The sequence below is a fragment of the Bos javanicus genome, chromosome 16 (assembly GCF_032452875.1).
Source record: "Bos javanicus breed banteng chromosome 16, ARS-OSU_banteng_1.0, whole genome shotgun sequence".
NCBI lineage: Eukaryota > Metazoa > Chordata > Mammalia > Artiodactyla > Bovidae > Bos > Bos javanicus.
In genome coordinates this window covers 35,103,650-35,648,173 of record NC_083883.1, presented here as the reverse complement: position 1 = coordinate 35,648,173, position 544,524 = coordinate 35,103,650, and the positions used below count along the sequence as shown (strand labels likewise).

At 40.3% G+C, this 544,524-nt stretch overlaps 3 protein-coding genes across 5 annotated transcripts; 2 read left to right on the top strand and 1 right to left on the bottom strand.

The window, feature by feature from the left end:
* Nucleotides 1–2,838: 2,838 nt before the first annotated feature.
* On the top strand, nucleotides 2,839–8,430 carry MAP1LC3C (microtubule associated protein 1 light chain 3 gamma). The gene is made up of 4 exons (XM_061382519.1): nucleotides 2,839–3,009; nucleotides 3,116–3,171; nucleotides 3,375–3,481; nucleotides 7,724–8,430. Exons 1-4 carry the CDS (start codon nucleotides 2,952–2,954, stop codon nucleotides 7,947–7,949), a joined length of 447 nt encoding a protein of 148 aa, XP_061238503.1. The 5' UTR covers nucleotides 2,839–2,951; the 3' UTR covers nucleotides 7,950–8,430.
* A 25,381-nt stretch (nucleotides 8,431–33,811) lies between these two features.
* Nucleotides 33,812–35,703, top strand: BECN2 (beclin 2). Its single transcript, XM_061381832.1, has one exon. It carries the CDS (start codon nucleotides 33,941–33,943, stop codon nucleotides 35,234–35,236), a length of 1,296 nt encoding a protein of 431 aa, XP_061237816.1. The 5' UTR covers nucleotides 33,812–33,940; the 3' UTR covers nucleotides 35,237–35,703.
* Nucleotides 35,704–90,511: 54,808 nt separating this feature from the next.
* On the bottom strand, nucleotides 90,512–517,999 carry PLD5 (phospholipase D family member 5). 3 transcript variants are annotated; one of them, XM_061382516.1, is made up of 10 exons: nucleotides 517,754–517,999; nucleotides 324,385–324,521; nucleotides 253,243–253,411; nucleotides 233,311–233,422; nucleotides 176,361–176,488; nucleotides 118,253–118,450; nucleotides 105,742–105,878; nucleotides 101,785–101,953; nucleotides 99,092–99,206; nucleotides 90,512–91,654 (listed from the first exon to the last, which is right to left on the bottom strand). In XM_061382516.1, the coding sequence occupies exons 1-10, from the start codon at nucleotides 517,940–517,942 to the stop codon at nucleotides 91,407–91,409; spliced, it is 1,602 nt and encodes a 533-aa protein (XP_061238500.1). In that variant the 5' UTR covers nucleotides 517,943–517,999; the 3' UTR covers nucleotides 90,512–91,406. The 3 variants fall into 3 exon arrangements, with proteins under 3 accessions (XP_061238500.1, XP_061238501.1, XP_061238502.1); XM_061382517.1 differs by lacking the exons at nucleotides 324,385–324,521; nucleotides 517,754–517,999 and adding an exon at nucleotides 285,609–285,831; XM_061382518.1 differs by lacking the exons at nucleotides 253,243–253,411; nucleotides 324,385–324,521; nucleotides 517,754–517,999 and having other exon boundaries at nucleotides 233,336–233,422.
* Between the last annotated feature and the right edge of the window lie 26,525 nt (nucleotides 518,000–544,524).

Below are 544,524 nucleotides of genomic sequence, written 5' to 3'. Positions count from 1 at the left end.
AAAAATATCATAAAGTTAATATGAAATATGTAAGATTCTTTCTTCTTGAGCAATAAAAAGACATTTTTAAAGCTCAGAGCTTAAGAGATTGGTTAGATGATATTGAGTGGAGATGAGAAGGAAGGCAAAACCAAGAAAGGGAAAAGAAAAGGGTCCCAAGGCAATCATGTTTCTGTGGAAGACTGTCAGACCATAACAGAATGCCAGCACCTCTAGTCATTGTCGCAACATTGTCCATGGAGGAATGGCCCTAGGATCTGCAAGCCTTCTAAGACACCCTCTGACTAGTGAGGCCAAGTTCCCTCTCTTCCCTGTGGACTCAAGGACTCAGAGTGAGTTCAGCAACTTTATGAAGTCCTAGCTTCCTGTTGTTGTTCTTTAGTTATTAAGTCACTTCCGACTCTTTGGTGACTCCATGAGCTGTATCCTGCCAGGCTTCTCTGTGGAATTTTCGAGGCAAGAATACTGGAGTGGGGTGGCATTTCCTTCTCCAGGGGATCTTCCTGACCCAGAGACTGAGCCCGCATCTCCTGCATTAGTAGGTGGATTTTTTACCAGGGAAGCCTACCTAGCTTCCTAGGCAGGAGAAAAGGCAAAAAAAAAAAAAAAAGTTTTAATGGAGAAGTTTTAAGTAGTGAAAGTGAAAGTCTCTCATTTGTGTCCAGCTCTTTGTGACCCCATGGATTATACACTCTATGGAATTCTCTAGGCCGGAATACTGAAGTGGGTAGCTGTCTCTTCTCCAGGGGATCTTCCCAACCCAGGGATCAAACAAAGATCTCTCGCATTGCAGGTGAATTCTTTACCAGCTGAGCCACAAGGGAAGCCCATAAAAAAGCTGACTAACCTACTTTTCTTTGTGTCCCTCAACAAACCTAGAGAATGTTTGGTTTTCTCTATGTCATCATCATTAGGCTGAAGACTTCAATGTCCAGTGTCCTGCATGGAACAGAACCAGAGATGACCTATGAAAATCATGGTACCTTCAGAGACAGTGGAAGAAATCCAAATGGTCCTATTTATTGTTAGGACATATCTGAATAAGATGGCGGGACCACTGTGCTCCTGGATGTAAGGTAAGGAGGTGATCAGCATCAAATGGGAAAGCTGAATCGCTAGAACCATAATTAATGCATAAAAGAAGCACAATCAGGTGAAACACCCTGATCCGAGAATAAGAACTGGGTCTGTTTGTCCATATGACCAGTGAGTCAGTTTCCATGGATCTCAGTTTTATCATCTTTTAAATGCAAGATCCTGAGAATAATAATCAGTGTTCTATACACATTCCTAGACCTGTAAAAATATGAACAAAATATGTTGGAAATACTACTTTGCTACACATCTGGATTTTAACGCTGGTTTTACCTATTTTTATCTGGACAAATTGTTCAACCTTTTGGGAATACCTATTAATATTTCTTACTGTGAAAAATAGCAATATGTTTCAGGATAAGGTGAATCACTCTTCAATTTGCTTCATTACTGTAGTATTACAATGTCCTCACATGAAACTGTTTCTACCCATAACTTCTTAGCTTAGGCTCATAGAACCATTTTTTTTTTTTCAGTTTTGTTTTGTTTTATTTCATCAAATACTAACCCTACTCTTGTTTCACCTTCTTTCTCATATCCATCTTCATTTGCATTATTATCAAGCCCACCCGAAATAGGGCTTTCATCCCCTTATGTATGGCTCACCCTCCACCAACCCAACTTAGCATAATTTTAGATTAAGTTCCCCTAAACACTTTTTAAGACATGTTCCTCTACTCTGATCCCAAACTTAAAATGCAAAGGAACCTCGGGAGTCCCCTGGCAGTCCAGAGGTTAAGACTGTGCTTCCACTGCAAGGGGCACGGCTTTGATCCCTGATGGGGGTGCTATGGTCTCACATGCTTCAGTGCTTTTCAGTGTTATTCAAATGGCTGAAGGCAGTAGTTCTAAATGGAGAAGTCTTTGCCCTGATCTTCTTGGGGGATTCTCAGAGAGGCCGGGCCATGCCCCAAACACTCCTGACCGCTCCGTGTCCGCTTGCCATCTCGTCCCCATGCTGCGCACACTTGCACCGCTCCGTGTCGGCCTGCTGTCTCGTCCCCGTGTTTGTTTCCCTTGCAGATTTTTTTGGATTTGGGGCAGAATACTGATTTGCCGGGGACCAGCCCCAGCTGATCCAGGGTATTCGAAGGAGAGACGGCGTAGGCAAAGATCAGGAAACAACTGCTTAATTAAACGTTAATTAAGGATATAAAGAGTAATAAAATGAGGATAGCTCAGTGAGGAAATTCAGTGGAGAAAAGAGGCTGAAATAAGGATAGCTCAGTGAGGAAATTCAGTGTAGAAAAGAGGCTGAATAATTCAGCCAGAAGGTAAGAGAAAGAACGACATGGTGAGACCAAGTTTCGGTAAACAAGGCCCCTCATAGAACCATTTATAGGGAGGACCAATGCTTTTTGTTTTAGTCACTGTCATGTCGGACTCTTTGCCACCCCACGGCTCCTCTTGTCTATGGAATCTTCCAGGCAAGAATACTGGTGCGGGTTGCCATTTCCTTCCCCAGGGGATGTTCCTGATCCAGGGATTGAACCTGCATCTCCTGCAATGTCAGGCAGATTTTTACCTCTGAGCCACCAGGGAAGCTTCGATGACCAATGAATGACATTATAAAATTTAATTTCTTTAGCAAAAACAAAATTTTTAAATAGTAGTGAGTGAAGTAACTTTCTTGAACCAGCAACCAGGTGCCTGTTTCATTTCCTTTCTCAGAACTGACCTCCTGCCTGGGGAGAAGGGAGGGTTGGAGAAGGCTGATGTCACACAGCCCTACATAAAAGCCTCCTTTGGGCTCCTGCCGGCAGTTTGGAAGCAGCTGGAAGGATGAATTAGGTCCTGGTGGTGAGATTTTTTTTTTTTTTTTTTCCAGGCAGACACAGACACAACTGTTGAGCAAAATGCAGACTCCACAGAAAAGCCCAAGCCTCAGACCTTTCAAGCAGAGGAAGAGCTTAGGTAAAGCTCTCAGAATAGCTGTCTGGGTTTTGGCCCTTGAGACAGTGAGGGAAGGTACAGACTTCTGTGTATGCTGATGTGCTCATTTAATCTTAAATGTTCACAGCAACCAGAAGAGAGGAAGTTGCTGGAATCAGAGTGAAGTTCCCTGGCAAGATCCCGGTAAGACTCCATTGTCCTGGGGAGTGGGAGTGAGGGTGAAGGCAGGGATTAGGGGGAGGGGGGCTGTGAGAGCCTATTCTTTGAAACACCAAAACCCAGCCAATGACCTCCTTCTTTCTAGTCCAAGTTCCTCAGACATAGAAAAGTGAGGTGTATCCTTTGACATTTGCTTCAGAGGAGATTCAGGTTGAAACCCTTGACAGGTGATAGTGGAGCGCTACCCCAGGGAGAAGTTCCTGCCCCGGCTGGACAAGACCAAGTTCCTGGTCCCACAGGAACTGACCATGACCCAGTTCCTCAGCGTCATTCGGTAGGTAGCTAAGTGCCTGTGGGGGTGTGTGTTGTGTGGGCTTGGGCTTTTGGAACAATGAGAGATGGGATGTGGCAGAGAGGAGGAGAATGATTTGTGCTTCCCCTTTCTCTTCAGTATGCCTTGTGTGTATGTGTGTGTGTGTGTGGCTGTGCTGTGTCTTCGTTGCTGTGTGGGCTTTTCTCTAACTGTGGCCGGCTGAGGCTACTCTCTAGTTCTGGTGCACGGGCTTCTCATTGTGGTGGCTTCTCTTGTTGCAAAGCATGACTCTAGGGTGCGTGGGCTTCAGTAGTTGCATCACGTGGGCTCAGCAATTGTGGCTCCCGGGCTCTAGAGCACAGGCTCAGTGCCTGTGGTGCAGGGGCTTAGTTGCTCTGGACATGTGGGATCTTCCCAGACCAGGAATCGAAGAACCCATGTCTTCTGCATTAGCACGCGGACGCTTTGACTCTTTACCACTGAGCCACTAGGGGAGCCCCAACTATGCCTTTAAAAAGAATGATCTCATGAGTAACCAATTTTAAAAATGATGTCAAATATTTTGCTACTGCCCTAAAATAAATGAGCACTCCCAATATTGATGTATCAGCTATTTTTTCCTTTGTTTCCACATTTTACTGGTACTGTGTTTTAATTTCTACCTTCAAATTTCTCTAAGAATTTTTAGACACTGGTCCAAAACCCTGTTTTTAGCTATTTTAAAAGCCCAAGGACAGCTTTTTACCTCTAAATATTTTCCCTCTTGTGGCTGCGAGGGAATTTGGGGTAGGAAAATGCACTGTCCACCTGCTGAATCACTGAGCAGGAGAACCACACCTTCCCCACATCCTTCTTTCTTCCATTCAGAACAAGGGAAGGCGTAGTCAAACCAGTGTTGCTGACTTTGAAGCTTAAGGGATTGAAGTTGTCATCTGCCAGCTGGACTCAATAAAAAATGATATGAATCCAAAAATAGCTGACTAAGGGTTCCGTAAACATGGCTGGCATGTGACTCTCCCTGTGCTGGAAATAACCTCTCAAAAGTTTTGGCTGATGCAGACAGTTTCATCTGAGAATTTATTATGATTTTTTTAAAAATGAGCTCTTTCCGAAGACCCTACATTCTTCTCAGACCTACTTAAGGGTTAGGTTAATCCATGGAAATTGGGGCAACTCAAGGAGAACCACAGTCGGGTGTAGACCCCTCCTTCTGTCAGCCTACAGGCTGCTGGGGCACAGCATGCCTTCACCAAAAAGTGAATTTTGACACAACTTCCTCCTTTTTTCCATATAGGTACACCTCCAGTTATCATACTCTTCATCCTTCATCCTAAGAATTTGAATCTTTGTATGTATGTTAGTCACTCAATCATGTTACAACCCCCAGGTCTGTAGCTTGCCAGGCTCCTCTGTCCATGGGATTTCCCAGACAAGAATACTGGAGTGGGTTGCCATTTCCTTCTCCAGAGGATCTCCCTGACCTAGGAGAACCTGGTCTCCTGCATTGCAAGCAGATTCTTTACCATCTGAGCCACCAGGGAAGCCCTTGAATCTTTACATTAAGTCATAATGGGTGCTTAATATGTTTAGATGACTTGAATCTTAACATTAAGTCATTAACACACTGATATTAAGCACCCATTATGTATCATGCACTGTGCTGGGAGCTGCACAAACAGCAATGAAAAGCACAGACCAAAAGTCCTACGCTAAACAACATTCAAACTAAAGTTTTCACTCTTGGAGACTCCTCACCCTTAATAAAATGAGACCCTAGTGGAAGAAGAAAGGAGATGAAGGTGCAATGTGGGAATATAGGAGCCCCATCTTCAGAGCTACTCTTTCCCATGTAGAACAGGCATTTGCTCACCACATGAGAGCAGTGCAATGGTCAGGGTTTGGTCTTTGGATTATCCAATGTTAGTTAATCAGATTCTGAAACTACTTCCTCTCCCACCCACCACATAAATTTAGCTCTTCCTAGCTAAGACTAGGGTGTAATGGCTGTGCCTCTAATGTCTAGATGGAGGGTGGTCAGACAGGGCAAGCCATTGCCAACAGATTCATCTTGCTCTGCTACTAAAACAATTCAGAACTCCTATGAATCTAGCCAAACATGGCTGCTCCTTTGCATCCCCAACCCAAGGGGAGGGATTTATACTTTTGCATAGTAATGCTTTTCCAAATGGGCTTCCCTGGTGGCTCAGATGGTAAAGCATCTGCTGGCAATGCAGGAGACCTGGGTTCGATTCCTGCCCAGATTGCTCAGTGGTAAACTACGCCTGCCAATGCAGAAGATGCGGGTTTGATCTCTGGGTCCAGAAGTTCCCCTGGGGAGGAAATGGCAACCCACTCCAGTATTCTTGCCTGGAGAATCCCCATGGACACAGGAACCTGGGAGCTATAATCCATGGGGTGGCAAAGAGTATGACACAACTTAGCAACTAAACAACAACAACCTTTTTCAAACGTCACCCCAAAGCTGCTTAACTGACATGTCAAAATACACAGCATTATGTGTTTTCTTTGCACCACTCAGGAAATTCTTAACTTGAAATTCACAGCAAACTGAGGCATATTTACTTAGCATTTTTGAGCTAAGAATATTTTTTTTTCTAGTTTTTAATGGGATGGTCTCACAGTCTGAGCTCATCTAGGAGTTTGAAGACATTTCAAATATCCAGAAAAATGAACAATCTTTTAGCCAGTTTCTAATAAATTTATCTTATTTACTGCAGAGAGACAGCTACGATAAGCAGATTCTTTGATTTCTTTTATTATTATATTTTTAATTGTGATAAAATATTGTTTTAAGCGAGCAGATCATGGCTTTAAGTACATTCACATTGTTGTGCAACCATTACAGGAAAACTCTGTCCCCATTAAAGACTGATTTTCCCATCTTCTCCTTCCCCTAATCCCTGGAAACCAGCATTCTACCTTCTATCTCTATGAATTTGACTATGCTAGGTACCTCATTGGAGAAGGCAATGGCACCCCACTCCAGTACTTTTGCCTGGAAAATCCCACGGACGGAGGAGCCTGGTGGGCTGCAGTCCATGGGGTCGCTAGAGTTGGACACGACTGAGTGACTTCACTTTCACTTTTCACTTTCATGCATTGGAGAAGGAAATGGCAACCCACTCCAGTGTTCTTGCCTGAAGAATCCCAGGGATGGGGAAGCCTGGTGGGCTGCCGTCTATGGGGTCGAACAGAGTCAGACACGACTGAAGCGACTTAGCAGCAGCAGGTACCTCATATAAGTGAGATCATATGGTATCCTTTTGTGACTGACTTATTTCACTGAACATACTGTCCTTAAAATTCATCCGTATTGTAGCATTTACTTGTCAGTATTTCCTTCCTTTTTTTAAGGGTGATTAATACTCCATTTGTGGATGGACCACGTTTTGTTTATTCATGTGTTGACGGACACTTGGCTTACTTCCATCAGATTCTTTAGCTTCTGTGCCTTAGTTTATCTGTTATTAGGGAATGAAATGGAACAAAGACTGAAGTTGTATATAAAAAAGTTAAGTAGGGACTTTTCACTTTCCTTGCGGTCAGTAATTAATAATCTGCAAGCCAATGCAGGGGATGCAGGTTTGACCCCTCATCTGGGAACTAAGATTCTACATGCCTTAGGGCAACTAAGCCTGTGCAACCCAGCTGCTGGAGCTTTAGTGCCCTAGAGCCAGTGCTGCACAGCAAGAGAAGTCACCCTAATGAGAAGCCCAGGAACAGCAACTAGAGAGTAGCCCCTGCTTGCCACAACTGGAAAAAGCCCGCACGCAGTATCGAAAACCCAGTACAGACAAAAATAAAGAAATAAAAATTTTCAAAAAAAAAGTAATGACCAGATATAAATTCCTATTTTAGCAGTCACTAGTATAAGCAAGCAAATAGATATAAATGACACTCTGAAAGACTCCGGGCAGCAGCAGGAGTGGAAGTTAGACTGCCTGTGTGTCTAGAGTAATGTTTCAGGGCAAGTTCTGCCTGCTTCACGGTCCCACAGATTTCTGGGCTGCTTCCAAGATCTACTAAACCAAAACCTGTGGGATGGAGTCCACTTTCAACAGGACTCTCCTAGATAATTCTAAAGTTTGAGGGTAACAGCCCTGGAGTAGGGAGGTGGGTATCTTGGGTAGATAGGCTTACACTGGCCAAATAAAGGTAAGAAAGGCTGTGGGTCAGCAATCATTCCCTTCCAGGTTAACTTTTTCCCTTCCTGCCCGCTGTGCACCCTCTTCCCCAACCCAGGAGCCGCATGGTCCTAGGGGCCACTGAAGCCTTTTACTTGCTGGTGAACAACAAGAGCCTGGGAAGTATGAATGTGACCATGGCAGAGATCTACAGGGACTACAAGGATGAGGATGGCTTTGTGTACATGACCTATGCCTCCCAGGAGATGTTTGGCTGCTTGGGATCAGCAGCCCCCGAGGATGCGAGCAGCCTTGGGGAGGACAGGCCCTGCCATCCTCTCTAGCACATGTCCTGTAACCAGTGCGTTCACCAGTGTAGGAGGTATGGACTGCTTTCTGTGTGTGCAGTGATGATCTGGGGGCAAAGCCCCCTGCAGTGATCAGCACCAACCATGACAATGAGGCAAGACCTGCCGTGTTTTGTGCTCACCCTCTTTGGTGGCTCTTGAAAATTTTGGAAATAGTCAGTCTTTTCTGAGAAAGAAGTAGTTAACTTGCTCAATGAACTAGGGAGGTATTTTAAGTGTTTCCTGTGATGGAGGCCAAGCTGGAGGCCCTGGAGGTGTGTGATCTGCCTTGGTGGGCAGGAGTCCTGAGTATGCTTGGGCGTGGAGATCCTGTGACCTGTGGATGGTCTCCATAGAGCCTGGTGCAGCTATCGTGAACTGCCTCATTTGGGGCTGGTGGGGGTGGAGGGTGGAATGACTGCAGAGGGGAAGTGGCCTTATCTATGTCATTAAAGAGATTATTGTTATTTACACACCATTCACTTGACTTGGTTGTTTCCCCTTATATTCTTTTAGTCTGTCTGTGCCCCTCACAAATTTATGCCAAAGTGGTGACTGCTCAGTTTCAAATAATTTAAATGACTAGTTTTCCTTACAATAGGAGTTTGTGAGTGCCATTTCTTTGGAGCACCTGAGCTGATTGCCAGCATGCCCATGGCTGACCGCAGTGCCAATATCAGTGTATTTTGTGAGTGCACACAGAGGGTGATAGGTGACAGCACAGAGCGTACTTCTGGGCGGACACCTCCTGCAGAGGGGTCCTCAGTGGCTTAGTTACCAGCAGGAGCCTGCCCATTCTGCCCACCTCACACTGCAGCTTAGAAGCGGATCTGGAGCTTTTATACCAACAACTGTGGAGCAGACCCTGCCCCTGACAGGGCTGTGACAACCACAGAGCAGAGAGAAGGCCCCAACCAATATCCAGGGAAGGCTTGGATCACCACAACACCAATTATATCCCCTACCCAGGGGATAAGGGCCAGCAAACACAGAAGAAAGATGTGGTAGGCATCCATAGTAAAATCAAACTTTGCACCAAAAATACTGGATTCACACAGGCTACACATGGACACTCTCACATGGAAACAGTTTCATACTCTCACTGACTTCCTGTGGCCAAGTGTCTGATAGGAGGAGTTTCTTGGTTCTTCAGGCATCATAGGGCTTCCAAGTCAGGGCTACACTGCTCCTTCAAGAAAGTCTATTCCCTGCGTTCTCTCCTTGTTATTGTCTCTAAGTGTGTGTGCCCTGCTCTTCAGCACAGATGACCCTGCTTCTCAGCTATCCCCTCCACTCAAACTCCCAGGCTCCCAGGGTCTGAGTATCTCTCATACCATGAGTCTAAGTCACTTGAGACTAGCAGAGAGGAGGATATTTCTCTGTCTATCCATCTTTAAGTTCTCATGGTTGGATTAATAATTAAATTGACACGACATTAACAGGAGAAAAAGAAACTAATTTATGCACCCACAGATCCATTCAAATGGGACGTAAGGAGTATGTAAGAAGTGGCCAAAGCAGACAGAGTTTATACTTTTTAGACATAAGCAATACATTTCTGAGGAATGGACAGGATAAAGAAACTTGGGCTTTGGATGCCCAGTTAGTGAAGAATCTAAAGAGTTTGGGCTTGGGATGGTAAATGAAAAAAGTACAAGGTTTGTTTATATAGGCTTCTCAACACCAAATGCCCTCTCTGGCGATAAGGGTGCCCTTCTACTTTCAGATGCAGGAAGCACACCTTTTATAGAGATTTATTTTCTGCTTTCGAGAAGATGGAAAGGAGGCTCAGAGTGTTTCTCTTGCATTGGCTGTTTCTTCAATAACTTCAATTCAAAGTAATCAATATGCCCTTGTGACTTACTAGAGGGCAGCCTGCCCTGGGCCCTAACAACGTCTAGAATCATGGGCAATAAGACCACTCTGCTTTTTCTTCTCATCCCTTGGAAAAGTGTCCTATTTATATTTCATCTCTTTCCATTCCCCTTCCAGCTCAAGTAGGATAAAGTCCATGGGTACAATTTGAGCAGGTACATAACCCAACATCATACCAGGAGAGGGCCTCCCTCGTGGCTCAGCAGTAAAGAACCCACCTGCCAATGCAGGAGGCATGGGTTTGATCCCTGGATCAGGAAGATCCCCTGGAAAAGGAAATGGCAACCCATTCCTGTATGCTTGCATGGGAAATTCCATGGACAGAGGAGCCTGGCTGGCTTCAGTCCATGTCACAAAGAGTTGGACACAATTCAGTGACTAAACAACAATGACATACCCAAACCTTGTAATCAGACAAACCTGGATTCAATGGCCAGGCCTGTCTCTGTTCTCAGCACAGTTACTTTCTTTCTCTGTGTTGATTTCTTTATCTGTCAAAACTGTGGACTATACCCTAGGACAGCTGCATAGGCATATGTTGTACAGGGCTTTGCACTGAGAAGGGCCCCTTGGTTTACTGCTTTACTATGGCCATCTTGAAACTCTTAACTTTCTAACAGGAGCCGTGCATTTTCATTTTGCACTGGGCCCTGCAAATTACACCGCCAGTTCTGTCTAAACAATCAGGTTAATATGAAAAGAGCCACATGCAAGTAAGTGAGATTGGTCAATTGTTACAGAGTACTTACCATGACCTAGATTCATGAGAAGATTCATGATATCTCATTTCACAGACAGATGGTAACTTCTATTAGCACATCATATGTGAAGGGCCGGACTGCTCTTTCCATCTGTACCACCTTGGGAAATCTCAATGTCTCAGATGCCCTCAGTTCACCATTTATAAGATGTAGATAATAAAAGTATTTACCCTGTGGGGTTTGGGAGAGGATTAAATGAGGTGATATATGAATCATTCCTAAAACAGTACTTAGCACATAGCAAGTTATTCATATTCTTATTGTATATTTAACATTATTTTGTTTGAAGCTGTGTTTTAGTTTAAATATTTTATGTTAATACAGGGTAATTGTAGGTACCATAGAAATAAGAAATTGACCAAAAAAGAAATACAAATGGCCCATAAAAATTTGAAAAGACTTTTCATATTTCACATGGCTAAAGGAATACAAAGTAAGTTAGTTATGGGATGGTTATTTTTCACTCATCTTACTGGGGAAAATTTTTTTAATGATAATATTCCATATTAGCCAGATTATGGGAGATAGGTACCTCTGGAGCATTGCTGATGGAATGCTTGAGCAATGCTTGAGGAATACAAGTGTGTTCACAATTTTAGGACAATATGGCTGTGTTTACCTAAGTTTTTTTTTTTTTAATTTAAATATATTTATTTTAATTAGAGGCTAATATCTTTACAATATTGTATTGGTTTTGCCATACATCAACATGAATCTGCCACGGGTGTACACGTGTTCCCAATCCTGAACCCCCTCCCACCTCCCTCCCCATACCATCCCTCTGGGTCATCCCAGTGCCCCAGCCCCAAGCTTTATGTCAACAATCCCAATCCAAGGAAATGCAATACTTGCAGACATAGTAAAAATATATTCACTCATTCATTTATTTATTGAATGTATATTGAACATCTGTTTAGTATCAACTGAAGTCAGTGATTCGTGGACTCCCTTAAAGAAGGTAATCAATCAGATGACATGATTTCATGTAATCATAAGTATTATTAGGACAAAGAAAGTCAGCTCATGATTAAAGAATGATGAGATAGGGAATATGATAGTCTATGGATGAAAGAGGAAGGCCTTGCCAAAGAAATGATACTGAGGGCTTCCCTGGTGGCTCAGTGGTAGAAGAATCTGCCTGCCAGTGCAGGAGACATGGGTTCAGTCATTGGTCCAGGAAGATCCTACATGCCACAGAAAAGCTAAGCTCATGTGCCACAACTATCGCACCTGTCCTCTGGAGCCCAGGGATCGCAACTAAAAAGCCCATGTGCCTCAACTACTGAAGCCCTGTGCCCTAGAGTCCATGCTCAATAAGATAAGCCACTGCAATGAGAAGCCCACGCCCTGCAACTAGACAGCAACCCCCACTCTACGCAAGTAGAGTCAAGCCTGTGCAGCAATGAAGACCTAGCACAGCCAAAAACAAACAAACAAATAAATAAGATTATTTTTTTAAAAAGGAAGTGATATGAAGCAGAGACCTGAAGGAGGGTGTGCTGGCTCCCTCGATGGGAAGGTCGTTCAGTGCAGCCAACAAAGACAAAGAGGGCCCAGAGGGAATACAGTGGCTCTTCAGGGACCTCCAGCAGGGAAGTCACAGTGTAACTTCAGTGTAACAGACAAAGGACTATTAATAAAGGGGTAAGAGTGCTTTCTTGTCATCTGTACGCTGGAGAATTATATGAAGCTGAAAAAAGTGAGAAGACCTGCTTGTACATAGCTGGAAATGTGTTTGTGACACATGTAGTGGAAATAAAATTACATAGAGCAATGTATTAATAATCTTATCCTGATAAAAATATGGAAATGTGTGTATGTTGTTTTGGGTAAACATTTGGAAAGATCTTGAGATAGAAAACCAAGTATTATGGATGGTTGTAGCAAGGGGATTAGAGAGCTGACTATCAGTCCAAAGGGTAAAAGAGAGTGTGACAGATCAGTGGGTTTACAGTGTCATTCTCAAAGTTTAAGTTTTCTGCTTCCCTCCAGAGTAACTGGAAGGTGCTAATCATATATTTGCAAGGATCTTTTTGTTGTGAAGTGGTTTCCCTTATAAATAGTCCTGCAGGGGAAGAATATCCAGATCACACTGATGACTTATGTGCCTTTAATTAGTGCACTGTTTTGTATTGTGATTTTCACATCATTTGGCCTGTTGCAATCCCAGCAGTGGGTGATAGATTCCCCATTGACAGCTCACAGACACTTGAGCCAAGGACAGGCCCAGGAGCAGGCGCTCCCCACCCATCCCAGGCTACCCTGGCAGACTATGGGGCATCCTGAGGCCCCTCCAAGGCAACACTACCCACCCTCTTAGGCTAAGGTCAAGGTTAGATAAAATATGATGCGTGAAACACCTGGCAGATCTCCTGGAAAACACTGTGTGCACGTGTGCTAAGTCACTTCAATTGTGTCCGGCTCTGCGACACCATGGTCACACCTGCCAGTCTCCTCTGTCCATGAGATTTTGAGATTTCCCAAGCAAGGATGCTGGAGTGGGTTGCCATTTCTTTCTCTACGGGATGTTTTCCACCCAGAACTCAAACCTGCATCTCCTGAATTTGTCTCCTTCATTGGCAGGCAGATTCTTTACCACTGAGCCACCTGAATGCTCTTTCACAAGGGGGTTTTGACGCACTTTGAGAGAAAGAACATAGTCATGGAAGCCAGAGAATAATCAAAGACTACACACAAATGTTGTAGAATTTATAAATCATGGGAAAATGTCGCCAAGAGTCAAAGGAATTATCTGGATTATTCAGGTACTGACCTTCACTTTTCCTGGATTGGATTTTATTCTCTGAAGAATTATCCTAAAAGTCATGTGAAATTTTCTTTTCCTCTTCTGGTTTTATGAGATCAGGTCTAATGAGTGCTGTCTGTCCTTAAACACCTTACATTTTGGTTCTACCTTATGATCTCATCTTAGAGGAAGAGTAAGATTTTTCTGGATCTCTGTTCCATCACATGAACACTGTTACTGCTTCTCCTAAACCTCCCTTGAGGGATCCAGTCGGCTTTGAAAAAATACATCATTTTGCTCTCCTGTTTGAAGACATTTTACATGAGGGAGGCAGCAGCCTGCTCTTTCTAGTCTCCATTCCCTCATTTCCTTCCCTGCCTATCCCCTCCATATATGCATTGGAATATGCTGCCTTTGTTCTGAGAACTGAAAGTCCAGGAGGCTAGTGCAAAGGGAAGAAGGAGAAAAGTAGGAGAAGAGGTAGAGCGGAGGGCAGGGGAGAAATCAAGCAAAACATTTATTTTCTTAGGATTTTGTTCTAAATGTGATAAGACGTTATGCAAGAGTTGCAAGCACTGGGGTGAAGTGACCCAGTGGACATTTTAAGGTCATTTCTGTGACTGTGATGAGAAAGGATTGAAGGCAGTAGGTATAGGTAGTCTGGGTGAGAACCTGTGGCTTGGATAAAGAGGTGGCCAGAAAAATGAAGAGGAGTGGCAAAATCCAAGGACTAATTTGGAGGTTAAACTGCCAGGGCTTGAGGCACTGGATGTGGGATTGGGGGAGAGAAATCCAGGGTGAAGCTCAGTGTCAGCCTGATGCAATGCATTGATGGACACGGCTGCCATTTACAGCAGAGGAAGGACCTGCAGGATGAGGCTACGGGAAGACTAAATTTCACAGAAAACCAACCTCTTATTTTTGGACTTCCTAAGAGTAAAATTCTGAAAGAGACGGGAATACCAGACCACCTGACCTGCCTCTTGAGAAATTTGTATGCAGGTCAGGAAGCAACAGTTAGAACTGGACATGGAACAACAGACTGGTTCCAAATAGGAAAAGGAGTACGTCAAGGCTGTATATTGTCACCCTGCTTATTTAACTTCTATGCAGAGTACATCATGAGAAACGCTGGGCTGGAAGAAACACAAGCTGGAATCAAGACTGCCGGGAGAAATATCAATAACCTCAGATATGCAGATGACATCACCCTTATGGCAGAAAGTGAAGAGGAACTCAAAAGCCTCTTGATGAAAGTGAAAGTGGAGAGTGAAAAAGTTGGCTTAAAGCTCAACATTCAGAAAACGAAGATCATGGCATCCGGTCCCACCACTTCATGGGAAATAGATGGGGAAACAGTGGAAACATTGTCAGACTTTATTTTTCTGGGCTCCAAAATCACTACAGATGGTGAATGCAGCCATGAAATTAAAAGACGCTTACTTCTTGGAAGGAAAGTTATGACCAACCTAGATAGCATATTCAAAAGCAGAGACATTACTTTGCCAACAAAGGTTCGTCTAGTCAAGGCTATGGTTTTTCCTGTGGTCATGTATGGATGTGAGAGTTGGACTGTGAAGAAGGCTGAGCACCGAAGAATTGATGCTTTTGAACTGTGGTGTTGGAGAAGACTCTTGAGAGTCCCTTGGACTGCAAGGAGATCCAACCAGTCCATTCTAAAGGAGATCAGCCCTGGGATTTCTTTGGAAGGAATGATGCTAAAGCTGAAACTCCAGTACTTTGGCCACCTCATGCAAAGAGTTGACTCATTAGAAAAGACTCTGATGCTGGGAGGGATTGGGGGCAGGAGGAGAAGGGGACGACAGAGGATGAGATGGCTGGATGGCATCACTGACTCGATGGACGTGAGTCTCAGTGAACTCCAGGAGTTGGTGATGGACAGGGAGGCCTGGCGTGCTGCGATTCATGGGGTCACAAAGAGTCAGTCATGACTGAGCGACTGATTTGATCTGATCTGAAGAGTAAAATGTCTACAGCATCCAAGGGAGGCTGCCCTCTAAGCAACTGGGGGAGCTGGGAGAGGCCTTCCTCCCCCTTTGCCTTGCATCTTCCGTTGTAAGCTGAGCTGCCCTCACCTCAAGCATTACCCCCATCTGTGCACTGCGGCAGATTAAATTCAACACAGATCCTGAGGGTCTTCTGCACATGGGGCTGCTCCTTGTCAAGGCCCAAGTATCAGGCTGGGGAATCATCTCCCACATCTTAGGTGCACAGACTTTCCCTGTTGCTGGAGCTCAGGAATAGTGCTCTGACCCATGCTGGGATATGGTCTAAACTGTGCTGGGAGTAGGGACACACACTGGAGATAGTGATCAATTGTCAGTATAAGAATCCAAACAGTAGGAAGGAATGAGGGAACATAAAAATGGGAGGAACAAAAATGATGGGAACCCACTGAGACGCATATATCTCCAAGCTGTCATTTGAAATGAAACCTTGGTGGCTCAGACGGTAAAGAATCTGCCTGCAATGCAGGAAACCCAAGTTTGATCCCTGGGTCGGAAAGATCCCTTGGAGAAGGGAATGGCAACCCACTCCAGTATTCTTGCCTGGAGAATTCCATGGACAGAGAAGCCTGGCGGGCTACAGTCCATGAGGTCACAAAGAGTAGGACATGACTGAGCAACTAGCACTTTCACTTCTGCCCTATGACAAGTCTGTTCCTCAGCCCCACATTTAGATCTGGGCAATAAAAGCTCTTTCTCCAGCTGCTGACTTAAAGGGTACTGTTCTAGGCCTCTCCAGTCACAACCCTTCCCATGGGTCTGAGTCCTCGGTGCCCCCCTGGAACCCATGACCCTTCTGAACAGTGCCAGGATACCAAGGCCCCAGAATTAATTACCTACACTAATTGGTACAGCCTACTTCCAGGGCTAGTCTGGACCCTTCCCTGTCTAAGCAAATCACCTCATGTTATTGGTTAGAGCAAGGAGGGAGACCAAATCTTTGAACTGGGATAATATATCACCCACACCTCCCTCCTACTGTTACAGAAAGGTATGCATGGGGAGTCTGGCTGCTCACTGCTCAAAAGCCAATAAGAAGGCCAGGTTGGTGGAAAGGAAAGTTTGTTTTATTTCAGATGCCGCCAGCTGTAGGGGGGAGGGTGGCAGGCTTACTCCCTGCCCCCAACAAGCAGCGGGTGAGAGCATTTATAAACAAAGTGGAGGGGGTTTATATGCAGAAATAGCATAGTCATCTCTAACAGTCACCTTCAGTTGGTCATCAGTGGTAGGGCTAGCATCATCTTGGTTGTTTTAGATACAATTAACCTTTATTTCTGCTTTATTGACTATGCCAAAGCCTTTGACTGTGTGGATCACAATAAACTGTGGAAAATTCTGAAAGAGATGGGAATACCAGACCACCTGACCTGCCTCTTGAGAAATTTGTATGCAGGTCAGGAAGCAACAGTTAGAACTGGACATGGAACAACAGACTGGTTCCATATAGGAAAAGGAGTACGTCAAGGCTGTATATTGTCACCCTGCTTATTTAACTTCTATGCAGAGTACATCATGAGAAACACTGGGCTGGAAGAAACACAAGCTGGAATCAAGACTGCCGGGAGAAATATCAATAACCTCAGATATGCAGATGACATCACCCTTATGGCAGAAAGTGAAGAGGAACTCAAAAGCCTCTTGATGAAAGTGAAAGTGGAGAGTGAAAAAGTTGGCTTAAAGCTCAACATTCAGAAAACGAAGATCATGGCATCCGGTCCCACCACTTCATGGGAAATAGATGGGGAAACAGTGGAAACATTGTCAGACTTTATTTTTCTGGGCTCCAAAATCACTACAGATGGTGAATGCAGCCATGAAATTAAAAGACGCTTACTTCTTGGAAGGAAAGTTATGACCAACCTAGATAGCATATTCAAAAGCAGAGACATTACTTTGCCAACAAAGGTTCGTCTAGTCAAGGCTATGGTTTTTCCTGTGGTCATGTATGGATGTGAGAGTTGGACTGTGAAGAAGGCTGAGCACCGAAGAATTGATGCTTTTGAACTGTGGTGTTGGAGAAGACTCTTGAGAGTCCCTTGGACTGCAAGGAGATCCAACCAGTCCATTCTAAAGGAGATCAGCCCTGGGATTTCTTTGGAAGGAATGATGCTAAAGCTGAAACTCCAGTACTTTGGCCACCTCATGCAAAGAGTTGACTCATTGGAAAAGACTCTGATGCTGGGAGGGACTGGGGGCAGGAGGAGAAGGGGACGACAGAGGATGATATGGCTGAATGGTATCACTGACTCGATGGACGTGAGTTTGAGTGAACTCTGGGAGTTGGTGATGGACAGGGAGGCCTGGCGTGCTGCGATTCACGGGGTCGCAAAGAGTTGGACACGACTGAGCAACTGAACTGAACTGAACTGAACTGAACCTTCAGTTCTGGAGTGCACTTTTTCCCTTTTTTCATGGTCAATTCTCAGAATTTTGGCAGCTCAAGTCCTAGATACAGTCTGGTCATCATGTAGTTAGTTTCTCCACCTGGTGTTTTGGTATCTATAAGACAGCTCACAGGATATGGCTCAGAATATTATCTATAGCCCTTGAGAAAGAGCTAAAGGTCCTTGACTACGCATAATGACTACATTATTATTAATCTCCTTAGACTGTTTTCCTTTCTTTCAGTACTTCTCACTTCTCTGATTAAATTTATTCTTTGACTAAAGTTTTCCACAGGCGAAAGTCAGGCAGAAGATATGGCAGGGGGCCAAGGACTAGAGACTCCTGCTCCATTTCACTACCCCCCCATCCCAATGCAGGGTACTGATGGATCAAATGACTCTAAATTTGAACCTGGCTTAAAAAATTTTATGAAGATATATTGTTCAAGGTATGAGGATAGTATTTTAGAATCAGGTTTGTTTGAGCCCACACACAACAAGCCAATCACTGAGACACTGAATTTGCATCAGAGAAAGGATTTGTTCACAAGGCCAGCAAGCAAGACAGGAGAACAAATCTCAGGTACACAGTCCCAAAGGGACAAAGAAGCAGGGTGGTTAGGAGTGGGGAAGGCCATCCCTGAGTCACATGTTTCTTTATGGGATGCATGTTAAAAATGGAGGCACTTAACATCTGAGCATGGAGTTTTCACTCCTCTGACATCAAAAGGTCATATGTCTGCACAGGCCCAGTTTTAGGACTGGTGACCCCAGTCAGATTTAGCTGGCTCAAACTAGAAAAGAACTTCCTCCAAGTTTCTGAAAAACAGCTTAAACACCTCTTACTATTGTGACCCATATGTCAGAGATGTTATCTGCAGGGGATGGTTGAAAGTGAAAATGTTAGTGTCCGACTCTTTGCAACCCTATGGACTGTAGCCCGCCAGTCTCCTATGTCCATGGAATTCTCTAGGCAAGAATACTGGAGTGGGTTGCCATGCCCTTCTCCAGGGGATCTGTCTGACCCAGGGGTCAAACCCAGGTCTCCCACATTGCAGGCAGATTCTGCACTGGGGAAGCCATGGGGATGATTAAGTAGTCAAAAAAATCCTTAAGGCAAGGGCTTCCCTGGTGGTCCAGTGTTTAACAATCCACCTACCAACGCAGGGAACATGGTCCGATCCCTGGTCTGAAAAGATCTCACATGCTGTGGAGCAGATATGCCCATGTACCATAACTTATGATGCCCAAGGTGCCCAGAGCCTGTGCTCTGCACAAGAGAAGCCGTGCAATGAGAAGCCCGAGCACCACAACTATAGTAGCGCCTGCTCTCCACAACTAGAGAATGCCTGCCTGCAGCAACTAAGACCCAGCACAGCCATAAATGAATAAATAAAAATTAAAAAATTAAATTAAGGTAAGTTTGGTTAGTGAAGGCAGATTATAAGCTGAGGGGTTTTAAACAACCTATACCCTTAACTGTTGTTCTGTAAGGTCAAGAATTCCAGTTAGTCACCAGTTTCTATTAACCCTAAGGGGCACAGTTTCAATAGAACATATTTTATTTAAAATTTTAGTTTGATTTAAACATTGACTTTTTAAATATGTGGTACATAGGCCTTCATTTGTACTTTTACCCTGATTATTATTATATTTGTATTGGGCTAAAGTCCTTAAAATCCCTGTCTTGCTCAGACTGTAGGGAAACACAGAGGGATTGGATGGCAGAGGGGGAAAGAGCAGGCAGTCAGTCTCAGGAATCAGCCTGAGGTGGTCCCTAGAGTCCCACCTGTCCAGTCCCACTCTGTCTAGAACCACTGCAGATATCTGGAAAGTTCCAACTAGTTACAGGAGTACAGAATTTTCTCCATGAATAGGCAAGGGTCAACCACCACCACCACATGGCACCAATCCAACTTTTGAGGGTCTAGAAGTGGGAAGCATTGGATTGTTGTCCAGTAAACATGTAAGGATCCAAACCATTTCAGACCTCTTAAGGGATGTATATTTCAGAGGAGTGTCCTCTGAAAGGCTGGCATAGGGGAGGAGTGACTATGTATAGATGTGGGGAAGTGTCATTAGGAAAATTAAATGAGTGTCATCGAAGCAAACGCTAACCAAGGAGATCCCAAATTAGGCAACCAGAGATTAGAACTGCTGAGACCTTGAAAGTAACAAAACTCCATATAGGAAAGCACAGTCCTCTCACCTCCTGACATTGTCATGGCCACTGGGGCCCAAATGAAGTCATCCCAAAGGCGGGGAGTGACCCAGGTGACTGACTGGGGGAGGGACTGGGGTGAAGACTCAAACCACCAGGAGGGAAATGGAAACTATGGGAGGAAACCATAGAGAATGTCTGGTAACAGAATAAAATTAGTCACAGCCATTAAGCTACAGCCACAAAATCTTGAGCAGAACTTTTGGCCAAAAAGAAAGGAAAAGACTCAGAATTTACTTTGCTCTTGCATATGTCTCTCATCAGGGGATATTAAAACATTTCACTCACACCAAGCACTTTGTTCAGGGAGCAGTTGCATCCAGTTTAGGAATAGTTCAGTCAAGTCAGTGATTCATGCTAACAGAGAGCATGGAATGTATGAATAAAGGCATTTCATGGGAACTGGCCCTAGTATTAAATATTTGCAACTCATTTGGGCCCCCAAGATTAAACCTCTTGTTTTATCAAACTTGTCTCTAACCTCGTGAATATAAAGGTAAGGCTAAAGGAAAATTACCTTTCAACAACCATATTGATTGTAGAAAAACAAAAAAATTAAAACTCAGGGTTTATAATGAGAATATGGTGTAGATCTGGCTTAACTAAGGAGAGGGACAAAGGCAGGATTATAGTAGAGGTGACTTTCTCATGTCTACAGCTGAAATCACAAGGTTTCCTGGGAAACATAAATAACTATACTACCTTCCTTAACAATACTCTTCTATCACTTGATAACTTTCAGCCTGAGGAAGTGAGAACAACTCCTTACACAAGCCAAATCCTTAAGTCTTTATAACCCCTCTTATAGTCAAAGGTATGGTTTTTCCAGTAGGCATGCACGAGTGTGAGACTTGGATCATAAAGAAGGCTGAGCATCAAGGAATTGATGCTCTTAAGAGTCCTTTGGACTGCAAGGAGATCCAGTCAATCATAAAGGAAATCAGTCCTGAATATTCATTGGAAGGACTCATGCTGAAGCTGAAGCTTCAATACTTTGGCCACCTGATGTGAAGAGCCAATTCATTCGAAAAGACCCTGATGCTGGGAAGGATTGAAGGCAGGAGCAGAAGGGAACAACAGAGGATGAGACGGTTGGATGGTATCACTGACTCCATGAACATGAGTTTGAGCAAGTTCCGGGAGATGGTGAAGGACAGGGAAGCCTGATGTGCTGCAGTCCATGGAGTTGCAAAGAGTCGGACACAACTGAGTGACTGAACAAAAACTGAAATGCCCTCTAGTTCTTCATATTATGAGTTCTCCTTTGTTGTAGAGTTAATAACCTCAACTTTAACTAGAGGTGTGTTCCTTGATGGAGAAGGCGATGGCACCCCACTCCAGTACTCTTGCCAGGAAAATCCCATGAGCGGAGGAGCCTGGTAGGCTGCAGTCCATGGGGTCGCGAAGAGTCGGACATGACTGAGGGACTGAACTGAACTGAGACTATTTATTCTATTATTCACATCTCTTAAACTTGCTATCATATTTTCTTTTTGTCTATGTGGCATTGTTCCTTCTGACCTATCTTCTATAAATTTCTTTTGTTCCCAAACTCATCCATTATGTTAATTTTGAATTTTAGTTATTGAATTTTTTCCTTTGGAGAACTTCCTTTTTCTTTTTTTTTCAAGTATGCCAGTATCCAATTTATAATTTTCTGTTTCTCACAGATACTGTTTCAGTTCAGTTCAGTTCAGTTCAGTCATTCAGTCATGTCCAGCTCTTTGCGACCCCATGAACTGCAGCACGCCAGGCCTCCTTGTCCATCACCAACTCCCAGAGTTTACCCAAACTCATGTACATTGAGTTGGTGATACCATCCAACCGTCTCATCCTCTGTCATTCCCTTCTCCTCCTGCCCTCAATCTTTCCCAGCATCCTGGTCTTTTCCAATGAGTCAACTCTGTATCAGGTAGCCAAAGTATTGGAGTTTCAGCTTCAACATCAGTCCTTCCAATGAACACCCTGGACTAATCTCCTTTCAATATGAGGGGCTCTCAAGAGTCTTCACCAACACCACAGTTCAAAAGCAACAATTCTTTAGCGCTCGGCTTTCTTTATACTTCAGCTCTCACATCTATACATGACTACTGGAAAAACCATAGCCTTGATGAAATAGACCTTTGTTGGCAAAGTAATGTCTCTGCTTTTTAATATGCTGTCTAGGTTGGTCATAACTTCCTTTCCAAGGAGTAAGAGTCTTTTAATTTCATGGCTGCAGTCACCATCTGCAGTGATTTTGGAGCCCAGAAAAATAAAGTCTGACACTGTTTCCACTGTTTCCCCATCTATTTGCCATGAAGTGATGGGACCAGATGCCATGATCTTAGTTTTCTGAATGTTGAGCTGTAAGCTAACTTTTTCACTCTCCACTTTCACTTTCATCAAGAGGCTGTTTAGTTCTTCTTCACTTTCTGCCATAAGGGTGGTGTCTGCATATCTGAGGTTATTGATATTTCTCCTGGCAATCTTGAGTCCAGCTTGTGCTTCATCCAGCCCAGTGTTTCTCATGATATACTCTGTATATAAGTTAAATAAGCAGGGTGACAATATACAGTCTTGAATTACTCCCTTTCCTATTTGGAACCAGTCTATTGTTCTATGTCCAGTTCTGTTGCTTCCTGACCTGCATATAGGTTTCTCAAGAGGCAGGTCAGGTGGTCTGGTAGTCCCATCTCTTTCAGAATTTTCCACAGTTTATTGTGATCCACACAGTCAAAGGCTTTGGCATAGTCAATAAAGCAGAAATATATGTTTTTCTGGAACTCTCTTGGTTTTTCGATGATCCAGCAGATGTTGGCAATTTGATCTTGGTTCCTCTGCTTTTCCTAAATCCAGCTTGAACGTCTGGAAGTTCAGAGTTCACGAATTGCTGAAGCCTAGCTTGGAGAATTTTGAGCATTTCTTTACTAGTGTGTGAGATGAGTGCAATAGTGTGGTAGTTTGAGCATTCTTTGGCATTGCCCTTCTTTGGGATTGGAATGAAAACTGACCTTTTCCAGTCCTGTGGCCACTGCTGAGTTTTCCAAATTTGCTGGCATATTGAGAACAACACTTTCACAGCATCATCTTTCAGGATTTGAAATAGCTCAACTGGAATTCCTTCACCTCCACTAGCTTTGTTCATAGTGATGCTTTCTAAGGCCCACTTGACTTCATTTTCCAGGATGTCTGGCTCTAGATGAGTGATCACACCATTGTGATTATCTGGGTCATGAAGATCTTTTTTGTACAGTTCTTCTGTGTATTCTTGCCACCTCTTCTTAATATCTTCTGCTTCTGTTAGGTCCATATCATTTCTGTCCTTTATTGTGCCCATCTTTGCATGAAATGTTCCCTTGGTATCTCTAATTTTCTTGAAGAGATCCCTAGTCTTTCCCATTCTGTTGTTTTCCTCTATTTCTTTGCATTGATCGCTGAAGAAGGCTTTCTTATCTCTTCTTGCTATTCTTTGGAACTCTGCATTCAGATGTCTGTATCTTTCCTTTTCTCCTTTGATTTTCACTTCTCTTCTTTTCACAGCTATTTGTAAGGCCTCCTCAGACTCTTTTTCTTGGGGGTGGTCTTGATTCCTGTCTCCTGAACAATGTCACGAACCTCCGTCCATAGTTCATCAGGCACTCTATCAGATCTAGTCCCTTAAATCTATTTCTCACTTCCACTGTATAATCATAAGGGATTTGATTTAGTTCATACCTGAATGGTCTAGTTGTTTTCCCCACTTTCTTCAATTTAAGTCTGAATTTGGCAATAAGGAGTTCATGATCTGAGCCACAGTCAACTCCCGGTCTTGTTTTTGCTGACTGTACAGATACTGTTTAGTAAGTCATATTTTAAATACTATAATCATTCTTTAGAATAATTTGTGTCTTATTCAATTTTCAAAGTCATTGGAGGTCAGTTTATGTCATCTGCTGTTTTAGCCGATTCCCATTCAAAATGAATTTAGTTATCTTTGATGATAAGCTTCTCAAAGCCCTGGAATAGTTACTAATGTTCCTAGAAACATAGGCTCATTCCTTTACTGAGAGTTTACATTTGTATTTTCTAAATTTCTGAAGCATTACCAGTTTGCAACCACTTAAATTCACCATTTGGTGCTGATATGAATGAGATACAATTCCCTGGAAACATGGGCATTTGGTTTATAAACTCTCAGAGACACATTTTTTACCCATGCAACAAGAAGAAAATTCAATCTCTCCCAGCAAGAAAATTCTTCCCATAGCTCTAGAAAGATGGGGAAGGGCACTGGATTTCTGCTGATTTGCCTGATTTTGAGGAAGACATCTTTTGTCTTTCTTCTCTGGAGGGTGCCTTGGGCTTTTATCTGTCAGTCTCTCCCCACATGTCAATTTAGCAGCTGCTTTCATCCAGACCAGCAAATGCCCCAAAGGGCACAAGTCAGCTGTGGCATTCCTGCTCTCTTCCCTGTTCTTCCTTCTCCTGTATTTTGGGCTGCATTTCTCATTATATTTCAGTTCTTCTATGCTTTAAGAAGTTTTCAGATATCTTCCAGTACTTTCATCTCTTTCAGTAGAGATGCTGATCTGAATAAACTACACCCCACAGTCCCCATTACCTGACATGGAAATCCCTCAAACAATATTTCTTTCCTGTCTCCCACTTTTGTGACCTGCCATGCCTGAATACTGGCAGCCAAAGTCACTGAGGTTCACTGGCTTCAGTTTCCTCAACTGTAAAACGGGGTTAATGATTTTCATTACCTCATAGAATTATGAGACTCAGGTAGATAAAAGTTCTCAACAAATCATAGATACTCAGTTCTTTTTTGTGTGTGTATGCTCAATCATGTCCGACTCTTTGTAACTGCATAGACTGTAGCCCATCAGGCTCCTCTGTCCATGGAATTCTCTAGTCAAGAATATTGGAATGGGTTGCAATTCCCTTCTCTAGGGGATCTTCCTAACCCAGGGACTGAACCCATGTCTCTTGTATCTTCTTCAGTGGCAGGCAGATTCTTTACCACTGCGCTACCTGGTAAGCCCCATAATTATTATATATACATATAATAATGTTTATATATAATGAATTATGTAAATGATAAATGTATATAATAAAGATATTATCTAGTGTAGGAGAGAAAAAATAATTTTCCCTCTACCTCCGCTTCTAACCTCTTTGGAGCAGTTCTTCAGAGCGATCTGAAATGCTGTCTTCTGGGCTATAGTCCTCATTTTGCTCCATATAAAATTTAATGCACAACTCTTATATTGTACATTTTTCTTCAGTCATTAGTCAGTGGGAGGCATTTTGTTTTTTAAAAAGTCCTCAGTGATTCTAATGTTCAGCCAGAGTTAAGAATCACAGTTGTCTTCCTCCCATTTTTCCATTGGTTGCTTATTTTTCTATTGATTTGTGGAAATTCATTATATATTCTGATATTAATATCTGACTCTTACATGTATTTATAGGGATTCTCTGTACCCTATATTTAACGATGCTGCAACTTAATGAACTCTTTCAGAAAAGACTAGTAACACAGCATTCCAAAAGAAATTCATAGCTTTTAAGACACTTACCCTAGAACATACAACATATAATTACCACACACGTGTATATACATAAATATATTAAAAATCATGGAGAACATAACATAAAAACATCATATAGCTACTAAATTGAAAAAGATCACAAGTATTGATAGTGTGAGTTTCTTTTTAAAAAAAAATTAAGCATGGGGCCTTAGATATAGCAGCTCCAGTAAATTTTATTGAATAAAGAAAAACTTTTGAAGAATTTTTTAATAAGAAAGGAGAAATATATCCTTAATCTTTTTATAGTGGTAACTTTGCATTACTGTGACTAGAGGGGAGAAGGAAAGACTTTTTAAATAAAATAACTACTAATAAAAAGTAGAAAAATATACCATCATGTGGTCAGAAAATCTGAATCCTTCAGGTTTAGCACTTCATTTATTCAATTATTATTTAATGGAAAACCTGCTACATGCCAGGTACTGGAATTAAGTATCCATAGAAGACAAGGTGACTGAAAATTTTAATCCTGTATTTGAACAGAGCTCTCAAGGAATAATTATGTATATTTTTATAATGCTTTCCCTCCCCCAGAAATCCAGCCAACAAATTTATAGGAAGGGATCTAAAACTGGTGCTAGCCAGGACATCAGAGCAGTAAAAGAAGTATTTGATGAATATGATTTTCAAACTATCGTTAAATCAAAAGACATCTCAAGAAATGACAGAGGGTGTCACAAAAGCTCCAAACTACATCTCCCAGTGCTCTGTGGACTTGTGTTGGATTTGTCAAGTCCAGTGGTCACTGCCTATAGCAGAAGCAGTGAGTCTGCACATGCTTGGTGGTCTCTGTCTACAGAACGAAAAAGCAGCCAGGATTGGGAAGACATCATATATGGCTTCTAACAAAGCTAGACCTTCCTCCTGCTGCTTCACAATTGAATTGTGTGAAAACTGGCTGGACAGATTGAAGACCCTGTGTGTGTGTGTGTGGTCAGTCACTCAATTGTGTCCACCTCTTTGCGACCCCATGTTACAGTTCACCAGGCTCTTCTGTCCTTGAGATTCTCCAGGCAGGAATACTGGAATGGGCTGCTGTTTTCCCAAACCAGGGATCGATCCCACATCTCCTGTGTCTCCTGCACTGCAGGAGGATTCTTTACCACTGAGCTGTCGGGAAAGCCTGAGGCCTGTAACTACTTGTCAATGTGTTTATGAAACATGGGAACTACAGAAGCACTAGATAAGCTTTTATTTACTATGAATCCCTTGTAGTAAGAGTTAAATGCTGTGTGACATTTTTGATTAACAATCCTTAGAGTGAGTTTCTGATGATGATATTATCGAGTTGGAGCTCAAATTTCTTGCCACCCAACAGGCCAGCAATTTGAGAAACAAGGTGCTGAGGCAAGGAGTAGCATTTTATTTGGAAAACGGGCAAACTGAGAAGATGGCAGACTAACATCTTAAAGAACCATTCCGTTTGGGTTTGAAAACAAGCTTCTTCTGTGCTACAGAGGGGGAGATGAGAGAGAGTAAGATCAAAAGGTGAAGGGCTATTGCAGAGTTCTCGGAGCCTGCCAGACCTTGAAGCTGACATGTTAATTCTTTGGTATTGCAGCATTTGTTCATAGTAGCCCCGGACGTGTTGCTCCTGTAAGTCTTCAACGAGTGTCATTTCCTGTCCTAAGACAAGTGTTCTTTCCTGTCCTGCAACAGCTTATCTCTTTATGAAATATGTGATCACTAAGCAAAGGAGAGTTATCTTTCTAATAATTCATACCTCAAGCTATAGGTCACAATCCTTTTATGATTAATGTGCCTGTGTGCAGAATTAGCAAGGCAATTAGCTGTAGAGTATAAAATTTAGAGCTTAAAAAAAATAGATTCACTATGGAGTCAGATTAGTTCTTCCCTGTTACAAGAAGAAATTGCAAAATAATTATTTATAGAATAAAAATAACTTGTCTATAGATCGTGCAAATCAGTTTACATTATCAAGGGAAACAGCCTATCTTGGTAAATCCTGCTTTGGGATGAAAGCAAAAGCTAATTGCAAAAGATCAAAGAGAAACGGGCCCCAAATGCTTGGTTGCCATTTTCTAGTTTTCCATCCATAGGGAAATGGAACAAATTACATGTTATAAGCAGCATATAGGAAAAGGGAAGTTTCTATCATCCTTGAAGAAAAAGAAAACTCACATTAAAGGATACTTCTATGAGCACAGAAGTAAAAATGTGTTGAAAGGAGAAGGCTAGTGATGTTTCTGATCATTCAGTTTCAATGTGTGGTGGATTTTCACCACCAAAAAGAGATTCTTGGGCATCAGCTGAGTGTCCTACAATTTAACTCCGTTATGACACTATCTGCCTGGAGACAACCTCAGATTCCATGTGTAATGGGCTCAGTCTTACAAGTCCGTCTCCCTCCCACATGCATGCTCAGTCACTTCAGTCCTGTCTGACTGTTTGCAATCCCACGGACTGTAACCCTCCAGGGTTCTTTGTCCTTGGGATTGTCTAAGCAAGAACACTGGGGTGGGTTGCCATTTCCTCCTCCAGGGGATCTTCTGACCCAGCTAAGGAACCTGGGTCTCCTGTGTTGCAGGCAGATTCTTTACTGCTGAGCCACTGGGGAAGCCCTTTCTCTCCCACTTCAGATGCCAATTCCAAGTCCAGGTTAGCTCTGCTTCTGACCCAACTGGATATAAGTCAGAGGTTCCCATGATCAGTTTCTCTGGTTCAGTTAACTTGCTAGAGTGGCTGACAGAACACAGGAAATTTTTTTTACTTATTAGATTGCTGGTTTGTTATAAAAAGATATAACTTAGGAATAGGCTGATGGAAGAGACATACAGGGCAAGCTACAGGGAAAGGATGAGGAGCTTCCATGCCCTCTCTGAGAACATCAATCTCCAGAATCTCCACCTTTTCACCAACTTAGAAGCTCTCAGAATCCCATCCTTTTGGGTTTTTATGGAAGCATCATTACAGAGGCTTGATGATCAAATAATGATGAGACATTGATGTTAACCTCCAGCCTCTCTCCCCTTCTCAGAGGTCAGGGGTGGGACTGAAAGTTTTAACCTTCCAATCACTTGCTTGGTTCTCTTGGCAACTAGCCCCCATCCTTTGATGTGGCTTAAAAGTCACTTAACAGAACCAAACAAAAAACAGAACAGCTGAAAGACAGCTTTGTCACTCTGAATGCTTAGGAATTTTGAAGAGTCTTAGGAGGGTTCCTCTGGTGGCTCAGTGGAAAAGAATCTGTGTTGCCAATACAAGAAACAGGAGTCAATGCTTGGATTGGGAAGATCCCCTGGAAAAGGAAATGGCAACCCACTCCGATATTCTTGCCTGGGAAATCCCATGCACAGAGAAGCCTCACAGACTGCAGAGTTGGACATGACTTGGAGAGTAAAAACATACATGCATGGATTTTAGGAGCTCTAGGCCAGGAACAAGATCAAATACATACTTCATATTATAAATTATACTATCACATTAACAGAAAAGAGAACAAAAACTCTTAAATGGTTACTTGGGGGAAGGGAAGGGGCTAGATGTAGAGGACAAAGAAAGGGGTACTTTGCCTCTGTCTTTCATTTCCTCAATACTTGAATATTCTGTAGCGGGAAGTCTTCACATATTATTTATGTGATAAAATTAAGGCAACATTTAAAAAAAAATCTGGACAGAATTCATCAGTTAATAGCAAAATTATACTTGCTTTTCAGGCCTGATGTAAAAATGTACTCATTCACTCAATCAATCATTAAGTCCCTAATTATCAAGTTCATAAACTACCAAACAAAAGGGCCTTAGCAATGAATAAGCTGGATTTACTCCCTGGTATGACAGAGTTCAAATTCTAATGGAAAAAGGCACAGGATAAACAGCTAAGCCACAGCTCACTAAGAGTGGTGGTATTCTAACCTAGGACCACCTGAAGAGCTTACATAGAAAGGCCAGGCAAGAAACAGTCAGACAGGATTAAATGACTTGATAACAATAATAAATAACAACAAAAAACAAAGAGATTCTGTCCCGGGCACAGACTCTGTGAATTCCCAGACATCAGAGCAACAGGACAAGGGAGGCTGGCCCTTCCTTTAAACCCTAGACAGTAACAAAGAGTTTCTTAGTAGACCACAGGGCCGTGTTCAACTTCTCTTTGGGCCAGTCTGACCCTGGGGGCAATACATTTGGAAAACAGAAAAATTACTCAGGCTCTTCAAAAAATACACTTGAAATACATTTTCTGGTTAACTGTATGAAGCCCTGCTGTCCTTCCCCAGCCAATTTCCAAACAGCCTTTCCATTCCATGGCTTCCTCTTTCCTGCTTTCCACTGGTAAGCCCTGAAATACTTCTCCATACCAGAGCATCATTTTTAATCCCTGAGAGTCACAACCAAACACCTGCAGCATGACTCATGAAACAAATGAATCATAGCTTTCTGACAGAAAAATGTAGGGACTATGAGGCAGGACTCATTGTTTTTACTCTCTCTAAAGGTATTGGAAGCAATCTGACCATCTATTACCCGTGATGCCAGTTTGTGGTCTATTCCTAACTATATTATTTATGTATGGCATTTAGGGAGAAGGGGAAAAAGGGGTTGCTAGCATCTGAGTGTCTGAAACTACTTTGGTAATATAGAACTCATATTAGGTCATCTATTCTATGGAAGAGTTTTCCCAGGTGGCTCAGTGGTAAAGAATATGCTTGCCAGTGCAGAAGACGTGAATTCCACCCCTGGATTGGGAAGATCCCCTGGAGAAGGAAGTGGTAACCCACTCCAGTATTCTTGCCTGGAGAATTCCATGGACAGAGGAGCCTGGCAGGCTACAGTCCATAGGGTCGCAAGAGTTGGACTCTACTTAGTGACTAAATAACAACAACATTTCTGTGGAAGAGTCTGACACTTTGGTACTTAGGGCTACTGGAGGCATATTCAGTTAACATTTTCTCTAAGACCACAGTTCTATGCTAAGTCGACTATTGCTTTACTCATCAAGGACTAGGGTTGTTATGTCTTCATGGAAAGCATGGCTTTTGATATCATTTATGCCTGGGCCTAAATCCCAGAATCTGCGGGATTCTGATATTTGCGTTTCTGAGACTTTGTTGCCTGTTTCTGAAGGACTAAAATGAGAAAATACATGTTAAGTGATTAACACTGTGTCTATTAGTCATATTTTGCTGTGATAATAATCCCCCAATTTTCATGGCTTACAACTCAAGCATTTATTTCTCAGAGTTTTGCAGGTGAGTTATGGTTGGTTTCTATGTCTTCTCATTTGGGGACCAAGATTGAAGGAGCAGCTCCTTTACGGGATATGCTTGTCTCATGGTGGAGGACAGGAGCAGAAAAGAGCTAGCAAAAACCTGGACTTGGTACTACCACACTGTCGCTTCAGCCCACAGTCCATTGTACAAAATAAGTTCCTATGTGGAGGGAGGGGAGGATGAATATTTGAGCAACAGTAATACAATGTATTATTGTAGACACGACTGAAGTGACTTAGCAGCAGCAGCAGCAGCAGGAGCAATACAATCTATGAACTAAGCTGGAAACATGACAGTTACTTACATGTTAGCCTCCATTCTTTCCCAATGCCTGTAGGAGTCAATAAATAAATGTGTCAATGAAAAGCCAACTCTGTAGCCTGCCTAAAATTGTGACCTAAAATTGGTTGGCTGCTCTCCATGCTGAACCCAAATACCTTTGCCTTCATCAGTTTTATTGTCCAAGAACTGTTTCACCATTTCCAGATCTACTCCCAAATTCCTCACTCCAACCACTTGCTTCACTCTCCCCTGCAGCACCGCACTTAACCTTGTGCCCTGACACTAACTGGGGAAGACCCCCACTTTCCACCCTCTCCATAACTCCAACAGCCCTGGGGCCACATAGGATCCTGCCACTCTAGGCTCTGTTTGCTAGGGACATAATGACTATGTGAGCCAAAATTTGACCAACATCTTTGCCATTGAAACAGTGCATCAAGCATCAACACTTAGCCTGAACTATTCAAATAACTGAAAAATAGTCTATAGTCGCACGGCCATATCACATTGTTATTTTTGGATGTAAGTCTGTACATTTTAATAAATTCTGGTCTTTAAATGACTTTTCAGTGGTATTGTTATTGCGGGAAGGAGGGAATTTGAGGTGGGTGCAAGAACTAGTTGGCAATCCCAACTAAAAGGAATGGAGGACTTCCCTGGTGGTCCAATGGTTAAGAATCTGCCTGCCAATGCAGGGGACACAGACTCGACCCCTGGGTCTGGGAAGATCCCACTACGCCTACATTCCACAACTACTGAGCCCCAAAGCCCTAGAGCCTGTGCTGAGCAACAAGAAGCCACTGTAAAGATTGCCTGCATCTGGAAGTAAAATACCTTTGTTGTCAGACATAGGGAAATGGGGCTGAGATGCCTGTGTAAACAAACGTTGCTACTTTTAAAATTTACTAGTCAAAACTGTTTAGAGTCTTCACTAACTGAGCACCTAAAACGTGTTTCTTTGTCCTGTCAATACCTGTCAATTCCTCACAAAAGTATTATTTCTTTGTCTAAAAAGTTTAAAAGCTGTCTGCTTTGGCCACTTCTTAGGTCCCATTTCCGTGGATCTGTGTGTGCACAAATTAAAATCTGTTTCTCCTGTTAAACTATATTGTGTAATTTAATTATTAGTCCAGACACAAGTACTCATGAGGGGTAGGGGAAAATTTCCCCCTCCCTGATGATGGTATTAGAAATGAGTAAGGAGTGGCAGATGGTGTGGTTACAGTCCCTTTGAGCACTTCCAGGATTGATGGTATGGGAATTTTCAATGGTTTACAGAACACTTAACTCACAGCTGTGTTAAGCAAAGAGGGTGCACAATTACAGAGGCATATTGGGGTGGTATTTCTGAGCTGTGAATATTTTTTTTGTAGTTAACAATGAGATGGCCTTGGATTTTGAGCCCATCTGAGAGTCCTGGGACATTTTAAGTCTCCGGGAAAATGAACAACTTTCCAGCCAGTTTGCTTTCTTTTTTTTTTCATTGACATGATTTTTTGTTTGTTTATTTTTGGCTGTGCTAGGTCTTCCTTGCTGCATGCAGGCTTTCTCTAGTTGCAGAGGGTAGGGGCTACTCTCTAGCTGTGCTATGCAGGCTCTCTTGTTGTGGAGCACAGTCTCTGGGCAGACAGACTTCAATAGTTGTAGCTTGTGGGCTCAAGAGGGCAGATTCAGTAGTTGTGGCCAAGGGGCTTAGTTGTTCCACATCATGTGGGATCTTCATGAACCAAGGGCTGAACCAGTGTCCCCTGCATTGGCAGGTGGATTCTTAACTGCTGGACCACCAGGGAAGCCCCACTATTTTCTTATTTTTTAATTGACTTTATTAAATGATTCATAAATTAGGCAGCATCCCATCTAACAAGTAGAAAAGTGCTTTTCAGCCAGTTTCTAATAACTTTTTAAAAAATTATTTATTTATTTTTGGTTGCACTGGGTCTTCATTGCTGCATGCAGGCTTTCTTTAGTTGCAATGTGTGGGCTTCTCATTGCAGTGGCTTCTCTTGTTGCAGAGCATGAGCTCTAGAGTACTCAGGCTTCAGTAGGTGTGGGCTTCCCTTGTAGCTCAGTTGGTAAAGACTTTGCCTGCAGTGCAGGAGACCTGGGTTGGGAAGATCCCCTGGAGAAGGAAATGGCAACCCACTCCAGTATTCTTGCCATGGACAAAGGAGCCTGGCAGACTACAGTCCATGGGGTTGCAAGAGTCTGACATGACTTAGCGACTAACCCCCCCACCCCCCACTGAAGCTACTTTATTTGATGTGATTTGGTAATTAAACAAATATTAATAAAGTTTTCATGTATGCCCATTACATTACTATGAGATAAAGAATGTGAAGTGTGTCATCAGAACAGAAAACCCAAATTTTGTAGTCAGGGAAGGCTTTCTGGAAGAAATGACATCTAACCCAAAGGATGGGTAGAAGTTATCCAGGTACAGATGGGAAGGAAGAGTGTTCCAGTCAGCGGGAACAATAAGAAATGTTGAAAGAGCTGAAATTCAGTTATTATGCAGGAGCCAAAGTGAGGGTGGCAGGAAATGGGAAAAAGTTGGAAAGATGGAGAGAGGCCTTGGTGTCAGGTTAAGATGTTTAGACTTTATATTGAGGTAAGATAAAGGCATTAAACATTTTAAGGAGGGATGTGCCCATGACCAGATTTTAGTTTTAGAAAGATTATTATTTCTAAGGGTGGAGTAAGATGATTGGCTTTTCTTTTTAGAAAGAAAGCCTATAAGGAGGTAAGGGAGGTCTATAAGTATTTAAGGAGGGTACCATTGTAAGGTCTTAAGGAGAGTAACAAGATGAGATATGCATTTTAGAAGCAGTTCTAAAAGGTATAAGTGGTTAACTAACTGGTGACCCAGAGGAAGCAGTGTCAAGTTGAGAGTCAAGGCCTCCACCATGTCCCACTTCTGCTTTCTTTGCCAGCGCTGCAGCCAGGCCCTGAAGCTGAATCACTCTGTGGAGCCCTCCCAGGAACCTGGAGCTTCGATGCTCATCTCAGCTCAGGGAGAGACAAGAGAAACACCGGAGGGAGGCCCTCCCTCCAAGGAGGAGGCAAACTTTGAAAATCTACAGGATGGTGCCTTTTGCAGGACTCCTCACCCCTCCAGTGGTGGGATGTCCTGGGACTATTCCAGCTTCACCCTGCTTGGGAGGTTGGAGCCCTGGAGGAGTCTCAACAGCATCCAGAAGACTATTAGGGACAGTTCTGACATCCTCTCTGGTGAAACAGAGGTGGACCACCCGCTGTGTGTGGACTGTACTGACTATCTTTTAGAGGTACTGGACGTTGAACTCGCCATCACTGAATCTGACGTTCAGAACTACAAACGCTGTTTGGAGACCAGGAAGTGGGTCAGTGGGGACGACAGGGAGATGCTGCAGGAGAAGCTGAAGGGCCTGGAGTTGGAGGAAGCGAGGCTACTCCAGGAAGTGGCAGAAGTGGAAAAGAACCAAGAAAGGGTAGCAGCCGATCTTGAGGCAGCCCAGGCAGAGACGAAGATGCTGGAGCAGCAGGAAAAGCAGTACTGGAAGGACTACAGTCAACTGAAATGGCAACAATTAGAACTAAATGAGGAGCTGAGCAGTGTGGAGATGCGACTGCAGTACGCCCAGCTCCAGTGCAACCAGTTGGAGAAAACCGACGTCTTTAATGCCACCTTCGAGATCTGGCAAGACGGCCCCTTAACCGTCATCAATAACTTCAGACTGGGCCGCCTCCCCACTGTCCCTGTGTGCTGGAATGAGATCAGTGCAGCCTGGGGACAGACAGCCTTGCTGCTCCTCGCCCTGGCCAATACAATTGGACTGGAGTTTCAGAGGTACCATCTCATCCCCTGCGGAAACCATTCCTACCTGAGGTCTTTAATAGATGATTGTGCCGAGTTGCCATTGTTCTCTAGTGGGAAGCAGAATGTTTTCTTACATAACAAATTTGATCAGGCTATGATGGCTTTCCTGGACTGCATGCAGCAGTTCAAGGAAGCAGCTGAGAGCGGTGAGTCGGGTCTCTGTTTGCCCTACAAGATTCATGTGAAGAAAGGCCTGATGGAAGACCCTGGAAGCAGCAGTGGATTCTATTCCATCAGAACCCACTTGAACACGGAGGAGGACTGGACGAAGGCGCTCAAGCTCATGCTTATCAATTTTAAGTGTAGTCTCACTTGGGTCTCCTTAAGGTATGGTCGAAAATAATTTATTCTACAAGGGGGAGATTATGTTTTGAATTAATATATTTTATTTGTGAAAGTGTTATCAGATAAAATTTAAAACTGAAGCATGTGTGTTTATATGTTTTTGGCTGTGCTGGGTCTTTGTTGCTGCGCGTGGGCTTTCTCTAGTTGCAGGGAGCAGGTCTTCCTTGCGGTGCTCGGGTTTCTGATTGTGGTGGCTTCCTTCCCCTGTTGTGGAGCACAGGTTCTAGGTGTGTGGGCTTCATCAGCTGTGGCTCTCAGGCTCGGTAGTTGTGCCTCATGGGCCCTAGAGCACAGGCTCGGTAGCTGTGGCCCACAGGATTTAGTTGCTCCTTGGCATGTGGGATCTTCTTGGATTATGGATCGAACCCATGTCCACTGCATTGGCAGGCAGATTCCTATCCCCTGCACCACCAGGGAAGTCTTATATGTTTACTTTAAAAATGAATAGCCACACAGGCACTAATTTAAAATTATTGTCCCGAGCAACCCCAAAGTTATTGCTGTCTTTCCCAGCACGTTTGTCCTCTCTCCCATTTTTCCTAAACATTCAAAAGGACAAAGATTAAGTCACAAGATGACAAGACTATTTCTCCATTAAAATGGAATAAAGATTGCAGAAAAAACTGAAATGGGTGGTGGTGGGGTGATGAGAGGATGGGATATTAAGGAGAGAGGTGGGGACGTGCTCAATCGTGGCTGACTCTTTGCAACCCCATGGACTGTAGCCCGCCAGGTTCCTCTGTCCATGGAATTTTCCAGGCAAGAATACTGGAGTGAGTTGCCATTTCCTTCTTCAAAAGAGAGGTCTTTAATTTTTTATGAGGAAAGTACTTGGGCCATTGTCCATAGAACTTTGAAGCCAGGAGGTGAATATTAAAAGATAATTACATTTCTGCTGTGATACAGTAAACCCTCTTCATCCCAGAAAAGCTTTAAATAAACTTCTACACTTTCTTCTGTGATTTAAAGTGAGAAGTGTCTTTGACACAAACCTTAGGTGAGGGGCTATGGAGACCAGAGAAGACTGGTAGCATTTCTACTGGCCAATGCTCAGGTAAGGGTCACAAAGCGAACCCTCACAGAGAACTGAAGATTGTAAAAGTCAGAGTATTCTGCAAATTGTAGGACTGTCCTGGTAATCCAGTGGTGAGAACTCTGTGTTTCCCCTGTATGGGCACAGGTTCAATCCCAGGTTAGGGAACTAAGAGCCTGCATGCAGCTGCAATATGCATTCATTGATGCCAAGTTTTTTTTTTTTTTAACAAAACACAAAAATTTCAAAAAAGCCTATTGTGTCATGTCATTTACTCGATTCTCCATTGCTCTTAGAAGAAAGTCCCAAATTCTTACCGTGACTTTTAGCCTGGGTAATCTGTCCTTCCTACCTCTCTAGGCTCACCTCATATTTCTCCCAGTTCCTTTCTGTTCCCAAATATGCTAACTCCACTCTCCTTCTGCCTTTGGCCCATGCTCTTCCCTGTATGTTTTCTGAAATTTATTTTTGGTGTGCTGGGTCTTTGTTGCTGTGCCCGGGCTGTCTCTAATTGCAGTGAGCGAGGGCTACACTCTAGTTGCAGTGTGCGGGCTTCTCATTGTGGTGGCTTCCCCTGGATGCGTGGGCCTTAGTAGCTGTGGTGCACACAGTCTTAGTTGTTCTTTGGCATGTGAAATCAGGATCAAGGACGGAACCTGCATCCCCTGCACCGGCAGGCACATTCTTTACCACTGAGCCACCAGGAAATCCCTGATAGCTACTTTAGCTTAGTGGTCCAGATGATGCCTAGAAAGACCCTCATATATATTGAACATCTGTCAGTAGAAATCACTGTGGAAAATAATAACAGGGAGTTGACTAGTTTGTCATGGACTCAAGGCTTCCTGGGTAGCTCAAATGGTAAAGAATCTGCCTGCAGTGCGGGAGACCCAGGTTTATCCCTGGGTCAGGAAGATCCCCTGGAGAAGGGCTTGGCAACCCACGCCAGTACTCTTGCCTAGAGAACTCCATGTACAGAGGAGCCTGGCAGGCTATAGTTCATGGACTTGCAAAGAGTCAGACACAACTGAGTGACTAATACACACACAGATGTAATTAGGGGGCTTCCCAGGTGGTGCCAGTAGTAAAGAAACTACCTGCCGATGCAGGTAGATGTAAGATGCACAGGTTCGATCCTTGAGTTGGGAAGACCCCCTGGAGGATGGCATGGCAACCCACTCTGGTGTTCTTGCCTAGGAAATCTCATAGACAGAGGAGCCTGCTGGGCTTCTGTCCATAGGGTCACACAGAGTTGGACAGGATTGAAGCAACTTAGCATGCAAAAGTAATAGAAAACTCCTAGGAGATTAAGCTTCCCTGGTGGCTCAGATGGTAAAGAGTCCACCTGCAATGCAGGAGACCTGGGTTTGGTCCCTGGGTCAGGAAGATCCCCTGGAGAAGGAAATGACTACTCACTCCAGTATCCTGGACATGGGGTTGCAAAGAGTCATTCGTGACTGAGCGACTAACTCTTTCACTTTCACTTTCCAGCCTTCAGACCTATTTACTGGAACAAGTTAAATGCCGTCTTGAAGAAATAATCAGATTAGTCTAGAAATGTGGCTCCATGTGGCCTAGGTTTTAAGAAGTAGACATTTTTTTTTTAAGTAGGAGGTGTGTATTAAAAGAAAGAAATGAGACGTAACTGAATATAATGAGAACCCTGAGATGAAAAAAGGAGCCCCTGACTGCTGTCACTGAGCTGGCCTGACTTTAACAGCTGGAGTTCTCCTAGATAACATAAATAACTTTACAGAACAAAAGAATCCCCTCACTCTGTGACTATGATGGAGCAAGACAAGAACAGGTCTAGTCTGTAGTGCTGTCTAAGAGACAAAAACAAGAACATTTCCAAACCACAAAAATGGCCAAACATTCCCCTTTCCTGCTGTTTCTTTTGCTTTCACGTAAAAAATCAAGATAATTGTAGAATTGTCCTTGCTTTTGACAAGTCCAGGCAAAATCCCAAGAATCCACACTTCATCGAGATGCCACCTTCATTCTTTCCCTGTGGCATCTTTCCCTCCTTGCAGAGAACTGATCAATCCAAATTTGTTCACATAGGTTCCCAGTCTTTGGCTGGAGGGCAGCAATCATTTTGATTAGATCCTGGCTTGAAAAAGCAAGCTCAGTTCAGTCACTCAGTCGTGTCTGACTCTTTGCAACCCCATGGACTGCAGCACGCCAGGCTTCCCAGTCCGTCACCAACTCCTGGAGTTTTTTCAAACTCATGTCCATCAAGTTGGTGATGCCATCCAGTCATCTCATCCTCTGTTGTCCCCTTCCCCTCCTGCCTTCAATTTTTCCCATCATGAGGGTTTTTTCCAATGAGTCAGTTCTTCACATCAGGTGGCCAAAGTATTGGAGTTTCAGCTTCAGCATCAGTCCTTCCAGTGAATATTCAGGACTGATTTCCTTTAGGATGGACTGGTTTGATCTCCTTGCAGTCCAAGAGACTCTCAAGAGTCTTCAACATCACAGTTGAAAAGCATCAGTTCTTTGGTGGTCAGCTTTCTTTATAGTCCAACTCTCACATCCATACATGACTACTGGAAAAACCATAGCTTTGAGTAGACAGACTTTTGTTGGCAAAGTAATGTCTCTGCTTTTTAATATGCTGTCTAGGCTTGTCATAGCTTTTCTTCCAAGGAGCAAGTGTCTTTTAATTTCATGGCTGCAGTCACCATCTACAGTGATTTTGGAGCTCCCCAAAATAAAGTCTCTCATTGTTTCCATTGTTTCCCCTTCTATTTGTCATGAAGGTATGGGACGGGATGACATGATCTTAGTTCTCTGAATGTTGAGGGTGTGTGTGTGTGTGTATAGCAGAGTTTTATTCGAGTAAACAGCATGGATCACAAGTCCCTTGAAAGTCTACAATCTGACAGATAGGTTAGTAGTTCTAATTCCCCACACCATTACGAAATGGTCAAAGAGACCAGGAAAAGGTGACCCAGAAAGGAAAGTTCAGTCCTCACGCTTTCCCCATTTTTGGTCACTCCCCTCACAAGGACCTTGGGTGTCTCTTGGCATTGGCGGGTCTCTATAAACCCCTGACTGGGCTCCCCTGTTTGGGAGTGCCTTCAGCCATTACAAGGCACCTAGAAACCGCAAAGCAGGGCCTGTCGCTTGCTTCACTCAGGGCATGTCATTCATTCACACAAACACACTGTAGAGTTAGTAAAGCAAAGCAGAAAATGTGTATTCTGAGAAGGCAGAGAGGTTAGAGCTCTGAGTGTTCTTACCTTGTCCTGAAGATCCTGGACAAGCCCCCAAGATGATAGCTTACAGTGAACCGTGTTGGATTCGTGATCTCCAAAGAAAGTTTAGCTTCGGGACCAAAGACCAGGCTTGATCACTCTTTTGTGTAGAAGTTTTATTAAACGGAGGAAGGGGACAGAGAGAGCTTCTGATGCAGACATTAAAAGGGGGATGAAGAATGCCCCCTGAATGTTGAGTTTTAAGCCAACTTTTTCATTTTTCTCTTTTACTTTCATCAAGAGGCTCTTTAGTTGTCTTTGCTTTTTGCCACAAGGGTGGTATCATCTGTGTATCTGAAGGTATTGATACTTCTCCCAGCAATCTTGATTCCAGCTTGTGCTTCATCCAGCCTGCCATTTCACATGGTATACTCTGCACATAAGTTAAATAAGCTGGGTGACAATATACAACCTTGATGTACTCCTTTCCCTATTTGGAACCAGTCTGTTGTTCCATGTCCAGTTTTAACTGTTGCTTCTTGATCTGCACACAGATTTCTCAGGAGGCAGGTCAAGTGGTCTGGTATTCCCATCTCTTTCAGAATTTTCCACAGTTTGTTGTGATCCACACAGTCAAAAGCTTTAGCATAGTCAAGCAGAAGTAGGCTAAATTTGCCTATTACTCCAGGTATCTCTTAACTTCCTACTTTTTCATTCCAGTCCCCTATAATGAAAAGGATATCTTTTGGGGGTGTTAGTTCTAGAAGGTCTTGTAGGTCATAATAGAACTGTTCAACTTCAGCTTTTTTCAACATTACTGGTTGGGGCATAGATTTGGACTACTGTGATATTGAATGGTTTGCCTTGGAAATGAACAGAGATCATGCTATCATTTTTGAGATTGCATCCAAGAACTGAATTTTGGACTCTCTTGTTGACTATGATGGCTACTCCATTTCTTCTAAGGGATTCTTGCCCTCAGTAGTAGATATAATTGTCATCTGAGTTAAATTCGCCCATTCCAGTCCATTTTAGTTCACGGATTCCTAAAATGTCAATGTTCACTCTTGCCATCTCCTGTTTGACGACTTCCAATTTACCTTGATTCGTGGACCTAAGATTCCAAGTTCTTATGCAATATTGATATTTACAGCATCAGACTTTACTTCCATCACCAGTCATATCCACAACTGGGTGTTGTTTTTGCTTTGGCTCCATCTCTTCATTCTTTCTGGAGTTATTTCTTCACTCTTCTCAGTAGCATATTGGGCACATACTGACCTGGGGAGTTAATCTTTCAGTGTCATATCTTTTTGCATTTTCATACCATTCATGGAGTTCTTAAGGCAAGACTACTTGCCTTAAGTGGTTTGCCATTGCCTTCTCCAGTGAAGTGAAGTTGCTCAGTCATGTATGACTCTTTGTAACCCCATTGACTGTAACCTACCAGGCTCCTCTGTCCATGGCATTTTCCAGGCAAATGTAATGGAGTGGTTTGCCATTTCCTTCACCAGGGGATCTTCCTGACCCCAACCCAGGGATTGAACCTAGGTCTCCCACATTGCAGGCAGACACTTTACCCTCTGGCCACCAGGGAAGCCTGCCTTCTCCAGTGGACCACAGTTTGTCAGAGCTCTCCATCATGACCCGTCCATCTTGGGTGGCCCTACATGGCTTGGCTCATAGTTTCATTGAGTTAGACAAGGCTGTGGTCCATGTGATCAGTTTGATTAGTTTTCTGTGATTGTGGTTTTCATTCTGTCTGCCCTCTGTGGGATAGGGATGAGAGGCTTTTGGAAGGTTCTTGATGGGAGAGACTGACTGGGGGTGAGGGGTGGGGGGGAACTGGGTCTTGTTCTGATGTCCATTCTCAGTAAATATTTAATCCAATTTTCTGTTGATGGGTGGGGCTGTGTTCCCCTCCCTGTTGTTTGACCTGAGACCAAACTACGGTGAAGTTAATGAAGTAATGGTGACCCCTTCAAAAGGTCCCATGCATGCACTGCTGCACTCAGTGCCCCCAACCCTGTAGCAGGCCACTGCCAACCCATGCCTCTGCAGGAGACTCCTGGACACTCACAGGCAAGTTGGGTCAGTCTCTTATGGGGTCCCTGCTCCTTTCTGCTGGGTCCTGGTGTGCACAAGGTTTTGTTTGTGCCTTCCAAGAGTCTGTTTCCCCAGCCCTGTGTAAGTTCTGTAATCAAATCCCACTGTTCTCCAAAGTCAAATTCCCTGGGGGTTCTCAGTCCCTTTGCCAGATCCCCAGGTTGGGAAATCTCTTGTGAGTCCTACAACTTTCTTAACAGTGTGAGAATTTACTTAGTATAATTTTTCTGCAGTTTGTGAGTTGTCTGCTCGGCGGCTCTATGTTGGAGTTAATGGTGATCTCCTTCAAAGGGCTTATGCCACACCCAGGACGGCTGTACCCAGAGCCCCTGACCCTGTGACAGGCCACCTGAAAAAGCAACAGACAGCTCTAAGAGACGTATTGGGAAGAATTACTGAAATTAGATCATACAGAATTTGTCTTTCTCTGTACGCCTTATTCTTTAATTTTTAAAAAGAAATAGTATAATGGTCAGGTATATACAAACCTTTTTTTTTTTTTTCATTTGAAAAATGTCATTATCAGATGTTAAAAAAAGCCCCAGATCCTCAGCTATACTACTTATAAACTAAATAGAAAGTAGATATTCTCTTTAAACTTTCATCTTATCTTCTAAAACATGGAATTAATGATAGTAATTTAATTGCGGGGGTTCACTGACAATATTTTAAGTTAGTAAAGTACTTGGCACATTTTATTATCATCTATTGTTAAAACTATGAAGATGTTGTAAACACCTTTGTACATAAGTTTGTGTACAACTTATGTATATGACATATGAGTATTTCCATATCATAAATTTCTGAAGAGGAAATTTCTGAGTAAATGGATATGAATATTTTCTAAGTTAAAAAATTTCTTCACCAAATATTGTTCTATAATGACTGCACACAAACCCACCCTGACACCTATGGAACCTAGAGCAGAAGCACCAGTGGAGTATATATAAACACTTAACCCAAGCTACAGACTATTCAGTGACATACATTTTATCTTCTAGCCTTGATAAATACACCATCATCACCTCAAAGGCCAGCTTCAACTTTGGAATTCTCAGACAGATACCTTGAAGTTCCAGGATGAGAGGCTATGTGGGTCCATAGTCAACGAACCATCTCCTTCTTCTCTGCCTCTGTCTCCTTTCCACAAGGCAGAGTCTCTCACACTTCCCTGTGAGCACATCAGTTTCAAGCTTCATCCACAGATCTGCAAGCAGCCATCCTTCAGTGGCCCCTTCAGGCCAAAGGTCCAAGCAGCACAATCCATCCTTAGGAAAATGGACTAAGGAGAGAGGCCTGTGTAGTTTCTGATATGGGTACTGGGCCACTTGCAGAGATGGGCAGGGTCCTAGACACATGGAGTATGATCTTGAAGGGGAGGGCCAGTCTTCTTAACCCCCTAGAACCTTACTCCAGTGGGGAAGTAGGCAGCAGATGAAGACCAGAATGGGGTTCTCTAAAGTACAGAGAGGCCCCTCTTGCTCATGTTTAAGGAGGTATTTATAAGCTTATATTCCTATTGAAGTTGCCTATTCCATCACAACATAATAACACTGGATAGTACCAATTTTGAAAACATTTAGTAATCTTTTACCTGAGAAAGTCCCAATGTTTCAACATGAATTCCTATAATTATCGTTAAACATTTTGGTGTTTGCAACCACTTGGATTTCCTCTTTGTTGAATGAAGAACATTTTGTTAATAATTTTTAATATTGTTCAATCAAATTCCAAGATTTTCTGTATACTAGGGAAGTTAGCAGTTTGTCATAAGGGTTGCAAACATTCCCCACCTCCAGGTTTCATTTGATCATATTTTTAATTAAATTGGTTATCTAGAAGTCTTAGTTTTAATTTTTATGTAGTCAAAATTAGTATTCTTTTCTTTATGGCATCTGAGTTTTGTGTCATGGTGAGAAAGATGATCTCCATTCCAAGATTATAAAATTATACACCCGCAGTTTATTTTCATCTAGCACAATACAGTTTCACTGCTTTTACATTAAAATACTTGATGCATCTGGAATTTATTTTAATGTACGACTTGATTTGGGTCTCATGTTTTCTTTTATTCCAAATGGCAAGCTCATTGTTTCAATTGCTTTTATCAAATAATCCATCCTTTGGCACGGATGATCTAACTTGCTCCTGCTATAATCATGTTTTATCTCCCTAACAACACTCCACACTCAAGACAAAGCCTTTATTTTCTTGGGACACTCACGTCAATGGGCAAGTCCTCAACAAATGTACTCAGAAGTGTTCAACAAATACTAGGGATACATTGGAGGGCTTGCTATTATCTAGTGAGAAAATGGCTATCACAAAGATTAAATGAAATATTGGGACTTCCCTGGTGGTACAGTGGATAAGAATCCACCTGCCAATGCAGGGAATATGGGTTCGATACCTGGTCCAGGAAGATTCCACATGCCATGGAGCAACCAGGCCCATGTGTCACAACTACTGAAGCCCGTGCTCCCTAGAGCCTGTGTTCCTCTACAAGAGAAGCCATCACAATGAGAAACCAGTGCATCACAAGTAGAGTGTTGCCCCTGACCTCTGCAACTAGAGAAAGCCCATGAGCAGCTACAAAGATGCTCAGTCATGTCTGACTCTTTGCGACCCCGTGGAATATACAGTCCATGGAATTCTCCAGGCCAGAATACTGGAGTGGGCAGTCTTTCCCTTCTCCAGGGGATCTTCCCAACCCAAGTATTGAACCAAGGTCTCCCACATTGCAGGTGGATTCTATACCAGCTGAGGCCCAAGGGAAGCCCACCCAGTGCAAACAAAAAAATAAATAAATTATTTAAAAAACCTTTAGGTTGTTTATATATATATATATATATATATATATATATATATATATATATATATATATATATTAAATGAACTGTAAAGTTCCTAGGACAGGATTGGTACATATTAAGGTACTACTACTCTTCTTTTAGGACTTCCCTGGTGGCTCAGACGGTAAAGCATCTGCCTGAAATGTGGGAGACCTGGTTCGATCCCTCGGTCAGGAAGATTCTCTGGAGAAGAAAATGGCAATCCACTCCAGTACTCTTGCCTGGAAAATGGCACGGACAGAGAAGCCTGGTAGGCTACACCCTATGGGGTCACATAGAGTCAGACACGACTGAGTGACTAAACTTTCACTTTCATTCTTCTTTTGATTAGGTTAAAAAATTATCTTCAATATTATATTTAGACAATGGCATTAACAACATAATGAGAGAAGAACTTTTACCATGTTAGTCAAGAATTCTACTTCTTGCCCGCTTCAGTGCATGAGTCACTCCTTCCCTCCTACTCTCCATTATTTCTGAATCACACAGAACCTAGCAAGACAAATAGCTGTATGTGACCACTGACTCGGTGACCTCAGATTCTCTTTTGTTTTTTAATTCACATGGCTTACCATCAAGATCAAGATATTATAAAGGAAAAAAGAATAAAACACAATAGTAATGTTTTTTTGTTTGCTTGTTTTTATTTTTGCTTGTTTTAACTATAGTAATGAAGAAAAAACCTTTTTCAAAGCCTGTGTTGATTCCATATTTACCAACATGTAATCCTAGCTGTGTTACTTTCCCCAGGTCTATTTCCTGCTATGTCTCTGTTGATCTCTAAGCCTCCATATGAGATTTCTAAGCAGGTACTGTCACTTAACAAAGAGCCTACTTCCTATTTATTTCCCACCAAACTTTCTGAGGGCAGAACTTCTCAAAGCAGACTGATAATCACATGAACCAAATTCTAGCTCCTAGACAGTCCTGGGCAGTATGAACACTGTTCCCCACCCTCTCCCAGCCCCACTTTGGGGAAGTGCCCTAATTATGGTGAATCTGTGTTCATTCTGCTTCTGCTCTAGTAAAACCAATTTAACAAACATGTTTTGAGCAAATACTTTTGCTTAGCATGGTCCTGAGTGGTTGAAGCATCCTGGAAAGAGCATGGGCTTTGCAAGCAGACAAATACAGTTTGGGAAGATAGCCCACCTTGGGCCCAGTGAAGTTACTTAATCTCTTTGTCAGTTTCCTCATCTATAAAACTTGATCGTGTGATTTGAAACAACCTACGAACAAATGGACAAGACAGCCCACTGTAGCAGAGGAATCCATTCAAGCAAGATCTGGGGCTTCCCTGGTGGTTCAGATGGTAAAGAATCTGCCTGCAAGGCAGGAGACCCGGGTTCGATCCTTAAGTCAGGACCCTGGAGAAGGGAATAGCAACCCACTCAGTATTGTTGCCTGGAAAATTCCATGGACAGAGGAGCCTGGTGGGCTACAGTCCATGGGGTCACAAAGAGTCAAACTGAAGTGACTTAGCAAGCACATGTAGATCATTTTAAACCTTCTTCCAACTGTAATATTCTATAATTTTGAAATGCCTATGTAAAGCTAGAAGAAACCATTTCTTCCAGAATCACAGCCAATTAGTTCAGTATTAAATTAGGTTATAAATTAAAAGTAACACATGAGGTTGAAAAGTGAAAGTGAAAGTCACTCAGTCTTGTCCCACTCTTTGTGACCCCACAGACTGCAGCACACCAGACTCCTCTGTCCATGGGATTCTCCAGGCAAGCATACTGGAGTAGGGTCCCATCCCTTCTTAGGGGTCTGGGTCTCTGGCATTGTAGGCAGGTTCTTTACTGTCTGAGCCACTACATGAGTTATTATTATTACTTTTTCACTGTTACTCAATGACAAACTGGCAGTTGCTGAGAACACTTGCCATTTGCCTCTGTGGGAACCGAATCCTGTGCTGCTGCAGCTGTTGACCTTTGACACGCCCTGAAGGGAGTTCAGGTGGAGAATGAGACACTTTCGTTCCAGGAATACTGGTGGAATAGGTCTTTAGATAGTTAGATATTTTCAGGAATTGATTTAATGAACTCAGTCCTTGCATCTCCTCCCATCTAGAAAAGCCCTATATCCCTTCATGGTGACATCAGCTCCTTGTGACTAGCAGAAAACCTTTTGTCAGATAAATACTTGACTGCATGAGCTGTTGCTTCACCAAAGTCCTATATATTGACCTTGCCCCCTACCTCTTTGTTTCAGTCTCTCAGAGCTATCTGAGGTGATGTCTCCCAGGCTGTACTCCTCATTTTGTCCCAAGTAAAACTTAACTCGCAGCTCTCACATTATGCCACTTTAAATCACCAGCTATTTTTTTAAGTTCTGAAATTCCTATTTGAGTAAGAGAAAAGTACATACCTTCATACCAAGGAGCTGGCCTGGTACTTACAGATAAACCAGTGTCTTCCTGGTGAACATAACAACTTCATAGAGCAACTACATCAGACAAGGCCACTCTGTGACTATCCATGGTGGATCAAGATAAGAACAAGACCTCTCTGTAATCATGTCTGAACACAGGCAAAAATACAGGCATTGTCCAAGCTACAAAAACTACCCAGACCACAAAAATGACCAAAGAGCCCCTAACTTGGCCAGTGTGAGTGACTGCTATTTCTTCACCAATCACAGCTTTAGCCTTTTGCCATTCTTTTCCTCTTATAGATAAGATTTATTAAAATACCTAAGTATGGAATTTCCCCTGTCTCCTGACAGCATTCAATTCAAAGCAAAACCATTCTGCTTTAAACTCTTTCCAAATCATCAACACAAGTCCAAATCCCATAATACCTTTATATCCCCTCTTACCGAGACCCATGTTTTCCAGTGAGTGCATTCCCCTTCACTGTAATGGGCAATAACCCAACTTAACAATAGCTCTGCTTCTGGTGACCTTTGGCTGGAGATCATTAACACATTCAAAGCTGAACTATTCTCCAGAAAATTATTACCAAATGACCAATTTCTAGGGCTTTTTGCCTCTCAGAAAAGAAACCCAGAGACTTCTTGAAGCAGAATATAGTTCAGCTTCATTATTTCTGCAGTTATAGAACATTTAACTTAGCTTCTTAGGGTTTGGAAATACCCAAACAGTATCTGTCCAACACACATAATAAAGCCTAAGAGACTTCATAACTTCAATAGGTATGTACATATGAAACTAATATAATGTTGCAAAACAACTAAACCTCAATGAAAAAAATATTTCTTTTCTTTTTTTAAAAAAAGATTTAAAAGAAACCTAAATAGATGAATCCAAATTGTCTGAAAATACCTCAATCAGTTGGGAGTGACGGTGGGGTTTGATAGGGGAGCAGTGTAGTGTGGAGTGTGGGGAGTGATCTCCAGCCAAAGGTCACCAGAAGCAGAGTTATCTTTAAACAAGTTGGGTTATTACCCATTACAGTGAAGGGGAACACACTCAATGGAAAACATGGGTCTCGGTAAGAGTAGTGTGGAGGAAAGTGGGGTTCACAGTTGGGCAGGAGGGGATCCCACTTCACTGACTACCATGAGAATAGAAGCCCCTGAATTTTGTAGCATAACAAGCCTGGATTAAAGGGTTAGGTGAAGAGTAGCTATAAATGTTAAAAGAGTTTCATGCAACACAAAGATTAACCAAAGGGCATCTAAAATTGTCAATCAGATCAGAATGCTTAACTGCTGAGGATGCTGAAATGAGGAATGCAAAAAAGAAAAAAAGCCCAATAAAAGAAAACACAACTTCCAAATCCTTCATGCTGCCATGGCAACTGGAGCTCACAATGATGGCATCATAAAGGCAGCTGGATTTGAGCACATGTGACTGCTGTTGGGAGCTGGAGGGTGGGGAGGAGGATGAGGGCAAGATCCCACCATGAGGGAAATGGAAACTGGGCAAGGGAAAATGCACACTAATCCTGGTAACAAAAATAAAATTGGTCACAGCTGTTAGCTGTAAGAGAAGAATAAGTGGATTTTACTTTTGCATGATGTCTTTTCACCAGAGATTGTTAAAACACACTTAACTATCACCAGTTCATTCCTTGAACACCTCGCTGAGAGTGCTGTCCCCCCTTTTATGGGCAATATGGTCAGTTCAGTGACTCATGATAAGGGGAAAAAGGTATAAAATATTCCATAGCAACTGGCCATCGTACAAAATATGAGTTTACAAACTTATTTGAACCCCCATATTCTCCTATATCAAAAGGTCTCTAACTTTATTCAGTAAAGCTTAACATTAAAAGTAGTTTTTATCTCAAAATAGGGCTAAATGAAACGCATTGTTGAATCTTGGTAAAGGGTATGGGGGAGCTCCTTGCGCTGTTCTTGCAGTTTATCTGCACCTTTGAATTCTATCAAAACACAAAGTACAACAAAATAACTAGAGCAGCTGTGTCCAGTGCTTTTCTCAGGGCAGGGCTTTCTAGCTGTGGTGTCCACTGCTATGGCCCAGTGCCAAGTCTAGGGCTTTGCCTACAGTAGGTGGTCAATCAGTGCCTGTTGCATCAATGGGCACTCAGTGAACAATAGCAACTGTTACTGAGTGTAGTTTGCCAGGGCATTCTCACTGAAGTACTGACCGAGCAGCTCCAACAAGTCCTATATCATGAGGATATTCTCCGATGACTTCCCTGGTCACTAATATTCTTTCACTCATTCACACATATTTTCCAAGTGACTCTAGGATGCTAGGAACCGTGCCAGACGTTGATTCAGAGTTGATGAATTTCAAGCACATGGACTCATTACATTTATAGGCTGGTGGAGGAGACAGACATGAAACAAGCAATTCGTAAAAGGGAACTGGCCTTCAGTGGTGACAGGGATTATGGGAGGAGGGTACAGAGAGCTCTGAGAGCCTGGGACAGAAGAAAAGGAAAAGAATGAGCCATGTGTAATGAGCTAAGAAGAAAGAAGTATAACATCAGCCTGGAGAATTGCGTGGAGGCTGGTGTGAGGGAGGAAAAATGAATTTCCCTCTACCCTCTAAGTTCTTGACTGATGTAATAAAAGACAGAGGAGCAAATGAAAAAATGAAAAAACAATTATTAACGTGTATACATGGGAGATGGGCTTCCCAGGTGACGCAATGGTAAAGAATCTGTCTGCTAATGCAAGAGACACAGGTCTGATTCCTGGATCGGAAAAATCCCCTGGAGGAGGAAATGGCACTCCAGTGTTCTTGCCGGAAAATTCCATAGACAGAGGAGCCTGGTGGGCTACCATCCATGGGGGTGCAAAGAGTCAGATACAGCTGAGCACGACATCTTAATAGGCAGGGGAAAGGGCTCTGGACCTCTTAGGGGAAAGTAAATGGATTGGAGAAGACCCTGATGCTGGGAAAGATTGAAGGAAGGAGGAGAAGGGGATGACAGACGATGAGATGGTTGGATGGCATCACCGACTCAATGGACAGGAGTTTGAACAAGCTCTTGGAGTTGGTGATGGACAGGGAAGCCTGGTGTGCTGCTGTCCATGGGGTTGCAAAGAGCTGGACACGACTGAGCAACTGAACTGAACTGAAACAGATTTTAGAAAGGTGATTGGTCCCTTAGAAGAGTAGATGGGAGGATTGATAGTTTGTGACAGAGTTTGTCTGGGTGTGGTATTGATGTCTAGTCTCCCGTCTTGTGACAAGGTCACCAACCTCTTTAGTATAGTGGTGAGTATATCCCCACCTATACTGTGGGAGACCAGAGTTCAATTCCCTGATGGGGAGGCAACAAGCCCTTTTTAGGCTTCCCAGGTAGCTTAAATTGTAAAGAATCTGCCTGCAATGTGAGAGACCTGGGTTTGATCCCTAAGGGGAGAAGATCCCCTGGAGAAGGAAATGGCAACCCACTCCAGTATTCTTGCCTGGAGAATTCCATGGACAAGTAGCCTGGAAGGCTACAGTCCATGGGGTTGCAAAGAGTTGGACACAACTGAGCAACTAACATGTTCACTTTACTTTCACTTGTGATAGGAGTCAATCTTTCCTTTTTGATGAAACTCCCAGGGAGGAGATTTAGGAGAGTTGAGCACTTTCCAGAGAATCTGTCTTTAGGTAGGAAAGGGGAGTTCAGAGAAAGCCCCTCCCTGCATTTGCTGTTTTTCAAGTGCCTATAGCTCAAAATAATCAATATGCCAAAGTGTATGTGGAGGTAACATATTCTGCTACTGCTCACAGCCCACTTCAGACCTTGTAGCCAAAGTTATGGACTTGAGTTTTAACATCAGAGCAGCAGGAAGCATGAAGGAAGCCAGTCTTAGGAGGAAACTTCTAAAGATCTTTCAAGCTATTGTCAAAATCTGAAGTTCTTTCCACTGAGTCTCACTGCCATACCCTTTGGAGGGGCAAAGATAGAATTTTTAAAACCTAACAGAATCTAAAGGTAACCTGTATTTATGACAGCCAAGTGAGGATTCTTATGCACTGAAGCTCAGCAGGCCAACTGCCTAATGATAGTAGTTTATGCTTATTTAGTGCTTAATCTTCCTCAAGAATTATTTTAAGCTCATTACACACATTAACTCATTAAATTGTCACTAAGTCTATGAGGTAGGTACTATTTTTATTTCCATTTTTACAGATGAAGGTTTTGAGGCTTAGATAATTTTAAGTAACTTTCTCAAAGTCCCAGAGTAAATGGGGGAAACACTATTCATACCTTAGCAGGCTGGCTCCCAAACCAGTGGTGATGATACTGAAGGGATCAGGATATGCCACCTCAAAATGTGTTATAAAGATTATTGGTATAATGATTATTTTGAGCTGAAGGCAATTGAGAATTAATAGATTCAGGCAGAGTTCTCTGTTCTGCCTTATCTGCCTAAAAGCAGGGCATAAATTTCCCCTTGTGAAGGAGCCCCTCTGTACCAGCAACAGTAGAGCAACTCTTATCACCATAGATGGAAAGAGGAGTTGTCATAAACAGTCCTAACTAAAATAATCCCTCTCTTTCATTAGTGTCCTCATATACAACTGACCCTTGAACAAATTCAGGGGTTAGGGGTGCCAACCCTCTGCAAAGTTGAAAATCCAACGTAATAAAATCCAACTTAATAAAACCCTCTATATCCTCAGCTCCACATCCCTGAATTCAATCAACCACAGATTCAACCAACCTCAGATCATGTAGTAGTGTACATGAATGCTCAGTGGCTCAGTCGTGTCCGACTCTTTTCGACCCCATGGACTATAGTCCGCCAGGCTCCTCTGTCCATGGGACTCTCCAGGCAAGAATACTGGAGTGGGTTGCCATTCCCTTCTCCAGTAGTAGTGCAGTATACACTATTGGAAAAATCTGCATGTAGATAAAACTGAGTAGTTGAAATCAATGTTGTTCAAGGGTCAACTGTATTTCCTAGCTACTTCATAACTTATCATTCCTCAAACCCTTCTCTTTGTTAAAATGATATATAAACTACGGATTCTAACCATTTCTTTGAGTTATACTTCTTTTCTGTGAACTCATCCTGCAAATATATATGAATAAAAGCTATATTTTTTTCTTGTTAGTTCATCTTTTGTTAGTTTAATTTGCAGGCTCCCAAGGATTGAGTCTAAGATAGCAGGGAAAAAGCTTTTCCTCCTTTGCAGTAGAATTGGGAGTCTAGATCACCAAGGGATTGAGCACGTCACAGGACTGTGTGGAGCTCCAAAATTCAGATATACAGGTCCCCGGATTCCAAACCGCGATGAAAGCACTTTGGTGACAGAAAACAACCACAAAGTAAAACAGACATCAGACACATTTTAAAAACAAATAACTTCCCCCTCCCCCCAAACCCACTTGGATTCTGTTTCCACATAATCTGGTGAAGAAGGTTTCTGCAGAAATCAAAGGAAGTTCAGGCCCTGGTGCCATACATCCCCAGGCTTCTTACTCTTCCAGGGTCTATTCCCTGACTCTCCAGCTTGTTGGGGCTAGGATCCCTGGACCTCAGCGCCAGGACTCAAGCCCCCTTCCAGGTTTCAGGGACCTCCTCTAAGGCCCTCCTAGGAGCTTCAGCTCCCAGAATCTGTCTTACTCTGTTCTCCTCTTGCTGCTTGGCCTACACGTGAATTCTCTTTGTCTTGTCTCCTTCTTGCCCCAAGCCACCTCTGGTGGAGGTCTGCCCTGACATTCTGGACCACAGTCATGTTGATCTGGGATATGGATGACAGCTGTAAGCCACAAAAGAGTGACCGTCAGCAGGGCTGAAACCCTCAGTTCTTGAATAAAAAGACCAGTGTTCCTCAAAGTGTGTGTTGACCAGACCTGTAGCAACAGATCCCCTGGAAGCCTCTTAGAAATATTTAGGCCCATCCCTCAATTTTCTTAATTGGAAACTGTCAGGCTGAGGCCTGTCAATCTTGTTTAATAAGCGTTTCAAGCAGAGTGACAGAGACCATAAGCCTGAAATATTTACATCTGACACTTGGGAGAAAATTTTTGTTGACCTCTGCTCTAGGCAAATCTGCTTTGAAATCTACAATGTTTGGCATGGTGTGGCAGCTATCAGCTGCACCCCAAAACACAGGCCAGTTACACAGATTTCACTGCATAGAATCTATTTCTGTGACTTGCAGCTAAATTAATTTATGTCTCTAAAAAATGCTAATAGTGGAATTAGGATTTGGAAACATTTCCAAAGGCCCATCCAGTCCCAAATCCAAATAAATGAAGCATGTGTGCTCAGTTGTGTCCAACTCTTTGTGACCCAATGGATGGTAGCCTGCCAAGCTCCTCTGTTCATGGAATTTGCCAGGTAAGAATACTGGAGTGGGGTGCCGTTTCCTCCTCCAGGGGATCTTCCTGACCCAGGGGTCAAACCTGCATCTCTTATGTCTCTTGCATTGGAAGGTGGGTTCTTTATCACTAGCTCCACCTGGAAAGCCCCAGTGTCTGGTGTAAAGAGTCCCAAGAAACAAGGCTAGGCAGGTAGTTCAATCATTGAAGACCTTGTGCAACATACCATGGAAGTCAGAATTTATGCAGTATGTAATGGGCATCATGCAAGTGTTTTAAGGATGAGGGTGCCAAGACTTCCCTGGTGGTGGAATCACTAAGACTTCAATTCCCAATGCAGGGGTTCCAGGTTCAATCCCTAGGTCAGGCAACTAGGTCCCACATGCCACAATTAAGGATTCACATGTTGAAACTACAGATAGAGTGTGCCACGACTAAGACCTGGCACAGCCAAATATATATACGTGTGTGTGTGTGTGTGTGTGTGTGCGTGCGTGCTAAGTCTCTTCAGTCATGTCCTTCTCTTTGCTACACCATGGACTGTAGCCTACCAGGCTCCTCTGTCCATGGGATTCTCCAGGCAAGAATACTGGAGTGGGTTGCCATGCCCTCCTCCAGATATATATATATATGAATGAGGGCATCCATTTCTTTAATGCTAGATTGTATTAAACTCCAGGTATACAAAACAATGTCCTTTCTGTAAAGAAATGTCTCATCGGAGAAGCATATATATAAACAAAAAGAGTCAATAATTAAATTAAAAAATTTTAACTTAATGTTAGGATTTTTAATGTTTGTGAATTCAAGATCAAGACACCTTCAATTTGGACATGCAGGTTCCCAAATTCCCCCAACCTCCCACAGAGAGGTGAACTGAGCAGGTCTGAGTGAGCCAAATGGGATGACTATGATGTATGGAGTCCAGGACCACGACCAGGGAAACTCGCCCCCGAAGGAGGGCACTTCAGCCAGAAGCATCAGCAGTAACAAGTCTGTGGGTAGGAGAGGTGTGTCTGTTTAGGGAAAGTGGACTTGTTCAACGTGATTGGAATTTAAGACTCTCACAGGGGGTAAAAAACATCTGGGAGATATTTGTGATGAAGACTGGGTTCTGGAGTCTGACCAAATAGTGTTCAGTTCCCACTTTTCTTCTTACTTGCCTGGTGACCTTTCTTAATCTTCCACCTCTCAATTTCCTCATCACTATTAATAAAATGGGAATCATAGTTGCTCCTACTTCATAGGATTATTATGAGGTTTAAATAAAACCTTTCACAGAAATAATGTAGCACAAAGCTTGGCTTATAGATGCCAGTGAATGTTTCCTATTATTTTAAATTATTATTTGCATTTGAGTTCAAAACAGTCAAGCAAAAAACAAATTATAACTACATTAACCTTGTTGGTTGCCAGAGGTGGGAAGTGGGAGGTGGATGAAATGGATTAAGTGATCAAAATGCACAAACTTTCAGTTTTAAGATAAATAAGGTCAGGGATGTAATATACAGCATGGTGACTGTAGTTCACAATACTGTCTTGTATATTTGAAAGGTTCTGAGATTATATCTTAAAAATTCTCATCACAAGGAAAAATTGTGATTATGTGATATGATAGATGTTAATTAAACTTACTGTGATGATCGTTGCACAACATATACTTTTATTAAATCATTAGGTTGTACACTTTAATACATTATATGTCAATTATTTCTCAACAAAATTGGGAAAAAAATCAAAGAGGCCAAGTGTTCTCTTTCCCCTGGTCAGGGATGACCACACCCATCAGAGTCTTTTCTTAGTGCACACCCGGTACATACATTTATCACTACATTTTCTAAATTATTTTTCTTTACGTCCTTAGCACACTGACTGTGTTGTAGTCAGTACTGAGGGCTTCCTGGGTGGTGCTAACGGTAAAGAGCTGGCTTGCCAATGCAGGAGACATAAGACATGCGGGTTTGATCCCTGGCTCAGGAAGATCCCCTGGAGGAGGGCATGGCAACCCACTCCAGTATTCTTGCCTGGACAATCCCATGGACAGAGGAGCCTGGTGGGCTACAGTCCATAGCGTTGCAAAGAGTTGGACACGACTGAAGCAACTTAGAACTGAAATCAAGGTTTGCTCCCTTTCTTAAACATTAATAGAATGTATTTGCCAGACTTTCAGCAGTGGCTGTGCAGAGGCCACTGTAGGAGGTGTGAGATCCCTGGGAAAGATTCCTTCTACTACAGAGGCAGAAACCACCACCTTGGGATAGGAAAGCCCTGCCCATAACTACATTTCACATTAATAGCTGATTTCAGATTTCATTTCACTTTGCTTTGCTTCAAATGTTTCTTAGATAACTTACTTTTCAATAAGATGACAGAGAGGAGGTCAAAGGGCAGAGACTTTTTTTTTTAATGACTAAATGTTTCTCGTCTTGCCATAAAATATGAATTTTATTTCACACCAGAAGTGAAAAGGAAACAAAAAATTAGTATTGTCCTCAAACTATAAAAAAAATTATTTAGGAAGTGGAGTAAGTTACCACTCACGATCGGCACTCTGGGGTCCACACCCCTCTCTTCCTGAGCTTCCTGATAATATCCACCCACACAGGCACTGGTTCATAGCCCTTCCTCTACTCCTCTGAGAGACAGGCAGGCTGAAAGCAACTCCTAGTCAAGTTCAAGGCAGTTTCTGCCCCTCTCCTGGAGGTTTTACTGACAGCATCCATTTCTCAGAACTGGCTGCCTACCTTCTGTGGAGACTAGTACCTTTTCCTGCCTTCTACCACTGAGTCCATTAATCCAAGTTGAGTTCAAGTCCAGGCTGGCTCACAGCTCTCTGAATGGCTGGCCTATCAAGTCCAAGGTTCTCTAGTATTTGTAATCAATTCACAAGTCAATCCTAAAGGAAAACAATCCTGAATATTCACTGGAAGGACAGATGCTGAAGCTGAAGCTCCAATACTTTGGCCACCTGAGGCGAAGAACTGACTCATTAGAAAAGACCTTGATGCTGGGAAAGACTGAAGGCAGGAGAAGGGGACGACAGAGGATGAGATTGTTGGATGGCATCACCAACTCAATGGACATGAGTTTGAGTAAGCATCGGGAGTTGTTGATGGACAGGGAAGCCTGGTGTGTGGCATGCAGTCCATGGGGTTGCAAAGAGTCGGACATTACTGAGTGACTAAACAAGAATACCTAGTATGGTGTAAGGATGGTTTGAGTCAAAGTTACCTGGGCAATTTTTAGCTCCTTGTCAAACACCTACTGGTTATAAAAAAAAAAAAAAAAGACACCAAATTGTCTGAAACTAAGTCAAACTAAGTCAATTTGTCTCTGAGTTAAGTAAGATGACAAAAACAATTTAATATGGTCAATGGCAACGCACTCCAGTACTCTTGCCTGGAAAATCCCATGGACGGAGGAGCCTGGTAGGCTTCAGTCCGTGGGGTCGCTAGGAGTCGGATACGACTGAGCGACTTCACTTTCACTTTTCACTTTCATACATTGGAGAAGGAAATGGCAACCCACTCCAGTGTTCTTGCCTGGAGAATCCCAGGGACGGGGAGCCTGGTGGGCTGCCATCTATGGGGTCGCACAGAGTTGGACACAACTGAATTGACTTAGCAGTAGCAATACATGGAACACTCCAAAATTTTATTCTGGATCATTTAGTCCCTTCTGTTGCTCATCTTTCCCAACTGAAATAAGTGACCCTGCTCAAGGTTTTTTGGAGGTTGAGGGTAAAGTCATAAGATTTTAACCTCAAAACTTTTTAAGGACTGACAGGCCAGTCTTGAATCAGGACTTAAAAGGAGCCAAGAGAACTGCATCTGGAAACAGACAACTTTCTTTTTCTCTAAAAAATAATTACTTATTTATTTGACTGCTCTGGGTCTTAGTTGCCACATGCGGAATCTAGTTAGTTCCCTGACAAGGGATCTAACCTAGGCCCCTGCATCGGGAGCTTGGACTCAAGTCCAACTTTTATTTATTTATTTAACCACACTGTGTAGCTGTAGGGATCTTAGTTTCCTCACCAGGGATTGAACCCAGACCCTCTGCAGTGAAAGCCTGCATTTTAACCACTAGACCGCCAGGAATTCCCAGACAACTTTCTATTTCACAGTCATTCTGAGTCACTCTGCAGCTAAAGGCTAATAGCCATAGGGTAATTGGAAGTCAGTCATCCCTTCCTGCCCCACCCCCTATAGGAGAATAGTCTCTAAATGGCCTTTAGAAAGAAAGTGAAATTGCTTTCTGTGAAGCAGAAAGTGAAGTCTGACTCTGTGACCCCATGGACTATAGCCTGCCAGGCTCCTCTGTCCATGGAATTTTCCAGGCAAGAATAGTGGAGTGGGTTGACATTTCTTTCTCCAAGGGATTTTCCTGACCCAGGTATCGAAGCCTGGTCTCCCGCATTGCAGGCAGACTCTTCACCATCTGAACCACCAAGTCTCAGGCTAAACTCAGAAAATCTCTCTTCACAATCAAGCAAAAATGTACTATACCCTAAACTTGACCTGTCTTAGAAGGGATTTGGAGTTTCCCATCTCTGGAGTTTTCAAGAAATCCAATTCTAATGTAATTATAATTAAGAATAAAGGGAGGGGCACTCTGCTCTCTTTTCTGCCCCCACCCACTCCCACCCTCCTACATGCCTAGCAACACCCTTTCTCCACCCCACACTCACTTGGTTAATTTCTTCAGGTTTCAACCTAAAAATCACCTTTTCGAAGAGGTCTTCCAAAATCTGAGTCTATATACAATTACCAAAAGGTGTAGATATTCATTAGTTTTTCCCTTTATTTGATGTGATTTTCATGACTTAAGGTATTTGGTCTTCGTTAGCCATTTGTCCAAAGGTTCTTTGGACACCAAGTTTCTGGTCTGTTACGACATAGTCACTGTTTTCCCTTGTCTTTATCTATGCTTTTGTATTTAAACAGCCTCCTTGCTATCTTCAAATGAATGCAAAGAAGTTGAAAATGTGTTCACTGTCTTAATAATGCTTTATTTATTCATTAATTCCTTTGTTAATGATACTTTAGAAGGAACCATGATCTTAAATTCACAATTATTCACCTTGTTTTATGACTGAGGCTGGTCATTTTCAGTGACTGAAAATCTTTTGTCCTCCGTCCAGAGTACCCCTTCCAAGGAATCATGGAAGCTGCCTCAATTCAGGAAAGGTTCTTACCCACTGACCCCCTCTACCTCCTGCTCCCACTCAATTCTTGTTGACCCAGAAGTCTGCACTGTTGATTTTTAAGTGTTAATCCAACTTTGGACCCTGAAAAACCATTCTAATATCATGGCGTGGTGTGTGAAAGGCATGGTAGTAGATGAGCTTTCTTTCTGAATTAGGTGCTTAGGGCTGAACATTACCCAGAGTGCTTATCTTTTGCTAAAAGGCATCAGATAAAGGTAAAAAAGCATCAACATCGGGCACAGGTGTGCTACGTTGCTTCAGTTGTGTCCGACTCTTTGCGACCCTATGAACTGTAGCCCACCAGGCTCACTGTCCATGGGATTCTTCAGGTAAGAATACTGGAGTGGATTTCCATTCCCTTTTCCAGGGAATCCTCCTGATCCAGGGATCAAACCCACGTCTCTTGCATTGCAAGTGGATTCTTTGCCACTGAGCAACCAGGGAAGTCAACTTGTTTCATTTCTGCTTCTAGAGATTCTCTTTTATCCCTCTCCTGTCTTCCTTTGTCACGTGGTAGTCTGTGGTCCTCACTCCTCAACCCTTCTCCCAGAATTCACCAGGCCACTTGTTCCTTTATGATGGCTCCAATTGCTGTGGCAATACCAGGACTTGGGAAGGCTGTGCTTTCTTTTATGATGTTTTGCTGTTTTCAAGGTCTCTGTAGTTCTTTTCTGTGGACTGGTCAGCATGCATGTCAAGGAGATGCATTTAACATTCTACCTACTTTTTCCTCAAGTAATACCTGATCTCCTCTGTAACTAGAGCTAGACTTTGCAGAACTTTCAGATACATCTATTAGGAACTTTAAAATTTGGACAGGACTTTCCAGGTAGTCCAGTGGTTATGAATCCACCTTCCAATGCAGGGGACACAGGTTACACCCCTGGTACAGGAATATCCCACACGCAGCTAAGCCCGTGAGCCACAACTACTGAGCCCCCCTCTCTGCAACAAGAGAAACCACCCTAAGGAGAAGCCAAAGCCACCACAACTGGAGAATAGCCCCTGCTCACCTCAACTAGAGAAAAGCCCACGCAGAAACAAAGACCCAGAACAGTAAAGAAGGAAAGAAATTTTAAAAATTCTTTAAAAAAAATTGGAAGGATTTATGTTTATTAGAAACAAGCTTGGCCATTTCTCAATCTATTAAAGTGGTATTGGCGCCACCTGGTGGTATTTTCGAGCTCTGACTTCAATGTCAGTGGAGACCACTGGGATTCCGAACACAAGTTATGGAGTCCAAAGTGTAAAGGAAGTAATTCCTTGTATAGTCCTGTTAATTGGAAACTTGCGGTATCAGTGATTTCATCACTTGTGAGAAACTTATATGTGATTTGACATTTTTGAAAAAGTCTGCTGATCTTTTGATGACAATCTGCTCAGAAAGTCTTCATGTTCTGTAACACAATCCAGAGATTTGTCAGATAAAGACAATGAAACAGATTAAATAAGCCCCCCAGACCCACAGGGACAGAGCCTTCTTTTGAACTCAGGTCTGTCTGATGACAAAAACCTGGCTCTTCCCAGGACAGCCCACTGTCTCTTAATACAGTACTAGGCCAATGGGCGTGCTCAAAAAGTTGAGACAAGGTTGATGTAAATGAAGCACAGTTACCATACTTTACCAAGGAGTGGAAGGAGAAAGCAACAAAGGCTTTACCCCCCAAAATGTCTAGATCAGTGCTTCTGATGCCGAGTAGGGCCTAAGGGGCTCCCGGGCACAGAGGCTGCTTTGTCCCCCAAAGGTAAGACTCCAACCTCCATGACCTTACCTGAGTTCCAAAAAGCAAATTCGAGCAGTTGCTAATCAAGGGAGGAGCAGCCATGAAACCACCCGAGGCCAGCTTAAAGGGACCAGAGAGACTCATCAAGGTTAGGAGACGGACCACCTGAGACCCTGAAAGTGAAAGTGTTAGTTGCTCATTCATGCCCAACTCTTTGAGACCCCATGGACTGCAGCCCACTAGGCTCCTCTGTCCATGGGATTTTCCAGGCAAGGATACTGGAGTGGTTTGCCATTTCCTTCTCCAGGGGTCTTTCTGACTCAGGTATCAAGCCCAGGTCTCCTGCACTGCAGACAGATTCTTTACTGACTGAGCTACCAAGGAAGCCCACCTGAGACCCTGCACACACCCTAATCTTGTCAGCAACCCCACTTGTATGAAACTTTGTAGAAGAAATAAGAATGCAAGACTGTTACTGCCTTGATCCTCATCATGTACCCCTGTCTGACTATATAACCTCTCCCTATTCACAAGGGAGTGGGCACAGTTCTTGAGGTGCTAACCTACTGTGTTCCCCCTTTGCCTGACAAAGTAATAAAACCACTCTTTCCTTCTCCTCCATAACTCTGTCTCCATATTTCTGTTTGGCATTGGTGCATAGAGCCAAGATTTTGGCATCAGTTCTCAAACTCTAATATACCTATGACTCACCTGGGGGATCTTGATAAACTGCAGATCCTGGCTCAGCAGTTCTGATAAGGGGCCTGGGATTTGGCATCTTGAAGAAACTCCCCGGTGAGGCTTATGCTGCTGGTCTGCAGACCACACTGTTTCTAGGGTAGACTCTATACCAGTGGTTTTTTAGCCATTAGGGGACATTTGACAATGTCAGTGTTACTGAGTCCAGGCTCACTCTGCTTGCAGCACGACAGGCCAATGAATCCGAGAGACAAGGTGTTGAGACAGGAGACTTTATTCGGGAAGCAGCTGACTGAGAAGATGGCAGGCTAGTGCCTCAAAATAACCCTTTTGTCAGGATGTGGATGCCAGGTTCTTTTATAGATCAGAGAGAAAGAAGCAATGAGGAACTAAAGTCAAAAGGAAGAATAGAGAGGGCGAGGCAGTCGGGAAGTAAAGTGAAAGCGCCTTCAGTCTTGCAGAACATCTCCAAGCGAATGGCCAGCCTTTGCAAGGGGCGTGTTAATCTCTTCTATTCACAGGTGGGCAGGGCCAAAGTATCTCCCTGAGCTGAACAAAGGTGCTTTACAGTCAGGCAGAAGGGCAGGGTCCTCCAGGCAAGCCACTGAGTATGATCATAATAACAAGAGAAACAAAAAGCAAGTCAGAGAAACAGTTTTCAACATGGAGTCAGAATTGGCTTCCTCCCTGCAACATCTGGAGACATTCTTGTTATCACTGCTGAGAACTGATGTCTAGTGGGCACAGGTCAGGGTTGTTGCTAAACATCCCCAAACCTCACCATCCTCAGCCAAGAGTTATTTGCCCTGATGTCCATTTCACAGCAATTGGGAAAACCTGATCTAGACATAGTCTTAGATGACTTGGGCCCAGCTGCTTGAGAAAAGAGTTTGCTAGAAAATAGGTGTGTTCCTGGTGGTCCAGTGGTTAAGAAAAAAAAAAAAAAGAAAATAGGTGTGAATTGGTTCTGTTCGTTCATAGAAGAAAACAAAACACAGATAAAGCATGTATCTCCTGCACATGTTATAGAGGCAAGTAAAGTATGAAGGAGAATGGAGACAACGCTGTGACGATGGGCTGGGACTAAGAACACCATCTGACCCGTGAAGAACTCTTATGTGTGCTGTATTAAACTCTCCCAGTCCATGAATGTTAATGCAAAATCAGGGAGTCCAGAATAATTGGAAATCTTGTATAAGACCAAAACAACATAAGGGATAAATATTTCTATTTTTATATATCTCCCAAGATACCTTGATGATAAAATTATTATTGTAAACCTAGAGTAGGTGGTAAGCAAACTTCTCCTGTAAAGGGTGATATAATAAATATTTTAGGCTTTGTATATGTCACAATTACTCACCTCAGCCACAGGAGCACAAAAATAGCCAGAGATAATAGTAAACAAATGAGTGTGACAGAGGTTCAATAATATTTTATTTACAAAATGGGCCCCAGGCCAGATGGCCCATGGAATAAATTGCCGACCTCTGGTCCAGGCAGTCAAATGAATCTGGGGTCTCTAATTAGCTATGACACAAGCAGCTACACTTTTTATTTGGCCCTTTTGGTTTTCTGCTGGTGGGAAGAGGGTGACTAATGCATTGCAATAGGCGCACACACACACACACACCCCCCAAGGTCTACAAACAACACAATCCAATCAGTCTATTATCTCTCTCTTAAGTTGACACAGGGGGTTCTATTTTATCACTGAGTGTTAATTAACCACCTAAGATGTGTTTCAAATCCTAAAAGGTGATGCTATAAAATGTTGCATTCAATAAGGCAGCAAATTTGGAAAACTCAGCAGTGGCCACAGGACTGGAAAAGGTCAGTTTTCATTCCAATTCCAAAGAAGGGCAATGCCAAAGAATGTTCAAACTATTGTACATTTGTACTCACTTCACACGCTAGCAAGGTTATGCTCAAAATCCTTCAAGCTGGGCTTCAGCAGTATGTGAACTGAGAACTTCCAGATGTTCAAGCTGGATTTAGAAAAAGCAGAGGAACCAGAGGTCAAATTGCCAACATTCATTGGAGCATGGAGAAAGCAAGGGAATTCCAGAGAAACATCTACTTCTGCTTCATTGACTATGCTAAAGTCTTTGACTGTGTGGATCACAACAAACTGGGAAATTCTTAAAGAGCTGAGAGTACCAGACCACCTTAACTATCTCCTAAAAAACCTGTATTCAAGTCAAGAAACACTTAACATTGGATGTGAAACAACAGACTGGTTCAAAATTGGGAAAAAAAGTACATCAAGGCTGAATATTGCCACCTTGTTTATTTAACTTATATTCAGAGTACACCATATGAAATGCCAGGTTGGATGAATCACAAGTTAGAATCAAGATTGCTGGGAGAAATATCAACAACCTCAGATACGCAGGTATTACCACTCTAATGGCAGAAAGTGAAGAGGAACTGAACAGCCTCTTGATGAATGTGAAACAGGAGAGTGAAAAAGCTGGCTTGAAACTCAACATTAAAACAGTTAAGATCATGGCATCTGGTCCCATCACTCCATGGCAAATAGAAGGGAAAAAGTAGAAGCAGTGGAAGATTTTATTTTCTTGGGGTCCAAAATCACTGTGGATGGTAACTGCAACTATGAAATTAAAAGATGCTTGATCCTTGGAAGAAAAGCTATGACAAACCTAGAAGGCATATTATTAATAAAAAGCAGAGACGTCACTTTGCTGGCAAAGGTCCACATAGTCAAAGTTATGGTTTTTCCAGTAGTCATATATGAATGTGAGTTGCACCATAAAGAAGTTTGAGCACCAAAGAATTGATGCTTTTGAGTTGTGGTGTGGGAGAAGACTGTTGGGAGTCCTTTGGACTGCAAGGAGAGCAAATTAGTCAATCCTAAAGGAAATCAACCCTGAATATTCATTGGAAGGATTGTTGCTGAAGCTGAAGCTCCAATATTTGGCCTCCTGATGCAAAGAACCATCTGACTGGGAAAGACCCCAATGCTGGAAAGATTGAAGGCAGGAGGAGAAGGAGCAGTAGAGGATGAGACGGTTGGATGGTATCACTGACTCAATGGACATGAATCTGAGCAAAGAGCTGACTCATTTGAAAAGACCCTGATGCTGGGAAAGGTTGAAGGTGGGAGGAGAATGGGACAACAGAGGCCAAGATGGTTGGATGGCATCACTGACTCGATGGACATGAGTTTGAGTAAGCTCCAGGAGTTGGTGATGGACAGGGAAGCCTGGCATGCTGCAGTTCTTGGGGTCGCAAAGTGTTGGGCATGACTGAGTGACTGAACTGAACTGAACTGAACTGAACCTGCATGGGCGCTTGGTTCCTGCAGAAGAACTCAAAAGATATTGCTATTATATTCCTTGAAAAAAACCAGAAACCAGCCCCAGGGCTGTACTACTGTTTCTTGACTGCTCTTCCTGTGTTTCTGCTTTCACTGATTGGCAACTGTTTGAATCTGCCTTTTGGAACTCAAGGAAGGTGGACCAGCATGCTGATCCGCTTCCCCCAGGGCCCAGCCAGCTTTGGCCCAAAGAAAGCTGGGCTCCCTGGAAAGCAATGGGAGTCCCAATACACAGGTTCAAGTCTTACCACTGTCACTTCCTGGCCACGTGATCTCAAATGGTCAGAGTGGGAGGCTGAAGCTGCCTGTAGGCGGGACTCTTCATCCAGAGGCTGGATGAAGCCTATTTCCTACAAATAAGAAACAGGGGACACAAAGGCTTTTTGTGTCCAGGAGCCCCACAAGATCCTTCTCAATTTCAAGGAAACACAGACCCAGCATCCCAGCAAATTCAAATGTCCATGGATAGATTATTCATTATTGGCACATGACAATTGGTTAGGAATTTGGAATAACTGGAACTGTCGACAAAAAATTTGCAGATCTCAAGAATTGTAGTTCAGTTTTACTTGGGACAAAATGAAGACTGCAACCTAGAGACAATACCTGAGATGACTCTGAGAAAGTGCCCCAAAGAGGTAAGTGGGGATGGTCAATATATATGATTTTGGTGAAGGGGGAGTTCATGTAATCAGGCGCTTATTTTACAAAAGATTTTCTGCTAGTCACGAGGAGCTGATGTCACCATGTAGAGATTTAGTGCTTTTCTAAATCTGAGAAGATGCAAGGATTGGGCTCACAAAATCAGTTCCTGAAAGTGTCTAATTATCTGAAGACCTGCTCATTGCCAGTTTTCCTGGAGTACAAAGTGCCTCCTGTTCTCCACCCGCAACTCTCTTCAGGACATGTCGAAGGTCAACAGCTGCAGCTGCATAGGATTCAACTCCTGCAGAGTAGATGGCAAATGCCCTTGGCAAGCACCAGTTTGCAGTTGACAGGATCTAGGTACTTCCTTCTGTTAATAGGATAAATTCCAGTTGGTTCAAATGCTTAAGCATAAACAAAATGAAACCACAGTGCTAGAAGTAAACACAGGATTTTAAAATATTTTTAAAATAATCTTAGAGTTTGAATAGTCTTTGTTGCCTGCAAAACTGGGTTCGCCTCTTCCTCTTGGTGGAGCTGAGCCAAAAGATATAACCAAGTCAAAAATTAGAATTTTAATATAATGTGTTTTTAGTTCTGATGCATTATTCAGAAAAGACTGAATATCTCTCCCAGCTGATTCAGCATCAATATATTCTCTGGCCATATTCACCTGAAGGCATGATTAAAAGCAAAAATCCTATCTACCATTTGTACGGAGAACACGACTCTCTTACTTTCCTTAGCCCTGCATGAAAATGGGTGCCTTTTTCCTGTTTAATGATAAATAACATTTGTGTAGGGTTTTCAAATGTATTATCTCATTTTCACAAGAAGTTGATGCCAAAGCAATATTATTACCTCTCTACAAAGGAAGTATCTAGGGCTTAAAAATGGAGAGGGCAATGGCAACCCACTCCAGTACTCTTGCCTGGAAAATCCCACGGAGAGAGGAGCCTGGTGGGCTGCAGTCCATGGGGTCGCTAGGAGTTGGACATGACTGAAGCGACTTAGCAGCAGCAGCAGCAGCAGCAGGGCTCAAAAAAGAATTGACTTGCCTACTGGCACCCAGCTGATAAAGCAGCAAGGCCATGACCAGCTTCCAAGGAGAACCCTGGACTCCATGGCCTCTCCACTTTCCATTGTAATGCCATGCCTGTCTGATTTCAGTGTTTCTACTTCAAAATGTCAGGTCTTTTCCAATACTGTTGCTTAATTTTGATATCTTAATGGATTCCTTCCCTTTAGAAGCCTGACTTCTTACCTACATAGAGTAATACTTGGCTACATGAGTTGTTTGATTTGAAATGGGTTTTCTAGATTTCCTACCTAAAATTCACCAAAAATTTGCCAATTCTGTAGCTTCTGCTTTCAGTTTTTGAGGGTTAATCATGGGAGAACTAGGTGGAAGTGTCTTTGCCTCAGTTCCCACTTTCTAAATAATGGATTTCCAAGGACAGCATTAATTAATGCTGGAAGAATTTGAAATCTATATTTCAGCAAGCACGGGTTTCCTTTTCTGACTCACTCTCAAGAGTACATTACACAGATGCTATAGCATCATTTGCCATCCACAGAGCAGAGACTCTTAGTATAGGAGCCAAATGCATTTAAACATTTGTCTGCCAGTGCTAATGTATCGGCCTTCATCTCATCCGTCTTTGTTAGTAATCAGGCAAGACATCATAAATGGTTTCTTCTCTTTTTCCTCTAAATAATATAATGAATATTAATGCAACCAAGAGCTCGTCAGTAGGTGTGATGGATGGTTACTAGGAGAAAAGAAAATCAATGTAGTATAACCTCAAATCTCAGTTTGAATTCCACTTTGGGAAGCTGTTCTGTGGTTTAGAAAGAAATGATTTTGATACCAGTTGTTTGTGAATTGACAAGGGGGAAAAAAAAAGATCTGATGACAGTTTTGTTAAAGGATGAAGTCTCAGACAATCGAAGGTGGAACTAGTACAAGCTCTGGGATATAGCTTTTGGGACAGTTATCTCCTCCTGCAAGGCTAGGGTCTCTTAGTACTAGAGATTCATGGTGAGAAGCTGTGTCCTAGGTGAGGAAACACGGACTTGAAAGTTAAAGCTGTTTTGAATCCAGCATTCAAAATTGTAACCATGTTGTATCTCAATTATACCTCAATTTAAAAAATGAAAAGAAAATTGTAACCCTGGCATAGTGTTTAATTGCTCCAAATCTTATTTTCTCTACCTCTGTAGTAGGAATTACAATGCCTATTTTACAAATGTGTGTGTGCTAAGTCCCTTCAGTTGTGTCCGACCCTTTGAGACCCTATGGACTGTAGCCCATTGGGCTCCTCTGTCCATGGGATTCTCCAGGCAAGAATACTGAAGTGAGTTGCCATTCCCTCCACAGGGGATCTTCCCAACCCAGGGATGGAACCCGCCTCTCTTGTGTGTCCTGCATTGGCAGGTAGGTTCTTTACCACTAGCTCCACCTGGGAAGCCCTGATTATCAGTAATTCATATGCAGTGTCTGGTATAGACATGTGCTTAATAGAGAGTAGCAATTATTCTTATGCTTCCTATGAGGGGATTATTTTGTAGAGAACTTATAAGATTATTCTCTTATTGATTCACAAATGCATATTTTTAATATATTATTTACTCAATCACTTCTCACCTTTTGGCTAAGATCAAGTGTAGTATGGGGGCTTCGCAGGTGGAACAGTGGTAAAGAATTCTGCCAGTGAAGGAGACACAAGAGACTCAGATTCCATCCCTGGGTCTGGAATATGCCCTGGGGAAGGAAATGGCAACCCACTATAGTATTCTTACCTAGAAAACTCCATAGATAGAGGAACCTGGTGGGCTATAGTCCATGGGGTTGCAAAGAGTCAGACACGACTGAGTGATTGAGCACACATTCAAAAGCAAACGATAACATAATACACTCTCTATTCTTCATCATCTTTTTTTTTTTAATAATTGTATTTATTTATTTCTGGCTGTGCTGGGTCTTCATTGCTGCATGGGCTTTTCTCTAGTGGTGGAGAGTGTGGGTTACTCTGTAGTTGCAGGGCACCAGCTTTTCATTGTGGTGGCTTCTCCCTATTCTTCTTCTTAATTAACCCCTTTGAGATCCCTGGTCTTAATCTACAAAGCTGTAAGGATAATGCTAATGATATTACCAACCTTTAAATACACCAAGATTTCCATGACAGCAATTGAGATATGACATGCAAAAATACTTTACAAGATGTAAAAATGTGTTGCAATAGTATTTTTAGGCTTCGTCTCTCAATACTGAATATTAGTGCATTTAGGAGACTCAGTCTTCTGAACGACTGATTGCGAAGCAGATGTGCATTTTTCTACATATGTGTTTTGTACAATAGCAGACCTCAAACGGGTGTAGGTGATGGCCAGGAAAAGGCATTTCTTGTAGGAATTTGTCATGTCTGACAACCAGATTGTCTTCCCTCATTTGTCTTCCAGTCATTTCTAAGTAAACAGCTGTTTACATAAATACCACCAAGCAGTGGAGCTAAAAACCTTCCTTCAGAATAGCTAATAATAATTTGGATGGCCAGTGATGGAGAATGACAAGCAGCAAGCTACAAGAGCATAGGGGGTACTTCCTTATTTTTAACCAGAGTCTAATACATTTGGAGCTTTTATTTATTTACCGTTCTGCTCTGTTTCTACAAGTTCAGCTTTTTCTCCCCTTTAAATTAATTTATTTTTGGCTGCGCTGAGTCTTGGTTGCTGCTCTCGGGCTTTGTCTAGTTGCGGTGAGTGGGGGCTGCTGTCTGCTGTAGTGAGAGGGCTTCTCATCACCGTGGCTTCTTTTGTTGGGGAGTGCAGGCTCTAGGCATGAAGGCTTCTGTGGTTGCGGCATATGGGGTTTAGAGAACAGGGTCGGTGGTTGTGGGTGCATGGGCTGAATTGCTCTGCATTGTGTTGGGTCTTCCTGGACCAGGGATTGAACTTGTGTACCCTGCATTGGCAGGTGGATTCTTATCCTCTGTATCACCAGGGAAGTCTTGGGGCCTTTATTTTTAAGTTGTGATGATAATGGTGGGGGTGGGTGTTATTCATACTTGTTATAATAAAACAAATAATACTGAGTGTATAAGAAAATATGAAAAGAAGAAATATTCCTTCTCCCAGGTTTCCAGAGGTATAGAACATTGACAGTTAGATGTGGGTTCTTCAAGATATACATGAGTTTTTCAGCTATCATGAAAGCCATCAGGGGAATGACTTTGAAAGATGAATAAGGAATCAATATCCTGGAGAAACAGAATCTCTTGCTGTCAGGCTTTCAAAACAGTTACAAGGAGGTTATCTGGGAGATCAACAAACTTGTAAACTGTGTATAAGAATGCAAATATGACTATAGTTAACAGTGCTGGATGGTATATTTGAAAGCTCTTAAGAGAGTAAATCCTAAAACTGCTCATCACAAGGAAATTAAACTTGTAGTCATCATTTCACACTATAGTGTACCTTAAACTTACACACTGCTGTATGTCCATTATATCTCAATAAAACAAAGAAAAACAGAATGCAAATAATTTTTCTTTCAATGGCATAATCCCCCTACACACACAGATGGCAAGTACTTTATAATCTGATCATGGCACTTTTTTTGGCAGAAAAGGAGAAAAGGACGATTCCCTACCCAAATGACTAGGAACGAAAAAAGTTCTTACTCTTTAGAACTGAATTTGAAAGTCTTCTAGTTTAACTCCAATCTCCTTTTCCCGTTTCACTTTCCACCACACACAGAATCTTAGGTTTGGGAACTTCAAAGATCATCCATCTGTAGCAATGCTTCTCTACCTGCAACAGGTGTACAGATCACCTGGGGGTGTTGATTGAATATTGATTCTGATTCAATAGCCTGCACGAGATTTGGCTTTCTGCATTTCTAGCAAGTTTCCAGGCCTATACACCACATATTAACAAGTTCTGAATTTCCTTGGACAGTTCTTCCTTTTATTCCTATTTTATTCCTTATTTTATTCCTAAGGTCTGTCTCCCTATAGCTTTCCCCCTTTAATCCTGGTTCCAAACATTTCAAGGTTGAATCCCTTTTACTCCTAAAGGATCTGTAAACATTTGAAGACAGTTATAGGGTCACCTCAGGTAAACATCTCCATTCCCTTCAACCCTTCCTGCACGTCAGGGCATTGCTATTCTTATATGCCCAGTGCTTCATCCCTACTCAGTGGCTATTCGGTTTGTTCTGGGTCAAAGACCTTCTCCATCTCATTTGCCAGCTTCTTGCAAGGGTCCATTTAAACACCATATCTTCTCTGCTGCCTAAGGTTCTCTCTCTCCTCACACACTCCCCCTCCCATTCTAACCAGGGTAATTGAGAGAGTGGCCTCCTGACTACTGCTGTGTTTTATTTCACCAAACTGACCTTTAGTAATGGGTTAGAGTTGGATATCTTAGTATCCCGAGTTTGTCCTGGAAGCAGACACTTTGGGTGTGCTCAAGAATTGTTTATGATCTCTTTGACTATGTTCAGTTCTATCTGGATGGATCTTTCCTGCTAGATTATCATTCTTAGAGGGTAGAGACCACACTTTTCATCCCTTGCCAACACTACCCTGGCTAATTAGAAGCAAGCACATAGTAGATAAGTACCCAAAGTATTGGAGTCAGAAAAAGCAGAACTGAGTGCTGATTCTGCCACAGTACAGGTAAGTGACCTTGGAAATTCATTTAAACTCTCTGGGCCCACGTTTTCATATCATATACTAAGCTGACTTTAAAAATGAAGAAATGATTCTCCACTTAGGCTTGAAATTGGAGAAGGGGGAGTAAAAATGATCGAGAAACTTGGAAGTGTTAGTTTCTGAGAAAGGACACACCATCTACCTCCTGGTCCCTGAATATTCTCCTTGTGGAAGGGATGAGGGCAAGAGAAGAGCTATGGCCTTCTGGAAGGTGAAAGATGCTTTAGCTTCTGGGACTGGGGAACAGGAAGAATAACCAAGGTAAGAATAGCTGTATGTATTTTTGTTCCTTTAGTTTCAACTTTACTGCTTCTCTGGGGTTATAAAAAATAATATGAATCAAGCCAAAACACAGCTTCTGTGACTCTGGCTTTGAAGTTAGTATGTAGGAAAAGCTGAGGTTGACTACTGGGGACAGTCTTGGAATTCTTAGCTGCCTGCAACTGGGTAAGCATACTCACACACAGGAACGGAGGACACACCATTGGCTCCCAATCATTTATATGGGTCAAAAGGAAGATCAATGGAGCCAGAGGACACATGGGCATGTTCATGGTGGCTTCCTGTACTTGAGGCAAACACTGGTACTTCATCCTTAAGGCTTTGTATTGGTCTTTGGGGTTTGATGACCTCATCCATCCTTCATACTTGAAGTATTGATGCACAAGGCAAAGTCCATGGGATAGAATTACAGAAATAAGGTCTTTTACCCACTGTTTGAATGGTATAAGATGTCATATAACACAGACCACTAATGATGAGAGGGATAATAACATCAGATGGACCATCAGATGGATCCCAGTGACAAAGGTTTTAGAATTGTCTTCTTCACATAACTTGTCTGATATAACGTTAGTACTCTTTTAGATACCTTGGGTGCAGTGGGAATAAGTCAGCTTTTTAAGTCTAGAATGAATGGGATAAAAATTTATCCAAATGAGCTTTTGCACATCTGTGTAGTGCATTGAAATGCTGACAGACAAAATGAGAACAAAGTCATAGTCAGTTGTGGAAACACAGAGCTGAAGCATCTGTACTAAGACCAACCCTCAACCTCCCATCTGTATCTGTTTAACACACAGCTAAGTCTTCCAAGGGCCTGGCTAGGAGCAGAGGAGCTGCAGTGACCTCACGGCCCCGCAGATTAATTCAACACTGCTCAGTGCTTGTGCGTTGAGCACCCTTCTAAGCTCTCGGGGTACAGAATAAATAGATCAGCGTCAAAATTACTGGCCTCGTGGATCTCACATGAGGAAGGAAGTCCTCATGTCCTTCCAGAAATGAAGATAGTTCATTTTAAAAGTAAGCAAGTAAGATATATAATGCTATCAGATGATAAAAATACAACAAGGCAGACAAAGAAGGAAGTCAGAGGAAAAAGTAAATGGAAAAATCTGGAGGCAAGAATGTGCTTGACCTCTGAGAAACAGCAAAGAGCCAGAGTAGGTGGAGTGGAGTGAGCAGAGAGAAGCGGTGGGAGATGACTGCGTAACAGCTGAGGCCATTTGACTTTTACTCTAAGGCAGATGGTTATAAGGAAGAAAGCTGAACAGCTGGCCTTTAATGTTTTTTTTTTTTTTTTTTAATCCATTCTCCTGATTATTGGTGCAGAGGCTCCCAGAAAAAGAAAGAGTGGACTTCCCTGGTGGCATAGTGGATAAGAATTTTCCTGCCAACAGAGGGGACTTGGGTTTGATCCCTGGTGTGGGAAGATCCCACATACCACAGAGCAAGTAAGCCCGTGTGCCACAACTACTGAGCCTGAGCTCTAGAGCCTGGGAACCACAGACTGAGGCCTGAGAGTCAATAATTTGTACCCTGCAACAAGAGAAGTCACAGCAATGAGATGCAATGAAGAGTAGCCCCCGCACATGGCAACTAGAGAAAGCCTATGCAAAGCATGAAAACTCAATGCAGCCAAAAATATAAATAAATAATTTTTAAAAAAGAGTAACAAGTTTAATCTTCTAGTAACATGCTGTTAACTAGATCTTTTGGTACACAGACGTGTCTTACACGCTAAGAGAAGAGTCCTTCTTTATACAAGGCTCATAGCGGGATGTCTCTGGTTTAGGATTGCTTATGATAAACTTAGACTCTACGGGTTTCTGAAACATGGCTCTCTGGAAAATGTCACAAGCCCTATGGTGATCAAAGATTAAAATAGAGAAATTTCATTACCTAAATACTTCCTCCTCTGTGAGGTGACCCACAGAGGTCACCTTACTTAGAGACCTTTATGTATCATCCAGGCCAGAGACCATGTCTTTATTGTGGGAAGAAAGAAGTTGAGGAGCCACATGGTATCTCAGACCTCTCCCTGTTTGCTGTTGTCTTTAAAGCTATTAGTAAAGCATGATAATGGATACGATCTCTTATTTGTGTTAGTCTGATTTGGAATCCATTTCTTTTAGTATAGGTAGTTTATTTCCAAGATTCCAGGAAATGCAAATGGGGGAGTATGGAAAATGAGACAGAGAAGGGAGAAAAGCAATGAAGGAGGCAATAATGTGTGGATTTTGCTGTGAGCAACTGTCAGTCATGTCTGACTCTTTGTGAGCCATGGACTGTAGCCCGGCTCCTTCCTCTTTGGAATTTTCCAGGCAAGGGTATTGGAGTGGGTTGCCATTTCCTATTCCAGGAGACCTTTCCCACCCAGGGATCAAACCCTCATCTCTTGCATATCCTGCATTGGCAGATAGACTCCTTACCACTGTGCCACCTGGGTTTCACAGAGCAACTGTACATAACCCTTTAAAGACCTTCTGAGAAACAGGAATCCAATTCTTTAGTTAATTTAGATAAGGAGCCATTGAAGAGCTGAGTAAAATGGCACGTTCAAGCTGACGTTTTAAAAGGATCACCTTGACTCTTCTTTTTTTAACTCTTGTTTTAAAAACAGATGCTATAGGGCTTCTCTGGTGGTTCAGTGGTAAAGAATCAACCTGCCAATGCAGGAGAAACAGGTTTAATCCCTGATCTGGGAGATCCCATATGCTGTGGAGTAACTCAGCCAGTGTGCGTGAGTGTGTGTGTGTCCATGTGTGTGTGTACTCAGCTGTGTCTGACTCTTTGTAACCCTGTGGACTGTAGCCCTCCAGGCTCCACAAGCTCCAGCTCCTCTATCCATGGGATTTCCCAGGCAAGAATACTGGAGTGGGTTGCCATTTCCTCCTCCAGGGGATCTTCCTGACCCAGGGATCAAACCCCCGTCTCTTGCAATCTCCTGGCAGGCAGATTCTTTACTTCTGTGCCACCCGGGAAGCTCTAGAGACTGAGAACTGAAACTACTGAAGCCCAGGTGCCCTAGAGCCCCTGCTCCACAAGAGAAACCACTGCAATGAGAAACCTGAGCGTTACAACTGGAAGGCAGCTTCACTGGCCTCAACTAGAGAAAAGCCCACACAGCAGTGAAGACCCGGCACTGCCAAAAATAAAAATAAATGAATAAATAAAACTGTTTTTAAAAAACAGATGCTATAGGGGCAAGGGTAGAAGCAACGAGACCATTTTTGGGCTAGTTCAGCAATCTAGATGAGAGTTGATGACTTGGACCACTTGGGAGTGATGAAAGGTGGTCCAGAAGACTTTGAGAGAAGATCAGAAGTTTACTTTAGACATGCTACCATTGAGTTACCTGTTGGTCATGTAAGGTCAAGTGCCACATAAGCAGGTCCACAGTTCAGTGGAGAGATCTGGTCAGAAGATATACATTCTGGAGTCAACAGCATATTCATGCATACTGTAAGTGCATGTGTGCTCAGTTGCTTCAGCTGTGTCTGACTCTTTGAGACCCTATGGATTGTAGCCCTCCAGGCTCCTCTGTCCATGGGATTCTTCAGGCAAGAATACTGGAGTAGGTTGCCATTTCGGGCTTCAGGGATCGTCCCAAACTGGGGATCAAACTTGAGTCTCTTACATCTTCTGCATTGGCAGGCAAGTTCTTTACCACCTGGGAAGCCATACAATGTAGTATAGAGAGAGAAAAGAGAAGAGGTCAAGATCAAAGCTCTGTAGCCCTATAAAATGCAGCCCTATGTCAAATGAAAGAGATGGGTGAGATGAGAAGGAACCAGTAAAAGAATCTGAGGAGGAGAAAAACCAAGCGAGAGCAGTATTCCAGAAGCCCAATGATGACAGTGTTTCCAGAAGGAGCAAGTGGTCGCCTGGGGCAAATGCTGCTTTAAGGTCATGCAAGATGTGGCTCAGAATTGGCTCTAATAAGGTGCACATCCTTAGGGCTTTGGTAAGAGCTGTGTGGTTGGAGCAGAGAGGGTAAAGGCCTGATTGAGGAGGTGCGCTCTAGCAGAGAACTGGAGGAGACAAAGGGGAGATGCAAAAAGAAACTTCTGTTTAGGAGCTTTGCAAGTTAGGGAAGCAAGGAAATGGGAGAGGTACTTGGCAGAAAGGGTGAGTATGAGAGAAGATTTACTTATTATTGTGTGTTTTCCTGCAATGGAACTATTACAGCACATTTCAGTATTGATGAGAGTGTTACAATAGAGCGGGAGAAGCTGTAGATGTGGAAAAACATGAGAGCAAATCTTGGAGTGATATTCAGAGGGAATGAGATCTCTATCACAAGTGAAGGGATTGGCTTTAGATAAGAATGTAGGTGATTTACTGATAGAAAAGGAGGGCATGCAGAATTTAAGGGCACAGTGCAAGTGGGTGGGTAGACAGATTTAGTGGCGAGAACAAGTAGGGATTTTCTTTTGGTTGTTTCTATTTTTTTCTGTGATGTAGAAAGAAATTGTCTGGCATCAAATGCCTCTAAGTGTAGCCCACAGAATAGTAACACCAGTGTCATATGGAAGCTTATTAAAATGTAGACTATTAGGCTTTACCTTAGATCTCCTGAGGTAGAAACTTTATTTTTAAAATTTATTTCTTTCTTTCTATTTTTGGCTGAGCTGGGTCTTCATTGCCTCACAGAGACTTTCTCTGGTTGCGGTGTGTGAGGGCTACTCTGTTGCTGTGGGCAGGCTTCTCATGGTGGCAGCTTCTCGTTGCAGAGCACAGGCTCTAGGTGCAGGCTTCAGTAACTGCAGTTCTCAGGCTCTAGGGCACACAAGCTCCGTACTTGTGGTGCATGGGCTTAGTCGCTCCTCGGCACATGGAATCATCACAGACCAGGGATTGAACCCAAGTCCCCTGCATTGGCAGGTGGATTCCTATCCACTGCCCTACCAGGGAAGTCCTCAGTTCAGTTCAGCTGCTCAGTCATGTCCGACTCTTGTGACCCCATGGACTGTAGCACAACAGGCTTCCCAGTCCACCACCGACTCCCAGAGTTTGCTCAAACTCATGTCCATAGAGTCAGTGATGTCATCCAACCATCTCATCCTCTGTCATCCCCTTCTCCTCCCACCTTCAATCTTTCCCAGCATCAGGGTCTTTTCCAATGAGTCAGTTCTTTGCATCAGGTGGCCAAAATATTGGAGTTTTTTCAGCTTCAGCATCAATCCTTCCAATGAATACTCAGGACGGATTTCCTTTAGGATGGACTGGTTGGATCTCCTTGCAGTCCAAGGGACTCTCAAGAGTCTTCTCCAACACTACAGTTTAAAAGCATCAAATCTTTGGTGCTCAGCTTTCACATCCATACATGACTACAGGAAAAACATAGCTTTGACTAGATGGACCTTTGTTGGCAAGGTAATGTCTCTGCTTTTAAATATGCTGTCTAGGTTGGTCATAGCTTTTCTTCCAAGGAGCCAGTGTCTTTTGATTTCATAGCTGCAGTCACCATTTGCAGTAGTTTTGGAGCCCAAGAAAATAAAGTCTATTACTGTTTCCATTGTTTCCCATCTATTTGCCATGAAGTGATGGGTCCAGATGCCATGATCTTCATTTTCTGAATGTTGAGTTTTAAGCCAGCTTTTTCACTCCTCTCTTTCATGTTCATTGAGAGCCTCTTCAGTTCCTCTTCACTTTCTGCCATAAGGGTGGTGTAATCTGCATATCTGAGGTTATTGATATTTCTCCCGGCAATCTTGATTCCAGCTTGTGCTGTAAAGGAGTACATCAAGGCTGTATATTATCACCCTGCTTATTTATCTTATATTCAGAGTACATCATGAGAAATGCCGAGTTGGATGAAGCAAAGCTGGAATCAAGGCAAGTCCTAGAATCTTTATTTTAATAGGAACTCTCAGGTGATTCTTACCCACATTAAAGTTTGAGAAACATTCATCTAGAATGGTTGTTCCTATTTAGTCACAAAGTCGTGTCTGACTCTTTTGCTACCCCATGGACTGTAGACCTGACAGGCTCCTCTATTCTTGGAATTCTCCAGGCAAGAATACTGGAGTGGGTTGCCATTTCCTTCTCCAGGGTTCCCAACCCAAGAATTGAATCCAAGTCTCCTGTGTCTCTGCATTGGCAAGTTAGTTCTTTTACCACTGAGCCACCATGGAAGCCCATGTGAAACATTTTATTAGGTGAAATAAGCCAGACACAAAACAGTACTTACATGAGATATCTAGAATAGATAGTCAAATTCATAGAGAAAGTGAGTATAATAGAATAGAAATACCAGGAGCTAAGGGATAGAGTGAATGGGAAGTTATTGTTTAATGGCTAGAAGGTTTACATTTGGGATGATGGGAAATTTTTAGCAGAGGATTGCGGCAATGGTTGCACAAAAATGTGAATATATTTTGCTACTAAATGGTATACTTTTGAAAGGTTAAAATGTTAAAGCGTTTGTTATGTATATTTTAGTACAGTTTTTAAAAAGTATATCAACCTAGTATAATTTTTATCATTCCATGGAGCTGGAATTCAGCCAATATACAGCTAAGGCAGTCTGTGGCAAAGGGAGCAAGACCATTTCTCCCCTTCCTAATCTGGTTCACTCCTCATGAGTATATTGGCACATATTCAATCATTCCTGTCACTCACTGGAACAAGAGACTGTTAATGTCTACCAAAACCCATTTCCTTTCCCTTCTGGGCATACAATTAGACCTGATTAAAAGAAATATATATTTGTTTATTTTTGGCTTTGGTGGGTCCTTGTTGCTGAATGGGCTTTTCTCTGATTGCAGAGACTGGGGCTGCCCTCTACTTGTGGTGTGCGGACTTCTAATAGCAGTGGGCTCTCTTCCGTGGAGCACGGCTCTCAGGCACGCAGGCTTCAGTAGCTGCGGCACGTGGGCTCATTAGTTGCAGTTCCTGGACTCTAGAGCACAGCCTCAATAGTTGTGGCGCATGGGCTTAGTCACTCATCGCCATATGGGATCTTCCTGGATCAGGGATCAAACTGGTGTCTCCTGCATTGGCAGGCAGATTCATCTACCACTGAGCCACCAGGGAAGCCCTAAACCAGATTTCTAAGTTAGGAGAGACCACATCATTAAGATCTGTGCCATTTTGGGGTCCATCTACCCCTATAGGTGAACTTCTTTTTCTCTGTTTACTGTGAGAATGGAGATAAGCCCAAGGTCCCAAAGGGGGGGTAGAGCTCAGCCAAACATTGCACTGGATACTCATTGGTGAAGAAACAGGTTTATGCCATCAAGCCATGGAGAATATTCGTTTTTTCTGTTATGGAAGCCTTTGTTACATTAGTTTAAATATCCACTTTTTGGGAAAGTTGCTTCTAATGAGATCTGTGGACAGGAAAGAGCTAGATATGCTGGCACTTTTATTATAGAAGTAGCACTATGATAAGAAAATCTTTTGTTCCCTCTCACAGAAGCAAATGCAATCTTTTTCTTGAAACACATTTCTAAAAAAATTTACATCACAACATATCCAGTAATAGATGTTAGCAGCTATTACATAGAAAGCTATTAAAGTAAAATGTGAGATATTGGCCCAGTTCTTGCATGGACATGAAAATAGTGTTATGGTTTGTCATAATGTAAAAACATAGCATTCTGTAGAAAACAAAATTAAGAAAATACACAGCACTTCAGAATAATTTGTATAAAGCTTTGTCATAACAAAATATTTCAAATATACAAGGAAAGCACATAATTATTGAACAATATATTTCAGTGTGTGGAGAACCTCAGTTAGATACTGGTATTAAAATTAGATACTTATGAAGCTGGGCTTTTTTCTCTTCCCTATTTTGAATTTATCTTCATACTCAAAGTATCCCTCCATAATCTTCCAATGAGACTCTTTCACAGGGGAGAAGTACCCTATTTTTAAAAAAGATTTTATTAAAGTATAGCTGATTTACAATGTTGTGTTCATTTCTGCTGTAACAGAAATGTGATTCAGCTATATATATATATATGTATATTCTTTTTCATATCCTTTTCCATTATGGTTTATCACAAGATAGTGAATATCATTACTTGTGCTATACAGCAGAACCTTGTATATACTATATATCTTGTATATACTGGTTTGCATCTACTAATCCCAAACTCCCAATCCTCCCCTCTTTTTCCCACTGCCTTCCTACAGTCTATTCTCTATGTCTGTGAGTCTGTTTCTGTTTCATAGATATGTTCATTTGTCATATTTCAGATTCCACATATAAATGATACCATGATATTTGTCTTTCTCTTTCTCACTTACTTAGCTTAGCATGTAATCTCCAGGTCCATCTATGTAGCTTCAAATGGCATGATTTCACTCTTTTTTATGTCTGAGTAGTATTCCTTTGTATATATGCACAACAATTTCATCCATTCATCTATTGATGGACATTCAGGTTGTTTCCATGTCTTGGCTATTTAAATAGTGTTGCTATGAAAAGAGGTGCAAGGATCTGGGAAAATTATCCTTGATTCCTGAGTATCTTTGTTTAAGATACAGTTAACTTCTATGGCTAAGCCATGACACATTGACTATCATCATACTCAACCCAAGTGTAAGGGTGTACACCACAAGATATAGAGAGGATATGCTGGGAAACAAGATTCAGTGTGTTTCCATAGTCTTTTCATAAGAGGCCATGTTTTAGGTCAATACTCTGGAGTAGCATCCTTCTGCATTAGGATGCTTGTGAGCGGTGGTAGAATGAGCCAAACACTTTCTAGGTCCAATTTAAGTTGTTTGTGAAGATTAGAATTCATTATTTTCCTGAAACTTATTGGAGTTGGCCAGGAGTTAGAGGGAAAAGGAAGGGGTTGGAAAAGGAATTGGAAAAGCGTCTCCCTCTTCTTTCTTTTCCATGTTCCCCATATGCTCCATTTCCATTGGAAAGAAAGAGAAAGTAGGGTAAATTAGACCAAAGAAACAGAATGGAAGATAAAGCGTGGCTTGCAGAAAATTCTCTGGAGTAACCATCATCCTTATGAGGGCAAGAGAAGAGGGCCCATCATGATGTTCCACATTTCAAGCACTTGAATTGTAGACTTGAGGTGACAGATCAGACCAAGAACTCTGTTAGTGATTTGGCTCTGAAGGGCAGAAGGATGCTTGTCCACAGTAGACAAGAGCTGAGACTAAGGTGCCTGTCTATGTGTTTGTGAAAATGACACTGAAAACTGAATCAAGGGGCTTCCCTGGTAGTTAAGAATCTGCCTGCCAATTCAGGGGACACAAGTTCAAACTCTGGTCTGGGAAGATCCCACATGGTGCGGAGCAACTAAGCACAATAACCGCAAGTTCTGAGCCCACGTGCCCCAACTACTGAAGCTTGCTCACCCTAGAGCTTGGGCTCTGTAACGAGAAAAGCCATGGCAATGAGAAGCCTATGCACCACAACGAACAGTAGTCCCCTGTTTGCCGCAACTATAGAAAATTCCATGTGAAGCAATGAAGACTTAGCACAGCCATGAATAAAAGAAATTTTTTAAAAAGAAGTAAATCTTAAAAAAAAAAAGAAACTGACTCAATGCCGGAGGTAAAGGTCATATTTTTAGTTAACAAATGGGAGGCTAAAGTGTTCAGTTCAGTTCAGTTGCTCAGTCATGTCCGACTCTTTGTGACCCCATGAATCGCAGCACGCCAGGCCTCCCCGTCCATCACCAACTCCCGGAGTTCACTCAGACTCACAGTGTCTAGCAATTATCTGGAAATAAGTTATCTCATAAAAAAGAAACTGGTGAAACTGATTACAGAAAGTGTGACTACACATTTACAGAAATTGCCTAAGAGATAATTTATGAATAATATGGAGAAGGCTTAAAGAAAAACCACTCTAGTCAGTGAGTAGCTTGTGGTCTCAAGGAAGCATGATTATACCACACAAGAAACTCTATGACCTAAAAGCTTTTGAGACCATATACTGAATTTGGACAAAATTTAATCTAAAATGAATCCGATTGTTAATAAGTCCTAAGCACTGTGCTAATCGTCAAAATTACCCTGAGAGTTATCTTATGTTGCCTTTGTTACAGATGAGGGAACAGAATTTCAGAGATTAAGATGCTCAGGATCACACAGTTAATAAATGACCAAATCCATATTCAAGTCTACATTTTTCTGGAATTCTTTTCACTTAAATTGACACATTTGTTTATTAATTTACTCCATAAATATTAATATTTATCCTGATCAAGCAGGGATAATACAGCACTGCTGTCAAAGAGCCCATATTCTCCTGGTACCCAGAAGAAGCTGTTCCTCTTGCTACAGTGCACTTTGTGATGAAAACTGTGGGGAGAGCAGGGTACACAGTGAACATAACCAGAAATGAGCATAACCAGAGAGGACTTGTCTCAGTTTGGGGGAAGGCGAAAGAGATGAGAGAAATGGAACTGGTGCCTAGCGAAACTTATAAAGGCCAGTAGGTATAGACACAGGAAGTGGGGTTTCAGATGAAACCTGCAAGTGTAAGAAAGCAAGATAAATCCAGGGACCAACCAAGAGCTGGGGGGAAGGGCAAAATCAGAGGCTTGTGGGGGAAGGTCAGGGACAAAAATCTATGTCTCTGAATTGCAGGTAGTTTATTTACCATCTGAGCCACCAGAGAAGCCCCAACGTGAGAGGAATAGGGGCCAGATCTGAGCTCCTCACATGTCAGTCTGAGGAAATAAGACTTTTTCCTGCAAAAAGTGGGTCAGTTTATGACTAGATGAGCATATTGTGATAGCCTGCCAGGTGCTCTTGAAGCAGGCAACACTGGAGATGGGAAGCTTCTTTTTTTTTAATGCCAGAAAAAATATAATGGGAAAGTAAGGTTATAATGGACTTCCGTGGTGGTCTAGCAGTGAAGACTTCCAGCTTCTACTGCAGGAGCCACAGGTTCTCTGGTGGCTCTGTGGTAAAGAGTTTGCCTGCCAATACAGGAACCACCACAGATGTGGGTTTGATCCCTGGGTTGGGAAGGTCCTCTGGAGGAGGAAATGGCAACCCACTTCAACATTCTTGCTGGGATAATCCCATGGACAGAAGAGCCTGGCAGGGCTACAGCCTATGGGTTTCAAAGAGTCAGACGTGACTCATGTATTCAATGTAAGGTTGTAACAGGCATCAGGGATGTGCAGGATGAGTAGATGTGGAACTAATATGATGGGAGGAGTTAAAATTGCTAATTATCTAATTGATGGTAGGTAGGAGTGCAAGGCAATAGTAACTCACAGGTTTTTGGTGTGGGCGATTATCAGGTTTCAATGGTGATGCCCTTTACAGGAATAGGAAGTACAAGGTAGAGAGATTGGAGCAGGTGTGGTTAAGCAAGTGCACCTGTATGTATGAGACAGAGGAGAGGAGTTCTCTCTGACCACTGATTTGAGCTACCTCAAGTTCAGAAGAGCAGCCCCACTCAACTCTATAACTAAAGCAGTCATACCTGAAGGAAGGCAGTGAACATATAAAGAAAAGTCCAAGAAGAAAAACCTTGTCCGTGTGTTAAATAACTCTTCAGAGAGGGGGTTAAGCTCTAGCCAGCTAGCAGAGTTGCTCTGATTCCTCATATGTCCTTATGTCCACATGAGCCCCTTGACTTGGATTTCTTCACTCACCAAGCAAGCTTATGATTGAAGCAGGCTCTCCAGATAGCCCTCACCATGAAGAGAGAATACAGGCAGGCTGATAGCAAAAGTCAAATTTCTCATAGTAGATTAGTTAGAACTCTGGCTTCTACATTAGTCACTTGACTTGGTTATTCTGGGTGAATCCCCCCCAAGCCCAATCACAGCAGTGTGTTCTGTCAAATGGGATCTGAACTTTGTTGACAGTCCATTAATAGCGGCCAACTGGTCTTTTTAGTTCCCAAATCCAAGTGATTTTGACAACATCTATTGATGCCAAGTCAGCAGAAGATATATATTTCCTATAAATGTAACTTCTCAGCTCTGAAATACCATTCTTTATCTTTAATAACATTTAGTATCTCCTTTATCTGATATTAACATAGCATCTCCATGTACATTATTTTTTCATGTCTGAATTTTCAAGTTCTCCTTGTTCTTATATTTAAGGCAAATCTTTTTGAAGCAGCATAGATTTTGGGTTTTATTTCAATCCAGTTAGAACAATTTTATCTTTTAAATGGGGTAGGTATATATTCTATTGGAAATTAGGATAATTAGGGATAATTTTGGTTTAATCTACCATTTTACTATTGCTTTCTATTTGTCTGGCCTGTTCTGTGCTCCCTTGTCTCTTCATTCTTGCTTTCTAGTGAATTATTTTTTAAATGTTTCCCCTCTCATGCTTTAGCTTATCGGTTATACATCCTTTTATTATCTACTTAAAGATTACCATATAGATCCTAACATGCATTTTTGACTTACTAAAAATAATATAAATAAATATTCCCATTTTTTATGTATCATACAAGGCCTTTAAAACCATTTAACTACATTTACTCCTCACCTCCTAAGGCTCAACAGCTTGTATTTCATTGTTGACATGTATTTTAATTCTTTCTCTCTATATCTAAATATATATATTAAGCAATAAAAAATAAATATTTATATAGTCCAAATTTGTTTGGATGATCCCACATACTCACTCTGTTAATTTTCATTCTTTCTTATGTCTCTGAGCGTCTTTCCGGTTTCATTTGCCTTCTGCATGAAGACACTTTAACATTTCCTTTGATGAATGATAAAATCCTCATTTTTGTTCCCAGAAAATTACTTTCTTTCATTGTCATTCTTTGACGATATTTTTTCCTGGGTGAAGAATTCTAGGTTGACAGTTCTTTCAGCACTTTCAATTTATTATTTATTCCTCTCTTCTCTGGATTCTATTGTTTCTGTTGAGAACTCAGCCATAATTATTATTATTATTATTTCTTTAAAGGTAATACATTTTTTAAAAAAAGTCTATCTAATTTCATTGTCCTTGGTAGTTAGGTGTTTTATTGTAATATGCTTTGGAGTGGTTTTCTTTGTATTTATCTTTCTTGGGATTTATAAAGGTCTTGAATCTATGGATTTATACCTTCCATTGTTTTTAACATGCAGATGGTTAAGCTAGGAGCTTCCCTCCTGGCTCAAACAGTAGAGAATCCACCTGCAAAGCAGGAGATCCAGGTTCAATCCTTGGGTAAGGAAGATCCCCTGGAGAAGGGAATGGCAACCCACTCCAGTATTCTTGCCTAAAGAATCCCATGGACAGAGGAGCCTGGTGAGCCCCAGTCCATGAGGTTGCAAAGAGTCAGACAAGACTGAGCAACTAAGATGTTCATGTTTCACTTTCAAGCTAGGAGCAACACAATCCAAATCATTTGAATTCAAGAGAAAAATGATTTGAAGTTCTCTGATAGGGCTTCCCTCTGATTCATCCTTATTCCTGTGTATTATCCTTTGGAGACCCAACTCCAAATCTGAGACTAATACGGGTCCATCTCCCTTAGTGGATCTTATTTCCAATACTGTATTTCTAATCCTTTGAATCTGTTGAAAGTTTTGTTCAGCATCTGTGCTTGGAGAATCAGCAGATGCCTCTAAAGAAAACTGGCTGCAAATTGATTCACTTCTAGGCTTTTCTCTCTCGGTATACTTGACCATGCAAATTTCTTCCCTGCTTTGGTATATCTCTTATGCATACAAACAAATTTGATATTAAATATGTTTCCAGTTTTTCTAATTGTTTTCTGCAAATGGATTAATCAGTATTACCTACTCCATCATTGTAGGAAAGGAAACATCCTCAAAGCTTTAAATACAACATTTTACTATTTTTTTCTTTTTTTCTCACTAAACCCTGAGAAGAGAAACTTTAAGATGCCCCTCTCAGCACAGAAATAGGACTGTAGCACAGGATTATTAAATATTTGTTGAATAAATTAATAATCACAGTTTCTGCTCAGGATTGGTGGCAATTTTTTTTTTAAAACCCTTTACCAGAAATTGAGAAAAGAGTGTCACTCACAGTATACCAAGATCAGGGCAGTGGGATCTGTATGCCCTAGTTGTAGGCAGTTGGTTAGAGTTTAGACCAATACATTTTTTTCCTCATGGAGTATCTTGTCCTGACATTGTTTAGAATTGCTGAAGCATAGTGACAATAAAAAATAGATGATTTTTGTTAGCTATTTTATTATTTTAAAATTTCTACATAAAAGATGCCCCTTTGTCTGTACCTAGGAAGAGTTGACTTGGATGAATTTCAAGATACCCTCTAAACCCAAGATTCCATATGGGTCTGTTGAGCAGACACCAGGTGTATCTGCTTATGGATTTGTGCCTGGAAGGAACAGAAGTAAGTACAGAAGGCAGCTGAACTTCCTCCACAAAGACTTTTTCTGTTACTGGGCCTGATCACTACAATGGTTTCCTTGTCTTTATTAAAAAAAAAAAAAAAAGCATTTATTTATTCAAAACCAGTGCAAACTATCGTAAGCAAACTCCTTAAAAATATAGAAGCAGGGATATTGTCACAACGATGCCTTCTTGGACAAATATACAAAATGGTGGGACTGTAGCCACTAGTTAGCTTTCTTCACATCTTTCAGTACATAAAGTACAGCTGGGAATTGATGAGAGAACTTTGTTTCTGAGATCAAGTTAAGGAGAAACATAAATGGCTCATCTCACAGAATAAAAACCATATAGTTATTACGCCTGAAAAAATCGGGCATTTGGTTATATGACAGGTTTGAGAATTTTAATGATGCCCCCAAATTTAGCCCTTTATAACATCAATTTATTTAGAATCTCTAGGTTAATAATATAGATATGTCCAGGCACAACTTTATCCTATTTACATAAAGAAACATTAAAAATTCAAGTCTCTTTTGTAACAGAATTAGAAGTTTAGTAGTTGAATATAACAAAAGAAAACGCATAATGGCCTATTAAACCTCACATTTCTTTGCATAAAATTGCCAAAAGAAGCATCAGTGATCAGTGACTTTCTTAAAACTCTGTAAGTACAAGACTGCTAATTGCTCAAAAATAAGAAAGTTTGGTTTTTATAACTTCAGGAAACTTCTAAAGTATGCCTATCTAGTCGCCGTAGAAAGCAATATCTTTATAATTCAGCCAATGATGGGGATTCTCTCAAATAGGAAAGGTGGCCTGTGAACTGGGGTTGTCTTCAAGGCTGTTATAAAGCTTCCACTAATTAAAATCAATAACATAAAAATAATAAACAGTTGTTTGGTTACTGACGTAAAAAGAAAAGTTATAAGATCACAGTGAATGGAAAAATGCTGAGTTTGGATTAATTTATCCTACTTAGGCCAGATGGACACTATAATAATTTTTCCTTCAAAAGTCTTATAATAAAGTGCATTAGTTCATTGAGATTAAGTACAGAAAACCAAAGAATCAAACATTCATCCACAATATATAGGGGTTATTTGTAAGGAACTGAATTTGAATAACCAATAGCAAAGTAATAATATCTTTCATCACAGAAAATAACTGTTCTATTGAGAGTAAAGGTAGCTTTTTACATTCCTTAAATGTTAAAAATAACAAAATGATTTTTGGACAAAGAAACTCATGTAAGTGGTACATATATGAAAAAAAAAAAAAAAAGGCAGGTTCTGGGATAGAATACCTGAGACAGATGGCTCTGGGTCTGATCTTATCAAGAAATTTCTATAGTCTTTTCATAGTTTTTCAACCTGGCATTTATCTCAACAAAAGTTTCTAAAAACAAATAAAATTCAGAATAAATGAAAGTCTCTTGAGCTTCTGTCGGTCGCAGTTTAGCGAGGCACTTTTACCAAACCAGTAACTGCAGTAAAAAAAAAAACAAAAAAAAAAACATAGTTTTAAAGAGGTAAGATCAAACAAAAACATGATCAGACCCATCTCACCAAGAACCCAATCAGAAATGAGACAAACGGTCCAAATGGAAAAAGTAGTGCCCAGAACTACACAGATACAATGCTTTCCCACAGCTTTTCATTTCTTTTACTGAGTCTGCTTTGCCTTTTTTAAGACGTTAGATTTGTTCTGTTCCACAAGAGTTTGGAAGGCCATGAAGCATCTCTTTACAAAGTCCTTTAGAGACAGCAGGGACATTTTCAGTGTGCCTTCCTTCTATCATACTCAAAGTGTGGCGTTTACAGAGCATGGATAGAACCTAGAATGTTCCGCTTCCTCTCCAGTGGTTTGATAAAATGTGATTCAATTATTGGATATACTAGTGGCCAGTGGCAGTGCAGTGGAGGTCCAGGGTATTGATATTTGACAGTGTGTATCAACGATTTGATTTGGAGGTGATCAAATTTGTGTGGTTTGGGAAGAGAGCAGGCTGCATAGAATCTATTCACACTCATGTGCAAGTTTTCAACCAGAAGGTCCATTACCAAGTTCTACTGGATCCACAGTAAATTGAAGCATTCTCATACAGTGAGTCACTGTTTAAAATCAATGCTTGAGAATCAATAAGGCACTAGGTCAATGCTAGCAGCACACAAACCTAAAATATAGTCTCAAATTGTGTTTGTTTTCCTTTATCACCCCTTGGGAAATAATCCTGGAATCGTTCTGGAGAAAAAAAATGGAGGTTAGTAGTTGCCCTACTCCTCATAATTTCTGGTATGGATATTCATTAGATAGTCTTGAATTAAGGTGTTTTTGTTTTGCCTTCTTTTCCTCTTGGGAAATAATTCTTGGGTTTTTTGTTGGTAGGGGGAAATGGAAGTTGTTTTAGCACAGACACAAAGTCTAAAAGAGAAGAAGAATACTTACAGAGGGGTACACAAAGCATTCAAATGAACAAGAAAGTTTTGCAGAGTTAAATTTTCTTTTGGGAGACATGAACCCATTTATGACAATCTCTGGACAGGGGCTGTTTTCCTGGCTGCCACTGAGGGTCAGTTTTGCCTCCCAGAATCTGTGGTCTAGCTGCTGCTGCCTGGACCACCTTGAGGAGGTCTGCTTGGCAAGGTAGGGTTATGCTGCTGGTGGTGCATGGCAGAAAATCCTGGGACACATTTCCTGTAGCTACCTTTTTGATGGGGCTCAGAGGGAAAGGACAAAAATGACTTTTCCTATCATAAGCAGAAGATAGTGACAGTGAGGGAGCGCCATTACACCAAACCTATGCTTGTCCCCTCATGGCAGAAAGCAAAGAAGAACTAAAGAGCCTCTTGATGAAAGTGAAAGAGGAGAGTGAAAAAGTTGGCTTAAAACTCAACATTCAGAAAACTAAGATCATGGCATCTGGTCCCATCGTTTCATGGCAAATAGACGGGGAAACAATGGAAACAGTGATAGACTATTTTGGGGGGCTCCAAAATCACTGCAGATGGTGACTGCATCCATGAAATTCAAAGACGCTTGCTCCTTGGAAGAAAAGTTATGACCAACCTAGACAGCATATTAAAAAGCAGAGAGATTACTTTGCCAACAAAGGTCCATCTAGTCAAGGCTATGGTTTTTCCAGTAGTCATGTATGGATGTGAGAGTTGGACTGTAAAGAAAGCCGAGCACCGAAGAATTGATGCTTTTGAACTGTGGTGTTGGAGAAGACTCTTGAGAGTCTCTCGGACTGCAAGGAGATCCAACCAGTCCATTCTGAAGGAGATCAGTCCTGGGTGTTCTTTGGAAGGAATGATGCTAAAGCTGAAACTCTAATCATTTGGCCACCTGATGCAAAGAACTGATTCATTTGAAAAGACCCTGATGTTGGGAAAGATTGAAAGTGGGAGGAGATGGGGATGACAGAGGATGAGATGGTTGGATGGCATTACCAACGCAATGGACATGAGTTTGAGTAGGCTCTGGGAGTTGGTGATGGACCGGGAAGCCTGCAGTCCATGCCATGACTGAGCGGCTGAACTGATGCTTATCCCATGACATGACAAAATACTCCAGGAAACAACTTGAGAATGAACGAGTAAGCAACCAGGTTTTCAGCCTTCCAATGTCCTTTCCAAATTCAGCCCAGGTTGATTTTCCCCACCCAGGAGTGCAATTATTATGTTTCTTTGTCTCTATGTCAACTCTGCTAACTTTCTTTTGTGTTCTCTTTTTAATCATCATTAAAACTACGTTTACTTTACTGAGATGACTGACTGGATACTTCCATATTTAAACAAGGATAGGCATATTCTTGATTATATGGATATGAATGCAAGGTAAATATTTAGAGTTTTAAGGACTGGCCACTATTGGTGCAGAATTTCATTAAGAGTTCCCTAGTCGAGACTTCCCTAGTGATACAGTGGATAAGAATCCTCCTGCCAATGCAGGGGACACAGGTTCAATCCCTGGTCCAGGAAGATTCCACATGCCAGGCAAAGCGTAAAGCCCGTGTGCTACAGCTCCTGAGCCCACACTCTCGAGCTCACAAGTTGCAGCTACTGAAGTCTGTGTGCCTAGAGGCTGTGCTCACAGCAAGAGAAGGCCCGCAATGGGAAGCTGGTGCACCACAACGAAGAGCAGCCCTGGCTTGCCGCCATCTAGAGAAAAGCCGCATGCAGCAACAAAGACTCAGTGCAACCAAAAATAAATAAAAAGAATAAGAAAAAGAATCCCATAGTCGTTCATTAAAACAGGTTATTCTTAAAAATACATGTCTTTCCCAGCTCTCTTCACAGCCTGGTTAAATATCAAGTAGAGCAATACTTGGAAATAAGAAAGGAAGGTATGTGATCACTAGTGACCAACAAGTAAACCCACTGAACAAGATTTGTGAGTTCCTACATCACTTTTTCTGACCTATTAGAATCAAGCCTCTAGAAATAAAAAAAAAGAGAGAGATTGCTTTTTCTTGCTCTAAAAGCATAAGCAGAGGCTAGTCCTAAAGAAGAATTCCAAGCACACGGTCTAGTTTAATGTTGATGTTATTTATGCCAAAGTGATCTGACAAAACATTCCACCAGAATGATGACAATCCAGACCTCCGGCAGGGCTTTTGCGTTGCTGTGTTCACTTGTATTTGTAACTAGAAATTGTGGATTTGTTTTCTCTTGTGGGTTTTCTGGGAGAACCTGTTATTGATTACATCAGGATACCACAAACATTATACTTTATAATGCTTAGCATTTATATAGGTTCTTTTGATTTCAAAACAAGTTAAAAACATTTTCTTCTGTGACAACATCTTTGCGAGGTAGCTGATTATTAATGTCCCTACATTATCAATAGAAACCCAAGACCAAGAAGTGCAGGACTCTGTTCCCAGGCCAGGGAGGGTCAGGAGCGACATTAAGGCTAGACGTCCTGAAGGGCACCTGCTCTGGGCTCTGATTAGGCCATGCCTATCTCTAGTGCAACAGTCTCCATTAATATAGGGTTATATATCATACAGTTATGGGCTTCCCAGGTGGCGCAGTGGTGAAGAATCAGCCTGCCAATGCAGGAGATGCAAGAGACATGGGTTCGATCCCTGAATCAAGAAAATCCCCTGCAGTAGGAAATGGCAACCCACTCCAGTATTCTTGCCTGGAAAATTCCATGGACAGAGGAGCCTGGTGGGCTACAGTCCATGGGCTTGAACAGAGTTGGACACGACTGAGCGCACACATTGTATAGATATAAAACAACAACACAAGGACATACTAGAACAATAATCCAATATTTTTGTTTCTTAGTAAAATATGTTAAGCACAGTATTTAAATTGCATTTCTCTGAAAAGCATTTGGTATATTAAATAGCAGAAGATATATTAAATAGCTCTATAAATGTTTGCTGGCATACTCTTAACAGCAAAGGATTATAAAGAAATTAAAATCTACTTTTAAACACCATAAACTAAACAAAAATGTGAAAAACTACTTTATTCTTATAATGCAGACTGAATAGCTTGCTGGATATTAGCAGGTGGCTACATAATTTTTCTGAGCTTGAGAGAAAGGATACACATTGTTGGCTGTGGTTTTAAAATATCAATTTGGTAGGGAAAAGTGCAGTTGAAAGGTGAAAATTAAAGACTGCTTTTTACATTTTGCATTCATTCTGAACAATTCATACATTTTCAAAAGATACAATCATACTTGGAACTAATGTTTAGGTGAATATAGGGGTGCTATATAACTTTTTGTGAGAAGAGAAAATGATAGAAAATAAAAGCCATGGTATTGGAAAAAATGCAGAAGGAGGCAAAAAGGGTATTTTTCAAGTGTGTTGAAGATGAGCATGAGATGTAAGCTGTTCATGGTTACATGACTATAGAGGTCTTGGAAATGGTTTCCAAGGACAAATACTTGGCTTGATCAGTCCCTTCTCCCGGACAAAATCCTCACGCTCCTCTGCGTTAGCAGTTCTCAGAATGGTGTTAAAGAGCTTACCTCATGCTAAGCTTCCTAAGAACGGACCAGGTGGTCAGCAGAAAAAGTTCTAAAACTAGAAAGGAAGAGGCATCAAAGTCTTAAAATTTGTATGCAAACGTAAAAACTAACCTCCAAGCCAAAATGACATTCTCTGTCAGGAGTAACAAATACAAAAGTCTTAAGTTTAGTGTACACGCGGCTAAGATATTGTTAGTTATTACATGTCGTTCAGAGAATATTTTTGTGTGTGCTTTTCCCCTAAAAAAGACATATTAAATTGTTTTTCTCTCCTCAAGTCTTTGTTTTTGTATACATATATATACATATATATATATAAATGTGAAATACAAGATGTCCCATAAGTTTGTTCATTCAGACTACACACTCTAGGGGTCCTTCCCACTTGCGTTGTACATGGCAGTTTTGTTTGAGGGGAGTCTGAGTCTGAAGAGGCTTGAGCAGTTGGGTTGCTTGGTGGGCTGCAAGGTTCTGGCATAGGGCGAGTACCAGTCCCTCTCAAACACATCCTTGAGTTGCTTAATGATGCTTGTGTTGTTCCTCACGTCTGCTTGGTTGATAACGAGGCCTGTGCCAGCATTCTGGGTGAAGTCATTCCCCACCCAGTCAAAATTTCCTGCAAAAGACAAAGGAAATGAAGGTGAAGAGTTAATATTCCACTGGGGAATATTCTCCATTTAAAGAAATAGAAAGCAGATTCTATTAAAAAAACAAAACACAAACAAACAAAAAATACCCGGGAACAGTGACAGGGAGACTGAATTGTGTTGACAGCTCATAAAAAAATCCAAGAAGGCTTACATATGGCACATTAATATTTGCATATTATTTTGGCATTTTCTTCAGCTTTGCTCAACTTGAAACTGGAAACAGGAAATTTGATGTTCTTTTTTTGGGTAATGTTATTTCTTATTGATGTTCACAAGGTACACTAAATACAACAACATTTAAAATATATAGGAATACACTTAAACATCCTGTGAACATTTCCTCCCTTCTCAAAGAGACACATCTAATCCATATGTACAAATGAGAGGCACTAATTACAATGCTCAGAAGCTTTCACATCAAAGAAAAAGTTGAGGCCAGAGAAGGAGAACCAGTTTTTAACCAAACACACAAAACACTCCTTGCCTGGGCTGTGAGTCAATTCCCAGTCCCAGAATCAGGCTTCTTAGCCCAGGAATCAGGGAAGTTGTTGCAACAGCAGGTGCCCCAGAGTGACTGCTGGTATAGCTGGTGTATTAATTTACTAGGTCTGCTGTAACAAAGTAGAACAGACCAGAGGCTAAATGTCCACAGTTCTGGAGGCTGAAAGTTCAAGGTCAACGTATTGGCAGGTTGGTTCCTTTTGAAGGCTGTGAAAGCAGGGTCTGTTCCAGGCCTCTCTCCTTGGCTTGTAGATGGCCATCTCCTCCCTGTGTCTCCTTACATTGTCTCCTTTCTGCATATATCTCTGTGTCCAAATTTTCCTCTTGCATAAGGACACCAGTCAAACTGGATGAGAAACCACCCTAATGAACCTCACCTTAACTTGATATTCTCTGTAAGGACCCTGTCTCCAAATAAAGTCATATTCTGAGGGGTTAGGAAGTCAACAGACTAATCTTGAAAGAAGCTGAAAGTAACTGAAAGTGAAAGTAACTCAGTCGTGTCTCACTCTTTGTGACCCCATGGACTGCAGCACACCAGGCTTCCCTGTCCTTCACTATCTCCCAGACTTTGCTCAAATTCATGTCCGTTGAGTCGATGATGCTGTCTAACCATCTCATACCCTGCTGCCCTTCTTCTCTGGTTGCCTTCAATCTTTCCCAGCATCAGGGTCTTTTCCAGTGAGTCAGCTCTTCACATCAGGTGGCTAAAGTATTAGAACTTCAGCTTTACCATCAGTCCTTCCAATGAATATTCAGGGTTGGTTTTCTTTAGCATCAACTAATTTGATCTCCTTGTAGTCCAAGGGACTCTGAAGAGTCTTCTCCAGTACCACAGTTTGAAGGCTCAAAGAGGTGAATAAATTTGCCCAACTTCACATAGTTAAATGGTTTATCCAGGTCTCCTAGACTCCATAAGCTATCTTCAATACCATAAACAAAGCATCATTCTCACCAATAAAAATTTAGCCATGTCAAGACTGACAAAGTTATTTCACAAATTACCACTGTCCTCTTTGGTTCAGAGCTAGTTCCACAAGTGAACTGAAGGCTTTTAAATACATAGGTTGACTTTCCTTTTCCTCAGTGGCTTCTCAGGCATCTTGCAGGAGCATTGGTTGAAAGATGTTGAGATCATGGTCCCTGGGTGTCCTTGCCCTAAGGCCCTGCAGCCATCTGTGGGAGAAGCTTCTGGGAGAAGGGACACCCATAGAGAGAGTCAATGTCTGTTCCTCTATAGTTCTCGTTCTTTGGCCCCTCCCCTACTCCCTGGAGCTCATTCACATATCAACTCCCTTTTCTGTATGGCACTGCCTGGAATACTGGAAGGTGATTCCTTCCTCCTCCATTTGACTCCTTAAGTTTATTCCTCTAAGTCAAATATTATCAGCATGGAGAAGGAACTCCCCCCTCTCTCTCTTAATATCTCAGCCTACTCCACACAAACACTACAATGATGCTTTCAATAGCTTCATGATAGACATAACTATGGGGGCTTCCTTAGTGGTCTAGTGGTTAAGAATCTGCCTTGCAATGCAAGGGACACTGGTTCGATCCCTGGTCTGGGAAGAACCCACATACCATGGGGCAACTAAGCCTGTGGGCTACAGCTACTGAGTCCCCCTGCAGTAATTGCCAATGCCCACATGCCCAAGAGCCCATGCTCCACAACAAGAGAAGCCACGGCAATAAGAAGCCCACACACCACAGCTAGAGGTTAGCCCCCACTCTCCACAACTAGAAAAAGCCCATGTGTAGCAATGAAGACCCAGCGCAGCCAAAAATAAATAAATAAATGAATATTTTTTTAAAAAGACATACAAGTGAAAGTGAAGTCGCTCATTTGTGTCTGACTTTTTGCGACCCCATGGATTGTAGCCCACGGAATTTTCCAGGCATGGGTAGTGGAGTGGGTTGCCATTTCCTTCTCCAAAAAGACACAACGTTGACTCAATTTTATTGCTATAAATTAGCAAGCTCCTTGCCGAATGGTTTATGACTGTGTTAGGGTCTGCACAGGGACTCCCTTCGCTGTTGGTGTGTTTTGGACCATGTGCTCTCAGACCATGCTCAGGGGCTTAAGTTTTGTGCAAATGCTCAGGCTAGGTAAACATAGGCCTCAGCCTCTAAGGAGAGGATCAGTAGCTACTCTAGGCTTAGAGTTATTCTGGAACCTGTTGGGAGATGGCACCTTCTAGTCATTCTATAAATGAGACTCTAGCATTCTTGCACATTTTTCAAAGACTTCTTGAGAAGACACTAAAATCTCATCTTATGACTTAAGTGCCAGGCATTAGACCAAGGGCAGTAATTTGTTATCTCATAACATTATCTCATTTGATATTCACTGCAGTCCTGTGAGGTGACAATATTAACTTCACTGTATTGATGAGTAAATTAAGGCACAGAAAAGTTTAGTAATCTGTCCAAGGTGGAAGTGAAAAAATTCCACAGTTGATGTTCAAAAGCCAGGTCTGACTCCACAGCCCACACTTAACTTCTGTTTCACGTCACCTCTGATTTGAAAGGCGTACTTGCTTTGTGCTAACTGTGCTCTTCGCCCTAGACTTCGTCAGCTCCCAGGGTTGGTGCATCAGGCCACGCTGAGATCTCTGCTCCACTCATTTGCATATCTCACTGTTTGAAAGAAACATGCATATGCTTTGGGGGCAACGTGGAGCGGGGCAAGATGATGGGAGAGAAGTGACAAGACTTTGAAATCTTATTCTGCAAAATTCAGCTTTTTTCCTTTAATACAAAGGATGGAGCCAAGATTCTGCATCTTTATTGATTCTCAAGAGTTTTAATTAGTCTGTTCTCAGGAATCACAGCCCTAAAGGTCTACGGGGCATTTCTACACTAGGTGATTGTTTTCCTACCTTTCATCTCCTGATGGCTGGGTTAAACCTCAAAATCACATACATGCTTCAGTAATTTTTCAGTTTGGAAGCTGTTTTACCCAGCTGTTTTTGAGACTGCCATTTCAGCTTCTAGAATGCATACTGAGGCCCCAAATGTCAAGAGAGTTGGGGAACTACCCTCAGGAATACCCTGTGAGGGTGCAAATGAATTCACAGGATATAATATGTAAATAATCAAAATCTTTCAAACAACTTTGCCAAGCTTGACTCAAATATACTCTGGAGAATTTAAAGTAGAGATATGATACTGTCTGGGGAGTCTTCTGTAAGCCTTCAGAGCATTTAATGGAACTATAATTCCATGCAAGGTCTTGTGTGGATTTTTCTTTATTCAGCACTCTCAGCAGGTATTTGAGTGACTTTTAAGAGATTTTCAGAATATGCTGATAATTATTTAAATTATCAGTGAATTTTCCCTCTTTATGCTCTTTAAGCATTTTTATATTAGAACTATGCTTCATTCTAGGGAATTAAAATTTTGCTAAGATGCTATGTGGTATATTGGAGAAGACTCTTGAGAGTCCCTTGGACTGCAAGGAGATCCAACCATTCCATCCTAAAGGATATCAGTCCTGGGTGTTCATTGGTAGGACAGATGTTGAAGCTGAAACTCGAATACTTTGGCCTCCTGATGCAAAGAACTGACTCATTTGAAAAGACCCTGATGCTGGGAAAGATTGAGGGCAGGAGGAGAAGGGGACGACAGAGGATGAGATGGTTGGATGGCATCACTGACTCGACGGACATGGGTTTGGGTGGACTCCGGGAGTTGGTGATGGACAGGGAGGCCTGGTATGCTGCAGTTCATGGGGTCACAAAGAATCGGACATGACTGAGCAACTGAACTGAACTGAACTGAAGATGCTATGTGTAAAATGTACTCATTTAAAAATGTATTATAATAAAGAACCACAAAATACACCCCCATAAATAGAGTCAACCAATCATGATGAAGGAGCAAAGGCAATACAATAGAGCAAAAACAGTGTTTTCAACAAATGATGTTAGAGGAACTGGACAGCCACATGTAAAAAAAAGTCTAGACCCAGATCTTATACCCTTCACAAAATGTAACTCAAAATGTGATCATACCTAAATGTAAAATCTGCGTGTGTGTGTGTGTGTGTGTGTGTGTGTGTGTGTGTGTGAAGTCGCTCAGTCGTGTCCAACTCTGCAACCCTGTGGACTGTAGCCTACCAATTATAAAACTCCTAGAAGGGAATGTATGTTTGTCGCTCAGTCATGTCCAACTCTTTGTGACCCTATGGACTATAGCCCATCAGGCTCCTCTGTCCATGGGATTCTCCAGGCAAGAATACTGGAGTGGGTTGCCATTCCCTTCTCCAGAGAAGGTAACATAAAATGGAATATTATTCAGCAGTAAAAAGAAATGAGTTATCAAGCCATGAAATGACATGGAAGCACCTTAAATGCATATCACTACGTGAAAGAAGCCAATCGTAAAAGGCTACACACTATATGATTGCAACTATATATTTTGAAAAAGACAACACTATGCAGATAGTTAAAAAAAAAAAAAATCAGTGGTTGCCAGGATGGTGTAGAAATGAATAGGTGGAGCACATAGGATTTTAGGGCAGCGAAACTACTCTATATAATACTATAATGGCAGATGCATGTCTTTATAACTTATTGAAAGCCACAGAATGTACAGCACAAAGAAAGAACCCTAATGTAAATGATGAACGTGTGTCAGTGTAAGTTCATCAGCTGTGACAAATGCAGCACTCTGGTGAGGGATGTTGGCCATGGGGGACACTGTGCACGTGTAGGGATGGGCGTATATAGGAAATCTCTGTGCCTTCTGCACAGTTCTGCTATGAACCTAAACTTTAAACAAAAACCAAAGTCTATTTTAAAAATGCCTTATAGGGAAACAAGGGAGAGAGTCAGGAATCAGTCTTTGCTAAGAATCTGGTAGACAGAGCAGTGACAGTGTTGGGAGCTTTTCATATATTATCTCATTCAATCCTCATACCAGCACCAAAGGGTGGGTGTTATTATACCCCTTATTTAAAGATAAGGAAATTGAGGCTTTGCAGAGACTCAGAGAGACTGTGTGATTCTATCATCTTCTGTCTTGTGTCAGGGCTTGAAATCAGAGATTTGTCTGACTCCAACACACTTTCTTAATTCATTATAAAGAGTATTTGGATATAAGCACATGTCACTGCTGAGTGTGCGTACAACAATTTACTTTACGTAAACTCTGCAGGTAAAATATTCAGATTTGAGTTCTAATCTCCCACTGTGCCCAAGACTTAATCCATTTCTGTGTTTCCTGTTTCCCGATATTGAACCAGAGGTTCCCACTTTGGACTAAACACATCTGAGTCTGCTTATGTCACTTGTTTAAAAAGAAGCTCATTTCATTCTATTCTCCATGCCTCGATGAACAAGAGAAAATCTAAATTATCACACCTTGTGTCACTGAGAGGGACAACATGAACAAAACAATGTTCTCATATTCTAGAACTGGAATGACATACATTTTAAAAAATTCCAATACTCTATTCTACTAATAAGACACACAACTATTCCAAATGGGAAAAGACAGATCATCTCTATACTGACACAGGAGGTAGTGTCTCCAGGGGCCGACGACAGTGACTTCTGAAGGGCTACAGGGGTGAGGGGTCTGGATGCCCGGCATTTGAAACTTAGCTCTAAAATCTTCCCCCTTACATCTGTATGTTTAATTCATTTCATATTTTATGGCCCAATTTCCTTATTTCTAAACTGTAGGTGATTAAAGCTGCCTTCCCTATTGACATTGTTGCTAAGAGAATCAAAGAAAGTAAGGTGCTTTACAAAGTTAAAAGGGCATATTTTCTGTTTACTGACTGAATTTGGAAAATATAATGCAAATTTCATATTCCTTTATTCCACACCTGTGCTTTTCGTTTCTGCTTTGACTCTGCTACTTCATTTGGACATTGTAAAAACCATTCCAGCTATTTTGTGATCTATGCCCCTTCATTTTATAGATAATAACTTCCACCCTGCCTGTGACGGAACGAGTAAAAAGGTTACCCTGGACCCATACAGGCCATGGGAAAGTAGACTAGATTTGATCCCTTAGTAAATAATAAACCAATAACATATTGTTTCTGTGTCTGGAGCTTTATTACCTTAATAATAATAGCTAATATGAATCAGGTATCATCTATGTGTTAGGTGCTGTAATTGTGCAAGGTGCTTTGTACATATTATCCTAATTAAACACCATCCTATGAGGCAGAAACTAGTCAACCCCCTTTTACAGATGAGAGAACTGAGTTTTAGAGAGCTTAAGTAAATTGTCCAAAGTTAGCTATTTAAAAAATGGCAGGCATAGGATTATTGCACAGACAGTGTTCATTTGGACATCAAATTTCAATGGTCTGCTTCCCTATTACTCATACAGACTGGCTGTGGTATGGTGGGTAGGAAATGAGCTCTGGGTTCATTCTAGTGCCAGGACTGGCCTTTGATGAACTATCGAATTTCCCGCCTATAGGGCTTCCCTGGTAGTTCAGCTGGTAAAGAATCTGCCTGCAATACAGGAGACCCCAGTTCATTTTCTGGGTGGGGAAGATCCGCTGGAGAAGGGCATGGCAACCCACTCCAGTATTCTTACCTGGAGGATCCCATGGACAGAGGAGCCTGGTAGACTACAGTCCATGGGGTCACAATGAGTTGGACACAACTGAGTGACTAAGCACAAAATAAGACAAATGGACCATGGAATTTCTGCAAAACACTTATGAGAAGACATCCTGTATGGTCTCCTGTTCTATGAACCAAGCCACAGATGAGATGTTTGGTTGAAAAGCTCTTTGCCCTCACTCTCTTATTTCCTGACCTTGGGGCCTCCCATTCACTGGCAGGGGCTTCCTCACCATGGGGTACACCAGAGTGCAGCTGGGTTACCACTAACCTGCATGATCCCCTGAGGAACCTCACAGCCCTGACACCTACCAATATAAGCTGCGCCATCCGTCACCATGTACTTGTTGCGATTTAATCTAGGGAAGGTGTGATTCCTTTGTTCTTTTGTAATGCAAGCATTCTCTCTTTCCAGATCAAAGAATTTCTGTAAGACAATAAATATATAAATAAACAGGTGAATATAGAGAACATTTTTGATTTTGTTCAAACACAAAAAGGTTTCTTATCCAAAGATCAGCAATAGACCTCATACTGAGTTATTAAAACTGCAATCTTGTTACTTCATATAGCTGAAGCTATTTTTGGTCTCAAATCCATATAGGCAACAAGAGAGAAAATGAACATGCTCATCCAGGTCTGTAATTAACGCTTTTAAGCAATAAAATGAACATAAAATTCATTCTTTCAACAGGGAGAAGGCCAGAAGTTGTTTAATTCTTATCATCTTATTCATCAGGGTGCACTGACATTTTAACTATGCCTCAGGGTGCTTTCTGTCAAGCATGCCAATGAACTGATTTCCTACATGCTGCATATCTTATAAGAAGCAGCAAGCCCATGTCAATGACTAGCTGAATTGACTGGGGATTTCCAAAGGTCAAAAAAAGGTTTTGCCCAAAGAACAAATAGTTTCCATCTAAACACCTCCGTCTACAAACTCTTTTAATAAGCAACTAAAAAAAAAAAAAAAAAATCACACCTTCAGGTCCTGAATTTCAATTCTAATGTGATCCAAAAGCAGCACTCTAGTTCAGCTGGAATGGGGATGGGGGTGCTAAGAGATGTGAATGACATCTGGAGTGGCTTCAGGAACCTGCTGAAATGGGCAAGTGCTCAGATGAGGCTTAAACTGTGACTGAGTTCACAGAAGACACCATTAAGGTTAGGACCTCAGGTCTCCTCCATATTGAAAAACGTTGAACATTTTCAAAACTGCATGGAATCTTTCCAGAATGTCTTACAGTTGTAGAATCATGTGTGTTTGAAGGAGAGAAGAGGCAGAGAGAAAAAATGATATGATACCTGAAAATGGAGATATCATTATAGTTTCAAAACTGTAAGTGTCAAAATTTGGTTTGGGGAAATAATGAGAGTTGGTTTTTCCCGTTTTTTGCCTGGAAAATCCCATGGACAGAGGACCCTGGTGGGCTACAATCCATGGGGGTCATGAAGAGTTGGACATGACTGAGCATGCACACATGCACACAGATTGAGAAAGGAATGATAAGCTAAGCGATCTCTAAGGTCCCTTCCAGCCCTGCAAATTCTAATCTATTTTGGTTTTTTTTTTTGGTAGAACCCTTGAGATCAATGGTACACAGGTCTAAATCTACCACCTAAGAATTTTCTATTGCACATTCCAGAGGAAGGTTCTCCTACTGCCATATTACCATGATCACAGGCAATGTAGCCTGGATCACCCTATTTCCTCAGTTCCTAACTTCTGCAAAATCTGTGTCAGATTTGATGGGTTCACATATAGCCTTGGTGGACTCTTCAGATGGACTTAATAACTTGTGAATGCTCTTATGTCATGGTTTTACACTTGTGTGGTCACATGAAACTAATTAACAGCCAGCAGTCATTCTGCTTGGATTTTCTATCACAATATCTGTCTGTACAATAGGCTCATTCCTTCTGAGGAAGATATTACTATAGAATCAAGACAAATTTGAGAAAGAATAAATTATGCATCCTAATTTAAGTCAGTGATGGTATCACAGCTTGAGGCTTGACTGAGAGCCCATTTCCTCCAGAGAGTTGACAATGACCCCAAAGAGGGAAAACAGATCTTTCTGGGGGACTATAGCAGAAAGTGAAGAGGAACTAAAAAGCCTCTTGATGAAAGTGAAAGTGGAGACTGAAAAAGTTGGCTTAAAGCTCAACATTCAGAAAACAAAGATCATGGCATCCAGTCCCATCGCTTCATGGGAAATAGATGGGGAAACAGTGGAAACAGTGTCAGACTTTATTTTTGGGGGCTCCAAAATCACTGCAGATGGTGACTGCAGCCATGAAATTCAAAGACGCTTACTCCTTGGAAGGAAAGTTATGACCAACCTAGATAGCATATTCAAAAGCAGAGACATTACTTTGCCAACAAAGGTTCGTCTAGTCAAGGCTATGGTTTTTCCTGTGGTCATGTATGGATGTGAGAGTTGGACTGTGAAGAAGGCTGAGCGCCAAAGAATTGATGCTTTTGAACTGTGGTGTTGGAGAAGACTCTTGAGAGTCCCTTGGACTGCAAGGAGATCCAACCAGTCCATTCTGAAGGAGATCAGCCCTGGGATTTCTTTGGAAGGAATGATGCTAAAGCTGAAACTCCAGTACTTTGGCCACCTGATGCAAAGAGTTGACTCATTGGAAAAGACTCTGATGCTGGGAGGGATTGGGGGCAGGAGGAGAAGGGGAAGACAGAAGATGAGATGGCTGGATGGCTACTGACTTGATGGACGTGAGTCTGGGTGAACTCAGGGAGTTGGTGATGGACAGGGAGGCCTGGTGTGCTGCAGTTCATGAGGTCGCAAAGAGTCGGACACGACTGAGCAACTGATCTGATCTGATGATTATCTTGAAAAACTACTCAACCTACTTTTTGAGGTATTTTTCACTCTCAAAGACTGTTGTCCTAATTCCGATTGGAAGCACATCTGTATGCTTATAGCTTTCACAGATGCATGAAGAAAATTAGATTTTAATAGCTCAGTCAATACAATACTTACAACTTTCAAACTGCAGTTGGCTATTTCAGTGCAAATAGCTTTAAGAGATGAAATAAAGTTAAATGTGAGGGGGTCAGTTTCCTTCCGGAAGCTTATAAGGAGTCGAACTTTGACGCTCCGCAGAACTAATGCTTCTCTGATTTTCCCGTCCAAGTCTGGCCAGTAAGTCCTGTAGAAATAATATTCATACAGATAAAATAAAGAAAATTAGTTTGTTTTGGAGGAAAAAAAATTACTAGACTGCAGAGAACACTGACATTAACTTGATCATTATGTGATCATTTATATTACAGATTAAATCAGCCTCTAATTTATAAGTCCTGTAGAAATAATATCCATAAAGATAAAATAAAAGAAAATTAGTTAGTTTGGAGAAAGAAATTTATTAGACTACAGAGAACATTGATATTAACTTGGTCACTATGTGATCATTTATATTATAGATTAGATCAGCCTCTAATCTATAATATAAATACTGTAGAAATAATATCCGTATAGATAAAGAAAATCAGTTACTTTGGGGAAAGAAATTTACTAGACTACAGAGAGCACTGACATTAACTGAATCATTACTTGATCATTATAGATTAAATCAGCCTCTAATCTATAATATAAATAACCTTGAGGATATGTTGATAAAATGCTCGTCTCCTGGGTTAGAACATTGAGAAATGGTGCTTTAGGCAGGTACAATCCTACCTAAAATGAGGTTTCCTATCAGGGCCTCGGGTTGTGTGGGCTGAGGGCACAGGCATACTGACCACTACCGCATGCCACCCTCACACACCTCCAACTTTACTTGGATATCAGTTAAAATGTGTAAGAAGAATCAACTTTCCATAAGAATTCCAGTTAGGATCCTTGAGCACTCTGTCATCTTCAAATGCTTCTTAAACCTCTCTTCTTTGAAAAGTGCTCCCCAAATGAGATCTTGCTCTGCTTATCCAAGCTTCCCACACTCTTATTTCCAAACTGTCTTGGCCTCTCCTTGCCAAGCCCCTCCACTACTCTGGGACCTTGGAACAGTTTCCCCTGTAGGTTTAGCCTTCATCAGGCAAACAGTTTCCCCTGTAGGTTTAGCCTTTTCCCTGAATTCTTAACTTTTTACTTCAACTAAATCTGGACTCTTTCCTAGGCCACAGTTTCTGCTAAAGTCCTGCTGTGTATTTCCCACCACAACCTGTCCACCTGATTTAGGAGCCAGCCTCTGCTCCCCCAGCACACACAGTGCTTCTTTCAGAACTGTAACTTAGTTCTCATGTTAAAAAACAAAAACAATAAGCTTTCCCATGTTAACGACAAATCTCAAATTGCTCTCTCTTTAATCCTGTAATTTGTAGACCTTCTGTTTATTCATACAAATCTTTGCTTAATTCTAGGCCAACTCATTATTTAGACTAATGATATATTATTCAAAACCTTAGCCTATGGGTAATAATTTTACCTCCAAAGGTCTCCTCCTTATATCTGACCTCAGACTCCTGTCCTTCAAGTTCTTTCAGTCTCTCATTTGTACCTGCCCTTTCACCTGTGTGGGCTTCCCTGGTGGCTTAGATGCTAAAGAATCTGCCTGCAATGCAGGAGACCTGGGTTCGATCCCTGGGTCAGGAAGATCCCCTGGAAAAAGGAAATGGCAACCCACTCCAGTATTCTTGCTTGGGAAATCCCATGGACAGAAAAGCCTGGTGGGCTACAGTCCATGGGGTCACAAAGAGTCGGACATGACTGAGAAACTAACATGTTCACTTTTCACCTGTGTGGGCCCCAGATCTAAGATCCCTCTACTTTTTCCTGATGCATCAGCTCCTCCTGGTCTCCTTTCCCTGACAGCCTAGTTTCAGTTCTGATTACCTGAAGGATAGTTGCCCCTTTCCCTTCCCTTGTCTTTTTGCAGAATCTAAATCCTAGATCAGTACAGTTATTCCTTTCATGTATTGCTATAGTCATAAAGCTGAGGACTACTGGAAAAAGTCATCTCAACCTTCAGGGTTCTCAATACCATCTGTCAACCTCTATCCTTGTATTGGGTTAGTTCCACCTCCTGTATCTTTTGTAATTATTCTGTTACCCCACCCTAGAGAAACTTGTTCTTTCTTTCATTCACAAAATTGGGGGTCTTGGTCATGGTTCTCCTCAACTTTCTACCCTGATGGCACACACATCCTTATCCCCTTCCCTCTAATTCAGAGGATAAGGTATCCTTCTCCTTCTCCCTTAGCTGTTTTCTTGGCCCTCTGCAGCTGCATTTGGTTAGTCATTCCTTCCTGAGAATAGCCTCATCTTCTCCCTGGAGCCTTCCCTGATGGCTCAGATGGTAAAGATTCTGCCTGCAATGCAGGAGACTTAGCTTCGATCCCTGGATAGGGAAGATCCCCTTGAGAGGGAATGGCAACCCACTCCAATATGCTTGCCTGGAAAACTCAAGCAACTCTGTCCAAGGAGTCTCAAAGAATGGGATCCTTGACTTTCACTTTTTTCCTTCTCTACCTTCTTCATTTGCGAAAAAAAAAAAGTACATCTTTCCCATTGAGAGACCTCCTCTTTGACTCTGCATTGCTCTGTGGCTGGTGCACAATCTCTTTCCTCATTATATTTCCAAGATATTTTAGATTATCCATGCTTATGCCTTCCCCCTTGGCTACGAAGGATCTTAATTTTGTTTGTTCGAAGGAACTTCATGAAATGAAGGTTATGTCAATCCTATGAAATTATTATCCCAACCTAATAAGTCATAAACTTAACCTTATTCTCCTTTGGAATAATTGGAAAATCAGGCAAAATCTATTGCTTCAAATTCTTCCCAAAGAGAAGCTGAAGTCTAAAACAAATCTAAAATCAAATAAACAATAAATGGGCAAAACATGAAATGGAGGGATTGAAAAAATGAAAGTATGTGGGGAAAAAAATCCATGAATGTTCAAAGGGTGCACAATATTTTAAGCAAAAGTGTCTTAATAATGTGTATCTTGCAGCCTAAAATCCTTTTTGACCATCATTAGGGGTAATCACTTTCTGGGAGAAACACATCTTTTGCAATTTTAAAGTCATTTGCATAAAGAAATTGTATATTATGCATATGTGAGGTTGGCAATATGAGCAATATTCAAGCAATATAGGGCACATGAAATTACTTAACCTCAGCAAAATAGTTAATTTGAAATTGTAATTTTCCAAATTTAAAAGGTGTCAGGTTGTACTCCTAGAAATGTGCACTTTGGAAATTTTTCCTGGGTTAACTGGATTATTCAAAACATTTACAAGCACCCAAACTCTGCATTCCCAGCAAGAAAGCAAAAGTGGGAAATACTTGGGTCCTAGGGATGCATTTATGCATGCAATGATTTAGGGGCATAAATTCTGCTCCTGTTTATTCCAAGTATTTCCACACTTGCACAGTGATGAATATTAAAAATACTCTAAATTTTAAAATGCTATGTTCCTCTTACAGATGGATGGATTGACTGAGAACATATATATTTTAAGTTTGCTTCTCCTGTAAGTGAAAAAGACAGTATGAAAATTTAGCATTTAAGGAAGACCGGCATGAGTACAACAAAGTGATGCCTCTTTTAAAGAAAATCTTGGCAGACCTACTTAGTTTCGGTATGCCCTTCAGGCACATGTCAACTGATAACTTAAAAAAATGTCTTTCTAATAATTTTTAATTTATTTTACTTTTCCAAATAATTTTCAAATCACAACCCAATCTTCAATCTAAAGTTGCTGTCATGCTTATAATGTAAATTACTGAGGTAGTAATTTATGGGATGAGACCCTGAGTCCTTAAAATGGACTGAGGGAGGAGATGCATTCTGGGTGAGCTGCAAATGTACACTGAGATGTGAACATGCAACCTTCTGTGACTTGAGAGCATCCCAGTGTCCAGGATGTTTTTCCTGTGGTTCTCAGTTTCGTGCCTTGCCCTGGAGCCCAGGTTCTAAGAACACACTCACTGACCTTTTGGTGCTTGTGCTGGAGATAGGCAGATAGTCCATGACTGCGATGTACACGTATTGCTTGGCATCATCTATTACACTGTAGATGGCGTCTATGTCAAAGCTTCTGTTTTTAGGGCAAAAGAGTTTGGGAGAATTCTGTGAAGACACAAAATACAAACTTTTAGAGTATTAGTTTTTGACATCCGGGATTTTCTCTTTTTTTGTTGTTATTTAAAAAACTTTTTTTTTTTTAATGAATCTTTGCTTTTAGCCAATTTTTGCAAGCCTACTTTCCAGTTCTTTATGAGATGAGACAAATACATTTGCAGTCCTATCAAAGTTCAAGCAAGTAGAAACCAAAGTGTGGTGGAATGAGTCTCAAATCTGTCCTTTAAATTGGTTTTGGGATTTCAATACACACATGTTTTATCTTTATAGAAGTTCTCCAGTTCTAAACTTATGTGACTCTGGCACACACTCATATCATACACAGTTAATTTTCTCAGATATTACCATGCATAGTATGTATACACACACACACACACAGAGAATATATATATATACACATACAGCAAGCTATTTATGCTAGAAGTCATTTCACTTGAAAGGTAAGGTGGCCGTAAAGATGTTCAAGACATAGGGTCTAAAAATCTTGTTTTGTTTTTCCTTTTCTCCTATTTCTTCATCAAGTGAGGAAGAGGAGGGCTGATTGTGGAGAAAGGATCATCAGTAATTCTAGAGGAAAAACTAAGTGACTTATTAAGATGCCAAGCTCATAAGCAGAGACAGGGACTTGAGAAAAATGAACAAAGAGGCAAATTATACTTGAGATATTTTTCTTATGTTGCTCAAAGTGGTTTCCATCTTACAGAAGTATGATTTTTTTAGATAAAGTTATTATAGAAAGGAGGGATTCCCTGGTAGGTCAGTTGGTAAAGAATCCACCTGCAACGTAGCAGACCCCGGTTCAATTTCTGGGTCGGGAAGATTTGCTGGAGAAGGGATAGACTACCCACTCCAGTATTCTTGCGTTTCCCTTGTGATTCAACTGGTAAAGAACCTGCCTGCAATGTGGGAGACCTGGGTTGGGTCTCTGGGTTGGGAAGATCCCCTGGAGAAGGGAACAGCTACCTACTCCAGTATTCTGGCCAGGAGAATTCTAAGGACTGTATAGTCCATGGGGTCACAAGGAGTCGGACGTGACTGAGTGACTTTCACTTTCACTTTTTTCCTTGTAGAAAGGAAAAGTTGTACTTTGGTTTTTTTACGGCCTCCCGCTGGACAAGACTGGAAGGAGCATTTCTGTAGTTCCTGCATTACTCTGACAAGCAAGACACCAAACGACGGAACACAAACAATGCAATGAGTGCTTAGGTGTTTCGTGTCCGACTCTTTTGGAACTCCGTGGGCTGTAGTCCGCCAGGCTGCTCTGTTTAGTATCAGAGGCCAAATAAATGGTTTCTGGAAGATTCCTGGCATGGCAGAACTGGGTCCTTCACCAAATGTTCTGCCAGTTATGGTGGTCAAGGGCCCTCATGCTTGGGAACAACTCCGCACCCTGTGCTGGCGAGTCCCAGCTTAGACAGAGGGAAGATGATGCTACTGGACTGGATGCACAGCTGAGGAGGAACATGGGGCTGAGGAAGGGGCATGTTGAAGGGCCACACCTACCACGCACCCTTACTCAGAATGTTGTCCTGGCCAATGAGTATCAGAATAAGTTTCGGATTTAAATCACTTTTCTTTAGGAATGAGGATGAACTTCCAGGTACTAAAAAACAAAAGACAAACGCTAAAGGAGAAAAACCAGAACAAAAAAGCCCAAAACAAAACAATAAAACATAAATTAGAGAACAAACAAAATCCAACGCTAGTCCTACACTTTCCCCAGCACGCACACATGCAAACGCCCCATCCGTCACGAAGACAGACGGTGTGGGCTTCTGCAGCGTCTCTCGTGTTGTCCTTCCCTCTTATTCCAGATGGCCGTTTCCCTCGTCCAGGCACTGGTGCTGTTTGCTGGGCACCACTTTTATGTATCTTCTGAACTCATCTCCCTGTCTCCACAATGCTTACAAGACAAACAAACAAACGTGTGTCTCTCTCAGGACCCCTGGTTTCTTGGAATTCAGCCTGATCTCACTGGGGCAGATGTATGCACGGCCTCTGTAACCTGGCTCTCCCGTTTCTGTCTTCCTCATTTGCACGCTATCATGCCTTCTGCACCCCAAACTAAGATAATCGTCAGTCCATGGCCCTGCTCTCACCTTGTCTGCCTCCGTGTATTTGCTCTGGCTGGTCCCTCTGGCTGAAGTGTTTCCCTATCTTTATCTATCAGAGTCCTATACTTTCTCTAAGTTCAAGTTCAAATACTATCTCCTCCATGAAATTAAAAAAAAAAAAAAAAACACAAAAAACTTTATTTTTGGCTGCGCGGGCTTTTTGCTGCTGTGCATAGACTTTCTCTAGATGCGGCGAGCTAGGGCTAGTCTCTAGTTTCAGAGCTTGAGCATCTCCTTATGGAGGCTTCTCTTGCTGGGCAGCACGGGCTCTAGGGCTCTCAGGCTTCAGTAGATGTGGCACACAGGCTTAGTCACCCCAAGGCATGTGGGATCTTCCTGGACCAGGGATCGAACCTGTGTCTCTGCATTGGCAGATGGACTCTTAACCACTGGACCACCAGGGAAGTCCTGAAACATTTTTATATTGTCACCCAGAAGCTACTTCTCCTTTTTCTGTCTTCCTATGATGTGATTTATTTGTTATATTACTTAGAATATTGAAACTTAAAATCACTTGCACCTGTCTCATCTCCTTGCCTAGATGGCTACTATCTTGATTTTGGGAACTGTGTTTTACTCATTTTTCTATTTCTATTAATAAATGAATATTCAAATGAATTAATTCCCTCAGCCTGTTGGGTCTGCTTTACCCAAGAGGTAAAGCTTACCATGAAGAAGCTAAGGATCTTAGCTCTAGACAGGAGCCCAGGTCAACTCTGAAATGTGTCCAAATGCCCATATTTTTGCTTCAGTTAGGAATTTCCTGAACTTCCTTGCATGTTCCCAAAACTGGATGTTTGTTTCAGGGAGGAACAAATTTAGACACAGAGTCACTGGTCTCTTTCATTGGCTATCGTCTAATAAGTTTGGGTACTGTGCTTTGGTGATGCAGCATTTACATGCTGGTGATGCGCTGGCTTCCAGCATTTATAACCTGTAGCAGGCTGGGCATGTCCCTTACACTTCCTGAGCCTCTGTTTCCAGTGGGGTGAGAACAGTAACAAATCTTTCATTATGATTTGCCTTTGGGGCTTAAATAAGAGAATGGCCTACTCCTGGTCTGGATCTGTTCCTCTTCTGCACCTGATTTCACTCATTCATCAAATATTACTAAGTACTGATACCAGCCATGCAACCAGCTCTAGTCTAGGTACTTGGCATACATCAGTGATCAATTTAAGATTCCTGCTTTGTGCAGTTTCATTCCGGCACATGCTACTTTGTACTTCCTTCATTCGTCTGTGTGATTCTCTGCTAGCTTGTGAGCTGCTTGGTTTTATGTCTCTGGAGCCTTGTGCCATGCCATGCTTAGCATGTATGACACGCTCAATAAACATTTGTGGAATGTGGGAGTGCTTCTTAGATTACTAAGTGTTGGAGTCTTGTGTGACTCCCCAACCTCTACTCCTAGTTGGAGTTGCTTTACTCTAGGTATTTATAACTATATGTGAATAGACCCTTACTTGCACTTGTCTTGTTTCCTACATTCTCATTTCCTAACCCAATGCCTAGAGCAGAGCAGGTGCTGTGTTTATTAAGGAAACACATGACTATTTGTATTAGTACTTCTGCCCCTGGGGTCATGGTAGAACTTGTGTGTTCTCTGATCTGGCAGAGGAAATGAACTAGTTCTGCTTGTTTAATTAGAGAGAAGACTGTTGTTTTCTTATCATTCCTGGATTAATTTTCTGACCATTGCACTTCGTACTCCTTTATTCCAAAGCAAAATACAAAGAGAAGGAAAATACAGATCTTTTTCTTTGTTTCAGCTCTCAATGATCTGTTACCAATCAAGTGCTCTTGAGGCACCTTGATTATAGGCAATCTCTATTTCCTCCTTACATCAATAAACACCTTATATTTATATGCACCTTGTTTTGCATATTCATTAAATTCTTGCTTTAGTAGGGTTTTATTTCATATCAGATTCCTGCTTTAAAAAAATCCATATTCCATTCCCAGAATATATATGCCAAAATGTAATTAAACATGAAAAGACAATCTACAGAATGGGAGAAAATACTTGCAAATCATATACATCCTTGTATCTGGAATGTATAAATAACTCTTACAACTCAATAACAAAACCCCAAGCAATCTAACTGAAAAATGGGCAGAGGCTTTGATAGACATTTCTCTAAAAAGATATACAAATGACCAGTAAGTGCATTAAAATATGCAAATCAAAACCATAAGACAAATTTCACAAACACTAAGAGGTCTAAAATAAAGTGGAAAATAGCAAGTATTGACTAAGATGTGCAGAAATTGAAATCCTCATTCATTTCTGGTGGAATTGAAAAATGGCACAGCCAATTTAAAAAAGTTTCTCATTTGCTATTATTTTCTCCCATTCTGAGGGCTGCCTTTTCACCTTGCTAATAGTTTTCTTTGTTGTGCAGAACTTTTAAGTTTAATTAGGTCCCATATGTTTATTTTTGCTTTTATTTCCAATATTCTGGGAGGTGGGTCATAGAGGATCCTGCTGTGATGTATGTCGGAGAGTGTTTTGCCTATGTTCTCCTCTAGGAGTTTTATAGTTTCTGGTCTTACGTTGAGATCTTTAATCCATTTTGAGTTTATTTTTGTGTATGGTGTTAGAAAGTGTTCTAGTTTCATTCTTTTACAAGTGGTTGACCAGTTTTCCCAGCACCACTTGTTAAAGAGATTGTCTTTAATCCATTGTATATTCTTGCCTCCTTTGTCAAAGATAAGGTGTCCATATGTGCGTGGATTTATCTCTGGGCTTTCTATTTTGTTCCATTGATCAATATTCTGTCTTTGTGCCAGTACCATACTGTCTTGGTAACTGTGGCTTTGTAGTAGAGCCTGAAGTCAGGTAGGTTGATTCCTCCAGTTCCATTCTTCTTTCTCAAGATAGCTTTGGCTATTCGAGGTTTTTTGTATTTCCATACAAATTGTGAAATTATTTGTTCTAGCTCTGTGAAGAATACCGTTGGTAGCTTGATAGGGATTGCATTGAATCTATAAATTGCTTTGGGTAGTATACTCACTTTCACTATATTGATTCTTCCAATCCATGAACATGGTATATTTCTCCATCTATTAGTGTCCTCTTTGATTTCTTTCACCAGTGTTTTATAGTTTTCAATATATAGGTCTTTAGTTTCTTTAGGTAGATACATTCCTAAGTATTTTATTCTTTCCGTTGCAATGGTGAATGGAATTGTTTCCTTAATTTCTCTTTCTGTTTTCTCATTATTAGTGTATAGGAATGCAAGGGATTTCTGTGTATTGATTTTATATCCTGCAACTTTACTATAATCATTGATTAGTTCTAGTAATTTTCTGGTGGAGTCTTTAGGGTTTTCTATGTAGAGGATCATGTCATCTGCAAATAGTGAGAGTTTTACTTCTTCTTTTCCAATTTGGATTCCTTTTATTTCTTTTTCTGCTCTGATTGCTGTGGCCAAAACTTCAAAAACTATGTTGAATAGTAATGGTGAAAGTGGGCATCCTTGTCTTGTTCCTGACTTTAGAGGAAATGCTTTCAATTTTTCACCATTGAGGATAATGTTTGCTGTGGGTTTGTCATATATAGCTTTTATTATGTTGAGGTATGTTCCTTCTATTCCTGCTTTCTGGAGAGTTTTTATCATAAATGGATGTTGAATTTTGTCAAAGGCTTTCTCTGCATCTATTGAGATAATCATATGGTTTTTATTTTTCAATTTGTTAATGTGGTGTATTACATTGATTGATTTGTGGATATTGAAGAATCCTTGCATCCCTGGGATAAAGCCCACTTGGTCATGGTGTATGATCCTTTTAATGTGTTGTTGGATTCTGATTGCTAGAATTTTGTTAAGGATTTTTGCATCTATGTTTATCAGTGATATTGGCCTGTAGCAAATGAAGCAACTGACAAACAACTAATCTCAAAAATATACAAGCAACTCCTACAGCTCAACTCCAGAAAAATAAATGACCCAATCAAAAAATGGGCCAAAGAACTAAACAGACATTTCTCCAAAGAAGACATACAGATGGCTAACAAACACATGAAAAGATGCTCAACATCACTCATTATCAGAAAAATGCAAATCAAAACCACTATGAGGTACCATTTCACGCCAGTCAGAATGGCTGCGATCCAAAAGTCTACAAGCAATAAATGCTGGAGAGGGTGTGGAGAAAAGGGAACCCTCTTACACTGTTGGTGGGAATGCAAACTAGTACAGCCACTATGGAGAACAGTGTGGAGATTCCTTAAAAAACTGGAAATAGAACTGCCTTATGATCCAGCAATCCCACTGCTGGGCATACACACTGAGGAAACCAGAAAGGAAAGAGACACGTGTACCCCAATGTTCATCGCAGCACTGTTTATAATAGCCAGGACATGGAAGCAACCTAGATGCCCATCAGCAGATGAATGGATAAGAAAGCTGTGGTACATATACACAATGGAGTATTACTCAGCCATTAAAAAGAATACATTTGAATCAGTTCTAATGAGGTGGATGAAACTGGAACCTATTATACAGAGTGAAGTAAGCCAGAAAGAAAAACACCAATACAGTATACTAACGCATATATATGGAATTTAGAAAGATGGTAACAATAACCCTGTGTACGAGACCACAAAAGAGACACTGATGTATAGATCAGTCTTGTGGACTCTGTGGGAGAGGGAGAGGGTGGGGAGATTTGGGAGAATGGCATTGAAACATGTGTAATATCATGTATGAGATGAGTCGCCAGTCCAGGTTCGATGAACGATTCTGGATGCTTGGGGCTGGTGCACTGGGACGGCCCAGAGGGAGGGTATGGGGAGGGAGGAGGGAGGAGGGTTCAGGATGGGGAGCACGGGTATACCTGTGGCGGATTCATTTCGATGTTTGGCAAAACTAATACAATATTGTAAAGTTTAAAAAAAAAAAAAAGTTTCTCAATGCCTCAAAATGTTTAAGATACAGTTACAACAGTACCCAGCAATTCCACTCCTAAGTAAAACTCAAAATAGCTGAGAACAGGTATTCAAATAAAAATTTGTACATGAAGGTTCATAGGAACACTATTCACAATAGTCAAAAGGTAAAAACATCTAAATGCCCATCAACTGATGGACAGACAGCAAAACATGATATATCCATACAATGGAATATTATTTGGCCATAAAAGGAAAAAGAACTGAGTCATGCATTTTGAAACCATTAATACTAAGTGAAAGAAATCAGTTACAAAAGACTACGTATTGTATCATATTACTTTATTTACATGAAGTATCTAGAAAAAGGTAAATCCTTAGAGATAGAAAGTAGATTAGTGCTTTCTAGAGCCTGAGAGAAGGCAATGGCACCCCACTCCAGTACTCATGCCTAGAAAATCCCATGGATGGAGGAGCCTGGAAGGCTGCAGTCCATGGGGTTGCAAAGAGTCGGACACGACTGAGCGACTTCACTTTCACTTTTTAGTTTCATGCATTGGAGAAGGAAATGGCAACCCACTCCAGTGTTCTTGCCTGGAGAATCCCAGGGACGGGGGAGCCTGGTGGGCTGCCGTCTATGGGGTCGCACAGAATCGGACACGACTGAAGCGACTTAGCAGCAGTAGCAGAGCCTGAGAGAAGGGGAAATGGAGAGCAACTACTAACAGGTATGGCTTTTTCCTTTGTGGTGATAAAAATATTTTAAAATTAGAAAGTATACAGATGATAGTAAAGCTCTGTGACTATACTGAACCCCACTGATTTTTACATTTTAAAATGATGAATTTTATGATAATAAATTATATCTCAATAAATCTATTGAAGTGTAGTTAAAATATATAGCCGAGATTCTAAAGGGAAATTTAATTATATTTTTCAGAGCAGCACCAAGTTCTATTCAACGTCTGCCCTCACTGACTAAATAACTACAGTATACACGAATGGTGGATGAATGAACTAAGCAATAAACAAGAAGAAATTAAATCTTTCTAGCACCCAGATCAATAAAAACAGACCTTGAACTAACTAGTCTTAATCTTGGAAATCAAATGCATTATCTTAAGAACTCTAAAAAGCATTCTACAAAATAGGACAAAAAACCTCAGTCTGTTGTTACAAATTAGGACAAAAACCCTCAGTCTGTTGTTATAAAATAGGACAAAAAACCTCAGTCTGTTGTTCCTATCTTCTGATTTTAATAGGGAATGTAAGAAAATTAGAATGATTCAGCCCCCAGTTATTAGAGATCACATACTTAAATCTAACCAATACCTCTTTCTGTCCTATGAGAAAATTAGAAATAATTTATATCTACATCACTATTTCAATTTATATATAACCATGCTAAGTTATCACTCCAGTACTCTTGCCTGGAAAATCCCATGGACGGAGGAGACTGGTAGGCTGCAGTCCAGGGGGTTGCTAAGAGTCGGACACGACTGAGGGACTTCACTTTCACTTTTCACTTTCATGCATTGGAGAAGGAAATGGAAACCCACTCCAGTATTCTTGCCTGGAGAATCCCAGGGATGGGAGAGCCTGGTGGGCTGCCGGCTATGGGGTCGCCCAGAGTCGGACACGACTGAAGCAACTTAGCAGCAGCATGCTAAGTTATTAATCACCTAAAATCTAATTTTGGGAATGATAATTCTTAAGGCTCTCAAATATATATTTTGTGTGTTAATTTAGTGTTGGGACTGTAAGCCTATAAAAATATAATATACTATTTTAAGATAATTTATAACAAATATTTTGAACTTAAATAAATTTGCCCTGACATTTGTTTGGCACATATACTCAGAAAACTGTATGTATCCTGGAACTTTTTATTGATATTACTACTAATAGAACCAATCCAAAATTTACTGCTGCTTTAGGGAGGCCTGAGGGAAGTACTGGAAGCAACAACGATGAAGAGAGTACAATGTATGATATGACCTTTGAAGCCTTATAAAAAAGTGGGAAAGTGAAAGTTGCTTAGTCACGTCCGACTCTTTTCGACCCCATGGACTATACAGTCCATGGAAATCTCTAGGCCAAAATACTGGAGTGGGTAGCTGTTCCCTTCTCCAGGGACAACTCAGGAATCCCAACCCAGTTCCCAGCTTAGGGATTGAACCCAGGTCTCCCACATTGCAGACAGATTCTTTACCATGGAAGCCCAAAATAGTGGGAGAGATAATCAATAAACAAATAGCTACAAAAATGTGATTAATGTTGTAACAGAGGTGAGACCAAGGATCTCTGGGCAAATGATACCAATTCCAATATTAGGGGTTTTCTGACTTTTATTGATCTTATGTCTGTAAGATTTGATTCCTCTGTAAAAAATGGTGTTGAATTAATATCTACTGAACTGAAATTCAAAGGTAGGCTTGAGATATTAATAAGAAATGGAAAATAAAATAACAATAATTTAAAATAATTAAATAAATAAAAATAGAAAACAAAGGTGCCGCATGGTTTAAAAGATCATAGCTTAAGGAAAGAATTGTTAAAAAAGCTCAACCTATTTTGTAGCACTGGGCTTCCTCAGTGGCTCAGAGGTAAAGAATCCGCCTGCAATGCAGGAGTTGCAGGAGAAGAGGGTTCAATCCCTGGGTTGGGAAGATCCCTGGAGAAGGGTATGGCAACCCAGTCCAGTATTCTGCCTGGAGAATTCCATGTACAGAGAAGCCTGGTGGGCTACACAGTTCATAGCATCACAAAGAGTCAGACAGGACTGAAGTGACTTAGCATGAGGAATATAACAAAGCCCTTGCATTTTCATAGATTTTACTAACGGCCTGGGCCCTCTCTCTGAAGTAGATGTGTTAACTTTGGGATAAACAAAGGAGGACTCCCCCAATTTTTTAAGGGTCAGAATTTAAATTTATGCAACAACCATATTCATTCATCTCTAAGATTCAAACTGTAAATTCAAAATCCAGCAATTATCTGAAATACTTTTATAACTCACCTGTTTCTTGCTGCTTCCCGCTGTTCTGCCGGACCCTTGGGGTGTCATGTTACCATTAATGTTGCCATTAATTTGGATTAAGGGTTCCTTGGAAAATTTCCTATTGCAACTAATCTACAAATTGAGAATAATATCTGATTTTCTTGTTTTACAGGGTTGTCTAACGAGGAAACAAACTTGAATATATGCAAAAAATTTATTACTAAAAATGCCTTAGATGATATGCTATATGCTGCTGCATTGTTTGACTTGTACGCATACCAAAAAAGGGAGCTTTTTAGTTCTACTTAATGGAAATCTTCCATAGTCTATCATTTTATGTTATTCACACTTACATGAATTTATTTAAGACAAGCAACTTCAATTTTCTATGGCAACACTTCTAAATTTTCAGAAAGTGCTTTCATTTTAATGGGGAAAAGAGCTACTATTTCCTCTTCTATGAAAACCTTTTCAGTGACATAAAAGTTGTTGGCAACTTGTAAGACAGTGGAGAAACAGCCATATTAATTTGGGAGAATGGTACCGAGAAGTTTACCTGAGCAACAGGATCAATTCAGAAGCCTGATTCAAATCAAAATTCTAAGGTTTCACCCAGGTCCAGTGGATCAGATCCTGGTGAGGGTGGGGGAACTATAAGTTTGTACTTTTTACTTACTTATAAAAAAAACAAACCCCAAAACTAAGATCATGGCATCTAGTCCCATCACTTCATGGCAAATAGAAGGGGAAAAAAATGGAAACAGTGATGGATTTTCTTTTCTTGGGCTCCAAAATCACTGTGGATGGTGACTGCAGCCATGAAATTAAAAGATGCTTGCTCCTTGGAAGAAAAGCTATGACAAATTTATACAGCATATTAAATGCAGAGTCAGCACTTTGCCAACAGAGGTCCATATAGTCAAAGCTATGTTTTTTTCCAATAGTCATGTATGGATATGAGAGTTGAACCTTAAAGAGTCAAAGAATTGATGCTTTCGAATTGTGATGCTAGAGAAGACTCTTGAAAGTCCCTTGGACTGCAGGGAGGTCAAACCAGTCAGTCCTAAAGGAAATCAACCTTGAATATTCATTGGAAGGACTGATGCTGAATCTGAAGCTCCAATGCTTTGGCTACTGGATGAGAAGAGCCAACTCATTGGAAAAGACCCTGATACTGGGAAAAACTGAAGGCAAAAGGAGAAGGGGGCGACAGAGTATGAGATGGTTAGATAGCATCACCAACTCAATGGACACGAATGTGAACAAACTCCAGGAGATGGTAAAGGACAGAAGGGCCTGGTGTGCTGCAGTCTGTGGAGTCACAAAGAGACAGACACAACAGCAGCTGAATAACAGTAATACAACTTATTTATTTATTTTTAGTTTTTGGTTGTGCTGGGTCTTCACTGCTGCTCAGGCTTTCTCTAGTTGCAGAGAGCAGAGGCTACTCTTCCTTGCAGTGTGCAGGATTCTCATTGCGGTGGCCTCTCTTATTGCGAAGCACAGGTACTAGGGCATTCAGGCTTCAGTAGTTGTGGCTCCCAGGCTCTAGAGCACAGGCTTAGTTGCTCCGTGACATGTGGAATCTTCCCAGACAAGAGACTGAACCTGTGTTCCTCTATGCCACCAGGAAAGTCCCTTAAGTTTGCATTTCAATCAGGTTCCCTGTCTGGTTCTTAGATGCTTTAAAGTTTGAAGACCAGGACTGCAGGCTCAGATATTTACATTGCCCACTCTCAGCAATACTGTTTGGGATAGCTATGGTGTGTGGGCATCCAGGTGGTGGCTTCCAAGTGTAGTCAGAGGCCTGGAAACTGTGCCCTGACCTTTTGGAAGGGCCTCTTGCCCTCTATCCCCAATCAAATACAGTAGCTCTGTTTTTGTCTATTTTACACAGCAGGGTTTCCTCAGAGGGTTATATTGCTAAAATCGAGTCTGAAAATCATTGGTGAAAGGCACTGAAATTAGCATCTGGTGTCAGAAGACCTGGGTGCTTGCGTTTCTCTTGGCACCTGCCATCTGATGGTCTTTGTGCTAGTCGATAAACTTCACTATCTTCATTCGAAACACAGTCATAATCTTGGGTCTACCTAATGGGTGATGGTGGGGATCCAACCAGATAACACAAAGTATCTGAAACTAGGAATGATTATTAACAGGTATTGTTATTGTAACTAGGGACAGAATGTGCTTGAGTATAAGAATGGATATATTTTAACTCTTCCAGGGATATGTCAGGATAGACTGGTTGTATTCATTTTTGCCCAACATAAGATTGCACTCAAACATTACAACTTAATAAAGGGCTTTTGGAGGAAGGAGGGGAGGAGGAGGAGAAAAAAAGAGCAAAACTCACCGACACAAATGCTTGAGATTTGGTTTCGTTCAACTGAAGCTGCAATTTCTTTTCATTGTCATAGACTCCATAAAGTCTCTTGGACCAGGTCTGAGGTACTCTGCTCTTGAATTTTAATGAACTATATAAAGCGAATATCCTTTGTAAATCTAGGACCAGGCAGCTGCAGTTGTAGAAGATGACACCGAGTTCTTTCATCTGTGAAATTAAAATCGAGAGCATCAATGCCATGTACATGTGATGGTGTTATTCTCAGACAAAAAAATGCACAAGAATGCAGAAATAGTGATTTTTTTTTCTTGTAGTTGCTATACTATAACAACTATGCACACACACATGCACACACACACATATATATGTATATATACTGCATCTGTAAGTACGTAGATAGAGTCATATTATGGTATACATAAATGATGTGTCATTAAAATGCTTAGATATTTGAGAAGTTTTGCCTGTTTTTGCATTTGAGTTCTTTTTAAAAAAGATACATTTATTTATTTTTTTTGGCTGTGCTGAATCTTCATTGCTGCACGTGGGCTTTCCTTAGTTGCACTGAGCAGGGCTTACTCTTTGTTACTGCGATCAGGCTTCCCATGGCAGTAGCTTCTCTTGTTGCAGAGCACAGACTCTAAGGCATGCCGGCTTCAGTAGATGCAGCTCGCAGGCTCTAGGCACAGGCTCAGTAGTTGTGGAGCACAGGTTTAGTTGCTCTGAAGCATGTGGGATCTTCCTGGACCAGGGATTGAACTGGTGTCTCTTGCATTGCAAGGTGGATTTGGACTCTTATGGATAATTTTTCCATATTCATCAACACGTTTTAAATAAGCTCTTCCAATTCTTTTCTTCAATATTAAATTTTTTGGTATGAATCCTTAGATAATGCAGCAATATAAAGATTGGCTTTCAGTTGCAGCACAACAAAATGGTTTAGATCATGGATTCTGGAGTCAGACTGCCTGGAATTAGGTTCCAGCCCAACAACTTTCTGACTGTATGACTTTGGACAAGATACTTAATCTCTCACCATAATTTTCTTCTTGCATAAAAAGTAGGTAATATTATTTATTTCATACAATTGCTATGATACATAACATGGTTAATATGTTTTTATGGGCTTAGAATAGTACCTATCACATGGTAACCACTTAAAATATGTTAGCAATTACTATTCTTCTTAAGACTACACAAGCCTCAAGAGTAAGAGGGGCTACCCTGGTAGCCTCAGCTGGTAAAGAATCCACCTGCAATGCAGGAGACCCTGGTTTGATTCCTGGGTTGGGGAGATCTGCTGGAGAAGGGATAGGTTACCCACTCCAGTATTCTTGGGTTTCCCATGTGGCTCAGCTGGTAAAGAATCCGCCTGCAATGCAGGAGACCTGATTCGATCCCTGAGTTGGGAAGATCCCCTGGAGAACGGAACAGCTACCTACTCCAGTATTCTGGCCTGGAGAATTCCATGGACTGTACAGTCCATGGGGTCAACAAAGAGTCAGACATGATTGAGTGACTTTCACCTTCAAGAGTAAGAGACCAATAGGATCTTGCAACAAAGAAATCATAGTGTGATGCATCTGCAAGCCAATGTGCCGAAGATTGCTATTGACTGTCTAGATGCAGGGCTTCCCAGGTAGTACAGAGGTAAAGAATTCTCCTGCCAGTGCAGGAGATGCAGGTTCGATCCCTGGGCCGGGAAGATCCTCTGGAGGATGAAATGGCAACCCACCCCAGTATGCTTGCCTGGGACGGAGGAGCCTGGTGGGCTACCGTCCATAGAGTTGCAGGCAGTTGGACACAACTAAGCAACTGAGCATGCATGGACGTCCAGAAAAGACCTCTCTGTAATCCTGTGTGAACACTCACAAAACGTGAGCATTGTCCAAGCACAGAAATGACCGAAGAGCCCCATCCTAGTTGATATAGGTGATAGTTGCTTCTTTACCAATCACAATTTCAACCTTAATTCATCCCCCTCTATAACTGATGGCTTATTAAAACACCTAATCACCAAGTTGTTCTATTTCCAATAGCATCCAATCCTGAGCTTCCTTATACCCTATTCCCTGCTTCCTTATACCCTCCCCTGCAAAACCTTGTCCAAGGCCCAAACCTCATAAGACTTATAGTCTTTCCTAAATTCATCTTCCTTACACCCTGCAAGTGGCCATAGTGTCACTCTATCTCCTTGAAACAAGCAAATTGCTCATCTCCAGCATGCAGGCTGGTTTTTGGCTTGAGGGCAATGACACCTCCTTATCTCCAGAACATGCACATCACAGGGTTTTGAGTGCTGGAAGCAGACAAGTTACTGCAGTAAGCACAGTGCCCAGCACTCAATGTGTGTTGGCTGCTGCTCTATCCTAAGTCACACTGTGGAGGGAGTACCGGATAGTCAACATGGTTCCATCTGAAACAGGAAGTGGCCCAGGAAGCAAAGCAGGAAGCTTTTAGGGGGAATAAATAAATGAATGAAGGCAATAATGGCTGTACATAAGGGTATGTTGGACACGACTTAGCGATGAGCATGCACAAAGGCATAAAGAAAGGCTGCACTTGAGGAAGAGGCTTCACCCTTAAAGCCTAAAGTCAAGGGGTGCTTCTGAAAATTTTCAGTGTTGCTGAAATCTGTTATGTACCTTATGTTGGAATTATTCTTTAAAAGCTAATGTAAAATCTGGAAGCAAAAAATAAAAATGCTTATTTTAATGGTGTCATAATTATGAATGATGTTTGTCCCTTTAGGTATGATCAGCTAGAGAGAAGTGTATTTATAAACATTGTCAGCATTTATCATCCCCAGGGCTCCCCTTATGCACCATTTATCATCATCAACATGCAAGAGGTCACTGTCTCTCTGTGCACTCTACTTAGATTTCCTCTAGCAGCTAATATTTCCAGTGACTGCATGCTAAACAAAGATTAAGTGTTCCTTTCCCCCTGTTGTGTAAGCTGCTTTTTGTGAGCTTTTCTCTGCAATGTCTGACATCATTTTGCTGTGACTACATTACCGCTTCAGAATCCAAAGGCAATGAAACAAGCCAAGATTTGCCCTCTAGGGATATAAAGAGAACTTGACTTCTATCGTCCTCTCAATCTTAGAATGACTCAAACCCATTTCTAAATATATGTATTTGATTTAGGCTGGTATCAAGTGAAGATGGGGAAAAAAAGAAATTGGCTTTTGTTTTGGAGATCTTTCAGTCAGAGCCAAAATTCAGGACAGGTTTATGAACAGACATTTCTAAAATGCTGGCAGAGGGGAAAATAACAAAGATTAGGCTTCTGAAGAGCTTTTATGTCCAGATTATCAAAGGAACAAAAAGTTAAACTGAGAGATTCTTTGATCAGTGGAGGTACTCTGATGGGCTGCCCTGACTTTTCAGTTCAATCACACAACTGATGGTTAATTGAATGGCCCAATTGTTTGAGTAAAACTACCTTGAAAAAGCTGGAGATTTATCAGCTAATGATTCTTTGGAAGACAGTTATTCTTAGGAGGAGACGGATTCTCTTTTTCACAAAGTAGGAATGTGTTAGTGATCAACCCATGGAGGTCAGAAAGGTTTAGGGCCTCAAACAACCTGGAACACCCTGCCAAAAATCTCTTCTAAGGGTAATGATTTTATTTACAACTTGAATTACATCAACGGTTCCCTTATGTCCCTTGCACTAGGATATTATGGGAGGCCCTGCTGAAGTGTTTTTTTCTTTCATTTTTTAGGATCCAATGAGTAAATTTTATTTGCAGTTTAACAATGTAAGCAACACAAAATTTAGTTCTACCATTCCAAATTTATTGGGGGTTTTCCCATAGGTTCTAATTATTTGTTTTTGTTTGCTTGTAAAAAAGATTCTTTTTCTGAAGTGTTTGAGTTTGAGACAATCCAGCAGATACTCACTGCTTAGGGAGAAATAACAGAAGTAATACTAGTTTACTATAGTGCTTACTATGCTTCAGACACTGCTCTAAATGTTCTACAAGTCTTCTTGTTGTTGTTGGTTAGTTGCTAAGTCGTATCTGACTCTTTTGTGACCCCATGGAATGTATAGCCTGCCAGGCTCCTCCGTCCATGGGATTTCCCAGGCAAGAACACTGGAGTGGGTTGCCATTTCCTTTTTCCGGGGATCTTCCCAACCCAGGGATCAAACATGAATCTCCTGCATTGCAGGCAGATTCTTTACTGCAGAGCCACCAGGGAACCCTTCACAAGTCTGCATTCATTTAAATTTCACAACAACTCATTGCACAGGTAAGAAAACTAAGGTTTGGAGAGATTAAGGGAAATGTCCAAACACACAGGTAGTGAGCAGGGAATCTGAAAGTTTCGTTTAATATTTCATCGTTGGGAAGAATTGCTCACAAAGAGGGACCAGAAGTTTCTTCAGGTGAGGGTTAAGTCCTACTGTTTATGAGCGTGTCCTCTTTTTTTTCTGCCTTGGAATTTCTACTTATATTCATAGTCTCCATTTCAAAGCAAAATAAGAATTAGGGGAAATATAATTATACCAGAAAATCTTTTTCCTTTATTTTCTCAAAGTTAGTGGGAGGGAGTTATGAAGGGAAATGCAGTGAGAAAAATAAAAAAAAAAAGAAACTCTTCCTACTTAGGGGATGAGAGACAGTATAAAGGGAGACAGGCTTGGTTTAGTGGATTTTATTGGTGACACAGAAGCCAAAGCAGGCAGCTGATGGATGCTCTTGTCAGCAGAATAAGGGGATGCATTAGCATCGTTCTTCGCTGTAACTCAGAATAATTAATCCAAGTGAGCTTAACCACAGCTCAATCTATCATTTATGGATGTCTGGCTTGTTGTTTTCATGATTTTATAAAAATGTGAACTGGTATTTCTTTAATTTTCTTGACAAAGACAAAAGAAGTTGCAACACTGAGCAACTCTCATGCATCCAGTTAGTGGTTGATTTATATTCTGAGTTACTGCAGGAAATTTAATTACTAGGAGCTCTAACTCGATTTTTGTTTCTGCCCTCAAGGTGAAATTTTTGTTACTGGGGATGGAAAATAAAGAATTGAATCTTAGCAGCTCAAGATAGCCTCCTGCTCAGAAATGTGCTCTTTGGCCCCTGCACTTCCACAGTGGGTGGTCCACACCACTTAACTTCCTGATGTCTTGTTTTCTTTGTTACCAAGTGGGAATACAAATGCTTGCCAGTAGGAACACAACTAATTGAAAAAAGGAGAATGTAAAAACCTTAGAGAACAGCTAGTTCAACCTTGTTTCAAAATTAAGGAAACTGAGATCCCTAAAGGGGAAGTGACTTGCAAGATCACAGAATAATGTCCTCTGACTTCAGTCCTGGCTCTTTCTCCCGACAACGCTGTGCAGATACCTCAGAATATTCCTTCATAGTGTGGATGAAGAATACTGTCTGCCACGTAAGGAAACCAAGGATGCTACTTTCCAAAGTACCACAATTCATTTGCCATCTTTGACTTTTGGCTATAAGGAACTCACACATCAATTCCTTGTCTGCAGTCATTCCAGACTGTTCACCCCAAGGGGTTTCTGCCTGGAGAAAAACAGGATACTGGCCCTAGTTACGGTGCCTATCAAAGGAATCATTTCAATAAGACCGAATCATTTCAATCTTTTCACACATAGGAAAGCACCAACCTCATTAACTTGAGATGTTTGTTTTTTCTTTAGTTAGCATAAATTTTTTGATGTAAAACTACCTGGTTTGTTTTTGCAAAACTATATATCCTGGCTCCTCCCTTACATCTCAGAGCTATCTGAGAGCCTGCCTCCCAGGCTTGAGTCTTCAGTATGTCCATCTAATAAAACGTAATTCTCAACTTCTAGGGTGTGTATGTTTTGTCCCCTAATAGTAGGATGAATGAAGGGTTTTGCTTTTTCCTTTCCTTCCCTCCCATTTCTCCCTCCCTCCCTTCCTTCTTTCTGTCGATGCATCATCTTTTAAAAGAGTCTGAAAACTTTCCAAAGTACCACTATTCTTTTGGCATCTTTAACTTTTGTCTGTAAGGAATTCACACGTCAATTTCTTGGCTTTGTCTGGTCAAAGGAAAATCAATAGATAAAACAGTGACCAGAGAATGCTAATAATGGGAGGGATTTTAAAAGAATGGGGTTAAGAGTGGAATAGGAAACAAATTGGAAACACATTTCAGTTATTCTTTGGAGTACTTTAACTTTATCCTGCTTCTTTAGAAGAGTTGAAAAATGATTCCAAAATGTTACCACAGCTCCTCCTATCATTCCTGTTTTCTCTCTTCTCTTCTCAGTGAGCAGTGAGGAAGCTGAGATCATGCCCCTTTCAGTTCATTTTATTCGATCCCCTTTTCATATGTTGGGCCAGACCCAAGTGACTATATTTGCCTTTCAGGCTTGTACAGTAAACATCTGGCCACACATGTGTATCAGGATGTTAATTAACATCAATGTGAATTTCATCCATTACCTTCTTATTCATGCAAAGATGAAATATTTAAGGAAACTGTAGATGGAGAGAAACTCTTTTTAAAAAAAACACAGAAACCCCACCAAATGTATAAATCTCATGCTACTGTTTTGCAACCAAGTCATATAATTGTGGGGAAAAGGGGCAAGTGGACAGTCTTTAGTGGGTTTCATTTTTATATTATAATCTAACAAACTCTTTTAGTACTCACAGTCTGCTTTAAGACCTTGAAGGATAGAAAAGCTCTGAAATTTTTCAAAACAAAAAAAGGATTCCCCTCTCATTCCAGAGAGATGTTTTTGCCTCCATTCTGCTCCCTTCCTCTTGATTCATTTCTTGGCAGCTCGGAGCACAGTTCTTCGGGTTCCTCCCATTAAGTAATTCCTTCATGGGCGGCACTGTGACACTTTACTAACACCAAAGTGGTAGAGCAACCAGGGTGGGAGGCTACCTAGCTTTTAAATGAAATGCTATACCTATATACTTAACCCCAGTGGTTCTCATCTCTTCTCTGTCCGTGCAGCTCTAGAAACATCTCAGAATGGTAAAAAGAGACTGTTCTGCCCTAGTCAGGGCCACCATTGGGCTGGCTGACAACCCTGAGTACAATGGCCAGCCAGTCAGGGTGATTATTGCGTTAGTGTGTAGAGCAAGGACTTGGGCTCGGATTCTGGTTCTCACAACCTTCTCCACTGTGACTCAGGGCAAGTTCCTTAACCTTTTGTGTCTGTAGCTCACCCATTCTTTAAGTGGGGATGTCAAGTGGGGATGATAATAATGCTCATAAGATTCCTGCAATGATTAAACAAACACACATAATCTGTTTAGGACAATGTCCCCCACATAAAATAACACAAGTGGGAGAACAGAACGACCAGATCAACCATGAATGTGCCCTGTGAGCACGTTAAAAAAACGTAGCAGAGCCACTGGGACTCCAAATACCAACAGCAGATAAAACTGGTCAGTAAGAGTGATCTGATGGAAACAAATGGAAGTTATGTCACTGAGTGCGAACATAAATTAATAAATGGATAGGTAGATAAATAAATAAAAATTTAAAAGGTCAGATGTTTTGTTTTCCAAATTCAAATTTCTTATTTGGACCTAAAATGAAAGCTAAATTACTCAATTCTTTCCACATGTTTTTGGGTTACTAAGACACAGCTGTCATAAATAACTCAAAGGAAATAAATGTCTAAGGGCAATTATAGCAGAGAAAACAGTCTGGCAACCAAACATTACCAGAAAGGTGTGTTTGTCCCTTGTATAATATAAAATAATAAATTTCTCTGATCTTACAAGCAATGCAATTTTTATAAAATAGTGACTGCTTAGTCAGTTTACAGACTGGTATCCAGACTTTATAAATAATTCAGTTCAATCCAGTAATTAAAAACTGAGCATGTTTGATGTATAACTGTGTGCATGGGTGGGCTGGGGTGTGAAGGAGTGGTGGTAGTCAGGAGAGCACAAAAACAAGCTATAAATCAATGTAGAATCTGCAAACTGCTTAAGGGAAATATCACCCACATTTTGGAAGATTCATATAAGAGGGAAAGAGGTTGCATTTATAAGGGATTTTTAACCTCTGGATCAAGAGAGAGTTCAGCAGGTGTGAAGCCTGCATATCTGCAGGTTTATAAGGAGAATTTTCATAGGTTTTGGCCAAATCCTCTGTGATTAAATAGCTAATAGCTTGAGCAGCAGATGACTGCCAAATTAGATGGATGTGAAATGGCCTCATGGGGGTAGAGAACTGGAAAAAGATCTTGAAAGATCTTGAAACAACAGTTTCAACAAGCAGAGTTGGGAGGACAAACCTGGAAGAATAGAGGGCGTGAACAAAGGCAGGGAGATAAGAAATGTCGGATTCATTTCGATATTTGGCAAAACCAATACAATATGGTAAAGTTTAAAAATAAAATAAAATTAAAAAACAAAAACAAGAAAAACTATGCAACCATGCCACTCTAACACAAAAGCTGCCATAGATAAAAAGAGTAAAATAATGGGGCATGACTGTAATCCAATAAAGCTTATTTGTGGGCAATAAAGCTTAAATTTCATTCAAAAAAAAAAAAAGAAATGTCAGGAGCATAAGCTTAGAGAGAATGAGTGGTGGGAGGGGAAGTTCTGGTAAGTGAAAGGCTGGTATATTACGGAGTGTGGGCCCATCACCCTTCATGTTAGAGGTCAGAAACCCATCTGCCTGGGCATCAGAACAAACGTGACGTAAATTCGTGTAAAGCCTTATGAATAGAGGAGATTGAAGCTGACGTAGGGAGTGTATGCCTTGCATGATGACATCAAATTTTATTTTTTAATATTTCTGGCTAGCCACAAAATATTAGCCTGCTGAGTTGGCCCTCTGGCCACCAGTTTGGGAATTGTACTTGGAATGTTAATGAAGTGAAGTGTCATTACCCAATTCGTCTGACACTGAATAGGTGGGAAAGAAACAAAGAAATAAGAAGCAGGGCCTGGAAGAGATGTTGAAGTCCCGAACCACAGAAATAGGAGGTCACAGTTGCAGGACCTGAGAGGACAGTTTATTAAATGTGTGGGGATAAGGAATGGAAAGAGACAGAGCTGACTCCTGGGTTTCTAAAGTGGGTGACTAGAATGAACAATAAACAGGGCAAATCTGACTGCAGACCTTGTGAGTTTGAAGTTCATTTGTGAAATTCAATTGGTGAAAAGAGTTAACATTTATTGAGGTCTTACTGCTTTATAAACTTCATTTTTATTAACTCCCTCAGTCTTCAGAACAACCAAGTCAGGTGAGCACTATTATCGTCTCCTTTAACACACAGGGGGCTGAGGCACAAAACGATTAAGGCCAAACACTTAGGAAGGAGTGTAATCAGAATCTGGGCACAATCAGCGCAGCCCCAGGATCCACACTCTAAACACGATGCTCTGGATGGTGGTTCAGTGGGTTGGTAACTCTGAATCTGAACCGGTGGCATAAATGGGCAAACCAACATCACAGAAATGTGGATGCCACTACAAGAGCAGAGGATTATTGCAGGAAGAAGAGGTGGGCTGTTCAGAATGGATTATGAGTGCCTTTGTCTTTTATACTGTCCCTTTTCAAGAGCAACGTTGACTGCTATGTTTGCAGTGCCTAGTACGTAACAGATTTTTGATAATTATTTCTTAAATGAATGAGTGGATGAATGAAATCACAGGGAACACCATTAATTAAGGAAGGAACTCAGTACTTAGGAACCCCTAACAGGAGACAACAAAGGACCAGTCAAAAAGGCGGGAGAGGAACCGAAAGAGTTCAGTGTCACAGGAGAAAAATTTTTGAAAAACTAAAAAACTGAGGGGGATTTCAAGAAGGAAGAAATGAACAAGGTCCGTGAGCAAAGAGGTGCACTGAAGCATTTCTTTTGTTGATGTTGGCAGTTAGAAAACCTTTCCCCTTAGACCTTTGCCCATTTCTTAAGTGTGTTTAGGAAAGTTTTCTGTTTCTCTGTCTTTCTTAAAGGAAGTTGGGCAGGAGATGGTTCAGCAGGGAGTGGATAGGAAGTAAAGAGTCTTCGATGAATTTCTCAGTGAAGCCAGGACTCAATTAGCATTCTCAGTGCTGCTTACTAAGCCCAGGAGTGGGCAACAGAGGCTGGAAGTGTGTGTGAGAAAGGAACGAAATAGCTTCTCTTTTGTGCCTTGTTTCTCTTTCTTCACCGTTGTTTTTTTTCTTCTTCCTGCCATTAAACATTTCTATTCACTCAGTTTTTAACAGTTCAATAGATTTCACTTTTTGATTCCAAATGACCTTTTTACTTGTAAATTAGAATTGACGTTAATAAAAAGGTAATACAACTAGTATATGCCTGCACATTTAAATGAAAGGGCAGAGTAATTTTTCTATTTTTGATACATTGTATTTATGCAAATACAGACAATATAGTAGTGAATAAATCCATTTCTTCATTATTTAAAAATCCTACTTTGATTTTTATAGGAGAAATGGCTTTAATTTCTTCTCAGATAATTTTAGACTCTTTTTTCTACAACATGCACTCAAATTTTTTTGGAATGCAGCAATTTTATAAGCATTAAGAGGAGCACAAGATTTTTTTCTCTAGTTATCTCTGTGATATAGAAAAATAGTGATCCTACATATGTATTAAAAGGCTCCTATGTTAAAATGACAGCATGAAACATAGAACATAATTCATGGCTAAGAAACATACAGCATCATTTATACAAGCAGCTTATCAATATTCACTGAGGTGACTCAAGCTTAGCACATGTACAATAGAATGTTGAAAAACAGCCATGCTTTATCCTATTACTGGTTTTGTTTTCTCCATAGGAATCACGGATCTACAAGAAGTCTGTTCTAAAATCTTATGCTTGACTATCCAAAACAACCAGCCTACACTGCATTATTAAATATTTACTGATAGTTTTTGAAGACAATACTATTATGACATCACAGATTTTAAAAAAATTTATTTTCCAGACTTCCCTGGTGGTACAGTGGATAAGAATCTGCCTACCAATACAAGAGACACAGGTTCGATTCCTGGTCCAGGAAGATTCCACATGCCACAGAACAACTAAGCCCATGTTCCACAACTACTGAGCCTGTGTGCCACCAAGTACTGAAGCCTGTATGCCCACAGCCTGTGCTCCACACGAGAGAAGCCACTGCAATGAGAAACCCGCGGATCACAATGAAGAGTAGCTCCCACTTGCCACAGCTAGAGAAAACTTGCATGCAGCAAGGAAGACCCAGCACAGCCAATAAATAAATATTTTAAAAAGTAGTTTTCATTTTCATTAATGTACTGTGTACCTATAGTAAAATTCACCTCTTTAAGCATAGAGCTCTTTTTTAAAAATTCAAGTATAGTTGCTTTACAATGTTTTAATTTCTGCTATACAGCAAAGTGATTCAGTTAAATACACACACACACACACACACACACATATACATTCTAATATTTTTTCTATTATGGTTTATCACAAGACATTGAATATAGTTCCCTGTGCTATACAGTAGAACCTTGCTGTTTATCCATTCTATATATACTATTATAGTTTGCATCCGATAATCCCAAACGCCCACTCCATCCCTCCCCCTCTCCCCCTTCCCCTTGGCAATAAGTCTGCTCTCTCTCTGTCCAAAAGTCTGTTTTCTGTTTTGCAGACAGGTTCATTTGTGTCATAGTTTAGATTCCACATATAAGTGATATCACATGATATTTTTCTTTCTCTTTCTCGCTTACTTCACTTAGTATAAAATCTTTAGGTCCATCCATGTTTCTGTGCAGAGAAGGCACTGGCACCCCACTCCAGTACTCTTGCCTGGAAAATCCCATGGACGGAGGAGTCTAGTAGGCTGCAGTCCATGGGGTCGCTAAGAGTCGTATCACTCTCCCTTTTCCCTTTCATGCATTGGAGAAGGAAATGGCAACCCACTCCAGTGTTATTGCCTGGAGAATCCCAGGCACGGAGGAGCCTGGTGGGCTGCCGTCTGTGGGGTCGCACAGAGTCGGACACGACTGAAGCGACTTAGCAGCATGTTTCCTCGAGTAGTATCATTTCATTCTGTTATGGCTGAGCAGTACTCCATTGTGTATATGTGGGCTTGTCTGGTGGCTCTTGTCTGGTAAAGAATCTGGCTGCAATGCAGAAGATGGGGGTTCGATCCCTGGATTGGGAAGATCCCCTGGAGAAGGGAATGGCAACTCCTTCTAGTATTCTTGCCTGGAGAATTCCAAGGACAGAGGAGCCTGGCAGTCCATGGGGCCACAAAGAGTTGGACACAACTGAGCAACTAACGCTTCCATTTCCTTCCTCGTGTATGTATATGTACCACATCCTCTTTATCCATTCCTCTGTCAATGGACATTTAGGTTGTTTCCATGTCTTGGCTATTATGAATAGTGCAGCTCTGAACAGAGCGGTGAATATATCTTTTTGAATTATAGCTTTGTCCAGATATATGCTCAGGAGTAGGATTGGTGAATTCACTCTATTTTTAGGTTTTTGAGGAAGCTCCAAACTGTTTTCCATAGTGGCTGCAACCAACTTATATTCCCACCAACAGTGTGGGAGGGTTCCCTTTTCTTCACATTCTCTTGAGCATTTGTTATTTGTAAACTTTATAAAGATGGCCATTGTGACCAGGGTGAGGTGGTACCTCATTGCCGGTTTGATTTGCATTTTCTAATAATTAGTGATAGTGAACATCTTTTCATGTGCCTGTTGGCCATTTGTATGTCTTCTTTGGACAAGTGTCTATTTAGGTTTTCTGCCTGGTTTTCTATTGAGTTGTTTGTTTTTTTGTTGTTGAATTGTATATTTTGGAAATTAATCCCTTGTCGGTTACATCATTTGTAAATATTTCCTCCCAGTCTGTAGTTGTCTTTTCATTTTGTTTATGGTTTCCCTTGCTGTACAAAAGCTTAAAAGTTTGATTAGGTCCCATTTGCTTATTTTTTTTATTTTATTTCTATTGTCTTAGGAGACTGACCTACAAAAACGTTGGTGTGATTTATAGCACATAGCTCTTAGAATTTTGATGTACAGTCTGTAACCACCATCGTGATCAGTGTATAGGACAGTATCATCACCCACAAAAGTTCCCCCTGGCCTCTTCGTAGTCACCCACGCTTCAAACCTCAGTCTTTAGCAACCACTGGGCCTGGTGTTTTCTTTATGGAAAGTATTTACTACATATTCAATTCCTTTAATAGATAAAGTATTATTAATGTTACCTTTTTCTTATTGATTGAGCTTTATAGTTGGTATTTTTGAAGGAATTTATCCATTTCACCTAACTCATCAAAATTATGGCCATAGAATTGATTATAGCATTTTGTTATTATCTTTTTAATGTCTATGAAATTTGTAGTTATGTTCCCCTCTTGAATTCCTGATATTTATAGTTTATGTCATCTCTCTATTTTCCTTGGTTGGTTAAGCTAGATGTTTATCAATTTTGCTAATTTGTTCAAAGAACCAGTTTTTTATTTCATTCATTGGAAATCTTTTTTCTTAACAAGTATTTTGTGTTTTAAATTTCCCTTGAGTCACTGTTTTAGTTACATCCACAAATTTTGATATATTGCATTTTCATTTTCATTCAATTCAAAGTATTGTCCAATTTCCTTGTGATCTCCTCTTGATCTAGTCAATATATGGGATATTTTCCAGGTACTTTTTTTTTCAAATTGATTTTACTCTTTTCATAGATTTTACTGTGATATGAGAACATATTTTGTATAATTCTAACTTTTGAAAAGTTCAAGTTTTGTTTTACAGCTGATGATTTGAGATATCTTGGTAATTGTTCCATACACACTTGAAAATAATATCAATTCTACTGTTTTGGGATAAAATATTCTACAAATGTCAATTTGGACAAGTTGCTGATAGTGGTTTTCAAATTTTCCATATCCTTACTGATTTTCTCTGTACTTACTCTATCAATTACTGCAAATTGAATACAAAGTGAATGTTGAAGTCTTCATTTATAATTGTGGATTTGTTTATTTCTCTGACAATCTTGCAAGTGGTATATTTAGACCAATTATATTTAATGTAATTGATAATACTGTTGTATTAAAATATACCGTCTTTGTAGCTCTTTTCTATTTTTGTGTTTAAAATTTTTTCTTCCTTCTTTGAATTAATTGAGTATCATTCAATATTCCATTTTTATCCCCAGCCTCTGATCTTATTATCTATGCATTGGTTCAAACAGTTTTAAGTAGGCTTAGAATTATTGCCCTACATTTAAATATATACTTTTATTTACTTACTTTTAAACAAGAGTTTTGATATTTATTGCCTAATTTGTCCCATAAAAATTGTAGGGGTTATTAAACTACTTAAAAATTTAGTCAGCAAGATTTTATGGCATTTTATATGTAAGTACCTTGTAATAATATATTCTCAATTTATCCTTCCCATCTTTTGTGCTATTGTCATAAATTTTACTTTTACATATGGTAAAACACAAAGTACCTTGCTATTTTTCTTTATAGACATCAGCTATTTTTTAAAACAATTAAAGTGAGGAAAATTTATATATGTCTTTTTTTTTCTAGTGTTCATTTCTTGGTATAAATTCCAATTGCTTTTATTATACTTCTTTCTGAAGAACTTCTTTTAACACTTCTTGTTCAGTTCTGATGGTAAGGACTTTTCTCAATTTTGTTTGTCAGAGAAAGTCTTTATTTCTTCTTCATTACTGCTTTCTAATTTTGAAAGACATTTTCACTAATTATAAAATTCTGGATTGACAGATTTTCCCCCCAGCATTTAAAAAATGTTACTTCATTGTTTTCTGGTTTGCATAGCAATTGACAAGAAGTCGTCTTTAATTCCTGTTGCTGTTCCTATATGTAATATATCTTTTCTATTTTCTCTTTGTCTTTGAATCTTTATTATTCAGCAGTTTGAATATATTATGCCTAGTTTCTATTTGATTTTTAAAAGCAAGTTTCCTTATTAACTACTTGAAACCTCTCATTTTAAAAATTTAGAGGTCAAGACATACAGAGATCATATCCCTAATTCAACAGTTATTGAGTTGTTCAGCATAGCATTGATGAAATAGGTACATGTTAGAAAAAAAGAAAATCAGCAGTAATCTAAATGGCCACTAGGATATTGGTTAAACAAATTACAAATACTTATATATGTGAATATACTTTGATTATTTCATGGTATTGTAGATATGTACTTCGATACTAGACAATGTTCATTTCATGGTTAAAGTAAAAACAACATACTACAAAATACTGTAAATAGTATGATTGCTTTTCATTGTAATAAAAAAAGTAAACTGCAAATATGGGGGCTTATGGTTTTATTTTATCAGTATTGTTATTAATATTTTAAATTTGGTATAATAACATTTGTTGTATTTTCAATGAGAGAATAGTTAAATATATATTTTTGTGCATTTTAGATATGTACTATTTGCAACCAAATTAAAATATTAATACATGTACCTGTGGACATAGATTGGTGGGAACAGAAAATACTAGTATTAAAGTGGTTAAATTTTGGATGTATTTTTCCCTTTGGTGGTTTCCTATATATAATAATGAACATTATTTTGGGGTAATAGACACTGGGCATATTTACGATGTCTTCCATAAGGTTTACCCAGAGGTCTCGAGGTAGGTGAAATGAGATGATCACACGTACTGCAGATAGAGTTAATGCACATACAATCAGCGTAGTTGACTCTTAGGAAGAGTTCACCCTCTGGTTATCCTTCCCCTTTGTTGTCTTTTCTCACTTTAGTGATGAGGGTCTCTTCTAGAAGCAATATACATAAAAGAAGAAGTTATACATGTCTATCAAGGGCTGTTAGAAATATACTTGGAGCCTTGATGATTTCTCCAAAAGATGAACACTGAGGTGCAACCACATGGAGAAATCAGAGCTGTCATGCAAAGAAGGAAGAGACCTTCCTCCTCTGGTTCATGCCTTGGGTCCTCGCTGGCTGAACATCTCAGGACAACATACATAGCAGCTCAACCCTGGCCATGGAACAAACACTGTCATCTTCTGCATGTTTCAAGTATTTGGTATAATTAAAAAATACATATAAAACGAATTTCCACAAAGAGAAAGACAACATTTATTTTACTAACAAGTTGAGATTGGAAGTTAAATTCTTCTCTGAATCTAACACAGAATTACATTTCAAATTAAAATTTCCAAAGACTGACATCACTGAATGGAAAAGCAGGGAACACAGGCACAGGAACCTTTGTTTTTCACTCCATAGGAAGGAGCATTTCTTTCTCCTCTGAATAAACTGAATGCTTTTTGCTGAGTATTGTCGCTACTAAAGTGCTTTTTCATTGTTACACTCTATCAATCATTTTCCTCAGCAGGGCACTAATTTATTAGTTGAAAGCTGCTTTGCAATGATTGCAACCACTACCTTGGAAGCAGGTCAATACGATTGCTGTCGCTTTGAAACTGAGAAAGCTAAAATGCAAAGAAAATTGTCTAGCCCTGAGGCCCAGGAATCCAGTCTGTGTTTATTTCTCAGGCTTAGGTATTTCTTTTTTTCAGTCCTATGACACCACCTTAATGGCAGAAAGTGAAAAGGAACTAAAGAGCCTCTTGATGAGGGTGAAAGAGAAGAGCGAAAAACGTGGCTTAAAACTCATCATTCAAAAAATGAAGATCATGGAAAATAGACAGGGAAAAAATGGAAACAGTGGGGAAATGGAGAAAATTTTATTTTCTTGGGCTCCAAAATCACTGTGGATGGTGACTGCAGCCATGAAATTAAAAGACACTTGCTCCTTGGAAGAAAAACTGTGACCAATCTAGATAGCGTATTAAAAAAGTAGAGACATCACTTTGCTGACAAACGTCCGTATAGTCAAAGCTATAGTTTTTCCAGTAGCCATGTATGGATGTGACAGTTGGACCATAAAGAAGGCTTAGCGCCAAAGAATTGATGCTTTCAAACTGTGATGCTGGAGAAGACATGAGCGTTTCTTAGACAGCAAAGAGATCAAACCAGTCAATCCTAAAGGAAATCAAGCCTGAAAATTCATTGGAAAGTCTGATGCTAAAGCCAAAGCTCCAATACTCTGGCCATCTGATGTGAAGAGCCAACTCACTGGAAAAGACTCTGATGCTGGGAAAGATTGAAGGCAGGAGGAGAAGACGACAAGAGAGGATGAGATGGCTGGATGACATCATCACTCAGTGGACATGGGTTTGAGCAAACTCTAAGAGATAATGGTCAGAGAAGCCTGGAGTGCTGCAGTCCATGGGGTCGCAGAGTCAGAAATGACTGAGTGAACAACAATAGACAACTTGAAAGTATTAAAAAACTGCCCAAGGATGAGGGTCCAGCAATTAATTATACAGAATGTTACTGTTTGTTTATTTGAATATTTAATTTATTTAATTAATTTTTGATTATGCTATGTCTTTGTTGTTGTATAAGAGCTTTCTCCAGTTGCAGTGAATGGGCTTTTCATTGTGGTGGCTTCTCTTGTTGCTGAGCAAAGGTTCTTGCTGTATGGGCTTCAGAAGTTGTGGTGCGGGGGGTCAGTTGCTCTGTGGCATATGGAATCTTCCCGGACCAGGAATTGAAACTCTGTCCCCTGCATTGGCAGGGGGACTCCCATCCACTGTACTACCAGGGAAGTCTCATTTAAATATTTCTAACAACATTTAGTTCTTTCTCTTTTGGGATCAAGATTGTGGCACCAAAAAGCTACAAGGAGCTTTGCTCTGGCTCACTTAAAATAATGAACCTTTCAAAACAGTTTTCTGCTAACTGAGGAAGAATAAACAATTTAAGTCATACTGGAATCATAAAGCATATGCATTATTTTTAGGTTAGAAATAATTGAGAGGAAAGAGGAGATGGTAAGTATATGTGAAAGCTGCTATTAACCCTTCCCCCCACCCGCCCCAGCATTCCTCCTTTATTCTTTTGTCTCAATGCTTGGGCCAGGTTGAATTTGCATTCTCCACTGCTTCTCTGGTGGGGGTTCAGATGGTAAAGAATCTGCCTGCAATGCAGGAGACTGGGGTTCAAGCCCTGGGTCGGGAAGATCCCCTGGAGAAGGCAATGGCAATCCACTCCAGTATTTGTGTCTGGAGAATCCCATGGACAGAGGAGCCTGGTGGGCTATTGTCCATGGACTGGCAAAGAGTTGAACACGGCTGAATGACTAACAGTTTCACTTCACCATTCAGCAAGGGGAGGAAAGGAAGAAAAAGGTGAAAGAAGATGAGGTTTAAGAAAAGGCTGAGGAAAGAAGAAGAAAAGATGAGGAAAGAATAGGAAGAACAGGGAAATTAGAACAGCAAAGGACATTCTCTTCATCTGAAAAAAAGAAATAATATCCTTTATTTGTTTTGGGGGGACTCTAAAGAAAACTGTAATGGAATATAGCCAGTAAAGAATCTGCCTGCAATGTGGGAGACTGGGTTTGATCCCTGGAGAGGTGAATAACACACTCCAGTATTCTTGCTTGGAGGATTCCATGGACAGAGGAGTCTGGCAGGCTACAGTCCTGACAGACTGTAGATTGCAAAGAGTTGGACGCAACTGAGCAACTACTGAGAGAGAGGCACACGTTCCAGATGTGACTAAATCTCCAAGTGTCTATAGGTAATTTCATCATTTAACTCATTAATGCTGGCAATGTTTGAGGGTTTTTAGAGGGTCAATTTAGAAGACCATACACATGAAAGGGATAAGTAATTGTCTGCAAGAGTCATTATCTTTTAGAAAAAAGAGGTATTTTGACAAAGGAGGTAAAACCTATTCATTGGTCATGGGCCTGAAAAACAGCTAGAAAAAAAAAATCATGCATGATTATTATAATTATACATGATTATTCAAAGTACAGAAAAATCATCAGTTCTTGGAAATCAAATTCTCTCAACCCCACTGATATCAAAAAATCCAAGTGAATGTTGGGGAGAAAGTGAAAAAAATCTATAGGCAAGTGAAACTGTATATACCCCTGGAAAGTGAAAGTGAAGTCGCTCAGTCCTGTCTGACTTTTTGCGACCCCATGGACTGTAGCCCACCAGGCTCCTCTGTCCATGGAATTCTCCAGGCAAGAATACTGGAGTGGGTTGCCATTTCCTTCTCCAGGGGATCTTCCCGACGCAGGGATCGAACCCAGGTTTCCTGCATTGCAGGCAGACACTTTACCCTCTGAGCCACCAGGGAAGCCCATAAAGTCTCTTTCAAATGTATCCAGTGTATTACCAAATATTCTAGAAATTTTAAAATGCTCTCCAACATTGTTTTTAAGGCACATCTACATCACAGATTCATTGATGTCTTACAAACACTGAGCCATATTAGTTATCAGTATGTGGATATTTCACCTGCAAACAGAATTCGGGCAAGAGAAATAGAGCAGAAGAACAGAAAGGAAGTTTGCAAAATGGCTATCTTAAGAACCCAAATTCAATTTATTTGTCTGTTTTTATATGCAGAAGCAAATCAAGCATTCGGTGAGTTAATATATCTATTTGACAGCTATGACAGGCTTATGATATGTGTGATAAAAAGGTACCACCCATCTCTATATTACTTGAGGTTTTCATTTTCAAAGCTTCATTACTTTTGGTAAGCCTTGCTTAAGTTATCTCACTTGAGCTCCAATTTCTTCTGCAATCTATTTTATATAGCTGCTAGTGCTTCTATACTTGGTTGATACATCATTAATTTACAAGTATTTATATGTTTATTTGTAAATCTTTGAAGACACTTTTCTTTTATGGACTTTATGCTCGGTCTAAAATTCAAATTCTGTCTATATCCTTCCACAGATCAAATGTTTGATTTTTTCTTATCTGCCAGTATGTACCCAGCCTCAAGAGAAAACTTACCAGCCTACAAAGAGCTTTTCCCTAAGGAGGAGGAAAACCTATAGGGGAGCATATACTAGAGGTGAGAGGTCTTTCTCAGTTGAAATAGCTTCCCCCCTCCTCCTCTTCTCATTCTTCTCTTTACTTATATTTCTTTCACAGAAGCAAAATGTTCATTTTTTAGAGGGAACAAGAATAGGCCTTGATGTTTTACTGAATGGGTTTCTCTGGTGGCACGGAGGTGAAGAATCCACCGGCCTGTGCAGGTGACACAGGTTTGATGCCTGGGTCAGGAAGATCCCCTGGAGAAGGAAATGATAACCCACTCCAGTATTCTTGCCTGGGAAATCCCATGGACAGAGGAGCCTGGTGGGCTATAGTCCATGGGGTCACAAAGGAGTCGGATACAACTTAGTAATTAAATATCAAACATACATATATATATACACACAATACATATATGTGTATGTCGGACATGACTGAGTGACTGAACAACAACAGTAATTTTACTTAAACAAGAAAAACAAGTGATTGCAGTCTGAACAGTGTTTACCACACGCAGCAATCTTTCTCTGATAGGTTGCTTGCACTACCTTGAGGTTTTAATGTCCTTTTGCAAGATGGTGTCTTCTCCAGTACAAGTTATAACTTTTATTTATGGAAAATTAAATCCTTTTCCATCCTTAGTCTAATACATAGGCTGTGCATGACCTTAAAGAAAATAAATGCCTGCCAGCAACCAGCTGGAAGTGAAATACAGACTATGGGAAAAAAAAAAAGCACTTTTCAAATCTTTACAACAGTAAACACTTGGAAGCCAACAAGAACCCCTGAGATCCTTTCCTGAGTGATGTGTGTAATTAAGGATAAGATGAAAGCTGATGCTGTTCTAAAATACACATATGCCCATTCACCCATGTGCGCATACTCCTGCACACAGGTCCTGGTAGCCACTGAATACCATCAGGCTTTTCCCTTTGGCACAAAGGCAACATTAATTTCCCAAGCCCCCACAACTTGCAAGATCTACTGAAAATGGATGGCATGTCAGGTAAGACACTGATTTTATTCAGCAAGTGATCTTCCACCTCTTCGGTTATTAAAGGTTTCTTGAAATCCTTCCCTATTTTCTTTTCTAATGGAGAGAGAAAATTTAATAAGTTTTCCTAAAAAAACTGACTAAATTTTACTTTAAGTTATTGACTAAATAGGTGTTGGGTAATAACAATCATTCAGGAAGGAAGCCACCTTGGGGAAAAAGGAAGAATTCACCCTTCTTGATGATTAATAGACTGGTGCTGCTGCTAAGTCGCTTTAGTCGTGTCCGACTCTGTGCGACCCCAGAGATGGCAGCCCACCAGGCTCCCCCGTCCCTGGGATTCTCCAGGCAAGAACACTGGAGTGGGTTGCCATTTCCTTCTCCAATGCATGAAAGTGAAAAGTGAAAGGGAAGTCACTCAGTCATGTCTGACTCTTGGCGACCCCATGGACTGCAGCCTACCAGGCTCCTCCGTCCATGGGATTTTCCAGGCAAGAGTACTGGAGTGGGGTGCCATTGCCTTCTCCAGATTAATAGACTAATGATGTATTTTATAGGCTCTTGTGGCCCGTGTCATGATATGCTTCCATGTCTTGTTGAATTGTTAGTTGTACATAAAACTCTATTATTGATAAAATAAAGGAACCAAAGACTGAAACATTTTGCCTTAAGACAAATGAATTAAGAGTGAATCTGAGGTTACCTTTATTGTAAAGTCACTGTCACTCGCTTGCTTTCTGGCAGCCTTTCTGGAGTGGCATGCAAAAGGAGGTGGCCTTACAGTTGTTGGCTTGAGTAGGCCCTGGATCACAGTGGTGACAATAGCTGTAGCACTCTCAGGGCAACAGTAACAGCTAACATCAATGCAACCTTCAATGATGCTGATAAAGCTCTGTTACCTTATAAAACCTCACAATATTCAGTTTTTTAATCACCATTTTACAGATGATGAAATCAAGACAAAGATAGCTGCAGGGACTTATCAAAAACCACACTTCTAGTAAATACATTCATGGCATGCATTGCCTACATGAATGCAATATGTAAAGAACATCACGGCAGCTATAAAAATGAAGTCATTTGGCATATATTAGACTTCCCCTTGTGCAAAGATTTAGGTCGTGTTTGATAATTCGCTCATATTTTTCTGCTGATTTGCTATTTGCCTTTGGAATATTTCAATAATTGTTTACACAGTCACTACTGAAGCTAAAGATGTGAAATTCACACTGTATATGTTGCTACATATAAACACATAGCAGAATACACAGGGAAAGTATGTATGTATATGCTAAGGTGCAACGTCAAATCTATAGAAACAGAATACCCAGCACTTGCGAAAGCAATCAATCTATAGAAACAGAATACCCAGCACTTGCGAAAGCAATCAAATAAACAAAAACCCAAGTGAAAATAATATAATTAATTAAGAAAAGCTGATATTTTAATAACCTTACAGACGTTTGTGAATCCATCTTATTATCATGAATAACTGAACAATAGCTTTTAAAGAAAGCCTTTGCCAACAAAGGTCCGTCTAGTCAAGGCTATGGTTTTTCCAGTGGTCATGTATGGATGTGAGAGTTGGACTGTAAAGAAAGCTGAGCACCAAAGAATTGATGCTTTTGAACTGTGGTGTTGGAGAAGACTCTTGAGAGTCCCTTGGACTGCAAGGAGATCCAACCAGTCCATTCTGAAGGAGATCAGCCCTGGGATTTCTTTGGAAGGAATGATGCTAAAGCTGAAACTCCAGTACTTTGGCTACCTCACGCGAAGAGTTGACTCATTGGAAAAGACTCTGATGCTGGGAGGGATTGGGGGTAGGAGGAGAAGGGGACGACAGAGGATGAGATGGCTGGATGGCATCACTGACTTGATGGACATGAGTCTGAGTGAACTCCAGGAGTTGGTGATGGACAGGGAGGCCTGGCGTGCTGCGATTCATGGGGTCACAAAGAGTCGGACACGACTGACTGAACTGAACTAAACTGAACTTGGCTGAACACAAAGAATAAATGAATTGGGCCAACAAATCAAATATGCATGTCTTTATAACACCAGAGTAATATAAACATGCCACAGATGAAAAAATCTTCAATTTCTGTTTTTGACTTAATAAACAATTTTTGCTTAGAATATAGTATGGTAACTATCAGTGAATCAAAGCTGATGGGAAAAGATACATTTTGAAACTATAATAATTCCACTGCTATCTGCATAGAGGGGAGATAAAAGAAATTGTTGGCCAAAATAATCTTAGGAAAGAGAGTTTTTCCCACGTCCAAGTTTGCATGAGAAGTGGAATATATACAATAAATCCTTATCCATTTTAAACACACAAATTTAAAGTTATAATTGTACTAAAACTACAGTATCCTTTCCCACTATTTATTAGCCAAAAGGATTTTAAAGGTTTTTAGGAGCATCACTTTAACTTGTTTAAATGTAAAAACTTATTTTGAGTTCCACTGTGTAATTCATGCTAGTTAAAATAAGTTATCTTCTCATTAAAGCAACAACTGAGGCTAAACATCTGCTTGAAAATTACATCTATAGCTGGTTTGATGTGTTATATATGCATTTAATAAAATACTTTAAATGAGACTTCACACTTACACTGAGTTTACATGTATTCATTTTGAATTAATGAAGTTTTATAGAATAAACTTCTGGACCTCTGCTACTTATTTTAAAGCCAAAAGAAAAGAAAGAGAAGATAGTTTATGAATTTAGGCCCACAATGTAAGTAATAAAGAATTTCAAATCACTTCAGATAGCTTGGCGTGCTTTAATTCTCTCATCAACAATACAGATTAATACTGGAAAGACTGCCCTAATACACACTAAAGCGCCCAGTCTTGTCCAACCATTCGTAGCTCCAAAAACACAGAATACAATTCCAACTAAATGGTTTTAAATTAGAGCAGATCAACCTAACTGCTTTCTCCTTTTCAGTCTGGAAACTTTTCTTCCATAAATCTATGAATATACCTTCCTCTTTAAAGAATAGTCCATTTCCACATGAATTTATGGTCCCTACAGATATTTGTAGCATAATCTAAATGATTAGTATTATATAGGATATGTTATCATTATTTAAAACATAATTTTACTTATTTAGTTTTGGCTGGGCTGGGTCTTCATTGCTCTTCAGGCTTCTCTCCAGTTGCGGTGAGTGAGGGCTACTCGAGATGCGGTGAACGGGTTTCTCATTGCCGTGGCTTCTCTTACTGTGGAGCATAGTCTCTCGGGCATCAGCAGTTGTGGCTCCTGCGCTCTAGAGCACAGGCTCAGTAGTTGTGGCACACAGGTTTAGGTGCTCGGCAGCATGTGGGATCCTCCCGGATTAGGGATCTAACATATCTCCTGCATTGGCAGGTGGATTCTTTACCTCTGAGCCACCAGGGAAGCCCCAGGATATGTTCTTATGGATCATACACAGCCCATTAAGTCAAATCATTTCCAGGCAACATGCTTGTCATAATCAAAGACCAGTACTTAATCACCAGGCCTCGAGAAACCAGCAACCAGTCCACAAATGTGCTCCTTTTCTCACTCTGAGACCATAACATATGGGGGGTTTTAGCAATGAACTATTAATATATCTGGCACCTGGTTCTTACTTCAGGACCATCTCACCTAAAACCGCCCACTCTTTCCTCTTAAATAAGGCATTTTGCTGAACTAATAATGACTAATCAGCCCCATGCTCACATGTAACTATGCTGTCATATATTTAGTATTTTTATATTTGGGAGGATACTGTGACTCAGCTATAGCCATCCAAGGATTCAGAACAGTCAAGCAACTTGTTTAGCTGAGCATGTATTGAATATTATTCACCAACAGTTGCTGAGCTCAAGGTTCCAGTTGCTGAGGCCTTGAGACAGAGGACTCCAGTGAAAAACCAACATATGGATGTCCACTAATCCCTATCACTACTGAGAAAAGGTATATTTGGGCAGAGGAGTATCACACAACCTTCCAAAAGGTCTACAAACCTGTCCAGAATACAAAACAGGGACCAACATGTACAGTCTGATTCAGAAGAAGATTCAGGCTTTGACACTGAGGAATCAAACAGGATTTAACTACCTGGACCCTTACCACTGAGTTTGTTCTCACTTCGTGAGATAGGTATTAATCAATAGTGTGTTAATTGCTCAGTTGTGTCTGACTCTTTGTGATCCCATGGACTGTAGCCCGCCAGGCTCCTCTGTCCATGGAATCCTCCAGGCAAGAATACTGGAGTAGGTAGCCATTCCCTTCTCCAGGGGATCTTCCTGACCCAAGAATTGAACCCAGGTCTCCTGCATTGCAGGCAGATTCTTTACCATCTGAGCCACCAGGGAAGCCTGTAATCAATTCTCCTCATGCAAATAAAATGGGTTAATTGAGGACAAATGTTATCCCTGAGCCCTCCTCTGTGTTGACCGATGCTTTAAACCAGCCTTCCAAATTAAAGCCTATCTAGCTTCTAAAACCAACTCTTCATCCAGTCTCTACATACTGAAATGCTTCTGAGGTTGCCCACATCATAGACCTGCCATATATGTTTATTATAAACCCTCAACTATTCTACTTTTGTGTAAACATTGCTGCTGCTGCTGCTAAGTCGCTTCAGTCGTGTCCGACTCTGTGCGACCCCAGAGACGGCAGCCCAACAAGCTCCCCCGTCCCTGGGATTCTCCAGGCAAGAACACTGGAGTGGCCTGCCATTTCCTTCTCCAATGCATGAAAGTGAAAAGTGAAAGTGAAGTCGCTCAGTTGTGTCCGACTCTTAACGACCCCATGGACTGCAGCCCACCAGGCTCCTCCATCCATGGGATTTTCCAGGCAAGAGTACTGGAGTGGGGTGCCATTGTCTTCTCCGTGTGTAAACATTATTGGTGCCCTAATCTAACCCATGTTCCACCTTCCAGTGTCCTGCTCAAGTTGGAGTAGAGCCTCTTTCCCATTCATCACAACTCTAAAGGTCCTAACTCATGTAACTGAGTATCTTATTTAGTTGAAACTAAACATTCCACTTGCTTTTTCTCTTACCTATGAGGTCTATCACTCTGTCTTGTAGAAAAAAAAACCAGTAAAGTCAGAGTTTTTCTCCATAAACCCAGGATAGGGCCATCTTTTTCTTCCTAGGTACTTTCCAATTATTATTCTGGTGCTGAGTTTCCCAAGCTATTTCCAAGCACAGGTTTTAAAGCAAGACAAGATGTCATTTCAATGATTCTCCCCGCTTACAGAGTAGGATGTTCATAATACACTGTCAGCTATGAATGCATTAATTAACACTCAAATCACAATGTAACCTCCCCAGGCTTACAAACTGCTGCCATGTTGCAGAATGTGTGTTATTGTAGAATGAAACATACATGATAAGTGACTTTGGAAAATGAGTACTAAATATGACCCTATCAAGAAGACACTCATCTCTACATATGTATAGCAAGGACATAAACATTCTATTATTCAGGAGAATAGCTTTCATATTCCATTTTAGCACAAATAAGCTTTGCTGGGGGACTGAAAATTTGAAACTAGTTGTTAGAGTTCTCTTCAGTACTGTAAGACATCCAGACATTACCCAGGAAATAAACAGACTGCTTCTTATGGGAAGCCAGGTATTCAGGGGAGAATATATGAATTGTATACAATTGTTGACATAATCATTTTATAATTATAAATGACCCTCAGGAAAGCCCTCACACAGGTCTGTGTGGGTGTGATAGAGAGGCTTGTGGGGGATTCTCTTCTCTCTTGAAGATTTTCAGAGTATATTTCTTACGTCTTGGTCAGCAGAACATCCCACACCCTGGGAAAGCACCAGGAATGTCACATTATTATCTGAGGCAGTGAAACAGCAAGGCAGAATGAGTAGCGGGGAAAAAAAAATCTATCCGGGTAGGCAATAGGGGATGTACAGAGAATCTGAAAACAGTAAGAAAACTGACAAAAAGTCAGTTTGGTTCACCTTGTTCCAGCAATTTTAAACAAATTCCATGATCATCCCTCTACAGGAGGAGGGTCTCATCTGTGCTTCCTCTACCCATTTCATTCCCTTATGCCCCTGCACTGAGCCACTGCTCTGAGGATATTGAATGCTGTGTTACCCTGCCTTCCTGGGATCTCTGTTTGCGCTACCCTGGGCTGTAGTTTCTAAACAAGCAGGTAGCAGGTAGAACAAGTAAGTAGGTGGAACTGAGTGTTGTGTGTGTGCATAGAAGCAGAGCAGTCTGTAGTTAACCTATGAGTTTATTTCAGCGTGTCACATATCACACATTCAGAGTTCCGAGCAGACGCACTAAAATCTAAAGTTCTGTTGCTTTCAGCTGGAAATATTTAAACTTAGCAGGGTAATGCTAAGGCAGGGAGGTAAGTGGTATGCACAACGGGCTTTGGTGTCAGACTGACTTGGGTTGGGTCCTGGCTCTGACCAGATGCAGGCCCTGGGAGATGTGGATATTCAGGCCTATTTTGCAGAGGGTTGAAAGAGGATAAGAGAAAATATATGTAAAATACCTAATATAGGGTCTAAGATGGGCTTCCCTGGTGGCTCAGTGGTAAAGAATCTGCCTGCAGTGCAGGAGACCCGGGTTTGATCCCTGGGAAGATCCCCTGGAAGAGGGCATAGTTATCCATTCCAATACTCTTGCCTATAGAATTCCATGGACAGAGGAGCCTGGTGGGCTACAGTCCATGGGGTCACAAAGAGTTGGACATGACTGAAGTGACTAAGCAGCAGCAGCAAGGTCTAAGACATGGAATATGTTCAGCTTTTACTGTATACTGACCAAAAGTTCTTTTGGAAAGTTATTTACTTATTTCTAAATTATATATATATATATATATATATATTCACAGTGGACTATACTGGTTCCTTAACAAGTGGATTTTATTAGGGAAAACTTCTCTCAAAATATAAGGCCTATGTGGAAAAATATAATGACATCTTTGCTAGAGAAAGATATTCTAGTACAATAGTTCTAAAACTTGAGTGTGTATCAGAATCACCTAGATATCATGCCCCAGAGTTTCTAATTCAATGGGTCTGTGTTGGAGTCCAACAATTTCTCTAGAGATACCGATGCTGCTGGTACTGGTGCTGGCCCAAAAATCACATGTTGAGAACCACTGTTCTAGAAGACAGTGATTTTCAAACTTTAACATGCACACAAATCACACGGGGCATCGTGAGTCATGGAAATTCTGCATTTCTAATAAGCTCCCGAGTGATATTAATATTTCTGGTCTGCAGATCAGACATGGAATGACAAGGCTCTTGGGTTGCCTTGCCCAAAAAGGCAGGTGATAACCACATGTGGCTACTGAGCACTTAAAATGTTGCTAGTCCAAACTGAGAAGTGCTTATAAGTATAAATTACACTCTGGATTTAGAAGATTTATTATAAAAGTGTAAAATATTTCAATAATTTTTCATATTGGTTATTTATCGAAATGCTAATATTTTAGATGTGTTTGTGTGTGCTAAGTCACTTCAGTCGTGTCCAACTCTTTGTGACCCTATGGACTGTAGACTGCCAGGCTCCTCTGTCTGTGGGATTCTCCAGGCAAGAATACTGGAGTGGGTTGCCAAGCTCTCCTCCAGGGAATCTTCCCAATCCAGGGATCAAACCCATGTCTCTTATGTCTCCTGCATTGGCAGGCAGATTCTTTACCACTAGAGCCACCATCAGGTTAAAATAAAATATTAATATTTTTACATTAAAAACTTTTTTAATGTGTAGAAAATTTTAAATAACATAAGTGCACCTAATTACATTTCTGTTGGATAGCACTGCTATGCTGCTGCTGCTGCTGCTAAGTCACTTCAGTCGTGTCCGACTCTGTGCAGCCCCATAGACGGCAGCCCACCAGGCTCCCCCGTCCCTGGGATTCTCCAGGCAAGAACACTGGAGTGGGTTGCCATTTCCTTCTCCAATGCATGAAAGTGAAAAGTGAAAGTGAAGTCGCTCAGTCGTGTCCAACTCTTAGCGACCCCATGGACTGCAGCCTACCAGGCTCCATGGGATTTTCCAGGCAAGAGTACTATAGAGAACATTAACTTATCCTTGCCTCCTATGCTTAGTCGCTCAGTCATGTTCGACTCTTTGTAACTCCATGGACTGTAGCCTGCCAGGCTCCTCTGTCTGTGGGATTCTCCAGGCAAGAATACTGGAGTGAGTTACCATGCCCTCCTCAGCGACCAACAACATTCTTGAAGCAGCTCCACTGAAAGGCTTTAAAGCACTACTCACTTTATGTATTAAGATCTCCTCTAGGCTCTTTTTAACTTCATCTCTCTAAAGTTATTCTTTCATTAAATCAGGGTAAAAAAATCTTCAATGGCCTTCTACTTGTTAAAAGATAAACTCCAAACTTTTAAAATTAGCATTCTAAATTATCCACAGTCTACCCAATTTCCTTTTCCAACTTAACTGCTTCCCTAAGCATAAGACTCAAAAGTCTTATAAGACGGATAAAGAAGTTGTGGTACATATACTGTTGTTTAGTTGCTCAGTTGTGTCTGACACTTTGTGACCTCATAGACTGCAGCCTGTCATGCTCCTCTGTCCATGGGATTTCCCAGTCAAGAACACTGGCATGGGTTGCCATTTTCTTCTCTAAGGGCTCTTTCTGACCCTGGCCTTGAACCTGCATCTCCTGCATTGGCAGATGAGTTCTTTACCACTGTGCCACCAGGGAAGTCTGGTACATACATACAATGGAACATTACTAAACCATAAAAAGGAACAAATTTGAGTCAACTGAACTGAAGTGGATGAAACTAGAGCCTGTTATACAGAGTGAAGTAAATCAGAAAGAGAAAAACAAATATCACATATTAATGCATATATATGAAATCTATAAAAATGGTCCTGATGAATCTATTTGCAAGGCAGGAATAGAGATGCAGACATAGAGAATGGAATTATGGACACAGAGGGGAAGGAGAGAGTGGGACAAATTGAGAAAGTAGTGTTGAAAAACATCTATTACCCTATGTAAAATAGATAGCTAGTTGGGAGTTACTGAATAACACATGACGTTCAGGCTGGTGTTCAGGTTGGTCCCCAACCTAGAGGGGTAGGATGGGGGAGATGGGAGGGAGGCTCAAGAGGGAGAGGATATATTTACACTTATGGATCATTAATGTTGTACAGCAGAAACTAATACAACACTGTAAGGCAACTATGCTCCAATAATAAATAAATCTAAAAAAAGTATTTGCTGATTGTTCGATTAAGGATGATTTTTCTCAGTATTAAAAAAGTAGATTTCTCAACTGGTCTTGCTTAACATTGGTCCTTTAGGGTAAATTCTTTTATCTCTCAGATCAGATCAGTCGCTCAGTCATGTCCGACTCTTTGCGACCCCATGAATCGCAGCACGCCAGGCCTCCTTGTCCATCACCAATTCCTGGAGTTCACTCAGACTCATGTCCATCGAGTCAGTGATGCCATCCATCCATCTCATCCTCTGTCGTCCCCTTCTCCTCCTGCCCCCAATCCCTCCCAGCATCAGAGTCTTTTCCAATGAGTCAACTCTTCGCATGAGGTGGCCAAAGTACTGGAGTTTCAGCTTTAGCATCATTCCTTCCAAAGAAATCCCAGGGCTGATCTCCTTCAGAATGGACTGGTTGGATCTCCTTGCAGTCCAAGGGACTCTCAAGAGTCTTCTCCAACACCACAGTTCAAAAGCATCAATTCTTCGGTGCTCAGCCTTCTTCACAGTCCAACTCTCACATCCATACATGACCACAGGAAAGACCATAGCCTTGACTAGATGAACCTTTGTTGGCCAAGTAATGTCTCTGCTTTTGAATATGCTATCTAGGTTGGTCATAACTTTCCTTCCAAGGAGTAAGCATCTTTTAATTTCATGGCTGCAGTCACTATCTGCAGTGATTTTGGAGCCCAGAAAAATAAAGTCTGACACTGTTTCCACTGTTTCCCCATCTATTTCCCATGAAGTGATGGGACTGGATGCCATGATCTTCGTTTTCTGAATGTTGAGCTTTAAGCCAACTTTTTCACTCTCCACTTTCACCTTCATCAAGAGGCTTTTTAGTTCCTCTTCACTTTCTGCCATAAGGGTGGTGTCATCTGCATATCTGAGGTTATTGATATTTCTCCCGGCAATCTTGATTCCAGCTTGTGTTTCTTCCAGTCCAGCGTTTCTCATGATGTACTCTGCATAGAAGTTAAATAAACAGGGTGACAATATACAGCCTTGACGTACTCCTTTTCCTATTTGGAACCAGTCTGTTGTTCCATGTCCAGTTCTAACTGTTGCTTCCTGACCTGCATACAAATTTCTCAAGAGGCAGATCAGGTGGTCTGGTATTCCCATCTCTTGCAGAATTTTCCACAGTTTATTGTGATCCACACAGTCAAAGGCTTTGGCATAGTCAATAAAGCAGAAATAGATGTTTTTCTGGAACTCTCTTGCTTTTTTGATGATACAGGGGATGTTGGCAATTTGATCTCTGGTTCCTCTGCCTTTTCTAAAACCAGCTTGAACATCAGGAAGTTCACGGTTCACATATTGCTGAAGCCTGGCTTGGAGAATTTTAAGAATTACATTACTAGCGTGTGAGATGAGTGCAATTGTGTGGTAGTTTGAGCATTCTTTGGCATTGCCTTTCTTTGGGATTGGAATGAAAACTGACCTACTTGGTGGTAAAAGTCAAGATGGTAATTTCTACCTTCAAGGGTTGATATAAGGATTTAATGACATACATACACACACACACACACACACACACACACATACATATGGGCTTCCTTGGTGGCTCAGTGGTAAAGAATCTGCCTGCCAGGAGACATGGATTCAATACCTGATCTGGGAAGATCTCCTGGAGAAGGAAATGATAAGCTGCTCTAGTATTCTTGCCTGGTAAATCCCATGGACAGAGGAGTCTGGCAGGCTAGTCCATGAGGTTGTAAAGAGTTGGACATGACCTAGTGACTGAACAGCAACAACAACAAATATAAATATAAATATATATATATATGTGCTAAGTCACTTCAGTCATGGCCGACTCTTTGTGACCCTATGGACTGTAGTGCACTGGGCTTCTCTGACCACCCAATTCTCCAAGAATACTGAAGTGGGTTGCCATGCCCTCCTTCAGGGGATCTTCCCAATCCATGGCTCGAACCCACGTCTTTTACGTCTCCTGCATTGGAGGCAGATTTTTTTTACTGCTGAGCCACTGGGGAAGCCCATTAATGAGGGTAGTTGGTTATAAACTGTAGTATGTTTTGCTTTCCTCTGGTTTAAATATTTTATTAAAACATCATTGTCAATGTCAACAAATAGGTGTCTACACTAGTTGGACTAACTGACCAGTCAGGCAGAGGTTCGCAGACTCTCTCAGATCACAGCATACTTAGTGAGTGTCTTGACAACTGTTGCATACCATACCCAGTACAAAAGAAACACCTAAGATTTGGATTTATTAAGTAGTTAAGTCCAAATGACTTCATTTTTACTTATTTCCTGACAACTTAATAGCCTATTAAATATTATACACATAAAGAAAAAACATTATTTTTTCAGTCTCAAATAACTATCATTACTTATGAATGAGACATGTGTGCTTGTTTGGCACAATTTCTCAAACCTTGTAATCAGATTGGATACTGCCTCATTTCCTTCTCCACAAAGGTTTATGCCCCACAAAAAAATCAAGTTTCACAAAGGATGTTAAATTATGGACTATTTCAAGATAGTAAGTTTTTGGTGATCAGATCAACAATTTTGTTGTGTTTCCCTTGAAAATTTAAACTAATGTGTAACAATTCTAGGAATTTACAGCAGTGTTCCAGGGTGCCTTGTGTCACAGTTTGGGAACCACAGCTCCAAGCTCTTTTCTGATTAAGAAATTATGATTCAAAGGATTTAAAAACTTGAAGTTTGAAACTCCTTGCTTCCCTCCTGTTGAGGTTTAAATCTCATTACAGAGTCAAAAAAAAAAAAAAAAAAAAAAAAGCAAGCATGTCAGAACAGCTTGGGACAGTGTACAGAAGGGCAGGGAGCATTGGAATATTTGCTCTTTTTCATATGGGGTAGGAGAAATAGATTCTTGACGTGAAAGGTGATCAACAGATGTGATCCAGTGGTCACCCTGGGGTGGGCCACTAGAACTTCCTTACCAAGCCCAAAGACTCCCTCTCCTAATTTCCACTTTTTTTCTCCAGCAGGCTTATTAAGCAAAAGTAGTTTGGTTGACTTAGCACCATAGTGTATGAAACAGTGTCTGAAGCTTTAGGCAATGGAACTCACTAAGATAGCTAGCTGTCCATATTTATGTCATGTGGAATCCATCTGGGGACACACACAGTGGTCACGGTGTGTTCCTGAGATGAATGAGGCTGCTACCTAACTGGCCCCAGATAGTCAAAGCAGTCAGTTCCACACTGCTACCATAATGAGTGACGTTTCATTTGCCAAATGCAATGAAAGCCTTCTGAAAGACAGTAAGGGAGAAAGAAGCTGGGTAAAAGGAATTATCAATATATCAGACCCTAAACTTCTAACTGAACAATTAGATGCGTGTATTATTTAGGAGAATTATGACCAGGAATATTAATAAAACAATCTGTGAATACTGCATGTCCTTTGTATAATTTTGATTTAGGGGTAGGAGGACAAAAAATAACTGCAGCTATTTTTTAGATAGCCATAAACAAGATTTTGATTTTATTTTCAGATAAGACAAAAGCAATGAGAAGACAGTTCCACAAGGCTTGCCTGGGGCAGAGAGATATTATGGGAGGGAAAATGTTTATTTGTCAGAGAATCATTCTCAAGATCCTTAAGGGTCTCTAGTTAGAGCTTTGATGCATCTCTCTTTTTACTTTCTAACATTAAGTTACATTGGCTATATCACTGAAATGAAATTAAAAGAATGCTCTCTGCTTTTTTTTTAATGATAAAAATTTAAATTTAACTGGAGATTCTTTTACAGTTTTTCTTGGAAAGGATGGAAAAGCTTCACAGCATGTGCTGTTGACAGTATGCCAGAAGACCCTAGACCCCTGTGGTTTCTTGATGACAATTGTGGAGCCACCAACTGTCTTCACAACTCAGAGTGATTACCCATAAACAGGTGCTTGGCGACAATTCCAGTTCATTACCCACATCAGAACCGAGAGTGCAGAGGAGAAAGTGATATGATTGGTTTCTTGGCAGTTATCCTAGGATGGATAATTTGAGTATTGTTAATAAAATATGAACTCAATTTTAATATACTGGTTGATTATATTTTATGTGGTAGGCAATGTTCTATATCCTGTAAGGAATTTTTTAAAAATTAGGTATATAGTCACTGCCCTTCATTAAGGGAAAACTTGGAAATGAAAAAAACACACAACAGCTTTTCAGAAGGCAAAACAGAGGTAACATGAGAAACACAGCATTTTATGAATTTTCAGGAGAAAGAGAACTAGTTACTGAAAAGCTATTCAGTCCTATATTTTCTCATATAATTTCATGTAATCTTCACAAAAGTCCCATAAAATAGTATAATTATAATTTTGTAGATTAGGTAACTGAAATTTCAGTGATTATACAGTTTAGTCATGGACACATAGGAAATTTGAATTCATGGTTTTCCAACTCTGAAGTCTATCATCTTTCTACATTCTACTTTGAAATAAAAAAACCCAAACATATCATCCACTTCACAAGATGAAGGCTTTAAAGAGGAGATGGCATTTGTGATACAATGTGAGGGGTAGAGTTTTTAATTAAAATTTTCACTAATATAAAAGTATATTTATATTCCTAGTATCAGAGGAAAATAAAATAAATCCTTAAATTAATCCCCCAGACACACCCACTCTGGCAAGCACTCTCAGCTGGTTGGCTCAGCACACAGTCTCACCTCCTTCTCCCCAGCCAGGGATGGCCAGGTGGCTACAGGACATGCAAGAAAAGTACCTGGGTAGTACCTCCCTTCCTAAATATTAAGTCCCTAATAGGACAAACCTGCCTTGGCTACTACTGTCTTCTCCACTATATGCTTGCTGAAACTTCAAGTTTTCAGCTACTTTTTGACCATGATGCAGCAAACAGGAGGATAAAGGCAGAAAGACTCAGGATCCTTGATGATATCACTGAGAGCCACCACGTCAGCTTTGATCTGTTTTCTCATGGGCATTTTGTTTTGTAAAACAACCTAACTATGATGTATGCAAGCCACTGTGAATTTTTATTATTTGCAGCTGAACATATTCACAACTAATATAAATATATATATACTATTAACACTATATACATGTATATATATTTTTCTATATATAGAATTTTGAAACTTGTTTTTTCATTAAATATCTCTTGAAGAAATAATATTTAATGCCTTCATGATATTTCATAAAGTGCATGTAGCATAATTTATTTACCATTCTTTTGTGAGATTCATAGGTTACTTTTTTCTTTCCTTTTTAGCCATTATAAGTAAACTATTACATATATTTGATGGTTTACATCTCTGAACATGTGATGGATAGAAATGGCCCCAGGAAGTATGAACAGGGAAAGCATTCCATACAGAGGAAGGAGTATGTGCAGACACAGAGGCAAGAAATATGAATATTGGCCAGGGAATAGTTTAGTAATATTATCTGGCTGGTGTGTAAGTTCATGGATGTAACGGTTGGAAAGATAGGTGGGAATGAAACAGGAGAGCTTTGAATGTCAGACTGAGGAGAGTCACTGGGGGTTGTGATTAATTTAGCAACATGAATCTGTGTGTAGGGTTTAGGACTGATGACGATGGGGAGAGGCCAGAAGCAGGAAGACGTCACTGTGGGCTAGTCAGTCCCAGGATAGACTGCTGAGGGCATGCTCCAGTGTACACATAACTAGAAAGATGGCTCTATTTGTGGGAGGCACAGTGAAGATTGAAGCTTCATCACTTAAAAATCAATTGGATGCAGGGAATGGGAAGAGGGAGTGAAAAGTTAAAGATGATGGCAGTTTTGAGATGAACTGGCTTTAAAAAGTAAGTCAATGTACAGAAATAGTGATGACAATGAAAAAAGGAGCTGTGGGACTTCCCTGGTGGTCCAGTGGTTAAGAATCCACCTGCCAAAGCAGGAGACAGGGGTTCGATCCCTGGTCTGTGAAGATCCCACGTGCTGCACAGCAGCTGCAGCTAAGCCTGTGCGGCACAACTGCTGAGCCCATGCTCCAGGGTCTGCATGCTGCAGCTACTGAAGTCTGGGTGCCTAGAGCCCGTGCTCCGCAAGATAACTCACCGTAATAAGAACCTGGTGGACTGCAAAGAAGGGTAGCTCCTGCTTGCCACAACTAGAGAAAGCCCACGGGCAGTGACGAAGACACAGTGCAGCCAAAAATATAAATAAATAATTTAAAAAAGAAAAAGAAAAAAGGAGCTGTTAGGGTGGGGGAAATACAGTGGAACCATGTTTATTTTTAAGACAGAGATAAGACTTCATGGTGGAGCATGCAGAGGGTAGAAGTGTATGTTTGCAAACTGAATGAAGAGTTGGGAATGAATTTAAAACTAGAGATGCTTAGATGTAAGACATCATTGGCACAGAGATAAGACATCAAGTTGAAGCAGTGGGTTTGATCATCAAAATAAAACTTAAGGCAGAGAGAGGCCGAGGAATATAGCCCTGAGAGCAGTTAGGTAGGAGGACTGCTGTATACAGTTGGCTACAGTGGGGTGATCTCAGAAGATGAACACTGGTGGAAGCCTACAAGGTGCAGTGGCTTGAAGGGAACTTTGGGTTACTGGGTAAACAGTATCTAGCTATTTTGATATGAAGTTGTAGAAATACTTCATAATTCAAACTGACTGAAGGTGCCAGTGTGAACTATAAAAGTTGTAAAGTAACTACAAGTCTGAAATTCTCAAGTACGTAGAGAAACTGCAACTGACTGCAGAGTACTTCCAATAGAGATCCTGGCTAGATTATCAAGTGAAAAGAGAAATGTCTTTTAAAATCAAAAGCATTAATTGGTAAAAAAAGAAAAACATTAAGAAAAGACCTGGGTTGGTCTGACATGGTCTGTAGTGAGTAGGCGGTGTAGGACAGAAGATGTGGCTACAGGATTTCAGAGTTCTCTCCAGACTGGGGTGGGGTGTTTACTAGTCAGTCAGTATGTTTTGTTTTTTTTTTAAATTTAAACTTTTTATTTAAACCAAATCCTACATAAATTAAAATGACATATTTGCAGGTTTATTTCTCTCAGTGGTAAAATCAAGAAGTCATATAACCATATTTTAATCTCCAGGTTCAGCCTCCAAATTTAATTTATCAAAAGGTATGCTGTGACTAGGCATAAAAAAATTAACTTTGACGAAATTTTAATTTCCTGGCTTTATTGAGTTGGTCAGAAAGTTTGTTCAGATATTTCCACGAGATGGTACAGAAAAACCCAAACTTTTTGGCTAACCCAATAGTTTATTTTCTAAAGCAGCTAAAAATCTTAGAGAGAGGAGTTTCTTAGAATTCCGTTTATGACTCTGAATTGTTGACCTGATGTTGACTCTCATATGTTCATTCTACGTCTTTTTTTAAAATTTAAATTTATTTATTTTAATTAGAGGCTAATTACTTTACAATATTGTATTGGTTTTGCCATACATCAACATGAATCCGCCACGGGTATACATGTGTTCCCAATCCTGAACCCCCCTCCCACCTCTCTCCCCATCCCATCCCTCTGGGTCATCCCAGTGCACCAGCCCCAAGCATCCTGTATCCTGCATTGAACCTGGACTGGCGATTCGTTTCATATATGATATTATACATGTTTCAATGCCATTCTCCCAAATCATGCCCCCCTTCCTCTCCCAGAGTCCAAAAGACTGTTCTATACATCTGTGTCTCTTTTGCTGTCTTGCATACAGGGTTATCATTACCATCTTTCTAAATTCCATATATATGCGTTAGTGTACTGTATTGGTGTTTTTTCTTTCTGGCTTACTTCACTCTGTATAATCGGCTCCAGTTTCAACCACCTCATTAGAACTGATTCAAATGTATTCTTTTTAATGGCTGAGTAGTACTCCATTATGTATATGTACCACAGCTTTCTTATCCATTCATCTGCTCATGGACATCTAGGTTGCTTCCATGTCCTGGCTATTATAAACAGTGCTGCAATGAACACTGGGGTACACGTGTCTCTTTCAATTGTGGTTTCCTCGGAGTATGTATTTATTGAACACCTTTTATTTATTTTTATTCTTTTGCATATTTAAAGAGTATATTTTTGTTTTATCATGTAAATAATTTTGGAAATATGACTACATTCAATATAAGCAATTTTATTATTATTTTTTTAATATAAGCAATTTTAATACTGCCATCTTATATGTGAGAGAGGCAGTAGAAAAAAAGTCTCATGGGTATTTTTACTACAGAGAAATAGTCTAACACAGTCCTCATGAAGATACATGGGGAATCACCATGAGGAAAGAAGCTGGAAAAAAAAAGTCTCATTCTTGCACCTCTGATAGTCCTTGGGTAGGACCTGTGGAAGCAGGAGGTGGCTGTGGAGATTGGAAAACAGACTGCAAAGGTACACCATGGTCAGTTGCTGCCTCCTGGTTTTGGCTATATATCCACAATTCTTCCATGGTTCTCTCATACTATGATACTCGAGAACATTCCAAGATTAGAAGTGATACTCATTCAGTATACTTTTAAATGCTTTAGCTTCTTTTAGCTTCTCTGAGAGTTTCTGTTTGGTGCATCTATTACCTCCAGAGTTGAATGCCACTCCAAACTTACTGTCACATCTCTATGTGCATACCAGGGCCTCTCGCGGGTCCTGTGCTGTCACGGACCAGGGAGTCAATAATGAAATGACACAGAGGCGCTGGGTGGCTGATGGCCACCCTAGTTCTACTGAGCACCTTTAAGGCGTCACTGTTCTAGGTTCCTGTTTACATGCTATTAAACAGGAGAGAGAAAGAAAGTCACTGAAAGAAAGAATTAAAGGAGTTTAATTCTAGAGGAGAAAGACAAGCAATAAATAACGGCATAAGATAACTTCAGGTGCTGCTCGCTACACACAAAGAATATAAAATTAGATCATGTGTAGGGAGTGACTGTGTGAGCTGGGGAGGTGAGGGATGGCTGCTCTGAGGAGGTGGCTTGAGCACAGGATAAATGATGGAAGATATGGGAGAAGAACTGTGCCAGCAGGAGGAGCGGTAAACACCAGACACCAAGAAGGGAGCAAGCTCAGCAGGTTCAAGGAGCAGAGAAAAGGCCAGTGTCTCAGGAATATAGTAGATGAGGAAAGTGGATCAGGTTGAGGTGTAAGAGAAAGGTGAGGGGATGACAGACCAAAGCACACTGAGGGGGACAGCATTCAGGCTGGGCGACAGTGGAGGAGAGAGCCAGAAGGGAAAGCAGAGAGAAAAAGTGAGACAGCAGGAGTCTTTCTCTGGCAACACCTCCACCGCAACAATGGTGAAGGGCGGCATGGCACTGCCAGCCAGGGCAAGGTACAGCCACACGTGCCAGTTGCCCACAAGGCTGCACCAGTCACAGATTTAGAGCCTACTGAATCGACTTGCAGCTTCCTGGGTGGCTCAGCAGTAAAGAACCTGCCTGCCAATCCAGGGGACAAGGGTTTGATCCCTGAGTCAGGAAGAGCCCCTGGAGAAGGAAATGGCAACTCACTCCAATATTTTTGCCTGCGAAATCCCACGAACAGGGGAACCTGCCGGGCTATAGTCCATGGCGTCACAAAAGAGTTGGACGTGAACGAGCAACTAACAACAACAAAGTGACATTGTCTCTTGGATTTTTTGCAGGTATCTTAAAAGTACAATGTACAAAACCGTGCTTGCTACCCAGTTTTCTTATCATCATTGCCCATGGCTGTCAACACCTCTGTTTCCTCAGCCCAAGCAGCCCATTTCAGCAGGTCTCTTGAGGCAGGCTGCAAACCCATTCTCTTTTCCCATCTCCACTGTCACCATGCTGGTGAGTCTCTTTACTGGTCACACATTATTTCATTCTTGTTTCTTTCTCCATGTGGAGGCCAGAGGAATCTTCTTACAGGTAATTCAGTTCAGTTCAGTCACTCAGTCATGTCTGACTCTTTGCAACCCCATGGACTGCAGCATGCCAGGCTTCCCCATCCATCAGCAACTCCCAGTGCTTACTCAAACTCATGTGTATAGAGGTGGTGATGCCATCCAACCATCTCATCCTCTGTCGTCCCCTTCTCCTCCCTCCTTCAATCATTCCCAGCATCAAGGTCTTTTCCAATGAGTCAGTTCTTTGTATCAGGTGGCCAAATTATTGGAGTTTCAGCTTCAGCATCAGTCCTTCCAATGAACACTCAGGACTGATTTCCTTTAGGATGGACTGGTTGGATCTCCTTGCAGTCCAAGGGACTCTCAAGAGTCTTCTCCAACGCTACAGTTCAAAAGCATCAATTCTTCGGCACTCAGATTCCTTTATAGTCCAACTCTCACATCCATACATGATTACTGGAAAAACCATAGCCTTGACTAGATGGACCTTTTTCAGTAAAGTAATGTCTCTGCTTTTTAATATACTGTCTAGGTTGGTCATAACTTTTCTTCCAAGGAGCAAGTGTCTTTTAATTTCATGGCTGCAGTCACCATCTGCAGTGATTTTGGAATCCCCCAAAATAAAGTCTTTCACTGTTTCCATTGTTTCCCTATCTTTTTGCCACGAAATGATGGGACTTGATGCCATGATCTTAGTTTTCTGAATGTTGAGTTTTAAGCCAACTTTTTCACTCTTTTCTTTCACTTTCATCAAGAGGCTCATTAGTTCTTCTTTGCTTTCTGCCATAAGGGTGGTATCATCTGCATATCTGAGGTTATTAATATTTCTCCCAGCAATCTTGATTCCAGCTCGTGCTTCATCCAGCCCAGCATTTTGCATGATGTACTCTGCATATAAGTTGAATAAGCAAGGTGACAATATATGGCCTTGACATACTCCTTTCCTGATTTGGAACAAGTCTATTGTTCCATGTCCAGTTCTAACTGTTGCTTCTTGACTTGCATACAGATTTCTCAGGAGGCAGGTCGAGTGGTCTAGTATTCCCATCTCTTGAAGAATTTTCCACATTTGTTGTGATCCACACAGTCAAAGGCTTTGGCATAGTCAATAAAGCAGAAATAGATGTTTTTCTGGAACTCTCTTGCTTTTTAGGAGATCCAGGGGATGTTGGCAATTTGATCTCTGGTTCCTCTGCCTTTTCTAAATCCAGCTTGAACATCTGGAAGTTCATGGCTCACATACTGTTGGAGCCTGGCTTGGAGAATGTTAGCATTACTTTGCTAGCATATGAGATGAATGCTACTGTGTGGTAGTTTGAACATTCTTTGGTATTGCCTTTTGGGATTGGAATGAAAACGGACCTTTTCCAGTCCTGTGGGCATTGCTGAGTTTTCCAAATTTGTAGGCGTATTGAGTGCAGCACTTGAACAACATCATCTTTTAGGATTTGAAATAGCTCAACTGGAATTCCATCACCTCCACTAGCTTTGTTCGTAGTGATGCTTCCTAAGGTCCAGTTGACTTTGCATTCCAGGATGTCTGGCTCTAGGTGAGTGATCACACCATCGTGGTCATCTGGATCATGAAGATCTTTTTTGTATAGTTCTTCTGTGTATTCTTGCCACCTCTACTTAATATCTTCTGCTTCTGTTAGGTCCATACCATTTCTGTCCTTTATTGTATACCCATCTTTGCACAAAATGTTCCCTTGGTATCTTTAATTTTCTTAAAGAGATCTCTAGTCTTTCCCATTCTATTTTTTTCCTCTATTTCTTTGCGTTGATCACTGAGGAAGGCTTTCTTATCTCTCCTTGCTATTCTTTGGAACTCTGCATTCAAATGGGTATATCTTTCCTTTTCTCCTTTGCCTTTTGCATCTTTTCTTTTTTCAGCTATTTGTAAGGCCTCCTTAGACAACCATTTGCCTTTTTGCATTTCTTTTTCTTGAGGATGGTCTTGATCACTGCCTCCTGTACAATCTCACAAACTCCTGTTCATGACAGGTAATTCAGATACTTCATTATTTCAACTTAAACCCTTCATGGCACTTTCAACAAAAGTTCTGAGAAGGATGCCTTCAGGATGAAAAATGAAACCAATAAATCTCTGTGGTGTCTGATCACATTTGGGGAAAAAGTTCTTCCCAAAAAACTTGTTGGGAAGTTTAAAAAATGGTTTAAAAAGTAAAAAAATGGTTAATAAAAGTTAAAAAAAGTTTAAAAAGTGGTTAAAAATGGTTCATAAGAATTAGGTAAGTGAGAAAGGATGGTAGTTTGAACTCTGGGCTGTATAATAAAAACAAGAATGGTTAGAGGACCAGAAGAGGCCGTTAAGTGAGTTGCCTAAAGTGCAAGATGCTGAAGTCCTTGAGCAGGAAGGAAGGGGTGGGATAAAAACCACAGAATCTTGAGGAGGTAGAAGAAGTTAGAAGAGGGAGTCCTGAGATCCCTCCTACCTCACTGGCCTGTTCTATTGGTCTTAGTCACATGCGTCTTGTATAAACCAAGCTAGAAAAGTTTTCCAGACCTTCTGCAAATCATTTTTCTTCCTGGAATTCTCTCTCTCTCTCTGTCCCCATATCTTCCCCTCCCATTACCATGTGCCACACACTCTGTTCCTCTTTTAGCATCTATCACTCTACCTATTTTATTTCTTTGTTTATTTGATCTACAGTCTGACTCTCCCGTCAGATGGTAAGTTCACTGAAAGGGGAAATTGTTTTTTATTGATCTCTTTTTATCTCCAGTGTCTGGTATGATCTGGCTAGAGTGACTGATTGAATCCATTAAGGTAATGCAGAGAGAAGCAGACATAATTTTTCACTACTTCTGCCTTCTGGATTCTCATAAAATATCACATTGCTTTGGGAGAGTTTGAGAATTCAGGGAGGCTTTTTTGGCTAGATCTCTAGGATGGTGAGAGGCAATCTGGAGGTTTAAAGTAACCACTGGAGAATGAGACAAAATCCCACCAAGGAGGGCAGCCACAGCCAAGGCAGTCTCCATGGAGGTGTTCACCTGGCTGACAGCATGAATTGGTGGCAGCTGCTACACACACTGATGGCTTCTGGGAGTGGTACCAACAGAAGCATTTGCTTCATTGTTCATTCATTGTAGACAGTGTTTGATAATCAGGACAGTAAACTGTTATTCGATAAGCTATTATTCTAAAGGCCACTCATCAGTGTGTCACCTGAGTGAGTAACATCAGGTTCCTTTTTGATAGAGGAGACTAGAACAGTTGTTTCAGGAGCTATCTTCTCACCATGTCTTCAGACTGCTCATTTAATGTTTCTGGATCTCAGTGCCACATTTGTGACCTCAGGAGAGTTAACAGAGGCCTCTCTCTCCTTTAGTAGTTAAGGGAAAATCAGACAAACTAATATGTAAGAAAGTGTTTTATAAACTAAGCGTAGACAACTGACGGGGATGATTATCCTTCCAAAGACTTCATTGTCATGGACTTCCCTGGTGGTCCAGTGGCTGGGAGTCCACCTGCCAATGCAGGGGACACCAGTTCGATCCCTGGTCAGGGAGGATCCCACGTGCATGCAGGGCAGCTGGGCCCATGCACCACTGGCTGCTGAGCCTGTTCTCCAGAGCCTGCACTTTGCAGCTGCTGAGCTCATTTCGTGCACCTATAAGTTTCGGGGATTTCTTTATTTAAAAAAATGGAATGATGTTATAGCCTTCCAAGCAGAAGGTTAAGTAGGCTGATATGACTGAGGATACCCTGAGTCACCTATGTCTTCTTTTGGGAGAAATTTGACAATGAAGAATCTAAAGCAGAGACAAGGAACGAGCCAGCCCAGAGGGCTCAGTCAGACCAGGAGAGACTCTCCTTTCCCACTCTTCCTCACTGCCATGGACTTAATTCAGGAACTTACCCTCTCCCATGCCCCCTGCTGACTCATTTCTGCAACATCTTTCTAAACTGTACTCCAATCCAAACCATTTGTCTGGGCTTCCCTGGTGGCTCAGTAGTAAAGAACCTGTCTGTCAGTTCAGGAGACATGGAATCTATCCTGGGTTGGGAAGATCCCCTGGAGAAGGTAATGGCAACCCATTCTAGTAATCTTGCCTGTGAAATCCTGTAGACAGAGGAGTCTGGTGGGCTACAGTCCACAGGTGTGCAAAAGAGTCAGACATGACTTAGCGGCTAAACAGCAACAATAATCCATTTCTCCACAGTTGCAGCTCTTTTGCCTAAAACTCTTCAGAAGGTTTCCCCAAATTTTAGGCTAAATCCATGCTTCTTTGCATGATACCCAAGGTTCTAAGGTTTTCCTGTCTCTTCCACTCATGGTGGAATTGTGTGTAACAGCCACTTGGGTGAGGGCTTTTTCTCAGAATCAGCCATGCTATATTCCTTTCATCTCTGTGCAAAGGAAAACCTTTCTTCCTAGTTCATCTCTACTTATCCTTCAAGTTCAGCTCAGGTACCAGCTCCTCCATGGAACTGTCCCTGACCCTTCCCTTAGTCTGAGATAATTACACACATATCAAACTGTATTCTAAATGTTTACTCCTCTTCTTAAGGAAAGAGAGCTTGCTTCTTTATCTGTGTACTCCCTAGCACTTTCAGTAGAGCTGGCCACAAAGTAGATGCTAAATAATGTTTGCCGAATGAATGAATAAATGAACACATGAAAATAACATAGCTAGGAAATGACGCTTGTTTGCTGCAGGCAAAGGATGTTTTAGAGATGTTCCCTGATGGAAGTTTTTGGCCGATACAGACGATAGATATTTGACTTCTGAGAACAACATCAATATCATGTTAGAAAGAGACAGAGCCTAATCCATAAATCTGGAGGTAAAAATAAGCAGTTTACATCAGTGCCATGTGTTGAATGGCCTGCAAAACGCAAGTTCACAGCTTTCCAAATCCTGAAAGTCTTCTAGCTCCATGGGCAACCTGTCTTCTGGAGGTTCTAACGCCATAAAGACCAGTTCTTCCAAGGGAAGTTGGTTTATTTGTCAGATATAAAACCAGCTTTTCTGAATAAAATCCTTAGTTCTTCAAGCTTGTGTGTTAACTTGGCAAAAAACATATTCTGCCTCCTAAAGAGTGAGAAAGAGATGCTCTAGACCTGTGCAAGCAAGATGGTCACCCGTCAGACATGGTTATCGAGCACTTGAAATGTGACTAGTCTGAACTGAGCTGTGCTTGAGTGTGAAATGCCCACTAGATTTTGAAGTCTTGCTATCAGAAAAAGGTAAAATATCTCATCATTAAATGTATTATATTGATGACATGTTGAAATGATAATATTTAGGATACATGATATTATATAAAATATATGATTAAAATTAATTTGACCTTTTTCCTAGTTACATTTTTATGTGGCTACCAGAAAATTTTAAATCACATATGTGGCTCATGAGTGGCTTCCAGTATATTTCAACTGGATGGCACTGCTTTAGAGGTTCAGACTACCCAGAGATGAGAGGTGCCTGCTTAGAGGACTAACGCTACAGCTGTTCTGAGGGGCTCATCTATCAAAAGTTTAAGCACATTTCTTGTGTCCTGAACAGGAAGCAGTGAATGGACAGTTTTCCTTTTTCCTAAAGGGAAAGTCATAGTCATCCTGAAGGCTGGCTGGGAGGTAGAGAGGCTGGCTAATGCCGATTGGTTCACGATACTGGAATTCTAGAATTCGTGTGTTATTTTCAATGATCAGTGTCTACTCCTATGGACAGTTCTCACTTGTCTGGATGTCAGTGTTCTTCTCTGACATGTGACTTCTTACTGGACATAGTTGGAAATTAATTAGACCCATGGTGAGCCTAAGAATAAATGGATTTTGAATAAGGCCCAACAAGGTGCTCCAATATGTAAAAGGCTATAGCTTTGGGGAGTTTTGCCTCTGCACAGTCTTTTTGCATCTTTTTTTGGTTCTTGGTTGTATTCCAGTTAGAGAAGCTGCTCTGCTTTCTCGATCTGCAGGATATCACTATAAATGTGGGACATCTGGACCACTATTCAGGCACAGGGAAAAGAGTGTTGCATGAACACCAGGAATTTGTGTTTCATTCCTAACTCTGATGTTACCCAAAGAAATAATTCTGGGACATTCTTCAATGTCCTGATTTGCAAATTTAGAGCTTATCTCATATATTAATATCTAGAGCTTGTTTCATATATTAATACCTCACAGGGCTGCTGTGGGGATTAAATAAATCAATGTTCGTGGGGAATTTCTAAAAAGAATAAAGTTCTTACTCAAAACTATGAACCTATTAGCATTTCTATATATTGTTTGGTTTATCTTAGTCTTGCTTTATTATAAAGCATGATTTCTTCTGCAGGCTTCTAAGAATGAAATTCAGACTGCTACTTCTACAATCAACATTCCAGCACCACAGGCCAAGTTAGAAGTAGATGAGTATTTTTAGGCAGTTCTTAAGGTCCAAATCGGAGAAGGCAATGGCACCCCACTCCAGTTCTCTTGCCTGGAAAATCCCATAGATGGAGGAGCCTGGTGGGCTGCAGTCCATGGGGTCCCGAATAGTCGGATACGACTGAGCGACTTCACTTTCACTTTTCACTTTCATGCACTGGAGAAGGAAATGGCAACCCACTCCAGTGTTCTTGCCTGGAGAATCCCAGGGACGGGGGCGCCTGGTGGGCTGCTGTCTATGGGGTCGCACAGAGTCGGACACGACTGAAGTGACTTAGCAGTAAGGTCCAAATACGGTATATTCAACCTTGACTAAAACAACACAGAAGCAATTTAGTAGATTGTGAGTGGAGGTTAAAAAGGTCATGTTACAATGGTACACGGCAATAGAGTTAATTTTCTATACACAGTTTGCTGAGACAATTAAGCTTCAGAAAGGGTTTTTTAAAAAAATGACAGTTAAATTTTATTGAACTCAACACTAAAGGACTGAAGTGACAGCTAATTATAATAATAAATGCTTGAGCTGTAAACTTGAAGTATGCAGAATGATTTATGTGTACAAAAGTAGTATTTTAGCAAGTCACTGTATCAGGATAATACATTTCAATTTTTTTCTAATTAAAATATGAAAGCCATGAAGTAGGAAAAAATGGGGCAATAAAATTCACCTAAGTGAATCTTGGTTAATATATTTGTTAAATGAATTTCCTAGGTCTGACTGGGCTCTCAAAGAAATCCAGTGAAACATATTTAATAAACTTTTATTGAAGGAAACAAAATCTATATGTATATATTCAGCAAGCTTTGGCAAGTAGTTTACTTCAATATTAAAAACAATGTAAAATAAAACTTCATGGTTAAAACTGGTATTTTTCTGCATATAAAAATAAATTTTCATAATGATAGCATATTCTTAACAATAATGAAGGTGATGTCAGAAATGTTGCTAAATTGGTGTGGACCAGCTTTTGGTGGAAGTCACTGGTCTGTCACTAAGCCCAACATACAAACTGAGTATGTGTGGCCAGGCTTTTGCTGTCAATCATTTCTCCTATAATTTTCAAGTTTTGACTCCAGTTCTTTCATATGATATGGCTATCTTACATGGTTAGTAAGCATACTCTAGTTTTTTAATTCATGCATTCATTTGATAATTTTTTTTTAAGCATCTAACATCTGGATGCTGGGATTTCAGGTAATAACCCACAGGCAGGTGACTCCCCATCCCAGTTCTCAATATAGGCAGCCAGACACCTGTTTGGGATTCTAAAACCAGCCTTTAGGGAAGCGGATGGTAGGAGTCATGGGATTAAGAAGGCTTTGTTCATCCCTGAGAGGCTGAATATACAAATGGACAATGGCCAGACCATATATAAAAATACAACTCTGACCCACTACCTTCAGCAACCAGCCCAGAGAGCCAAATAATAACCCCTTGCAGCAACTGCCCCCATAAAATGGGCAGCATTTGATTAATAACTACCAGCTACCCTCATTTTTCCTGGTTTCCAATTTAGAACCACAACATAAAGGTAAATATGTACCCCTAATCAATTACATAGGATGCTGTGCTTAGTCACTCAGTTGTGTGCGACTCTTTGTGATCCCATGGGCTGTAGGTCGCCGGGCTCCTCTGTCCATGGGGATTCTCCAGGCAAGAATACTGGAGGGGGTTGCCATGCCCTCCTCCAGGGGATCTTCCCAACCCAGGGATTGACCCCAGGTCTCCCACATTGCAGGCAGATTCTTTATCATCTGAGCCACTGGGGAAGCCCAAGAATACAGGAGTGGGTAGCCCATCCCTTCTCCAGAAGATCTTCCTGATCCAGGAATTGAACTGGGGTCTCCTGCATTGCAGGAGGATTCTTTACCAGCTGAGCTACCAGGGAAGCCCATTACATAGGATACCCTACTTTTTAGTTAATTCTCCTACAATTCCCCTATGCTAACAGCCTTCAATCACCTTTGTCCCATTTTCCACTACAAAGTTTTCCACTCCTCTGTCCGTCTTTGAGCCTCTGCCAAATGCAAGTGGTAGTGGCTGATTATCTTATTCTCACTTGGGTGGTCTTCATTTATTTCCATGCCCCTGTTCACTTTCCTCTTGTGAGTATTATTCGAATGAACTTGCTGAAATCTCTTGAAGTCTTGTTTCTGAAAACTGAGACTTTAACTGTATCTCCCAGATTTGGGCTATTTTAAAATTTGGTCAGTTGCCTTCTAGGTGTGACTGCTGATGATAACCTTGAACAGCATGGGATGTAGAATAAAGCTCTATGGTTAAGACATGTGAGATCTCCCCTCAGAGGGACACAGCCCCCAGCTCATGTCCCTTCTGGGCTGCTGCCCACCATGCTATACCTTTAACCAGGCCATGAGTTAGAGAGATTTACAAAATCTTTGCCAAAAATAGCAAATAAATGCCAGCACCTCTAACATTCCCTTGATTTACTGCTCTAGATAACTTATCAAAGAAAGAAAAAAGTTTCCTTGTCATCAGCTCTATTGGCTACAATTTACTGAGCAGCAGCTGGGCTGCAGGTCCAGTGCCAGGGTGTGAGATCCAATCTGATCTCTAACAACTGTAGGAGGTTGGTATCATTAATCAATAGTTGAGAGAAATTTAAGCTCAGGGAAATGAAAAAACACTTTCTTATGGTTATGTAATTATGGGAGATAGAAAAAAATTCAATTTTAGTTTTATCTGACTCCAACTATTATGCTATATTGCCAAGCAATACTGTTAGTAACAAAAACCAAAAAATAATGAGGCCGGCAAAACATTAAATTCAGGTTTAGCTTCTATTTCATAAGTATAGGGCCTACGTGACTGCAAGCCAAAGTCTGCAGGGGAGGGCTACTTTTGAAGTTCCATATTGAATTTTGGGCATCATATTTTAAGAGGAAGTTTAACCAAATGGATTATATTTAGAAAAAAAAAAAAGTGGCCAGGATAGAGATCTTAAGACATCTTATCTAAGGAGCCATTATGGATACCTAGGATTATTACATCACTTAGGACAGATTGAGGAGGAAAGTGTTGTTGGGACATATGAAGGAAAATATTTAGAAATAAATTTCACTTGAGAATGACTTACTAACTGAATTTCATCTTGGGAAAGGTGAACAGGAAAGAGCAAGTGATGTTCCTATTTACTTAATTGCACAAATTAAGAGTATTTTATAATAGTAAACTGGTTTTGTGAGAATGTATCTCAGGGGAGACTAGGAAAGAGGATTTCCTACTTATGCCTCTTTTGAACAATATTTCTGCCAAATTGTTACTTTGAAAATTGTAGAAAATAAGCATGGCTTTGTTACTGAAAATCTGTCTGCTAATACATTTCTTTTATATGAAATAGGGACGTCTAGCTCCTCATTTACTTTCGAATTCATATGCAAACAAAAAATGACCTTTTTGAGCAGCCCAGGTAATCTTCTGAATCAATACTGGAAGAATGAATCCTTTGTTTTCCTTCATTACATGTTGCCTAAGGAATATTAATTTTTTCTTTTTGCTATTGAATTGCTTTTTCCTTTGGTTAGTTTTCATTTTGGCTCTGGTATCTATTTCCTTGTATTACCAATGCCCACTTCCATAGGAGCTAAAACAGGTCTTTAGAAAATCATAAATTGTGAAAACGTTAGCTCAATGGTAGCACAGAACAGGGTGGCAGGATGTGATATAAAGCAGTGTCCTCCTCTTGCCCACTGGCACATCCACTCAGTCGTCAAAACTCCACCTCAGTGGTTTGTTCTTTTAATTGAAAGAAAAACGGACAAGAAGAGGGAATCAAAGACACTTTTAAGTCTCAGCACCCTTCCTCATTGGTAACATCAGGCTGTGATTTCAATCCACAGAGACTAGGAAGAAGTGACCAGCTTGGCGACGCAGAAGGAGTACAATTCTTGTCACCATTCTACAAAATGGTTATTGTCAGAAATAGGAACTGTGATGAAATCAGTAGCTTTAGGGGTCAATCAAGAAACTATTATTATTCAGATGCCCAACTTGTTAGATAAAAAGCATCAGTACTGGCCAATTTCTTTACTGTTTCTCCAACTGCCCATTGGACATCAGAGCAGCCCCTACCCCCTGATATTCCGCATTTCTGTTGATGGTGTGGTCCTTCTCCTTGTTGTCCCAGGTCCATCCAGATGCTGGAACAATATCCATTATTCTCTCTGGCTTGTTCCTTATAACCGATAAGTCCCTGTGACACAGCTTTACCATGTCTTTTCATTGCAGTACTTTCTAGTTCTCATAGTCAGTCTGAAATCTGTACAGCAGGTCAGAAATTCAGGTAGGATTTCTGTGTTGCAGTTTTGAGATCAAATTCCTTCTGAAAACCTCAGTCTTCGCTCTTATGGTCTTCAGTTGACTGGATGAGGCCCTTCCACATAAGGGAGGATAATCTGTTTTACTCAGGTCTACTTATTTAAATGTTGTTGCTAAGCTGTGTCTGACTCTTTGCGATCTCATGGACTGCAGCATGCCAGGCTCCTCTGTCCTCCATTATCTCCTAGAGTTTGCTAAAATTCATGTCTTTTGAGTCAGTGATGTTATCTAACCATCACATCTTTTGCCATCCTCTTCTCTTCCTGCCCTCAGTCTTTCCCAGCATCGGGGTCTTTTCCAATGAGTCAGCTCTTTGCATCAGGTGGCCAAAATATTGGAACTTCAGCTTCAGCAACGGTCCTTCCAATGAATAATCAGGGTTTATTTCCTTTAGGATTGACTGGTTTGATCTCCTTGCAGTCCAAGGGACTCTCAAGAGTCTTCTCCAGTACGACAATTTGAAAGCATCAATTCTTCAGTGCTTAGCCTTCTTTATGATTCAAATCTCTCATCCGTACATGACTACTGGAAAAACCATAGCTTTGACTAGATGGATCTTTGTTGGCAAAGTGATGTCTAAAGGTTAATCACATCTAAAAAATACCTTCACAGCGACATCTAGACTGGTATTTGAATAAACAAATAGGCATGACAGCTTAGCCAAGTTGATATATAAAATTAACCTTCACACCATCATAATTCAGTCCTGCCACTTTCCCCTTTAACCTTGGCCACAGAGTCTCTATTCATGCTTTCCTCACTCCTCAGCTTGAGCACTTTCTCTAGGTTTGTTCCAGGGTTGTCAGGTTCTGGCCTATCACAGATCTTCAGTGTTTCTCCCATAGCTTATAGGATTGAATCCACATCCTGCCCTGGGTTGTTTTGATTACCAACACAGTCAATGGAAGACCTCATCTTAGAGCTCCTATGTTTCCTGCTCCAACAGCTGGCTTGTTTTAAGATATACCTTTCAGGTCTTTTCAGAATAAAGATGGACTAAGATGGACAGAGGAGCCTGGCAGGCTACAGTCCTTGGGGTTGCAAAAGAGTCAGACACCACTTAGCGACTAAACAATAACAATAAGATTAAAATACACATTAACAGAGTCAAATAGGCCTATTCCTATTTGTTATAATTATATTTTAAAATGTTATATAAATATTTCCCCTATGCAGAATTGCCAGCTTCACATGAGCAAGGAACCCACTGAATCTTGCCTCCAGTTCCAGGCTGTAGTTCATTTCAGAGGGTATATTTGAAAAATTATAAAAGTAACTTTTACTAAAAATATAATTTTCACTTTTTCCTTTTCAGCTTCTTCTAGTTCAGCATCACGCCTCCAGAACCCTGTGGTTTGAAGACTTGTGCCCTTTTCCTTCTACTTCACACACTGGTTAGTCTTTTGTTTGTTTTGTTAGTGCTGCGTTTTTTGTTTCCTCCTTCGTGATTTTAGGAGCTCCCTTTTCCCTCCCACAGGACTCCCTGTGGCCAGATTCTAGGGGAGCACCTTGAACCACTGCGGGAGAATATAGAAGCATACACACATTGACTTCTAGTCTTTGAAATTCAACTCAGATAATTAATTGAGTTTGCAGAACTTAAATACTGAATAACAGTAGGCATCATTCTGTGGCCATCATGTCATTATGGGTCTGCAATCAGAAGGATGTGAATGGAAAGACAAATATCACATGATGTTGCTTATATGTGGAATCCTAAAAAGGGTACAAATGAACTTATCTACAAAACAGAGTTACAGATGTAGAAAACACACTTATGGCTACCAGGGAAGTATGTTAGTTGCTCAGTTGTGTTCGACTCTACAGAAGGACTATAGCCCGCCAGCCTTCTCTGTCAATGGAATTTTTCAGAGAAGAACACTGGGATGGGTAGCCATTCCCTTCTCCAGGGGATCTTCCCAACCCAGGGATTGAACCCAGGTCTCCTGCATTGCAGTTAGATTCTTTACTGTCTGAGCCACCAGGAAAGTACCATGGTTACCAGGAGGTAAGGGATAAATTCAAGATTAGGATTGACATATACACACTACTATATGTAAAACAAATAACTAATAAGGACCTGTATAGCACAGAGAACTCTATTCAATATTTGGTAATGGCCTATGTGGGAAAAGAATCTAAAAACAATGTATTGATGAATATGTATAACTGATTACTTTGCTGCAAACCTGAAACTAACTCAACATTGTAAATCAACTATACTCCAATAAATTTTTTTTTAAAGAAAGATGTGAATGAGTGAAGGTATCTAGATGAATAGCATTGTTAGCTATTCTTAAATTAAAAAGAGTTAGAGGAAATTTATTGTATAGCATGACAGAAAAATCCTGAAAGAAAATGATTTTTCATAATGTAATTTATTTTTAAAAATTATTAGCATGAAGTAAGAGAGAAGGGTTTGGAACTAGATTGCCTTGGTTTAAATTCTTGCTTTGCAGCTTCTTGGAAGGTGACTAACGTGTGTCTCAATTTCCTCCTTTGTAAAATAAAGTGATAATAGTAGTATTTAAAAGAAAGGGTTATTGTGAAAATTGAATGAGTTCATATTCTTTAATGCTTAGAAGAATGCCTAGCATAGAGAAAACCTGCAGTACACTGAAACTCTTATCATTAGTTTTATTATTTCTCTTAGTTACTATAGATTTAAAGCAGATTAAAAAGCAGGGACATCACTTTGCCAATAAAGGTCCATTAGTCAAAGCTATATTTTTCCAGTAGTCATGTACAGATGTGAGAGTTGGCCCATAAAGAAGACTGAGCACCGAAGAATTGAAGCTTTTGAACTGTGGTGCTAGAGAATTCTCTTGACAGTCCTTGGACTGCAAGAAAATCAAATCAGTCAACGCTAGAGGAAATCGGTCCTGAATATTGATTGGAAGGACTGATGCTAAAGCTGAAGCTCCAATCCTTTGGCCACCTGATGCGAATAGCCAACTCAATGGAAAAGACACTGATCCTGGGAAAGATTGAGGGCAGGAGGAGAAGGGGACGACAGAGGTTAAAATGGTTGGATGGCATCACCAACTCTATGGAAATGAGTTTGAGCACACTCTGGGAGATAGTGAAGGCCAAGGAAGCCTGGCATGTTGCAGTTCACGGATGAGGTCATAAGGAGTTGGATAGAACTTAGCAACTAAACAACAACACTATAGACTTAAAGGTAACAAACAACAACACTATAGACTTAAAGGTAATAATTGATAGTAATAATCTGATTTCACTAGAAAACTTCACAAACTATAAAGCTAATGGAATAGGTTGAGTTTGATACTTGGAAAATGTATTATAATTTTTCATGTAAATATTAGTCTCATACACATTTCTCAAATGAAAAAATCTGTTCTAACACATGAGCTCTGCTGTGCAATGTGTTATGTCTCATGAAGTAAACCAAGGAAAAAGCCCATATAATCAAGCACAGATGAAAGGAAAACATTTAAAATAGATGATACAAGTGTAACAACATGATTTCAAATAGCAAAAACTAAGGGGAAAGGGTGGACAAAGAGACAACATGCGTGCCTATGTGTGGAGAGGAGGCAGAGAAATGGTGGCCGTTGATGTAAGAGAAGTAGGTTAGCAGCTGACATATAGACTGTTGTTGTTATTTAGTCACTAAGTTGTGTCTGACTCTTTGTGACCTCGTGGACTGTAGCCTGTCCGGTTCCTCTGTCCATGGGATTTCCCCAGGCAACAATACTGGAGTGAGTCGCCATTTCCTTCTCCAGAGGATCTTCCTGACCCAGGGATCAAACCCACATCTCCTATGTCTCTCACACTGGCAGGAAGATTCTTTACCACTGAGCTACCTGGGGAGCCCGAGATTATGAATTATAAAATGAGTTATTTTAAAATTCTTAAAATACATTTATTCCATACTTAAGAAATAGCACAATAATTCACTTATGTTTTTAAAAGTATAACTTTGTTGGTATATTTGAGCTGAAGGAAAGAAATCTAAGAAGTCCATTCAGTTTACTCTCCCTCTCATTCTGGGTTTAAGTGGTGGTGGTGGCTCAGTCACTAAGTCGTGTCTGACTCTTGCAACCCCATGGACCCCCTGCCAGACTCCTCCGTCCAGGGGATTCTCCAGGCAAGAATACTGGAGTGGGTTGCCATTTCCTTCTCCCTCTGAGAACAAACCAGGATGAAGTCAGAGGGACATCTCTTCTAGACAGACTGGAGGGCTCAGTGCCATGCAGTACCAACAGTGGAGATGTGATTCTCTGGTTCCTACTGAGAATGACATTAAGTGAAGCATAGGAGTTGGCTTGTCTTTAAGAAAGAAGCTTGATTAGTAATGATACAGAGAACCAGGTCCAGGTACTTGCCCACTTCTTCCTCTGGTCTTCTCTGTAACTTAAAGGAAACTAGCTATCACTTAGAAATGTGGAAATAAGGAAAATTCATAAAAGAGGTTCTGCTCTTCATATGAATAGGAAATAACTTGCACCTTATCTTCTCTCTGTATTTACCATGTTTAAAGTGGGGACATTTTCATATTTTATAATGATGATACATTTAAAAAGGAAATAATATCTAAATGACTACACAGAGAGTAAACATTTAAAAGATCAACTTACTTTCCTACAAAGTAAACAACTAAAAGCAAAGACAAAGGAATAATCCTCAAGCAGAGAAACCAATGTTTGAATATATGTCTGTCTGTCTATATAAGGAAAGGAGTAGAAGGAAATATAGAAAATATAGATTACTTGCTCAAAAATTTGGAGAAAACTATCATTAAACTTCAATAATTCAAACCTCATTCAAATGGAATTAATAGAACTTTAAACTCTATCAGTTAATTACAAAAAAATAAAATAAAATTTAGTGGTAGGAAAACATACTTTCCTAAAAAAAAAAAAAAAGCAAATGATGCTCAAGTTAAAAACCACTTAGCAGGGGAGAGGAGTCAATATGGTGAAACAGGAGGATGTGGAGTTACCTCTTCCCACAAATGCATCAAGAATACACCAGGGTTTCTCTGGTGTCTCTGTGGTAAAGAACCCACTTGCCAGTGCAGGAGACATGGGTTAGATCCCGGATCCAGGAAGATCCCACATGCTGTGGCACAACTAAGCCTGTGTGCCCCAACTATCGAGCCTGTGCTCTAGAGCCTGGGGCCACAACTACTGAAGCCCATGTGCCCTAGGGCCCATGCTCCACAACAAGAGAAACCGCTGCAATGAGTGGCCCATGCACTGCGACTAGAGAGTAGCCCTCGCTCTCTGCAACTAGAGTAAAGGTCGTGCAGCAGTGAAGACCCAGCACAGCCAAAACTTAATTAATAAAAAAAGAATACATCTACTAACAGAACAGTTCTCAGAGCACTTGCTGAACATGAGCAGAGGACCTTGGGCACCTGAAACAAGAAGAAAAATCCCCACACAACCAGGTAGGACAAAAGGAAGGCAAATAGAAACGAGGAAATGGGATAAAGTCTTGCACCTCTGGAGGGGAGCTGAAGGAAAGGAAAGGTTCCCGCAACTGGGGAAGCCCCCTCACCAGTGGGGACATCGACTAGGACAGAAAAGGAGCTTTGGGGGCTCAGAGGAGAGGGCGGCAACCCGTCTATGGCAGGCAGGACAGCATTAGACTTACATAGGTGGTAAGTGCCAGAGCCCTCTGGCCTCAGCCTGAGATGTGTGTTTGCTGGTGCAGAGGGAGGGTTGGGTGCTGGAATGTAGGGTTTGGAGCACAGACCCAGTGAGGGGACAGCTGCTGGCTGTAAAGAGACAGCCTGAAGGAATGAGAGTAAGAAACTCCACAACTGGAAATGTTTGTGGAAGAAGCCTGGGCCACCAGAGGCACAGGGTGCCATTGTTGAATGGCCCTCAAGCAGTGGGGCCGCACTGCAGCCCCTTCCCCATGTGCTGCTCCCTGCCTCCATGGGCACTGGGAGGGGCACTCAGCTGAGTAGCTCACACACCCCACCCATCGCTGCCTCTCTCTGCCCACCTGGGCAGGCATGTGTGTTCCAAGGCAGCCTTGGGAGTAGATGCTGGTGGAAGACACATATGCAAAAGTGGGGCTGAAACCACAGCTGAGATCCAGGAGCCCTGTGACTAAGGAGGAAGAGCTGAAATCTCTCCATGGACTTACACCCCCACTGCTGACTTTGGAAACTCAGCAACTGTGAGATATTTGAACAGATAAATGCTCCCATAGCTGAGACAGGTGTAGGTTTAGGGCCTATGGGCTTTGTGGGCATAGACATGCCAGTGTTCTCTGCTCAGACACTCAGTTATGTCTGACTTTCTGGGACCCTACTGGACCAGGCCAAAATCTAAGCTGCCTCCATAGCCCCCACAGTGGGTCCAGATGTGTGGTTACTGCAGTCCTGGGACCTGACCGGTGGATACACACAGACGGTCTGGTGAAAACAATGTCTGAGAGACACCAGGGCCAATTGCCAGCATACCCACAGTTACAGTAGGGCCCAGAGCAGTGCCACCAACAGTGTGATTTGTGAGCCAGCATGGGGTGTGAAAAGCGACACAACAGAGCACACCCACAGGTGAACAGCTCCAGAGGAGGAATACTCCGTGGCTTCCCTTCTAGGGGGAGTGTTGAATCCCACTGACCTCACATCGAAGGTCAGAAACATGGCTAAGATACAGATCTGGAAGTCTCTACTCCAACCACTGGGGAGTCAACCCCACCTCAGTGACAATCACAGGGCAGAGAGGAGGCCCTGCTCAATACCCAGTGCAGACTCTGGTCACCACAACATCAATCCCACTGTTATCAAGGGGATAAAGATCAGCATACATGGAGGAAAGAGGTGACAGACATCCATTGTAAAAACAGCCATCACATAAAAAAATATCAAACCCATATAGGCTACACAGAGAAGGTGCCATATAAAAATAGCCCTCTAAGAGAATCTAGTGCTATTGTTTAGTCACTAAGTCGTGATAACTCTTTGCGACCCCATGGACTGTAGCCCGCCAGGTTCAGCTGTCCATGGGATTCTTCCCCACCCTGGGATCGAACCCACATCTCCTGTGTCTCCTGTATTGGCAGGCAGATTCTTTACCACTGTACCATCATGGAAGTCCAGAGAGTCTGAGGGTCAAGCATCAGGAGGAAGAACCCCCAGAGGGAATGGCTACCCACTCCACTATTCTTGCCTGGAGAATCCCATGGACAGAGAAGCCTGGGGTCACAAAGAGTTGGACACGGCTGAGTGACTAAGCGCAGCATAGCACATGCTCTAAAGAATGTGGGAATAGCATCTGAGTTATAAAAGCACTGAAGCAATGGCAGTTCTTTTGGTGAAATGACTCTGACAAGGAAAGGTTTATTATTTTGCTTTAATTGAGGGTAAAACTACTAAAACTGTGCAGTTAAAAATAATAAATGCTGTAGGTTTAAATTCTCTCAATCACAGTAGAGGTGACTGAGGATTTTACGGAGGCGGTAGTTTTGATGCTGACAAAACTCTATATAATGAAAAGATTACCTGTCCCAGAGACCGCCAGTCCAAACCGGCACTGCCGATGTACACATGCTGTTTGTCCACGATCCAGAAGGAGGACTGCAGTCGGCCCTTGTTGTAGGCAGTCATGTTCATGTAGGTCACCTCAGCTCCTAGGAGTTTAAGGAAATCCCAGTCAGCCTCTGCGTCAAGGCCCTGAACATGCAGTCACCTACCCGCAGCAATACTCATCGTCTGCGTCCACCACAGCTGGCACTCAGGGAAGCCACATATTTACATTAGTTTAGTTCATAGAGGACTCCTGAGGAGCTACTTTATTCCCAAAAAGAATACAAAGGAATAAAAGAGAATAAGTTTTCCCTATGATATGACAAGATCATGGCTTCTCAAGTCAGATCTGACTCAGATCCCTGCTCCTTGATTTATCACTCAGATGGTGAGATAGGTGTGCCATGCTCTTCTTTTCTTTTACTTTTGGGATACTTTTCATACAGTTTTGCAATCAGTAAAAAGGTTGGTCTTTCTTAATAATATGGCTTTCCTCAACAAGGAACTGGCCTTCATTTTCTTTATTGATTTGTATATTGATTTATAATGTTGCATTAGTTTCAGCTGTACAGCAAAGTGATCCAGTCACACACACACACACACACACACACACACAGAGTTGTATCCAACTCTTGGTGACCCCATGGAATACATATTCCATGGAATTCTCCAGGCCAGAATACTAGAGTGGGTAGCCTTTTCCTTCTCCAGGAGATCTTCCTGACCCAGGGATTGAACCCAGGTCTCCCACATTGCAGGTGGATTCTTTACCAGTTGAGCCACAAGGGAAGCCCAAGAATATTGGAGTGGGTAGCCTATCCCTTCTCCAGTGGATATTCCCAACCCAGAAATCAAACTGGGGCCTCCTGCATTGCAGGTGGATTCTTTACTAACTGAGCTATCAGGGAAGGCCTCCACCCCTCCACCCATTCCCACCAAAACACACACATGGCTACATTTCAGGATACAGAAAGGAAGAGTGATTTACACTATAAACTTAAGTTATAACTCTTGGAAGATGTCAAGTATGCATCTGGGTTCTTGTGGCAGGAAGATAGAGAAACCAGGAAGCTGGGAGAGGATCTGAGGTGAAGAAAGAATCCAGGAAGACTTCCTCTGTGGGTGGAGCAAACTCATTATCCCAGATAAGTACAGGCACATGTTCCTTAGCCTTCAGCTGTCCTGGAATAGTAACATCCCAGAGGACGAACAGTTGGGAAAGGCGGAATCTGAATGTCCAAAGTGAGGAGTTACCATGGCAATCATGGAGCGACCCAAATCTGCATGGAGGGTGTGATAACCCCAGAGGCAGTTGCCAGTGCTCCTAAGTGGATGAAGAGCAGCATTTGTCTCTGAAGAGTGTTAGTTTCCTAGGGCTTCCATGACAAAGTACCACAAACTAAGTGGCTTAAAACGACAGAAATTTATTCTTCCTTAGTTCTGGAGATTAGAAGTTCAAGATGACCGCGGGGCCATGCTCCTTCTGAAACTGGTAGAGGAGAATCCTTTCTTGCTTCTTCCCAGCTCCTTGTGGTGGCCATCAATCTTTGGCATTCCTTGGCTTACAGATGCATCACCCCAATCTTCCCACCTCTGTTGCCACATGACATATTCTCCCTATGTGTCTCTGTCTTCTCTTCTTATAGTGACACCAATTATGCTGGATTAAGGGCCCACCCTGCTACAGCATGACCCTATATTAATTAATTATATCTGCAAAACCCCTATTTCCAAATAAGTTCATAACTGGAGGTACAGGTACCTACAGGGGTAGGTCTTCAAGTTGTCTTTGGGCAGACACAACTCAATCCGTAACAGAGATCTTGGCCAGTTTAAATGCCTGTGCCCTTCAATAGCACTAGACTGACTAGCACTAATGGAACCATTTTCTCATCTCTGGAGGAAGAGCATCAAGGTGACCTTGGGCTTGCTTCGGAAAAAAGAATAAGAATAAAAGAATGGAGGACCATTTACAAGCCATCAAGGACAACATCAAGTGTGCTAACAGTCATACAAAAGGGCTCCCATAAGAGGAGAGAGAGAGAGAAAGGGGAAGAGAACATATTTGAAGACATAATAGCTGAAAACTTCCCTAACCTGGGGAAGGTAACAGATACCTAGGTCCAGGAAGCACAGAGAGTCCCAAACAGGATCAATGCTAAGAAGACCATACCAAGACAAGTTGTAATTAAAATGTCAAAAGTTAAAGATAGAATATTAAAAGCAGCAAGGGAAAAGCAATGAGTTACCTACAAGGGAACTCCCATGAGGCTCTCAGCTGAATTTTCAGCAGAAATCTGCAGGCCAGAAGGGAACTGTACAATATATTTAAAGAGAAGAAAGAGGAAGAGCTACAACTAAGAGTACCAGACAAGGCTTTCATTCAGATTTGATGGAGAAATCAAAAGTTTTACAAACAAGCAAAAGCTAGCACCACTAAAGCAGCTTTAGAGTGAAATGTTAAAGGGCCCAGAACCATGAAAATTATGAAAGAAAAAAAAAACTTCATTGGTAAAGGCAAATATATAGTAAAAGTAGTAAATCAGCAGTGTATAAAGGTAGTAGGAAGGATAAAAGACAAAACAGGGAGAACTGGATGAAGGCAACTGAAAGGCACAAAGTTCCATTTATAAGATAAAGAAGCACTATCGTGTACAACATAATGAATATGAGTAACAATACTGTATGTTAGCAGTGAAAGTTTTAAAAAGAGTAAATCCTTAGAGTTTTCATCACAATTTTTTCTATTTATTTAATTTTGTTTCTATATGAGATGATAGACATTTAGTAAACTTACTGTGACATGCAACAACAGACTGGTTCCAAATAGGAAAAGGAGTTCATCAAGGCTGTATATTGTCACCCTGTTTATATGCAGAGTACATCATGAGAAATGCTGGACTGGAAGACACACAAGCTGGAATCAAGATTGCTGGGAGAAATATCAATAACCTCAGATATGCAGATGACACCACCCTTATGGCAGAAAGTGCAGAGGAACTCAAAAGCCTCTTGATGAAAGTGAAAGTGGAGAGTGAAAAAGTTGGCTTAAAGCTCAACATTCAGAAAACGAAGATCATGGCATCTTGTCCCATCACTTCATGGGAAATAGATGGGGAAACAGTGTCAGACTTTCTTTTTCTGGGCTCCAAAATCACTGCAGATGGTGACTGCAGCCATGAAATTAAAAGATGCTTACTCCTTGGAAGGAAAGTTATGACCAACCTAGATAGCATATTCAAAAACAGAGACATTACTTTGCCAATAAAGGTTCGTCTAGTCAAGGCTATGGTTTTTCCTGTGGTCATGTATGGATGTGAGAGTTGAACTGTGAAGAAGGCTGAGCACCAAAGAATTGATGCTTTTGAACTGTGGTGTTGGAGAAGACTCTTGAGAGTCCCTTGGACTGCAAGGAGATCCACCCAGTCCATTCTGAAGGAGATCAGCCCTGGGATTTCTTTGGAAGGAATGATGCTAAAGCTGAAACTCCAGTACTTCGGCCACCTCATGTGAAGAGTTGACTCATTGGAAAAGACTCTGATGCTGGGAGGGATTGGGGGCAGGAGGAGAAGGGGACGACAGAGGATGAGATGGCTGGATGGCATCACTGACTCGATGGACATGAGTCTCAGTGAACTCCAGGAGTTGGTGATGGACAGGGAGGCCTGGCGTGCTGCGATTCATGGGGTTGCAAAGAGTCAGACATGACTGAGCGACTGATCTGATCTGATCTGATGAACATTTCATGATGTACATAAGTCAAATCCACCTTAAACATATAGTACTGTATGTTAATATGTCAATAAAAATGGAAGAAATAAAAACAAATTCAAGCATATCAAATAAAGTATAAAATTTTAAATGATCAGTATCTGCTTCATCCCTGCTGTTCAGATGGCAAGGGGGGTACTGAATATCTGAAAGATCAAAAAGGTGTGACCCCGTCACTCTGCTAAGGAGCCCCAAGTGAAGGCTGAGAGCTTGGAAGACAGTGATGGCTCTGCTAAGCCCACAGCTACAAGGCCAATGGAGCTGTGTGTAGAGATCAAGCAATATATGATAACAGTAACTCCCCACTTACTAAACAGCTCTTTGTGAATAGGGTCGAGACAGCTGTTACAACACATGGTATATCATTTTTCCCCCTCCAAATGACTGGACTTGGTGTAAGAAAACCCACTGAAAATATTTGATGATAGATTTGGAAAACTATTTGTCTACATACGGTTTTGAAATATCACTTTTTTATTAAGAACTATTTCTTTTTTCTATCTAAATCTAATTCCCATCTATTTCTGAAGATACATGCTTTAATTTGTACCTTAATTTAGATATTATATTTATATAATTTATATATTTACAAATATATATTTAGTTATATTCAACTCAGAAAACTAAGATCATGGCATCCAGTCCCATCACTTCATGACAAATAGATGGGGAAACAGTGGAAGACTTTATTTTTGGGGGCTCCAAAATCACTGCAGATAGTCACTGCAGCCATGAAATTAAAAGACGTTTGCTCCTTGGAAGAAAATTTATGACCAACCTAGACGACACATTAAAAAGCAGAGACATTATTTTGCCAACAAATGTCTGTCTAGTCAAGGCTATGGTTTTTCCAGTAGTCATGTATGGATATGAGAGTTGGACTATAAAGAAAGCTGAGCACAGAAGAATTGATGCTTTTGAACTGGTGTTGGAGAAGACCCTTGAGAGTCCCTTGGACTGCGAGGAGATCCAACCAGTCCAACCAGTCCTGAATAGTCATTGGAAGGACTGACTTTGAAGCTGAAACTCTAAAACTTTGGCCACCTGATGCGAAGAACTGACTCACTTGAAAAGACCCTGATGCTGGGAAAGATTGAGGGTGGGAGGAGAAGGGGACGACACAGGATGAGATGGTTGGATGGCATCACTGACTCAATGGATATGAGTTTGAGTAAGCTCCAGGAGTTGGTGGTGAACAGAGAGGCCTGGTGTGCTGCAGTCCATGGGGTTGCAAAGAATTGGACAATACTGAGTGACTGAACTGAACTGAACTGACTGAACTGTTCCTCATTTTATTATGAACATATTATTCAATATTTTACTTACAAGAATTTATTTTACATGTACTTCTAAACTATCTTTTTTATTGGTTATGGAAATTATCCTCATCCTACTGTTTTTTTGGGCTTCCCTGGTGGCTCAATGGTAAAGAATCTGCCTGCCAAGCAAGAGACATCTCTGGGTCAGGAAGATCCCTGGAGAAGGGCGTGGCTACCCACTCCAGTATTCTTGTCTGGAGGATCCCATGGATAGAGAAGCCTAGTGGGCTACAGCCCATAGACTTGCAAAGAGACAGACATGACTGAAGTGACTGAGCATGCACATATCTTCTTTATATCTAGCATTTCTCTCTCTCTTTCTGTCTCTTTCATGAAAGGGAAACAAAATCTTCACAGGATATGTCTTTAGTTGATGCTACATGTGGTTGAGAGGGGCATCCTTTCTTCTTGGCCAATACCCTCTTCCTAGAGTGCTAAGTGCACCCACATGATGCAATATGGAAAGGTCTAGGTACCGTGTAAACCAGTTTAGTCTCTATTTTGCCACAGCTGGTTGAACCAAATGCAGACACCTGAACTATGATGACCAATAAGATTTCTTCTTTTGAGAATCCAATATTGAGTCACAAAAATCAAAACAAAGAAGCTATGCTGGAGTCATGAACAGATAGAGGATGCTGTGACTGTTCAATTCCACATAAATGAAGGGTAGGAGAAGGCAAGCTTCAGAGAGGGTGTGAAAGAACCAGGTACATGGGGAAAAGAGATAAAAAGACAATGTGCTCCCAGGAGAGAAAAATGGAGAGGGGGCGCAGTCTTTGCCAGCCCTGTATCCTCAGACTAGTTAAGATTCAGACCTTGAGTTTCTCTAAATCTTTGGAATAAATTAATTGTTATTTAAACTGGGTTTGGAGGGGTTATGTTTCTTTACTAACTTATTCTTATGGTATGAATCAGATAAAACTGTACTTTATTTTGTGCACACAGAAGTCCTACAACCTCTATATGTACATTTTTAATATTAGACTAAAAATATTCAGTTCTGGGCTAAAAATCATGCAGTTTTTAGCAACGAGCCAGTTGCACAAATTGCATGATTAAATATTTCATATTTAAAATAAACATCCTGTCAAAATACTCTTCATGATGACACAAAAGGAAATATGTTAGTACATTGTGATTACAAGTAGAAAATAAAGCTCTATGCTCCCTTTGGTGATCATGAAAGAAAATCAAATGAAGCTATCTCTAAGTTTACTTCTAGAAAGTCACCTGAAAGCATATTACTAGAGCTTTAGTAAATTTTATGATATATCATTTATATATTCAAGAGAAAATATGTAACTTATAAGAAAATTATGTAGCTCCATTACAAATGGACATTGGTGAATCCCCCTTCTTATTAAAAATAAAAACTAAAAGTTTATCAATCTGATTAAAGCAGTGCTTCCCACTCAGTGATGATTCTGATCGCTTTCCTCCATGAAACCTGTGGCAATAACTGGAGACATTTTGGGTTGTCAAAATTGGTTAGAGGAACACTTTTAACTTCCAGTGGGGAGAGTTCAGAGATGTGGCTAAATACCTGGCAATACACTAGACAGTCTCCCAAAACAAAGACTTATCCTGCCCAAAATATGGACAGTCTCACAAGTGAGATATCCTGCATAAAGCTGTTTGTGTGTTTATGCTTGAACCCATATCCCCACCAGTTTTCTCTGATACAACTATGATTCTGAGTTTAGTGTGTACTGTTGTCTGATTTTTAAATATTTTATCCCATGTTAATGTATCCCTAATAGCATTATAAAAATGAGTTAATCACCAGCTTTTGAACACTGATAGTTAATGAACCTTAAGCATATATCAAAGGGAAATGTATCAGTATTAGTAATTACAGATTTCTGGAAAGGCTTATAGATATTTCCTGAAAGCAAAGTTTGCAGCAGAAATCTATCTTACCAATCAAGTGTCTCTTCTTCTGAATGTATTGATTTGTGTGAGCAATGAAAAAGGTCATAGCCTATTCTTGGGAGCTTTAATAAAACCAGCACAGTTTAATCAATTTAGTCAGCAACATTTTGGAATCCATTGGCCTGAAGGTTAAAGGGAACACCGAAGGGTAAAAATCACCAGTCATGACGTATTTGTTTTCAAATCATTCAGTGAGTGATATTTGAAAAATTTTTTAGACAATCAGCTATATGTTTCAGTCATGGAAAAAGTGAATCTTAAGTGCACATTTCAGTTTAGTTCTAACATATCTATTCAAATACTGTCAAAACTATGTTGTAGATAGTTGTCTTTGATACTTTGCTTTTAGTGTACAGATCTGGGCTCACAGGGACCAGGTTGTCTTTGATACTTTGCTTTTAGTCTACAGATCTGGGCTCACAGGGACCATTTCCAGGGAAATGCCATGCTTTGTTATTGCCTCATAGTTCAACAGTTATGCTATCTATAGGAATGCTTGATTTAAGGAACCATTAGGCTTTAAAATAAAATTATATTTAAAAACAAAATTTGCTTATAGTAAATGCTGGAGAGGGTGTAGAGAAAAAGGAATGCTCCTACGCTGATGGTGGGAATGAAAACTGGCACATTCACTGTGGAGAACAGTATAGAGATTTCTTAAAAAACTAAAAATAGAGTTACCAGATGATCCTGCAATCCCATTTCTGGGCATATATCTGGAAGAAACTCTAATTCGAAAAGGTATGTACCCCTATGTTCATAGCAGCCCTATTTACAAAAGCCAAGTCATGGAAGCAACATGAAAAGCCATCAACAGATAAATGAATAAAGAAGATATGGTATATATACACAATAGAATATTAATCAGCCTTACAAAAGAATGAAATAATGCCATTTGCAGTAACATGGATGGACCTAGAGATTACCATATTAAGTGAAGTAAACCAAAGAAAAATATCATGTATTACTTATATGTGGAATCTTTAAAAATGATGGAAATGAATTTGTTCACAAGACAGAAATAAACTCACAGACACAGAAAACAAACCTATGGTTACCCAAGGGGATACCTGGGGATGTGGGAAATAAATTAGGAATTTGGGATTAACATACACACACTGCTGCTGCTGCTGCTGCTGCTAAGTCGCTCAGTCGTGTCCGACTCTGTGTGACCCCATAGACGGCAGCCCACTAGGCTCCTCTGTCCCTGGGATTCTCCAGGCAAGAATACTGGAGTGGGTTGCCATTTCCTTCTCCAATGCATGAAAGTAAAAAGTGAAAGTGAAGTCACTTAGTCGTGTCCAACTCTTATCGACCCCATGGACTGCAGCCTACCAGGCTCCTCCGTCCATGGGATTTTCCAGGCAACAGTAATGGAGTGGGGTGCCATTGCCTTCTCTGATACACACACTGTTATATGTTAATTCCAAATTTAAACAACAAGGATCTACTGTAAAGCATAGAGAGCTATATTCAATAATTTTATAAAGACCTATAATGCAAAAGAATCTGAAAAAGAATATATATAAATTGAAATGTATAGTTAATTTACAATGTTATGATATATAAATATATATATATATATAACATTTTGCTGTATACCCAAAACTAACAACACCGCAAATTAACTATAATTTTTTAAATGCTTAAAAATAAAAAAATCATTGCTAAGAAAAAAATTAAATTTTTATTAAATTATACATAATAAACTATACAAAAAATTCCATATTCAAATCAGATAGGTGAAACATGATCTAAAATGGCTCATCAGTTGTAATAAAACATGATAAGGTCTGGGGTATTGGTGGCCAGAGCTCATACTTATTCTTACCTCTCTCTTCCTCCTCCCTCCTGGAGTCGCACAACTATTTACCTAGGTAACAAGACGGGAGCAGAGAATGAAGAGCCCTCCTGAGGCTTCTGTCTCAGTGCCAGAGCTCACTGGAACAAGGCGTCCTGCCAGAGCCCAGTGCTGCTGCAATGCCAGGGAGGATGGGGACCCAGAAGCATCATAGGTTTACTTTCTTGGCAAAGCCCACTCACTCTACCTTACCATTTGCTGTCCCAGTAGTCACAGAAGACTGCACAGCCAAATCTGCCAGGTTTCTAAGGTAGCAAGCCTGCCTACATTGAACATGGCAGTTCACCCAACACAAATCAACAGCCTAGAGGAGGCAAGTCAAGTAGGAAAAGCATATGGCTACTGCTGAGGCAAATCAAACAGAGGAAACAGGAATTCTTAAGGACATTTGAGAAGATATTCCAAAAGAGTAATCTAAGAACAAGTTGTTCATAGGAATTCAGTTCAGTTCAGTTCAGTCGCTCAGTCGTGTCTGACTCTTTGCGACCCTATGAATCACAGCATGCCAGGCCTCCCGGTCCATCACCAACTCCCAGAGTTCACTCAAACTCATGTGCATTGAGTCGGTGATGCCATCCAGCCATCTCATCCTCTGTTGTCCCCTTCTCCTCCTTCCCCCAATCCCTCCCAGCATCAGAGTCTTTTCCAATGAGTCAACTCTTCGCATGAGGTGGCCAAAGTACTGGAGTTTCAGCTTTAGCATCAGTCCTTCCAATGAACACCCAGGACTGATCTCCTTTAGGATGGACTGGTTGGAGCTCCTTGCAGTCCAAGGGACTCTCAAGAGTCTTCTCCAACACCACAGTTCAAAAGCATAAATTCTTCAGTGCTCTGCTTTCTTTATAGTCCAACTCTCACATCCATACATGACCACTGCAAAAACCATAGCCTTGACTAGATGGACCTTTGTTGGCAAAATAATATCTCTGCTTTTGAATATGCTATCTAGGTTGGTCATAACTTTCCTTCCAAGGAGTAAGCGTCTTTTAATTTCATGGCTGCAGTCACCATCTGCAGTGATTTTGGAGCCCAAAAAATAAAGTCTGACACTGTTTCCACTGTTTCCCCATCTATTTCCCATGAAGTGATGGGACCAGATGCCATGATCTTAATTTTCTGAATGTTGAGTGTTAAGCCAACTTTTTCACTCTCCTCTTTGACTTTCATCAAGAGGCTTTTTAGTTCCTCTTCACTTTCTGCCAATATGCATATCTGAGGTTACTGATATTTCTCCCAGCAATCTTGAATCCAGCTTGTGCTTCTTCCAGCCCAGCATTTCTCATGATGTACTCGGCATATAAGTTAAATAAGCAGGGTGACAATATACAGCCTTGATGTACTCCTTTTCCTATTTGGAACCAGTCTGTTGTTCCATGTCCAGTTCTAACTGTTGCTTCCTGACCTGCATATAGGTTTCTCAAGAGGCAGGTCAGGTGGTCTGGTATCCCCATCTGTTTCTTAATTTCATAGGAATTAAGAGGATCCAAAAACAAATTCAATCAAGTCAACTTAATATAAGACAAGCACTGCTGACAAGCAAAATAGTGATCCAGAAGTTCAAATTCAACGTGATTTACAACACACAATGAACCTTAAGGAATGGAAATGACCATTGAAAAGCTGATGCACAAAGGATACATTAGGGGAACTAGTAACTCAAGGTCTTCGAGTGAGAAAAAAAGGTCTGCTTAAAAGAAGAAAGAAAGGTTGATAAATGTGACTTTTAAAAGTATGCAATTAAAGGATTTGAAAAATCTATTTATGTGTTCCAGAGAGAACCAAAATCAGAGGGAAAGAAATTATAAAAGATGCTAGTAGCATCTCCTAGTTGTAACTACCAAAAATGTCTCCAGACATTGCCTCAAAACCTGTCTCCTGGTTGCAGACAAAATCTCCCCTGGAGGAGAACCAGTATCATAGGTGCAGGGCAGGAAGGTATTTATTGAGTCATTCTTATAACTTTTCTGTGAATTTGAATTCTTTTCCAAATAAAATTTTAAAAATAAATTATAAAGAAAATTTCTAAGAACTGAGGACATAAGTTTCTCAAATATAAAAGCCTCCACAAGAATATACAATGGAGAAAAGACAATCTCTTTAACAAGTGGTGCTGGGAAAACTGGTCAACCGCCTGTAAAAGAATGAAACTAGAACACTTTCTAACTCCATACACAGAAATAAACTCAAAATGGATTAAAGATATAAATGTAAGACCAGAAACTATAAAGCTTCTAGAGGAGAACATAGGCAAAACACTCTCTGACATAAATCACAGCAGGATCCTCTATGACCCACCTCCCAGAGTAATGGAAATAAAAGCAGAAATAAACAAATAGGACCTAATTAACCTTAAAAGCTTCTGCACAACAAAGGAAACTATAAGCAAGGTGAAAAAACAGCCTTCAGAATGGGAGAAAATATTAGCAAATAAAGCAACTGACAAAGAATTAATCTCAAAAATATACGAACAATTCATGCAGCTCAATACCAGAAAAATAAATGACCCAATCAAAAAAAGGACCAAAGAACTAAACAGACATTTCTCCAAAGAAGACATACAGATGGCTAACAGACACATGAAAAGATGCTCAACATCACTCGTTATCAGAGAAATGCAAATCAAAACCACAATGAGGTACCACCTCACGCCAGTCAGAATGGCTGCTATCAAAAAGTCTACAAACAATAAATGCTGGAGAGGGAGTGGAGAAAAGAGAATCCTCTTACACTGTTGGTGGGAAGGCAAACTAGTACAGCCACTATGGAGAACAGTGTGGAGATTCCTTAAAAAACTGGAAATAGAACTGCCATACGACCCAGCAATCCCATTGCTGGGGATACACACTGAGGAAACCAGAATTGAAAGAGACACGTGTACCCCATTGTTCATCACAGCATTGTTTACAATAGCCAGGACATGGAAGCAACCGAAATGTCCATCGGTAGACGAATGGATAAGAAAGGTGTGGTACACATACATAATGGAATATTTCTCAGTCATTAAAAAGAACATATTTGAATCAGTTCTAATGAGGTGGATGAAACTGGAGCCTATTATACAGAGTGAATTAAGTCAGAAAGTAAAATACCAATACAGTATATTAACGCATATGACCCTATATACAAGACAGCAAAAGAGACACAGATATAAAGAACAGACTTTTGGACTCTGTGGGAGAAGGCGAGGGTGGGATGATTTGAGAGAACAGCATTAAAACATGTATATTATCATATGTAAAATAGATGACCAGTCCAAGTTCGATGCATGAGACAGGATACTCAAAGCTGGTGCACTGGGACAACCCTGAGGGATGGGATGGGGAGGATGGTGGGAGAGGGGTTCAGGATGGAGGACACATGTACACCCATGGAGGATTCATGTCAATATATGGCAAAAACCACCACCATATTGTAAAGTAATTAGCCTCCAATTAAAATAAATAAGTTAATTAATTTAAAAAATCAAGAGCTAAAAAAAGAAAAAAATTAAGTGCTATTCCAAAAAAAAAAAAAAAGGAATTAAAAAAGACCCACACACATATCATGATAAGCTTTCAGCACAGTGGAAATAAATAAGATTCTAAAAGTTTTCAGAGAGAAAACAAACTTACAAAAATGATAACATGCAAAAGATTAGTAAATCTCAATTATACCAGGTAACAAAGGAACAAAGAAAACTAGGAAATAGTCTAAGGGGAAACAAATTTGTATCTAACAAAACCTGAAGAGAAAATAAAAACATTTTCAGATATGAAAAGGTTTTAAGTGCAGCATTTCTCAGGAAGTTACTGAAGAAAGGGCTCCATCATAATGAGGGGGGAAAAAAAGGGAAAAAAATGTAGAAGACTCTACATAAGACAGAAGCAAACTGAATTCTTAGCATGATGGTGAAGATAAGTCCCTCTGTAACAGGCCCAGAAAGCTTGAGGAACAGTCTGTAGACTTGAAATGTGAAAGAGGGATCCAGAAAGGGTATTGCCAAGAAAAAGTAAATAAGATGGGTAGACTGATGTGCCAGACTATCTTAAGGTTGTAAGTTGTAGAGTTTTGAGATGATTTCATAGAAAGTGCATAGAATCATTAACTAAAAGAGAAAAACTGGCTGTGCAAAAGGAAATATGGTTGCTGTACATGCACGTGTGCACGCTAAGTTGCTTCAGTTCTGTCTGACTCTTTTCAACCCTGTGGACTGTAGCCCCACCGGCTCCTCTGACCTGGGATTTTCCAGGTGAGAATACTGGAGTGGGTTGTCATTGCCTCCTCCAAGTGATCTTCCCAACTCAGGGATAGAACCCGAGTCTCCTGCGTTTCCTATATTGCAAGTGGATTCTTTTCCACTGAGCCACCAGGGAAGCCCTTATCTTTTGCATGCGGCTGTCCGATTTTACCAACACCACTCATTGAAAAGGCTTTCTTCCCCAGTGTATATTCTTGGCCTCCTTGACATAAACGAACTGACCACCTGTGTGTGAGCTTAGTTTTGAGTCTTCTACTCTGTTCCATTGATCTACATGGTAGTTTTTAGGCCAATAAAATGTGGTATTAGTTATAACAGCTCTTCTTTCATTTCTGATTTTATTTGAATCTCCCTCACTCTCTTTTTTGGTGAGTTGAGCTAAATATTTGTCACCTTTGCGTATCTTTTTGAAGAACCAGCTTTTAGTTTCATTGTTTTCTATTGTCTTTTAACCCTCTATTTCATTTATTTCTGGTGTAGTATTTATTCCCTTTCTTCTACTAACTTTGGTCTTCATTAGTTCTTCTTTTTCTAGTTCCTTGAGATGTACAGTTAAGTTACTTGAGACATCTTTTTTCTTGAGGTAGGCATTTATCGCTATAAACTTCCCTCTTAGAACTGCTTTTGCAGCATTTTATAAATTTTGGTGTGTTACATTTCCATTTTTGTCTGTCTCAGGGTATTTAAAAGTTCTAATTGCTCTATGATACATTCAAATAGCTTTCTTTTCTGTGATTGCATTTTTATCCATGTTTTATAATTCTCTGCAGTAAGATAAGTCTGAAACAAGCCAGTCTCTCAAAGTCCTTCTCAGCGATTCTAAGGCAATTAATTCTTTTGCAGTCCCATTATTGGAAAGCTGTTTTATTTCTTGTATTTCCAGTACCTCAGGACTAGAAAGTGAAGTAGGTGTGCTCTTTACTCTCCTTTGTTACCTCCAAGCTATTTTTCTTTCATATTCCAATATCCAAGGCTATACTGAAATTCATGGTATTTGGCTATATCCCCCATTACTACTGCTTGCTATTTTCCTTTGTCAACTGCCTGCTTCTGTCATTCATTAAAGGCTCTAGTTAGTTGTTTTCTCTATTTCTGCAGTATTGTCACATATTTCAACAATCACAAGGTTAACTCATTCAGTATTCAGCTACTTTGCCCTCATACTTCCATTGATCTTTTCCTTTTTTTTTCCCCTCTAGTAACCCACGCCCCTAGACCTCATTATTACCAGTAACTGTGCATTTTCAGATTCAGTTTCTGAATTCTTCTTCTTCTTTTCAGCTCATTTGCATAGCCCACCCTCCCCACTTCCTGCTACTGCTTTGCCCTCATGCAGATTTACAAGTCATTGCATGCGTGCATGCTGTCACACAGTCATGTCTGACTCTTTGCGACCCTACAGCCAGGCTCTTTGTCCATGGGATTTTCCAGGCAAGAATACTAGAGTGGGTTGCCATTTCCTCCTTCAGGGGATCTTCCTGACCCAGGGATGGAAACTGCGTCTCTTGCACTGCAGGTAGATTCTTCGCCGCTGAGCCATTAGGGAAGCCTGACAAGTCATTGACCTTACCACTTTTTCACTCTCCATCACACAACTCCTGTGTTACTTCCCTCTTTATCAAGCTTATCTTTCATGATCACCTCTCTTTTTGTAACATTTCCCTGGTAAAATCTCAGACTCAGATGAATTCAACTGTTTACCCTCCTTAAGCTTTCACCCGAACAGCTAAAGGTTGCTGGAAAAAAAAAAATCTCACAATCATAGTCAGCCATTTAAATTTAAAATTATGATTACAAACATCTAATGGACACTGAACACTACCAGACAATTCTTTCAGTTTCTCTGAAAAGTTTGGTTTCTATCTCCTCCTATAGCACTCCATTTCTTTGATTCTCTTGTAGCAAAACATTTGGAATGAGTTACCAATACTTGCTCTACCTCTTTGCCTGACCACTCTTTTTTTAAATCCCCTTCAATCTGGCTTATCTTGCCCTTGTTAAATTCACCAAAGAACTATATGATGCCAAATCCAACAGCTCCTTCTGTATTCTTAGTTAACTTGGGTTCTCAGCAAGGTTGGGCAAAACCTTTCTCTCCTTCTTTCTCCTACTCACTCATTCCTTCTACTTGCTCCTTGGCCCCACTGTATAGCTATAGTCACTCTTATTAAAAAAACAAACAAACAAAAACAACAACAACAACAACAAAACCTTTTCCAGCTCTGTGGCTATAGATATTATCTTTATATGATGATTCCTCAAATCATATGTGTAGGTTTGACTCTTCTTTGAGTTTAGACTCATAGGAGAGGTCAGACTTAAACTAACGTCTCTACTTGCATTTTAATACGTATAAAACAGTTTGCTATGCCTCAAACAGAGCTCTTTATATTCCCTAAATGCCACGCTTATTTCTTCTATTAGCTTTCTCATCTAATTAAACATAATACCTTCCATTCAGTTTCTCAGACTAAAACCCTCAGGGTCATTCTTCATTTCTCTCTTTCCCTCAACTCCATTCCCACAGTTCAGTTCAGTCACTCACTCGTGTCTGAATCTTTGTGACCCCATGGACTGCAGCATGCCAGGCTTCCCTGTCCATCACCAACTCCTGGAGCTTGCTCACATTCATGTCCATCGAGTCAGTGATGGCATCCAACCATCTCATCCATTCCCACAGCCAATGCCTAATCAAGGTCTTCCAGTTGTATAGACAAAATAATATATTGAATATGTTTATTTCTTTCTACATTCATTAGTCCAGACCAGCTTTATCTCTTGCTGTGGGTAATCCAACAGCCCCACTAACTTGTTTCCCTGCCTCAACAACAGCCAAAATGATATTTTAAAAAATCCAAATCAGATCAAATCATATCCATCACTGTTTCATCAGTGGTACACTGTAAGAGCATGATAAATATTTGTTAAAAGAAGAAAAAATAAATAAATGGATGATGGAGAAAGCAACTTTCTGAAAGCCCTAGAGGTAGATTAAAACCCGTGTCTGTCTTTTTTCCTTATGACAAGCACTTTTACCTGGGATCCAGGAACGGTACCAGCCTTCATGCTTCAGCTTGTCTTGTTAAGAACAAACAATCATGCTTTGTCAAATTTCAAAAGATTATAGATATTATAAAATAGCTACATTTTATGCATTGTAGTACTGCAATCAGATTTCTTAGAACTTTTTTCCATGTACTTTCATTTTATTTAATTTAGGAGGCATAGGAGCTAATAAACAGAAGAAGATGGATGTTTTTGTATTTTTTAGGTCTCTGCCATATATGTGATTTATAAAGATCCAATAATATTAACTAAAATCATGTGCATGGGGCTTTCTGCCAATAACAAGCACAATAAACATCTTTTATCACTGATGGAGTAGCCATCATGGTCAACAAAAGAGTCCAAAATGCAGTATTTGGATGCAATCTCAAAAATGACAGAATGATCTCTGTTTGTTTCCAAGGCAAACCATTCAATATAACAGTGATCCAAGCCTATGCCCCAAACAATAATGCTGAAGAAGCTGAACTTGAATGGTTCTATGAAGACCTACAAGACTTTTTAGAGCTAACACCCAAAAAAGATGTCCTTTATTATAGGGTACTGGAATGCAAAAGTAGGAAGTCAAGAAACACCTGGAGTTACAATAAAATTTGGCCTTGGAGTACAGAATGAAGCAGGGCAAAGGCTAATAGAGTTCTGCCAAGAGAATGCACTGGTCATAGCAAACATCCTCTTCCAATAACACAAGAGAAGACTCTACACATGGACATCACCAGATGGTCAACACCAAAATCAGACTGATTATATTCTTTGTAGCCAAGGATGGAGAAGCTCTATACAGTCAGCAAAAACAAGACTGGGAGCTGATTGTGGCTCATATCATGAACTCTTTATTGCCAAATTCAGACTTAAATTGAAGAAAGTAGGGAAAACCACTAGACCATTTAGGTATGACCTAAATCAAATCCCTTGTGATTATACAGTGGAAGTGACAAATAGATTTAAGGGACTAAATCTGATAGAGTGCCTGATGAACTATGGACGGAGGTTTGTGACACTGCACAGGAGACAGGAATCAAGACCACCCCCATGGAAAAGAAATGCAAAAAAGCAAAATGGCTGTCTGAGGAGCTGTGAAAAGAAGAGAATCAAAAAGCAAAGGAGAAAAGGAAAGATATAAGCATCTGAATGCAGAGTTCCAAAGAATAGCAAGGAGAGATAAGAAAGCTTTCTTCAGCGATCAATGCAAAGAAATAGAGGAAAACAACAGAATAGGAAAGACTGGAGATCTCTTCAAGAAAATTAGAGATACCAAGGGAAAATTTCATGCAAAGATGGGCTCAATAAAGGACAGAAATGGTATGGACCTAACAGAAGCAGAAGATATTAAGAAGAGGTGGTAAGAATACACAGAAGAACTCTACAAAAAAGATCTTCATGATCCAGATAATCATGATGGTGTGATCACTCACCTAGAGCCAGACATCTTGGAATGTGAAGTCAAGTGGGTCTTAGAAAGCATCACTACGAACAAAGCTAGTGGAGGTGAAGGCATTCCAGTTGAGCTATTTCAAATCCTGAAAGATGATGCTGTGAAAGTGCTGCACTCAATATGCCAGCAAATTTGGAAAACTCAGCAGTGGCCACAGGACTGGAAAAGGTCAGTTTTCATTCCAATCCAAAAGAAAGGCAATGCCAAAGAATGCTCAAACTACTGCACAATTGCACTCATCTCACACACTAGTAACATAATGCTCAAAATTCTCCAAGCCAGGCTTCAGCAATACATGAACCGTGAACTTCCAGATGTTCAAGCTGGTTTTAGAAAAGGCAGAGGAATGAGAGATCAAATTGCCAACTTCTGCTGGATCATGTAAAAAGCAAGAGAATTCCAGAAAAACATCTAGTTCTGCTTTACTGACTATGCCAAAACCTCTGACTGTGTGGATCACAATAAACTGTGGAAAATTCTGAAAGAGATGGGACTACCAGACCACCTGACCTGCCTCTTAAGAAACCTGTATACAGGTCAGGAAGCAATTGTTAGAACTGTACATGGAACAACAGACTGGTTCCAAATAGGAAAAGGAGTACATCAAGGCTGTATATTGTCACCCTGTATATTTAACTTATATGCAGAGTACATCATGAGTAAACGCTGGGCTGGAAGAAGCACAAGCTGGAATCAAGATTGCCAGGAGAAATATCAATAACCTCAGATATGCAGATGACACCATTCTTATGGCAGAAAGTGAAGAGGAACTAAAAAGCCTCTTGATGAAAGTGAAAGTGGAGAGTGAAAAAGTTGGCTTAAAGCTCAACATTCAGAAAACGAAGATCATGGCATCTGGCCCCATCACTTCATGGGAAATAGATGGGGAGACAGTGGAAACAGTGTCAGACTTTATTTTTTGGGGCTCCAAAATCACTGCAGATGGTGACTGCAGCCATGAAATTAAAAGACGCTTACTCCTTGGAAGGAAAGTTATGACCAACTTAGATAGCATATTAAAAAGCAGAGACATTACTTTGCCAACAAAGGTCTGTCTAGTCAAGACTATGGTTTTTTCAGTGGTCATGTATGGATGTGAGAGTTGAACTATAAAGAAAGCTGAGCACTGAAGAATTTATGCTTCTGAACTGTGGTGTTGGAGAAGACTCTTGAGAGTCCCTTGGACTGCAAGGAAATCCAACCAGTCCATCCTAAAGGAAACCAGTCCTGGGGTGTTCATTGGAAGGACTGATACTGAGGCTGAAACTCCAGTACCTTGGTCACCTCATGCGAAGAGTTGACTCATTGGAAAAGACTCTGATGCTGGGAGGGATTGGGGCAGGAGGAGAAGGGGACGACGGAAGTTGAGATGGCTGGATGGGATCACCGATTTGATGCACATGAGTTTGAGTGAACTCCAGGAGTTGGTGATGGACCGGGAGGCCTGGCGTGCTGTGATTCATGGGGTCGCAAAGAGTCATACACGACTGAGCAACTGAACTGAATTGAACTGAACCTGAGAACTCAAGCACATTATTTTGCCTTTCCTCGTCTCAGTTTCCTTATCTGCAAAGTGGCAATAAAAACAGCATCCACACCTTAGGAATGCCTTAGGTTAAATGAGAATACAGATGAAGCACTTAGGACTTCCCAGGTGGCACTAATCATAAAGAACCTGCCTGCCAATGCAGGAAACATAAGAGATGCAGCTTAGATCCTTGGGTTGGTAATATCCCCAGAAGGAGGTCATGACAACCTACTCCAGTATTCTTGCCTGGAGAATCCCCTGGACAGAGGAGCCTGGTGGGCTACAGTCCATGGGTCACAAAAAGGTGGACATGACTGAAGCAACTTAACACACACAACACACACACTTAGAACACCACCTGATTGTTAGTTGCAGCTACTATTAACCAGTGAGTTGGCCAAAAAGTTCATTCAAGTTTTTCTGTAAGAGCATATGGAAAAACCTGAACAAAATTTTTTGCCAACCCAGTACAGTAATATTGCAAATGTACCTAAGTACCTAAGGCTTTTTTTTTTTTTTGTAAGGTAAATGTTTTGATAAGTGAAGTGTCTTTTAGTAAATCCTAGTATTACCTCTAATCTGGAGGTTTTCCAGCCATCAACAGTTTAATACATATCCCATCTCCTGGTGATTATAAGCAGCTTTTCATTACTGGTGAGTTTGTGCCTCATCACTTTTTTTTTAGCTCCTTAAAAGCTCAGTCCCCACTCTTCCCCTCAGCAAGGAATCAAAATGAATGTGACAAAAATGGCTTCTCAAGCAATGATCAGAGTAACTGAACAGAGTCCCAAAAGAGTAAAAACAAGGAAAGAAAGCCTCTGAGGCTGCCAGACAGCTTGCTGATAGAACTGCACACACTGAACACAAATGCCAGGTACCCGCTGATGAGTTACGAGACTGTCAAGACTCGGGGAAGGATGGAAGGGCTGGGTTAGGCTCACGCTGATAAAGGTGGAAAAAGGCGGTTTGAAGAGTTTGTGACCAAATCAGTTAGAGAAGCAGGGACCTAGAGTGTGTACAACTTTTGTCTGGAATCCAGAAATGGATGACATTCTGTTTCTCCTAAAGGGCAAATAAAATGAGGTGGATTTTAACTGCAGCCCTGAAGATGAAGGGTATACACTAGGATGTAGAGTTTAGAGCTGAATTAGAGTGCAAAGAAATGCATAATTCAGGAAGAGATGTTTATTATCACAGAAGCCCAGTCTCAGTTTAGGAGAGCTAAAACCCAGTCTTGTATGTATATTCAAGTCAGTAAATATTAAAAAAAAAACACCAGGGAATTCAACTCAGTTCACCAATCCAGTGCCTTCCAGGTCAGGGCATGGTGGAAAGGATGACAGAAGAAGGGCAAGGCGTTTTAGGAACTGTGGGCGGGTCGCCTTCTATCCATTCTGCATCTTCTTCAGATGGAGGCCTCTCTGCCAGCCACAAAATCAAAAGGCAGGTGCCTGTGTCACAGTTCTTTGGTTTCTCTGCCCAAGGCATCGCTGACTAAAAACGTATCCTAAAACTCCTCTATTAAAAATTCAATAGAGTTTTTGCTTTTTAAGTGGAAACACTGAAATATCTATTCACAAACCGTGTACTTCTTGGATTGTAAAGCTAATATATAAGTTCTTCCAAAACCATAATTTTTTTGGATATCAGCTAGTATTTCCATTTTCTGATCATAATGTAATTGAGGAGGCACAGGAGGAGCTTTTCTCTGTTCCTTAAAGCTTTCAAATTTTCTAGAGCATTTTACAAGTTTCACAACATATTTAGAATGAGTATGTTTTCCATTTGAGATTAAATATATGCACATTTTACTTGATATGGTGTGTCTGTGTCAGCCTCTGGTTGGGCATGGAATGTCTTGGGAGAGAGAAATGGTCACTGAAGCTATTCTTTATGAGAGCATGAGAAATAAGGGATAGACTCAGCACCCCTATCCTGGAGTTTAACATGGTGATGTACCCGGCAGAGGAAGTCCATCAGTAGTCACTTAAGCTACTCCAGAGTACTCAGGATATGGTAGAGGTGATCTGGGAAAGTTAGATTCCTGATCATGGAAACAGGAGACATACATGGAAACAACTAGGAGGTAGAACAGCAGCATCTAATTAAGTTGCAGAGGATGTGACATGGATTAGACACTGATGAAAATTCAAACATGGGAAAAACTTACTGCATACTTTTGCTAGCTAGAACAGATTCACCCTGCCAAGTGTTGGCTTTAAATGACTGCAGATACACACATCTCTTACAGAATCATGGGTTTAAAGAACATTGAGAGGATAAGGAAAACCAGGGTGTGAATTCCACGTGCTAGTAGGGATTAAAGTATTGGAAGGGAGGGTCACTTCCTTCTGCAGAATGGGCTACTGAAAACTCAGCATATTGTTGCTTAGTCTCTAAGTTGTGTCCAACTCTTTTGCGACTCCATGGACTGTAGCCTGAGAGGCTTCTCTAGCCGTGGAATTTTGCAGGCAAGAAAGCTGGAGTGGTTTGCCATTTCCTTCTCCAGAAAATTCATCATAGCTCAACACTGTTCTGAGATTTCAAGGGTCAAGACCTCAACGTCTGTTGATTCCTTAGTAGTGGTCAACCACTGCGCATTGACTGCATATAACTTTTGAGCTATGAGCAGTTCCAAAGAAAGATATTTTTCCCCAAGTGTGGTCTCAGTAACAGCCAATCAGAAAATAAATTTCTAGCCGAGTCTTCAAATAAGATGAATATCAAAACTCAGAAATTCAAATGAAACTCAGAAACTTAATTAGCCCCATATTACTTTCAAAATGTTATTGAGTTATTTTATAATCTTAAGACTAATCATGTAAAATTCTACTCAGTTTATGAATAAGTTTTGTCATTACTAATTATGCTAGAAGCCTCAAAATTGTTCCAAGTAAGTTTCCTTGGAACTTGCTGTGGTTTTCCCAATAGCATATAGGACAGTCTGTTTTTCAAAACTGAACCACAGTAATGTTGACTTGTCTCAATAAGCAAAAGAAAAAAAAGAAGTAGTCTTTTTAGAGACGGTTAATTTCAAAGATAAACATAATTTGCATTCAAGGAAAAATAAAAACCAGAGTAAAGGTGCTCCAGAAGCTTTTTCAATAAACTCTGTTCCCAAACTAAGGCGTGAGCCATCGTATTTAGGCACACTCACAGGAAAGACAGTTCAAGGAACGAACTGTGTATAGGCTCTCCACTTTCACAGGTTGGCGCTTGCCTTCTCATCAGCTTTGCCTTGTGAATAATTAGATTCATTCCTCAGCCTCTTTGTTGAATGTAGCAGCTTCACATCAAGGGCTGCTGCTCAGTACAGTGTGTGGGGACTCACTGGTGTGAGCTCCTTGGGGAAAGCATAGTCTGGTTTCATGTGGAAGCACAGGCCCATTTTCAAGCCTGTCAGGATGAGTTAGTTAAATCGTGTCTCTGAACACCTCCTTCTCAGAACCACAGGAGAGATTTAGCCCCCACTGGTAGTTTTAACTCATTCTCATCCAGTATTTATAAGCACTGGCATCGTCATCTGAGAATCTCTTTAGGATATAAATGAGGCAGTTTCCCTGGGAGACTAGGGGATGGAGAGGGGGGATTCACTCTTTAGGCCACATATCCCAAGCAGAAATCTGCTGAGGAGAGAAGTCTGCTCTGGTCCTGTGAGGTCCAACTCTGAGGCCCCCAACAAGACCCCTCTGTTGACTAGGGTCTTAGGGCAGCTTTACAGAGTAAACTAGCTTCTCCTCTCCTTCCTTTTCCCCTCCTTCCTTCTCCCTCTCCCTCCTTTGACAGCATTTCCTCCTGCATAAAATATGATCAATTTTTTTTGAAAAATATTTTAAAATACTTATTGTGTGCCAGATATGCAATACCTCATGAACATTTGGAATAATTCTATGCTGTAGTTATTGTTATTGGCACATTACGGAAGTCAGGAGAATGATGTTTGAGAGGTTAAATAACTCAGAAAAATTACCCAGTGGCAAAGCCAGGGATAAATTCCAAGTCTAAAATCTAAGCTTTTAGCCCATACCCTATAGTTATGTGGGAAAGACACAACACATACACACACACACACACACACACACACACACACACACACACACACACACTCAGAACAAAACCACCCATAATCTCTTCATTCAAAGGTAACCCTGTTAGAATTCAAAATCTTTCCACAAATACAAAATTAGGTAACTCTTGAATCGAAATAGAATAATTGAGCAACTTCTGTTTTGTAGACTGCTACTTTTTTCTGAGCAATATAATCTGAACATTTTTCACATGTCAGTGGCTAGTCTTCCTCAACCTGATTTTTGGAGGATGACTGGCATTCTATCACGTGGGTATCTCATTGTTTACTTACCCCAATCTCTTTCTAATTTTAGGAATTGTGCTGCAGTGTACATATTTGTACACAGTTTTATGAATCTACCTCTGAGCAGCCACTAGGGTAACCTGAGGTGGCAGGGCTGGAGAACAGAAGTTTTTGGCTGAACCCAATCCCAAGTGAGTCCCATCTCTGCTGAGGCTGCGGTCACCCACTAGCACAAATCCCACTGTGACACAGGGTACCTCTGGTCTTGCTGCTTTGTATCAAGTTGTTAGAGCCATTTAACAGTAGCTCTCAACAGCTATATAACAAAAAGCTCTTAGGAAACTAAGATACTGGGGGCAGGTGGACCTGGTTGAAAGATACCATGGTTTTCTCAGTTGAAAGATACCATGGTTTTCTCAGTTGAAAGATACCATGGTTTTCTCAGTTGAAAGGCACCATGGTTTTCTCAGTTGAAAGATACCATGGTTTTCTCAGTTGAAAGACACTGAGAGGTCTGGGCTGAGTGGGTAGGTAAGTGGCTGATCTGACACTTTCCCTTTATTTGGCTGCCTCAGCAGAATTTGTGGGGATAAAAAAAGATATTACATGAGAGCTTTGCTCTGAAAAAGAGGGACAAGACTCCTCCAGGTTGGTTATGACTTTTATGGCAACTGAGAAATTTAAAACCACAGCTTTGACTATATGGATCTTTGTTGGCAAAGTGATGTCTCTGCTTTTTAATATGTTGTTTAGATTTGTCATAGCTTTCCTTCCAAAGAACAAGTGTCTTTTAATTTCCTGGCTATAGTCACCATCCACAGTGATTTTGGAACCCAAGAAAATAAAATCTGCCACTGCTTTTACTTTATGTTTCTACAAAGCATACTTGCCAGTGCCTACATAATAGAGAATTAAAGGAAAAATTTGCCCTCAAAATAGCCAAAATGGGCATTTTTATTGCATACACAGTTGTTAGAGAAAGTTAGCTTGAAAAAAAGAAATCTTCTCAGAATTCCAAAATTGAGGGAATAGATCTTTCTAGGAAAACTTGCCTTTTTCTCCCTGTGCCTTGAGACCAGTGCTCTCAGGAACACTTATCCATACCTTCTCTAATTCCTGAGAATGGGGTAGGGGGAGAGAAAGATCTTTTAAATTTAATTTATTCCAACTCTTATAAACTATTGAGCTTTATTTTGTAATACCTGATTCATGACTAAGTTTAGAAAATGAGCTATGAAATCTCTGGTTGTGTCTGTCTATATATTTACATGTGTAACTATATGTCTTTACCCTTGGGTGCTATGCTGCTGCTAAGTTGCTTCAGTCGTGTCCGACTCTGTGCGACCCCATAGACAGCAGCCCACCAGGCTCCCCTGTCCCTGGGATTCTCCAGGCAAGAACACTGGAGTGGGTTGCCATTTCCTTCTCCAATGCATGAAGTGAAAAGTGAAAGTGAAGTTGCTCAGTCGTGTCCGACTCTTAGCGACCCCATGGACTGAAGCCCACTAGGGTCCTCCGTCCATGGGATTTTCCAGTCAAGAGTACTTGAGTGGGGTGCCACTGGGTGCTATAATCAAATTTAATTTGTAAATGTGCTGTGTTATGCTAAGTCACTTTGGCTGTGTTCGACTCTGACCCTATGGACTGTAGCCACCCTGGCTCCTCTGTCCAGTGGAGTGGGTTGCCATTTCCTCCTTCAGGGATCTTTCCGATCCAGGAATCAAATTCCCATCTTATGGGGCTTCTGCATTGGCAGGTAGATTCTTTACCACTGAGTCACCTAGGAAGCCCCAATTTGTAAATAAGCTCCATTTAATTGGCTTAAAGGAAATCAAGTGTTTATATAAATTCTCAGAAATATAAAAGAAAAACTGGCCAGAATGAATTTCAGGTTCATGTGAACTGGGAAATAATATTAAATTAATACCTGGAGTTAAAATTTATTAATTTAATTAATATAGACATGTCTGTAGAGTCAACATTAAGTATAACACCTTTATTGTACCTAGGTTTAATAGAAATCAAATAAGATCTTATGTTTGTTGCAAATTTGTAAGCAAGAAAAATGACTTGGAATGATGAAATTTTTATAACTAAATTAAATGTAAATGAAATAAGAGCTTCTGGGTGAACTCTTTGGGAATAACTATTTTAGGAATGTCTACTCAAGAATAATCTCTCCAGATACTTAGTAACTTAAAATTTTAGAGTTGTACTAAATTAAGTTATATAATGAAAGTTGACTGAATAACTGTGTCATTCCAGAAGAAAATAAAGTACTGAAACTAATTACTGAACATTGGTGTCCTTTTACAGAAAAAATAAAGGTATTTAGAACTATCAATAAATATGTTTGGTGCTATACTGAGATATTTTCTATATGAAAGCACGTATTTTTAGAAATTGTTGTTGGTATTTATGATTGCCCATCTACAGAATGCAAAGATAATAGTTAATTAATAATTGGCTAATTCTTAGTCTTCACTAGAAATTAAGGTTTTTAAGAGTTGAGGATTCTAACTTAAAATATAATTAAAGCTACTAAAAATAATAAGGGAAGCATTTCATTATATAGTAGGAAAGTGAGATGTGTGTTTTCAGTAAAAGACAGTATGAGGAATGAAATTGTATTTTGTTAAGGGAAAAGAAAGCAATTTTTGTCCTAGAACTGATTGTTTCTAAATGGAAAAAATAAGGGACAAACCAACATGGATACCAAAAGTGATGAAGGATTGTGGAAAAGAAATTCTGAGAAAAGCGTTATGTGCATGGTCAGGATTGGCTAAGTTTAGAATAAATTTAGTTGAGTAAGTGAATTTTAAAAGTAAACTGATGAAAAACTTGAATTTAATTTTTCTCTCTGTTAAGAGGACAAGGTTTCTTAAAACATTGGGCTGCTTCTGATAACAGATTTTTAGTTTCTTTACCTTTTAAGCAATCTGTTAAGTATTTGCCTTTGAAATATTTTATTGTACCTTGGGCTTCCCTGGTGGCTCAGACAGTAAAAAAAAATCTGCCTACAATGTGCGAGACCTGGGTTCAATCCCTGGATTGGGAAGATCCCCTGGAGAAGGGAACGGCTACCCACTCCAGTATTCTGGCCTGGAGAATTCCATGGACTGTATAGTCCATGGAGTCTCAAAGAGTTGGACACAACTGAGCAACTTTCACTTTCTTTACTTATTGTCACCTTGGTTAAGTGAATAAGCATTATTTCACTGTGGTCTATGATACTATTTGACCAACTGTTTTAAAACCTTTTTGATATTTTTTGCAAAATTTCCATATTAAATTCTAATGAAGTTTCTTTGATCTCTAGATAACTTTGGGATGTATCAGAGGCTCCCTGAAACATCCCAAAGAAATATCCTAAGCTAACTAGGTCCATTCGGTATGTGAAATTACACAGGAAGTATTGTCACATGAGTAATAAATCTTCGTAGGTTATATTATATGGGTAAATGTTCTTAATGCTGATATTCTAGAAATTATGTGGAATTCCTAAAAATTTGGAAGGCCCTGGTAAATGTTATCAGTCATAATTCTAGTTAATATCTTTTTTTTTTCCAGTTAGTAACTAAAATTGTGTGCATCACAGCAGGAACCAAGTTTCTTTGTCAACTGCATTGTAATCAGGTCTTTAACTGTGCCTTCATAAGTAAAACAGCTATGGTTTTACTCTGATGCTTTTGAAAAAATGTCTTCTCGTCAGGAAGATTTAAGGAAGGGCTTTTTCACAAGCACAGATTTCTGATAACTTTCATATCATACTGCAGAACTGGGTAAGACATTAAAGAATTCTAATGAGAAACTTGATGGCTTTATAAAACTGTTAACAAAAAGGATTATTTACATAGGACTGAATGAACTGGTTAAAATGGTTGTAATTTTTATGGTTTCTGTCTGAAACACTACTGGCTTCTAATCTGTATTTTCCAGATATAAAAAAACTCTTCCCCTCAAGCTAATTATGAAAGCAGAATTGAAACATTTATCTTTTCTCTCTACCTGATAGCTCTAGAGATTGGAAACTTTTAGGTTCTCAGCAACTTTATCAGATAAATTAGGGAAGCCACCTCCTAACAGGAGCAGGAATCTCAAGGTACTTTGGGGATCTTGAAAAAAAGGAGTTTGTTAGCAGAACAAGCCTTCAGGTACTTTTTTTCGGGAGAAGATTTTATATAAGCCCAAATTCTTACATCTCCTCATACCTATAAAAGCTCTAAAATCATTAATAGTGATATCTGCTCTCCATGACTAGCAACAAGTCTCTGCAAAAATGTTTGCTTGGCTGCATGCACCCACCTTCACTAAAATCATATATAGACTGACCTTCCCCTTATCTCTTTGGAGCATTTCCTCAGAGTTATCTGAGATACTGTTTCCTAGATATAGTTCTCACTTTGCCCCAAATAAAACTTAACTCACAACTCTCATTGTGAATTTTTTCAGTGGACATAATAGTTAAATTTTTTCAGTAGACACTATAGTTACTTTGCATGTATCCTTTCCTCCAGAGAAGCTATAATTTATTCAGCTCAGTTGAGTCCCTCAGTTGTGTCTGACTCTTTGTGACCCCATGGACTGCAGCATGCCAGGCTTCCCTGTTCATCACCAACTCCTGGAGTTTACTCAAACTCATGTCCATAGAGTCAGTGATGTCATCCAACCATCTCTTCCTCTGTCATCCCATTCTCCTCCCGCCTTCAATCTTTCCCAGCATCAGGGTCTTTCCCAACGAGTCAGTTGTTCACATCAGGTGGCCAAAGTATTGCAGTTTCAGCTTCGACATCAGTCCTTCCAATGAATATTCAGGACTGATTTCCTTTAGCATGGACTAGTTGGATCTCTTTGCAGTCCAAGGGACTCTCAAGAGTCTTCTCTAACACCACAGTTCAAAAGCATCAATTCTTCAGTGCTCAGCTTTGTTTGTAGTCCAACTCTCACATCCATACATGACTACTGGAAAAACCATAACTTTGACCAGATGGACCTTTGTTGGTAAAGCAACCGCTCTACTTTTTAATATGCTGTCTAGCTTGGTCATAGTTTTTCTTCCAAGGAGCAAGTGTCTTTAAATTTCATGGCTGCAGTAACCATCTGCAGTGATTCTAGAGCCCCCCAAAATAAAGTCTCTCACTGTTACCATTGTTTCCCCATTTATTTGCCATGAAGTAATGGGACCAGGTGCTATGATCTTAGTTCTCTGAATGTTGAGTTTTAAGACAACTTTTTCACTCTCCTCTTTCAGTTTCATCAAGAGGCAGTTTTGTTCTTTGCTTTCTGCCACAAGGGTGGTGTCATCTGCATATCTGAGGTTACTGATATTTCTCCCGGCAATCTTCATTCCAGTTTGTGCTTCATCCAGCCCAGCATTTCTCATGATGTACTCTACATATAAGTTAAATAAGCAGGGTGACAATATACAGCCTTGACGTACTCCTTCCCTATTTGGAACCAGTCTGTTGTTCCATGTCCATTTCTAACTGTTACTTCTTGACCTGCATACAGATTTCTCAGGAGGCGGGTCAGGTGGTCTGGTATTCCCATCTCTTGAAGAATTTTCCACAGTCTGTTGTGATCCACACAGTCAAAGGCTTTGCCGTAGTCAATAAAGCAGAAGTAGATGTATTTCTGGAACTCTTTTGCTTTTTCAAAGATCCAGTGGATGTTGGCAATTTGATCTCTGGTTCCTCTGCCTTTTCTAAATCCAGCTTGAACATCTGGAAGTTCACAGTTCATGTACTATTGAAGCCTGGCTTAAAGAATTTTGAGCATTACTTTGCTAGCCTGTGAGATGAGTACAATTGTGTGGTAGTTTGAGCATTCTTTGGCATTGTCCTCCTTTGGGATTGGAATGAAATCAGATCTTTTCCAGTCCTGTGGCCACTGCTGAGTTTTCCAAATTTGCTGGCATATTGAGTGCAGCACTTTCACAGCATCATCTTTTAGGATTTGAAATAGCTCCACTGGAATTCCATCACCTCCATTAGCTTTGTTCATAGTGATGCTTCCCAAGGCCCACTTGACTTTGTATTCCACTATGTCTGGCTCTAGGTGAGTGATCACACCACCGTGATTATCTGGGTCATGAAGATCTTTTTTGTACAGTTCTGTGTATTCTTGCCACCTCTTCTTAGTATCTTCTGCTTCTATTAGGTCCATACCATTCCTGCTGTTTATTGAGCCCATCTTTGCATGAAATGTTCCCTTGGTATCTCTAACTTTCTTGAAGAGATCTCTAGTCTTTCCCATTCTATTGTTTTCCTCTATTTTTTTACATTGATAACTTAGGAAGGCATTCTTATCTCTCCTTGTTATTCTTTGGAACTCTGTATTTAAATGGATATATCTTTCCTTTTCTCCTTTGTCTTTGGGTCTTTTCTTTTCTCAGCTATTTGTAAGGCCTCCTCAGACAACTGTTTTACCTTTTTGCATTTCTAGTTTCTCCTTAATAATTATAGAATATCAAGTATCTCCACACTCCTTCAAGCCCTTTTCCAAAAGAGATGAAAAACAGTGAAAAACTATGAGCAGGGTCATCAAACATTAATAGCCAACTTTTCATTGAGAAGGAAATCATTTAATGCTTCTCTGTATGTATTATGGAATAAAGGAAGAACTCAGACATCCCAGCAAACCACACGTGCTCTTCTGTGTCCCTACCCTATCCTCCAACTGATCAAATAGTAAAGAACATTCAAAACAGTGTTCCTATCTCTGATTTCCACACGAGCTTATTAAAGGAACAGACATGAAGTCAAAGTAGCTCGAATTTTATCAATCCTTCAAATGTATCAATCTTCAAATGATAGAAAATTTTTATTATTTTCTATCAGAAGAAAGGTACTATGCAAATTTCTATGAAAATTAATATTTACCTAACATTTGTATTTTCCAAATGTTTGTATCATTATTTACTAGTTAGCATAACATTCAAAAGCAGAGACATTACTTTGCCAACAAAGGTTCGTCTAGTCAAGGCTATGGTTTTTCCTTTGGTCATGTATGGATGTGAGAGTTGGACTGTGAAGAAGGCTGAGCACCGAAGAATTGATGCTTTGGAACTGTGGTGTTAGAGAAGACTCTTGAGAGTCCCTTGGACTGCAAGGACATCCAACCAGTCCATTCTGAAGGAGATCAGCCCTGGGATTTCTTTGGAAGGAATGATGCTAAAGCTGAAACTCCAGTACTTTGGCCACCTCATGTGAAGAGTTAACTCATTGGAAAAGACTCTGATGCTGGGAGGGATTGGGGGCAGGAGGAGAAGGGGACAACAGAGGATGAGATGGCTGGATGGCATCACTGACTCGATAAACATGAGTCTGAGTGAACTCCGGGAGTTGGTGATGGACAGGGAGGCCTGGTGTGCTGTGATTCATGGGGTCGCAAAGAGTCAGACATGACTGAGCGACTGATCTGATCTGATCTGATAACATTTGAGAACCATCATAAGCTTTAAATACAGGGAAATCCCTTTTTTAATATAGTTCCAGTAGTGACAGTGAATGTTATCCCTTCACTTCCAGGAAGGTTTTAATCATGTGAGACAAAATTGTCAGCTCTTCTAAATCTTCTAATTTTGAATTTAGTAACTTGCCACATCACCTAGTCCTTTCCATAGAAGATTAGAATACTTAATATTACAAAAATCAAGACTCAATCTGAAATCTGGAAAATCTTTAAGGTGCTCTCTATGCCTCACACATCCAAAGCAAGTGGTATTTATTCAACAAACATTTATTTATGGCCTATATGTGTCAGGCATCAAGCCTCTGCCTTGTCTTAACTGAGCTTAAAGTCTATAAGTAAAAACATGCATTACAGTGTGGTGAATGCTGAGAGAGTAGCAAGCCCTGAGGGCTAAAGAAAGGAGGCATGGCTGAGGTTGAAGGGATGTAGAAGGAACTCAGATGGGGGATTTTTCTTCTAAGCTGCCATTTGATTTCCAGACTGTTCTGTTTGGGTTTTTTTTTTAAACAAAACAAAAACAAGTCAGTCTCTCACCTGTGCTATTATGTAACTTAACTATATTTAAATCAAATTTCAAGTCATTATTTTTTAACTTAGCTTTGTCTTAAGCATTGATATGCACAAAATAATGAGTCTAATGTACTCATTATTTTATCCTAACACACATTTAAAAAGTATATTTAAAAAAGTCCAGGAAGACCTAAACTCATCTAACATACCATCAGTGGCATACAAGTCCTATGTTGGAACATGGCCAGTGCTGATAAATGTTAAGCAAGGAAGGGGTGGGGGAATTTGCTGATTTTTAGGAGCATCATTCTGTTAAAATGATTAAACAAGGAGGCTATTAGACCAAGGCAGCTGTAATGCTGTGGTGGCTACAGAAGCAAGGAAAACCTAAGCCTGTAAAGGCCTAATGGTTATAAAATCAAGATGACAAGGACCACCAACCACAAGCAGCTAACTAGATTTTAAGCCAAAATCCATGAAATAATGTCCTTTCTTTGCTTCTGAACTTTCTCTCTTATCTATCCCCTGGCTAGGATTGGCAGAACACTCCTACCACTACCAATTTGGTGCTGTTCAATTCCAATCAATATTTGTTCAATAAACTCTTAAAATTTTTACTATGCCTCAATTTGTCTTTTAATACTTTTGTGTGGTGAATGATACATAGTAAGAATGGAGACAGGAAAAACTTGGTGTTCGCACATGCTAAGTTGCTTCCGTCATGTCTGACTCTTCGTGACCCTATGGACTAGTAGACTGCTAGTTTGCTAGACTCCTCTGTCCGTGGGATTCTCCAGGCAAGAATACTGGAGTGGGTTGCCCTGCCCTCCTCCAGGGGGTCTTCCTGACGTAGGGATCAAATACATGTCTCTTAGGTCTCCTGCATAGGCAGACAGGTTCTTTATCACCAGCGCCGCCTGGGAAGTCCAGGAGAAACTGTTAGAATGTCATTAGCAATCACTTAAGAGGGAAATGACAAAGGCCTAAATTAAAGTAGTAATTGTAGAGATGGAAAAGGGAACAGCTTCCAGAGACATAAGACTGTACACTGGTTTGATTTTACACTGGTACACACAGATTGATTTTAGAGGTTAGTGAAAAAAGGAGTCAAAGATAAATTTAGGTTCCTTTTGGGGACCAGTGCAAGGAATGGTTATGCCATCTATAGAGATCCAATATAAAGGAAAAAGAACATTAGGATCAGGGTAGGGGTGTTGCATCGATTTGATTTTGCATAAGTTGATTTTGAAATATTTTAAGAATATCCAAGTAGAAATGTTAACTTTGTAGCTAAAAATATGAAAATGGGGCTTAGGAGAAATAATCAGCTGCTATCAGCATATAGGTGATGAATGATGCCACAGATGAAGAAGCAATCAACACACGAGGAATATGGAAATTGAATGGAAGAGAAGAGGATAAGAAAGAGAAGACGCCAAAATTTAAGAACAAGATAGAGTATTCAAAGTCAGCAAAGGAGACTGAGAAGGAATAGTCAGAGACATAGGAGAGAAGAGTCACAAAAAGCAAGGGGTTAGACACGTCCAAGGAAGAGAAAAGAGTAGCATACAGTGTCCACAGCTACAGAGAGGTCATGTAATGTCTAATATGGCTCCACAGGGACTAATAACCCAAAGTCCCTTGTAATTTTGACAAGGTAGCTTCAGTGGAGTTGGGGCGGAACCCAGACGGCTGTCGTTTGAGGACTGCATGGGGTGGGGATAAAAAAAAATGGGGACAGCATACAAAAGCCTGAACATGGAGAAAAGGGAAGGAGAGAGGAGACACAGCAGGCGGAGGGGTCTGGGTTAGATATTACTGAGTTCTTGTTTTTTGTTTGCCCCCGGTTGACTTGAGCATGTTTTTATGCCAAGGGGAGAGAACAACTTAAAAGGCAGAATGTAACTATAAAGGCAAGAGAGAGGGAAAACAGATAGAAGGAAATCCCTGATAAAGTGGGACCAGATACCAGATGACAGGGTTAATGTTGGAAGAGAAACAAAGAACCCCCTCTTTGGAGACTGAAGGAAAGGAGGTGAAGATGAGCATGAATGTAAGTAAGTTTACTGGCATGAAGTATGAGGTTAAGAGATGCCCAATTTGGCAGCCTCCAGTCTGTTCGCTTGTTGTGCTTAATTAAAAAAAAAAAAAATTGGTTAGAAGACTTGAGAGGACCTGTGAATATATGGAATAACCTGTTATAGATGAGAGAGGAGAAAGTTAGCAGACCCACCAAGGCATGAGGAAGGGCTGGGAGAAAAGTAATTTACAAAAAAGATAAAACATGGTAGGAAAGAAGGGGGCAGATAAATAGCAGGCAATTATAAAGGTTCATGCTGAGCAGAATGCTGGAAACAACAGAAATAGTGCTTTGCATCTTAACCCACACTACTGTTTACAGCATTAAAGCAGGACCTGGAGATTATCATACTGAGTGAAGTGAGTCAGAGAAAAACAAATATATGATATTGCTTATATGCAGAATCTAAAAAATGATACACATGAACATATTTACAGAACAGAAAACAGACTCTCAGAGAATAAACTAAATGGTTATCAGGAGGAAAGGGCTGCAAGGAGGGATAGATGGGAGTTTGTGATTGACATATATACACTGCTATATTTAAAATAGATAACCAGGACTTCCCTGGTGGTGCAGTGGAAAAAATCCACCTGCCAATGCAGGAGACATGGGTTTGATCCTTGGTCCTGGAAGATTCCACATGCTGCAGAACAACTAAGTCTGTGAGCCACCACTACTGAGCCTGACCTCTAGAGCCCATGAGCTACAACTACTGAGCCCACGTGCTGTAACTATTGAAGCTCACACACCCAGAGCCTGTGCTCCACAACTAGATAAGCCACTGCAATGAGAAGTCCACGCATCGCAACAGGGAGAAGACCCCGTTCGCCGCAAGAGGAAGGCTGTGCAAAGCGAACAAGACCCAGCACAGTCAAAGATAAACTAATAAAATTTTTAAAATTCTTTAAATAAAATAAAATATATAACCAACAAAGACCTACTATATAGCATAGGGAACACTGCTCAATATTCTGTAATAATCTAGATGGGAAATGAATTACATGTAAAATGTATAACTGAGAAGACTCTGAGAGTCCCTTGGACTGCAAGGAGATCCAACCAGTCCATTCTAAAGGAGATCAACCCTGGGTATTCTTTGGAAGGAATGATGCTAAAGCTGAAACTCCAGTACTTTGGCCACCTCATGCGAAGAGTTGACTCATTGGAAAAGACTCTGATGCTGGGAGGGATTGGGGGCAGGAGGAGAAGGGGACGACAGAGGATGAGATGGCTGGATGGCATCACGGACTTGATGGACGTGAGTTTGAGTGAATTCTGGGAGTTGGTGATGGACAGGGAGGCCTGGCGTGCTGCGATTCATGGGGTTGCAAAGAGTCGGACACGACTGAGCGACTGAACTGAACTGAACTGAATAGAATCACTTTGCTGTACACCTGAAACAAATACAACATTGTTAATCAACTATGCTCCAACATAATTTTTTTTAAGTAAGTGTATTTAGGATGTTAAGATTGAACACAGAAAAAAAGTCACAGAAGTAAAAGACATCATTCACTTGTGTACGCAATGACTATTCTCTACATGGCTACTTGAAACACAGCAGGTACTGCTCAAAGTCAGTGAGTAGCAGACCAAAGAGGAAAACCTGTGTTTTGGTCTCCTTCGGAGAACTGATACATGAATGGCTGGAGATGATGGTCACAGGATCCCTAGGAGTCAGATGGCTTTCAGGAACTTTTAAATTTATTCCTTTGTTTATACTTATATAAATTCCTATCTTTTTATATCTCTTAAAGGATATCCTCTCCAAATTCTAGTATCTATTTCATAGAAATGCATAAAGTCATCACTAGATTGAATAGATACAATCTTCTTCCTTTTATAACATCACAAAGCTCAATATGCATAAAACTTCCCTTAAAAATGCTGTATCTGTCAACATTCTTATGTATTAGAGATAAAAGCTTCAGCACAAGTTTTTATATTTTAGAGCAAATGTATGACTGATACAATTATATTATATGCATCAGATGACCCCTTCTTAAAGTTTAAACATATGGAATTGCAACCTATCTGAGTAGATTGAAAAGAGACTAAAAATACAGATGGGGTGGGTTTGGCATTATCAGCTAAAAAATTTCTATCACAAATTGAATTATTGCACAGGCATAAAGGCAAATACATCAGCTGCATTCCCAAGGATGACTTGCATCATGTGATAAGAACAAGGTCTTCCTATCAGAAATATCACAGTGCTGGGTATGTGCTTTAGGAAAGTGAATGAATTCTGTCTGTCTGAACTTAGGGGCTCACAGGTCAAACACACACACACACACACACAAACATACCTGGGTAAGAGACAGAGGCTAGAGTTGGATGTCATTGATTAACTGTTTACTATGAGCTATATACCTGCCTCTGATGCTTTTTATTTAATTTATTTCTCCTGATGAGTTAGCAGGTAAAGAATATGCCTGCAACACAGGAGACAAGGGAGATGCAGCTTCAATCCCTGGGTCAGGAAGATCCCCTAAAGGAGGAAATGGCAACCCACTCCAGTATTCTTGCCTGGAAAATTCCATGGACAGAGGAGCCCGACGTGGAGAAGAAAATCCTGCCAGAAAATCCCTGGCAGAGGAGCCATGGGGTGATAGAATTGGACATGACTGAAAGCAACTGAGAAAACAGCACACAGCCCTCAAAAAGTTAACATCATCCTGATTTTATTGAAAAAGACATTGAGGTTCAGAGAAAGTGAGCAATTTGGCCAATGCTACATAACACAGTAAATGTTATTGTTCAGTCACTCAGTTGTGTCCAAATCTTTGAGACCCAAAGGACTGCATCACGCCAGGCTTCCCTGTCCTTCACCAACTCCCAGAGCTTGCTCAAACTCATGCCCATTGAGTCAGTGATGCCATCTAAACATCCTGTCCTCTGTCACCCCTTCTCCTCCTGCCTTCAATCTTTCCCAGCATCAGGGTCTTTTCTCATGAGCTGGATCTTCACATCAGGTGGCCAAAGTATTGGAGTTTCACCTTCAGCAACAGTCCTTCCAATGAATATTCAGGACTGATTTCCTTAAGGATGGACTGGTTGGATCTCCTTGCAGTCCAAGGGACTCTCAAGAGTCTTCTCCAACACCACAGTTCAAAAGCATCAATTCTTTGGTGCTCAGCCTTCTTTATGGTCCAATTCTCACATCCATACATGATTACTGGAAAAACCGTAGCTTTGACTAGACGTACCTTTGTTGACAAAGTAATATCTCTGCTTTTTAATAAGCTATCTAGGTTAGCACAGCTTTTCTTCCAAGGAGCAAGTATCTTTTAATTTTATGGCTCCAGTCACCATCTGCAGTGATTTTGGAGCCCAAGAAAATAAAGTTTCTCACTGTTTCCATTGTCTCTTCATCTATTTGCTATGAAGTGATGGGGCCAGGGACTGGAATGCAAAAGTAGGAAGTCAAGAAATACCTGGAGTAACAATAAAATTTGGCCTTGGAGTACAGAATGAAGCAGGGCAAAGGCTAATGGAGTTTTGCCAAGAGAATGCACTGGTCATAGCAAACACCCTCTTCCAACAACACAAGAAAAGACTCTACACAGGGATATCACCAGATGGCTGACACTGAAATCAAATTGATTATATTCTTTGCAGCCAAAGATGGAGAAGCTCTATACAGTCAGCAAAAACAAGACTGAGAGCTGACTGTGGCTCAGATCATTAATGCCTTATTGCCAAATTCAGACTTAAATTGAAGAAAGTAGGGAAAACCACTAGACCATTTAGGTATGACCTAAATCAAATCCCTTATGATTATACAGTGGAAGTGACAAATAGATTTAAGGGGCTAGATCTGATAGACAGAGTGCCTGATGAACTATGAACAGAGGTTTGTGACATTGTATAGGAGACAGGGATCAAGACCATCGCCAAGAAAAAGAAATGCAAAAAAGCAAAATGGCTGTCTGAGGAGGCCTTACAAATAGCTGTGAAAAGAAGAGAAGTGAAAAGCAAAGGAGAAAAGGAAAGATATATGCATCTGAATGCAGAGTTCCAAAGAATAGCAAGGAGAGATAAGAAAGACTTCCTCAGCGATCAATGAAAAGAAATAGAGGAAAACAATAGAATGGGAAAGACTAGAGATCTCTTCAAGAAAATTAAGAGATACCAAGGGAACATTTCATGCAAAAATGGGCTCAAGAAAGACAGAAATGGTATGGACCTAACAGAAGCAGGAGATATTAAGAAGAGGTGACAAGAATACAAAGAAGAACTGTGCAAAAAAGATCTTCACAACCCAAATAATCACGATGGTGTGATCACTCACCTAGAGCCAAACATTCTGAAATGTGAAGTCAAGTGGGCTTTAGGAAGCATCCCTACAATCAAAGCTAGTGGAGGTGATGAGCTATTTCAAATCCTAAAAGATGATGCTATTCAAGTACTGCAGTCAGTATGCCAGCAAATTTGGAAACCTCAGCAGTGGCCACAGGACTGGAAAAGGTCAGTTTTCTTTCCAATCCCAAAGGAAGGCAGTGCCAAAGAATGTACAAACTACTCCACAATTGCACTCATGTCACACGCCAGTAAAGTAATGCTCAAAATTTTCCAAGCCAGGCTTCAGCAATACGTGAACCGTGAACTTCCAGATGTTCAAGCTGCTTTTAGAAAAGGCAGAGGAACCAGAGATCAAATTGCCAACATCTGCTGGATCATGGAAAAAGCAAGAGAGTTCCAGAAAAACATCTCTTTCTGCTTTATTGACTATGCCAAAGCCTTTGACTGTGTGGATCACAATAAACTGTGGAAAATTCTGAAAGAGATGGGAATACCAGACCAGCACCGCCTCCTGAGAAACCTATATGCAGGTCAGGAAGCAACAGTTAGAACCGTACATGGAAGAACAGACTGGTTCCAAATAGGAAAAGGAGTATGTCAAGGCTGTAAGGCTGTATACTGTCACCCTGCTTATTTAACTTATATGCAGAGTACATCATGAGAAATGTTGGGCTGGATGAAGCACAAGCTGGAATCAAGATTGCTGGGAGAAATATCATTAACCTCAGATATGCAGATAAGATCACCATTATGGCAGAGAGTGAAAGAAGAACTAAAGAGCTTCTGGATGAAAGTGAAAGAGCTGAGTGAAAAAGTTGGCTTAAAATTCAACATTCAGAAAACAAAGATCAAGGCATCTGGTCCCATAACTTTATGGCAAATAGATGGAGAAGCGGTGGAAACAGTAGCAGATTTTATTTTTTTGAGCTCCAAAATCACTGCAGATGGTTACTGCAGCCATGAAATTAAAAGACGCTTGCTCCTTGGGAGAAAAGTTATGATCAACCTAGACAGCATATTGAAAAGCAGAGAGGTTACTCTGCCAACAGAGATCCATCTAGTCAAGGCTATGGTTTTTCCAGTAGTCATGTATGGGTGTGAGAGTTGGACTATAAAGAAAGCTGAGAGCTGAAAAATTGATGCTTTTGACTGTGGTGTTGGAGAAGACTCTTGAGAATCCCTTAGACTGCAAGGAGATCCAACCAGTCCATCCTAAAGGAAATCAGTCCTGAATATTCATTGGAAGGACTGTTGCTGAAGGTGAAATTCCAATACTTTGGCCACCTGATGTGAAAGAACTGACTCTTTTAAAAAGACCCTGATGCTGGGAAAGATTGATGGCGGGAGGAGAAGGGGACGACAGAGGATGAGATGGTTGAATGGCATCACCCAGTCAATGGAGATGAGTTTGAGTAAATTCCAGGAGTTGGTGATGGACAGGGAAGCCTGCGTGCTGAGGTCCATGGGGTCACAAAGAGTCGGACATGACTGAGTGACTGAACTGAACTGAACTGATGCGACCAGATGCCATCGTCTTTGTCTTTTGAATGTCAAGTTTTAAGCCAACTTTTCCACTCTTTTCTTTCACCTTCATCAAGAGGATCTTTAGTTCCTCTTCACTTTCTGCCATAAGAGTGGTGTCATCTGCATATCTGAGGTTATTGATAGTTCTCCCAGCAATCTTGATTCCAGCTTGTGCTTCATCCAGCCAGCACTTCACATGATGTACTCTGCATATAAGTTAAATAAGCAGGGTGACAATATACAGCCTTGATGTTTTCCTTTCCCAATCTGGAACTGGTCTGTTGTTCGATGTCTGTTTCTAACTGTTGCTTCTTGACCTGCATAAAGATTCCTCAGGAGGCAGATCAGGTGGTCTGGTATTCCCATCTCTTGAAGAATTTTCCAGTTTGTTGTGATCCACACAAAGGCTTTAGTGTAATCAATGAAGCAGAAGTAGATGTTTTCCTGGAACTCTCTTGCTTTTTAGAAGATCTAATGGATGTTGGCAATTTGATCTCTGGTTCCTCTGCCTTTTCTAAACCCAGCTTGAACATCTGGAATTTCTCAGTTCACATACTTTTGAAGCCTAGGTTGGAGAATTTGAGCATTACTTTGCTAGTGTGTTAGATGAGTGCCATTGTGCGGCAGTTTGAGCATTCTTTGGCATTGCCTTTTGGGATTGGAATGAAAACTGGCATTTTCCAGTCCTGTGGCCACTGCTGAGTTTTCCAAATTCATTGGCATACTGACTGCAGTACTTGCACAGCATCATCTTAGGATCTGAAATAGCTCAACTGGAATTCCCTCACCTCCACTAGCTTTATTCGTAGTGATGCTTCCTAAGCCTCACTTGACTTCATAGTCCAGGATGTCTGGTTCTAGGTGAGTGATCAGACCGTCGTGGCTATCTGGATCATTAAGTTCTCTTTTGTATAGTTCTTCTGTGTATTCTTGCCACCTCTTCTTAATATCTTCTACTTTTGTTAGGTTCATACCATTTCTGTCCTTTATTGAGCCCATCTTTGCACGAAATGTTTCCTTGGTATCTCTCATTTTTTGAAGAGCTCTCTAGTCTTTCCCATTCTATTGTTTTCCTCTATTCTTTACATTAATCACTTAGGAAGGCTTTCTTATCTCTCCTTGCCAATCTTTGGAACTCTGTATCCAAATGGTATATCTTTCCTTTACCCCTTTTCCTTTCACTTCTGTTCTTTTCTCAGATATTTGTAAGGCCTCCTCAGACAACCAATAAATGACAAGTCCAGATTTCTAACACAAGTCTATATGACATCAAGTATAAGCTCCTAAATACTATGCTAATTACTATTCTAATTATCATTAAGAAGCAATGCATTCAAAGAAGTTCCTGCCTTGCTTGTATTCTGTAAAGAAAGGTAGAAGACAGATTCCTTACAATGAATTTTGTCTGCTGTAAATAAAACAAAGGCACCAGTCTTTATGCACCCAAGCATAAGCAAAACTGGTAACCATGTTGAGAAGGTGTGAAATGAAAACATACCTGGGTGACAGCAAGGGCACCTTGACTTTTATCTCAGTTATTACCAGATCAGCTTAACCTGCTCTTCTACCGAAAGACCCCACCCTGAAGTATTCACTAGGACAGTCCTTCCTTTTGGCAACAAAAGACCTTACAAAACTTTAAGGTTTTTCAATATTGGCAGCTTCTCAAAGGGTGGAAATGAAAGCCAGAATAATATAAAGTTTTCTTTGGAGAAGTTAATAAAATACACTTGTTAAGGTTACCTGAAATTAACAGATACAACCATACCTACTTGTACAACTAGGCTTTGGAATAATTATAAACCAGAAAACCTAAGTAAAAAAGCCTCAATAAGCATAAAAATCTCAAATTATTTTTGAGATCTCTAATTAAGGAGCAAGCAGTTAAAAAAATTACTGTGTAAAATTTCCAAGTTGGAATGGGAGCAGCCTGTATTAATTTTAAAATTTATAAATGCCCCTATTCTCATAGTTAGGCATGTATATTCCTTTTAAGTTTTGGAAACCTAATCCATGAATGTGAAAATAGAAACATGGATTATCTATGATGAATGAATATAGCTTTCTTGAATTCAAATAACTGTTGGTAAGAATCACACTTAGAATGCGATAAAATGAACACAGCATCCCCTCCTTCTTTTTTAATAATGTGGCTAAAAGAAAATCAGAATATAAAATTAAAAATAGAGGTGTTATCAAAAGAATGAAACTGGACTTCTATCATACACGACTCACAAAAATTAACTCAAAATGGATTAGAGACTTAAATGTAAGATCTGCAACTGTCAAACTCTCTGGAGATAACATAGAAAAAATCATCCTGACATTGGTCTGGCCAATGATTTTTTTTTTTAATATGACACCAAAAGCCAGGCAACAGAAACAAAATAAACAAGTGGGTCAGCATCAAACTAAAAAGCTTCCTTTCACAAAGAAAACAATCAACAAAATGGAAAGGCAACCTAAAGAATGGGAGAGAATATTTGCAAACCATATATCCAATAAAATACATAAATAAGAAACTCACACAACTCAGTTAAAAAAAAAAAAACTAATAACCTGAATAAAAAATAGGCAAAAGACCTGAATAGAGATTTCTCTAAAGAAGACATATAAATTGTTAACAGGTACCAATCAAGATTGCTGGGAGAACTATCAATAATCTTAGATATGCAGATGACACAACCTTTATGGCAGAAAGTGAAGAAGAACTAAAGAGCCTTTTGATGAAAGTGAAAGAGCAGAGTGAAAAAGTTGGCTTAAAACTCAACATTCTGAAAACTAAGATCATGGCATCCATTCCCATCACTTTATGGCAAACAGATGGGGGAACAGTGGAAACAGTGAGAGACTTTATTTATTTATTTTTTTGGTTCCAAAATCACTGCAGATGGTGACTGCAGCCATAAAATTAAAACACACTTGCTCCTTGGAAGAAAAGCTATGATCAACCTAGACAGCATATTAAAAAGCAGAGACATTATTTTGCCAACAATGGTCCATCTGGTCAAAGCTATGGTTTTTCCCATAGTCATGTATGGATGTGAGAGTTGGACCATAAAGAAAGCTGAGCGCTGAAGAATTGATGCTTTTGAACTGTGGTGTTGGAGAAGACTCTTGAGAGTCCCTTGGACTGCAAGGAGATCCAACTAGTCCATCCTAAAGGAAATCAGTCCTGAATATTCATTGGAAGGAGTGATGCTGAAGGTGAAACTCCGATCCTTTAGCTACCTGATACAAAGAACTGACTCATTTGAAGAGACCCTGATGCTGGGAAAGATTAAAGGCAGGAGGAAAAGGGGACAACAGAGGGTGAGATGATTGGATGGCATCACTGACTCTATGCACATGAGTTTGAGTAAGTTCTGGGAATTGGTGATGGTCAGGGAAGCCCGGCATGCTGCAATCCATGGGGTCACAAAAGTCAGACATGACTCAGTCACTGAACTGAACTGAAGTGAACCTGAAAAGATGCTCAACACTGCTAATCATGAAGGAAATTAAAATCAAAACCACAAGGAGATGTCACTTCATGCATTAAGATGGCTCTTATAAAAAAGCTAAGAGATAGGTGTTGGTGAGGATGTAGAGAAAGGGGAACCCTTTTTGTACTGTTGGTTTGACTGTAAATTGGTACAACCACTATGGAAAACAGTATGGAGGTTTCTAAAAATAAATGTAAAATAAAATAAAAAAATAAACTTAAAATAAAGCCAACATATGATTCAGCAGTCCCACTTCTGGGTACATATCCAAAAGAAACAAAAATCAATATCTTAAGAGATATCTGCACTTCCATGTTCATTGTTGCAGTATTCACATTAACAAAGATATATCAAACCTAAGAGTCTGTTAGTGGATGACTGGATAAAGAAGATGTGTGCATGCATACATACACACACACACACACACACACACACACACACAATGGAATGTGTTACTCGACCATGAGTAACTGTTACTCAGTCTGCTGAGTAACAGCAGACTGCTACTTGCAACCACACAGATGAAGCTAGAGGACATTATTCTGACTGAAATAAGCCAGAGTGAGAAAGACAAATACTATGTTGTCTCACTTAACTCTGGAACCTAAAAGAAATAAATAAATAAAAAGTCAAATTCATAGAAACAGACAGTAGAACAATAGGTACCAGGGACTGGGGGAGTGTGTTTGGGAGAAATAGGGAGATGGTGGTCAAAGGGTGCAACCTTTCAGTTATAAGATGCGTCCATATGTGCTAAGTCACTTCAGCTGTGTCCGACTCTTTGTGACCCTCTGGACTGTAGCCCTCCAGGCTCCTCTGTCCATGGGATTCTCCAGGCAAGAATACTGGAGTAGGTTGCCATGCCCTCCTCCTGGGGATCTTCTGGACTCGGGGATTCAAACCTTGTTTCTTATGTCTCCTGCATTGGCATGCAGGTTCTTTACCCCTATCGCCACCTGGGAAGTCCTCGGTGATGAGTAAGTTCTAAAGCAGGAGGCAGAACCCTCTCAGACTTCAGACAATGCTGTGAAATACAAAGATATAGTAATCAAAATGGTGTGGCACTGGCACAAAAACAGAGAACTCAGAAATAAACCCACACACCTAGAGTCAATTAATCTTTGACAAAGGAGGTAAGTATATTCAATGGGAAAACGTCTCTTCAGCAAGTGATGTTGGGCAAATTGGACAGGTACTTGTGAATCAAAACACAAAAATCACACCATACACAAAAATAAACTCAAAAGGGCTTAACAACATAAATATGACATGGCACCATTAAACTCCTAGAGGAAATCATAGGCAAAACATTCTCTGAGATAAATTATACCAATGTTTTCTTAGGTCAGTCTCCCAAGGCAGTGGAAATAAAAGCAAAAATTAAAAAATGGGACCTAATCAAATTTACAAGCTTTTGCACAGTAAAGAAAACCATAAACAAAATGAAAAGAATGAGAGAAAATACTGGCAAATGATGCAACCAACAAGAACTTAATCTCCAAAATATAGCTCATAAAACTTTATAGCTCATAAAACTTAATTTCCAAAATAAATAGCTCATAAAATTCAATAACAACAGCAATGAAAAAAAAATTTAAAAATGGGCAGAAGACCTAAATATACATTTCTCCAAAAAGAAATTCAGATGGTCAATGAAAAGATGCTCAACACCACTAATTACTAGAGAGTTCAAATCAAAACTACATTTGAGGTACCACCTCACACCACTCAGAGTGGACATCATTAAAATATCTACAAATAACAAATGCTGGAAAGGTATGGAGCAAAGGGAATCCTCCTATACTGTTCACAGGATGTATGAACTGTAATGTATGAATGTAAGCTGGTGTAGCCACTATGGAAAACAGTACGGACGTTCCTCAGAAAACTAAAAATACAATTGCCATATGATCCAGAAATCCCACTCCTGGGCATATATACCCAGACAAAACAATAATTCAAAAAATGTCATGCATTCCTATGCTCATAGCAGCACTGTTCACAATAGACAAAACATGAAAACAACCTAATGCCCACCAATAGATGAGTGGATAAAGAAGATGTGGTACATATATACAAAGGAACAGTACTCAGCCATGAAAAAGAATGACATAATGCCATTTGCAGCAACCATGGCTGCAACTAGATAATATCAACTAAGTGAAGTCAGAAAGAAAAAGACAAATACTATATGATACCACTTGTATGTGGAATCTCAAGAATGACATGAATGATCCTATCTATGAAACAGAAATAGACTCACAGTCATACAGAACAGAGTTGTGGTTGCCAAGGGGGAAGTGGGGTTGGGACAGGGATGGAGTGGAGCAGATGTAAGCTATTATATATAGAATGGATAAACAAGGTTCTACTATATATCACAGGAAACTATATTCAATACCCTATGATAAATCATAATAGAAAAGAATACAAAAAGAGATAGGAGGAGCCAAGATGGCGGAGGAGTAGGACGGGGAGAACACTTTCTCCCCCACAAATTTATCAAAAGAGCATTTAAACGTCGAGTAAATTCCACAAAACAACTTCTGAATGCCGGCAGAGGACATCAGGCACCCAGAAAAGCAACCCAACTCTTCGAAAGGAGGTAGGAAAAAATATTAAAAACAAAAAAAAAGAGACAAAAGAGGGAGGGACGGAGTTCCGTCCCGGGAAGGGAATCTTAAAAAGAGAGAAGTTTCCAAACATCAGGAAACCTTCTCACTGCCGAATCTGTGCCGAGCTTTGGAAGCACAGAGGGCAACATAACAGGGAGAAAAAATAAATAAACAATTTAAAACTCGCAGATTGCGAGCACTACGGTAACTCCCCCAGCAGAGAAGCAGCGCAGACGCCTGCATCCGCCATTAGCGAATCGGGGCTGGGCAGGGAGGCGCGGCGTGGGCTGCATCGCTGAGAGTAAGAATCTGGCCTGAATACCCTGAGCGCTATCTGAGCGAAATAATTTGGGCTAGCAAACCAGACTGTGGGATACCTACCACGCGAAAAGCCAGCCCTAACCTAAGACCGCCAGGCCCGCGCACGGAACAAAGGACTGAACAGAGATAGCCGGCTGCAGATCTTCCCCCTCCGGTGACAGGCAGCCAGAGCCGGAAGGGGGCAATCGCAGCCCCAGAGAGACATTATCTATAAAATTGTAAGCAGGCTTCTTTGCTAACTAAAACTTCTTGGGGGTCTGGACGGTCAACATCTGCCTGAGAAGGTGCGCCGGTTTTACATCCAGATAACCGAGTGGCGGGGAGGCGATAAGTCGCAGCATTGGCGCTCGCCTGGGAAGAGCAAATTGGCGCTCGGACCTGGGAAGAGTACAAAACGCAGGCCCAACTGAGTCTGCGCCTCTGAGGACTACCTGAGTGCCTGAACCTGAGCGGCTTGGACCTGGGAGGTGCATGCAGCCCAGGGCCAGCCTCGGATTGTTCCCGGCGGAACAACCTAGAGTCCGAGCAGTGTGGACAGGGAGGCTACACGCGCCGTGAGCGGGGGCAGACCCAGGGTGGCTGAGGCACTGTGAGCCCACGCCAGTGTTATTTGTTTGCACCCTCCCTCCGTCCCTCCCCACTGCGCGACTGAACAAGTAAGCCTAAAAAAAAAAAAAAAAAAAAACAAAACTGTCCTACACCGTGCCCTTTGAGTCAGGGCGGAAACCAGATACTGAAGAGACTAGCAAACAGAAGAAGATATAACAGAGGGAAACGCCTTGGAAGCTACAGGCAATAGATCAAAACCCTGTGGTTACTACGGACTACATAGGAAGGGGCCTATAGATCTTGAGAAATATAAATCTGACCAAGGAACTAGCCAAAAATGAACTGAACCCACAACACCCACAAAAAAAGAAACAAAAAAGTCCTAGTTATATTTTTATTATTTTTACGAGCATTCTTTCTTTTTTTAATTAAAAAAAAAAAAATTTTAAGTCCTCTATTGTTCCTTTAATTTTCACTTTTATAACCTATTACTTTGCAAAAAAAAAAAAAAAAAAGACCTTATTTTTTTCTTCTTCAGCAAACTTCATATATATATATTTTATAATTTTTTGACCTTGTTGTTTTTTTTGTTGTTGTTGGTTTTTGTTTTTTTCTTCTTTTCTTTAACAGTGTATTTTTGAAATTCCAAACTCTACTCTAGATTTTTAATTTTTGCTTTTTGGTATATGTTATCAATTTTGTACCTATAGTTTTTTTTTTATATAATTTGTGATTTTTTTTTTTTTCTTCTTCTTCTCTGTTTCTTTCTCTTCTTCTTTTATATAACATTGTATATCTGAAATTCCAAACTTTACTCTAGATTTTCAATTTATGCTTTTTGGTATTTGATATCAATTTTGTACCTGTATTTTCTTTATAATTTTTGTGACATTGTTCATATTTGTTTGTTTGTTTTCTCTCTTTATTTTTCTTCTTCTTTTTTTTTTTTTTTTTTAACATTGTATTTTTGAAATTCCAAACTCTACTCTAGATTTTTAATTTTTGCTTTCTGGTATTAGTTATCAATTTTGTACCTGTACTTTCTTTATAATTTTCGTGACCTTGTTTGTTTTTGTTTGTTCATTTCTTCTCTCTTTCTTTTCCTTCTTCTTTTCTTTAACATCGTATTTTTGAAATTCCAAACTCTACTCTAGATTTTTAATTTTCGCTCTCTGGTATTAGTTATCAATTTGTACCTGTACTTTCTTTATAATTTTCGCGACCTTGTTTGTTTGTGTTTGTTCGTTCTTTCTTTCTTTTCCTTCTTCTTTTCTTTAACATCGTATTTTTGAAATTCCAAACTCTACTCTAGATTTTTAATTTTTGCTTTTATGTATTTGTTACCAATTTTGTACCTTTAAGGACCCAATCTTCAGGACCCATTTTTCACTAGGGAGTGAGATTACTGGCTTGACTGCTCTCTCTCCCTTTGGACCCTCCTTTTTCTCCACCAGGTCGCCTGTGTCCCCTCCCTAACCCCTCTCTACTCTACCCAACTCTGTGAATTTCTGTGTGTTCCAGACGGTGGAGAACACTTAGGGAACTGATTACTGGCTGGATCTGTCTCCCTCCTTTTCATTCCCCCTTTTATCCTTCTGGCCACCTCTGTTACCTTCCTCCTTCTTCTCTTCTCTGTATAACCCCGTGAACATCTCTGAGTGGTCCAGTTGTGGAGTGCACATAAGGAAGTGACTACTGGCTAGCCCACTCTCTCCACTATTGATTCACCTCATCTCATTTGGGTCACCTCTAACTCCCTCCTCCCTCTTCTCTTCTCCATGTAACCCTGTGAACCTCTCTGAGTGACCCTCACTGTAGAGAAACTTATCATCTTTAATGTAGATGTTTTATCAATGGTGCTGTATAGAAGGAGAAGTTTTGAAACTACTGTAAAAATAAGACCGATAATCGGAAGCAGGAGACTTAAGTCCAAACCCTGACTCCAGGGAACTCCTGACTCCAAGGAACATTCATTGACAGGAGCTCATCAAATGCCTCCATACCGACACTGAAACCAAGCACCACACAAGGGCCAATAAGTTCCAGGGCAAGACATACCAAGCAAATTCTCCAGCAGCAAAGGAACACAGTCCTGAGCTTCAAGATACAGGCTGCCCAAAGTCACCCCAAAACTATAGACATCTCATAACTCATTACTGGACATTTCATTGCACTCCAGAGAGAAGAAATACAGCTCCACCCACCAGAACACCGACACAAGCTTCCCTAACCAGGAAACCTTGACAAGCCACCTGTACAAACCCACACACAGTGAGGAAACGCCATAATAAAGAGAACTCCACAAACTGCCAGAATACAGAAAGGACACCCCAAACTCAGCAATTTAAACAAGATGAAGAGACAGAGGAATACTCAGCAGATAAAGGAACAGGATAAATGCCCACCAAACCAAACAAAAGAGGAAGAGATAGGGAATCTACCTGATAAAGAATTCTGAATAATGATAGTGAAATTGATCCAAAATCTTGAAACTAAAATGGAATCACAGATAAATAGCCTGGAGACAAGGATTGAGAAGATGCAAGAAAGGTTTAACAAGGACCTAGAAGAAATAAAAAAGAGTCAATATATAATGAATAATGCAATAAGTGAAATTAAAAACACTCTGGAGGCAACAAATAGTAGAATAACAGAGGCAGAAAACAGGATTAGTGAATTAGAAGATAGAATGGTAGAAATAAATGAATCAGAGAGGATAAAAGAAAAACGAATTAAAAGAAATGAGGACAATCTCAGAGACCTCCAGGACAATATTAAACGCTACAACATTCGAATCATAGGGGTTCCAGAAGAAGAAGACAAAAAGAAAGACCATGAGAAAATACTTGAGGAGATAATAGTGGAAAACTTCCCTAAAATGGGGAAGGAAATAATCACCCAAGTCCAAGAAACCCAGAGAGTCCCAAACAGGATAAACCCAAGGAGAAACACCCCAAGACACATATTAATCAAATTAACAAAGATCAAACACAAAGAACAAATATTAAAAGCAGCAAGGGAAAAACAACAAATAACACACAAGGGAATTCCCATAAGGATAACAGCTGATCTTTCAATAGAAACTCTTCAAGCCAGGAGGGAATGGCAAGACATACTTAAAATGATGAAAGAAAATAACCTACAGCCCAGATTATTGTACCCAGCAAGGATCTCATTCAAGTATGAAGGAGAAATCAAAAGCTTTTCAGACAAGCAAAAGCTGAGTGAATTCTGCACCACCAAACCAGCTCTCCAACAAATACTAAAGGATATTCTCTAGACAGGAAACACAAAAACGGTGTATAAACTCGAACCCAAAACAATAAAGTAAATGGCAACGGGAACATACTTATCAGTAATTACCTTAAACGTAAATGGGTTGAATGCCCCAACCAAAAGACAAAGACTGGCTGAATGGATACAAAAACAAGACCCCTACATATGTTGTCTACAAGAGACCCACCTCAAAACAGGGGACACATACAGACTGAAAGTGAAGGGCTGGAAAAAGATTTTCCATGCAAATAGGGACCAAAAGAAAGCAGGAGTAGCAATACTCATATCAGATAAAATAGACTTTAAAACAAAGGCGGTGAAAAGAGACAAAGAAGGTCACTACATAATGATCAAAGGATCAATCCAAGAAGAAGATATAACAATTATAAACATATATGCACCCAACACGGGAGCACCACAGTACGTAAGACAAATGTTAACAAGTATGAAAGGAGAAATTAACAATAACACAATAATAGTGGGAGACTTTAATACCCCACTTACACCTATGGATAGATCAACTAAACAGAAAATTAACAAGGAAACACAAACTTTAAACGATACAATAGACCAGTTAGACCTAATTGATATCTATAGGTCATTTCATCCCAAAACAATGAATTTCACCTTTTTCTCAAGCGCACATGGAACCTTCTCCAGGATAGATCACATCCTGGGCCATAAAGCTAGCCTTGGTAAATTCAAAAAAATAGAAATCATTCCAAGCATTTTTTCTGACCACAATGCAGTAAGATTAGATCTCAATTACAGGAGAAAAACTATTAAAAATTCCAACATATGGAGGCTGAACAACACGCTGCTGAATAACCAACAAATCACAGAAGAAATCAAAAAAGAAATCAAAATTTGCATAGAAATGAATGAAAATGAAAACACAACAACCCAAAACCTGTGGGACACGGTAAAAGCAGTCCTAAGGGGAAAGTTCATAGCAATACAGGCACACCTCAAGAAACAAGAAAAAAGTCAAATAAATAACCTAACTCTACACCTAAAGCAACTAGAAAAGGAAGAAATGAAGAACCCCAGGGTTAGTAGAAGGAAAGAAATCTTAAAAATTAGAGCAGAAATAAATGCAAAAGAAACAAAAGAGACCATAGCAAAAATCAACAAAACCAAAAGCTGGTTCTTTGAAAGGATAAATAAAATTGACAAACCATTAGCCAGACTCATCAAGAAACAAAGGGAGAAAAATCAAATCAACAAAATTAGAAACGAAAATGGAGAGATCACAACAGACAACACAGAAATACAAAGGATCATAAGAGACTACTATCAACAATTATATGCCAATAAAATGGACAACGTGGAAGAAATGGACAAATTCTTAGAAAAGTACAACTTTCCAAAACTGGACCAGGAAGAAATAGAAAATCTTAACAGACCCATCACAAGCATGGAAATTGAAACTGTAATCAAAAATCTTCCAGCAAACAAAAGCCCCGGTCCAGACGGCTTCACAGCTGAATTCTACCAAAAATTTAGAGAAGAGCTAACACCTATCCTGCTCAAACTCTTCCAGAAAATTGCTGAGGAAGGTAAACTTCCAAACTCATTCTATGAGGCCACCATCACCCTAATACCAAAACCTGACAAAGATCCCACAAAAAAAGAAAACTACAGGCCAATATCACTGATGAACATAGATGCAAAAATCCTTAACAAAATTCTAGCAATCAGAATCCAACAACACATTAAAAAGATCATACACCATGATCAAGTGGGCTTTATCCCAGGGATGCAAGGATTCTTCAATATCCGCAAATCAATCAATGTAATACACCACATTAACAAATTGAAAAATAAAAACCATATGATTATCTCAATAGATGCAGAGAAAGCCTTTGACAAAATTCAACATCCATTTATGATAAAAACTCTCCAGAAAGCAGGAATAGAAGGAACATACCTCAACATAATAAAAGCTATATATGACAAACCCACTGCAAACATTATCCTCAATGGTGAAAAATTGAAAGCATTTCCTCTAAAGTCAGGAACAAGACAAGGGTGCCCACTTTCACCATTACTATTCAACATAGTTTTGGAAGTTTTGGCCACAGCAATCAGAGCAGAAAAAGAAATAAAAGGAATCCAAATTGGAAAAGAAGAAGTAAAACTCTCACTATTTGCAGATGACATGATCCTCTACATAGAAAACCCTAAAGAGTCCACCAGAAAATTACTAGAAATAATCAATGACTACAGCAAAGTTGCAGGATATAAAATCAACACACAGAAATCCCTTGCATTCCTATACACTAATAATGAGAAAACAGAAAGAGAAATTAAGGAAACAATTCCATTCACCATTGCAACGGAAAGAATAAAATACTTAGGAATATATCTACCTAAAGAAACTAAAGACCTATATATAGAAAACTATAAAACACTGGTGAAAGAAATCAAAGAGGACACTAATAGATGGAGAAATATACCATGTTCATGGATTGGAAGAATCAATATAGTGAAAATGAGTATACTACCCAAAGCAATTTATAGATTCAACGCAATCCCTATCAAGCTACCAACAGTATTCTTCACAGAGCTAGAACAAATAATTTCACAATTTGTATGGAAATACAAAAAACCTCGAATAGCCAAAGCGATCTTGAGAAAGAAGAATGGAACTGGAGGAATCAACTTACCTGACTTCAGGCTCTACTACAAAGCCACAGTTATCAAGACAGTATGGTACTGGCACAAAGACAGAAATATTGATCAATGGAATAAAATAGAAAGCCCAGAGATAAATCCACGCACATATGGACACCTTATCTTCGACAAAGGAGGCAAGAATATACAATGGATTAAAGACAATCTCTTTAACAAGTGGTGCTGGGAAATCTGGTCAACCACTTGTAAAAGAATGAAACTGGACCACTTTCTAACACCATACACAAAAATAAACTCAAAATGGATTAAAGATCTAAACGTAAGACCAGAAACTATAAAACTCCTGGAGGAGAACATAGGCAAAACACTCTCCGACATACATCACAGCAGGATCCTCTATGACCCACCTCCCAGAATATTGGAAATAAAAGCAAAAATAAACAAATGGGACCTAATTAACCTTAAAAGCTTCTGCACATCAAAGGAAACTATTAGCAAGGTGAAAAGACAGCCTTCAGAATGGGAGAAAATAATAGCAAATGAAGCAACCTACAAACAAATAATCTAAAAAATATACAAGCAACTCCTACAGCTCAACTCCAGAAAAATAAACGACCCAATCAAAAAATGGGCCAAAGAACTAAATAGACATTTCTCCAAAAAAGACATACAGATGGCTAACAAACACATGAAAAGATGTTCAACATCACTCATTATCAGAGAAATGCAAATCAAAACCACTATGAGGTACCATTTCACACCAGTCAGAATGGCTGCGATCCAAAAGTCTACAAATAATCAATGCTGGAGAGGGTGTGGAGAAAAGGGAACCCTCTTACACTGTTGGTGGGAATGCAAACTAGTACAGCCACTATGGAGAACAGTGTGGAGATTCCTTAAAAAACTGGAAATAGAACTGCCTTATGATCCAGCAATCCCACTGCTGGGCATACACACTGAGGAAACCAGAAGGGAAAGAGACACGTGTACCCCAATGTTCATCGCAGCACTGTTTATAATAGCCAAGACGTGGAAGCAACCTAGATGTCCATCAGCAGATGAATGGATAAAGAAAGCTGTGGTACATATACACAATGGAGTATTACTCAGCCATTAAAAAGAATACATTTGAATCAGTTCTAATGAGGTGGATGAAACTGGAGCCTATTATACAGAGTGAAGTAAGCCAGAAGGAAAAACATAAATACAGTATACTAACGCATATATATGGAATTTAGAAAGATGGTAACAATAACCCTGTGTACGAGACAGCAAAAGAGACACTGATGTATAGAACAGTCTTATGGACTCTGTGGGAGAGGGAGAGGGTGGGAAGATGTGGGAGAATGGCAATGAAACATGTAAAATATCATGTAGGAAACGAGTTGCCAGTTCAGGTTCGATGCATGATGCTGGATGCTTGGGGCTGGTGCACTGGGACGGCCCAGAGGGATGGTATGGGGAGGGAGGAGGGAGGAGGGTTTGGGATGGGGAACACATGTATACCTGTGGCGGATTCATTTTGATATTTGGCAAAACTAATACAATTATGTAAAGTTTAAAAATAAAATAAAATTGGAAGAATAAAAAAAAAAAATATTTCGAGCTCTGGAACAAAAAAAAAAAAAAAAAAAAAAAAAAAAGAATACAAAAAGAATGTACATATATGCATAACTGAATCACTTTGTTGTACAGCAGAAATTAACACAACATTGTAAATCAACCGGACTTCAATTAAAAAATATGAGGAAGTTCTATAGATCTAATGTACAGCATAGTGACTACAGGTAATAATACTGTATTGCACGCTTGAAATTTGGTAAAGACAGTAAATCTTAAGAGTTCTCACCACAAAATAGAAAAAAAAAGATAACCGTGTAAGGTGATTAATTAACCTTAATGTGGTCATCATTTCAGAGCATCAATGTATCAAATCACCACATTGTACCATTTAAATATATATAATTTTATTTGTTGATTGCATGCATGTGCATTCATGTTAAGTCACTTCAGTCATGTCCGACTCTGTGTGACCCTATAGATGCAGCCCACCAGGCTCCTCTGTCCATGGGATTCTCCAGGCAAGAACACTGCAGTGGGTTGCCATTTCCTTCTCCAATGCATGCAAGTGAAACGTGAAAGTGAGGTCGCTCAGTCGTGTCCGACTCTTCGCAACCCCATGGACTGCAGCCTACCAGGCTCCTCTGTCTGTGGGATTTTCCAAGCAAGAGTACTGGAGTGGAGTAGAGTGGGGTGCCATTGCCTTCTCCAACTAATTCACTAGTTTAGTATGCAATAAAATAACAGAGGCTTTGAATAAATTAAGCTGGCTAGTAACAACTAATCAGTTTTCTTCAGTGGTTACTGTTCTTCTATATAGGCAGGATAATTAATTCATGGATGGTCTTTCCGGTCTATCTTCAACTATTCTTACACTACATAATCAATTAGGGACATCTTTTTATAGATATATGAAGAGAACACAGTAGCTTTACATAAGTTGAGTTTGTTAAATCTATTTGTTATGACAGGGGATTTCTGACAAAAAAAATTGCTCACTGCACACTGAACCCCAGAGAAGTGATGAAATATATATATATATATTTTATATGCTTGTAAACCTGAATTCAAAATATTTTATCCTAGTTAAAGCCATATTTTCTTTTTCAAGTAATATTTTAGAGTTTTATCAGACTAGTTACTATGAAAAGCTTCAGATCAGATCGGATCAGTTGCTCAGTCGTGTCCGACTCTTTGAGACCACATGAATCGCAGCACGCCAGGCCTCCCTGTCCATCACCAACTCCTGGAGTTCACTGAGACTCACGTCCATCGAGTCAGTGATGCCATCCAGCCATCTCATCCTCTGTCGTCCCCTTCTCCTCCTGCCCCCAATCCCTCCCAGCATCAGAGTCTTTTCCAATGAGTCAACTCTTCGCATGAGGTGGCCAAAGTACTGGAGTTTCAGCTTCAGCATCATTCCTTCCAAAGAAATCCCAGGGCTGATCTCCTTCAGAATGGACTGGTTGGATCTCCTTGCAGTCCAAGGGACTCTCAAGAGTCTTCTCCAACACCACAGTTCAAAAGCATAATTTCTTAGGCGCTTAGCCTTCTTCAGAGTCCAACTCTCACATCCATACATGACCACAGGAAAAACCATAGCCTTGACTAGACGAACCTTTATTGGCAAAGTAATGTCTCTGTTTTTGAATATGCTATCTAGGTTGGTCATAACTTTCCTTCTGATCCCCAAATCTGAACCGTTTTGAAAAGTATAAACGATATGTTTAATACACATAATTGTGAATTTTCATTTCTTGTTTTACAACAGGTTATTAAACAATCATGGAGAAATAAAATATAATTAATGTTTTATTTTTAAAATAGTTATTAAGGAAAATGAAAGTGCGATATTCTTATTTCAGATATTAAAGTTCTGACTTCAATGAGTAAGATTTAATCACAAGGAAATGCCAATTAAATATTTACTGTTTGGCAAATTCTTTGTGGTGAGGAAGCCAAAATGATCTGAAAATGCCAAAAGAATGCTCATTAGGATTCCTGGATGCAACTAGAGATTATCATATTAAGTGAAGGAAGTCAGAAAGAAAAAGACAAATAGCACACGATATCACTCTCATGCAGAATCTGGACTATGACGCAAATGACCCTATCTATGCAATGGACACCTACCGCCGCAGAGAACAGGCCTGCGGTTGCCGAGGCAAGGGCAGGCGAGGGGAGGAAGGATGGATTCAATTAACTTCCAACCTCAGAAACTCCTTCACAGCTGACGTTGCTCATGGCTAGTCTTATATTGACCTGTCTTTTGTGAACTATTCAGGACAAACCTTCCTGGAACTTTACCAAAAGCCTAGGAACTCTCCCTAAAAAAATAAGATACCCCAAAGCAAAGTATTCCAACACAAATTTCAAATGGTTCATCAAAATATTTCTGTTATTAATAATTTCTGTTAATAATAAATTTCTGACATTTATTATATGTCGTTCACAGGCTTACAGTCTGCATAGCAAATTCAGAATATATATATATGTATTTTTTTATAAATCAGTAAAAACTCTTTATAAGTGAGAGTTCAGTTAGTAAAGATACAGCAAAATGAAGAAATTTATTTCATAATTATCCTCAGTTTTCAGAAAGTGTGAAGCAAATTGTAAAGTGACCAAACAAATGATGGTCTCCTGCAGAATTACCTTAAAAGTCGTGAATAAGGCAGTGACTCATAGACTCCTACCTCTGACTATATTATTTCAAACAATATATGTAGCACAAAGAGAATGTCCATCTAATGGTCAAGAGAAAACCAGAAATCCAATGTTTGTTCTGATAAGAAGTGGCTCTTCTCTCTAATCATATCACTGAAGTGTTTACAGAGGGAAAGATTCTTCTTTCTAGTTAATTATCATCTAATGGCCAGTAGAGTACTTTGCATAAGCTAATATGCAACAACACTATTTTAAAAATCCCAGAAGAATTGGTTAATTAGTTCTCTCATTTAAAGGCTTTAATCAGTCTGTTTTTCAAAGGACAAACAAGAAGTGTACTAAGTGTGTTGATTATAAATAAATTGTGTATAAAGAAATCATGTACTAATCTAAATAGAATTGAATGCACTGGAACAGAACACCCAGAGGTAGAGTACCATGTCAACCTTGGCCTTACCCTTTGATTTCAAGGCTTCTAATACCTTTGAATCAGCTGTTACATCACTCACTAGCTTGATTTCAATACTTTGAGAAGTCAGTTGGAGCAACTTTTCGAAAAGACGTTGACCCTAGAAAAAACATTCAGAACCAAAGTCAGAAAACCTAAAATTATGCTGTTTTAAATAGGAATAAATAAACATTGAAAATTAAAACCATTCATTCAAATTTTAAAAGGCAAGCACTTCAGCACTTGGTATTCATGGAAATTTTTTTCAAAAGAGTTTATAGAAATAGAGAGTAGCACAAACACAGATTACATTGTTTTTTTGAGTACTGTGCAACTCAATTATTGCAATAATCATTTCAATGCTACAATGCAAATCTATTCTTTTTTTTTACTTTTTCATGAACTCTTAAGTATCTACACATGAAGAGGCAGAGAATATTAAACAGTTGTGACTGGGCCCAGAAAGACCCAGATTCCAGCTGATTTTCCAATTTACAAATTGTTTCTTAATTCACTTTCTTCCTTAGTGAAATGTTGATAATATTAATATTTACTTTAAAGTGTCTTGTTGAGGATTAAGGGTTAGTAGTAGGTAAGTGTTAGCCATTATGGGTGGAATCATGACTACTTATCCAGTGTTAGTCGCTCAGTCATGTTCAACTCTTTGTGACCCCACGGACTGGAGCCCGCCAGGTTTCTCTTGGGGCTCAGCTGGTAAAGAATCTGCCTGTAATGTGGGAGACCTGGGTTCAATCCCTGGGTTGAGAAGATTCGCTGGAGAAGGGAAAGGCTACCCACTCCAGTATTCTGGTCTGGAGAATTCCATGGACTATAGTCCATGGGGTCACAAAAAGTTGGACACAACTGAGTGACTTTCACTTTCACTACTTGTCAGGGATTTACCTAAATTCACTTTCTCATTTCAAATTTATGTTTTATTGAATTCAACTAGAAATCTATAATTATTACCCTAGCCTAAAAAAAACTGAAAAAAATAAAGGTTTTCTTTATTAGATTTCACAAACATAATTTTTATAGTAAAAATAAATTTTTTTTTACTCAATCTCAGGGAGACTGCATAGTGGTGGGTTCATTACATCATCGCAGGTGAGTGGATTGCAACATTATCCTGCTTATTTTCTCTTTTCATAGACTCCAAAGTGTTTTCATAGACTCCTTCTCCTTATCATAAGAGGGAACTGGTATTCCTTTATTGGTTTTTCAGGTTTGTGTTATTCGGCCACAAACTCAAATGCCCTCATAGCCTAAACAGGCAACAAGGCTTTGGTCTTCATGGCCTCCAAGTGGTAAAGTTTTATCTTGCTTTGATTAGAATAGAGTATTGATAATGATTATGGAGAAAGAATTTGAAGACTGAGAAGGTAAATGGATGGAATGTAAATGCAGAGCGGTGATTCTTGCAACTGGGACTTAGAAAAGAAAGAGACCAAAGATCAAAACCCTAAAGCTTTGGAATGTGAAGGAGCGAAGGGCTGGTATGCCTGTGCTAGGGTGCCAGCTGACTGCCAGGAGGAGTGTCTGGCATAATCCAGCCATCTCCTGCCTGGAGCTGGTGCAGTATAGCCTAAGATCCGAAATCCCCAGATGTTAGAGGATGGAGGAGTTGCACCCTGTGCCAGGCATGGAAGTTTCCTTTTTTGTCTAACCATGCTGGTAAAGGTTGCTCCAAGTGTAACTCATCAAAAGTGACCAACTTTGGGCTTCCCTGGCAGCTCAGTGGTAAAGAATCCACCCGCCAATGTAGGAGACACGACTTTGATCCCTGGTCGGGAAAGATCACCACAGAATGAGCCTTGTTTGAGAGCCCAGGAACCACAACTATTGAACCCACGTGCCACAGCTACTGAAGCCTGCATGCCCTGGAGCCCACCCTCTTCAACAAGAGAAGCTACTGCAATCAGAAGCCTGCACACAGCAACTACAGAGTAGCCTCCATTTCCCCCAAGTAGAGAAAAGCCTGCATGCAGCAATGAAGACTCAGCACAGCCAAAAATAAATAAATAAATAAAATTATGAGAAACAAATAAGCCTGAAAAAAAAGTGACCAAATTACTCTACATGCAGAACCTGGAGGCAGCCTCCCCACAAAGTAGGTCTTCCTATAAGGGATGTCAAATGAGGGCATTAGGTAGTTGCAAATTGCTTTTTAAATAAAGAAGTAAGAGGGGAGAGGGAGAGAGAGAGAAAGAGATTTAAGGAGGCAGAGGGAGATGGATAGGGAAGAAACAGTTACTGATTTGCTGATTTCAGGGCCTATATAAATTTCAAATTTACTATGGAAAAGTGAGGGCTTGGCAGTGAGAGGCTCCGACACTGGATGTAAGGGAAGATGCCCTTGGTGGGACTTTGTGGGGCTTTCTGCCGAGCTGCTTGCCACCAGCATGACCTCCTCTCTTTTAGCTGTGTCACTCTGCCAAGTTGCTATACTCTTGTCACACACCCTTGAAGGCTGGCTGATGTCTGCATAGCCCAGATTTCTAGAGCCTAGACCCACGGTCATCTCACAGTCACATAAATGTTTGTATTTTTCACTTTCACACGGGGAAAGGGCATATGTACTTTGCGTGTTCTGTGAGTCCCCATGGTTAGTGAGCCAGTATTTTTAAACAAACTTTTTTTGTTGTTGTTGTTCTTAGTTAACAATATATTTAGCAAAAACAAAACACAGGAGATCTTCTAACCTATCTGTATTTCTGGCTGTGTGCCTTAAAGTGATTCCCACTGTGTGATTTTTGTGAGATTTAAAATGAAGACCAGAACTCTCAAACATGAATGAAAATTGAAACTCCAAAAGCTACAGATAGTGGCAGACTATCATTAAATAAACCTTATTTTTACTTCCCTGATAACTCAGGGAAGCCCTTTTCCCTCAGCCCTGTCTGACTCTTTGTGACCCCATGGACAATACAGTCCATGGAATTCTCCAGGCCAGAATATTTGATGGGGTAGCTTTTCCCTTCTCCAGGGGATCTTCCCAACCCAGGGATTGAACCCATTACCATATGAACCACCAGGGAAGCCCAAGAATACTGGAGTGGGTAGCCTATCATATGTGCTGATTACTTACACCAAGGATTCTTAAAATTTTTAATTATAGTGCTCACTTGTAATGAACTTGTGCTGGGGTAGAATTTCTATACCTGGGCTTTAGGCAGAACTTCTATTAAATTTCTCCTGTTTTCAGTGTCTTACCTCCCAGTCCACACGTTTTTGCTAAGACATTCAAAATATAATTACTTCAAAAGGTATTAAACACTTATTCTATGCTGAGATCTGCAGTAAGGACTATTGCTTTCTGAGTTAAATTTACTCACCATGTTTTCATAAAGAAATAACAAAAGCCCCTTTGTCTTTTAAACATCAGTAGTTTAAAGACTTTCTCTTTCTAGTGAGAAACATCAGCCAACATTTTAAACTCAAATAAATCATCTTGAAGATAGCTAGTGGCTCAGGTACATTGACCTACTTTAAGCCTTTTTTTTTTTTTTTTTTTAATATCTGCTAAAACCTTATGATAGACAGTACGGTCCTGGAGAGGGAGGGAGTGGTACCCCAAGGGCAGAGATCCAGTTCAACCCCTCTGTGACTCTGAAGAGACTGCTTAACCCAAGAGAATAGAAGTTATAAATCCTGCCAATTTCTGTTGACCCAAAACAACTCATGGGCAGGATAAAATTCCACAAAAAATGTGAAGGGGAAAAAACAAAAATACCAAAGAGAAATCAGAATAAAGTCATGCTCTGTAAGATTAATTCTGGAGATAATATAGAATATGGTGATGGTTTTCAAATTTGTTTTAACAGTTAAACTTTTCATTTAAATGAAAACTTAAGCTAAGCATCTCCATCAATCCATCTCTGTCCTCTTGTGCATTTCCCCAGGGATCCACAGAAAACAACTGTAAAAAAACCACTGAACTTTACCCCTTTATCATACTGAGGTGTGATGCAGAATCATTAGAATACTGAAATTGAGAATGTCAGAGCTGGAAGATACCTTTGAGATCAATGATCTACCAATCTCCTCACTTTATAGATAAGGATACTCAGGCCCAAGAAATTTAAGTGATATGCTGATTTTCTATATGCTGATTTACTATAATTTTCTCTACATGACCATTTTATGTTAAAGAGGTATTCTTTCTTTCAGAAGGGGTATTCTGAAAGAAAGTTACATCCAAGTCTCTTCCTCTCCTTTCCCTCCCAGCTCCAGTATATCTAACTCCTCTGAACTAAGCAGTTCTGGGGCTGGAAGGCATTTAATAACCAGCAGAGTCAGGTTCTGGATACCAACATGTATGCAGAGTCAGTCTCTGTCTAACATGAGTGACCCAGTGGTCCTGTTCTCCAGGAGACTACACAGGAGCTGGGGCAAATCTCAAGGCCTGGGGCTGGGAATGTGAAGTATTACAGCGGGTGGCGGCGGGGAGGGAAGATGTTCTTCAGTTGACCTGTGATAGACAGGTTAACCATCTAATACAGCCCCTCCTTCACCTGAAAGAAAGCCATTAATAAGCTGATAAAATCAAACACTAACACACTTAACAGGATCCATCAAGAGAGATGCTTGGACACAATGGGCACTGGCCACTCAGGAAGACAGGAGGTAGAGCTAAGACACAATACGAGCACTCAAAGACAGTCAGACATGGCTGGACTAACACTCTAAAATTTTAGAGCTAAATTAGAAAAGTAATTAAAGAATACTGTTGAGACCCAAATCAGTGGCCCAAAGATGAAATGGAAGAAATATATCAAAGCACAGACAAGCAGGCACACACACATACATGGAAACATATGGTGACAAGGGGAGGAAAGGGAGATGGATAAATTGATATATATCATGTGGCTAGGGCTTCCCAGGTGGTGCTAGTGGTAAAGAACCCACCTGCCAATGCAGGAGACATGAGAGGTGCAGGTTCAATCCCTGGATCGGGAAGATCCCCCTGGAGGAGGGCATGGCAACCCACTCCAGTATTCTTCCCTGGAGAATCCCATGGACAGAGGAGCCTGGCGGGCTACAGTCCATGGGGTCACAAAGAGTCAAACACAACTGAAGTGATTAGCTCACACCCACGCATCATGTGGCTAATAGGTGTATTGGAAGAGAAAAAGAGACAAAAAGAAGGGGTTTGCAATAAAAGAAGAAAAAAATGTGTCTAACTTGAGAAAAGAAATAGATTTATGTGTCAAAAAGATAATTGAAGACAGAGGCAAATATAATGTGGAAAGTCACATATAGGCACATTCTGTAAAATTAATCAACACCAAGGAAAGAGAGGAATTCTTAGAAACTCCTGGCCCAAAATAAAACAAAACAAAAAGGTAACTATTAAGGAAAATGGATCAGATTAGCATGGAGCTAAATGTTGGCAACACTAAACCAGCATTTGGTGGTGAGAGACTATGGAAGAAAAAGGGTGATGCCTAGGAGTGTTTTACCTAGTCAAGAATTTTACTGCTGGCATGAAGAAAAAAAATATTTTCAGATATATACAGGTTTAGAGACTGTATTACTATATAACCCATATGGGGAACATATGCAATGAAGGGCTCTAACCAAATAGTAAATAACACTAAAACCAAGAAAGAAGACGATGGGAAGAAATAATTGGTTAGCAGTGTGATATGGATATGTGTTTGATGTATTTGCTAATTAAGAATTCTTAGAAGAGACACATTTTAGGAGAAGGCCTACTAAGAATCTATTACATGCATTCCTTGTAGGGGTGTTATTACCCTAAAGGGGCTAACAATTGATTCTTTCCTGTGTGAGAGTAGAGATGTATGTGAAAATGAAAGTTACACTTTTTTATTAATAAAACACAGATACACATACAGTAAACATGTAATATATCTGTGGTATTAAATTTCTTGGTGGGAAGGATTAGGAAAAAAAATGTCTAAGAAGAACAAGCCTGCCTGGCTAGCAAACATAAAGAGATGTTTATGTCAACAAGCAAAGCACAATGCAAAGCAATAAGGAGATCTCTCTTAGTACTCAAAGAGATTGAGAAGTAATTTATGAGGGGCAGCATATTCTCTTGTCACCAATTTTGGGAAAGACTACTCTAACATACTGCTTTTCTTCCACTCAGGAATCTCATATCTAGAGGCCCATCCCAAAGAAACAAAGGCACCAAAACATGTGTGTGTTACTTACGATTATATAAGTACAAACACACACACAGGATAAAAAGTTTAAATCAGGACTTTCCTGGTTATCCAGTGGTAAAGAGTCTGCCTGCCAATACAGGGGACACAGGTTTGAGGCCTGGTGCAGGGAGATTCTGTAGGCCTTGGAGCAACAAAGCCCATGCATCACGATTACTGAACAAGCCCTAGAGCCTGTGTTTTGCAACTACTGAAGCCCATGTGCTCTAGAGTCTATGCTCCACAGCGAGAGAAGCCACCACAAGGAGAAGCCTGTGCACCCCAACTAGAGAGTAGCCCCACTCATTGCAACTAGAAAAAGCCCACGTGCAGTGCAACGAAGACCCAGTGCAATCAAAAATTTTTGGCATTACATTTACTGAAAAAAAGTTGTTTACAGTTTAGAACACTTACTAAATTTTCTTATTTATCTATTATATTTACTGAAATATACAAAGTCTGCCAGAAGTCTGAACACAGATATGTGACTGACATACATTTGTTAGTGTCAACTTTTACTCTCAAATACTCTCAAGTAGGCCTTAGAAAGCATCACTACGAACAAAGCTAGTGGAGGTGATGGAATTCCAGTTGAGCTATTTCAAATCCTGAAAGATGATGCTGTGAAAGTGCTGCACTCAATATGCCAGCAAATTTGGAAAACTCCTCAGTGGCCACAGGACTGGAAAAGGTCAGTTTTCATTCCAATCCCAAAGAAAGGCAATGCCAAAGAATTGCTGCTCAAAAATGCTCAAATTGCTGCACAATTGCACTCATCTCACATGCTAGTAAAGTAATGCTCAAAATTCTCCAAGCCAGGCTTCAGCAATATGTGAACCGTGAACTTCCAGATGTTCAAGCTGGTATTAGAAAAGGCAGAGGAACCAGAGACCAAATTGCCAACATCTGCTGGATCTTCAAATAAGCCAGACAGTTCCAGAAAAATATCTATTTGTTCTTTATTGACTATGCCAAAGCCTTTGACTGTGTGGATCACAATAAACTGTGGAAAATTCTTCAAGAGATGGGAATACCATACCACCTGACCTGCCTCCTGAGAAATTTGTATGCAGGTCAGGAAGCAACAGTTAGAACTGGACATGGAACAACAGACTGGTTCCAAATAGGGAAAGGAGTACATCAAAGCTGTATATTGTCACCCTGCTTATTTAACTTATATGCAGAGTACATCATGAGAAATGCTGGGCTGGAAGAAGCACAAGCTGGAATCAAGATTGCCGGGAGAAATATCAATAACCTCAGATAGGCAGATGACACCACCCTTATGGCAGAAAGTGCAGAGGAACTAAAAAGCCTCTTGATGAAAGTGAAAGTGGAGAGTGAAAAAGTTGGCTTAAAGCTCAACATTCAGAAAACGAAGATCATGGCATCTGGTCCCATCACTTCATAGGAAATAGATGGGGAAACAGTGGAAACAGTGTCAGACTTTATTTTTCTGGGCTCCAAAATCACTGCAGATGGTGATTGCAGCCATGAAATTAAAAGACGCTTACTCCTTGGAAGGAAAGTTATGACCAACCTAGATAGCATATTCAAAATCAGAGACATTACTTTGCCAACAAAGGTCCATCTAGTCAAGGCTATGGTTTTTGCAGTGGTCATGTATGGATGTGAGAGTTGGACTCTGAAGAAAGCTGAGTACCGAAGAATTGATGCTTTTGAACTGTGGTGTTGGAGAAGACTCTTGAGAGTCCCTTGGACTGCAAGGAGATCAACCAGTCCATTCTGAAGGAGATCAGCCCTGGGATTTCTTTGGAGGGAATGATGCTAAAGCTGAAACTCCAGTACTTTGGCCACCTCATGCGAAGAGTTGACTCATTGGAAAAGACTCTGATGCTGGGAGGGATTGGGGGCAGGAGGAGAAGGGGACAACAGAGGATGAGATGGCTGGATGGCATCACGGACTCAATGGATGTGAGTCTGAGTGATCTCCGGGAGTTGGTGATGGACAGGGAGGCCTGGCGTGCTGCAATTCATGGGGTCGCAAAGAGTCGAACACGACTGAGCGACTGAACTACTCTCAAGACAAAGCAGAGTGTCTTTTGAGCAAACTCATTTACTGGATGTATGCTATGTACCAGGGACCTTAATACATGTAGGAGATACATGATAAAAAGAAAATACAGCCCGATGTGTCAGATGGTAGGTGGACAAGGTACAGGCCTAGAGGAAATACAGCAAGAACACTAATAACCCAGTCCGAGACATGCAAGGAAAGTTCCCTCAAAAGGAGGAAGAAAGAAAAAATACTCTGGGTGGAGGTCTGTGGCAGGGACCTAAGTAGGAGCACATCACGAAGGGTCTGGTAAGCCTGGGCAGAGCATCTATACATCGTCTGAAAAGAAGTGTGGACCCCTGCAAGATTTTACCTAGAGAAGGGCATAGTCAAATTTTTGTTCTGAAAGAAAACTCTTGACTCTAAACTGGAGAAGGACTGGTACAGGGCAAGCCTGAAGGCTGAAAGGGAAATTAGAAGGTTAGTGTGAGATAATGTGACCTGAGCTACAGCAGAGTTAAAGTCAAAAAAGAAAAAAAAGGTGGGGGGGGGGGAATGATCTCAGGTATTATGAGACAGCACAGCAATGAACTGGATGGTTAGGTGTGGGCTGAAGAAAAGAGTAGAGTTGGGGATGGTGGCCAGAGACTTTGGCTGCTCTCAGAACATGCCAATGGAATATAGAATTCCTGATGTGAAGCCACAAGATGTTGGCCATTACATCAGTTCACAAATGTCTTGTGGTCATGGATCAATCATAGCTTTGGGAACTCAGTGTCACAGACCCAACAACTTAGCTGAGAATGCCCACTTTTTGGGTGATGAGCAACAACGATTACCTGCTTGATAACAGCAAATAGTATCTGCTATGTACGCATGCTGGCTGCCAGTCCAGGATCCATCCCATTAAGAGATTTAATTATTCATAAGAGTTAATCATCAAGACCTTGCCTAATGATGGTTATTCACAATTATGCACCCCTTAGATATGAACAAAGCCATCCCCGTCAGGGACAGATGAAGAGAGATGAATAGGCTCATCATACCAGTAAAAGGCCAGGAAATTGCAAGGAATTAGTATCAGGAGAATAATACTTATTACAGGGACCTGAGCAGCTGGATTTCTACAGTACTAGGAAGTAGCTTTAAGGCTGCTCCAGAGTCCAGTCTGGCTGCAAAAGGTGGGTGGACAACATGAAATCTTGGCAGAGCATTCAGCAGTATGGGCAAGAGTGTGGATGGCACTGCAGGAGACGGTGGCCTGTGATGTGACTGGGGTGAGGGAGGAAACCAAGATGTGCCCAACACTGCAGCTCTTCCACAATCACTTCTCAGCCAGCAGAGAGCCCTGCAGAGAATGGAAGCAAAATTCCTTCAAGTCCTCTCTCCCAGTGGTCCCAGCTTAACTAGGTAGCAAGCATGAGAGTTTTCTACATGTTCCCTCAAAACCCGATTGTTTTAAGAAACTAGTTCAGACTAGTCCTGTAACCCTATTTCTAAGAATGGATACCGAGTGAATGAGCAAAAAGAAAACAATGGTTTGCACAGAAATATTAACTGCAGGAGAATTCATTTCCAAAAAAAGAAATAGCTTAAATGTTCAATAATAGAGAAATAGTTATATATGTTTAATCTGGTATGTATTTGTATATTATCTGGAATTTGTATATTAGGCAGCCAATTTAAAACAATGTTTACCAGGGTTTCTAATAGCATGGAAAGATATTTATGGTGTGACATTAAGTTCAAAATTAAGATACAAGTTTCTTTATATGAGCCTGTGTATATAATTATGCATAAAATAACCATTACAAAATGTTTGCTGATGATCACATGGATGATTTTGTTCTCTTTTATTTCTCTGTAATTTCCAGGTTTTTTTTTTTTTTTTTTTTTAATAGTAAGGAACTATTAGTATTCCATGGGGTCACAAAGAGGTGGACACGACTGAGTGACTGAACAACAACAAAATTAACATTCTAATGGGAAAAAAAATCCAACCTATTCTTTTTTAAAAGAAATTTCCAAAAACATAAATTGACCCTAGGAAAGTGAAAGTCTAGAGAGAAAACAGCATATAGGCAAACAAAACTAAGATAAGACAATTTAAAAGAAAAGTTATTATTTAATGAAAACATTAATAATTGAGAAGAATCTCTTTGGATTCATGATTTATTCATGTCTCTTTGATTGGATTCTAAAAGAATCAAAGAGGTTAAACTCTTGCTAATCATAGTGTTTATGAGTTTATATCTGAATGATGATTTCCCTTGGAAATATACTGGAAAGCAAGCAAGAATATAATTAGAATTATTCAACAGATGGGGAGGCAAAAGCACAGAGAAGCAGCAGGAATTCACTAAGAAACAGAGAGGACCAGAATGAGTCCCACATTTGTAGAAATTAAATTCCTCTTTTAATTTTACATGGTAATCATGTTGGATTCTAGCATAGTATAAAGCACCCAGTGAGAACTCATTATTTGTTACTATAATTAAACTGACTTGAACCAGATTTGTAGTGTGTACCCAAATAAGTCATTGTGAACAACAATCATGAATTTAGTAATAAACACTAAATAGGCGATAAATGGTCAAAGACTATTCTATGCCCTTTATGCACATTAACTAATTTAATCTACACAACCACCTATGAGATAGGTTCTGTTATCACCTTGATTTTGCTGATGAGAAAACTGAGGCCCAGAGAGTTCAGCATCTAACTCAAAGTCACACAGCCAATGAGTGGACAAAAAGAAATATAAGCTGTACTCCTGACTCTACAATCTGTCTACCACTGATAACTGCCTATCATTCATTGTCTCGAGACAGAATTCTGACTTATGCATTTCAAAACAACCTCCTGGATCATTAAACTTTCAAACATGCTACTTCCGAAATTGAGCAAATACTGTTATATTTTTAAAATCATAGTTTTTCAAAATTAAACATCATGGTTCACTGTAGACCAGTAACTAATTGATTTCATATAAATACATCTCTTTAAGAAAGCCCAGAGATAAATCCATCCACCTATGGACACCTTATCTTTGACAAAGGAGACAAAAATATACAGTAGAGAAAAGGCAATCTCTTTAACAAGTGGTTCTGGGAAAACTGGTCAACCACTTGTAAAGAATGAAACTAGAAAACTTTTTAACACCATACATAAAAATAAACTCAAAATGGATTAAAGATCTAAATGTAAGACCAGAAACTATAAAACTCCTAGAGGAAAACATAGACAAAACACTCTCTGACATAAATCACAGCAAGATCCTCTATGACCCACCTCCCAGAGTAATGGAAATAAAAGCAAAAATAAACAAATGGGGCCTAATTAAACTTAAAAGCTTTTGCACAATGAAAGAAACTATAAGCAAGGTGAAAAGACAGCCTTGAGAATGGGAGAAAATAATAGCAAATGAAGCAACTGACAAAGAACTAATCTCAAAAATATACAAACAGCTCATGCAGCTCAATACCAGAAAAATAAATGACCCAATCAAAAAATGGGCCAAAGAACTAAACAGACATTTCTCCAAAGAAGACATACACATGGCTAACAAAAACATGTAAAAATGCTCAACATCACTCATTATCAGAGAAAATCAAATCAAAATCACAACGAGGTACCATCTCACGCCGGTCAGAATGACTGCTATCAAAAAGTCTACAAACAATAAATGCTGGAGAGGGTGCGGAGAAAAGGGAACCCTCTTACACTGTTGGTGAGAATGCAAACTAGTAGAGCCACTATGGAGAACAGTGTGGAGATTCCTTAAAAACCTGGAAATAGAACTACCATATGACCCAGCAATCCCACTGCTGGACATACGCTCTGAGGAAACCAGAATTGAAAGAGACAGGTGTACCCCAGTGTTCATCACAGCACTGTTTACAACAGCTAGGACATGGAAGAAACCTAGATGTCCATCAGTAGACAAATGGATAAGAAGGTTGTGGTACATATACACAATAGAATATTACGCAGCCATTAAAAAGAACACATTTGAATAAGTTCTAATTCAGTTCAGTTCAGTTGCTCAGTCGTGTCCAACTCTTTGCAATCCCATGAACCACAGCACACCAGGCCTCCCTGTCCATCACCAACTCCAAGAGTCCACCCAAACCCATGTCCACTGAGTCAATGATGTCATCCAACCTCATCCCATGTTGTCCCCTTCTCCTCCTGCCCTCAATCTTTCCCACCATCAGTGTCTTTTCAAATGAGTCAGCTCTTCGCATCAGGTGGCCAAAGTATTGGAGTTTCAGCTTCAACATCAGTCCTTCCAATGAACACCCAGGACTGATCTCCTTTAGGATGGACTGGCTGGATTTCCTTGCAGTCCAAGGGACTCTCAAGAGTCTTCTCCAACACCACAGTTCAGAAGCATCAATTCTTCAGCGCTTAGCTTTCTTTATAGTCCAACTCTCACATCCATACACGACCACTGGAAAAACTGTAGCCTTGACTAAATGGACCTTTGTTGACAAAGTAATGTCTCTGCTTTTTAATATGCTGTCTAGGTTGGTCATAACTTTCCTTCCAAGGAGTAAGCGTCTTTTAATTTCATGGCTGCAATCACTATCTGCAGTGATTTTGGAGCCCAGAAAAATAAAGTCTGACACTGTTTCCACTGTTTCCCCATCTATTTGCCCTGAAGGGATGGGACCGGATGCCATGATCTTAGTTTTCTGAATGTTGAGGTTTAAGCCAACTTTTCACTCTCCTCTTTCACTTTCATCAAGAGGCTCTTTAGTTCCTCTTCACTTTCTGCCATAAGGGTGGTGTCATCTGCATATCTGAGGTTATTGATATTTCTCCTGGCAATCTTGATTCCAGCTTGTGCTTCTTCCAGCCCAACGTTTCTCATGATGTACTTTGCATGTAAGTTAAATAAGCAGGGTGACAATATACAGCCTTGACGTACTCCTTTGGAGAAGACCCTTAAGAGTCCCTTGGACTGCAAGGAGATCCAACCAGTCCATCCTAAAGGAAATCAGTCCTGAATATTCACTGGAAGGACTGATGTTGAAGCTGAAAGTCCAATCCTTTGGCCACCTGATGCAAAGAAATGACTCATTGGGAAAGACCCTGATGCTGGGAAAGTTTGAAGATGGGAGGAGAAGGGGACGACAGAGGATGAGATGGTTGGATGGCATCACCCACTCAATGGACATAAGTTTGAGTAAGCTCTGGGAGTTGGTGATGGACAGGGAGGCCTGGCATGCTGCAGTTCATGGGGTCACAAAGAGTCAGTCATGACTGAGTGGCTGAACTGAATGAAGTAGATGAAACTGGAGCATATTATATAGCACGGAGTAAGTCAGAAAGAAAAAACCAATACAGTATATCAATGCATATATATTGGAATTTAGAAAGATTGTAATGATGACCCTATATGCGAGACAGTAAAAGAGACACAGATATAAAGAACAGACTTTTGGACTCTGTGGGAGAAGGCGAGGGTGGGATGATTTGAGAGAATAGCATTAAAACATGTATATTGTCATATATAAAATAGATGACCAGTCCAAGTTCGAAGCATGAAATAGGACACTCAAAGCCAGTGCACTGGGACAACCCCGAGGGATGTTATGGGGAGGGAAGTGGGAAGGGGGTTTGGGATGGTGGGGCACATGTACATCCATGGCTGAGTCATGTCAGTGTATAGCAAAAACCACCACAATCTTGTAAAGTAATTAGCCTCCAATTAAAATAAATTTATTAATTTTAAAAAAGAATAAAAAGGGGAAAAAGATTCAGTCATAGCTCATTAATTAGTTTTTTAGTTTCCTCCAGCAAACTCATAGAGAATAGGATTGTTTTGATCAATGAATTTGATAGCTCTACTAATAAGCCCTTGCTAAATCATATTTTCTGGCTTTTCCTAAACAGTCTTGCTTTCATAAAACTCCATCATTTTATCCCATAAATTAGCAATCAAGTTGTCCTAGAAATTCAATATTTCAGTGTCTAAACTCATCATCTAGACAGAAAGAAACAAAACCTTTAGCTTAACCATGTATTTTGATTAAATATGAAAATATGATTTTCATGGAACTGTAGACCACACTAGCCCTTAACATGACTGTGATGCAGAGGGAGGTCACTGCCCAGTTTCTTTTAGCACAGAAGCAAACAACCTCCAAAAGATTAACAATACCCAGTGCAAGGTAGAAAAGACAAAATGAGTTTTTCAGGGTGGGAATTAAACTAGCAACCCTCTGGTGACACAGATTAAAATGTATTTTTAATGAGTGCTTCTGTTTCCAGGCAAATGAAAAACAGAAAAAAAAGATAGGCTTTCATCATTCTGTTAGTAATGAGCATAGCTCACTCTTGGGTTTCCCAGATGGTGCTAGTGATAAAGAACCTGCCTGCCATTTCAGAAGATGTAAGAGACATGGGTTCAATCCCGGGTCAGGAAGATCTCCTGGAGGAAAGCACCGCAACCCACTTCAGTATTCTTACCTGGAGAATCCCATGGACAGAGGAGCCTGGGGGCTACTGTCCACGGGGTCGCAAAGAGCCAGACACGACTGAAGCGACTTAGCACACACACACAGCTTGCTCTTGTGAAATGGCATGCAGAGAGGACACAGACGTCCAGGGAACACACAGACGTCTCGTGCCATGTTTATCTGTGTCCCTTTTCTGCTGAGTGCGGCCTGCCTGCCACTGGCTATACCGTTCCTTGGTGTATTTTGCTTATGGCTGCAGGATGATACGTAGATGGGCTGCTTTTCAATTATAGTTCCTACTTAGTTACCATTTATGGTTGCCACTTAGGAATTTTCAGACTCTGTTGGTTTAGAAGTAAATATTGTGTTCCTTGAAATAAGAATATTTTCTTTTAAAAATATATTAATGGAAAAAAGTCTCAAAACTGAGCCAACTTTCATGATACTGGATCATCTGAAAAAAATTTTAGTTCACTTGAGTAATTAAGGGGTGGATTTCTTTTTCTTAGCTCAATAAGAAATTGTCTTCTGTGTGCAGTAAGCCAATCAATAACCATATCCCAGCAATTATGAGGGCATGGTAAAACTAAAAGGCCCAAAGGTTAGCCACCTCAAATTTGAAATGTTGGGTAAAATCTTGAATTTTCTATTTCCATTTGAAAGATAAAATAAGGTAGAATTTAAATCAAATGGTCTTTCAGTCAGTACCTTGCTTTGTAGAAATGGTAAAACTTGATGGCCTGGAGAGAACAGGATATGGATCCTTTAAGAACACCCGAAAAGAAAAAGTTGGCAGCAAGGACCTTTCTTTTTTCCATTTCTGATCTCTGTACAATTACCCCTATGGTGTGGTGAGAGGGTAGGAAGGAGTGAGCCAGGCTCTAAAAATAATCTCTGAAAGCCCAAGGCATGTGGTATTTGGACAAGTTCTTCTGGGCCTTTGTATCCTAATTGCTTCTGTGAACACTGCTCTAGGACTTGAGGGTCAGATGAGGGGAGATGGGAAATGGAGCAAACTGGGGAGCAAGCACTCTATTCCAAGCAAGGAAAGCTTGCTCTTTCTTTCAAGACCACAGTCCATGCCTGGTGTTTGACCAGTGGCAGTCCCTTGGCCACCAATGGACCAGAGAAAGAGGAGAGAAGCCACTGTCCCGTTGCCGTAGTGAGGCAGAAGATAGATGAGATCCAAGTTAGGTATTTACAACTGGCCCCCTGTTTACATTTCATGGGGCAGGAAAAAGGTGGGCTTCAGGCTAGACACTTACAACTAGCTTCCTGTCTGCATTTCCTGAGACAAGAGATAGGTGGATTCCAGGTTAGGACTTACGATCACCCTCCTGTTTATTCCCCAAAACAGAAACAACAACAGAAACAGGGTAAATAGCCAGGCTTTGTCTCGTGTGGACACCTGAAGATATCAGTCATGGAAAGCACAAACGGGCACTAAACTCCGTCTAAGAAAAGGATCAGGACACGGTGCATTTTTTGTCCTTGGGGCAAGGGAGATACTACACATGCACAGAAGGACTTCTTGGGAATCAAAAGGCAGGGGACGGCCATCAGGCCATACATCTTGCAAGTTTCCCTCCCAGACACCTTGAGCTGGACTCCAACTTGGCAGAGGGGTACATGCACATATTGGGGAGGGTTGTGAGACAAATTAATCAGAGGCGCAAAACAAGATGATGGCCAGAGGGTGGACAAAGACCCAGTAAGGGTAGAAAAAGACAAAGGCCCCCTTACAAAGGATTTAAATCTTTCAAAGGTGCAGCTCTCTTCCAGAGCTTGCTCATGCTTCTTTCCGTGTTGTACTCTGATTTTCTCTTTTTCCTTCCACCTCCTTGTCAGAATTTTTTTTTTCAAGACAAGTAAGGACTGGGGATTTAGGCCCTAGCTGCTGGCCTTCATGGTCTAGTGGATAGGAATTCTGGTTTACACCTGGGTGACCAGGGATCCATTCTCGGTCAGGAAACTAAGATCTCACTTCCAGCTACTGTTCACTGCTGCATGCGTCCGTAGTAGGAACCTGTGAACACTGCTGTCAACCTGCCCTCTTTCTCCTGTTCACCACTTCTCACAGGGCATGGTACTCAGGGCCAGGAGCAGGCAGGAGTAGGGAGAGTTGTTTATGCAACCAGTCTCACGTTCTGCTTGAATCCATTTAATTTCCAAAGCAGGTAAAGCCCCTCTATTCCTCATGTCTGCAAATGCAGCCTTCTCCTTGTAAAGGGGCAAAGTGAAATTAGCTCAAAACTCTGCAGAAAACCAGTTGATATTAAACTGTAAAGGAGCCTGGGGCTGTTAGGGGAATGACAGGCAGTCAAGAGGCATCTCTGGCGGGAGTAGAGTGACTCCACCGGAAGATACCAGTTCATACCCAGGGCCTCCTCCTAAAGTTTTGCCGGGTGAGCTCAATAATAACCAGGTTGTTGTTACTATCGTTGTTCTTTAGTAGCTCCATCGTGTCTGACTCTTTGAGACCCCGTGGACTGCAGCTGGCCTGGCTCCTCTGTCCATGGAATTCTCCAAGCAAGAATACTGGAATGGGTTGCCATTGTCTTCTTCAGGGGATCTTTCTGATCTAGGGATCAAACCTGCATTTGCATTGGTAGGTGGGTTCTTTACCACTGAGCCACTGGGGAAGCCCTTACTTAATATTTACTACTTAACAAATATTTACTGAACACTTAGTATGCCTCAAGCACCATGCTAGGCACCGTTAAGCAAAACAGATTGGGAGCCTCACTCATCCATTTCATCACTGCCCTGTGAGCAGTACTGAATACTAACCATAATGTAACTTTACGAGCCATGACACAGAAAGGCCATGGCATTCTCTAATGACCCATTTTCTCCCAGAGTCTGAACACTGAAAGGGCTTTCTGGGCTCACAGAAGAAGAGGTTAGAATAATGTAGCTCAACTCTTTTCCAAGGTTTGCGAGCAGGGGAATTTGGCTGCCAATAGTTCCTCCCATTCCTGTACACGCATACTCCTCCTGGAGTCTCTTGTCCCTCCAGTGTTCATGGCCTGGCCATGTGACTGTTTTGGACTAAGAGAATGTAGTAAAGTTCTGAGAGCCCAAGCGTTAAGAGGTCTTATAGTTTTCATTTGCATTCTCCTGGGATCCAATTGCCCTATAAAAACCTTGGTTTAGATTACTGAATGGTGAGTGTCCACATGTAGAGAATGAGCCTGTCTGGCCCTCGGTCAGCCCAGGCTCAACTACCCTCCTTCCCTCCTGTATAAGTAATCCCAGCCAGCACTACTGGAGCCAAAGAACTGTCAGCCAACTCATAGAATCATAGGAAATAATAATGAGTAAGTTTTGGAGTTGTTTGTGAAACCACAATAGAAAATTAAATAGAAACTACTGCTGAGAATACTTAAAGCATGTGGCATTGGCTATGGGACTGGGTGGTGAGATGGACTGGAATCTCATTATGTTACTCAAGGCTGGAAGAACAGGAAAGAAATTGCTTTCGAGTCCTTGAGAAAGTAATGGTAGAAAGTTTGACAAAGCTACTGCCTGCTGTAAAGTAGGAGACAGAAAATGTGATGAATGGGTTGGGAGATCTGGCTAAGGTGATTGTTCAGGCAGGTTATCAAAGCTTTGGTGGTACATGATAAGAAGGAACTAGTTCGTTTCCATGCAGAACTTTGAGAGAAATGCAGAAAATATAGGACAGTCTCTCAATTTAGCAAAACATTCTCAGTGAGAAATGGCCTCAGGGTAAAGAGCAAATCAAAGTTGTGGCTGTAAGAGTCCACATTGAGTCCTCTGATGGATTAAAAGTGGGAGGTGACAGATCGTCTCAGACAAAAGGACTCCTGGAAGTGAGAAGCGTGAGGTTCTGAAGAATCTTGAATCACCATCCGCGGTAGAAAAAGACCCACCTGTGAGTTATTAGCTTTTTGCTAATAGAGTGGATTATCACTGAATACATAGAAAGTCTACAAAAGTTTTTAAGGGGCTGTTCCATTTTGAACTACTTAAAAAAGGGACATTGATGGTTTAAAATAAAAAGAGGTCTCTTGGGCCTCAGATTTCTACTGGCAGAAAGTCAACTAAGAAAATAAGTCTGAAGCAAACACAGACTTATTTTCTTATGAAAATGAAAGAAAAGCACAGGGAGTGGAGCAATGAGTTTCTGAGAACAGTAAATTAGGAAAGCACTCCTACAAAGCAGAACTAGGTCCCAATCTACAAACATTCCCTGTTCTCCAAGTTCGGAAAACTGGTGATGTGTCAGGCTGGCTTTCAAAACTGCTGTGGACTCACGGGGCTTCCTAGGTGGGGCTAGTGGTAAAGAACACATCTGCCAGCGCAGGAGACATAAGAGGTGAGGGTTCGATCCCTGGGTTAGGAAGATCCCTTGGAGGAGGGCGTGGCAACCCACTTCACTATCCTTGTTTGGAGAATCCCATGGACAGAGGAACCTGATGGGCTACAGTCCATAGGATCGCAAAGATTTGGACATGACTGAACTCCGGGAGGTGGTGATGGACAGGGAGGTCTGGTGTGCTGCGATTCATGGGGTCGCAAAGAGTCGGACACGACTGAGCGACTGAACTGAACTGAATCAACGTAGCACATACACATGTGGACTCATGACTAATTTAAATCTAGGCCAATGGTCATACACTTGATAGCTCAGTGCTATCAAGGTTGTACTGACAAAAGGAAACACACGAATGATTACCAGGATTATTTTCATATCTCCAGGATAGCATTTCATTCAGAAATCATTTCGATCATTTAGTCAGTTTTCTAAAGGTTGTTCCTATAACCAGTAAAGTTCTTTTTCCTATTCACCCAAATATGACAGTCAAGAATATACAGCTATACCGGAAAGTGTGACTCCACTATTTAAAAAGTTGGCTCTGTGCCACAAAGACAAATTAAGACACCAATGAACCAAATAAATGCCTCAACAAGCAGTTACAGAATTACAACTGAAAACATGCAGGTTGTGCAAAGTAGAATTCTGCAGTGTGCCATCAACAGATACCACAATGGGAAGACACCCCTGAAGTTGTCCGATACAGCGTAAACAGCCTCTTCTTTGCAAAGATGAGATGTGATTGTGCCCCTGAAAACCTGGCATTCTAGTAGAAACTGAGCAGCCATTGATTAACAATGGCACATACATATAACTGTAATAATGAACATGAACTATGGGTATAGATAGAAAAAATGAACTGGAGGAGTGGAAGCAAGAATACTGCAGGGTGTAAAATGCACAAAAGTCAAATCATCACGCACATTAGAGGATGCAGCTTACCTGACATGCTGATGGATGACTGTGGTTGAGATCCCAATGGGAAGATACTATGTCAACAGACTTTTTGGCCATGCTGAGTAAATTCATCCAGCCTTGGAAAAGTGATAAGTGAAATGGTGCATTTTCTGAATAGTTAAGGCCTTCAGGAATATTTTCCACCAGGGCAATTCTTAGAAAAGATTTTGAAAAACAAACAAACAAAATCTAGTCAAATTTGAAGCCACAGATCTTTACACACACATACAGAGACATCTGAAAAATATTCTTTACTCTTTCTGAAAGCATATGTTCCTCATAATTTACATTTTTCATCAAAGGACTTTAATATTTCCCCTACACTAATATGCTGTGTTCTGAGTTTATGCTCTGTTTCTCCCCAGTTAGCACTCATATTTCAGAAAATCATGGTATATGTCCCTAATGTCCAGAGTCCAACTAGCCTTGAGAAAAAATCCAGAGTATCCTACACAAGCATCTTCCTATAGTATTATTTATTTTTTCCCCTTAGAGTAATGCAATTTTAAAAAAAAGATACTACTTCTGTGAGTTACTTAAGACCATAAATTAATTTGGCATATCTCTAGTTTCTAGTATAATGTTGAACATATAATAGAACTAGTTCAGAAACAAAAGCATTGTTAGGTTTATTTCTACTAGAAAATAAAAATAGTAAATGCTATTACTATTGCTTAGAACCTCTGTTAATGTTTTGCAGCCTAAGACATAAAATGATACTAAGAAGGAAATTTTAAGACTTGCCTGTTGCAGGGGTTTATTAAAGTTGGAAATAGGGAATGTATAAAATAATAGCAATAACCAAGCCCTAAATAAACTGCAGGGGCTTCCCTGGTGGCTCAGTGGTAAAGATCTGCTTGCCAATGCAGAAGATCGAGTTTGATCCCTGGATGGAGAAGATCCCCTAAAGAAGGAAATGGCAACCCACTACAGTGTTCTTGCTTGGAAAATTCCATGGACAGAGGAGATTTGTGGGCTACAGTCCATGGGATCACAAAGAGTCACCCGCAACTGAGCAGCTGAGCACTACAACCATTGCAGAATGGGTTTCCAGAGACTAAACAACAACAAGTAAATTACAACCAGTAATATCAGAAGAAATGTTCCTTGGCTTTTTATATCACTACTTCCTAATTTTTTTCTAGTTTAAGAAATGTAAATTCTCCTGCAACTCTTGATAGGAAGCTCCAAACCTCTTATGAAGATATCTGTAAGCCCTTCCAGAACAAAGATATTTTTTATTCAAAGCTAGCTATCCCCCTAGAGCTGGATACATAATTAGGGCTCAAGAAATACTTATAGAATGAATTTCAGCTTCCAATATAGAATCCAAAACTTCTCAGTAAAACTGTTAACTGTGTCTGTTAATAAGACTTGTTTCAGCCAGTTTTGGAAACAAAAGCAATACTCATAGTAAAATGTCTATGTATTTGATGAATATCAAGCCCACATAAGGTTTAGGTATATGTCTAGCAGACATCCACAAATTTAGGGTCCAATCACCCAACCACTACCCACAATTGAATTAAAAAAATTTTGGAGCCCTTAGGAGCAGCAAAAGCAAGTCACTCACTGTACACAACACAGAAAGGACTACAGCAAAACTCTTTAGTTCTCTGGAATTTATAATCCAGTGAAAGAGCTTGTCTCACATGTAATGACTTAAACAGGAAGTAGATTTTAAGAAATGGCAAAACAAGAGTAAGGATTAATTAGATGGATAATGCACCATCTAAAGTTCCACTGGAGCATGAGAAGAAAGGAAAAAATAATTAAGTTAGGAGCATCTGGAACTGAAGAAAGTGGGACTTGAGTTTGCAAAGGTAAAATTATTTTTATAGGTGAGCTGGAAGAGAAAGATATTCTAGGAAGAAGGAGGACCTTTTAAAACATGGTGTGTTTGGATACTTGAGAGTCAGGTGGCCAAGGGGAGTGTGAGGTGGAAGAGTTGTGGCAGGGGCTTGCCATGGCGGAGAAGACTGGCAATGTCTGTAGGGATCACACCGTAGAGGTTGTGAACCAAGAAGAGAAGCTTGGACTTAACTGTGATGCTTTTGAGAGTGACCAAGTACATTTTAGGGGTCTAATTCTGACAGCACACCTGTATACCATTGAAAGAAGATGACAATCAGTAAAAGGTCCATTGAAACTGACAAGGAACATGATTGAGAGAGATTATCAAGGTGAAAAAGAAGAGAAAACTAGCTCATGACCTAATGTAGGAGGAATGCCTACATTTTTCTGGTTAGTAAGGTATAAAACAAATGAGAAGATTCAGAAGTGACCAAAAGAATCAGGAAGACAAGAGAGGTCCAGGAGAATGCAGGGTTTGGGAAGCCAAAGTGACAGAGGGTGAAAAAGGTGGAGATGGGATATTTTTATCCACGTCAAAGCCTTTGAAGTCAAGATGTTGCAGTTGGATATTTTAATTCTATCCACATTTAAAGTCCAATTATCTATAATAACAGTAGCTAGACATAGCATGAAGAAATGACCCCAGTTAGTCAGCAATTTCAGTCCCCCTACAACAAAGGAATATATTTTAAAATCAAACAAAAAAAGAATCCCAATAAACAAAATAAAAATAGAACATCATTTAACAAATAGAACTAGGTAGTTTCAATTTTACTTCAATATAAAAGTCATGCTGAGAAAGACAAAGAGTCAAGAAGCCCTGATAAACCACACACACACACAACAATGGATACAGAGTACCTGTACAGGTGTAAGTGGTCTGCACCACCCCTCTCTTCATACCACACTCATGGTTTCTGGTAGGCATACAATACGGATTCCCAGTTTCTTTTAGAAATCTTTAGACCAGATATTCTTAGTCTTGGATGCATGAATAGAATTTAGGGTGACTTGTGAGCTTGATCTTTATCTTCCTTCATTTCTAACTGAAATTTAACATTCCCCACAGTTACAGACATAGGCAAAAAATGACAGGAACATTAAAAGAACCTGTGATTCTGTTATCCTGAAAAATTTTCATACGATGGTACTATTACTACTACTGATATCTCCAAGTATTAATATTTATCACTACTTTGAAATTATGGGAATCATCAGATCTTATTATTTCTTGAATACGTAGTATAGAATATTGGAGAAGGCAATGGCACCCTACTCCAGTACTTTTGCCTGGAGAGTCCACTTTGCAGTGCCTGGAGCAGTGGCAACCCACTCCAGTGTTCTTGCCTGGAGAATCCCATGGACAGAGGAGCCTGGTGGGCTGCCATCTATGGGGTCGCACAGAGTCGGACACGACTGAAGCGACTTAGCAGCAGCAGCAGTATAGAATATACATTACTATACCACATTTTAAAAATATTTTGGATAAATTTATTTTAATGTTACTGGTTTTCTTTGGAATCCTATGTATTTCAATCTATGCATTTAAAACATTATTCATGAAAGGAGTCCATTGGCTTCAGCAGACTACTAATCATGTCTATGGCACAAAAAAGAAGTACTCATCAGATGAATAACATATCATCTATTCCTTTTTTTCCTACTTCAAACACATTCTTAAAAGTTTTTTTCCCATTATTGAAGCCTTAGAAGTAGATAAGATTATCAAGAGAGATTTTTAAGAGATGGGAACTGGGTCAAAGCCTAATACGGAAAACATCTAATCACATCTAGCTAAGATCATGACATCTAGCTAAGATCATGGCATCTGGGCCCATCACTGCATGGCAAAAAGATGGGGAAAAAATGGAAACAGTGACAGATTTTATTTTCTTGGGCTCCAAAATAGCTGTGGATGGTGACTGCAGCCACAAAATTAAAAGACACTTGCTTCTTGAAAGAAAAGCTATGACAAACCTAGACAGTGTATTAAAAAGCAGAGACATCACTTTACCAACAAAGGTCCATATAGTCAAACCTATGGTTTATCCAATAGTCACGTACAGATGTGAGAGTTGGATCATGTAGAAGTACCAAAGAATTGATGCTTTCCAACTGTGGTGCTGGAGAAGACTCTTGAGAGTACCTTAGACAGCAAGAAGATCAAATCAGTCAATCCTAATGGAAATCAGTCCTGAATATTCATTGGAAGGACTGATGCTGAAGCTCTAATACTTTAGCCACCTGATGTGCAGAGCTGACTCATTGGCAAAGACCTTAATGCTGGGAAAGACTGAAAGGCAGGAGGAGAAGAGGACAACAGAATATGAGATGTTCGGATGGCATCACTGACTCAGTGGACATGAGTCTGAGCAAACTCCAAGAGATAGTGAAGGACAAGGAAGCCTGGCGTGCTGCAGTCCATGGGATCACAAAGAGTCAGACATAACTGAGCAAGTAAAGAACAAAAAATCACATCTAGAGAACATCTAGAAAACATTCAGAGGAAGTGGGGCAGGTGAAGAAGACAAGAAATGGTTGGAAAGACTGGAAAAGAAGAGTGAAATTTCCTGGAAGTCAAAGAAGAGCATATTTATTATTATTATTTGGTTTTTACTAAATAGAAAAGTAAATAATAAATTTATACTAAATATAAAAATAGAGACACCACCAAAGGTCTGGAGACCACACCTATGTTTGGTAATGAATTCTGGGGAAACTCTGCTCACCTCACTTTCCTCCTCTCTCATTTTACCTGGAGAACTTGACTGTTCCTTCTGTAACTCAGCACTTGTTTCCTATACGCTGCTAGAAAAGGTCTTTAGAAACCAGCCTTGAAATGACTGGACTTACTTTTGTGACCTGTCATTGTATTTTCTTTAACAACCAACAGCTAGCCGCTCTCCAGAGGCTTGAATCGAAATAACGTACACACAGAGCTCAGTTCCGTTGACAGCAGCCCTGTTACACTCTTCTTTCTCAAGCAAGGAAAAAGGTGGGCAGAAATCATCAAAACTCAGCTTTGGGCAAATCCCTGGAATTCCTGCATGCCTTCTCTAAGTGAATTATGCCCAAAGGCATAGCACTATTTCTGACACCTAATAACAGGGAAAAAGTTGAATATACAGAGACACAGACAGCAAAAGCCTTTTTTATGCCTCTTTTGATGGTACTGAGAGACAACTACAAACGATTGAAATGGTGAGTCCAGGGAATTTAGATGGAATAAATATTGTTAATAGATTTTTACAGTAGAATTCTAGCTGCTCTTAGTAATAGTGTGCATTTTACTCTCCAAACTTAATGTGATTGTCAACATTTCTCTTTCAGTTCAGGAACAATATCTAACCTTCTCAAAGAAACAGCTGTAGTTCTCCTATAAGCTACAAAAAAAGGGAACCCTGGCATCTACTAACTTTATTTAAAATGTGGTACGTGTGTTTGTGTTGATAAGCACAAGAATCTTTATAAATTATATTTTCACATACATATGACTTTGCTGTTATTATAGAGAAATATTTAAGACAAAAAGATTTTGAATAAGGTAGACAAAACTCAGCTCTGCCAGTTATTACCTATATAACCTTGGACAGATGACTAACCTCTTAAAATCTATTTCCACTTTTGGAAAAAAAAGTTATTTCTTTTTTTAGAGGAGATAATCAATGTAAAGAAAGTGCTTAAACATTGCTTGCTTCAGAGTGAGCACTAAATAATAGATACATTTTAAAAGTAATTTAAAGTCTGAAAACTTATAATTAAAAAAAAATTTCTCCAAGTTCTCAAACTGATATAACACAATTACTAAAAAGAGTCTACATATATTGGTTAAAAGAATCTTATATCTGGGACCTACTCGATATTTTCAGAGAGAATGTGAACTTTATTTCATGTGTGAGTGTAACAGATCGTTATTATGAGGCGATGATCTACGTAGGTACTTTACAGTCAATTCACTGACATTCATTCTTTAGATCTTGGCTATCTGATGGCATAACCAATGAAGCTGAACAGATGGCCACAACTCATCAATACAATTAGTTTTGCACTCAAAAATAAAATGATACAGGCATTGTACCCTTTCTGTGGGTCATCTGGCTATAATTAAAGCCCAGGATTGACATGGCAAATGTTAATCTTCCCGAAGAACCTTGGAGTCTCTGAGATTGAGGTAGAAGATGTCCTGCTACTCATACGGAAGATTCAGTGGCCAGTGCTGGATGTGGAAATAGTTGATACAGACCTCTTGAGCTGGCTTTAATATAAGTGAGATATATTTTTCTGTAAACAGAAGGAGTGTTACTCACCATCTGGTTCTACAAGGATGGATTCCCTGACTTACATTACACCCTGAAAGGAGCTCAAGGTGAAGACCAGGATGAGGCACTTTGTGCCCTGGGAAAACAGGCAAATCAGGTCATTAGATAGTTAGGCGTATTTCAGGAGAAGGTTTTTATGAAGCCAGACTCTTGCATTTTCCAATACTTGGAAAAGCACTAAAATCATTAACTGTGGTATCTGTTCCTCATGACTAGCAGCAACCTTCTATTGAGATGTATGCTGGATGACATGTATTCCTTAACCACAATCACACATATACTGGTCTCTTCCCTACCTCTTTGGAGCATTTCCTCAGAGCTATCTGAGAGGCTGTCTCCTGGGCTATAGTCCTCAATAAGTCTGTGAAAACAAATGAAACTCACAGCTCTCACATTGTGCATTTTTTATTTCAGTTGACATTTCATTTTTTTCCAAGAATTAGGTCAAGGTGAGTTTACTTGAGAAAGACGGCAGAAAGGATACCAGATAGGCCTGGCTGACTAACAGGATCCAAATCATTCTTAATCTGGAATAGGGAAGAACATAGCTGAATATGAAAGTAATTAGAGATTTGCCTTAACAATTTTTAGCCAATTTTGAAAAATTTGAAGTCCACAAAAATGTTGCAAGAATAGTACAGTGAATACTATATTTCAAGAAAGAATATTATATTATATAAGTAATGTTACAGAAGTGAGATAATTCTCTCAATCTTGAGTATGCATTTTTAACAAAAAGGCCAGGTTTCTAAAAGAAATACAATTATCACACAGTAACCACAACACTGTGTGCATGCTCAGTCACTCAGATGTGTCTGACTCTTTGTGACCACCATGGACAGTAGCCCTCTAGGCTCCTTCCTCCATGGGACTTTTCTGGCAAGAATATTGAAGCAGGTTGCTATTTCCGACTCCAGAAGATCTTCCTGACCCAGGGATCAATCCCACATCTCCTGCATTGGTAGGCAGATTCTTTAACACTGTGCCACTTTTACAGTCCTATTATCTAATATTTAAAATTCCACAAATGTTCCAATAATGTCTTCTATTTCTTTTTTTTTTTTTTTTTGGATCCAAGATCCAATCAATGTTTACTCATTGCACTTAGTTGTCATGTCCCTTTAGTTTAGGGGAGTTCCCTAACCTATTCCTGTTTTGTTTACCATGATGTTGACAATTCAGAAGAGCCCAAGTCAGTTGCTTTGCTAAATACTCCCGGATTTGATTTGCTTGGTTGTTGCCTCATAAGTACATTCAGGATAAGTATTTTTGGTAGGAATGGTACATACATAATGTGTCCTTCTAAGTGTATCATATGAGGTAGCACATGATATTGGGCTGTCCCACTACTGGTGATGTTAAGTTTGATCAAGTCTGTTAGATTTTTCAGTTTGAGCAGGATCATCCTTCCTCTATAGTTAATAAGTAATTTGCGCAGAGGTGCCTTCAGTTGGCACAAATATTTTCTTTCCCAACATTTTACTCACTGATTTGGCTTCCATCCATTTATGATTTCTTTCTGAATCTATTTTTATTATCAGGTCAGTTTTAGTTCAGTTCAGTAGCTCAGTCATGTCCGACTCTTTGCGACCCCACAGATCACAGCATGCCAGGCCTCCCTGTCCATTACCAACTCCCGGAGTTCACTCAAACTCATGTCCATTGAATTGGTGATAACATCCAACAATCTCATCCTCTGTCGTTCCCTTCTCCTCCTGCCCCCAATCCCTCCCAGCATGAGGGTCTTTTCCAATGAGTCAACTCTTCGCATGAGGTGGCCAAAGTATTGGAGTTTCAGCTTTAGCATCAGTCTTTCCAATGAACTCCCAGGACTGATCTCCTTTAGGATGCACTCGTTGGATCTCCTTGCAGTCTAAGGGACTCTCAAGAGTCTTCTCCAACACCACAGTTCAAAAACATCAATTCTTTGGCGCTCAGCTTTCTTCACAGTCCAACTCTCACATCCATATATGACCACTGGAAAAACCATAGCCTTGACTAGATGGACCTTTGTTGGCAAAGTAATGTCTCTGCTTTTGAATATGCTATCTAGGTTGGTCATAACTTTCCTTCCAAGGAGTAAGCGTATTTTACTTTCATGGCTGCAATCACCATCTGCAGTGATTTTGGAGCCCAAAAAGATAAAGTCTGACACTGTTTCCACTGTTTCCAAATCTATTTCCCATGAAGTGATGGGACCAGATGCCATGATCTTCGTTTTCTGAATGTTGAGCTTTAAGCCAACTTTTTCACTCTCCTCTTTCACCTTCATCAAGAGGCTTTTTAGTTCCTCTTCCATTTCTGCCATAAGGGTGGTGTCATCTGCATATCTGAAGTTATTGATACTTCTCCCGGCAATCTTGATCCCAGCTTGTGCTTCTTCCAGTTCAGGGTTTCTCATGACGTACTCTGCATATAAGTTAAATAAGTAGGGTGACAATATACAGCCTTGACGTACTCCTTTTCCTATTTGGAACCAGTCTGTTGTTCCATGTCCAGTTCTAACTGTTGCTTCCTGATCTGTATACAGGTTTCTCAAGAGGCAAGTCAGGTGGTCTGGTATTCCTATCTCCTTCAGAATTTTCCAAAGTTTATTGTGATCCACACAGTCAAAGGCTTTGGATAGTCAATAAAGCAGAACTAGATGTTTTTCTGGAACTCTCTTGCTTTTTCGATGATCCAGCGGATGTTGACAATTTGATCTCTGGTTCCTCTGCCTTTTCTAAAACCAGCTTGAACATCCGTAAGTTCACGATTCACGTACTGCTGAAGCCTGGTTTGGAGAATTTTTAGCATTATGTTACCAGCGTGTGAGATGAGTGCAATTGTGAGGTAGTTTGAGCATTCTTTGGCATTGCCTTTCTTTGGGATTGGAATGAAAACTGACCTTTTCCAGTCCTGTGGCCACTGAGGAGTTTTCCAAATTTGCTGGCATATTGAGTGCAGCACTTTCACAGCATCATCTTTTAGGATCTGAAATAGCTCAACTGGAATTCCTTCACCTCCACTAGCTTTGTTCGTAGTGATGCTTCCTAAGGCCTACTTGACTTCACATTCCAGGATATCTGGCTCTAGGTGAGTGGTCACACCGTCATGATTATCTGGGTCATGAAGCTCTTTTTTGTAAAGTTCTTCTGTGTATTCTTGCCACCTCTTCTTAATATCTTCTGCTTCTGTTAGGTCCATACCATTTCTGTCCTTTATTGAGCCCATATTTGCATGAAATGTTTTCTTGGTGTCTCTAATTTTCTTGAAGAGATCTCTAGTCTTTCCCAGTCTGTTGTTTTCCTCTATTTCTTTGCACTGATCACTGAGGAAGGCTTTCTTATGTCTCCTTGCTATTCTTTGGAACTCTGAATTCAGATGCTTATATCTTTCCTTTTCTCCTTTGCTTTCTGCTTCTCTTCTTTTCACAGCTACTTGTAAGGCTTCTTCAGACAGCCATTTTGCTGTTTTGCATTTCTTTTCCATGGGGATGGTCTTGATCCCTGTCTCCTGTACAATGTCACGAACCTCCATCCATAGTTCATCAGGCACTCTGTCTGTCAGATCTAGTCCCTTAAATCTATTTGTCACCTCCACTGTATAATCATAAGGGTTTTGATTTAGGTCATACCTGAATGGTCTAGTGGTTTTCCCCACTTTCTTCAATTTAAATCTGTATTTGGCAATAAGGAGTTCACGATCTGAGCCACAGTCCGCTCCTGGTCTTGTTTTTGCTGACCATGTAGAGCATTTCCATCTTTGGCTGCAAAGAATATAATCAATCTGATTTCGGTGTTGACCATCTGGTGATGTCCATGTGTAGAGTCTTCTCATGTGTTGTTGGAAGAGGGTGTTTGCTATGACCAGTGCGTTCTCTTGGCAAAACTCTATCAGCCTTTGCCCTGCTTCATTCTGTACTTCATGGCCAAATTTGCCTGTTACTCCAGGTGTTTCTTGACTTCCTACTTTTGCATTCCAGTCCCCTATAATGAAAAGGACATCTTTTTTGGGTGTTAATTCAAAAGGTCTTGTAGGTCTTCTGTTAATAATTGTCTATCATTTTTATATATGTTGGTTGGAAGTATTTTGTAAGGAAAATTTTTTTCATGTCCCATCATATCTTTTTACATTTTAAAAAGATATTCACTTTATCAGTATGCAATTATGGATTCTTTTCTTGAAATTCAAAGTGTTATAGTCTATTACTGCCCTTACTAATTGAGATGCTCAAATTGTTGTATATACGGCCAATGGAGGCCCCTGGAAGCTGTCTCTGTTGTCGTTTTGATGTTACTTTCAGTTTTTGAATATTTTCTTATTTTTTTGTCACCAGGTGTTTCAATTACACTAATTTTTTAAAAAAAATTATTTTATTTTAATTATTCATTTATTTAGTCTATTTGTTTTGGTTGCACTGGGTCTTCACTGCTGCACACAGGCTTTGCCTGGTTGTGGTGAGTGAGGACTTCTCATCGCAGTGACTTCTCTTGTGGAATATGGCTCTGGCTGTGGGCTTCAGGAGTTGTGGCGTATGGGCCTTAGATCATGTGGGCTTCAGTAGTGGAGGTGCGAGTGCTCAGTTGCCCCTCAGCATGTGGGATCTTCCTGGACCAGGGATCTAAACGGTGTTCCCCGCACTGGCAGGTGGTTTCTTAACCACTGGACCACCAGGAAAGCCCTACATTAACTTTCAATCAACTTTACAAGACAACAACTGCAGAGACTATGGTGATGAGTTTGAGTTGACAGTAGCAGATCCCTGTTTGTGTAAATCTAGAAAGTTCAGATTAAAGCCTCATTAATTCCTTGTCTATAATTGTATTAAGCAAAGAACAACTATGCTTTTCTTTATGGAGAGTGGCAGTATAGCATTAGAAAGGTTATCATTGTAGCAATTATCCTTTGTATATTAAAGTTTAAAAGTACGTTCACAGGTAATATTATGCATCATTATCACAGAGAGACACTAAGACAGGCATGAGCCGAATTTTGGAGATGAAGAGAGCCAGGCAGTGGCCAGATGTCACCCAGGTGGACAGAATGCTACACAGAAGGGATTTAAACTCAGGTCTGTCTGGGCTCATGTGCATTGCACAACAGTAGGTTAGGTCCTGGTCTTATCTGAGAAGGTTCTCCACAGCCTTTGGGTCTATGGAAGCAATAAGTAGAGTGATGCTGAAAAACAGAAGCTGCTGCACTAGAGGGAAGGTCAGCTTGGCCTGAGATTTGAACTTTGTCTGGAGAAGAAGTGAAGATGTTCTCTGCTCTACGCTCCACTCTGGCCATGTCAGCAAGACACTTACAGGACAGAAAGGCACACTTGTCCATGGCTCAATACGTCTTGATACTGGCCTAGAAAGGAAGAAACCATCAGAGAAGAAAGGAGCCAGAGTGCATGAAGACAAAAAAGAAAAAGAAAGGTACAACACCTGCATCTACCTCTTGATATTTTACCAACATAAGATGTGAACGAAGAAGCAGGGAGCTCATGGACGAAAAGACCCTGACACTGTCCTCAAAACACATGGTAGGAAGCCAGATGATTGAAAATGAAATGGCTAAAGTGCAAAAGGCCTAATGGAAAAACAGATTTGCATTCAAGTCAGTTATTACCCTTTGACATCTGTCATTAGAGTAATTATACTACTACCATTAATACTTTAACGGAACAATATTCAATTGAGGGCTTATTTTGTGTCAAGCACTAGGCTAAGATTTACTGCATTAATTAATGTTCACAAGAATTTGTAGAAGCAGGTACTGTAATTATTCCCATCTGGGGGATGAAGAAACTGAGACATAAAGAAGTTTAAGTAATGTGTCCAAGGGTTAGTGAGTGATGGAGCCTGAGTAGGATGATTGCTGACTATATCCTCTTAACTTTATGTTCCGCTGTCACTTCCAATTTTCAAAGCAAAAAAAAAAAAAAAAACCCAGGCAGAGGTACAAAATGCAATTTACTTCCCACATTCTCAATGTATCTTCAATGAATCGCATCCATAAATACCCTGGGGGATGAATTCATGACAGTAAATGCTAGAGAGACAAGCAGAGTCCTTTTCTGATAGGATTTATTCTCTCACAGTCTGCTTTTTGTTTTCTTTTGTTTATTTTACAAAAGACACAATCTTCAACCATAATTTTTAAAAAATTTTTATTTTATATTGGAGTATAGTTGATATAGTTGGTATCAGCAACTCATAGATATGAGTTTGCGCAAACTCCAGGAGATGGTGAAGGACAGGGAAGCCTGGTGTGCTGCAGTACATGGTGTCGCAGAGAGTCAGACATGACTTAGCAACTGAACAAGAGCAACAATAGTTGACTTACAATCTGTGTTAGTTTGAAAATGAAACTATTACAGCAAAATGATTCAGTTACACATATTCATATATCTATTATTTTCCAAATTCTTTTCCATTTAAGATATTACAGAATATTGAGCAGAGTTCCCTGTGCTATACAGTAAGCATTTGTTGGTTATCATTTTAAACATAGTAGTGTAAATATGTTAATCCTAATTAATCCCTCCCCCCATCTTTCCCCTATGGTAAACATAAGTTTGTTTTCTAAGTCCCTGAGTCTATTTCTGTCCTGTAAATACATTCCTTTATATCATGTTTTAGACTCCACATCTAAGCACAATCATATGATATTTATCTTTCTCTGTCTGACTTACTTCAAACTTAGTATGATAATCTCTAGGTATATCCATGTTGCTGCAAATGACATTGTTTCATGATTTTAATATCTGAATAATATTCCATTGTATATGTCTGCCATATCTTCATTATCCATTCCTCTATCAATTGGATTTAAGTTGTTTCCATGTCCTGGCTCTTGTAAGCAGTGCTGCAATGAACACTGGGGACACGTATCTTTTTGAATTATGATTTTCTCCATATATACGCCCAGAAATGGGATTGCTCCATTGTTAGTTTTTTAAGGAACCTCCACACTGTTCTCCATAGTGGTTGCACCAATTTACATGCTCACCAACAGTGTAGTTGCTTTAGTGGTAAGGTTAGGTTGTTTGAGATTTTTCTTGTTACCTGAGGTAAGACTGTATTGCTAACAACTTCCCTCTCATAACTGTTTCTGCTGCATCCCATAGGTTTGGGATCATTATGCTTTCATTTTCGTTTATCTCTAGGTTGTTTTTTTTTTTTTTAATTTCTTCAGTGATCCATTGGTTATTTAGTAGCATATTGTTTAGCCTACATGCGTTTGGGTTTCTTACAGTTTTTTTCTTGTAGTTGATTTCTAGTCTCAGCATTGTGGTTGGAAAAGATGCTTGATGTAATTTCAATTTTTTAAAACTTCTTAAGGCTCACTTTGTGGCCCCTCATGGGGTCAATTCTGGAGAATATTCAATGTGCACTTGAAAAGAATGTGTATTCTGCTGCTTTTTGCTCTACAAATCTCAATTAAATCCATCTGTCTAATGTATTATTTAAGGCCCATGTTTCCGTATTGATTTTCTGTCTGGAAAATCTGTCCATTGAAGAAAGTGGGGTGTTAAAGTCCCCTACTATTGTCTAACTGTTGATTTTTCCTTTTATGGCTGTTAATATTTGCCTTATGTATTAAGGTGCTCCAATGTTGGGTAAATAAATATTTACAATTGTTATATCTTCTTCTTGGATTGACCCCTTGATCATTACATACTGTCCTACCTTATCTCTTGTAACAGTCTTTATTTTAAAGTCGATTTTGTCAGATATGAGTATTGCTACTACAGCTTTCTTTTGATTTCCATTTGCATGGCATACCTTTCTCCATCCCCACATTTTCAGTCTGTATGTGTCCCTAGATCTGAAGTGGGTCTCTTGTAGACAACATATAGATGGGTCTTGTTTTTGTATCCATTCAGCCAATCTATGTCTTTTGTTTGGAGCATTTGATCTGTTTTTGTTTAAGGTAATTATTGATATGTATGTTCTATTTCCATTTTGTTCATTGTTTTGGGTTTGCTTTTGTAGCTTTTCTTGTCTTCCTCTTTTGATCTCTTCTCTTGTGATTTAATGCCTAACTTTAGTGTCGTGTTTGCATTCCTGCTTTTCTTTTGTGTGTGTGTATCTATTGTAGCTTTTTGGGTTGTGGTTACCATGAAGTTTTGATATAGCAGTCAATATATAGACAAGATTGTTTTAAGTTGCTGGTCTCTTAATTTCAAATGCATTTTCAGTATTCTGCATTTGCAATCTCCTCTTTTCATGATTGCTGGTTTTGTGATTGTTTGTGTATGGATAATTTCCTATATTTATTGTATGTTCGCCTTTATCTGTGAGCTATCCCATTTGTAATTTTGTTTCTAGTTGTGACCTTTTTTTTTTTTCCCCTGCCTACAGAAGTTCCCTTAGCATTTGTTGTAAAGCTGGTTTGGTAGTGCTGAATTCTCTTAGCTTTTGCTTGTCTGTAAAGCTTTTGATTTCTGCATTGAATCTGAACAAGAGCCTTGCTGTATTCTTGGTTGAAGGTTTTTCCCTTTCATCATTTAAGATATATCATGTTACTGCATTCTGACTGAAAAAAATCTGCTGATAATCTTATGGGAATTTCCTAGTATATTATTTGCTGCTTTGCTCTTGTTGCTTTTAATATTTACTCTGTTTAATTTTTATTAGTATGATTACTATGTGTCTCAGCATGCTTCTCCTTGGGTTTATCCTGCCAGGGCCTCTCTGTGCTTCCTGGATTTGGGTTACTCTTTCCTTTCCAATGTTAGGAAAGTTCTGAGGTATTATCTCTTCAAACAGTTGCTCAGATCCTTTTTCTTTTGTCCTTCTGGGACTCCAATAATGTGAAAGTTGGTACATTTAATGTTGTACCAGAGAAATCTGTATGCAGGTCAAGAAGCAACACTCAGAACCAGACATGGAACAATGGACTACAAAGGAGTATTGTCAAGGCTGTATATGTCACCCTGCTTATTTAACTTATATGCAGAATACATCATCAGAAATGCCAGGCTGTATGAAGCACAAGCTGGAATCAAGATTGCTGGGATAAACACCAATAACCTCAGATATGCAAATGACACCACCCTAATGGCAGAAGATGAAGAGGAACTAAAGAGCCTTTTGATGAAAATGAAAGAGAAGAGTAAAAACGCTGGCTCAAAACTCAACATTCAACAATCTAAGATCACGGCATCTGGTCCCATCACTTCATGGAAAACAGATGGGAAAAAATGGAAACAGTGGCAGATTTTATTTTCTTGGGCTCCAAACTCACTATGGACAGTGACTGTACCCATGAAATTAAAAGATGTTTGCTCCTTGGAAGAAAAGCTATGACAAACATAGATAACATATTCAAAAGCAGAGACATCACTTTGCTGGCAAAGGTCCATATAATCAAAGCTAGGTTTTTCCAGTAGTCATGTATGGATGTGAGAGTTGGACCAAAAAGAAAGCTGAGTGCCAAAGAATTGTTGCTTTTGAACTGTGGTGTTGGAGAAGACTCTTGAGAATCCCTTGGACAGCAAGGAGATCAAACCAGTCAATCCTAAAGGAAATCAACCCTGAATATTCATTGAAAGGACTGTTGCTGAAGCTGAAGCCCCAATACTTTGGCCACCTGATGCAAACAGCTGACTGGAAAAGACCCTGATGCTGGGAAAGATCGAAGGCAATAGGAGAAGAGGGTGGTAGAAAATTGAGATGGTTAGATAGTACCCACACACAAAAATGTGGCATTTGATCTTCTTACAATGGACCAGACAGATACTATCCTGAACCATGTCCATCCCACAAAGCTTACATTCAAGGAATTCCCTGTGGTTCATATAGAACATCCTTTCACTACAACTGGCTCATTCTGGCTCTTTTCTGGCCAAGCTGTGAAACTGTTCTGGAAGCAAAAAGTGGCAGCCTCTATGCAGTGTTAGTTTGAATGGAGCCTATGCCTCACTGCCTGCATAAACAAGCATTTACCTCTCAAAAAGAAGAACATACAAATTAAAATTCAAATATGTTCCTTAAACAAACTAACTCACCCACTATGTAACAAACAGAAAACCTTACTCATGCCAAGGGAAATACAAGTTTGTTAACATATATAAATTTATGTACACAAACATGAATACCTAAAGGTACAGACTGAAAACATTAAGTCTCAGTAAAACTTAACTCATCCCATGAAATCTTTTTATGACATCTACACATATCCACTCCTTGGTCAGGAAATGGCATTTTCCATTCATTTTTGATAGAGAAACCATATCAAGCTTTTCAGAGGAGGAATCAAGGAGTTACGAGATGTGGGCTCTTGACTAACTTTCACCATTACCAGTTCATAGGGCAAAGTTAAGTTGCATGGCTGATTTACTCCTGGTGAGAGATTAAAAAGTCACTAAAAGGATACCCCAGGTGCTAACAGTGCATGTGTTCTGGAGACAGAATATTAAGCCAGATCTTCCTATGTTTTAATTATTCTAGCAGTACACAGCACCGTGTGGGCCTAAACGAACTTCTTTGTGTAGCTGATCTCTATCTGCCAAAAAGATGTGGTCAACTCAGAAAAATGTGAAATTAGGAAATGGGCAAAATCATAAACATTAGAAACTCTGCTAATATACACATGAATATCCATCTATCTGCTGTAAAATCACAGAAAAAATGCATGTGTAGAGACAGCACTGCCCCAGTTTTTGGCACAGAGCTCCCAACCCTTGGAAGGAGATAAGGTGAGTGACAGCACTGTCTTTGGTTCTAGGTGACTCCTGCTGAGTGTCTGGACAAGGCTTGGTCACTAGAAAGACTAAGGCATGAGCAGAAGCTTGGAATTTTCACCCTTGCCCTCCATTTTCTTGAGAAGGAATAAGGACTGAAAATAGAGCTAATGATTGGTCAAGTCTATGTGATGAAACCTCTAATAAAAACACCAATAGTGTGGAGTTCGAGTTTTCAGGTGGGTGTATGGGGAAAGTAGCCCAACCCAACCACACCTGGACAGAAGCTCCTGTACTTGGGACCCCTCCAGACTTGACTGTATGTATCTTTCTACCTGGCTGTTCATCTGTATCCTTTACCACACGCTTTAATAACCTGGTAAACGTAAGTGTTTCCATGTGTATTGTGGGCTGCCCTAGCAAGTAACAGAATCCAAGGGGAAGAGGTCATGGGAACCTCTGATTTGTAGTCAAGTTGGACAAAAGTTGTGGCTAAGCCTGGGCACCTACTACTTGTTATTGGCGTCTTAAATAAGGAGCAGTCTTGAGGGACAGAGTTCTTCACCTGTGGGACCTGATGCCATATCCAGGTAGACAGTGTCAGAATTGAGTTAAATTGTAGGACACTCACCTGGTGTTGCACAGAATTGCTGGGTGTGGAAAACCCCCACACAATTGGTGACCCAAAGTGAAGTGTTCTGTATGATAGACATATTGGAGGGACTATTTTCTTTCCTAATACATCTGTATATTGAAAAATGGCAAAAATGATGATGATGATAGTAAAACTGCCATTTATTACATCCATGTGCTATAAGCACTGTGCAGACTTGATCATATTATACTACCTTGGGACACAGGTATTACTATTCCTATGTTTTAAGATGAAGACAATGAGGTTGGGGAAACAGTATAAGAAGCCCAAACAGTAGTAGAAGAAGCAGTTTTCAAATCTTGTTTCCTCTGGTGTCAAAATCTGCCCCCTCAACATGTACCCCTTGGAAGCCCCTCTCTTGTGTTATGCATATGACCTTGCAAGGACAACAGTGTAAATCCAGCTTTGGTGCTGACTGGGTCAGGATAAGAGTGAAGTACCATCACCAATGAACACTGATGAGCTGGGTTTCTCCTCCATCTTTCTTCACTAAACATATATTTACTACTCCCACTGATGACTGTCTATACTCCATCAATACTCTGATGGATTTTCAATCCTGAAATGGTCACATTAATTAGCCAAATCTATCTTAAGTTTTCTCCAGCAGCTGTTATCAATCCTGTAAGAGTGTTCAATGCTCCAAGGTACATAATGTCTCTACTTGAACTCCTGATGAATTTAGATATATTTTAAAACGTATGAGCTCTATTATAAAGTATGATAGACTTATTACGTGTTATAGACACAAGGAAAATGAACATCAAAGTGCTATTTTCTTATTAATATGTAAGCATTTAAATAATGAGAAATAAACCTTTCACTAATATCCACAGTATAATTAACTTTTTAATTTAAGTAGTATCCTAGAAGCTATAAATTTGGGTTCCAATCACCTTATATTTTATTTGTTCTCATTACAACTAGTCTATCAAAAACTTCAATCTTGAAATTCTCTAATATTGGAAATTTAATTTATAAGGTATAACTAGAACCTGCACAGTAGACATTAGTGTTTAAGAAAAAGAATGCTTAACTAAGAGTCACAGGAACTTGGTTCTAGGCCAGAGTCTGTTTCTACTCAAATTGTTTCTTTGAAAACAATTTCACTCATCAACAAACTGACAAGGATCTTAGAGATACAAAGTAAGGTCCCTTCCCAAGTTAAAATTCTAAATTGTACATTTTAAAACTCAGAAAACCATTTAAACTCACTAATCTTATTACAAGTTGTATGTATGTATATACATAGATATTATATGTAATATATAGTAATTTGCTATTATAATGAAATCAGTTAAATGTAAGCAATATACTTTCAGTTTAAAGCATGTCAAATGAGAGGGAAAAACATGAAATTCTAAACATCTTAATGTTTTCACACTATTATTATTAGAAATAACTTAAGAAATTAATTATTTTTGAGTATTTAAAACCTTTCAACATACTTCCTAATCTTTATCTTGTAGGAATATAGTAATAGCCTAATCACTCAAGTTCAGAAAAATAAAAGAAACTTTGACTTTCCTTGAAACTACCTAAAATATTTTAGATAGAGGGCTTGTTACCAAAATAGAGCTATCACTAGAGAAATCTACAAAGGATATGGGGTAGGTGTGGTGGGAGGACCCAGAGATCAGAGTCCACTCTGTTATCCCATTGTGTCTGCATGGCATAGCCAATATTATTTACCAAACTTTGCTCTTCCATCTCCATGTAAAATGACTTCCTCCATTTTGAAGTTTCAAATCCTAACATCCTCTTTTGTCCCTGGAATAGAAAATGGCAACCCACTCCAGTATTCTTGCCTGGGAAATCCCATGGGCAGAGGAGCCCGGTGAGCTACAGTCCACCGGGTCACAAAGGTTTGGACACGACTAAGCACATACACACAGATGGAATTTAAGGGGAAGACTTCAGCCATTTTTTGGCGAGTTACTCAGTTTTTCTGGGTTTCTCCTCTGTATCCATGTTATTAAACTTTTGTTTGACTTTTCTTGTAAATCTGTCTGTCAACTTAATTCTTAGACCAGTCAGAAAAACCTAAAAGGGTAGAGGATAAATTTCTTCCTCTCTGACACTGGTCAAGTTTAAGCATAAAAATGGAAATTTCCAAGGCTTTTATTATTATTTAATATGGTATTTTAAGCAAGGTCCTCTCTGAGTGGAATAAATAATTTTTTTTTTTTTTTATTCTTGTAGTGTGGAAAAATATTTTACCTGGAGAAGGTCAAAGAGAACATCTTGCTATGCAAAATCTGAATCAGGATAATGGCAGTCTCAACAGTTCTTTTAGTGTCCACACTTAAATGTCAAAGCTTACTTGGTTATAGGATTGATTTTTTTTTCTGAAAAAGTCACCCTCAGCAGGGGCTCTAAATCCAAAGCATTCATATGTGACTGGGGCATAAGTCAGCAGCAATAATGATAGCAAAATGTTGTCAAGTATTAGAGTCTCCATTGCAGCAAGATTGTCAGCGCCATCTCATGTTCCCTAAACACATGTTGTGAGCAGATAGTCCATAATTTTGATACTTGTCTTATCCTTTTTCTTCTACAAGTGGTGTACAGACATATGTGATGCCTATCTCTTGAAATTTTCCCAGAGAGACCAATGAGATTCTTTCACTTCTCTTCTAGTTTACTTAATAAAACCAAATCCTCCTGCATTTAATGGTTGTTAACAGAGCCTTAAAAAAAAAAAAAAAAGTCACATCTGTTTCTTAGCCCTCCCTCCCCCATGACATAAACAATGATGACTGCTTCTCTAGGGAAGCAATGAGTTTCCTTTTTTCAATTCGCACAAATGGATGTGGTCAGAACACTTAGCTTCTGTGCACCAAGAAGAGGCAGGTGGCTAGCCTTTTGGTATCCAATCAAGATTGCTGGGAGAAATATCAATAACCTCAGATATGCAGGTGAAACCACCCTTATGGCAGAAAGTGAAGAGGAACTAAAAAGCCTCTTGATGAAAGTGAAAGAGGGAGTGAAAAAGTTGGCTTAAAGCTCAACATTCTGAAAACTAAGATCATGGTATCTTGTCCCATCACTTCATGGGAAATAGATTGGGAAACAGTGGAAACAGTAGCAGACTTTATTTTGGGGCTCCAAAATCACTGCAGATGGTAACTGCAGCCATGCAATTAAAAGACGTTTACTCCTTGGAAGTAAAATTATGACCAATCTAGATAGCATATTGAAAAGCAGAGACATTACTTTGCCAACAAAGGTCCATTTAGTCAAGACTATGGTTTTTCCAGTAGTCATGTATGGATGTGAGAGTTGGACTCTGAAGAAAGCTGAGCACCAAAGAATTGATGCTTTTGAACTGTGGTGTTGGAGAAGACTCTTGAGAGTCCCTTGGACTGCAAGGAGATCCAACCAGTCCATTCTGAAGGAGATCAGCCCTGGGATTTCTTTGGAAGGAATGATGCTAAAGCTGAAACTCCAGTACTTTGGCCACCTCATGCGAAGAGTTGACTCATTGGAAAAGACTCTGATGCTGGGAGGGATTGGGGGCAGGAGGAGAAGGGGATGACAGAGGATGAGATGGCTGGATGGCATCACTGACTCGATGGACGTGAGTCTGAGTGAACTCCGGGAGTTGGTGATGGACAGGGAGGCATGGCGTGCTGCAATTCATGGGGTTGCAAAGAGTCGGACACGACTGAGCGACTGAACTAAACTGAACTGAAAGAGTAATTTGCAACTGAAATATCAGGATCAAGAGAACCTCACAATCTGTGTTCAGTGTATATTGCCCCCATGGAGAGTTAGTGATGGAAGAGATTGTGAGATTCACTACTTTGATCCTTAGTTTAAGAGGAAAGAAACTGAGGTAGAGAGAGATAGCATTGCTTTTCAAAGTAGCAGGGCAAGCCTGAGGCAGACCTGGGGCTGGTTTGAAATCAGGTTTTCAGAACTGCTGCCAAGTGCTCTTTATTCACCAAACTGATCCATAACCTTTATTTGAAACTTCTAGGTCCAAGTCTGTCTATAATGTATTTACTATAAACAAGTAATCAAATACACTCCTATCTTTACAGTGAAAATATGAATATTTACTCTAAGCAGGATAAAGACCTTCAGTAGCCAAATGCTAGGTTAGGTAAGATTTTGGCACCACAAGTTATTAAGGAAATTTTATTTTTGTATTTAAGGTTTTTTCCTTTCATTTTTTTTTTTAGATTTTACTTTTTTATTTAAAAAAAACTTATTGAGGGCATAGTTAATTTATAATGTTTTGTTAGTTTCCGGTGCACAGCCAAGTGAATCTGTTATACATAAACATATATCCACTCTTCTTTATATTCTTCTCCCATGTAGGCCATTACAGAGTATTTAGAGTTCCCTTACTACACATTAGGTCATTACTGCAGGCATGCTCAGTCGCTAAGTCACGTCTAACTCTTTGTGACCCTATGGAGTGTAGCCCACCAGGCCCTCTGTCCACAGGATTTCCCAGGCAAGAATATGGAGTGGGGTGCCATTCCCTTCTCCAGAGTGTCTTCCGCATCCAGGGATCAAGTCCAGCACTGCAGGCTGAGTCTTTACCACCGAGCCACCAGGGAAGCTCACCCTGACACATACATATTACTATAAATAAAATAGATAACTAACAATGACCTGGGCTGCCCAGGTAGCTCAGGCATAAAGAATCTGCCTGCCAATGCAGGAGACCCAGGTTTGATCCCTGGGTTGGGAAGATCCCCTGGAGGAGGGCATGGCAACCCACTCCAGTACTCTTGCCTCGAGAAGTCCATGGACAAAGGAGCCTAGCAGGCTAAAGTCCATAGGGTTGCACAGAGTCGGACACAAGTGAAGCGGCTAAGCAGCAGCAGCATGTAGGTGTCAATCCCAGTCTTCAATTTATTCTCCCCCATTATTCCCCAGGAACCCTAAGTTTGTTTTCTACATCTATAACTATATTTCTGTTTTATAGATAAGTTCATTTGTAGCCCTTTTTTAGTTTTCAAAATTGCAGATGACATTACATCATACAACTATGCTTCTGTTATAAGGAGAGGTCCTATACAACTACGCTTCCATTATAAGGAGGGGGAAAATTCTTCAAGCATTTTAAACCAGCACATCCATTATAACACAATGGTTAACAGCAGTTCAAACATCTAGAGGCCTAATTAAAAGACAGATTGCTGCATTCTACTCCCATAGTTTCTGATTCAGGAAGTCTGGGGTGAGGCAGAGAATTTTCACTTCTAACCAGTTTATAAAGATTTGTTTTGTTCCTTGGGCCTTTTCTGAGTGATGCTGATACTTCTGGCCCAGGATCACACTTTGAGAACCACTGGTTAAGAGAACAAGACTTACACTGATGGACCTGTGTTCAAGTCTACCATCTTGTAGCCATTTATAGACAAATTACATAATGCCTGCTGAGAAATCCACTGATAATCTTATGGAGGATCCTTTGTATGTGATAAGTTACTCTTCTCTTGTTACTTTCAAGATTATATGTCCTTGGCTTTCAGTTGTTTTTTTAAAAATAATTTTATTTATTTACTTATTTATTAATTTCTGGTTGTGCTGGGTCTGTGTTTCTGTGTGGGCTCTCTCTAGTTGCAGTGAGTGGCAGCTACTCTCCCGTTGTGATGCATGAGTTTCTCACTGCAATGGTTTCTCTTGTTGTGGAGCACAGGCTCTAGAGCACGTGGACTTCAGTAGTTGCAGCAAATGAGCTCAGTAGTGTGGCTCACAGGCTCTAGAGAACAGGCTCAATAACTGTGGCACACAAGCTCAGTTGCTCCATGGCATGCAGAATCTTCCCAGATCAGGGAAAGAACCTGTGTCTCCTCATTGGGAGGCAACTTCCTTAATACTGAACCACCAGGGAAGCCCTCAGCTGTTTTGAGTCTCTGAGTTTATTTTATCCTGCTTGGAGTTCACTGGACATCTTGTATTTGTATATCCACATCTTCCCTCAAATTTTGGGACATTTTCAGTCACTATTTCTTCAAATAATCTCAAATAATCTTCAAGTCTCTGTCTTTCTCTCTTCTCCTTCTGAGATGCCCATAATGCACACATTGGTCCATTTGATGGTGTCCCACAAGTCTTTCTGGTTCTGTTTACTTTTCCTCATTCTTATTTTCTGCTCCTTAGCCTTGATAATTTCCAATGACCTGTCTTTAAATTCATTGATTGTTTCTTCTGCCTGATGAAGCCTGCTGCTGAATCCCTCTAGTGAATTTTTCAACTCAGTTATTGTATTTTTCAGCTCCAGAATTTGTTTCTCTTTTATATTTTTTCTCTTTGTTGATATTCTCAATTTGTTCATGTATCATTTTTCTGATTTCCATTAGTTCTTTGAGCATATTTAATAGAGTTTTTTTAAATGTCTTTGTCTAATGACTATTTTTCTTCAGGGATGGTTTCATCTGACCCTCTAAATGAACACGGTTGTCCTGTTTCTTTGTATGCTTTGAGATATTTTGCTGAAAACTGGACGTTTGAAAAAACAGTCACCTCTGCCAATCTCTGCAGATTGGTTCCAGGAAGGGAAGGACTTTACAAATGAGTCCAGGATTAAGATACATTTTCTCAGAGCTTTTCTGGAATGCATCTTCTCTGGGCCTGTGTATACACCCTCCCCCCATCCCCCCCCTTTTTTTCCCTGTTTCCCCTTTATCAATGGCTGGTTTTAAATGTCTCAACTTTGCTAAAGGTCTCTCAACCCTGCTTTTTCTTATTGTATTTCTCAGTCAATAATCTCTTGCCTCAGGCCTCTGCAGTTTCCCTGTGGTTCTCATGAGCCACATCTACTGTTTGCTCTGGTTTTCTCTAACCTGAAATCTGAGTGGTACCATATTTCAGCTTGCTGAGCTTCTAGTTAAGCAAAACAAACCAGTCCTGCAGGCAGCCCTCAGATAGCTTAGAACACTGCAAATTCAGTCCACTGAACCCTCTCTAGTTTGTGGAAGGGAATGGCAACTGGGCTATTACTCCCCCCAAACTACACCATGTTACACTGGGGGCAGGGCGGGGCAAGGGTGACTTAAAAATACCACAAGTGTTAGGGTAAGCACGCTGACTGAAACCACCCACCTGGCCAGGCACCATAGTAACCATTTGCATGAGTTGTTTTATGACAGGAGATCCTGATAAGGAATACGGAACTAATAAGCCACCACTAACCAGAATTCGGGTTAGTGTCTCCTTTAGACAGGAGACACCGCGTGTCTGTCCACTTCCCAGAATCCCTCTCGCTAACATTCATCTTGGCTGAGCGATGCGTGTGCCACCAGGGAAGACTGAATTAGAATGATTGGCCAAAGACCACCCGGAAACCAATCCCATCACCATAAAACCCGAGACTGCGAGCCACGCAGCAGAACAATTTTCCTGGGTTCCCTTACCCTACTGCTCTCCACCCGGGCGCCCTTTCCCAATAAAATCTCTTGCTTTGTCAGCACATGTGTCTCCTCAGATAATTCATTTCTGAGTGTTAGACAAGAACCCAGTTTTGGGCCCTGGAAGGGGTCCGTCTTCCTGCAACACAAGCACCCAACTATTCTGCATGTCGGTAATTCTTGACTGAGCATTCACTTGGCTGCTGTAGATTTTTGATTTCGAGAATTCCTATAAAATTATTTTAGCCAGTCTCTAGTTATTTATTTGATGTTTCCATGAGAGCTTCCTATGCAAACTGGAGGGTGTGGATGAAGTTGCCTAGTCTGCCACTTTGCTGATGTTCTTATTACATAATTCCTTAAGCCCCAGTTCCTTATAGAGACTACTCCACGAAGGTTGTTAAGATTATTAAATGAGATGATGTACAGAAATATTTAGCACAAAACTCTGCATATAGTAAAAGTTCAATAAATTTTGACCCACTATCATTGTTACAAAAAACAGTCTAATCACAGACTACATGCCTTATCTACATTGTTGAAAGACTTCAAGGTGAGTGACAGAGTGCTGTGCTTTGTACAACATGAACCTCCCCAGCAGTCCTACAAATATCAGTTGCCTAATCCATGCCTATCTTCTATAATGCTATTTTGTATCCATTATCCATTGAAAGTAGATGTCAATGAATATCTAAAGCAGATTTTTTTTTATTATCATGTTTCAGGTTTTCTACATCTTTTAACAGAAATTTTCATTCCCATCACCTATGTGAAGGTCTAGAGAATTTTCTCTAGTGGCAATGTGAGAAAGCTGCATGTAGATGTAAGTTTCATTTTTAATATGGGTCTGGTCAGTTTTATACTTTAAAAATGAAACTTATTATATTCTCAATGGTAAAGAATCTGCCTGCCAATGCAAGGACATTATGGGTCCAATCTTTCGGTCAGGAAAATCCCTTGGAGGAGGAAATGCCAACCCACTCCAGTATTCTTGCCTGGAGAATCCCATGGACAGAGGATCCTGGTGGGCTACAGTCCATAGGGTCACAAAGAGTCAGACAAGACTGAGCAACTAAGCACACACATGCACTGAACAGTTTTAATTTTAACATACTCATGCATTAAAAACAACAACAACAAAAAACAGCAGAAGTTCTTTCTAGAGAACATCACTTCACACTGGTCTTATACTATGAAGACATTGCTAAGCCAGTGGATTGCCAAGCTATCTTTGAAAATCACCTTGGGATAATATAACCTTGGGGCAGGACGGGATGGTAAGATGTGTAACTTGGAGAAATTGTCCAAGCCAAGTGTCAAAAGCTTATTTCAAAGAATTAATAATGACCTGGTAGTGAAGAAGCAAGCAGCAGGAGAACAAGGAAGACGAGCCTTTTGGCCTAGGCTGCTGCAATTGCTCAAAGGAGACCCACACTTCAGAGGAAGTCAACTGACTTTTGAAGCAGCCCAACCAGTGCCACAAGAATTACTGAATTCACTGCCTCAGGGACTGGTTTTGGGATGTGCATCCCAGAAACCTGATCTGGTCAGCACATTGAAATTTGGATGCTTTCCAATATGGAACTGCATTAGCCAAGCTCAAAGAGATTCAAGTCGGATAACCTTGTGTTAATCTCCCATTGCCCGGAACAAACAGGTAGTTCTGGCAAATTTATATCCTCACCGGTGACAAGCTACAGAGAAGTTCAAAGAGTGAACATCTTTTGTAAGAATGTGAAAGTTTGTTAGTTGCTCAGTCATGTCTGACTCTGCAACCCCGTGGACTGTAGCCCTCCAGGCTCCTCTAACCATGGAATTCTCCAGCCAAGAATACTAGACTGGATAGCCATTCCCCTCCTCCAGGGGATCTTCTTGACTCAAGAATCAAACCCAGGTCTCCTGCTTTGCAGGCAGATTCTTTAACATCTAAGCCACCAGGGAATGGAGTCAATAAAAAGTAAAGATCATTGTTGTTGTTCAATCTCTAAGTCATGTCCGACTCTTTGTGATCCCATGGACTGCAGCACACCAGGCTCCCCTGTCATTCATTATCTCCTGAAGTTTGCTCAAATTCAGGTCCATTCAGTTGATGATGCTATCAAACCATCTCATCCTCTGCTTCCCCCTTTTTCTTTTGCTCTCAATCTTTCCCAGAATCAGGGTCTTTTCCAATGCTCTTTGCATCAGGTGGCCAAAGAACTTCAGCTTCAGCATCAGTCCTTCCAATGAACATTCAGGATTAATTTCCTTTAGGATCGACTGGCTTGATCTCCTTGCTGTCCAAGGGACTTTCACGAGTCTTCTCCAGCACAATTCAAAAGCCCAATTGGAAATATCATTAGTTTTCAGAAATATCTCTCATTTCTTGAATCATCTCACCCAGTACAGGAACTAATTTGCCAAAGAGGTTTCTAGTTTCCTGGACTTATCTGTTCCCTCCCATCCAGGGCTTCCCTTTGTGCCCCTTCTGTTTCCACTGCAGATTGACTTCCTTCCTATTCCTTCTCTTACTTTTCCTTCAAAAGAATACAATTTCCTACTTGAAATTCTAATCACACAATAGGTCTGCTCTGCTGAAAATACATCCAGATCACCTTGATTGGAGTTTTTGGATGTCTAGTCCTATAGCTATATATAACCTATAACTATTCAGTTATGTAATATTTGCAGATAGGTCTCTTGACACCCTCCAACAGATGGCCCCTAATTTTGATTGCTTTACTAATTTATCTTATCTTCACAAACATTTTTTGGAAGTTGAGAGAGTAAGTTCATTAAGCCCTTCTTGCATGCCAACAGATACAAAAACCACATTATAAAGTCTAATCATTTAAAAAATTAAAACATCGAGATTTCTCTGCAGAAATACTGCATAATTTCTCGAAATTAAATGCAACCCCAAACAACACATAGAAAAGCTGAGAATTCTCCTTATTATGTTATGTGTGATTTGGTCAGGCATTTAGTTACCTACTTGAGGATTTACATATGCTAATATGCAGCTAGCATATCTATGACTGCTGTGAATGAAAATCCCATGGGATGGGGCTTTTCCCCTGCTCACAGTCAACAACTTTAATCTGGACTCTATGCTGCTATGGTTTTCTTACAGAAAAAATAGAAGACTGTAAGGTAGGCACTAAAGCTTAAATAACTAGTTGAAAACAGTGACTCAAATAAAAATCGTATTGGAAAGGATGGCACTTTAAGTTCCTTTTGGAAATAGATGGAACTTAACAAATAATATTGGAAAAAACAATTGCCTAATAAATTCTACATTTTTTGGTAGATATATTTGTTGAGTCAACAAACATTTAGTAAGTACCTACAATGGGTCGAGAACTATACTAGACTGGGGAAATGCAGATGAAACTGCAGTTCTGCTCTTCAGGCTGACTCACCTACCTAGTATATGGACAGTCTTCAGCACTCCTTGTAGCTCTAGGATTCATACTTCTAATTCGAAATAATGGATTTCTAATGGGTACTGCGGAGAAGGCAATGGCACCCCACTCCAGTACTCTTGCCTGGAAAATCCCATGGACAGAGGAGCCTGGTAGGCTGCAGTCCATGGGGTCGCTAGGAGTCGGACATGACTGAATGATGTCACTTTCACTTTTCACTTTCATGCCTTGGAGAAGGAAATGGCAACCCACTCCAGTGTTCTTGCCTGGAGAATCCCAGGGACGGGGGAGCCTGCTGCACTGATGTCTCTGGGGTCGCACAGAGTCGGACACGACTGAAGCGACTTAGCAGCAGCAGCTGCAATGGGTACTGAGGTACTCAGGTACTCAGCTCCAGCTGCACTGACAATTTTTTGCATGTATTATTCAACCTTTTCATTCTCTTTGATTCTCTCTGCTGATTTCATGTTGAATTACTCTGGTGTTTTAAAGTGTAAGCTTTAGAATCAGAAGGACCTGCTTTAAAATTCTACTTATGCTGGGAAAATTACTTAGACACGTGAGCCTCAGTTCTTCTTTGCAAATTGGAATTCAACACATGGCTAATAGGTCTGAAGTGAGAAGGACAACCAACGGCTAAGTCACAGTCACTTTCCACTCGGGTTATTTTGGTAAAGTACTTACCTCCTCCAGGTCTATGATTATTTACTTACGTGTGAAAAGGGGAAAGAATCGTCTTCCATAGGACCCATGCAAGGTGTAAATAACATAATGCATGGAAAGTGTTTATACAGTGTCTAGTATAGAAGACTCATGCAATAAATACCAGTTATAATTATATTATTTGATCATTAAATGACTTACTACATTTTTAAGCACTTAGCATACTTATTTTAGGGAAGCAAATTCCAAAGATAGCATTTTGTTTCCAGTATAGTTTATAACAGAGGCATCCATCAGTAGAGCTGCCTACCTCAGGAAACAGTGTGTTCTATCACTATAAACAGCCAAAGAGATGTTCATGGTTTTCAGCTAAAGCTGGGAAGAAGGGTCTCTTGTACTGGAAAGACCCTGCATGTGATGATATTTAAGCTTCTCAACTTTAGTTTTCCTCATTCTATGACTTATATTTGTCTTTGGTTAGAAATGCTACTGTTAATAGCATTGAAGTAACATTAAAAACATTATTTTTACAAAGAACCTATAATTGGGAAATACTCAACAATTTATCTAATTTTTCTTCCAGAAAAATTTAAGCCCACCCTCCTTCCTGCTTCTCTTATTTTAACAGTTATAAAGAAAAGCTCAAAACAAAGTCAGTTACCTCATTTCAGGATATACTGTGATTTTTCTTTAAATATTTGTGTCCTGTTCATTTTTCAATTTTGTGATGTAAGAATCATGTTCTTGGTTAGCTCTGATTCTGGTGATAATATTATGAACTAGGTCAGAATTTAGTTAAAAAAAAAAACAAAAAAAAAAAAAACATGTGTCCACAGCTAAGACTCTCATATCAAAAAAAGAAAAAAAACTTGGCCATGTTTTGTGTTCAAAATAAACTTTTCCCTCTATTCTGGGGCAATCATGAGATGTTTCTGAGAAAAGTGGCACCATGAATACTAGCCAAGGAAAAGCACCATGGAGAGAATAAGAGTCAAGGGCCTGACCACCTGACTGTTATGCCATCCCCGTTGATAGAGGATAATTGACAGATCACTTTCCACTTGTTTCTCAATGCCTGTGGTAAGCTGTTACTGGGAAAGGGGTCCTGGGTACCTGGTCAAGGAAATATTTAAAAGCTTACTTTGACTGATGTTTTTATCTGTAGCTTGAAAAGGGCGGTTTGGGGATATGAGTATCAGTATATTCTTGAAGAGTGGCTTACCTAAGAAGAAGAAACACTTAGAAAGGAATAATATTGGCACCATCTGGGACAAAAGGATGTGCCCTGCGGATATGAAGAAAAGTGTGACAAAGGAAGCCTGGGTCCAAACCGCCTTCGGCACCAGATTGAAGAGGTCAGGGAAGGTGACTCACAAGGAGCGTATTCACTGCAATACTGGGACCTTGAGTGTTCCTTTGTGGGGAGAAGAGGTTTGCAAGGTGTTTTTCAGATGCCTCTGTTGTCCTGCCAAATGCTGCCAGTGAGCACTGCCAAGACCTGGACACTCTTGGTCCTGTTCCCAAACAAAGTATGCGGAGAGGCAGAAAGAAAGTCAGCTCAGTGACCAGATGGCCCGTATGCTTTGCTAGGCAAGCTGTTTATTTTTGCATTTAATTTATATGGAACTACTTTTGTACACTGAAAATCCCTAAGTAGGATTGTGGGGTACCTGCCCTAGGGAAGTGTTAAATTCACTGGTACAGAAAAAGGAGTTTCTCTCTCTTGTTTTTTTTTTTGGTAACAGCGGGAATACTGGTTTTAATTAGAAAATGGGGGGAAAGGTGTCAAAAAGAGAAAAAGGAAGGAAATGATAGAGAAAAGTAATGTTTTCTGCACAGCGTTAGGAGAGATTAAAAAGTAAAATCACCTAGTTTTGGGACATCATTGGTGGTGGATGTGAAAGCAAATGAGTCTATTTTGTTAAGCTGAGTCCCTGGGTAGAGGTGGGGGAGAGGCTCCAATGAAACCCTCCCGGAATACAGACATCTTCAGCACTAATTTGGAGTTATCAAGTTTTAAGAGCATGCACAGTGAAATTAAAGAAAAATAACCCCGGGACAATACTGAATTGCCCATTTTTATTTTGTCAAGGAAAAAAAAAGCTTACAATTTCCATCTAACATGATTTTTAACATCCTGCTTCCCCAATAAAAAACATACCATCCCAGGATAAAAATAGTCTTTCTCAAGAAAGCTCAGACTCATTTCTATCTGCAATGATTATATATAATTTCTATAAATATACACGAATACCAATAAATGCATATATATGTGTGTATGTATATATATATGTGTTATATATATATGTCTATGTGGTATATATTTATAAACATGTATATGCACACACACTGATATACATGGATATGCTTGAGATGTAAGTACAAAAAATTTAATACACCCTTTATTCACGGTATTATATGGTAGGTGATAATTTTTTCAAGAGGGCCAACTGGGGGGCTCATGCTGAACAGTGTCACTTGAAATAAAGCTCTAATAGATAACTTGTGGGCAATTTTAAAGCATGTTCTAAATATATACTTATGCATAGACTTGCTGAATGAAAATGGAAGCATTACGCCTAACTAATGTGAAGGAAGTGGTGGGGGCAGTGAGGTAGAGCTGGCGGAGACTTCAGGAGTGAGACAGCTGATAGACACACACCATGCTCAGCGGCCAGTCACACTGACATCTCAAAGGTTGTCTCCCAACCTGAGAATCTGAGAAAATGATGCTACAGACAGATGAAAGCTTGGTCATGAACCAGCTCTGGCTCTGAACCAGAAGTCTACAACCCAGTCATAAATTAAGCTGGGATGAGAAGGCTGAGTAGAATTGTGGGTATTAAGTTTTCAAGGTCTTCTGACCTTGGGAGGCAGGATAATACAAGGAGGCAAAAGCCAACATATCATAAGACAAAAATAAATATACTTGGTACCTGAGCAAGAGTTCCTGCCCTGAGTAGCCCATGAGAGTCACCTAGGGAGCTTAAAATAAAAACTCCTCTGGGATTTAATTGGCTTGGGGAGGAGTCTGAGTAGTGGTTATTTATTTATGTTTTCCAGATGATTCCAGTGTTGAGAACTAAGCTAAGTGGAGAACCACTGCTTAGAAGGCTGGTAAAAGGCAGCAGGAAAAATTCTCTCTCATTAGAGATTCTCAAACGGATTCATTTTCAGTGCTTGGAATATGACAAAATATCCCACAATCAGATATTTAGGGGCTCTGCTTTGTCACTATAAAATCTCACTGTGGTGAACAGGCAGAAGGATACTCTTCTCATCACAACTTCAATGAGATCGCCTGTGCAGTGAAAAGTGACCGAACACAGACACTGTCATGAAAAATGCTAGTGTCACAAAGAGGGCAGGAACCACCTAGAAAATCAACAAAGCACCTGGATTACCTTTGGAAGTGCCGACACTTACTCTGAGCAGGAGCAGGGTGAGAGCTGGCTGAAGGCACAGTGGAGTTTTCCCAGCCCTGGAACCTTGATTATGTGCCAGGGACTGCCACAAGCTTAGTGTAAATGATCTCATTTAATGGACATGTTTCTTCACCCAGTTCTGGCCACACAATCCTGCTACTACTCCTCAAACATGTCAGGTCTGTTTCCACCCTCTCCTTCCACCTGGAACTCTCTTCCTCCAGGTATCTACCTTTCAGGTCTGTGTCCAACATTCACCAATGCCATGAGGGCTGCTTGAGAAAAGCTGTCACCAGCATCTTCCTCTCCCTGTTCTCTATTGCTCTTATCTTGCTGTGTTCTTTTCTTGCCAGGCATTCTTTCTAACAATTATCTATTCTATCTATCTATCTATCTATCTATGTAGCTGTCTTCTAGAATCTAAGCTCCACTAGGGCAAGTCTTTCCCTCTGTCTCTCCCACTGAACAATGCCTAACCATCCCTAACATTCAATATAGGATTGTTGAATAAGTAAAAGATTTGATATTATAGTAAATTAATATTATTATTTTGATTAACAAAATATTACTTCTCTGCTAAAAATAGCTACTTTATTCTTCATTTAATAAACAGAAAACTTTTGATAAAGGAGGAAACAAAAAAGGAAGAAGGAAAAAAACTTTAGTTGGCTATTGATGACACTGGTACTTTCACAAAATGATGGATTTTTCAATTCCTTAAAGTATAAAATATATTCAGCTTACAACGCCGAAGCTGGTTGATTTATACTTTCAGTTATCTCCATTCAGTTCAGTTCAGTTCAGTTCAGTTGCTCAGTCGTGTCCGACTCTTTGCGACCCCATGAATCACAGCACGCCAGGCCTCCCTGTCCATCACCAACTCCCGGAGTTTACTCAGACTCACATCCATCGAGTCGGTGATGCCATCCAGCCATCTCATCCTCTGTCATCCCCTTCTCCTCCTGCCCCCAATCCCTCCCAGCATCAGAGTCTTTTCCAATGAGTCAACTCTTCGCATGAGGTGGCCAAAGTACTGGAGTTTCAGCTTTAGCATCATTCCTTCCAAAGAAATCCCAGGGCTGATCTCCTTTAGAATGGACTGGTTGGATCTCCTTGCAGTCCAAGGGACTCTCAAGAGTCTTCTCCAACACCACAGTTCAAAAGCATCAATTCTTTAGCGCTCAGCTTTCTTCACAGTACAACTCTCACATCCATACATGACCACTGGAAAAACCACAGCTTGACTAGATAGAACTTTGTTGGCAAAGTAATGTCTCTGCTTTTCAATATGCTACTAGGTTGGTCATAACTTTCCTTCCAAGGAGTAAGCGTCTTTTAATTTCATGGCTGCAGTCACCATCTGCAGTGATTTTGGAGCCCCTCAAAAATAAAATCTGACCCTGTTTCCACTGTTTCCCCATCTATTTCCCATGAAGTGATGGGACAAGATGCCATGATCTTCGTTTTCTGAATGTTGAGCTTTAAGCCAACTTTTCCGCTCTCCTCTTTCACCTTCATCAAGAGGTTTTTTAGTTCCTCTTCAGTTTCTGCCATAAGGGTGGTGTCATCTGCATATCTGAGGTTATTGATATTTCTCCCGGCAGTCTTGATTCCAGCTTGTGTTTCTTCCAGCCCAGCATTTCTCATGATGTACTCTGCATATAAGTTAAATAAGCAGGGTGACAATATACAACCTTGACATACTCCTTTTCCTATTTGGAACCAGTCTGTTGTTCCATGTCCAGTTCTAACTGTTGCTTCCTGACCTGCATACAAATTTCTCAAGAGGCAGGTCAGGTGGTCTGGTATTCCCATCTCTTGAAGAATTTTCCACAGTTTACTGTGATCCACACAGTCAAAGGCTTTGGCATAGTCAATAAAGCAGAAACAGATGTTTTCTGGAACTCTCTTGCTTTTTTGATGATACAGGGGATGTTGGCAATTTGATTTCTGGTTCCTCTGCCTTTTCTAAAACCAGCTTGAACATCTGGAAGTTCATGGTTCACATATTGCTGAAGCCTGGCTTGGAGAATTTTGAGCATTACTTTACTAGCGTGTGAGATGAGTGCAACTGTGCAGTAATCTGAGCATTCTTTGGCATTGCCTTTCTTTGGGATTGGAATGAAAACTGACATTTTCCAGTCCTGTGGCCACTGCTTAGTTTTCCAAATTTCCCTTGAATTTAGTGTTCTTTTGCAGTTTTCAAAATTGGCACCTGATAGTCACCTCCCCCAGTTTACCCATGGGATCTGACTTCTCAAGGCTAATGACACATCTTTAAAACAGAAACCCACTCCAAGGGTTGCTGAATGAACACGAGCAGGGCTTTCTGCTCCCTGGGAGAGTTACAGTGCCTTCCTGATCTCCACCAGAGCTGCTGGATAAGGAAGGGGAAGAGAACACACAGAGTGTTCTTGACCCTTTTGCTGAAAACGCCTGCAGCCTTTCTGGAATTCCTCCCAGGTGTATTGGTGCTGCTATCTCCATTCAGAATTCTCTATGCAAGTCTGTTAACTCTAAAATCCTAACTCAGCAGGGAAACACTTTAAAACATTTCTCTTTGTTCCCAGTGTAATAGTACAAAAAATTTACATTTTTACAAGGTTTCTATTCTTCTAGCACTAAAATATTTAAATGGACTCTACACATAGGATCAGACACTTCCCAGATGTCAGAAATTGATGATGGCAGGTGAGGAGGAGGCACAAAAGCCAGAGGATTTGAAAAGAAGTTGACAAGTGCAGTGCTCAAGGCAGGATACTGTGAAATCTTTATATTTCAACAAAGAGAGTAAGTACACCCCTGCAGAGTCAGATCTTTGCACTCAAGCATTAAAATCTTTATCTTTACCAGATGCATAAAAGGAAAAATAAAATCTGAAAGCGAGAGAAGGAACCATGACCGATTTCAATTCCGCCCTCTCCTTCTCAAAGCAATTCATTGTAGATGCATTTGAAGCAGCAGCCCTCACCATTACTATCAGGCACATGAGAACATAAAAAGAGCTCTCAGTCCAAAACCAATATGTGGGAATAAATCTAGATAATGTCAGATCAGATGAGTAAAAAACAAGATGGTTTCATTACAATGATCAAATCCAGTATTCAGTTCAGTTCCGACGCTCAGTCGTGTCTGACTCTTTGCAACCCCATGAACCACAGCACACCAGGCCTCCCTGTCCATCACCAACACCCAGAGTCCACCCAAACTCATGTCCATTGATTTGGTGATGCCATCCAACCATCTCATCCTCTGTTGTCCCCTTCTCCTCCTGCCTTCAATCTTTCCCAGCATCAGGGTCTTTTCAAATGAGTCGGGTCTTTGAATATTTCTACTGTTCAGTTCAGTTCAGTCGCTCAGTTGTGTCCGACACTTTGCGACTCCATGAACCGCAGCACGCCAGGCCTCCCTGTCCATCACCAATTCCCGGAATGGAAATGGAGCTTTTTAATGGAAATGTAGTACTGGATTGTGGTTTCACACACACACACACCACAATCCACAATCAAGTACTACATTTCCATTAAAAGCTAACTTGCATGCTAAGCCAAAAGGATTCAATGATTCTTTGCTTAAAACAAAGCACAGTCCTTCCAGGTCCTGTCTGGTACCAAAAATTTCTGGATGCTCAAGTCTCATATATAAAATGGTACAGTACGTGCATATAACCTACATATATCCCCCCCATATAGTCTAAATAAACACTTAATACAATAGAAATATTATATAAATAGCTATAAATACTTGTAAATGCTATGTAAATAGTTGCCACTGTGCTGCAAAGTCCAGTTTCAATTTTTGGAACTTTCTGCAACTTTTTTTCCCCTTTATGAATATTTTCAACCCTCTGTTTATTAAATCTGCAGATGCAGAAATCTTGGATATGGAGGGCCGAATTTAAGTGCATTTGTGGAGTACATCCTTAGTGGTAATAAAACATTTATTTAGCATAAAGCTAGAAAACATCTTATACATCTAATGTCAGGTCCTCCTAAATTCTTCATAAAATAAGCACAAACTATTATTTGCCAACCCAATCTACATTCTGAATTGACTTCATTTACATACCAGCTTGCTCTAACTGGAAGCAGGAATCCAAGGAATGCTATGAGGCTGACTCCATACTGAAGAGTAGAATGTGTTATCTTTTTTTTTCAATAGTGAGGTTCCTGACATTGTACAGGAGACAGGGATCAAGACCACCCTCATGGAAAAGAAATGCAAAAAAGAAAAATGGCTGTCTGGGGAGGCCTTACAAATAGCTGTGAAAAGAAGAGAAGTGAAAAGCAAAGGAGAAAAGGAAAGATACAAACACCTGAATGCAGAGTTCCAAAGAATAGCAAGAAGAGATAAGAAAGCCTTCTTCAGCGATCAATGCAAAGAAATAGAGGAAAACAACAGATGGGAAAGACTAGAGATCTCTTCAAGAAAATCAGAGATACCAAGGGAACATTTCATGCAAAGATGGGCTCCATAAAGGACAGAAATGGTATGGACCTAACAGAAGCAGAAGATATTAAGAAGAGATGGCAAGAATACACAGAAGAACTGTACAAAAAAGAGCTTCACGACCCCGATAATTATGATGGTGTGATCACTGACCTAGAGCCAGACATCCTGGAATGTGAAGTCAAGTGGGCCTTAGAAAGCATCCCTAAGAATAAAGCTAGTGGAGGTGATAGAATTCCAGTTGAGCTATTCCAAATCCTGAAAGATGATGCTGTGAAGTGCTGCACTCAATATGCCAGCAAATTTGGAAAACTCAGCAGTGGCCACAGGACTGGAAAAGGTCAGTTTTCATTCCAATCCCAAAGAAAGGCATTGCCAAAGAATGCTCAAACTACGGCACAATTGCACTCATCTCACATGCTAGTAAAGTAATGCTTAAAATTCTCCAAGCCAGGCTTCAGCAATATGTGAACCGTGAACTTCCAGATATTCAAGCTGGTTTTAGAAAAGGCAGAGGAACCAGAGATCAAATTGTCAACATCCGCTGGATCATGGAAAAAGCAAGAGAGTCCCAGAAAAATACCTATTTCTGCTTTATTGACTATGCCAAAGCCTTTGACTATGTGGATCACAATAAACTGTGGAAAATTCTGAAAGAGATGGGAATACAAGACCACTTGACCTGCCTCTTGAGAAATTTGTATGCAGGTCAGGAAGCAACAGTTAGAACTGGACATGGAACAACAGACTGGTTCCAAATAGGAAAAGGAGTATGTCAAGGCTGTATATTGTCATCCTGCTTATTTAACTTATATGCAGAGTACATCATGAGAAATGCTGGGCTGGAAGAAACACAAGCTGGAATCAAGATTGCCGGGAGAAATATCAATAACCTCAGATATGCAGATGACACCACCCTTATGGCAGAAACTGAAGAGGAACTCAAAAGCCTCTTGATGAAAGTGAAAGTGGAGAGTGAAAAAGTTGGCTTAAAGCTCAACATTCAGAAAACGAAGATCATGGCATCTTGTCCCATCACTTCATGGGAAATAGATGGGGAAACAGTGGAAACATTGTCAGACTTTATTTTTCTGGGCTCCAAAATCACTGCAGATGGTGACTGCAGCCATGAAATTAAAAGATGCTTACTCTTTGGAAGGAAAGTTATGACCAACTTGGACAGCATATTGAAAAGCAGAGACATTACTTTGCCAACAAAAGTTCATCTAGTCAAGGCTATGGTTTTTCCTGTGATCATGTATGGATGTGAGAGTTGGACTGTGAAGAAGGCTGAGCACTGAAGAATTGATGCTTTTGAACTGTGGTGTTGGAGAAGACTCTTGAAAGTCCCTTGGACTGCAAGGAGATCCAACCAGTCCATTCTAAAGGAGATCAGCCCTGGGATTTCTTTGGAAGGAATGATGCTAAAGCTGAAACTCCAGTACTTTGGCCACCCATGTGAAGAGTTGACTCATTGGAAAAGACTCTGATGCTGGGAGGGATTGGGGGCAGGAAGAGAAGGGGACGACAGAGGATGAGATGGCTGGATGGCATCACTGACTCGATGGACATGAGTCTGAGTGAACTCTGGGAGTTGGTGATGGACAGGGAGGCCTGGCGTGCTGTGATTCATGGGGTCGCAAAGAGTTGGACATGACTGAGCGACTGATCTGATCTGATCTGATCTTGAAATCTTTCCTGCTGGCAAGTATGGACTCTGGTTCTACACTAACTCCACCCTTTTCTAGCATTTATACATTTCCTCAGGCCATGACTTGAGGCTCCTGTGACCTGGAATTGTCAGGGGAATGACTGACTAAAATTGCCTGCCCTGGTCAGGCACAGTAGTAACCGTTTGCATGAGTTATCTTACAACTCATGAGTTATCTTACAACTCATGAGGTATCCTGCTAAGGAAAGTGGAACTAACAAGCTACCACCTGCAGGAAGAACCTGGAAAAGATCAAAAGGAGAGAGGATGCTACAGTCCATATGTCCTACCAATCTCCCACAATCCCTCTTGCTGGAATCCATCTTGACTGAGCAATGTAGAAGGATCCAGAGTCAGAATGATTAGCCAAAGACAACCAGGAAACTAACTCCATTACCATAAAACCTGAGATTGCAAGCCATGTGGCAAAGCAGTTCTCTGGGTTCCCTTTCTCTCCTGCTCTCTACCTGGGCTCCCTTTTCCAATAAAATGTCTTTCTTTGTCTCCTTGGACAATTTATTTCCAACTCTGTGTTAGACACAAGTTCACTCTTGGGCCCTGGAGGGGGCCCCCTTCCTGCAACAGAATAACGAGAGTGACAGAGACCAACAGGCAGAATACATGCACACAACTACATTCTGGGGAGCTGCACCCCTTACCTGTCCACCCTGTAACTCTCACAACTTTCTAGGAACTCTTTTGAAATCATCTCAAGAGCCAAATGTAACCCAGAACAGTCATTATAGTCATAAAGTATTTTTGACCAGAAACCAAATTACTCATATAATTTAAACTAATGTTCATGAACTCATGTTCATACCCTGCTCTTTCAAAAGTGTTTGCTAGAATAGGTTTCACTTGTTTCTGAAAGTCAAAACCATCTACTAGGTCTTTGTAGACTACGCATAAGACTGTGGTAGTTCAAAATTGTTCTTCCTTAGGGTGGAAACATGGGGTGGTGCTAAGGGCCAGGGACTGGATTCCTACTTGGCAGCTATCCCCTGATTGTGTGTGGGTAAGTTACTTGACTTCTCTCAGCCCAATCCAGTCATGAAATATCCTGTTTATTTACAGCCCCTGACATACACCAATGTTAATGTTAGATCTTTCCCCCATCCCTTATCCTGGCTTGGGGGGGAAATACCAAAAGTAAAAATATGGCTCATCCTTTGCTTAAAATTTCATACAATTAAAAGTGGCATTTACTTATATTCACTTCTGGTTATTAGATATCTCTTTCCATCTTTAATATAAGTTTTTTAAATTGAAAATGTTCCCACATTTAATCTTTTTTATTGAAATACAGTTGGGTTACAACACTGTGTTAATTTTAGGTATATAGGACAGTGATTCAGATATACATATATATTTCTTTTAAGATTCTTTTCTCCTATAGGTTATTACAAAATACTGAGTATTATTTCCTATGTTATATAGTAGGTTCTTGTTGGTTATCTATTTTATATATAGTAATGTATATATGTTAATCCCAATCTCCTACTTTATCACTCTCCTACAGCCTACTGCTGCTACTAAGTCACTTAAGTCGTGTCCGACTCTGTGCGACCCCATAGACGGCAGCCCACCAGGCTCCCCGTCCCTGGGATTCTCCAGGCAAGAACTCTGGAGTGGGTTGCCATTTCCTTCTCCAAGGCATGAAAGTGAAAAGTGAAAGTGAAGTCGCTCAGTAGTGTCCGACTCCTAACGACCCCATGGACTGCAGCCTACCAGGCTCCTCCATCCATGGGATTTTCCAGGCAAAAGTACTGGAGTGGGGTGCCATTAACTGCACATAACTCATTTGCAGAAAACAAAAATCATGGCATCTGGTCCCATCACTTCATGGGAAATAGATGGGGAAACAGTGGAAACAGTGTCAGATTTTATTTTGGGGGGCTCCAAAATCACTGCAGATGGTGACTGCAGCCATGAAATTAAAAGACACTTACTCCTTGGAAGGGCAGTTATGACCAACCTAGATAGCATATTCAAAAGCAGAGACATTACTTTGCCAACAAAGGTCTGTCTAGTCAAGGCTATGGTTTTTCCAGTGGTCACGTATGGATGTGAGAGTTGGACTGTGAAGAAAGCTGAGCACCAAAGAATTGATCCTTTTGAACTGTGGTGTTGGAGAAGACTCTTGAGAATCCCTTGGACTGCAAGGAGATCCAACCAGTCCATTCTAAAGGAGATCAGCCCTGGGTATTCTTTGGAAGGAATGATGCTAAAGCTGAAACTTGGGTACTTTGGCCACCTCATGCAAAGAGTTGACTCATTGGAAAAGACTCTGATGCTGGGAGGGATTGGGGGCGGGAGGAGAAGGGGACGACAGAGGATGAGATGGCTGGATGGCATCACTGACTCGATGGACGTGAGTCTGAGTGAAGTCCGGGAGTTGGTGATGGACAGGGAGGCCTGGCGTGCTGAGATTCATGGGGTTGCAAAGAGTCAGACACAACTGAGCAACTGAACTGAACTGAACATTTGCTTTATAAGTAGTTATTAAGTATCTCTTGACAATATAAGTTACACTTCTTTAGTACCTACTATTTCAAACTTGAAATATAGTGAGTTATAATTCTTTGTATTAGCACTTGAACCACACAATGTTCTAACAATCTCTCAGTATTCATTAACAGTTTTAAATGTATTAACTCAGAATAATAAAACTCAAGACAGGGAATTTCAAATGTGCTGACTCATTGAAAATCTTCATTAAAACTACGCATTTCAAATTTAATAGGAGTCAAAAGCGCATCATCCTTAAAATTACAAAGTGATGAGTTTTGACATGCATTACAACTGTTATAAACCACTATATGGAATTCAGTATACACAGGCTTTTAACTTTCCTAATGTGAATTCCTTTATCCCCAAGTGTTTTTACTCCATAGAAGGATGCCTTCCCTCAGTAAAAACTCTATGAAGGAATAAAGATTTAAGTGAATAGTCAATGATTAATAACCAACTGAAGAGGATATCATTAGGAGAGAGTCTTGGAGTCTTGTTTTTGTAGTAAAAACAGTAATTTTGATTCTCCAGAGGACACAGACTTCTCTAGATTACCAATATCAACTCTTTGTATAAAATAGTTCTTGAGAACAAGAGGTGCTTGGGAGTATTTGTCCCATTCAAGGAGCAATAAACACTTTCTGCCTCTGAAGCTTCATGGGGTATTTCAGGTTCAAGTATAAACTCAAAGACACCAAGGTTTCTAGCCAATCAATGCACTAAGTGACCAACTACCATGACTCGAGCTCCCGGTATTGGTAAGGCAAGTTTCTTGCTATAAAGAAAGTTCCAGTGTTACTTGATTTCACCATGGGGTGGTCTCTCTTTTGTTTGTTTCTAAAATGAAACCCTCTCCTGTTTCTCTTTCTCCTCTCATTTCTTTTAAGTTTTGTTAACTTGATATTTTCCTGAAAATGGATGTTGACATGGAGGCGATGAGGCTCCTCTTTATTCTCCATCCCATCCCTGGGGGTCATGCCTGCTTTTTATTACCTTTCCAGGCTTTTATCTGAGGTTAGGGTTGAGCACCAGCTTCTAAAGATCTCCACTTAGATGACCCATAGACCCCACCATATTCAATACAGAACTACATTCTCCAGCTATGTTTGGGCAAACCAACCACGCAAACAAAAAACTTAAAAATGACTTAGACAATTCCTGAGTCCTGGATATCATCTCTTCAAAAAATCTCTTGAATTTTCCCATATTTATACCCTCACTGTTACCACCTTAGGGAAAGGAGAGCTGATATATTCTGTGTGATTCCTACAATTACTAACCAAAATCATCTGTGGAATTTCTTGAATCCTTTATAACCCATTCCAGAACCTTAGGGAGCACAGAGTTTGAACAACTTCTCCAGGTGATTCCATATGCATTCCAACATATGTTTTCTCAGCTGAAACCCTACGAGGTAGGTACTTTTAAACCCACTTATGGAAGGAAAAAAATCTCAGCCTCAGAGATGCTAAGTAACTTGGCTGTGATAAGACAGCTACTAAGTGACAGAGCTGAGATTCAGTGTTTATCTGACTCCAGAATCGGTGTTCTTGTGAGTTCCCTGCCATTTACTCTCCATTTACTTGGCCAGTGATTTACACACTTAAAGCTATATGAGCTGTAAAAGGGTTTTTTTCTTTAAATGTTAGTTTCCAAGTCAAACCCACAGAAATTCTGATTCTATAGGATTAGATTCCAACCTAGGAATATGCATTTTAACAAGCAACCAAAAGATTCTAAAATAGGCATCTAGAATCATGCTTTGAGTAAAATCTGATTTTCATTAGACATATTAAACATTTTTCCCCAGAATGCAAATAAAGTCATGTCTATTTTCTTGTTAACCATTAAATGGATTCCAATTAGCTTCATAATAAATCCAAATTTCTAGTCATGGTGCTCATGACCTCCACATGGTGGTCACAGTCTTATTTGTCTCATTCCCACCTCTCCCTTGCTTTCATTCTGTACTCTAGTCATATGGAACCAAATGTTTGTTCTTCAGTGACAAAGTCATGTCTTCTTAAAAAAAATTATTTTATATTGGAGCATAGTTGATTAACAACGTTGTTAGTTCCAGGTATACAACAGAGTGATTCAGTTATACAAATAATATATCTATTTTTCCTCAAATTCTTTTCCCACTTAGTTTATTCCAGAATATTGAGCAGCACTTCCTGTGCTATACAGTAGGTCCTTGTTGGTTATCTACTTTAAATATAGTAGTGTGTACATGTCAATCTCAGACTCCCAATATATCCCTCCTCCCACTCCTCTCCCTTTGTAAACATAAGTTTGTTCTCTGTGAGTTGCTTCTGCTTTGTAAGTTCATTTGTATCATTTTCATTTCACATATAAGTGATATAATATGATATTTATCTTTGTTTTTCTTACTTCACTTAGTATGATAACCTTCAGGTCCATCCATCTTGCTGCAAATGGCATTGCTTCATTCTTCTTAATGACTGAGTAATATTCCATTATATATATATGTATATATAAGAATGTATATAATATTCCACTTTATATGTGTGTGTATATATATATATGCTTACTCCTTGGAAGGAAAGTTATGACCAACCTAGTAGCATATTCAAAAGCAGAGACATTACTTTGCCAACAAAGGTCCGTCTAGTCAAGGCTATGGTTTTTCCTGTGGTCATGTATGGCTGTGAGAGTTGGACTGTGAAGAAGGCTGAGCACCAAAGAATTTATGCTTTTGAACTGTGGTGTTGGAGAAGACTCTTGAGAGTCCCTTGGACTGCAAGGACATCCAACCAGTCCATTCTGAAGGAGATTAGCCCTGGGTGTTCTTTGGAAGGAATGATGCTAAAGCTGAAACTCCAGTACTTTGGCCACCTCATGCGAAGAGTTGACTCATTGGAAAAGACTCTGATGCTGGGAGGCATTGGCGGAAAGAGGAGAAGGGGACGACAGAGGATGAGATGGCTGGATGGCATCACTGACTCGATGGACATGAGTCTGAGTGAACTCCAGGAGTTGGTGATGGACAGGGAGGCCTGGTGTGCTGCGATTCATGGGGCCGCAAAGAGTTGGACACGACTGAGAGACTGAACTGAACTGAACTGAACTGATATATATACCACATCTTCTTTATTCATTCATCTGTCAATGGGCTTTTAGGTTTTTATCTTCAAATCTTTGCACATGCTATATGTGCACCTTACTTGGAAAACCCGGGAATTGCTCCAATTCAGTTTTACCTGCTCTGTCATTCCTCCAGTGAGCTGCTCCTTTCTATGACTTCTTAACAGGAAGGGCATCACTCATGTTAGCATTTTTATGCTTCAAAGCACTTATTTCTCAACTTTTGTAATTCTTACCATACTCTTGGTATAAAAACTGACAATTCTTTGTATCTTCAGTGTTAGCACAGTCTTTACACAAAATAGGACATTAAATATTTGCTCAATTAAAAAAATAACTTTTGGCAGATAATCCAAAAAGTTAAAAAAATTTAGAGCTATATTTGGGCAGTTTTTGTATCCAAATTTCATATCCATAATGAAATTTTCATTTCATTAATGAAATATATGGTCAACTATATCAATCTTTTGGCATTTTATAGGCTCATATAATTGCTAGAGGAAGAGGGGATTTTGGAAGTCATGTTAGGTGATATCCCCATTTTTACAGATGGAAAAACAGAAACCTGAAAGAATTAAGTGACTTTCTCAAGTTTTTTCAGCAAGCTCAGTAGAGACTGAAAGCTTATCTTTCCCTGATCCAGTTCTCCTTTTGCTCTGCCATATTGCTTGTTTTTTCTTCTTTTCCTTCCATTATTCTACTTTACCAAGACTTAAACCACTCCAGTACTCTTGCCTGGCAAATCCCATGGACGGAGGAGCCTGGTAGGCTGTAGTCCATGGGGTCGCTAAGAGTCGGACACGACTGAGCGACTTCACTTTCACTTTTCACTTTCATGCATTGGAGAAGGAAGTGGCAACCCACTCCAGTGTTCTTGCCTGGAGAATCTCAGGGATGGGGCAGCCTGGTGGGCTGCCGTCTATGGGGTCGCACAGAGTTGGACACGACTGAAGCGACTTAGCAGCAGCAGCAACAACACTTATTTGAGCACCACTCTGTCTGTGGCACTGAGCCAGATACGTTGTCTCAGCTCAGCATTTTTTTTCTTCTCCTTCCATCCCCAGAACTTGGGCATTTGATATGTACCAGCATAGTGCCAGTTGCCAAAAATGTAACTATTCGGGAGACATAGTTCCCACTCGAACAAGCTTACAGTCTAGAAGAGAAGACAGATAAGTATACAATGACTTAAGACATGGTTCCTGAAGTGGGCACTCCATGACATGCTTGGGATTAAACATGGAATGAAAATGTGGTGACTATGTATTCAAAGGACAAATGTCACTGCTCCTTTCTTTACCAGATCTGTAATAAGGACAAAAAACACCAATCAGGAAAAAAAAAAAAATTAAGCACACATTTGAGAAGTCATCCTAACTCACCTATCTATCATAGAATTGCCAAAAAAAGAGAGTATTCTCTGAAGGGGACCTTTTCATATTCCCTGACTCCTGAGAGACTAAAAATATAGACCTCTGAGACTATAGTTATCAATGCCTGCATCTGAAAAGAGACACAATAGACATGAAGCAATGTAATCATCTTTTAACATCACACTTTCAGGCTAGATTGATTTACACATAAATTGAAACTGTCTTACATTTTTAAAAACACATTTTGACTCAACTTTCATTAATTTTCTACCTTGAACCAAAGTCCAAAGTCAACATTCATTCATGTAAGAATAGTTAGAGAGATACATGATACTTGGTGTTAATACTTTTGGAACTCCAAATACTTTCGGAATGCACTGTGTTCCATATTCCCAATATATTTAAACCTGGTGGGGTTGGGCGTGAGGGGAGTTAGGGAAACAGTCCCTCTCTAAGCTATGGCTCCTAATTCTTTTAAAAAATATAACAATAAAAAAGAAAAGATAAAGTCACAAAAGCCTTTATATAAGATAGCACAACACTAGGGATTAACTTAAATTTATGCTTATGGTTCACATAGCTAATAGGGATTCTCAATGACTTTGAGATGTCAATTTTGTGAAAAAACAAAAACAAAAAACTTTTTGGAGACTAGATGAATTAATACTTAGTATTCACCAGTAAATAATGAGTATTATATAGGAGCAGTCAGCTCAGGCATTGTAGGTTCACTCAGGATGTAACGTAGCAGACCCAGGAGGCCAGGGAAAACCTGCAGGAGGGGTGGCCTTAGATGAAACCCAAGAAATAGAGACAAGAAGGAAAGCTGTGTCCAAGAAAGGAAGCAAAACATAGAAAGGCCCTGAGGCCCAGGGAAGTGTGGTGCTTTTAGGTCCCAGGTAGACATTTAGACTCACCTCACAGCATGGAAGCTGGTAAAGGATGGATGTCAAGAGATGGCAGGCATGGGGCTTGAATCTCATGCATATCAGAATTTTATACAGAACACCCGCAGGTCCTCAAGAGAGTTAGTCTCTATTTTGTGAGGAAAAACAATCTTCTGATCCAAGCCTGAATTTGAGGCTAAAAAAATTCAGTACAAGGATTTATACCTTAAAGTCCTGCAAAATTCAGAAGCAGATTTTTTTTTTAGGAGTGAAATCAAAGGGGAGGTTTCAGCAGGCAGCAATATGTTCACTGAAAATGCCCCTCGTCTATGCAAAGCTCACTATGAGTCCTGGAGGAAGCATGCTGAGACCTCAGGACAGGGTCTGCTGGCAGAAAGGGGGCAGGAGGAGGCCAAGGCCCACCTAGGGGATAGTTCTGAGGTGGGGAAATCCAGACAGAGAGAAGCCCAGAGCTATGGGCTGGGACACTATGAGGCGGACAAATTTTGTGAGAGATTGCAGTGATTCAGAATTTACGGGTTCTCTTAGGGTTCATTTCTAGGGCACAAGATACTTTGCCTGTTGTCATAAATCTTTTTTTTGTTTGTTTTAGAGGAAAATAACTTTACTTTTTATTTTTTAAAACCCTTTTTATTTTGTACTGGGGTATAGCCAGTTAATAAACAATGCTGTGATAGTTTCAGGTGAACAGCAAAGGGACTCAGCCATGCATATACAGGTATCCATTTCCCCCCAAACTTCCCTCCCATCCAGACTGCCACATAACATTGAGCAGAGTTCCCTGTGCTCGACGGTGGTCCTTCTTGGTTATCCACTTTAAATACAGCAGTGTGTACTTGTCCATCCCAAACTTCCTAGCTATCCCTTTCCCCCTTCCTTAGCCCCTGGCAACCATAAATTTGTTCTCTAAGCCTGTGAGTCTCTTTCTGTTTTGTAAATTCATTTGTATCATTTCTTTTTAGATTCCACATATTGTTGTCATAAATCTTAATCTGAACATTTCCACCCCAACCCAGTATGTACAGGAAATAAAGGTAGGTCTGTTTCATCAGCTGAAGTCTTGTGATGGAAGATATTCACGTTATTGGATAAAACAAACATGAAGTATGGAGGCAGAGGCAGAGAGCTAGCTGGAGGAAACAGTTCCACAGCTCACCCGTACTGTGGAAGGGCTGGGGTGTTGGACAATGTATGTAAATGTCATGGACTACTCCCTACTTGGGTGGACAGCCCTTACCGTTGCAGCCCCCTGAAGTATCAGAAAAAAAAACAAACAAACGAGTAAGCAAGACCTGGATTTGCACCCAGCTTGACTCGTTATTAGGTAGGCAGATTATTTAATAACTTTGAACCTGTTATTTCTTTGGTAAAAGAAGGATAGTAACATCTGCTTTATTGTAAGAATCAATGAGATAACATTAAGTACCTTACATAGTAGCTGGCATATTTTGATATACAAGAAGTGATGATTGCAATAACAAAGCCAGATAATATCTAAAACTGGTCATTTGTGGAGGGTCACAGACCACTGCCACCTGGGAATGTAGTTTTAAATCCTTTCTGTGACAAGGACTCTCTACCAGGATAATGTGACAATCAAATGAAAATGGAATAGTTGACTCTACCCTCAGTTACTAGTAAATAGCATTACTGAGAATTGCATGCTAAAGACAAGACAGCATCTGCATAACAGCTAGATAACTTAATATCCCAGCCTGCAATATTTCTAAAAGAGCGCTCAGAATAAAGTAGTTGATTTATAACAAGGGACAAGTCTGGCTCATCTCATGTAGCAAATGTCACAGTTATTGAAGCAAAGAGATCACAGTGAAAGTTCACCTTATCGATGTACACAAGATCAATTTTCATTGTTCTACAAAAATAAAACACAATAATTTTTTGTAAATATCTCCTACAACTTGTTATTTCTAATTTGAAAGAAAGGATCAGAAAGCTCATTATACCTCTCCAATAAAATACATTTGCTCCACATGTTATGTCATTTATTTTGTTACTATTACTACTATGATGATGATTATTGTATTGGTCTTAGATATTTTGCTGTGTTCTACTAGGTTCTCTACCAAACCACACTTTTCCATGTCCTCTACCAAACCACATGTTATACAAAAAATCATGAACAGTTGAGTCACAGATGAAGAAACAGACATGACTCATAAACATGGGTGAAGATTTTCAACCTAAATCATAATTTTAAAAAAGATAATAAATATAAATTTTTAAGATTTATCAGATTGGCAAAGATAAAGAATGTGATAATACACAATGTTGGCAAGAGTAGGTGAAACAAGTAATTTTACATCTTAATGATACAGAACCTTTGTAATACAATTTATACTAACAATCCAAATTTAAAATGCATATATGTACCTTGTAACCTAGCAATTCCATTTCTTGAATTTAAAGATAACCTCTTAGATATGCTTAAATGTGTGTGTGTGTGTGTAGCTCCATCCATTGTGGCACTTCTTGATATAACAGCAACAACAAAATCCCCAAAGAACATAAATGTTCACTAAATCAATAAAGAACTGATTAAATGAACTGTATAGCCATATAATGAATGCTATGCAGACACAGATCATGTGTGTGTGCTTAATCGCTTCAGTCGTATTTGAATCTTTGTGACCCCATGGCTCCTCTGTCCGTGTGATTTCCCAAGCAAGAATACTGGAGTGAGTTACCATGCCCTCCTCCAGGGGATCTTCCTGACCCATGGATAGAACCTGTGCCTCCTGCATTGCAGGCAGATTCTCTACCACTGAGCCACTTGGGAAGCCACATCTGAATATTTAAAGATGTCCAGAAAAAAACTAAGGCACAAAAACAAGATGCAAACCCATTTCTATCTGCTCCCATATGTGAGAAAAAGGGAGAGTTATACAGATGTACATAATATTATAAATATATGTATGTTTATAAATATATACAAATACATACAGGCATATATAAAATCATAATTCCAGAAAGATATACAGAATCATGGCAGCATGTTTGCCCCTGGGCAAGGAGATCCAGGGTCTGCAATAAGAGGGAGATTATGTTTCATTGTAAGACTGTGCATTTGTGTATTTTTGTCATCTGTATATATTAGTTTTCCAATTGTATAACATTGCTTATAAAAGCAAGACTCTAATGGCATCACTTGGAGATGTGGGAGGAATAAAGCAAGCAAAGTCGCCTGGGGTAAATCTAAGATGATGGGTTTTGTAGATTAACCTTGAAAGAAGTGATCTCCAACCCACTATAGAGGTTTCTTCCGATTAGTCATCCAAGTCACTCATTTTAATTCACTTTCTTTTTATAAAACTCTATGTTTCAAGAGGGAGGGGACATATGTATACCTATGGCTGATTCATGTTGATGTTTGACAGAAAACAACAAAATTCTGTAAAGCAATTATCCTTCAATTAAAAAATAAATTAAAAAAATCAAAACAAAACTACGGTATATGTACCATCACCGTCATTTTACAGCTGACACTAGCAGGTTAAATGACCAGGTTGGCACAGTGGGTGGCCAAGTGGAGACATGTATGCAGATTTCTTGGATGTCAAACCCACACATGCTCTTGGGCATCACACACACCCACACTGTACCTTGACTTCTGCTACCAGGTGTCTGAAACCTCTCAATGGCTTATATGGCTTTGGCAAACTGCAATTTCTATTTTTATAGAAGTCAAAGCCTCACCAGATGTGGTTTATACCAAAAAATGTATTTCTGGGTACTATTTGTCTTTGTGAATGTGGTTCAAAAAGCAAGTGAATGATATGATGCTTCACTTGGTAAAGCAGCTAGACATTTTCTACATATACATTAACTGACTTTCATGTCACAACAGCCTGGAAGAATAGTCATCCTCAGTTTATAAATGAGAATACTGTGGCTTCATTTAGGGACCTACTGTCTTTGAAGCGGCAGAAATGGGACTGACCCCAGGTCTTCTAAACTTAAATTTAGTGGTCCAAACACACTGCCACATCAAGGGTGAATACCAAATGAAAACTAGCTTTTGGTGTGTGAGGTTTAATTGCAGACTCTGATTGTATGCAGCCATGTCTTTTAGACCCGCAATTCAAAGTTCCTACTCTAATGTGAGCCCATTCTTCATTGATGCTTTCTAAATATGCAAGCTGCTCTAAATTTCAAGTTTTGCAATTTTGGAAGCTGAGTTCCAGTGAATTCTTCAGCAGATTTTTCTTTTAAAACTTTGTCTCAATATACTCTTTATAATCAAGGCAATTACTTTAATTGAAAGTTCCAATTCCAAAGTTTTTCTAATTACAGGTCTATAAACAAAACATAAAAATATCCATTAGGCACACCCAGCTACGTTTTCTTTTGTTTATCTCCCCTCTTCTTTTGTCAGTGTTTCTCTTCCCCAGGTTAAGGGCTGGGCTCTTCACTGTTGCTATGAGATTCCCTGGTGGCTCAGTGGTAAAGAACCCACCTGCCAATGCAGGAGATGTGGGTTTGATCTCTGGGTCAGGAAGATTTCCTAGAGAAGGAAATGGCAACCCACTGCAGTATTCCTGCCTGGGAAATCTCATGAACAGGGGAGCCTGGTGGGCTATAGTCCATGTGGTCACAAAAGAGTTGAACACGACTTAGTACGCATGCACATCCTTTGTGCATAGGCAACTGAAATAGGCCATCCGGGGAAAAGACAGCTGTGCTTTTTGTGCCTGACACCACTCTCGATGATCAGACATGACTGTGCTTATAAGGGTTCAATGAACTTTTTGAAAAATATATACCACATTGAAATAATCTTTTTTGCAAAACAAACCTGGCAACAGGAAATGTCAAAATCATTAATCATATATTAAGTTTCATTAAAGTTAAAACTTAGAAATAATTAGCTTCTCCTGCTTCCCAAGTGGTAATTATAGACCATCAGGAAGTATCACACTGTCTAGAATTTCCTCCTTTAAACATTAAATGCTAAATATAAAACATTATAGTAAAAATAATTTTTGAGATTTTAACTATGGGAATATAAACAATACTTCCTGGGCACTGGGCTAAGCAAATCTCTCACAATTCAGGAAATCTGAATTTTACTTGACTCGGTGGTGAAATTAAAATGTTAATGAGCGACATTTCAAATGAAACAGGGCTTGGTGTCAGGAAGATTCCCTGGAGAAGGGAATGGCTATCCACTCCAGTATTCTTGCCTGGAGAATTCCATGGACAGAGGAGCTTGGTGGGCTACATTCCATGGTGTCACAAAGAGTCGGACACCACTGAACGACTATCACTTTCACTTTTTCCCCCAAATGAAAGTAGAGTACAGAAGCATAAAAATACCTATATTTAAATATTTGAAGACTTCTCTCTCTTTTCTTTCATTTAAAACTAAGCATTTATCTTCCATTCTCAATATTAAATGTTATTTATTCAGTGATAGTTATAAAAAAGTATGTGTTAGATTACTCTATTACATATTAGCAATTTCTCAGCAGATTTCTTTTTCTAACCAACTTCCACATGAGAGCCTTTAAGTATATAATCTATAATCTTCAGTTCCTCCTCTCATAATCCCATTATTTTCCCAAAATGAATTCCACCATGGAGGGATAAGAAAATTACCTAGATAATACATATTATCTAAACAAACAATAGGAGAAGGCAATGGCACCCCACTCCAGTACTCTTGCCTAGAAAATCCCATGGATGGAGGAGCCTGGTAGGCTGCAGTCCATGGGGTCGCGAAGAGTCAAGACAAGACTGAGTGACTTTACTTTCCCTTTTCACTTTCATGCATTGGAGAAGGAAATGGCAACCCACTCCAGTGTTCTTGCCTGGAGAATCCCAGGGACGGGGGAGCCTGGTGGGCTGCCGTCTATGGGGTCGCACAGAGTCGGACACGACTGAAGTGACTTAGCAGCAGCAGCAGCAAACAAACAATATTGTTAAACAATACTAAACAGTATTATAACAGTATTAGAAATAACATTGTTTTTTCATGGAAATTATTGCCCATTAAACAAGATTAGCTGCTCAGTCCTGATGTGTGAGACACTCTAAGACACCAAGAGAGAGAAACAGACAGGAACCCTTGTTCTCAGGGAGTTTTGATCTTAGATGATGAGACAACTTAAAAATAGAAATGTTTACAGTACCTGTAGAAGGCCACATCTGCTATTCCAGAAATGAAATGGCCTTGAATTTGTGGAAAGGGGGCAAAGGAGTGAGATGCAGGTGGAGTACCTTGGCCCAGGTCCCGAGGAGAATGCAAATACCCTCACAGAGTACAGGCTCCAAACAGAAAGAAAATAACATATAGTGAGTACCTAACTCAAGCAGGGTTCTAGGTGCTCTACATTAATATCACGTGGGCAGAAAGAGATCGTCTAGTTGGTGCACAAGGAGAGAAGACGACAAGAGAGGAATCATTAGCCTGAGCTAGGGATTTTGGAATTACTTGATAAGAAGTAGAGGTGAAATCACAGGAATGACTCTGCCAAAGCAGAGAATAGGAAATGAGAAAGAACAAGACTTGAATACTGGCTGTGTTTGTAAGTGGGCAATGAAAAGGCTATAAGAAATTGAGCACACAAATGGACAATACTCAGATTATATATAAAAACAGAATTCAGACCCACATATACAGCAGCCAAGGAGTCGTGGCTGCATGGGCGCAGGAGGGCTTAGAAGAGTTATCCCACGTTGAAGGTCAGGAAGGGCGGCGGTGAGGAGATACCCCTCATCCAAGGTAAGGAGCAATGGCTGCACTTTGCTGGAGCAGCTGTGAAGAGATACCCCACGCCCAAGGTAGGAGAAACCCAAGTAAGATGGTAGGTGTTGCAAGAGGGCATCAGAGGGCAAACACACTGAAACCATACTCACAGAAACCTAGTCAATCTAATCACACTAGGAACACAGCCTTGTCTAACTCAGTGAAACTAAGCCATGCCCGTGGGGCAACCTAAGACAGGCGGGTAATGGAGGAGAGATTTGACAGAATGTGGTCCACTGGAGAAGGGAATGGCAAACCACTTCAGTATTCTTGCCTTGAGAACCCCATGAACAGTATAAAAAGGCAAAATGATAGGATACTGAAAGAGAAACTCCCCAGGTCAATAGGTACCCAGTATGCTACTGGAGATCAGTGGAGAAATAACTCCAGAAAGAATGAAGGGATGGAACCAAAGCAAAAACAATACCCAGATGTGGATGTGACTGGTGATAGAAGCAAGGTCCGATGCTGTAAAGAGCAATATTGCATAGGAACCTGGAATGTCAGGTCCATGAATCAAGGCAAATTGGAAGTGGTCAAACAAGAGATGGCAAGAGTGAATGTCGACATTCTAGGAATCAGCGAACTCAAATGGACTGGAATGGGTGAATTTAACTCAGATGGCCATTATATCTACTACTGTGGGCAGGAATCCCTCAGAAGAAATGGAGTGGCCATCATGGTCAACAAAAGAGTCCGAAATGCAGTACTTGGATGCAATCTCAAAAACGACAGAATGATCTCTGTTCGTTTCCAAGGCAAACCATTCAATATCACAGTAATCCAAGTCTACGCCCCAACCAGTAACACTGAAGAAGCTGAAGTTGAACGGTTCTATGAAGACCTACAAGACCTTTTAGAACTAACACCCAAAAAAGATGTCCTTTTCATTATAGGGGACTGGAATGCAAAAGTAGGAAGTCAAGAAACACCTGGAGTAACAGGCAAATTTGGCCTTGGAATACAGAATGAAGCAGGGCAAAGACTGATAGAGTTTTGCCAAGAAAATGCACTGGTCATAGCAAACACCCTCTTCCAACAACACAAGAGAAGACTCTACACATGGACATCAACAGATGATCAACACTGAAATCAGATTGATTATATTCTTTGCAGCCAAAGATGAAGAAGCTCTATACAGTCAGCAAAAACAAGACCGGGAGCTGACTGTGGCTCAGACCATGAACTCCTTATTGCCAAATTCAGACTTAAATTGAAGAAAGTAGGGAAAACCACTAGACCATTCAGGTATGACCTAAATCAACTCCCTTATGATTACAGAGTGGAAGGGAGAAATAGATTTAAGGGCCTAGATCTGATAGATAGAGTGCCTGATGAACTATGGAATGAGGTTCGTGACATTGTACAGGAGACAGGGATCAAGACCATTCCCATAGAAAAGAAATGCAAAAAAGCAAAATGGCTGTCTGGGGAGGCCTTACAAATAGCTGTGAAAAGAAGAGAAGTGAAAAGCAAAGGAGAAAAGGAAAGATACAAACACCTGAATGCAGAGTTCCAAAGAATAGCAAGAAGAGATAAGAAAGCCTTCTTCAGTGATCAATGCAAAGAAATAGAGTAAAACAACAGAATGGGAAAGACTAGGGATCTCTTCAAGAAAATCAGAGATACCAAAGGAACATTTCATGCAAAGATGGGCTCGATAAAGGACAGAAATGGTATGGACCTAACAGAAGCAGAAGATATTAAGAAGAAGTGCCAAGAATACACAGAAGAACTCTACAAAAAAGATCTTCACGACCCAGATAATCACAATGGTGCGATCACTGACCTAGAGCCAGACATCCTGGAATGTGAAGTCAAGTGGGCCTTAGAAAGCATCACTATGAAAAAACCTGGTGGAGGTGATGGCATTCCAGTTGAGTTATTCCAAATCCTGAAAGATGATGCTGTGAAGTGCTGCACTCAATATGCCAGCAAATTTGGAAAACTCCGCAGTGGCCACAGGACTGGAAAAGGCCAGTTTTCATTCCAATCCCAAAGAAAGGCAACGCCAAAGAATGCTCAAACTACGGCACAATTGCACTCATCTCACACGCTAGTAAAGTAATGCTCAAAATTCTCCAAGCCAGGCTTCAGCAATATGTGAACCGTGAACTTCCTGATGTTCAAGCTGGTTTTAGAAAAGGCAGAGGAACCAGAGATCAAATTGCCAACATCCGCTGGATCATGAAAAAAGCAAGAGAGTTCCAGAAAAACATCTATTTCTGCTTTATTGACTATGCCAAAGCCTTGACTGTGTGGATCACAATAAACTGTGGAAAATTCTGAAAGAGATGGGAAACCAGAACACCTGATCTGCCTCTTGAGAAATCTGTATTCAGGTCAGGAAGCAACAGTTAGAACTGGACATGGAACAACAGACTGGTTCCAAATAGGAAAAGGAGTATGTCAAGGCTGTATATTGTCACCCTGTTTATTGAACTTATATGCAGAGTACATCATGAGAAATGCTGGACTGGAAGAAACACAAGCTGGAATCAAGATTGCCGGGAGAAATATCAATAACCTCAGATATGCAGATGACACCACCCTTATGGCATAAACTGAAGAGGAACTAAAAAGCCTCTTGATGAAAGTGAAAGAGGAGAGTGAAAAAGTTGGCTTAAAGCTCAACATTCAGAAAACGAAGATCATGGCATCTGGTCCCACCACTTCATGGGAAATAGATGGGGAAACAGTGGAAACAGTGTCAGACTTTATTTTTTTGGGCTCCAAAATCACTGCAGATGGTGACTGCAGCCATGAAATTAAAAGATGCTTACTCCTTGGAAGGAAAGTTATGACCAACCTAGATAGCATATTCAAAAGCAGAGACATTACTTGGCCAACAAAAGTTCATCTAGTCAAGGCTATGGTTTTTCCTGTGGTCATGTATGGATGTGAGAGTTGGACTGTGAAGAAGGCTGAGTGCCGAAGAATTGATGCTTTTGAACTGTGGTGTTGGAGAAGACTCTTGAGAGTCCCTTGGACTGCAAGGAGATCCAACCAGTCCATTCTGAAGGAGATCAGCCCTGGGATTTCTTTGGAAGGAATGATGCTGAAGCTGAAACTCCAGTACTTTGGCCACCCATGTGAAGAGTTGACTCATTGGAAAAGACTCTGATGCTGGGAGGGATTGGGGGCAGGAGGAGAAGGGGACGACAGAGGATGAGATGGCTGGATGGCATCACTCACTCGATGGATGTGAGTCTGAGTGAACTCCGGGAGCTGGTGATGGACAGGGAGGCCTGGCGTGCTGCGATTCATGGGGTCGCAAAGAGTTGGACATGACTGAGCAACTGATCTGATCTGAACCAAGAAACCAACATCTTATGCACAATAACTAGCCTAGGAAGCCAGGCCATATAGGTCAGACATGTAGAAAGTCAGACTACTATCTTTGGTAATAATCCACAGAGCCAAACAATAATTTTTGCAACCAAAATAACCAGGATTTTCTCATTTGATTAATAACTTATAACTTCTGTAATTTTTGTCCATGCTTCCAACTTAGAAACAACCAGATAGAGAAATATGCTCCCTTACTCCATCACATCGGATGTCTCATTTTAATTAAGTTGGAACCTAACCTAATGCACCTCCAGCATCCTGAGGCCAACAGCTTCCAATAAGTGCACACATGAAGTCTTCCTTATCCAACTATAAAGTTTTCCCCCTTCTCTGCTTGACTCTGAGCCTCTACCAAATGCAACTGATGGTGACTGACTGCCTTACTATAGCAAGCTCTGAATAGTCTTTAATTTTTTCATTCGCTTGTTCTTAATTTATTTCCACAGGATTATTGGCATAGAGATGGTTATCTTTGAAAAAGGCAAGAAAAATCTCTTCCTCTGAATAAAAATGGGAGGAGGGAAGGATGAGTAAAGACAGTTGGTGATTCTAAGGTGACAAGAAAGCTGAAGTAACAAATTATACCACATAGATGCCATTTCTCAAAGTAATCTCTAAACAGACATTCAGGAGAGGTAAGGTTGGGGCTGTAGGAAAGTGAAAGGAGTTTAGAACTGGAGAAAGAAAACAGGGAGCCAATAATAAATGGGTAAAATGCCCAGAGCAGTCTACAGATTTAATGCAATCCCTATCAAAATAACCATAGTATTTTTCACAGAACAAGAACAAATAACCTTCACAATTGTATGGAATCAAAAAGGGCCATGAATAGTCCAGGTAATCTTGAGAACAGAGAACAAAGCTGGAGGTGTAATGCTCCCAGACTTCAGACTAAAGCTATAGTAGTCAGAACAGTATGGTATTGGCCAAAAACAGGTACATAGATCAGTGGAACAGAATAGACAGCCAAGAAATTAACCCATACATTTGTGGTTGATTAATCTATGACATTCAGGTATGACCTAAATCAAATCAAATCCCTTAATGTTATATAGTGGAGGTGATGAATAGATTCAAGATATTAAATCTGATAGACAGAGACCCTGAAGAACTATGGATGGAGATTCATAACATTGTGTGGGAAGCAATGACCAAAACCATCCCAAAGGAAAATAAATGCAAGACAGCAAAGGGGTTATCTAAAGAGGCCTTACAAATAGTTGAGGAGAGAAGAGAAGTGAAAGGCAAAGGATAAAGGGAAAGATATACCCAAGTTAATGCTGAGTTCCAGAGAAGAGCATGGAGAGATAAGAAAGCCTTCTTAAGTGAATAATGTAATAAATAGAGGAAAAGAATAGAACTACAAAGACTAGACATCTCTTCAAGAAAATTGGAGATATCAAGAGAACATTTCATGCAAGGATGGACATGACAGTGGGAAGGAGCTGACAGAAGCAAAAGAGATTAAGAAGAGGTGGCAGGAATACATAAAAGAACTATACAAGAAAGGTCTTCATGGCCTGGATAACTATGATGGTGTGGTCACTCATCTAGAGCTGGATATCCTGAAGTCAAATGGGTCTTAGGAAGCATTATTATGAACAAAACTAGTGGAGGTGATGGCATTCCAGCTGAGCTATTTCAAATCCTAAAAGATGATGCTGTAAAGTGCTACACTCAATATGTCAGCAAATTTGGAAAACTCAACAGTGGCCACAAGACTGGAAAAGACTAGTTTTCATTCCAATTCTAAAGCAGGGTAATGTCAAAGAACGTTCAAACTACTGTACAACTGTGCTCATTTCACATGCTAGCAAGGTTATACTCAACAGCCTTCAAGTTAGGCTTCAGCAGTATGAGAACTGAGAACTTTCAAATGTATAAGCTGGCTTAGAAAAGGCAGAGGAACCAGAGATCAAATTGCCAGTTTTCACTGGATCATGGAGAAAGCAAGAGAATTCCAGAAAAACATCTAGTTGTGCTTCACTGACTATACTAAAATCTGACTGTGTGGATCACAACAAACTGTGGAAAATTCTTAAAGAGATGAGAGTACCAGACTACCTTACCTGTTTTCTGAGAAACCCATATGAAGGTCAAGAAGAAACAGTTAGAGCCAGATAAGGAACAAGGAAAGTGAAAAGTGAAAGTGAAAGTTGATCAGTCATGTCTGACTCTTTGTAACTCCATGGACTGTAATCCATGAAATTCTCCAGGCCAGATTACTAGAGTGGGCAGCTCTTCCCTTCTCCAGGGGATCTTAGTTCAAAATTGGGAAAGGAGTATGACAAGGCTGTATGTCATCAACCTGTTTATTTAATTTATATGCAGAGTTCATCATGTGAAATGCCAGGCTGGATGAATCACAAGTTGGAATCAAATTGCCAGGGATAAGTATCAATAACCTCAGATATGCAGATGATACCACTCTAATGGCAGAAAGTGAAGAGGAACTAAAGGGCATCTTGATGAAGGTAGAAGAGGAGAGTGAAAAAGCTGACTTGAAAGTTAATGTTAATAAAATTAAGATCATGGCATCCAGTTCCATCACTTCATGACATACAGAAGGGGAAAAAGTGGAAGCAGTGACAGGCTTTATTTTCTTGGGCTCCAAAATCACTGTGGATGGTGACTGCAGCCATGAAATTAAAAGATGCTTGCTCCTTGGAAGAAAAGCTCTGACAAACTAGACAGCGTTTAAAAAAGCAGAGGCATCGCTTTGCTGGTAAAGGCCTGTAGTCAAAGCTATGGTTTTCCCAGTAGTCATGTACAGAAGTGAGCGGTGGACCACAAAGAAGGCTAAGCAAGGAAGAATCAATGCTTTTGAATTACGGAGTTGGAGAAGGCTTTTGAGAGTCTCTTGGACTGCAAGGAGATCAAACCAGTCAATCCTAAAGGAAATCAACTGTGGATATTCACTGGAAGAACTGATGCTCAAGCTGAAGCTCCAATACTTTGACCACTTGATGGGAAGAGCTAACTCACTGGAAAAGACCCTGATGCTGGGAAAGATTGAAGGCCACAGGAGAAGGGGGTGGCAGAGGAAGAGATGCTTAGATAGAATCACCAACTGAATGGACATAAATTTGTGCAAACTCTGGGAGACAGTGAAGGTGTGGTGCAGTCCATGAGGTTGCAAAGAGTCAGACACAACTAAGCATCTGAACAACAACAACAATCTATGACAAAGGAGGCCAGAATATACAATGAGGAAAAAAGTCTCTTCAGTGGGTGGTGCTGAGAAAAGTGGAAAGCTACTTCTAAATGAATGAAATGAGAATATTTTTTATGCAGTACACAAAAATAAACTCAAAATATACTGGAGACCTAAATGTAAGACCACAGACCATAAAGCTCCTAGAAGAAGGCATAGGCAGAACACACTTTGACATAAATAGGTGTAATAATTTTTTTGGATCTGTTTCCTAAAGCAAAGGAAACAAAAGCAAATACACACAACCGAGACCTTATTACATGTAAAACCTTTTGCACAGCAAGGAAAAGCATCAACATAACAACAAAAAGACAGCCTATTAAACAGAAGAAAATATTTGAATGTGATATGGCTGATAAGGGGTTAATATCAGAACTATATAAACAACTCATATAACTCTAAAAAAAAAAAAACCTCAATTTAAAAAATGGGCAGAAGTCCTGAATAAATATTTTTCCAAAGATGACATGCAAATCTCCAGCAGGCACATGAAAAGATGCTCAAGATCACCAGTTACTAGGGAAATGCAAATCAAAGCCTCAACGAGACACCTCACACCTGTCAGAATGGCCATTACCAAAAAATCTACAAACCAGAAAGGCTGGAGAGGATGTGGAAAAAAGGGAACCCTTGTACACTGTTGGTGGAACTGTGAATTGAGGCAGCCACTGTGGGAAACAGTACGGAGGTTTATCTAAAAATAGAACTACCATATAATCCAGCAATTCGACTCCTGTGTATATATCCAAAGAAAACAAAGACATTAATTCAAAAACATACGTGTACCCCAGTGTTCACAGCAGCATTATTTAAAATAGCCAAGATATGGAAACAATCTAAGAAACTATCAACAGATGAATGGATAAAGATGTGATATATATATGTAGGAAGGAAATGGCAACCCATTCCAGTATTCTTGCCTGGAAAATTTCATGAACAGAAGAGCCTGGCAGGCTACAGGCCATAGTGTCACCAAGAGTTGGACATGACTTAGCCACTAGACACAATATGTGTGTGTGTGTGTGTGTGTGTGTGTGTATAAAATGGAATATTAGTCATAACAAAGAATGGGGTTTTGCCATTTGAAACAATATGGATGGACCTGCCTGGAGAATAAGTCCAAGACAGAGATAGACAAATACTGTATGTGGAATCTAAAAATTAAAACAAACAAATGAATATAACAAAACAGAAACAGACTCACAAAAAAAGAGACCAAACTTGTGGTTACTGGTAAAGAAAGGAAAATGGGGAGGGGTACAATAGAGTTCGGAGAAGGCAATGGCACCCCACTCCAGTACTCTTGCCTGGAGAATCCCATGGATGCAGAAGCCTGGTGGGCTGCAGGGTTGCTAAGAGTTGGACACGACTGAGCAACTTCACTTTCACTTTTCACTTTCATGCATTGGAGAAGGAAATGGCAACCCACTCCAGTGTTCTTGCCTGGAGAATCCCAGGGATGGGGGAGCCTGGTGGGCTACGGTCTATGGGGTCGCACAGAGTCGGACATGACTGAAGTGACTCAGCAGCAGCAGCAACAGCAAGATAGAGTTAAGGCATTAAGAGGTACAATAAGTTACAAATAAATAAGTTACAAGAACATATTATTGTACAACATGGGGAATATAGACAATTACTTTATAATAACCTTAAATGGAGTATAATCTATAAAACTATTGAATCATTATTTTGATTCAATAATATTGAATTGAATCATCATATACTCAATCATTGAATCATCACACAGTCAAAATGAATATAGTATTGTAAATCAGCTTGGTAAATCAACTGTCTTGTTGTTTAGTTGCTAAGTCATGTCTGACTCCTTGTGACCCTATGGGCTGTAGCCCTCCAGGCTCCTCTGTCCGTGGGTTTCCCAGGCAAGAATACTAGAGTGGCTTGCCAGTTGCATCTCCAGGAGATCTTCCTAACCCAGAGATCGAACCCGAGTGTCCTGCATTGCAGGCGTGTTCTCTTACCTCTAAGCACCACTATACTTCAATTAAAAAAAGAAATAGGTAAAATGGCTCACTTTTGATACTGGCATTATAAAAGGAAAAATACATTAAGAAATTTATAAGGGAAACAGGTTCATTGTGAGCTAAAATGGAGAAACTAGGAGAAAATCTAGAACAAAAGCTCTAGAGCCAGTTTTTGCCTTAGTCCACCTTTCATCATGATTGTTGGTTTCAGTTCAGTTCAGTCGCTCAGTTGTGTCCGACTCTCTGCGACCCCATGAATCGCAGCACGCCAGGCTCCCTGTCCATCACCAACTCCCCGAGTTCACTGAAACTCATGTCCATCGAGTCAGTGTTGTTTAGTACATTAGAAATCTATTTGTAGTACCAGGTGCTCTAGGCTTTTATATTCTTTCCTGTTCTTTGGGGGTGGAGGGGTGTAGATTAATGTTTCTCTTTCTCTTTAGACAGAAAAGCACACAAATGTCAAATATGAAGCCAAAAACCCAGTCTTCTAAATTTGGGAGCAACACTAATTTAAAAACATGGTTGGGTTTGTCAATATAAACCATGGTAGATTAAAGTTAATCTAAATAGAGGAAAAATTTGTAGCTTAAGAAAAGGATAAAACAAATGGATGAAAAAACTCTTATTTTGGAGCAAAGTTAAATGGAATGTAAAAGGAGACTGCAAATATTTATAATGAACTTATGTCCCTTAATAAAAGGAAGAGTCAACACTTACTGTGCATTTACCATGACAAATGTTATTGTTTGAAAGGTACTTGCATCAACATACTTAGTCTTTACAGAAACCTTTCAAATAGGACATCATAATTGTCTTCATGATAGAGATGAAAAAAAGTGTGATAATAAAATTGAGAAATTTGCCCCAAATTGCAATTCTCCTAAGTGGTACAGCCAAATTCAAACACAGGGAATTTGGCCCCTATAGTCCATGTTCTTATTTCTATAATATGAAAGGAAGGAAAGGAAAAAGGATGAAGGAATGATGCTCAGTCACAAAAGCAATTTTAAAAGCCTCTTCTCTGGTGTCCTTATATCCTCATCACCAATATCCTTGGGGGATAATTTAATGACACTCTTAGAACTTAAAGTTTTGATATTTAATAGAATGTTCCATGAAAGGAACCAGGATTCATTAGACAGGAGACAAACACCAGGTCTCAGAATCAGAAAATTCAAAACGGGGCTGGAACAGCTTGTAGCTTCCAAGAGGCAAGGCTGCTCTCAGAGATATCTAGAACAATGTCCAAATGTACAAAAGACAGCTCCTTCTAGCCAAGAATAAAAAGGGCATTAAAAGGGAAAACAATGATTATAGTCTATTGGAGCAAGTTGTATCTGTTAAAATAGCTCTAAGGTCATGATAACAAAGATAGTACAAACTACTAGGAGGTGGTTGTCAATGCACAAAAGGTCTCTCAACACTGTCTTCTAGAAATGTTATATATTGATGATCCACACTATATATGTCCTATTTTGGAGATGCAACTGGGTTATTAATATATAGATACCTCAGTGGCTCAGATGGTAAAGAATCTGGCTGCAATGCTGGAGACCCAGGTTCGACCCTTGGGTTGGGAAAATTCCCCTGGAGAAAGAAATGGTAACCCACTCCAGTGTTCTTGCTTGGAGAATCCCATGGACAGAGGAGCCTGGCAGGCTATATAGTCCATGGGGTTGCAAAGAGTCGGACATGACTGAGCAACTAACATTTTTGCACTTTCATGAATATAGTATATTATTTTAAAGTAAGTAAATAATGGATCAGAGAAAGAAATTCAGAAAATTAAGATACGAAAAACATAAAATAGGGAAGCCAGCTTTCTAACAGAGAAATTGTAAAATTTATACAATGTATATAAAGTGTGTGTGTGTGTTTGGTGGCGGAGGTGCCCTATTAAAGTGAGTCTGCCCTTACTATACTTTTTGTAGCCAGACCTTGGTGGTCTAGGCCACCCTTTATTAGAGAACAATTATTATAACTTACCCTACTCCCCTGGTGGCTCAGTGGTAAAGAATCCACCTGCAATGCAGGAGATGCAGGTTTGATCCCTTGGTCAGGAAGATCTCCTGGAGTAGGAAATAGCAATCCGCTCCAGTATTTGTGCCAAGGAAAATCCCATGGACAGATGAGCCTTGTGGGCTATAGTCCATATGGTTGCAACGAGTTGGACATTACTGAGCAACTGAACACATATATAGTAACTTATACGTTAATTACCCAGCCTAAAATATTACATGGGTCCCATTTTATACAGACCCAAGTCCATTCACTTTATGGTAAAAGCAAATTACTGGGTTCAGGAATAGTGGGGATTATATATATATATATATATATATATATATATATATATATATGTATATGTATATATAGAGAGAGAGCTAAAGAGAGACAGACTGAGTTGGTCCATTCCCATTCCCTTTATGTTTCAGACCAAATGGGCACAAGCTAAAATGGATATGCAGATTTGTGAGTGAGCCCAAGCAGGCTAGTAGTCACCCAGACCCATGACTGATGCACAAGGATGAGAGGCAAGTGTGAGGAAGCCCAGGAGCAGGGGTTGACATAATTAATAATTACCTGGATAGAAATGACAGCAAACATCCATCAATATGTTTAGAAGTCAACAACAGCCCACCTAGAAATGTATTTAGCTTGTTTATTGAGAGTTTACATTACTATAGTTTATGGGAATTGGGCTTGAGATGGAACAGGAACAAGGTGAAAAGTGACTCTGTGTGCATTTATCCACAAGGTGTGGTAAAGAAAAGTCCTTCTTCTAGTAAGTGTCTAATGCGGTCTCTAGTAGGGCAGTAACAATCCAAAACCACTGATGTAGGATTCGTCCAGGGGAGAGAGGTATAACAGCAAAATGAAAAATGGAGGTCTCTCATCTGAATGGGTGAGTTCCACAGGTGAGCAGGTGTTCTGCATGTGAGCAGCAGTGGGAGGTAAGTTCCAGCATCTCTGGTCCCTGGGGATGTGACATGTGGGAAACATCATAGTGCATAGTTATATCTTGCGGGAATGGTGTAAAATAATTAGGGCCACTAGTGAACCACAAATTAGCCCAAACACAGGATGTATACAATCTCAACTGGCCATTTAAGTCATTCTTGACTCTCAATAATGCCCCAGAGCCTACTGAAATATAATTTCTTGGTAAAACTAGAAAATCTGCCTTTCACCCTCTCAGGTGATCAAGTGACGTGGAAGTTTATATTACTAGGGACTTATTAGCAATCAAAAACCCACAGGAAAATGATGGAAAGTACACACAAATTCAGTACAAGGAGACAGAGAAATAGGTCAAAGTCATTTACCGAGGTCAAAAGACCTTGTTTCTGAGCATAAAAACTGAGGTTGGTTGAAATACACTTTGGAAGATACATTTAGAGCAGTTATTTTATTGACTCTTATGGAAAACTATAATTGAGGGTATCATTATTCTACTATTAGAACAGTATTACAGAAGCTAAGTAATAAAAGAAACACAAGCTGGAATCAAGATTGCCAGGAGGAATATCAATAACCTCAGATATGCAGATGACACCACCTTTATGGCAGAAACTGAACAGGAACTCAAAAGCCTCTTGATGAAAGTGAAAGTGGAGAGTGAAAAAGTTGGCTTAAAGCTCAACGTTCAGAAAACGAAGATCATGGCATCTGGTCCCATCACTTCATGGGAAATAGATGGGGAAACAGTGGAAACAGTGTCAGACTTTATTTTTCTGGGCTCCAAAATCACTGCAGATGGTGACTGCAGCCATGAAATTAAAAGACACTTACTCCTTGGAAGGAAAGTTATGAACAACCTAGATAACATATACAAAAGCAGAGACATTACTTTGCCAACAAAGGTCCGTCTAGTCAAGGCTATGGTTTTTCTGTGGTCATGTATGGATGTGAGAGTTGGACTGTGAAGAAGGCTGAGCGCTGACGAATTGATGCTTTTGAACTGTGGTGTTGGAGAAGACTCTTGAGAGTCCCTTGGACTGCAAGGAGATCCAACTGGTCCATTCTGAAGGAGATCAGCCCTGGGATTTCTTTGGAAGGAATGATGCTAAAGCTGAAACTCCAGTACTTTGGCCACCTCATGTGAAGAGTTGACTCATTGGAAAAGACTCTGATGCTGGGAGGGATTGGGGGCAGGAGGAGAAGGGTTGACAGAGGATGAGATGGCTGGATGGCATCACCGACTCGATGGACATGAGTCTGAGTGAACTCTGGGAGTTGGTGATGGACAGGGAGGCCTGGCGTGCTGCGATTCATGGGGTCTCAAAGAGTTGGACACGACTGAGCGACTGAACTGAACTGAACTGAAGTAATAAAAAGAAGAGAAATAAAATAAATCAGGAAATAATAAATCACAAATTGGATAATATTTATTGGGAGATACATGTTTTAGAGAGACATATAAAAACTCAACAAAGAAAGACATGTTGAGTGGGCAGTATGACTCAGAGCGGGAATCTTTCAGAGGACAGAAAGGTATTTAGGCTAGCTAGTAGAGATAAAATGAGTTAAAGTAATATATTTAGAAAAGAGTACACTGGGTAAAGAGACCTTGGAAAGGGGATGTCAAAACAGTGAGAAGCTGCTGACAGACTGTAGGATGTCTTGTATTCTTTCAACTTTCAGGAGTGAGGAGAGCTACAAACACAGAGGGAGCTTAATTACAAAGGTAATGAGATCTCAGCAAAGGTTGCACTGAGCAAGCAGCACTCTTTAAGATAATGACACCATAAGGAGAAGAACATAAAAAGAAAACTTTGCGAGTGAAAGTGTTAGTCGCTCAGTCGTGTCCAACTCTTTGTGACTCCACGGACTATAGCCTGCCAGGCTCCTCGGTCCATGGGATTCTCCAGACAAGAATACTGGAGTGGGTTGCCATTCCATTCTCCAGGGATCTTCCTGACCAAGAATTGAACCCTGGTCTCCCACATTGCAGGCAGATTCTTTACCATCTGAGCCCATATAAGGAGAAGAACATAAAAAGAAAACGATGTGAGTGAGTAAAGGGTAACTGGAAGCTGAGCATCATGTGACTTCCTCAGCACCACCTTGAGGCTGGAAAGGTTAATGACAGGAAAAGGTCATGAGAGGAGGACTAGAACTTTGTAGAGAAGGGCTAAGTTGAGACTGGTATGCTAGGACTTCTGCAGATTGGTGGTTTTCCCCCCTAGTCTATATCAGCACTAGCGTACTCAGTGGGTGCATCTCCAAACAATGTTACTTCTTTTACCTGGGACATCCCTGTTTCAAGGAACCCAGGACTGAAGAACAAGGAACTCACTCTCTCTGCAAGCAGGTGGCGGGGGTGAGCAATGGCTGAGGATGCCCTGAGAATAGGATGGGTGGGACTAGGAGTCAACCAGTTTAAGAACTGGCAGCATTGTTGAGGCACAAGATCCAAGGAGGCAAGTAAGAGTACAGGATGCTACAGTAAGTATCCAAGACACACTGGTCATGGTCTAAGAAATGGATAAAAACAAAACGAAACCAGAAGGGACTGGTAGTATAGGAGGAGGTTTAGGGAAAAGGGAGATTGAATATGCAAATCAGTAATGGCCAGTCCACATATATATATATATATATGTGTGTGTGTGTGTGTGTGTGTATGGATATACATATATGGCAGAACTCTGACCTCATAACCTGCAGCAACCTGCCCAGGAAACCAACTTCTTATCTATAATAACCAGCCCAGGAAGTCAGCCTGCTCTAAGTCAGACTTGTAGGAAAGAGGATTGCTATCTCTAATAATAATCCAGGAAACTAAACAATAACTTCTGAAATCAAGATAGCCATAACTTGATTAATAACTGCCATCTTCCCTAATTTTTGTCCCTACTTCCAATTTAGAACCAACCAGAGAAAACAAATACGTACCCCTAACCCATCACGTAGGATGCCTGCTTCTAGCTAGCCTGCCTCCAGCTCCACCAGGCCAACAGGGCACACCACGATGAACTTCCCCCTCCGCTGCCTGCCTCTGAGTCTCTGCTAAAACACAAGTGACTGAGGTGAACTGCCTTGCCACAGCAAGCTCTGGATCAATAGCTCTGTTCTCATGTTTACCTCACTCATTCTCATATGTTCATTCTCTTTGTTTACCTCCACAGAATCAAAGACTACTAAAATCAAGATGAAGAGTAGATTCAGGATGAGTGTGAAGCTGGGGGGCGGTGGTGGGAAGGAAGCTAGTTGCGACTAGAGAAGGGGGATTCTGTATGCTTAGGAAGGGACAGGGAGAGGGCTGACATTTATATATTGCTTGTTATGAGTTTCCTGTGGCTTGGTTGTAGATTTATACAATTTACTGAAGCCTCATAAAACCTTGTGAGAGAGATTTTGTTTAATCTACCATTTTAAGGGAAATAAAACTAAAACAGTTTTCATAACCCATCAGGAGTGGAGGGGCATCCAAAGCCAGGTTTCCTCTTTCTACTCTGCCAGGCCACTCCCCTAAACCTCCTCTGGCTTTCCCACTGCACTTCTGACCACAGTCACCATGACTGTCTCATGAACTATGTTGCAACTCCTTGTTCAGTCCTTTGTTGCTATGCAAAAAGGTGAATAACATAAATTACATATCTTGCCCAAGTTTACACAGTCAGTAAGTGGTGGAATGTACATTTGAATCCAAATCTTTCAAATTTCAAAGTCCATGGTCTTTCACTACATTAAGCTACTTGGGAGGTAGAGCAGTTTGCTGGCAGGTGCAAAGGCAAAGTGGACACTAAATTTATTGACTTGAAGTAGTTAAATACAGTAAAGCTAGGGTATTGAAAATTTTTACAGTTACTAATGATGATGGCAAGAGATGGGACTGGTGGTTCGAAGGCCTATTGCTGTTGTTTAGTCACTCGGTCATGTCCGACTATTTTGCGATCCCATGGACTGTAGCCAGACAGGCTCTTCTATCCATGGGATTTCCCAGGCAAGAATACTGGAGTGGGTTGCCATTTGATTCTTCAGGGGATCTTCCTGATCCAGGAATCAAATCCACATCTCCTGCACTGCAGGCAGATTCTTTACTGCTGAGCCACCATCCCAGCCCAGAAGGTCTGTTAGCCAGGTACAAAAGGAGGGAGTCCTGGAAGTTAGATGGTAATGTTGCCTATAGTGATAAGGAGATAGTGACTGACATAAGAAAAGTTCATCAAATTAAAATGAGAACAATTGATGGTGGGGAATGGACTGTCCCACTGGAGACTGGGATTGGATGGGGGTTTAAGAAATTGCAGTTGCCTTGCCTCCACCCTGTGCTCTGGAGAGAGGAGAAAAAGCAGAAGCTTCTCAGGATGAGGACAGGAGGAAGCCAGATATAACCTAGGCAGATATACAAAAGTGACAAGGCTGAGAATGCAGGAGAAAAGAAATGTAAGACACAGAAGAGACTGTAGACGAAAGGAAGATCTGGAGGGGCTGCAAGTTCTGGAAAAGAGTTGCAGGGCTTCCAGGGTGGCACTAGTGATAAAGAATCTGCCTGCCAAACAGGAGATATAGAGGCTTGGGTTCGACACCTGGGTTGGGAAGATCCCCTAGAAAAGGAAATGGCAACCTACTCCAGTATTCTTGCCTGGAGAATCCCATGGAGAGAGGAGCCTAGTGGGCTATACTCCATAGGGTCGTAAAGAATCGGACATGACTGAAGCAACTTAGCACATGCAACCTAGAGATCAAGGCAATAATTGCAACTACCCAAGGAAAAGAAAGCAGGAAAATGGTTGGTAATTGGAAGAATACATTCTAGATGGAGGGAGAAGCAATATTGAGTCATCAGGATTTAGTTATTGATTAAGATGGAAGAAATAACTAGGTCAAATTCCAGTTGTATGAGTTGAAAATTAAAATTAGATTAAATTTTATAATAGATTTCTCCAAGTGAAAATAGGCATAATTTGAAGGTTTCCCCTTTTTTTGTTGTAAAAAACATATAACTCATAACGTTTGTTAAAAGATCCTAGGTATTTTGTCTTATGGAAGTCATTACAGTTTGATCTTTACAAAGTTGCCTTCTAGATTCTGGAGTTTGCCATTTAAAGTACTCAGCAGTCTTCATTACAGGTGAGGTGAGAGCGAGGGGCTGAGCCACCCCAGTGAATAAGTATGAGTCACTGGCCCCCTGCCCACAGTATGCTTATATGTGTCATGTAACAGATTAGCACAAGGTCGTGACGCAGACAGTTTTCAGGAGGAACATAATGATGATCTATTGCTTTTCTATTGCTTTCCTGATAATCCCAATATAATTTTCCTCCCAAATTCAGTCTGGGAAGTAAACATATTTAGGAACACCTATCTAGCATGAAGGAATAACCTAAAATGTATACTGATTTCTCTCTTGTACCCGTTCTATACAGCACGGTCGCCTAGTAATTAAACTATAATGTATCATGGGTTAAAAAGAACCCCAAATTTCTATTGTCTTATCCAGATGTTTTTTTCCTGTCGGACATTCAACCCTCAAGGCAAAATATCTAGGATAAAAACTTACATATACATTACTAGGCTGTGGTTGATTTTAAGCTAGAAAAGAGGGGCACTTTGACTAATGCTTTTCAAAGGGAAAAAACAATATTTAAAATTCATTACAAGCACTAATTCCTAATAACCATGTAATTTTATGGCCTCACTTCGACTCTGCAGCACACAAACATAAAAATAAACCTCTTGTTTCTCTGCCACATCTTGGTACTTTTTTACATTCTCCTACGAACCTCAAAAAACAAAGTAGCACCTAGGGAGGAGTTGGATGAGGAGATTTATGAGGATAAAACCATGCTATGATGGCTCTGCAGTCAGAAGTGACCCTAGGGAAATGTTATTTAGTGTACTTGAAGAAAAAATAATACAGATATGTAACAATAAAGCTGTTGTAGTTTCTGGATGAAAAATAAACTTTGTGCTAAACTGGGACAGACTGAGGAGGTGCATGTCTTCTCATAAATATGCTTATTTATTTGATCCCTAATTTTAAGTTGGAATTTTCCCTGAGATGTGTGTTTAACTTCTGATTAACAACAACTAGCACGGCGTCCTCAGTCTGTGGAGGCTTTCATTACTGCTGAGCTTATTATGGAACAAATCAAAACCTCATACACAGAGGTCTCCAGAAAGGCAGGTTGTTGCAAAATTTCATTTTGTCAACACACTTCTGTACAGAATATTCCCAAACTGTAAAGTGAAGTAAAGTATGATTCATTTTTATTCCCTTAGTCTAAATAAATGTAAAATCAGCAGTGGACAGCGACTCATGCCTCAGCTTAACCCAATAGGCAGTTAGGTGCTCATGTGTGTTTATGATATTTTTCTCTCACTGTCCAAGACCCCCTCTGATTTTCTCACCCACTCCCTAAAAGAGAATTTTTAAATTTCTGTTTGTTACCTCTTACCGACATTTATTTTGACAATTTTTTTCTGACAGTCCATCTTCATCCTCTCCCATGATATCCACAGCTGAAAATATCAATGCAACGAGAATGGCAAAGCAGCACACCAGCGCAAAGATCACGATGCACTTCTGCTGGGACTGCAAGAGAGAAAGAAGATAAAGAAAAGTAAGTGAAGCAGCTTTGGCTTAGGAACCTCAAGCTGTGACAGCTTTTTTAAAAGTTCCATGCAAAACCCTTTGGGGAAGAGTTAGTTTTGTTGCTGCCAGAGCAGCACTACTCTCTGGGTGAAATGTCTAAGACCTTTATGCTTATTCCTTAACATAGCTTTCAAACCCTTGCTAAATATGTAATCTATTAAATAATTCATGTGCTACATCAAGACTTCCAAATGAATTCGCTCTTTTTCTTTCTAATCAAAAATAGTCCAGAAAAGATGACTATAAGGCCCATTACTGCAAATTAAAAATGAAACACAAGGTACCTCAGTAATTATTCTCAGTTCCCTGTTACCACCACTATGCAAACTGCGTTGAAACTCTGTATCCTCTCACTTTTCCCATCTCATCTTCTTCTTAAGATCTTTATGGTGCAATGACTTCAGGAAAGATGCCCTCTGTGGTCAGGATGAATTCTGCACTTTGACCAAAAAACTGAATCTATCAGATGCCAGCATCATGGGTCTTTAGGCGACATCATGCATTTTAAAACACTGAATAAAATCTTAACCAACGTTCATAGTGTTGATATGATTTTCACTTAGAAACCCAAGCCCAAGTTTCAGGTGTCAAAATAAATCATGTCCTTATCTTTAGGCCCAAGTGTTATAATGTTATCCCTATATCCAGGGGTTCATGGTCAAAGGTGGCAGAAAATAAGGCTATGTTACTAGGCAAGAGCCATGACCACTGGGACAAATAATTTTGCCTACATTCCTTTTATTAGATAAATTGAGATGGGGAGAAGAGGAGAAAGAACCATTTTTAAAAATATTTTTTGCAGCTTCTAGGGAGTATTTTCAGAAGGAGCAAGAGTGACCTTTGACCAGGCAGCCAGGAGTACTCTCTTAGCAATGGGACACATATATGCACAGATATGCATGCACACGCACATGGATTTCAGAGCTTTGGTGAAACCAGCTGGCTTTGTTTCCTCCTACCACCCTCCTGCCCTTCATCCCTGCAGCCACATGGTCTCCAAAGAATCATGGAATCTTCTAAAGTACAGTATCCAGTTTGTCCAGGGGCAGCCTCAGGTTACAGATTACACAGAAAGATGTAGTTTGGAAATAATGATGTTTCTGTGACCAGGCACCATCAGTTCAAATGGTTGTTTCTTTCTAGTGTTTTCTAACCTTCCCTCAGGTCTCATCTTACAGAAGAACCTGTTCCAAATCCATTCGTGCCTGTCATTATGTTCTACTGCACATTCGGGGATAAAGTGGGAGAAAACACAAGTAAGATATACCATTGATCTTTAACCACATGCTCTGGGTATCTCTAGGGCATGGGTTGTTTTATTCCTTCCATCTACAAGCAATAAGCAAAGAGCCTAACAAATAGAAGGTGCTCAAGAGGTGGTTATTGTATAAACAAATACAGAGTGAATGAATGAAATGAAAATCACCATGCAAATGGAGAGCAACAGGAGATTTCTTTCAGTGACCTTCCTGAAAAAAAAAAGAAAGGTTCATTTCCACATTTTGGTGACTGTAAATCTTGCAGCTCATTCTTTTTCACACTGTTTGGGAGCTAGAGGCAAATCTATGGGCCAAGCTTATCAACTCTGCAAAATTCTGCAGAACAGATTATGCATTCATCCTTGCTCCTTTACTTGGCATTCATCCTTGAATCTTCACTAATTTTATTTTTAAGAAGCAGCACTGTAAACTTGTTGAAGGCTCAGGCTTTAGAAAAAGATTGCTTGGATTCTGCCACTTAATAGTTGTATGCCCTTGGGCAAGTATTTAGTCTTTATGCTTTAGATTCTTTGTCTGTAAAATGGGCATAATAACAACAACTGCCTTATAGAATTGTTATTAAAAATTAAATTAAATAAGATGCTTTATGTAAGTACTTAGAACAGTGCCCCCAAAATAAAGAGCACTAAATGAGTGCCATTGTTAGTATATTGTACTAACATGCATCTCTGTAAGCTGAATTTTGAACCAGTTCATATAGTGGGTACTGTATGCAGGTCAAGAAGCAACAGTCAGAACCAGACATGGAACAATGAACTGGTTCAAAATTCAGAAAAGAGTATGTCAAGGCTGTATATTGTCACCCTGTTTATTTAACATATATGCAAAATACATCATGTGAAATGCTGGGCTGGATGAATCACAAGCTGGAATCAAGATTGCTGGGATAAATATCAACAACCTCAGGTATGCAGATGACATCACCCTAATGGCAGAAGGCCAAGAGGAACTAAAGAGCCTTTTGATGAAAGTGAAAGAGGAGAGTGAAAAAGTTGGCTTAAAACTCAACATTCAAAAAACTAAGATCATCACTTCATGCAAACACATGGGTGGAGGGGGTGGAGAAAACACTGGCAGATTTTATTTTCTTGGGCTCCAAAATCACTACAGATGGTGACTGCATTTATGAAATTAAAAGATGTTTGCTCCTTGGGAAAAAAGCCGTGACAAACCTAGACAGCATAATCAAAAGCATAGACATTACTTTGCTGACAAAGGTCCATATACTCAAAGCTACGGTTTTTCTAGTGGTCATGTCTGGATGTGAAAGTTGTACCATGAAGAAGACTGAGCGCTGAAAAATTGATGCCTTTGACCTGTGTGGTGTTGGAGAAGACTCTTAAGAGTCCCTTGGACAGTAAAGAGATGAAACCAATCTTAAAGGAAATTAACCCTGAATATTCATTGCAAGGACTAATGCTGAAGCTCCAATACTTTGGCCACCTGAGTTGAAAAGCCTACTCATGGCATCACCGACTCAATGGACATGAGTTTGAGCAAACTTGGGGAGATAGCGAAGGACAGGGAAATCTGGCCTGCTGCAGTTCATGGGGTCGCAGAGTTGGACATAATTTAGCAACTGAACAACAGCAACAAATTCTTAAATAATCTAAACTTCTAACTTAAGAATGTAGAATTTCTTTTAAAAAAAAAGCAAGATAAAATGAAATTGGAGAAATGGAAATAATACAGACCAAAATTCATTTAAAGAGAAAATTGAAAATACCAAGAAGATTTAACAATGAAACAAAAGCCTGGTTCTTTTGGAAGATCAATAAAATTGATAAATTTTCAGCTATACATATATGAAAACAGAAAGACACAAATTGAAAAAAGCTCTATAAAGTCACATAAAATGAACCATAAAGAAGGTAATATTATGAATAAGTTGAAATTAATCAGTGTAGATAAAATGGACAACTTTGCAAAATAAAATTATTGAACCTCACTCAACAAGAAACAGGTAAACTTAATACCCTTATATCAATTAAAGGAAATGAGTTTTTAAATTTAAAACGTTCACACAGAAGAACTCCAAGTTTAGGTGGTATCATTTTAGAAATCAGTTCAGTTCAGTTCAGTGGCTCAGTTGTGTCTGACGCTTTGCGACCCCATGGACTGCAGCATGCCAGGCTTCCCTGCCCATCACCAACCCTGGAGCTTACTCAAACTCATGTCCATTGAGTCAGTGATTCCATCCAACCATCTCATTCTCTGTCATCCCCTTCTCCTCCTGTCTTCAATCTTTACCAGCATCAGGGCCTTTTCCAGTGAGTCAGTTCTTTTCATCAGGTGGCCAAAGTATGGAGTTTTGGCTTCAGCATCGGTCCTTCCAATGAATATTCAGGACTGATTTCCTTTAGGATAGACTGGTTGGATCTCCTTGCAGTCCAAGGGACTCTCAGGAGTCTTCTCCAACACCATACTTCAAAAACATCAATTCTTTGGCCCTCAGTTTTCTTTATAGTCTAACTCTCACATCCATATATGACTACTGGAAAAACCATAGCTTTGACTAGACAGACCTTTGCCAGCAAAGTAATGTCTCTGCTTTTTAATATGCTGTCTAGGTTGGTCATATCTTTTCTTCTAGGGAGCAACTATCTTTTAATTTCATGGCTGCAGTCACCATCTGCAGTGACTTTGGAGCCCAAGAAAATAAAGTCTCTCACTGTTGCCATTGTTTCACATCTATTTGCCATGAAGTGATGGGACTGGATGCCATGATCTCAGCTTTCTGAATGTTGAGTTTTAAACCAACTTCTTCACTCTCTTTCACTTTCATCAGGGGGCTCTTTAGTTCTTCGCTTTCTGCCATAGGGGTGATATCATCTGCATATCTAGGTTATTGATATTTGTCCTGGCAATCTTGATTCCAGCTTGTGCTTCATCCAGCCTGGCATTTCGCATGATGTACTCTGCATATAAGTTAAATAAACAGGGTGACAATATAGCTTTGACATACCCCTTTCCCCATTTGGAACCAGTCTGTTGTTCCATGTCCAGTTCTGTTGCTTCTTGACCTGCATACAGATTTCTCAGGAGGCAGGTCAGGTGGTCTGGTATTCCCATCTCTTTCAGAATTTTCCACAGTTTGTTGTGATCCACACAGTCAAAGGCTTTGGCATAGTCAATAAAGCAGAAATAGATGTTTTTCTGGAACTCTCTTGCTTTTTCAATGATCCAACGGATTTTGGCAATTTGATCTCTGGTTCCTCTGCCTTTTCTAAATCCAGATCAAACATCTGGAAATTCATGGTTCACGTACTGCTGAAGCCTGGCTTGGAGAACTTTGAGCATTACTTTACTAGCGTGTGAGATGAGTGCAATTGTGTGGTAGTTTGAGCATTCTTTGGCATTGCCTTTCTTTGGGATGGGAATGAAAACTGACCTTTTCCAGTCCTGTGGCCACTGTGGAGTTTTCCAAATTTGTGGCATATTGACTGCAGCACTTTCACAGCACCATCTTTCAGGATTTGAAATAGCTCAACTGGAATTCCATCACCTCCACTAGCTTTGTTTGTAGTGATGCTTCCTAAGGCCCACTTGACTTCACATTCCAGGATGTCTGGCTCTAGGTGAGTGATCACACCATCATGATTATCTGGGTCATGAAGACCTTTTTTGTAGAGTTCTTCTGTGTATTCTTGCCACCTCTTCTTGATATCTTCTGCTTCTGTTAGGTCCATACCATTTCTGTCCTTTATTGAGCCCATCTTTGCATGAAATGTTCATTTGGTATCTCTAATTTTCTTGAAGAGATCTCTAGTCTTTCCCATTCTGTTATTTTCCTCTATTTCTTTGCATCGATTTTAGAAATAAACATTATCAATTCCATAAACATTTTTCCAGAAAATGGAAGAGAGGGAAAATCTTCCCAACACATTACCAAACACTTAAAAAAACCTTTTTTCTATTGTTTAGTGATGTACTGCCTAGAAAACCAAGACACTACAGTCATATTGCAACATTTATTTAATGTCTACCCCACTCAAAAGGAGCACAGGGAGGGATCTGCAATGGCCATAACCTCAACAGGGAACAGAATTTCTCAGTTTTCTTCAGAATTTTTACAATTGCAGAAGATCTTATACATCTGAGCACATGTTGAACTGAAAGATAAAACTCCAGCTACACAGTCTGCCTTTTTTTTTTTTTTTTAATGCCTAATACAGTTCTCCCAGTGGTACTTAAGGGTGTCCCTCTTTTAGGAAATTTTCAATCTTTTTGCCAGACCAATAATGAAAATTATTTCTACAGTAACATAAGGCTTATATTTTTTCCCTTTCAAGGACATGCAAACTCATTATCTGATCATGCATGAATTTTCTACCTTTTGGTCTTTTTCACTAAATTGAGCTCTTTGAGTTCTACAATCTTGCCTAAATCTACATGCATGGCATGGCAGACATGATCAATAAACATTTATTGAATAACTGATGAATAAATAATAAGGGGAAAGGGCTAAAAAATCAAAATGGTGATTGTTGTTTTTTATAACCCTGTTTATTTATTATTTATACACTTTCCCATGGATTCCCATAACAGAAGAAGTTTTATTTGTAAAATTGAACATGAAAAAAATTAAAGAGATCAAAATTAGCTAACACAAAGGATAACACTGTAGTGGAGATGGCATCTTTTCCAAAATATCAGGACGGAAAACAAAAACTCAAGTTTGAGTCAACATGTTAACTGAGCACAAGAACCTACTCCCAATATTATACTAAATCATTAGAGATGGAGAACAGATATAATAATGATAATGATATTTCTATAATAGTGTTTGACAACTAAAAGTTACCTTCGATGGACAAGAAATTTTGAAGATTTACTGTAAATTATATTGATCAAGGAGATCAAAGCCAAGACAGATATGCATACATACATGGTAAGTCACTTCAATTGTGTCCAACTCTGTGCGACCCTACTGTAACCCACCAGGCTTCTCTGTCCATGGGATTCTCCAGGCAAGAATACTGGAGTTGTTGCCACTTCCTATTCCAGGGGATCTTCCTCACCCAGGGATTGAACCCATGTCTGTTACTTCTCCTGCCTTGACAAGTGGGTTCTTTCCCACTAGTGCCACCTGGGAATCCCCAAGACACACATGCTGCTGCTGCTGCTAAGTCACTTCAGTCGTGTCCGATTCTGTGCGACCCCATAGACAGCAGCCCACCAGGCTCCTCCGTCCCTGGGATTCTCCAGGCAAGAACACTGGAGTGGGTTGCCATTTCCGTCTCCAATGCATGAAAGTGAAAAGTGAAAGGGAAGTCGCTCAGTTGTGTCCGACTCTTTGCGACCCCATGGACTGCAGCCCACCAGGCTCCTCCATCCATGGGATTTTCCAGGCAACAGTACTGGAGTGGGGTGCCATTGCCTTGGAAAACACAAACAGCTATAAAGGAGAGCTCTAAGTGTAGAGGTGATAGAATGAACTGGAAGGAATTTTGGAATGACAGACACTATACAGGCACACCTCAGAGATATTGCAGGCTTGGTTCCAGACGACTGCAATAAAGTAAATATCATCATAAAGTGAAAATGAAGTCGCTCAGTTGTGTCTGACTCTTTGTGACCCCATGGACTGTAGCCCACCAGGCTCCTTCATCCATGGGATTCTCCAGGCAAGAATACTGGAGTGGGTTGCCATTTCCTTCTCCAGGGGATCTTCCCTACCCAGGGATCGAACACAGGTCTCCCACATTGCAGGCAGACGCTTTAACCTCTGAACCACCAGGGACAGCAAATATCATAATAAAGTAAGCCACAAATATTTCGGTTTCCCAGTACTTATAAATTTATGTTTACACCGTAGTGAAGTCTATTAAGTGTAAAATAGCATTATGTCTAAAAAAACAATGCACATATCTTCACTAAAAATGCTTTATTGGCACTAAAAGTGCCAACCATCATCTGAGCTTTCCGTGAGTCATCATATGTTTGCTGGTGGCGGGTGTTGCCTTGACGTTGATGGCTGCTGGCTGATCAGGGTGGTGGTTGCTGAAGAATGGGGTGACTGCAGCAATTTCTTAAAATAAGACCGTGTAGTTTGCCACATCAGTTGATTCTTCCTTTCGTAGGTGATTTCTCTGTAACGTGCAATGGCAATGTTATCTTTTACCCACCATAGTACTTCTTTCAGAACTGTGGTCAGTCTTCTCGACTACTGCCATGGCTTAATCAACTAAGTTTATGTAATAATCTCAATCCTCTGTTGTCATTTCAACATTTTTCACAGCCTCTTCACCTTCCATCCCAAGAGACCACTTTCTTTGTGGTTTCTCATTCATAAAAAGCAACTCCCCATCTGTTCAAGTTTGACCATTGCAGTAATTCAGTCACGCTTTCAGACTCTACTTCCAATTCTAGTTACTTCCTTCAACGAAGTCTTGAAACCCTCGAAGTACACTTAGAATGTTCAGTAAACCATGTTGTAAACAGATTTGATATCATCTAGACTCAGTTGTTCCATTCATAGAGCACAGGCAGAGTAAATTTAATGTAATTCTTAGGGGCCCTAGGATTTTTGAAATGATAAATGAGCACTGGCTTCAACTTAAAGTCATTGGCTTCCTCTAACAAGAGAGTCAGCCTATCTTTAGAAGTTCTGAAGTTAGGCATTGACTTTCCTCTATAGCTATGAGGGTTCCCTTATGGCTCATCTGGTGAACAATCCGCCTGCAATGCAGGAGACCTGGGTTTGATTCCTGGGTTGGGAAGATCCCCGGAAGAAGGGAAAGGCTACTCTCTCCAGTATTCTGGCCTGGAGAATTCCATGGACTGTATAGTTCATGGGATGGCAAAGAGTCAGATCCGACTGAGTGACTTTCACCTTTTCACTATAACTATGAAAGTCCTAGATGGCATCTTCTTCTAATATAAGGTTGTTTTGTCCACACTGATATGTCTTTCAATATATCATAGTAAGCCAAAGTCCTTTCTGCTTACTGTGATTGGAGATTTTTTTCTGAAGTCAGTTGGTTAACACTGCTTCATGTTTCTTATACAAATTATTTTTTCCCAATCACAGTAAAGGTTGATATGTCATCCAACTGGGGGCAAAAGAAAAAAATCTGTCATTTCATATAGCCACCTTCATTAATTATCTTGGCCAGATCTTCTAACTTCTTGCAGCTTCTACATCAGCACTTGCTGCTTCATCTTGCACTTCTGTTATAGAGATACCTTCCTTCCTTTAAGTTCATGAACCAACCTCTGATAACTTAAAACTTTTCTTCTGAAATTTCCTTGTCTTTCTCAGCATTCATAGAATTGAATATGCAACCTCAAAGTTGCATCTTCCTATATACAGAAAAGTGCTAAATTAATTAACTCTGCACTTAATGACCACATACTTGCAGTCTGTAGATCTGTATTGTGGAGGATGGGCAAAGAAGTATAATACAATATGATCTATACCTCTATGGGGCTGGGGAGAGGGATGTGACTGTGATCCATTTCATGGAAGAGTTCCATCAGTTCAGTTCAGTTCAGTCACTCAGTTGTGTCTGACTCTTTGCGACCCCTGAACCTCAGCATGCCAGGCCTCCCTGTCCATCTGAGCAGGCCAATTCTGTTGCCTCCCACCTTCTCTTCTATGCACATCTAATTTCTGGGATACAGAATTAAGGATTTCCTCTATACTCATCATGAAGAGAAACAAGGTATTTTGAATATTAGTGAATGAACAAGACTGCTTTATATAAGTCCATAAGAAGCAGCCAATATTTAATGGCTAAAATGTTATACTTTCATGTTCATTGTGCCCCCACTTCCATTATAGATAAAGTTAAACAAAAAGTAACAACAAATTGACAGCTGGTCTTTGAAAAGTTGAGGGCTTATTCCTCAAAAGCCCTGTATTCTACACTCTGCTTTTAACAAGCGGAGAAAAAGCTCTGAATCTTTCAATATATCAAAGTAAGTCCAAGTCCTTTCAACTTACAGTGAAAGTCAGTTGGTTAAGACTGTTTTATGTTTCTTTTATAAATTACTTCCTGATCACAGTAAAGTTTGATATTTTATCCAGTTGGAGGCAAAAGAAATAACATTGCTGACAAAACTCAACAATCTTTATTTTAAGCTAATTAAAATGTAAAGAAAAGCAAGGATTGACTTTGGGTATAACAGTGAAGTGAGCAAAAAAGCGAATTTTATCTGTCATCCCCTGTGTTCAGTTTCCTCTTATTTGAAAAAGGAACACACATGCACACACACACACACACCCCACAGTTATAAAAGGGTGTGTTTAGGGAAGCTTGGAGTTGGAGTGGGATGGAACTTAAAGCCATCTAATCTTATTTTGCCACTCAATGCAAGGGTCTCATTGGCAACAACACCATGCTTCTCTAATAAGACACTTCTAGCTACCAGTCTCCCTACTTAATGGGTCAGCACTAATTTCTGAAAGTTCTTCAGTTCAGTTCAGTCACTCAGTCGTGTCCGACTCTTTGCAACCCCATGAACCCCATGAACCGCAGCACGCCTCCCTGTCCATCACCAACTCCCAGAGTCCACCCAAACCTATGTCCATTGTCGGTGATGCCATCCAACCATCTCATCCTCTGTCTTCCCCTTGTCCTCCTGCCCTCAATCTTTCCCAGTATCAGGGTCTTTTTCAATGAGTCAACTCTTCGCATCAGGTGGCCAAAGTATTGGAGTTTCAGTTTCAACATCAGTCCAATGAACACCCAGGACTGAACTCCTTTAGGGTGGACTGGTTGGATCTCCTTGCAGTTCAAGGGACTCTCAAGAGTCTTCTCCAACACCACAGTTCAAAAGCATCAATTCTTCGGTGCTCAGCTTTCTTTATAGTCCAACTCTCACATCCATACATGACCACTGGAAAAACCATACCCTTGATTAGATGGACCTTTGTTGGCAAAGTAATGTCTCTGCTTTTGAATATGCTGCCTATGGTAGTCATAACTTTCCTTTCAAAGAGTAAGCATCTTTTAATTTCATGGCTGCAGTCACCATGTGCAGTGATTTTGGAGCCCAGAAAAATAAAGTCAGCCACTGTTTCCCCATCTATTTCCCATGAAGTGATGGACTGGATGCCATGATCTTAGTCTTTTGAATGTTGAACTTTAAGCCAACTTTTTCACTCTCCTCTTTCACTTTCATCAAGAGGCTCTTTAGTTCTTCTTCACTTTCTGCCATAAGGGTGGTGTCATCTGCATATCTGAGGTTATTGATATTTCTCCCAGCAATCTTGATTCCAGCTTGTGCTTCCTCCAGCCCAGCATTTCTCATGATGTACTCTGCATATAAGTTAAATAAGCAGGGTGACAATATACAGCCTTGACCTATTCCTTTTCCTATTTGGAACCAGTCTGTTGTTCCATGTCCAGTTCTAACTGTTGCTTCCTGACCTGCATACAGGTTTCTCAAGAGGCAGGTCAGGTGGTCTGGTATTCCTTTCTCTTTCAGAATTTTCCACAGTTTATTGTGATCCACACAGTCAAAGGCTTTGGCATAGTCAATAAAGCAGAAATAGATGTTTTTTCTGTAACTCTCTTGCTTTTTGATGATCCAGAGGATGTTGGCAATTTGATCTCTGGTTCCTCTGCCTTTTCTAAAACCAGCTTGAACATCTGGAAGTTCACGGTTCTTGTTGACATGCAAAGACATTCAGTGAACTGAAGAATATCTTGGATCGCCATGACTAATGCCTATCCAGATGGCCCCTTTCCCTTTTACTTCTTCCTAACTCTCTTTGCCTCTTTTCCTCCTCCTCCCCTCCCCATCTCTTTGTCTCCCTCATTAGTCTCTTTTCGGACTTCCTTCTATCCCTTATCTCTTCACTGCTTTCCATCTCTGCCACTGTTCTTACTCTTTTTCAAAACTTCCAATCCTCTCCCCCGACACATCCCAGTCTTCTCCTGTTCCTCTGCTCCCAACTCTCAATCCACTCTGGAGCTTCTGTGGGAATTTACTCTCCTTCCACCCTGATTACCAGGAAGGAGTCCTGAAAAAAATACAAATAATAATATCCTGAGGCAATGGATAAAGAAATGCACTTTTGTAATATAGACAAGTCAAGTCATTAAGAGTAGAAGGGAGAAGGGCAGAGGTAAATATTTTAGTACATACTTTAACAGATTTCAACAGAATTCAAATCTTGTTTAATTAACAGCACTGTAGGAAAAATGTTTTCTACTGCTTTTACATATACCAAACTGTCCCTCTCCCCAAACCATTAATTTATCAACTTTCTTTTTCAAAGACTCAGGCAAAAAAGTCCATCACAAGCCACACATGTGGGCATAGCTACTTTCATATACCTAGCAGGATAATCTATAAGAACACTGCTTTGTGAAGCCAGGGGGGAATGTAGCAATATCTGAACAAAGCACCACTTTGAGCCACGGAACAATCACTTTCTGCAAAGAGAGTGTGGTCTCAGGCTGAAAGGAAGCTGAGTTGAGTTGCTGTCAGGCTATACATAAATCTTCCTTTGGTTTAGCCATTCATAGCAATTGCTCTTCAAGCTTTTATGCCTTCCTACCACAACATATTTATCACTCCCGCAAAAGCAAAACAAAACACCTTACAAATTCTGAAGCCACAAAATAAATTTATTAGAAGATCATAAGAGAACCTCTACTCAATGTTCCTAAGTGGGAAGGAAATTAAGAAAAGAGAGAGAGAGAGGATATGTGTATACATTGGAGAAGGAAATGGCAATCCCTCTAGTATTCTTTCCTGGAAATTTCCATGCACAGAGGAGCCTGGCAAGCTACAGTCCATGGGGTCGCAAAGACTCAGCCACGACTGAGCAACTGAGCACATATGTATAAATAGAGCTGATTCATTTCACTTACAGTAGAAACTAATACCACATTGTAAAGTAACTATACTCATAATAAGAATTAATTTTAAAAAAGATCAAGGAACTGGGAAGAGAAAAAGAGTAAGTATGGTTTTCACGTTCTTTCTTTTCTTCCTTGGAGCAATGCTCCATCAATCTCTCCATTTATCACAAAGGCTGATGTGGGTTCTACTTCCTTATCAAGGTTCCATATACATGGACAGGGATAACTATCACCAATTACATATGGCTTTAGAGTTTACAAAGCCGTTACATATACAAGTCTGTATACATAACTTGTATGTATACCCTGCTTCTCCTTTCCTGATCTTCTGTCTTTGGGTCATGATCCCTGAGCTGCCCACACCTACCTTCAGAGTCCTCAGGCAGTGGAATCAGGCTAGATGTTTGTTTAGGGCTGTTTCTGGGCAGAGAATGTCAGGAGTGATAGATCCAAGCCCTAGGAACTATGCTGTCTAGTTTTCTAAAAGGTCTAAGTAGTGTTTCTTGCACTGCAAGGACATCAAATCAGGGATTTCATAGCGCTTGCCTTACAGAGCAGAGTTTAATTTTTTATAGTAAACACAGCTTCTCCCCACAAAAGCACCTGAGAATGGCTGCCTTGCTATTCATTCTAAGCAATGGAATCTCATATTCTACATTAGGAACTTGACCTAGTCCCAGGACAGCCTCACATAGGAGGCTTGATATCCTGGGGAAACAGTGGTAGATAAATAAACAGATAAATAACTCAACAACAACAACAAAATAAACAACTTCATTAAAAAGTGGGCCAAGGACTTGAATAGACATTTCTCTAAAGAAGATATACAAATGGTGCTAAACATCACTTTGCTGCTGCTGCTGCTAAGTTGCTTCAGTCGTGTCCGACTCTGTGAGACCCCATAGATGGCAGCCCACCAGGCTCTCCCGTCCCTGGGACTCTCCAGGCAAGAACACTGGTGTGGGTTGCCATTTCGTTCTCCAATGCATGAAAGTGAAAAGTGAAAGGGAAGTCGCTCAGTCGTGTCCGACTCTTTGCGACCCCATGGACTGCAGCCCACCAGGCTCCTCCGTCCATGGGATTTTCCAGGCAAGAGTACTGGAGTGGGTTGACATTGCCTTCTCCGAAATATCACTTTAGGGAAATGCAAATCAAAATCACAATGAGATACTACTTCATCATCGTTAGGATGGCTAGTATCCAAAATAAACGAAGAAAACAAAAAACCAAAACCAGTGTTTGCGAGGATGTGGAGTAACTGGAACCCTTGAGCACTGCTGTGAGAACGTAAAATGGTGATGACCCTATGGACAAGGATCTAGCAGTTCCTCAGAAAATAATAGAAACCCTATATGATCCAGCCATCCCACTTCTAATTGGAAAGAATGGAAAGCAGGGACTCCAACAGAGATTTATACATCCATGTTCTTAGCAGCATTATTCACAACATCCAAAAGGTAGAAACAGTCCAAATCAATGGATGAATGGATAAATAAATCGTGTCTTTAGCTATATCTGTTCATTTTGGAGATATATATATATATATACACACACACACAATGAAATATTATTCAGCCTTAAAAAGGATAGAAATTCTGATACATGTCACATCAGTGGATGAACCCTGAAAACATTATGCTAAGTGAAATAAGCTGAATACAAAAGAATACATACCATATAATTCCACCTATATTAGGTACCTAGAGTATAAAGAAAGTAGAACAGTGGTTGCCAAGGGTTAGAGGGAGGGAGGGATGGGGAACTCTTGTTTAAGAAGAATAGAGTTTTATTTTGCAGTATTAAAAGTGTTATATGGATGGATGGTGCTGATGGTCGCACAACAATGTGAACGTACTTAATTCCACTGAATCATACACTTACAATGGTTAAAACAGTAAACTTTATGTAATGCATATTATAAAGAAAAACCCAACAACCAACAACTGCTGAGTTTGGACTTTATCAGCTTTTACTCTCTACTTAGGACCTTTTCTAAATAGTTCAAAGCCTTCCTCTTGGCCCCTGACTCATTCTTGGGTTGTCCACACTTAAGAAACTTTCTTCCACATTCCAGGAAGTCAATACTGGCTGATTTTAGATGGTACTCTTTGCTTCTCCTGCTGAGGAGATAACTAGCTAAATCCATTAGTCCAGCCGTGGGAGATACGGGGTAAAAAGCTTCCACTCCTGGTAAGAATACCAGGCACTTTTTTTTGGGGGGGGGGTTCATTTTGTATACAGTGTTCCTGAGGTCACTTACATGCACAGGGTGAAGTTCTCAGGTGAAACATAACCTACCCAGTCACCCTTCAGATGGTGCCTATACCAAAGACACTGAAACCCACCAGGGCACTTGATTGCCTATCCTTTATGAGCACAGCCTATTCCTGTCTGAATGTACCTGGTTTCAGCTCCCTCTCAAATAAATCTCAGCTTGTTCCCTAAGATCCAAGAATTGTACAGAAAAAACCATGTGTATGTGTCGGGGAAGGGGAGCACAACCAGCCATTGCTAAAAATATCACAGTTGAGTTACAGTTAAGCTACCTTCCTTTCTTTGTTTTCTACTTTTATGAATTTTGTGTGCGTATTTTTTCAATGTCTTAGATTAAGCAGGAGCACATCTTATATTTCATACTTTTTGCAGCTCCTGTTTCTTTTTCTGATAGGCCTACTTTTCAGTGGTTATATTATTCTCCCTACAGTAAGTTTAGGGAGATACATGTGCCCAGCCACTTTCTACTGCCCTCTGCCTCCCTTTGTGCATGCTGGGCTGCTCAGTCAGTCATGTCTAACTCTTTGCGACCCCATGGACTGTAGCCCACCAGGCTTCCCTGTTCATGGGATTCTCCAGGCACGAATACTGGAGTGGGTTGCCATCCCTTCCTCCAGGGGATCTTCCCAACCCAGGGATCGAACCTGTGTCTCTTACCACTCCTGCGTAGACAGGTAGGTTCTTTACCGCTAGCGCCACCTGGGAAGCTCCTGCATCCCATATATTGAGGCAAAATGTCATGCTTAAAGGTGAGACCCTTTACTTGTGCCCTGTTTACTGTCTCAAACATCTGCTTTTACTCTGTTACTCAATTTACCTTTTAGCAGATCCATCTTTTCATCAATTCCCAACAAACACACAAATAAAACCACACTAATATGTTAATGGATGTTAGTAAACCTACACAATATACTTCATTTGTCACCTGTGGCTCTCACGAAGACCCTTAAGAACACGAGGGCTTTTCAGTTACTACAGTAAACCAATGGAGTGACATTTGTTGACAACAGATTAAAGAGAGCTAACATTTATTCAAGGTCTTCACTGCTTCAAATATGCTGCACAATGAAATGTTCATATAGATATATAGATATAATATATTAAGATAATATGAGACTACTAAGAAATTTCTCACTTATAGTGGATATGCTCTCAAGCTATGAGAGAAATATGTGTTGTTTTCAGTCTTTGGAATATTTCAGTGGAAAGGTTTATTAATCCTTTCAATAATATTGCTGAGCTGTCGCCATTCTTATTAACTAGGAAACAAGAGATGAGTAATATACCCAGGGACCAGCATTTGCCAAGTGGCAGAAAATGAATGCAAATCCAACACAGAGCTCAACAAACCACAATCAAGCAGCGACAGCCTCAGATAACAAAAAATCTCTTCATCCCAAATACCTTTCCTGAAAACTTCTCTTTGCTTTGTCCCACCACCCCAGAGCCCCACACCTGCCTATGCATTTCTTCATCCAAGTTCTAAATTGCTCATTAAAGCTTAACTAAGTGTTGAACAATTTTGATCTATAGCTCTCATGACTGAAGCAGGTTGTTCTTTTTCAAAGTTTACCACTTCTGTGTTCAAAATACCCTGAGGACCATGCCCTAGGAAATCTTTTAAATCAACTTGCTTCTCCCCTTTTGCCATCTGCTATTCCACAATGTTTTCCAGTCAAAACCTTTATGATAATCCGTTTTCCATCATCATATTTATCCCGGGGCCTCTGTTCCTGCTGCTTTGGGAAAGGAACTGTATTCTGTACATCCATGGCTATGCTTCATTTCCAACACAAATTACATGCTATGACCTTGTGATATGAGTCAAATGCTGGCTGTGTGCAAACACCTGTCTTCTTTGTTGAACTCCAGGTATATGTGAACTGAAGAATAACATTCCTCTAGAGGGTACAGTACAACCACACCCTACTTCCAGCCAAAGCACTGCTTCTCACAAATGTGCACAAAAAGAGAGGGAAAAAAAGAACAAAAGAGGCTTCCCTGGTGGCTCAGTGGTTAAGAATCCACCTGCCAATGCAGGAGACATGGGTTCAGTACTCGGGCTGGGAAGGTCCCACATGCTGTGGAACAATTAAATGGGCAACAACTACGGAACCTGTTTTAGGGCCTGGGAGCTTCAACTACTGAGCTCATGCGCACTACAGCAAGAGAAGCCACAGCAATGAGAAGTGTGTGCACCGCAACTGGAGAAGCCCCTGCTCGAAGCAACTAGAGAGAAGCCTATGCAGCAACAAAGACTCAGTACAGCCAAAGATAAATAAAAAAAAAATTTAAGAAAAAGAACTGAAAAGAATAAGAGAGAAAAAAAAGATTTTTGTCTGTTGCCAAAGGTGTAGAACAGTAACAGATGATGTTCTTGGGGATCCTAAAGATGAGATGAAAAGTACGTTTTCTTCTATACCGTACAATTGCTTTAAAATATACCTAGGATTCATTTTAGGAGAAGGCAATGGCACCCCACTCCAGTATTCTTTCCTGGAAAATCCCGTGGATGGAGGAGCCTGGTAGGCTGCAGTCCATGGGGTCTCAAAGAGTTGGACACGACTGAGTGACTTTACTTTCACTTTTCACTTTCATGCATTGGAGAAGGAAATGGCAACCCACTCCAGTGTTCTTGCCTGGAGAATCCCAGGGGCGGGGAGCCTGGTGGGCTGCCGTCTATGGGGTCGCACAGAGTCAGACACGACTGAAGCGACTTAGCAGCAGTAGCAGCAGCAGGATGAATTTTACTCAGAAGACAAGGAGATGACTGCCTTCTTAAGAGTTGATCAGTTACAATTCCCAGGGGGAGGCGGCACATTCTATACCATACAGCAGGGGTCTCCAACCCCTGGGCTATGGACTGGTACTAATCAGTGGCCTGTTAGCAACAGGCTGCACAGCAGAAGGTGAGCAGTAGGTGAGCAAATGAAGCTTCATCTGTATTTACAGCCACTCCCCACTGCTTGCATTATCACCTGAGCTTCGCCTCCTGTCAGATCAGTGACAGCATGATAAATGTAATGTGCTTGAATTGCCCTGAGACCATCCCTGCTCCCTGGTCAATAGGAAAATTGTCTTCCAGGAAACTGGTCCCTAATGCCCAAAAGGTTGGGGACCACTGCCATATTATAGGGAGAAGGCAATGGCACCCCACTCCAGTACTCTTGCCTGAAGAATCCCATGGATGGAGGAGCCTGGAATGCTGCAGTCCATGGGGTCTCGAAGAGCTGGACACGACTGAGCGACTTCACTTTCACTTTCCACTTTCATGCATTGGAGAAGGAAATGGCAACTCACTCCAGTGTTCTTGCGTGGAGAATCCCGTGGATGGAGAAGCCTGAAAGGCTGCAGTCCATGGGATCTCACAGAGTCGGACACGACTGACACGACTGAAGCGACTTAGCAGCAGCAGCGGCCATATTATAGGGCCACATGGGGACACATGAGCACCAGAGTCAGTCAGGAGGCAACAGAAGTGAGAGGAAAGCTTTTGCCAGAGACTTTGTTGTGGTTTCTAGGGAAAGGAATGGGTGAAGGCAGATAAGCAAATTTGAGCAAGGATTGAATAATTAGGATTAGGTAGTTTGAATAATTTTTGTGGGCTCTGGGGTATACGCAGTGGTTTCTAGTTGTCTGGTACCTGGCCCTGGGTGATTTAGGGCAAGGCAAATGTTGGCTTGGTGTGTGAAAGCTAGAAAAAGGAAGTGATTGGGGATTTGGGCTTTGGACTGGTTGATTTACATATGAAAGGTATGCTCACAGGCAAGCTGCTGGCTATCTCTAGAAATTAACTACTCCTTGGAAGCGCAGTCTCTCTAGGATGAGCAGGGGTCTAAGATGTCGGAGCATCATAAAATACAGGGAAAAAAGAAACCATTATTAATACTATAATGCTTTCCTTGTGGCTCAGCTGGTAAAGAATCTGCCTGCAATGCAGGAGATCTGGGTTTGATCCTGGGTTGGGAAGGTCCCCATGGAGAAGGGAACAGCTACCACTCCAGTATTCTGGCCTGGAGAATTCCAAGGGGTTGCAAACAGTCAGACATGACTGAACGACTTTCACTTCACTGCAATAGACTTTCCATTTCAACCTAGAAACAGAATAAACCAAAAGAAGAGCTGGAAACTAATCATTCCCAGTGAGCCCACAGTCCCATTGTTGGTGGTCTATAAATTCACAGCATCCACTCCCAGATGGCAGCCCACCAGGCTTCCCCGTCCCTGGGATTCTCCAGGAAAGAACACTGGAGTGGGTTGCCATTTCCTTCTCCAATACATGAAAGTGAAAAGTGAAAGTGAAGTCCCTCAGTTGTGTCCGACTCTTAGCGACCCCATGGACTGCAGCCTACCAGGCTCCTCCGTCCATGGGATTCTCCAGGCAAGAGTACTGGAGTGGGGTGCCATTGCCTTCTCCGCACTAAAGGATACTACATCTTAATAAAGCCAAAAACTGTCTCTTACTAATATGAAAAACCACATTGAAGTTGAAATCCAACTGACATAGAATGATGTCATATTTGGGCTTCCCATGTAGCTCAGCTGGTAAAGAATCTGCCTGCAATGCAGGAGACCATGGTTGGATTCCTGGATTGGGAAGATCTGCTGGAGAAGAGACAGGCTACCCACTCTAGCATTCTTGGGCTTCCCTGGTGGCTCAGCCATGAATTAGATATTATCTTGCTTAACTGAATATTTTGTATTATCTTATACGCTATTCTTAGCATTGAGTGATATACTCATTAATAAAAGAAAGGATTTTCTGTAATGATACTAATTTGAAAAATAATTATTTAAATGAAAAGCTCTTGAATTGATAATCAAACTCTTAGTCTACTTTCAGAGTGGAGGCTAGGGTTGTATAAGAGACAGAAAAGGTCACTAGTAGTAGGATGCCTCTCCTCTGAAGGTCTAGAAAGGATTCCCCACAGTGAAATCAAGACTTTTAATGACCTTACCTATCACTTCATAATAAACACTGAGGTCCTCAGACAAGAACTTCTTAGCAGAGAAGAACAATAAAATAATGAATGGAATATGTTTGGGTAGATTGTAGTTCCCCAAACTAAAAATTAATTAAGTCACATATAATGTGACTTATTTGACAAAGAAATATTTTGGTGCATGAATTTTTCAGTAATCTGACTCTCTAATGATTAAAATTTGGGGTTGAACAAAATTCATTTATGAAACAAATATTTATTCAGAGCCAATCAGTCTTAACAATATGCTAGGCTCTGGGGATTTAGCAGCAAACCAGACAGATATGGTCTCTCCTATTGGAGTTTCCCTTTTAACAGGAAAGGTAAACAATAAATAGGTAATCAAATAAAAAGCAAGTTGACGTCCAATGTTGAAAAATGTTACACAGAAAATGAATAGGGTGACATGATGGTGACTGAGGGTTAGCACTTTGGTGGAGTGGTTAAGGAAGGCCTCTTTGAAGAAGTGACGTCTTATCTAAGAACTGGAGGAGCTAACCAAGTGAAATCAAAGAAGGATTCCAGGGAGTGAGAATAGCACAAGCAAAGAACTTTGGATGGAAATGCTTTAGGTTGGTACCCAGGAAATATGCATTTTATGCTCAGTAAAACAGAAAAACATTGAAGGATTTAAGGCAGGAAACTGGTATGCTATAATTGAACTTGTTTTTACCCTGAGCCATTTGAGAACAGGTTGTACACATGGTGTTCCCTTGCCCTTGAAATATTTCCACAACACAAAAACATTCTCCTACACAACTATAGTACATAACCAAAGCACAACCACTTAAATCAAGACATTAGCACTTACACAATGTTACAGTTCACAGAGCCTTTCCAACTTTTATCAGTCTACAGCAAATGGGTTCAGTGCAGGATGACGTACTGGCGCTAGCCGCCATGCCTCCCCAGTCTCACTGTTACTGCAGTGTTGCTTCTCCTAGACCTTGCAGTTCACAAAGTGAAGAAATAAACACATCCTCGCATTCTTCTCTCTTTTCCTCCTTCCTTCCCTCCCTCTCTCCTCTATTTATTTTGACATTTATCTTTATATATTAAAAACCATGAGTTCACTCCAACATCTCAAAATGCAGTCTATATCCCAGTTCATTATCACTTTCCTGTTTTATATTTGTAACTCCCTTTGTTGACAGTAAGAAACCTTTTCCCCATTATGTTCAATATGCATATCTCTTCAATTCTCTCGTGTGCAAGTAATCTCCCAACCCTGTTGGACCACCACCTTCCTACCTTAGTGCCAAATATTGTCTCCAAGACGTATTAGGGAAGAGAAAAATGGACAGTGCTCTATCACTTCAAAAATATTTCTCTGGCTGCCGGTGGAGGGCAAGAGTACAATCAGGAAGAACAGTTAGGAGGCTGTATATTTATCAACTTAGTCAAGAGAAAAATGATTTAAGAATATAAAATAAGTGGAAGAATCCAAAACATGTCTTGGAGTTAGACCTGGAGAAGTGGATGTGAGAGTTGGACCATAAAAAAGGTTCAGCACCAAAGAACTGATGCTTTTGAATTGTGGTGCTGGAGAAGACTCTTGAGGGTCCCTTGGACTGCAAGGAGATCAAACTAGTTAATCTTAAAGGAAATCAACCCTGAATATTCATTGGAAGGACTGATGCTGAAGCTGAAGCTCCAATATTTTGGCCATCTGAGCTGACTCATTGGAAAAGACCCTGATGCTGGGAAAGACTGAAGGCAGAAGAGGGCAGAAGAGGATGAGATGGTTAGATAGCATCACCAACTCAATGGACAGGAACCTGAGCCAACTCCGGGAAACAGCGAGGACAGGAAATCCTGGTGTCTTGCAGTCCAGGGGGTCACAAAGAGTCGGACACAACTTAGTGACTGAACAGCAACAACAACAATGCCAACTAAGCAGCTGAATATGAGTCTGGAGATCAGAGGAAGGATTGGGACTAAAGATATACAGACTGACAGCAGCAGCAGCATTGAAAGTGGTATTTCATATTGTGGGCCTAAAAGAGATGTCCAAGGAAAAGAATAAAGATAAAAATGAAAATGGAGCCTGAGGCCAAGTCCTAAAGTTCTCTAACAGTAAAAATATGTCAGAGGAGAGTGAGTCAGCAAGAAAAAGATAGAAGGGGGAGCTGTGAGACAGGAATGTACTCAGGAGATGACAGTGTCCTGGAAACCAAGAAAAGAAAGTGTTTCAAGTAGGAGGGAACATCTGACTATGTCAAAAGTTGCTGACGTGTTTGGTAAGTCAAGAAAGAGAAATGTCTAAAGGAATGGAAATTGGGGGATCTGGATAAAAGTATTTTACTATTACAGTAAGGATGGTTGGAGGGGGTTGAAAAGTGAAAGAACACTGTCTTTCTAGCAATAAGGACAACTAGTTATCAGGAGAAACTTTCCTGATAGAAAACATATAAAATGGTTCATAAAATATTTATTTATTACAGATTGGTGTCTATGGGCTTCCCAGGTGGCGACAGTGGTAAAGAACCTGTCTGCCAGTGCAAGAGACATAAGAGACATGGATTCAATCCCTAGGTTGGGAAGATCCCCTGGAGAAGGGCATGGCAACCCACTCCAGTATTCTTGCCATGGAGAATGCTATAGACAGAAGAGCCTGGCAGGCTACAGTCCATAGGGTTGCAGAGAGTTGGACATGACTGAAGCGACTTAGCACAGAGCACAGTGTCTTTATATTGAAAAGATATAATTCATTTACAGGAAAAATAATATCTTTAATCATATGTGTTCCACTAAAATAAGTACTGACATTTATTAATTATATTCAAATCAATTTTATATCTTTTCAATTAAATTCCTTCAAAGACTAATATTTTTATCAAAATAGTCACAGGTGCAAAATTGCTCATAGGTCTGAAGTGACAGTTCTCAGGGCAGAATTAGCATCTTCAGAGAAGTTTTGGTTTTCGGTGAAAACAAATGTCAGCTGTCTACCAGATCTGGGTCTAGCACATTGTCCTCTAGCACTTTCCTTTCCTTCATGCAAAGCAGCTGCTGAAACGGAATCAGCAGTTCTCAGGCTGGAGGGTCTCACATCTTTTCCCTTGAATTTTCTTTTGCCACTTCTTAGTAAGCTCTTCTCGGTTATTTTCCTTCACTAATTCTATGTCTCTTTTAAACATTCAAGTCTTTTGTATCTTTAAGAAGTTGCCCGATGTCCTGATCACAGATGCCACAACCCCTTTCTCCCTGACCTTGTCTTTCACTTATTCTTTTTCCCATCTTTTCCTTTTTTGAGGATCTTGCTTTGCCCAAGCTTTATTTTTATAAACATTTTTCTACCTTCATTTTCTGTATATATTTTCTTCTCTATACTACTCCAGAAGCTTCTGCCTCGGCTTTTGTCTAGTTTTATCTTTCAATAGAAACTGTGTCATTTTCATAAACATAAAGCCTGCAAATTACTTTCTTCTTAGTTCAAGAGTTTGGGGGTAACCTTAGGAGAGGAAAACCTTGCCAAGTCTAGAAAACTTAAGATTCCTTAATTTGAAGAAAAGGTTATTTTCATGCTTTGCATAATCTTAAAATATTATATGTAAAGCTTTCATTCCTCTTTTAAACAGAGCTCTGTCTTCTATGGGCATGAGCTGGCAGGGCTATAGTACAGATTCTAATGTGTTTTCCTGAGGTTTCTTTCATGTATGTTTTTTTTGGGGGGCTGCTTGCTTGTTAAAGTAGAAGGAACCTGCTGTATGAAAGTACGAAAGAACCTGGAAAGTACGAATCCCAACATTTTGCCTCCTCAGTCATATTGGGCTGTTCAGCCTCAGGACTATATCACAAAAGCATTTGCATTGCTAGCGGAATCCATTGTGAAACTCAGTTTAACTTAGGAATGGCTATTTCCTGAGCCAACACATCTATGAACTTTAAAACTCCACTTTGCAATTTGCTTGTGTTTCATACTAACTTTATAACCTTTTCAGGTTTTCCAGAGTCTTTCCACAATATTCTAACCAACTGCAAGTATGAAATGATAACAAAATGATTTTCCAGGTTCTTATTTTGAAGAAAATGTACCATTAAATTATAGTATCTCCCATACTATACAGTATGTATGGGAGAACATAATTTTCTCCCATACATACTGTATAGTAAGAGAGAAACTATAGGTGGGTGGGGTTTCCAATGCTTTCAACTGCAGCCCCATTCTCCTCATAGAGATCCAAAGTAGATCCCAGATTTTCCATTCCTGGGTCCCAAGTGGTTGGGAAAGATTTGCTTCCTTTGCCTTGGCAAAATCTTTAAAATGGTATTTATATGCACCTCAAATGCATATCCAAAAGTCTTTCTATTTCATCAAACACCAGGATATCATAGGATTTCATCCAATGGCTAAATTCAGTTGCTCAGTCTTCCTTTAGAACGTGCCCTCTAAGTGGCTTGAAATTACAACTCTGAAGTCTGTAGCCCTCCAGTATCCTTTCTGAGATTCCTGTGTACAGTATAAGTAATCTAAGCAAACAATGGCAGCTGCCTTGTTTGTTTGAATAGTCAGTTCTGTTGCTACAACCTGCTTTTCTTTAACACATTTTTTTTCTTAGAATCTTCAAGATAGAAAGAAAAATGTGTTACCTTTGACTCAGAAATATGCCCCTCAGAATCAACCTTGAAAATACAGCTTCACCAAAAAAAAAAAAAGAAAAAGAAAACCCACGGATTGTTCTCACATTCCTGTTCAGTAATAAAATATCGAGAAAATACTCTAGGAGTAGCAGACTGACTAAATAGATAATGATATATCCATACTGATACTATGCAGTGTTAAAAAGATTTCTCTGTACTGATTTGGAGAGATCTCCAAAACATTTTATACCATGGGAAAAAAGCAATGGGCTGGATACTTCATTTAATATGCTAACTTTTTTGTATGAGAAGAAGGAGAAAAATGGATAGAGGCATAATACTGTACTGTAATTCTGAAACTATCTCATGTATATTGTAAGATAAAGCAAGTCAGAAAATATGCCACTGTGGAGGGTGTATTCTAGTGCCGTCTAACCAGCAGGGCTAGTGACAACTTCTGGAAGCTGCACGGCCCAGTGGCACTCAAGCCAAGAGAAAGGCAGACAGAGTCAGTGGTATGGAATCTTCGGGTGTGGGTCAGCTTGAGTTAGGACAACAAACAAGGAGCTTTAAGGAGTTTTAGGGCTGATTCTCACATTCCATCTAGGCAAGGAATCTAATTCATAACCACCTGCATTACTAAATACAGCCTTCACCCAGTCCAAACAGGAGACCTAACAAGAGTATACAGGAAGATGCATAGCCCATCCAACAGCCCTACATGCAGTGGTATTTGAACAAAAAGTAGAGCCCATGGCTTCCCCCATCTGTAGAGCAAAACCAGTGGCCTCACATGACCAAGGAATTTAGTGCACACTGAGGCCTGATTTGAGCTCCCAAACAATGAGCTGTACAAACCCTGAGACACATACTACTTCCCTGACAGAGAAGGGAAGCTAATATACAACTCGGTCTTCTACTGAATACAGTACCTACTACACAGTCCCAACCATGTAGTAAGCCTTACCAAAGAATCTGGGCAATCACAGAGTCCATCCAGCATCCTCACCTGGGTAGGAAACCAAGCTAGCAACCTTGTCCATCTGCTCTCAGCCAGTGGCATACCTCCCTTATCTTTGTCCTCAGACTTCAGTTGCCTTGCCCCAACACATAGCATGCCCCTCATGCCCAAAGACGCTACCAGTAGACACACTCAGAAACCCAAATACAGCTGACTGGTGAAGAACTGTCTCTGCTGAAGGAAATTTATAGAGTCTGGAAGAGGAGTCCAGTTACTCAAATGTGCAGGTATCAATACAAGCAATCACAAAATCAGATGAATATGATGTCATCTAATGAAACTAATAAAGCTCCAATAAGATTTAAGAAATAGAGATCTATGAACTGTCTGACAAAGAATTCAGAAAAATCTTCTTAAGTTTAGCGAGCAATAAGAAAACACAAAGAGACAATTAGCCAAGATTAGGAAAACAATGAATGAACTAGATGAGAAGTTTGACAGGAAAATAGCAATCATAAATAAAAATCCTACAGTTGAAAATACAGTCAATACAAGAGTTGGAAAATACAATCACTGAACTGAAGAATATGAAAAGAATCTCAAGAGTCTCAAAACCAAACTCATATGCTGAAGTAAGAATCAGTGACCTGGAGGTTATGACACTGAAAACTACCCAGTAAGAGGAACAAGCAAAAGGCAATTAAAAAAAAAAAAAAAAGAATAGTTATTTAAGCAAACAAAATAGATGTTAAACTAAAAATGTTAAAAAGAGATGAATAAGGTCATTACAATAATAAAGGACTCAATATAGCAAGAAGATATAACAACTGTAAATATTTATATGTATAGCATCAGAGCACCTAAATATATGAAGCAAAAACGAATAACTAAAAGGAGAAATCAACAGCAATAAATAGTTGAAGATTTTAATACTCCACTCTCAACAATAAATAGATCCTCTAGACAGAGAATCAATAAGGAAACTGCTTATTTGAACACCACAGACCAAATGAATCTAAAAGACACATAAAGAACATTCTGCCCAACAATGGCAGAGTACACGTTCTTCTCAAGTGCACACGAACTATTTCTAGGATAGACCACTAGGCCACAAAACAAGTCTCAGCAAATTAAATAAAACGGAAAACATATCAGTTCTTTTCTCTGACCACAAAGGCATAAGACTAGAAATCAATTATAAGAAGAAAACTGAAAAATTCACAAACACATGAAAATTAAACCCTTTCCTGAAAAATCAATGGATCAAAAAATTAAAAAGAAATTTTCTTGAAACAAGCAGAATTGGAAACACAACATACCAGAACTTGTAGAATGAAGCAAAAGTTCATAGCAATAAATGCCTACTTTAAGAAGAAAGAAAAATATCAAGCAAGGAACCTACAAGCAACCTAACTTTATGCATTAAAGAATTGGGGGAAAAAAAAAACAACTGAGCTCAAAGTTAGCAGAAGAAAGGAAATAATAACAATTAAAGCAGAAATAAATGAAATAGATAACAGAAAACCAATAGAAAGGATTAACCAAACTAAGAGTTAGATCTTTGAAAGATGAACAAAATTGGTAAGATCTTATATAAGGGTTGGTATATACAGATGAAAAAGAAAGGATACAAATAAACAAAATTATAAATACAAATTAGACATTACAACTGACATGCACAAAAATTCGACTCTACAATAACTGAACAACCTTGAAGAAATGGGAAAAATTCCTAGAAACAAAACTTATAAAAACTGAATCAGGAAGAAATAGAAAAACAGGAAAAAAGTAAGATGGTGGATGAGTAGGAGAATGTGGAGTCCATCTCTCTCCACAAATGCATCAAGACTACATCTACATATAGAACAATTCTCACAGACCAGCTGAACACTAGCAGACCTCAGACACCATAAAGGATAAGAAACATCCCTGTATAACTGGGTAGGAGGAAATAAAGAAGGGAAAAAGAAGAAGAGAGGAAGTGGATGGGACCTGTGCCCTTGGAGTAGAGGAGCTGAAGGAGCAGAGAGGTTCCCATATTCAGGGAAACCTCCTCACCAGTGGGGAGATCAGTTGGGACAGAAGGAGAGCATCTGGAGCTGTCATAGGAGAGCAGATATGCTGGTCAGAACAGAAAGAACAGAGTGAGATCCACACAGATGGTCTGTGTCACATTCCTGAGCACCCTTGCCTGGGACATGTGCCCAACAGTGGGCATGGAGGCTGGGTTCTGGGACTTGGAGACTGGAGAACAAACTCAGGGAGAACTGCTCCTGGATGCAAGGAGACAGCCTGAGGGGACGGGAGTGAGGAAATCTGCAACCAGGAATGCTTGCAGAGGAAACCCAGACTGACATAGAATCAACGTGCCATTTCTAAATGATATGGGGGGTGGAGCCACCATTGCAACCTCTCTTCTTATGCATTGGCCCCTGCCCCTCAGGCCCTTGGAAAGCCTTCACTGGGGCTGGTCCACACGCATCTACTGTTGGATGCTAGGAAAGACCCCTGCTGGGGCTGGCCATCTTGTTCAGATGGCCAAGAGCTAGGAAAGGCTCACACCAGGGCTTAGTCTCCCACACCTGTGGCCACTGGCTTTCCTGTGTGTGTCATCACCAATGGGGTCAGATCTCTCATGGCCACTGATTGCCTGGCACATCTGTCACCGTCGGGGCTCCCTCCACTCTGGCAGCCATGCCACATCCACACTGTCCTGACTGAGTGCTCCAAGGCAGCCTCAGAAGCAGACCCCTGAGGGCGGCCCACATGCAGAGGTGGGGCTAAAACCACAGCTGAGCTGCAGGGGCTATACAGCTAAGGAAAAACAAAGCTGAAATCTCTCCTCACAGCTGTGCAAACTGTGAATTGACACCCCCACATATGACTTGGTTAAAAACTCAGCGCCTACAAAACATATGAACAGACAAGTGTTCCCACAGCCAAGAGAGACGTAGCTTTAGCAGCTGCAGGCTTTGGGGGCCCATATACATTGGAGTTGGGCCAGGTTAAACTCTGAGCTGCCTCCATAACACTAACACAACAGGTCCAGATCCGTGATTACTGCAATCCTGGGACCTGACTTCAGTGAATCTATTCTGGTGGCCTGGTGAGAGCAATGCCTGAGAGACATCAAGGCCAATTGCCAGCATACACACAGTCAAGATGGGGACAAGAGCAGTGCCAATATCAGCATAATCTGATAGCTCACACAGTCTGTGAAAGGTGATACAACACAGCACACCCACAGGTGAACAGGTCCAGAGGAGGAATCCACTGTAGCTTTCCTACCAGCAGGAGTGCTCCAAGCCTACCTCTCTCACACCATAGATCATAAACACGGCTAAGAAGCAGATAAGGGTGGGGCGGCTCTACTCCAACAACTAGGAACAGACCATGTCCCTGACAGGGAAATGATAACCACAGAGCAAAGGGGAGGCCCTGTACAATATCCAGGGCAGGCTCTGGTCACCACAACAGCAGTCAAACCCCCTATCATGGGTCTGGCTTTAGTAGCTGTGGGCTCTGTGGGCATATATACTTTGGTTAGGGCCACTTCAGGGTGGAAACTGCCTACATAGCTCCCATGGCAGGTCCAGGTGCATAATTACTTGTCACTGGGACCTAACCTCAGTGGACCTGAACCAGTGGCTGGGTGTAACAATGCCTGAATCACTAGGGCTAACTGCCAGCATAGCCACAGTTAAGGCAGAACCAAGAACAGTTCCAACAACAGAATACTTTGTGAGCCTACATACTAGGTAAAAAGGGACACAACAGAGCATAGTCACAGGTGAACACTTCCAGTGGAGGAAAATTCTGTCTTCACTTCCAGTGGAAGTGCTCCAGTCCCACCTACCTCACAGCATAGATCAGAATCTCAGCTAAGAAAGAGATCTGCGGACCTCTACTCCAACAAACAGGGAGCACACCCATCCCTGAAAAGGCAGTGATAACCACAGAGCAAAAGGGAATCCCTGCTCAATATCTAGGGCAGACTCTAAGCAACACAGCACCAATCAAACCTCCTATCGAATGAGTAACAGTGCAAGTCTCTGGACCAAACTGACACACCAGGGGCAGATACCAGAAGCAAGAGGAACTATGATCCTGCAGTCTGTAGAAAGTGAAAGTGAAAGCGAAGTCGCTCAGTCATGTCTGACTCTTTGCGATCCCATAGACTGTAGCCCAGGCTCCTCCAATCCATGGGATTCTCCAGGCAAGAATACTGGAGTGGGTTGCCATTTCCTTCTCCAGGGGATCTTCCCAATCCAGGGATCGAACCCATATCTCCTGTGTCTCCTGCATTGGCAGGCAGTCTGTAGAAAGGAGACCACAAATACAGTAAGTCTGCTAAAATGAAACAACAGAGAAATACATTGCAGACAAAGGAGCCAGATAAAAACCTACAAGAAATACTAACAGAGAATATAAGCAATCTATCTAAAAAATAATTCAGAGTAATGACAGTAAACATGATCCAAGATCGTGGAAACAGAATGGAGGCTTGAATCAAGAAGATACAAGAAAAGTTTAGCGAAAACCTAGAAGAACTAAAGAACAAGCAGAGATGAACAAGACAAGGACTGAAATAAAAATACACTAGAAGGAATCAACAGGAGAAAAACTGAGGCAGAAGGGATAAATGACCTGGAAGGCAGAATGGTAGTAATCTTTGTTGTGGAACAGAATAAAGAAAAATGAATGAAAAGAAAAAAGAACAGTCTCAAGAGACTTTTAGGACAACACTAAATGTGCCAGCATTTGAATTACAGGGGTTCCAGAAGAGGAAGAAAAAGGTAAAGGGCCTGAGGAAATATCTGAAGACATCATAGTCAAAAAATTCTCTAACATGGGAAAGGAAATAGTTACCCAAGTCCAGGAAGGGCAGAGTCTAGTATAGGATAAACCCAAGTAGAAAAACACAAAGACACATATTAATCAAAATAACAAAAATTAAACATAAAGAAAAATATTAAAAACAGCAAGGGAAAAGCAACAAATAACATATAAGGGAAATCCCATAAGGTTATCAGCTGATCTTTTAGCAAAAATTCTGCAGGCTAGAAGGGAATGGCAGGACATATTTAAGGTGATGAAAGGGAAAATCTTACAAGCAAGAATACTCTAACCAGTAAGGCTCTCATTTCAATTTGAAGGAGAAATCAAAAGCTTCACAGACAAACAAAAAGTAAAAGAATTCAGCACTACCAAATCAGTATTACAACAATTGCTAAAGGAATTTGTCTAGGCAAGAAACAAAAGAGAAGAGGACAAAAGAGGCAGGGAAGAAAAAAGATATGAAAACAAACCCCATACAACTAAGAAAATGGCAATAGGAACATACATATCAATAATTACCTTAAATGTAAATGGAATAAATGCCCCCAATGAAAAACAAAGTCTGGCTGAATGGATATAAAAACAAGACTCCTGTATATGCTGTCTAAAGGAGACCCACTTCATACAGACTGAAAGTGAGGGGATAGAAAAACATATTCCATGAAAAGGGAAATCAAAAGAAAGCTTCAGTAGCAATACTCACATCAGATGAAAAAAATCAAGACTGTTACAAGAGACAAGGAAGGACACTACATAATGATCAGTGGATCAATCCAAGAAGAAGATACACTAACTATAAACATGTATGCACCCAACATAGGAGCACTTTAATACATAAGGCAAATGCTAACAGCCATAAGAGGGGAAATCGACCGTAACACCATAGTAGGGAATATTAACACCCACTTACATCAGTGGATAGGTAATCCAGACAGAAAATTAACAAGGAAACACAAGCATTAAATAAAACACTAGACCAGACAGACTTAATTGATATTTATAGGACATTCTATCCCAAGCAGAAGAATATACTTTCTTCTCAAGTGCACATGGAACATTCTCTAGGATAGACCACATCTTAGGTCAGAAATCAAGCCCCTGTAAATTTAATAAAACTGAAATCCAGTCAAGCATCTTTCCCACAAGGCTATGACATTAGAAATCAATTATAGGGGGAAAAAACTGTAAAAATCACAAACACATGGAGGATAAACAATGTTACTAAATAAGCAATAAATAATCACTGAAAAAAAACACAAAGAAAATTTTAAAATACCTAGAAACAAATGACAATTAGAACATGATAATGCAAAACCTATGACACACAACAAAAGCAGTTTTAAGATGGAAGTTTATAGCAATACAATCCCACCTCAAGAAACAAGAAAAATCTCACATAAACAACCTAACCTTAAACCTAAGGCAAGTAGAGAAAGAACAAACAAAACCCAAAGTTAGCAGAAGGAATGAAATCACAAAGGCCAGAGAAGACATAAATGAAATAGAAATAAAGAAAACAATAGCAAAGATTGATGAAACGAACAGCTTGTTTTTGATTAGATAAACAAAATGGATAAACCTGTAGCCAGATACATCAAGAAAAAGAGGAAGAGGATTCAAATCAATAAAACTATAAAAAGGAGAAGTTACAACTGACACTGCAGAAATACAAAGAATCATAAGAGACTACTACAGGCAACTATATGTCAATAAAATGGACAACCTGGAAGAAACAGACAAACATTTAGAAAGGAACAACCTCCCAAGAATGAACCAGGAAGAATAAGAAATATGAATAGACCGATCACAAGTAAAGAAATTGAAACTGTGATTAAAAATCTTCCAGCAAACAAAAGTCCAGGACCAGATGGATTCACAGACAAATTCTATCAAGTGTTTAGGGAAGCACTAACACCTATTCTTTTCAAATTTTTCCAAAAACTTGCCAAAGGAGAAACACTCCCAAACTCAGCCTACAAGGTCACTGTTACCCTAATACCAAAACCAGAAAAAGGTATCACAAAAAAAGAAAACCACTGTCTAATATTTTTGATGAACATAGACACAAAAATCCTCAATACAGCACCAGCAAACAGAATTCAACAATATATCAAAAGGTTCATACACCGTGATTAAGAGGGATTTATCTCAAGAGCGCAAGGATTCTTCAATATATGCAAATCAACAAATGTGCTTATCATATTAACAAATTAAAGAATAAAAATGATACAATCATCTCAATAGATGAAAAAAATCTTTTGATAAAATTCAACATCCATTTATAATAAAAACTCTCCAGAAAGTGGACACAGAGGGAACCTACCTCAACATAATAAAGGCCATATACAGTAAACTCATAGCAAACATAATTCTCAACGGTGAAAAATGGAAAGCATTTCCTCTAAGATCAGGAACAAGACAAGGGCACCCACTCTTACCACTGTTATTCAACATAATTTGGAAGTCCTAGTCATGGCAATCAGAGAAGAAAAAGAAAAAAGAAATTCAAACTGGAAAAGAAGAAGTAAAAACTGTCACTGCAGATGACATGGTACTATACATAGAAAATCCTAAAGAAGCCACCAAAAAACTACTAGAGCTTATCAGTGAATTTGGCAAAGTTGAAGGATACAAAATTAACACAGAGAAATCTCTTGCATTTGTATAACAAACAATACTAACAATAAAGGATCAGAAAGAGAAATTCAGAAAACAATCCCATTTACCATTGCAACAAAAATAATAAAATAGATAGAATAAACCTACCTAAGGAGACTAAAGATCTGTATTCAGAAAACTTTAGAATACTGATGAAAGAAATCAAAGACAACATAAACTCATGGAGATACATACTTTATTTTTGGATTGGAAGAATCACTATTGTGACAATGACTATACTACCCAAAGCAGTCTACAGATTCAGTGCAATTCCTGTAAAATTACCAACAGAATTTTTCACAAAATAGAACAAAAAATTTTACAATTTGTATGGAAACACAAAAACTTCCAAATAGCCAAAGCAATCTTGAGAAAGCATAACGAAGATGGAGGAATCAGGTTTCCAACTTCAGACTATACTAAAAAGCTGCAGTAATCAAGACAGTACGATACCAGCACAAAAACAAAAATATAGATCAATGGAACAAGATAGAAAGCCCAGAGATAAACCCATACACCAATAGTCGCTTAATCTATTACAAAGGAGGCAATAATATACAAAGGAGAAAAGACACCCTCTTCAATAGGTGGAGCTGGGAAAACTGGACAGCTACATGTTAAATAATGAAATTAGAATCCTCCCTAACACTATACACAAAAATAAAACTCAAAATGGATTAAGGACCTAAATGTAAAGCCAGAGACTATGAAACTGTTAGAGGAAAACACAGGTAGAATATGCCGTGCCATAAATTGCTGCAAGGTCTTTTTTGACCCACCTCCTAGAGTAATGAAAATAAAAACAAAAATAAACAAATGAGATCTAATCAAACTTAATTGCTTTTGCACAGCATAGGAAATCATAAACAAAGTGAAAAGATAGAATTCTCAGAATAGGAGAAAATAATTGCAAATTAAGCAGCAGACATCAGACATGGGATTATCTCCAAAATATAAAAACATCTCATGCAGCTCAATACACACACACACACACACACACACACACACACACACACACATATATAAAACAATCAAAAAATGGGTGGAAGACCTAAATAGACATTTTTCCAAAGAAGACATACAGATGGCCTAGGGGCACATGAAAAGAAACTCAACATCACTAATTATTAGAGAAATGCAGATCAAAACTACAATGAGGTATCACATTACACCAGTAAGAATGGCCATCATAAAAAAATCTACAAACAATAAATGCTGGAGAGGGTGTGGAGAAAAGGGAATCCTCCTACAGTGTTTGTGGGAATGTAAACTGGTACAGCCACTATGGAGAACAATATGAAGGTTCCTCAAAAAACTAAAAGTAGAACTACCACACGAACCAGCAATCACACTCCTGGGCATATACCCAGAGAAAAACCATACGGCAAAATGATACAGGCACCCCAGAGTTCAACGCAGAACAGAATGTGGGGTATCACAGGTAATGTTGTTACCACTAATAATAAAACCTAGAGTGTAATCATAGGAATGGCTGACTGAGATGGGATGGAAGAAATTATTCTTAAAAGTCATTAAGGAAGATTTCCTTGGTCATCGAGTGGTTAAGAATTTGCCTTCCAAGGCAGCGATGCAGGTTCTGATTGGGGAACTAAGATTCCACAAGCGGGGGGCAACTAAGACCAGGGGCCATAACTACCGAGTACCACAACTAAAGCCTGTGCTCCATGAGCACAGAGAGCCACATGCTGCAGTGAGGAGCGTATGTGAGGACCCAGCTCAGCCAGCATAATGTTTCTTTAAAGTCATTAGGAAGTTAGGTGTTAGATAGGGTTTCCAAATGATGCTGAGATCACAAAGGATAATACTGTGAATCTGGATAAAAGAAATTGAATTTTCAATTTAATTTCAACAGTTTTTGAATTTTAATAGGTAACTAATGTTCTAACCTTAGAAGCAAATGAATATATTTCAAAGTGTGAAAATATATTTATTCATAAAATTCTCAACTCCTGCAATCCATGCTACACTGTGGATGATTTTTTTTATTAAATTATTTATTTTAGTTGGTGGCTAATTACTTTAAAATATTGTGGTGGTTTTTGCCATACATTGACATGAATGTGGCTGATTTTCTAATAAATAAAAGAGCATTTGCAATTTAATGGACATCTTATAATTGCTTATACTCTCCACAGGTTTGAATTATCTATACCAACAGTTTTTATAAGCTGAGTCATCAATATAGTAAGTCTATATATCTCTTCCAAAGGATTGTGTTTAGATATTACTTGTGGTAACACATGACATCTAAAATAATGTCTAATGAAATCCCTAATGAGTGAGAAATGGCTCACTGATCTAGAATTTAAAAATCACTCAAATACTCTTTGAGAAAAAAAAATCAACTGTTCAAGATTTTCTGAGCTATATTTCAACAGCAGATTGAGAAATAATTATGCCACTTAGACTTTTAATGCCCTTCTTTGGATAATATAAAATGATGTAAGACTCAGGCTAAACTGGTGTAAGATGATGTAAGACTCAGGGCTTCCCTAGTAGCTCAGACATTAAAGAATCTGCCCGCAAAGTGGGAGACCTGGGTTCAATCCAAGGGTTGGGAAGATCCCCTGGAGAAGGAACTAGCAACCCACTCCAGTACTCTTGCCTGGAGAAGCCATGGACAGAAGAGCCTGGTGGGCTACAGTCCACGGTGTCACAAAGAGTTGGACACGACTAAGCATCTAACACACATATGCTAAACTGGCTTGAATAACAGACATCCATTCCAATGGCCTCTCTGCAGTGTGTTTCATGGGAGGTTAAGATAAACAGTGGCTTTTAATATACATTAGCACCCCCTTCATAGTTCCATGGATTTATGTAGAACTCAGTAACCCTGAATGTAGGTTACCCTTCTATTTTATGAGCTACAGAAGCCATATAATCTCATCTCTGGTACAAGTTTGGGGTTTGGCAGGATGCTATTAGCATCTGTTGTATACTATTGCTGGAGTGTATAAAAATTTGATGTACTCTACTAGGAATAATGATACAAATTAGTCAAGTTCCCTCTTAAATTAACCAGTGCAGATAAGAGATGTAACCTTGGAACCAAGAGAAGGGAGATTAAGTATAGCTTGCACTAGAGGAGAATGGACTGGTTGGGTAAGAGTTATTTAAGTATAACACACAAAATTGCAATGGATGGTGGGGAAGTAGTTGGGTATACAGTTAATAATAGGAATGTCTGCACAGGGTAAATGTTTATAAAAGAAATACCTTCCTGATTCCACTTTCTCTTCCAGCTACCATCTACTTCATTACTCTTTCTGTGCATAGAGAGTACTTTAAAATCTTTGTGATCACTGTCTCCAGTACTACCACTCCAAAGAAAATTCTCTGATCAAAGTTACTGACAACTTCCATGTTGATAAACCAGCAATCAGTCCTTAACTCAGTTGACCTGCCAACAGCATTGTTTTCCTTTGAAAATTTATCTTTAACTTTGAAGACAGAACTCTCTCTATTCCCTTCCTGACTGTCTGACCTCTCCTTCTTAGTCTCTTTTATTAGCTTTTACTCATCTTTCACATTTATAAATGTTTGGCTTCCCAGGCGATGCTAGGATTATAGATGAAACAGAAAAGCTGTAGGACATGCCTGACAAATTAAGAAACTATGAACATCGACACCAATAAGTGCTAAGACTAGCAGTTCCTTCATGATATGTGCTCTGTTTCAACAGGGATCAGAGAATAGTGATAACAGAACTGTTCTACTAACAGTTAGGGACAAGGTTTAGGAGGCAGGAAGTCTTTCCATGACAATATATTCCCTTAGTAAAGGATCTACACCTAGATCCTTTAAGGCCATTCTAACATCACCTTTTCTATGAATATTTCCCTGACCTTCTTGACATGTCTTTTTTTTTTTGTATCCTCTACATCTTTCAGAGTTCTTAGACTAGAGCAGGAATGTATACAAATATTTACTAAAAGTTAGAATAAACACATTTAGAAGTATATCAGTCAATGCTTCAGATGTTCAATTCATGGCTTAAAAGAAAAGTCTCAATTCTAGATATATTTAAACTTAAACACCCTTCTTGAGAAAACATTTAGAAATGTACTTTCCAAAATGAGGACCTCCATATTTATTGCAGACAGCACAGATTGCATGGATTTACCCCTGTTTCTGGAGGCAAATCACAGCCATATGAAGGAAGTTCAAATAAGCTGTGGAGAGAAAAGAGCAGCTGAAAACTTCTTATGTATTTATAGAGGTGCACAGAGGACCCAGCAATATACCATTTACATGTTCAACCCTGCAGTATACATTATTAAATGTAGGCCAGGGGAAAATTAACATCCCATTTCCATAGATTTATTAATACAGCTCATATATACTAAACGCCTAAGGGCTATTTCTCCAGGGAAGCTTTTTATTTCTCAGTCAAAAACCAGGAAGTGTCTCACAATACAAGCAAGCTCTTTCTGCTGAAGATACTCACATCTTGTTGAAAACACCTCCAGGGTGATCACTCAGTCCATGGCAAGAAAGAATGTGCTATCTTCCACAAAACTTCTGCCACCTCTAGCATATACTGATGTCTTGCTCCATATTCTCTTTATACAATTTTTTTTGGCTATCTATCACTAAATACTTTCTGGCATTTCTTGTATTGCAATCATGGATGCCATTGGTTGGTGGAAAGAATATGTATTTTTGGAGTTTCAACTTCATTTTAAACTTATGTTACACAAGCTGTGTGATCTTGAGCTGTTAGTCACTTAACTTTGTAAACTCCCAACACTGTACAAACTCAAGTTATTAAAAAATAAGGCCATGTAGATACTCAAATTTTTGTAGGCATAGCATATGACAGAAAGATCAGATGGAAGCCACAGAGAAATCTCTATACAATTTCAGGACATGATTCAAAGTTGTCCAAAATTCCAACAGGGAACTGAGGAAGGTGGTGAGCCCCCTCACTAACAGGGCTCAACCAAAAGAGGTCATACTATCGTGGGGGTTATAGAAGGGGCATGTGCATTGAGTAAGATTTGGAGGGACAGCATCCTAAGGTTCCTCCCAGTTTGAAGTTTCTGGGAGAATTTTCCATTCTCACATAGCTAAACCTTCTCTCAGTAATTAATTCGCAAGGAGAACAACACTGTGCATGATACTTATTTGCATTCCTCACATGCTTAGCAGTGTTCTACACATAGTAGGGGTTCAATAAATATTTTATAATTGAGACTGAGAAAAGCTGTAATAAATGTCACTGTTCTGGAGATTTTTCTCAACATGAGTAGAGAGAATTTATGTGAAAAGAAATAACTAAATTGCATGCACCCAAAATAAACATTATCAAACCCAATTTGTGTTCGAAAAAGATGTTGGCAGTCACTTGTACATGCCTTGGGAATGTTTCCAAATTAAATGCATTCTGGACAAAAACACGAGACACAATTAAGAAAATGCTGGATATAAAAAATCAGCTGAGTCTATTCATTCTTTCCTAGAAGTAGAAGTCACACTACTAGGCAATAAAGGTATATTTTGCTTCAAAAACATTTTTAATGATTATAAAAAAGGAAGATTTTTTTCTTGATGAGTTAGTTTTACCTGTTGCCTTGGTGGGCCATGATTTCTTTGAATCCACATTGATCATCATGATTTGTCCAATATATACTGAATGCCCAAATATTGAGACTCAAGATACATAAAAATGAAGAAATTCATGGTACCTGCCTCTGATGAAAAACAAACTTGTCAACAGGCCTCAATTGTGGAGTAAAGGTATAATCTCTATACTCTGGATAAGGAGATTAAAATTCAGTTTTAACTACATTTATAAAGCACCTACTATATACTGAGTCTAGGTGGCACTAGTGGTAAATAACCCACCTGTCACCAATGCAGCAGACATAAGAGACTTGGGTTTGATTCCTGGGTCAGGAAGATCCCCTGGAGGAAGGCATGGCAACCCACTCCAGGATTCTTTCCTGGAGAATTACAGAGGAGACTGGTGGGCTACAGTTTGTGAGGTCATAAACAGACACGACTGAGCAACTTACCATGCAGTTATACACAGAAAGTCTCGAGTCATTCCATGAGCTGAATAACCTGTGTTTCTCAGATGGAAGCTCAAGGCAAGAATGGCTCATCATGAACCTGAAGCCAAGTCCCAGGATCTCTGATCCCAAGTCCCAGGATCTTTCCCCAGCACCAGGATGCTCTTCCAGCCCTCCTACCTACTGAGAGTCTCCTGTCAAATATGTTTCTGGCACATAAGCCTTTTCTGCATGTAGTACAGGGAAAAAAGACCCAGCCAAAGCACGAGCTAGTCAGAACCACATTCAGGAGCAGAAGGAAATTCTGGAGTTAGCAGAAGCTACAAAGTAAGAGTAGAGTGAGAAGAACCAATCCTGTATGTGTAACTGTCATCTGTATGTTGATAATGCCTAAATTTTATTTCTGGTCCTGCTTTCTACTCTGAGTCCAAAACCATTATCTCTAACTGCCCACCCAACATCACCACTTCCGTGTCTAATAACCAACTCAAATACACAAGCAAAGCACAAGTTTTGATAGCCCCACTCTAAAGCCTGTTCCTCTCACTGTTTTCATCTCAGGTCCTGGCATTAGCATTCATCCAACTGGACCCTCAAACCTGGGGTTCACCCTTGATTCTTCTCTGTCTCTTCCACCCACATTGACTGCATCATTGAATCCCATCAGCAATATCTCCAACATTTGTTCCAAAATTGTTTCTGCCCCCACCACTGGCAACCTCATCCAAAGCACCCTCGCCTCTTGCCCAGACAGCTACAACAGCCTCTGAGACCACTCTTGCCCCCTTCAGTCTGTTGTCTACCCGCAGCAGCCAGAGTGGTCTTCTGCAACCAGAAACAAAATCCTACTGACTGTTCCCCCCCTCTACAGACATTACACTTAGGATACAACCCAGACTCTTTCACTTTGTTCTGTGACAGCCAACATGGTCTGGCCTCTGCAGGATCTTCAACCCCATATCCTGTTAAGTTTTCCCAACTAAGGATTCTCCAGTCACCTGGGTCTTGACATTAGGTTACTTCCTCCAGCCATCCACATGTCCTATCCTCTCAGTCTGAAAGCTGTTCTTTCAGACCCTGGCATGTCATCCTTTTCTCAATGTCACCACCTCAGAGAAGGACCCTTGACAGTCCTATTCAAAAAGGACTGCAATCTGTATCCCTGACCTGATCTACTCCTTCCAGGGCCATTATTGACTTGAAAGCTCATTATTGTCTACCCCATTCCACCCTTCTGCACATTAAGTCTCATTAGGAGCTATGAGATCCTGCCTCTTCTGTTCATCACTGTATCCCCCATGGTAGAGGAGTTCCTACAAGTTCCTTGGGATGTTTAGTAAACATTTGCTGGCTGAACGAACAAATGAATTAGTGAATGAATCAGAGTCACGTTCTAAAGTCAAGGGAAAAAAACCTATTTGTTTTCCACTTAGAGTATTTTCAACATAAGCTATAGGTTGAGAGTCCCTTGGACTGCAAGGAGATCCAACCAGCCATCCTAAAGCAGATCAGTCCTGGGTGTTCTTTGGAAGGACTGATGTTGAAGCTGAAACTCCAATACTTTGGCCACCTGATGTGAAGAGTTGACTCATTGGAAAAGACCCTGATGCTGGGAGGGATTGAGGGCAGGAGGAGAAGAGGACGACAGAGGATGAGATGGTTGGATGGCATCACCAACTCAGTGGACATGGGTTTGGGTAGACTCCGGGAGTTGGTGATGGACAGGGAGGCCTGGCATGCTGCAGTTCATGGGATCGCAAAGAGTCGGACACGACTGAGCAATTGAACTGAACAGATGTTGTATTTCTGTTCTTTTCTAATGTTTCAGTGCTTTTCCTGCCATTAAAGTTGCTGAGAAAATGACTAGGAGACTTCAAGTCCACTCATGCTGAGAGAATGGTATAGAATGCATTTCAGGAGCAAGATTAGTCAATTATGTTTTGACAGGATAACTACATGACCTAATTTATACAAACTTGACATTAAATGGAACAAGTAAGATTATTCATAGTTTTATAACACTTATAATAAAACAAAACAATACAGACTTTTTTTTACACAAATTTTCATCACACTGACCTTCACTGAATAAATCTAAAGTTATTCCACAAGCTGTTTATTTTAAAATTTGTGCTGTCTTATACATTATAAAAGATGTCATCTGCATTGTAAAAAAGATGAAAAAAAATCAAATGTTATAAGGAAAACGATTATAGATGTCAGTGATTACAGGCAAGTAAACCTATATAGCACAAAATAAAATAATTTAAAATGTGAATAATTAGATAAATTACATGATGGCCTATTTTATCTAACACTGATTTATTGAAACCTTATAGTATAAATTTATTATAAAGCTGGCTATAGAGAAAAACATACATTTCTGGTGATACTATTCTACAAAATATGGATTTAATGTGTCTATTAAAGATATATTTTTATTTACTGTGCCCACACACAAAGCTTCCCTGGTGGTTCAGTGGTAAAGCATCTGCCTGCCAATGAAGGATACCCAGTTTCAGTCCCTGGGTCAGGAAGATACCCCTGGAGAAGGAAATGACAACCTTCTCCAGTTTTCTTGCATGGAAAATCCCATGGACAGAGGACCCTGGCAGGTTGCAGTCCATGGGGTCAAAAAAGAGGTGGACATGACTTAGCGACTAAACGACAATAAAAACAATACATGAGATAATCTTTCCCCATAAATCAGTACATTTTGTTCTTTAATGTCCAACTTCATTTTTTCCTTCTACTATGAACATTCACAAGAGGAATTTTCCCTTAAAAGTGAAAAAAAGTACCGCATATAATAAACAGGGGATACGGGGAAGAATGGAAATTGTGAGGATGATTACAATCCCTGTTGTATGAACTAGCAAAGCTACACTATGATTAGTAAATGGGGGTAGAGTCCTTTAAGAGCCATAAATGATGCCAGAAGATACAAGTACTTTCCAATTGTAATAAATTAGACTGTGATGAATACAAACTCAGGAGAGAAAATTAAAGCCCCCTTTTCCCTACTATTTCCACACAGTGTCTTTTTTAACTTATTTATTTGGCTGTGTTGAGTCTTAGTTTTGGCATGCAGGATGTTTTGCATCATGTGGGATCTTTCATTGCAGTGCAGGAACTCTTTAGCTATGACCAACGGGATCTTAGTTCCCTGGTTAGGGATCGAACCTGCGTTCCCTGCATTGCAAGGGAGATTCTTAACCTCTGGACCACCAGGGAAGCCCATCCACACAGTGTGCTTTGGAAACCTCCTCTCATCTTATTAGCCAACACTTTAGCACCAGACTAAGGAACAGAAGACATGTAGAAGTAGGTTTCTCCTTCTGAAGTTCAATCTCCCCTTTAGGGTAAGGAACACAATACCTTTGGTTCACTTGTATACCTGACAGTTTCTGGGTCAGACAGCCATTTGCCAGGCTGGGTTGAAGGTGAGTCCCTGCACTACCCCAGAGCCCTGACCCACCTGTTCTCATTGTCTGATTGGTGGTGGCTGTTGAGGCCAGGTCTGTGTTTTTTGACTCCCTTCCCAGCGATAGCATCTCCCCTCAGGTACACCAGATGCCGTCTGCTTTCTACCCTGAAAGTCTACCTCAGCACAAAGGCACAAGCCAGAAGCAAGGAGAAGTGATGCCCCCGGGGCAGCTCTGCACCCAAGGAGACAAAGGGCAGTGGGTTCATGCTTCTCCCCAGGATTCTTGAGCACGCCAGGCAGAGAGGCATCCTATGTGTCTGGAAGCCCATGGGTGGGAATGAGCCCCAGAGGTTCCTCCTTTCTCCTTCTGAGGTCCTCAGTCTCTCATTCAGTGGGAGTCTGAACTGGATGAATGCAAGGTTTCTTCCAATTCTGTGTGTTATTGAAAAAAATTAGAAAGTCACACTGCAGGTGTGGAATGTAGTATTTCCAACCCCCCACGGCTTCTGAAAAATACCAGAATTGGGACAGTTGGTCAAATCTCTTTCCTGAATGCCTGTAAATGGCAGGCACTAAGCTAGGTGATGGAGATAGAGTAGGGGCAAGATAAAGATGCTCCTACACGGAACAACAGACTGGTTCCAAACAGGAAAAGGAGTACGTCAAGGCTGTATATTGTCACCCTGCTTATTTAACTTCTGTGCAGAGTACATCATGAGAAACGTTGGGCTGGAAGAAGCATAAGCTGGAATCAAGATTGCCGGGAGAAATATCAATAACCTCAGATATGCAGATGACACCACCCTTGTGGCAGAAATGGAAGAGGAACTAAAAAGCCTCTTGATGAAAGTGAAAGAGGAGAATGAAAAAGTTGGCTTAAAGCTCAACATTCAGAAAACTGAGATCATGGCGTCTGGTCCCATCACATCATAGGAAATAGATGGGGAAACAGTGGAAACAGTGTCAGACTTTATTTGGGGGGGGGGCTCCAAAATCACTGTAGATGGTGATTTCAGCCATGAAAATAAAGATGCTTACTCCTTGTAAGGAAAGTTAAGACCAACCTAGATAGCATATTAAAAAGCAGAGACATTATTTTGCCAACAAAGATCCGTCTAGTCAAGGCTATGGTTTTTCCAGTGGTCATGTACGGATGTGAGAGTTGGACTGTGAAGAAAGCTGAGCGCTGAAGAATTGATGCTTTTGAACTGTGGTGTTGGAGAAGACTCTTGAGAGTACCTTGGACTGCAAGGAGATCTAACCAGTCCATCCTAAAGATCAGTCCTGGGTGTTCTTTGGAAGGACTGATGCTAAAGCTGAAACTCCAGTACTTTGGCCACCTCATGTGAAGAGTTGACTCATTGGAAAAGACCCTGATGATGGGAGGGATTGAGGGTAGGAGGAGAAGGGGACGACAGAGGATGAGATGGCTGGATGGCATCACTGACTCGATGGACATTAGTTTGAGTGAACTCCGGGAGTTGGTGATGGACAGGAAGGCCTGGTGTGCTGTGATTCATGGGGTCTCAAAGAGTTGGACACGACTGAGTGGCTGAACTGAAGTGAACTGAACCTTTAGGGAGCATACAGCCTAGAAGGGAGAGGCAGTAAATACATGATTATCAAGAGGTGAATACATACTTAACACTGAAAAATCCTGCAAGAAGTACCAGATGTTATAAGGGAATACACAAGGAGAAGTAAACTAGTACTGGGGTGCACAGAGAGGTCCTGAGTGGGGGTGTTCTCTGATGAAATTACTTTTAAGACTTTAAGAAAAAGGGTAGATGAAGAGGTAGGGAAGAGCTTACCACCTGGAAGGATTAGTCAGGAGACAACCTTTGATGGAAAGAGCATGGCATGTTCAAGGTACTAGGAAAATGAATCTTGTTCGATTCTAATCAAATGTGCGATTCTAACTATGTCAAAAATTAACTATGAACATATGGAGTTGGTTTCTACATGGTGATAGTTCACACCCCACCAGACGTGGGTGGGGAGAGGGTAGGGCCTTTGAAGCTGGCATTTCTGATTCTCCTCATGAACACTGTCATCTGTCACCTCTCCAATCTCAGTTTCCTTAGACCATCAGATCACTGATTATGCCACTTTTGTCCTCCTAATTACCACCAGCCACTACTCTTTTTACCCTCTCACTCTCTCACTTTGTGTTTAGGCATCATGATAAAATCCTTCTTTTTACTCACTTCCCCAACCCCCACACATTCACATGCACACACTCACACAATTATTTCCAAACCTGTGTGATCTCCACCCTTCTTGATACCTCTGTGTCTCTCCCCTTTTCCCATCATACCTTTATTTGTTTACTGCAACAGCCTGGAAGGACCCATGTCTCCTCTCTGTTCCCTGCTTTCTTTCAGAGCAAATCTGATATTTTCAATGAACAGCTTCAATGCTTTCCCACAGTTTGCAAGGTTATGTTCAAATTCCTTATCTCCATATTTCCCAGCTGGGATAGTTTTATCCCCAGAGGATATCTGATTATGTCTGAGGCAATTTTGGTTGTAGAACCGGGGGAGGAGACTAATGGCATCTATTGGGAAGTAGGCTCCAGGGATGCTGGTAAACATGCTATAAGGGACAGCATCATCCTCCGACAAAGAATGATCTGCCACAAAATGTCATTGGTGCTGAGGTTGAGAAACCCTGCCTTTGCCAGGCACATAAAGCTCTTCCACATCTGGTCCTGCCCATCATTCCCCACCTACCTCCTGCTATTTCATCCCAAACACCTTTGCTCTGGGCATAAAGCACTACGAGATTGCACCAACGCAACTGCCAATATTTGACAATTTTAACTAAAAAACCTCAGCTATTTCACAATTTCATGATTCAACAAAATGTCATTCCTTGGGTGCAATTGTGTTTATGCCTAAAATGCAATATTCTTACTGCTTTCTCCTACCGATCTTCCCAAACCCAGACCAAGTTCCACATTCCTAAAAGCCCTTCCCTGAGATCTGAGCAGGACATCATGTCTATCTGCTGTGCTCATAGGCAACCTGTCAGTACCATCACACTTTCCTGGAGATGTCTGACATCTGGTCAGAATGGTAAGCAATGTATGGCCAGGTGCCATGTCTCATTTACTCCAGATACCTAGACACAGAGGTCTTGGTACGTAGGCAATGCTCCATAATAAGGGTAACTAAATGAAGAAACTCATCTACTCCAAATTTTTAATTGCATCCATATCTCCATTGGGCTTCCCAGGTGGTGCTAGTTGTAAAGAATCACTTGCCGATGCAGGAGACATGAGTTCAGTTCAGTTCAGTCACTCAGTCGTGTCTGACTCTTTGTGACCCCATGAACTGCAGCACGCCAGGCCTCCCTGTCCATTACCAACTCCCAGAGTTCACTCAAACTCACGTCCATCCAGTCGGTGATGCCATCCAGCCATCTCATCCTCTGTTGTCCCCTTCTCCTCCTGCCCCCAATCCTTCCATAAGACATGAGTTCAATTCCTGGGTCGAGAAGATCCCCTGGAGGGCATGGCAACCCACTCCAGTATTCTTGCCTGGAGAATCCCATTGACAGAGGAGCCTGTGGGCTACAGTCCATGGGGGTTGCACAGAGTCGGACATGACTGAGTGACTTAGCACACACACGCATGCACTCACATATCTCCACTGGGAGAGGGGACAGCAGTACTGAGCTACTAAGAAATGTTTGTAATTCTAGTTAAGTAACATAACCAACATTTCCCAAAGGCTGGAAGCCTGGCATGCTGTGGTTCATGGGGTCGCAAAGAGTCGGACTCAACTGAGCTACTAAACTGAACTGAACTGAATGAAAAATTTACTTCACATACACAACCAGCGATTTTTTGGTCTAACTGCTGATCTAGCACGAGGTGTGTGCTAAGTATCAATATAATAAACTAACCATCTGTGACCCAGGTTTCTTGCTGACTGTCAAGAAAGATTTTGAGAAAATCTTATTTTTTTTTTAAAGAAAAAGCTGGGAAAGGTTCAGAGAAACCAACTCTAATGTTAGTTTTGAGAGATACGCTCAGTTACATCAAGATCTAGACAAGAACTTAACTTTCTCCCAAAAAACTTCCATATTGTTTCCAAATTGAGAATTTGATACAACTTAAAACCTAGATAGCATATTGAAAAGCAGAGACATTACTTTGCCAACAAAGGTCCGTCTAGTCAAGGCTATGGTTTTTCCAGTAGTCATGTATGGATGTGAGAGTTGGACTGTAAAGAAAGCTGAGTGCCGAAGAATTGATGCTTTTGAACTGTGGTGTTGGAGAAGACTTTTGAGAGTCCCTTGGACTCCAAGGAGATCCAGCCAGTCCATTTTAAAGGAGATCAGTCCTGAAGATCTCCTTGGAGTTCTCTTGGAAGAACTGATGCTGAAGTTGAAACTCCAGCACTTGGGCCACCTCATGTGAAGAGTTGACTCATTGGAAAAGACTCTGGTGCTGGGAGGGATTGGGGGCAGGAGGAGAAGGGGACGACAGAGGATGAGATGGCTGGATGGCATCACTGACTCGATGGACATGAGTCTGAGTGAACTCCGGGAGTTGGTGATGGACAGGGAGGCCTGGCGTGCTGCAATTCATGGGGTCACAAAGAGTCGGACACAACTGAGTGACTGAACTGAACTGAAAACTAAGATTTAGTTTATAAAATTTAATGAAAGATATTGAATGGGGATTAGATAAATAAAAAACTCAGATCTTTCTGGTTGGCTAGAAAATCAAAGAGCCTTCAAAACCATTAACAGATTGTAACAGAACTTCTAAATTGAAACAGGCATTTAACAGAAGGTATATGTGTATTTTCTGGGTTTCTGTTGTTAGTGGTTTTAGAGTTTTGCCTACTTTTTAGTTCTACAATATTTTTTATTTAATTTCTCAAGTAATATATCATACATTTCTATTTTTAAACATTGTACTCAAATATAGACCACTAAAATATAATATATACTAAAATCCTTCCTACCCCATCACTACTCCTTCTCCAGAGATAATCACAGCTGTTTGCTATATTTCTATAGAGATCTCTATGCATATTTCTATACCTAAACACCCATGTAAATACATTGTTTTGCTTTTTTTTAAAACAAAATGGAATCAAATTATGCATATATTTTGCTACTTTCTTTTTTTAGTTGATAATTCTTTGAGAATCTTCTGCATCAGTACAGCTGATGCAGAAGTATCAGTACATCAGTACAGCTATTCTTTATTCTTTTAGGAGCTGAAGAGTATTTAAGAGTATAATGGGTCTTCAAATTTTCTTTTAAAGATAAAAACATTTAAAAATAAACATTCTCCATTTACTAACATCTTATAAATTTACTTGAAACCATAAATTGTGTAGAAGTTTAAAACCCTGCTGCTTTTACCAGAAGAGAATTAATGTGTCTTGAGGGACAACCTGGAATTGTCCTCAGCCAGGTTTCAGAGAAGGTGGAGTAAAAGATGAATTAAGTACTGAAGCTGAGAGGATTTTCCAGACAGGGAAAGATTAACTATATGGAGATAAGTCAGGAAAACAGTGGTGCTTTCATCCTTTGACTATTTTAGGAAAAGTGACTTTCAGCCCAGGCTTACATGAATGGAAGTTCTAGCCAGGGGTTCCAGACCCAGCTTTGTCATTACTAGCTTTTTGGCTTTGGTAGAACAACCTTCTCATGTCCATTTCTTTATCTTTACTTATCTCAGCAGTTTTCCACACATCAAGTATGATAAACACTTGGAAAAAATATGAGTCCTCATACAAACTCCAATATTAGCCACCTGATTCAAAGAGTTGACTCATTGGAAAAGACCCTGATGCTGGGAAAGACAGAAGGCAGGAGGAGAAGGGGACAACAGAGGATGAGATGGTTGGATGGCATCACCAACTCGATGAACCCTAGTGTGAGCAAACTCTGGAAGATGGTGACGAACAGGGAAACCTGGCCTGCTGCAGTCCATGGGGTTGCAACGAGTCAGACATGACTGAGAGATTGAACAAAAACAACATACAGGATTAAATTTGGGGGGCAGGAAATTGATCTAGATGATTCATGAGATCCGTTTCCTTTCAGATGATGGCAAATTCCGCTAGTAAGGTAAAATTTCACATTCTCATTTATCACGTTAGGAAAAAATTGTTTGTATTGCTTATTGGTATAAGCAGAAGCTGAGAGCATCAGGCAGACAGGCAAAGCTGAAACACAAAGCACTTTGAGGATACACAGATAGATGTACCTAAGTGAGGTATCAGATGGAGGAACAGACAGGCAGCTGAGGATTATCCAAGGTCTTGTAAGAATCGTTCCAAACTAAGCACCCAAGGGGATCTGCAACTCCATAAACAGGTCTGCTTGGACACACCCCAGAAAAAAAACCCACTCACTTTCATAAGCATATTACTTGTAATATTATGTCATCATTTCCAAATCTGTAGAGATACCGCTTTGTGCCTCACACAACATTTCAGAGGAAAAAAGTTACAACTAACTGACCTGATAGAAGAAAAGAAGTTAAAAAAACTGTTTGTGCTCATTCGCTTCAGTGGTGTCTGACTCTTTGCGACCCCATCGACTGTAGCCCATCAGGCTACTCTGTCCATGGGATTCTCCAGGCAAGAATACTGGAGTGGGTTGCCCTGCCCTCCTCCAGGGGATTTTCCTGATCCAGGGATTGAATCTGCATCTCTTGTATCTCCTGCATTGGCAGATGGATTCTTTACCACTAGTGCCACCCGGAAAGCACAAGAAAACTGTTTAAAAGAGTTTTAAATTGTTATTTAAAATTTTTTTTTCACTCAGGAAATAAAGGAACTGAAATTAATCTTACCAAATATTCATCAGTAAATTATAATCACCTGACTCAGATGCCTGGACTTCCCTGGTGACTCAGATGGTAAAGAATCTGCTGCAAGGTGGGGAGACCTGGGTTTGATCGCTGGGTCGGGAAGATACCCTGGAGAAGGGAATGGCAGCCCACTCCAGTATCCGTGCCTGGAGACACCCATGGGCAGAGGAGCCTGGCAGGCTACAGTACATGGGGTTGAAAGAGTTGAAGATAATTGAGAGAGTAACACTTTCTTTTCTTCAGATGCCTGGGCTCCCTCAGGTACTTGGTAAGGGGCTGTACCAGGGACTCCTGATGCCCCCTTCCATGCTGAGTCAGTGATCCTGTACTCTGTACTCTGTGCCCCAAAATAAAATTATATTAAAAAAAGTTAAATTAAAAAAAAACACAAATATTTTTATTTATTTTTTGTTTTTTTTTTCTGTTTTTTTTTCTTTTTGTTTTTGTTTTAATTTAATTTTATTTTTAAACTTTACAAATTGTATTAGTTTTGCCAAATATCAAAATGAATCTGCCACAGGTATACATGTGTTCCCCATCCTGAACCCTCCTCCCTCCTCCCTCCCCATACCATCCCTCTGGGTCGTCCCAGTGCACTAGCCCCAAGCATCCAGTATTGTGCATCAAACCTGGACTGGCAACTCATTTCATACATGATATTATACATGTTTCAATGCTATTCTCCCAAATCTCCCCACCCTCTCCCTCTGCAACAGAGTCCATAAGACTGATCTATACATCAGTGTCTCTTTTGTGGTCTCGTACACAGGGTTATTGTTACCATCTTTCTAAATTCCATATATATGCGTTAGTATACTGTATTGGTGTTTTTCTTTCTGGCTTACTTCACTCTGTATAATAGGCTCCAGTTTCATCCATCTCATTAGAACTGATTCAAATGTATTCTTTTTAATGGCTTAGTAATACTCCATTGTGTTATGTACCACAGCTTTCTTATCCATTCATCTGCTGATGGACATCTAGGTTGCTTCCATGTCCTGGCTATTATAAACAGTGCTGCGATGAACATTGGGGTACACGTGTCTCTTTCCCTTCTGGTTTCCTCAGTGTATATGCCCAGCAGTGGGATTGCTGGATCATAAGGCAGTTCTATAAAAGGCCATTGAAGAATGCAAATTACCCTACAGGGAAATGGGGCAGACCAGCAATTTGACAGACAAAATAAAAGTCAAGGCAATTTTGACAAATAAAAGAAATAGATTGCAATCAATAGAAGAATCATAAAATAATAGGTTCTTCAAATGGAAGGACAAGAGAGGGTCACATACTCAATTCTAACCTATCCACCAGCTCTCCCCACAGAATCCCTCAGAAGGGACTACCCAGCTGTGGGTTTTCTTCACCTTTCAGAATCATGATTTAATGAGAGGCTGAATTCCAGCTCTTAATGGGAAGCATAAATTCAGAATAATATATTTTATTAATTACTTTAGGGTTTTTACTAGATAATTCAGACTAATTGTAATGTTTTTATTGACATTTTTATTGAGATATTTTTAGATTTGCGTGCAGATATCAGAAATAATACGGAGACCTTCCTTATACATTTTGCCCAGTCTCCCCTACTGGTAACATCTTACAAAATAATAGTTTAATAATTCTGGGGTGGGGGGAAGAGTTGTCTTTTAAATGATGGCTGGGCAAGGCTCACTAAGATGTAACACAGGCATAAAGACCTCAAACAAATAAGGAAGTTAGGCATGGTGTAAATCTGGAGAACGAATATCGGAGGCCGAAGGAAGCATAAATTATAGATTGTGGGAATATTCCTGTGGAAGAAGGAGGCCAGTTGGGGTGAGGGGGTGAAGAATAAGAGATGGAGCAAGAGAAGGAGCAACAGGAAAAAGATCAGCAAGGCATACGAGGCCACATCCTGGAGGCCATTATTAAGAACTTTAGCTTTACTCTGAGGGATATGGGAAACCACCCACGGAAGGAATGTTGGCAGAAGAGTGATGTGATCTAAACTAGTCTCCACTCAAAAGGACACTTGGTGAGAACAGCCCTGGGGGACAAGGGTGGACGCAGAGAGCGTTTGCCACAATCCAGAAAAGAAACAGTGTGTAGCTTATCAGTGTTGGGATGGAGCACTGCAAGTGGTGAAAACGGTCAGATTCTGAATATATCTTGAAAATAGATCCTATAGTATTTGATTACAGACTTAAATCTTTAATTCAACAGAAATGAACACAGTCAAGATTAAAACTCTAAACTTTTGACCCGAGAAACTAGAAGGATGGAAATGCAATTAAAGAGATGGGAATTACTACAGGAAAACCTAATTTGGGGAAGAAGATTAGGAGTTTTGTTCTGGATGTGTTAGATCTGAGATGCCCATTAGACACACAAGCATCAAATAGGCAGTTGGAAATGAGCCTGAAGTTCAGGGTGAGGTCAAGGCTGAAAGAGATAAATGTCAGAGTCATCAGTGTATGAACAATATTTACAAAGAGGGGTTTGGATATGATCATGGAGGCAGTGAGTATAGACAGAAAAAGAACATACTTTTTCTGGGGTACTTTGGTATTTAGCTGTCACCAATATGAGATGAGTCAGCAAAGGAGACCACAGAAAAGCTAGGAGGGTGAGGTATCTTGATAACTCAGCAAAGAAAGTGCTTTTGGGAGGAGGGGGTCATCTACTATATCAAATTCAAATGCTGCTGATATATTATGTGACGTGTTAACTGAGAATTGTGAGGTCCTTATTGGTCATTGACAACTGAAGGTGGTGCTCTTTGAACAGTTACCCCACATCACACCCTGTAGTCTCCTTTATCCGTCAAAACCTGTGCTGTATCTGAGGCTATGGCCACATGCTCTTGACTGAGGATCCAAGGAGGTGTTTCTGATCCCAGAGTCATATGGCAATACCAGAACCAAGCTGGAATTGTCTCTAAGAAAAAAGATTCACTGTGATCTAGATATTATCTAGGGCTTCCCTGGTGGCTCAGTGGTAAAGAATCCGCCTGCCAATGCAGGAGATACAGGTTGATCCCTTGTCAGGAAGATCCCCTAGGGGAGGAAATGGCAACCGGCTCCAGTAGTCTTGCCTGGAAAATCCCATGGACAGAGGAGCCTGGCGGGCTACAGTCCATGGGGTTTCAAAAGAGTCAGATACAACTTAGTGCCTAAACAACATACATTATCTAAGAACCAGTATTTTAGTTTTCTAGCTAGATGTCCTTGATGTGGGTTTAGTTTCCTTGATGTGGGTCCACCTTCCTTTCAATGCGTGAGACTTCATACAAAGATGTGGTAACAGCAGAGGTAACACTTAAGTAAGCTTTAAGGCCACCACCTATGGTCCTGAGATATAAGGATGAGAAAGGGAATGAATGGTCTGTAACCAAAGAGATTAATTAGAACCTCATGCCTCCAGGCAGGGTTTGGCTCCTGTGTCCTAGAGACATGGGTGGCTATGATATTCTCAGAGCCCATGGGACTTTCCTCATGCTCTGGAGAAGGACCTGGAGGACACAAAAGTCATGGAAACGATAAGGTGCATGAGATGTGGTCTCAAGCTATCTAAGGAACAATCCATTTCAGATGCAAGTTGAGTGGGGTCCTGAATTTTATTACAAGCAGTCAGAAGTACAGAGCTCAGGCTGCCCAGATACAAAATATGTCATCATCCCTTTAAAAAGATAAAGTGAAAAGCTAACCACACTCCTACATTTCAAGTGCAGCACTGGTGCCTCAGTTCATATCACTGTGCTGTGTTGTGCTTAGTCACTCAGTCTTGTCCAACTTCTTGCGACCATTCCAGGCAAGAATATTGGAGTGGGTTGCCATGCCCTCCTCCACGGGATCGTCCCAACCCAGGGATAGAATCCAGCTCTCCCACATTGCAGGCAGATTCTTTACCAGCTATGCTACCAGGGAAGCCCAAGAATACTGGAGTGGGTAGCCTATCCTTTCTCCAGGAGATCTTCCTGACCCAGGAATCAAACTAGGGTCTCCTGCATTGCAGGTAGATTCTTTACCAGCTGAGCTACCAGGGAAGCCCTCATACCACTGTATCAGAAATAAATTACATCAGCCAGATTTTTATTCAAGGTTTATAGGCTTCATCCAGAGAAGGCAATGGCACCCCACTCCAGTACTCTTGCCTGGAAAATCCCAAGGGCGGAGGAGCCTGGTAGGCTGCAGTCCATGGGGTCGCGAAGAGTCGGACACAACTGAGCGACTTCCCTTTCACTTTTCACTTTCATGCATTGGAGAAGGAAATGGCAACCCACCCCAGTGTTCTTGCCTGGAGAATCCCAGGGACGGGGGAGCCTGGTGGGCTGCCGTCTATGGGTCGCACAGAGTCGGACACGACTGAAGCGACTTAGCAGCAGCAGCAGCAGGCTTCATCAGCTTTGAAAGTTCTCACAACAAAACAAAGTGTCATTAAAATGTGTCATTTGCTCAGGGAGCCCCAAATCAGAAAGAAGACTTTCAAGGACTCATAAAACTCTTCACTAAACTTTATTAAATCTAGGACTCCTGCTGCAGAAAGATCTTCTAGCACTTCCACAATAGTTGTAAATAGTATACTGATCACTTGCAATGAGCCAAGCATAATTTCAAACGGGTTATGTGCATCAATATCCACAAAACCTTTATGAGTGGACACATCATATGGATGAGAAAACTGACACTGAGTGACATTAAGTTACTTGACCAACTTCTTGCAATTACTAAGCACTAGAGTCAGGATCCAAACATGCACTGAGACTGCAGTCCACATGTTACATACACCTCCTGGGGTTCTCGCCGGTGGTCAAGTCTTCTGCAGCCCCAGATGCCACAACCAGTTGTATAATTCTAATGTTATGCAACTTTCTACTCCTATGTTATTACTAAACTCTGTTAGATATTAAAAATACCTTTAAGCATATATATCCTAACTCCCCTAAAGTTTACTTCTGCACTTACTTTTATGATGCAACTGGATGGAAACCTTAACTCCTTTGATAATTTCTTCTCTTATGTGAATATAACTACTCAACATTGGAAGGATTGACAAGTACGTATCAATACATTTGAATTCTCAAGTTTTCCTATTTTTTACTTCTGCTTTCTGGGGCCTCATCTCTTATCTACATCTTCCAATAAGCGTTTCCATGTGAAGTGATCATCATAGTATGTATCTCAGTGGTTTATCTGATGTGGACCATTATAAATTGTGAAAATTCTTAGCATTCTAACACTTTAAAAATGCATGTTAATTTTGATCCTATAATTTATTCATGGTTATTTCAGTATTAAAAAATATTTTAAATGACTTCATTTTAAGCTGAATGTGAGAATAACCATATTTTTTTTCCTTTCACAGAGTTTGTATTTCCCTTGAAGCAAAGAGAAAGTAAATAAAAGAAGCAAATAAATAAACAAGAAACAAACAATGTTAATTTTAAGCAAACAATAAACAATGTTAGCACTGAGTACTATGCAGAGAATATAAGTGTGGTACTATTAAAAAAACTGAGCATCACCTTTAGATTGAACATTCAGCAAAGATGAAGAAAAACATAGTCATTCTCTCCAAAGATTTGAATTTTTTTTTAACTTTTAATTTTTTATTGGAGTATAGTTGATTAACAATGTTATGTTAGTTTCAAGCGGACAGCACATGAACTCAGCCATACATATACATGTATCAATTCTCCCCCAAACTACCCTCCTCCATTCAGGCTGCCACATAACACTGTTCCATGTGTGATACAGTAGGTCCTTGTTGGTTATCCATTTTAAATATAGCAGTGTGTACATAAAGACCATATGTTTTTGCTCTTTACTGTAATACCAGAGCCAAGGCATGTCCTAAAAATTCATTGAATTAAAAAACCATAACAGGTGTGTCAGGCTGCAGGTTGGGTGTGGATCAGCTACAAGGATCTTCTGATTCTGGGGTCCAGGCTGAAAGAACATACGCTTTTATATGTCCAGATAAGGCTTTTCATAGCAAACAACACAGGAGCACTGGAGGCTGATTGGAACTTGGTAGTAACAACGAATGCTTCTATGACACATACCACTGAGGTTCCATTTGTCGACCAAGTCATGTGGCCAGGCCTGACCATAGAATGTAAGCAGCCACAAGGCAGGGAGTGAGGAAACATGAACAACCACGCAGTTCCTGGCATACTGTGTGAGTATAAGTTGGGAGGACTTCTGTAAGCTCTGGGGGAAGCTTCTAGAAGGCAATGATCTGGAGGATTTAGTGTCATTCAATTGCAAGATTTCTCAAAGGTTGTTTGTACATAATTTTGTTGATGCTGCTTTTAATAAATATAAATATATTCAGAATGTAGTAAAAGGTCCAAGCTTTAAAGAAAAGCAAGAGACATCTTCTGAGAAAATGAAGAATCCTGATGAAATGCAAATATTTTCTTCAGTGAAGGCTTAAACAGTATGGATTTGGGGGGTTCCAACATTTTCCTAAAGTAGGCATATCCTATTCTATCTTTAAAAGTGCAATAAAATTCAACTGAAGAGAGGGGAAGCAAAGTGACTTATTCAAAAGATTCACCATCCACAGATCCTCAACCCTTATTCTGATTCAGGCCGGTTAGAGAAGGTCCTCATTTCTCAGTCAGCTTCCTAGGTATTCTTAGGGAGCCTGCCCCCTTTTTTGTTAGAGGCACTTAGTTTGCATGCAAGGCACCAGTCTTGTTCCAGATAAATGGAAAGCACTAAATATACACATTCTGCTCCCAACATATTTTCCATGGGGAAGAAGACAGGAGAGAAAGAGCACACACAGAAAGAAAACATCTGCTACAAAGCAAACTGCCAAATTCATGGCAAGAAGTGCTCGGCGGGTGCACGCCCAGGTTCATCTTCCTGGGACAGAGAAGAGAAAACACAGCTCATGACTAGACAAAACTTAAAAAAAAAGATTTTTATAAATGTGGATAAGCACTACAAATTATTATAAGGTAAATTAACTAGTAATGCAGGATTTTCACAGGGAGTAACCAAATAGAAATATCTGAATATACAATATTATATTGTGTACGTTATATATACTGTACAACACAAATAAACAATATATAGTTGTCTTTAATAGCAACCTCAGTATTGCTCTAGGTGGTTTGGTGGTTTTAGTCACTAAGTCGTGTCTGACCCTTGCAACCCCATGGACTGCAACCTGCCAGGCTCCTCTGTCCATGGAATTCTCTGGGCAAGAATACTGGAGTGAGTTGCCATTTCCTTCTCCAAGGGATCTTCCTGACCCAGGGATCAAACCCGGGTCTCCTGTGTTGCAGGCAGATTCTTTACCAACTGAGCTCCAGGGAAGCCCCCATTGGCCTAGGTAACAGTGTAATTTATTTAGGGAAACTGAAGTTGAATTTTTCTGAAAATTACCTTACATTCTTGGAAACCTTTCTGCAATGACAGACAACAGTTGGATACCTGGCATCCATAGAACAGGGCTGAAATACCGTTTGGGGGGGAATAATGTTGGCTATAGACAATGTAAGTATAAAAATTACTCCAGTTTCTGCCTTTCTGTACTAAGCACTGTGGTCAAAAGAAGTAAAAGCTGAAGCTTCTGTCCACAATGAAGTGACAATCTAAAAAGGCAAATAAAGCATATTTCAAAACAGTTAGTAACCAAGAGCATCTGTGAAAGGCTAAAATATACATCAACAACAAATCAGAACTAAGAAAGTAGAAAAACAAGGTGTGGCTGTGTATGGCAGACAGTAAACGCAAATGTATCAGAAAAACCAGAGATAAAAAACATGTTCTAGAGGAGAAGAGCCTGTAATGAGCTTGAAGGGGAGATGGGTATAAGAGATGAAAGTGATGTGGTATTGAAGGGCAGGAAGGAAGGACGGGATAGTATAATAAAACACCTGAGTGACCAGATGTACCCTACAACACTTTACACTCAGGTACTTGACACTCACTGGGGAACCTGGACAAGTCATTTAGACCATTTGGTCCTCAGTTTCATCATCTCTAAAGTGAGAATCAACACTTTATCCATTTTGCCAGGTAATTATATCAACAACACATTGTATGTAAACACCTATCAGAAACTGGAATTATTATCCAGTACACTAAGGCATCCATTTGGGGTATCAAAAGTGTCAAGGATACTACAGAAAATGTGTAGGGTCTAACCCCACTGAAAACTGAAAGTTGCTCAGTCGTGTCCGACTCCTTGCAACCCCATGGACTGTATAGTCCATGGAATTCTCCGGGCCAGAATACTGCAGTGGGTACACTTTCCCTTCTCCAGGGGATCTTCCCAACCCAGGGATGGAACCCAGGTATCCTTCATTGCAGGTGGATTCTTTACCAGCTGAGGCACAAGGGAAGCCCCTAACTCCAGTGGATATCGTCAACATTAATACATTTACCATTTACAAAATTATTAACATTACCAAATAATACTGTCTAATACTGTCACTTTGGTATCTTCTTCATCCTTTCACCAGTGGGAAGCATCTGTCTTCTAAGCTATCCCAACTATCATGTGTCATATGTATTACAAGCATGGAAATCCTGACAAAGTTCATTCTGCTGTGATTAAATAAGTACTTTAATACCACGGTAACCACTGCTGCTGTTGTTGTTCAGTATCTAGATCATGTCTCAATCTGATCCCACAGACAGCAGCACGCCAGGCTCCTCTGTTCTCCACTATCTCCCAGAGTTTGCTCAAATTCATGTCCATTGAGTCAGTGATGCCATACAACCATCTCATCCTTTCCCACCTTCTTCTCCTCTTACCCTCAATTTTTCCAGGCATCAGGGTCTTTTCCAATGAGTCGGCTCTTCACATTGGGTAACCAAAGTACTGGAGCTTCAGCTTCAGCAACAGTCTTTACAATGAATATTCATGATTGATTTCATTTAGGATAGACTGGCTTGATCTCCTTGCAGTACAAGGGACTCTGATGAGTCTTCTCTAGCACCACAGTTCAAAAGCATCAGTTTTTCAGTGCTCAGCTTTCTTTATGGTCCAACTCTCACATCCATAATTGACTACTGGAAAAACCACTGCTTTGATGATACAAACATCTGTCAACAAAGTGATGTCTCTGCTTTTTAATATGCTGTCTAGGCTTCTCAAAGCTTTTCTTCCAAGAAGCAAGCATCTTGTAATTTCATGGCTGCAGTCACCATCCACAGTGATTCTGGAGTCCAAGAAAATAAAGTCTGTCACTGCATTATTTCCCCATCTGTTTGCCATAAAGTGATGGGACTGATTGCCATGATCTTAGTTTTTGAATGTTGAGTTTCAAGCCAGCTTTTTCACTCGCCTCTTTCACCTTCATCAAAAGGCTCTTTAGTTTTTCACTTTCTGCCATTATAGTGGTATCATTTGCATATCTAAGGCTTTTGATATTTCCCAGTAATCTTGATTCCAACTTGTGATTCATCCGTGGCTCAGACGGTAAAGCGTCTGTCTACAATGCAGGAGACCCGGGTTCAATCCCTGGGTCAGGAAGATCCCCTGGAGAAGGAAATGGCAATCCACTCCAGTACTCTTGCCTGGAAAATCCCATGGACAGAGGAGCCTGGTAGGCTACAGTCCATGGCGTTGCAGAGTTGGACACAACTGAGCGACTTCACTTCACTTCACTCTGCATATAAGTTAAAATAAGCAGGGTGATAATATACAACCTTGTCATACTCCTTTCCTAATGTTGAATCAATCCATTGTTCCATGTCTGGTTCTAACTGTTGCTTCCTGACATGCATACAGGTTTCTCAGGAGGCAGGTAAGGTGGTCTGGTATTCTCATCTCTTTAAGAATTTTCCACAGTTTGTTGTGATTCACACAGTCAAAGGCCTTTAGCATAGTCAATGAAGCAGATGTTTTTTGGAATCCCCTTGCTTTTTCTATGATCCAACAGATGTTGCCAATTTGATCTCTGGTTCCTCTACCTTTCCTAAATCCAGCTTGTACATCTGGAAGTTCTTGGTTCACATATGGTTGAAGCCTAGCTTGAAGGGCTTTCAGTATAACCTTGCTAGTATGTGAAATGAGCACAGCTGCACAGTAGTTTAAACATTCTTTGGCATTGCCCTTCTTTGGGATTGTGACCAGTCCTGTGACCACTGTTGAGTTTTCCAAATTTGCTGATATATTGAGTGCAGCACTTTCACAGAGTCATCTTTTAGCAGTTTAAATAACTCAGCTGGAATTTCTTCACCTTCACTAGCTTTGTTGGTAGTGATGCTTCCTAAGGCCCACTTGACTTCACACTCCAGGATGTCTGGGTCTCGGTGAGTGATCACACCATAGTGTGTGTGGCCATTAAGAACTCTTTTGTATAGTTCTTCTGTGTATTCTTGCCACCTCTTCTTAATCTTTTCTGCTTCTGTTAGGTCCTTACCATTTCTGTCCTTTATTGTGACTATCCTTGCATGAAATGTTCCCTTGATATCTCCAATTTTCTTTAAGAGATCTCTAGTCTTTCTCATTCTACTGTTTTCCTCTGTTTCTTTGCATTGTTCATTTAAGAGAGCCTTCTTATCTCTCTCTGTTATTCTCTGGAACTCTGCATTCAGTTGGGTGTATCTTTCCCTTTATCCTTGGCCTTTCACTTCTCTCCTTTCCTCAGCTATTTGTAAAGCCTCTTCAGACAACCACTTTGCCTTCTGCATTTCTTTTTCTTTGGGATGGTTTTGGTCTCCGCCTTCTGTACAATGTCATGAACTTCCATCCATAGTTCTTCAGGCACTCTGCTTACCAGATCTAGTCCCTTGAATCTATTTATCACCTCCACTGTATAATCATAATATATTTGATTAGGTCATACCTGAATGGCCTAGTGGTTTTCTTACTTTCTTTGATTTTAGCCTGAATTTTGCAATAAGGAGCTCATGTTCTGAGCCACAGTCATCTCCAAAGTGAAAAGCAAAATGATGGCAGATGGGAACATGAAAGGCTTTCTACTTCATCTTAATACTTTGGAACCCAGCAGATATTCCACTCCTGGAAATTTTACAAAGCCAAAAGTCTATCATCCCACATGGAAATTTAATTGCTTTCCTTTTTAACATATTTATTCCTAGACCAGTCTGCACCACTCCAAGCAGACTGATGATTAGTTGACAAATCTGTTTCATCCCGCCTACTAGAATCAACAGACAGCAGAGACTCTGCGTCTCCAAAACAGAAACGGACAGTTGTCCTTTTTTCCCATTCTTTTCCTCATTTTAATGAGCAGATTCTGATTAGCAGACATTCTTCAATGTTCTTGCTAAATATTAATAGTTTTTCTTTAGTCTAAATAACAAAAATGTGTGTTTAAAGATGAGATGACCAGGGAGGAAAATAATTACAATAAGACTAAAAACAGACCTAAATCCATATAAACTTCTCTAGAGCTAAAATGGTAGAAGTTTTATCCTAAAAAAAATTTCACAGACTTTCAAATGTCTTTCTGTGATTTTTTTTATCAGTTTATTGTCTCCACTTTAAGCAGACATACTGAATTCCAGCAGACTGTTAGAGAAAAGTAGGATGCTACAAAAACCTTCTCCAAGAAACAACTATTTTAGACTCTTTGATACAGTAAGCATTAAAAAAAATGAAAATGCACTTTGCTGAAATCTGGGATATGACAGAAATGAAAGCCAAAAGCACTTTCTATTTTGCCTTGGCTTATAAACCAATTGCAGAGTATCACAGTTTTGTTCTATATGAGGACATGTTTACTCTCTGGCTAGAAAAGTAGCTCAACTACTCTTCCAATATTTATTCTAAAACAAAAAGTATTTCACTAGGTATAGAGTTACGGTGGTTAGAAAAAGGAATGGAAATTCCTGCCTTAGTTTTAGTTGCTGTCTACTCAGTCATGTCTTATTCTTTGCAACCCCATAGACTATAGTCCACCAGGCTACTCTGACCATGGAATTTTCCAGGAAAGAATACTGGAGTGGAGTACCATTTCTTACTCCAGAGGATCTTCCCAACCCAGAGATCAAACCTGTGTTTCTTACATTGGCAGGTGGATTCTTTACCACTTAGCCACCAGGGAACCCCTGCCTAGTTTAGAAACTCCTTAAAATAGTTAATCAAGCAAATCTATCTGTGCAAAATGTCAGATTATCTTTAAAATTCAGAAGCATACCACATAGCCTCGATTATTTCAGCTGTCAGCTGCAGGTTGTCTGTTCATTAAAAGTCATATTTAACCTAAGCAGCTGCTCCCACAGCCTGGTGGGCTACGGTCCATGGGGTCTCAGAGTCAGACATGACTGAAGCAACTTAAAATGTGTGCACGCACGCTGCTCCCATAACCTAAAGCTCCCTACTCCTTATTTTCCCAGTACTTTATAATCTCATATTTTAGTTCTAAACTGGGGAAACTTTGTGGAATAAACCTTTAACTGTACTAATTTTAACTGTGCTAGCTTTAGAGGAAGTAGGGAGGAAAAGGAACAAAGAAGAAGTTACAATGATAAAAATATGCTGCTACAACCAGTGCAGAATGTTTCAGTATGCTGAAAATGACAGAACTGCCAGTTTAGTCAGGGTGGCAGTCATACTCTTACGTGATGGATATCGAGGATTCTAGCAAAGGTTCTCACTCAGGCAGAGGCAGCCACCTTCCTCTGAAGATGGATATGGTCCTGCCAGGCTGGATGGCATTTCACAGTCCCTTCAAGCCTTATGATGCCATGGCTCTGTGAACAGCAAGCTACAGTTCAAAGGTGAATGACCACAAAAAAGTCATCCGGTGAGAAATAAGATGTCACATTAATATTAAAACAAAAAAGAAAAATTGAACCTCCTCTGGTGCCAATCCAACATTTATGTCTGCTAAAAGCAGTTTAATTTCAGTTTGGCAGAAAATGTTGCATATAACTCAGGAGTAAGATCACAAGCTTTCCTGAAATCATTTAACCCAAAGAAAAGCAAACAAGTTGCTTAAGCTTAACTGCAGCAACTGTAAACAAGAATGGAAATATTCTTCATCCATTGATCAACATGTCTCTAGATATCAGAAACAACCTCAGAAAACTGTATGAAATATTTTCACGGGTTTTCTTACTGATTACCATTTCTAATTATCATGAGTACATTCCCAATAGCATCTAAACCATTGCTCCCTTTCTATATTCAAGACTAACCACCACTTCTACATGTTTAAATCACCATGAGGACTTGGTCATAGAGTAAAAGCAGAAATATGAATTTATGGATTAAAATGTTCATTGGCCATACTCTTCCACTGACCAAATAAATTTATAGATGCAATAATGAGTGAAAATATTTATGATATAAATGCAAGTTTTCTAATAAAAATTGAGAAATCATTTTTAAGTATTATTTGTAATCAATTTATCCTCCCACCCCAACTTTCCCACCACCCCCAACACACAAAGACACTGCTGTTCTCCACTCCCCAGCTTGACCATGTGAAGCATCAGGTATGGTTCAGGCCCAGCTGCCTAGACATTATGTAGTGCTCACTGGCTTCCTGAGTCTCTGGAGCGTATGTGTATGTGCTCAGTCATGTCCAACTCTTTGCGACCCCATGGACTGCAAACTTCCAGGCACCTCTGTCCATGGGATTTTTTCAGGTAAGAATCCTGGAGTGGTCTGCCATTTCCTTCTTCAGGGGATCTTTCCAACCCTGTGATCAAACCTGGGTCTCCTACATTAGCAGGTAGATTCTTTACCACTAAGCCACCGGTGAAGTCCAATATGAATTCGGAGAGGATACAAACATTCAGTCCATAAGACCTAGGAATGACCAAAAATCATCTGTGCACTTGCCAGACACACCCCACTTATTTCCTACTCCTGGTTCTGGTTGGTTTCTCTGTGTAGACTCTGTCTCTTGCTACAACTGAGTCCCCATCCTAAACTGCCCAGGACCCAAAGCCTGGTGCTAACAGGCACTCATAGGCATATGTCCTGAGTTTGCTGCTGGGTTCCCCATCATTGTGCTCTAATCAACAGTGGATCTAGATGGACACGGAAGCGGCTGGACCCATGAGCACTGTACCCTACTGTCTGCCCCACAAGCAGCTCCATGGTGTGCCTCTGAAGCTGGGTATCTGTGCTCCTTTCTCATCCTGTGTTCTGCCTCATGGTAGATCTTGTGCTTGGATCCCACATCTCCTCTGGCCCTTCCTTCCCTGTGGTGCCCTTAAACTGACTAGAAGCCTCACCTCTAAGCCCTAAGTCATTCTACATGATTCCAAGAAATGCGGCTTTGATTTAAAAGTTGCTACATAAAACAAGTCTGAATCATCCCATAGACAGTGATGAGCACAGACATTTATTAAAAGTTAGTGTAGCCATGATCAATTGGCTACAAGAAAAAGAGAGACCCCCTTGGATGAACTTTTCTAGGTAATTAAGATAAGCAGCAAGTCATTTCCACATGGTACTTAAATCTTTCATCCATATCACCTACTTCCACCCAAGGTCTTCATATTTCACTCTTACTTGATCTCAAACAATAACTGTGTGGTGCATGTGGACTCTGCTCATAGCACGTCATGATCTTGCTCTATTTATTATTTATGATTTATTTACACATCTTCTTTTGTTTTAGCTACTTTAAGAGACAACAAACACCAAAAGAACAACAATATTGATCAACACTGGCTGTAACCTAACAGATGGATTTAACTTTGCCAAGGGTAATAGAAATGCAAGTCACATATATCTGAACAGTCAAGCATCTGTTTATTCTGGAGATAACCTTTACCTTTTTAGCTGTGCCTGGTTTCAATAGCACTAGGAATCCAGTAGAAATCAGACCATGGAATCATAACTGTGTTAAAAGATCATAAAGTCAGAGGAGTTTCAAGTCAGAGGCACAGAGAGATTGTCTGCACCAGCTGCTGCTTAGGCCCACATATGACCCCTAGAAAGAAGTCACAGACAATCACAGGAATCCTACAAGCAAATCTGAGAAACCACCTGCTATGCTCAGTCATGTCTGACTCTCTGTGACCCTATGGACTATAGCCCACCAGGCTCCTCTGCCCATTGGATTTTCCAGACAAAAATACTGGGGTTGGTTGCCATTTCCCCCTCCAGGGGATCCTTCTGACCCAGGGATCGAACCCACGTCTTCTGCATTGGCAGGCAGATTCTTTACTACTGAGCCACCTGAGAAGCCCACCTGCTATGCTTGCCATGAGCTAAAATGAAATGATCCCATGTCACCAGCAACATGAAGGGAGCATACAGAAGTGGAAAGCAGGGATTCACGGAACAGTGAAAGTAATAAATTCACCATGCTGTAATTATACTACTGATAAACATTTACTGAGCATCACTTATTATGGAGTAATAAACTATGGGGAGCTATGGTAGCAAACTTATACCATAATATTTGTGTGTGTATCACATGTTCTCAGTTCATCCACCCTATATACAAACCCAAAGACTTCAGTGACCTCAGGGCAAGGCAGGAGGAAGTAAAGGGAATAACACTGGTGAGAAATACCGATATTGCCAAAAATAAACATTAGATCTAAGCTACTGATACCTCCTGGAAATTAAAGCACAAAATTAGCTTATTATAAGACAAGGTTGAAAGGAAGCTGCCAATTGAGAGGATCCCTCGTTAAGTTTAAGTGACCATATGCTAATAAAGGAGGAGCCAGCACCCACGCCTCTATGTGGCTTGTGCCCTGCTCAGCGCTCAGAAGTGGAGCTGTATCTTAAGAATCTGTCATCCAAAGCCAAAGCTTAAGACCATGGATAGACCTCTAAGATCTTTTTCCAACAAGACAAGCAGGTGTAAGTACAACCACACAGGAGCAAATGAAATTCTCCCCTTTTTTCCAAGTTGAGCCTAAGAAAACTCATCCTGGCATAAAGCCTAGAGGACATGGAGTGTTTCAGGTGGGGTCCCCTGAGTAGGCACCACAGCCAGCCACAGCAAAGGACAGGGCTGCTGAAGGCCACCTTCCTGGGCATTTCTGTCCATTTTTTTCCAATTAGATTTGTGTACAGGAAAGCCAAATGAAAAACCATAAGGGAACAACCACAGTGGGGAAAAGCCAAAGAGACAAAAGGCAGATTTCAACAGGAAAATGTGGCCTCTTAAAACAAGACAGATAACAGCCTTGGAATTTTTCAGATTAAAAAAAAGAAATCACACTCTAAATGCTGCCAGTTTGACTCTGTGCCCATCTCATCCCCATGTCAAAGTTTCTGTGGCAGATGGTAAGGAGCAAAATGACCCAAAAATGTCAGTCCTTTTTTCTTCTAATAAAGAGAAGCTATCAAAAATACACAAAACAGCAAAGAGAAAGGCAAAAAGGAACAATGTGAGTACCCTTGTTCCATAGAAATGGAGCAACACATATTAGTTCCCTGAATTTTGGATTCTTTTCCCCAAATACGGCTTGGGCTTAATAGAGGGCTTTTAAGTAAAATTTTCTTTTTAAAATTTTAAACTTTTTTAGTTTTTTAGTCGGTTTGCTTTGGGAGAAGATGTTACTTGCAGATTGTATTAAACATACAAGATAGAGTGAAAAGTGGCTTCCCAGGTGGGGCAGTGGTAAAGAATCCATCTGTCAATGTAGGAGATGCAGGAGACTTGGGTTTGATTCCTGGGTCAAGAAGATCCCCTGCAGAAGGAAATGGCAACCCACTCCAGTCTCCTTGTCTGAAGAATCCCATTGACAGAGGAGCCTAGTGGGTTACAATCCAGGAAGTCACAAAGAATTGGACATGACTGAGGATACACATAACGTGAAAAGTAGGTGTCTCCTCCTCACTCCTGATAGAGTTCTCTTTCTCTGAAGGAACCATTCTTACCAGACTTTTCTGCGTCCTCATCTTTAATCCTAGGATAGAGGTATATATGTGTTTGTGTTGCTCCCTCTTTTTACACAAATAAAAGAAAGAAAAGAAATGCACAAATAGAACAATCTAAATATATTGCCTGCACCTTGCATTTTCCAGTTAATATTTTAAGGATATTATTCTATATTTATTCTTTCACTTACTCATTTTTGGAATAAATTAGTTTAGTAGTGAATAAACTAATGTCCTTACTCCAAGAAAGCATAGTAGAAGGGCTCATGTCAAAACATAAAATCAACGTCTAATAAGTATGTATTATATCAGATGTATTATTTTTAAAAAATAAAGCAGGGTAAGAGGACAGGGTAGCCATGTTGTGATGGGAAAGAGAAAGACTTGCTTTGTGTGATGACATTTCAGGAGTGACCTCAAGAGAAGATCATGTGGCTATCAGAGGAACTGATCAGACAGCAGGAAGAGTACGTGCAAAGGTCCTGGGATGGGTGTGTGGTTATAACAACTGAGGATCAGCAAGGAGGTCACCATGACTGCTGCACATTAAGCAAGGGAGTGATAGGAAATGAGGTCACAGGATGAAGAAGAGAGCCAGATTAGGCAGACTCCTGTAGCCCTTGGTCAAATATTTGGCTTTTACTCTGAGTGAGATGGAAAGTCACCAGTGAGTCTGGAGTGACATGCTAGACACACATCTCAGAATGATTATTCTGACTACTGTGCTGAGAAATTTCAGGTGGCAAGGTTGGAAACACGAATCTAGTCCAGGCAAAAGGTGATGCTGGCAGAGACCAGGGTGGAGCAGTGGAAACGGTGGATGCTGGTTGGATTCTGGATGCCTTGTGAATGTGGAGCTGTCAGAAGCTGCTGATGAACTGGATGTGGAGAATGAAAAGAAAGAGAAGTGCCAAGGAGGACTCTTGAGAGTTCTAGCCTGAGTCCTGAGAGTTACTGAAAAGACAAAGTTGCTGTTTACTGAAATGAGAAGGCTGTGGGAAGAGCAGAGCTCAGGAAAGAGAAGCAGGGAAGACACTACTGATTTATTTACCAGCTGCACTGGGTCTTCAGCACTGTGCACTGGCTTTCTCTAGATGTGGTGAGTGGAGGCTACTCTTCATTGCAGTGAAAAGTGTGAGCTTTTCATTGTGGTGGCTTCTCTCGCTGCGGGGCATAAGCTCTAGAGAGTATGGGCTTCAGTAGTTACAGCACACAGGCTTAGTAATTGCGGCTGGCAGGCCCTAGAATACGGGCTTAGTTGCCCCTCAGCTCATGGAATCTCCCCAGACCAGGGATCAAACCCGTGTCTCCTGCATCGGCAGGCAGATTTTTAACCACTGGGCCACCTGAGATGTCCAAGACACTGATTTTAGATATAGCAGGTTTGATATGTCTATGAGACCTCCAAGTAGAAATGATAAGGAGGCCACAGGATATATGAGTCTTAAAGTGGCAGAAGCCAGGGATGGGGAGAGAAACGTGGGAGATTTCAGCACACGGCTGACATTCTAAAACATATGTATCTTATAAACATTTATGTTACGTATATTCTACTCAGACTTCACTTGAACTTTCCAAACAGCTGCATAATAGGAAACTTTTTAGATTAAACTCATTTTTATATTAAATTTAAATGAAGACCACTGTTTTATGAAAAAGTCAGAATATACAGTTGGTCCCCGATATTCATAGAGTCTGTATTTGCAAGTTTGCCTACTTGTGAAAATGTATTTGGAACACTAAAATCAATTCTTGCCTTCATGGTAAACCACAGACTGGTGGAAACCTTAACTCACTCAACACACATTTTCCCAACTGAGCATCTTCTTGTTTCTGCTTCCATACTATAAAGAATTGTCCACTTCGTGGTCTACTCCCTGTCACGTGTTTTTCGCTTTTTTTGTGCTTTTCTTTTTTCTGGGGATTTCTCCTTAAAATGCACCCAAGCAAAGCACTGAAGTGCTTTCTGGTGTTCCTAAGTGCAAAAAGGTTGTGATGTGACTTACAGAGAAAACACATGTGTTAGAAAAGCTTGGTTCAGGCAAGGGTTATAGTGTCAGTGGCTTAGAGTTCAATGTTAAAGAGTCAACAATATATATTAAATAAAGTGTCTTTAAATAGAAACACAGATAGATCAAGGTTATATACTGACTGAAGAAAACAGTGTGACCAGAGGTTTGGAATCTACTGCTGCACTTCCTCTAGAAGTAACTGATTAGTATTCACTGATTAGTGTTACGGTGACTTTTTAGGCTGTAACTGCCACGTAATGAGAACTGACTGGTTTGTTTTTTGATCTTTTCATAGCTCAGTGGTAAAGAATCCTCCTGCCAAATAGGAGACATGGGTTCGATCCCTGGGTTGGGAAGATCCCCTGGAGGAGGGCATGGTAACTCACTCTAGTGTTCTTGCCTGGAAAACCCCATAGATAGAGGAGCCTGGAGGGCTACAGTCCATGAGGGTCACAAAAATGTCAGATACAACTTAGAGCCCAAACAACAATAACAACCCTTCACATGGGAAGCAGAAGACTGAAATTACTCAGAGAAATCATCTACCACTACTCTGCACCTTAAGGTAAGAACCTCATGGAAGCCAACCCAGAAAGCTGGGGCTATGACCTATTTTTAAGAAGTAGTAGAGAAGAAAAACCCAAAACAAACAAACAACAACAAAAACCCTCCATTAATAAATGCAATGATCTGTGCACAGCGAACTTTAATAAATGTCACTGACAACTTTCAAAACCAGTTAGAGTATCTAATGGCTTTCCTTGTCAGAAAAGTATCTTTGTATCTTACCCAAATCCCAGTGCAGTTTAAAAATCCCATCTACTCTTTATGTGTTCACAGGAGAAATGAAAACTTGTTAAGCACCAGCTACTGCTCTAAGTCCATCATACACTCAAATACATTAAATTGCCCCAGGCTCTTCCATTCTCTAAGTAAAGTAATTCCATTTAGTTCAAAATTTCTTTCTTAGGGCTTATTTTCCATCCTCTAATCAGTCAAATACAACTCTTCCTGCTTTGAAACGCTTACAATCATGTCATCCTTTTTGCCCTGTTAAATGATGAATTGCAATTTCCATCTCATTGCCTCCAGAGCCCACACTGTTGGTCATAAATGTTTAACTGGTAAGGTCATTTCCTATCAAGATCTCCATGAGCAACTGTTTTAATATGTAATTGTTCTTCTGATCTTTCTATTTAAGGATTCCCCTTCTTGTGTTATAAAACATATTTTTACAATCAAACCATGTTAATTATTAAAGACAACAGGTCAAATGCAAAGACAGAAAAGGCTTTTTATATTAAAAAAAAAGTTAATAAAGTAACACTAAAGACAATCAGCCTAGAAATGCAAGTTTATTATAAAGAGATTTAATGTTTACTGGACTGCAAGGAGATCCAACCAGTCCACCTTGGGGGATATCAGTCCTGGGTGTTCATTGGAAGGTCTGATGTTGAAGCTGAAATTCCAATACTTTGGCCACCTGATGCGAAGAGCTGACTCATTGGAAAAGACCCTGATGCTGGGAAAGATTGAAGGCAGGAGGAGAAGGGGACAACAGAGGATGAGATGGTTGGATGGCATCACTGACTCAATGGACATGTTAGAGCAAGCTCTGGGAATTGGTGATGGACAAGGTAGCCTGGCGTGCTGCAGCTCATGGGGTCACAAAGAGTCGGACACGACTGAGAGACTGAACTGAACTGACCCAAGTTTTAGAACATGTCCACCTTGAAGGTTTGGGGATTTGAGTGCAGGTACCATTGGGTCTCCCTGGTAGCTCAGGTAGTAAAGAATCTGCCTGCAAGGCAGGAGACTCGGGTTCGATTCCTGGATTGGGAAGATCCCCTGGAGAAGGGAATGGCGAACCACTCCAGTATTCTTGCCTGGGAAATCCCATTGACAGAGAGGCCTGGTGGGCTACAGTCCATGGGGTTGCAAAGAGTCGGACATGACTGAGTGACTAACGCACTTCACACACACTTCTTCAGGTTCCATTTCTTTTTGGTCCTCGTTAGCAATGTATCTTGTCATTGCCATACTTTTGAAGAAAGCATTTCTTATAGTTTGGATCATGAAGAGTTCGCACCACATTTTACTAACCACCACATGATTTCTATTATATACTTAATTGTGATGTTAAGAAATTTTCTAAGAATCTGTCCAGGAATTTAAAAGAACAAAATTCAGTTACAAGGCTAAACTACTGGAAAACACATGATTGGGATTAGACAAAGCAAGAGATAATGCTGTATTAAGATACTAACCGAAGAGTCCAAAAACTGAACCCCATGGCTAGAAGGCTATATGCAACCTTAGACTAGTCATTTGACCTTCTGGGATTTAAGTATCCTCATGAAGTGTCCCTGGAGAAGGAAAAGGCTACCTATTCCAGTATTCTGGCCTGGAGTATTCCATGGACTGTATAGTCCATAGGGTTGCAAAGAGTTCGACATGAATGAACGACTTTCACTCACTCATTCAGTCACTCATGGAGTACAGGTACTAGACTATCTCTAAGATCCTTATTATTCAAAATTCTGCATTTACAGTGAGCACAATTAGTTGGGGCTTCTCTGGTTGCTCAGACAGTAAAGAATCCACCTGTAATGTGGGAGACCTGGGTTTGATCCCCAGGTTGGGAAGATCCCCTGGAGAAGGGCATGGCAACCCACTCCAGTATTCTTGCCTGGAGAATCCCCATGGACAGAGGATCCTGGTGGGCTACAGTCCATGGGGTCACAAAGAGTCAGACACAACTGAGCGACTAAGCACACAGCACAGAGGAAGATCAGTGACAGCACAGATTATACACACGGGTAAATCTAATTAATTAACATGCAAGCCGTGTGCTAAGTTGTTTCAGTCTTCTCTGACTCTTTGCAACCCTGTGGACTGTAGCCCACCAGGGTCCTTTGCCCATGGGATTCTCCAGGCAAGAATACTGGAGTGGGTTGCCTGCCCTTCTCCAAGGGGTCTTCCCAATCCAGGGATCCCACATCTCTTTTGTCTCCTGCATTGGCAGCGGGTTCCTTTCCACTATCGCCACCTGGTGGATATAGTGTTATATTCACAGGCCCCACACATGCCCCTCCATAGTGCCTATCAAGTGACCAGTAGAGCATAAGACACACACTCTTAAGTCTGGAGATCAGTTCTAGGCTTGCCTCAAACAAGATGTTAAGTCATTTTCCAACAATTAAATATGTAATTCCACCAGCTGTGTGCCCTATAATTTAGTTCAATTTTGTATCCTGCAACTTTACCAAATTTGTTGATGAGTTCTAGCAGATTTTTGGTCCTGTCTTTAGAATTCTGTGAGTAGTATCATGTCATCTGCAAACAGTGATAGTTTTAAATATTCTTTTCCAAACTGAGTTCCTTTATTTCTTTTTCTTCTCTGATTGCTGTGGCTAGGACTTCCAAGAATATGTTGAATAATAGTGGTGAGGGTAGACACACTTGTCTTGTTCCTGATCTTAGCAGAAATGCTTTCAGCTTTTCAACTGTGAGTATGATGTTAGCTGCAGGGCTGTCATATATGGCCTTTGTTATGTTGAGGTATGTTCCCTCCATGTGGAATCATAGAGGGAATAACAAACTAGTGAATATAACAAAAAAGAAGCATATTCACGGATACAGAGAACAAACTAGGTTACAGTGGGGGATGGGGAGGGGCAATATAAGGATAGAGGATTAAGACGTACAAACTGTTAGGTATAAAATAAGCCACAAGAATATATTTTACAATGTGGGGAATAGTCAATATTTTATAACTATAAATGGAGTGTTTGTGTGAATCCTGAGTCACTCAGTTGTATATAACTTTTTGTGGGCCCATGGACTGTAGTCCACAAATAAATGGACTATAACCTTTAAAATTTGTGACTCATAACATTGTAAACCTGTAACTTATATAATACTCTCCATCAACTATACTTCAATAAAAAAAAAAAAGAAAAAGAAAAAAAACTTTTATATGGCCATGTGTAAACTACTAATAGATAGCTAACAGGAAGCTGCCGTACAGCACAGGGAGCTCAGCTCAGAGCCCTGTGATGACTTGGAGGGGTGGATGGGGCTGGAGTGGGAGGGAGAGGATATACATATACATATGGCTGAGTCACACTGCTGTGCAGCAGAAACTAACACAATATTACAAAGCAATTATACTCCAATAAAAATAAAGAAATTCCACTTGTTTCTCCCCTTCTCATCTTTTGTTTTATATTTTTTACTTTTTAGGGGAGTTTAAGTTATGATTTAGTCCACTGCTTACAGAATAATGAGCGGGATTACAAGAATTCTGGAGCACCCTTAGGTACCCTTGATTATAGAGTCTTTGGAACTTTTTTTAAAAAGCACCCAAATTCTCCTCTGGATGCACTAGATGTGCATGGTCTACTGGAATAATCCAGTCAGGAAGGTGTGGCAATATTTATGGTTGTTTGGGCACTGGTAGGATTAAGAGTATCTTTCGAATAGAGAGTTGAGGGAGAAGAGTATATGCCAACACTAGTCTCACCATGAAAGGTGGCTGGTGTGTTGTTCTTATTTATAACTGATGCTGGCCCTTCTCTTGACGTGTGCCCAGTCGTGTCCAACTCTTTGCAACCTCATGGACTGTAGCCCACAGACTCCTCTGTCCATGGGATTCTCTAGGCAAGAATACTGGAGTGGGTTGTCATGCCCTTCTCTGGGTATCTTCCCGACCCAGGGATCAAACCCGCATCTCTGGAGTCTCCTGCACTGGCAGGCATTTACCACTAGCACTGTCTGGGAAGACCAAACACTTAGGAATAGGAGTTAAACGGGGGCTGTTTTCAGATATTGGCTAGCAAAAGCAATTCAGGATACAGTCCAATTTGAGAGTAACTAGGCAAGTCCTGATTACTTGAAAGGAGCTCTTAAAAAAGGATTTTTATCTTCTAAAAGTAACATTTTTATTCATCCATCTTTAGGCAACAGTGTGCTTTTGAGTCACCTTAGAGGATAAAAATGAAGCTTGATTGTACCAAGCATCTAGAAGCTTGAAAGGGGTTCACTGGTCCCAAGAATTGAGTCCAGCCAATTCTGTTGTGCTGAATGGATGGGTAGAAATGACACCTGAATGTCCTGGGTGGAGTGTGGTTCCACTGATGGTTCCACATCAGTGCTTGTGCTTGATGTATCAATAAAATGATTAAAGAGTGAGGATTATTTACCTGAGGCTGATTGTTTAATAAATCTGCAAGCACAGACTATACACCATTTTTCAGAGTTTATATATTTGACCAATTATAAGGGCCAGCTGGACCATATGAAGAGCAAAGGTGAATTGGGAGGCCTTTATCTAACTCTCATATTTTAGAATCACAGAGATCTTAGCTCCAAGGGAGCTGAGACATTGCCTCGCTGGACTCATCCCCATGCTTCTCTTCCTTTACTTCCAGCTCTCTTTTCAACCCACAAACTAAGCAAAGAACACCATACCTTTCTGAAAACCATAACTTCCTCTCACTTCTTTGATCATTACTTTACTCAACACTCTTAAAATTAGGTCACTTACCCTCTTGATGTTGTACAAGTGAAATAGCAAAAGAAATGGGATGGCAATTGCTTCAACTTGAATGTACAAAAATGCTTAGTCAGTATTATTAAATAATTTTGCAGGAAAATTGGAAATAACATCCATGTCCCCTAAAAAGATGACAGAGAGTTAAATATATTGGCACGGAATGATGGCTACAATAAATTAAGTAAAAAATTCAAGACCAAACAGTACACTGATGAATAATATTCATAAGTGTGTGTTTACTGATACCTATAAATAAAATAATATTTTTTGTTTTCTTAACAATTATTAATGTGCCATGAACTCTTCTAAAGATCAAGATTTTGATGGGAGACACAGTTCCTACCCATGGGTGCTCACAGTCTGCTGGGGAGGTAAATGTTGTTATTGTTCAGCCACTCAATCGTGTCCAGCTCTTTGTGACACCACGGACTTCAGCACATCAGGCTTCCCTGTCCCTCACCATCTCCTGGAGTTTGCTCAAACTCACATCCATTGAGTCGGTGATGCCACCCAATCATCTCATCCTCTGTCGTCCCCTTCTCCTCCTGCCCTCAATCTTTCCCAGCATCAGGGTCTTTTCCAATGAGTCAGCTCTTCCCATCAGGTGGCCAAAGTACTGGAGATTCAGCTTCAGCATCGGTCCTACCAATGAAGATTCAAGATTGATTTCCTTTAGGATTAACTGTTTTGATCTCCTTGCAGTCCGAGGGAGTCTCAAGAATTTTCTCCAACAACACAGTTCAAAAGCATCAGTTCTTTGATGCTCAGCCTTCTTTATGGTCCAGCTCTCACATCCATACATGATTTCTGGAAAAACCATAACTTTGATTATATGGACCTTTGTCAGACCTTAGATGAGCATTAAGCAGATAATAATATAATAAAAACTGTATGTGTGTGAAGTATATATGCATACAAGTGAGTGTGTATATTTATATAAGGAAAAAAAGGCTAAAATCACATTTAAAACCAACAGGTATTACCTGTGAATGATCTTTTATTTCTTTATTTTTAGCATGCTATAAATCTTCAATTACCATCTCTTTCTTTTGTAATTAGAAAAAAAATTAATTGGATTTACTGTTTCTTATTTAGTTTCCTCAGGTCTACATCAGGCTACCTTTAGATTTAGTGATCAGCTCTCTTCTGTCTTCCCTTGAGATAAAAAACAATTGTTGTCTATTTCCTGACATTAGGAGAAGGCAATGGCACCCCACTCCAGTACTCTTGCCTGGAAAATCCCACGGATGTAGGAGCCTGGTAAGCTGCAGTCCATGGGGTCGCTAGGGGTTGGACATGACTGAGCAACTTCACTTTCACACATTGGAGAAGGAACTGGCAACCCACTCCAGTGTTCTTGCCTGGAGAACCCCAGGGACAGGGGAGCCTGGTGTGCTGCCGTCTCTGGGGTCGAACAGAGTCGGACACGACTGAAACGACTTAGCAGCAGCAGCAGCAGCAGAATTCGTAAGAGTGTACTGCTTTGACACTTGTGAAAGTAACAGCAATAAGAAGTAATTGAGAAAAAAACAGTCAGGCATACATCATTTTCTGAGAGACATGGATGGCTATCCAAGGCAGGGGAACAAAGAGACCCAACTTCTCCTCAGGGCCCAAGGGAGCTTACACTTACTTGTACTTGGCAATGCTTTTTTAGCAACCCTCTGCTAAAGCTGAACATCAATTACATGGCATTTTTAAAGATTTATTTATCTGTTTATTTACTTATTTCCATTTTGGCTGTGCTGGGTCTACGTTGCTGCACATGGACTCTCTCCAGGTGCAGTGAGTGGGGTGGGGTGCTGGTACTCTAGTAGCGATGCAAGGCATCTCACTGCTGTGGCTTTTCTTGTTGTGGAGCACAGGCTCTAGGCTGCGGGGGCTTCAGTAGTTGTGGTGCCTGGGCTTAGTTGCCTCATGGCATGTGGGATATTCCTGGACCAGGATCGAACCCATGTGCCCTGCACTGGCAGGAAGATTCTTAACCACTAGACCACCAGGGAAGCTCCCATAATATCTTAATATGAAAGTCTTAGAAAGACTATTATTTCTGATGAGACTTATTTCTTACAAAGAATTGCAGATAAATAACTTGCAAAATATTTTATGCTTTGTTATTTATATTTTCGCATTTTACAACTGTTTCCAGTACTTTTAGTAGTTCTTATGAAATGAGAGTGAAGGTTCTGCCATCTCTTCTGACATTCAGAGAACCTCTGATGAGACCACAGAACTCTACCTCACTAAAGGCTCAAAAAGTAACAGGGACTTGGCCGCCAAGAGATTTGGAAAATGACCTGGTCAATGTCCACCATAAAACATTCCAAAGGCTTACTGTGAAGCATCAAAGTTCATTTAAAAAGTTGCTTACATATATTTTTTTGTAAATGGTACACACTCATGTTTAGAAAGAACATTGTCCAAATAAGGAAAAGAATAAAGTTTGAAAATATCCCCCAAATTCCATAAGTGTTAATGTGGTGAGCATATTTCTCTATATATCTATCCGTGCACAGGGATGTATTGATATAGTACTATATAAATAGCATTATTTGCTTCTTTTTTTTTTAAGCAAAAATGAAAGAGGGCATATAAAGCTTAAAAATAAAGACAACTCAATTTGGGAGGTGAAGATCATGAGATGCCTCATGAAGGGAACTTTGGGTCCCAATGATGCCCCACTCTTTGAACTGGGTGCTGAGTAAAAGACTGTGATCATTTTGCAAAAATGTGAGCTGTACATTCCTGATTTACATACTTTTTTAGTTTGCATCTTATACTTGAGTGAAAATTTTTTACATAAAACTCCCTGACTAAAGTAAATCAATACTCCAAGCAAATGAAGGAGAAGGCAAAGGAGAGGAAACATATATAATCCTAGAACCAATTAAGTCTATTTTCATGCTTTAATTTCAGTCTTTAATTTTCAGTATCTTACAAATTTATCTGTTATTTGTTAATGCTCTTTCACACAAAGAGCATTAATATTTCTTAACAGGAAATTCTAAGTCCTAGAAAGAGTAAATGGTCTTCATGTTTTTCAATGTATTAAACATAAGTTACATAGTTTTATAAAGAATCTTCATGGTAAGTGAACATAAATTGGGGAAATCTTTAGGTGTACCAACATATTACAATATAGCCTGTGCTGGCTATGACAGAACCCCTTAGCCAATGAGCCATACTTTCTATGAACTGATTAATCAACCAGTGTCAGTCAGAAACATTAAAGTCATATAGATACAGCATAACAGTTAGTTTAAAAGTAAGATTTATTAATTATATACAGTTGTAATTTTCCTTTGCCCTCTATCTTATCCATTTCTTTTTCTTTTAATTTTATTTTATTTTTAAACTTTACAATATTGGTTCTGCCATATATCGAAATGAATCCACCACAGGCATACATGTGTTCCCCATCCTGAAGCCTCCTCCCTCCTCCCTCCCCGTACCATCCCTCTGGGTATCCATTTCATAAAACATTTCTATACATGTTCTGGGGCTTCCCAGGTGGCACTACTGGTAAAGAACCAGCCTGCCAATGGAGGACACATGAGAAAAGCAAGTTCAATTCCTGAGTTGGGAAGGTCCCAGGGAGGAGGGCATGGCAACCCACTCCAGAATTCTTGCCTAGAGAACCCCATGGACAGAGGAGCCTAGTGGGCTACAGTCCATAGGGTCACAAAGAGTTGGACACAACTGAAGCAACTTAGCACAGCACAGCATCAGATCAGATCAGATCAGTCGCTCAGTCGTGTGCGACTCTTTGTGACCCCATGAATCGCAGCACGCCAGGCCTCCCTGTCCATCACCAACTCCCAGAGTTCACTCAGACTCACATCCATCGAGTCAGTGATGCCATCCAGCCATCTCATCCTCTGTCGTCCCCTTCTCCTCCTGCCCCCAATCCCTCCCAGCATCAGAGTCTTTTCCAATGAGTCAACTCTTCCCATGAGGTGGCCAAAGTATTGGAGTTTCAGCTTTAGCATCATTCCTTCCAAAGAAATCCCAGGGCTGATCTCCTTTAGAATGGACTGGTTGGATCTCCTTGCAGTCCAAGGGACTCTCAAGAGTCTTCTCCAACACCACAGTTCAAAAGCATCAATTCTTTGGCACTCAGCCTTCTTCACAGTTCACCTCTCACATCCATACATGACCACAGGAAAAACCATAGCCTTGACTAGATGAACCTTTGTTGGCAAAGTAAGACAGGAAGTAAAAGATGGGTAACAAGGGATACTCGTGAATGAGGAGTACTGGAGCAAGAAATGAAAGGGAGGAGAGACCAAACTTGGACTATCGTAAGCTCCACTGGAAGTTTAAGGGAGTTAGTTATTCCTGTGCCCACATTTATAGCAGGGCATTTAAAGTTGCATTAAAGGCTAAAAATCTAAACTATACCATTTTTCCTACAATCCTCTGAACAGCTCCTCAGAGACTTTGTCCATCTTAAACTATTTAATTTCTAGGTTATGCAGCTAATTGGTGTCTTTATTCTAGGTCTCCCATCTATCACATTGATTTTACAATCAACATTAGGCTTAATCAGCAACAACTTAAGTGGTATTCCATCCATCATCCCATACAAACTTGCTCTTGTGTCTTCTCACCCAATGGGACTTATGCAGCATCCATCATGAATCGTCTGTACCCAGGAGACTGATCAACAGCATGAAAATTTGAACTGAGCTCATATTTTGCTTATTTTCAGCTTCGCAGTTCCTTTAGCTATCAAGTGTAGCTCACAGAAGACAACAGACAAATGAATGAGAGACTATTCATCTTCATTACACTATTGATATGTGCAATTTATAATTTTTAATGCTCTTGACACCATCTTCAAGGAGAAACTCAAAGCCAACCATTGCATTCAATTACCTAAAACTTGTCAGCACAGAATCCTTTTCAGTCAGCATCATACCCATCCTAATTAATAAAATCATTTAGATATTTATATGTTTTTTTTTTCAAGGCATTTTATATCCTCTCATCCTCCACATCTTTCCATTCGTTTTATCAATGTGGCTACCAGTTATCAATTATCAAGAAAAGAACACTGTAGCCATTAGTCATTTAGAGTTATATCCAATCTGTTCTCTTCATGTCACTTTCAAACTTCTAGAATCTGTGAACATATGAATGTAGGTGTAGATAATCTCTGATCCTCTGAAGCCAACTTCTCTTAAGGGACATAATCAAAATAGCACTTTATACTGTTAGCCTCCATGTTCTTTCCAGAACACAATGCATTGTCGCTCACTTCTGAACACCTTATTGGACTTTAGGTAACAGACTATAGGAATTACCTATTATATATTTGACTCTCAGACTTTTTCTTCCTTGATACATGCCTTTATTCATTCAACAAGACACAGAACCTACTACGTACAAAGTACTATGTCAGGTAAAGTAGGAATTGCAGCCAGTGGACTTTTATTCACTTTTCTTGAGCCACCTGCTTCAAGTGTGAGGGTCTTTGCTTTTCTTTTTCATACTTCACATCTAATCAGTGGCCAGTGTATATGAAGTTTTATTTCACATTATCTTCTTTTTTTTCCACTTTCTTCCCACCACCCTATTTTAAATCCTTACCATCCTGTACCTGCTGTTGCTGCTGCTGCTGCTAAATCGCTTCAGTCGTGTCTGACTCTGTGCGACCCCATAGATGGCGGCCTACCAGGCTCCCCCGTCCCTGGGATTCTCCAGGCAAGAACGCTGGAGTGGGTTGCCATTTTCTTCTCCAATGCATGAAAATGAAAAGTGAAACTGAAGTCGCTCAGTTGTGTCCAACTCTTAGCGACCCCATGGACTGCAGCCCACCAGGCTCCTCCGCCCATGGGATTTTCCAGGCAAGAGTACTGGAGTGGGATGCCATCGCCTTCTCTGATCCTGTACCTAGATCATTTCAAAAGCTTCCTCCCAATCTGTCTCTCTGCAAGGTCTCCAACCTAATCAAACACCTTACTTATTCTAGAAACAGTGTGTTACAGCAACATATTAATGTAATTATTACAATGATGCAATAGAGGTTAAGAATCATTACTTGCTTTTTGTAGATAACAACATTAACTGTTAAAGAGTTTTTGTTTTTGCTTTAAGTCCCAAATCACATAACTAATGCATGACTAACACAGAAATTTAATTCTAGGTCCGAATACATCTAAACCCTCTTTCTGTAACATCAGACTAACTCCCAGTTTAAGGGAATTGTTTAGGGGAAATCAGCCAGAATGGGAAGAAAAGGTATGAATTATGCTGGCATGAAAAGAACAGGAAACCAAACAAGTGACATGGAGAAGGAAGAACAGACCTGTACATGGGACCAGATGGGCTACAAAGAAGAAAGAAATGTCCAAGATTTTTTGGTAGTTTTAGACAGTGGGTCATTGGAGGTTTGGCCTGGCTTTGCTTCCTCTATGTCTTGGAAAGCTGTATGATGAGATGGTTTAAGAAGCAAGGGCCTGAATTTGTTCCCAGTCTGGCACTACCCCTTACTAGCTGTATGCCCTTAGGAATGCGCTTAACTTCTCTGTGCCTTATGTCAATACAATGGGGATAATAATAAACCTGCTTAAAAGGAAGGTTGAGGATTTTTCAAATTTATTTTTAATTGAAGGATAATTTCCTTACAATATTGGTTTGATTTCTCCCATACATTAACATGAATTAGCCGTAGGTATATCTATGTCCCCTCCCTCCTGAACCTCTCTCCCACCTCCCACCCTTTCCTCCCCCTCTAGGTTGTTACAGAGCCCCAGTTTGAGTTCCCTGAGTCATATGGCAGATTTCCATTGGCTACCTATTTTACACATGTAATGTACATGCTTCTATGCTACTTTCCCCACTCATCTCACCCTCTCCTTCCCCACCTCTGTCCTTGTTCATAAGTCTTTCTCTATATCTGTGTCTCCATTGCTGCCCTGCAAATAGGTTCATCAGTACCAAGGCTGAGGATTATTAAAGTGCTTACAACACTTGGAACCCAGCACATATGTCCTCAATATTTATAAAATATTATTTATATCCATGCATTTCTTTTTCTTTCAAATAACTTAACATTTATATAGAATGGATTCAGTTATTTGCATTTCCTTTAAGTTTGTAAATAAAGCCAAAAAAAAGCAATGAGAGGTCACAGCCCAAGCCAGGCTGACTTATTTGGTATAACATCTAGCAAGCCCTGACATGCTCCGGATTCTAATGAGGTCAAGGAGACGGTTTTTCATAGTGTCTTTTCTCTTGGATAAGTGAGAGAACTGATCACACTTGCATGATGAGAAACAAGACTGGCTTCCTTTTCATCATAGAAGGGATTTAGTGAAAATCCAACCTATAGATTCACTCTCCTTATAATCAAAGACTGGTTTTTCAACCCCCAGTTCTCTGCACAGAGCTCTCACTAAAACGAAAGGTGAACTATGGTTCCCTTTGCAAAAGCTGGCCAGTTAGGACACCTTCCCTACAAAAGTGTTACCATATCAGTGTTTGCAGTTAAGAAGAGTTCAGTTAGACCCAAGCATTTATTTGAATATACAGTGGGGTAATTTTTCCAACTCTCCAAATAATAACTAATCAACATAGCCAGAGGATGGCCTGGATGCAAACATGCCAACAATCTGCAGTCACTCTCTTGGTTCCCACCGTCCCTTCCCCCTACTCCATAGGGAAGTTCGCTCCTTTGGAGGTCTTTATATTTTCATCAGGTTGTGCTACTGCATTTAAGTGATCGGAGCCCCTGACTGGCTCCTTGTCTTCTCCCTAAATACTGTACACAACCATCACCATGCTTATGTGTATGCTCATGCTTAAGACCTGTTGGCAAGGGACTCTTGGCAAGGGACTCTATCCGCATTTCAGCCCCGTTCTTTTTAATCCTTAAAGGAATGTTCCCAGGCTAATTAAAGAGAAAAACATAATTATTATGCCCCAAGAATTCAGGCAAAACATTCCCAAGCACTAAGAAGCCCTAATGAATCCTCGTGCTGGACATGCTGATTCTCAGCCATCCTGCTGGTTTAGGAGAAATGGGGTGAGTCTCTGCGAAGTTCTCTTCACTGTATAGGAAAGCTTCTAAAATGGATGAGATGATAAAAGGTACCAGGTGTTAACTAAGGAAGGGAAAATCTGACCCTCATCTTTGCTGCTTTATTTCTGTGGTCGGTTTGCTTATGAGTAAGTGAGCTAGGACAGATGATAAGGCCAGGAAGAGAAAGGAAATATTCTTACGAATCCAGCTTCCAGTTTCCCCTCTTCTGAATTGTTAGAAAAGCAGACTTACTTCTAAAAATTCCCACATTCCTTTCATCAGCACTTTCTTCATTCATCTGGATTATAAACGGAATAATCATTTCCCACACATCAGCTGTGCAGTCAAATAAGTGTATTTCAGGCATTCTCTCTATATAGTAATAGGTTTTATTTTCTCCCAAATGTTATATAATCATATTATTACCAATGTCCTTCATCTCATAATCCCTTAAAGAAAAGTTTAGTGGCTTCTGTGTTACAGCAGCTCTTCCCCTAATATTGAGGGCAATGGAGAAGCAGCAGTTGGAGAAGGCACACGGACAGCAGAGACCCGAATTAAGCCCAGAGTCATTCCCACGGCGACTTCTAATGCCAAGTCCAAAGACCTCATTTCCATTTTGGTGTCCCTAACCCCAGCAACATTTGCTCTGCTAGAGTGAATCAAACAAACTTCTTCCAAACAAAGTCATAGAACACTTCCTTTTAAACGTGGGCTCCTGTTGCCGCTGCCTGCATATGCTAGCTTTAAAATGAAAACAACATCTCTTAGAAGTTTGCTCTAGTAACATTTAATGTGCAAATGCCTCCAATCAACAGTGAAGCTCATAGAACTGAGACGACTCACTAGTCAGAAAAGAAAGCTGCTTCAGTACGAATGGGTTTGAACCCTCATATGGAAATATCAAGACAATGGGCAATTATTTCTATGAAGGAGTCTCCTGGAAATTACAACAACATTCAGAAGAAGAGTCCACTTCAGACACTGTATTCATCAGGGCTGCGTCTCAGGTCACCGCGGGGTCTGTCTTTGCCTGGCAGAGCAGCCCTCATTAATTACAAGGCAGCATTACTCCTGACACAAAAGAAATTATTTTTCAAAAATCAGTGTGCTGCTGGCAAAGGTGTTCCTGCCCTTCCACTGAAAAACCGACAGCTCCCCAAAGCTCAAGGGACTGTCGGTCATTCTCAGGTTACCAACAGCCATTTTCACCAGCACATGCTAAATATTCTTTCCCAGGTAGCAGACCAGGTCTGCCAAAAGCTCCGGAGTTTCTTACCATTTCGATCCGATCTTCCCTCCCTTCGGACTCCGGCTGCCAGAAGCTGTTGCTGGTCCGCTGCTCCTCCAGCCACCAGATCCTCTGGAGGCTGAGAATGTCTCATGTGGTGCGAATGTATCGCCACCGATTATATTTCAGTCCCTCAATTGCTAGCCTTGATGCTTTGGAAATCAGCCAAACCAAGCGCAAAGAGAAAGGGCTGCAGCTTGCAATTTCAGAACTTTCCCTAGAATGTGCTCTTAAAAACATGGGCCCCTCATTTAGCATTTGAACAAATACCCAGGGCTTGCTACATTCAGTTGCACTTCTCTCGTTTTCCTTTTAAACTGACTTGGGTTTTGTTGCTAGTGGAAGGAAATTACAGCAAGATACTCAAAGCTGACCCAGGGGATGCAGACCTGGTACAGACTTCCACATGCTTCAAACCTGACAAGAAAAGGCTGCTATTCCAATCAGAGATGAGAATCCTGCCGAGATGGGGAGGAAGGCAGAGGGACAGTGCTGGCGAGCTGTCTAGGGTGACAGCATTTTGATAACTGGCGGGAGTCTGCACAATGCTCTGGGGAACAACCATGGGACCCAAGTTGGCTCTAAATCATTTGGTACAAGATTGTTCAATCCAAAGAGGCAGAAAGCAAATTTCTATCAAAGGACTCTATGGAACACAGCCTTATCTTGAAGGATGAACTAGAAGTTCTTTAAGGGCAGAAGTTCTTCAAAGAGTCTGCTAAGACCCTTTAAATCTACTGGGTTACTCAATCATATTAAATTATTTGTTGTTGTTTAGTCACAAAGTCGTGTCTGGCTCTTTTGCAACCCCATGGACTGTAGCCCACCAGACTCATCTGTCCATGGGATTTCCCAGGCAAGAATACTGGAGTGGGTTGCCATTTTCTTCTCCAGGGGATCTTCCCAACCCAGGGATCGAACCTGCATCACCTCCACTGGAAGGCAGATTCTGAGCCATCAGAGAAGCCCCATTAAACTATTAGGATCTTGCTTTTCCTACATTTGACAATGTTTTAAATTCTTAAAAATTTTATTTCAGAAGGATTTACTCAGACAACTAGCACACAGCACAGGCAAGACCTCAACTGAAGCTCAGGCCAGAACTCTTTAAAATAACAGTACAAAAAAAAATAATAACAAAATAAAATAATAGTACACAGGAGTCAACACATCTATCAGCTGCCAAACTGTTTACCTGCCTTTGTTTCCCCCACTTACTGTGAACTCCTGCAGGTAGCGTCCATGTTTGTTTTGTTCACTACTTTATCCCTAGTATGGCCTCAACTCCACTGTAGGATATTAATTGGCTGAATTAATTAACTTTCCATAATCATTGGAGATGATTGTTGGCAGAGCCCCACAAATTGGTAAAATTCCCTTTGCTTGGAGCCTCATGTGTTGGAGGCTTGGGTTGGGTTCTTTTCATGGCTTCTTTTCCTCTCACCAGAAAGGTTCATACACCCTAATATGGTCAGGCTTAGAAAGGGCAGGAAAAACTTCCAGCAGAGTTAAATACTTGTTCTAAAGAAAATGCAATTCAAGGAATATAATTCATGCTGATGGCCAAGGGTTCTGATTTGTTCAAGGAGTCCACGGCCTTTATCAAGCCTGACAGCATCAAGAAGAAGTTGTGCATCAAGAGTTCAAGAGAGCTATTCACAACTTCCTTCCCTGTAGGCAACAGTCATTTAGAACAGAAGAGGAGACATGGTAAGTAGGCGAGGCACCCAGGTGAAACAACAGAGCCCACTCCAGGGGCCAAGATGTAGCTCGATCCCTGTATACAGTAGTTCTAGATACTTACTGAATTCATACAAATGGTTAAAGTACTGCTCTGGAGCTCTGGAATGTCAGACACATCCTCAAACAGAGAGAAGCCAGTGCTGCCTAACTGGAGACTCAGCTCATGACTCCATCTCTAGGTCCTCTTCCCAGGAGACTCCACCAAACTGCTCCCACCATTCTCCGCTCTCTGCCCAATTACATTGTCCTCAGATGGAGTGAGGTGGTGACATCAACTGCAGAGTGGCCAGTGAAAGAGTCCTTGCTGTCCTATTTCCAAGTCTTTGTCTTTGTAAACAACAGAAGCCTCCTACTCCGGCATTAATGAAGTATCTCCCTTTTCTTCTTGTTCTTCAAGGTACAGTGTCATTCCTTCCTTCATCAAGAAGACTCCTCTGATGGCTACAACATATAGCAATTTCTCTGCCCCATTCCTGGCATTCACTTTTGTCCCAACCATTTAATATACTGTCTTCTGACACTTCTTGGACATCATTGTTTTTATTTTTTATTTTTAGGTATATCTTATCATTTAACCAGACAGTAAAGATGTATTCCTGTACAAAATTTGTGAATGGCATCCCACTGACTAGAAGATGAAACTAAAAGTACTCAGCATGGCATTTAACGTCTTTCATGAATGGGTCCCTTATAAGTTTCCTTCCCCACCACACCCCTGCAAGTATAGTCTGCTTTAGTCACAGGAAAAAGAAAAATGTAAGTGAAAGTTGCTCAGTTGTGTCCGACTTTCTGTAGCCTGTGTCCATGGACTGTAGCCTGCCAGGCTCCTCTATCCATGGAATTCTCCAGGCAAGAATACTGGAGTGGGTAAGTTGTTCCCTCTCCAGGGGATCTTCCTGATCCAAGGATCAGAACCCAGGTCTCTTGCATCGCAGATGAATTCTTTACCATCTGAGCCACTAGAGAAGCCCGAGAATACTGGAGCGGGTAGCCTATCCCTTCTCCAGGGGATCTTCCCGAACCAGCAATCGAATCGGGGTCTCCTGCATTGCAGGCAGATTCTTTACCAGCTGAGCCACACTCCATTCTCTTCTCTCAAATCTTTATGCTCACTCATGCTTCCAGGCTTTTCCGCACACCAGGTCCACACAGGAGCTTGTCCTCCGCTGGGTCTGCACTTTTTGTACCATCTCTTTTGTTTCTCCTGAAAGAACTCAACAGTCAGGTGAAGGCTGGAGGTCTATTAAACATTGATGTGGACTGCCGCCCCCACTCCGTTATGTTTGTGGCAGACCCAGGCACAAATCAAACTAGATTAAGAATCAGTGATTCGCCTGCAGTGAGTGTATTGGCATTATTTTTCCCTAAGAAAAATGGATTTTTTTTTCCTCAAACAAATTACCATTTGGCAGAAACCACAAGAGAATATGAAGAAGGATTTCTGAATAATTGTCTCCCTGTTGACTGAATCAGGTTTTTATTGACATTAAGAGTCGTTTGGACACTTGTGCTAATCAAAGTTGTTAGACTTCTCAGCTTGGTGTTGTCAGAATGAAATGAATCACTGAAATACAGCTACCTCACTGATGTACAGTCCCAGACAACATCAGCAAAAATGTCAGAAATTTCTGGAGAGTTAGAAGAAGAAAGGAATTGACATTTTTCTTTAAAAAAAAAAATACTGTAATTTGTATATTTTTATTTAAAAGTGTAAACATTCAAAAAGCCAGTCTTTTTGTCTTGAACCACCCCATCCTCCCACAAACCTCCCCTAACAGCTAGAGTATTCACGTACAGCAATAAAAGAGTTTCAGACCCAGGGGCAAAAGGTCCACTGGAGAGCTGCCCCCACCTTCTTTGACCCTGAAAGAGTTCAAGCAAAGAGAAACTCTTTTCCAAATATGTACAAATAGTATTTCATGTTTTCTTACAGAGTAAATCCATTTGATCCATCTAGTGTAACATTTATTGCACCTTTAAAAGACATGTAAAATATATTTGAGAAGCCCAACGAGACATTATTATCTCCTTCCAGACAATGCTCATTTATTCATTTACTCAGTACTTTTAAATGTTGGCCCTGCATTAATAAAAAGTTTGCTTGGCATTCCAAGACGGTAGCCAGTAGAGACTGGGAGCATCGTACAGCTGCTGCAACACTCTTTCCCCGCCACCACAATACAGGGTGCCCCTGTGGGCGAGAATGCAGAGGGAAGGAAACAGCAGACTCCTAATTATTCCAGAGCAGCAGTTACACCTGCCAACCCTCTCAAAAGAACCGAAGGAAAAGTTTGGAACCTTGTCCGGTATTTTTGCAGTAAGCACCTTCGTCACAAGCACTTTTCTGCACAGTTAACTGGCCTTGGACAATTTTGCCATGAAAGGTCTACAGTCTTGTTTCAACTGGTTGAAATGTTAGCCTTTCTTCCAGTTATTGACGGCTTCAATGATCTGATGGATGATGATGATCTGCCCCAAGAACTGGTTTCTTATTTTGAAACACGCTACACTGGAGGAGAAAGAAGCTGAGAGCCTCGAAGGCATAGAGTTGAACTCACATTTTCCACCTAACCTAATTCTAATTTGGTAGAATTATCTACCAAAACATATGTGACAATATGCCAAGAACAAACAAATAATGGAGAGGTATTCACAAAACAATACAAAAACTCAGTTAAAAATATGCATCCTAGTGTTTGGAGACTGATCTCTCTCTTATCGAAGGAAGAAGTTTTAGCAAAACAGAAAAAAGTGTGATATGAAGAGACAAATCAACAGGCCAAAAAAAAATGTATAATATCTTAAGAACAAAAGACTCCTGAGAAAAGTGCTTAGGTACAAGTCACAAAATAAAATCGATTATTCACAAAGTACTGGCCTCAATCTACACACATTTTAAATGTATTCAAATATTTTGTATTTTGCAATAGTCTTTTTAATTGTTATTCATTTCTTATATTTCATTAGGTCTTTTTTAACGTCCTTCTTTTTGCTTTTCATTATTTTATTCTTTACTGCAAAACTGCCTTACTGCTGATTAGCTATGCAATGAAAATGTCCACGGCAGAGACGATTATTGTGAAAGTGCCTAGAACAGTTGGGAACCACTTTCGCTGTTTCTCCCATCTCCAAGTTTAACCCAAGTCCCATCCTCCTATATTGCCTTGATGTTTTACTCTGTTACTGAATGCGTTTAGCCTCACCTACCCAGTTTCCCTCGTGGCTCTGTGGTAAAGAATCCGCCTACCAATGCAGGATATGATGCAGGATACGTGGGTTGGATTCCTGGGTCAGGAAGATTCCCTGGAGGAGGAAATGGCAACCCACTCCAGCATTCATGCCTGGGAAATCCCACGGACAGAGGAGTCTGGTGGGCTACAGGCCATGGGGTCACAAAGAGTTGGGCATGACTTGGTGACTGAACAACAAAAAGAACAACCCATCCTTGCATAGCCCCGAATCTGCAGCCAATTCAGGCAGTATGCCTAAGGAAAGCTCAACACGAACCAGTGATTATACAATCCTATAGAAATAATTGCATGAGCAAGATGGTGCTTTCAAATTTAATCTCAAGCAAACCCACTCATCTAAGAATCATACAGCACTTGGGATGCCTTTCAGTTTCTAATAGTGTTTCAAAGGTTTCTGTTTCAATAGACCGAAATTGAATGTTGGCAGAGGAGAATTAGGTCAAGGCGCTGAGAAAAAGAAACCATCACATCCTAAAACCACCCAAAGATTGCCAAATACTTATATTATGAAAACAGTTACATAGGAAAAAGCATACTTCATCAGTAAAATATTTACATTAATGTCAATTATGGTATTACTTATGAAATATAAAATCATACAAGATAATTTCTAACCATGAAAAGTGGATACAGTAAGGAGAAAATTAAAGGGACAGCAATAAAGTGTGAGTGCCCTCGGGGAGGGTAGCAACAATCATATGTCAGAATCCTTTGCAGGGTTTAAACTATCTAGTAGAAGGCATGAAGCCTGTTTCCTAGACAATTCTGAATTATAGAGACAACTGGCTGGAGGCTTTACAGTCCTATTTCTTTTCTTCATCTGTCACAGGTTATATTCCTGTTCTCCCTTTTAACCACAGGAGGGAGCCACAGCATAATAAGGGCAGTGTTCTCCAGTTTTCCCTGAGTGGTAATATAAAATCATTTTTCATTACCACATGTCAGTTACAACATGGCATAAATCAGCTGTCCCCAGCATTTTGGGCACCAGGGGACCAGTTTCATGGAGGACAATAATTCCATGGACCAGGAGTGGGGATGGTTTGGGATGACTCAAGCACACGACATTTATTTCTATTCCCAGTGGTAAAGAATCCCCCCGCCAATGCAGGACATGTGGGTTCAATCCCTGGGTCAAGAACATGGCCTAGAGTAGGAAATGGCAACCCACTCCAGTATTCTTGCCTGGGAAATCCCATGAACAGAGGAACCTGGAGGGCTACAGTCAGCGGGGGCATGGAGTCAGACACAACTGAGCATGCACGCATGCACTGACTTATTTCTATTGTTATTACATTGTTATATATCATGAAATAATTACACAACTCCCCATAATGCACAATCAGTGGGCGCCCTGAGCTTTTTTTCCTGCAACTAGATGATTCCTTCTGTGGTGATGGGAGACAGTGACACCTGAAGTGTGATGCTTATGTCCAGTCTACTCTGTAATTTCGTTTTGGTTGCTGTCACTGCAGGAAAAAACCCTTCACAAAGTTAGGATGTTGGAAGTGGAAGTAGGCTTTTCAGTGCTTTTGTGGTAATCCCCAAATATTCGGCCTTGACTTTAATCCAGAACATATGGAAGACTGAAGTTGTCTCAGACATATTTTGAAGGCCACCATCATTTGCAGTTTCAAACAGTTGATTCTCTTCTAGCATGGACAAAGTCAGTTCACCTGGCCTATTCACAAATGGGTCGTGGATCCATTCCTTCCCATTCTGGGGGTCTTTTGTGGTAGAGGAGTAATGCTCTTTCGAAAACTGAGACAAGTGATCATGCATCTAGCTGGGAGAGAGAAGGCCCTGGCTCAGTCTCTTTCAAAATCTCTGCTAATGTCTGAAACATGTCAAAAACCCAATGTCCACTCATCACACCTATAACTGCAGATTGGCTTTGAATGTCAGTCTCTGTTGACGTGAACATAGTTTTCATTCTCCCCTGAAGTGACTGAGTTCACTGAGCAGGTTGAATATGTCCCACAAGTAAGCAAGTTTGTGATCCATTCTGTGTCACTGACATGTGCTGCCAGTGGTGACTGTTTTTCTAAAAGAAATCTCTGGAGTGGCTCTCATAACTCAACAGCTCTGACCAGTGACCAACCTTTAGAAAGCCACCTCGCTTCTGTGTATGAGAGAAGACGTGTGTGGTCTGTGTCCATCTCCTCACAGAGTTGTGCGAACAGACATGAATTAAGCACAAGTACTTGAATGTGATCATTTTATTCACATCCTGCAAAACACTGTTAAGTTCAGGGGACATTTTTCGGTTAGCCAGCATTTCTCTACGGATGATACAGTGCACAGACTCACAATCAGAAACGACGTCTTTGACTCAAGCAGTGAATCCAGAAAGCCATCCAGTCACGGCAGCCACTCCATCCATGCATATATCAACACAAAATGACCAGTTCAGTTTTCCTGATATGCAATTATTCAAAGACTTGAAACATTCTGCAGCTGTGGTGTTGGTTGGCACAAAAATGTATATCACATGTCCTCGTGCATATCTTCCTGAAAAATATATGCACAGAAACAAGCATTGTTGTCTTGTCAACATCAGTAGACTCGCCAACTTGGATTGTGTACCATGGTGACTCATTAATCCTCTCTAACAGTTACGCCTCAATATCCTCTGCTGTTTCATCAATTCATCTAGTTATGGTGCCAGCCAAAAGAGGAACATGTGCCACCTTTCGAACTGCAGTCTCTTCTAAAAGTTCATGACAACTGTCCTTAGCAGCAAGCAGGATCAACTCTTCACCAATAGTAAAAGGCTTCTTAGCTTTCGTAATGCAGTTAGCCCCTAAGAATGATGCTCTCAGTGCAGATACATTTGATGAAGTAGTGAGCTTCAATAATTGCTTCTGGTTTTTGTGTTTATGTTTTTTTTTCTTTTGAAAAACTCCAAAGGCTTGTCTTTTAATGCAGGGTGCTTGGTCTTCAAGTGGCAAAGCAGCTTTGAAAGTTTCATGGCTTTGCTGGACAATCAGTCACCACATATTATACAAAGCGGGCTTGGAGAATGTGAATCACCTGTTGCAACAGATCTGTAATTTAAGCAGAACTCTTGGTATTGTCTTTTAAATGCAGTTTTCTTTTGTTGGCAGTCTTAGAGTCTTCTACATATTTAGAGCCCTTCATTGGAATGACTGAAACTCCAATACTTTGGCTACCTGATGTGAAAAACTGACCCATTGGAAAAGACCCTTATGCTGGGAAAGATTGAAGGCAGGAGGAGAAGGGGACGACAGAGGATGAGATGGTTGGATGGCATCACCAACTCGATGGACATGAGTTAGAACAAGCTCCAGGAGTTGGTGATGAACAGGGAAGTCTGGTGTGCTGCAGTCCATGGGGTTGCAAAGGGTAGGACATGATTGAGCAACTGAATTGAACTTAGAGTCTTCTGCCATCTCATCACTGGGTCTTTTGCCATTTTCAAAGTTCTTCAGCAACATTTTTACTCATTTTATCTAAGGTTATTAGCTTATGGGGCTTCGCAGGTGGTGCTTTAAGAGATCTGGGTTCAATCCCTGGGTTGTGAAGAATCCCTGGAGGAGGACATGGTAACCCACTCCAGTATTCTTGCCTGGAGAATCCCATGGACAGAGGAGCCTGGCAGGCTGCAGTCCATAGGGTCACAAAGAGTCAGACACAACTGAAGCAACTTAGCATGTACACTGGCATTAGCTTGTGGGCTTATCAAAATTATGACTGAGACAAGTGTGCAGTGCAGGAAAGAGGTATGACATAAGCGGTAAATAAAATAATGGGCAGGCCATGCATAGACAAGGCAATGGCAACCCACTCCAGTATTCTTGCCTGGAAAATCCCATGGACGGAGGAGCCTGGTAGGCTACAGTCCGTGGGGTCACAAAGAGTCAGACACAACTGAGCGACTTCATTTTCTTTCTTTCTTTCTTTCATGCATAGACTAAAATAAGTGTCAGATTCTGACTTAAAGCCTGCCACCAGATGGAGTTTAATTGTCACTTGCCACTCACTGACAGGGTTTTGATATGTCTGCAAGCAACTATTTGTTGTGGTCTCTGTACAGTCAAACCTGTCTGCTTATGATATCTGCATCTGTAGCCACTCCCCACCACTAACATCACCACCTCAGCTCCACCGCAAATCATCCAGCATTAGATTCTTAGAAGGAGCATGCAATCTGTTATAGATTCCTCAAATGTGCAGTTCACAGTAGGATTCTTGCTTCTATGAGAATCTAATGCCACCACTGATCTGTCAGGAGGCAGAGCTCATACGATAATGCAAACAATGGGGAGCGGCTGTAACTACCGATGAAGCTTCATTTATTAACCTTACTGCTCACCTCCTCCTGTGTGACCCAATTCCTAACAGGTCACAGATTGGTATCAGTCCGTGTCCCAGGGATTGGGGACCCCTGGCATAAATGCCTCCAACAGAAAAGGATGTGACCTTAAAATTTTCAAAGCTGTCCTCCAACTGAACCTGCTCAAGTTTTTCACACACAGACACATACGTGGGCATGCACACACATGCATACATACTGTGCAAGTCTTCTTTTTTACTTATTACCTAAATACCCAAATTTATAAATCATTTGTAAGATGTTATTTAGGTGAAGATAATCCGTACACACACCCTAAGTATTACAATACTTATTTTTTTTAACTGACTTTAATCACATAGAACTCATTAGATTGATTTATACATGGATTAAAAGCAATCTGCAATTTATCTTCCACTCCGCAACACTTTAGGCATAAACGACTGCCCCAAGAAAAGTCTTCTGAGGTATACTGCTGAAGATGATTTAGTGATGTAATAGGCAGCCTAATAAAGATGTTAAATAGGCAGTTTAATGAACTCTCCTTATTAACCATCGGCCAAAGTCACATCTGTACCCATTCCATGTTTCATCTCTTAAACAATCTTTAAAAGCTGTAGCCAAGTTCAGTTCTATTTCACTGTAGCCTTGTTCAGTTCTGTTTTACTTCTAAAGAATTCAGGACAAATGTATTTAGAAAAATGATTATTCCTCAATTTGTAGGTGATGAAGTAGGAGCTTATAAGAGATTCCAAAAGGGATTAATCAGATCATGGTGCTTGACTCAGAAGGAAGGTCTATGCCCAAATTAACACAAGATCTTATTTTATACAGCAATTCCACAGAGCTGTATACAATGTCTTAAAGTCAAACTCAGCTATAGTCAAAATGGAGGAGATGTGAAATATACCACAAGAATAGCAGAAGTATCCCAAATATGGCTCTTGATCACTGGTTATGTAAAGTTCCATGCTGCCCAGGCTCACTGCTCAGCTCACTTGTGACATAGGGTGGACCTGCCCTGGGAACAGAGGGGCTAGCAGAAGCGTAGAGTCCAAGAATTCTGTGAGGCTGGACTTCCAGTTCCTGATGAAGGAATATGTAATGAGGTAAAAGGAAGGAATACATTTTACTTAGGAATGTGCCAACTTGATTTATGTTTCATACACTTAGATGTATGAAACTTTGCCCAGGCCCCGCCAATGCTGGGGTAGGTTTGCTCCTTTCTCTCCTTACTACACTTTGTCCACCAAGGGTTTATCTGGGTTTGGTTCAATCAATTCAATAACTCTTAGTTGGGTTTCTGTGAGGATGAGAGTTGTACAGAGACAGGAAGTATGGCTTGATTGCCACTGGACACATTCAGCTATTTCAATTAAATTAAAATAAAATTTAAAATTCAGTTTCTTAGTCCTACTAGCTACAATAGACACTAGTGGTTCCTGTATCAGACAGCACATATGTAGAACATTTTTTATCACTGCAGAACATTCTACTGGACGGAGCTGCTCTAGAGGACCCTGAACAGAACAAGTATGAGAAAGATAGGGACATCAGCACAAGAGGGTACAAATCCACAAATAAGTCTACACCTTTGAAACTACAGTCTAAAGTGACCATGGCAGTTCAGTTCAGTTCAGTCGCTCAGATGTGTACAACTCTTTGGGACCCCATGGACTGCATAACACCAGGCCTCCCTGTCCATCACCAACTCCCGGAGTTCACCCAAACTCATGTCCATTGAGTTGGTGATGGCATCCAACCATCTCATCCTCTGTTGTCCCCTTCTCCGCTCACCTTCAATCTTTCCCAGCATCAGAGTCTTTTCAATGAATCAGCTCTTAGCATCAGGTGGCCAAAGTATTGGAGTTTCAGCTTCAACATCAGTCCTTCCAATGAACACTCAGGACTGATCTCCTTTAGGATGGACTGGTTGGCTCTCCTTGCAGTTCAAGGGACTCTCAAGAGTCTTCTCCAACACCACAGTTCAAAAGCGTCAATTCTTTGTTGCTCAGCTTTCTTTTTAGTCCAACACTCACATCCATACATTACCGCTGTAAAAACCATAGACTTGACTAGATGGACCTTTGTTGGCAAAGTAATGTCTCTGCTTTTTAATATGCTGTTTAGGTTGGTCATAACTTTCCTTCCAAGGAGTAAGCGCCTTTTAATTTCATGGCTTCAATCACCATCTGCAGTGATTTTGGAGCCCCCCAAAATAAAGTCAGCCACTGTTTCCAATGTTTCCCCATCTATTTGCCATGAAGTGATGGGACTGGATGCCATGATCTTAGTTTTCTGAATGTTGAACTTTAAGCCAACTTTTTCACTCTCCTCTTTCACTTTCATCAAGAGGCTGTTTAGTTTTTCTTCACTTTCTGTCATAAGGGTGGTATCATTTGCATATCTGAGGTTATTGATATTTCTCCTGACAATCTTGATTGTCAGTGGGTCTGGTATTCCCATCTCTTTCAGAATTTTCCACAGTTTATTGTGATCCACACAGTCAAAGGCTTTGGCACAGTCAATAAAGCAGAAATAGATGTTTTTCTGGAACTCTCTTGCTTTTTCCATGATCCAGTGGATGTTGGCAATTTGATCTCTGGTTCCTCTGCCTTTTTAAGTCCAGCTTGAACATCTGGAAGTTCACAGTTCACATACTGCTGAAGCCTGGCTTGGAGAATTTTGAGCATGACTCTACTAGCGTGTGAGATGAGTGCAATTGTGCGGTAGACCATGGCAGTTACTAGACATGATAAATGGCATCACTGGTTTGGTGATAGTCTTCAGAGATCTCAAATGGCTTACCTGTCAGAATATTTTCTTTTCCTTCCATTACATTGTAAACATGAGTGACGCAGTTTCCAATATTTTTTAAAAAATGATAACTCATTAAAAATCTAGTTTTCTAGTTTCATTTGAAAAATGAGAAGGCCTGGCCCCTCTGGGCCTGCATTCCCATGGTGATTGCAGCCATGAAATTAAAAGATGCTTACTCTTTGGAAGGAAAGTTATGACCGACCTAGATAGCATACTGAAAAGCAGAGACATTACTTTGCCAACAAAGGTCCAGGTCTAGTCAAGGCTATGGTTTTTCCAGTGGTCATGTATGGATGAGAGTTGCACGGTGAAGAAAGCTGAGCGGAAGAATTGATGCTTTTGAACTCTGGTGTTGAAGACTCTTGAGAGTCCTTTGGCCTGCAAGGAGAGCCAACCAGTCCATCCTAAAGGAGATCAGTCCTGAGTGTTCACTGGAAGGACTGATGTTGAAGCTGAAACTCCAATACTTTGGCCACCTCATGTGAAGAGTTGACTCATTTGAAAAAGACCCTGATGCTGGGAGAGATTGGGGGCAGGAGAAGAAGGGGTTGACAGAAGATAAGATGGCTGGATGGCATCACCGACTCGATGGACATGATTATGGGTAAACTCTGGGAGTTGGTGATGGACAGGGAGACCTGGTGTGCTGAGATTCATGGGGTTTCAAAGAGCTGGACACAACTGAGCAACTGAACTGAACTGACTGAACACAGACCTGGAGTCAAGGAGCTGCAGTTCCCTAAAAGGAGCTTGTGCCCTTCACTTTACCAGTCCTCATTAGCCACTGGATCCAAGGTACTTCCTCTCTAATTTCTGCTGCATATGTATTTGAATGGGAAAAAATAACATCTTTAGTAATGCATAAAAATAAATATCTATAATGAAATGCCATAAAAGATACCTAGAAAACTCTTGCTTATTTTTCCTGTATCTTTAAATAAATACACTCTATTCACTTACTCAGATGGTATTCTTCCATCTATAGAAATAGGATTAGTAAATTACAGAAGAAGGTTAAGGTAAACTTAATATTTTCAGTAATTCTATACTCAACACTCTAGGCTTTTAAATTTGATGGTGGGAAGGAGGGTAAGCAGGGGAGAGATGATACATATGTGACTCTTTCCTCCTTTGTGTCTACACACACACACACACACACACACACACAGTGTCCTAAAGTGTGGTACAGCTGCAAAAAGGTCTCATTGTGTGTAAATAAAAATGAGCCAACTTCTGAATCATATTTAAGTAATCTTTGGGCACCTAATAGAAATACATCTCAATCATGAATAAGTCTCTTCATTCAAAAATCTAATCTTAGGCTCATGAGTTGTACCCATTTAAACTTAAGCTCTGTTAAAGATGGGACCGTATCTATCCTGTACAATACCAGGATGCAGCAGGTATTCACTTCTTAATAAATATTTGTTAAATGGAATAATATAACCCTCAGAGCAAAGGGAAAATTCCCTTGGAAATTTTAAGTCTCTGCCATATTCCTTTTGATCTCAACTTGACATGATGATATTTATATTAATTTATTCAACAAAGCCTTTTATGTGCTGAGGTTCTGTTGGAGATTATCTTAGTATGCAGCTGTTGACTCTCTAAGTCATAGGTGATATGTTTAGGGAGGGGACTGCAGGAAGAGAGCAGTCAAGATGGCAGAGGAGAAAGACCCTGGGCTCACCTCCTCTCACAAGCACACCAAAATCACAACCCTCTGCAGAATAACCATCAATGAATAAGTAATATACCAGATAAGATCTCCTACAACCAAAGATGAAAGAGGAACCACAACAAAATGAGCAAGAAGGATGGAATTAAAATATAATCAAATCCCATATGCTTCAGGTAAATAAACAGAACAATTACAATTATTCTCCATAAGCAGGAGAATAATTATATCACAGAGATTTTCCCACAGGAGTGAGAGTTCTGAGCCCCCCGTCAGGTTCCCCAGCCCTGGGGCTTAGCATTGAAAAAATGAGCCCCCAGAGTATACAACCTTCAAAGCCTATGGGGCTTAACTGCAGGAACCCACAGAACTGAGGGAAATAGAAAATTCACTCTTAAAGGGTGAATACAAAATTTCACACGTACCAGGACCCAGGGCAAAAGCAGTAATTTGACAGGAGTCTGGGATAGATCTACCTGCTGGTCTTGGAGGGTCTCCTGGGAAAATGGGGCAGCTGTGACTCACTCAGGGGACATAGATACTGGTGGCAGATATATTAGGAAGCATTCATCTGCAGGAGCTCTCCTGGAGGGTGACATCTTGGTGCCAAGACTTAGCCCAAACAGTAGCCTGTGGGCTCCAAGGCTGGGAGGACTCAGGTCATACAACAAGCTGGGCAGAAACACAGGCCCAATCAGCAGCAGACAGGTTACATTAAAAACTTCCTGAGCCCAGAGATGTCACCAGACACCCCCTAGACATGACCTTGCCCAGCAGAGGACCAAGACTCAGCTCTACCCATCAGTGGGCAGGTGGCAGCCCTTCCCAACAGGAAGCCTGTACTAGTCTCTAGACCAGCCTCACACACCACAGGGCAGAAACCAGAAGAAAGCAAAATACAGCCCCACAACCGAGTCTGCATGCACAGATGAGAACCTACTCTGGGACCATCTAGCCCCTGGCCCCTAGGTGACGAGATAGGGAGTACACTGCTATGACAATAGAGAAATGCACAGGGTATCTAATACAGAGAACCACTTCTCAAAGGTCAAAATACTTAACATAAGTTACACAGATATAAAAATACTTACACAAAATAAGGTTGCAGACAAATATGTTCCAAATGAAGGAACAAGATAAAGCCCCAGAAGAACTAAATGAAGGAGAGATAGACAATCTAATAATTGTAAAGATGATCAAAGAACTCAGAGAACCAAAGAGAGCTGAAAAATACAAAAAGTGAAATAAATACACTAGAAGGAAACTTCTAACATATAATGTAGACTAAATGATAAAAAGAATGGATTAATGGGCTGGAAAACAGCAGTATAAATCATGGCTGCTGAACAGAAAATAAGAATGAAAAAAAAAAAAAAAGAGGACAGTTTGAGACCTTTGGGAATTAAACACACTAATATTCACATTATAGGGGTCCCAGGAGGAGAAGAGAGAAAGGGTCTGAGAAAAAATATTTAAGAAGAAAATAACTGAAAACTTCCCTAACTTAGGAAAGGAACCAGTCACCCAAGTTTAGGAAGCAAAGAGAGTCTCATACAGGAATTTACCTAAAGAGGAACACACCAACACACATTATAATCAAAATGAAAATTATTAAAGAATCTCAAAAGCAGGAAATGAAAAGCAACAAATGTGCAAGGGAACTCCCACAAGGTTGTTAGCTGGTTTTTCAGCAGAAACTCAAGTGATGAAAGGGTAAAACCTACATACAACCAAGAATAAAGGCTCTCATTCAAATCTGATACAGAAATAAAAAGCTTTACAGACAAGTCAAATCTAAAAGAATTTAGCACCACTAAACCAGCTTTACAACAAATGCTAAAGGAACTTCTCTAAGATAAAAAGGAAAGGCTACAGCTGTAACTGGGAGGGTTAATTTTGACTCCACACTGGATCTGCTCCTGTGACTTTAACTCTTATTTTGCCACTTTTGCTGTTACAAGCCTACATAATGGCCTGCCTCGGGGAGCCCTGCCTGCCCCCATCCGCCTGACCCATGGGCTAGGGTGCCTGTGGCTCACAGGGAGATAAACAGACCCTGCCCACCTGTGAAGGACTGTGACGCTCTTGCTTTCTTTGTGTGGGAAATGGTGCCTCCTGTCTGCTGCTTACCAGCATGGCTCAGAAATTCACAGCTGGGGAGCTGAACTGCAGATACAGGGGGCACCTTTGTTTATGGATATGACCAGAAATATTCCATTTCATGCCACCCATGAAATGACTGCAAGGAGGTGAAACTAATATCCCCCTCCTTGCCTGAGGCTTGTCATTCTAGGAGATATTTGGAAGAATTAAATGGTCTTTTTTACTTTGTTTCCTCACCTCTCCCAATCTCTGATCCATAAAAGAACCTGGCATCTAGGCCCCAACTAGATGGTTATTTTGAGATATTAGTCTGCCATCTTCTTAGTTAGCCAGCTCTCCAAATAAAGTCACATCCCTTGCCTCAGAACCTCGTCTGTCAGATTTATTGGCCTATTGTGCAGCAAGCAGAGCAAGCTTGGACTTGGCAATACATCTAAAAACAGGGAAATTATGAAATGAAAAAGCTCACTGGTAAAGGCAAACATATAATAAAGGTAGGAAATCATCCACACACAAAGTTAGTAGGGAGGTTAAAAGACAAAAGTAGTAAAATAATCTGTATCCTCAATAAGCAATTAAAAATGCACGAGAATTAAATGTAAAGTATGATATTCAAAACGGTATTTGTGAGGGAAGAAAAATACAAATGCAAGGTTTTTTAAATATGTTTGAAATGAAATGAGGCAAAGATGTAGAGAGACTGAAACCCTCTTTATTTCTATGGGAATGTAAGATGGTACAGCCACTTTGGAAAAGAGTTTGACAGCTCTTCAAACAGTTAAACATAGAATTATCATATAACCCATCAGTTTCACTCATAGGAATATACTCAAAAGAAGTGAAAATGAATGTTCAAATACCTGCAAATTAATATCCATTGCAATACTATCACAACAGTCAAATGGTAGAAACAACCCAAATGGCTATCAATGGATGAATGGGAAAACAAAATGTGGTCTATACATTCAAGAAAATATTATTCAATCATAAATGAGAATGAATAACTTTTCTAATTTATACCTTTTATTGGAGAAGTTGATTTATGATGTCGTTAGAGATGTACAGTAAATTATACAAATACATATATCTATTCCTTTTCAGATTTTTTCCCATGTAGGTTATTATAGAAATTGAGTAGAGTTCCCTAAGCTACATAGGAAATAAGTCCTTGTAGATCATTTATTTTATGTATAGTAAGGCTGTATATGTTAATCCTAGCCTCCTAATTTATCCCTCCCCCCATCTTTCTCCTTTGGTAATTATGCTTGTTTTCTATGTCTGTGAGTCTGTTTCTGTTTTTTAAATAACATATCATTTTTTTAGGCTCCACATATAAGTAATATAATATTTGTCTTTGTCTGATTTACTTCACTTAGTTTGATATCTCTAGATCCATCACACTGCTGCAAATAGCATTATGTCACTCTTTTCTATGGCTGAGTAATAGTCCATTTATAAATGTACTAAGTTTTCTTAATCCATTCTTCTGTCAATGGAAATGTAGCTTGTTACCATATATTGGGTATTGTAAACAGTGTTGCAATGAACACAGGGGTGCATTTATATTTTCAAATTATGGTTTGCTCCAGATAAATGCTCAGGAGTGGAATCACTGGATCATATAGTAGTTCTATTCTTAGTTTTTTAAGGAGTCTCCATACTGTTCTCCATAGTGATTGTACCAATGTTCCATGTGCACTTCAGAAGAATGTATTCTGATGCTTTCAGACAGAAGGCTATATAAGTATCAATTAAGTCCATCTGATCTGATACATCATTTAATGTCTATTTCCTCATCAATTTTCTGTCTGAATGATCTGCCCTTGATGTAAGTGGGATGTTAAAGTTCTCCATTATTATTATTACAGGTGATTTCTCATTTTATAGCTGCTAATATTTGTCTTATATAGTAAGGTGCTCCTATGTTGGGTGCATACATAATTGATATATCTTCTTCCTGGATTGACCCTCGATCATTATGTAGTGTCACTTTTTGTCTCTTGTAACAAGCTTTTTAACTTATATGCAGAGTACTTCATGAGAAATGCTGGGCTGGAAGAAGCACAAGCTGGAATCAAGATTGCCGGGAGAAATATCAATAACCTCAGATATGCAGATGACACCACCCTTATGGCAGAAAGTGAAGAAAAACTAAAGAGCCTCTTGATGAAAGTGAAAGAGGAGAGTGAAAAAGTTGGCTTAAAGCTCAACATTCAGAAAACTAAGATCATGGTATCCGGTCCCATCACTTCATGCTAAATAGATAGGGAAACAGTGGAAACAGTGGCAGACTTTATTTTGGGGGGCTCCAAAATCACTGCGGATGGTGACTGCAGCCATGAAATTAAAAGACGCTTACTCCTTGGAAGGAAAGTTATGACCAACTTAGATAGCATATTAAAAGCAGAGACATTACTTTGCCAACAAAGGTCTGTCTAGTCAAGGCTATAGTTTTTCCAGTGGTCATGTATGGATGTGAGAGTTGGACTGTGAAGAAAGCTGAGCACTGAAGAATTGATGCTTTTGAACTGTGGTGTTGGAGAAGACTCTTGAGAGTCCCTTGGACTGCAAGGAGATCCAACCAGTCCATTCTGAAGGAGATCAGTCCTGGGTGTTCATTGGAAGGACTGATGCTGAAGCTGAAACTCCAGTACTTTGGCTACCTGATGCGAAGAGCTGACTCATTTGAAAAGACCCTGATGCTGGGAGGGATTGGGGGCAGGAGGAGAAGAGGACAACAGAGAATGAGATGGCTGGATGGCATCACCGACTCAATGGACAGGAGTTTGGGTGGATTTTGGGAGTTGATGATGGACAGGGAGGCCTGGCGTGCTGTGGTTCATGGGGTTGCAAAGAGTCAGACGTGACTGAGCGACTGAACTGAACTCAACAAACAGGCTTTATTTTAAAGTCTATTTTGTCTGATACAGGTATTGTTACTCCAGCTGTCATTTGATTTCCACTTGCATAGAATACCTTTTTACATTCCCTCACTTTTAGTCTGTTTGTGTCCCTAGATCTGAAACGGGTCTCACATAGACAGCATACACAGAGGTCTTTTTCTGGTATCCAAGCAGCCAGTGTGTTTATCTGTTGGTGTATTTAACCCATTTACCTTTACAGTAATTATCAACATGTATGCTCTTACTGCCATTTTGTTAATTGGTTTGAATTTGTTTTTGTAGGTCCTTTTTTTCTTCTCTTCCTCTTTTGTTCTCTCCTTTTGTGATTTTAATGATAACGTTTAGTGTTGTGTTTGTATTGGTTTTTTCTTTTTGTGTATCTATTGTAGATTTTTGGTTATCAGTTGTCATGATGCTTTGATATAAAAGTCAATATATATGTATATATAGTTGTATATAGTTTTAAGTTGCTGATCTCTGAATTTCAAATGCATTTCCAATATCATGCATTTGTACTCTCTTCTCATGAATGTTTGTTTTGTCAAATTTGTGTGTAGATGATTTCCTGCCTTAATTGTATGGTGAGCTTTCCCATTTGTAATTTTCTTGTAATTTTCTAGCTGTGCTTTTCCCTTTCCCACTTAGAGAAGTTCCTTTAGCATTTGTTATAAAGCTGGTTTGGTGGTGCTGAATTCTCTTAAGCTTTTGCTTGTCAGTACAGCTTTTGTTTCCTTCATAGAATCTGAATGAGAGCTGTGCTGGGTAATGTTCCTGGATGCAGGTCTTTTCCTTTCAACATTTTAAATACATCATGTCACTCCCTTATGGACCAAAGAGTTTCTATTAAAATCAGCTGAAAACCTTATGATGATTCCCCTGTATGTTATTTGTTGCTTTACCCTTTTGCTTTTAATAATTTCTCTTTGTCTTTAATTTTTATCAATCTGATTAATATGCACCTTGGTATGTTCCTTCTTGGGTTTATCCTGTATGGGACTCTGAGGTTCCTGGACTTAAGTGCGTATTTCCTTTCTCATATTATGTAAGTTTTCAGCTATTATCTCTTCACTTATTTTCTCAGAATTTTTCTCTCTCTTCTTCTTCTGTGACCCCTCTAATGTGAATGTTGGTGCATTTAATGTTGTCTCAGAAGTTTCTCAGACTGCCCTTATTTCTTTTCATCCTTTTTTTCTTATTCTGTTCAATGGCAGTGATTTCCACCAGTTTGTCTTCCAGTTCACTTATTCCTTCTGCCTCATTTATTTGCTATTGATTCCTTCTAGTGTATTTTTCATTTCAGTAATTGTTCATCTCAGTTTGTTTGTTCTTTAAATCTTCTAGCTTTTTTATTAAGAATTTCTCGTATCTTCTTGGTCTGCACCTCTATTCTTTTATTAATTATTATTCATAAAATTTTTGATGATAGCCATTCTGACTGATTCACATTTCTCTAATATGTAGTTTTGATTTACATTTCTCTAATAACTAGCAATGTTGAGCATCTTTTCATGTGCCTCTTGACCGTTTGCATGTTTTCTTTGGAGAAAAGTCTATTTAGATCTTCTGCCCATTTTTTGATTGCATTATTATTTTTCTAATATTGAGCTATATGAGCAGTTTGTATGTTTTGGAAATTATGCTCTTGTCTGTCACATCATTAGCAGATGTTCGCTCCCAGTCTGTAGGCTCTCTTTTTTGTTTATGTTTTCCTTTGCTGTGTAAAAGTTTATGTTTAATTAGGTCCCATTTGTTTATTTTTGCTTGTATTTCTTCTGTCTTCAGAAACAGAGAAATATTGCTATGACTTATGCTAGAGAATGTTTTGCCTATATTCTGTTCTAAGGGTTTTATAGTGTCATGTCTGATATTTGGGTATTTAAACCATTTTGAATTTATTTTTGTATATAGTATGAGGGAATGTTCTAACTCATTGATTCACATGAGGCTATCCAGTTTTCCCCAAACCACTTGCTAATAAAACTGTTTTTACACCATTGTATATTCTTGTCTCTATTGTCAAAGATTAATTCTGGACCCTCTGTTCTGTTCCATTGATCTATGTATCTGTCTTTGTGCCAGTAATACATATGGGATGTTTTGTTTCCTTCCATTAAAAATAACAACTATGCTCAGTATTACAAAATGTTAAAAATTCTCAATTCTGGTTATTCTGTGGGCATGATTACAGGATTCTGTGTACCTTTTTTGTATGGCTTAAATTTCTCAAAATTTTAAAGGCAAGTAAAAAAAAAAAAAAGCTCTTTACTTTTTTTATAGCAAAGAATTTCTTTGTTCTTTCTAAAAGAATAAAAGAAATAGTATTAGAATTTCTGTAACAATGTCCTTTCTTGACCAAATACAGCCATCTGGCAACTGCCCCATGCACCTCTTCTCAGTGGAGAAAGAAATCAGTAGTTTTGAATACAGAAAAACAATCTTCATTAACTTGACCTCCTGCACACTGTGTGATGAGCAGACAATCCAAGTTGGAACAGCGCTGTATCCTGTGGCCACCCACTGAAGTTACCGTGAGGGCCCACCAGGTGGTGTGTGTGTGGACTTCACAAGTAAATACTGACTGAGCCAGGCTCCCAAGCATTCCTAAAGAAAGACCTTCCCAAAACATCCTTGTTCAGCAAATTGTAAAGCTGTTGCTTCAGCATGTCTGTGCTTCAGGCACCCATGCTTAAGTCTAGAGATCTCAAGAAGAACCCTCTCCCACACTCACTTACCATCTCCTTTCCAGGTGATATCCCGATGTTTCAGCATCCTACAATCTCTAGACAAAATTTAAAGGCATTTATTTTGGAAAATAAACTCGGTGTGTACACTTATTTACTTTTCAAATGTTTCACAGCAAAACAAAAGTTGTATTGCCAAGGGTTACAAAATTAGAGAGGAAGTGAAAATCTGTTATTTTCATGATAAATTCTTTTCACTTAGCCAAAGTATTCTTAGTTCCAAAACAACTCACATAACCAAATGGTTGAGTTTTCACAGTGACTGATTTTAGGCATTGATAGTAGGCTCTAACTTAATTTTAAACACAGCAATTTTTAAGCTATGCCTGGGACTAACAGAAAACCTTTACAATATTATAATTAATTCAATATCTAATAAACAAACAAGCTCTACATAATATGCTCATAGTATGCTGACAAGATATTATGATATCCTTATCTTTTATCACAAAATAATACAAGCTTAAATAAAATTCAAGTACTTTAGAGGCCTATGAAATAAAGCATTTTTATAATGTTTCTGTGTCATACTTTAAGTGCTTTATCTGTCTGAACTCAATCACTAATGATACCCCATGAGATAGGTACTATTTATTATCCCCTTTACAAATGAGAAAACTGAGATATGGACATGATAGATAAGTTGTTCAAGGTCATGGAGCAAGTAAGAGGTGGTTAAGATTCAAACTCAGACAATCTAATTCCAAAGCCCATGGCCTTCACCATCAGACTAGACTGATTGTAAGTTGATTAACATACGAGATAGCAAAAGAGACACTGATATATAGAACAGTCTTATGGACTCTGTGGGAGAGAGAGAGGGTGGGAAGATTTGGGAGAATGGCATTGAAACATGTAAAATATCATGTATGAAACGAGATGCCAGTCCAGGTTCGATGCACGATACTGGATGCTTGGGGCTGGTGCACTGGGACGACCCAGAGGGATGGTATGGGGAGGAAGGAGGGAGGAGGGTTCAGGATGGGGAACATATGTATACCTGTGGCGGATTCATTTTGATATTTGGCAAAACTAATACAATTATGTAAAGTTTAAAAATAAAATAAAATTTAAAAACAAACAAACAAACAAACAAAAAGTTGATTAACAATGTCCCTGGAAATTGATATCTATATTGTTTATTTGCCATATTAAACAATGCTAAGCCACTTCAGTTGTGTCCAGCTTTCTGTGCCCCTATGGACCATAGCCTGTGAGGCTCCTCTGTTCATGGGATTCTCCAGGCAAAAATGCTGGAATGGGTTGTCATGCCCTCCTCCAGGGGATCTTCCCAACCCAGGGATTGAACCCGAGTTTCTTTTGTCACCTGCATTGGCAGGTGGGTTCTTTACCACTAGCATCACCTGGGAAATCCTAAACAATACCACAATAAATATCCTTAAATGCATATCAATATTTCTAGAAGTGAGATTGCTTGCACAGGCATTTAAAACAGTAGGTAACGCCTAGCTGACTTCTAAAGAAGCAAAGTCTACTATATACTCCCAAACAGTGCTGTTTTCTTGCTCCTTACTGACCCCTGGTGGTACCAGTCATTTTTCATTTTTGATAAGCTGATAAACACTAAATTATGATGCTTTTAATTTGCATGGCCCTGAACACTTTAAAGTCTGAACAGCATTTTTGAGCATTTATTTGCATCTGTGGGTCTCTGGATTTTGTCTTCTCACATCTTGGCCCATTGCTCTATTGAGTTGCCTTTTCTTATGGGTTTGTAGAACTCTCTATCCCTACACACTTTGCCCCAGTGAACAGGAACTGATCCTGCAGGAATCCCCAGCCAGCATTTAGAGAAACTGTTGCACAATCACAACGGGCTTTTGTGCCAGGTCCAGAGGCAAAGAGCTGAGAGCAGAACACATGAAATTTTAGTTTCTTCCTCAAAGCAAAACTTCCAGTATATTAGAGAGATAACAACATTTACCTGAGGGTATAGCTCACAATCTGCCCATGAGTCATTTTCCTTTGTGGCAAATATTGTATTGATTCAACATGATACATTAGAAAAAGCAAATGAGATGGTTGCCAAGAAAATCCAGGAGATGCCATAGAATTGGGCTGGCCTGGGTTTGAATTTTGGAGCCTTCATTTATTTAGGTAGGTGGGTTGGATTAATTTCTCCCAGCATCCAAGCCTCCAAAGAATAAGAATCATGGTATCTACCATGCAGAGTTATAAGAATTGAGGAAATCATCTATAAGCATCTATAATAGAGTCTGGCCACATAATAGGGATAGAATTACTAATACAAAAAAATAATATTTATCATTACTAATAATACTGATATTATGGATGGTGATTAAAGCAGAGGCAAAAGTTATGACTTGCCAAATGTAACTGACATGATTGGCTGTGCTAACTTAGCTATGGATAAAATTAGGTTATATTCTCTTACTTTCCAAATTAAAACTCACCTCTACCTCCATTTACCCAATGAGTATGAAATCTATCTTTTCTTGCTGCCCTTTTCTTCTCTTTCCATATCCAGGTTGCTCAGGAGACCAACCCTACTTTCTCCTATATTGCACTGCTAGTGCCAAACTCACGCACTTCCATTGAGGTTAGCAGGCTCCTTTATGGCCAGTCTCTGTCCAAGCCACTGTGACTAAGACCCTGGTACTGACAGCAGGGCAGATCCCCTTCCAAGCCACAGTGGTTCTTAGGGTGGTGTGGGAGTCTGGTCGCTATCCCTAATAGCGACCCTTCAACTAATTCAAGGGTTCCCTGGTACCTGATCTGAGTTCTCAACTTTTCACCTCCTTGGGCTCACCAGGATACCCCTTTCCCAGACTGCTGGCCTTTCTCAGGGGTGCTGTCTGCCACCTCACCTACCCAAATGCATTTCCCCTTTACATATCTCTTTGTTCCTGTCCTCAATCTGAAAGTCCCTACAACTCTGCCCTAGCCCATTTCCCTTTTTGTGTTGTAGAATGCAAGCAATTATTCCAGGGGAGAAAATGCCAGTCACTCTAGGATATTCTTTATTTTTCTCACTTTACAAGAGACCTTCCTCAGATCTAGGCAGTTGCAGATGATTCAATCAAGCCTCCAGTTGTCTAAAGGCAGCAGGAGGTAAAGGAGGTGAAGGCCCATAACTGTGATTAAACTTGGAGTTCAGGAAGTTCATTCCTAAACAAAATGGATATAAAATATATCCCCTACCCTTCTGGAACTTCCAGGTTTTCATTCTTCTATATCTAGCACAATAAATGCTACCCAGACACAATTAACAATGACACTCACTGGATTTCTGAAACAGAGTTGGATATAAACTATGACCATTTTGGTGGCAACATTCATTAGGGGAAAAAATGTCTTCTAACTTTGAAACCAATCAAGTCTGTTACATAATTGGCTGAAGAAAAACTAAGATGATTATGATTTTTCTTCATATTCCTACCCTGAGCCATCCTAGTTAGCAAATTTTAAAGCAATTTGCTTTAATTAAGCTTGAGAAGTGATAGAAACTTGTTGAAATCAGTCACTTAACTGCTTTCACAGATCATACTTTTAAAATTAAAGGACTTTGACAGACCAGCTTGATGGAATTCAATAACCCACAAGATTGTGTATTCTCCTTGGTGTTACAAAAATATCTAAGCACACTGAACTTAAAGTCATAGAAAAAAAATGAGAGAACTGTTTACTTGCTCATGTAAGGGCAGGTGTTCATACTTAAATGAGCAGAAAATGGAATATGGAGTCTGCACCCATTTCAAACTGCTGAACTGCTTGGCACTAAGTGCATCATAGATTTTGATAAACTGATGTATGGGCTCAGTAACCTCACAGTTTCCAAAGATATTCCCAGATACTCACAGGAGTCCACTCTGTTTGCTTAGATGTCTTTGGATGGACCTGAATGACTGGACATCTGAGTCAGGGTCAGGTGTGGCTGACAGAGCAGAAGGTAAACCCTGCTCTTCATCCCTGAGTTTGGAGATGAATCCTAGAACTATTCTGCAATGTACAACTCAGTGGTCAAATTCTGGGCAAGGTGGTCTGGGTACATCTCACTGTGCAAAAGTCCAGTCTTCTTTAAAGGCTGTTGGAATCAGAATGGAGTATGGCTTTCAGCAGTGTAAACCTAGAGCCAAAATATGGAGCTCTCTACTAGATATTCTCAATTAGAGACTGGTTTGGTCTGTTAAATGCAGCAATCTTTTTGGCTTGAATAGAATCTATCAATGATTTTTAGTTGATCAAATGACAAAAATCTGTATTTTTTACAAAATAAAGTTAAATAAACTACATATTTTAATGCCTAAAACACTTTATTTTTTCTCACTAACATCTCTATTTTATGAAATTCATATGTTTCATGTATGTATGGATTTTAGATTATGGAGCCCATCAAACAAACAACTTAGATGTACCCAAGATAAAAATTCAGGTTTGACTCATTTTTAAACAAAATAGCAGAATCATTTGAGTTTTCAAAGGTACTTTAAAAGAAATACAAAGAAAAGTGAAAGAATGTTGTTTCCTTTTTTCTTAATCTCCAAATTCCTTGAGACCTTATGTAAAAAGAGAAGAGGATATTTTTTAAAATTAGTAGAAATGTTCAAGTATAAACTAATACACAAGTCTAAAATTGCATATTAGCATTCAGGAGTATCATAATGTTTAACAAGAACCCCCAAATGATATTTCAATTAGCAGTACATCTTCATGTTGTCAGAATCCCAAGGTCTAGATTTAAAGAGTAAGATATCATTTTGGGGGGTTAAAAATCAGCAAAAATAATAGAGGAATTTAAAACAAGTCGATAAAATAAAATTGAGAAGACAAAGCAACTGTAGTCTGGACTTTGTTTCAACACAAATTTGTACAATGACCTTAAGTAAAACTCAACCAATGTACTTTGGTTCTATTTCCAAAAAGGAATGGTACTGATTCTCTTATACAGTCCAGTGTGAAGATAAGACAGGGCATAGCACATACACAAATAACATAAAAGAAATTGATGTGACACAGGTTACCTGTAATACTACTGCTCTCAGAAAAAAAAAATGTGGTTTGTAACTCCAGTATTATCAAGTAAGAGTACAGGTATGCACTACAATATAGCATGTGGTATATCAAAAAAGATAAAAATAAAAGTCACATAAAAAATTTTCCCCCCAGAGGGGACACAGGTATACCTATGGCTGATTCATGCTGATGTTCGGCGGAAACCAAAACAAAACTGTAAAGTCATTATCCTTCAGTTAAAAATAAATAAATTTAATAAAAAAATTTTCCTCCCCAAAGGTAAAATACTCTTGCAAAGTATACACATAAAGGGCTGTTACTAAACCCACAGATTGGTCTAGTAATTAGTATACCAGCAAGAATGTCTATCATCTTCCTGGGAACATCAAGGGAAGAATATAAAAGGTTGCTTGTGTACATGAAAAGGATGTACAGGGCTAACCTGAGCTAGTATGTCATCAAAGCACTGAGAAACACACACAAAACAGTTAAAATTTGAAAGAGGCAACTATAGGAACTAATGAAGGCTGTTTGGTCTTTAAAAGTAAGTTTCAACTATAGGAGAACATTCCATTTCCCAAGATAGTAATTTTACAGAGTATAATTACCTTTAAGTATGTTGTGTTTCAAATTCAAATAAAAACTCAGCACCAACCAGACTGTTAAACCATGTGAAAATAGCTTTATTATTTAGGCATTACAGAATTAATTTCAAGAAGATGCTTTCCTAGAATTAGCAACTTTAGGAAAGTAAGTCAGAGCTGAGAAATCAAGGAGAGACACAAGTCTCACTCTCTCTGTCCACTGCCAGTGGCCGTCTCTGCTGGATTCCTGCAGAGACCTATAGTCCACATGTGTGAGAGAACCCATCATCACTAAAGATGCTCTTCCTCTATTTGCCATGCTCACTTCATGCTACCACCACACTTCTAGGACTCATGTCACGAACCCAAATCACTCCCAACCACTGCTCCAAAACCAGCCACACCAAAATTACTTCTTAAATAGTCTTCAAGTATGTACCTATCTCTCAGGCATGCCATGGATTTCATTTACCTTCTCATTATCCCTTATCTAAAATACTGAAATGGGGGGAGGAAATCAAAATGGTGGAGTAGAAGGATATAGAGGTCACCTTCTCCAAAAGTATATTAAAAACAGATCTACATGAGGAACAGTTCTCATAGAATACCTATGGAATGACAGCTTTATACATATGGAATGAGATCTTCATACAACCAAAGCTGCAGGAAATATCACCACATAACCAGTAGGACAAAAAGGAAGGGGAAAAACAATCTGGGTAAGTCCTGTGACCCTAGGAGGATGCTGTGGAAGAAGAAAGCTTTCCTCACCCTGAAAATACCCTTCGCCAGTTGGGAGATCAGCCAGGACAGACAGGGAGCTTCAGTGGCTCAGAGGAGAGTGCAGCAGGAAGAACAGAGAGAGGCTAGCGCAGACAGCCCTGGCCACCGTTTTGCACTTCCCAGCCTGAGATGAGCACCTGCTGGCGTGGGCAGCCCTAAGTGCTGAATTTTAGGCTTCAGCCAACAGACCCCAGGAAGAGGACTTGACTTGGCTATGAGGAGACAGCCTGAAGGGCTTGGAATATGGAGCCACACCTGGGGATGTGCAAAGGGTCGGGCCCAGATCCTCAACAGAGTCAACCAGCGCAAAAGGAAGGAAGTGCCCCTCCAGATAAGCCTTATTCCCAGCATGCAGTGAGCACAGCTCTGCCACTGCAATCTTTAGCAATTGCCTGTACACAGTGGCAGGGCAGAAATCTCAGTTGATTTCTGTTGAAGTTGGTAACCTCAGTGGATTTACACCAACAGCTTTGAAAGCATAGTGCCTGGTGGCAGCTGGGGGTGGGGGGGTGGGTACACCTGAGCTGATTACTCACTCCCATAGCTGAGGTGGGTTCAGTGTCAGCAGCAGCAGTCTTTATGGGCACACACGTGGAAGCGGGGCTGAAATCTGAGTCAATTACCAGTGCTCCCACAGCAGAGGAATGGCCAAGGGCAATGCCAATAACCCTATTCTTTCTGAGTGCACAAAATGGGTGGCAGGTGATGTCCTGCAGTGCATATCCTGGTAGACAGCTCCTGGGGAGTAATATATCATGGCTCCTTCCCAGCAGGAGTGCTTCAGTCCCACCTATCTCACACTGCAGCTCGAAAACAGATCAGGGGGCTTCTACTTCAACAACTGGGGAGCAGACCCTGCCCCAAAAAGGGCTGTGACAACCACAGAGCAAATAGGAGGCCTCACTCAACACCCAGTGGAGGTTCAGGTCACCACAATACCAATCTCACCCTGTGTGTGTGTGTGTGTGTGTGTGTGTGTGTGTGTGTGTGTGTCTGCACGCACACGCGTGCGCTAATGTGCTTAGTTGCCCAGGCTCCTCTGTCCATGGTATTTTTCATGCGAGAATACTGGAGTGGGTAGCTATTTCCTCCTGGGTTGGATCCTTCCCAACTCAGGGATCACACCTGTGTCTCCTGCATCACAGATGGATTCTTTACCCACTGAGCCATTAGGGAAGCCTCAATCTCACCCCCTATTAAGGAGATAATGACTAGCACACACTGAGGAAAGACATAGCAGGCATGCATACCAAAAAGATCACTTGCATTAAAAACACTGGACTCAATTTTTTGTTGTTGTTGTTTTGTTTTGTTTTTATTTTATTTTATTTTTTTTTCAGTTTTTTTTTTTTTTTTTAAATTTCAGGTATACACGTGCTCCAAGCAGGCTACAACGGAATGCCCCTGCATAAAAACAGCCCTTTAAGAACACACTAAATGACTGTTTCCCCTAAATTTAGAGAGTCAGAGAAATAAAAATAAAATTAAAAAGGAGAGGAACTACTCCAATTAAGAGAACAGGAGACATCCTTTGAAAGAATAGCAGACCCCAAGTTCAAAAATTAAAATTAGACAACTCAATTGCCAAGATGAAAACCAAGCTAAAGACCTTAAATAACAAGGCAAACAAATGCAAAAGAACAAATAAGTTATTTGGAGGAAAGAATCAGAACAGCAGAGAGAAAGACAAAAGAAAGGCAAAAAAAAAAAAAAAAAAGAAAGCCATATGAGACCTATGGAATAACATAAAGTGTGCCAATCTAAGCATAATAGGGATCACAGAAGAAGATAGAGAAAAGTGGGCTGAAAATGTTTTTGGCTGACAATTTCCCAAACCTAAAGAAGGAACCAGATAGCCAAGTACAGGAAGTACAGAGGGTCCAAAACAAGATGAACACAAAGGCCTATCACAATAAAAATGGCAAAAGTTAAAGAGAGGATTCTAATGGCAGCAAGAGGAAAACAGTTAAATACATGGGAACTCCCATAGGATATTAGCTGGTTTATCTACAGAAACTTTGATAAACAGAAAGAAAGATTCTAAGCCCGGATAGGGAAAAACCTGGAACCCAGGATACTCCACCCAGCAAGATTATTACTTAGAATAGAAGGAAAGAAAAAGAAGTTCTTAGACAAGCAAAAACTAAAAAGAATATGACAATATTAAACCTCTCTTAAGAGGAATATCCCTTGTGACTCAGCTGGTAAAGAATCCGCCTGCAATGCAGGAGACCTGGGTTCGATCCTCTGGGTTAGGAAGATCCCCTGGAAAAGGGAAAGGCTACCCACTCCACTATTCTGGCTGGAGAGTTCCAGGGACTATATAGTCCAGGGGGTCACAAAGAGTTGGACACAACTGAGCGACTTTCACTTTCAAGAGAAATATTGAAAAGTCTTTTCTAAATAGAAAAAAAAAAAATCTGTAAGAGAGGGGTAAACAAATAGGAAAAACAAACACAATAAAGGATTTTAGATTACTTAAATAAGCCCGTACAGGACTTCCCTGGTGGTCCAGTGATTAAGAATCTGCCTGCCAATGCAAGGGACACAGGTTCAATCTCTGGCCTGGAAAGATCCCACAAGCAGCGGGGCAACTAAGACCATACAGACTATGCACTGCAACTGCTGAAGCCCGTGTGCCCTAGAGCCCGTGCTCTGCAACAAGATCAGCCACCTCAATGCGAAGCCCACGCACTGCAACTAGAGAGTAGCCCTGCTCACCACAACTAGATCTAGTGCAGCCAAAATAAAATAACAAGTAAATAAGCCCATATGCAGATTTTAAAAGTAATTACTATATATATAAAACTCTAAAGATTCCACACAAAAATTACGAGAACTGATAAATGAATTCAGCTAGGTAGCAGGATATAAGATTCACATACAGAAGTCAGCTGTATTTCTTTACACTAAAAATGAAATACCAGGAAGGGAATGTAAAAAAAACCCTTATAAAATTACATTCAGAAGAATAAAATACTTAGGAATAAAAAATGACCAAGGAGGTGAAAGACATATGCAGAGAACTATAAAACATTAATAAAGGAAAACTATAAAAAAATTAATAAAGTTCAAAAAAATGAAAACATATCCTATGGTAGAAGAATTGATATTTCTATAATGGCCACACTACCCAAAGCAATCTACAGATTTCAGGTGATCCCTATCAAATTACCCATGACCTTTTCCACAGAACTAGAACAAATAGTCCTAAAATTTATAGGGACCATAAAAGACCTAGAATAAAAGCAAGAGGAATAACCCTCCCAGAATTCAGAGTATACTACAAATCTACAGTAATCAAAACAGCATGGTATTGGCACAAAAACAGGCATATGGACCAACAGAACAGAAAAGGGAGTCCAGAAATAAACTCACATACTGACGGTCAATTAATCTTTGACAAAGGAGGCAAGAATATACAATGGTTTTGAAAAAGACAGTCTCTTCAGCATGTGGTACTGGGAATATTGGACAGCTGCCTATAAATCAAGGAAATTAAAACAGACCCTCACACCAGCTGCTGCTGCTGCTGCTAAGTCGCTTCAGTTGTGTCCGACTCTGTTCGACCCCATAGACAGCAGCCCACCAGGCTCCTCTGTCCCTGGGATTCTCCAGGCAAGAATACTGTAGTGGGTTGCCATTTCCTTCTCCCCTCACACCAGACGCATAGATAAACTCAAAATGGCTTAACAACTTAAACATAAGACACAATACTATAAAACTCCTACAAAAACACATTTGCAAACAGTCTCTGACATAAATCTTACCAATGATTTCTTAAGTCAGTCTCCTAAGGCAATATAAATAAAAGCACAATGATATCTATTCAAACTTATAAACTTCTGTATGGCATAGGAGAACACAAGAAAAATGAAAAGACAACATACAGACTGAGAGAAAATACTTACAAATGATGTGACTGACAAGTGCTTAATTTCCAAAATATAAAAACAGCTCATACAACTCAACCACAAAAAAGTAAACAACCCAATCAAAAAATGGGCAGAATACCTAAAGAGACGTTCCTCCAAAGAAATATACAGATGATTAATGGGCACATAAAAAGATGCTCATCATTATTAATTATTAGGGAAATGTACATTAGAACCACAATGAGGGCCCATCACTTCATGGGAAATAGATGGGGAAACAGTGGAAACAGTGTCAGACTTTATTTTTTGGGCTCCAAAATCACTGCAGATGGTGACTGCAGTCATGAAATTAAAAGATGCTTACTCCTTGGAAGGAAAGTTATGACCAACCTAGATAGCATATTCAAAAGCACAGACATTACTTGGCCAACAAAGGTTTGTCTAGTCAAGGCTATGGTTTTTCCAGTGGTCATGTATGGATGTGAGAGTTGGACAGTGAAGAAGGGTGAGCACCAAAGAATTGATGCTTTTGAACTGTGGTGTTGGAGAAGACTCTTGAGAGTCCCTTGGACTGCAAGGAGATCCAACCAGTCCATTCTGGAGATCAGCCATGGGATTTCTTTGGAAGGAATGATGCTAAAGCTGAAACTCCAGTACTTTGGCCACTTCGTGCGAAGAGTTGACTCACTGGAAAAGACTCTGATTCTGGGAGGGATTTGGGGCAGGAGGAGAAGGGGACAACAGAGGATGAGACGGCTGGATGGCATCACTGACTTGATGGACGTGAGTCTGAGTGAACTCCGGGAGTTGGTGATGGACAGGGAGGCCTGGCGTGCTGCAATTCATGGGGTCACAAAGAGTCGGACATGACTGAGTGACTGAACTGAACTGAACTGAACTGAGGTACCACCTCACACTGGTCTACAAATAAGAAATGCTGGAGAGGGTGTGGAGAAAAGAGAAACCCTTTTACACTTGTATATGGGTATGTAAGTTGGTGTAGCCACAATGGAAAACAGTACTGAGGTCTCTCAGAAAGCTAAAATTAGAGCTGCCATATGATCCAGCAATATAACTCTTCAACATACCCAGACAAAACTCCAATTCAAAAAAATACATGCACCCCAATCTTCATAGCAGCATTATACACAATAGACAAGACATGGAAAGAACCTAAATGTCCCTTGAAAGATGAATGGATAAAAGATGTGATATGTATATACAATGGAATGTTACTAAATCATAAAAATAATGAAATAATGCCATTTGCAGCAACATGGTTGGAATTAGATATTATCATGTTAAGTGAAGAAAGTCAGAAAGAGAAAGACAAACATATGATACCACATGTGTGGAATCTAAATTATGACACAGATGAATTGATCTAGGAAAAAAAAAAGAAACAGACTCACAGAGAGAACAGATTTGTGGTTGTCAAGAGAGGTGAATGGTGGATAAATGGATTGGGAGTTTGGGATTACCAGATGCAAGCTATTATATAGAGAGTGGATAAACAATAAGGTCCTACTATATAGCACAGGGAATTATACTCCATATCTTGTGACAAATTATAATGGAAAAGAGTGTAAAAAAAGAATGTATACATATGTATAACTCAACCACTTTGCTACATAGCAGACACTAACACAACACTGCAAAACAATTCAATAAGAAAAAGGTAATCAAAAAATTCTGTGAAAGGTAGTATAATCATAATGAACAGTAACAGGATAAACACGAAGATCTAAATAGCACATCAAAATCATAAACTATGGGGGAAGAGAATAAGAAAATGTGGATTTTTTAAAAAATGTGTTTGAGCTTATATGACTACCAATCTAAAGAAAGTAGATATAGTAAATGAGTACTTGAAAACCAGGTTAACCACAAATCAAAAGCATTCAATAGACTCACAAACTCAAGGAATAAAACCCAAGCATATTATGAAAGAAAACCGTCTAGCTAGAAAGTGAAAAACACAAATAGAAAGGAACAAAGGAAAAATACAAAATCAACTGGAAAACAAGGTTTAAATACATACCTATCATAATAAATACATATGGCAATAAATACGTACCTATCATAATTACCCTAAATGTCAATGGGCTAAATGCTCCATTCAAAAGACATAGAGTGACAGATTAAATAATGAAACAACAACCTGCAATATACTGCCTATAAGATAACCACTTTAGGGCAAAGAACACAGATAGATTGAAAGTGAGGGGATGTTAAAAGATATTTCATGCAAATGGAAAGGACAAGAAAGCTGGGGTAGCAATACTCATATCAGACAAAATAGACTTTAAAACATGGCCATAAAGAAAGATAAAGAAAGACACTATATAACGATAAAGGATCAATAAAAAAGAAGGTATTATACTCATTAATATATATGCACCAAATATGGGAGACTTAAATGCATAAAACAAATACTAACAGACATAAAGGGAGAAGTTGATGGGAATATAGCAATAGCAGGAGAATTTAATATCCCCACTGACATTATTGGACAGATCTTTCAGAAAGAAAATAATAAGGCAACAGAGATCCTAAATGATAAAATAGAACAGTTAGATTTAATTTATATTTTCAGGGCACTACATCCAAAGAAAACAGAAGAGACATTCTGTATCAGCACATATGAAACATTCTCTAGGACAGATGAAACACCAGGCCACAAAATAAGCCTCACTAAATTTAAGAGGACAGAAATTATTTCAAGCATCTTTTCTGACCACAATGGCATGAAACTTAGAAATCAACCACAGAAAAAGAAAGGAGAAAAAAAGTATATAGAGACTAAACAACATGCTACTACGAAACCAATGGATCAATTATGAAATTAGAGAGAAAATTTAAAAATACCTTGAGATAAATGACAATGAACACAAAGGTACAAAAATCTATGGGAAGAAGAAAAAACATTTCTAAGAGCGAAGTTCAGAGTGATATAGATCTTCTTTAAGAAACAAGAAAAATCTCAAATAAGCAATCTAACCCACCACCTGAAAGAATTAGAAAAAGAAAAACAAAACCTAAAGTCAGCAGAGGAAGGCAATAATAAAGACAAGAGAGGAAATAAATAAAAGAGATTTTTTTAAAAAACCAAAACCTGGTTTTTCCAAAAGGATAAGCATAAGTGACATAAGCCTCTGTCCAGGCTCACCAAGAGAAAAAGAGAGAGGACCCAAACCAAATCAGAAATGAAAGAGGAGAAATAACAACAGATAATACAGAAATTAAAAAAAAAAAAAAAAAAAACCCATAAGAGAATGCTACAAACAATTCTGCTGACAAACTGGATAACCTAGAACAAACGGACAACTTTCTAGAAATATTAACATACAGACCACCAAAACTAAATCTAGAAGAAATATATAATTTGAACCTACTAATCACTAGAAGTGAAATAGAATATGTAGAGAGAGAGAAAAAAAAAAAAAAACCTATAACAGTCCTTCTCAAACAACCAAAAGACTAAAGAGGAGGGAATACTCCCCAAATCAGTCTATGAAGCCACTATCACCCTGATAACAAAACCAGGCAAATATACCAGCAAAAAATTATAGGCCAAGATCTTTGATGAATATGGATGTAAAAATCCTCAAGAAAAACTAGCAGACGGAATCCAAAAACACATTAAAAAGATGACACGCAGTGATCAAGTTGAAATCATCCCAGGGTCACAAGGATGGTTCAGCATTCACAATCAGTCAACGTGAAATGCCACATCAACAGAAGAAAAGACAACCACATGATCACCTAAAGATGCCTAAAAAGCATTTGATAAAATTTAACATCCATTCATAATAGAAAGTCTTGCCAAAGTGAGTACAGAGTAAACATATCTCAGCAAGATAAAAGTTTTCTATGACAAACCCACAACCAACATAACACTCAATAGTGAAAAGTGGAACGCCTTCCCATTAAATTCTGGAACAAGATCTTCATTCTCACCACCTTTTCCAACACAGTGTTGGAAGTCCTAGCTACAGCAATCAAAGAAAAGAAATAAAATATATCAACACTGGGAGGGGAGAAGTAAAACTGTCATTACATACAAATGACATGATAGTCTATATTGAAGCTCCCAAAGACTCCATAAAAAACTATTAGAATTCATAAATAAGTTCAGCAAGGTACCAGGAAATAAGACTAACATACATAAATCTGTTTCATTTTTTTACACTAATAATGAAATATCAGAAACTTAAACAAAACCTTTAAAAATTACACCCAAAAATATAAAATACTTAGGAATAAACATCACCAGCAAGGTAAAAACTTATATGCTGAGAACTACAAAGCATTAATAAAGGAAACTAAAGATGATTCAAAGAAATGGAAAGATATCTCATGCTCTCAGATTGGAAAGATCAATATTGTTAAAATGATTCTATTACCCAAAGCAATTTATAGATTTAGGGTGATCCCTATCATATTACCTGTGATATTTTTCACAGAATGATACTAAATAATCCTCAAATGGAACCACAAAAGACCCAGAATTGCTAAATAAATCTTGAAGAGAAAGAACAAAGCTGGAGGCATAACACTCCCAGACTTCAGACAATTCTCCAAAAAGCTACGATAATACAAAAAAAAGACATATGGATCAGTGGAACAGAGAGCCCAGAAATAAACCCACACACCTATGTTCAATTAAGTCTTCAACAAAGGAGGCACAAAAATACAATGGGAAAAAGACAGTCTCTTCAGCAAGTGGTGTTGGGAAAGCTGGACAGCTTCATGTTAATCAATGAAGTTAGAAAACACCCTCATACCATATACAAAAATAAATTCAAAATGGTTTAAAGACCTAAATATTAGACATGATACCATAAAACTAGAAGAGAATGTAGGCAAAATATTCTCTGACATATCAGAGCAATGTTTTCTTAGGTCATTCTCCCAATGCAAAAAATACAAAGCAAAAATAAGCAAACGGGACCTAATTAAACTTAAAAGCTTTTACAGAGCAAAGGAAATCATAAATAAAAAGAAAAGAGAATATACTCACTGGGAGAAAATATTTGCTAACCATGTGACTGACAAAAGCTTAATTTCCAAAATATACAAACAGTTCATACAGCTCAATATTAAAAAGATACCCAATCAAAAAATGGACAGAAGATCTAAATAGGTATTTCTCCAAAGAGGACATACCAGTGGCCAACAGGCACATGAAAATAGGCTCAAAAATGCTAATTATTATAGAAATGTAAATCAAAACTACAAAGAGGTATCACCTCACATCAGTCAGAATGGCCATCATCAAAAAGTTGATGAATAATAACTGCTGGAGAGGGTGTGGAGAAAAAGGAACCCTGTTATACTGTTGGTGGGAATGTAAATTGGTACAGACACTATGGAAAGTAGTATGGAGGTTCCTTAAAAAACTAAAAATCAAGTCACCATATGATCCAGCAATTCCACTCCAGGACATATATCCGGAAAAGACAAAAACTCTAATTAAAAAAGATACATGCACCCCAGTGTTCATAGAGCACTGTTTACAACAGCCAAAACATGGAAACAAACGAAACGTCCATCAACAGATAAAGAAGTCATAGTATGCAGTGGAATATTACTCAGCCATAAGAAAGTGAAATATTTCTATTCATGGCAACATGAATGAACCTAGAGAAAACCATACGAAGTAAATCAGACAAAGACAGATAAATACTACCATACATAAAACAGGCAGAAAAAAAAGGACCTACTTTATAACTTAGGAAACTACATTCAATATCTCATAATAATTTATAATGGAAAAAAATCAAGAAAGAATATATACACACACACACTTTGCTGTACATGTGAAACTAACACAAGATTGTAAATTATACTGTAATAAGAACATAAAAATTAAAAATAATAAGAGAAGTCTAAAAAGTAAAATACTACAATGGAGTCTCAACTGGTCTCCCTGTTTTCCTCTACACTCATGTCCACCTTGTCACAAGAGCTCTCTTCCAAATACAGAACCTGGTCAGGTTATTCCTCTGCTTAAAATTCTTTAATGAAAGCATGGCATACAGTCTTATGTGGCTCCTTCCTTTCTCTCCAATATCATTACTTCTGCTACTCCTCATCTTTGATTTATATCCATATATATTGCTGTTCTTGAAATACATCTCATAGTTGCCACTGCATTCATTTGACCAATTCTGAATCATCTTTCAAAACCCAAACCTGAAATCACCTTCTTTGTAAAGTCTTCTCTACCTGACCCAGATTCACTGCTACCTTCTTCGTGCTACCTCTCTAATTTTCTCAGAGTTCTATTTTGCACTTAACACACTGCATTATAAATACATATTTATAAGTGCATTGTCCCATAATTTATGAGCTCTCAGAGGGCAGAGCCATTGCTTAGTCATTCCTATGTGCCTCATGCCTAACACAGTGAGTAGAAAAAAATAGTGCTCAAGAAAGAGAGGTTGAATTGAAAAGCTAAAGCTCCCAAGTTATCTCCACTGGAGGTCAAATAAGAGAGACTCATCATTAAGTAAGTGGGACAGGAAAGCACGCGTGCATGCTCAGACACACACACACACACACACACACACACAGAAAGAGAAAGAGAAAAGAGAGTGAAAATGAAGATCAAGAAAGGAAGAAAAGACAGGCTTCACATTGAGAGCAAATGTAAACACTGGATTGGCCAAAAAGTTCCTTTTGTTTTTAAGTAAAAATAAAAGACACATGTTTCATTTTCACCAAGAACTTTATTGAACAAGGTATTCACCATTTTGTTCTACTACCATCTGCCATTTTTCAGGCAACTTCATAATTCCATCTTTCCAATACTTCATCTTTTTGAGCAAAGAACTATTCCAGATGTTGTTTACAGTCTTCCAGGGAATTGAAATTAAGAAAATGTTGTAAAGACTGAAGTAAATGGAAATCTGAAGGTGCAAGGTCTGGTGAATACGAAGAATGAATCAGAACTTCCCAGTCAAGCTGTAACAGTTTTGCCTGGGCATCAAAGATAATGTGGTCTTGCATTATCCTGATGGAAGATTATGCGTTTTCTGTTAACTAATTCTGGATGCTTTTTGTCAAATTCTGTCTTCAGTTGGTCTAACTGGGAGCAGTAGTTGTTGGAATTGATCATTTGGTTTTCCAGAAGAAGCTCATAAGACAAGACTCCCTTCCAATCCCACAATATACACATCACCTTCTTTGGATGAAGACTAGCATTTGGTGTGGTTGATGGTGGTTCATTTTGCATGCCCCATGATATCTTCCACTCCACATTATTGCACAGTATCCACTTTTCAATGCCCATCATAATTTGTTTTAAAAACAGAACACTTTTGTTACATTTAAATAGAGAACTGCATGCAGAAATATGGTCAAGAAGGTTTTCTTCACTTATGTAGAACCCAAACATCACAGTGATTAATATAGCCAAGCTGTGAAGATGATTTTTAACACTTGATTTGGATATTTTTGGTATGTCCACTATCTCCTGAATAGTATAACTTTGATTGTTCTCAGTCAATGTCCCAGTTTGATCACTATCAACTTCAACTGTTCTACCCAACCGTGAAGCATAGTCCAGTGAGAAATCTCCAGCATGAAATTTGACAAACCACTTCTAACACATTTGATCAGTCATAGGACTTTCTCTATATACTGCACAAATCTTTTTTTGCATTTCAATTGTGTTTTTACCTTTCTCGAAATAATACAGCATAATACACCAAAATGTTGGGTTTTTTCTTCTATCTTCAATGTTAAAATGGCTACACAAAAATAAACCAGTTTTGATGCTTTCTTTTTCAAGTGCATGCTGATACGACAGCTGTGACAATACAATCTAACAGAGCCTTCAAATGAAGTTAAAGACGAAGACAACTAAGCGCTATAAGAGCCATCTTATGGAAAAAAAAAAGAACATTTTGGCCAACCCAATAACCACCAACAATTTTTCAAATAAACCTATAACCAAGATTACCTATTTCTGTTCACCAGTGTATCCTGCCAAGAAAGTTCACTGAAGCATCTTCAGAGACTAAAGCAAGCAAAGAAACAGCAAGGAGACTATATCCATACTGTTATGAAATTAATTAGGCTCCCCAAATTCATATGTTGAAATCCTAACCCTAGAATCTTAGAATGTTACCCCATTGGAAGATAATGTTTTTAAAGAAGTTATTAAGTCAAAATACCACCATTAGGAATATGACTGGAGTCTTTAAAGGAAGAGGAAGAGACATCAGGGGTCAAGGGCATGCCTGCATGAGATCTTATGGCCTCATCATGTGATGAGGCCATAAGGGAAGGCCCATTTGCAAGCCAAGGAGAGAGGCCTGCAGTAAGCCTTCAGAGTAAACCAACACTGCCAGCACCTTGACCTTGAACTTTCAGGCTTCTGAACTGCCAAAAAAATAAATTTCTGTTGTTTAAGTGACTCAGTTTCCAGCAATTTGTTATTGCAACACTAAGAAACTTATAACCATATCCTATATGGGGTGGGGGGCGGGGCTTGGTAATGAAAAAAACCAACCTGAGAGCCCTGAGAACTAATCTTTAAGTATTTGAAAAGCTGGCAGGTAGAAAAGAAATCATAGTCATCTTTCCCAGGAGTATTGCATTCCAACTCAAAACACGGATGGACTAATACCAGGATTTGTTAACTTTAAAGATACCTTTCAACCCTGGTATTCTATGACAATTAAAAAACATATTCCTCTTAGAAGGACATTTAATCAGTCAGGACTAAGAACTACCTTTTAAAAGCTCAAACCACTTCCATAAATAGCTAATATTTTATGTGATACTTCATTTAAAATGACATAGTACAGCAGACATCAAGGCTAGATCAAAACTAGAATTTAGATACTTCTTTTATACCTCCTGATCTCTCCTCAAGCAGATTTGTTTTCCTCTGCTGAGTGACATGCAGATTGAAGGACTTCCTGGGAAGAGAATTCAAATATATTTATTACTAGTGATGGTTTAGTTGCTAAGTCATATCTGACTCTTGCAACTCCACGGACTGTAGCCTGCCAGGCTACAGGGAAATCCATAGGATTTCCCAGGCAAGAATATAGGAGTGAGTTGCCATTTCCTCCTCTAGAGGATCTTCCCAATCCAGAGATCAAATCTGCGTCTCTTGCATTGCAAGTGGATTCTTTACGGACTAAGCCACCAGGGAAGCCCATTAGTGAGGTTCACACAAATATAGGCATGTGTGAAAACTTGGTGTACCATATGTGGGAGGAGAAAGAGAAGAAATACTTTAAGGATGAGAAACCCCTGAGAAAGTTATTCTACCTACGGCCACAGAGAGAAAGGCAGCGCTGAAGTGCATATTACATGGTAGTTGTTGGCTGAACCATATATGAACATGGTGCTCCTTACTGATCCTGTGCATGTTAAGGAGAGAGTAGGGAAGTTGCAGATCAGTAAACCTTCCCTCCTATACTCTGCACAACTTTTGGACCTAACAACATATTATAGGACCATTCTAAAACAAGAAGGAGGAGCAGTGCAGAGGAAAAATGCCCAGTAACTTTGAGAAAGTATATATGATGCACTAATATCTCCCTGGAGCGCTGAGTTCTACCCACAGTTGAGCAGAAAAATAAAATGTCATCCTAGACACGATCATAGCAGCTCAGTGGGGAGGGGCTTGGCAGCAGGGGTAGAGCTCAAGCAGCAGAGCACTATGGACTGTCCAGGCTGGGCAGGTATAGCATCAGTCAACAGTCATGAGAATGGCAGGTGGCAGGGCTGGCGAACGCACCAGGTCATCAGGTTTAGGACAAGTAAAGAATTGTGCGGATACAAATGGTAGCCCAAGTGGAACACTAAGGATAGCCTGGAGCTAGGAGGCAGCAATATGAATTCAATCTTGGAAAGATCTCTAAGAACTGCACCTCAAGTGCCTTTGTTGTTCAGCAGCTCAGTCCTGTCTGACTCTGTGACACTGTGGACTGCAGCACACCAGGCTCCTCTGTCCTTCACTATCTTCCAGAGTTTGTTCAAACTGATGTCCACTGAGTTGGTGATACAATCCAACCAACTCACCTCATCCCTTTCTCTTCCCACCCTCAATCTTGTCCAGCATCAGGGTCTTTTCTGAAGAGTCAGCTCTTCACATCAGGTGGTCAAGGTATCTACTAAAAGATATGGGGAATGTTAAAACATGGTCTGAGTTCCTTCTGTCATGTAAAGGGAAAGGATAAAGCTCTAGATATTAAGTTTTAAATGTAAAAGTATCCTTATTGATATCCACAGCTGGTGAGGTCTGGGAATATTTACTATGCAAAAGCTCTCATTAAGAATATATTCTTTAAAGCACAATTTCACAGCATATATATATAAAGCAAGCCTGTAGAATGCCATTAAATCTGGGCACACTGCCAAATGGAGTATGTCAGAGAAAAGTGGGTCTGGAGATACTCAAGGGCAGTCAGAGCATTTTCTCTAATCGCCATTGATGGGTTCTCAAGAAGGCTCTGACCCCTAAACCCAATTCCCAGATGAAAGCTTTGTCTTAGAAGCTTTGCCTTCAGAAGCTCACTGTGCTCTGTTGTTATTTGGAGAACACGCAGAACGAGGGCCCAGAAATTCGAAGACCTCTGGTAGTCTGGCTTAGTTCAGAGAATACAGAGCAAGCTAGTAGAAAAGGTACAGGAAGAGAAAACAGACAGTTGAGACCCTGGTCCCATTTCTGCCAGCAACAAACTGCTTGGCCTCACTCTCCAAATCTCAACTGCTTCTATCATAGAGCAGAATGTATATCTAACTTATTGACCAAACATGTGAGGACTGAATAAGAGAGCAGATGATTCCTGAAAAGGTACATGTCACATGTCAGCAGAAATAACAGGTATTATTTATCAAGTTCAATCACCTCTCAAGTTTCACTTATGCAAGGGAAACTTACTGTTTATTATGTTCCATGGATGGTTAGGAATTGGGGCACTGGGTAAGCCATTAAAAAAAAAATTTGTAATCCACTGTTTTACAGAGATGCTCATGAAAAAAGACTATATTACAATGAAAAATTACTGTAAATAAGGTATAAGGTATAAATAAGAAATAAGGTATCAGAAATACCAAAAGAGAAACTTTACTATAGCAATAGCAATATTTAAACCAATGTAAACAATGTAATAGTCCAATAATAAAAGTGTACTTAAATTACAGAACAGTCATATGATAGAATACTAAATAGCCACTAAAGGTTTTTATGAAGTTTAATAATATGAATAAATTTTAATGACAGTGTTAAATGAAAAAGTATATAAAAGTAGTAGTAGTGTATGCAGAATAAGACATATTCTGTTAAAATGAAATCCATGAAACCCTCTCTTCTGGCTCTAATGAATTACTGTACCAGACTAGCTCCCCCATTGTTAATAGTTAGAAAATGGGCAAAAACATAAAACTTATTTTCAGACATTAGACTATAGGCAGCACAGAAAGTGAAACAAGAAGTACAGGAGGTCCAATATCAATTATGAAAATTAATTTTCTTTTCATGTACAATCGACACTTGTATACAGACAACAACTGTCAGTTGGAATGAAAAACTAATACAATTAAAAACACAACTTGGAGGACCACTGAAACATACACTATTTAGGATAAATTTAACAAGCTATACATAAGACTGGTTCATATAAACTAAAAAAAAAATCTGAAAGAACAAAAATCTAAATAAATGCAGAAATATATTATGCTGATAGATTAGAGTGGATATTGTTAGTATTTCAATTCTCCCTCTTTTACTCTACAGATTCAATGCAATTCTAAAAAAAAAAAAATCACAGATTTTTTTTTGTAGAAATTAACAAACTGATTCTAAACTACATATATAATGAAAATGACCTAGAATGGCTAAAATAACCTTGAAGATGAGAACACAGATATAAAATTTATGCAACCAGGTGTTAAGACTTATGATAAAACTGCATTAATCAAGACAGTGTGGTATTGGCATAAGGTCAGCATATAGATCAGTGAGACAGGATAGAGAGCCCAGGAATAATGTAACACAAAAACAGTCAACTGATTTTTTAAAAACAGTGCCAAGACAAATCCATGGAGTATGCTGCTGCTAAGTCGCTTCAGTCGTGTCCGACTCTGTGTGACCCCATAGACGGCAGCCCATCAGGCTCTGCCATCCCTGGGATTCTCCAGGCAAGAACTCTGGAGTGGGTTGCCATTTTCTTCTCCAATGCATGAAAGTGAAAAGTGAAAGTGAAGTCGCTCAGTTGTGTCTGACTCTTCACGACCCCATGGACTACAGCCCACCAGGCTCCTCTGTCCATGGGATTTTCCAGGCAAGAGTACTGGAGTGGGGTGCAATTGCCTTCTCCATGGAGTATAGATAACCCTTTTACAAGGTGGTGCTGGAGTAAATAGATAGCATATTGAAAGAAAAAAAAAAACCTAGCTTTGACCCCTATTCCATATCATGTACAAAAATTAACTCTAGGTGAATTAAGAACTTATGTCTAAGAGCTAAATTCCAAAACCTCTAGATGAAAACACTGAAGATAATCCCTAGAACTCTGAGGTACGCAAACATTTCTTAGGAGGCAAACAGCATTAACCACAAAAAGAAAAAAAAGAGGCTAGGTTGGATGTCATCAAAAATAGAAAACTGCTGGTCTACAAAATGCAGCATTAAGAAAATGAATACAGAAACCATAAATCAGGAAAAAAACATCTGCACTGCAGATACATGGCAAAAGATTTCTAGAAATCTTTAAATATAGAAAGAGATCTTAAAATTAATAAGACATGCATAAAATACGTGAGAAAGATCTTAACAGACATTTCAAGAAAGTATACAAGATTGGTTGTTTAAAGGTTTTTGACATCATTACTAATTAAGAAAATGCAAATTAAAATCACAATGATATGCAACTATACACTTATTCAGTTCAGTTCAGTTCAGTCGCTCAGTCGTGTCTGACTTATTAGGATGTCTTAAATTAATAAAGACTGAAACTACTACATTAGGAAGGATGTTCAGTTCAGTTCAGTTCAGTCTCTCAGTCATGTCCAGCTCTTTGCGACCCCATGGACTGCAGCATGTCAGCCTTTCCTGTCCATCACCAAACTCCCAGAACTTGCTAAAACTTAAGTCCATCGAGTCGGTGATGTCATCCAACAATCTCAAGCTCTGTTGTCCCCTTCTCCTGCCTTCAATCTTGCAGGAACAGTATGAAAAGGCAAGATGTGGAAAAAATAAAATTTCCACACTGACAGAGTGTAAAATCACTTTGAAAAATAGTTTGGCTTTATTTTTCAGTAAAATAAATGTCCACTTAGCACACAAACCCAGAGAAGGCAATGGCACCCCACTCCAGTACTCTTGCCTGGAAAGTCCCATGGATGGAGGAGTCTGGTAGGCTACGGTCCATGGGGTCGCTAAGAGTCGGACACGACTGATCGACTTCACTTTCACTTTTCACTTTCATGCATTGGAGAAGGAAATGGCAACCCACTCCAGTGTTTTTGCCTGGAGAATCCCAGGGGCGGGGGAGCCTGGTGGGCTGACATCTATCGGGTCACACAGAGTCGGACACGACTGAAGTGACTTAGCAGTAGCAGTAGCACACAAACCAGCCATTCTAATTCTAGGTATTTACCTAGGAGAAATAAAAATACGTGTCCATAAAAAGACTATTACATGAATGACCATAACAGTTTTTTAAATTAATTTATTTATTTTAATAGGAGGCTAATTACTTTACAATATTGTAGTGGTTTTTGCCATACATTCACATCAATCAGCCATGGATGTACATGTGTTCCCCATCCTGAACCCCCATCCCATCCCTCAGGGTCATTCCAGTGCTCTGGCCCTGGGCACCCTGTCTCATGCATCAAACCTGGACTGGTGATCTATTTCACGTATGGTAATATACATGTTTCAATGCTATTCTCTCAAATCATCCCACCCTCGCCTTCTCCCACAGAGTCCAAGTCTCTTTTTTACATCTGTGTCTCTTTTGCTGTCTTGCATATAGGGTCATCGTTACCAACTGTTTAAATTCCATGCTGCTGGTGCTGCTAAGTCACTTCAGTCATGTCCAACTCTGTGCGACCCCAGAGATGGCAGCCCACCAGGCTCCCCCACCCCTGGGATTCTCCAGGTAAGAACACTGGAGTGGGTTGCCATTTCCTTCTCCAATGCATGAAAGTAAAAAGTGAAAGTGAAGTCACTCAGTGGTGCCCAACTCCTAGCGACCCCATGGACTGCAGCCTAGCAGGCTCCTCCGTCCATGCGATTTTCCAGGCAAGAGTACTGGAGTGGGGTGCCATTGCCTTCTCCACTAAATTCCATATATATGCATTTATATACTGTATTGGTGTTTTTCTTTCTGACTTACTTCACTCTGTATAATAGGCTCCAGTTTCATCCACCTCATTAGAACTGATTCAAATGCATTCTTTTTAATAGCTGAATAATATTCCATTGTGTATATGTACCACAGCTTTCTTATCCATTTGTCTGCTGATGGACATCTAGGCTGCTTCCATGTCCTAGCTATTGTAAACAGTGCTGCAATGAACATTAGTCTCTTTCAATTCTGGTTTCCTCGGTGGATATGCCCAGCAGTGGGATTGCTAGGTTGTATGATTTCGAGTTTTTTAAGGAATCTCCACACTGTTCTCCATAGTGGCTGTACTAGTTTGCATTCCCACCAACAGTGTAAGTTTTATTCACAATTGCCAATAAATAATAGAAATGGGTAAATATAAGTAAAATGTAATATACTCATACCAGAATATCAGAATACACTGCTTGATAATACTCCTGAACAATAAAAAGAAACGAATTCCACATGCAAAAAAAAAAAAAAAGAATCTAGACACAGATTTTATACCTTTAACAAAAATTAACTTAAAATGAATAATAGCCCTAAATGTAAAACACAAAACTGCAAAACTCCTAAAAGGTAACACTGGAAAAAATCTAGGTGATTATGGTTTGGGAATGAGTTTTTATATACCACACCAAAGGCAAAATCTGTGTTAAGTACACTTTATTAAAAACTCCTGTGGAAAAATTCTTTAAGGTAACTAAAAGATAATCCATAGACTGAGGGAAAAATCTTTGTAAAAACATACCTGATGAAGAGCCAGTATGCAAAATATACCAAGGAATTCTTAAAACTTAACAATAAGAAAACAACCAATTTAAAAATGAGAAAAACAGGGAAGTATGGCCAAGAAGACTCTGAGCTCACCTTCTCCCATAGGCACACCGAAATCACAAATATTTACAGAGAAGTTATCTATGAGAATGACCTAAGGACTAGCAGAAAAGATTTCCCACAACTAAAAATATAAAGAAGGAACCACAATGAGATGGATAGGAGTGGTACTGATGTAGTGCAGGCAAGATCCACCGTATACCCAGGTGGGCAATACACAAATGGGAGGATAATGATAACTGCAGAAGTTGTCCCCTCAAAGGGAGGGGTCCAGCCCCACAGTATGCTCTCCAGAGTTGGGCTGCTGCTCTGCGAGGACAAGGCTCCATGATCTGTGGTCCTGAAGGCAGCGAAGCTCATATATGAAAAAGCCAGAGGGCTGCAAGAAACAGAAACTCTGTCCTCAAAAGATGAACACAAAATCTCACATGCTCCAAGACCCACTGCTTAGCTAGTCATTTAAAATGAGTCCAGGTCACACTGATCTTGGAGAGCCTCCAGGAGAGGTAGAAGGCAACTGGGAATCTGCCTGAAGATACAGAGATACTGGTAGCAGCCATTTTACCCGGAGCTTGTTCTGCCATAAGGACCCTGGCACTGGGAAACATCCCTTTGGAGTCCTCCTTCCAGCCTATTACTGTTAGGGACTTACCCACCCACCAGTCCATAAGTACCAGCCATCCTGGACCACCCAGCCAGCTGCTCAGGGACCTTACTCCATGGGCAGGCAGCCTCTGCATGAGTGAAGCACAGTCTGGCAGCCCACTGGGTTGACTACCAGTGCTGACTGACTACCAGCACCCCACAGTAGTCACCCACCACAAAAGAACAGTCCATGCATCCCACATAAGGGCTATCCCTAGAGAACATGGCCCTGGTAAGTGTGGGAGTTTTCTGAGTGAGAGTGTCAGAAAACAGAGGGCAACATGCTTCTATGTACCATGGTATATACCTCCCTCACAAGGACTCTACACCAATATCAACAAACTCTACCTAATACACAGAACTAAAAACAGAGAACTGGCTCCCAGGCGGTCCTAAGATGGCAGAGGAATAGGACAGGGAGACCACTTTCTCCCCCACAAATTCATCAAAAGAACATTTAAACGCTGAGTAAATTCCACAAAACAACTTCTGAATGCCGGCAGAAGACATCAGGTACCCAGAAAAGCAGCCCATTGTCTTCGAAAGGAGGTAGGAAAAAATATAAAAGACAAAAAATAGAGACAAAAGAGGTAGGGATGGAGCTCCATCCCGGGAAGGGAGTCTTAAAAACAAAGAAGTTTCCAAACACCAGGAAACACTCTCACTGCCGAGTCTGTGGCGAGCCCTGAAAGCACAGAGGGCAACATAACAGGGAGGAAAAATAAACAGATAATTAAAACCCACAGATTACGAGCCCAACGGTAACTCCCCCAGCGGAGAAGCAGCGCAGATGCCTGCGCCCGCCACTAGCAAGCAAGGACTGGGCAGGGAGATGCGGGCTATATGGCTTAGAGTAAGGACCGGGCCTGAACGCCCCAAAGGCAATCTAAGGAAACTAACTCGGGCTATCAAACCAGACTTTGGGATAGCTACTACCCGCAAAGCCAGCCCTAACCTAAGACACTGCCAGGCCCACACACAGAACAAAGGACTGAACAGAGATACCCGGCTGCAGACCATCCCCCTCTGGTGACAGGCAGCCAGAGCCAGAAGGGGGCAATTGCAGCCCCAGAGAGACATTATCTACCAATCTGCAAGCAGGCTTCTTTGCTAACTAAGACTTCTTGGGGTTCTGGACAGTCAACATCCGCCTGAGAAGGTGGGCCAGTTGTACACCCAGAAAACCGAGCGGCAGGGACAGGGGAGGCGATAAGTCGCACCGACCGTGCTCGCCAAACACCTCATCACCTGAGCTGCTCGGATCTGGGGAGGGCACAAAACACAGGCCCAACCAAGTCTGCACCTCTGAGGACTACCCGAGTGCCTGAACCTGAGTGGCTTAGACCTGGGAGGTGCATGCAGCCCAGGGCCAGCCTTGGACAGTTCCCAGTGGAGCAACCTAGAGCCTGAGCAGTGTGGACAGGGAGGGTACATGCACCGTGAGCGGGGGCAGGCCCAGTGTGGCTGAGACACTGCAAGCACAGGCCAGTGTTATTTGTTTGCAGCGTCCCTCCCTCCCCACAGCGCGACTGAACAAGTGAGCCTAAAAGAAAAGTGCCCACCACCACCCCCTTTGTGTCAGGGCAGAAATCAGACACTGAAGAGACCAGCAAACAGAAGAAGCTAAACAGAGGGAACCACCTTGGAAGTGACAGGTGCAATAGATTAAAACCCTGTCGTTAGTACCAACTACATAGGAAGGGGCCTATAGATCTTGAGAAATATAAGCTGGACCAAGGAACTATCCAAAAATGAACTGACCCCACAATACCCACAACACCACCAAAGAAGGTCCTAGATATATTTTTACTATTTTTATGATCATTCTTTTTTTAATTTTTTTTAATTTTTAGGTCCTCTATTACTCCTTTAATTTTCACTTTTATAACCTACTATTACTTTACAAAAAAAGACCCTATTTTTCAAAAGCAAACTTCATATATATATATGTGTATATATATATATATATATTTTATAATTTTTGTGACTGTTTTTTTTTTTTTTCTTCTTTTCTTTAATATTGTATTTTTGAAATTCCAAACTCTACTCTAGATTTTTAATCTGTGCTTTTTGGTATTTGTTATCAATTTTGTACCTTTAAGAACCCAATCTTCAGTACCCATTTTTACTTGGGAGTGAGATTACTGGCTTGATTGCTCTCTCCCCCTTTGGACTCTCCTTTTTCTCCACCAGCTCGCCTCTGTCTCCTCCCTACCCCCTCTCTTCTCTACCCAACTCTGTGAATCTCTGTGTGTTCCATATGGTGGAGAATACTTAGGGAACTGATTACTGGCTGGATCTGTCTCTCTCCTTCTTATTCCCCCCTTTTATCCTCCTGGCCACCTCTGTCTCCTTCCTCCCTCTTCTTTTCTCTGTATAACTCCATGAACATCTCTGAGCGGTCCAGTTGTGGAGTGCACATAAGGAAGTGATTACTGGCTAGCTTGCTCTCTCCTCTACTGATTCCACTTCATCTTATTCGGGTCACCTCTAACACCCTCCTCCCTCTTCTCTTCTCCATGTAATGCTGTGAACCTCTCTGGGTGTCCCTCACTGTGGAGAAACTTTTCATCTTTAACCTAGATGTTTTATCAACGGTGCTGTATAGAAGTCTTGAGACTACTGTAAGAATAAGACTGAAAACCAGAAGCAGGAGGCCTAAGTCCAACCCTGAGAACACCAGAGAACTCCTGACTCCAGGGAATATTAATTGACAGGAGCTCATCAAACGCCTCCATACCTACACTGAAACCAAGCACCACCCAAAGGCCAACAAGTACCAGAGCAAGACATACTACACAAATTCTCCAGCAACACAGGAACACAGCCCTGAGCTCCAATATACAGGCTGCCCAAAGTTACTCCAAAACCATTGACATCTCATAACTCATTACTGGACACTTCTTTGCACTCCAGAGAGAAAAAATCCAGCTCTACCCACCAGAACACTGACACAGCTTCCCTAAACAAGATACCTTGACAAGCCACCTGTACAATCCCACCCACAGCAAGGAAACTCCACAATAAAGAGAACTCTACAAACTGCCAGAATACATAAAGGCCACCCCAAACTCAGCAATATAAACAAGATGAAGAGACAGAGGAATACCCAGCAGGTAAAGGAACAGGATAAATGCCCACCAAACCAAACAAAAGAGGAAGAGATAGGGAATCTACCTGATAAAGAATTCCAAATAATGATAGTGAAAATGATCCAAAATCTTGAAATCAAAATGGAATCACAGATAAATAGCCTGGAGACAAGGATTGAGAAGATGAAAGAAAGGTTTAACAAGGACCTAGAAGAAATAAAAAAGAGTCAATATATAATGAATAATGCAATAAATGAGATCAAAAACACTTTGGAGGCAACAAATAGTAGAATAACAGAGGCAGAAGATAGGATTAGTGAATTAGAAGATAGAATGGTAGAAATAAATGAATCAGAGAGGAAAAAAGAAAAATGAATTAAAAGAAATGAGGACAATCTCAGAGACCTCCAGGACAGTGTTAAATGCCCCAACATTCGAATCATAGGAGTCCCAGAAGAAGAAGACAAAAAGCAAAACCATGAGAAAATACTTGAGGAGATAATGACTGAAAACTTCCCTAAAATGGGGAAGGAAATAATCACCCAAGTCCAAGAAATCCAGAGAGTCCCAAACAGGATAAACCCAAGGCGAAACACCCCAAGACACATATTAATCAAATTAACAAAGATCAAACACAAAGAACAAATATTAAAAGCAGCAAGGGAAAAACAACAAATAACACACAAGGGGATTCCCATAAGGATAACAGCTGATCTTTCAATAGAAACTCTTCAGGCCAGGAGGGAATGGCAAGACATACTTAAAGTGATGATAGAAAATAACCTACAGCCCAGATTACTGTACCAGCAAGGATCTCATTCAAATATGAAGGAGAAATCAAAAGCTTTACAGACAAGCAAAAGCTGAGAGAATTCAGCACCACCAAACCAGCTCTCCAACAAATACTAAAGGATATTCTCTAGACAGGAAACACTAAAGGGTGTACAAACTCAAACCTAAAACAATAAATGGCAACGGGATCATACTTATCAATAATTACCTTAATGTAAATGGGTTGAATGCCTCAACCAAAAGACAAAGACTGGCTGAATGGATACAAAAACAAGACCCCTATATATGTTGTCTACAAGAGACCCACCTCAAAACAGGGGACACATACAGACTGAAAGTGAAGGGCTGGAAAAAGATTTTCCATGCAAATAGAGACCAAAAGAAGCAGAAGTAGCAATATTATATCAGATAAAATAGACTTTAAAACAAAGGTTGTGAAAAGAGACAAAAAGGACACTACATAATGATCAACGTAGCAATCCAAGAAGATATAACAATTATCAATATATATGGATATATATATATATATATATATATATATAGGAGCACCGTAATATGTAAGACAAATGCTAACAAGTATGAAAGGGAAATTAACAATAACACAATAATAGTGGGAGACTTTAATACCCCATTCACACCTATGGATAGATCAACTAAACAGAAAATTAACAAGGAAACACAAACTTTAAATGATACAATAGACCAGTGAGACCTAATTGATATCTATAGGATATTTCACCCCAAAACAATGAATTTCACCTTTTTCTCAAGTGCACACGGAACCTTCTCCAGGATAGATCACATCCTGGGCCATAAATCTAGCCTTGGTAAATACAAAAAAACTGAAATCATTCCAAGCATCTTTTCTGACCACAATGCAGTAAGATTAGATCTCAATTACAGCAGAAAAACTATTAAAAATTCCAACATATGGAGGCTGAACAACACGCTGCTGAATAACCAACAAATCACAGAAGAAATCAAAAAGAAATCAAAATATGCATAGAAACAAATGAAAATGAAAACACAACAACCCCAAACTTGTGGGAGACTGTAAAAGCAGTGCTAAGGGGAAAGTTCATAGCAATACAGGCACACCTCAAGAAACAAGAAAAAAGTCAAATACATAACCTAACTCTACACCTAAAGCAACTAGAAAAGGAAGAAATGAAGAACCCTAGGGTTAGTAGAAGGAAAGGAATCTTAAAAATTAGGGCAGAAATAAATGCAAAAGAAACAAAAGAGACCATAGCAAAAATCAACAAAGCTGGTTCTTTGAAAGGATAAATGAAATTGACAAACCATTAGCCAGACTCATCAAGAAACAAAGGGAGAAAAATCAAATCAATAAAATTAGAAATGAAAATGGAGAGATCACAACAGACAGCACAGAAATACAAAGGATCATAAGACACTACTATCAGCAACTATATGCCAATAAAATAGACAATGTGGAAGAAATGGACAAATTCTTAGAAAAGTACAACTTTCCAAAACTGAACTAGGAAGAAATAGAAAATCTTAACAGACCCATCACAAGCATGGAAATTGAAACTGTAATCAGAAATCTTCCAGCAAACAAAAGCCCAGGTCCAGACTTCACAGCTGAATTCTACCAAAAATTTAGAAAAGAGCTAACACCTATCCTACTCAAACTCTTCCAGAAAATTGCAGAGGAAGGTAAACTTCCAAACTCATTCTATGAGGCCACCATCACCCTAATACCAAAACCTGACAGAGATGCCACAAAAAAAGAAAACTACAGGCCAATATCACTGATGAACATAGATGCAAAAATCCTTAACAAAATTCTAGCAATCAGAATCTAACAACACATTAAAAAGATCATACACCATGACCAAGTGGGCTTTATCCCAGAGATGCAAGGATTCTTCAATATCTGCAAATCAATCAATGTAATACACCACATTAACAAATTGAAAAATTAAAGCCATATGATTATCTCAATAGACGCAGAGAAAGCCTTTGACAAAATTCAACATTCATTTATGATAAAAACTTTCCAGAAAGCAGGAATAGAAGGAACATACCTCAACATAATAAAAGCTATACATGACAAACCCACAGTAAACATTATCCTCAATGGTGAAAAATTGAAAGCATTTCCCCTACAGTCAGGAACAAGACAAGGGTGCCCACTTTCACCACTACTATTCAACATAGTTTTGGAAGTTTTGGCCACAGCAATCAGAGAGGAAAAAGAAATAAAAGGAATCCAAATTGGAAAAGAAGAAGTAACACTCTCACTGTTTGCAGATAACATGATCCTCTACATAGAAAACCCTAAAGACTCCACCATAAAATTACTAGAGCTAATCAATGAATATAGTAAAGTTGCAGGATATAAAATCAACACACAGAAATCCCTTGCATTCCTATACACTAATAATGAGAAAATAGAAAATTAAGGAAACAATTCCATTCACCATTGCAATGAAAAGAATAAAATACTTAGGAATATATCTACCTAAAGAAATGAAAGACCCATATATAGAAAACTATAAAACACTGGTGAAAGAAATCAAGTTCAGTTCAGTTCAGTCGCTCAGTCGTGTCTGACTCTTTGCAACCCCATGAATCGCAGCACGCCAGGCCTCCCTGTCCATCATCAACTCCCGGAGTTCACTCAGACTCACGTCCATCGAGACAGTGATGCCATCCAGCCATCTCATCCACTGTCATCCCCTTCTCCTACGGCCCCCAATCCCTCCCAGCATCAGAGTCTTTTCCAATAGGTCAACTCTTCGCATGAGGTGGCCAAAGTACTGGAGTTTCAGCTTTAGCATCATTCCTTCCAAAGAAATCCCAGGGCTGATCTCCTTCAGAATGGACTAGTCGGATCTCCTTGCAGTCCAAGGGACTCTCGAATCTTCTCCAACAACAGTTCAAAAACATCAATTCTTCGGCGCTCAGCCTTCTTCAAAGAGGATACTAATAGATGGAGAAATATACCATGTTCATGGATCGGAAGAATCAATATAGTGAAAATGAATATACTACCCAAAGCAATCTATAGATTCAGTGCAATCCCTATCAAGCTACCAATGGTATTTTTCACAGAGCTAGAACAAATAATTTCAAAATTTGTATGGAAATACAAAAAAACTCGAATAGCCAAAGCAATCTTGAGAAAGAAGAATGGAACTGGAGGAATCAACCTGCCTGACTTCAGGCTCTACTACAAAGCCACAGTCATCAAGACAGTATGGTACTGGCACAAAGACAGAAATATAGATCAATGGAACAAAATAGAAAGCCCAGAGATAAATCCCTGAATCTATGGACACCTTATCTTTGACAAAGGAGGCAAGAATATACAATGGATTAAAGACAGTCTCTTTAACAAGTGGTGCAGGGAAAACTGGTCAACCACTTGTAAAAGAATGAAACTAGAACACTTTCTAACACCATATACGAAAATAAACTCAAAATGGATTAAAGATCTAAACATAAGACCAGAAACTATAAAACTCCTAGAGGAGAACATAGGCAAAACACTCTCTGACATAAATCACAGCAGGATCCTCTATGGCCCACCTCCCAGAATATTGGAAATAAAAGCAAAAATAAACAAATGGCACCTAATTAAAGTTAAAAGCTTCTGCACAACAAAGGAAACTATAAGCAAGGTGAAAAGACAGCCTTCAGAATGGGAGAAAATAATAGCAAATGAAGCAACTGACAAACAACTAATCTCAAAAACATATAAGCAACTCCTGCAGCTCAATTCCAGAAAAATAAACGACCCAATCAAAAAATGGGCCAAAGTACTAAACAGACATTTCTCCAAAGAAGACATACAGATGGATAACAAATACATGAAAAGATGCTCAACATCTCTCATTATCAGAGAAATGCAAATCAAAACCACAATGAGGTACCATTTCACGCCAGTCAGAATGGCTGCTATCCAAAAGTTTACAAGCAATAAATGCTGGAGAAGGTGTGGAGAAAAGGGAACCCTCTTACACTGTTGGTAGGAATGCAAACTAGTACAGCCACTATGGAGAACAGTATGGTGATTCCTTAAAAAACTGGAAATAGAACTGCCTTATGACCCAGCAATCCCACTGCTGGGCATACACACCGAGGAAACCAGAATTGAAAGAGACACGTGTACCCCAGTGTTCATCGCAGCACTGTTTATAACAGCCAGAACATGGAAGCAACCTAGATGTCCATCAGCAGATGAATGGATAAGAAAGCTGTGGTACATATACACAATGGAGTATTACTCAGCCATTAAAAAGAATACATTTGAATCAGTTCTAATGAGGTGGATGAAACTGGAGCCTATTATACAGAGTGAGTAAGCCAGAAAGAAAAACTCCAATACAGTATACTAACACATATATATGGAATTTAGAAAGATGGTAATGATAACCCTGTATGCGAGACAGCAAAAGAGACACAGATGTATAGAACAGTCTTTTGGACTCTGTGGGAGAGGGCAAGGGTGGGATGATTTGGGAGAATGGCATTGAAACATGTATAATATCATATATGAAATGAATCACCAATCCAAGTTCGATGCATGAGGCTGGTGCACTGGGAAGACCCAGGGGAGGGAGTAGGGAGTGGGGTTCAGGATGGGGAACACGTGTATACCTGTGGCAGATTCATGTTGATGTATGGCAAAACCAATAAAATATTGTAAAGTAACCTCCAATTAAAATAAATAAATTTATATTAAAAAAAAGAGAGAATTGGACAAAATAAGGTGACAAAGGAATACGTACCAAAGAAAAGACCAAGATTAAACCACAAAAGAACTAAGTGAAGGTGATATGAACAGTCTATCCAAAAATAGGTCAAGGTAATGAACATAGAGGTACTTATTGTACTCAGGAGCTCCCCTGGTGGCTCAAGGGTAAAGAATCTGTCTGTCAGTGCAGGAGATGTAGGTTTGATCTCTGGGTCAGGAAGATCTCCTGGAGAAGGAAATGGCAACCCACTTCTGTATTCTTGCCTGGGAAATCCCATGGACAGAGAAGCCTGGCAGGGCTACAGTCCATAGGGATCACAAAACAGTTGGGCGTGAGTTAGCAACTAAACAACAGTATACTCAGGAGAAGAATAGATGAACACACTGGCAATTTTAACAAAGAGAAACTATAAAGAAAAAAAAAAAGAGAGCTGAAGAATTAAATAACAAGAAGAAATCAAGCATAGTTTAGATAACACAGGAGCAAATCTCTAAACAAGAAGACTAACTAGTAGACATCAGTGACAGAACAGAAAAAAAGAAAAATAATTTAAAAAATAAGGATAATTAAAATACCTCTCAGACAACATGAAGCATACTAACATCTACATTATAGGGGTCTGAGAAGGAGAAGAGAGAGAAAAAGGAGCAGAGAACGTATTTAAAGATATAATAGCTGAAAACTTCCCTAACCTGAGAAAGGAAACACATATCTAGGTCCAGAAGCAATGAAAGCCCCAAACAAGATGAACCCAAAGAGATCCACACCAAGAAATATTGCAGTTAAAATGGCAAAAATTAAAAACAGATAATCTTAAAAGCAGCAAGAAACAGCAACCAGTTACATGCAAGGAAACTCCTTGAGTATTATCAGTTTACTTTTTAGCAGAAACTTCTAAGGCCAGAAGGGAATTGCATGGTATATTTAAAGCAATTAAAGGCGGGGGGTGGGGGGGGGAGACTACAAGCCTATCATTCTGATTGTAAGAAGAGATAAAATGTTTTACAGATACATGAAAGAGAAGAGTTTAGCAACTCTAAATTGGCTTTATAAGAAATGTTAAAAGGACTTTCTAAGAGGGAAAGAAAAGTCCACAGCTAAAAATATGAAAACTGTGAAAGAAAAACTCTCATAAGTAAAGGCAAATACACTGCATTTAGAACAGTAGATCCACCATTTATAAAACAAGTGAGAAGGTTAAAAGACGAAAGTAGTAAAACCATTTGTTTCCACAATAGATAGTTAAGGGATACACAAAGCAAAGAAATGCAAAATATGATGTCAAAATACTAAATGGTAGAGAGGGAGAAAAAATGCAGGACTGTCAGAAATCGTTCAAACTTAAAAGATCAGCAACTTAAATATACACTGACACACACACACTCAGGTATATACTTACTGCCATTCTGTTCATTATTTTTTAGTTGTTTTTGTTCTTTTTTTCCTTTCTTCCTTTGCTCTCTTTTCTTGTGATTTAATGACTGTCTTTATTGTTATGGGCTTACCTTGTGGCTCAGCTGGTAAAGAATCCGCCTGCAGTGCGGGAGACCTGAGTTCAATCCCTGAGTTAGGAAGATCCCCTGGAGAAGGGAAAGGCTACCCACTCCAGTATTCTGGCCTGAAGAGTTCCATAGACTGTATAGTCCATGGGGTCACAAAGAGTTGGACATGACTGAGCAACTTTCACTTTTTATTGTCATATTTAGATTCCTTTTTTTTAATGTGTGTATATATAGATTCTTGATTTGTGGTTACCAGTTCAGTTCAGTCACTCAGTCGTGTCCGACTCTTTGCAACCCATGAATCACAGCACGCTAGGCCTCCCTGTCCATCACCAACTCCCAGAGTTTACCCAAACTCATGTACATCAAGTTGGTGATGCTATCCAGCCATCTCATCCTCTGTCGTCCCCTTCTCCTCCTGACCCCAATCCCTCCCAGCATCAGGGTCTTTTCCAATGAGTCAACTCTTGGCATGAGGTGGCCAAAGTATTGGAGTTTCAGCTTTAGCATCAGTTCTTCCAGTGAACACCCAGGACTGATCTCCTTTAGGATGGACTGGTTGGACCTCCTTGCAGTCCAAGGGACTCTCAAGAGTCTTCTCCAACACCACAGTTCAAAAGCATCAATTCTTTGGTACTCAGCTTTCTTCACAGTCCAACTCTCACATCCGTACACGACCACTGGAAAAACCATAGCCTTGACTAGACAGACGTATATTGGCAAAGAGGTTCATATATAAAACATATATGTGAGCAAAGGAAGAAAGGAAAAGAACTACAAAAACAACTCAAAACAATGAACAAAATGGCAATAAGTATGTACCTAGCAATAAATACTTTAAATGTAAAGTAATCTAATAATAAATATTACAATCAAAGGAAATAAGGAAGGAGGGAAGAGAGACAGAGACAGGACTAGATATAAGTTGCAATAAAATATTAGTAATGATCATTTTAGAAAATGAGACTGTATTAATAGGTACTTCTTATTTCCTTCTTAATATGTTTCTGTATTTCTATTCTTTAATATTAAGTATTATTCTATTTGTAATAAAAATATTATATTAAAAACAATACCCACAACACTGTAAGAAGAAAGAAAGGAAGACTAGGAAGGAGGGAAAGGAAAGCTAGCTAAAAGTAGAAGTTTATAGTGAAGAAAAATCAAAGAACTACTTACAGAGGAGGATATATTCATACTGAGTCTTAAAAGAATCAACAGAATTTCATAGGATTTCGCAAAGCCTAGGAGAGAGACGGGATCAACTCAAGCAGAAGAAACAGCTTCTGCAGAAGTTTGTTTGGAAAAAGCACTGGTAATATACAGAAATAAACTTTCTCAAGACAGACTATTTAAGTTGTAATTTAGAGGACAAAGCTTCTGACACCAGATTTTTTTTTTTTTTATTAAAACAGAGAAAGTGTCCACCCAAGTCTGGTATTTCAGAGACCTCTGATTCAGAATGCTTTCAGGGGTTCACTACAATGACTGAGGTCACCTCTGCAAGAAGACTCATCTGCAGCTTCCTCTGCACAAGGGGAGTGGGACATCAGAGAGTTCTGATGCTCACCACCGACAAAGGAGAGGCATGGCCCCAGAAACGGTCTCTGGCTAGGCCTGGGTCTTACAATGACTCTGTACCATCTGTTCCCAGAATTTCACTTCTTACCTCAAGGTTTTTATGTATCCATTTGTAATAAACACAGAAAGTCAAAATCAGTAAGCTAAGCTATTTGTTTCATAGCTCTTTAGAGACCACTGCTTTGCTAACATGAACCAAATACCATTTTATTCTTGTGCTGCAATTGTGTGTATACATATGAATTCTCTTTCAATCTTTCTTTTAAATATAAAAATTCAAAACTATAACCTGAATACAGGATTAATAATCTATGACCTTCAATTTTGTATAGTTATACTTTCTCTTAATAATATATATTTTCTTCCTTTAATAGCCTAAGTTCCTCCCTGGCCAAATCCAACAGTTCATTTATTACTTTAACTTTATTACTAAAACATCCAATATCGGGACTTCACAGCAATGCTTCAATCGCGGTAACTCTCTGCTTAGAACCCACATCTCCTTTATAGAATCTTTTCACCGCTCATCTCCTCATTAATCTTGAAGTTCTCGTTATCCGTCAAAAGCAGTTCACCAAACCTACTGCTATTTAGTGCCCTTAGGAACAGTGCTTCTCAAACTCAATGTGCTCTCAAACTACCCTGCAATCCTGGTGACTGCAGAATCTTACTCAGTAAACTAGCGTGAGTGCCTTTAAGTACACGATTCCAGGGGATGCTTGTGCTGCTAGGCTGTGGACCAAACTTTGAGTAACAAGGCTTAATGGAAGCTTCCTGAATACCAAGCTTTGGACTTTTCCTATATACATACCTTTGGGACATGGCAATCTCTTACCTTCAGAAACATTTTATTCCCTTGACCTTGGTTAAGAGATTTTTCAGGCTAAGTGCATCTAAATTATATTCCTAATTCTTACTAGTAGGTAATCGTGCATGCTTAAAATTTCCTAGTATCTTCCTTATCCTTCGTATTCTTTCACTTTCATATTTTAGTTCAGGAGGCTTACATATAGCACCTTCTTTCTGTGTATTAGATCTTCCAAATTCACACTTATTAATCCTTCCATGTCTCCTAAGATTTAAAATTTTCCTCTCTTATTTGTAAATCATGATTCTAAATGAGAAAATTCAAAATACAGTCCCTCCTCTTTTCCATACCATTTATAGATAGATAGGTAGGTATGTAGATAGGTATGTAGGTAGATGGGCTTCCTGGTAGCTCACCAGGTAAAGAATCTTCCTGTAATGCAGAAGACCCCTGGTCGATTCCTGGGTCAGGAAGATCCCCTGGAGAAGGGATAGGCTACCCACTGGGCTTCCCTGGTAGCTCAGACAGTAAAGAATCCACCTATAATGCGAGAGACCTGGGTTTGATCCCTGGGTTGGAAGGTTCCCTGGAGGAAGGCATAGCAACCCATTCGAGTATTCTTGCCTGGAGAATCCCATGGACAGAGAAGCCTGGTGGGCTACTGTCCATGGTGTTGCAAAGAGTCAGACACAATTGAGCGACTAAGCACAGCACAGTACAGATAGGTAGATATAGGTAGAGATACATAGATATATAATATATGCACACACTGACCTACTTTAGAAATAAATAAAACTCAGAGATCATCAAACCTTGAGAAGACAAACACTGGATATGGTCTAACTTCACTGCTCACAAAATAATTAAAAAAAATTTTAAAGTAGTAATCCTGTATCATATCTAAACACTTCAGCTATTAAATCATTCCATGACTTGGGCTGATTCCCACAAAAAATTTCCAGATAGCCCATTGTTTTATTTTGCTCTCAACCTCCTCTGGTCTAATTTGCTAGCTTTATGCAGCCTCATTCTTTCTCCTGAAATTCTGCCATTGAGGTTTTATAAACCCCATTCTGTGGTTTATACCTTCAAGTTATGGGCTTCCCTGGTATCTCAGCCAAAAAAGAAACCACCTACAATGCAGGAGACCCGGGTTTGTCCCCTGGGTTGGGAACATTCCCTGGAGAAGGGAGTGGCTACCCACTAAAGTATTCTTTCCTGGAGAATCCCATGGACAGAAGAGCCTGGCGGGCTACAGTCCATGGGGTCACAGAGAGTTGGACAAGATTGAGTGACTAAGCACATACATAATTGGTGAGCCAGTGCTTCCCTTGATGATAACCAGACTCTGTCTCCATGAAACTGTTGAAGTAAATTTCCATGCACATGCTTAATATCTGGCTTATTTATACCTTCCCTTTCCACTCCATTCATATTGATTTGCAATTACCAAATTTTATGACCTTTGGAGTACACAACTCTAAAGAGTTCTCACAGGCTTGAAAATCACAGTCCTTCTCTTTGCTAGTCACTATCATTTTTATCTGTGAAGGCAATATATCAGGCTCAATAAGTCTATTTCTTATTATCTCATATTCTATTGATTTTCAACATACTATTCAGTATCTTACAAGGATATCTATATCAGGGCATAAAGCTGAGAATTCTATGAGCACCCCCACTCCCCATTACTTGGTCTCTCCTACTAAGCAGCAACATGAACACACAGTATAGCAACAGTATACATAATATAGTAATCCAATCTATCTGATGAATTTGCAAGACCGTCTACATGTTTACCATGTGCCTTAGTCAGTTTGGGTTGCTTTAACAGAATATCAAAGGTTAGATCATCAATCTCATGTTTAAAGAAAAAGTAATTCCATTCATGTGGCTCATTGACCTAATCAACCCCAAAGGCCAAAACATTACATTTGGATTTCAGCAGATGAATTTTGGAAGGGAAACAAAGATCCTGCCCATTACACTATATGTATGACAAGAGAAAAACACAAGAAACAAACCTGATCTATACAGATTTATAGCTCAAGCTCACAAGAAAAACAAGTTATAAATACTGACTTGTATTTCTTCAATTCTTATTGTCTTAGAATACCTCATTGTTATCTTTATGATTCAAAAATGTTAACAATTTTCTGAATTTTATACAGAACATCCTACCAGTTTATCATTACTGTCATGCCTATTTTGACCGTGGCCACACCCCCACACTCTTCCTGAAATGAGAGAGAAGAGCAACCTATGGACTTGATTAGGAAAAAGTTGGGGAACTCAACAGGGATAAAGGGGTTGGGTCTGCCTGTTTGCTGAAGTTCAAATCCAAAGTCAAAAGTGCAGAGGATATATAGCAAACCTTCTACTTTGGTTCAAGCATCACCTTGCAAAGGTTGGAACAGAAAAAGAGAAGTCAGCATAGGGTCACATTTCTGGACAGTGTCAGTTCTAAGGGTGAGGCGGAAATTCTCAGATAGTGGGATGGGCAGGTCCAGAACAAAGGAGACACCTTAGGCAGGGAGGACTGACAGAAACCAGGCAAGAGGAGTCAGACTCCCTTCCCATCTCCAAAGCCTGAGGCTGCCACAGGGCCACCAGAGGTGGTTGGAGAGAGGATGGGCCAGTCTGAGAAAGTTGACCCAGGGAGCTTCCAGGATGGGCCACAGGAGAGCCCAGAGCTCACTGCTCTCAGCCCCACACACTCCCTCTGAGGCCTGCAGCACAGGACAGTTATAGACTATCCACTCTCATCCTCCCCACATGGCAGGGAGGAGTTCCTGGCTACAGTGCAAGGTAGGGCATCAGCTCCTGGGAGCCAGATCTTGGAGCATCGTTCCAGCAGGAAGAGACCCACAGTGCTAAGTATTTTAAAGAATATCCCCCATGACTCCCTTCTTAGCATTCTCAACTGCACAAATCTCTTCTCATAGTTAAGCTCTGCCAAAAGGGACTCAAGCAATGAGTTATTCTAACAATGGGAACCTGCTGTATAGCACAGAGAACTCAGCTTGATGCTCAGTGATGATATAGATGGGTGGGATGGGGGAGGGGGAGTAGGACGGCGGTCCAAGAGGGAGGGGATATATGTATACATATAGCTGATTCACTTTGTCATACAGCAGAAACTAACACAACATTGTAAAGCAAATATGCATGTGTGCATGCTTAGTCACTCAATCCTGTCCAACTCTTTGCAACCCCATGGACTACAGACCACCAGGCTCCTCTGTTCATGGGATTCTCCAGGCAAGAATACTGAAATGGGTTGCCATGCCTTCTTTCAAGGGATCTTCCCAACCCAGAGATCGAACCAGGTCTCCCACACTGCAGGCAAATTCTTTACCGTCTGAGCCACCAGGGAAGCCCAAGAATACTGGAGTGGGTAGCCTATCCCTTCTCCAGGGGATCTTCCTGACCTAGGAATCAACCCCAGGTCTCCTGCATTGCAGGTGGATTCTTTACCAGCTGAGCTACCAAGGAAGCCCAAAGCAATTATACTCCAATTAAAAAAGAGTATTCTCAACATTAAAAGGAAAAAAAATGTGTCTGTTAAGAGTATGCTCAAATATCTCAAAAAATCTTTTATTTCTCATCATATCTAATAATTACATTTGCCTTTGCAAATGCACATCCCCCTACTTCTTTCTCTTGGTTTTAAAGTTAAAAGTTCTTCTTGACATCTCTCCCTTTCCAGTTTTATCTCTGGCCAAATGACACTCCCAAACTCTTTCTACAGGTTATGAGAAAAGATGTGCGTCCTGTGCCCTGTAGAACCCTGCTGTGTACGCCAGGCACACTTAGACATGCAACAGCCCTATTTAAATGCTCCACAGATCTGCCTGAGCTACCAGGCACATGTGGATCCGCAGAAGCTTCCTTCTGCTTGCAGGTCACAACCTTTAAGCAGATGGTTCACCCCCATCTCTGCAGACATGGTTTCCCCACACTTTTGCCATCCCCTCTCCCTGCCCCAAGCCTGCCCCAATAACCAGAATTACTTAATCACTGAGTGAATGCTGAACCACACGCTTCCACGTCTCTGAACCAGCCTTTACGTAACAGAAATGCTATGCTCTGGAGCTGCTCAGTGCATGCTACTTTACCCCTCAGCCAAGGTTTACTTTATGTTCCCAAATGACCATAAACTCTCCCAAACTCATTTCTGGCTTTCTCATCCATGGAATCTCAATAGCTGAAAAAGAACATCACCCCATCATCACCAAATTTATCTTTACAGGGGTTCTTATGTAATAATCTTAGTATATCTCAGGCTTCTATCTTTCTTTTTGTAAACTTTCCTTTCATTGGTCTATCTGAAAATCAGCTAACACAACCATATACCATAAATTTACTTAGGTTTTTTTTTTTTTTCCTTTTTCCTTTATGAGTAAATAAATACAAGTTGCCCTTTTTTGCCTTCCTTATTTTTATTCCTCTGATCTTTTATGTTCAGTCCATTAACTCCTATTGAGCTGTGTTTTACTTCACAACTCTGGTAAGCTGGAAGTGAGAAAAGAGTCCCAGGATAAGGTGTCCGTCTTGTCAGCCCTCTTTTTCAGTTCCTTGCCACACTCTTGCTTTCCTGGGTTCCCCATGAACACTCCTGTTTTGTCCTATGTAATTTTCTCTCCTTTAATCATATCCTGCATTTGGTCCCCTAGTGCTGTCTCAAAAGTGAGAGCCTATGTTGTCGTCTAAGTGACCACATTCCTAAAAGGCAGCAGGAAACAGTGCTATTAGTCCATCTTACTCAGGGAATGTTAACACAGACTAAGTCACTTCACTGGGTCAAGCAGACAGCTCTGCCTCAGCTAAAACCTAGACACGGCAGGAATATTAATTATACGAACTGGTATTGCCTCTTACTCTAGAAGCGGGTACCAATATCTTGATTATCTAATATGGAAACCCAACTCCAGTCCCTGACTGTGACCTCAGCAGTTGCTCAAAAAATGCTCGTTCACCAGCATCCAGCACCCACAGACCCAGTGAGGAGGTCTTAGCTACTAACACCACTTCCTCTGGGAGTGGGGGTCCACTGAGTTTTTCCCAGGCACAGAAAAAGAAAAGTTTTAGAAGAACTGGATTTCAAACAAGTTCATGAATGAAAACATCAGTGAAGATATAAGCCTTAAGCCAGATCCTAGGGAGAAACAAATACAGATACAGCAATCCTAAAATTAGAAGGGAAATAATGTTTTCAGTATTACTGAGATGTTATTTTTACTTTAGCATGTCGTTAACATAATTTGTTACAGACATATTAGTGTTCAAGGGAAACTGCTGAATGAATAAATGAGTCAGAGAAGAAAATGAGATCCTACCCACAGGAGAAGAAGCCTAGAAGACAGAATGTGATTAGCTTGAGTCTCAATCTCTAATACTCATTGGTTTAAAATTAAATACATCTGGGGCTTTAATCTCATCTAGGGTTAAGACTTGTGACATATAGAACACTGATCTAAATCAACATTATTTTGATTATTTATTCAATTAGAAACTGTGAAAGTACCACACACATTATTTGTAATCAGGCCCCTATGGTAACGTAATGTGTTATTATAAACTAAAGATGAAATGTTAGCAGGAGGTCCTAATTTCCACATTTTGTCATGTTTTATGTTTAATTATAAAATTTAATATCCCCATTAATTTTTTAATCATATTGGTATAATGTTAAGAAATTATTACCAGAATTCACATTCAAATATTAATTTTGTTTTTGCAGTTATCAGTGAAGAGGAAGCAGTTCTCTTTAATGTGTCTATTGTACAGCCAGGGACACTTTTCAAACCACAATAACAGCTCAAAACACTGATTACATTCCAACAAAAAACATTTACAATGGGCAAAACAAGAGAACTAAATAACCTTGTGTGTGCATGCTCAGTTGCATCTGACTTCGCAACCCTATGGACTGTAGCTTATCAGCCTCCTCTGTCCATGGAATTTTCTAGACAAGGATACTGAAATGGGTTGCCATTTCCTCCCCCAGGGGATCTTCCTGACCCAGAGATCAAACCCACTTCTCTTGCATTTCCTGCATTAGCAGGCAGATTCTTTACCACTGTGTCACTTGAGAAGCCTCCAAAATAAGGTTAATTCTCCTTTAAATTGCAAAAGAGAGATAAAGCCAGAAGAAGAAAAAAAAAAAAACCTGTCTGGCTTGAATTTTTGCTCTCCTAAGACTGAAGACTGAAGGCAGCTTTGAAGAAAATAATGGTCCATACATTACTCTTAAGAAGGGCAGTTCAACTCCAGTAGGCACAGATTGACACTGTTTTCAATTATTTTTTTTAATGGAGTTTTTCGCTATTTAATGTCATACAAGGTAAGGATTTAATAGCTTCTACTGCTGCCTTATCCAACATCACTTGGTTATGCTCCTATTGGCAGTTCATTTCTGGATATATTCGCTTTCTTTCACTTCATCAGACTTTGACATACTTTTTCTATTAATATAAAAAGAAATGACAGTTTAAGTGAAATGACAGTTTAAAAATTACCAACATCACTTAAAATTCTTTTTTCATTTTTTTCCCCATATATGCAACACATATATCAAAATAATTTATAAAAATAGTGTTTTGGGGACTTCCCTGGTGGTCCAGTGGCTAAGACTCTGAGCTCCCAATGTAGAGAGCCAGGGTTTGATCTCTAGTCAGGAAAATAGATCCAACTAAGAGTTCAGCTCAAGTGCTGAAACTAAAGATTTTACACGCCACAACTAAGACCCAGAGCAGCCAAATAAATAAATATATTTTTTAAGTCGTATTTTAAGGGACAGCTAAAGAATCATGGACAGAGTGCTAGAACAGCTTTTAAAAGATTGTGGCACAGATTTCTAAGAATCTTCCAATAGCCGTTCTTTCTGAGAATCCCTAAATGTTAGCTGGTCATGTTGCCCAAAATAAGGCTTACCTGTGCTGGCTTCCCTTGCAGCTAGGTCCAGCATGTGGAAGGCTGCAGCATGTGGAAATGAGATGGTGCAACTTCTATGTTCTGTCCTTAAAGGGGAAAGGGGATGCCCCTTTTCCCCAGCCTCCATCCCAAGGCCGGCAAAGTGGGTGGGAAGGTAGGTGTTTCCCCTTGGACTCTGACAAGGAGGAAAATCAGAGTAGAAAACTGGGAAATGACTGTGTCCCATGGGGCTACAGCCTTCACACAAGCCCAAGAGCTTCCTACAACTGGACTTTCATGTAAGAAAAGCACTTACACGTAAGGACTTTCAAGTTCTACATTTTTAACAATTTGAGAACTCTGTTTCATGCAGCCAAAACTATATCTAATGCATAAAGGCATCACAGATGAAGAAACTGAGCTGGGACCCAGAGCTACCAATTTCACAAAATCCAGGGTTCTTTCATTTCTGCCAGACAAACTTACCTAACCCTGTCCCCATATTTTTAGAAACTATTCATAATATCTCAGGGCTTCCCAAATAGCTCAACTGGTAAAGAATCTGCCTGCAATGCAGGAGACCTGGGTTCTATCCCTGGTATTTCATTAAAGTCCAGTTGAATCTCATTTTTCTTGCCTATACTCTTGCTAATAAAGGAGAAAATGATCTTTCAGATACAAGTGACATGAAAGTTGCTCAGTCGTGTCCAACTCTTTGTGACCCCATGGACTATACAGTCCATGGAATTCTCCAGGCCAGAATACTGGAGTGGGTAGCCTTTCCCTTCTCCAGGGGATCTTCCCAACCCAGGGATCAAACCCAGGTCTCCTGCATTGCAGGTGAATTCTTTACCAACTGAGCCACGAAGGAAGTCCAACATACTTTCAGACACAACGTACCTACCTAAAATGACCTTTCTCTTCCTCTGAATTTTCTCTATTTATGGGCCACATTCTCTGTGTGGGGAGATGAGGGGCAAGGGGATGGAAAGTGGGAGGCAATTAAATGGAGAGTCATCTGGGTTTGAATACCAGTTCTCCACAGTCTAGCTGTTCACCTTCTCTAAGACTCTGATTCTAATCATAAAAAACAGCTCCATTCTTCTCTCGTATCACTGCCACAGAAATTAATTAAGATAACACATTTAAGGTACCTAGCATTATACCTGGCTCATAGGAGGTGCTCAACAAATGTAATTCTCTGCTTTCTTTCATGTCATCATGTATTCACTTATTCATTCAATAATTATTTATAAAGTGCCTGTATATCTGCCAGACATTATGACAGGTACTGGGGCAGGAAGAAGATGCCTGCCCTCATGGGTTTAACCTGGTAGATAGCAAAGAAATAAAACAGGGGCAGGGGGAAGGCAGTTGGAAAAGAATAGGTTTTTAAACTTTTCTTAATTCCTTTTTATGAGGGAATGCATGTGGAGTATAAAACTTTTAGGAAAAATAGAAAAAAAATAAAAATTATTCATAATCACACTATTCAGAAATATCACTGTTGATACTGTAGACTATATCCTTTCTTTCATTCTACCTATGTGGTATATAGTCCTCTTTTATAAATATACAGGTAATACAACATGTATTGCAAATAGTTTTCTTAACTTCTCTCACTTGAAATTTATGAAGAAAATTTGAACATTATTACTATTTCAATTGCTGCATGGAATTCCCTCATCTGGATATACTGGAACTCATTCAAAAGTCTCTATTTTGGGATCATTAAGGGTTTTTAGAAAATGCAGCGTTTATTCAGTCAACCACTGAAAATTCATTTCTAATAATCAAGACTAGCATTGTGTTAATAATAAGCACATAGTATCCATAGGCAAGCATAAAATACTATCTCTGTCATCAAATTTATGCTCTAACTTGGCAGTTATAGAAAAACACCTGAAACAATGGGAGTGCAAGTGATCAAAGATACAACAGAAATTTCATAAAAGCAAAAACGTTGTGAGGGTTGGTGCAGAGACTAAAGCACTACATAATAGGGCTGAGTTGTGTGTGGGGGATTTGGAATCTAACTCCTGCAGTGAGCAGGTCAGGAGGAGGAGGTAGAAAAGAATAAGCAAAGGCTGACAGCCCAGGAGTCTTGGACATCTAAAGCTGAGGAAGTTGACTAGGATGTCGTCAGTAATAAGGTAGGTCAGGCGGAGGATAAACTATTAATATGAAGAGTTCATGAGTTGGACTTCATTCAAGAGAGGATTACTGCAGAATCTTTACCTGACAAGACATCTGGAAGGTTAGGGACAGTAACTTAGTGCCACGTTCACATACCATTTAATGTTTTCCTTTAGGTCAATTCACTTTTATAACCTAAATATATTTATGTAAAAATGAAAAGAAAATGTTGTATCAGTACTGAAAATGGAAGAGGAGTATGGCTAGGGGTGTATGTCCATCCATCTGCCTCTCTTTCTGTCTTACTAAAAAAGAGATTTAGTAGCGGAGGTGCATGCTCAGTTGTGTCCAACTCTTTGTGACCCCATGGACTGTAGCCCGCCAGGCTCCTCTGTCCATGGGATTCTCCAGGCAAGAATACTGGCATGGGTTGCCATTTCCTTCTCCAGGATATCTTACTGACACAGGGATCAAACCCATATCTCTTAAGTCTCCCGCGTTGCAGGCAAATTCTTTTTGGTGGTAGGGGAAGGGGGATATGTGAATTTTTTTTAATTTTAATTGGAGGCTAATTACTTTACAATATTGTATTTGATTTCATTGACATGAATCCACCATGGGTGTACATGTGTTCCCCATCCTGAACCCCTCTCCCACCTCCCCCTCCATCCTATCCCTCTGGGTCATCCCAGTGCACCAGCCCTGAGCATTCTTTATCATGCATCGAACCTGGACTGGCGATTCATTTCATATATGATAATATACATGATTCAATGCCATTCTCCCAAAATCATCCCACCCTCGCCCTCTCCCACAGAGTCCAAAAGACTGTTCTATACATCTGTGTCTCTTCTGCTGTCTCGCATACAGGGTTATCGTTACCATCTTTCTAAATTCCATATATATGGAATTTATACTGTACTGGTGTTTTTCTTTCAGTCTTACTTCACTCTGTATAATAGGCTCCAGTTTCATCCACCTCATTAGAACTGATTCAAATGTATTCTTTTTAATGGCTGAGTAATACTCCATTGTGTATATGTACCACAGCTTTCTTACCCATTATCTGCTGATGGACATCTACATTGCTTCCATGTCCTGGCTATTATAAACAGCACTGTGATGAACATTGGGGTACACGTGTCTCTTTCAATTCTGGTTTCCTTGGTGTGTATGCCCAGCAGTGGGATTGCTGGGTCATAAGGCAGTTTTATTTCCAGGTTTTTAAGGAATCTCCACACTGTTCTCCATAGTGGCTGTACTAGTTTGCATTCCTACCAACAGTGTAAGAGGATTCCCTTTTCTCCACACCCTCTCCAGCATTTATTGCTTGTAGACTTTTGGATCGCAGCCATTCTGACTGGCATGAAATGGTACCTCATTGTGGTTTTGATTTGCATTTCTCTGATAATGAGTGATGTTGAGCATCTTTTCATATGTTTGTTAGCCATCTGTATGTCTTCTTTGGAAAAATGTCTGTTTAGTTCTTTGGCTCATTTTTTGATTGGGTCATCTATTTTTCTGGAATTGAGCTGCAGGAGTTGCTTGTTTTTTAGATTAATTCTTTGTCAGTTGCTTCATTTGCTATTATTTTTCTCCCATTCTGAAGGCTGTCTTTTCACCTTGCTTATAGTTTCCTTTGTTGTGCAGAAGCTTTTAACTTTAATTAGGTGCCATTTGTTTATTTTTGCTTTTATTTTCAATATTCTGGGAGGTGGGCCATAGAGGATCCTGCTGTGATTTATGTCGGAGAGTGTTTTGCCTATGTTCTCCTCTAGGAGTTTTATAGTTTCTGGTCTTATGTTTAGATCTTTAATCCATTTTGAGTTTATTTTTGTGTATGGTGTTAGAAAGTGTTCTAGTTTCATTCTTTTACAAGTGGTTGGCCAGTTTTCCCAGCACCGCTTGTTAAAGACATTGTCTTTAATCCATTGTATATTCTTGCCTCCTTTGTCAAAGGTAAGGTGTCCATAGGTGTGTGGATTTATCTCTGGACTTTCTATTTTGTTCCATTGATCTATATTTCTGTCTTTGTGCCAGTACCATACTGTCTTGATGACTGTGGCTTTGTAGTAGAGCCTAAAGTCAGGCAGGTTGACTCCTCCAGTTCCATTCTTCTTTCTCAAGATTGCTTTGGCTATTCGAGTTTTTTTTTGTATTTCCATACAAATTGTGAAATTATTTGTTCTAGCTCTGTGAAAAATACCGTTGGTAGCTTGATAGGGATTGCATTGAATCTATAGATTGCTTTGGGTAGTATACTCATTTTCACTATATTGATTCTTTCAATCCATGAACACAGTATATTTCTCCATCTATTAGTGTCCTCTTTGATTTCTTTCACCAGTGTTTTATAGTTTTCTATATATAGGCCTTTTGTTTCTTTATTTAGATATATTCCTAAGTATTTTATACTTTTCATTGCAATGGTGAATGGAATTGTTTCTTTAATTTCTCTATTTTCTCATTATTAGTGTATAGGAATGCAAGGGATTTCTGTGTGTTGATTTTATATCCTGCAACTTTACTATATTCATTGATTAGCTCTAGTAATTTTATGGTGGAGTCTTTAGGGTTTTCTATATAGAGGATCGTGTTATCTGCAAACAGTAAGAGTTTTACTTCTTCTTTTCCAATTTGGATTCCTTTTATTTTTTTTTTTTATGCTCTGATTGCTGTGGCCAAAACTATGTTGAACAGTAGTGGTGAAAGTGGGCATCCTTGTCTTGTTCCTGACTGTAGGGGAAATGCTTTCAATTTTTCACCATTGAGGATAATGTTTGCTGTGGGTTTGTCATATATGGCTTTTATTATGTTGAGGTATGTTCCTTCTATTCCTGCTTTCTGGTGGGTTTTTATCATCAACGGATGTTGAATTTTGTCAAAGGCTTTCTCTGCGTCTATTGAGATAATCATATGGCTTTAATTTTTCAATTTGTTAATGTGATGTATTACATTGATTGATTTGCGGATATTGAAGAATCCTTGCATCCCTGGGATAAAGCCAACTTGGTCATGGTGTATGATCTTTTTAATGTGTTGTTGGATTCTGATTGCTAGAATTTTGTTAAGGATTTTTGCATCTATGTTCATCAGTGATATTGGCCTGTAGTTTTCTTTTTTTGTGGCATCTCTGTCAGGTTTTGGTATTAGGGTGATGGTGGCCTCACAGAATGAGTTTGGAAGTTTTCTGCAATTTTCTGGAAGAGTTTGAGTAGGATAAGTGTTAGCTATTCTCTAAATTTTTGGTAGAATTCAGCTGTGAAGCCGTCTGGTCCTGGGCTTCTGTTTGCTGGAAGATTTCTGACTACAGTTTCAATTTCCATGCTTGTGATGGGTCTGTTAAGATTTTCTATTTCTTCCTGGTTCAGTTTTGGAAAGTTGTACTTTTCTAAGAATTTCCAATTTTGTCCATTTCTTCAAAGTTGTCCATTTTATTGGCATATAGTTGCTGACAGTAGTCTCTTATGATCCTTTGTATTTCTGTGTTGTCTGTTGTGATCTCTCCATTTTCATTTCTCATTTTGTTGATTTGTTTTTCTCCCTTTGTTTCTTGATGAGTCTGGCTAATGGTTTGTCAATTTTATTTATCTTCTCAAAGAACCAGCTTTTGGCTTTGCTGATTTTTGCTATGGTCTCTTTTGTTTCTTTTGAATTTATTTCTGCCCTAATTTTTAAGATTCCTTTCCTTCTACTAACCCTAGGGTTCTTCATTTCTTCCTTTTCTAGTTGCTTTAGGTGTAGAGTTAGGTTATGTATTTGACTTTTTTCTTGTTGCTTGAGGTATGCCTGTATTGCTATGAACCTTCCCCTTAGCACTGCTTTTACAGTGTCTCACAGGTTTTGGGTTGTTGTGTTTTCATTTTCATTTGTTTCTATGCATATTTTGATTTCTTTTTTTATTTCTTTTGTGATTTGTTGGTTATTCAGCAGCGTGTTGTTCAGCCTCCATATGTTGGAATTTTTAATAGTTTTTCTGCTGTAATTGAGATCTAATCTTACTGCATTGTGGTCAGAAAAGATGCTTGGAATGATTTCAGTTTTTTTGTATTTACCAAGGCTAGATTTATGGCCCAGGATGTGATCTATCCTGTAGACAGTTCCATGTGTGCTTGAAAAAAAGGTGAAATTCATTGTTTTGGGGTGAAATATCCTATAGATATCAATTAGGTCTCACTGGTCTATTGTATCATTTAAAGTTTGTGTTTCCTTGTTAATTTTCTGTTTAGTTGATCTATTCATAGGTGTGAGTGGGTATTAAAGTCTCCCACTATTATTGTGTTATTGTTAATTTCCCCTTTCATACTTGTTAGCATTTGTCTTACATATGCATTTGTCTTATATACATATTGCGGTGCTCCTATGTTGGGTACATATGCAGGTAGATTCTTTACCACTGGCGCCACCTGGGGAGCTATTTGTTTAAAATTCATTAGCACTGAACTGAGATTTTCCTTCACTAAATCAGCTGAATTATAAGAAAATTTGAGAAAGAATAACTTACTAAGATATTCAAAATTACACCATAGCATGTCTGAACCTCCTAAATTCCTTCATTCATGATCAGCCTACTCAGAAATCTCAAACCAGAGGGCAAAGAATTGGACCGGATCATGTATGAGTATACTACACACTTCTCCTCTGTACCATATCAGATGTAATAATACTAATATTATTTTATTGTGTTATTATTATTATTATAAGCCCAATGGTTTTCATAAGACCTTCATCCTTCTCCCACCTTAGTTTACCATATTTATAGTTCTGTCTACTCTAGGGCAAACATGTATCTGTCTCATTGACACAAACACTGTAAAGTCTTCATTTTCAAAGTTAATAAAGAAAATAAAACCAAACCCATTTGCACATGTCACAGGACCAAGTACTTTTTGATGGAATTCAAAGGTATAAAAGGCTGAGGAATAAAAGGAGGAAAAATCCAAATAGAATTTCTTTTGAGCTTTGGAATGTATAATATGGCAGGGAGAAAGAAATAAAAAATACTTACTTTCCTAATTCTTATTTGTTTGATTTAAAGTCAAGATATATTAACTGATTCAAAGAGCTGATTCATTGGAAAAGACCCTGATGCCGGGAAAGATTGAGGGCAGGAGGAGAAGGGGATGACAGAGGATGAGATGGTTGGATGGCATCACCAACTCAATGCATATGGGTTTGGGTAGACTCTGGGAGTTGGTGATGGAAAGGGAGGCCTGGTGTGCTGTGGTTCATGGGGTCGCAAAGAGTCGGACACGACTGAGGGACTGAACTGAACTGAACTAAATTTCAAAAATAACAAATAAAAGAGGAGCAGAGTAGAAACCTGGAAGTAGTCCAAGATGCTAAGGCACAAGTTACTTGCCAATCTCATCTACTCTCATGATTTTAGCTATTACCAATATACTAATGACTTTAAGTCTATGTCTGCCACCCAGATGTTTTCCTGAGTTCCAGGCATACATCTAACTCTGCATTAGATATCTCCAGTTTCACAAGAACCTCAAATTTAATATATTAAAAACACAACAGAAAGAGGCCCCCAGTTCTGATCAGGTACAGAGCAGGCATGTGCTTCAGGGAAGTCCAGACCACTCAACCCCAGGATGGGAAGATTTCCCATCCAGTGATTGGTTTAGGAGAAACCTCAGGCCAATGACACATGATGTTAAATTCAATGGGGAATGAACTTTTGAGAAATATTTCATTGCTCTTAAAGAGGGACGCAGAGACATTTCTCTCTTCTGGTCTTTGAATATTTTTTATGAGGTTATGATTCCTGGAATTGTTGATTCTATAGGCATTCTATAACCTGAGACAGAAGTCAGATGTTGAAGATGCAGAGCAAAAAGTGTGATAACAGCCCAGGGACCTTGACCATGCTGTTGGGCTGCTAAATTATTCAGGTCTTCAAACTGTTTATGTGAGATAATAAACTTCCTTACTATTTAAGACATTCTGACTTGTGTATTCTCTTACTTAAGGTTGAACTCCTCATAAGTGATCACACTAAATAAGTGTGTGTTTTCTAGTTTTGTGTTGTTTCTTAAAATATTACATGCTTGCCATTTCTTCTCTTACAATAGGAAACTACAGAAAATAATTTTACATATGCTTTTCTGATGTAGGATAAACAGGCTTTAAACATATCAATGATGGGAGGGAAGGACAGTCTAATTCACTTAAAGAAGAAAGTCAAAGGAACCACATCTTTAGGGTGCCTCTCAAATATATCATTATAATCACTCCAGTCTTTAAAGCTTTGTCAAAAGCAGCTAGTTGATTTGCCTTCAACATAATTTTGAGGGTTTCCTTAGTAAAAAGTAGGCAACCAATATCATTCAAGAGCCTGTTAAACTTCAACAAGCATGAGAAACCAACCTCTAGTTTTCTGCAATCCATAGGGTCCACTTCGGATTCATCATTCTAAAACACAGCAATTTCTTCAATTAATTTTCAGACTAGACAAACTGAATCTTTAACTGCAAAGCATCATGTTCTTTTGCAATTGCTCCCTCCATCTATTAATATAAAAGTACTTCTCATACTGTAACATCTAAAAATAAATTCAAAACTCTCACCCAAAACAAGTTTATAGCTTGTTTACTTTTTTAGCATATATGTGTTTATTGTCCTCCACTTTAGAAATTTATATCTCTAAGAAATTCATTTGAATACTCAGGGAAAACATATTTTCCCCTAGGTAAAACATGACTTTCCTTACGTTTCAATTTTTCGTATAGACTTTTCAAAAACTCATTTTTCTAATTAATATGAATTTTAAAAATTCTCTTACAAACCATACTTCTGCCGAAATGCAGAGTGATTATATATGACATAATTTGGAGAATTAACATTGAATATGAAATTAAACTGATATTTTGAAGCTATTCCCCATTAAGAAAAACTATAGAGTTAATACTTTTCATTCTGTTCTAAGGAGGACAGAACAATGGGGAAATGGATTTATTTGCAACAAGAAGATTTAATTAGTCATTAGGAGGAGCTTTCTGAATAAAGATGCATTTCTATGGGAGGCCGTGAAGGGCACTTTTTTCTCATACACTTATAACTGCATTGTATTCCACAGATATCATGGAAAGGTTCTGGGGCATCATCTCTTCACCATATAATGGACAAGAGAAACATGACCTACCAACTAAACTATGAATTTAAAATGGCATCATCAGACCTCAAGATGAAAGATAAAGTGATGCGTGAGCGGGGATTTTCTTATGGTTATGCAGCCCAATCACTTCCACACCCACACGCAACCAGTCTGCTGAGAAATCACTACCTTTCTCAGCCTTCTGCTACCAGTACAAGAAACAGAAAGATGGCATAATAAGGGCTGTACAAACACAAGTGTAGAACTTAAAAATGAAAAGTAAAGAGACTTTAATTTTAAAAAATAAGTGGAAAACATACAACACTTGCTTGAGACAGTATAAAAGTTCCCATTTTTTTCTCAAGAACTCATGAGATGCCATCACCATTCAAACAAAAATAGGAAAGTTTTCGTGCAGTAGAGTCAACAGAATCAACTGCCAAACAACTAATACAGCATGAGCATTTACATATAGAATTTTAATGCTGGAAAGAACCTCTGGTGGTTTGAAACTCTTCTTTGATAAGTTAATAATCCTCTTCTTCTCACTGTATACAGATATTAAATCTAAATTCAATGCTATCTGTTCTCTCTTTGGAGAACTCTGAGTGTAAAAATGATTTGCATAGGAAATCTCACTTTACTGAGACACTCATGCTTGTTGCCCATGAATATTTAACTATAAGAAAGAAAATAAAATTCTGACAGAGTTCTGTGGGACCTCTAGGATTGAGCCCAGGCAGACTGGAGAAATTGCACACACTATGAAAGGGCTTCCTAGGTAGCTCAAGTGGTAAAGGATCCACCTACCAATGCAGGAGATGCAGATGTGTATCTCCTTTGATACCTGGGGAGGAAAGATCCCCTGGAGATGGGAATGGCAACCCACCACAGTAATCTTGCCTGGAGAACTCCATGCACAGAGGAGCCTGGTAAGCTAAGTCCATGAGGTCGCAGTCAGACACAACTGACCACCTAACACTTTAACTTTCCAGGGCTAGAGCAGGAGGACCAATGAGCTTCCCAGGAAGGAATTCATGCTAAAATGAAGAATAAGAAATCAGGATATATCCTGGGCACTGGACAAGATGGGTAATTGTTAGAAAGATACATTTCCTATCCCTTCGTTCTGCCTTAAGACCCTGCTTCCATGAAGTAATATGGTGCCAGGGAGAAAGGGGGCAGTTAGAGTTAAGCAGATGTTTCCACAGAGCATCTCAAAGGCACCAGAAGTGTAAGGCAGTACTACCTTCAAACAAGGGCTGTGTGTAGCACAATACCAGGATGAGGAGCATCTTTGCCGTTTACTAGAGTAGCATTAGTGTACTGACAGAAGTTAGCTTAAAGAAAGTCAGTACATTAAGTCAAGCAATGCCAGCCTCAATGTAGCTCCAGCTTCAGCATCTGGAAGTGTCTCTGAGGACAGGAGAGCAGCATCACAATACAAAAATCTCTGCACCAGTGGTGAGAGGTGGACACCATGGCTTTGTGGGCAGCAGAAAATAGAACCCTTGGCAAGGGCACCATTTCCCAGATATAACAGTCCACCTCTGGAGTTTATTATCTCTTCTCAGACAGTCAAACTACTTAAAAGAGTGAGCTTTTTAACCACACTGTCTAAAATTCTTTTTATCCCTGGTTACTACAAATTTTAAAACTCAAAATTTTGTTTCTGGTTAAGAAAAGCTGTAAGAACAGCAGGACTTTGGCATTTAGGGATTCAATATATTTGGTCTAAAAATTTTCACAAGCAACCTTGAAATTCAATTTTCTGTGGTAATTTATAAACTTCTAAGACACAAATCTGAATTGTGGGTGTTTTGTAGAAGTAGGCAAGGCTAGTTGGCCATCCAGCCTCTACATCTCAACACAACTTTGCTGTAACCCCCAGCTCTTTTTAGGAAGGTGCTATACTAGAAAAACCCTTCCTTATTAGAATGATTGTCCTTTCTCTCTACGATAGCGATAGGGAATAAAATGTTAAATTATCCATGTGATTGTCTATACCCTGTGGATAATGACCCCAGGCTATATAAATAGATGTTAATGCAAAATGATAAATCCATTTACCTAAATATTCTTCTCAGATTGTACAACTACTTGGAATTACATCTGACAAAGATTACATTAAGTCTCTTTCTCTTTCAAACAAGTCCACTGGCTAAAATGACAAACTTCTAAATGTAATTAGAAACCTACTTTGCCCACATCAAAAAGGAAATGTCCTTCTAGATGAATAAAATAACTAGCCACCCTTACTCTAAAGCCCATTTATCTTCTTGCATTTAGTGCAGAAACATGGAAGCAAGAGACCCAGAATAGGTGCTAGGTTAGGTACTGGCCTACTTATTTTAGTGGAAATTAAATTTAATAAATGAATATGAGTCATTATTATTTCTCCATAAAAGATTTTAGTAATGAAGAATTACTTCATTACTTACAAATGAAGAATTTTTTAATTCATTTCCTTTTACTGTTGACCAGCAATTCTATTCAAATATTTTGTCACCAATAATAGGTTCTAAGCAGAAATAGTTTATTACCACAAACTTTTCATTACATAAACAAATGAAAATAGCTACATGTATCATTTGAAGCCCCCAATCAGAAGCATGGAGGCACTTTAAAAACTGCCACACTGGTGAGCTTTTCACATGCTCTAAAAAAAGAGATGAGACAAAACTAAGGTGAGTACGTTTTCCAGCCCCAATAATTCACTTCCGTCAGTAAACTTTTCTGCCTGACTAACCCCTTCACACATGATATTCTACCCAGACCTGCCAACTTTCTTTCCTTGAACTGAATACCAATTTTGTAACAGTTATTCTAAACCCAATATAAAATTAGGTAAAGAAGCAACCCCACACCTGAGATCAGGGGCGGCGGCCAGGAGGAGCAACCCCACGTCCAAGGAGCAGTGGCTGCGCGGGCGCAGGAGGCCTAGAGGAGCTATCCCACATTGAAGGTCAGGAAGGGCGGTGGTGAGGAGATAACCCTCATCCAAGGTAAGGAGCACTGGCTGTGCTTTGCTGGAGCAGCCGTGAAGACATACCCCATGCCCAAGGTAAGAGAAACCCAGGTAAGACGATAGGTGTTGCAAGAGGTCATCAGAGGGCAGACACACTGAAACCATACTCACAGAAAACTAGCCAATCCAATCACACTAGGACCACAGCCTTGTCTAACGCAATGAAACTAAGCCATGCCCGTGGGGCAACCCAAAACGGGCGGGTCATGGTGGAGAGATCTGACAGAATGTGCTCCACTGGAGAAGGGAATGGCAAACCACTTCAGTATTATGGCCTTGAAAACCCCATAAACAGTATGAAAAGGCAAAATGATAGGATACTGAAAGAGGAACTCCCCAGGTCAGTAGGTGCCCAATATGCTACTGGAGATCAGTGTGGAAACAACTCCAGAAAGAATGAAGGGATGGAGCCAAAGCAAAAACAATACCCAGCTGTGGATGTGACTGGTGATAAAAGCAAGGTCAAATGCTATGAACAGCAATATTGCATAGGAACCTGGAATGTTAGGTCCATGAATCAAGGCAAATTGGAAGTGGTCAAACAAGAGATGGCAAGAGTGAATGTCGACATTCTAGGAATCAGCGAACTAAAATGCACTAGAATGGATGAATTTAACTCAGGTGACCATAATATCTACTACTGCAGGGAGGAATCCCTCAGAAGAAATGGAGTAGCCATCATGGTCAACAAAACAGTCCGAAATACAGTACTTGGATGCAATCTCAAAAACGAAAGAATGATCTCTGTTTGTTTCCAAGGCAAACCATTCAATATCACAGTAATCCAAGTCTATGCCCCAACCAGTAACACTGAAGAAGCTGAAGCTGAACGGTTCTATGAAGACCTACAAGACCTTTTAGAACTAACACCCAAAAAAGATGTCCTTTTCATTATAGGGGACTGGAATGCAAAAGTAGGAAGTCAAGAAACACCTGGAGTAACAGGCAAATTTGGCCTTAGAATATGCAGTGAAGCAGGGCAAAGACTAATAGAGTTTTGCCAAGAAAATGCACTGGTCATAGCAAACACCCATTTCCAACAACACAAGAGAAGACTCTACACATGGACATCACCAGATGGTCAAAACTGAAATCAGATTGATTATATTCTTCACAGTCAAAGATGGAGAAGCTCTATACAGTCAGCAAAAACAAGACCGGGAGCTGACTGAGGCTCAGATCATGAGCTCCTTATTGCCAAATTCAGACTTAAATTAAAGAAAGTAGGGAAAACCACTAGACCATTCAGGTATGACCTAAATAAAATCCCTTTATGATTATACAGTGGAAGTGAGAAATAGATTTAAGGGCCTAGATCTGATAGATAGAGTGTCTGATGAACTATGGAATGAGGTTCGTGACACTGTACAGGAGACAGGGATCAAGACCATCCCCATGGAAAAGAAATGCAAAAAAGCAGAATGGCTGTCTGGGGAGGCCTTACAAATAGCTTTGAAAAGAAGAAAGGTGAAAAGCAAAGGAGAAAAGGAAAGATAAAAGCATCTGAATGCAGAGTTCCAAAGAATAGCAAGAAGAGATAAGAAAGCCTTCCTTAGCGATTAATGCAAAGAAATAGAGGAAAACAACAGAATGGGAAAGACTAGAGATCGCTTCAAGAAAATTAGAGATACCAAGGGGATATTTCATACAAAGATGGGCTCGATAAAGGACAGAAATGGTATGGACCTACCAGAAGCAGAAGATATAAAGAAGAGGTGGCAAGAATACACAGAAGAACTGTACAAAAAGATCTTCACGACCCAGATAATCACGATGGTGTGATCACTCACCTAGAGCCAGACATCCTGGAGTGTGAAGTCAAGTGGGCTTTAGAAAGCATCACTACAAACAAAGCTAGTGGAGGTGATAGAATTCCAGTTGAACTATTCCAAATCCTGAAAGATTATGCTGTGAAAGTGCTGCACTCAATATGCCAGCAAATTTGGAAAACTCAGCAGTGGCCACAGGACTGGAAAAGGTCAGTTTCCATTCCTATCCCAAATAAAGGCAATGCCAAACAATGCTCAAACTACCCCACAATTGCACTCATCTCACACGCTAGTAAAGTAATGCTCAAAATTCTCCAAGCCAGGCTTCAGCAATATGTGAACCGTGAACTTCCTGATGTTCAAGCTGGTTTTAGAAAAGGCAGAGGAACCAGAGATCAAATTGCCAACATCTGCTGGATCATGGAAAAAGCAAAAGAGTTCCAGAAAAACATCTATTTCTGCTTTATTGACTATGCCAAAGCCTTTGACTGTGTGGATCACAATCAACTGTGGAAAATTTTGAAAGAGAAGGGAATACCAGACCACCTGACCTGCCTCTTGAGAAATCTGCATGAAGGTCAGGAAGCAACAGTTAGAACTGGATATGGAACAACAGACTGGTTCCAAATAGGAAAAGGAGTATGTCAAGGCTGTATATTGTCACCCTGTTTATTTAACTTACATGCAGAGTACATCATGAGAAATGCTGGGCTGGAGGAAGCACAAGCTGGAATCAAGATTGCTGGGAGAAATATCAATAACCTCAGATATGCAGATGACACCACCCTTATGGCAGAAAATGAAGAGGAACTAAAAAGCCTCTTGATGAAAGTCAAAGTGGAGAGTGGAAAAGTTGGCTTAAAGCTCAACATTCAGAAAACGAAGATCATGACATCTGGTCCCATCAGATCAGATCAGTTGCTCAGTCGTGTCCGACTCTTTGCAACCCCATGAATCGCAGCACGCCAGGACTCCCTGTCCATCACCAACTCCGGAAGTTCACTCAGACTCACATCCATCTCGTCAGTGATGCCGTCCAGCCGTCTCATTCTCTGTTGTCCCCTTCTCCTCCTGCCCCCAATCCCTCCCAGCATCAGAGTCTTTTCCAATGAGTCAACTCTTCGCAAGAGGTGGCCAAAGTACTGGAGTTTCAGCTTTACCATCATTCCTTCCAAAGAAATCCCAGGGCTGATCTCCTTCAGAATGGACTGGTTGGATCTCCTTGCAGTCCAAGGGACTCTCAAGAGTCTTCTCCAACACCACAGTTCAAAAGCATCAATTCTTCAGCGCCCAGCCTTCTTCACAGTCCAACTCTCACATCCATACATGACCACAGGAAAAACCATAGCCTTGACTAGATGGACCTTTGTTGGCAAAGTAATGTCTCTGCTTTTAATATGCTATCTAGGTTGCTCATAACTTTCCTTCCAAGGAGTAAGCGCCATTTAATTTCATGGCTGCAGTCACCATCTGTAGTGATTTTGGAGCCGGGAAGAATAAAGTCTGACACTGTTTCCACTGTTTCCCCATCTATTTCCCATGAAGTGATGGGACACGATGCCATGATCTTCGTTTTCTGAATGTTGAGCTTTAGGCCATCTTGTTCACTCTCCACTTTCACTTTCATCAAGAGGCTTTTTAGTTCCTCTGCACTTTCTGCCATAAGGGTGGTGTCACCTGCATATCTGAGGTTATTGATATTTCTCCCGGCAATCTTGATTCCAGCTTGTGTTTCTTCCAGTCCAGCATTTCTCATGATGTACTCTGCATGTAAGTTAAATAAACAGGGTGACAATATACAGCCTTGACATACTCCTTTTCCTATTTGGAACCAGTCTGTTGTTCCATGTCCAGTTCTAACTGTTGCTTCCTGACCTGCATACAAATTTCTCAAGAGGCAGGTCAGGTGGTCTGGTATTCCCTTCTCTTTCAGAATTTTCCACAGTTGATTGTGATCCACACAGTCAAAGGCTTTGGCATAGTCAATAAAGCAGAAATAGATGTTTTTCTGGAACTCTCTTGCTTTTTCCATGATCCAGCAGATGTTGGCAATTTGATCTCTGGTTCCTCTGCCTTTTCTAAAACCAGCTTGAACATCAGGAAGTTCACGGTTCACATATTGCTGAAGCCTGGCTTGGAGAATTTTGAGCATTACTTTACTAGCGTGTGAGATGAGTGCAATTGTGGGGTAGTTTGAGCATTGTTTGGCATTGCCTTTATTTGGGATAGGAATGAAAACTGACCTTTTCCAGTCCTGTGGCCACTGCTGAGTTTTCCAAATTTGCTGGCATATTGAGTGCAGCACTTTCACAGCATCATCTTTCAGGATTTGGAATAGTTCAACTGGAATTCTATCACCTCCACTAGCTTTGTTCGTAGTGATGCTTTCTAAGGCCCACTTGACTTCACATTCCAGGATGTCTGGCTCTCATCACTTCATGGCAAATCGATGGGTAAACAGTGGAAACAGCGTCAGACTTTATTTTTCTGGGCTCCAAAATCACTGCAGATGGTGACTGCAGCCACGAAATTAAAAGGCGCTTACTCCTTGGAAGGAAAGTTATGAGCAACCTAGATAGCATATACAAAAGCAGAGACATTACTTTGCCAACAAAAGTTCGTCTAGTCAAGGCTATGGTTTTTCCTGTGGTCATGTATGGATGTGAGAGTTGGGCTGTGAAGAAGGCTGAGTGCCGAAGAATTGATGCTTTTGATCTGCGGTGTTGGAGACGACTTTTCAGAGTCCCTTGGACTGCAAGGAGATCCAACCAGTCCATTCTGAAGGAGATCAGCCCTGGGATTTCTTTGGAAGGAATGATGCTAAAGCTGAAACTCCAGTACTTTGGCCACCTCATGTGAAGAGTTGACTTATTGGAAAAGACTCTGATGCTGGGAGAGGTTGGGGGCAGGAGGAGAAGGCGATGACAGAGAATGAGATGGCTGGATGGCATCACTGACTCGATGGACGTGAGTCTGAGTGAATTCCGGGAGTTGGTGATGGACAGGGAGGCCTGGCGTGCTGTGATTCATCAGGTCGCAAAGAGTCAGACACAACTGAGCGACTGAACTGAACTGAACTGAAAGTAGGTATCCAAATAGAAAAAAGTTATCCTAATAAAATAAGGCAAACATACATAACATGCATAGGGAGCAAGTGCTTATCCATTTTGAATGTCTGTCTGAACACTGCTCACTGTCAATGCTCCATCAGTATTAACGCCAATTCATTTGCATCTGTTCCACAAAGCCCCCAAGAAACTACTTTTCTTTCTTTCTCCTTTTCACTCAGAAGATATATGAGCACCCTATTCAACTTTGTTTCTGTTAAAGAAAATGGGCAAAATAATGGTAAAGCACTTCTTTCACAGACCACTTTCAGCAAAGCCCTGGGAACTGCTATCCCAGTAACTGCCATTACTCCATTTCTGTAAATCTTTCTAGAATGAAAAAGCTATGGCAATAATGATCATTTCATTTTGGGGTTTCAGGGATACCTTTACAAATAGGCAACCAATATGTCTACATTTGGGCTTCCCTAGTGACTCAGTGGTAAAGAAACCACCTGCAATGCAGGAGATGCAGGGTCAATCCCTGGGTCAGGGAAGATACCAGGAGGGGAAAATGGAAACCTACTCCAGTATTACTGTGTGGGAAGTCCCATGGACACAAGAGCCTGGCCAGCTACAGTCCACAGGGTCACAGAGTCTTATACGATGAGCAACGGAGTGTGTGTGCGTGGGCGCGCACGCATGCACACACACACACACACACACATCTACTTTCATGGTATTAATAGGAACTTAGAAGGATGAGAAAGCAGAATTACTTGTGGCTTGTCAGGAGCAGCACAGGGACACAGGCTGACTACAGTGAGCAAGAATCATCTTGAAATGAGAGATGGGAGACTCCAAAGACAAATGTACATTCTTCATACTTTCACACTCCTGAAATATCACACCAAAAATGTCTCTACCTTGGAGTGCTTCACTTACGAAGCTTTTCAATGCCTATTACACCATATTTCCTTCTCTTTTTTCCCATTCTTTTCTTGGTTCTGCTTGGAGATGCTATCTAAGTGTGAGTGGGCTGATGCTGAAAAGATTCCAGGTAAACTTTCAAAGGGGATTTAAAATCTCAGGAGACAGTATCCTGGCTCAGAAAACAGGAAACCATGATAGTTGACAATGAAAGGCCCCTTGTCACACACAAATCAAGTATCTAAGCATGAGCAAACAAGTTGGAAAAATAATGCCAAAATGGAAATCAGGGAAAGGAGTTATTGATGCCCAAACACAGAATTTGGTTCCCCACCAACAGACCACTAACTATGGGGAAAAAAAAGAATGAAAATATCTATATACACAAAGAGGTGTTTGTGTGTGTGTGTGTACATGCATATCACACACAATATTAGAACATAAAATCTATACCACTCAGCATGCCTTATAATTTGCTTAATATAATATTTATTTTCATTATCTGAATGAGAATTTATGTATGGGGTTATAAATAAAATATTTCAGGACTTTGATTTAAAGTTCAAATGAAGATATTGATTTTTACCAAAATATGCATATTAAACTTTGATATGTGAAACTACTAAGCATTTCTCTTATTAGAATCTTTTAAGAGTAGACCTAGTTGGAACTAAAAAATGAAACATTTTTAAACATATATGTGAAAAAATATCTTTAAGAATATATTAGGAAGAGGCAGGAAAAATATAAGATAAGCTTGTAGCATTTTTTAGTGCCAATAATAAAGGAAGTATTCAAATAATACAAAGATGGAGGCATTTCCAAGGCAGATAAACAGCTCCTAAGAGCCAAAGCAGAAACAATTTAAGGAATAAAATGAAAGAAAAAACCCATAGAATTGGATTTTACCCACAGTATAAAATAAATATCCAAGAGATCTACAGATATAAATAAATGATTGAGCAACAAATATTAGGGAGGAAGAGATACATCTTCCTTACAGAAGAATTCTAAATAATAAATGCAGCTACTCCATAGTCTAGGAGTTTCTGAGTATGGGCACCTGGCACTTAATGCCTCACTTACAAACATTAGTATGTGGAAAGGGGAAAACAAAACAAGGAAATCACTACCTTAACCATATGAACAACTATAATTACAAAAATTTATTAATGGATACACAATATGAAAGAATAGTGGCATCAAAAACATGAAAGTTGTATAAAACTACATATCTTCAGTATGAGTTCAAACTTCTGTTGAAGTCAGTACAAAACGATGTTATAAATATATTTTATATATGCCTCATTGTAATCACAAAGCAGAAACATATAATAGGCACACAAAGATCACAAGAAAGAAATCTAAGCATTATCATTACTGAAAATGAATAAATCACAGGAAGCAAAAGAAAGAGAAAGAAATAAAAAAACAACCAGAGAACAAGTAACAAAACTGCACCAGTAAATCCATGTCTATCAATACTTTAAATGCAGGGGCTTTTCAAAATGAGAGAAAATATAGCAAATGAAAGAACGACAAAGAATTAATCTCCAAAATATACAAGCAGCTCATGCAATTCAATACCAGAAAAATGAATAACCCAGTTAAAATGTGGGCAAAAGACCTAAACAGACATTTCTCCAGAAGGTATACAAATAGCTAATGAACTCATGAAAAGACGCTCAACATCACTCATTATTAGAGAAATGCAAATCAAAATCACAATGCGGTATCATCTCACACTGGTCAGAATGGCCATCACCAAAAAGTCTACAAGCAATAAATGCTGGAGAGGGTGTGGAGAAAAGGGAACCCTCTTATATTGTTGGTGGGAATGCAAACTGGTACAGCCACTACGGAGACCAGTGTGGAAATTCCTTTAAAAACTGTCAATAGAACTGCCATATGACAGAGCAATCCCACTGCTGGGCATAAACCCCAAGGAAACCAGAATTGAAAGAGACACACATACCCCAATGTTCACTGCAGCACTATTTACAATAGCTCGGACCTGGAAGCAACCTAGATGTTCATAGGCAGATGAATGAGTAAGGAAGCTGTGATACATATACACAATGGAATATTACTCAACTATAAAAAGGAACACATTTGAGTCAGTTCTAATGAAGTGGATGAACCTACAGCCTGTTATACAGAGTGAACTAAAAACAGAAAGACAAATACTGTAAATTAACACATATGTAATTTAGGAAGATGGTGCTGATGATCCTACATGCAGGGCAGCAGAGAAGACACAGATGTACAGAACAGACTTTTGGACTCAGCGGGAAAAGAAGAGGGTGAGACGATTTGAGAGAACAGCATTGAAACACATACATTACAACATGTAAAACAGATGACCAGTGCAAGTTCGATGCATGACACTGGGCACCCAAAGCAGGTGCTCTGGGACAACCTAGAGGGATGGGGTGGGAAGGGAGTTGGGATGGGTGTTCAGGATTGGGAGGACACATATATACCTATGGCCAGTTCATGTTGATGTATGTAAATATTTATACACCCAACATGGGGCTTCCCAGGTTGTGCTACTAGTAAAGAACCCAGCTGCCAATGCATAAGACATAAGAGATGCAGGTTCCATCCCTAGGTTGAGAAGATTTCCTGGAGGAAGGCATGGCAAAACACCCAGTATTCTTGTCTGGAGAATCCCATGGACAGAGGAGCCTGGTGGCCTATGGTCCATAGGGTCACAAAGATTCAGACATGACTGAAGTGACATAGCATGCATGAATGCTTGCATACACCTAACATAGGAGCACCTCAATATATAAAGAAATATTTACAGACCAAAAGGGAGAAATAAACAGCAATGTAATGATATTAAGGAATGTCAGTATCTCACTTTCAAAAATGGAAGATCGTCCAAACAGAAAAACCAATAAGGAATTATTGAACTTAAACTACACACCAGAACAGATGGACTTAACAGACATTATAGAACATTCCATCAAATATTAGCATATATATATTCTTCTCAAGTACACAAAGAACACTCTTAGGATAAAGCATACACTAGGCCAAAAAACTAGTCTTAATAAACTTAAGACTGAAATCATATCAAGCATCTTTTCCAACTACAATGGGATGAAACTAGAAGTCAAAACTAGACAGAGGATGGATGGCATCACCGACTCAGTGGACATGGGTTTGAGTAGACTCTGGGAGTTGGCGAAGGACAGGAAGGCCTGGCGTGCTACAGTCCATGGGGTCGCAAAGAGTCAGACATGACTCAGTGACTGAACTGAAACTGAGAAGTCGATTAAAAGAAAACTGGGACATTCACAAACATGTGATGATTTTAAAAGGCACTGAAAAACCAACAGGTAAAAGAAGAAACCAAAAAGGAAATGAGAGAATACGGTGCACTTTGCAATCAGCTCACCTCATGGCCCAGTGCCTCAGCTGCTGTCCACGGCAGGTTCCACCTGGGAGCCTGATATTTCTGGAAGCTCTAGGTGGAGTTCCAGGAGCTGAGGGGGACCAGTGGCCACTACTGAAGCATAAAGAAGCGATCAGGCAAGAGCCCCTTAAGATTTCTCACTTTTCTTAAGATTACTGACATAACCCTTTTAGTAAAATGGAAGTTCATATAGGCATTGCAGAGGCAGCTGTTTTAAATAGATCCCCAAGAGGCCAGCAAGATAGCAAAGAAGGATGTAAGCTCATCCCTTCTTACAAAAACACCAATATTACAACTAACTCCTGAACAACCACCAACAAAAAAAAATCCTGGAACCTACCAAAAAAGATACCCTGCACCCAAAGACAAAGAAGAAGTCATAACAGCAAAGTATGGGGGCACAATCACAATCAAATCAAATTGCATTCCCACTGGATGGATGACAAACCGGCAAATAATTCTGACAGGAGTGAAAGTCCTAAGCTCAACATCTGGCTTCCTAGCCTGGGGGTCTGGCAATGGGAGGAGGAACCCCCAGAAAATCTGGCTTTCAAGGCCAGCAGGGTTTGATCACAGGAATTCTATAGGATTGTGGGAAATAGGAACTGTACTTTTGGAGGGTACACACAAGCTCTAGTGCACAGCAGGACCCAAGGAAAAAAAGTGGTGACCTCATAAGAACCTGGGCCAGATCTACATGCTAGTATTAGAGGGTCTCCAGCAGAGGTGGGGTGGGGCGCTGGCTGTGGCTCACTGCAGGGACAAAGACTCTGGCAGCTATAGCTCTGACGAGTACTCACTGGCATGAACCCTCCTGGAAGCCATCATTTCCCCTCAAAACCTAGCTTCATCCCAAAGCCTATATATAGGTACCAATGCTAGGACACCTCAGGCCAAACAACCAAAAAGGAGGAAACACACCCCTCAGCATCAGTGGGCAGGCCATGGTCAGGAAGACTTTAAGCAGCCGCCCTTCAGATTTCACAGAGAAATCAAAAGCTTTACAGACAAACAAAAGCTAAGAGAATTCAGCAGTATCAGGCCAGCTTTCCAACAAACATTAAAGGAAATTCTCTAAGTGGAAAATAAAAGGCAACTACCAGAAATAAGAAAATTACAATGAGAGAGTTCATCGGTAAAGGCAGACATAAAGCAAAAGTAGGAAATCATTTGGACAAAAATATAATATCAAAACCAGCAATTGTGAGAAAAGCAGAGCACAAAAGCAGGATATTGGAGATGCATTTGAACTTAAAAGACCAACAACTTAAAACAATCTTGTTTATATATATACTATTACATCAAATCCTTATGGTAACCACACACCAAAAATCTACAATAGATACATACACAAAAAAAGGAAAAGGAATCAACACACAACACTGAAATTAGACATCAAGTCACAAGAGAACAAAAAAGGAAGGGAAGGAAAAAGACCTATAAAAACAAATCCGAAGCAATTAAGAAAATGGCAGTGGGAAAATACAAACTGACAATTACCTTAAATGTATAAGCATTAAATGCTACAACCAAAAGACATAGTCTGAGGGAATGAGTATAAAAACAAGACCTGTATATATTCTGTTTACAAGAGACCCACTTCAGGTCTAGGGACACATACAGATTGAAAGTGAAGGAATGAAAAAGATATTCCATGCAAGTGGAAATCAAAAGAAAGCTAGAGTAGCAATACTCATATCATACAAAATAGACTTTAAAATACAGACTGTTATAAAAGACAAAGAAGTACACTAAATAATGACCAGGGGATTAATGTAAGGAGGTGATATAATGATTGTAAATATGTATGCACCCAACAGAGGAGCATCCCAATATATAAGGCAAATACTGACGCCATTAAAGAAGAAATGAACAGTAACACAATAATAGTAACAAAAGTGGGGACCTTTAATACCTCACTTTCATCAATGGGCAGATCATCCAGAGAGAAGATCAATAAGGAAACGCTGGCCTTAAATGACACATTAGATCAGACGGATTTAATGGATATGTATAGAGCAATCCAAACAAAAGCAGCAGGATACACACTCTTCTCAAGTGCATAGGGAACATTCTCCAGGACTGAGCACATGCTAACCTTTTACCACAAAGCAAGCCTCAGTAAATTTAAGAAAAAAGAAATCTTATCAACCATCTTTTCTAATCACAAAGCTATGAGATTAGAAATCAACTACAAGAAAAAACTATAAGAAACATCAGCAAAAGCACTTCTAAGAGGGAAGTTTACAGCAATGCAGTCTTACCTCGGGAAATAAGGAAAATCTCAAACAACCTAACCTTACATGTAAAACAACTAGAGAAAGAACAAACAAAATCCAAAGATATTAAAAGGAAAGAAGCCATAAAGATCAGAACAGAAAAAAATGAAATAGAGGCAAAGAAAACAACAGAAAAGATCAATGAAACTAAAAGCAGGCTCTTTGAAAAGATAAACCAAGACTCATCAAGAAAAAAAGGGAGAGGACTCAAATCAATAAAATTACAAATGAAAAAGGAGGCGTTGCCACAAAAACCACAGAAACACAAAGATCATAAGAGACTACTACAAGCAATTATATGCTAATAAAATGGACACCCTAGAACTAATATACAAATTCTTAGAAAGGCACAACCTTCCTAGACTGAATGAGGAAGAAACAGAAAATATGAACAGGCCAATTACAAGTACTAAAATTGAAAGTGTGATATAAAAACTCCCAAGAAACAAAAGTCCAGGACCAGATGACATCACAGGTGAATTTTATCTAACATTTAGAGAAGAGTTAATACCTATCCTTCTGAAAGTATTCCAAAAAATTGCAGAGGAAGGAATACTCCCAAATTCGTTCTATGAAGCCACCATCATTCTGATACAAAAACCAGACACAGACACCGAAAATAAATAAATAAAACTACAGGCCAATATCATTGATTAACGTAGACACAAAAATCCTCAACAAAATACAAGCAATCCAAATCCAACAATACATTAAAAGAATTATACACCATAATCAAGTGGGACTTATCCCAGGGATGCAAGGATTTTTTCATCTGCAAATCAATCAGTGTGATACACCACATTAACAAGTTGAAGAATAAATATTATATGATCATCTCAAAACCTGCAGAAAAGGCTTTTGACAAAATTCAACACCCATTTATGACAAAATTTCTCCAGAAAGTGAGCAAAGAGGGAACACACCTCAACATAATAAAGGCCATATATGACAAATCAACAGCAAATATCATACTCAACTATAGAAAACTGAAAGCATTTTCTGTAAGATCAGGAAAAAAGACAAGGATTCCACTCTTGCCACTATTATTTAACATAGCTTTGGAAGTCCTAGCCACAGCAGTCGGAAAAGAAAAAGAAATAAAAGAAATTCAGATTGGAAATGAAGTAAAACTGTCGCTGTTTGCAGATGACGAACAGTCTGTTTGAGGCGTCTGTTTGCAGATGACACGATATGGCACATAGAAAATCCTAAAGATCCCACCAGAAAACTACTAGGGCTCATCAATGGATTCAGTAAAGCTGCTGCTGCTAAGTCGCTTCAGTCGTGTCCGACTCTGTGCGACCCCATAGATGGCAGCCCACCAGGCTCCCCGTCCCTGGGATTCTCCAGGCAAGAACACTGGAGTGGGTTGCCATTTCCTTCTCCAATGCGTGAGAGTGAAAAGTGAAAGTGAAGTCGCTCAGTCGTGTCCGACCCTCAGCGACCCCATGGACTGCAGCCCACCAGGCTCCTCCGTCCATGGGGTTTTCCAGGCAAGAGTACTGGAGTGGGGTGCCATCGCCTTCTCCATCAGTAAAGCTACAGGATACAAAATAAATATACAGAAATCTGTTGCATTTCCATACACCAACAATAGTGATCAGAAAGAGAAATGAAAGAAACAATCCCATTTACAACTGCATCAAAAAGAATAAAAGTACCTAGGAATGAGTCTACCTAAGAAGACAAAATATATGTACTTAGAAAACTTTGAGATGCTAATGATGGCACAAATCAAAGAAGACACAAACAGATGGATAGATACACCACATTCTTTCACTGGAGGAATCAATACTGTCAAAGTGACTATACTAGCCAAGGGAATCTACAGATTCAAGGCAATACCCATTAAATTACCAATGGCATTTTTCACAGAACTAAAACATAAAATCTTAAAGTTTGTATGGAGACACAAATGACCATGAATAGCCAAAGCAATCTTGAGAAAGAAAAAGAGAGCTGGAGGAACTAGGCTCCCTGACTTCAGACTATACTACAAAGCTGCAGTGATTAAAACAGTATTATACTAGCACAAGAACAGAAATATAGATCAATGGAAAAGGACAGAAAGCCCAGCAATAAACTCACACACCTATGGCCAATAATCTTTGACGAAAGAGGCAAGACTGTACAATAGAGTAAAGACAGTCTCTTCAATAAATGATGCTGTGAAAACTGGACAGCTATATGTAAAAAAATGAAATTAGAACTTTCTTTAACACCACACACAAAAATAAACTGAAAATGGATTAAAGACCTAAATGTAACACCAGATACTATAAAACTCTTAGAGGAAAACATGGCAGGCCACCCTTTGACATAAATTGGGCAATCAGTAAGAAATGAATAACATCAGTTCAGTTCAGTTCAGTCGCTCAGTCAGGTCCAACTCTTCGCGACCCCATGAATTGCACCACGCCAGGCCTCCCTGTCCATCACCAACTCCCGGAGTTTACCCAAACTCATGTCCATCGAGGCGGTGATGCCATCCAGCCATCTCATCCTCTGTAGTCCCCTTCTCCTCCTGCCCCCAATCCCTCCCAGCATCAGAGTCTTTTCCAATGAGTCAACTCTTCTCAGGAGGTGGCCAAAGTACTGGAGTTTCAGCTTCAGCATCAGTCCTTCCAATGAACACCCAGAACTGATCTCCTTTAGGATGGACTGGTTGGATCCTTGCAGTCTAAGGGACTCTCAAGAGTGTTCTCCAATACCACAGTTCAAAAGCATCAATTCCTCAGCGCTCAGCTTTATTCACAGTCCAACTCTCACATCCATACATGACTACTGGAAAAACCATAACCTTGATTAGATGGACCTTTGTTGGCAAAGTAATGTCTCTGCTTTTGAATATGCTATCTAGGTTGGTCATAACTTTTCTTCCAAGGAGTAAGCGTCTTATAATTTCATGGCTGCAATCACCATCTGCAGTGATTCTGGAGCCCAAAAAATGAAGTCTGACACTGTTTCCCCATCTATTTGCCATGAAATGATGGGACCAGATGCCATGATAACATACAAACTACCAATACGGCACCATGAGGAAACAGGAAATCTGCACGATCAATTACTAGTAAGGACACTGAATTACTAATTAAATTTTTTCCCATAAAACAAAAGTCCAGGACAAGATGCTTCCATTGGTGAAATCTACCAAACATTGATATTAGAATTAACACCAATACTTCCCAAACTCTTCCAAAAAGCAGAAGAGAATGGGACATTTCCAAACTCATTTTCTGTGGCCAGCATTATCCTGATACCAAAACCAGGTAAAGATACTACAAGAACATAAAATTAGAAGCCAGTACCCCTGATGACTATAGATGCAAAAATATCAGCAAACCAATTTTAACAGTACATTAAAAATACCATAATCAACTAGGATTTATTCCAGGGATGCAAGTATGGCTCACTGTCCACACAGAAACCAATGTGACACATTACACTAACAAAATGATGATAAAAAAAAAATCATGTGATCATTTTAATATACATAGAAAAAGAATTTGACAAAATGCAACATCTATTTATGCTAAAAACTCTCAATACATATAGGTAGAAAGAATGAACCTCAAACATAATGAAAGCCATATATGATAACCTCACAGCTAACATCATACTTAACAGGAAATGCTCAATGTTTTACCTCTAAGATAAAGAACAGGAACAAAAATAAGGATGCTTACTCTCAACACTTTTATTCAAAACAGTACTGAAAATCCAAGTCAGAACAATGAGGCGGGAAAAAGAAATAAAAAGCATCTAAACTGGAAAGGAAGAAGTAAAATTGTCTCTATCTGCAAATGACATGATATAATACATAAAAAACTACAATGTCCTCACCAAAAAAATGTTGTTCAGTTGCTCAGTTGTGTCCGACTCTGTGACCCAATGGACTGCAGCATACCAGGTTTCACAATCTCCCAGAGTTTGCTCAAACTCCATGTCCATTGAGTCAGTGATCCCATCCAACCATTCTGTCCTCAGAGAGCAGACAGAATGAGAAGTGCTAGATGCAATAAACACATACAGTTAAGTTGCAAGGTACAAAATCAACAAACAAAATTCTGTTGTGTTTATACATAAACAATGAGCTAACAGAAAGAAACATTAAGAAAACAATCCCATTTATAATCACAACCAAAAGAATAAAAAGCCTAAGAATAAATATAACCAAGGAGGTGAAAGACCTATTTACTGAAAACTGTAAGACACTGCTGAAAAAGACTGCAGACACAAGTAAATGGAAAGCTATTCCATGCTCACAGATTGGAAGAATTACCTACACTGTGAAAATGTCCACACAACCCAAAGAAATACATAGTCAATGTGATCCCTATCAAAATTCCAATGGCATTTTTACAAAAAGAATTCTAAAATGCATATGGAACTACAGAAGACCTCAAAAATCCAAAACAATTTGAGAAAGAAGACCAAAGCTGGAGGCCTCACACTCCCTGATTTGAAACTATTTTACAAAGCTATACTAATCAAAATGCTATGGTGCTGGCATAAAGACACACAGATGAACAGAACAGAATAGAGAGCCCAGAAATTAACCCATGTATATGTTGTCAGTTAATTTAAGACAAAAAGGCCAAGACTATATACTGGGGAAAGGACAGTCTTTTCAATAAATCATGTTAGGGAAACTGTACAGCCACATGCAAAAAATGAAACTGGACCTCTACACACAAAAAAAACCTCAAAATGGATTAAAGATTTGAATGTTAAGACCTGAAATCACAAAACTTCTAGAAGAAAACCTAGGCTGTAAGCTCCATGACATCTGTTTTGGTGATGATGTTTTGGATTTGACATCAAAGGCAAAAGCATCAAAAGCAAAAATAAACAAGTTAGACTATATCAAATTAAAAAGCTTCTGCACAGCAGAGAAACTGCCAACAAAATGAAAAAGCAACCCACCAAATGGGAGAAAATATTTGCAAATCATATATCTGATAAAGAGTTAATAATCAAAGAATTCATACAACTCAACAGCAAAGAACAAACAACTTGATTTTAAAAAAGGACAGAGTATCTGAAAAGACTTTCTATTTCCTTAGAAGACACACAGATGACCAATAAGTAATTGAAGATATGCTCAACATCGCTAATCATCAGGGAAATGCTTCTTAAAACCACAATAAAACACACACACACACAATGGGATATCATTTCACACCTGTTAGAATGATTAGAATTTAAAAAAAGGCAACAACAAGTGCTAGTGAAGATATTGAAAAAAAGAAACCCTATAGCACTACTGGTGGGAATATAAACTTGTACAGCCACTCTGGGAAACAGTATGGCAATTCTTCAAAAAATTAAAAATGCAACGACTGTACAATCTAGCAATTCTACCTCTGAGTATTTATCCAAAGGAAATGAAAATAGGATATTGAAGAGATATCTGCACTTTCATGCTCACTATAGCATTAACTCCAGTAGCCATGATATGAAAACAACCTAAGTGTCCATAAGCAGGTGAATGAATAGATAAGATGTGATATATGAATGTACAGAACACTATTTAACCATGAATAAAAAGGAAATCCTTTAATTTACAACAATATGGAGGAACTTGAACGCATTATGCTAAGTAAGGGAAACCAAACAAAGACAAATACCACATGGTACCACTTATACATAAGATCTAAAAAAACAACAAACAAAAAATCCCACTCAAACTCACATACTCAGATAGTGGAAGCGTGGTTGTCAGGGCCTCGGGAGTGTGGAAAATAGGGAAAGGTCAGTAAAAGTGTACACTTTCAATTATAAGATGAATAAGGTCTGAGGATCAATATAAACAGGGCTCCCCTGAAGGTTCAGTGGTAAAGAACCCACCCGCCAATGCAGGAGACACAGGGTCGGGAAGATTCCCCTGGAGAAGGAAATGGCAACCCACTCCAGTACTCTTGCCTCTCTGAGAATCCCATAGACAGAGGAGCCCGGTGGGCTACAGTCCATGGAGTGGGAAAAGAGTCGGACACAACTTAGGGACTAAGCAACAACAGTCAATACAAACATAGTGATTACCAATGATAACGCCATGATATAATTTACCTTTGCTTTCAGAGTAAAGCTTTAATGTTCTCACACACACAATAAATGAGGTGATGGATGCTTTCATTAACTCAATGGCAGGAATCCTTTAAATATCTTACAATTTTTTTATATCAGTTATGCCTCAATAAGGCTGTAAACAAAAACTATGAAGACCACGAAGAATGAGAAAAGCCTGAAAAGCTATCACAGACCAGAGGTTGACTAAGGACACACGACAACTGAACGCAATGGATTACCTTGCATTGGATCCTAGAACAGAAAAAGGTCATTAAAAACTGGTGAAATTCTGATGAAATCTGGAGTTGGAAATTTATTATAATCCTAAACGAAACTGAAATTGGGGTGAGGGATGTATAAGAAACACCTCTACTATCTGTACAACTTTTCCATAAATCTAGTTATTCCAAAATAAAAGTTTATTTTTCAAAAAAAAAAAAAAAGATGTATCTGGAATCTTATAGGACAGATTTTAAGCAATGTGTGCACAAATCATGGATTGCAGCAAAAAGATCTTAGGGAATGAAAAAAATCTGGAAACAGATAAGTCAGGAAGTCATGGTAGGAGATTCTTAATGATCATGAGTGGCAGGTCTTTAAGGAGATTTTGGCAGTTTTGACACATTCCCTGCCATAAAGTATCTTACAGTCTCTGACTGACTGTACTCTGCCAAAACAGGGCAGAGGCTAAGTGATGAACCAGCAGATTTAGGCATGGCAAAAAGTTAGACCATGGTACTTGTGAAACTTTAAAAGTTAATATTCTCCTTGACTAATAAAAACCAAGATATATAGACATAAAAAACAAAAAAAAATCATGTAAACAATAACATTAGATACTGGAATAGGCCACTAAAGTGGCCATAAAACTCTCACATCCCAAGTCTTAAAAAGAATGGACAGAATCTCAAATAAACTAAAGAGGGTTTAGAGGCAGCCTTGTCTGTTACCTTCTCCAGCTAACATTTAACCATAACACTTCTTAGGAGTTTCTCATGGAGCTTCTGGTGTTTCTTCCCACTGAACTCATCTTACATTTAACATCTTACCATTTATCTGTCAAGTAGGACATGCTACCTGATTCTTTCACTTGTGTATAAGCCCCACCTGCCCTGCTAAGGACATGTTAATTCATTCACTCTTTCAATAATCACGTCAGTCAACGCTGAAGGTCTACCAGGCATTATGAAGGGCATTAGAAATACACCATTAATGGGACCACATAAAGGTGTATTTTACTGGACTTTAGGTTTAGAAGTGAAAACATTTAAGCTGAGTTCTGAAAAACTAGATCATAAACAACCTGACGTCAAAGGCCCAGTCCCAGACATTTGAATTTTCTCAAGCCTTGAGCTCAGCTCCTTGAAGAGAGCAGAAATTGGAGTTTGTTAATTATGATCATAATATTGATACTATTAACAATACTGATACTATTGAATCAAGATAATAACAATGGCTTGGATCCAAGATTCCAAAATGAGGAAGGCAGAATTCCAACTCTCAAGATGTTATTGACATTTTCCCCGTTGATGCTTGAATCCATCATGTCAATCACAATTTCCATGACATGCTGGCACTCAATAAATATTTGCTGAATTGATGAGCTTTCTCAGACTCCTCACATCCAGTCAAGCACCAAGTCCCAAGAACTCTTTTTGTTTTTTAATAAGGCTGTTTCACTTTATTATCCTCCGAGTGTTTACTGGAGTAGCACTTTTGGTGGGGTGGTGTGTGCCGCGGGCTTGTGGGATCTCAGTTCCTCAACCCAGACGGAACCGTGGTCCACTTAATGAAAGCACCAAATCTTAACCACTAGATGACAAGGGATCTCTCCCCAATGAATGCTTATCTTCAGAATATTTCTTGCATCTGTTCCCCAATTTTTCTACTTGCCACCACATTCTTTTGTTACTTTCCAGCTCTACCACTAAAAGAGACTTTACACTGGTCCCCTCCTCCAGGCTCTTCTTCCTCAACACTGCAAGCCACCACCAGGTTTTCTGAATAAGTACCTACTAAAATATCTCCTGTTTGCTTACAGAAAAGCTGAGCATTTTCAGCTTACAATTCCAGTTCTCAAGTCTCCCTGGTCTTGTCCTTACCTACCACTGTCTTCACACCCAACACTCCCTTAAACAAACCCTGTCCTCCAGTCACACTTGTCATACTTCCAGTCTTTTTCTCCCCAAGATTCCACTCAAAAGCCTTGGTTCAGGCCGTTCCTACATTCAGCAGCTCTTGTTCCTAGGCTCCTTAATGTAAAGTAAAGTGAAAGTTGCTCAGTTGTGTCCAACTCTTTAAGACCCCATGAACTGTACTGTCCAAGGAATTCTCCAGGCCTGAATACTGGAGTGGGTAGCCTTTCCCTTCTCCAGGGGATCTTCCCAACCCAGGGATTAAACCCAGGTCTCCAGCATTGCAGGCGGATTCTTTACTGCATGAGCCACCAGGGAAGCCCTAAAGCCCAATACAAAACTTTCCCTAGAGTGAAGATTTCTTTAACCACATTTGTGTATAGTGTGAAAAAGAAACCACTTTTTTTTTTTAATATAGATATATGACAACACCATTTTTTATAAAAGACCATCTTTCCCCTCTGTGCTTCTATGCTGGCCACTTTTGTCATAAATCAAGAACCTATCAATAATAAAGTATACACAGGTCCGTTTCTATACTCTCTTGATCTGTTCATTTACCCTGCACCAATACCACACTGCTTAATTAATCTAGATTTGCTATCTGGAACGTTGACTAACTTTGCTCTTCATCAAGATTCTCTTAGCTATTCTTGGCCTTTTGCATTTTCATATAAATTTTAAAATCACTTTCAACAAATACAAACTTGCTGGGATTTTAATTAGAATTACACAGATCAATCTGGGAGAGAATTAAAAAGAGGTCTTATCAGCCTCCTTAAATATTTGATCTTGTTATGCCAATGTAAATGGTAACAGTTTTTAGTTTTATTTTGTAATATTTTTTTCCTAATTTAATTTGCATAGTAACTTTTTATTCAGTGGCCATGATGAATTCAGTGACATTACTAATTCATTAAGTGTAGCTGTAGTTTATTTTGTTCAGATATATAGAATAATGTCTTCTACTAATAATGACAATTTTACTATTTCCTTCTGAATTCTTACTCTTACTTTATTGCATTGGTTATGACCTTCTGTACAATGCTGAATAGATGTAATGATGGTAGACATCCATGCCTCAGTATCCAGGAAGGTATTTTTAAGTACTTCACCATTAACTTTAGAGTTAATAAAGTTAACTTCACAGTTTCTTCATCTTTTTAAAGAAACTCTTTATCAGAATAATGAAGTTTCCTTTTATTTCCAATTTATTGAGAATTTTGTCATACCTGTGTATAGAATCTCAACAAACACTTTTACTTCATTTATTTACAGGTTTATTTTCATTTTTAATGTGATAAATTAGATTGACTTTCAACTTTTATATCAACTTTGCATTACTAGAATAAATTTAACTTTGTTACAATATGTAATCAGTATATCACAAGATTCATTGCCTATTTTAACCTTGTCTAAACTAAGTCCTTTGAAGATAGCTTTACGCTACTTTGCATTTTTCTGCATTATTCATAACACTGTATTCATATTATAACTGTATTTATAAAAACTGTAAGCATCTTCAGATCAGAACAGATCAGTCACTCAGTCGTGTCCAACTCTTTGCAACCCCATGAATCGCAGCACGCCAGGACTCCCTGTCCATCACCAACTCCCGGAGTTTACCCAAATTCATGTCCATCGACTCGGTGATGCCATCCAGCCACCTCATCCTCTGTCGTCCCCTTCTCCTCCTGCCCCCAATCCCTCCCAGCATCAGAGTCTTTTCCAATGAGTCAACTCTTCTCAGGAGGTGGCCAAAGTACTGGAATTTCAGCTTTAGCATCATTCCTTCCAAAGAAATCCCAGGGCTGATCTCCTTCAGAATGGACTGGTTGGATCTCCTTGCAGTCCAAGGGACTCTCAAGAGACTTCTCCAACACCACAGTTCAAAAGCATCAATTCTTCGGAGCTCAGCCTTCTTCACAGTTAAACTCTCACATCCATACATGACCACAGGAAAACCCATAGCCTTGACTCGATGGACCTTTGTTGGCAAAGTAATGTCTCTGCTTTTGAATATGCTATCTAGGTTGGTCATAACTTTCCTTCCAAGGAGTAAGCGTCTTTTAATTTCATGGCTGCAGTCACCATCTGCAGTGATTTTGGAGCCCAGAAAAATAAAGTCTGACACTGTTTCCACTGTTTTCCAATCTATTGCCCATGAAGTGATGGGACCAGATGCCATGATCTTTGTTTTCTGAACGTTGAGCTTTAAACCAACTTTTTCACTGTCCACTTTCACTTTCATCAAGAGGCTTTTGAGTTCCTCTTCACCTTCTGCCATAAGGGTGGTGTCATCTGAATATCTGAGGTTATTGATATTTCTCCCAGTAATCTTGATTCCAGTTTGTGTTTCTTCCAGTCCAGCATTTCTCATGATGTACTCTGCATAGAAGTTAAATAAACAGGTGACAATATACAGCCTTGACGAACTCCTTTTCCTATTTGGAACCAGTCTGTTGTTCCATGTCCAGTTCTAACTGCTGCTTCCTGACCTGCATACAAATTTCTCAAGAGGCAGATCAGGTGGTCTGGTATTCCCATCTCTTTCAGAATTTTCCACAGTTTATTGTGATCCACACAGTCAAAGGCTTTGTTTGGCATAGTCAATAAAGCAGAAATAGATGTTTTTCTGGAACTCTCTTGCTTTTTCCATGATCCAGTGGATGTTGGCAGTTTGATCTCTGGTTCCTCTGCCTTTTCTAAAACCAACTTGAACATCAGGAAGTTCACAGTTCACATATTGCTGAAGCCTGGCTTGGAGAATTTTGAGCATTACTTTACTAGCATGTGAGATGAGTGCAATTGTGCGGTAGTTGGAGCATTCTTTGGCATTGCCTTTCTTTGGGATTGGAATGAAAACTGGCCTTTTCCAGTCCTGTGGCCACTGCTGAGGTTTCCAAATTTGCTGGCATATTGAGTGCAGCACTTTCACAGCATCATCTTTCAGGATTTGGAATAGCTCAACTGGAATTCCATCACCTCCACTAGCTTTGTTCGTAGTGATGCTTTCTAAGGCCCACTTGACTTCACATTCCAGAATGTCTGACTCTAGGTCAGTGATCACACCATCGTGATTATCTGGGTCATGAAGATCTTTTTTGTACAGTTCTTCTGTGTATTCTTGCCATCTCTTCTTAATGTCTTCTGCTTCTGTTAGGTCCATACCATTTCTGTCCTTTATCGAGCCCATCTTTGCATGAAATGTTCCTTTGGTATCTCTGATTTTCTTGAGGAGATCTCTAGTCTTTCCCATTCTGTTGTTTTCCTCTATTTCTTTGCATTGATCGCTGAAGAAGGCTTTCTTATCTCTTCTTGCTATTCTTTGGAACTCCGCATTCAGATGTTTATATCTTTCCTTTTCTCCTTTGCTTTTCGCTTCTCTTCTTTTCACTATTTGTATTCAGCTATTTGTAAGCATCTTAAGGGAGGGCAAATACTTGTTTTGGTCTTTGTATACTCTCTACTGTTTGAAACACAGTACATATGTCAGATAAATGCTTGTTGAGTCAAAGTCCTCGTAATCTCCTAACAAGATATCTTTCACATTAAAGTCATTCTCAATAAATATCTGCTGATGATGAGTATGGCAGTGTTTTTTTTTTTTTTTTTCTTAATTTCAATGAGTCCCATCTTCTGAACTTAATTCCTCATGTTATTACCAGTTACAGACCTAACAACTTGCTGGCAGGAGCACAATTATAGCTCAAGACAGAAAATACTATGTTCACAAGGTTCACTGTCTACTCTAGAGGACAGAAACTCACACTTATCACCCAACTTATATGACATCCAGTCCATGGTACCCGGTCGGGTAGTCCAGCTTGGGCCCACTTCATATGCTAGACATCAGTGAGATTTTCCAATGGACCTACATCTACCTGAGAAATTTTGCCATGTTCTTCTTATTCTTCAGAAGCCCAGCTTACCAGTTTGATGTGTGATTTTAGAAACTGAGCTCTTTTGTCTCTGTTTCTAAGGAAAAACTTGGGCTTCCCTGAGAGCTCAGTTGGTAAAGAATCACCTGCATTGCAGGAGACCTCAGTTTGATCCCTGAGTCGGGAAGATCCCCTGGAGAAGGGCTAGGCTACCCACTCCAGTATTCTGGTCTGGAGAATTCCATGGACTGTATAGTCCATGGGGTCGCAAAGAGTCAGACACAACTGAGAGATTTTCACTTTCACTGAGAAAAATTTAAATGTACATTTTTGGTAAAAAGGTGTCTCTTTCCATCCACTGTGTGGCATTCCAACTGTACCTTGACAGTTATGTTGTATTCTAAACTCCTGCAGTACAATATACATACATATGAATTTGAGGCAATCAGTAACTTTAAAAGTCCCCAATGCAGACACATGAAGCAACACCTATGGGTTTTTACCACAAACTCTATCTCTGCCTAACTGCACCATCTATCAATCAATTCAGTACAAGAACATATCATATATACTATGTTAACAAGCTACTGTCCTGTTCCAGAAGTTAAAAGATTCATCAGACTTCTTGACCTTTGGAGCTAAAACAGAAGAACTGGAAACTGTTACACAGGTGTAAACCTGAGACAGATATAAAAATCTGTGAAAAGAAGTGAAAACTTTCAGAGAAACTAACCATAGGAAATATTTAGTAGCTATTACATGGAACAAGGGAAGTAAAAGGAATCTTAAGCTCTGTGGTCCTAAGCTTCTCAAGTTAAATATATTTAATATGATATGTCACTGACTGCAATTATGTTAAATCAGTAAGCCAGAGATCAAAGAAGTCAATGTTTCTTCAAAACAAACTCAAATATCAACCCACAGTCCATTAGCCCTTTATAAACATACACCATGTAAAGTAATGACAAATACAGTAGTGGACACAATGCTGAGCTGCTTCAGAAGATACTCAAGAGACACCTAGACTTTCATTTCTTGACCATGCGTTAGAGAGGTAGGGAATTCTGCCTCAGTCTAGGCTTTCCGTTTCTGTTTACCTACAGTCACAGGAAATAATCCTGGTAAATGTTAATGTTCTTAAATGTTTGCCAGACAAAATTTACCCAGTCTGGCCAAAAATACTATTAACATAAAAAAGGATATTTCCTCCTTGTTTGGTTGGTTGGTTGGTGGATTAGTTGGTTGGTTTTTAATGGTATATTTTAAAGATTCATTCCCTTAGGTTGAACTCTGTCTTCTGGTGCTTGACTGATCTGCTCCATGGAGTATAATTACTTGGACAAATCTGCTCTGTGGGACATAAACGACATTACATAGTATGAGCCTAGACCACTGTGACCAAGTTTGCACTAATCCATTTATTCTTTGCTCTTTATGTGAATAATTTACTCCAGGAGGAAAGTGTGCACTTGATATTTATTTACTATTCACTGGTAACATAAATTCTATTTAAGTGTGAAAATTCACACTTTGAGGAGTTTTGTTTTGTTTTGTTTTGTTTTGTTTTGTTTTAAGTGAGGCACTTATTAAACCTTGCAAGATACTAAGGCTCACTATAATATGAACATTAAGGATTCTGGCTTCTACTCTTCACAGTTTCTCTTCTGCTTTCTCTTTGAATTTTAAAAGGGCTTTCTGAGCACCATGCAGCACAAATTTGTGAAGGAAAGCACATATTAGAGATAGGGCAAGGAGTTGGTCTCTACTAGCAGAACCCACAGAGAAAGTAAGAATACGAGTCAGCCTCAGAATGGCCAGGCAGGGAGCAAACAGGGGCCCACTGGCCCAGGCCTGCTGGAAGCTCCATCCTTGTCCTTGTTTTCATGATTGTCAAATCAGCTACACGGAAGCTGGTGGATCCTGTAATGCCCTTCAGTGCTTCTACCCAGAAGTGATGCATCTATTTGACTCATGGTTGTTGTTGGCCAAAGTAAGTTTCCTGGCCAAGGCTTCCTTGAAAGAGGGTGAAGAAGGGGGATTCAACCAAGACCCAAAAGAAGGAGAAAGAGAACACCCATGACTAGCTCGTAACCATGAGACATAAAGCTCTTAGCACAGCATACGGCCCATGTTCAATGTTCAACACACAGAACCTATCAGTGTAATTGCTACTCAGGTGTTGCCTAGTGGATCACACACACACTCTACCCAAAAAGCTTCCATATTTTATATCTGAGATCAGCCTGCCTGCATTAGGGGCTTCCCTGGTGGCTCAGATGGTAAAGAATCTGCCTACAATGTAGGAGACCCAGGTTCGATCCCAGGGTTGGGAAGATCTCCTGCAGGAGGAAGCATCAAAACGGGGTCTCCTGCATTGCAGGTGAATCCTTTACCAGCTGAGCTACCAGGGAAGTCCTAAGGAAAATGTTAGGCCCCCAGAAAATGAACTAGAAGCTGGGCAGAAAGACAACTTAATGGGCCCAGGACAGTGAGACAGCCTTACTGACAAAAGGAACCATACACTCTGGGTCCAGATCTAGAATGCAGGCAAAAGTGTTAGTTGCTCAGTTGTGTCCAACTCTTGCAACCCTGTGGACTGTAGTCCACCAGGCTCCTCTGTCCATGGGATTTCTTCCAGGCAAGAATATTTGAGTGGGTTTGCCATTTCCTCCTCTAGGGGATCTCCACAACCCAGGGATCAAACCTGGGTCTCCTGCATCGTAGGCAGATTCTTTACCATCTGAGCCACTAGGGAAGCCCCTAATGCAGGCAGGCTGATCTCAGATATAAAATGTGGAAGCTTTTTGGGTAGTGTGTGTGTGTGTGATCAGCTAGGCAACACCTGAGTAGCAATTATACCAACAGATTCTGTGTGTTGAACACTGAACATGGGCCATATGCTGTGCTAAGAGCTTTATGTCTCATGGTTATGAGCTAGTCATGGGTGTTCTCTTTCTCCTTCTTTTGGGTCTTGGTTGAATCCCCCTTCTTCACCCTCTTTCAAGGAAGCCTTGGCCAGGAAACTTACTTTGGCCAACAACAACCATGAGTCAAACAGATGTATCACTTCTGGGTAGAAGCAGTGAAGGGCATTACAGAATCCACCAGCTTCCGTGTAGCTGATTTGACAATCATGAAAACAAGGACCAGGATGGAGCTTCCAGCAGTGCAGGGAACTAAGATGTGGAAAATCCCCTTCTGCTATGGATTGGATGTCTGGATGCTTATGTGTCCCCCACTCCACCCCCACCCACTAAATTCATATGCTGAAACCTAATCCTCAATATCCTGGCCTTTAGAGGTGGGGCCTTTGGGAGGTGATTAGATAATAAGCCCACAGGAACAAGGGCTTCCCAGGTGGCCCTAATGGTAAAGAATCCACCTGCCAAAGCAGGAGAGGCAGGAGACATGGGTTTGATCCCGGGAAGATTGGGATCATTGGGAAGATTCCCCTGAAGGAGGAACTGGCAACCCACTCCAGTATTCTTCCCTGGAGAATTCCCATGGACAGAGGAGCCTGGCAGGCTATAGTCCACGAAGTCGCAAAGAGTCGGACATCACCAAGCGACTGAGCATGCAGGCGTGCCACGTGAACAGAATAGTCTTCAGAGAGCTCCTCGACCTCCACCACCACCTGAGGACTCAGCAGAAAGATGGCTACCTATGAACCAGAAACCAGACCTTACCAGACACCAAATCTGGCTAAGACTTGACCTTGGACTTCCCAGATTCCAGAACTGTGAGAAATAAATGCTTAAAAGGCACCCCGTCTATGGTATTCTGTTATACCAGCCTGAAATAAGACATGTGCCAACCGGCACAAGTGAGAAGTGTAAGGAAAAAATTCTTCTGTAGTACTGAGCCCCTGCCATAAGGGGACTATCCCTCACTGGAGTACAGACATGGACGGTCTCCTTAAGTCATCTGGTAAACCTGTGACTTCTTACAGAGGACTGTGAGTGTACATCTTGGTCATGGTGAGTCCTTTGCCCAGGACTATCTCACCAGAGCCCTGCTCTTAACCACAATCTGACAAAAGCTAACTGAACAAGCAGGAGAGAAAACAAGACATCCCCATCTCCTTAAAAAGCATCAAGAAACCTCTACACACACAACTGGTATAAAGCCAGGCAACTTAGCAGAGTAGCCTCTGCAACTCTCCCTGCTTGTGAAAAAAAAACAAAACAAAAAAAAAGAAGTCAATCAAGGCATACATTAATACCACCAAAGGACACCAGCCTAACATAATACTGTGCTCTGAGATAGTCAGACTGTATTAAACAGTGACTCTCAGTGACCCAACCCCAGGAAGGCCTGACAGAGTAGAAGGGTTAGAGTTGGAAAAGCGGCCCTGTGCTTCTCTTGTTTGCCAGATCATAACATTCATTTGTACCTGTGTGTATGCTAAGTCGCTTCAGTCGTGTCTGATTCTCTGTGACCCCATGGACAGTAGTCGACCAGGCTCCTCTGTCCATGGGATTCTCCAGGCAAGAATACTAGAGTGGGTTGGCATGCCCTCCTCTCGGGGATCTTTCTGACTCAGGAGTCAAACCTGGGTCTTCTGCATTGCAGGCAAATTCTTTACCATCTGAGCCACCAGGCAACCTCCATTTGTACATTATACCTAAACTAAATACAGGATCCTACAGAGAGTAAGACTTCCATTGTCTCCCAAACCCAATGCCTTTTAAAGCCATATGAAGTATCAGGCACAACAGGAGGCAAAAGAGTCTAAGAAGCAAGAGCACAGACAAGCCCCCAAGATGATAGCTTATGGTGAACCGTGTTGGATTCTTGATCCCCAAAGAAGATTTAGCTTTGGAACCAGGGACCAGGCTTGATCACTCAAGAGCTTTTGCATAGCAGAGTATTATTAAAGTATGAAAAGGGACACAGAAAGCTTCTGACATAGACATCAGAAGGGGGATTGGAAGGACTATTTGAAGCTAATAAGACAACACTCTACACAGGGCCCAGAAATTTTACTTTTTCCTAAAATTTACAAGTAGAGTTCAAAATCTAGAATTCATGGTATAAATGTAACTTCCTTGTAGCTTCTAATCATGACTATGAACAGAAGAATTCCCTCACATAAATGGGTATTCATCTTAAGTATCAACCAACCAACACCAGGAATCCAATTGAAAGATGGGTTGAATGTATTCCAATTATCAATCATTCAATTCATGTCACTTTTCTTTTGTCCAACCTTGGGATTAGTCCTATAGCCTGTAAACTAGAAAATGACAGATAAACCATTCTCATTTTTACCAAATTGAGTGGTAATACATTCTCCAGCTGTCACTTTACATCGTGTTATTGACTTTCAGATTAAGCAATGCCTCTGAAGTCTGGACAGAGTCCACACAATGACACATTTCATTTCGGGGAATTCTGTTATTGAGATGACTGAACATGCGATCATTTGAAGCCATAATTTATTTATGCCCTTAATACTGGACTTGCTTTTAAAGCATGAGCAAAGGAACAGTAGGCTGTTTTCATGCATATGATCTCCATTATAATTACTCATTTTTAACATAATAAAAATGGTGGTCATCCATTTGATTAGACAGATCAAAGAGGTCAAACTAGTGTACATCACCCTTGAATTTCATATGATACACTCATCCTAATCTTTCCAACATCTAAATCTGAAGGTGTCACATATGTTCAGAATGCTGTCTATTATAAAGTCAACAATTACATTTTTATGTTTTGCATGGCAATAATGTACTTGAATATATTTGTTATAGGTTTTTAGATTTGTAATTAGAAATTAACTTCAAACTACCTGAAACATCATAGTGTATATAACATAAGATAGCTGAGCCTGAATGCAAATAAAATTACGTTGCTATACTAATTTACCTTTTCATAGCACTTTCATAAATATTATTTCATTAAAATGTTTATAGATGTTTCAAAGGGGCAAGAGAACATCACCAAAAATTTCACCAGAAGCAAAGCCCCATTCCTAACTGAAAGCAAGTGTATGTATAACAAAATATCAGAACAGAATATGTTTCATGAAACATATTTGAGGAAGCAAACAAAAATGTGACTTTGATTTAAATAACAAATGAGATAATTTTTCAAAACCAAGTACAAGGCTCTATTTTGGAGCATTTGAGTGAAGAAGAAAGCATAGATCCTTACCTGGAAACAACCAGATCTCACTTTCCTTGGTCTCTAATCCTCAGCAAGTGCTGAGCATTCTATACTCATCCACTAAGGGGAGGCTGCCATGGCCCACTCTGTATGACTTAGTACTTTCAATGAAAATCTAAAAGTGAGAAACCATCTAAGTATAATATGTGCAATGTCTGCGATTCAAGAAGACAATACTCATAGAAGGTGGCAGTATTGATTTTCAGTAAGAAAATAAAGGAACTACACGAGCTAAAAGCAGAAGCTGCAAATGAACACACATTCAGAGTGAAACAAATGAAGATATACTCTATCAGCATCCTCAGAGTAGACCATTCTCGCTAGTACTAAAATAATAAAACACTACCAGGAGTCAAGTTACAGGAATGTGCTGTTTGGCCCTTTTTGAACTAATAACCACCGGTTCCTTCGCTAATTCTGGAGCTTGCATTTTTAAGCAGACACTGCTGCCTTTCAAACAACTTACATCCTAGCAATCTCCTTCAGTTACTTGCATGGTCTTAAGGATCTGAGACATCCATTTGATGTCAGGAAATTGTCTCTACACACAAGACGACTGCACCCCAACTCAAATCTTTAAACTTCTCTTTCAGGGACTGGATCAGGACCTCAGAGAAAAGGCAAAGACTTTCTTTTAAGATCGGGTAAGAGAAATAGTCTTTTGCCCACTTTCTCCTGGGATGCTAGTTGCTGCTGAAAAGCCCAGAAGAGAAGCCAGCGCGCGGGGGGGAGGGTGGGTTGTTTCGGGGTGGGGGGTGGTCCTTGCGGCGGTAGATGTGTGAGTTCCAGAAGTTCTTATTCTTATCTTTCTACCATAATTGGCGATGTGACCCAAATACAAGGAAACCTTCTCGTTCCATTAACAGACCCAATTTGGATTAAGCAGCTCCGCGGGAAGAAACGACATCCTCCCGGCGGTAGCTAGCTGTTCTGCACTCTTGAGATAATTCTCTTAGTTTCATGTTAACATTTGGTTAAGGAGATGCTGGTGGGTCAGATTTGACACTGTGAATCCACTAAACCGTTTTAGAAGGACTTTTTCTCTCCCGAATGGCGAGCCCTAGGAGCTCAGCCCCAGCGCCAACACCTTTCCGGTGAAACACGCACTCTTGGGGAGGGGGTCCCGCTCGCCGGCCCCCCATCCTGCAGCGGCGCGCCCGAGAGCTGGGCGACCTGCTCTTTCTTTCGCCGTTTCTCCTTGCAATGTGCAAATTCTTCCCTAGCTGGGTGCAGGTAGACAGGACCGCCACCTGCTCATCCCAGAGGATACGCTGCAGAAAACTCGAATGGATAGTGTGCGGACGCAGGCTGGTCGCCAGCGGCGACAACTTTACAGATTTGTTCATGTTAGTTCTGGACCAGGTATAATAGCCCCCTTGAAGACAGGAAGCAAACGCCCCCTCTATAAAGCCCACTACCGTGTCACGCCGGCTCCCTGGAGCCACACTGGGTCAGTTCCCCGTCTTGCTCACCCCGCACAGGCACCCCAGGAACGCACTGCGAATGACGCCCGCCCCCCTCCCCGCAGTGGCAGCCTGGGGAGGTCGAGGTGTGCAGGGACAAGCAGTGCCGGAAGAGAACATCCCCGCCCCTCCCCTCCCCGCAACCCAGTCCTTCCCGGGGCAGGAAAGTGCTGGAGAGGCTCCGGGCTGGCGGAGGACTCGGACGCCCCAGCTCCGAGCGGGGCAGCCGGCGGGGTCCCCGCTCCCGGCTCCGGGGCTGGGGTGCGCGTGCGGCAGGTGCAGGGCCGCGGCCCGGGGAGCGAGCCGCGCTTACGTGCTCCAGCTTGTCTTTCCTCCGGAGCCAGACGCTGGCGCTGTAGTCCTGCTGCTTGACGCTGCTGTAGAAGTTCGCGCCCACTCGGGTCAGGCTCGGCGAGGGCTCCTTGGGGCGGCTTTTCAGCCTCATCTGCTCGAAGCCCTCGTGGGGGGAGGCCGAGAGCCACTCATGCTGCCGGATCTCCATCCTGACATGACCAGACGGCTGCCGGCGCGCAGCGGGCTCGGGATGGGCGTGCGGGAGGCCGGCCGGGGCTGAGGGAGGAGCGAGCGAACGCGGGCCGGGCGCGGGGAGCGCGGGGGAGCCGAGCGCGGGCAGGGCGGGGTGGAGCGGGCGGGGAGGGAGAGGGAGGAGAGGGAGAGGAGGGGAGGAAGATGGGGCAGGAGGGACGCCGCGAGCGAGGCGGAGGCGCGGGGTGCGGGCGCCTGCGGTCCAGGGCTGGCGCTCAGCACACCGGCCCCCGGCGGCACCGATTGGGCCGGGTCGGCTTCGGGCGGAGTGCGGCGGGAGGGGGCGGAGTGCGGCGGGAGGGGCCGCGCGCGCCTGCAGGTTGGCGCAGTGAGGAGGCCGAGGACTGCGAGTCCGGCCGCCGCCCCTCCCGCCGCGCCCAGCCGGGCGGCGGATCTCCCTTCCGCATCCTTCCCTCAGCAGGGCTCGGTCTCTTTCCCTCGGGTTTTTCACTCGAAAGCGAACCGCGCCTGGAGAAGTCAGCACCATCTCCGCGCCCCCTCCCTCCTTGGTACCACCCTGCCCTTCCCCCACTCGCCACCCTGACCTCTGCCTCCCCTCTTTCTCAAAGTTCAGTAACTTCCAGCCTCAGGAGCCCATTTATCCCACCCCTGGGGACTCCTAACAGAAGGTGTCCAGAAAACGGCCCCAAGGACAAGTGTCTTCTTGAGCCTGGTGCGCTTTCCTGGGAGGGTGTGTAGAGATGCGGACCCTCCGGGTGCGGTAGCCCGGCGGCGGCGCATGGCTCCCCGCAGCCTCGCCTCTCGGATCCTGGGAGGGCGATTCCAGGAGACACTCTGCCTCCGCTTCGTGCGGTTCTCTTCTTGGTTCCCAAGCTCCCAGAGCCAGGTTTGCATGCCCAAACCTTTTTACGAGTGCTTTCCCTCCCAGGCTCAGTCTTAAGATAGTGTGGCATGATTTTTTAGAAATAAGGTGGCATATTAATCATTAAATCTTAATAATCTCTTTATCCTTTTGCTATTTTTAAAATAAACATTTTTCAAAACATTCTTTGGTTTTTCCGAAAAGCCGAATAACAACTAGTGTTAAGGATTTCTCAGGTCCATTTAAAAGCTTGTTCAGTGTTTGAAAGCTGAAGTGTAATGGAGAGTTTAAAGGGAGCCGCAAAGGATAAACTGATCTCTCTAGCCCTTGGCAGAACAGTTACCCAGAACTATTCACCTTGCTTGATAGCTTCAAAGAATAAAATTCTGTGTTGGAATTTGATGAAGTTCTATGAAGGCAAGGATTGTGTATCATATCCTTTTAAAGTCTCCAAATGAAAAGATGATATTGTAATAGTCGTCGTTGAAATAAAATCCAATGAGCAGTCAGTTTGAGGATGCAGCAACTACATATAAACACACACAATTCTTGGTTATTCTAAATCTATTTTCTTAGGAGCTGAATTACATTGTGTAATGTGTACGCAGTCTATGGGTTATCTCTAAATCTCAACCGTTTGCAAAGACACAGGTTATTCATCCCATTTTCCTGGTGACTGAAAGAATTGAAACTCGAGCATGAATCACACTTCAAATCAAGGATTTGAACCACGTTTAAAAGACATCTAATGCTATGCATACCACTGGCTTGTTTCTCATATTTTGATATTACAATTTAACTTTCACTGATTTTGCTTTTATTTAAGTATAAACATACAAGTTAAGTGATTACAAGTATATATGTGTGTGTGTGTGTATGTGTGTGTGCTCGTGCACATGCGCGCACATGGTCAGTCACTCAATTGTGTTGGACTCTTTGCTACCCTATGGACTGTAGCCCACCAGGCTCTATCCGTGGGATTATATACCTGGAAGAATACTGGAATGGGTTGTCATTTCCTCCTGCTAGTGGTCTTCCCAACCCAGGGACTGACCTGCATCTCCTGCATTGCAGGCAGATTCTTTACTGCTAAGCCATGGGGGAAGCCCACAAGTGTGTGTGTGTGTGTGTGTGTGTGTGTCTTTTGTAATATTGGTGTTAGAAAAACCAGACTGCCCTTTTGCTAAGGCTACCTTTGCTTCTTGTTCTAAATATTACACTGTAGGTCATGTGATATAGCCAAACCTTGACAAGAGACAGATTTGCAATTCAAAGTAATAATGAAATGTTCCGCTGTAGTTGAATTTAAACAAATGGTGTCCATATCAAGTCAAATTTTCATATTGAATAATTTTTTTCTTTACCATTTTAGAGGAAAACACTATAGATACTACCACCATTTTTTTTGAAATGAGTATACTGGTAGCATACGTGTTACAGGCAAACTACTAAATTGAACATTAAATCAATTCATAGATAATGTTTTTATGATAAAAAATCAGTCAAAGCATAAATTTGTACTGTTTCATATTTAATCTACTTAGTATACAGTGCCAAATATCAAAATGGATTCAACAAATTTAAATAAACCTGGGTATAATCATATTCACAATATTTTTTCTTTCTTGGATCCTGTCCAGATTCTTTGATTATGACATTAATGTGGAATTTTCTGGTGACCTTCAAAAAAACATTGTATATGAAATGACTTAGTTCAAACTGTTGTGGAGAAGATAATATTTCTAAAGATGGCCAATGAGATTTTAGTATGAAAATCTCACACTAAAATATTATTGAAATATATAAATATTGTTGCTGCTGCTGCTAAGTCGCTTCAGTCATGTCCAACTCTGTGCAACCCCACAGACAGCAGCCTACCAGGCTCTGCCGGCCCTGGGACTCTCCAGGCAAGAACACTGGAGTGGGTTGCCATTTCCTTCTCCAGTGCATGAAAGTGAAAAGTGAAAGTGAAGTCGCTCAGTCGCTCAGTCGTGTCTGACTCTTAGCGACCCCATGGACTGCAGCCTACCAGGCTCCTCCATCCATGGGATTTTTCCAGGCAAGAGTACTGGAGTGGGGTGCCATTGCCTTCTCTGGAAATATTGTTGAATTTATATTAAGTAATTAGGACCCATAGCACTTTTTCCTATACATTTTCACAGCTCTTATTGCGGCATAGATGTTATGATTATCTGTCCAATCAGTCCATTGGCTTTTTGGGGAACTGGGACCACACCTGATCCTTTACTGTGCTAAATGATTTTCATATGATTTCAGTAGGCTTCAAGTTTATCTATTAAATGGAGATTAATCATTACTATCTCAAATAATTGCTAGAGGGATTAAATTACATAATACATAAGAAAACACTATGAACAATAGGCTGCTGTGTTATAGTTATCAGAACATTCAGGCACAGGAAAGTACTTTATACAATTCCAATGATATTGTCATTTTAATTGGCAGTTATATCAATTAATCTTGGTTGCTTATAATCAGTTACAGAAACTGCACTGATCCACAAATTTGCATCTCATTAATGTTTATATTTATTCTATAAGCACTTTACCCAGTCTTGGTAAAGTCATTACTGGTGTTTTACACAACACTTTCAAAATGTATAGCATTTTCAAATAAAACATACATGACCATCAACATCTATTGATTTCAAACTTAAACTTAACAGATACCATTGGCCAGAAATTGTTAACATTGTCTGAATTAAACATTTTGCATGGGTGTAAAACCTAAGGCTAGAGCAGGCTGAAAGTATTAAGAAGTAACAGGGAGGAGTGTTTTATTAAGCCTTTCATAGCAATAATAGTACCTTACATTTCTACAATATTTACATTTGTAGCATGTTTTCATAACCTTTATCATATTTTTACATCATGGAAAAATCATCTGAAAGTTGTCTTGATCACAGAGTCTGGTCTACAAGCTGTATTCATTGACTCTAAATAAAGGATTTTTTCTCTAACTTAAGATAAAAATATCTCAAATGAATATTTCTTAATATTTAGCGTTTTACTTTTTAATGTGTTTACTTTTACTAAGTTATTACCAGGTTTTGTTAAAGGTTTATTAAATAAAATGTTTCAATAATTAGACCTTCCTTGGTAGCATGCATTATGTCCTCCCTAATTACCTTCGCAGTATTACAGATCATATTAAAACATTGACCCAAGAAATACTCTAGTCTTTGTTGACAAGAAATTGATCCAGCTACTTAAAATTGCATTACTTGGAAAAAAAGAGACTATTTTTTAGAACATTTAAAGGTTCACAGCAAAATTTAGGAGAAAATACAGAAATTTCCTATATGCACCTGCTCTACATATAGATAGCTTCCCTCATCAACATCACTCACCAGAATCGTACATGGGTTACAACTGATGAGCCTATACTGATACATCATAATCACCCCAAGTCCATAGTTTACCTTGGAGTTTGCCCTTGATGTTTTAAGTTCTATGGGTTTGGACAAATGTATAAAGACATTATCCATCCCTATAGTGTCACAGAATACTCTCAGGGCTCTAAAAATCCTCAGTGCTCCACCTACTCTCCTCCCCTGCAACCCACGCCCATGTCTATAGCCATGTAGTTGTTACTGATCAGTTATAAAATGACAATGAGGATTTTTGAAATATTAAATTATTAACAAAGTGTATTTATCTGCATACAAACTTCTTTTGGACTAACAATTCTTTTTTTCAGTGCCTACTTTGCTGGTCACTGAATTGGTCCATCACCAAAGGTATTATATCATTTGTTTCTCACAAAAACTGTGCAAAGTAAACATAATCACTCCTGTGTTTCAGATGAGGAAACAAAGACTCAGGAAGATTAGCTTGCTCAAGAGACACAGCTAACAAAAGCCAACGTTATGGCTGAAACTCAAGAGTGGCTCAACTCTCAATACTGTTTTCACAGCACAAACCTGTCTGGTCTTGCGTGGCATTTCTACTGGGTTAAGAGTGCCACAGTGAGCTGGAAGGAAGCTGGTGAGTAGTGGGAAAAGTTGATTAGCCCCAGGATGAGACTCTAGTAGAATGAGTTTATACTGTTAGGTGCTCACATCTTACTCACACAAGGAGAACCAAATGCGAGAGCAGTGTGATATTTCTGAGTGTTAAAAACATTGGTTCTGGTGCCAACTCATTTGACAACCAACCAATTGTGGGACTTAATCAAAATACTTTGCCTAATTACATCTGCCAAGTTGCTGTGGTTTAATCACAAAGTTGACCTGTGCAGTGAGCACTGGACAGATCATATCAACACATCTGATTGGCCGTGTCACAAAAAATTAGCCAATGTCTATACTGAGAAAAAAATAAAGAGGTTAGTTGAAAAGATTAACTGGATGCTTAGTACAACAAAAAGCTTCTGGTAGAAAAAAGAAATCAAAATTATCCTAATTCATAGAGTGGATAGATTAAACCATTCAGACAGTTGCTTAAATTGTCACTTCATGTGGCCTTTATGCCTACAGCCATTGAACTGTGAATTCATACTTGAAAATCACCCTGACAGTCTAAATTCAATTCTGAGTACCTGGGACAATTTTTTATGTCTCTTATGATATCATTGGGCTTCCCTAGTAGCTCAACTGGTGAAGAATCCGCCTGCAATGCAGCAGACCCTGGTTCAATTCCTGGGTTGGGAAGATCCCCTGGAGAAGGAACAGGCTACCCACTCCAGTGTTTTTGGGCTTCCCTGGTGACTCAGACAGTAACGAATCCACCTGCAATGTGGGAGACCTGCGTTCAATCCTTGGGTTTGGAAGATCCCCTGGAGGAGGGCATGGCAACCCATTCCTGGAGAATCCTCATGGACAGAGGAGCCTGTCAGGCTATGGTCTGTGGGATCACAAAGAGTCAAACACAATAGAGCGACTAAGCACAGCACAGCACAGCATGGTATCATTATAAAGTGTATCCAACTCAACAGTAAAAAAGGAAATATCTGATTGGTAACTTATACCATAATTATGGTTACACCATTAATATAGTAAGTTACACCATAATTCTTACTTATTCCTAGAATCTTAAAACTGAAATCTAACCTTAAATAGAATGATGTGAGAATGATGTATATTTACTGAATCTGGGCACCCATGAAGAATGTTCTTTGCATGGTTCCTTATATTTTTATGCCACCCTGGTAGTGATCATAGCTTTCTTTTACTTTTTGTTTTTTTTAGGAACCCATTGTTATTGACATCAATAATATGGAATTAGTAAATATCATAAGACTATTTAAACACCTCTGACATCTCCTACTTGTTCATCTGTGCTAAAAAGGAATTTACTAACTTCATAGATACTCAATATACCTGACAGACTAGTTTTTTTTATTTCTGTAGTAAATCATGTTGATATGTACCATCTCAATGCTTGTCCAAGCTCACTGTTTATAGCTCTGTACATTACACAATATCTTTTGAAGATAAAATGTATCATATTGAGTACCCAACAAGGAAATTCAGAAAGCTTAGAGCTAAGTTTTATGCTTAGTTGCTGGAGCTTTGCTTGGTCTTAGGTTTTCTAAGCTACTGATGTCCTTCTCTCACTCCCTATTATGTGACTCTAGTTCATTGCCCTTGTTTTAATGATCTTTTTCCAGTCTTCATTTTTTGCAAATGGCTTTGTTAAATGAAGGCAGAGAATAAATAATAGATGAAGAATTAGTTAATCTGTCATGAGCCAACACTGCCTGTCAGCTTGTCAATCTGACGGATTGGTTTCAAGTTGTAAAGACTGTTAAATTAATATACAAAGATGGACAGTGCACATTAAACATATTTCATTTCCCTCTTTGAATATTTCTATTCTAATTATTCTCAAGATACTCCAGTCCTTTCCAAAAGCATCCATTTTAGCCACTTATGTGTACTAGGCCATGAAGACACAAGATAAATAAAACAAGATTAAAAATTATTTAAGCTTGATCTGGTTGGAGAAGCAGACAGGTAAATGCTGTAATATAGCCACAGGTGCAGCGAAACCAGGAGAAGTATGAGCTAGGGGGAAAGTAACAGAGAAAATTACCCAAATGGGGATAAGACTCTAAAAAGAAACTGTGGTTACACACTTAGATGATGATCTCAGCAGAGAGATACAGCTCAGCTTTGCAGAATTCAACTCAGAATTCCAACTTGACAAACATGTATTGAGTATCTAGTGTGTCCTTAGTTTGGTGACCACCATGGGCATTCAAAATTCAGAGAAATCATAAACCCTAGTGTAAATGAATTTACAGTCTTAAAAATAGACAAACCTTAACCAAATCACAGATAACATAAGATTATGATAAAATGTTGAGATAACATGAGATTATGATCAAGTGTTGAGAAATGATCAAATGTCGAGAAATTAGATAGTAAATCAATAGCTCCCAATCAGGCACTGAAAAATACACTTTCCCTGATTTTAGGGTATATAACCTGGTTTGGGAAGGCAGATCTTGCTTTGGGAAAAGTCAGTAGGTGGCAGGTATCACACTGGTTCTGAGAGTTGTTTAGCAAGCTAAACATAAAAAGGCCTGCTTAGAAGAGAGATTCTAATTTATTTGATGTACCTGTTAGTGTGGAATAGGTGGATGCTCAAGGTAGCTTCTGAAAGTTCACTCGCTGAACCCGACACGCAGTTGGACCGAGGCTTATAATTTGGTTGTAGTCCCAGCTTCAGAATGAAAATGTAAACTCTATAGGCTTCAGTGTCTTTATTGGGAATAGACATGTAAAGAACAGGTGCATATAATTTCCTCCCTTTTAATCTTGTTACTATGTTGCCCAATTATTTATTTTACAAATACAAAAGTTATAATTCTAATATAATAAGTCATTAGTATACTTAGGGTTATTCTAAATGATTGTTCAACCAGAATTTTGCTGACAGGAAAAAAAAAGTGAATTATGATAAAGTATTACTAAAATCCTCAGTTACCCTGAATATGTATACTTCTCAAAATCTTGACAGAGAATCTCAAAGCCAATGTATACAGTATGAGAGAAGGGTAATTAAAGCATTTAGATACTCTAAGAAGAACGCTCCCTGGCTTATACTTATCAGACATCACGGTGTTTACCTACCTGCAGGTGGTAGATGAAGGAGGCTATAAATTCCAGTAAAGGAAGGCGGTGAACCCAATGGGGCAGAAACAGATTATAACTAGAAAACCTAGCCAAGAAGTCCCTTAGTGTGCAGGAGACGTAAAAGGACTCATAGTTCGCCAGACCAGGGACTCAGATAGGAAAGGAGGGCATGACACAAAACAAGTTAAAATCAGGTATCAGCAGCTCGCTAAGAACATGCACAGGAAATGCAGAAGGAAAACTGGTTTCGCTGGTAAGTGGGCCTAGTAAATTGAATATAAATTGTCAGGAAACTGTTCAGAAAAAGACAAAATGGCAGCAAGCCAATTGGAATTTCAGAGAATCCTTGCTGGGGATGGAGTCAAGATGGCAGAGCAGGAGGATGCAGACTTCACGTATCCTCACAACTAGGGCACCTACCTTGCACTAGCTGGGGGCCTCGGACACCTAAAAGGATGGGAGGAACCCTTGCACAACTGGGTAGGAAGTGGAGGGAGGTGGAAGGGGGGTAAAAATAGTGGAGGCAGAACAGGACCAGCACCCCTGAGGAGCAGCTGGGTGAGGGGAGGGGTTCCAACGATTAGAGGCACCCATGTTTTCATTTTTATTTTTCCTAATGCATTTTTAATTTTTCTAATTCTTTGTTATTGTTCTGTTCCCTTTTTGTTTGTTGCCTTCTTATTCCCCTGCACAGTTTGTGGGGCATTAGTTCCCAGATCAGGGGGTCAGGCCTGAGTTCCTGTGGTCGGAGCAGAGGAGGGTGGGACAAATTGGGAGAGTAGCATTGATGTTTATATGCTACCATGTGTAAAATAGAAAGCCAGTGGGAACCTGCCTTACACCACAGGGAGCTCAGCTCTGTGATGACCTAGAGTGGTGGGATGGGGGGTGGGAGGGAGGTTCAAGAGGAAGGGGGTTTATATATATATACACACACTTATAGCTGATTCGAGTGCTGTACAGCACAAACTAACAACATTGTAAAGCAATTATACTCCCCCACAGAAAAGAATCATTTTTTCCATTTACAACTTTATTATGAGAAATAAAATGGCATATGATTTATATGAACTGTCTTATGACTCACCCTGTCCCACTCTTCATGTGTGAGATGAGACAGAGCCCAACCTGAGACATCACTTTCCACACCTCTTGATCCCCAAAAAATTTTACGTGGATTTTTCTAAAACCACAGACGCTCTTTATTCAGGAGGAGAGCAAGTTGTTTTTTTGAAATATAGTTAAGCATAATGATTCCTGGTTGTTTGTTTTTGTTTGTTTTTTGTAGATTATATTCCATAACAGGGATTACAAAATACTGGGTATAATCCCCTGTGCTGTACAGTAAATCCTTGTTGCTTATCTATTTTATGTATAAAGAAAGAAAGAAAGAAATGAAGTCGCTCAGTCGTGTCCAACTCTTTGCGAACCCATGGACTGTAGTCTACCAGGTTCCACCGTCCATGGGATTTTCCAGGCAAGAGTACTGGAGTGGGGTGCCATTTCCTTCTCCAGGATTTTAAGTACAGTAGTGTGTATTTTTTAATCTCTATACCCACAATTTATAATCCCATACCCCTAATTTGTCCCTTCCCACCTCCTCTTTGGTAACCATAAGTTTGTTTTCTATGTCTGTGAGTCCGTTTCTGTTTTTTATAAACATAAATTTGTAGTACTTTTTAGATTCCACCTGTAAGTAATATCATATAGTACGTGTCTTTTTCTGTCTGATTTATTTCACTAAGCATAATATTCTCTAGGTACATCGAAGTTGCTGCAAATGGCAATATTTCATTCTTTTTATGATTCAGTAGTAGTCCACTATATACATTATACACATACACACACACACCACATCTTCTCAAGCCATTCATCAACTGACAGACACTTAAGTTGCTTTCATGTCTTAGCAATTGTAAATAGAGGTACTATCCATGGGGTTGCAAAGAGTCGGACATGACTGAGTGACTAACACACACACATACACACATATACACATGAACATTGGGTGCATGTATCTTTTAGAATCAGTGGTTTTGTTTTTTCTGGGTATATAAAGAAGGGAGCAACTCTGAATGCTTACTCCATTCCAGGTGCCATGCTGAGAGCTTTGTATACATTTTCATCTAATGCTCAAAGCAATTTACTATTATCCCAATTTCATATTCTAGAAACTGTGGCTTCAAGAGGTTAAGTAAACTGCTCAAGGTCACATAAAAGTAAGTGACAGAACTTGGAGTCCAACCCTCTACTGCTTTTCAAAACCCAGGTTCCTAATATATATTCTGTTGTAATCACTTAATTAAATGAATAGAAAGCAGCTGTGCACTTTCACCCTGTTAAACTCAACCTGTGTAACTTCTTTCCTTGCTCATAAAGGACTCTTCTGGCATGTTTCATAGTTTATTTTGTCACTTTTTTAAAATTTTAGGAAGTTCAGTCTAGAAATCACAGAACTCCAATTTTGCATGCAATTGACTTTTCCCTCTTCCTGAAAACCTGCAGCTGGGGAAGGAGGCTGCTCTATCTCCTCTACCACTTAATAACCTCTGCTCATGGCCTCTCCAGGTTAGACATTAGAATAAAGAGTGTTGCATGTTGGGTTCCCCAGGAATTAGACTCTTAAGACAGAGCTTAGTATCCAAGCATGGCCTTAGGGATTAACATAGGTGGAAGGAAGGGGGCAAAGGGAGAAGCCGATCAATCCCAAAAAGGCCTCACGTGAACCCCTGGAGTGCTCTGGAGCTGGGACGGCTCTTCAACTTAGCCTGAGTTGGAGTAGGGGTTAGAAATTCATTTGTACCCAGTCTTGATCAGTCTTTGTGTGTGGTACACCCCTGTGACCTTGGGCAAGGCAACTTTCTTCAGCTGAGGTAGTCCCCAAAGAAAGCTGACAGCTGAAGGCCATCTTGAGGCAGCACTCCACAAAGTTGCGGGAATAAGCCTTTCTTTTCTAAAGAGGGTCTCCATGGCACACCACAGCATCCACTACAGGGACCAATGGTAAGAGGGAAGGAACATCTTTCTGGCTAGATGGTCATCTGCTCCTGATGCTCTGTTCATGCGGCATATACCAATGCTGATTCTTTTCCTTCCATGGGGGAACTTTAGAGGGTTCTTTGAAAGTCTTTTGTCACTAAGGATCTCTCTCCTGCAGTTCTTATGTTGGTAATATGTACTCAGAGGAGCTGCTTAAAATTTTCCTCTGAGCCCCCTTCCATCCTGGCTTCCTCAGGTCCATGCTCTGCTGGGTCACTTCACTTCTCAAGCAGCCTTTTTAGGCAGAGCATTCAAAGATGAGCAATGCCAGAAAAGCCTCCAGCATTAGCTCATAAAATTAGACATCCTTGTCCCTCCACTCCAGACATGTAGAACTTTTAGTGTAGCCCTGGCTTTGTGTTCTTCAAAAGGAAGACATCACCTTCTATCTGTAGATTTTCCCAGGAAGGGATTGGGTATGATGTACATTGTTCCCCAAGCCCCAGGGGGCAAAAATATATATGCTACCATATAAATCTAGATCTATTCTCCTCCAGTGTCTCCTTTTGGAATAAACCTGGTTATGTTCTCATTTTTCATTTGAATCCACCAAGAAACACTTCCATTTTCTAGCCATGAAGTGCTTGATCCCAGAAATCTTGTGTGATGCCACATGAAAGGTGACAGCCATGCAGGCATTCCGCTATTGCAAGGCAGACAGAGACAGAGTCCATCTATTCTGCAATAAGGTGAACCAGAATATGCATAGGATGGGTAGCACATAATCCATATGTTGAGTACTTCTACATTTCTAGCCCTTCTAGATCAGTTCAGTCGCTCAGAACGTGTCCAACTTTTTGCGACCTCATGGATGGCAGCACGCCAGGCTTCCCTGTCCATCACCAACTCCCAGAGCTTGCTCAAACTCATGTCCATCGAGTCAGTGATGCCATCCAACCGTCTCATCCTCTGTCATCCCCTTCTTCTCCTGCCTTCAATCTTTCCCAGCATCAGAGTCTTTTCCAGTGAGTCAGTTCTTCGCATCAGGTAGCCAAAGTATCAGCTTCAGCATCAGTCCTTCCAATGAATATTCAGGACTGATTTCCTTTGAGATTGACTGGTTGGATCTCCTTGCAGTCCAAGGGACTCTCAAGAGTCTTCTCCAACACCACAGTTCAAAAGCATCAATTCTTCGGCACTCAGCTTTCTTTATAGTCTAACTTTCACATCCATACATGACTACTGGAAAAACCATAGCTTTGACTAGACGGATCTTTGTTGGCAAAGTAACATCTCTGCTTTTTAATATGCTGTCTAGTTTGGTTGTAGCTTTTCTTTCAAGGAGCAAGTGTCTTTCAATTTCATGGCTGCAGTCACCATCTGCAGTGATTTCGGAGCCCAAAAAAATAAAGTCTCTTACTGTTTCCATTGTTTTCCCATCTATTTGCCATGAAGTGATGGGACCGGATGCCATGATCTTAGTTTTCTGAATATTGAGTTTTAAGCCAACTTTTTTACTCTCCTCTTTCACTTTCATCAAGAGGCTCTTTAGTTCTTCTTCGCTTTCTGCCATAAGGGTGGTGTTATCTGTTATTCTGAGGTTCTTGATATTTCTCCTGACCATCTTGATTCCAGCTTGTGCTTTATCCAGCACAGCATTTCACATGATGTACTCTGCATCTAAGTTAAATAAGCTGGGTGACAATATACAGCCTAGATAACACTCCTTTTATTTTCACATGTCACACTTTGAAGACAAAGGGCCTGAGCAATCTCCCTGAGCAAAGATAATAATATGTTCTTTCCACTTCATGGTTTGCCCCCCAACCATCTGGGCCATCCGTGAATTTTGAGAATGGTTGAGGTTTGCTCTCTACTTTCCCTGGCCGTGACAACTAATTTTCACAAGGTTACACAGTTCATGCATGTGTGCATTCTAAGTCATTTCAGTTGTGCCTGACTCTTTGTGACCCTATGGACTGCCAGGCACCTCTGTCCATAGGAATCTCTAGGCAAGAATACCAGAATGCCCTCTTCCAGGGGATCTTCCCAACCCAGGGATAGAACTCACATCTCTTATGTCCCCTGCCTTGGCAGGCAGTTTCCTTACCACTAGTGCCACCTGGAAGCGCATACAAGGGAGTATAACCAACACCATAAACTTGTTCAGAAATCAGTCTTAAAGTATACTAGCAGGAGTGTGAATCCAATAACTGATTAGGGCTAAAATAGCTTTGAATACCAAGAGCTTATTGCTGTTACCAAGAAGTACCTTTGTTTTTATAGTTTTCATTCAATTCTAATGATTACTCTGGGACTTAGCAGAGAATCAGTTCAGTTGTCACACTGTGAATCAGTGTGTTAAAAACTCCTAAGACGCTGCCCCCAGTCTTCTGGCTTAAGCAGGTGTAAAGTCAAGAAGGATATTGAGCAACATCGTCTATATATTAGAAAAGTCCTTGGAGGGGGAGAATCAAGATGGCAGTGTAAGAGGCTGCGGAGCTCACCTCCTCTGACAAATACATCTACAAATGGAACAATTCTCACAGAACATCTACTGATGTACTGATGTTTACCAGCAGAAGGCCTCAAACACCTAAAAGGACCAGACAGATCTCCATGGAACCAGTAGGGTGGAAAAAAAGAAGAGGAAGCAGGATAAGACCTGTGCCGCTGGGAGGGAGCTGAAAAAGAAGAAGGGTTCCCGCACCCTGGGAAGCATCCTCACCAGGAGGGAGGTCCCCTGGGACAGAAAAGGAGCTTCAGAGGCTAAAGAGGAGAGTGCAACAACGGTTTGTGGCAAGCAGGACAGAGAGAAACCTGCAAAGATGGTAGGTGCCGCCACCCTGTGCATCCCAGCCTGAGACAGGTGTCCACTGGTGAGGGCAGGGTTGGGTGCTAAAACTCGGGGTTTAGAGGACAGCCCTGGGATGAGGACTGTTATTGACTGCACGGGCACAGCCTGAAGGGCCCGGAATATGGTACAACTGCAACCAGGGCTGTTTGCAGAAAAAGCCGGGGCCAGCAATAGAAGGAAAGTGCCGTTGTTAAGCGGCATCAGAAGGGACGGGTAGAGCTGCCATTACAGCCTCTTTCTCCCACCTCTGCAGTCTCCAGAAGAGTGTACCCCAGCTGCCTTGTAGGCTGGCTTCAGTGCCAAGCACTGCCTCAGCAGGCACCAGGAGAGCTGGAGAGATGCCAGGAGGTTACCCATATGCAAAGGCAAGGCTGAAACCACAGCTGAGCCCCCGGGACCAGACAATTTAGAAAGCAGGGTTGAAAACTCTCCCCCTGTGGCTGTGTGAGCCATGGATTTATGCCTCCTGTGCTGGCTTTGTAAGTTTAATGCCTGAGGGACATCCCAAAGGACAATGGGTGCTCCCAGTGACTGATCTGGCCTTAGCAGCTGTGGGCTTGGTGGGTGTGTGCACACGGGGCTGGCTGGGCTGGGACTGGCTGGGCCAGCATCTGAGCTGCCTCCATGGCTCCCACAGTAGATCCAGATGCACAACTTCCGTGACTTCTGGGGCCTGACTTCAGTGGACCTGTGCTGTGGCCTTGTGAAAACAGTGTCTGAGAGACACCTGGGCCCTTTGCCGGCATTCCCATGGTTGAGGCAGGGCCAAGGACAGTGCCAACAAGGGTGTATTTTGTGAACTCACACAATGGGTGAAAGATGACTTAACAGAGCACACTCATCAGTGAACAGCTTCAGTGGAGGGATACCCAGTGGCTCCTCTCTTCGTGGGAGCACTCCAACCCTGCCTACCTCACACCTCAGCTCAGAAACACAGCTCAGAAACAGACATGGGGCTTCTACTCTAACAATGAAGGAGCTGATTCCTGCCACTAACAGGGCAGTGACAACCTCAGAGCAAAGAAGAGATCCTGCTCAACATCCAGTCCAGGTTCTGGTCACCACAAGACCAGCCACACCTCTTATCAAGGGGATAATGGCCAAAGACATGGAGGAAAGAGGTGTCAGGCATCTGTACTAAAAATAGCCCTTGCACCGAAAATATTAAACCCATGCAAGCTACTCAGGGATGTTTCCACATAAAACTAGCTCTCCAAGATCAGAGTAGATAATTGTTCCTCCTAAATTCATAAAGCAGGAGAAATATAAGTAAAAATAAGAAGCAGAGAAACCACTTCCAATTAAAAGATCAAGAGGATTACCCTGAAAGAATAAAAAATGAACAGACCTCTTCAGTCTAATTGACACCAAGTTCAAAGAGAAGATAATGAAAATATTGAATGAATTAAGAAAGGCTATCAAGAGAAATACAGATTATTATAAAAAGAAACTAGAAGGAGAAACCAAGAAAAATTAGAAAATGTAATTGTAGAGATGAAAGCTGAACTAAAGGCACTGAATTTTTCAGTTGTGTGTTGTTTAATTGCTAGGTTGCATCTGACTCTTTTGGGTCCCCATGGACTGTAGCCTGCCATACTCCTCTGTCTGTGGGGTTTCCCAGGCAGGAACACTGGAGTGGGTTGCTGTTTCCTTCTCCAGGGGATCTTCCCTACCCAGGGATCAAATCTGCATCTCCTGTATTGGCAAGCGGGTTCTTTACCATTGAGACACTAGGAAAGCCAATGAATAGGCAATGAATAGGAGAATGAATAATGCAGAACAAATAATTTATCTTGAAGATAGAATAATGGAAATCACCCAACCCAGAACAGAATACAGAAAGCCGAATTGAAAAAAAAAAAAAATTAAAGTACTATAAGAGATACATGGGATAATCTAAAGCATGACATTCTATACATATTGGGGGTTCTCAGAAGGAGAAGAAAGAGAAAGGGGATTGAAAATGTATTTGAAGAAATTATAACTGAAAACTTCCCAAACCTAAATAAGAAAACATCTCCAGGTACAATAAGCACGTATGTGCATGCACGCATGCTTGCTCAGTCATGTCTGACTCTTTGCAACCCCATGGACTGTAGCCCACCAGGCTCCTCTGTCCATGAGATTCTCCAGGCAGGAATACTGGAGTGGGTTGCCATTCTCTTCTCCAGGAGATCTTACCCACCTAAGGATCGAATCTACATCTTTTGCATTTCCTGTATTGGCAGGCACATTCTTTACCACTGAGCCACTAAGGAAGCCCTACACAATAAGCACAGAGGATCCCAAACAAGATAAACCCAAACAGACTACACCAAAACATATTATAATAAAAATTGCAAAAGTTAAAGAGAGGATTCTAAAGGCACCGAGAGAAAAACAGAGTTATTTACAAGGGAACTCCCATAAGACTATCAGCTGATTTCTCAGTGTTGGAAGCCAGAAAGGAGTGTCAAGATGTATTCAAGGTCCTGAAAGTGAAATATCTGCAACCTAGGATATTCTTACCCAACAAGATTATCATTTAGAGTAGAAGGAAAGATAAAGCATTTCTCAGGAAAGCAAAAAAAATTTTAAATGCAGCAATACTAAACCTATCACAAGGGAAATATTGAAAGATCTTCTCTAAATATAAATAAGAACTATTTAATTAATTATTTAATTTATTTTAATTATTAAAGAAATAAGGATCTATAGGAAAGGGAAAATTACAACCAAAAAACACCACCAAAAAAGAAAATTACAGGACAGTATCTTTGATGGATGCAGATGCAAAAATTCTCAACATAATATTAGCAAACAGAACCCAATAGCACATAAAAACAATACACTACAGCCAAGTTGGAGTCATAATCAGGGTCACAAAGATGGTTCAGTATATGCCAATCAATCAATGTAATACACCATATCAACAAAAGAAAAAAACACCACATGATCATCTCAATAGACTCAGAAAAAGCATTTGATAAAATTCAACAACAATTTATGATAAAAATCCTTCTGAAAGTGGGTGTAGGGGGACCATGCCGTGCCATGCTAAGTCACTTCAGTAATGTTTGACTCTTTGCTACCCAATGGACTGTAGCCCACCAGGCTTCTCTGTCCATGGGATTGAAGACAGACAAGAATCCAGACAAGAATACTGGAATGGGTTGCCATGCCCTCCTCCAGGGGAGCTTCCTGCCCCAGGTATGGAACCTGAGTCTCTTACATCTCCCACATCGGCAGGAGGGTTCTTGACCACTAGTGCCACCTGGGAAGTGCAGAGGCAATGTATATTTATGACAAACCCACGGCCAATATAATGCTCAATGGTGAAGAAATAATTAGGTGTTCTGCACTTGCCAAATACCCCTAGTTCTCAAAAAATAAAACCAAAGTGCAAAGATAGTCACAAGTACTGACCACATTCAATAAAACCACAGAAGTCACAGAAAAATAGATCCCATCTTCTGCCTATTGTCCTAGCACAAACCAGAAGCAGGGAAAATCACTCTGTGTGATAGTTGGACAAATGAATCCAGATGGTAAACCTGGAACACTTTCTCACTCAAGTATTCATTTATTCATCTCTTTAGGAGGTAAATTTTTACTCAACAGCTACTCTGTGCAAGATTCCAAGGGTCTCAAGGTGCTTTAAAGTGTTGCCAAAGAAAGGTTGGAAATTTACTCCTGCCTTTATTTTAAAAATAATCCAGTTCCTGTTTTATCTCTTTAAATTATGACCCTTGCCAAGTTGAGAAAGAATAATGAACATTGTCTTTTGTGCCTTTGAAGGGAAGGACTTTTACTGTTTCTATGGGGTGCAATACAACAATCCAGATCAGGAATGTCCTCAATAACTGGTCGATAAAGTGACCCTTCTATTTCGACGCCTATAGGAGATGAGAGATGCAGGCTTATGCATCTTCTTCCTCTTCCTTTCTCTCACAAGAGTACAGTGAGCCAATTGTTCTCTTTATATCCCACACTGTACCTTGTGTGCTCTTAGATCTAAGAAATGAGAAAACATCATCATGAGAGCTACTGCGCTGAAACAAGGAGGGAAGGACAAATTCACAGCTGGTGGGACTGGCAGAAATTTCAATACCTCTGTTTTAATAACTTATGACTCAATGTGAAGATGAGTTATGGTGTATATCCTAGTCTCTATGGAAGGTGAAACATGCAGGAGGAGAAGAAAGAGAGAAAATGGTGAGAAGGGCAGACAGAATTTTATGATTGACATCATAGTATGTTTTACATTATGTTATGTTGGAGAAGGCAATGGCACCCCACTCCAGTACTCTTGCCTAGAAAATCCCATAGACGGAGGAGCCTGGTAGGCTGCAGTCCATCGGGTCGCTAAGAGTCAGACATGACTGAGCGACTTCACTTTCACTTTTCACTTTCATGCATTGGAGAAGGAAATGGCAACCCACTCCAGTGTTCTTGCCTGGAGAATCCTAGGGATGGGGAAGCCTGGTGGGCTGCCGTCTATGGGGTCGCACAGAGTCGGACACGACTGAAGCGACTTAGCAGCAGCAGCAGCATGTTGACCAAAGGGAGTGAAATATTCTGTTTCTTCCTAGAAATAGCTCAGGAGATTTGGAAGGCTGCCGAAAAATAAAGGAAAAAGCAGCAAAGCCCGTAAGCCTGGTACAAGCTTATCACATGGGGGATGTTTTCTTTTCTTTCTTCTTTTCTTCCTCCATCCCTCCCTTCCTTCCTTTTTCTCTCCCTCTCACCTTTCATCCCTCTTCCTATTCTCTTTTTTTGTGTGTGTGTATTATTAACATGAATCTAGAATGATGCTGAAACTCCAATACTTTGGCCACCTGATGCAAAGAGTCAACTCATTGGAAAAGACACTGATGCTGGGAAAGATTGAGGGCAGGGAAGAAGGGGGCAACAGAGGATGAGATGCTTGGACGGCATCATCGACTCAGTAGACGTGAATTTGAGCAAGCTCCAAGAGATAACGAAGGGCAGGGAGGCCTGGTGCACTGCACTTCATAGCGTTGCAAAGAGCCAGACAGAACTTAGTGACTGAACAACAACAGGGACCTGTGGATTATAAGTCTTGAGATTTTCATTGTTCCCTTTAGTTCTCATAGTTAAGAACTTCGAATAACTTTCAGAGATCTCCTTTCATTTGTAAGTAATTTCTTTATTTGCTTCTGTCTTCTCATCTCTCTTTATAGACCTCTTGGTGAAGCAGTTTGAAGTCCATGGGCAGACTATCCAGCGAAAAGAGAATGAAGGTATTTCAAGAGACTCAAGAAAAATCCTCTAGTAAAAATACTTCAAAAGGGATTCCCTGCTAGAATATATTACTTCCTTCTCAGAGTCCACCTGGGAATACAAATGACACCTAGGAAATTACCATCATTTTATGACATACCAGGAAAGCACGGAGCAATGTGTGAATGTAAGCAGAGTGAAGTCGGCTTTAAATTGTAGCACTTATTTTTAGAGTCAGTCTTAGTGTTCCGGTCCACTTGGACAGGAAACATTTATCAAAAATTCAATACTCACTATGATGATATCATAGTAAGTAACATTTATCTTTGTTTGAATATAATAGGTTTCCAGGTCAGGACCCAATCATGAAGAATAATAGAGTTCTAACTCCAGGGCTAGATTTTACTTGTAGACTCATACTCACTTGGTTTGTACATGCAGTGTCGCGCTGGAGCTGGCACAGACGCTTGAGGGGCAATTGTGTACATCTCTCCCCAAATCCATGGTCAATGACTTCAGGCTGGTAACTTGAAATCAGCAATGATGGGAGTGTTTACACCATGGAAATCAAAATCGCTACAGATATGGGCTCCCCCTACCACTGTCTCCCTACTCCAAGAGTCTGTTGTTAAACATTCTCCAGACATCATTGCACACAGAAAAAGAAAGAAGAGACAAATATGTCTCCTTTTATCCTACTTCATTGCAATGCAACAGTCCTATGTCTTGTCAAAATATTAGTTTATGTTTTGCATAGATGTGGCTGAAAACCAGCATGTTTTTCATCTGTCTAGAATATTTGCTTCTGATGAAAATGAAAAAGAAAAGAAGACATGGGCTACTCTGTTGATAAGGATGTTAAGTAGCTATAGCATAACCTTGCCTGTCCCTGTGCAGGGGGAACAGAGAAGAGGGAATGTGACTGTTGTAACCAATGTCATCTTTGCTTCCTGAGAGCTGACCATAGGCGCTGCACCCTGGGGTTCTAGCCCTGTGTGTACACAAGATGCCTTTTTTAAAGACCCTATGTCACTACATCACCCATTTAGCTCCTTTTTTTTTTTGCACCTTTTTTTCCCCCTCATTTCTATTTCCTTTGAAAATACAAGAAGCCCCCTACATATGAACAAGTTCTGTTCCAAGACTTCCCTGGTAGTCCAGTGGTTAAGAATCCACTTTGCAAGCAGGGGACATGGATTCGATCCCCAGTCAGGGAACTAAGCTTCCACATGCTGCAGAGCAACTAATCCCACACACCACAACTCCTGAGCTTGTACACTCTGGAGGCTGTGTGCCACAACTAGAGAGCCTGTGCACTGCAGCTAGAGAGTCCATGTGTCCTAACGAAAAATCCCACCTGACACAGCAGAGGTCTTGTGTGCTGTAACTAAGACCCGAAGCAGCAAAACAAATAAAAATAAAATAAATATATTTTTTAAATGACTTCATGTTCATGAGTCCAGTTTGTTCATAAGTCTGACAAAGTTAGCCTAGGTATCCAACTAACACAATCAGCTATTATAGTGAAAGTGAAAACGTAAGAGTATTAATCACTCAGTTGTGTGTGACTCTCTGCAACCTCATGGACTGTAGCCTGTCAGGCTCCCCTGTCCATGGAATTCTCCAGGCAAGAATCCTGGAGTAGGTAGCTATTTCCTGCTCCAAGGGATCTTTCAAACCCAGGGATCAAACCTGGGTCTCCTGCATTGCAAGCAAATTCTTTACTGTCTGGGCCACCAGGGAAGCCCCATGTAGGGAACATACTGTAAACTCAGAGACTCATTATCCTATTAGCATATAACACTTTGGCAGTCTTCAGCAATGCGACTTGGCTCTAATCTTTAAAGTTTCTTACACAAAAACCTTGGAAATAATAGAGACAAAAGATCAGAATCTTGGGATGACATGGCCAAAACAGATAAATTGGAATTTACCAATGCTTTAAGAATATCTGTAAAGAGAAAAAGGGGGAAAAAATACCATAGTTGTATTTGGCTTCCTAGAGTTAAACAAATTGCCCTTGGAGAGAGACACAAGAAAGGTCAACAGCAAGTGATGATTTTGAGGCCACAGGGGACCCACAATCGAGGTTTATTTGACCGAGAGGCAGTTATCAGTAAAGGAAAGCCTAATGTCACACAATCTCTTTGAAGCTCAACAAGCAGCTCTCCTCCCTGTAAATCCCACTGGAAACAAGTGCAAGAAGTGTGTCTTCACAGATGGCTCAAAAACACATCCCCAGCTCAGGCATCGTTAGTCATTGTAGTAGGTAGTTTGGGATTTGCTTTATGCGCAAGAACAAAAGAGGTTTTTTGTTTTTTTTTAAATTCAATTTTGCAAAGCTGAGGCTTGAAATTCAAGGACAGTGAAATGGCTCTCATCTATTCCCCTCCTTTATGTAAAACCTGCATTTATTCTGTTTTGCTCACTCATCTACTCCTGTATGATAATGCTTAGAACATGCTGTCTTGTCTGTGGATTGTTGTATATATCTTGTCTGGTGTGTGTGTATGAGGGAAAGCCCATTTCATATTCATTGAATATCCCTCACCTAATTATCATAGAATCCTATTGGATGCTCATAACCAGTGCTATTTAAGCTTTTTGTTTACGTTTTTTAGGGGGACTTTACAGTTCAGTTCAGTTCGGTCGCTCAGTCGTGTCCGATTCTTTGCGACCCCATGAATCACAGCACGCCAGGTCTCCCTGTCCATCACCAACTCCCGGAGTTCACCCAAACTCACGTCCATGGAGTCGGTGATGCCATCCAGCCATCTCATCCTCTGTCATCCCCTTTTCCTCCTGCCCCCAATCCCTCCCAGCATCAGAGTCTTTTCCAATGAGTCAACACTTCATATGAGGTGGCCAAAGTACTGAAGTTTCAACGTTAGCACCATTTCTTCCAAAGAACACCCAGGGCTGATCTCCTTTAGAATGTACTGGTTGGATCTCCTTGCAGTCCAAGGGACTCTCAAGAGTCTTCTCCAACACCACAGTTCAAAAGCATCAATTCTTCGGAGCTCAGCTTTCTTCACAATCCAACTCTCACATCCATACATGACCACTGGAAAAACCATAGCCTTGACTAGATGGACCTCTGTTGGCAAAGTAATGTCTCTGCTTTTGAATATGCTATCTAGGTTGGTCATAACTTTCCTTCCATGGAGTAAGCGTCTTTTAATTTCATGGCTGCAGTCACCATCTGCAGTGATTTTGGAGCCCAGAAAAATGAAGTCTGACACTGTTTTCCCATCTATTTCCCATGAAGTGATGGGACCAGATGCCATGATCTTCGTTTTCTGAATGTTGAACTTTAAGCCAACATTTTCACTCTCCTCTTTCACTTTCATCAAGAGGCTTTTGAGTTCCTCTTCACTTTCTGCCATAACGGTGGTGTCATCTGCATATCTGAGGTTATTGATATTTCTTCAGGCAATCTTGATTCCAGCTTGTGCTTCCTCCAGCCCAGCATTTCTCATGATGTACTCTGCATATAAGTTAAATAAACAGGGTGACAATATACAGCCTTGACAAACTCCTTTTCCTATTTGGAACCAGTCTGTTGTTCCATGTCCAGTTCTAACTGTTGATTCTTGACCTGCATACAAATTTCTCAAGAGGCAGGTCAGGTGCTCTAGTATTCCCATCTCTTGAGAATTTTCCACAGTTTATTGTGATCCACACAGTCAAAGGCTTTGGTATAGTCAATAAAGCAGAAATAGATGTTTTTCTGGAACTCTCTTGCTTTTTCCATGATCCAGTGGATGTTGGCAATTTGATCTCTCTTTCCTCTGCCTTTTCTAAAACCAGCTTGAACATCTGGAAGTTCACGGTTCACATATTGCTGAAGCCTGGCTTAGAAAATTTTGAGCATTACTTTACTAGTGTGTGAGATGTGTGCAATTGTGTGGTAGTTTGAGCATTGTTTGGCATTGCCTTTCTTTGGGATTGGAATGAAAACTGACCTTTTCCAGTCCTGTGGCCACTGCTGAGGTTTCCAAATTTGCTGGCATATTGAGTGCAGCACTTTCACAGCATCATCTTTCAGGATTTGAAATAGCTCAACTGGAATTCCATCACCTCCACTAGCTTTGTTCATAGTGATGCTTTCTAAGGCCCACTTGACTTCACACTCCAGGATGTCTGGCTCTAGGTGAGTGATCACACCATCGTGATTATCTTGGTCATGAAGATCTTTTTTGTACAGTTCTTCTGTGTATTCTTGCCACCTCTTCTTAATATCTTCTGCTTCTGTTAGGTCCATACCATTTCTGTCCTTTATCGAGCCCATCTTTGCATGACATGTTCCCTTGGTATCTCTAATTTTCTTGAAGAGATCTCTAGTCTTTCCCATTCTGTTGTTTTCCTCTATTTCTTTGCATTGATCCCTGAGGAAGGCTTTCTTATCTCTTCTTGCTATTCTTTGGAACTCTGCATTCAGATGCTTATATCTTTCCTTTGCTCCTTTGCTTTTTGCTTCTCTTTGTTTCACAGCTATTTGTAAAGCCTCCCCAGACAGCCATTTTGCTGTTTTGCATTTCTTTTCCATGGGGATGGTCTTGATCCCTGTCTCCTGTACAATGTCACGAACCTCAGTCCATAGTTCATCAGGCACTCTATCTATCTGATGTAGTCCTTTAAATCTATTTCTCACTTCCACTGTATAATCATAAAGGATTTTATTTAGGTCATACCTGAATGGTCTAGTGGTTTTCCCTACTTTCTTCAATTTAAGTCTGAATTTGTCAATAAGGAGTTCATGATCTGAGCCTCAGTCAGCTCCCGGTCTTGTTTTTGCTGACTATATAGAGCTTCTCCATCTTTGGCTGCAAAGAATATAATCTATCTGATTTCAGTGTTGACCATCTGGTGATGTCCATGTGTAGAATTTTCTCTTGTGTTGTTGGAAGAGGGTGTTTGCTATGACCAGTGCGTTCTCTTGGCAAAACTCTATTAGTCTTTGCCCTGCTTCATTCTGTATTCCAAGGCCAAATTTGCCTGTTACTCCAGATGTTTCTTGACTTCCTACTTTTGCATTCCAGTCCCCTATAATGAAAAAGACATCTTTTTGGGGTGTTAGTTCTAAAAGGTCTTGTAAGTCTTCATAGAACCGTTCAACTTCAGCTTCTTCAGCATTACTTGTTGGGGCATAGACTTGGATTACTGTGGTATTGAATGGTTTGCCTTGGAAACAAACAGAGATCATTCTTTCGTTTTTGAGATCGCATCCAAGTACTGCATTTTAGACTCTTTTTTTGACTATGATGGCTACTCTGTTTCTTCTAAGGGATTCCTGCCCACAGTAGTAGATATAATGGTCATCTGAGTTAAATTCACCCATTCCAGACCTTTATTTATCAGTTATTAATTTAATCAATGTATTAAGCACATGGAATGAGTCAGGTCTGTGCAGCATTAAATTCAATAAAAAATTTTCTGCTATTGTTTTTCTACTTTTAGTTTTCAAAAGACAGTTTATTTATTATTTAGTTTATTATATTCATGATGTGGTTTATTATTATCTTAAGCTTCTAGCATTCTGCGTGGCATATAGTTGATTCTTCACAAATGTTCATCTCTTTCCATTTCCTTAATGAACTCATAATTTTTAGCTGAGTTTGTCTCTGACTTTAGATATAATCTAGGTCATCTTTGGAGAAGGCAATGGCACCTCACTCCAGTACTCTTACCTGGAAAATCCCATGGATGGAGGAATCTGGTAGGCTGCGGTCCATGGGGACGCTAAGAGTCGGACACGACTGAGTGACTTCACTTTCACTTTTCACTTTCATGCATTGGAGAAGGAAATGGCAAACCCACTCCAGTGTTCTTGCCTGGAGAATCCCAGGGATGGGGGAGCCTGGTGGGCTGCCATCCGTGGGGTTGCACAGAGTTGGACACGACTGAAGTGACTTAGCAGCAGATCATCTTAGTTGCATGTATGCACAGGCAGGTTAGACAGAAGCACACACACATCTACACCTATTGCCATCATCACCTCCCCCAACACTTAGTTATGGCTATATGGCTCCAGCATAGAGGCCGTGTGTGGGATGTTTGGATTATGGGCTCTGGGGACAAGTGATCTTGTTTCAGTCCTGGCCTTGTCACTAATTTGTTTTACTTTCAACAATTTATTTACCTCTCTCAGCCTCAGTTTCCTCATCTGTAAAATGAAAATAACTAAGAGGGTGCTTCAGGAATTAAAATGGATGATGTAGGTAAAAGACTTATCACTTCATTATAAATGACAAGTGGAGTCAGCATTACTTTTATATTTTTCATTTATTTATATTTATTAATTTTTGGCTGCTCTGGGTTCATTGCTATGTGTGGGCTTTTCTCCAGTTGCAGTGCATGGGCTTCTCATCTCAGTGGCTTCTCTTGTGGAGCACAGGCTCCAGGGCATGCAGGCTTCAGTAGCTGCCCCATGGCATATGGAATCCTTCAGGACTAGGGATTCAACCCATGTCCCCTGCATTGGCAGGCGACCTCCTAACCACTGGATCACTGGGGAAGTCCTGCTTAGCCTTATTTTAAAAGGTTCCTCTGGGCAATTCACTCACTGAGGATGGCTCATTTCCCTGTCCCCTCACCTTGGTGCTCCAAAGGAGTAAGAGATGAGTAGGGTAATGAAGTTGAGGATGAAGTAAAAAATATAGGGTGTTCCAAAGATTTTGTTCCAAGACTTTGAATTCAAAGTCTTTTTCCTGTTCATGTTCTGTGCCCATTCTTTGGTTTCCAGAACCCCTTTGGGTTGGACTTTGCCTCCTTTGCTGTTCTGTAATTCCTTTCCCCACATCCTGAGTACACACAACCCAGTTCATCTTACCCCGTTCTCTTCTATTACACCGTTTTAGAGGGTTTAAAATACTTCTACCATTCTTCCATGCAAAATCTGTTTTCTCTACTTCTGACAATTTCCAAATGCGTATCTATCTGCCATTCTCTTACTGAGTTCCAGTATCTAAGACTCCTGGGCCAGACTGAGGCGGGGGGAAAGGTGGTTCTGGAGATGTAGGAAACAGGTCCCACTTTAAGTGTACTTTAATGAGCAATCATAACTCATTAATTTTCTCCCTTAGAAGTAATGTCAATGAGTAGAAAGTACAGAGAGAAGGTCTTCAGAAATTTCCACATTCAAATATGGATTTTTTTTTGATGGGGGAGATGGGGTAGGAGGTAGTAAATTCCCGAACACTGAAACCTTTCAATTATGGGCTAAGAGACCACTGCTAACAGATTTAAAGATTGGAGGGAGGAATTCATGAAATATTAGAACTCAAGATACCAAGATTTTATGAAAGCTTCATGTGTATTTTGCATTATGATTATTATAATATTTTAAAGTTCAAAAGTTTCAGACAGCTTGTCATACACACACACAGTCACACACAGACACAAACACACTTCATCCACACTTGGAACTCCTTTTGAAGATTAAATAAGGTTGCTATGAAAAACTCTAGTGAAGTTAAGACTTTCACATTTTATTTTTGAAGAGAGCACTCCAGAACAATCAGGGCAAGCTCAGAGATTAACTGCAGTCCTTCA

What these genes read in the sequence shown, in the direction of transcription:
- PLD5 (XM_061382516.1), bottom strand. Translation starts at nt 517,942, where the DNA reads ATGGAGATCCGGCAGCATGAGTGGCTCTCGGCCTCCCCCCACGAGGGC. An exon ending in AATTGTCAAAATAAATGTCG is followed by an intron (nt 253,412 to 324,384) that starts GTAAGAGGTAAC and finishes ATCTTTTCTAAG; the next exon opens with AATTGCCCTGGTGGAAAATA. An exon ending in AGAAGCCTTGAAATCAAAGG is followed by an intron (nt 176,489 to 233,310) that starts GTAAGGCCAAGG and finishes TTAAACTCCTAG; the next exon opens with GAGCTGAGGTGACCTACATG.
- MAP1LC3C (XM_061382519.1), top strand. Translation starts at nt 2,952, where the DNA reads ATGCAGACTCCACAGAAAAGCCCAAGCCTCAGACCTTTCAAGCAGAGG. An exon ending in CAAGCAGAGGAAGAGCTTAG is followed by an intron (nt 3,010 to 3,115) that starts GTAAAGCTCTCA and finishes AAATGTTCACAG; the next exon opens with CAACCAGAAGAGAGGAAGTT. An exon ending in AGTTCCCTGGCAAGATCCCG is followed by an intron (nt 3,172 to 3,374) that starts GTAAGACTCCAT and finishes AACCCTTGACAG; the next exon opens with GTGATAGTGGAGCGCTACCC.
- BECN2 (XM_061381832.1), top strand. Translation starts at nt 33,941, where the DNA reads ATGTCCCACTTCTGCTTTCTTTGCCAGCGCTGCAGCCAGGCCCTGAAG.